The 576,716-nt window shown below is 36.2% G+C and overlaps 4 protein-coding genes, 1 long non-coding RNA gene, 1 other non-coding gene and 2 pseudogenes across 20 annotated transcripts; 4 read left to right on the top strand and 4 right to left on the bottom strand.

Annotated features, from left to right (window-relative positions):
- Positions 1–40,503: 40,503 nt before the first annotated feature.
- LOC103015245 (uncharacterized) lies at positions 40,504–50,858 on the bottom strand. Its single transcript, XM_028168169.2, has 3 exons — positions 50,489–50,858; positions 50,225–50,436; positions 40,504–40,740 (listed from the first exon to the last, which is right to left on the bottom strand). The coding sequence occupies exons 1-3, from the start codon at positions 50,856–50,858 to the stop codon at positions 40,504–40,506; spliced, it is 819 nt and encodes a 272-aa protein (XP_028023970.2).
- Positions 50,859–266,972: 216,114 nt separating this feature from the next.
- On the bottom strand, positions 266,973–431,254 carry LOC103001966 (uncharacterized). Of its 6 annotated transcripts, none has more exons than XR_009009262.1 (6): positions 431,052–431,254; positions 429,712–429,784; positions 429,230–429,351; positions 426,005–426,142; positions 398,023–398,179; positions 266,973–268,362 (listed from the first exon to the last, which is right to left on the bottom strand). It is a non-coding gene; the product is annotated as an uncharacterized LOC103001966 (long non-coding RNA). The 6 variants fall into 6 exon arrangements; XR_009009261.1 differs by lacking the exon at positions 266,973–268,362 and adding an exon at positions 388,140–388,422; XR_009009260.1 differs by lacking the exon at positions 266,973–268,362 and adding an exon at positions 389,582–390,587.
- On the top strand, positions 361,101–361,231 carry LOC114238684 (small nucleolar RNA SNORA24). Its single transcript, XR_003623998.1, has one exon. It is a non-coding gene; the product is annotated as a small nucleolar RNA SNORA24 (small nucleolar RNA).
- On the bottom strand, positions 415,020–417,081 carry LOC103003241 (disks large homolog 3-like; annotated as a pseudogene).
- A 129-nt stretch (positions 431,255–431,383) lies between the features above and the next one.
- On the top strand, positions 431,384–452,857 carry CHORDC1 (cysteine and histidine rich domain containing 1). Of its 2 annotated transcripts, XM_007188912.3 has the most exons (11): positions 431,384–431,616; positions 434,991–435,040; positions 437,760–437,816; positions 439,921–440,078; positions 442,092–442,195; positions 443,338–443,396; positions 447,406–447,476; positions 448,700–448,805; positions 450,489–450,608; positions 451,128–451,190; positions 451,479–452,857. In XM_007188912.3, the coding sequence occupies exons 1-11, from the start codon at positions 431,553–431,555 to the stop codon at positions 451,623–451,625; spliced, it is 999 nt and encodes a 332-aa protein (XP_007188974.1). In that variant the 5' UTR covers positions 431,384–431,552; the 3' UTR covers positions 451,626–452,857. The 2 variants fall into 2 exon arrangements, with proteins under 2 accessions (XP_007188974.1, XP_007188975.1); XM_007188913.3 differs by lacking the exon at positions 434,991–435,040.
- On the bottom strand, positions 440,155–575,318 carry NAALAD2 (N-acetylated alpha-linked acidic dipeptidase 2). Of its 8 annotated transcripts, XM_057552935.1 has the most exons (25): positions 573,260–575,318; positions 568,977–569,120; positions 564,330–564,492; positions 554,849–554,943; positions 546,415–546,541; positions 527,783–527,886; positions 523,712–524,034; positions 522,908–523,019; positions 511,227–511,413; positions 510,001–510,102; positions 509,170–509,295; positions 506,852–507,038; positions 502,890–502,983; positions 501,648–501,746; positions 496,452–496,537; positions 496,057–496,176; positions 495,870–495,952; positions 493,273–493,336; positions 492,260–492,327; positions 489,150–489,241; positions 485,312–485,402; positions 483,464–483,728; positions 481,563–481,644; positions 480,274–480,366; positions 470,594–472,828 (listed from the first exon to the last, which is right to left on the bottom strand). In XM_057552935.1, exons 6-25 carry the CDS (start codon positions 527,845–527,847, stop codon positions 472,636–472,638), a joined length of 2,532 nt encoding a protein of 843 aa, XP_057408918.1. In that variant the 5' UTR covers positions 527,848–527,886; positions 546,415–546,541; positions 554,849–554,943; positions 564,330–564,492; positions 568,977–569,120; positions 573,260–575,318; the 3' UTR covers positions 470,594–472,635. The 8 variants fall into 8 exon arrangements, with proteins under 8 accessions (XP_007188976.2, XP_057408918.1, XP_028023971.2 ...); XM_007188914.3 differs by lacking the exons at positions 470,594–472,828; positions 564,330–564,492 and adding an exon at positions 440,155–440,375; XM_028168170.2 differs by lacking the exon at positions 564,330–564,492.
- LOC114238676 (mitochondrial import receptor subunit TOM6 homolog) lies at positions 497,736–498,152 on the top strand (annotated as a pseudogene).
- On the top strand, positions 554,894–562,642 carry LOC103014966 (tripartite motif-containing protein 77). 2 transcript variants are annotated; one of them, XM_057552939.1, is made up of 6 exons: positions 554,894–555,304; positions 556,003–556,098; positions 558,396–558,626; positions 559,657–559,679; positions 560,749–560,846; positions 562,149–562,642. In XM_057552939.1, the coding sequence occupies exons 1-6, from the start codon at positions 554,894–554,896 to the stop codon at positions 562,640–562,642; spliced, it is 1,353 nt and encodes a 450-aa protein (XP_057408922.1). The 2 variants fall into 2 exon arrangements, with proteins under 2 accessions (XP_057408922.1, XP_057408923.1); XM_057552940.1 differs by lacking the exon at positions 558,396–558,626.
- Positions 575,319–576,716: the final 1,398 nt, after the last annotated feature.

Raw genomic sequence — 576,716 nt, 5'->3', positions numbered from 1 at the left:
TCCCCTTTCATTTCTAATTTTATTGATTTGAGTCCTCTCCCTCTTTTTCTTGATGAGTCTGGCTAATGGTTTATCAATTTTGTTTATCTTCTCAAAGAACTACCTTTTAGTTTTATTGATCTTTGTTATTGTTTTCATTATTTCTATTTCATTTATTTCTGCTCTGATCTTTATGATTTCTTTCCTTCTGCTAACTTTGGGTTTTGTTTGTTCTTCTTTCTCTAGTTTCTTTAGGTGTAAGGTTACATTGTTTACGTGAGATTTTTCTTGTTTCTTGAGGTAGGCTTCTATAGCTATAAGCTTCCCTCTTAGAACTGCTTTTGCTGCATCCCATAGGTTTTGGATTGTCATGTTTTCATTGTCATTTGTCTCTAGGTATTTTTTGATTTCCTCTTTGATTTCTTCAGTGATCTCTTGGTTATTTAGTAACATATTGTTTAGCCTCCATGTGTTTGTGTTTTTATGTGTTTTTCCCTGTAATTGATTTCTAATCTCATAGCATTGTGGTCAGAAAAGATGCCTTGATATGATTTCAATTTTCTTAAACTTACTGAGGCTTGATCTGTGACCCGAGTTGTGATCTATCCTGGAGAATGTTCTGTGCACACTTGAGAAGCAAGTGTAATCTGCTGTTTTTGGATGGAATGTCCTTAAATATCAATTAAATCTATCTGGTCTATTGTGTCATTTAAAGCTTCTGTTTCCTTATTTATTTTCATTTTGGATGATCTGTCCATTGGTGTAAGTGAGGTGTTAAAGTCCCCCACTATTATTGTGTTACTGTCGATTTCCTCTTTTATAGCTCTTAGCAGTTGTCTTATGTATTGAGGTGCTCCTATGTTGGGTACATATATATTTATAATTGTTATATCTTCTTCTTGAAGTGATCCCTTGATCATTATGTAGTGTCCTTCTTTGTCTCTTGTAACATTCTTTATTTTAAAGTCTATTTTATCTGATATGAGTATTGCTACTCCAGCTTTCTTCTGATTTCCATTTGCATGGAATATCTTTTTCCATCCCCTCACTTTCAGCCTGAATGTGTCCCTTGGTCTGCAGTGGGTCTCTTGTAGACAGCATATATATGGGTCTTATTTTTGTATCCATTCAGCTGGCCTGTGTATTTTGGTTGGAGAATTTAATCCATTCGCGTTTAAGGTAATTATCGATGTGTACGTTCCTATGACCATTTTCTTAATTGTTTTGGGTTTGTTTTTGTAGGTCCTTTTCTTCTCTTGTGTTTCCCACTTAGAGAAGTTCCTTTACCATTTGTTTTAGAGCTGTTTTGGTGGTCCTGAATTCTCTTAGCTTTTGCTTGTCTGTAAAGCTTTTGATTTCTCCATTGAATCTGAATGAGATCCTTGCTGGGTAGAGTAATCTTTGTTGTAGGTTCTTCCCTTTCAGCACTTTAAGTATGTCATGCCACTCCCTTCTGGCTTGTAGAGTTTCTGCTGAGAAATCAGCTGTTAACCTTATGGGAGTTCTCTTGTATGTTATTTGTCGTTTTTCCCTTGCTGCTTTCAATAATTTTTCTTTGCCTTTAATTTTTGCCAATTTGATTACTATGTGTCTCGGCGTGTTTTTCCTTGGGTTTATCCTGTATGGGACTCGCTGCATTTCCTGGACTTGGGTGGCTATTTCCTTTCCCATGTTAGGGAAGTTTTTGACTATAATCTCTTCAAATATTTTCTCTGGTCCTTTCTCTCTCTTTTCTCCTTCTGGGACCCCTATAATGCGAATGTTGTTGAGTTTAATGTTGTGCCAGAGGTCTCTTAGGCTATCTTCATTTCTTTTCATTTTTTTTTCTTCAGTCTGTTCCGCAGCAGTGAATTCCACCATTCTGTCTTCCAGGTCACTTATCCGTTCTGCCTCAGTTATTCTGCTATTGATTCCTTCTAGTGTAGTTTTCATTTCAGTTATTGTGTTGGTCATCTCTGTCTGTTCTTTAATTCTTCTAGATCTTTGTTAAACGTTTCTTGCATCCTCTCCATCTTTGCCTCTATTCTTTTTCTGAGGTACTGTATCATTTTCACTATCATTATTCTGAATTATTTTTCTGGAAGGCTGCCTATCTCCCCTTTATTTAGTTGTTTTTCTGGGGTTTTATCTTGTTCCTTTATCTGGTACATAGCCCTCTGCATTTTCACCTTGTCTGTCTTTATGTGAATGTGGTTTTTCTTCCACAGGCTGCAGGATTGTAGTTCTTTTTTATTCTGCTGTCTGCCCTCTGGTAGATGAGGCTATCTAAGAGGCTTGTGCAAGTTTCCTGATGGGAGGGACTGGTGGTGGCTACAGCTGGCTGTTGCTTTGGTGGGCAGAGCTCAGTAAAACTTTAAGCCACTTGACTGCTGATGGGTGGGGCTGGGTTCCCTCCCTGTTTGCTGTTTGGCCTGAGGCGACCCAACACTGGAGCCTACCCAGGCTCTTTGGTGGGGCTAATGGCAGACTCTGGGAGGGCTTACACCAAGGAGTACTTCCCAGAACTTCTGCTGCCAGGGTCCTTGTCCTCACAGTGACATACAGCCACCCCCGCCTCTGCAGGAGACCCTCCAACACTAACAGGTAGGTCTGGTTCAGTCTCCTATGGGGTCACTGCTCCTTCTCCTGGGTCCCGATGAGCACACTACTGTGTGTGCCCTCCAAGATGAAGTCTCTGTTTCCCCACGTCCTGTCGAAATTCTCCAATGAAATCCCACTAGGCTTCAAAGTCTGATTCTCTAGGAATTCCTCCTCCCGTTGCCGGACCCCCAGATTGGAAAGCATGATGTGGGGCTCAGAACCTTCACTCCAGTGGGTGGGCTTCTGTGGTATAATTGTTCTCCAGTTTGTGAGTCACCCACTCAGCAGTTATGGGATTTGATTTTATTGTGATTGCACCCCTCCTACCATCTCATTGTGGCTTCTCCTTTATCTTTGGATTTGGGATATCTTTTTTGGTGAGTTCCAGTGTCTTCCTGTTGATGACTGTTCAGCAGTTAGTTGTGATTCTGGTGTTCTTGCAAGAGGGAGTGAGAGCATGTCCTTCTACTCTGCCATCTTGAACCAATCTCAGTAATTCATATTTCTTGCCTAACTTCTTTGTGTATAGTTTTTCTAACTCATTGTAGACAGAGAGTGTAGAAAGATATAAAGATATCATCGATTTTTTTTTTAAGATTTGCTAAATCAGTATGTGGTACGCATTGACATTGTTGTCCTCTTTAAATATTCTCTGTGATCTTCCATTCGTTGGTTCATTTTTCAAATAAAATAGAGATCCAGAAGTAGAATATTTTTAATGTATTTTTCTGGGTTTATTCTGTGTGTGGATAATAGCATATGACAGTAGAAAATATTGTTGCTGACAGTCATTGGGTAAACCCAAGCAGGGAACGGGCCAATTGCAGACCTCCACTTTGCTCTGCCTGCATTGTTGGAATGTGCATTTGTAATGTGCACGTTTTTATTTTTAACATTTGCAAAGAAAGTGGAAAAGCTACAAGTCTCTGGGCATGTGGAGTAAAGCAATGACTCTCTATTAAGTGGTCCATTTACCTATAGCCACCCAAGGAAACCCTGTGCTACATAAAATCCCTTCATTCTAATAGATCTTCACATTATTGAATGTCTTTCTGCACTATTCTCTTTTTTAGAGCCCAGGCAATATTACCTATGAAGGTATTATCTAGTAGTCATAAATTGGGGTAATAAAAAGAAAATAAAAGAAAAAAAGAAGAAGAATTCAAAAGAGAAGAAAAGGAAGAAACTAATATAGAGGCAGACAAAGCTGGTTTTGTAGTACCTGCTCTGATGCTAATCTTGTGACAATGAGCAGGTCAGGAAACCCCGTTAATTTGACATAATAATCTGCTTAATAAGGTGTTATGAGAGAATATATGAAATTGTTTAAACATAATATAAAAATGATGAATAAGTTTACTCAGGACATAGCAAAGTAACATAGGTAAATTACTGTCTTAATAATAAAAGCTAAACAAATATTTTTAACCAGTATATTTTGTATTTCCTTTAAAATTGTTAAGTAACTTAAATATTTAGAAATAACCTTGCTCAGTGAATTAGTTCCTTGACCAATTAGTTAAGAAAGTAATTTGTATTTTAATTTAACATATGCTAACTTGTATCTTGTTAAATGAAGGGCTCCAGCAGAATGTTTACCATAGATAAGTATCAATATCTCTCAGAAGCATAGCCATCTCCATTCAGGCTGTTCTCTCCACGAGGACAGTATTATTCACCTTGTAGGTGGCCAATTAGGATTTCTTTACATAAGGAATGAGTCAGTAATCTAAAAAGCATTAACAATAAAAAAAGTCTCTTTACTGACAATATCCTGAAAACATTGAAGAGCCACTCCAAATTATTCACAATCCCCACTTTCAATTTTCTCTTTATTCTATACATTTCCTCACTTTTAGCTACATAATAAGCTAATCAAAAGCAAATGAACCAAAAAAACTGATTCCAAATATTACTGACCAAAAATTACACTTGGTGACACATAGATTATGACAAATATAGGCAAATATAGATTAGGACAAAATATAGATGTCTATAAGAAAATGGAAAGTCTTTCTTAAGTAAATGTGTATTTATGTAAAAGCCTGTAATTTTAACTTTCTAAAGTATGTTTTATCACTTAAAAAGAGCTAAAAGTTTCTATGTTTCATTTAGAAAATGCACCAAATTTTATAACTTTATTTCCAATTATACCAAGCTGCCTGTGTTCAGAGTAAGCCAAATAAAACTTATTGTGGCAAAAAAAAAAAGATACAGATACAGGTATAGATATCTATCCATGTTATTAGTAAAAACAAAAGTGTATAGAAACGATTACATATTTGTTAAAAAAAATGTTTAAAGAAGACAATTGAGGTGATACACATAAAATTTATTTAACACTTCAGGAGGTGGACAGTCTCCTTTTGAAGAACTGCAAAAGGGGGCAGAAAGCAGAAAGCTTTTATAGGATAAAGAGTAAAGAACAAAGAAGAGGAAAAAAGAAAATATCTGATTGGCTGGAGCCACATAGTCAACCTTGTTTGGGGTGAGAAGGCCCAGAGTTATCTTGTCATTTGGGGATTGGCTGACTGGATTTGCTGAGCTTCTGGTCAAGTGGAGCATTTTCAGGGACATGAAAGTTATTTAAGTTTCAGTTTGCTGATGTGGCACCCCAGGCAGGAGCAGCTCCACCTGGGCCTAGAAATTTATTTCAATATATATTGGACAACTCTTAAAAATCGGGCCATGCAGAAAATATTCTAGATGAGGACCAATTTAGAATTCTAGAAGTCCCCTGGTGGACAGAAAGAATATGATAAAATTCTTAATCATAGTGTACACAGAAATGTCATTCTTTGTTTTTGCTGTTCATTAGAAGTGATGCTTCATTGTTCTCTCAACTACAATACCCTTTCACCACCTTCTGTCTCAACCTCTTTTAGTTCATTTTAGACTGAACATCCCTCACAGCCCCTCTTAACATTGTAACCATGAAGGTGGAGAGTTTTGGTTGGAAGTTTTGCTTGGGAAAGGGAGGTTCTCTTCTGGAAACTGGCACTTTAGCTGGGGAGATGGCCCTCCTGCTCACTTCAATAGTCACATATTATCATTTGAAACTAGGGCTCTTTCTTAGCAACAACAGAACACAGTGAGATGATAGAAAACATATTATGAGTTAATTAGGCTTATATAGGCCAGCTGGTCACCTAACCAGAATTTATAAAATGAATTTATTGATTTCATGGGTAAAATATGCTGGGACTTAAGCCTATTATTTTCAAATGAATTCTCATAATATTACACATTTTCCTGATGGTGTCTGCTGTATTGGCATCACACTGCCACTCCCTTTTATGATAAAGAGCATGTTAAATTACCAGTACTTACCAAGGGTGGGAAATATATAGTGGAAGCTTATTATTTTTCATAAACCATAATTTGCTTGTCAGAGTTTTCATTGATCACCTGATAGGAAGCAAATATCTAATGGAGTGGAAGAAAGGAGAGGTGATATTTGAAGAATCAGAAAGAAAGGGCTGTAGAAAAGAAAGCAATATATTTTGTGTGGGGTGAGTTTTAAATGCATAGAATAAACGGAGCAAAGATTTGGCAGAAGTCATCAGATCCATGAAGAAGAGAGAGTAAAGGAGAAGAAATGAATGAAGCCTAATGGAGAATACTTTCACCTGCTCATCTTATCTAGGGCTACTTTTGCTACTTTATGTCTAGTTTATGAAGCCTGATCTTAAACAAATATAAAGCCTGATTTTAAACAGCCAGTATATTCTTCCTATGACTCTACTAAGCCACAGAAATATATCATCGTCAAAGCATTTTCTGTCTTCAGTGATTTTTCTTGATTTCTACACTTAAATATCCCCAGTTAATTCCCACACTGATGATTTCTGTGTTGACTTTTTGGATTACCAAAGAGCTATATGCATTTTTAAAAACAAATTTCAAAACTAAATGTTCAGAATTTGCTTTTACTTCTTTGTACCAGATGATGAATCTGGTAAAACTAGAGGAGCAATTGAATTCTGTTAAGCTGTTTAATAGTTTCTCAGTGAAAGTGCTCTGGCTTCATCATTTTAGTCACTTTAAACTAGATTGGACAAGTCACCAGGGAATACACTGTGAAGAGCTGCCTCCTGGCTGCAGACTAAATGGCCAACTATACCACGACTTTTCTCTCCATAATTCTGTTACAAGTGACAGCTGTGTTCCTGGTGCAAAAATAAGAACTTAAAGCCACCCACAGAGTTCTCCCCCAAAATAACCCATTTTCAGAAGATCTGAATCTATGCTGGAAGGTTTTTTGGTTTGTTTTTTATTTTTTTGTTTTTTAAATGAATACTGAAATCAGTGCGCTTTGACCTGCCAGTGTTTGGAGATATTATAAAATACACATTTCTCCAGACTGTGGGATGGATGTAATCAAATCTTTGGGATTTCTGATAGTATGATATCCCCTGTTAGTGATTGTCACCTAAATCCCCTGGTCATTCTAAACTCAGGTGACCAAGGAAAGGTATATCAAAATTTGCGTGTGTGTGTGTGAGTCTGTGTGGAGGGTGGCAGTGTGGGGAGTCTCTCCTCTGCCCCCCTCTGTCAACCCCACAGCTGTTTAATAATCACTGCTGCACATTATATAACTGCCAATCAGGACTTGCTCTTGTTACTTTCCCTCTCTACTATTTATTTCCAATTCTTTTATCTGAACTTAATAGAATATATGATTGCTTCTGACGGACACAATTATTAGAAAGAGAAGCAGAATTAGTCTACCTGGCATTAAATCTTAAAATGCATGACAGTTTTAAAAAGCTAACATATTAGAGCATCTCAGTGCAATTTATAAATGAATAAGTCAATGCCAGATCTTCCACTATTTTTCTGTTCAAATTGAGCAGCTGATACAAGCAGTAAGACTGCTGTCAATAAGACTTTATAAGCAGACTTGGGAAGTCTGATCTGCTTTCCTCAGATAACAGGAAGTTTTGAGGTTGTTATAAGTCCACAGAGTACCTCCTAGTGGATTGGCTAGTGCCAAAAGAACCATGTTTTTAATTGCATGTTTTTTTTAAGGTGGAGTTGCTGGTACAATCCACTAATTATGACTAGCTCCAATATTTCATTTCTCTATTTCAATATTATCATATTTCATTGCCCTGCTAATCTGGTTTCAAATCTGGGTCCATCCACTAGTTCCTTACACACCCATCTTTCCTTACTCTAGTCCCCTTAACCCCACTCCAACCTATCTGATTTGTTTCTTGACTATCATGTTATGGAATAAGATACTTAATCCCTATAAAATGGGGATGTTCGGGCTTCCCTGGTGGCGCAGTGGTTGAGAATCTGCCTGCCAATGCAGGGGGCACGGGTTCGAGCCCTGGTCTGGGAAGATCCCACATGCCGCGGAGCAACTGGGCCCGTGAGCCACAACTACTGAGCCTGCGCGTCTGGACCCTGTGCTCCGCAACAAGAAAGGCCCACGCACCGTGATGAAGAGTGGCCCCCGCTCGCCGCAACTAGAGAAAGCCCTCGCACAGAAACAAAGACCCAACACAGCAAAAAATAAATAAATAAATAAATTTATAAAAATAAAAAAAAAGGGGCTTCCCTGGTGGCACAGTGGTTGAGAATCTGCCTGCCAATAATGCAGGGGACACGGGTTCGAGCCCTGGTCTGGGAAGATCCCACATGCCGCGGAGCAACTGGGCCCGTGAGCCACAATTACTGAGCCTGCGCTTCTGGAGCCTGTGCTCCGCAACAAGAGAGGCCGCAATAATGAGAGGCCCGCGCACCGCGATGAAGAGTGGCCCCCGCTTGCCACAACTAGAGAAAGCCCTCGCACAGAAACGAAGACCCAACACAGCCATAAATAAATAAACAAATACTTTTAAAAAAATAAATAAATAAATAAAAATTTTTAAAAAATGGGGATGTTATTAGTACTTGCTTCATTGGGTTGTTGTCAGGTAAAAGATAATGATGCATGTTAGGTACTGTTAAAATTAAATACAAAATGGAGACCAAACTTGAAATTTTCCTGGGCAGACAAAACCATTTAGGCCACATAAGTGAAACTTAATTTAGCTTATTCTGTGAAACAAGTGAAACTTAACCTGGGCCACTTCTTATAAATGACTCTGATAATCATAAAAGAAACATAAGTCATCTTCCTAAAAATAGAATAAGATAATCGCTTTTAACCAATCCCCTGCTGTCTAGTAACACGCACTGTAATAACCAATCATTGTGAATGTTAAACAACTTCCTTATTTTCACTTGATAAGCCATTTTGTAACATCATGCCCCTGAGCTTCATATCAATCTTTGAATTTGAAAACTCCTACTTTATGAACTGATTTTTGTGTGCACAATAAACTTTTACTAATTACTACTTCAGTGATCCAGTTGTTTTACTTCTGCTAGTTCTGAAATGTTAACAGTACTTAGCATAGGACACTGCCACTGTAATTACTGCAAACAAATGTTTGCTATTCTTAATATTATTTTTGTCATAGAATTGCATTTTCTGTGCATCTCAATCCTGGTTTTCCCAGCATTTACTTTGCCATCATCTCCACCTATGCTCGTCATAAACCCTCGCTAAGTACAGATCTTACAAAGGTTCCTACCACAGCCCCCTTGAGTTTCTAAATTATCTAGCTGCCTCCTCCCATCTGATTCTGTCTTGGACTTGGTGGAATTCTATGCATAGTTCCACTGTTAAATCTCACTTGTTTCAGAGGGAAATGGTAGTCAATATCCAGATTTTACCTATAAGAAAGGTAAGAAAATATACAGATTTCAAATATAATTTGATGATTAGTGGTCACCATTAACTGGAGTACTTCTCTGTTTTTGAGTTCATATCCTTGTCAGGAAAGCATTTATTTAATCAAAAAATATACTCTGAATGTCTTCTTAGAACTTCAGATTTTATCAGTATGTAATCTGAACTACAAAAAATAAACTGCTTACTTAATTGAAATTCTGCTCAGGAGAGATTTAATGAGCCTAGAACTGTGTTGTCCAGTATGGCAGCCACATATGGTTATTTGAAATTAAATTAAATCAATTAAAATTAAATTAAAACAAAAATCAGTCCTTCAGTCACACTAGCCACATTCAAGTGTAGAGTTGCCACATGTAGGTAGAGGCTACCATATTAAACAACACAGATACAGAATGTTTTCTTCATCAGAGAAAGTTCTATTGGACATTGCTAGTCTAGAGAAATGCAGCTAATATTCTATTCTAATTTATCTAATGTAGAGACCTCAAAATTCATAGTACAATACAGACATAGGGCCAGATGTAAAGAAACTAGCCTTCAAGGTGCCTGTGACCTAGCAGCCAGAAAAGACACCAAGTACCTGTTTCTCTAAGTGTTTGTGTATATTTTCTTCATGGGTGAATCAATTTGGTTCAAACCACTGACAAATTCCCTGTCATACTGATGCTTCTTTACTGTGAGGACCCCTACTTATCTGTGTCAACAAGTTTATTCATGGCGCAAATTAGAGACCTTGAAAGGGCATCAGTTGTATCTGGAGACTTGTAGTCTGGATCAAAGAGTTTCTCCTTGTTGGCATTTCATTGCTCAAAATTTTGGCTACATTGTCAGCTGCAAGAAGAGGTAGAGCAAATCCATCAATAAATTGGAAAAATATTGTCTATTCAACCTAATTATTTAATACAAATTTGGCTGGAGTGAAGTATCTAGTGATCATCTTAGTTGACCCAGAGAACTTTGATGATGCATCCCAGGATCAAGGTTGTTATTCAACCAACCCTTAAAGAATAATGGTATATGTCTGCTCTGATTGGTTGGTGTTCTTGCCATACTGGTCATTAAATATCATCATTTAAATGTCACCCTTTCTCAAGAGTCATTTGTAGAACCCTAAGTTAATTCCTACCTTTACCAGATACCTGCATGTTAGAATGTCGATTGGTCTGTTTTGTTTCAGAAGTCTGGTTTTCAAAATTGATACTTAGAAAAAATGAAGATATTCAATAAGGTTTAAACATCTCAAACTTTTCCAAAATTAGATAAGAAACAATCATTCTTTTTTTAGTAATATATAGGAAAATAATGCTAGTGAAACTTAATGGAATTGGAAAAAAATCATACATGGTTTAAAAACTCTAAAGACCATGTAGTTGATTAGTCCTCCCTTTGAAAAACTCTTTTTTATTGCATCCTTTGTTTAAACACTTCCAGTTAGAAAAAAACACAAAAGGAAGTGCACTCTACAAAAAAGTATATTTCCTAATTATGAAAATAATACATGTTTAAGGTACAAATTTTAGAAAACACAGAAACATATGTGGCAGGATAATATATTAAAATGTTAATTTGTATTTTGCTCTTAAAATGTTTTTCCACCCTGTATTCCAAGAGAGCAGTTAGAACTCTTTGTTGATCCTTACTCAGGAAAGATTTCTGTTACAAAGTTGAAAGCAGAAGTTGTTTGCAGAAAATTTCCTTTCCTGGATTTAGTTTTCAGAAAACCTGAGCTCCTGGGGCAAGCAGTTACTCTTAGGAAACAAGAGAGATGAGTGCTTTTAGGAAGAAAGAAGTGCCTACAATGGGACCAAGACTATAAAAGATGATAAAACAAATGCAAGATCTTGGGTTTGAAAGGGACTGGGACACATGACACAATTACTTATAGTACCTGAAGAAAAGGTGGCAAGTCTTAAGGGATTGTGCCTATAAATGAGATGCACTATGGTTTAAAAGTATCCTGAACCCACAGAATAAAATAGAGCTCTAAGATTTCAGGAGACTATGGAGACTCATAAATGGACATCTTACCAAAACCTGATACTAGAAAAGCTTCTCAAATGTTGTATGCCAAATCTTTTACTCCCATCTTTATATACCAAACTCCATAGGATGTTCATGTGACTTGTGGTAGGAGAATGGTGGTTCATAATTGGGGTAAATTTTCTCATCATCCAAGAATGGGACTTGGAATTAGATTCCATTGAATTAAAATAAATAATATGATTATTCTTACTTATTTGCATTTGTAGAGTAAAATTCATATGTTCTATATATGTACAGAACAAAATCTAAATCTTAAGATTCATGGGTCTAGTTCTGTTCTAAGACAAAAAATAAAATGAAAAGAATTGAAAATGATAGATTTGTACTGTAAAGAGGAGTATAAACTGAAAAGATTAAGTACAGAGTTCCTTTCATAAAGATGCCTCTCTTATAGTTGTGTAATGAGGGAAATGATATATTTGGCAGGACTAATACATTATTTAACTAAGAATCTCTGTCCTTTTTACATATCCATTATTGTCCATTAGTAAATGAAAGCAAATTTGGATCTCAAAGTATGTTCTGAGAACCCAGCTTACATGTCCTTATTTTTATATGTATACAAGGAGCTACTTAAAGTAAATCTTAAACAGTTAAGTTCATTTCTCTGGAATTATTATTACTTGGCTAATTCATAATTTGTTCACCTTAATGTATTTAGAGGAAAAAGTATATAATTCATGCTTTGTTCTTCTTCGTTTTCTGGAAGAAATAACAGTTCTAAACTGGCAAATTTCCAATCCTTCTAATTGCCGTTCCAATTCTGGCAATATTAAAAAGTTCAGTACTTGGTTCAGACATATCATATAAAAAAAATCCATCATGAAATAAATGTATACGTTAGGAGGCTGAGGATGATTCAGACTGAATAAACAGGAGAGGTCTCATATGCATCATCCATCTATATCAGTATTTTAAAGCTCAAAGTCTGTATTCTGACTCATTCCACAATGATGAAAGTAAAACCTCTCCTTATCTCCCAACAGAAAAAATAAATATGCATTAGTAACCTGCAAAAAAAATTTTTGTGCCCTCTAAAGTTTACTTTTTCTATTTTAGTACTTAAATAATTTAAAAATGAAAACAGGACTCTGAGCAAAATCAGAACTCCCTCTAGTGTTCAGAGTTGCTTGGCTCCGTAAGAAGGAAAGAAAGAAAGAGAAAGAGAGAAAGAGAGAAAGAAAGAAAGAAGGAAGGAAGGAAGAAGGAAGGAAGGAAGGAAGGAAGGAAGGAAGGAAAGAAAGAAAGAAAGAAAGAAAGAAAGAAGGAAGGAAGGAAGGAAAGAAAGAAGGAAAGAAGGAAGGAAAGAAAGAAAGAAAGAAAGAGAAAGAAAGAAAGGAAGAAAGAAAGAAAGAAAGAAAGAAGGAAGGAAAGAAAGAAAGAAAGAAAGAAAGAATGGAAGGAAGGAAGGGAAAGAAAGGAAGAAAGAGAGAGAGGGAAAGAAAGGAAGGAAGGAAGGAAGGAAGGAAGAAAAAGAAAGAAAGAAAGAAAGAAAGAAAGAGAAAGAAAGAAAGAAAGAGGGAGGGAAGGAAAGAAAGAGAGAAAGAAAGAAAGAAGGAAAGAAAGAGAAAAAAAAGGAAAGAAGCAGTTTAGAAATGTTTCCTTTCCTTCTGACAAGACAACTAGCTTAGTTTCCCTATTTGGCTCTATAACGCAAGCGTGTGGGGAGATCCTGGCAATTACTGACTGACTAGGAGGCTCCCAGGCAGGCTATCCCATGACCTTGAGCCAAGAGCACCAAAATGTCAATCATGGCTGTTGGAAACAACTTCCCTTCTCTCTGTGCATCTTGATGCAAAGGGAAAAGGGCGTATTTGTTCCATTCCAAAGAGCAAGCATTAATGCTATGCAGCTGGCAGGAATTACCTTTCTTCTTGAGATTTTGAGTTCCCTTGTAGCATATGTTGTTCATTTAAACACAGCTGATTTCACATGTTACAATTATACAATAAGCATATATGCTTATAGCACCGCCCCATAACTCCTGAGTTAGAGGAACAAACCCATCTTCCCTTTGTCTCTTTTCTGCTGTGTTCTGAGCCTATTCTCAAGGCATTGCCACTTTTTTTTTTTTAAGGAAACTCCAATTTAGACTTGTCAGCTTGTCAAAGCCACAGTGGTGTTGTGACTTGTCAGTGCTCACTATGAGGGGAGACAAAGCAGAGAAATTAATAAAAATCACCCACAAGGAAATCTATGCAGATGTATTCATCTTGAGCCAAATGCTGCTGCTGGGTTCCCTAGGAGTTGAGTGTGAATTGCATGAGGGGTGGGCAAAGTGGGAGACTTTTGAAGGTAAACTGATTATTGATGGACTAGTCCCCCCCTCAGATTTTTGGCTGTGGTTTTCCTTGGTTCATTATCAGGGGCATCTCTCTGGTATTTTCCCCCACAGTTGTTCCTTTGTTTCGATGCAAGAAGATGTTAATTTTCACGTCTCTAGGTTCTTAACATCAGTGTGACATATGGTATTAGATATTGACACTTTACTTGGATTTGCTATGATGCTTCCTTTCTGAACCATATGTTTTAAGAGTTTAGTTATTTATGTACTGGTGAAAATTTTGTTATGCCTGATTTTTATCTAAAATCATTTAAAAAATCTTTAGTCAGACAATTCTAGTTTCTCTAGTGTATAAGAATATAGATTTATGTTATTACTTATTAGCAAAAATGCTGTAGTAAGCACTAGACAGTATCAAGTCACACAAAAACTAGTCAGCCCACAGAAAGCAGGGCAAGAGAGGTTTCTGGAATATCTGTGGCTTGACAAAGAATCATTTTGAATTATTAAGACTGGCAAATGATTTCACTTCCAGTGAGCATTAATCTTTTCCCAGGAAAGTTAACAGGATGATAAGTGTGAGTTGGTATCCTTGGTGACCATCTAAGTATTTCTAGAAAGTCTAAAATTTGCTCTGAAGTGCCCTGAGTAATCTGCCTTCCTAAACCTTTCCATGCCTGGGAAGTAGAATTCAGATTGATGTGATAAGTTTCTCCAAATGAAGTAGGGTCATATTAATAAATATTCATGATAGAGAGAAGGAGCCAAATAAACATAGATTGAAGGCTGAAGGGAAATTGTTGAAAAAAAGAAAAAAGAAATTCTCCTCACTTTCCCTCCAGTGTGTAAGCATAGGGTTGTTGAGAGGATTAAATGAGATAAAGAGCTTAGTACAATGACTGGCACATGACAAATGCACCATAAATATTATCCAGAATATTAGAATGTTAATGTATATCCTTATTCCCTTTTGTACTTTCTCAATTTGGAACCAGTTATACAAAATAAGCAGGATGGGGGGAAATGTCAGCTTTATTTCTAATAAGCTAAAAGGTGAATGTAGCTTTGACCTAAAGGCAAAAGGGCTTGCTAGCACTTTCCCTAGGTCCTCTATAAGAGTATACTGTGAAAGCACATTCAAGGAATGTTTGAGTGTAGAGAGCAGATCTTACCCAAGAATGCTGTCTCATTCTGGTCTGGGGCAGATCGGAAAAGAATAAAGAGAATGAATCCCCAGGGACTGCCACAGTTTAATAAAATAACTCAGGAACGTGGACCAATGCATTTCACTCACTAATTTGCTGGAGTGTAACTGTAGACAAAGTTCCTCCATGTAGAAATACCAGACTGAAGGGAAATAAAGTCACTCCCTAACACTAACTATTGTTATTTATTATTATTATCACTACTACAAATTTACAGTGGCCTTTACTTGCTTGTTCAGCTAAAGACTTAGAAGTAAATAAAGTAAAATACATGAACTCAAGGAGTTTAGTAGAAACTGTCCTTGGAAGCAAGGAGGATCAAACACTCTTGTTGCATATGTTATTTCATTAAGGTCATTTTTCACACCACTTGCAAACAAACTCTGTCCTGCTTGTTGCCTTCCTAATATACTCCCCAGCTGCCTGCTGCCAAAATTCATTGTCCAGCAGGGATTGGTCCTCACCAATGTGAGTGAGTTCCCAGAGCAAAACAAAGCGAACCTTGCTTAACACTGGGGAGACCTTAAAGTTGATGTGTAGAGAAATGGTCCTGTGTTTTTATAGCCGGGAAAAGAAATTCTTGCCATTGACCACTTTTTATGTGTGGATATTAAATTCTACCACAGCAGTAGAAGGATAGGGAGAATTGTTGGTAGGAGTAGGAAAAACCACACTGTTCTTTTCAGTCATTGACACACAAGGAGAGTTAGTTTCTACTGAAACTTAAGAAAAGGAGTTTAAATAAAGTATTTAGAGTAATTTGGTTTAAATGAGGAAAATAAATGTGTAGAGTGCAGGATACTCCAACAAAGTAAGAGAACTACAGCAAGAAGGCAATAAGCTGACACTAGGGTTTGTGGTAGGAAGGAAGTAGTAGGACAAGAAATGCTAAAATAGATGGAACACTAACAATGGAAGGTGAATATGTTTAGAGTGTAATCAAAGGAAACAAGAATAAATTGACCTAGCATTTATTCATTCATTCATTATTATGGTAAAATACAGAGCATACAATTTACCATTGTTACAATTTTACAGTATACAATTCAGTGGAATTTAGTACATTCACAATATTGTGAACTGTTGCAACTATGTAGCTCCAAAACAGTTTATTCACTGCAGAAGAAAACTCCATATCTACTAAACAGTCACTTCCATTCCCTCCTCCCCCAAAAGCCTCTGGCAACCACTAATCTATTTTCAGCTTCTATGAAATTGCTTATTCTGGATAATTCATATGAATGGATGTTATAGGTTGAATTGTTTCCCCCAAAATATATGTTGAAGTCCTAACCCCTATTATCTCAAAATGTAAACCTCTTTGGAAATAGGTTTGTTGCTGATATAATTAGTTAAGATGAAGTCATACTATAATAGACTGGACTCTTAACCCAATATGACTGCTGTCCTTATAAGAAGAGACGAGACACAGATATACAAGGAGAGGATGCCATGATACCACAGAAACAGAGACTGAAGGGCTGCAGTTGCAAGTCAGGGAATGCCAAGAATAGCCAGCAAATCAACAGAAGTTGCAAGATGCACAGGAATCCCCTTTACAGATTTCAGAGGGAGCATGGTCTTCTCAATATTTTGATCTCAGACTTTTAGACACCAAAACTGTGAAACAAAACATTTTTGTTGTTTTAAGCCATCCAGTTTGTGGTACTTCGTTATGGCAGCCTTAGGACACCCATACAATATATCTTATAATATGTGGTTTTTGTGTCTGGCTTCTTTTAGTTAGTGTAATGTTTTCAAGTTTCATCCATGATGTTGCATGTATTAGTATTTAATTATTTTATATGGCTCATTAGTATTCTGTCATATGGATATACCACATTTTGTTTATCGATTCACTAGTTGATGGACTTATCTGACTTTTAAAAAGTACTCTTTAAATTGCAAACATGTAATAACTAATTAATATAAAAGACATATGATAAGGTATAAAAAATCTTAGATTTAAAAATCAGTGCACATAAAACTAAATTCTAGCCCCACTAACTAGAATTGTTTTGAAGTAATTTCATCATTTAATACTCTATATTTTATTATCGCAATGGAAAAAATACTTGCCATGCTTCCAGAATTGTTTTTAAATGCGTCATCTTCATACTTGTCCTTAAGTCTAATGGTTCTTAAACACAGACCCACCCTAAATGTCTGAGTTAGAAACCATTCCTAGCTGTTCACTCTATATGGAGCTCTATCCTGTCACTCACCACAGTGTATTATAATTACTTGTTTATTCCTGTCTCTTCCCTTTAGACTTTGAGAGTAAGTGCTTTGTTTCATTCAGTTTTGTATACTTGGCACTTAGTGAGTTCTCAGTAATTATTTCCTGGTTGAGTGAATAAATAAATGAATTAGCCCCCTCTGCTCTTCCCCATTGGGAAAAATATCATTCTATCATTTTGCTGAGCATAGCATCACTTGGCAGCAGTACTAAATATTAGACCCACACTAGCCTATGAAGGATTAATGGTCAACTTCAGTAATTAAGTGAGCCATGCTCACTTACTAGTATTTATGACTACAGGAGCACATGCCCAATTAGCTTCAATTCTGAGTTTTCCCTTTGTACACTCATATCTCTGATTCAGTCTTTTTATTTTTATATTAAGGTCAAATATGTTTAGCTTCAAATACACACTTGCTTTTGGAAATTATTTTTCCCCAGATTGCCACATTTTAAATAAATAGTGAATTAATCATCAAAATAACACACAACTTCCTTGGGAAAGCCAATGATTTCCTAGAAATTCAATATCAAATTTGAAAAATAAACCCAATAATAAAGGCTGTTAAATCCATGGGGCTATGATGAGTTCAATATAATACGTTCAACATTCATCGAAAACCTAAATCTTTCCAAGGCACAGGGATAGACCCTGTGTGAGATAAAAGGACAGATAGGACATGATTTTAACGCCTAGAATTCTAGACAAAATAGACATCTACAGAATCAATCACAAGCTAAGATAGAATAGGCAGAATACCATATATGTCTGGCTAGCACAGAGGTATAAACAATGTATCCTGAAGGACCCAGAGGAAAGAAGTTTTAATTCTTAGTAAAGAAAATACAGAAGGTAAAGCTTCACAAAGTAATAGTTATTTGAGCTGAACTACTTTGAAAAAAACCTGACAAAAGTAAGTTTTATTAAATGTTTGCCATGTTCCCAATTCTCAGCTAAGAATCTTATATACTTTAACTCATTTATTTAATCCTTATAATCATGCTTGGAGATAAGACTATCATCACCATTTTGCAAATGAAAAAAGCAGAGGTTCAGATAAACTAAGTAAATTTGTCTGAAGTCACATAGTTGTACAAGGCATAACCAGAATTTAGATCTGAGTGAAATTTATAATAAATTTCAAATTCTAGATTTATTTCTGTGTTAGCCTATAGTTCTTTGGATTGACCCAATAATAGAGTTACCCCAGCTCCCATTTCTCTAGAACACTTAACAACCATCTCATTGAGAGATAGAAGTATAATATATGATCACCGTGCTTTTAATAAACACCAGTGAGTGAGAACAAAGCATCCTCTGAAATCTTCCAAACATGCTGCCTGCCCAGTATCATCTGGCAAGTGATATTGTTTTAAGCATATGCTCTTCCTACACAATATACTTTGAATTTCCTTCACCTCTCATTCCCAACTTGAGAATACATTTTGGCAAAAATCAAATAAAAAATAGCCTATATATGTATGTGGGCATGTGTATGTGTATATTCTTTTCTATGATTCAATATGCAATAATTTAACATCAACTCTTCATTTTGAACAATGGCTATAGTCTTAACTGAGGCTCCAAGACCAATATTGCATTCAGAGTCAAACCTGGTGTCAGAAGAGGGAAATTTAGCCTTCAATTTCTGGTTTTCTCCAGCCGACAGTCTGTGGAAGACATTTATCTAGGGAAAGGAAGAAATAACTCAGAATAAGTTTTGTAAATCCTGACTTCCAAACTGAAGGTGTTTTACCACTTACTTCTAGATCCTTTGAAAGGAATGACAGAATAGAATCTTTTTTCAGTTGACAAGCATTCTAAAATACTAAAAATATATGTTTAAGTACAGAAGGAAATTGCAAGTCACAACTATTTTATAAGAACTATAACAACTTTTAATACAACAACTTTTAGTAGTAGTTCAACATTATGAATTGTTGAAGCCTCTTTTCTGGGGAAATAAAAACAAATATCTGTCTTCTTTGATAAAGTCTTTTATCAGTGACCAGTAACTACAGTATAATTTCTCCCCATATGGTGTGGTCTGTAGAAATATTGCCAAATCTCTCTTCTGTGACCAAGATAGACATCACTAATCAACCCTGGCACACTTTCTGGGGATGCCCATCACTAAGAATCATCTTCATTAAACCAGATGTGTGTGTGTGTGTGTGTGTGTGTGTGTGTGTGCGTGTAATACAAAAGCACTTTATCATGATCTCCTTATGTATGCCCTTTCTCCTAAAGATCAGGAACAGTGAACTTTACTATTTTTAATGTAGGCTTTGCTTATGGATTCTGTGTTTTCCAAAGCGATTTACTAAGATACCTTCACAGTATGGATTCTACTGCATTCAAAATATATTCTGCTCATACCTAATGTTTAAGAACATTATGATATACAAAAGAAAGACTATGTATGTATATCAGAGCTAATGTGAGTGATCAAAAGTATTTCAGAAAACTAGTACTGGTAAAAAGATATTTTTGAATAATAATAAAGCATATATTCAATGGGACAACATCTCTCAGTTATAAATTCAGAATGCACACATTGTCTAATTATGTATTTAATATTCTTGAGGACACTTTTAAGAGAATATTCACTAGTCAGCCATGTTTCCAAAGTTTTCACACTTTTCATAAACAATACAGCATAGAAGAGAATGATATTCGGTGTTACATAGCAAGCCTCTTCCATTGATGGAATTAAATTCAGTAAAATATTTTTAGAGTAGAACTTTTAAATTATAATGCAGTTTCATTGTTAGTGGTGATTATTGTGCATTATAGAAGTGGGAAAAAATGAAGAAGAATTAACTAACAGTCCAAACAAATGTAGGTGAAGAAACCCTAACTTGTGTTACTATTGTATTTCCTCCAAGTAGCTACACTAGCTATCAAGTTCAGTGTTTAATATATTCCACTCTCTTCCAGAAATATATCTCCTTTACAATGGATTTGGAAATAGAAGTTTATGTAATCACTAGATATTTAAAGATTTTGTAGGGATGGTCATTTTTTAAATGTATGCTAGCAGTGAAAACTTCAGTTAAAGATGGAATCTGTCATATTCTAGTGTTTAAATAAATCATTCAAGCTTCTTCCCTACCACTGGGAAATGTTAGAAAAGAACATTTGTTTGTGAAATAAATTAGTTGCTGTAAAATGTTGGAGCTAAATGTAAAATGTGGAGCTAATCTCCACATAGAAACAAAAACAAAGAAATAGCTCAATAGTGTTATTAATAGTATTAATAATATTTTAGATTAGATTTGTGTAAGACATCCCCAAGAGAGAGTAAGTGTTCCTCTATCTGTGGCCCCAAAGTACCTTGTATTTATTTGTGTCATAGTACATACTATGTACTATTTATAGACCATTCTGGAAATCAGGCACTGAATTAATCATTTATTACAGCTTTTTTAGTATCTACTTTGTATACATCAAACTGCCTATGTACAAAGAATACACTTTGATAAGTATTCACCCATGAAACAAACACCACAGTCAAGATAATACGAATACATCTATCACACCCAAAATTTCCTTATGTCTCTTTTTACTTCTTCCATTACTTCCTTTCCCTTACCTATCCAGAAACAAACACTGCTCTGATTTTTATCTTTAGTTTAATTTGTAAGTTCTAGAATTGTATATGAATGAAACCATATAACATACTGTCTTCCTCGTCTGGCTTATTTCATTCAGGATGCTTGTTATGAGATTCAAAGTTGTGGTTGCATGTATCAATAGCCAGTTATTTTTTAGGGCTGAGTAATATTTCTTTTAATGGTTATGTAACAATTTGTATATCTTTTCATCTGTTTGTGGATATCTGTGTTGTTTCCAAAGAAAGCTTCTATGAATATTCATGGAAAATATTGATATGAGTATATTTTCTCATTTCTTTTGAGTAAATACTTAGATGTGGAATGGCCAGGTCATATGGAGGACATATGCTTAAGTTTTTAAGAATTTCAAGCTTTTTTCCAAAATGACCTTACCATTTTACATTTCTACCAACAGTCTATGAAAATTCCAGTTCCTCTACATGTTTACTAACACTTGATATAGTCAGGGTTTTTTTTGCTTCTTTTGTCACTCTAGCAGGAATATAGTAGTATCTCCTTGTGGTTTTAGTTTTCATTTTGCTAATGACTACTATGGTTGAGTAAATTTTCATACATTTATTTCTCATTCTTATACCTTATTAAGTGGAGTGTCCATTTTTTAATTGGCATCTTTGTCTTATTATTGAGTTATAAGTGTTCTTTATATATTCCAGACACAAGTCCTTGGGCAGATATGTTTTGCAAATCATATAAAAATAAAAGCACAGGAAAGCAAATGCCTTTTTTCATAGTAGTACCAAAAGAAAAATCTCCATTATGATTTCAGCTCTGGGTGCAAAATACCTAAGGTATTTTTGAAAGGTATTATCCTAAGCTGAGTTTTATTATATCCAACAATCTCTCAGAGTCTTTTCCTCAGTGAGCACAGATAACCATGAGGAACTTCATAATAAAGGGAAATATTGCCCACAGTACCAATGGCATTTGAGCTTTTCTGGTGGTTGGTAAAATATACTTTTATATTGTGAATGTGAAAATAATGCCTAGTTTTGTTTTATTCTGAAAACTAAAGTCAACATATAGATTGGTAGTTTTGGCTCTAACTTGTAAAGGACTTTGAAGTCATCGCTCCCATTCTTACATGAAAAGACATGACAAACTGAAAATCACTGACTTTTCTTGGAACCATCAGAAAATTGAGTTTGCAGGGCAAACCAACACCCCAAAATCTGGAGAAACAGACAAATCCAGAGAGTCATAGCTGAGATCCATTTCACTGGAGGAGAAAACACTACAGTCACAAACCAGTAAGTACACTTAAATGGTGATTTTGATAAGTTGGTGGAGGCTGAGTGTGGACTACCTTGAAAGTGAAAAACTACTCAGGGTGACAATCTTAGGAGACTCCTACAAGCTCTGGGATTTTACCTCAATAAACCCTACAAGGCAGTCATGGAAAAGAGTCTAAAAGAAGATTTTATGACTGTGGCAGGTAGAGGAAAAGACAGAAAAATAGAAATTACTCAATTTGAACAGCAAAAAGAAAAAAAAATGAGAACAGTTTAAGGGACCCCTGGAATAACATCAAATGTACCAACATTGGCATTGTAGGGGCCCCAGAAGGAGAAGAGAGAGAGAAAGGTGTTGAAAATCTACTTGATAAAATTACGACTGAAAACTTCCCAAACATGAATAAGGAAACATATCCAGATACAGGAAGACAAAGGGTTTCAAACAAGATGAATCCAAACAGACCCCCACCAAGAAATATCATAATTAGAATAACAAATTTTAAGAGAGAACTCTAAAGGCAACAAGAGAAAAACAGAGTCACATACAAGGGAACCCCATAGAGCCATCAGCTGATTGTTCTGCAGAAACTCTGCAGACGAGAAGGGAGTGGCATGTTATACTTAAAGTGGTGAAAGGGAAAAACATACAACCTAAGATACTCTACAGACCAAGGTTAGCATTTAGAATTGAAGGAGACATATAGAACTTCTCAGAAAAGTAAAAACTAAAAACGTTCATCAATACTAAGCTGACCATAAAAGAAGTATTAGAGGGTTTTCTAAAGAAACTAGAAAATACATAAATAACTTAACCTTTTACAAAAAGGAGTTAAAAAAAGAACAAGGCCCAAAGTTACAAGAAGAAAGGAAATAATAAATATCAGAGGGAAAATAAATAAAAGAGATCCCCCCCAAAAAAATTAGAAAAGATCAGTGAAACCAAGAGATTTTTTTCTTAAAGATAAAAAAAAGAGATAAGCCCTTAGCCAGCCTCATTAAGAAAACAAAAGAGGGGGGGACCTTCAAGATGGCAGAGGAGAAAGATGTGGAGATCACCTTCCTCCCCAAAAATACATCAAAAATACAACTACATGTGGAATAACTCTTACAGAACCCTGACTTAACACTGGCAGAAGACCTCAGATTTTCCAAAAGGGTGTTGGTGCTCCAGCCAGGTGTCAGGCCTGAGCCTCTGAGGTGGGAGAGCCAAGGTCAGGATATTAGACCACCAGAGACCTCCTGGCCCCATGTAATATCAATCAGCAAGAGCTCTCTCAGAGATCTCCATCTCAACGATAACACCCAGCTCCACTAAATGATGAGTAAACTCCAGTGCTGGACACCCCATGCCAAAAAACTAGCAAGACAGAAACACAAACCCACCCATTAGCAGAGAGCCTGCCTAAAATCATACTAAGTTCATAGACACCCCAAAACACACCACCAAACGTGCTCCTGCCCATCAGAAAGACAAAATCAAGCCTCATCCACAAGAACACCCACACCAGTACCATCCACCAGGAAACCTACACAACCCACTGAAACAACCTTACTCACTGAGGACAAACACCAAAACAAAAAGAACAACGAACTTGCAGCCTGCAAAAAGGAGAATGCAAACACAGTAAGTTAAGCAAAATGAGAAGACAGAGAAATACACAGCAGATGAAGGAGCAATTTAAAAACCCACCAGGCCAAACAAGTGGGGAGGAAATAGGCAGTCTACCTGAAAAAGAATTCAGAGTAATGAGAAAAAAGTTGATCCAAAATTTTGGAAATAGAGTGGAGAAAATACAAGAAACATTTAACAAGAAACTAGACGAACTAAAGAGCAAACAAACAATGATGAACAACACAATAAATGAAATTAAAAATTCTCTAGAAGGAATCAATAGCAGAATAACCGAGGCAGAAGAATGGATAAGTGACCTGGAAGATAAAATAGTGGAAATAACTACCACAGAGCAGAATAAAGAAAAAAGAATGAAAAGAATTCAGGACAGTCTCAGAGACATCTGGGACAACATTAAATGTAACAACATTCGAATTATAGGGGACCCAGAAGAAGAAGAGAAAAAGAAAAGGACTGAGAACATATTTGAAGAGATTATAGTTGAAAACTTCCCTAATATGAGAAAGGAAATAGTCAATCAAGTCCAGGAAGCACAGAGAGTCCCATACAGGATAAATCCAAAGAGAAACACGCCAAGACGCATATTAATCAAACTATCAAAAATTAAACACAAAGAAAAATTATTAAAAGCAGCAAGGGAAAAGCAACAAATAACATACAAGGAAATCACCACAAGGTTAACAGTTGATCTTTCAACAGAAAATCTGCAAGCCAGAAGGGAGTGGAAGGACATATTTAAAGTGATGAAAGGGAAAAGTCTACAACCAAGATTACTCTACCCAACAAAGATCTCATTCAGATTTGATGGAGAAATAAAAACGCTTACAGACAAGCAAAAGCTAAGAGAATTCAGCACCACCAAACTAGCTTTACAACAAATGCAAAAGGAACTTCTCTAGGCAGGAAACACAAGAGAAGGAAAAGACCTACAATAACAAACCCAAAACAATCAAGAAAATGGTAATAGGAACATACATATCGATAATTACCTTAAATGCAAGTAAATTAAATGCTCCAACCAAAAGATATAGACTGGCTGAATGGATATAGAAACAAAATCTGTATATATGCTATCTACAAGAGACCCACTTCAGACCTAGGGACACATACAGACTGAAAGTGAGGGGATGGAAAAAGATATTCCATGCAAATGGAAATCAAAAGAAACCTGCAGTAGCAATTCTCATATCTGAAAAAATAGACTTTAAAATACAGACTATTACAAGAGACAAAGAAGGACACTACATAATGATCAAGGGATCAATCCAAGAAGATATAACAATTGTAAATATTTATGCACCCAACAGAGGAGCACCTCAATACATAAGGCAAATGTTAACAGCCATAAAAGGAGAAATCAACAGTAACACAATAATAGTAGGGTACTTTAAAACCCCACTTCTTTCACCAATGGACAGATCAATCAAAATGAAAATAAATAAGGAGACACAAGCTTTAAATGACACATTAAACTAGATGGACTTAATTGATATTTATAGGACATTCCATCCAAAAACAACAGAATATACTTTCCTCTCAAGTGCTCATGGAATATTCTCCAGGATAGATCATATCTTGGGTCACAAAGCAAGCCTTGGTAAATTTAAGAAAACTGAAGTTGTATCAAGTATCTTTTCCGACCACAATCTTAAGAGACTGGATATCAATTACAGGAAAAAAACTGTAAAAAATACAAATACATGGAAGCTAAACAATACACTACTAAATAACCAAGAGATCACTGAAGAAATCAAACAGGAAATCAATAAACACCTAGAAACAAATGACAATGAAAACACAACCGTCCAAACCCTATGGGATGCAGCAAAAGCAGTTCAAGAAAGAAGTTTATAGCAATACAATCCTACCTCAAAAAACAAGAAACATCTCAAATAAACAACCTAAACTTACACGTAAGCAATTAGAGAAAGAACCAAAAAAACACGAAGTTAAGAGAAAGAAAGAAATAATAAAGAACAGATCAGGAATAAATGAAAAAGAAATGAAAGAAACAATAGAAAAGATCAATAAAACTTAAAGCTCATTCTTTGAGAAGATAAACAAAATTGATCAATCATTAGCCAGACTCATCAAGAAAAAAAGGGAGAAGGCTAAAATCAACAAAAATAGAAATGAGAAAGAAGTAACAACTGATACTGCAGAAATACAAAGATCATGAGAGACCACTACAAGCAACTATATGCCAATAAAATGGAGAACCTGGAAGAAATGGACAAATTCTTAAAAAAGAACAATCTTCTGAGACTGAACCAAGAAGAAATACAAAATATAAACAGACTTACCACAAGCACTGAAATTGAAACTGTGATTACAAATCTTTCAACAAACAAGCCCAATCAGATGGCTTCACAGGCGAATTCTTTCAAACATTTAGAAAAGAGCAAACATCTATCCCTCTCAAACTCTTCCAAAATATAGCACAGGGAGGAACACTCCCAAACTAATTCTATGAGGCCACCATCACCCTGATACCAAAATCAGACAAAGATGTCACAAAAAAAGAAAAGTACAGGCAAATATCATTGATGAATATAAATGCAAAAATCCTCAACAAAATACTAGCAAACAAAATCCAAGAGCACATTAAAAGGATGGTACACCATGATCAAGTAGGTTTTATCCCAGGAATGCAAAGATTCTTCAATATACGCAAATCAATCAATGTGATACACCATATTAACAAACTCAAGGATAAAAACCATATGATAATCTCAACAGATGCAGAAAAAGCTTTTGACAGAATTCAACACCCATTTATGAAAAAAACTCTCCAGAAAGTGGGCATAGAGGGAACTTACGTCAACACAATAAAGTCCACATATGACAAACCCACTGCCAACATCGTTCTCAATGATGAAATACTGAAACCATTTCCACTAAGATCAGGAACAAGACAAGGTTGCCCACTCTCACTACTATTACTCAACATAGTTTTGGAAGTTTTAGCCACAGCAATCAGAGAAGAAAAAGAAATAAAAGGAATCCAAATCAGAACAGAAGTAAAACTGTTGGTGTTTGCAGATGACATGAAAATATATAGAGAGAATCCTAAAGATGCTATACCAGAAAACTACTAGAGCTAATCAATGAATTTGGTAAAGTAGCAGGATACAAAATTAATGCAGAGAAATCTCTTGCATTCCTATACATTAATGACGAAAAATCTGAAAGAGAAATTAAGGAAACACTCACATTTACCATTGCAACGAAAAGAATAAAATACCTAGGAATAAACCTAGTTAAGGAGACAAAAGCCCTGTATGCAGAAAACTATAAGACACTGTTGAAAGAAATTAAAGATGATACAAAGAGATGGAGAGACATATGATGTTCTTGTATTTGAAGAATCAACATTGTGAAAATGACTATACTACCCAAAGTAATCTAATGATTCAGTGCAATCCCTATCAAACTACCACTGGCATTTTCACAGAACTACAATAAAAAATTTCACAATTTGCATGGAAACACAGAAGACCATGAATAGCCAAAGCAATCTTGAGAAAGAAAAACAGAGCTGGAGGAATCAGGCTCCCTGACTTCAGACTATACTACAAACCTACAGTAATCAAGACAGTATGGCACTGGCACAATAAAAGAAATATAGATCAATGGAACAGGATAGAGAGCCCAGAGATAAACCCACGCACATATGGTCACCTGATTTTTCATAAAGGAGGCAAGAATACACAATGGAGAAAAGACAGCCTCTTCAATAAGTGGTGCCAAGAAAACTGGACAGCTACATTTAAAAGAATGAAATTAGAACACTCCTTAACACCATACACAAAAATAAACTCAAAATGGATTAAAGACCTAAATGTAAGGCCAGACACTATCCAACTCTTTAGAGGAAAGCATAGGCAGAACACTCTATGTCATAAATCACAGCAAGATCCTTTTTGATCCACCTCCTAGAGAAATCAAAATAAAAACAAAAATAAACAAATGGGACCTAATGAAATTTAAAAGCTTTTGCACAGCAAAGGAAAATATAAACAAGATCAAAAGACAACCCCCAGAATGGGAGGAAATATTTGCAAATGAAGCAACTGACAAAGGATTAATCTCTAAAATTTTCAAGCATCTCATGCAGCTCAATATCAAAAAAAAAACAATCCAATCCAAAAATGGGCAGAAGACCTAAATAGACATTTCTCCAAAGAAGATATACAGATTGCCAACAAACACAGGGAAGGATGCTCAACATCACTAATCATTAGGGAAATGCAAATCAAAACTACAATGAGGTATCATCTCACACCAGTCAGAATGGCCATCATCGAAAAATCTACAAACAATAAATGCTGGAGAGGGTGTGCAGAAAAGGGAACCCTCTTGCACTGTTGGTGGCAATGTAAATTGATACAGCCACTATGGAGAACAGTATGGAGGTTCCTTAAAAAACAAAAAATAGAACTACCATACAACCCAGCAATCCCACTACTGGGCATATACCCTGAGAAAACCATAATTCAAAAAGAGTCATGTACCACAATGTTCATTGCATCTCTATTTACAATAGCCAGGACATGGAAGCAACCTAAGTGTCCACTGACAGATGAATGGATAAAGAAGATGTGGCACATATATACAATGGAATATTACTCAACCATAAAAAGAAACGAAATTGAGTTATTTGTAGTGAGGTGGATGGACCTAGAGTCTGTCATACAGAGTGAAGTAAGTCAGAAAGAGAAAAACAAATACCGTATGCTAACACATATATATGGAATCTAAAAAAAAAAAAAAAAAGGTTCTGAAGAACTTAGGGGCAGGACAGGAATAAAGTCGCAGATGTAGAGAATGGACTTGAGGACACGGGGAGGGGTAAGGGTAAGCTGGGATAAAGTGAGAGAGTGGCATGGACATATATACACTACCAAATGTAAAATAGATAGCTAGTGGGAAGCAGCCACATAGCACAGGGAGATCAGCTCCGTCCTTTGTGAGCACCTAGAGAGGTGGGATATGGAGGGTGGTAGGGAGATGCAAGAGGGAGGAGATACGGGGATATATGTATATGTATAACTGATTCACTTTGTTATAAAGCAGAAACTAACACACCATTGTAAAGCAATCGTACTCCAATAAAGTTGTTAAAAAAAAACTGGCCAAAGACCTGAATAGGCATTTTTCTCAAAAAGACATACAGGTGGCCAATAGGCACATGAAAAGGTGCAGAAAATTGCTAATCATCAGGGAAATGTAAACCAAAACCCAATGAGGTGTCAACTCACACCTGTCAGAGTGGCTATAGTAAAAAAGAGTACAAATAACAAATGTTGGTGAGGAAGTGGAGAAAAGGAGACCTCCTACACTGTTGGTGGTAATGTAAATTAGTGCAGCCACTATGGGAAATCGTATGGGAGATTCCTCAAAAACTAAAAATAGAACTACCATATGATCCAGCAACTTCATTCCTGGGTATATATCTGAAGAAAACAATAACATTTATTAATTTATTATCTAATTCAAAACTATGTATGCACATCAGTGTTCAGAGCATCATTATTTAAAATAGTCAAGATACGGAAACATCAAGTGTCCATCAACAGATGTATGGATAAAGGAGGTGTGGTGTGTGTGTGTGTACATATATATATGTGTGTATATATATATATATATATATAAAATGGAATTTGCTCAGCGATAAAAATGAATGAAATTTTGTCATTTGCAAAAGCATGGTTGGACCTGGTGGGCATTATGCTTAGTGAAAAAAGTCAGACAGAGAAAGATATTTAACATATGTTATCACTTATATGTGGAATCTAAAATATGAAACGAATGAATATAAGAAAACAGAAACAAACTTACAGATATAGAAAGCAAACTAGTAATTATCAGTGGAGAGAAGTAAGGGGGAGGGGCAAAGATAAGGGTATTAGATTAAGAAGTACTAACTACTATGTATAAAATTAGCTATAAGGATATATTGTACTGCAAAGAAATATAGTCAATATTTTATAATAACTTTAAGTGAAGTATAATCTATAAAAATATTGGATCACCTTGTTTTGCTGAAACTAATATATCATTTTAAGTCAAGAGTACTTCAATTTTAAAAAAAAATCAGGGGGAAAAACACAAGGATATGGTTCAAGATTTCATTGAAAGAAATGAGGTAATGTATATTTATAGCTAACTGCAAAATAATATCTAAATATAATTCTCTCATTTGAGACAGTTTCACTGAAAAAAAAAAAAACAGAGAAGGAGAAAAAGAGGTGACAAATAATGACCAAACATGGTAGATATTAATATAATCAAAATCAACTTAAATGTAGGTCGTCTAAACACACAAATTAAAAATCAAACTGACAGAGTGGATTATAAAAACAAGCCCCAACTACGTGTCGTGTACGAAGACCCACTTAAATATAAATTCAGGTTAAAAATAAAGGTGAGGAGGAAAATATAACCTGTTAACATTAATCAAAAGTAAACTAAAGCGGCAATATTAATTTAATACAGAAGAGTTTCAGAACAAGAAAAAAAGAGTGGCATTATATATATATATATAATGATGAAGGGGTCAATTTTCTACACACACAAAAAAAGCCTAAATATGCATGCACCTAACAAGAGAGTGAAAATATTTGAGATAATAGCTGGTAGAACTGCAAGAAGAAATAGGAAAATTCACTATTACAGTTGGAGAATTAAACACCCGTCTTTCAGTAATTGATAGGTAAAATAGACTAAAAATAAGTAAAGATCCTGTGACCTGACCAGCACAATCAACTTGATCTAATTGATATTTATGGAATATTCCATTACAACAGAAGCACAGACTTTCTTCTCAAACTCAAATGAAACATTCACCAAAATAGAACACATTCTGTACCATGAAACACACCTTGACAAATTAAAAAATCAAAATCACACAAAGTATGTTCTCAAAGCACAACAGAATTAAACTAGAAATCATTAATAGAGAAATATCTCAAAAATACCCAAATACTTGAAGATTAAACAACACACTTTTAAATAACATTGGTTAAAGAAGTCTCAAAAGAAATTTTTAAAATATTTTAACCGAATGAAAAAAATAGAATTTTTAAAAATATATGGAATGTGGCAAATGCCACATTAGAGGGAAATATACAATATTAAATGTATACATTAGAAGAGAAGATAAATTTAAAACCAATAATCTAAGCTTCCATCTATGGACTCTAGGAAAAGGGGATCATTTAAACTAAAGTATGCAGGAAGAAAAATAACAATAAAAATTAGAGTACAAAGCAAGGAAATTGAAAATAGAAAAATAATTTTTAAATTATTAAAGCAATGAAACCATACACTGGTTCTTTGAAAGGGTCAATAAAATTGATATGATAAATTTCTAGCCTGGCTAACCAAGATAAGGCAAAAGACACAAATTGCAATATCAGAAATGACAGAGTGTTCTCACCCTAGACCCCATGGACATTAAAATGATAATAAAGGGTTGCTCTGAACAACTCTATACCCACAAATTTGAAAAGTTAGATGCAATGGACCAATTTCTTGAAAGAGTGAAACTACCAGCTAAGCAACTCCAGATCCAATCCATGTCTTCTCTACTCTGGAAGGCTACGTGCTGTGTTTGGGCACAAGTTCCCTGTGCCAATGACAAGAAATTACCTCCAGACAGAGAGCTAGGTTGATGGTACTGCACATATCATTTGTTTCTCATTCTTCAGGAATTAGATTTGTGTCCTACTGTCCAATTTATAAAACAATTTGTTTTTCATTTTATGTCTGTTTGTATAGTTATTTATGGCAGGAAACTATTCCTATCCCAGTTACTATCATGGTTAGCTTTGGTAGAATTTTGATTTTATCTCTAACACAATCTTGAATTTACATTACCCTTTTACCAAACTCAAGTGTTTTTTGTTGTTGTTGTTGTTGTTGATCTACATACAAATCATTCTCCTAATGAAATTCAGAACACATATTATAGATCTCCTTACCCATAATTCAAATCCTTGTATCTCTTCATGGGAAAATATATTCAGAGAAGTAAACTGAGTTTTCCGCATTTATGTAAACAACTAGAACATAAGAAAGTTGGAATGTAAGCCAAAGTCTCTCATCTCTTCCTCTTCTCATTGAATGGTCCATTAAAAAATAATAATAATAAGGTAGGTAATAAATAGAATTGAACAAAGAGAAATAGCATTCCTTTGAAAAGGGACACAAACACACTTGTAAATTAGCATCAATAGAGAATTTTAGTTAAAAAGCATTTTTGTGATGGTCTACTCCTCTACCATCTTCTGAATTATTTTATTTCAGAATGACCACCATGTATGAGACATCTCAAATAAATTAGGTTACTTACTTGACAAGTTTATATGCCAAGGAGAAAAAGGGAGAAGATGAGGCATGTGGGAAGGCTGAGAGATACCAACACCCCATTTTACAGAATGCAGTAGCTAAAATAGAATCCTCTATTCTTTAGTGTTTTTCTTTAATCAGCATCTGAGAAACATAAATTACAAAGACAGTGTCTGCTTCTTCCTAAGGGCCTCCATTTCCTGGCTGCTGGTATGTCTGCCAGCTTTCCGACTCGCCAACATTCCATCCTATCTTTCTTAATGGAACCATTTAATGCTCTTCCCAAGATGTTTACAGTTTAATAAGTGAAGCTACATATACTTGAACAAGTAGAAAACGTCTATTTGTTTGACCCAACTATCTAAAATTTCTCTAACAGTCTTTTCCTTCGAAGAGCATCCTCAAGCTTTTAAGAAATTCAGAACCTGGCTCAATCTCACGCTCAGTAACAGCTTGCTTCTGAGTTTGCCTGTCCTCAAGGGACAGGAAGCTTTGGCAGCCGCCTGAATCCTCTGTGATCATGAGGAACTGCGCCACACTGCATGCAGCTGTCTGAAGTGCTCTCCCTTAATTATGAGTATTGATGGTACTCACCCAGCTCCATTGAGAATTCCATTTCCATATATAGTGCTAACTGCCCTTGTTTCTTTGCTGATTTGAAGAACAGACAGATGTCTGCTCTTGGGCTTGATACAATTACCCAAATGAGTATTTCCCTAGGCTTTTCCTTGCGTGCCCCAAATATCTATAGCATTTGACAGGGTTTGCATACACAGTATTACAGGCAGCACCACATTCACACAATGTTTGCTCACCAGCTTTTTCTTCCATTTACACATTTAAGGATAAATCTGAGACTGATCGTTCTTACACTTAACTTCTTTCATTTCACTAATATCAGAAGACCTAGCAATAAAAATTAATAATACTTTCACAATGCTTTCCTCAATAATTATACTTTATTATACAAATAACATTTCATAGTTTGTGAGATTTACTATTCATTTTTTCTTGAATGCTTAGTTCTATCAATACATGTTTATAGAATATTGAGTATGTGCCAGGAAGTATTAGACACTGAATTTCCAATGTTTAAAAGGTACTCTAGCACAAAAACAGAAATATAGATCAATGGAGAGGGATAGAAAGCCCAGAGATAAACCCACACAAGTAATCTATGACAAGATTATATATGGCAAGAATATACAATAGAGAAAAGGCAGTCTCTTCAATAAGTGGTGCTGGGCAAACTGGACAGCTACATGTAAAAGAATGAAATTAGAACACTCCCTAACACCATACACAAAAAATAAACTTAAAATAAATTAAAGACCTAAATATAAGACCAGACACTATAAAACTCTTAGAGGAAAACATAGGAAGAATACTCTTTGACATAAAGCACAGCAAGATCTTTTTTGACCCACCTCCTAGAGTAATGAAAATAAAAACAAAAATAAACAAATGGGACCTAATGAAATTTAAAAGCTTTTGCACAGCAAAGGAAACCATAAACAAGACAAAAAGACAACCCTCAGAATGAGAGAAAATATTTACAAATGAAGCAACAGACAAGGGATCAATCTCCAAAATATACAAACAGCTCATGCAGCTCAATATTAAAAAAAAAAAAAAAAAACCCAATCAAAAAATGGACAGATATTTCTCCAAAGAAGACATACAGATGGCCAAGAGACACATGAAAAGATGCTCAACATCACTAATTATTAGAGAAATGCAAATCAAAACTACAATGAGGTATCACCTCACACTGGTCAGAATGGCCATCATCAGAAAATCTACAAACAATAAATGCTGGAGAAGGTGTGGAGAAAAGGGAACCCTCTTGCACTATTGGTGGGAATGTAAACTGATACAGCCACTATGGAGAACAGTATGGAGGTTCCTTAAAAAACTAAAACAGAATTGCCATATGACTCAGCAATCCTACTACTGGACATATACCCTGAGAAAACCATAATTCAAAAACAGTCATGTACCACAGTGTTCATTGCAGCTCTATGTACAATAACCAGGACATGGAAGCAACCTAAGTGTCCATCGACAGATGAATGGATAAAGAACATGTGGCACATATATACAATGGAATATTACTCAGCCATAAAAAGGAATGAAACTGGGGCATTTGTAGAGATGTGGATGGACATAGAGACTGTCATACAGAGTGAAGTAAGTCAGAAAGAAGAGAGTATTGTATATTAAGGCATATATGGGGAATCTAGAAAAACGGTACATATGAACCTGTTTGCAAGGTAGAAATAGAGATACACATGTAGAGCACAAATGAATGGACACCAAGGGGGGAAACGGAGGGTGAGATGAATTGGGAGATTGGGATTGACATATATACAATAATATGTATAAAACAGATAACTAATGAGAACCTGCTGTATAGCACAGGGAACTCTACTAAATGCTCTATGGTGACCTAAATGGGAAGGTAATCCAAAAAAGAGGGGATGTATATATATATATATATATATATATACACCTATAGCTGATTAACTTCGATGTACAGCAGAAACTAATACAACATTGTAAACAACTATACCCCAATTAAAAAAAAAATTAAGGTCAATTGCTAATTATCAAGTTCAATTTCTTCTGTCTCATTTCTAGACTTTCATATACAAAATCATATAATATATTCTCTTTGGGTCTGGTTAAACTCAGTATAATGCTTTTAGATGCATCATATGTCTTTTTGCAGGATTAGTAGTTTGTCCATTTTTATTGTTGAGTAGTATTCTATTTTATGACTGGTCTACACTATGTCCATTTACATGTTGATACACAAGTTTGTATGACATTTATATTATTTAGTCCTAACAATATTTTCCAGAATTCAAAATTTTTGAAAGAAAAGGTACTCTAAGGCTTAGGCAGGGCAACTTTGAAGGTAGACACTATTCCTTGTCCAGGTGTTATTTAAGCATTTGAGAAGTGTGCTTCTTCAAACAATCTAATATTGCCATAACCAAATAGAAATATACTTTACTAAATTCTGTAAAGAGGATGCTCACCTGTTTTGCCCACTTTGGACAACAGAATCTTTACTATTGTCAAATAGTATCCACCAAGGACATAAATATGGGGGAAAAACATCCTTTGAGGAATTTTTTTAATGTCAAAGAAAATAAAAGTATTAGTTGAGACATACGAAAGCTTCACTGTGTAATGAGATATATATTCAGTTTAATACATTAGTATAAAATTAGAAGTGTTAATGTGCGTTAGTGGATACTTATGACATTGGCCTTCGTCTGTAGAAAACTGACCTCTGACTCTCTCAATACACATGCTTAAGGTGGGCACTAGCATGTTCTTATTTTATCCCAGCTACTAACGACAATCCAACCAAAGATGAGCAGCTGACCCAAGTGGAACAGAATCCTTCTCCAGGATTTTTGAAACTGAAATTGAGAATAAAAATTTGTTCTTGTGTGGTGGCATAAGCTCTATAAAGTGAGACTTGGCAACTCTTGGAAGCCATGATTCCTGCCAAGTATAGCCGTTGACCTATAATAGGAGACTATGAAGCTAACATATAAAGAGGAACAAATGAGATCAAGAGAGAGATTGGGAGGGAGGGAAGAAGAGAGAGAGAGACAGAGACAGAGAGGGAGAAAGAGAGCATGTGATTCTGTAGGCATATAGTTGCTGGTGGCCATTATCATCCACACTCCAGTTTTCCCTTAGTTGATGGTTAATCTTCCTTCAGTCGTTCCATATATTTCTCTACTTTTGTCCATATTTATTTTCTGCTTAGTATACATCTTTAAAAATTTTTATTTATAAATTTTACTATCTAACATTCTACTAAACACTTTGTTCAACAGTGCATACTCAGTGCTTAGAACAGTGCCTGGCATAATGGGCACTCAATATTTGTTGGATAAATGAAGGAAGGAAAATGACTGATAAGAGATATCCCAGTATTCTTCTGAAAATTCTCCCATAAGCTAGTTCAAATTGGTTTTATTTCATTTTCATGCAAGAACTTTAATTAATATATATATTAAAAATTTTGAGGACATAAATTCTTTTCTTCCTCTCTAAAAAATGACTTAAAAACTCCATTTACTGAGGGAAAATCTGGGATGCTAAACCTGTGGGTAAATGGAACTAGAGATATCATTCAGGATAGACTACATTATACTACAAAAAGAAAGCAAACCCTTAATCCTAGCAGTTTAGGAAAATAAAATTACATTTTTCATCTATGTGCCCAAAGCAGGGCATCAGGAAGACTCTGCTCATCATAACACTTAAAGACTCTGAATACATACTTCTAAAGCCACTGGGGCAGTGAGAATAGGGTGTGGCAAATTATGCACTGGCATTTAATGTTTCTACCCAGAAGGGACACATGACATGTTTACTCACATTGGCCATGCCTAATTTCAAAAGGAGTTGGGAAGTATGACTTACCATAAGTCTAGAAGAAATAGAATGATTTGTGAACAGCAAAAGTAAATACCATACTGAGATTCTCTATGGAAGTATTCCCAGCAATTTGGAACTCTGTATGTCCATGAAGCATCCCTGTCTGTAGAGGGTCAGCACGCTTTAGCCCATGGGAAAAATCTAGTCTATTGCCTGAATTTATAATGTTTAATTGGGACATAACTACACCCATTCACTTATGTATTATCTAAGTCTGCTTTCACACTACAATGTCAGTTGAATAGTTTAAACAGAGACCATATGGCCTGCAAACCTTAAGATATTTACTCTAAATAAATTGTCTGCTTTACACTATATATTTTCTATTATTTTAAAAAGTATACTTGACTAACGAGCTACAGATATATTTACTAAATTCCTAGTAGTTTTGTCATTTAATATATTTCTAGTAAATCCATATGATAATTTTTTATCATAAAAGAGTGCTTCATTTCTTAAAAAGGAGAATTCATTAATCACTGGATATTGCAGAATAATGTCTGTCCTGTTCAAATGTGCATTCTGCTTCCTCTAGAGTCCTATGATTATCTCTCAGTGACCCCAAAGTGATAGAAAGTGATAGAAAGGATCTCATATTACCTCAATTGCCTCTCCTAATAACAGTAGTTCTGCATAGTCTCATCTAAAATATAACTATTAACAACGAGAATTAAAATTTCCTGAACACGTCAATGTGAGACAGTGTTTTGAGCATGCTACTTTTAATATCTCTTTTAATTTTCTAGAGGCTCTGCCTCTGCCACCACAGAAATGGGCAGCACATGACCCAAGGAAGGTCAGTGAGAGGCCCTTTGCAGAGATTAACATGAGACCTGGGATAGGGTCTCTTTCGGTCTGATATAGTAAAATTTAGGCACCAGGTAATACTGGACCTATGGTGGGGGACTGTCCTAGTCAGTTCAAGTTGCTATGACAATGCTATAGACTGGATGGCTTAAACAACAAACACATATTTCTCCTAGTTCTGGAGTGTGGGAAGACCAAGATCAAAGTGCCAGTCGATTTGGTTCCTGGTGAAAACTCTCTTACACGTGGCTACTTTCTTCCTGGATTCTCTCATGATGGAGAGAGAGAATGCAAGTTCTCTGGTCTCGTTTTATAAGAACACCAATCTGATTATAAGAATTCCACCTTCATGACCTCATCTAAACCTAATTACCTCCCAAAGGCCCAACCTCCTAATATCACATTAGAGTTAAGGTTAGGGTTTCAATACATGAATTTGAGTGGGGAGGAGCACAAACTTTCAGTCCATAGCAGGGATCTTTCCTATCAGAGCCTGAGAGAGGAAGAACCAACACAAAGGAAACAGACTACAAACAAAAAGAGACAGAGCCCGTCCTACACACCTGATTTTAGCATGGTTTGATCCAGCACATCTGAACTGGCCTGTCTTATATTGTACAGTGAGAAACTGATTCCTTTAGCTCCAAGCTTTTTTATGTCTTTGAAAATAAAATATTTCCGGTAGAAGTAAAATATTAAGGCTTGAGGAAAAAGGAATTTCTTATCATTTTTTCCTGATTGAAGATTTGACCACTGAGAAGGAAAAGGCTATTAAAAGGCACCAAGCAAGAATAATGTATAGGAGAAGATGGAACTTGAAAGATTAATTTCAAAGTTTTTCCTCAGTCCTAGGAACTAAAAACTGAACCAATAATTGGTGCTTATAGGTAGGATTAGCAGTACACATAGGGCACAGATGGTCATCTATATGATGAATTTAAAAAGTGATAGAAAGGACCCTTACCTCAAATGCCTTTCCTATTACCAGCAGCTCTGCATTGTACTATAGTCTAAAGCCAAACCTCTCGGTTTTCCACCCACATTTTAATATGGGCCCAAATTCTATTTGATCTTTTCACCTCCTGATACTTCCTTCCTTACAGTAAATTCCTAGATGCTGAATTCCTTGAGGGAGAAGATCTCCTCCTGTTTTATATCCTTTTATATTCAGCACCTAGTTCATCGTAATACATCTATGAAATGCTTAAAAATTGTTTTTTGGTATTTGTTTTTTCATCAAGATTATGTTTTGAAAGAAACTTTTAATTGCTTAACCTGAAAGATAATTAGTTGCAATCATTCAAACTTGATGTGATGCTGACAAAATAGATGTTTGGCGATATGGGACCAGTTTTGCAAGGTTTACTGAAAAGATTATAGAGTTTAGAATCAGACAGATCTACACTCACTACCTGGGAAAACTGGGATGTGTTGAATTTCTCTGGACCTCAATTTCTTATGTGACTCATAGGAATACCATATACAGAAGTGTGTATATTAGTTAATATAATACTAAGCCTCAGTTTTTTACCTGTTTAAAGTAGGTGATATAATTTAAGTACCAGGTTATTTTGAAGTTTAAGTGAAATCTTATGTAAGGCACCAACACAGTGTCTTGTACATGGTAGTTACTCAATGATTTTCTTTTTCTCTCAAAGGGCATCACAAAGTATTCAGTTTTCTCAAATTCCATTCAAATGTCCCCAAATTTGAAAAACACCTAGCCTTACTCAGAATTAGTCTTCAGTGGCCCTACCACCTCTCTCAGACATTCCTCATGCTAACTCATCTTTCATAGGGTTTAGCAGTTTATAAAGTAGGCTTGCTTTTATCATCTTAGGTAGTAGATTCTGTTATTGTCCACATTTTACAGAGAAAAGAAATGAACTGTTCTCTAATGTGAATGTGATCTGATGCTTATATTGACTTTGAAGTTGTAGCAATTATCTTCCTTGTCAGTTGAATACCGTTTAAGGTTCTTGGTAAATAAATACTTTTTTCAGGTCTGATACTTCTGACACTTTTAAAGAATGGGAACTTGCCTAATTGATTTGTAAATTAAAATTTCCCCTCTTTTTAAAAATTTTTCACATTTAGCAATGTGCCTAGCATAATCCCTCGCCTCCAGAACTAGACATTTCTTCTGCTTTCACGTGGTTTGCATTTTAAAAAAACAATGTATGCTTTTGCAGTACACTGAAACCTCTGGCTCAGATAACAAGACTTTTGCTTTATGCATATGGAAGAAATTAAACAAAAAACATGTCAAAAAACTGTCTTTACGTGAGAAACTTGAGATTCACACATTTTTCATAAATTCTAAACCATGCTTTTGTCATTTGTTTTTTACTATTTCTCCATAAGCCTTTTCATCCAGTCCATTAATCATTATTTTTAAAAATCTTCTCTGAATTTCCAATGAGTTTGACTTTATCTTTTGATAATGAGGTGTCCAGAACCCAGTTTATGTATCAAGAAGAATTCCAGTTATCCAATAAAAATGAACTATTTATCACTTAATCCACTGTTTTAATCCATGCTATGATGATATAAACAAAATAGTTTTAATGATAGACTTTAAAATAGTTAAGTATTATCTTACTTCACTTCTGGAGAAAAATGAATCATAGAGGTTAGCAATAAGGTCTATGATAGAGGTTTTGAGAGCTCCTTATATTCTAAAACAAAGCTTGAAATATATTTGGATTTACCTTATGGTCATGACCCTAACATTCTTGATAACGAGTTTCATTTTGTATTAAAATATTCCAAATGTATTCTCTGCCAACACCTTATCTCTGAAATACCTGAGGTTTCTTCTGTTGTTGATCCATTCATCCTCTTTAAAGTCCCAAGAAACCCCAAGCCTTCCAGGATCATTGTATCTTCAACTTCTAAGGCCACCACCCTTCACTTTTTACCTCTACTTTCTATCTCAATGCTCTCATTCCTATACCTTCAGAGCCTCAGGTCTTTTCTCCTTCTACCTCAACAACTTTTTTTTAATAATGACATTTACTGACTGCTTAATGTTTGCCAAAGAGTGTGTTAAGTTCTTTGCTTGCATTATTTAAATTTAATAACCCTATGAGCTGGATTGTATTATTCTCCTCTTACAAGTTGAGGAAACTGGGACTCGCAAAGATTGAGTTGTAACCACTGTCAGGTTCCGTCAGAAAACAAATCACACCAGTCATTTTTAAAGAGATCATCCAATATGAGGAATTGTTACTTAGGCATAAAAAATTATTAGGTACGTAACTGAGCATTAAAAGGGAACACTGAGGTGTCAAGGAAGTAGCACCGGCAGGAGGAGGAGCTGAAAGTCGTTTTTCTGTAAGTGACCACTGCTTGGCAAGGGCTGGTATCTGTGAGCTTGAGAAAGGGTTGGAGGAGCTGGCACCCAAGCCTCTGAGGACAGGTTCCAGCTAGCGTGTGCTGATGGCTCTGAATGTTGGAAAAACTTTGAACCAAATTCCACTGCTTCTAAACAAACTGCTGCTGCCACAGTGAAGCAGCAGCTTTGCTGGCGAGGCAGATAAAAACGGGAAACCCAGCCACAACGAAACAGGAAGGAAACTGGGTGAGGAGTATCCCTGATGTCTCCTCCAGCTGATTGCTTTTATTCTCCAATCGGCATCCTATTGGTAGAGGCTTTTAGGAAGCCAGATGACAAAAGTATGGTTTGCAAAATCCCAGCCTCAGCATCACAAAGTAGAGTATAGAAGAGTGAATTTTAACATGAGAAACAATAGCTTACTTATAAGCAGGTGGTTCACCTGCTTACCTCTTCAGAAACTAAAACACCCTTCAACCCATTGTTTTTTAATTTTTATTTGATATTGGAGTATAGTTGATTAACAGTGTTGTGTTAGTTTCAGGTGTACAGCAAAGTGATTCAGTTATACATATACATGTATCTATTCTTTTTCAAATTATTTTCCCATTTAGGTCATTACAGAATACTGAGTAGAGTTCCCTGCCTCTATACAGTAGGTCCTTGTTGGTTATCTATTTTAGATATAGCAGTGTGTACATGTCAATCCCAAACTCCCAATCTATCCCACCCTCCCACCCGTCCCCCCTGGTAACCTTTAGTTAGTTCTCTAGGTCTGTGAGTCTGTTTCTGTTTTGTAAATAAGTTCATTTGTATCGTTGTTTCTAGATTCCACATATTTAAATTTCTACAAATCAACAATAGCAACTTTAGATTCCAAGCAACATGATGCAACAATTTTTTGTTCACAACCTCTTTTCAAAGTGCAAGCAGTAATTGTATTTATCTCTGGAAAACAGTCACACTATTTATCTTAGGGCTCTGTTATTTTGCTTCCAATTCAGCCATCATCCCATTGTTACATTTCTTGTGCTGTGAAATTAGTTCCTTGGTCAGAAATAATTTTATAAAGAATATCTTGGCAATGAATGTGGCATTCCATAAATCCACAGATACAATACTGGCAGAAGCTTCACGGGCAAGTCCATATTCAAAATGCATGTCTACTCCAGTGAGGAGATTAGAAAGCAAGTACCATACATCCCAGTCATCGTGGTTACCATAACCACTTTCTGCTCATTTTCTTTTCTCTCCCCTGACAGCTTTCCCACAACCAAGCTTGTTTGATACTCAGAACCAACCCCAGAGTAATACTCCCTGCCAACCCCCTTCCCTATTGAGAGTTATTGTAAATTTTTAAATTAATTTGATTTCATTATATTTTCAAATTTTAATAATGAAAATATTTTATCTTCATACTAATAAAAAATATAAATTCTATTTTTAAATTATTGTAAATTGATGTTATCAGCACTTATATTATGTATCACAGGTAACGACTATCATCACCAAGAACAGCAACTCTGGTTATATATTGAATGAAAAAGATCCCAGAAAGTATCAAAGTACAGACCAAATTCATTAGTTTATACTGTGCAATCATCAATTGAAAACCAAAATTTTTTTATCATTTATTGTATGCCAATCATGGAGTAAGTGTTTAGGGTTCAAAGTGCTTTCTGGGGGCTCAGTCTATGGCAGAAGTCAGGCAAACTGATTAAAATGTTATGAGATAAGTTATGAGTACATTATTATGAGTGCATTATGAGATACATTATAAGTATTCTTAGAGAGATATTAACAAAGAGATATGTAAGGTGGAACATGGATCCTGACCTTGAATCTCTCATGGATGTATAACAATTTCCTGAATGCGTTACTAAACAAAACAGGTTGAACAATGCTTGAAAAGCCAATAAAACATTATTCAGTGCACTTACTGAAAATTCATTCTTACCTCTCTCATATAACATTTTTCTTGCTTTCTTGTACCATCAAGCGACCACCAAAACCACTCTTCTTCATAATATTTCATCTAGGATATGTACAAGTGAATCCCTATTTTGAGCCTAAGACTGTGTTATTGATGGTGAAGAACACATAAATGTATGAGAAAAAGGTTACAGTCTCAAAATTTGCATCTGGGGATAAAAGGAAAATATATCTGCCTGGCTGGAAAAGAAACAAGAAAGAAAGAAAAAAACTGAAGAATCTAAGCTAATGTAGAATTATGCAGAGCAAACTGCAATTTTGCCACAACATTATAAAATTTGAATTAATTCCTCATCTGAGCTTAAGTTCACGTTTCCATTTCCCTACGGAAATACAGTAATCTTAATTTTCTGTGTTCATTTTGAGTACTGGATGTAAAACATACATATGATGTTAGTATTCAAAAACAATTTGATTGATGTTTCCAACTGCTAGGTATTTTATCATATTTAAAGAGAACAAAGGTATGGACACCAAGGCGGGAAAGTGGGGGGAGGTGGTGGGATGAATTGGGAGATTGGGATTGACATATATACACTAATATGTATAAGATAGGTAACTAATAAGAACCTGCTGTATAAAAAATAAATAAATAAAATGAAATTTTAAAAAAGAAAAGAAGAACAACAAAAAAAGATTTCTAGAGGTCTTCTTTCATTGTTTAAGAACTTTTAAAAATCATTTAATGATTTACTAATTAATATCCTTTTTATGTTGGTCTCTATAGCATCCTAATATTTCAAAATGCTATCACCTGGCTTAATAAAAATTAATAGTGTTTATCAGTGATCTATCACATTTTTAAAGTATTGATTTGCACCATGATTTTTTCTTATTGAGATTCAAATATTTGGGTAAGTAGATAAATATTTTCTGTACTTTTTATTCTCATCAGTCTTCTCTTAATTCTTTTGAAGAGATATGAAATACAACATTGAAACGTTGTTTATTCCCTAACACAGTGGTAGAAAGCCAATATCTAACCTGCAATGTACTAGTATACAGGTTTTGGCAGGGTTGTTAATTTATCTAATCCTAGTTTCTTCATCCATAAAATGGTAAGAGTAATGGATATTTTGTAAGTTACTGAATTATATGAGTAATACATGCAAAGTGCTTTGCATCCTGTCTGGCAAATAGTAATTACCACCCAGTACATGTCAGTTTCTTAATTTATGATGATGATGATGATGAGTATTTTTGGTTGATTTCTCTATTATGAGTACTTTGTTGGTAGTTTAGAGTAAAACATGTCACGCCATGCTCAAATACCTAGGGCTTAAAATAAAGCAGGAAGAATAAATGATTTATCAAGTATAGTAAAAATGAAGTAGCATGAACATGGAATTAAGCATCACACTGCCTTTGTTTCTGCTGGATAAGTAGCAATCTTGTGCCCTCTTCTAGGTTAGAATTACTGCCAACAAAATTATAGTTGGCACAGAGCTGCAGCTGCATTCATTCACATCAAAGGGAAGATGCCAAGTGTCAATGAAAGAAATAGACCTACAATAGATAACAATCCAAAGACTTTTCTTTCTAGCTTTCTTTAAATCCCATTCCTGCCTATCTTCCATTTCTTTTAACTTGGCAATGTTCCTTTCTTTGGTGTGTATATATATATACACACACACACACACACACACACACACACATATATAATAAATTCTTTATTTGATATTAATCTTCCAAATTAAAGTTTTCCTACTTCATAAATGGTACCACTATGAGGAGAGAAAAGTATTTATTTTAACTCACTGAAATAGACTAGTAATTGGTTACTACAGAAGCCTCCCCTGAGTAATTTTAACTCTTAAGTCACTGCCACAAGCATTCATATTATAAAGCTACTTTAAGACAGATGTCATCAGCAGGACTAGGAAAATATGCATTGCATTATCTTATACAAAATGTTCATTTATTTTGAAAAGTCTTTAAGGGTTTTTAATTGTAAGAAAGCTCTTTTCTTAATCGTGTCTCCTAAGGGCACCTTGCATAATGCTGGGCACATAAAGTGGCCTCAATAAAAACACGTTAATTAATTGACTTCACTGATTTCTAAGTAGGCAGTTTCTTTCATTTGTCTACGGAGTTTATTCTAAATAAATATTTCACTTTTTATGTTTCTTAGACTCATCAGTGTAAGAAAAAGGTATATTTCGTAATAAAAGTATGGCACAGAACATCTAAATTAATACTCGAAATCAGGTGAGCAAATGGCTCCAAATCTGCCCCTCTATTTCTTCAACTCTCCTTTGGGTTTTCTTGCCTTTAGTACCATTATTATCTACCAATCTGACCTCAAAGGCATTGCTACTCCCTGTTTGCTAATCTGAACCTAGAATGTGAAAACAAAAAACATTTTAGTTTATCTCATTTAGCACAATTGAGACTGGTTGTCATTATTTTTTTAATTCAGTAGAATACTAAGGAATAACCAAAGAAAAATAAATTCAAAAACATGTTAGTAATGGACACAATTGTGCTTACAGACTGTGGAATTTGTTTAAAATTTTAAATTATTTATCTTGTTTGAAATACCATTCCACGTTCTTGTACATCCCTTTAATGGATAAGGGTATTTTAACATCCTGTTTATAAAGCATCCATCTGTGTCTTTTTATAGCACAAACCAAGAAATTCATACATTCTTATCTAAATAAGAACCACCCAGGGGCTTCCCTGGTGGCACAGTGGTTGAGAATCTGCCTGCCAATGCAGGGGACACGGGTTCGAGCCCTGGTCTGGGAAGATCCCACATGCCGCGGAGCAACTGGGCCCGTGAGTCACAACTACTGAGCCTGCGTGTCTGGAGCCTGTGCTCCGCAACAAGAGAGGCCACGATAGTGAGAGGCCCGCGCACCGCAATGAAGAGTGGCCCCCGCTCGCTGCAACTAGAGAAAGCCCTCACACAGAAACGAAGACCCAACACAGCTAAAAATAAATTAATTAAATAAAAAAAAAAAAAGTCCATTTTAAGAAAATAAATAAATAAGAACCACCCAACCATTCTAGAATCCAGTTCCAGAAACATTTCTTTTCCCCTGGTGATTGTCTCTTGCAAAGACATTTTGCTTTAGGTATTTCCACATGCTTTTTCTGTAAGAGCATGGATATCCTTTTAGGGAACAATCATACAATCCTATATTCACATAATAAGTATAGAACGTATAAAAAGAAATACACACACACACATATATATATACAAACACACACAGTAATAGAAGGATCAGTTTGTCTCTAATAATCTGGTAATATACCATTTTGAAATGAATGACCACTCCTTGGTGATACACTTCCCCTCTTTGCTTCAGTCATCTGCTAAGTCTGTGCTATTCATTCCTTGAAGATTCTAACACCAATCTCTCTCTCCCTCCATTACTAATCCTGCACTGCTCACTAAAAAATCTACAGTTTATCTTGTTCACCATCCTCCATAGTCACACTCTAAACAATTGTTTTCAAAATGCATATTGTGACCTTTGGTGAGTCACAGAATCAACTGAACACATCACTATTGACATTTTTTGAAAAATGAATGTAATAGAATAGAAAATATGATTTTTTAATGTATTAAGGGTTAATATTGTTTTGCGGAACTTTTTAATTCATGTGTATGTGTATATGTTTAGGAAGTGTGTCTCATTGTAAAATGTTGAGGGTTCTAAAGACTAAGTGCAATTTCAAGTCAAGATCTTTGGAACACTCTATATTTCTTATTTTCGATCACCAAAATTTTTTGAAAACTGTTATTTTAAAATTTGATGTTACCAATAATTATACCACTTTTAAAATCTTAATGTATGGAATCCTACTTTCTAAACACAAAATCCTATTACTTCAAGTAACCCAATTTATACCAACAGAATCTTTATTTTCCCAAATTTTAAACATCCATTACTTCATATGTCCTCACATATTTTTCTTACTTATCTTCGATTCAGTTATCCATTGCTATAATCACTTATTTGTACATATCTTCCACTATATTGACACATTCTCTCTCTTGTGTCTACTTACTCACAAAGCTCCAATTTTGGGTAAATCTAACAATCCATATAGTCTTTGCTGCCTTCAAACAGCTTAAGGTGCCTAAGGAAAACATGAAACACAATGAATGACCAGTCTCACTTCAAATGTATGGCTGCAAGCACCAGGTAGGACTCCAATATATTCCTCTGGTCAGTCTACTCTTCCGCTCACTTGGGTATGTGTTTCATACCTACTGCTTTTTTCTCCAGCCTCTCCTAACGCTTTCTTACACTCAAGTTTCTTATTTCCAGAGACAACAGAATTTCACATTTCATTAGAAATTAGGTGCAACAAGAATATAATTTCAAATTGCTTCAACCACAACATGTGTAAATCTACTTGTATTTGTATACATATAATCTTTCTTCTTTTCATGGATGAAAGTCTATGCTCCTTTCCATGGTCAGTCCTCCACTAAAGAACTAAATTCCAGAACCGCTAGTCAACATAAGGACTTTGCTTTCATGATCTATCCCCTCTTCTCATAAAAGGCAATTATCTAGTGAATGCCATCTCCTTTCCACCATTTTATTTAAAAAATACTTCAATAAAAAGAATTACTCTATGACCTCACACTACAAAGCCTTTTCTTGTCAAAAGAATATTGGCCCCAATAATCTCTGTGGCACCAAATCTAATAGTCACTAACAGGCTTACCTAATTCAAATTTTCTGTGACATTTGGCAGTATCATTTATTTTGCCATTTTCTTCACTTGGCATCTGAGACATACTCTCTTGATTTCCCTTTTATCTAATGGGTCACTTCTTTTTTTTTTTTTTTTTTAATTTTTTATTTTTTTAATGCTATTTTTGTCTGCTTACATTCTTTTTATTTGTGTACGTATGTATGTATGGCTGTGTTGGGTCTTCGTTTCTGTGCGAGGGCTCTCTCCAGTTGTGGCACGTGGGGGCCACTCTTCATCGTGGTGCGTAGGCCTCTCACTATCGCGGCCTCTCTTGTTGCGGAGCACAGGCTCCAGACGCTCAGGCTCAGCAATTGTGGCTCACGGGCCGAGTTGCTCCGCGGCATGTGGGACCCTCCCAGACCAGGGCTCGAACCTACGTCCCCTGCATTGGCAGGCAGATTCTCAACCACTGCGCCACCAGGGAAGCCCCGGGTCACTTCTTTTAAAATATTTATTCATTAATTCTCCTCTTGAATTAGGAGCTGAGGCTCCTAACTGTTAAAATGTCCCAAAAATAAGTCCTCATACCTCTTCTCAATCACCTACTGGTGATTTAATCCAGTTATATGCCATATACAACATCATCTATCTGATGATTCCTAGAATTTTACCTCCAGCCCTGACGTTTCCATTGACTCAATACTCTACCTGACTATTCCAGTTGGAAATGTATCAAGCATTAGAAGCTTAACATGTATGAAACTGAAGTTTTGATGTCTCATTCAAAAACTCCTTCTCTAGCCAGTGTTCTTTTCCTCAGTAAAAGTCACAGGCACTCACCAACATACTCAGGGAGAAAACTTTCTTAGTCACTGGTTGACATGAAAGGAGCAGCAGAAAGTTTCAGTTTGCCTGATGGCTCAAGTATCCAGCTGAGGTCTAACAAGGCAACACTTTGCTTTCTTATTTCAGTTATCATACTGTAAACAAATGTCCTTTCTGCGATCTACTTAGTGCCATGTTTTCTGCTTTTTTGTGTTTTGTGTTAGTGATTTCACTGTTTAAAATGGCCCAAGCATAGCACTGCAATGCTGTCTAGTGTTCCTAAGTGCAAGAAGGATGTAACGTGCCTTATGAAGAGGATATGTGTCTTAGATAAACTTCATTCAGGCATGAGTTATACTGGTGTTGGCTGTGAGTTCAATGTTAATGAACCAACAACATATATTAAATAACGTGTCTTTAAACAGAAATACACATATTACAAGGTTATGTATTGATTAGTTGACGAAAATGTGACCAGAGGCTCACAGGAACCTAACCCTGTATTTCCTTTAAGTGAAATGATTCAGTGTTCTCTAATTCAACGTTTCTGGAGATTTTATAGAATAAGACTGGAGAGAATAATAAGAACTTCAACGGTATTATAAAAATTAAATAAACTATTAAAAAGCAGTAAGTAAAAATCAAAAGAGAAGTTAAATAATTGAACCCAACTTGTGTTCATTTGGTAGTATAGCTACACAGAAGAGAAATATTCCATATAACTTTTAAATTCAATTATTTGACTGTATATTCCTTAAGGACAATGGGAGGGGCAAAATTAAACGACTTTTGCTAATTCTATCTTTTGGGGTAGTATTTATGCTCTTACTCTAAGCCTACTGTGTGTGTGTGTACAAACGTGTACACATGCACACACATATGCTGTGGAAAATATCAAATAATTATATTGATAACATTAAAAATCAAGTTTTTAGGGTGGTTAAAAGGAGATAAAGTAAAAAATCAATGACTTTAAGTGAAACCACTGTAGTCTTGACTTTGAAATAAAAATGTTAGTAGGATTCATGTTGTATTTTTATCTTTTAAAGATTTATACATTTTTTGGTTCTGTTAGCTGAAAACACTTAGAAATAATAAACAATCCAATGGTAATAACATCTCCAGATTCTAGATTGTGCTTTTTAAATATAATTTCCAATTAAAAGGAATTAGAACTCTGTGGAAAAATTTCTAATTCCACATCTCCAGTAGGAATTATACCTGATAAGCCTGGATTTGTTTTGTCATGCCGGAAAAAATGGAAGCCATCCAAGTTTTGTGTGAAAACGTATTTAAATCCCTAAGCTCATAATAATTCAAACAAACAAACAAATAAACCTTATTGATCACCTTCAGAGGACACTTAGGAATCAATAAAAGGATTTAAACTTTTATCTCTGCCTCTGTATAACCAAAAGTTGCTGAGAGGAAGGTTCTTTTTATAAAAGTATTCTAGCCAAAAATGAAGGACAAATCTGAATTTTCAGATTAATGGATCTGGTAGATATAATTAATGACTAATAATATTACAAAAAGATAAACCAAGACATCAGTTATCACCTAATGGTGATGTCACACCTTCTGTGAAATAGCCTAGCAAAAACAAGCAAAAAACTCAATCTGTATCTATCAATTTACAGGATATGTAAAAACTGAACTTCAATCAGAAAAAGGGAAAGAAAGATTGAAAGAGAGAAAGAAAGACAAAGAAATAGAATATTACAAGCTTAGATCAAAAGAGACTTAACAGGCATATCAATAAATTGCAATGTGTATATTTTCCTGGATCCTTATTGAAATAAACATACTATAAAAATAAATTATAAATTATTCAGACAAATGTGAACACAACCATACTTTGATGATTTTATTGCTAATTTAGTGGTATTATGCAAGTTTAGTGGCATTGATAAATGTATGGTCCTGTGGTTAAAAATTTAAGGAGTCCTTATATTTTAGAAATATATATTGAAGTACTTACATATGGATAATGCGATATCTGGAGTTTGCACGAAAGTAATTCATAGAGAGTGTGTTGAACAAGCTTGGCGTTGCCCTCAAGTTGTAGATGTTGGCTGGTGAGTAAAACCGATCCACTGCTGTGTTTTTCAACATCCGCATCATGCCTTTAGAAGTTCAAAAACAAGACATAAAATATCAGTTTTTGGTTTTCTCTTTCGATAAAGACATTTATTACCGAGCTATAAATTAGAGGTGGGTGGAGGGGCGGTGGGCGCGGTGGGAGGCGCCAAGTGGTCACGTTTTGGGCGGCTGCTCTCGCTCTGTCTTCCTGGGCCTGGATTCTGAGTTGCTCCTCAAAGCGCTCCTTTGCTCGCACCACCTTTAACAGCAGGTAGAAGGAAGCGCCCACGGATTTATCACTCACCTTGACTAGGTGTTCGTAGTTCTGCAGAGGAGGGAAGACGGTGAGGGTCCCTGGGTTACAGAAGCGGGGGAAGCTTCTGGGTCTCCTCAGGGCTCAGCTTGAAGACGTTGAGAATCTGCTGCGTCTCCTGGAGGCTGAGGCCGGAGAGGTTGGAGGCGGCTGCAGACTGGTGTCTGGCACGTCCCCGGGCGTCAGCTGCTGCCTGGCTGGCTGCAAACTCCTGTCGCAGGGCCCGGGCAAAGGCCCTGCCCACCACCTGCACGCCTATCACAATGATCTGGGCTAGGTACTTGGCCACGCAGCCGTTCTGCTTCGGGGGCACGAGCTCCGGCTTCCTGGCCCCGCGGGCCCCGGCTCCAGGGCCGCCGGCGGGGCAAAGGTCAAGGGAAGCTGCGAAGAGCGCGTGCGCTGGGCATGCGCGTTGTTTCAAAAAAGTCAGTTTCATTTTTGGTACTTTTCTCCCCAAACAATCGTATAATCTGTCGGATAATTGTTGTCCACTTTACTTTCAAAATTATCCAAAAATCTCTCTTTTTCTACCAAACTTTATCACTGCTACCAGACTAAACTTCCATCATCTCTTGCCTGGGCTGCTTGCACGGCCAGTACTTCCTGGACCAAGGTTCGAACCCTTGTCCCCTGCATTGCCAGGTGGATTCTTAAAAACTGCGCCACTAGCTCTACCCACCACCAGAGCCTCCCATCAAGCCTCTTAGATAGCCTCAACCACCAGAGGGCAGACAACAGAAGCAAGAAAAACTACAATCCTGCAGCCTGTGGACCAAAAACCACAGTTACAGAAAGAAAGAGAAGATGAAAAGGCAGAGGGCTATGTACCAGATGAAGGAACAAGAAAAAACCCCAGAAAAACAACTAAATGAAGTGGAGATAGGCAACCTTCCAGAAAAAGAATTCAGAATAATGATAGTGAAGATGATCCAGGACCTCGGAATAAGAATGGAGGCAAAGATTGAGAAGATGCAAGAAATGATTAACAAAGACCTAGAAGAATTAAAGAACAAACAAACAGAGATGACCAATACAATAACTGAAATGAAAACTACACTAGAAGGAATCAATAGCAGAATAACTGAGGCAGAAGAACGGATAAGTGACCTGGAAGACAGAATGGTGGAATTCACTGCTGCGGAACAGACTAAAGAAAAAAGAATGAAAAGAAATGAAGACAGCATAAGAGACCTCTGGGACAACATTAAACGCAACAACATTCGCATTATAGGGGTCCCAGAAGGAGAAGAGAGAGAGAAAGGACCAGAGAAAATATTTGAAGAGATTATAGTCGAAAACTTCCCTAACATGGGAAAGGAAATAGCCACCCAAGTCCAGGAAGCGCAGAGAGTCCCATACAGAATAAACCCAAGGAGAAACACGCCGAGACACATAGTAATCAAAGTGGCAAAAATTAAAGACAAAGAAAAATTACTGAAAGCAGCAAGGGAAAAACGACAAATAACATACAAGGGAACTCCCATAAGGTTAACAGCTGATTTCTCAGCAGAAACTCTGCAAGCCAGAAGGGAGTGGCATGAAATACTTAAAGTGATGAAAGGGAAGAACCTACAACCAAGATTACTCTACCCAGCAAGGATCTCATTTAGATTTGATGGAGAAATCAAAAGCTTTACAGACAAGCAAAAGCTAAGAGAATTCAGCACCACCAAACCAGCTCTACAACAAATGCTAAAGGAACTTCTCTAAGTGGGAAACACAAGAGAAGAAAAGGACCTACAAAAACAAACCCAAGACAATTAAGAAAATGGTCATAGGAACATACATATCGATAATTACCTTAAACGTGAATGGATTAAATGCCCCAACCAAAAGACATAGACTGGCTGAATGGATACAAAAACAAGACCCATATATATGCTGTCTACAAGAGACCCACTTCAGACCTAGGGACACATACAGACTGAAAGTGAGGGGATGGAAAAAGATATTCCATGCAAATGGAAATCAAAAGAAAGCTGGAGTAGCTATACTCATATCAGATAAAATAGACTTTAAAATAAAGAATGTTACAAGAGACAAGGAAGGACACTACATAATGATCCAGGGATCAATCCAAGAAGAAGATATAACAATTATAAATATATATGCACCCAACATAGGAGCACCTCAATACATAAGGCAACTGCTAACAGCTATAAAAGAGGAAATCGACAGTAACACAATAATAGTGGGGGACTTTAACACCTCACTTACACCAATGGACAGATCATCCAAAATGAAAATAAATAAGGAAACAGAAGCTTTAAATGACACAATAGACCAGATAGATTTAATTGATATATATAGGACATTCCATCCAAAAACGGCAGATTACACGTTCTTCTCAAGTGCGCACGGAACATTCTCCAGGATAGATCACATCTTGGGTCACAAATCAAGCCTCAGTAAATTTAAGAAAATTGAAATCATATCAAGCATCTTTTCTGACCACAACGCTATGAGATTAGAAATGAATTACAGGGAAAAAAACGTAAAAAAGACAAACACATGGAGGCTAAACAATACGTTATTAAATAACCAAGAGATCACTGAAGAAATCAAACAGGAAATAAAAAAATACCTAGAGACAAGTGACAATGAAAACACGACGACCCAAAACCTATGGGATGCAGCAAAAGCGGTTCTAAGAGGGAAGTTTATAGCTATACAAGCCTACCTAAAGAAACAAGAAAAATCTCAAGTAAACAATCTAACATTACACCTAAAGAAACTAGAGAAAGAAGAACAAACAAAATCCAAAGTTAGCAGAAGGAAAGAAATCATAAAGATCAGAGCAGAAATAAATGAAATAGAAACAAAGAAAACAATAGCAAAGATCAATAAAACTAAAAGTTGGTTCTTTGAGAAGATAAACAAAATTGATAAGCCATTAGCCAGACTCATCAAGAAAAAGAGGGAGAGGACTCAAATCAATAAAATCAGAAATGAAAAAGGAGAAGTTACAACAGACACCGCAGAAATACAAAACATCCTAAGAGACTACTACAAGCAACTTTATGCCAATAAAATGGACAACCTGGAAGAAATGGACAAATTCTTAGAAAGGTATAACCTTCCAAGACTGAACCAGGAAGAAACAGAAAATATCAACAGACCAATCACAAGTAATGAAATTGAAACTGTGATTAAAAATCTTCCAACAAACAAAAGTCCAGGACCAGATGGCTTCACAGGTGAATTCTATCAAACATTTAGAGAAGACCTAACACCCATCCTTCTCAAACTCTTCCAAAAAATTGCAGAGGAAGGAACTCTCCCAAACTCATTCTATGAGGCCACCATCACCCTGATACCAAAACCAGACAAAGACACTACAAAAAAAGAAAATTACAGACCAATATCACTGATGAATATAGATGCAAAAATCCTCAACAAAATACTAGCAAACAGAATCCAACAACACATTAAAAGGATCATACACCACGATCAAGTGGGATTTATCCCAGGGATGCAAGGATTCTTCAATATACGCAAATCAATCAATGTGATACACCATATTAACAAATTGAAGAAGAAAAACCATATGATCATCTCAATAGATGCAGAAAAAGCTTTTGACAAAATTCAACACCCATTTCTGATAAAAACTCTCCAGAAAGTGGGCATAGAGGGAACCTACCTCAACATAATAAAGGCCATATATGACAAACCCACAGCAAACATCATTCTCAATGGTGAAAAACTGAAAGCATTTCCTCTAAGATCAGGAACGAGACAAGGATGTCCACTCTCACCACTATTATTCAACATAGTTCTGGAAGTCCTAGCCACGGCAATCAGAGAAGAAAAAGAAATAAAAGGAATACAAATTGGAAAAGAAGAAGTAAAACTGTCACTGTTTGCAGATGACATGATACTATACATAGAGAATCCTAAAACTGCCACCAGAAAACTGCTAGAGCTGATTAATGAATATGGTAAAGTTGCAGGTTACAAAATTAATGCACAGAAATCTCTTGCATTCCTATACACTAATGATGAAAAATCTGAAAGAGAAATTATGGAAACACTCCCATTTACCATTGCAACAAAAAGAATAAAATACCTAGGAATAAACCTACCTAGGGAGACAAAAGACCTGTATGCAGAAAACTATAAGACACTGATGAAAGAAATTAAAGATGATACCAACAGATGGAGAGATATACCATGTTCTTGGATTGGAAGAATCAACATTGTGAAAATGAGTATACTACCCAAAGCAATCTACAGATTCAATGCAATCCCTATCAAATTACCAATGGCATTTTTTACGGAGCTAGAACAAATCATCTTAAAATTTGTATGGAGACACAAAAGACCCCGAATAGCCAAAGCAGTCTTGAGGCAAAAAAATGGAGCTGGAGGAATCAGACTCCCTGACTTCAGACTATACTACAAAGCTACAGTAATCAAGACAATATGGTACTGGCACAAAAACAGAAACATAGATCAATGGAACAAGATAGAAAGCCCAGAGATTAACCCATGCACCTATGGTCAACTAATCTATGACAAAGGAGGCAAAGATATACAATGGAGAAAAGACAGTCTCTTCAATAAGTGGTGCTGGGAAAACTGGACAGCCACATGTAAAAGAATGAAATTAGAATACTCCCTAACACCATACACAAAAATAAACTCAAAATGGATTAGAGACCTAAATATAAGACTGGCCACTATAAAACTCTTAGAGGAAAACATAGGAAGAACACTCTTTGACATAAATCACAGCAAGATCTTTTTCGATCCACCTCCTAGAGTAATGGAAATAAAAACAAAAATAAACAAGTGGGACCTAATGAAACTTCAAAGCTTTTGCACAGCAAAGGAAACCATAAACAAGACGAAAAGACAACCCTCAGAATGGGAGAAAATATTTGCAAATGAATCAACGGACAAAGGATTAATCTCCAAAATATATAAACAGCTCATTCAGCTCAATATCAAAGAAACAAACACCCCAATCCAAAAATGGGCAGAAGACCTAAATAGACATTTCTCCAAAGAAGACATACAGACAGCCACGAAGCACATGAAAAGATGCTCAACATCACTAATTATTAGAGAAATGCAAATCAAAACTACAATGAGGTATCACCTCACTCCTGTTAGAATGGGCATCATCAGAAAATCTACAAACAACAAATGCTGGAGAGGGTGTGGAGAAAAGGGAACCCTCTTGCACTGTTGGTGGGAATGTAAATTGATACAGCCACTATGGAGAACAATATGGAGGTTCCTTAAAAAACTAAAAATAGAATTACCATATGACCCAGCAATCCCACTACTGGGCATATACCCAGAGAAAACCGTAATTCAAAAAGACACGTGCACCCGAATGTTCATTGCAGCACTATTTACAATAGCCAGGTCATGGAAGCAACCTAAATGCCCATCAACAGACGAATGGATAAAGAAGTTGTGGTACATATATACAATGGAATATTACTCAGCCATAAAAAGGAACGAAATTGAGTCATTTGTTGAGAAGTGGATGGATCTAGAGACTGTCATACAGAGTGAAGTAAGTCAGAAAGAGAAAAACAAATATCGTATATTAATGCATGTATGTGGAACCTAGAAAAATGGTACAGATGAGCCAGTTTGCAGGGCAGAAGTTGAGACACAGATGTAGAGAATGGACATATGGACACCAAGGGGGGAAAACTGCGATGAGGTGGGGATGGTGGTGTGCTGATTTGGGCGATTGGGATTGACATGTATACACTGATGTGTATAAAACTGATGCCTAATAAGAACCTGCAGTATAAAAAAACAAACAAAACAACTAATACTAAACTTTCATTGGGTTATTTGTATGGAAATATATTAATATAAATGTTTCAGACATTACATGAAATTTCTAAAAATCTTATATTTGTATTTGTATGGAAATATGTATGGAAATATGTTAATATAAATGTTTCAGACATTACATGAAATTTCTAAAAATCTTATATTTGTATTTGTATGGAAATATGTATGGAAATATGTTAATATAAATGTTTCAGACATTACATGAAATTTCTAAGAATCTTATATTTGTAGTTGTATGGAAATATGTATGGAAATATGTTAATATAAATGTTTCAGACATTACATGAAATTTCTAAAAATCTTATATTTGTATTTGTATGGAAATACGTATGGAAATATGTTAATATAAATGTTTCAGACATTACATGAAATTTCTAAAAATCTTATATTTGTATTTGTATGGAAATATGTTAATATAAATGTTTCAGACATTACAGGAAACGTCTAAAAATCTTATATGTTCTGGTATAATGTTATAAGTAATAATCCTAGTTATTACTTTAAAATGTATATCTCAGAAATAACTAAATACAAAAAAAAAAAAAAAAAAAAAAAAAAAAAAAAAAAACTGCGCCACTAGGGTAGCTCGTTCCACCTATTTTCTTGCCATTCTTTTCATACCCTTCACTTCAACTACGCTCTGATTCTCAAACATCTGCAGCACGCTACAGTCTCTAGGCTTTGCACCTTCTTTTTCTCCTCTCTGGAATACTCTTCACCTCACTGTTTGTATGATTTGCCTCCCTGTGTCATTCAGTTCTCAGTTCAAATGTCACCTTCTCAAAGGTGACTTCTTAGCTACCTGATCTAAAATATTACTACTTGGGGACTTCCCTGGTGGCGCAGTGGTTGGGAATCCACCTGCGAGTGCAGCTTATGCAGATTCGAGTCCTGGGTTGGGAAGATCCCACATCTTGCGGAGTAACTAGGCCTGCCACAGCTGCTGGGGTCCACGCACCTGAAGCCAGTGCTGTGCAGCGGGAGAGGCCACCGCAGTGAGAAACCCTCGTACAGCAACGAAGAGCCAATGCAGCCAAAAATAATTTTTTTAAAAAAATTTTAAATAATACCACCTTGCAAACTCTAACCACTTAATGTATTTATTTTTTTTGTCTCACATATTGTCATATGTTTTTTTTGTGAGCAGGATCTTTGTTTTGTTTATCACTGCCTCCTGGCATCTAGACTGTCATCTGACACATAGAGAATGCTCAACAAATATTCGTTGAATAAGTGAGTGGATGATTTTCAGCTGATCAATAGCCCATTAATAAGAACTTGCTTAAGCCCGTATTGTATATCCAGCAGAATATTTGATATTTAAAAAAAAAATCATCTCATTTAATCTACATATAAACTCTGTGAAGTAGGCACTACAATCATCTACTTTTATAAATAAAAATACTGAGACCCATGGAGTTTAAAGACACATTCACATAGTTTTAAAAAAAAATAGTGCAGCACACATTCAAAACTATGTCTGTGTAATTCCAAAGCATTTTCTCTTTTTGCTATATCATTCTACCACATAAAAAGCACATCAGCTAGGTGCAGACCTTCTGAAATAAATATATCAGCCCTCTGTTATTACAAATACTAACACCAAGCTTTATGATCAAAAGGAACAAGTGGGTCTGGCTTTACCCCATTAGATATTTGTCTGTTTATTCACCACCACTGAAGTATTCTTTTAAAGCTGGTCTCTTTGGGGGCTGTAAATCTCGGTTTGATATGTCCTTTCTGTAAACCACAAAAGAAACCAGAATTTACCTGATCCAAAATAATGAAAGTGCAGAGAAATCAATAATAGGAAAAGAATAGCTACCCTCAGATTATGTTTTCCAGCAACAAAGAGGAAAAAGACATGGCTCACTAAGATGCCACTATTTTGTACCAACCTGATATTATTTGGATTTGTTCTCTATGTAAAATTGGCCTATTTCAGCATTAATTTGCTGTAAAGATGTAGCCAAGGTTCACATATGCCTTTCTTTGATGTTATAAGATCTATGGGAGCAAGGCACAGAAATTTGGAGTCCTGGGTTCTAGTCCTAGATAGACCTTTTTCTACTTTCTGAGGAATGGTGTTACAAAGCCTATTTAGCTATAGAGTATTATGAGAATACAATTAAATAAAGGGCCAAGGTGAAGTTCAGAGAACTATAAAGGACTGATAATGAAGCAGAGTTGGAAAGGGGGAGGAAAGCCTAATATTTAATTAGTAATTTTATGCTTTGACATGTTTTATATAATTTAGTCTTCACAATAATCCTTTCAAATAGTCATGCTTAGCCCTACACTATATGTGAGGAACAATGAAAAGTGATTGATTTCATCACACAACTGGGATTTTCATTTCTCCAAAATTGTTTATTCATTACAGATAATCTGTGTATAATGGTGGATGAAACTTTATATTATGCAATTGTTAGGATTAAAGAACAATACTATTGCTTTCGCTTTCATTCTAAAGATTATGTTTTGATACAGCTTGAGTCCTCCTATATGAGGATACTAAGACAGAATGAGTTGCACTGCACGTGATTGATGGGAGGAAATGCCTGTGAAAGACAAGTGGCAGATGGAGCAGGTTTAGTGTGTGCTAAGTCTACATAAAACAATCCAAGCCTGACACTTGTGAAAGGAAAACGGAAGGAGGATTGATTGGATAAGAAGAGCCTCCAACTTCAGTGTAGCTCTGGGAAAGTCTCAGCCAGACCCCTGGGAAATCCCAGAGCAGAAATGGACTTACACTAGTACCTTCACCGTGTTCATCTTTTCAGAAGGAGTGGGGAGCTTGGGGGGGAACAGGGGGCCTCAGTGTGAATACTGTTGAGGTCCAAAGGTACAGTAGTTGGAGAGGGCCAGCCAACTATGTTCCTTATAGCAGGTTCTCTTTAAGGGAATCTCAGTGGTGTACCTCCAGGGCCACCAGAAGTCTCAATAGACATATTAATATCCAAGTTCTAAAAGTAATTATGACACCTATTATAGAGTTTTATCTTCAGTTTATTGTTCTCCGCACTCTATATTATTTTGTTCATAGTCATGACTTTAAATACGATGAAGAGGTAAGCCAGACCTCAGAGGCAGGTCTAGGTTACAAGTTTGGCAAGAATGAGCAATCAGACTAGGTTTAAAATTGCTTTCACTTCTGTTTTGCTATTTAATCAGCATACAAAGAGTACAAAGAATGTATACAAGACAAAGGAATCAAAAAAGGGGACAGATTCCTCATTTTCACTATTCCCAGATCCAGAGTATTGATGAAGTTCAATGGTTTTAGCCACTAACATGGCCAGAGGAGACCAAAACTGTGAGCTTGCTGCCGTTGAGTCATTAGGCTAGGGTAAGGGTCTTGTTAACACACATATAAAGAAACTCTTACTCTTCAATATACATATACTCCTACCCCTATTACTTACTACTTGATTAGGCTTACAGAATGTCTAGCCCTGGCCTATCAAAGATTGTGACATCTACATTTGTTTTTCTAGGTCTCTCTTAAAAGTACAGACTTCTAAACTATCTATCTACAAGATATATTTCCATATCCAGGCTTTTCACATTAAACTGAACTCATCATCTTTCCCCACAATTTTTTCTTCCTGTGTTATCAGTCATAGTGGCACCATTATCCATGCAGTCAGGCAAGATGTGTACATTAATTTTAGGTTTTTCTAAAATGGGATAACTCTACCAGTATATGAAGCAGAGAGTATCATGAATCAAGCAGGCATTTGATTCTTTTCTCTTTATATTCTTGTGGTCTGCGTGGAGAACTGCATGTTGCATGATAATAGTTATATGGGTGAATGTCCAGTATTTAAAAAAATATCCACAGATATTATACCTCAAATTAATTAACACTGTCTTACACCGTGAATTTTACTACTTTGCCACTAGTGTTTGGAGCTCAGACATGCCTTGCTTCATGCTTATTATCTGTAAGGGAGGCACTACTTAACACACATGTAGGTGATAGGACAGAATCAAGGCACAAAAAAAAGACACACAAGTTTCTCAATAAGAATGAATAATAAACTAAAACAAACAAGATGGCATTTATGCGATAAATGTAACATTGTTTGCCTAGGTACAAAAGCAATATCTTACATGGGGAGAGAGCATGGCATTCATGCAGCATGACACCAACGTTACGATCATCACCTTCTCTATCATCATATTTCTTGAATGACTTCTATGTGCCTGGCCCTGTGTTATGTAACTTACATCAGTTATCTTATGTACTCTTCCACAACCCTCTATGGTAGCTTTATCGTCATGTATTTTTTACAGATTAAGAAATGGAGGCAAAGGGATGAACAGTAACTTGCCAAAGTTTACACTGCTAATAAGAGTTGGAGCTAAGATTAAATGCACTTGGTTTTGCTCAGGGCCTGAAATCCTGATAGACAATTGCATTTTAGTTATGTTATAGCTGCCCCAAAACAAATGAGATCATAGGCTACATTATAGAAGTAAATGAACTGATGAGGACACAACTTTCGATAAGTTAGGTAACTTGTCCAAACGGTGAGCCAGGTTACATGTAGCAGAGGCAGAGTTGACACTAGGATCCACCACAGTTCTAATCATTCTAATTACGCTGCCTCAAATGCGATGCCATGTCCAATTTTACTAACATCTATTCAGTGTCTTTTCCATATTATAAGATTCTCGAATTAATCAGAGACTCTAGAGGAATAGTTTACAGGATTTATGTATAATTAATATGCCAGCACAGGTAAATTTAATCTACCCTAGAGTATGTACTTTCTGAAGTGTGCTTCAGGCTTACTGGAGATCTTTCCTCTGCAGAGTTGGACAGAAGTTTGAGTAGTATCCCCTCAGAGTCCCTGCCCAGTGGAAAGAGCTATAGGGAACAGTTCATTATCAGAGGATTGATTCTCATAAGCACAGGTTAGTGCTGTTATATCAAAAATGCGTAATTCAGAACATCTAAACAAATTTTACTTTTTTATTTTGATGGGAAAAAATAATGAGCAATGATATTAATAATATTTGAGAGTACTTGACAGTTCTATTTGAAAAACAGAATATCTTTAATTTAAATAATACATGTACACATTATGCAATATGTTTGTTACTATTTTTCTTAACATTAAGATCTTATTTTAAAACGCAAATTTTTATTCTTAACTATTGCTTTATTCTGCTTAGTAAGATAGTGCATACTTAATATATATATCAAATAGAATTAGATTATTAGAGGCTTCAGTGAAATTATCCAGAAGAGAAGGTTTTTGGAGGAAGTCAAGGTAACAGCATCTTGCATAGCAGCACCAAACCTAGATATACTAAGTTACATGCTAAGGATATCTGCATAGTCACAGATAGGATGCTTACAATGCTACAGAAAATAAAATTTTCTCTACCAGAACTTTCATTATCAAGAAATAAAATAAAAGATGCTGCTTATAAATACAAATAATAAATAAAAGACATAAGTGGTATATTCCATAGTGAGTGCAATAAAGATAAATGAGAAAACATTTACCTGTTAAGAGATTGTTCAAGGCCAAGAGATCTGGAGAGAAAACTTATGACAGACACAAAAAACCTTCCAGAACTTGAGTTAAGAAAGGAAATATTTCATTATAATAGAAAAAATTATGTATTAACAATGACTTGGTAATCAAGTAAGTCTCTGCCAAAAAGTCATAATAATACGAGTTTTACAAACAAGATGAAAATTTATTAAAAAGTTTCCAAATGATACTAAGTATAGAATCAAAAGTCAGAGGGAAGAGCGAAGAAAATGCAAATTCTTATGCTCACTACCATTTTCTATTGTGTTTTTTGAATTTGATGTAAAGAGAAAGATGGGTGGATGGCCTTTGGGTGTAAAGACTTTTAATACACCATGTCAGAAAAATAAGTGGAAATAACACTGGGATTTTAATTCAATGGATTGGTTTTCAATTCTTGCACCCCCAGTTAGTAGTTTGAAAATAAGTATTTGTTCATTTGTAAAACTGGAATAATATATTCCTTACAGTGCTGTTGTAGGGAGTTGAACTAGATAATATATGTATTATATATTAGATTATATATGTATTATATATTAGATAATATATGTATTATATATGTATTATATATTTCATATTAGAATATGAAAGCTTTTGTGAAGCTACAGGATGCCTAAGGAAAACATGCTTATATAATACCTCTAAAGATCAAGCAGCATTACAGGAGTTGTATTTATTAACTTTTTTAAAAAATTTACATGCAATAAAATTTACTTTTTTGGGACATATGACAATTATATGTTTAACTTTCAAACTGTTTTCTAAAGTATCTGTAGCATTTGTATTCTTTCAGAAAATCAATGTGAGAGATTTTCAATTGTCTGTCATCCATATAGCCTTGTCAGTATTTTTTTTATAGTAGCCATTTGAATAAATCTGTAATGATTTCATTGTGGTATTAATTTGAATTTCCCTAATGACTAAAGATGTTGAACATGTTTTCATGTGATTATTTTAAAGCCAGATATTTTCTTTAATGAAGTGTCTATTAAAATATTTCCCCCATTTTTACTGTTCTTTCTTCATATTAATTTTTGTGTTTTTTTAATGTTCTTGATACAAGACTTCTGTCAAATTTGTAATTTATAAACATCTTCTGCTACTCTGTTTCTTTCCTTCTCAATTTCTTTTTGATGTCCTTCAGAGAGAAAATTTTTAATTTTGATAGAGCTCAATTTATCTTTTTTGTTTGTTTCTATGGTTCATGCTTTCGATTTTGTATCTAAGATCTATTCGCTTGACTCAGGATCATGAGGATTATTTCCTACACTTTCATCAGCGTTTTACAATTTACATTTAGGTCTATGGACCAATTTGAGTTAATTTTTGTATATAATATGTTATTACAGGTTCTCTTTTTATATGGATGTCCAATTGTTCCAGCATCATTTGTTGAAAATACTGTCCATTCTACATTGAATTGTCTTTGCCCATTTGTCAAAAATCAGTTGATCATATCTGAAGGTCAATTTCAGAAATCTGTATTTTGTTTGATTGGTATGTGTGTCTGTCCTTTTGCCAATACCACGCTGTCTAGATTACTGTAGCTTTATAACATGTTAATGTCAGGTAGTGTGGGTTCTCCAATTTGATTCTGATTAATTTTTTTTGAATATTCAAGTTCCTAGAGCTTTTCACATAAATTTTGGAATCAGCTTATCTATACCTACTAGGAATCCTGCTAGGATTTTATTTGGGATTGAATTAAATCCACAGATCCATTTGGGGAGAATTGATATCACATCTTTCAATCTGTTAACAGAATATCACTACTCTCCATTTATTTAGGTTTTCTTTGATTTCTGTCATCAGTGTTTTGTAGTTTTCAGCATATAAATTTTGCACATATTTTGTTAGATTAATACCTAAATATTTCATTCAGATGGGAAAGATATTGTAATATGTATATTTTTCTATTTTTGGTTTCTAATTGTTCATTCCCAATGTATGGTTGATTTTTTTTATTGAGGTATAGTTGATTTACAGTATTATATGTTTTGGGTACACAACATAGTCATTAAAAATTTGTGATGATTGTACTCCATTCGTAATTATTTTGAAATATTGACTATATTCTTGGTGCATAACATATCCTTTTAGCTTTTTTATTTTATACATAGTAGCTTGTACCTCTTAATTCCCTACCCCTATTTTCCCCATGCCTCCTTTCTTTGCCTCACTGGTAACCACTAGTTTGTTCTTTATATCTGTGAGTCTATTTATTTTTTGTTATATTCACTAGTTTGTTTTATTTTCGAAGTACCTCATATAAGTGATAACATACAGTATTTGTCTTTTGCTATATTATTATGCTTATTTCACTAAGCATAATACCTTCCAAGTCCATCTATGTTGTTGCAAGAGGCAACATTTTATTCTGTTTTATTTATTTATTTATTCTTGGCTGCGTTCAGTCTTCATTGCTGCATGCAGCTTTCTCTAGTTGTGGCGAGTGGGGGGCTACTCTTTGTTGCAGTGCACGGGCTTCTCATTGCGGTGGCTTTTCTTGTTGCAGAGCATGGGCTCTAGGTGCGTGGGCTTCAGTAGTTGTGGCACATGGGCTCAGTAGTTGTGGCTCACGGGTTCTAGAGTGCAGGCTCAGTAGTTGTGGCACACAGGCTTAGTTGCTCCATGACACGTGAGATCCTCCCGAACCAGGGCTCAAACCCATGTCCCCTGCATTGGCAGGCAGATTCTTAACCACTGCACCACCAGGGAAGTCCTCATTCTGTTTTATGGATGAGTAGTATCCCACTATGTATATGTGTGTGTATATACTACATCTTCTTTATCTACTCATCTGTTGATGGACACTTAGGTTGCTTCCATATCTTGGCAATTGTAAATGATGTTGCTATGAACACTGGGGTACATGTATCTTTTTGAATTAGTGTTTTTGTTTCTTTCAGATATATACCCAGGAGTGAAATTGCTGGATCATATGGAAGTTCTATTTTCAGGGTTTTCTTTGAGGAATTTCCATACTGTTTTCCACAATGGCTGCATCAATTTACATTCCCACCAACAGTCTATGAGGGTCCCCTTTTCTCCACAGCCTCACCAGCATTTGCTATTTGTGGCCTTTTTGATGATAGCCATTCTAACAAGTGTGAGGTGATATCTTCCTGTGGTTTTGGTGTACATTTCTCCAATGATTAGTGGTGTTGAGCACTTTTCATGTGCCTATTGGCTATCTGTATGTCTTCTTTGGAAAATCTGTCTATTCTGGTCTTCTACCCATTTTTTAATCAGGTTGTTTGGGGTTTTTGATATTGAGTTGTATGAACTATTTATATATTATAGATATTAACTACTTATCAGTCATATCATTTGCAAATTTTGTCTCCCATTCATTAGGTTGTCTTTTCATTTTCTCAATGGTTTCTTTTGCTGTGTAAAAGTTTTTAAGTTTAATTAGGTCCCATCTGTTTGTTTTCGCTTTTGCCTTAGGAGACAGATCCGAAAAAATATTTCTAATATTTATGTCAAAGAGTATTCTGCCTGTTTTCTTCTAGGAGTTTTGTGGTTACCAGTCTTACATTTACGTATGTAATCCATTTTGAGTTTATGTTTGTAGATGGTATGAGAAAATGTTCTAATTTCATTCTTTTTCATTTAGCTGTCCAAGTTTCCCAGCACCATTTATTGAAGAGAATGTCTTTTCTCCATTGTGTGTTCTCATCTCCTTTGTAATCGATTAATTGAGCATAATTGTGTGGGTTTATTTCTTGACCCTCTCTTCTGTTCCATTGATCTATGTGTCTGTTTTTGTGCCAGTACCATACTGTTTTGATTACTGTAGCTTTGTACGATAGTCTGAAATCTGGGACCATGATACCTCTAGCTCTGTTTTTCTTTTTCCAGATTATTTTGACTATTCAGGGTCTTTTGTATTTCCATACAAATTTTAAAGTTATTTGTTCTAGTTCTGTGAAAAATATCATTGGTGTATGATTGATTTTTGTGTATTGGTATTGTATTGTGTAACCTTGGTAAACTTACTTATTGCCTCTAAAAGCTTTTTAGTATATTCATTGAGATTTTTTACATAGACAAGCATGTCTACAAATAAGGACAGTTTATTTATATTTACCCCTTACATTTATTATTCATCCCTTAGGAATTATAGAAAATAGGAGGGAGTAGTAAGAGTGGACATCCTTATCTAAATTATAAGGGAAAAAAGTGTTTAGTCATTCACTGCATGATAATATCTGAAGGATTTTTGGATGCCCTTGATAAGATTGGGGAAATTCCCTGATATTTCTATGTTCTGAGATTTTTATAATGAATGAATATTCATTTTTGTCAAATACTTTTCCTGCATATATTCATGTGTTTATATATATTTTTCTTGATCAGTCTGTTAATAGTGGAATATAGTGACTGGTTTTCAAAAGTTAACTAGCATTGAATTCCTGGGATAAACCAACTTGATTATGAGATTTCATTTTCTTTATATATTATTATACTCAATTTCCTAATATGTGGCTGAAATTTTTCACATTGATGTTGATGAGGGATAGTGACCTATAGTTTTCTCTTCTTGAATTTCTTTTGTCTGGGGTCTTGGTATAAGAGTAATGCTGGCCTCATAAAATGAATGGGAAGTATTTCCTTTCCTTCTGTTATCTGCAAGAGATGATGTAGAACTAATACTAATTATTCCTTAAATGTTCAATAAAATTATTCAGTGAACTCATTTAGTGTTGGAATTTCATTTTTTGGAAAAAAACTTAACTGCAAACTTTATTTCTTTAAAGATATAGGAATATTCAGGCTATCTATTTCTTTTTAAATGAGTTTTGGTAGTTTGTATTCTGCAACGTATTCATCCACTTCATCTAGGTTGTCAAATTAATGGGCCTAGATTTGCAAGCCATTTCCTCATTATCCCTTTAACATAGGTAACATCAATATTGATATTATTCCTCATGTTAGTAATGTATGTCTTCTTTCTTTTTTTATTGACAAATCTGTCAAGAGGTGTATTAGTTTTATTGTACTTTTTGAAAACCAGCACTTGGCTTAATGAGTTTTCTATTGGTTTTTCTGTTCTTAATTTTAGTGATGTCTTCTCTTATCTTTGTTATTTCCTTCTTTCTGTTTGCTTTGGTACTTGCTTGTCTTCTTCAAGTGTCTTAGATGGTATCTTAAAGTAGTGTTTTGAAATCCTTTTTCATTTCTAATATAAGCATTTAACATTATAAATTTTCGTCTAGTTAATGTATTAGCTGCATCTCATAAATTTTTATATGTTCTATTTCTGTTTTAAAAATATGTTTTACTTTCCTTTGAGATAGCCTCTTTCAACCATGGCACATAGATTATCTACTTTTGTGTTGTTTAATTTCCAAATAGAGGGGTATTTTCCAGATATCTTGTTATTGATTTTCATTTTTTTTTTTATGTTTAAAGAATGCACTTTGAATAATTCCAATTCTTTTATATTTATTAATGTGTGTTTTATGATCTACAATGTGGTCTGTCTCGGTGAATGTTTCATGTGCACTAGAAAATAATGTGCGTTCTGTTTTGTTGCATGGGATATTTTATAAATTTCAACTAGGTCATCCTTGTTAATTTTCCTTCTACTCATTTTATATATTACTGACAAAGGAGTATTGAACTTTCCAAGTATAATTATAGATTTATCAAAATCTTTTCATTAGCTTTTGCTTAATGTACTTTAGAACTCTAAGTGCATATACATTTAAAATTATTATATATGCTTGATGAATTAAACTTTTATCACTTTCTAATGTATTTTTTTCTGATAATTTTCTTTATTCTGAATTTTGCTTTGTTTGATGTTAATAAAGACAATCAAACGTTTTTAAAAACTTGCTGTTGGTAAAGTATTTTCTTTACCATACTTTTATTTAAATCACTATGCTTCAAGTGTATTTCTGGTAGACTGCATATAGAAGGATATTTTTAAAAATCAAAAGAAGTTTTTGTTTTTTATTTGATGTGTTTAGACCATTTACCTTTAATGTTATTCTTTATAGGTTGTATTTAGGTCTGCGATTGCATTACTTTTCTTTTGGTCCATTCTATTTTGTTTTTGTTCCTGTGTCTTCTCTTCCCTACTTTTTGTTTTTTAAGTTATTTGAATTGTTTTTAGAATTTCATTTTAATCTGCCGACTGTCTTTTAAGAAAAAAAAAATGTCTCTAGGGATTACAACATATATACAAATCTTTACCCAAACTACTTAGAATTATTGTTTAGCACTTCAAGTAAAATAAATAAACCCTGTGACTAAATATAGGCCTTTACCTTCTTGCTTTTGATGTAGTTGTCATGTATATAATAATCTGCTTACATTGAAACTCAAGTCAGAAAGTGTTATTATAATTTTAGCTTTCAATAGCCATATATAATTCAATAAACTTAGGCAAAAATAGTCTATTTTATATAACCAAATGTTTATATTTTCCTTTGTTCTTTTTTCATTTACGAGAGATCATGTTTCCTTCTGTTAAAATTTCATCTGACAGCACATTTATTTTTTACTTTATTCCTAAAAGACAATTTTGCTAGATATAGGATCGAAATGACATTTCTTTTCTATTGGTGTGATTGGTGCTTTAAATACATTGCTCAGCTGTCTTCTGGCCTCCATGATTTCTGGTAGAAAATATGAAGTAATTTGAATCTTTGTTTACTTATAGATATGTGATGCTTTTTTCTTGGGGAAAAAAAAAATATATATATATATAATTTTATCTTTGATTTCCAGCAGTCTGATTTTGATGTGTCTGGGTGTGGATTTCTTTGAATTTATCCTGTTGAGTTCGCTGAGCTTGTAGCATTATTAAATTTAAGTTTTTCGCCAAATTTAGGGAGTTCTGTGTCATTACTTCCTCAAACATTTTTGTGCACCAACTTCTTTTTTTCTCTTTCTGGGACTCCAATGAGACTAAGGTTAGATGTTTTGACATTGTCTAATATGTGCCTGAAACTATATTCATTTTTCCTCAGTTTTTTATTCTCTCTGTGATTCAGGTTGAAAATTTCTGTTGATCTACCTTTAAGATTCTTTCCTCTGTCATCTCCATTCTGCTATCAAATCTCTTCAGTGAATTTTTTATTACTATTATTGTATTTTCAGCTGTAGATTTTCCACTTGTTTCATTTTATAGTTTTTATTACTTTTCAGAGAAATTCTCCCTTTTCATTCATTTCAAGAATGCTTTCTCTCACTTCTCAGAATATTGTTGCAACAGCTGTTTTAAAATCTTTGCCAAAAAATCTAACATTTCAGTCATGTCATTATTAGCATGTGTACAGTTTTGTTTTTTTTTTTTTTTTCCACCTTGAACGTTGCTTTGGTTTTCCTGGCTCTTTGCATGTGTAGTCATTTTGTATTCCATCCTGTTCTTTTTAAATACTATGTTTTGAGACTTTATCCATGAAAAAAATGTTAAGATTTGACGGATTACATTAACTGTTTTGTTTTAGAAAGTAGTCAACCCTGTTAGGTTCAGATCACAACTTCTGACCTACACTCTGTGGGTAATTAATCCAATATTATTTTAGTCTATAGAGCCTTTGCAGTGCTATTATGATTTTTACTGCTTATGTACCTCCTAAGTGTCATTCTGAAACATGGGCCATGGTTTTCACTGTAGTTTAAATCTCAAAGCCTTTGCTGGCCTCCTTCTAATTCATATCAAGCATGTAGAGCTTTGTGGCGATCCCAAGAATTCTTATAGTGATTTAAAGATTTCCTTCTCAAGATGCCTCTTCTCCATGGTCCACTCTCGAATTTCTAGTTTCCAGGTTCCTCTTTCTCAGTGTTGCCTCTAGAAAGCCAGTAATTTATCCTCCCCATATTACCTCATACTAACCATAATTGTTTCATTTTGTAGCAAAGCACCAAGGGGAAAAAGACTAGAGGACAATTTCTGATGCCCCATAACTGCCACAATCTGGCCAGTGCAGGGTAAGGAGAGTCAAAAACACTTTGCCCTGCTGGGGCATCTTCCAATGTGCCAGTGAGGAAGAGATTGCCCCATTAAAAAAAAATCAATATGCTGTTATCACAAGATAGGTTGAAAGGAGGCATATAATTCCTAGGCACATAACAGTAGTGCAGCTGGGAGCAAGCTATAGATCTGTGGTAAAGTTAAAGGAAAATTTCTACATAGAGGTACTGAAGTCGGGACTTCTTACTTGGGAAAAGAAATTACTTGCCTGGAATGAGAGAATGAGGGCTTTAAGCCAGGGAGAAGTTCAGATGAACAACAATTTTTCAAAGAATATTTGGTGTAGAATTTATCATCATAGAGGAAAATATTGAATGGAGTGAAAGCTACTTTCAAATTATGAAAGTGATAAATACACTATTTGTAGACTTAGTGAAATTTTCAAAGCCTTTATTTCTGAGTTAAGTGAGACTGACACGTGAGACAAAATAAAATATTTCCATTGTCTTTTAGAGAGAGTTTTATAAAAACTGAAAATTTTGTGCAAAATTAAGCTGTATTGTAAGATGATAATTTTCCTATCTTGAATGGTTTAAGAAGATAGTCCAGCAGAGACTGGACAACACGTGACAGGAATTATGTAAATGGGACTTCCACTCTGAGAATAAGACATCAGCAGATAGTAAAATCCATTTCAACTCTGAGAGGCTAGAATGATTTAAACTATCAGAGCAAAACCATTTACAAAAAAATAAAATCAGAAACAAAAGTGGTAACTCAGAAACATGTAAAATGTTGACTAAGGAAATCTTAAAAAACACTGTTTCTTGATTTTCAAACTTCAGATTTATACTATCAACTGAAGAATTTTCCCACCTAATCCCTTAAATAAAATCCAGATACTATCATCTTTTACAAGCCAACTCAGTTCCATTTGATTCATAAATAATAAATAATAGACCACCTAGCAGGCTAAATTTATTTTAAGGAAATAATTTCCATACTATACAGATAAATGTATTGATGATTAATTAGCTTAAGGACTTCTTTAACATTGCTGATTAAGTAATAGGTGAGTTAACAGAAGAGTCTGCCACAATTTTTAATATATAGCTAATATTTTAAAAAGCATACTCATTAATCACTTTTTTTACTTGAATTGCAAATAAATAATAATGAGTAATTTGATTACATTATCTATGCAAACTGTCCTAATTTCTTAAAATTCAAGACTCTTCAATAATTGCCAGTGCATCTACTTAGTATTCCCATGTTATTAATCTCTAAGATATCCCCACAGAATGCACTTATTTGCCCTCTTGCAGTCTTCCTTCTACCAAGATTTATTGGCCATCTAATATATGCCAGATACTCCAGGCATTGGAATATAAAATTAAGAATATAGACACTATCCTTAAAGAATCTACAGTCTAGAATAGGTAGATATACAATTAAGAGTGCAATAGTCATAATGATACTTTTTTTGGCATTTCTAATGTGTGGATTACACTATGCTAAAATATTTTCATGTACTTATTTTATTTGAGGTCATAACAATACTATGAGATAGAACTTGATTAAAACTGATTAAACTGATTAAAAATTGTAGGCTCCCTACAGTAATATTACAACTCTTATCATCTGCAGTAAGTGCTGTATAAAAATTACTAGTGAGTACAATGAAGGGGCATGTGGCCGATTCTCTGTCCACCACTTTTGGGACATGCCATTCTTTACAGAAAAGACAGTGAGGTTGGAATACTTAAAAACCTGAATTTTCTACCCAACCATGCAACTGGGATTCTGTACATGATTTAGGTCCCACTAATCATACGCTCTTAGACAAACCTGAAAAAGAATTGAATTATTTCGAGGGGGAGAAGCAAGGGGCAGAAATTTTCTATTTTGATGATGTACATAAGCAGAAACTGTGTAGTTCTAGTGCTAACAGCTTCTCAGTAAAGTACTTGGCTTTCTAATTTGGCAGCCACCCAGTTACGCAGAGGTGTCTTGTACTGGAGCCAATGGCCACAGGGCCAGTTTCTTGGATCTGCACATCATGGTAGAGGCAGCAGCTTCCTTGACTTTGTTCTGTGCCATGGTTTTGGCAGCTTTTCTGAAAGCTTAGCTGAGAGTCCTTTTCTTCATCCTTCCTGAAAATATAGTGATCGCTTCCTAATAGTACTGTCAACAGTTGATAACACTTCATAAATTCCTTTCTGCTGAAACTATCTAGAATATTTCCAGTGTCTGTATGTAAAGATTCTGGTTAATACTGAGCACTCAGTCTGGTCTGATGACAAGGGAATGGGTATAAAGAAGGGATTCTGGAAAGGGTGACTTCTGTGGTGATTCTTGGAGGGAGAATCTAAGAAAAGAAGTCATCCATGCAGTACTCGTGTGTAAAAAGTTCAGATGCATCAGAAGTCACATCCAGGGCACTACAAGTAGTGGAATATTCACTATTGACAGGGTATTACCTTGCAGTTTTATTTTTGGCACAGAATTCCTCCTTAAAAGATATGCAAAACATCTCCACCACTTAATTAAAGCTTTCTAAGTTGTGCTGGCATCAAAAGACTCAACAATAGAATCTGAACAACATAATTATAGTTTGTTTGCTGTATGATTAAGGGCATGTCTATTTGACAAAAACATCTCTAAAGTCATGAAATTTCACGGCAAAATGTTTCTTTTTGTTGTTGTTGTTTGTTTTTTCTGACATGAATTCCCATTATATACTATGTGGATTATCGATAAAATCAATGACTTGCCCAAACAGATGGCCTTTTCTTGGTTAACATGTTTAGACACTTATTCAAGTTTATTCAATTTTGTTCCCTCTCTCTGAACCATGATTCCCTGCCAAATTTTGCTCTCAGCATTCAACAGCTTACCTCTCTACCCAATTACCTTCCCTAATCTCTGTGTTTTATAAAGCCAACTAATACAGTCCTCTAACAGTCCTACTCTTTTCCACATTGTGGAACATGTTCAAAAGTGTTAAGTAGTTTGTCCAATTCATGTAGCATCAAAACCAGAGTGGTCTGCCGTACTCCAGAGCCCTTACCTTAACCACTAAATTACATCATTACATTAACAGCCCGGAGAAAATAATCTGAAGATAATTATAGGTCCCTACAAAGAAGAAGCATATTGAATGTATGTATTATTAGTAGCTAATCTGAATCAATCTAGTTCTTCCTCTATGAAAATATGTTCAACCAAAGATATATTATTCATAAAACAAGATATAGCTAACCATTAGACCCAACTATATGAACAAACATAATAACATGAATCTTTATATAAATTTTCTTATTAAAAATAGTTTTATGATTTAAATGTGAAACAGAATGGGAGGAAGTGCCAAGTGGAAAAAAAGCAATTGTTAGGGAGGAGAAAGCTAGTTTAAGAGAAACAGAATATTATGCCTGAAAATAATTCTTTAAAAAGTTTGAAAATATGAAACGGTTGCTTTTGTATTCATCATTTTAATTTTTTCAATTCCAAAAGCATTTTTTGGTTTTAAGTAACTTGTCATCATCTCAGTGAATACTGATTCATTTTATGATAGCTTAAAAGTAGGGGTAATAATGTATTTTAGCGCAGCTTCAGGAATAATTTTTCAATATCTACTTTTTATTCTTTTTGCAGTGAATGTAACCAAGGCAAAACCCTTCTATTTTCAGGAGAAAATAATATGTAAATATAGTAAGTCTTTTTTAGGCGGTTGTTAAGAAAATTTAAGTGTTTGGAATATACTAAGAAAAACAGTCTTGTTCTTCCATAAAATATCTTTGGCAATCACTAGCAGAGTAGAAGTTGTGAACCTGCTAGACCAGTAGTCTGACTCCAAGCAACATGTCTCATGAACTTATGCTTTTATGTTATCATAAATTCGAGGCTTTGCTACCTTTTCCTTAGAACAAAAAGATGGAAATACTGCTATTTTGCTTAGAACAAAAAGATGGAAATACTGCTATGTCAGATTCAGGTCATTATTGGGTTGGATTTGTAGATGGGTGGGGTCCTGTGAGGACCTGCTTTGCACTACCTGTGGTTTTGGTTTCCTGCTTCTCTGTAGCAAACTTAAACAGATCTGAAAATTAGGCCTCTCTCTCTGGCCAGCTCCAGCTCCTTCACTCCACAGAGCAGAATCAAAAGCTGAGACAGGGGCTTCCCTGGTGGCGCAGTGGTTGAGAATCCGCCTGCCAATGCAGGGGACACGGGTTCGAGCCCTGGTCTGGGAGGATCCCACATGCCGCGGAGCAACTAGGCCCGTGAGCCACAATTACTGAGCCTGCGCATCTGGAGCCTGTGCTCCGCAACAAGAGAGGCCACGATAGTGAGAGGCCCGTGCACCGCGATGAAGAGTGGCCCCCGCTTGCCGCAACTAGAGAAAGCCCTCGCACAGAAACGAAGACCCAACACAGCCATAAATAAATAAATAAATAAATAAATAAATAAATATTAAAAAAAAAAAGAAATATATTAAAAAAAAAAAAAAAAAAGCTGAGACAGTCATTAATTTCTGTACATGTTAGACATGTGCCATAAACACATCCTAGTAGGTCTCAGCAAAGAAGCAAATTCTTCTTTGTATGACATTTTTAATGTATGACGATTAAAATAGGTGTAAATATCAATTTGCTTGTTTTTTATCTGCATTTTTGTGTTGTTAAAAACAAAAATGGCTTAGAAAACACGTTTTGAAGGTTTACATCTTAAAATAAGAATTAAAATGCAAGAGTAATTCTACTTCTATCATTCAATTACTCTGAGCGAACAAATTCATGAAAAATAAAATCACACCTGCAAGTTCATGATTGCTTAAATTAGAAAAAAGTTATAACCGTCCTTATTCATGGGTTGTTTCCCGTGAAGCTACTCACACTCTGAAACCCTAGCCACACATCAAATCACATTATGTTGAACTGTCGTTTAGATTATTTCTGTACCAAATTACCTCATCCAATTATGAAGATACTATTTCTGTATTATTTTACATAAATGATACTTAATGTGTTTTGTGTGGCGGGTCAGAGAAAATCCTGACAGTTTCCACACTATAGATTAAAAGAATTTAGGGCTCTTGATCTCATATAGAAAATTATGAGTTATCATTCCCATTTTGTTTTAAATTACAATATTTTTTGAACCATATTTGCAGTGTTACCCTTTGTTCACCCAGGGAGCCTTCCATGAACGTTCATAATTGTTTTTCTAAGAAAAATAAATAACTCTACTTTGGTTTAATGGTGTGCTGCATTGTTTATAAGACAGTGCTCTGAACTCAAAAGGACTCTTCTCATCACCATATAAGTAAGCAGTAGTTGTTTAAGGAGACAATGAAATCAAATGCTTTTAGGTTAAAGTCATGGGCAGCGCTCAAACATGTGCAACCTCTATTTGTAAGGCCACTTTCTTCTCCTAAATACTAGAAATTGTGCTTTACTAATGTTTTGTTTTGAATCCCTAAGGTGCTAATCGCATTATACGCTGTTGAGGAGTGGAAATATTATAGGTGGTTTCCAACTGGAGGGAGCTAGAGGAGCCTTTAGTAACTTATGTCAGAACAATATATTTAATAACCTATGAAAGTCCCCCAGGGAATAGTATAGTGTGGGAGAAAAACATATTCCATTATTTATACGTGAATGTAAATCAAATACATAAAAGAAACATAAACATATTGGAGTATTTTTAAAACCAAAAAAAAAAAAAGGTTTAAAGGTAAAAGACAACATTTGTTCTTATTATTTCAAGAGATTCTTACTTAACAGTGAATCTTGAATACAGTCAAAACTTAGATTTCTCACTAGCTACCACTGCATATTCTGTCATGTTGATAACACCATGAAAAGTGTCATTAAGAAATCTCCAGTGAAATTAAATTTCTAATGTGTGCTCTAAGTATTAAATGATTGTTTACTTAATAAAGATGGTACTTAAAGTTTTTCCTTTGGTGAATCATGTGCTGACCAACAAGTATAACCAAACATATGTCTCTCTTACCATAGTCCAAGAAAGTATCCCAGAGTCGAACAACACTGAAACAATAGCGACATCTAGCAGCAAATATAGTCAGTATGATACATCTCACATAAGACTCTTTCAAATGCATCAAAATTTAATTAATTCAAGCCTCCCAGCCTTTATTCAAGGTGACAAGCACAATAATTATTTATCAAATCCCCCCTTAAATAAATGTCTTTTGTAAAGTAACCAAAAACAAATCATTTTTGATTTCTGCCTCCCAAACTACACCTTGTTTTAAGCATTCAAATGAGAGTGCCACAAATGACTTTGATTTTAAGACGCATTTTTACAACAGCTGCTGTTGTGTTATTGAATCTATAAGCATTTCAGATTAGCTTTCACATGGTGCATCTTAAAAAATAAAAGCTGCCTCTCTGTTAGCGTAGTTGACTAGCTGTTTCTAAAATGTAATTTATTTTACTCACATGGCTTGGAAATAAAGAAGTTTGATATCCAGAGAAATAGGATGAAACAGGAAGCACAAACTTATATTTAAGATAATTTTAAGATAATTTTAAATTTAAGATAACTTAAAAGTCACAATGATGTAATATACAGCATAAGGAATATAATTAATAATATTGTAATTACTTTTTATGGTGACAGATGATAATTGGACATATCGTGATGAGCATTTTGGAATGTATAAAAATATCGAATGACTGACTATATGGTACAGCTGAAACTAATGTAATATTGTAGGTCAATTTGTGCTTTAATTTAAAAATAAAGTAAATAAAATAAATAAATGATATTTTAAAAAGCAAGTCTATCCCTGTCTCCTTTTTTTAATTTTTAATTGAAAAGTAGCAAATCCATATGAAGGTTTACACAGTGGTGGAGTTTTTTGTGAATTTGGCAAATGCTGAGAATCTAGTTTTTGTGAATTTGGCAAATGCTTATTTCAAATCACCTGAGAAGAAAAGTAGGAAATGAGACCAGAGAGCAATTCCAGTCTCCATAAGCAGCTCTTAAGGATGCATGCTGTCTGAAGAACAAGGCTATCTGTCTTTCCAGTGAGGCCAATTCTTTACCTTGATCTGTTAGTGAAGAACTTCAAAACCAGTCTGCACAGATGAAAAAATATAACAGAATACTCTAGGAAAAAACAAACAAACTAGCATTTGAAAGGAAATGGAGGGGGCCAAAGACAAGGGAAAGAAAACAAGCAGACAACTACATAATATATAAGCCTTATGACAAAAATGATAGGAAAAAAAAAAGCAGAAGAGGTGCTCAACACTGAGAAAGGGCAGGATAAAATCTTCTAGACTTAATAACAGTGATTATTTATTAATAGCTAACATTTTGAACTAATATGGGCTAGGAACTAATATGGGCTAGGAACTCTTATGTGAACTTTACATTTACAAACTCATTTTCTCCTCATCACCACCCCATTAGATAGGTGCCACTATTCAATCTGTTTTACAGATAAGAAAGCTGAGATACAGAGAAGTCAAGTAAGTTGCATACATACATTCAGCTAATAGGTTGTGGGGTTAAGATTCATACCCAAGCAGTACTATACTGTTAACCACTAGACTATAGTACATCTCAAATATATGAATTATTTTTTGTGTGCCAAGCACTGATCTAAGCAGGTACACCTATCTACTTTATAACAGCCCTGTGAGGGAGGCATTTATCTCTATCTTACAGATGAGAAACTGAGGCTTAGAAAAGAAAGCCCCAAATTCTGGTGGCTTAACACAATTTCAGTGGCTTATTTTCTTCATATTGCATTCTTAGAGAAAGAGAATGTTATTTCATGATTCTTTGTTTCTGATGAAGAACTATAATTAAATAACTGATTGCCATCTATGTGTTTCCTGCTGCCACCAAATATCAATTTATTATTAAAAAGAGATTCTGTGACTAATAGAAACAATGCAGATTTTAGAACCCGATCTTAGCTTGCTCATGCCCTGGCTGTGTACTCCTGGGCATGTTTGCTAACCTTGTCGAAAATCAGTTTCCTTAAGAAAATTGAAAGGATTGATATCTTTCTCCTTTTATTGCAGTAAATATTCAAGATCAATTATAAAAAATGCCTATCCTGTAGAAAGCGCTCGGCCAATGGAAGCTAGTTTAAATTTTTAATCATTTTATTTATCTGTGCTTCTGTTCTAAGGATGGCTGTAATTTATGGGAGAGCCTCAAAGAAATTAAAAAAGCTTCCAGGAAGAGTGTGAAAGCCTGAGAAAGACTGGCTGGTTGGTTTTATAAACAGATATTAGTCCAGTAGAAAAGTTACCCATTAATAGCTATTTGAAAAGGAAAGGAATATACATAGATAAAAATATAGAGAATGTCAGTCAGCAGTATTACATAAATAACAATAAAAATGGAACTACCGGGGCTTCCCTGGTGGCGCAGTGGTTGAGAATCTGCCTGCCAATGCAGGGGACACGGGTTCGAGCCCTGGTCTGGGAGGATCCCACGTGCCGCGGAGCAACTGGGCCCGTGAGCCACAACTACTGAGCCTGAGCGTCTGGAGCCTGTGCTCCGCAACAAGAGAGGCCGCGATGGTGAGAGGCCCGCGCACCGCGATGAGGGGTGGCCCCCACTCGCCGCAACTGGAGAAAGCCCTCGCACAGAAACGAAGACCCAACACAGCCAAAAATAAAAATAAATAATAATAATAAATAAATAATAAATTAAAAAATTTAAAAAAAAAATAATGGAACTACCATCACAGCTGAAGAAAAGGTTTTAAGTATTCCATGGTTTCAAAACATTGCTCAGTGCATCAGGGTCTCACTTCCGTTGAAGTGTCTGGTGAGTGGAATTGCCTGCTCTAAAAATTTCACAAGAAGTGCTCTTGAATGTGCTATTTGGCAGTATTTCTTTTTCCCTCTAACCACACCTGAATTATCTCTTCTGAAAATCACATATCTAACTATTAGGCATCAGTGAATGATACCAAGATTTAGAATACAGTGGGAGCCCACTTGCCAGTAGGAATCACATTACAGAAAAACTTCTAATGGCAAGAATCTGTTTAAGCTGTGTCTCCCAAGGGAAGGGTTACAAGGCCCACTACCTAACAAAATTAAAGTAAAATTGAGCAAAGGGCTGTAAGTTATTCTTCAGGGGATCATTTAGTAAAAGCAATGGCAGCCAAAGGTACTGGCTTTTACAGGACACTCTTGCTTTCCTGCAATTTTATTATTTTCAATTAAACCTTTCTGTTAAATGCATAACTAAAGTGATTTCATTTCTATAAATTTTTAAGACTTTTTAGACAAATTAGTTTATAAATTAAAACAAAAATTATCTAATCACATATTCTGATTTTAGGATTACAGTATTGTCAATACATATGGAAAACTAGCACCATGATAGTGTAATAGGGAAGTACAAATTTGACTCCATATTGGATCTGTTTCTTTTGCTTTAAACTTTGTAGTCTATTATTTTTGCTATAAGTTAATCACTAAAAATATTGCCTATAGTCTGAAATATACAGGATAGCCCATTCTCAAGGATCTGACATTTAAAGTCATAAAGCTTTTCCATTTATTTAGAGATAAAAAGTTGCAGAATAGAGGATAACATTTGTCTTGTTGGAGGTTTATAGAAACACTGTGACCAGACCTACCTGGACAGCTGCAAGAACAAAGGATTCTGCCACCAAGAAGTTTGCAAAAACCAACCACACCCCCTCCCCTTTTAGTATAAAAGAAGCCTGAATTCTAACTTTGGTAAGATGGTTCTTTGGGACACTAGTCCACCATCTTCTCGGTCTGCTGGCTTTCCAAGTAAAGTCACTATTCCTTGCCCCAACAACTTGTCTCTCGAATTATTGGCCTGTCATGCAGCAGGCAGTACAAGCTTGGATGCAGTAACAATTGGACATTTTCATATACGGTTATTTGATTTTCATCCTGATCAGAAAACAGAAAGAAAATTATCTTTATAATTAGTCCTTTCAGGTGAGTCCAGTGAGAAAAGGGTTTAAAATATTTGCTGTTTACACTGTTTGGAAACCTACATTTCCTTGCCTTTTTAAATTTTATATTTGTTTTTGAGAAAGTTACAGTTTCTTATTGTTTAATTATCATAGACTAGTAAACTGACTCAGAAAATGAACTTCATGTCTTAAATGTACAAATTGAAATTAAGCTACTATACAGAGAGGTTTTTCTATTTCCACTTTGGTAAAGAAATTTTCTTAAAACTGTTAAATCAAAACCCTTGGATGTTATGTATTGCCAGAACCAGCTTGAACCCAGAACTTTCTTTACAAGTAGAGGATGAGGAAAATTTTAACAAGAACTCTTCTCCATTCTTCCTCCTTAGTTTCCAAAACCAACATAATTTGACTTTTGTTTTACAGTTTTGATTAAAGAAAATTCAATAACAAATTGAGCATATAAACTATTTTTATTGTGATAATAACACTTAACATGAGATCTACCTTTATAACAAATTTTAAGTACAATACAATATTGCTAACTGTAGACATTCTGTTGAATAGCAGAGCTCTAGAATTTATTCACCTTGCATTACTGAAACTTTATACCCATAGAACAACTTTGCATTTCCCCTTCCTCCAGCCCTTGGCAAACACTGTTTTACATTACCAGTTTGACTATTTTAGATATCTCATGTAAGTGGAACCATGCAGTATTTGTTCTTCTGTGACCAGTTTATTTCACTTAGTACAATATTCTCAAGGTTCACTCATGTTTTCACAGATGGTAGAACTTCCTTCTTTTTAAAAACTAATATAAAATATAAAAAATAAAGCATTCTTCCACAAGCAATATGGGTAACTTCAAATGGAATAAAAATAAATGCTATAAGAAATTAGGATTCTTAATTATATGCTGGTCATCTTTCAGTCTATGGAATATCCATTGCTTCTAAATCATACAATGAAAAATGTGAGATGATTTTTTTTTACGTTTTTTTTCCCATAGAAAGACATAATTATCCAATCATTCTTAGTGGAACTCATTTTGATTGACAAATGTCACAATAAAGCTCACTTTAATGGGCATGTAGCAATTACATCAGTAACATTATGTTTTGGTAGAGCAATCTCATTGAGATAAAGGAGATTCCTCTCTTTTTTCAACCAAAGAACATATCCTCCAGCACTCTGGTAAGCTAAAAACATACACAAGCAATTGCATATCACCTTATCTGTGATATTTGTTTAGGCATTTTTTTCTCCTAAAGAAATTAAAGTGACTATGGGGCAAATCAAAAGATTGAGATAAATACTTGATCCTTAAGATCATCTAATACGGAACTATCTCTGGGCTGGAACAAATCAGATAACCTCAGACAGATGGGGCTCTGGAAATGTCCTCTGCCTTCACTTACTAAACTATTTTAATGCTTGTTCTGCTGTTCCATAATCATGTGTCATTAACCAATTGTAAAGCATTTCAGTTAAAAGGAATCAGCCAGGAGATTTCTTTTTTTTTTTTTTTTTAATTTTATAGCTACTTTATTTATTTATTTATTTATTTTTGGCTGTGTTGGGTCTTCAGTTCGTGCGAGGGCTTTCTCTGGTTACGGCAAGTGGGGGCCACTCTTCATCGCGGTGCGGGGACCGCTCTTCATCGCGGTGCGCGGGCCTTTCACTATCGCGGCCCCTCCCGCTGCAGGGCACAGGCTCCAGACGCGCAGGCTCAGTAGCCGTGGCTCACGGGCCCAGCCGCTCCGCGGCATGTGGGATCTTCCCAGACCAGGGCTCGAACCCGTGTCCCCTGCATTAGCAGGCAGACTCTCAACCACTGCGCCACCAGGGAAGCCCAGGAGATTTCTTATACCATCCTTTCTTCATTATGAGGGGAAGGTGAGTCGCAAGCAGGAAGGAGGGAGATATTGACTCAGCAATCCAGAGGGTCAGGAGTATTAAATTCACGAGACAAAAAGCAGAAAATAGTTGTACTGAGTTAAAGAATGAAGGCAAGGGGCAGCAGGGAGAAGAGTGAGAGAGTGGGAAGAAAATAAATACTGGAATCAGAGAGATCTGGGGGTGTATTGTATGCCCATCCTGCCACCTACTAGCTGGGTGATCCTGGAAACAAATTTTTCATGTCTCCGATTCCCCCTCTGAATAATGTCATATAATAACTTATTAAGGCCTTTTTGAGAACTAAAACTTTAGCAGCAAATCACATATTACAGAGCACAGAGTACGCACTTGAAAAAAAAAACAGTTATCTTTGTCTTGTTCAGCCCTTTATTGTTGTAGAGATTGCCATGGTTTCAGAAGAAATTACAACTTTTAGGATGATCCCTCTGACTGTATTCCTACAATGTGTGTATTTTCTTGGTTCAGGGAACTATTTCTTCTGCCTGGGTCTAAACTACCACCATATTCCATTCATCCCCTTTTCTGGCTAATTATTTTTATTTTTCCTTTCTCAATGTACATGTTACTTCCTCAAGGATCATTTCCCTATTGACACACTTCGGTGTCTAGATAAATTTAACCCCTCTGTCACAGGTTTCACAACAAACTGTTTTATCCTATTTGTACTTTTTTCATTCATCCCTTCATACATGCTGGGCATTTATTATAATTATAATTAACCTATGCTTGTAATTTCTTGTTTAATGTCACCACCCGATAATTGAATATTCCTAGAGAGACTGTTTTAGAATACTCCCCATTACTCCACCACATCTAGAGTTGTGCTTGCTACATAGGAGGGGTTGATAAATATTTGCTGAGTGTTTATGTATGTTGAATTTTTTATCTATAGAAAATAGAATTCTAGGATCATCAATGTTATTTTAAAATATTTAACATCAATATACTATCCAGTGTTTGACAATTAAAGAATCTATGAAAAATAATCAAGGGCACAATTAGAGTCATACTTTATTTCAAGTTAAGTACTCAGAGATTAGATACACATTTTCAGGACATTTACGACCAAGAAGAGCCTCTCTTTCTCTCTCCTATACACATTACACACACATGTACAGAAAAGTATTAATTATAGATTTGGAGGTTGATAACCATTGCAGCATTCAGTAATGTGCAAATGTGCAATTACAGACAGGAAAGCATCATCTATAAGGTAACTAAAAATGGATGAACAATATATTGTAATTTTGATCAGTTACTTATTAGAAATCCATTAGAAAATCCCATTAGTTGGGGAAACTCATTTAGTGAAGATTCACATTTTGTTTCATAGTAATTTAGCTCATATTTTAGGTTCATGATTTATACCACATTTTGCTCCCCCCATTTTATTATTTTTCATTTTTTCATAAAAAAAAGGAAAAGGAAAAAAGAAATTTCAGGATTTAATGTAGTATAAGAAAGAAATGAACATCTTTATATCCATGTAACATTTTAAATTCTGCTTAATCTATTTCAGCATTCTTCTCACTCTTAATTAGGGATGATTTGGCTTCAAGATGGCAGAGGAGTAAGACATGGAGATCACCTTCCTCCCCATAAATACATCAAAAATACATCTGCATGTGGAACAACTCTTACAGAACACCTACTGAATGCTAGCAGAAGACCTCAGACTTCCCAAAAGGCAAGAAAATCCCCAAGTACCTGTGTAGGGCAAAAGAAAAAAGAAAAAACAGACACAAAAAAATAGGGATGGGACCTGCACCTCTGGGAGGGAGCTGTGAAGGAGGAAAAGTTTCCACACACTAGGAAGCCCCTTCACTGGCGGATATAGGGGGTGAGCAGGTTGGGCGGAGGGGGAAGCTTTGAAGCCACAGAGGAGAGCGCAACAACAGGGGTGCAGAGGGCAAAGTGGAGAGGATCGGTGCCAACCAGCACTCACCAGCCTGAGAGGCTTGTCTGCTCACCGCTGGAGTGGGTGGAGGCTGGGAGCTGAGTCTTGGGTTGGAGGTCAGATCCCAGGGAGAAGACTGGGGTTGGAAGTGTGAACACAGCCTGAAGGGGTTAGTGCACCACAGCTAGCTGGGAGGGAGTCCAGGAAAAAGTCTGGACCTGCCGGAGAGGCAAGAGACCATTGTTTTGGGGTGCACAAGGAGAGGGCATTCCTTCCCAGTGTGCCCACAGAAGGCAGAGCACCCCCTAAGTGAGCTCCAGAGACAGGCATGAGCCACGGCTATCAGCTCGGAACACAGAGGCGGTCATGAACTGCTAACGCTGTGGCCACTGCCACGAAGAATCCTGTGTGCAAGCGCAGGTAACTATTCACAGCCCCATGGGACCCTGTGCAGCCCACCACCTCCAGGGTCCCATGATGCAGGGACAACTTCCCCGGGAGAACACACAGCACACCTTAGGCTGTTGCAATGTCATGCCGGCCTCTGCTGCCTCAGGCTTGCCTTGCATTCCAATTATGACTACCGTACCCCTCCCTTCCCCTGGCCTGAGTGAGCAAGAGTGCCCTAATCAGCTGCTGCTTTAACCCCCTCTTGTCTGGGCGTGGAAGAGACTCCTGAGGGTGGCCTATATGCAGAGGCAGGGCCAAAACCAAAGCTAAACCTCTGGAGCCATGTAAACAAAGAAGAGAAAGGGAAATCACTCTGTGCAGCCTCAGGAGCAGCAGATTATCCCCATAATCAACTTGATAAACCTGCATCTGTGGAATACCTGAATAGACAACAAACCTTCCCAAAACTGAGGCAGTGGATTTGGGGAGCAACTGTAGACTTGGGGTTTGCTTTCTGTGTCTAATTTGTCTCTGGTTTTATGTTTATCTTAGTTTAGTATTTAGAACTAATTATCATTGGTGGATTTTGTTTATTAGTTTGGTTGCTCTCTTCCTTTTTTTGTTTTCTTTTATATATATGTTTTTTTTTTTTCCTTTTTCTCTTTTCGTGAATGTGTATGTGTATGCTTCTTTGTGTGATTTTGTCTGTATAGGTTGCCTTTTACCATTTGGCCTAGGGTTCTGTCTGTCCTTTTTTGGGGGGGATTTTTGTTTGTTTCATTTTGTTTTTCTTTATGATTTTTTTTCTTTCTTTCTTTTCTCCTGAACTGTGTGGCTGGCAGGGTCTTGGTGCTCTGGCTGGGTGTCAGGTTTGAGCCTCCAAGGTGGGAGGGCCGACTCCAGGATATTGGACCACCAGAAACCTCCCGGCCACACATGATATCAGTTGGCAAGAACTCTCCCAGAGATCTTTGTCTCAACACTAAGACCCATCTCCACCCAACGGCCAGCAAGCTCCAGTGCTGGAAGCCCCATGCCAAACAACTAGCAAGACAGGAACACAATTCCACTCATTAGCACAGAGGCTGCCTAAAGCTACACTAACTTCACAGACACTCCAAAACACACCACCAGATGCGGCCCTGCCCACCAGAAGGACAAGATACAGCCCCACCTACCAGACCACAGGCACCCGTCCCCTACAGCAAGAAGCCTACACAAGTCACTGAACAAACTTTACTCACTGGGGAAAGACACCAAAAATAATGGGAACTACGAACCTGCAGCCTGGGAAAAGGAGATCCCAAACATAGTGGGTTAAACAAAATGAGAAAACAGAGAAATATGCAGCACATGAAGGAGCAAGGTAAAAACAAACCAGACCAAACAAATGAAGAGGAAACAGGCAGTCTACCTGAAAAAGAATTCAGAGTAAGGATAGTAAAGATGATCCAAAATCTCAGAAATAGAAAGGAGAAAATACAAGAAACATTTAACAAGGACCAAGAAGAACTAAAGAGCAAACAAACAATGATGAACAACACAATAAAGGAAATTAAAAATACTCTAGAATGAATCATTAGCAGAATAAATGAGAGAGAAGAAAGGATAAGTGACCTGGAAGATAAAATAGTGGAAATAACTTCCACAGAGCAGAAGAAAGAAAAAAGAATGAACAGAATTGAGGACAGTCTCAGAGACCTCTGGGACAAAATCAAACGCACCAACATTAGAATTATAGGGGTCCCAGAAGAAGAAGAGAAAAAGAAAGTGTCTCAGAAAATATTTGAAGAGACTATAATTGAAAACTTCCCTAACATGAGAAAAGAAATGGTCAATCAAGTCCAGGAAGCACAGAGAGTCCAATACAGGATAAATCCAAGGAGAAACATGCCAAGACACATATTAATCAAACTATCAAAAATTAAATTCAAAGAAAAAATACTAAAAGCAGCAAGGGAAAAGCAACAAATAACATACAAGGGAAACCTCATAAGATTAACAGCTGATTTTAAGCAGAAACTCTGCAAGCCAGAGAAGAGCAGCAGGACATATTTAAAGTGATGACAGGGAAAAACCTACAACCACGATTACTCTACCCAGCAAGGATGTCATTCAGATTCGACAGAGAAATTAAGACCTTTACAGACAAGAAAAAGTTAAGAGAATTCAGCACCACCAAACCAGCTTTACAGTGCTAAAGGAACTTCTCTAGGTAGGAAACACAAGAGAAGGAAAAGACCTACAATAACAAACCCAAAACAATTAAGAAAATGATAATAGGAACATACATATTGATACCTACCTTAAATGTAAATGGATTAAATGCTCTAAACAAGAGACACAGACTGGCTGAATGGATACAAAAACAAGACCCATATGTATGTTGTCTACAGGAAACCCACATCAAACCTAGGGACACATACAGACTGAAAGTGAGTGGATGAAAAAGATATTCCATGCAAACAGAAATCAATAGAAACCTGGAGAAGCAGTTCTCATATCAGGCAAAATAGACTTTAAAATAAAGACTATTACAAGAGACAAAAAAGGTCACTACATAACGATCAACGGATCAATCCAAGAAGAAGATATAACTATTGTAAATATTTATGGGCCCAACATAGGAGCACCTCAAAACATAAGGCAAATGCTAACAGCCATAAAAGGGGAAATCGACAGTAACACAATCATAGTAGGGGACTTTAACACCCCACTTTCAACAATGGACAGATCATCCAAAATGAAAATAAATAAGGAAACACAAGCTTTAAATGATACATTAAACAAGATGGACTTAATTGACATTTATAGGACATTCCATCCAAAAACAACAGAATACACTTTCTTCTCAAGTGCTCATGGAACAGTCTCCATGATAGATCATATCTTGGGTCACAAATCAAGCCATGGTAAATTTAAGAAAATTGAAATCATACCAAGTATCTTTTCCGACCACAACGCTATGAGACTAGATATCAATTACAGGAAAAAAATCTGTAAAAAATACAAACACATGGAGGCTAAACAACACGCTACTAAATAACCAAGAGATCACTGAATAAATCAAAGAGGAAATCAAAAAATACCCAGAAACAAATGACAATGAAAACACGACAGCCCAAAACATATGGGATGGAGCAAAAGCAGTTCTAAGATGGAAGTTTATAGCAATACAATCTTACCTCAAGAAACAAGAAACATCTCAAATAAACAACCGAACCTTACACCTAAAGCAATTAGACAAACAAGAACCAAAAAACCCCAAAGTTAGCAGAAAGAAAGAAATCATAAAGATCAGATCTGAAATAAATGAAAAAGAAATGAAGGAAACAATAGCAAAAATCAATAAAACTAAAGGCTGATTCTTTGAGAAGATAAACAAAATTGATAAGCCATTAGCAAGACTCATCAAGAAAAAAAGAGAGAAGACTCAAATCAACAGAACAAGAAACGAAAAAGGAGAAGTAACAACTGACACTGCAGAAATACAAAGGATCATGAGAGACTATTACAAGCAACAATAAGCCAATAAAACGGACAACCTGGAAGAAATGGACAAATTCTTAGAAAAGTACAACCTCCAAGAGTGAACCAGGAAGAAATAGAAAATATGAACAGACCAATCACAAGCACTGAAATTGAAACTGTGATTACAAATCTTCCAACAAACAAAAGCCAAGGACCAGATAGCTTCACAGGTGAATTCTATCAAACATTTAGGAAGGAGCTAACCCCTATCCTTCTGAAACTCTTCCAAAATATAGCAGAGGGAGGAACACTCCCAAACTCATTCTATGAGGCCACCATCACCCTGATACCAAAACCAGACAAAATTTCTCTGAAGAAGGTACACAGTTTGCCAACAAACACATGAAAGGATGCTCAACATCACTAATAATTAGAGAAATTCAAATCAAAATCAAAATGAGGTGTCACCTCACACCAGTCAGAATGTCCATCATCAAAAATTCTAGAAACAATAAATGCTGGAAAGGGTGTGGAGAAAAGGGAACCCTCTTGCACTGTTGTTGGTGGAAATTTATATTGATATAGCCACTATGGAGAACAGTATGGAGGTTCCTTAAAAAACTAAATATAGAACTACCATATGACCCAGCAATCCCACTACTGGGCATATACCCTGAGAAAACCGTAATTCAAAAAGAGACATGTACCACAGTATTCATTACAGCACTATTTGCAATAGCCAGAATATGGAAGCAACCTAAGCATCCATTGACAGATGAATGGATAAAGAACATGTGGCACATATATACAATGGTATATTACTCAGCCATAAAAAGAAATGAAATTGAGTTATTTGTAGTTAGGTGGATGGACCTAGAGTCTGTCATACAGAGTGAAATAAGTCAGAAGAAGAAAAACAAATACTGCATGCTAACACATATATATGGAATCCAAAAAAAAAAAAAAAGGTTCTGATGAATCTAGGGGCAGGACAGGAATAAAGACACAGACGTAGAGAATGGACTTGAGGACACAGAGAGGGGGAAGTGTAAACTGATGAAGTGAAAGAGTAGCATTGACAAATATACACTACCAAATGTTAAATAGATAGCTAGTGGGAAGCAGCAGCATAGCACAGGGAGATCACCTCGGTGCTTTGTGACCACCTAGAGGGGTGGGATAGGGAGGGTGGGTGGGAGGTGCAAGATGGAGGGGATATGGGGATGTATGTATACATAACTAATTCACTTTGTTATACAGCAGAAACTAACATAGCATTGTAAAGCAATTATAATCCAATAAAGATGTTAAAAAATTAAAAAAGAAAAAGAAATTAGGGATGATTATAAAACATCTTGGCCTTAGGCAAAAAGGCTAAATCTGATATTGTTAAATGGCTTGTTTTTCTACTCGGAAGATAACCCCTAAACCCAAAATTGCTGAACCTGGGGAGAAAATTGGCAGACAAACTCAATAAGCACTTGCTTTGTGGGCAATCCTTAGAATAACTTCTCAAGGTTAAATTACCTTTATAAAGAACCTAGGCATTCTAATTCTTAAATTCATAAGATTATTTGACACAAGTGCTATTAGTGTAAAAATCACTATAATAAATTTCTAGACAATTAACAATCTTGGGATGTACTTCAGTCCACTCAGAAATTGATGTGCTTTAATTCTGTGGGCTTCTATCTTTTGGATTTGTAGTCAAGCTTTAAATATTCATCCATTTCTAACAATTAAACTTTGCTGTTTCACCTTCATTACCAGCTGGTGTTTTGTCCCTGAATCATATTGACAACTCTAATAAGGTACAAGGTTGCTGCCTGTTTTCAGAGTTGGACTGCACAGGAAAAAATATTAGAAATATTTCAAAAATAAAGAAGTGTGAGGGAGCATTTTTGGTAATATTAAGCATCCTAAAGTTTGCTCATTATCAATAACAGCAGCTAATATGCTTTAAAGCTCAGCATTCAGGATGGTGCTTAAATTATTCAGAGGTAAGAATTAGGAACATATGAACAGTAGCCCAGAGACATGAGTTGCTAAAAGCAATGCTAATTATTAAACACTCCCTAGGGTAGCAATTAATATCAGAAGATCAATTTTACTGTTAAATACAGAAAAACTCTTAGCAAACTACTATATAAGTAAAGCCATTATTAAAGTCCTCAGTTTGAATGTTGTGGATTGCATCATAGGGTATGGTCTAGAGCACATTTTCACAGAATATGAGAATGCTTCTGTCACACTGCAGAGAAATGCTCCTCACCTTGTAAAATCCCAACCTTAGAACACCAGGGTTTTAAAAGGATCCTTTGAAGCCATGATGGAATTAGGCTAATGAATCATTTAATACCTATGCCAGACTAAATTTCTTTCGCATGCAATCGTGTTTGTAAAAGAAGCACTAATCACCACAACCCCTAATCTGTATTCAGCAGAAACCCTACATACAAATTACTGGCTAAGACAAGAACATACAATAGGGAAGGAGAGGAAAAAGAGTAACTCTGCAGAAGAGAAACCTGACAGACACTACCTTAGACAGGTGATGAAGATCAACATTAACAGTGATAACTCACATTTAATATAAGTATCATTGACATGATATGATTAAAATGGCACTTTACATTTGTGGTCATCCTCCCCCAAACACATAACCCTACATAATCATAATAATGCCTATGTAAACTTCAGATAAATCCCAAGTAAAAGATATTTTTTAAATATCTGAATCATGGTCTACAAAGCTGTCAAGGTCATCAAAAACAAGGTAAGCCTAAGAAACTGACACACCCAAGAGCAGCCTAAGGAGACATAATGACTAAAGGTAATGTGGGATCCTGGTGGGATCCTGAAGGAGAAAAAGGACATTAGGTTTAAAATAAGAATATTTGAATAATGTATGGACTTTAGTTAATATATAAATATTGGTTCATTAATTGTGACAAATGTGTCATAATAATATATGATGTTGACAGTAGGAAAAACTGGGTGCTGAATATATGAAAACACTCTGTACTATTTCTACAAATTTTTCTGTAACTCCAAAACTCTGCTAAACAATAAAGTTAAATTTCATACAATAACCAAAGCAGGAAGGTGCTGAGGTAAAATGGCATGTGGGGAAACTAAATCTGAAAGGCTCCTAGTGCATGGACAAGGCTAGAAAGCTTTCTCTTCTTAACAATGCTTAAAAAGGTTTATTGAGCTCAAGGTTTCTTAATACCAACAGAAAATAATTATTTGAGAATATCCTCATCCACATTAAAGAATAAACTAGATCAGCTGGATACATAGGCTGTGTAGGCCTATATATATATGGTTAAAGAAACAACAAACAAGGCTGACCCAGTTACTCTATAGAACCATTGCATTGAACAATAATAATGCTTGAGATTTCACATCAAAATCAACTTTATTTTTATCTTCCACTCTCACTTAAGTTTATTTACTTAGGATAACTATTTCTTTCATTGACTCCAGATAAAAATTTTGGCAGCCTCATGACTTGTCAGGTTCATCTTATTGAATAAAACACACTATGGTCACTTCAAGTCACAGTTTCAATTCATTACTTGTATTACGCACTTAATAAGCCAACTACACTTTGGCATACCCAAAACTCTACCCCATTTTGCTCTTTGAATCCTTTTTCTTGAAAGTCTTCTTATTATGCCTCTGGATTGGAAATATAATGTTTTGCCTTTCCCTCTTAGAGTGGTTAGTTGGATTCATAAAAAGTTGTTTCCAAAGAAAAATTTTATAAATTTGTCGCCAGATTTTCAATACTGAATCTTCTTTTTTACACTCCATCTGATTGAGTATTAAAGAGGAGTAAGTAGTAAAGAACTATGTTTCAAGAATTTCCTTTGTAATTACTGCATATGTTCCAGTGCTCTTCTGAAATGTAATACTAATTTCCATTGATGCCTCAACCAAAACTTCCACATTAAGATCCTGTTATGCATATATGTGTGTGTATTATTTTAAAATAACTTATAAGACTAAATCTATGGTGGGTTGTAGAATCTACAAGCACTGATTATCCCAAGAGTAGTGGCAACAATATGACATGGGAATAAGGTTGCCAGATAAAATGCCCAATATGTAAAGTTGAATTCAGATAGTGAAATTTTTAGTATAAATGCATGAAATAGAAAAAATTTAATTTAACTTCATTTTTTAAATTAATTTTTATTGGAGTATGGTTGCTTTACAATGTTGTGTTAGCCTTCACTGCACAACAAAATGATTCAGCCATAAACATACAGATATCCCCTCCCTTTTGGACTTCCCTCCCATTTAGGTTACCACAGTGCATTAGGTAGAGTTCCCTGTGCTATACAGTATGTTCCCATCCTTGTCTATTTTATACATAGTATCAATAATGTATATGTCTCAATCCCAGTCTCCCAATTCCTCCCACGCCACCCATTTCCCCTTTGGTATCCATACATTTATTCTCTACGTCTGTGTCTCTATTTCAGCTTTGCAAATAAGATCATCTATACCATTTTTTTAGATTCCACATATATGTGTTATTATACAATATTTGCTTTTCTCTTCTGACTTACTTCACTCTGTATGACACTCTCCAGGTCCATCCATGTCTCTACAAGTGACCCAACTTCATTCCTTTTTATGGCTGAGTAATATTCTATTATAAATATGTACCACATCTTCTTTATCCATTCCTCTGTTGACGGACATTTAGGTTGCTACCATGTCCTGGCTATTGTAAATAGTGCTGCAATGAACATTGGGGTGGATGTGTCTTTTTGAATTATGGTTTTCTCTGGGTATATGTCTAGTAGTGGGATTGTTGGGTCATATGGTAATTCGATTTCCAGTTTTTTAAGGAACCTCCATACTGTTTTCCATAGTGGCTGTATCAATTTACATTCCCACCAACAGTGTATGAGGGTTCCTTTTTCTCCACACCCTCTCCAGCACTTATTGTTTGTAGATTAACTGCATTTTTTATTTGCTAAATCTGTTAACACTACGTGATAACTTATGAAACATGCAGATTCCCAGGTCATTCCCCAAACCTACTGAATGAGATATTCTAGGGTTGGAGTCCAGAAGTTTTTGGTTTTAAGAACTCTGTAGATTTGATGTGCACTAAAGTCTGAGAACCACTGCTCCAGGGTATTATGAATCTCTTAGCCAGCAGTCTTGATGCTGCTCCCAATCTCGTCCTTCTTTCACAAGCTACCAGTAGACTCATTCTTTCCAAGCCACTGTATTAATAAAAATATACCTGGTCGTAGAATTAATGTAATTTTTATACTAGTTAAAGGAGTCTAGAATGAAAGAGAAACTGAAATGACTGGTGTGCTAGATATGAGCCCCACTGAGTTTTAGTTTCCCTAGTTGTGAGGACACGTCTGCCTTAATAACATTTTACCTATGTCCCTGATTCCTGGTTTCCAGACTAGTTTCCAGTGGAAAAAAGACTGGTTCATGCCACATCCCCTCACCCCCAAATCATCTCATGTTTAGAGTCCCTGGTTTTCACTGGGATGCATCTTCTATCTACAACTAAATTACTCATTGTTGAGAAAGACTGCCCCCTAGAAATCCTGCTATTGTGAACCTTTGTCCTTAATTTGGTTCCCTTGAATATGGTGTTTCATTTTAGACTGATAATGTGGACATTGACTGCTGACAGGGAGGCTCCTCTGTTTTGCTCAGTCCTCTTTCCTAGTCTGGCATTCTTTGTCCAGTACCAAGTTCATCTTGCCTTCATCTCTTTTATGGCAAGGTCTGAGTCTCACTGTGTACAATTACATAAAGTTCAGTGTGTAAAGTACCAAATATTCTACCTTAACCACAGCAACTCATCAACTGTATTTCTATTGCCTTACCTATTTCTGAGACTAATTGCTATTGAACAAATCTTTACTAATGCAGGAAATTGAGGAGATATGACTCTCCATGGATATAAATGTATTCCTCTGATATGCTCTCCAAAATGCTTTCTGTTTAAGGTCAAGGAAAGGAAGGAAATTCACATTTATTGAATGTTCACTGTGTGCCAAGAGGTATACAGATGGTTTACATAGTTATCTCAATATAGGAATTTTTTTTTCTACTCTTACCACTCTCTTCCATTGCTTGAAATCTCTTAATTTGCAAGATATTGTCTTTAGCCCCAAAATGGTTAGAAAGAAGAGAGGAAATCAACCATGTGGATCTCACTGAAATGATGAGGGAAAATAAGGAATGGATTCCTAGGTATGAAAGAAAGTAATAGATAATTTTATTTGAGCTTCATGGGCTCCGGTGTAAGAAGAATAAAAATAAGAAAACTCATGTAATATCTTCTTGTCTTGGGTGGGGAGAGAGACAAAGAAAGAGAAAGGGGAGATTAAGAATGAGAGAGAATAAAATATAGAAACAGAAGTGTGATTGTGTGGAGCATTTCAAGCAAAATTTATTTTGATCTCAAGATAAACCAGTAGTTGGGCACTGTGACAACTTGAATGTATAATGTCTATGTTATTAATAAAGTTTTCAAAGCATAAGAATTCTATTACCAATTCAAATTGAGATGCAAAATGTGATCATATTATGATTATGTAAAGAAGCAAGAGAAACTTGGACAAATGACATGTTTTCACCCTTTTAGAAAGAGAATACTAGAAGATTAATTAAGCAATACATTATAGAACCATGCTACCAGACTAAGAGCATTTGCACTGAAGTAGCAAAACAGGTGAGGAGCTAAGTAAAAGCTGAGTCCCAGGCCTCCTAGGGCATAGTAACTCTTCAGTAAGTATCTGCTAAATTAATGAAAAATTGGGAAACTATTTCTTATGAAACACCTTGCTTAACTTGCTTGCATTTGCTTCAGTTTTTCATTTTCTTTACAGGGTAACAGTTGGGTCAATCGTGTGTATTGGAGAATCACTTGGAGGACTTGTTAAGATTTTTGTGTCCCATCCCTAAAGTTTGTAATTTAGTAGTATTGGGGTCTGGCTTGAGAATTTGAATGTATAACAATTTCCAAGGTCAATCTGATGCTGCTAGTCTGGGACTACACTTTGAGAACTATTGGTTTATGTCTTCAATAAGTCACATGGGTTCCTTCCATACATGAAATCAGGTGAAGGAAGAAATTCAGAGGAAGGAGAAAAAAGGAGAAAGAATCCAACAGTCGTTTTTTTAAAAAATTTATTTTATTAAAGTATAGTTGATTTACAATGTTGTGCTAATTTCTGCCGTACAGCAAAGTGATTCAGTTGTGTATACACACACACACACACACACACACACACACATTCTTTTATCATTATGGTTTATCACAAGATATTGAATATAGTCCCCTGTGCTATACAGTAGGACCTTGTTGTTTATCCATTCTATATATAATAGTTTGCATCTGCTAATCCCAAACTTCCAATCCATCCCATCCCCACCCCCTTCCCCTTTGGCAACCACTAGTCTGTTCTCTATGTCTGTGAGTCCATTTCTGTTTCATAGATAAATTCATTTGTGTCATATTTTAGATGCCACATATAAGTGATATTATATGGTATTTGTCTTTCTCTTTCTGGCTTATTTTACTTAGTATGATAATCTCTGGTTGCATCCATGTTGCTACAAATGGCAATATTTCATTCTTTTTATGGATGAGTAGTATTCCATTGTATATATGTACCACATTTTCTTTATCCATTCATCTCTCAATGGACATTTAGGTTGTTTCCATATCTTGGCTATTGTGAATAGTGCTGCTATGAATACAGGGGTGCATGTATCTTTTGAATTATGGTTTTGTCTGGATTTATGCCCAGGAGTGGGATTGCACAATCATATGGTAACTCTATTTTTATTTTTTTGAGAAACCTCCATACTGTTTTCCATAGTGGCTGCACCCATTTACATTCCCACCAACAATGTAGAAGAGTTTTCTTTTCTCCACACCCTCTCCAGCATTTATTATTTGCAGACTTTTTAATAATGACCATTCTGACCAGTGTGAGGTGGTATCTCATAGTTTGGATTTGCATTTCTCTAGTAATTAGTGATGTTGAGTATCTTTTCATGTGTCTGTTGGCCATCTGTATGTCTTCTTTAAGAATCCAACAATCTTTAAAACTGACAAGAACTGCAGGTTAAAGTATGCTCCTTCGAGATAAAATACACTTGTCTGATAAAACTTTTTATGAGTTTCTGTATTAAAATTTCAATTGCTTATTACACATGTGGATTCGTTCATTTAAAAACTATCTCTGAGGTTCTTGCAAGATGTCATGTGCTATAAGCAGTACATACAGATAAAAAGGTACAAACAAAATGTTTCCACTCTTAAGAAAGATACAGTCTAGTTCAAGCATAGCAGCTAGATTTTATGTCATGTGTAAACACTACTTGATTTACAAGCAGTAAATTTACAAGAGCTTGATTTACAAGCTCTCTTCCTGGAGAGCTATGTTGGGAAGAATTCTGATCTCAAGTTTCTACTGTCCAATATTATAGCCATTAGTCACATGTGGATTTTTAAATATGAATTAATTAAAATCAATTAAAATTTAAAGTTCTGTTCCTCAATCACACTAGCCACTTTCAAGTACTCAAAGCTGCATGTGTTTATTGTCCGATATATTGGGAAGTGCAGAATACAGGACATTTCCAGCATTGCATGCGGTCCTGTGGGGAAACACCATTCTAGGTAAAGCAGGAAGAGGGAATCAGGATTACAGAAATTCTTTTCCAACCCCCCCCTCCCCCCATAAAACAATAGTTGAAAGTAGGGGGAAAATGTCAGGCAAACTTTTTCCAAAGAGATGGGCATAAAATGGCAGCTTTGTCAAAGAGATTTAGAAGGCTCAGCAAGACTTCCTACTCATCCTTACAGAAGCATTACAAAAGAAAGAAAGTGTGTAGATACAATTCTAAAAATGTTCAATAAAACTCTCCAAGTTGGAAATAAGTTTGCCAAGGACATGAATAGGGAGCTCACAAAAAGTCTCTTAGAAAGACCCTCAACCTCAAAGAAACTCCTACTGATGCAAAATCTCAGCAGGGACAGCACTTTTCCAGTCTAGGGGAAATCTAGGAGCAAAGGCTGAAATAATACTAACACACACTAATTATCTTCAAAATAAATAGGTACTAAGTACAAAAAAGAAAAGAAAAGAAGAAAGAAACAATAATTTCAGGGTTTCTGAGCTAGGTTGCTATTAGCATTTTTGTTGGAGCAGTTATCTGCTACGCAAAGCTATCTAGAACATTATAAGATGTTTTGAGTCCCTAGGCTTTGGTTACTAAATGTGAGTAGCATTCCAGTCATTGAGAAAGTAAGAAATGTCCCCTCCATAAAATTTCCAAAAATATTCCTAGGAGGACAGTGCTATTTCCTCAGGTGAGAACACCAAGAGGTCTGTGAAAATAAAGTTAGGAAGGGGGCCAATGTAGGAGGGATACTGAGAATTCCCAAAGATTATTGACATAGGGCCAAGGGTAGCACTTAAGGTTTCCATTTCATTTCATCCTGGGTGATTGGAAATGCTTCTGAGAAATACTTAAGACAGAGTAAACTACAAATTGAGTAATGTCTGATGAAAGGAATAGAAAATTCTACTTAGTATACATGCCATTAGAGATAGAGGTAGAAGAAGAGGAGAAAGAGAGGGATAGGGGAAAGGTAGGGGAGGGGAGGAGAGAGGAGAAACATCCCAATCAATAAAATTGCAGAAGAGGAGAACTTGATCATAAATAGACTCTTCAACACAGCCTCAAGTTTGTGTTTATTTTCTTCCTCCTTACATACCTGTGTTCTCAGGCTACATAAAAACAGTGCGTTGTGAATCAGGACTTAAATTATATCTCAAAGGGGAAAGGAAAGTGTTCTCACTTAATGTGGAAAGGAAAGCATGGAGAAGTCACCTACATTGTATCAGAGGAGACTGAAATTCTGCATACACTAGCTACTCACATCATGCAAAAATAAGATGAAAAGAAATGCCTGCCCAATATTTAAGCAGAATAGAGTGTTTAAAGTTGCAAAAAACAAAGACAAACAAGCCTCTATGTAAAAGATAATTTAAGGGAAAAGACATATTCTTATTGAAAAATTTATTGAAAACATGCATTAAATAAATCAGAAACACAAATATAAAGTGATAAAGTGCCACTAAAAATAAATATAAATTTTCTTTAAAACTGAGCAAAACATGTTATATTTTTGAAATACTGCAGGACTGCCATTTCTTTCTATCTGTGTATTATTATGTTTCCAGGTTGTGAAAAGAACAAAAGACTATTCTGAGAGTCAATTGACCAGAGATATTGGTAATTTATTGGTTATATTTATCTTCTTCATGTTTTAAAATATTTTATAGGCTTATGGCAGCATTGAAACTTAATTAATAAGTTAACTGCTAAATTAGAACTAAATTCCTAGTTATTATATAATTTTTTTTAAAATTTACTTTAAAAACGTAGAGCATCAGTCAGGTTGCAATTCAGATTCTCCTAATAAAAGACAAAACATAGTTTAAACTCTGTAGTATTTTCCTATGATTGCATAACAAACTACCACAAACTTAATGACTTGGAACAATATAGATTTATTCTCTTACAGATCTAGAGGACAGAAATGAATCTTAGTGGGCTAAAATCAGCAGGCAGGGCTGCAACCTTCTGGAGATTCTAGGGGAGAATCCATTTCCTTGCTTTTGCCAGCTTCTAGAGGCTGCCCACATTCCTTGGCTTGTGGCCTCATTTCTCTGTCTTCAGGCTAGCAGTGTTGGCCAACTCCTCCTCATGCTGCCATCACTCTGGTTCTCTTTTCTGTCCCCCTCACACATTTATAAGGAAACTTGTGATTCCATTGGGCTCACCCAGATAATCCAGGATAATCTCTCCCTTTGAAGGCTGGCTGATTAGGACTTTAATTCCCCTTTACTTATAACGTAACTTATTCCCAGGTTCTAGGGATTGGTATTGGTCATGTTTGGGGGTCCAAATTCTGTCTACCACAAAAGCAGTTTTATTCTTCATTTTCCTAGAAAATTTAGGACATTTGTCAGGGTTGTCTTGCAAATTTGGTAGTCCTAAATAAGAGACAAGATATAGTTTAAACTTCATAAATTAAGCCCTTATAATTTTATGAAAATTCTTGACTTGCTTCTAATTATGTAGTTTGGATGCAGGATATTCTTTTTGAGGAAGAATATCATAAAGGAGATCACTTTTGAATGAATATGAAGAAGCAAAAACAAAAATTGCGTTAACAAAAGGAAATGAAATACATCTCAAGACAATGGTATTTTCAGAGTATTGTACTATATTATCTGGGCCCAAATTAAAACTTAGATTTTGATTAAAAAAAAAAAAAAACTGATTCTGAACTTATCTTTGCAGCTCCAAAAATCTATTAAAGGGAAAAAATATCTAAACCTCAATATAGGAGTTAATATTATACATTATTACAATATTGAATATACAATTGAATATCCATTAGAATATTCAAGATATTGGATTCCTTACTTCTAGCAGCCTAAATTGTCATGGAAAAAAATTAGTTATGATAAGGATAAATTCTGCTTGCTCTAAGAATGCAAACATTGGCAATGTTGTATTTAATGTCCTCTAAAGCTTCATCTGAAGATCTATACTGGATTCAGCTATATCTCCAAGGAAATATATATTTTAAAACAAGTATTATCCATTTCAATTATGTTTTATCTTCTCTCCAATCTTGTTTCAGATATTTTATTGCCTTTATATATTTTGTTATATTTCTTACTATTTCATTATTTTTATTACTAATATTATGCAGTGACTTTCTGTTGAATAATTATTTTGAGCTTGAACAATCTCATTTGTTGTAGTGAAAGTAAAGGTTCCTCTTGGTACACGGTTCCCTTTGGGTGTCAAGGGGAAGTTATCAATATTACAAGTATTATGTTTTGATTGTTTTTTTTATAAGGTCACATTTCATTTAACCTCTTTAGATGAAAAATCTATTACATTCACTGTAAATTAGGGTTGTTGCTGTTGACTAAATTGTTCTTTAAAGTAATTTAAGATTTCTAATTATTTTCTCATTCACAGCATAGAAGCTCAATGGCCAACAAATTAAAGAAAGTGATCTGTAAACTGTAAATTGCTATTCAAATGTTATGTGCAATTTTAAAATGTGTGTTTTCTCAATTCTATACTTGGAAACTGGGAATGACTGCAAATAAGACCTGATGAACTTTATGCTTCATTTTCAAAATATTTTGTCAAAAAAACATATTTTATCTGTGTTTCTGCTAATATTTCTCTTGGGGAAAATGTATTCAGCTTATGAATTTCTAGACATTTAGAAAATTTTAATATTTGTATGAAATAAATGTTTTCCAATAAGGATTAAAGTAGTTCATAGTATCTGAGGACCAGAATATCAAGCAGAAAAGTTAGAATTACCCCTTTATAAAAGTTAACAAGTGATACTGTATGACAAATAAGCCTATCTCACATAGTCTTCTAAGCCATCAACATTTTTATACATTTTCAATTACCCACATAAGGTTACATTTTGTTATTGTGTTTTATTTTATTTTTTTTTTAACTCAAAGGAAACCCTCTCTTCACATGTACATAGTAGTTGAGAAAACTAAGAGAAATATCTTGTTTTCTGCCAAGGGACTCACTTTAAAATGTCCTACCTGAATCATTAAAAAAGAAATAAACTTCTCCAAATATGGATGTCTCAAACATCTTGCAAGGTATGTTGATTCCAAAAACTTAGTGTTATGGTTCAAGAGTAATATTACTGTTCATGAGGTGCAGAGTTGAAAATTAGGATTTATTTTGAAAGAACTACTACTCAGAATAAAATAATATAATGAAAATCAAAGGAGTAGGGCAGAAATAGAGTTCCTGGAACATGGCAGTGTTAGAGAGACATTTATAGTTCTAAATGCCTGTATTAGTAAGGAAGAAATATATAAAACCAATGGCCTAAGTGTCCAAGTTAAGGCCACATGAAAGAACAGCAAGTTAAACCTATAACACAGCATGACATTTTTCAAGTGCTGTTAATCCCAGAAAAAAATCAGTGGAAGAATATTTATATCCAGAGAAAAATATTCTTCAGTGGAAATCAAGACATTCTCAGATGAAAGGAAATAATGAGAGATTTTTTCACAAAATATCTACCCTAAGAATGACTAAAGGAAGTTTTCTAAACAGAAAGGATATAACAATAGAAGGGATCTTGGAACATCAGGAAGAAGTAACAATGAAAAGAGTAAAAAAACATAAAGAGGGTATCTACAATAGACTTTCCTTCTCTCAGATTTTCTAAGTTACATTTCATGGTCATGTATGTAACATCATTTTTCTCTGGCTGCTTTTAAGATTTTATCTGTTGTTTTGAACGTTCCAATTATGATATGTCCGGGTGACATTTTTGTCATATTTCTTTTTTTTAATAAATTTATTTGTTTGTTTGTTTGTTTATGGCTGCATTGGGTCTTCGTTGCTGCGTGCAGGCTTTCTCTACTTGCAGCGAGCGGGGGCTACTCTTCATCACGGGTGTGCAGGCTTCACACCATGCGGTGGCTTCTCTTGTTGCAGAGCACGGGCTCTAGGTGTGCAGGCGTCGGTAGTTGTGGCACGCGGGTCAGTAGTTGTGGCTTGTGGGCTCTAGACTGCAGGTTCAGTAGTTGTGGCACAACTACTTAGTTGCTCCGTGGCATGTGGGATCTTCCCGGACCAGGGATTGAACCCACATCCACTGCATTGGCAGGCAGATTCTTAACCACTGTGACACCAAGGAAGTCCTTGTCATATTTCTTTTGATAAGGTTTCATTGAACTCCTTGGATCTGTTAGTTTATAGTTTTCATTGAATTTAGAAAAAAATTTCCATTATTTCTAAAAATAATTTTGTGTCCCCTGTCTCATCTCTAGCCTTTCCTTCTGGGACTCCAACTTCACACATATAGGCCACTTGAAGTTGTCCTACCTCTCACTGATGTTACTTTCTTTAATTCTATTTTTTAAAATTCCATTGTTTCGTATTTCATTTTGGGTGATTTCTATTGCTATGTCTCTAAACTTCCTAATATTTTATTTCTGTGATGTCAGTTCCTACCATTATTTCTATTAGTGTATTTTTCAGTTCACAAATTTTAGTCTTTATCACTGAAATGTGTTTTGTGTTTTCATACCTATGTCTTTGGTTAACTTTTTTGCAGTATCTAATACAATTATGATAATATCCTCATTTTCTAATTCTAACATCTGAGTTAGTTCTGGAATGGTTTTTACTGATTAATTGTTCTCCTCGTTGTGGGTTTTGTTTTCATTTTTGTTTGTTTCCTTGCTAAGTATTTTTTAATGTTTTAATGAAATATTGTGCTTTATTTTGAGCACTGTAACAAAATTATTGGAATGTACTTTGAGCAATGTGGAAAGGTTACCACTTTATCCATGGCCTACAAAATGGCATTCATTGATGAATATATCAAAAAAACAGACAAATAAACTACATGAAACACGTTCAGAATTGCCCTACCTCTGATGGTCCTGGCAGCTATGAAGCCTGGTGAAAGATTCTGATGTAGTTTGTGGTAGGTTTTAATTTTATTGTAGATTCCAAATCAGGAAGTTTCTAGATTACTTTAAAGTGAAGCCATGTCTCAAAGTATTATCAGATGAGTTTACGTACTAGAAGGAGTCTTAGAGATGATAGTCTTGTCTCTCATATGTACTTATCAGGAAACTGAGGCTTGTTTTGGTGAAGTGACTTGTTACAAGTTGCAGTGCTTTGTGTTAAGATCTGAATTAGGAAATTTATAGTCTTTACAATCAGTGAATGTCATAGCAAAAAATGAGTAAATTCTTTAAAAAATAAGTATGATGATTAGTACTATGAATTTCTTGTAAAAAGATTAATAAAACAAATATGAGCTTTATACAAATAGAAGTATGCATTCCATGTATGTTTGAATTAATCTTTATGAGTTATAATACAAGTAAAATATCAATTTCAAATTAGGATGAAATGAAATTTTTTACAATATATAATTTCCTTCAAATGAAATTTTGTATCATAAAATAATGCATGGGTAATTAGCATAATTTAGTTGCACTTAAAGACTAATTTACATCTTGAAAATCACACTCAAAGAATCCCATTTGAGAAGATCCTCATAGAATATTATGTTTTTATCATACTCATTTTCCTCCAATTTTCATTTATACACATTTCTCTATTTCTCCAGATACCAAAGCTGGACAGACACCACAAGAAAAGAAAACTACAGGCCAGTATCCCTGATGACTATTGGTGCAAAAATCCTCAATGAAATCCTAACAATCTGAATCCAACAGCACATTAAAAGGATCATACCAAGGTCATACCATGAACAAGTAGAATTTACTCCTGGGATGCAAAGGTAGTTCAACATATGAAAATCAATTAATGTAACATACCACATTAACAGTATAAAGCATAAAATTAACATAAAACATAATAATTACATGACTGTCTCAATAGGTGCAGAAAAAGCATTTGACAAAATTCAACACTCTTTCATGGTAAACACTCTCAACAAGCTAGGAATAAAAGGAAAGTATCTATCTATGAAAAGTCCACAGATAACATCATATACAATAGTGAAAACCTGAAAGATTTTCTTCTAGGATCAGGAACAAGGCAAAGAAGACCACTTCATCACTTCTATTCAACATAGTACTGGAAGTCCTAGCCAGAGCAATACAGCAAGAAAAAAAAAAAAAATAATAAAAGACATGTAATGGAGAATGAAGTAAAATTGTCCCTGTTTGCAAATGACATGATTATGTATGTAGAAAACCCTAAAGATTCAGGAGAAAAAAAAAAAACTATTAGAACTAATATATTAATTCAGTAAAGTTTGATGAGTAATTTTTGATTGGATACCAGACATTAAGAATTTACCTTTTTTGGAGGGGTGGGGACAGATATGTTGAATTCTTATAAATATCCAAGATATTTTGAAGGTACTCCCTTAAGTCACTGGGGAAGGGGTTTGATCCTCAGAAGTCTTGATTTTAATCTTTATAAGGCAGTAGCATTGCAATATTTAGTCTAGAGTTATATCCTCCTCCTTCTGAGGCAAGAACTTCTGTGTTCTCTACTCAGTGCTCCATGAGTCATGAAGTTTTGGAGTCTGTTTGGAACAGGCACTTGTTACAGACCTGTTTAAGCACTAGGTACTGTTACCTCTAGTAACAGTGTCTGACGTGGTTCTTTCTCAGGCCTTGTATGTTTCCTCACATGCATGAGCTTACTCACCTGAATACTAAAGGATAACCCTCTGCAGATTTTTAGAGTTCTCTGTCTGTGTAGCTCTCTTTTCTCTGTCCTGATAACTCTAGCCACCTTTATCTTTCTGGACTTTTGACTCTGCCTACTCAATTCAAGGAGTCAGTGAACTCCACCTGGATGCTTCTTCCCCGTGTCACTGCCAGCAAACTCATGACATTAAGCTAGGGAAGTTGCAGAACTCATTTGTTTCTCATCTTTAAGTGATTACTTTCCTTTATTTCTAAATATGCAGTGTCTTGCAAACCATTTAATTTTTGGTTGTTTCAAGTGGTAGCATTAATCTGTCCCCTATTACTCTATCTTGATCAGAAGTAGAAATCCCAATGCATTTTTAAAATGAAGGAAAAAATCTGGAGTAATAGCGGTAAAGTCTGAAGGAAACTCAGTTTCAAGTGTAGCTTAGAATAATAGCTTGTAACATTTTTGTTACAGTAGCTTATTATTGAACATCCAGGCTGTTATGTACAACATCAGGTCTCTGTCTTAGGGGTGTTTTTTGGATGCAGCCACTTTGAAGCAATTGTTACTTCTCCAAGTTTGGCGAGAGACAGAGAGACATGGGGGCGGGGAATAATATTAGGAGTAAATGAAAGCCTGTGGGTGGGTTGAAAACCATGAAACCATGTCATATGGAAAGATAGCACAAAAGGGAGACTATAGACATGCACTATCTAGTATGGTGGCCACCAGCCAGGTAATATCTAGTTACCAGCCAGATAACAGCTAATAAGGACTGGTTATATTTTACACTTACAGCATATTCATTTGACTAGTAACAAATGAATGTGCTATAAGTGTAAAATATACATGAGATTTTGAAGACTTTTAAATGAAAAAAACTTGAAAATAATTTATATTGATTATATATTAAAATTATCTTTTGGACATATTTGGACTAAATAAAATCATTATTGGAGTTAATTTTACCAGCTTTTTTCCACTTCTATAGGGTGCCTACTAGAAAACATAAAATTATATGTGTGGCTTGCATTTGTGGCTCACATTATATTTTGAATTGGGTAGCACTTTTATTGATTGTTGTTCTTACTATGCTTAGCTCAGAGACTGTAGTGTAATCTATGGACTCTTTCTCAGTGTAACCGTATAACTGCTTCCACAAACAAAAGTATGAATACAGTTCTAAGTTTTTCTCTGCTGTTTGGAAACCGTCTATGAGCCCAAGTTAAGAATCTTTATTGGGGAATGTTAACCATCATAACACCAGCCGTGTCATTTGGGAACATGGAGAAGAGAATATTTCTGCCTGGGGATTTTCATTGGGCTTCTAGGCCAAGACAAAAGCAAGAACAGAGAAGTAAAGGAATTAAGCATTCTAACATTTCCCATAATGATTTTTTCTTTGCTTCTTCACCAACTTTTTTCTACCCAGTATTTGTTCAGTTTAGAAGAATGTCTATATAATTATAGTATCTGCCTAACTTAAAGTAGGACTCCTGGGGGTAAATACTTTCTTTGTCTTCTTCATTCTTCATTCTTTAAAAGTTGTGTGCGGTATTACTCAACCATAAAAAAGAATGAAATTTTTCCATTTGAGACAACATGGATGACCTGGAGGGTATTATGCCTAGTAAAATAAGTCAGAGAAAGATAAATATTGTATGTTTTTACTTATAGGTGGAATCTAAAAAATAAAACAAAAGAACAAATATAACAAAACAAAAACAGACTCACAGATACAGAAAACAAACTAGTGGTTAACAGAGGGGACAGGTCTAAAGGGAGGGGCAAAATAGGTGAAGGGGGTTAAGAGGTACAGACTAGTAGGTAAAAAATAAATAAGTTATAAGGCTGTATTGTACAGCCCAGGGAATATAGTCAATATTTTATAATAACTTTGTATGGAGAATAACCTATAAAAATATCAAATTACTATGTTGTGCACCTGAAATTAATATAATATTGTGAGTCAACAATACTCCAATTAAAAAAAAAAAGAAAGCTGCATGCATGGTTTTTCTTAAGCAAAATAATGTAGCCCTAACCACAGATCTGAGCAATTTTGCATATTCCGCTTGAAACTTCAAGATCCATGGTCCAGGAACCTGGGGATTTTATTTCACACCCATAAAATCACAACTGTGAAATATGAATTGTTAAAGCATGAGCAGACCCCAGAGAAATTTGACTGATAGTGGTAGAGAAAAACAAGATTATTGGCAATAAATGAGCTGATGTTAACATGATGGTGATTAGATGCAACACCTCCCATGTCACCATGTCATCTCTAAATAAGGAGCCATTCCATAATGAACTGGAAACCAAGATGAGACCTAGCCTTGTGAAGGAATTTCTTGCATGAAGAGTTTACTCTTTGAGCATCATCTTTTCTTTTGTTTTGTTTTGACATTCATGCATTTTTTACATAGTTTACACAATTGTTGACAAATTACAGTCAGTCAAATTATTAAAACAAGTCTATACTGTTTTCTTTACTGAAACTCCCATATTGTCTGCAAAACTTATAGTTCCCCATCCGATTTTCAAGCTTTTAATTCTATTCAGAAAGTAATTACTGAGTATTTGCCCTGTGCCTAATACCACACTAAGTGCCTTGAGGGATACAAAGGGAAGTAGAATAAACGTTCTTGTTTTCTCAATGCTTGCATTTTCCTTGAGGAAAGGCCACATATTTATGGTCAAAATATAGCAGTGAAATATATAAGTAAGTGATACAATTAAGGAACACACACACAAAAAAATAGCTTTAAATAAAATGCTGAATATTAAAAATGTTCCAAAAAGTCAGGAGACAATAAGGTGATAATTATCCATTGAAGAATCTGGTTTTGAAAGATATAGAGCTGTTGGACACACCAACTGAACAGGGAAACAGGGAAAACCACAAAGTCAGTACACTCAGTGTTTTCTATTCTTTTTCAAGATATGGCACATGTAGAATAATTGTTAACTCACTATGACAAACTGAGAAACTGTTAATGGGCCAGAAGTAACCAACCAAGGTATCTAATTATTCCCAGACCCTGGCTAGGTGCACACCAGCCTGAGGGTTTCAATTCTAGCACATTTAAACCTATGTTTAAGTGACATATCTGTTGGAAATTGATTTATGACAACACCTCTCTGGGGCACTCCTTCCAAAGAGATCACTGTTTTTTGTTGTTTTGTTTTGTTTTTTACTATGGATTACATCACCTGACCCAAAGGCAGCAATCTAGAGGCAGATTAGCAGCTATGAAGTGATCTAGTGTGAGAACTCTGATGAAGAGAGGTATCTTAAACCGAACTGTCTGGCTAACTAAATCACAACCCCTCTTAAAGGGTTTGAAGTGAGACTTCCAGTGAATACATAAAATGGAATTTTTAAAAAATGGAGAGTCTTTAAGAGTAAAAGCGATATGATTTACGAGGGAACAGAAAACATGGGTAAGGAGAGGCCATGAGGGAAATAAAGAGGAAAAAAATGTCAAAAGCTGAATAGGAAAAAAAATGAATAGGAAATAATCAGAAAAGGACACACTAAGTTAGGGATGTAACATATTTTCCTGAGAAGGAAATAACCTGGCTTTATTTTAAGGCACCAATTAGTAGAGTCGCTGCCACTGAGTCACCAGAACTGCCATCAGACCACAAGAGGAATGTTGGACCCTGAAAGGCCATGCTGTTCCCATGCAGTCTCAGGGTCCCTGGTCAGAGCCCTCACTCTTCTTCCTTATTTCCCCTTGTATCAAACATGAATTTATTCCTGTCCCTTGTCACCTGGAAAACATACATAACCCCACCCATAAAGCCAGTTCAGCACAAAGGCTCATTACTCCACAGCCTTCCTCAGTGCCCATTGTGACCACAGGAATGTTGTGAAGTTCCTCAGCTCCAGTGAAAGACTACTTTCTCATGAATCACCCTATGAAGTTGATAATACTCCTTGGAACACTAGTTTGCAAATGCCAGTGGGTAACTATAAAGCAATTTGTCAGTTTCCTATTCTACAAGGAAGTATTTCATTTCTTATTCTTCTTCATACCCATCTTACTTTAGAAACATTTTCATGATTTTTATACACATCATCTAACATTTTTGTGCCATCAAACACATATCCCAGTCACAGCAAACTCCATTTATGAATACCTCATACTGTTTCCCAAAATCCCACTGTGGTCAACTACAAAAAGGGACATAAATTCATACCATCCATTTTTGCATGTCCCTATGCAATGTGAGTTTGAACCAACTTCAATCAAGTGGTTAAGTCTATTTCTGAACCCTTTAAGTTTAATAGAGAACAAGGCAAATGAGGCAAATATATATAACCCTGTGCCTTGTTTAAGTGAACAGACATTAGCAAATGGGATGTGAGTTAAGGCTTGAAATGTTCTTGTACTTTGGGGCTTACTCTCTCTTGCAAGTCTTTGGAGCCCTCAGATTGCTGTGTGGAAAAAACAAAAACAAAAATCGGACACACTTACTAGAGGATGAGACTACAAGACAACACAGAGCAGAGACTAGCCTACCCAGCTGAAGTCTTTCTATGAACCACCATTCTGTCCACTGCTGAACTCTGTGCACAAGATTACTGTTGTCTATGCAGCCCTAGATGAGCTGAATCAGACCAGAAGAATCGCCCAGTCAACCCAAGGAACTATGAGAATTAATAAAGATGTGTTGTTTTGAACAGGGATTGGGAAACTTTTCTGTAAAGGGTCGTATAGAAAATGTTTTTGATTTTGTGAATCACTTTATCTCTTTCTCAACTATTCAACTCTATAGTTATAACAAGAGAGCAGTCATAGACAACAGACAATTGAATGGATATAGCTGTGTACCAATAAAACTTCATTTAAACTTAATTTATAGTTCCAGTAAAAGTAAATATTATTGCCTTAGTTTCATGACCCCTGTTTTAAACCAGTAAGTTTTAGGGTAGTTTATTATACAGCAAAAGCTAAAAGAGACACTGATCTGGGCTTCCCTGGTGGCGCAGTGGTTGAGAATCTGCCTGCTAATGCAGGGGACACGGGTTCGAGCCCTGGTCTGGGAAGATCCCACATGCCACGGAGCAGCTGGGCCCGTGAGCCACAATTGCTGAGCCTGCGCGTCTGGAGCCTGTGCCCCGCGACGGGAGGGGCCGCGATAGAGAGAGGCCCGCGCACCGCGATGAAGAGTGGCCCCCGCTTGCCACAACTGGAGAAAGCCCTCGCACGAACCGAAGACCCAACACAGCCAAAAATAAATAAATAAATAAATAAATAAATAAATAAATAAATAAATAAGAAAATCCTTTAAAAAAAAAAAAAAAAAAAAAAAAAGAGACACTGATCTTATTGTAGTTTCCTTTCCCACCTTCCCAATCTAGTTAACTACTCCAACTTGTCTTTTAGAATTCAGTAGAAGCATCATTTCAGAAAGCCTGAATGCATTGGTTTTGGAATCAGACCAATCTGAATTTGAGTCTTGATTCTACCACATACTACATGTTTGAGACTTGGGAAAATTATCCTGTCTTGAGCTTTAGTTTATTCATCTACAAAATAGGCCTGGCATAAAATAATTATTTAATTTTTTAGATAATTATAGTATAGTTAAATATCATGTCATTATATCCTTATTATCTTCACTCCCAGTTTAGAATAGATGCTCTGCACTAACACGGTATCTTGTGTATACTCCTATAACACCCTTTACTATACTTTGCATTAATATTAATTTTTTAGCTTTTCTTGTCATCATTTGACACAAAGGAATTAATTCATCATTAAGGAGAATGCTTCTTCCTTCCTCTGATGATTCCTTCCAAGAGGACACTCAGTTGCTGCCTCACTCCTGGCCTCTCTCTACCATTTTACTGAACTCAGGATACTGAGCTCAGTTCCTACCTTGTTCGTCCTGGGGAGGTAAATGCCCTCTGAAAGCACACATCCTCTTCTGCTCCTACAGGAAAGAGCATCACATGTGGAGAGGTCCAGTCCTGAGCTCCTCGACCAGGTTGGTACATATATCTGGCTCTAGGGTTCAGTGTTAAGTATTAGGAGGACCCATTTTTCCCTCACATTAAGCCATATCATCCAATCTTGGTCTGTCATTAATAAAGGTTTAATTTAGGCTTTCATTTTCCTGATTTTGTGCCATATTTTTCAATCGGTTCACAGCTCACTGAGGGAACAAAGACAATTTTTATTGGGTCTCTTTGAGATCCCAACATACATGCACTACACTTAAAACTGTTCCTAGAAAATAGAGAGCAATTCCTGTAGGAGAAAAAAAGTAATGTTGCTTTCTAGTCTTAGCTAAGTAGAGAGGCTTCCAGAAATTAGATCATTGCTATTGAAATATACAGAGAGAAAATGGGCATTTCAGTCTCTGCTGGCTACTTGCTGAGCTGCAGATATTCGTATGCCAGCACTATGCACCTAAACTGACTGAGCATGAGTGAGTTTTTGGAAGAATCTGACATGTGTCCCTAACAGCTTTTGAGTGGAAGAGACCTCATTGGCAGGAGATGGATAAGCCGCACCTCTGTGGGTATTTTCCTGTAGGCTAAGTGGGACTGTAGCAGGCTTGAAGCTGCCCCAAAGGTCTAGGCATGGGCTTTCCAACAGAAAAAAACCATAGGGCACTGCTTGGCCAAAAGGAATTAACAAGGAGCATGAGGAATTAACAAGGAACAACTGGAGAGTTGTTCATGAAGCTTGGGAGGAAGCAAGGCCATGAGCTATTCCTTACAGGAGGATATCCAAACGCATCACCAAGGATCTAATTTGATGCCTACAATGACAAAGACATTCAACTGCCAAAATCAGCAACAGCTGAGGAAGCAGGCCATCTTTTCCTCCCCCTCACAACTCCATACCACACTTGAGACAAAAAGGGAAAACCTAAGAGGAAGTAGAACGTGGATAATGATAGAACAAGTCAAGAGACCCTCCTTTCCCCTAGACCAGGAATTAGCTGGAGAGAAGGAAAAATTAAGTTGAAAATATTGGTTTAAATTGTGGTAGACACTGTAATATCTGATGGAGATATTGTTCTTACAACTAAAAGAGACAGAGTGGAACACAAAAAGAAATAAACGGCTTTCTGACTTTACTCTGTTGTGTACAGTCCATTCAATAATCACTATACATGTGCATACAAACACTAATTATTGTATTTTCTCTTTAAATTAGATTAGGTTGGTGACATTACAGCAGAACTATAAACACACTGTCAAGTTCTTTACTAGCAGAAAGAAAAATTAGAGCTGATTATGACAGGTCAGTAAAATGAGGCTATTCAGTGTTATGTAAATCATAAAATATAATCTTTAAGCACGTTCTACAAACAGCAAGATTACTTGATCTTGCCACAAAACTAGAGCTAAGTCAGCATGCCAGCCACAAATTCAACAGTGTTTATACGTTTCAAAAAAAAAAAATGCAAAGAATGTGTGTCCTCAAAATATGGATAAGAGAATAAAAGGCGCCAAGCTTCTTTCAGTATGTAGAAATAATAGTTAGAACCCTTTCTTCAGTGCACCATATTCTTTAAAAAAAACATGATAAAGGTTCTATAGTTAAATAGCTATTTCTAATCTACACATTTATTCTTAAAATATTTTGCAACCAATTTTGTTTTCTTTTTTATTTGTGTACACTTCTTATAGCATTGCCGGATTAAACTCTTCATCACAATATTTTATCATTGCATTTCCGTTTAATACAAAGCCATATGACTGCTGGAAAGGTCTACAATAATTTAAGTGTCCTAAGCGTACCATTTCTCTGACTACATGCATTTTTTATACTCTAACTCTTATTGTAATGCTTATGATCAATAAAGATGCTCGCTCAGAAGTAGAATAAATTTGTGAACTATTAATATTTCATGCCGTGGGCCTTAAATAATTGTCCACTCTTACCTAAATAAAATTCTTTTTTATTCTTAGTAGTGGCTTATAGAAACTGAGAGAGAAAAATCAACAAAATCATTCCTGTTCATAGCAGTTTTAGAAAAATTACTTTTTTACATATTTATGGATAAAACTAAGTTCTATCTTATTGCGGCTGAAAGGTCACTTGGAGGAAATCTATGTAAGATTTGAATAGCTTTCAAGGAATTTTGTATCTGGATTCCCATCACCAAAAGTGCAAGGGTATGGCTAATTTAACCTAATAATAATAATAACTTTAATAATAAAAATTTGATAGGAAGATGTAAGAAAGTACATAGAATCAATGGATGGGAATACCAGAAAATGAGGCCCAGAAGTTGCTGAAAACAAAAGAACACCTAACATATGACTGGGACACAATAAATATTTGACAGATGAATTAATGAACAAATGATTCAATAAACTTGGATTTTACCAGTCAGATGCACTTGCAGAAGTGTTTGATTTGTAACTGAAGCAAAATTAGCTAGAATATATTTCATTATCTGGAAATAAAAGTGGAAATGTCAAATAGGCAGCTGATCACATATGAGGCTTGAGATCAGAGTGTGATCCATGAAGGAAATGTACATTTAGGAGTTTTCAGTGAATACAGGGTTTTTAAAGTCATGGGACTGGGGGAAATCACTAAGGAAGTGAGTGTAAGTAGATTAAAAAAAGAGGTCATGAAGCAGGCCTGGAGCACAGCAATGTTAAGAGATCACAGCTCAGAGAAAGGACCAGCCAAGAAGACTAAGAAAAGGTCAGTGGGATGTTGACACACCCAGGAATGTACGAAGTTCTAAAAGCCAAATATATTAGTTTCCTGGGGTTTCCCTAACAAGGTAGCACAAACCAGTAGGATTAAAACAACAAAAGTTTATACTCTCACAGTTCTGGAGGTCAGAAGTGTGAAATCAAGGTATTGGCAGGGCCGTGTTTGCTCTGGAGGGTCTGGGGGAGAATCCTAGCATGTTTCTTTCAGCTTCTGGTGGTTGCCAGCAATGCTTGGCTTCCTTAACTTACATTACTCCAATTTCTGCCTTCTGTCTACATATTAACCTGGCCATCTTCACTCTGTGTGTCTCTCTGGGTCTGTTTCCTCTTCTTATAAGGACACCAGTTAGTATATCAAGGCCCACTCTAATCTGGCATGACCTCATTTTAACTGATTACAGCTGCTGAGATCCAATTTCCAAACAAGGTCACACCTTTGAGTTTCCAAGTGGACGTGAATTTTTGGAGGGGACTATTCAACCCAGTATACCAAGTAAAAAAAGTGTTTAAGGAGATGGGAGTGATAAATTTTTCCCAATAATGCTGAAAGTTCAAAACTGATAAAGACTGAGATTTAGATTTTAACACTAAATAACCACATAGCAGTCATTGGACTCCTTGATGAGGGCAATTTCACATAGTGGGCAGGAACTGGGTGTAAGCCTGGCTATATGCACTTAAAAATAGAGCTACCAAATGATCCAGCAATCCCACTCCTGGGCATATATTTGGAGAAAACCATACTTCGAAAAGATACATGCACCCCAATGTTCATTGCAGCACTATTTACAATAGCCAAGACATGGAAGAAACCTAAGTGCCAATCAATGGATGAATGGATAAAGAAATGTATATATATATACACACATATACACACAATAGAATACTACTCAGCCATTAAAAAAATGAAATAATGCCAGTTGTAGCAACATGGACGGACCTAGAGATTATCATACTAAGTGAAGTCAGACAGAGAAAGACAAATATCATATGAAATCACTTATATGTGGAATCTAAAAAAATCATACAAATGAACTTATTTACGAAATAGAAATAGACTCACAGACATTGAAGAAAAATATATGGTTACCAAAGGGAAAAGGAGGGGTAAGGATAAATTAAGAGTTTGGGATTAAAAGATACACACTACTATATATAAAATAGATAAACAGGGACCTACTGTATAGCATAGGGAACTGTATCCAGTATCTATAATAAATCATAATGGGAAAAAATCTGAAAAGGAATATATATATATGTATAACTGAATCGCTTTGCTGTTCACCTGAAACTAAGACAACATTGTCAATCAACTATACTTCAATTAAGAAAAAAAGAGAATAGGGAGGAGAAGAATTAGAGACTGAGTATACACGACTCTTTTCAGGGTTTTGCAATAAATGATAGTAGAAAAATGAAGTGGGGGAGGAGTGGAATACAGAGATGAGAGAAACAATTGCATTTCTGCGTGCTTCTGTGGATAAAATGCAGGAGAGAGAACAATATGTTTCCTCTTAATATGATTAACAGCATATTTCCTCTTATTTTAATTAACATTACATTATAGCACAACATGTTTCTTCTTAATGTAATTAACATATCTTCACAGAAATAAAAAACATACCCACCCTATTCTGACTTTTTAATCTTCCTTCCCTAGAGTCTGATGGAATCTAACTCCATTTATGGAACTAGAGTCAATGAGGGCTTCTAGGAATGAGGCTTCTGATAACTGATAGCTCCTTGCATGTTAGCCCCTTGAAGTCATCCTTAAGTTTTTCAATGTAGGCAAACCAGCTGCAAATGCCACGAGACCTTAGGATTTACATCAGGAAGTGGTCAATTTTTTATGACTGACAAAGTAAATCATCTCTTGTAGATAAGGGTTGATAGACCTAACAATCAGATTCAGAGTTTGAGTCTGCAAGGGTTCCAGGATATCTAGTTTGAATTCACAGCCTCTCCCAGCTCTTAGACTAAAGATAATGCATTGATTAAGAAAAAGTGAAACTCTCAGAAAAATTCCTTAGATGGAACTCTTAAGAGTATATTCTCTGAAAATAGTGTATTTATGCTGTAAATCAATAACACAAATACAAATAAGAGATCCTGGTATACTCAGAGATTAGTAAGTACATTTCTAAATAAAAGCATAATGGAATCTAGAAAATATTTTAAGTAAATAATAATGGAAATACTGTATATCAAAACTATGGGATACGGTTAAGCCAGTTCTTAAAGGAAAACATAAGATAAAGGCATGAAGTAAGACTGAATAAAGGTTAAAATTTTTGAAGCAAGCCTCCAGTGTAAGATTTTAGAAAAATAAAAGTATAATAATCTCAAAGAGATAAAAGGAAGTAAGTAATAAAGACATACAAAACTCTACAATTTGGCCAACTTTCTTTATATAGGCAAGGGGTCCCAGATCAGCAGATTCTGCAAGAGAGAACTTGTGTGTGTGGATGTGTGTATTAAGATACTGAGATTCCGAATTTGTTTGTTATTGAATAGCCTAGTCAATCCTGATTAATACACACAGTGGATAATTACCATAGCCTTGGTCCTGAAATTTTTCAAGGTTACTATAAGAAACGAAGAATGCATGCCAGCATCACCCCCGAATATATGTATATTCCCTCCCATCTCCCCATGTTTCTAAGTTAGCTTTCCTGCAAAAAGAAATCTAGGTAAAAATGTTTTTTGTAATGGGTCAAGAGGGGAATGGGGGGTGGGGGAATGGATGCATGTGATGACACAGAGAGTGTATGTGACTAGATGTGCGCCTGTGAAATGTTTCTCTAATAATGTTCTTAATCATACCAGAGAGATCAGCATTGCTGAGAACTTGGCCTGAGGCTGGAGTAGGGAAACAGGGTCCCAACCTGCCTGCCTTCCTTGGCTTATACCTCAGCTGTGTAAAGAGCCATCCTGGGCCCCAGCTGACCTCATGCATGTGAGCTAGCTTAAACACTACTGTAGCTACCTACTCAATCAAACCCACAGTGGAAATATATATATATATATATATATATATATATATATATATATACACATACACACATTCATACATATATATGTATATACACATACATATATTTGTATATAATCTGCAGTCAGCACTAGCACAATATAAAAGACTATATTATCATAACCACACTGAGTCTGTATCAGCAAAACAAAATTGGTTTAGCATGAGAAATTCAGCCAGAGTAATTTACCACATTAATAGCAAAGGGAGAAGTTAAATCTTTATCTCCATATATGCAGAAAGTTTGACAAAATTAACAGCCATTCATTATTAAAACAAAAATAAACAAAGACAAAATATCTCTTAACCAACTATGAATAGAAAAGAACCTTTTAATTCTGTTTAACAGTATTTACTAAATACATACACACAAGTATAGATGTACAGATACACACACATATATAGGCATAAACACATAATTATGCAGTTAATTCTCATTAATTATGTTCTAGAAAGTCACTGTGAGTATTGAATTAGCAAATACTGAATCTTCACTCTTAGGAGAAATTCTGGGTTTGGTTCCTACAAGACTCCATTGACATTTTCATCAACCCATTGATACCTTGTTTTATGTGTTTCTTTTTAAAGACAACTTTACAAATATATATATATATATATATATATATATATATATATATATATATATATATATATATTCTTGAATCATTAATGTTAAAGTTACAAACAACTGCACTTTAACTCATGCTGGAATAAAGTTATCTGATATATGTATTTTCTCCATAATATATGCGCTTAGGAACTCTAAACAGCACTTCAGCACTACACTTGGGGGGCCATATTAAGCAGTGAAATCACCAACAAAAATGAGAAAAACTTGACCCCAAAATGACTACAAAAGGGACACTATTTATAATATGAGATCTGAAAGGAGAAGGCAGAGAATAACCTTGCTCAGCCTCAGCTGGGAACATGCATGTTCAGTGACTCAAGTTTCTCACAGCTCTGCACATGTCCGTGAATGATCACAAAGGTAGTGATCGGTGTAGCCCAGCACTGATTTGGGGGTTACAAATAAATTCTACTAACTGGACAAATTCAAAATACAGAATCTGCAAAAATTAAAGATCAACTGTACATGTAAATATGCATATACAAAAATATCATGCTTAATGTTGAAATATTGAAAGCTTTCTCTTTGAGATGAGGAGCAAAACAAGATTGTTTGCTGTCACTACAGCTCTTCAACATTGTCACAACCCTAGCCAGTACATTCAGTAAGAGAAATTTAAGTTGAGAATTGGAAATAAATAAAATAGTCAATATTCACAGATGATATGGTTGTGTATTTTAAAATCCAAACATCAACTAAATTAGAGTTTATGAATTTTGCTAGATTGAATACACAAAAATTAGCTTATTTTCATATAAAAGAAAAAAATTAAAATGCAATTTTAAGTAGATGTTATTTATAATATCATGAATAATATCACATTCTGAGCACTATAAGATCTTCTCTGGAATAATCTATAAAAATTAATGAGAAAAATTAAAAGATACACATGCTTATGAACAGGAGGACTCAATATTATAAACATCAATTGTCTCTACATTGATCTATAGATTCAATATGACTCAATAAAAATCCTAGCAGGTATTTTACAGTGGAAATTAACAATTATTCTTAAATGTGTATATAAAGTTAAAAGGCCCAAAACAGTAAAGACTCAAAGAAAAACAAAGGGAGAGTACTTGCTCTCTTAACATAACAGAAAAAGCTGCACTGAAACACAATAGCATTGGGAAAAAGATGGACAAATATACGAAAGAAACTGAATAGCAACCCCAAAAATGGAATGAACATTCATGGACATTTAATTTATGATAAAATTGGCACTACAGAATGGTGAGAAAATAGTGGTATTTTTAATGAAAGAAACTAGGACTACTGGAAGCCAAATGGATGAAAATACCTTTGGACTCTTACCCTCTACATATAAAAATAAAAACCAGATAGACAATAGCCTTAAATGTGCAAAGAAAAAATATTTTAGAAGATAACAGGGGGAAAAAAGCTCTATAAATTTGGAGTAGAACATGATTTATTAAGACACAAAAAGCATTAACTCTGAAGGAAATAAATTGATAAAATGTACATTAAGACTTTTTCCATTAAAATACATCATTTACTTAGTAAAAATGCAAGCCACGGAATGGGATAGTTATTGGCAACATAATCTATGAAAGACTGATATTCAGGATATATAAATATCCTCTACTGATCAGTAAGAAGACAATCAGCACTTCATAGATGAGAAAATACAAATAGTCAATATATATATATATGCAAAGATAGTCAAGCACATTTGTAATCAGAGAAATGCAAATTAAAACCATAGAGAGATAATAAAAGAGATAATAAAAAATACCATAGTGGCAAAACCGAAACAAAAGATGTCATCTTGATAAATGTAAAAGTAGGAAAATTCTAAATGTTGGTGAGTGTGTTGAGCAGAGGAAATATTTATACACTGCTGGTAAGAATATAGATGGCTAAAACTACTTTAGGAAAAACATTTGGCAGTATCAAATAAACATACATATATGCATACACTATCCTCTATCGATGCCACCCTTAGGTTATATCCTCTGGAAAAGTATAACTTTTTGTGCAGGGATATATAACATATAAAATATATATAATATATATGTATAGATGAATGTTCATTGCAGCATTGTTTAGAATAATCCCAAACTGAAAGCGACCCAAATGCAGCTCTATAAAGAAATAAAATATATGTGGTATAAACATTTAAGGAAATATTATATAGTAGTAGAAAGGAATAAACTGAATGAATAAACTACACTAACAATATAGTTGAATCTTAAAGACTCAAAAAGGAAAAGCCAAACTCAGTAGAATAAACAGAATACAGCCTGTATCATCCCAAAATTTTGTATATGTGTATACATATGTATGTATGTATCCATAATTAGATAATGAAACTATAAAGGAAGATAAGAAACTGATTACCATAAAGTTAGGACAGTGGTTACTGCTGGGTGAAAGGAGGGGTTATGATTTGGAAGAGATATGCAGGAGCATTTGGGGTTCTAGTTCTATTCTGTCTCTTGAACTGAGTTGGGGTCACTGCACTGTTCGCTCTACAGTTCATTAAGTTGTACATATATGTTTTATTAAATGTACATATATTTGTTACAATTCATAATGTTTAAAAGTTAAAAAGATGATATTTTAGAAAATAGGAGTTAGGGTAAATGAAACAGGCCAAGACATTTTATAAAAGGGAACATGGTATTACATGAGCATCATGAGTTAGTATTTATTTAATCAAGGGCCTAATAATTGAGGTGTAAAGGGAGCAAATTGTAATAAATTATATGCCTGCTTTATGACTCCTCTGCTTGACCTCATTCAGTCATCAAAGGATGTATTAGAATTCCCATTTTACCAATGGGCAGAAAAATTGAGTTCAGAAATACTAAGTGGTTTATATAAATTCCCACAGATAGTAAATGATAAAACCAGGTTTCACATTCAGATGATATGATATATCTAGCATGCTTTCCACTACATCTCATTAGTGTCATCTTCTGTTCCTTACCTCACTTGCCATCATATTTCTCCCTTTAAAGGATTTTATTCATTGGTTGAACATTTTTGAGGACACTATGGTGTAAGAAAAGTGCTAATAGCAACAACAGAGTAAGAAGTCTTGAATTACAGTTCGGTAACAAGTAGTTATTTTATTTGGCCTTTGCCTCTTTAAAGTATTTGGACGTCATATGCTTCTGTAAGATAAATAGGATATTGAGAATTACACTAACATGTTTGCACAAACTTAATTCACAGCTAAGGAGAATAAAAAGGTCATCCACTTTATACATTGGCTTGCCATGACTTATGAAAGACCTATTATTTATGAATAAAATAATAATTATAAAAGCAAAGATAACCTCTAAATCTGTTGAATTCTGTTAGTCACATTCACGATTGCATTAGCAAATATAAGTGCAGAGGAAAAGAAAAACTTTTGAAGTGGTGAGGCATGCTACAAGTAAAAATGGCAAAAATACACACGGCAGTAGAAAGTCACTATTAAACATGCTCTGGATGAGAGAAAATATCTGAAAATGAAGCAACTGACAAAGGATTAATCTCCAAAATTTACAAGCAGCTCATGCAGCTCAATATGAAAAAAACAAACAACCCAATCCAAAAATGGGCAGAGGACCTAAACAGACATTTCTCCAAAGAAGATACACAGATTGCCAACAAACACATGAAAGGATGCTCAACATCACTAATCATTAGAGAAATGCAAATCAAAACTACAATGAGGGATCACCTCACACCAGTCAGAATGGCCATCATCGAAAAATCTACAAACAGTAAATGCTGGAGAGGGTGTGGAGAAAAGGGAACCCTCTTGTACTGTTGGTGGAAGTGTAAATTGATACCGCCACTATGGAGAACAGTATGGAGGTCCCTTAAAAAACAAAAAATAGGACTACCATATGACTCAGCAATCCCACTACTGAGCATATACCCTGAGAAAACCATAATTCAAAAAGAGTCATGTACCAAAATGTTCATTGCAGCTCTATTTACAATAGCCAGGACATGGAAGCAACCTAAGTGTCCATTGACAGATGAATGGATAAAGAAGATGTGGCACATATATACAATGGAATATTACTCAGCCATAAAAAGAAACGAAATTGAGTTATTTGTAGTGAGGTGGCTGGACCTAGAGACTGTCATACAGAGTGAAGGAAGTCAGAAAGAGTAAAATAAATACCATACACTAACACATATGTATGGAATCTAAGAAAAAAAAAATGGTCATGAAGAACCTAGGGGCAGGACAGGAATAAAGACGCAGACGTAGAGAATGGACTTGAGGACATGGGGAGGGGGAAGGGTAAGCTGGGATGAAATGAGAGAGTGGCATGGACATATATATACTACCAAATGTAAAATAGCTAGCTAGTGGGAAGCAGCCGCATAGCACAGGGAGATCAGCTCGGTGCTTTGTGACCACCTAAAAGGGTGGGATAGGGAGGGTGGGAGGGAGACACAAGAGGGAGGGGATATGGGGACATATGTATACATATAGCTGATTCACTTTGTTATACAGCAGAAACTAACAGAACATTGTAAAGCAATTATACTCCAATAAGGATGTTAAGAAAAATTAAATGAATAAAAAAAATAAAGATGCTCTGGGAGATGGGGAGACACTAATCAGAAAATTAGAACACCAATAGTAAAGCATGAGCTCCACTTTTTCCATCACCACAGACCTCTACCAGAGAGGGCTCTATGTAAAATCTAAGAAACAGGGGTCACAGCAGTCCTGATCCTGTTGTATATGGCATCTATGGCTTCCATTACACTAATCCTAGGTGTACTCCTTTTTTTTTTTTTAAATCAGTTTCCATCTCTATGATTTAGTTCATAATTCTGCTACTCTTTTGTAATGCCCTTCCTTTCTATCAAGAAACTGTTAGCAAAATCCTCCTTAAATACATTTGCAGGAAAGATAGCTGATTGACAAAAGATTTCATACCTTAAGTTCATGCCAAGCATAATTTAATCCCAGATATTATCAATTAGAGAAAAAAAATTATGGAAGTAACTTTTTCTAGCTATGAGATGTATTCTAAAAATAATCTATGAGATGGGGTGCTTCGAGACAATTATATCAGTAGCCTTTTTATTAGCTCAAATGCTTTTCTCTTGTTCTCAATGCAGTCCAATATTTATTCTATTATTTAAATGAAATTCCTGGTTTCAATAATAGAAACTGCTCTGAAACAACATCAAAGCCAAGGTCAATAGTACAAAAAGTAATAGTGCCTACTGTAGAGCACAGGGAACTCTACCAATATTCTGTAATGACCTATATGGGAGAAGAATCTAAAAAAGAGTGGGTACATGTATATGTACAACTGATTCACTTTTCTGTACAGCAGAAACTAACACAACATTGTAACTCAACTATACGCCAATAAAAATTAATTTAAAAAGAAAAGCAATAGTGATGAGGATCCTCTCTCTAAACAGTACCAAAGTGTGAGAAGGCATCGATCAACAACACTATGTGAAGGTAGAGTTGAGGAAGAAGCCCAAGGACAGTAAGAAGGAAAGGAGTAATGAGGAGGGAAGGAAACAGCATGGCAGGAAAAGCATGATCCTGGACTCAAGAGACCTGGGTTGCATTCTGAATGGCTAACTAGTTTTATGAACTTGAAGAAGTCATTTGACCTCTCTTGGTTTCAGATTCCATTTGTAAAATACAGAGGCTACAATAAATCATCTTTATTAATTTTCAGTATCTTTCAGAATTTTTCAGTATCCACATTGAGATATTATAAAGACTAAACATAGAGTGAATACACACTATATATAATAACTAGAAACAATACATAGGCGTTAATATCCTGTACTTTTGGTATTCGCAATCTTATTATCCATTGTATAGTGTAAACTAGCTAAAAGTCTGCAATTGTAAAAGGGTTGTCCAGGATTTAGACAAAGAGACCTAATTATTTTAGACTCTAAAATTCATATTTTTTTTAACTAAGTAAAATGAAAAAAGAGGAACTGTGAGACTACCATATAGGTAGTCCAGACTAGAAATCCTTATTATATTATGTCATAATTTGGAATCATTTATTTCTGTCCTAAATTTCTGATCCAGGTATTCTCTAAAACTCTAAATTGATTTTTCCACAGTAACTTTCTCAGCCACAGAAGCAATTCGACAGTCTTTTGACAGTGAAGGTGAAATGAATGGCATTTGCTAATATGTAAAGATCATTTGTATATCAAGTGCTTTTTAATTGGGGACGGTCTATGTTGAGTATTTGTCATGCTCTCAACACTTCACAAGGCAATATAAAGATCAAGAGTCAGAAGGCATAGGACTTGTAACAAATTGACAACATTTTTGGGAAGAGCATAGAAAGATTGATACATGGAAAGTTTGGGGACAGTGAAGAGATCATTTAAATGGCTTCAAAGAATCTGATGAAAACTTATGGGAAGGGAAGAAAAATCCTACTCTGAAGTGAAGTGAGATCAAGATTTTGGAAATGAACAGCCATAGAGGTTTTCAACATGGAAATGTGATACGATGAAACTCATGTTTTAGGAAGACTAATCTGATGTGTGGATGTAACCTGATGTAGTGATGAGAAGCCAGGAGACTGGCCAGGGAGACTGCTGAAATAACCTGGCTATGGGAATGTGAGAGCAAGTTAGAACTAAGATATTTGCACTTGAGCATGCTCACAGACTAACTGAAAAGAGAACAAGTAGAGGTTAATGGAATAGTCCCTTCATCTTCTTGTATCATTCAATCAGAGCTGATGCTTAAATCCCTCGACTGGTCTTGATAAACTTTAAGAAAGGAGATTTACTACCCCTCAAAAACATTCTACTAGAACAACGTTCTTTCTGAATATAAATCCAGAGCTTGAAGAGATTTCCAAAGGTTAGTTTCCTTGCCTATTTCCAGAATTGTTTTCAAGCCATGCCAGACAGATGGCTGTGTATATGATGACTTAAAATAACCTGAAATTTATACAGGGATGCCACTAGAATGAGAAGGAGATTATAATCACAGGAAAACTTCACTCTACCCAGATAGACTGAAACAGCAGAGCTCTGACAGTCTTCTAGGGAAAATAAAACTAAAATGTCTGTTTTTCATACAGACAGGTGTAACTAGCATATGTCAGCCTTTGAAAGCGTGGTATCAAAAAAATACCCAGTGCATAAAAAATTATGCAAGGGCCTGATCTGATTTTATGAATATTATTACAAAACTGGCAACTAAGAGGGAAAAATTAATACTAACCAGGTAGCATTTTTTTAGCTAGCTCAAAAATTCTAAACATAAAGCAACATAATATAATTCATAGTAAATCCATCTTGGCTCATTTGCTCTTCAGCACATCCCAACTTAGAGCATGCTGTGTAACTGACCACAAGGGTGTGAATTTTTTTGTGTTTTGTTCAAGTGCACCACAAGTGTCTAAAAGAGTGACTAGAATGTAACAGCCCACAGTATATACTATTTTTGTGATCGGATACTCTCGTTACATACATTTAAATGGTCTTTTATAAATCCTTAAAATATTTTTAAAGTGAAAAAGATGTTCACTTACAATATTCGGAGGTGTTAACAAGGCACCTCCCAATCCACAAATCCTATAGAACATGATATAGGATAGAGTTTCAGAGCACTGAATTTGGACTCAAAAATTTGGCTGCATTTAGGGGTTGGACGTTGGTACTTATTAGTTATAGGTCTTCAATAATTCATAACACTTTTCTGATCTTCAATGTTCATATCTATAATAAGACACAAAAAATACCCATTAGGTTGGGAATCAGGTTTCTCACTATTGGCGTGGGATAGTACAGATTAAAGAAAGTAAAAAATGAACATTGGGGTACATGTGTTCTTTTGAATTATGGTTTTCTCAGGGTATATGCCCAGTAGTGGGATTGTTGGGTCATATGGTAGTTCTATTTTAGTTTTCCAAGGAACCTCCATACTGTTCTCCACAGTGGCTGTATCAATTTACATTCTAACCAACAGTGCAAAAGGTTTCCTTTTCTCCACACCCTCTCCAGCATTTACTGTTTGTAGATTTTTTGATGATTGCCATTCTGACCATTGTGAGGTGATACCTCATAGTTTTGATTTGCATTTCTCTAATAATTAGTGATGTTGAGCATCTTTTCATGTGCCTCTTGGCCATCTGTATGTCCTCTTTGGTGAAATGTCTATTTAGGTCTTCCACCCATTTTGTAATTGGTTTTTTTTTTTTTTTTTTTTTTGATATTGAGCTCCATAAGCTGTTTGTATATTTTGGAAATTAATCCTTTCTCCATTGCTTCATTTGCAAATATTTTCTCCCATTCTGAGGGCTGTCTTTTCATCTTGTTTATGGTTACCTTTGTTGTGCAAAAACTTTTAAGTTTAATTAGGTCCCATTTGTGTATTACAGCCCTATTTACAATAGCCAAGACATAGAAACAACCTACATGTCCAACGACAGATGAATGGATAAAGAAGATGTGGTACATATATACAATGGAATATTACTCAGCCATAAAAAGGAACAAAATTGGGTCATTTGCAGAGATGTGGATGGACCTAGAGTCTATCATACCAAGGGAAGTAAGCCAGAAAGAGAAAAACAAATATTGTATATTAATGCATATAAGTGGAATCTAGAAAATTGGTACAGATGAACCTATTTGCAGGGCAGGAATAGAGACATAGATGTAGAGAATGGACATGTGGACACACGGGGGGAAGGGGAGGGTGGGATGAATTGGGACATTAGGATTGACATATATACACTACCATGTGTAAAATAGATAGCTAGTGGGAACAGGCTATAAAGCATAGGAAGCTCAGCTCAGTGCTCTGTGACAACTTAGATGGGTGGGATGTGGGGATGGGAGGGAGGTCCAAGAGGGAAGGGATATAGGTATACATATAGCTGATTCACTTCATTGTACAGCAGAAACTAACACAACATTGTAAAGCTATTATACTCCAATTTTAAAAAAAAGTAAAAAAGTCTAGAATGATGCATTTATAATAGAGTTGGAGAAATCAGTACAAACTTATTTTAGCTTAATAAAGATAAAGCTGGTTATATATATATAGATATGTGGGTTTATAGAAGTTCCTATACAAACATAAATTTCTTTGCTCTGTCTACAGAGATGACTAAGAATCAACGACACCCAGTAGCAATAAGCACATCTACCACTCAGATCTTAATTTCTAATACCATTCTCCAATAAAAGGAACCAGGGCTCCTTGGAGAAATAACTGATTATAGGACTATAGGGCAAGAAATGTACAATATGAGCCTGGATCATCTAGCAGATGCCAAAAAGTACTAAAAAAAAAAAAAAAAAAACCCACAATGATGGGTGTATGTAAATGGAAATAGGAATGAACTGAGAGTTTCTGATGGCCAAAGTTGGAACGATTTCACAGTAAAACATAGTAATGTATGTTACTATGTAATAGTATTACCCTCATGTATGTTACTGGTATAAATAAAGTATTTAATAAACAAATAATTTGGAGAGAATAAACAAATTTCCCATGCAAAAAACTCCAAGTAATCTATGTAGATACCCTACCATTAAGCAGGTGAAGTACTGACTGTGGGCTGTGCACAGTGACATTCTTCCTAAAAGTACAATGTGAAAAGGGAAGAAAAAAAGTAACTTTATAGTGGAGAAACCTGGCAAACATCACCTTAGCTAGGTGACCAAAGTCAATATCAGTAGTGATGTCATGTTGTTATGATGTGATAAAAATATCACTTTACTTTTGTGGTCTTCCACTCCAAAACTTATAACCCCAGTCTAGTCATGAGAAAAAAACCTCAGGCCATCAGGAAAGTCCTAGTTGAGAAACATTCTATAAAATATCTAACCAGTATTCCCCAAAGCTGTCAAGATCATCAAAACAAGGAAAGTCTGAGAAACTGACTTCAAGAAGAGCCTAAGGAGATATCACAGCCAAATGTAATGGGATATCCTGGATGGGATCCTAGAAAAGAAAAATGACCTCAGGTAAAAACTAAGGAAATCTGAACAAAAAATAATTATAATGTATCAGTATTGTTTCACTGATTATAACAAATTAATAATACTAATGTAAAGAGTTTCTGCAGGTTTTCTATAAATTTAAAACTCTTGTCAAATAAAATGTTTATTTAAAAAATACCTACCAAGTAAAATATATATGCTTCTTGTAAATTAAAATAAGGTCAATATGGTAAATATATAAGGTGCAATGCAAATTGACATTACTTTTTTAATTGCCATACAGGGAGATAATGCAAGTGACACTTGAAGAAAATTGCAATTAAATTGCTAAATCCCATTATATCAAAAACTTCTCTCCCTCTTGGGCTCAAATAAAGATACTTTGTGGTCCCATTAAAGGTAGTGTCAACTCCTGCTTCTATTTAATCTATATTTTACATTGTAATAGACTCATTTATGCTAAATAACAAATGTCTTTCAAATCTCAGTGACTTCAGCTGGCAAAAGCTCCTTTCTTACTCAGCATACATTTTCATTACAGTTTGTTCCTCCTTATCCTCATTCAGAAACATGAGCTGATAGAGTCTCCACCAACTGGCATCTCACTATTTTTATAATCTAACACTGTGATAATGGGAAAAGACCTGATGAATCTAAAGATGCCCGTATCACAGTGATGCGTTATTTCAGCTCCATTTCATTGGCTAAAGTAAGTCATATGGCCACATCTTCAAGGAGGTGGAGAAAGATAATCTTAAGTCATAACTGCAAGGAGTAAAATCATAAATATCAGTTAACAGAAAGAATGACTATCACATTCTTTGGTAACAATCTGTCACATATTAATCCATTCAGCCAACAATAAATAATCAACTACATTTATCCTTAATGAAATTGGTAAGTTTGTATATCAGAAATTCATTCCCCCACTTCTTTATAAGTTTTAGACTTCTCTCACTGAAAAAGTGATACTCAAAAGCTCAAGATCTCATGATTCAACCGGATGCTCAACACAGAAACTCTTTAGGTTTTCTAATCTTTAGGTTATCTATCCAAAAACTCTAGGTGAAAAGAACACATTTTTTTTAATATATCATCTTCTTTCAGTGACCAGTTTCATTATGGTTTCTTTCATAAGTATAAAAGGATGTGGCAAAGAGGAGGGGAAAAAGCAGAAAGAATCAACCCACAAGAGTCAACTTACAGGGAAATTTCAAGACAAAAAGCATAGGCTTTGGTTCAAATCCCAGCTCTTCCGTTTTTCTTCCTTTCTTTCTTCTTTGTGCGTGCCAACACACATAAACACACACAATGAATAAACAAACCTGAGTAAATTAGATATGCTTGCCATTGGGCCAGCTGCAAAGACAAATAGAAAGCACGTATAAAACATAGCCTCTGCCCTTCAATAAGCCTCACAGTATATTGGCTTATCTCTGGTTTGTGTCTCTTGTATCTGCTTTTAATAAATATTTTGAGGAAAGGTGGTACATATTTGTCCCTCAGTGGAAAGCTATCTCAGTTCCCTCTACAATCTCTCCTCTGATCTACAAATCATCAGTGCTCACAAACTACACAAATCTGTTTAAGGAGCAAGCATCAATTCTATGAATGGAATAATATGATAGTTCCCAGCAGAGCTTTCCAGAGGTTATTGGCATCACCCATTGCAGCATCTAAAACTTCTCTATCACAGATTCATTTCACTGGTAGGAAAGGGGAAACTTCAAGAGCCTTCAATAAAAGTGTGAAACCTTAGGAAGAGGAGTACCTTAGATAGTAAGAAATATCTTACTATCTAATTAAATTAGTAATTAGAACTAATGAAAGTATCAGCAGACAGTGCAGAGAGACCAGGACCTTGGAGTAATAGGTAATAATAAAGTGACCTAGAAGACACAAAATGGAAGAAAGAGGAACTGGAAAAGGTTACATGTGTATAAAAGAAAAGTCCTGCTGAATCCATTATTTTGCCTAAGGCTAAACTTGAATAAAAGAAACAGTGATATAAACATTAGAATAAAAGTTGCCTGCTGTTCAAGTTTTCAGTTAATTGACAGACAAATCTTTTCAGCTTAATATTTTAAAACAGTTTGATAAATCCTAAACGTGCAGTATTAATAAATATATTAACCAGGAAGAAAAAGTCCTAGGGAGAGTAAAATTCCTTTAAGTCATTTTCATACCATTATTTTCCAGAAACACTGTAGGATTTAATATAGTATTAGCATCAAAATAAAGAGAGGCCATTATAATTTTTCAAAACATCCTTCAGATATGCTTTTCTTGGTAGATTCCTTTGGCCTCCCACTGCCATTCTGTTTGGAGATAGTGTTTGAAATCAGGGCTCTGCTCTGCAGGCCATCTAGCAAGGAGAAATTAGCAAGCACATAGCTGGCGACAGGCTAGAAGAATCTATTCGAAGTCTTAACAAGGTAAGCATTATGATTCCACTGACCAGATAAATGGGGCAGTGAGGAGACTGAAGCAACATGAACATATTTATTATTAAAACACATTTCAGGAGCTTTCTGTTCTTCAGGGATTAATGATGAATGGAAGCACTTTTGATTAAAATATGAAGCCTGCTCTTTTTGTAAACAAAACTTGTTTGATGAAACTTACCAGGAGGTGTCTGCTTCCATAGTGTAAGATGCTTATCATTAATTTGTCCTGGAATGACCATCTGTTTTTCTTACATAAAGGAATGTCATTAACGCAAGCCAATGGTCATGTTCTCAGGTCACTTGAAAGCTAACCAAGCATTCTTGTTGCCTCAGGACAGTCCTAGTTAATTCTGCTGTCCCGGTATCTTTATTAATAGCACCAGTTTTCCTCTCAAAAGCATCCTGATTTAGGTGATAAATTATATGGTCACTCAACTAATAAGCAGCTTCTGTGACTGATTTGGGTTCAATATAAATTGATATCACCTTCACATCATGATATCACACATCACTGATCATGTCATTTGATTAGAGTGCTGCACTCATGAGGTTAAAATCATACACCTTACCCATTTAATGGTAGGGAAGAGTAAATCTATTCCAAGATCAAATAATTTTCTCACTAGGCTAACTTTCAAATACATTTAGGGATGTTGAGAGAGAATATATGTTTGTGAATACACACCCTTCATTAGAAGGCTTACCAGCCATGTGAATTTGGGCAAGTTACTCTACCTCAGTGAGTCTCAGTTTTCTCATCTGTAGAACTGAGATAAGAAAAAGCTGGGTTATAATTTAAAAAAGAATGCAAGCCTTCCTATGGAGAGTCGGGTAAAGAAAGATCACTGAATTTGGAATCAGAAGACATCAAACAATGATGCCATCGCATACTAGTTGTGAGACCTTGAGTAAATCATTTTAACCACTCTGTGCCTAAGTTTCCTTATGTGCAAAGAGAGGTGTTAAAAGCGTGAAGGTCTTTTCTGTTGCAAGGATGGAAAATATATAGATGGTGATGGGATAGGGAAATTGTATAACTGTATCAGGTGTTATCTCAAAACCAGAGAGACAGCTAAAGCTTTGAGATGAGGATAATTCTGTTCAAGAAGATGTTTGCAAAGCAATGTCTGCCTTTTAGAGGGAAAAATGGAATTTATTTGGGACAGAGCTTTTCTTGGTTCTTAAAAATAGTGAATTGTCAAGCTCCCTTATTCATGAAGATGTGACAAATACTTTCTTATGGCTGGCAAGAAAATATTGTAAGTTTGTGCAGTCACCCAATATTGGTGCTCATGGGTAAATGTACAGTTTGATGAGGTAACTTAGGTATATTAGAAGGATTATACTTCAGCACAATTAGAAAATACTTGTTTTTTTATTTTTCAGAATATGGATTTATGTTTTCTTATGCTTGAAAATTATTATTTGTTTCTGGAATATGCATATGAATTTATGTCCAAACTTTTGCACAGGAGCAATCAAAAGCCAAAACTAGACTACAGAAGGAGCAGGAAATGTATAAACCCTAAACTTCTCATCAACACATGCAGGAGACAAAAATTAATACTAATAATAACAGCAGCTAACACATTATACAATAGCACTTACTAGACTACAGTGCTAAATATAATTTAAGTAACTCTCATACATTAATCTTAATTCTCACAGTAACTCTGTAAAATAGGAGTTATCATTATCCCCAATTTACAGATGAGAAAACTGAGATGTTAAGTAAGGTCTCCATTATCACACATCTAGTATACAAATCATAGAGCTAGGATTCAAACCTAAGTAGTTTGACTTCATAGTCTTTTAACCTTGTCCAATGTCACCCTAGAGACCAGCTTCAGCATTGTGAAATTTATACCCTAATGTCTTTTATTTGGTGTTATTTATAATTAAATGAGTTCAAGGTTGATAGAAGTGTTATCAAACTATTGTTTCTGGAACTTGTGAAGCCATATTCCATACTTGTGAGGGAGGATGTTTCCCTTTAATGGTTCCCACCCTCTTCATTCTGGAAAGCAGTGAATTCTAGATTCATAAAAGAGCTGGATCTTAGACTGAAGGAAAGAAAGAGGCCCTATTTCTTTAGGTCTAAATAGGTCTGGAGTCTGAGGAGTGGAGATGCAGAAACATTCATGGTAGTGACTTGTTTTCTGCCATGTGAGGACATTTCAGAAGCTAAATAAAAAGCCAGCCTTGGTGCAGGATTTTGAGGTCAGGTTTGAGCTTACGAGTTCTAAGGGTAGTGACTTTGAATAGCAGTTGTAAACAAGTCTTTGGGCTTTATTTCTATCATTTCTAAACCACAAATAAGTCTTTTCGCAAGGCAAAATGTGGTCTCATTAGTTCTGTGGGAAAATAGGGGCATTAGTATTCCCTGAAGCTAGAGTGGGTGGTAGCAGAGGTGATCTACAGAGGACGGTGGTGTCCAAATGAAAAGCAGTTTCTCTAGAGTCACTGATGGTTATGGCAGAAGTAGCCATGTAGGGGCAAGATGAGTTTCTGAGCAGAATATGCTTTGTTATTTGATTAGGATTACCTTTAGGCAGTATCTGAAAAACTCAGAAATTGCTTGGGGCACATTTGGTAGAGACAAACTGGAGAAGCTGGTGACACTTGCGTTACATAAGGAAAAGTAAAGGAGTGAAATAGTTTAAGAAATAGTTTTAGAACCTTAGAGTCACTGGATTCCGTTTTTCTAGGACATAAGACTCTTGGAGAGAGAAAATGAATACACAGTACAACCTGTGTGTGGTAATGACCCCCTCTTCTGTGTATAATTTACTCATAACCTCAGCCCCACCTGAACAAAGGGATCTGTTTAGGTAAGCTTATCAATACCCAATATCGTTATCAATATCCACTCTACCCTCTCTTTGCTGATTCAGTCAGGTGAGATCAATGCTAATGGAACTTATGCTTGAAAATGTTCTCTCTTCCTTATTCTTGTCTTCGTGTCACTCCAGTGCCAAAACAAAGAGTCAGAAGACATCAGCCTTAACCATTCTCTTCTGCTTCCTTTACCCTTTATTTGTAATAAATAAATAAATAAATAAATAAATAAATAAATAAATAAAGGTACCAGTCTTGATGAACTTGGAGATGGCCCAAGAATCTTCTCTTTACTCACTATAATGTGAGCTCCCTGACATTAGGAAACTTGTTCATCCTGTTCACAGATGTAACCTCAGTGCCAAAGACAATTCACTCAGTAAATATATTTAAAGAGTAAATGAATGCATGACTTAATTCTCACAACTTCTGCTTCACCCTTCCATGCAGTTGGATTGGTGATCCAAACCTGAGTGCTATCTCTGAGCAGGTCCATTCAGCTTGGTATCTGCTTGGGATCTTTCTACTCTCTCATGCATGTACTAGGTTCTACTGGACATTTGTGTCTTGGCAGCAGAAGGAGGTGAAGGTAGGAAAGCCACACTCTGTAAGGCTAAGCTACTTTGTAATAACACCCGTTGTTTTGTCTTTTTAGCTTCCCTCCTTCCTCCCCTTACTTCTGCATACTTCTTTCTTTAGTGTAATATTCTCCAGGAATTACGCATGGTTCTGAGGCAATTGTCAATCTTAGGGACATGTCCTTTTGAACACAGGGTTGGACATATCACCCACACTGAGATAATTAGATTCTTTTTCTCCTGGAAAATTGAATTTTTCAATTTAGATATAAAGAGGTAGAACACAGTTCAAATTAAGGTATCTATAGTAGCCTCCTTGAGAAGTAATTCAAAAGGTTCTGCTAAACTGATCCCAGGAATTGCCCCAATTCCAGGTCTTCCCAAGGTGTGACTGTTTGTCTCTTCCTTCAGTTGTTAAAGCTATGCCAATAAATCCCCTTCAGCTCCTCCTTAGGTTAAGCAGAATAATGTTCTGTTGCATGCAACCAAATAACCTTAATTACTTGTAAAGTTTTTTCACCAAATTGTGAGAGAGCTTCACTATGTGAGTTATGGACTTAAGCCTACCTAACAAAAATGAAACATCTTACTTACCATTTGTGATGATCTGACTCATTCAGAAAGCCCCAGTGTCTAGAACAGTGTCTGATACATAGTGAAAATTCAATAAATATTTTATATGAATTAATGAACAAGTAAATTGTTTTCTTATGGGTGTATTTCCCTGAGAAATCTCTTGAGGAAGTTACTGTGGCTTGAAAAAAGGTCATTCCCAAGACTTCCAGCCAAGAACCATTCAAATAGTGCTTTCAAATTCTGATATTCCTTCTAAAAATGTCTTCTTTCTAGAAGGAAGTTTTCTGTGCCACACCACTATTTGGCTGGTTAGTCTCTTCCATGTCCCTTAGGGTGCCTCTTATGTCAGTACTAATCACAGGACCAATCACTCACGCTACACCAAACTCAAAAAGGAGGAACGCCTCAGGATGCTTTCATCAGAAGGGGTAACAGCTGTAGCTGGCACTTTGAGTTCTATGAAATTCTCTGTACCATATTATTATTACTTATTTTCCTTACCTCACTGGGTAGTTTTAGAAATACATTAGATACATGTGAAAAACGTGTCTCATGTGCCTCTGCACATGCTCCTGCCAATCTGTTGGTCTGTAATACCCCCTATCTCCCACCCACAACCAATGTTCTTGGCTAATTCCTATGCATGCTTCATTTCTGAGAGTGGAGGATATTACTTCCTCAGGAAGGCTCACTTCCCACTCCCTCTGAAGTGAGTCTCTTATAAGAAGCATATAGATGGATCTTGGTTTTTTATCCAATTAGCCACTCTACAGGCTGTTTGGTTGGGCTAATGGTGGTCTGCAGGAGGGCTCACGCCAATGAGTACTTCCCCGAACTGGTGCTGCCTGTGTCTTTGTCCCCATGGTGAGCCACAGCTGTCCCCTGCCTCTGCAGGAGACCCTCCAACACTAGCAGATAGGTCTGGTTCAGTCTCCTGAGGGGTCACTGCTCCTTGCCCCTGGGTCCTGGTGTGCATAAGACTTTGTGTGCACCCTCCAAGAGTGGAGTCTCTGTTTCCCCCAGTCCTGTGGAAGTCCTGCAATCAAATCCCGCTGGCCTTCAAAGTCCAGTCTCTGGGTATTCCTCCTCCTGACCCCCAGGTTGGGAAGCCTGATGTGGGTCTCAGAACCTTCACTCCAGTAGGAGAAGTTCTGTAGTATAATTGTTCTCCATTTTGTGGGTCGCCCACCCAGCGATTATGGGATTTGATTTTTTCGTGATTGTGACCCTCCTAACATCTCATTGTGGCTTCTCCTTTGTCTTTGGAGGTGGAGTATCTATTTTGGTGGGTTCCAGCTTCTTCCTGTTGATGGTTGTTCTGCAGATAGCTGTGATTCCAGTGCTCTCACAAGAAGGGGTGAGCGCACGTCCTCCTACTCTGCCATTTTCTCTTGCTCTCTTTCAGTTGAGACAAATTCTTCTGTCTCCTTATTTTGCTTGTCTTCCTCTGTCTCTATGAAATTAGGTTAAACAGCTTCTGTGGAAGTTTTGAAGGGCTGTCCTTATACGGGAGAGTCCCTATATAATCTGTGTGTGCCCAGCAGCTTTGGTGGGAAAGCTGATCTTTATGTGAACACAAGTCACATCTTTCCTTAGGTGTGCTGGCAAGTATCACTTTAGTAGGAGGTGAGTTTGGAGATGGAGCGTCTAGGGCTAGAGACAGGTGTGAGGTAAGGCTTCTTCTCTGCTCAGTGGCCTATCAGGAGCATGGTCTGGTCCTAAGTTGCTGAAGGAGAAGCACTGAGGGTCTGGTCTGAGCTGGCTCAGTTCCCTTCAAGTGTGTGCTCTTCCCCCTCCAGCACTGGCACCCTCACCCCAGAGGAGAGCAGTGTTGGAGCAAGAGGGGCTGGTATGGTTATTTAGTGAGGGTGAGGACAAGGGATGTGGTGGTCTGGCCAGTGTCAAAGATCTGGTCTGCCTCTGATGTACCACCTGTGTGATCACCAGTAATGGCCACCTCCTCCTTGCGTAGAAGCTGCTTAGGATTTTATTTGCTATAGCATTTCCTGGCTGAGCTCTTACCTCAGTAATGGCCACCCACACTCCAGTGTGGAGCTGAGGCACGAGGCAAACAGTGCTATAGTGTTCTTTCAGCTCAGGCTTGGTCACATGCCTGGGTTATCACAGGAAAGCAGTCAGCCAGCCATGAGGTTTCAATCTACCATCTACCTCCTGCTTCAGGAGCAAGCAAGTGTTGCCCTGCTCCTCAGGAGGAGAGCCCAGGCTTCCTACAGCCCTCCCATTAGTCCCACCAGTCTTCCAACCAGCAAAGGGGCCCATCTTCCCTTTGTTGGACCCCAGGCCTGGGCCACCCAATATGTGGCTTGAACTGCTGGCTCCCCAGAGAGGGTCTCTGATCCTGTAATCTCCCTTTTCTTCTAAAAGTCCCCTCCCTAGAGCACAGGTTCTGACCTGATCTCTTCTCTTTCCTACCTACCTGATTCCCCATGTATCTTTCTTACAGCCTAGGTTGTACAGGAGTTTTTCTGCCAGTCTCCAGTTAGTTTTCAGTGAGAATTGTTCCACATGTAGATGTATTTTTGATATGCTCATGGCGGGAGGTGAGTTCTCCATCCTCCTACTCCACCATTTGATTCAGGTTGTCTTGTGTGTGTTTAAGAAATATGACTATTTTAATAATCTAAATTTTCAAAAACTTTTGGCCTAAATTTATTTGTAGTTTTTCTTCATTATTTATAATACCTATATGATCTGTAGCGATGACCCCTCTTTAATTCTCAATGAGAGATGACCCCTCATTTATTCTTGATTTATAATCTGGAGGTTTCTTTCTTTCTTTTCTTTCTTTCTTTCTTTCTTTCTTTCTTTCTTTCTTTCTTTCTTTCTTCCTTCCTTCCTTCCTTCCTTCCTTCCTTCCTTCCTTCCTTTCTCTCTCTCTCTCTCTCTCTCTCTCTTTCAGTTATTTAGGTAGGAATTTATCAATTTAGTAGTTTTCTTTTAAAAAAAGTTTGTATTTGTTTTACTCTGTTTACTCATTGTTTTTCTCTATTGCTTTATGACTTTAATGCCTTATGTCTTTCATTTTAACACTTAACATTATTATTCCCTTCATTCTAGGTACTTGGGTTAATATATTCTCCTCTTCTAGTTTCTAAAGATGGAAGTGTAGGTGCTGATTTTTCAAAATTCCTCTTTTCTAATATAAGGATTTAAGGCTTTAGATTTACCTCTAAGCACAGTTAAAACTTCTTAGAGATAAAATTATCATTTATTTTAATTCTCATTATATTTAAATATTTTCTAATTAAACCTTATTTTTTTCATTGGCTCATGAGTTATTCATAAATGTATGGCTTAGTTTCAAAATATGTAGGGTTTTTTTCATATATCTATTTGTCATTGTCTACTGACTTATTTCTGCTATGGTCAGAAAGTATGTCATGTATGAATAAAAGCCTTTGAAATACATAGGTTTATTTTATGTCCTCATATATGATCTGTTTTGGTGAATGATCCATATTAACTTGCAAGGAGTGTTTATTTTCAGGTTTCCCTTTACAGGATTTCATAAATGTTCATTTGATTAAATGTGTTGGTTTGTTTGAATCTTCTGTATTCTTACTAATTTTCTTTAATTTACTTGTTTTTTATTTTTAAACTTATTGAAGGATGAATATTAAAATCTCCAACTATATTTGGGGATTCAATCATTTCTTTCTTTGTTTTTGTCAGTTTTCTTTTCATGTATATTAATGTTCTTTTATTAAGTGGATAATTTTAAGGATTATTATGTATTCTTGATAAATTGCCCCTTCATCATCATTAAAGGCCCTCTTTATCTCTGGTAATAATCTATGTTTTAAAATATCTTTTTGATAATCATATGGGCACTCCAGATTTCTCAGAGTAAGGGTTTTTATGGTACATCATCTTTATCTTTTACTTTTGTTCTATCCATGTCTTTATAATTAAAATGTCTATTTTGAGAAGTAGTCAGGTCTTATTTTTTATTATCAAATCTGAAAATCTCTGTCTTTTATTTTATGGGTTTAGTTCATTCAAATATTTAATGAGATTACTTTGACATTTTTAAGTGGAAATCTATTGGTTTTATTTACTATTTGTTTCAACTCTTCTAAATTATTTTATTATTTATACCATCTTTTGGATTATTAATATTTTAAGACTTTATTTTATGAATCAGTTTTTTTTTTTTTTAACTTTGGGTTTATTTATGTATTTATTTATGGCTGTGTTGGGTCTTCGTTTCTGTGCGAGGGCTTTCTCCGGTTGCGGCAAGCGGGGGCCACTCTTCATCGCGGTGCGCGGGCCTCTCATTATCGCGGCCTCTCTTGTTGCGGAGCACAGGCTCCAGACGCACAGGCTCAGTAATTGTGGCTCACGGGCCCAGTTGCTCCGCGGCATGTGGGATCTTCCCAGACCAGGGCTCGAACCCGTGTCCCCTGCATTGGCAGGCAGATTCTCAACCACTGCGCCACCAGGGGAGCCCCTGGACCAGTTTTGATACACAGCAAAATTGAGAGGAAGATACAGATATTCCCTGTATATACTCCCTGGCACATCTGTCTTCAAGATGACTAGTCCTACAGAATCAAATGTTCTATTAAGTCAATTCAGTAATGTTTTTATTTAATAGCTTAATTTTTTAGTTCTAGTATGTCCAAGTGTTTTTTTTGTTTTGTTTTGTTTTACAATTTCTACATCCCTGCTGAGATTTCCCATCTGTATATTCATTATGTCATATTTTACTCTAAATCTTTAAACATTTATAATAGTCATTTTAAATCCCTTGCCTGATAATCCTAACATTCTTGGCATTTCTGCAATAAATTCTAGTAACTGCGTTTTTTCTCCTATGTATGGGTCACTTTTTCCTTCTTCTTTGCATGTCTAGTAACTTTTATTGTATTCTGAACTCTGTGAATGCTACATTGCTGAGTGCTTACATTTTCTGGGTCTTCCTTTAAAGAATTTGAACATTTGTTCTGGCAGAAAATTTGGTGGTGTATCAGCTTGATCTTCTAAGGATTATTTTTAGGTTTTGTTAAAGCCTATCTAACAAAGTAGTCCTATTGCAAAGGCATGGTCTTTTTGAGCTATCAACTCTATTCAGTGAAATCTCTTCACTCTGCCATTAAGAAGGGCAGTGTTTCCAAGGACTGTGTGATCTCCAGAATATCTGTTTATCACAAAGATCCCCAGTAGCTATTTTTTCTGGACCTCAAAAATTTTCCTTTTAAGTATATGCAGCTTAATATTCTGACAAATTCTCAGGGGAACTCAGTGCAGATTTGGGTGTTACTTCTCTGAGCCTCCTGCTTGTCTCTAAAACCATCCCCCCACAAATTCTACCTATCTCAGTAGCCCTGAGCTCCAATTTCTCTTCACCCACACCAGTTACTGGTGTCTGTCTGGGTTCCCAGTTTTGTGCCATGGTTTAAAAAGTGCCCGTAGGCAGCAAGTTAGGTTGAATTTGAAACTCACTTTATGTATTTGCCTTCTATCAAAAATTATAGCTCTCTGCTGTTGCCTGGTGAGTGGAAAACATTCATAAATTTTATTTAATAATATACTCATTTAAGTTTGGACAGTAACCCCTATACTTGTTATTCTCCTATGATTAAAACCACCTGCCGGGCTTCCCTGGTGGCGCAGTGGTTGAGAATCTGCCTGCCAATGCAGGGGACACGGGTTCGAACCCTGGTCTGGGAAGGTCGCACATGCCGCGGAGCGGCTGGGCCCGTGAGCCACAACTACTGAGCCTGCGCGTCTGGAGCCTGTGCTCCTCAACAAGAGAGGCCGCGATAGTGAGAGGTCCGCGCACCGCGATGAAGAGTGGCCCCCGCCTGCCACAACTAGAGAAAGCCCTCGCACAGAAACGAAGACCCAACACAGCCAAAAATAAATAAATTAATTAATTAATTAAAAACAAAAAACAAAAAACAAAAAACAAAAACCACCTGTCTTTTTTAAGAAACTAAAGTTTTAAAGAAATAACTGGAGAGCTTCTCCTAATAATAACATAATAAACGTGTATTTACATTGAAGGTAATCCTTCAGAGAAAGCCAAGACCCAAAGAGGTAAGGAAAATTGGTGGTAGTTTAGAAACATTCTTTAGTCCATTTTGTTACTTTCAGTAAAAAGTTGTTCTAACCTAACACCAACATGTGTAGCTCATGGTGAGCCTAAGCCATATTTCTTGTGGTTTTTCTATCTTTACTTTGCATCATGATCTCTGTTTTCACAATTTATTTGATTCTATTCACACTTTCTGTATGTTCTTGGCTTACTTTTCTTTGTAATGCTGGGCAAATACTCAACTCGAGTAAGTTAAACATAAAATATTTCCACAAAATGCAGCTTTTATCTCTAAGGATGATGCAGCCAATAATTTATGCATATATTTGAATAATCTAGGCCAGTGTGGCTAAATTTTAAAAGCTTATAAAGCAAGAAGAGAGACATGATGTTTTAATTCTACTTGAATTTTAAACAGAAGCATGTGATAGTTTGATAGTACAATGAGTGGCCCAAGTCTTGAAGATCTAGAATCTAAAATATATGAGTATATTTACAAATGATCAATTATGTTTGGTGTGCTTATAATAGCTGAATTCACGTAAGAGTGATACACCGAGAAGGATGCAATTCATTAACTTCTTATGGAAGATGATAGGTACAGGATTGCCTCTATTTTATGTTTCCCGACGCTGGACTTTGAGGCACATATATCAAAAGAAATTGCTTTCTCCATAACATGTTTTCCTAAGCTAGGTCCAGTCCTTCATTGATTAACTTGTCCTTTAACTTGGTTAACATCAGCGGTAAAACTCTAACTCAAGACACTATTCCAGGCAATGTAGCATAAATTTTGCCCCCTCCTATTATAGGTTTATTTAGGTCATATAACTTCAGGAGAAACTTTTAAAATCTTCTCTCCAGGTTCTTAGAGGTAACCACTTTCCCTCGCACTCCCAATACACCACCAATTACCCAGCTTAAAGATCACAATTTTGCCATAATGAATAAACTTTGGATCTTTTACGTGAAAAGATATACCAGTGTGCAATAACATGACATTACAAGAAGGAAACTGGAATAAAAACTGAAAGTAAGACATAGATCAATTATTCTGAAGATTTTTGCAAACATTTCAAGGCTCAGAAAATCATAGTTCTAAATGTTAACGAAGAACATTCTCACTTGCACGTTGCAGAAATCATGGCTGTTCTGTGTACTGGATTTTCTCGGGCAACTTCTAAGAAAGATACCAAAAAGATAAGTATCACTAAAAAATTATCATATTTGAATATTAAGAACATTGCTCAGCCACACCTACAGAAATGAATATGCTCTTCAAAATAAGTTAATGTTTTAGTAAGTATTTTAAAAGTGAAAATAAAACACCAAAACCCCAAAGCTAAATATGAGACAATTCCTATGCATTAAGAGGGAAATACAACTTTCAAAACATAAAATAATCAGTCTATACATTTTCCTGTTTAATGGAACATCACAGAAATACTGACCAAACTGCAGCACAATGTTTCCTAGAGCAAAAGGAGGTGTACTTTCACTGTTACAAGCTCACAGATCCATATGAAATGAGACAGACTGACATGACAAATGCAAACATTAGTCCTAAAAAAAGGATGTCAGATTCTTTGTTCTTATTATAGATTATAGATTCAGAGTAAATCTTGCCATTTTCATGGCTAAGTGTAATTCAAAAGAAAAAAACAGGAAAAGTGTTTATTTTCCACCCTGAGTGGAGTATGCTCTCTAGTCCGATATAAAATACTAGGTTTTACTAAGGCATAGGGAAATAATGTCTGTCACTCTTTAGCTTTTAGAGCTTTTAACTCTAACAAATGAAGAAAGGAGAAGCTTACACAATCACCTGAAAAGTCATCCACACGAAAGCTTTTGGATATTTGAAATTATCTATTAATGAATCAACAATGCTTATTACTTATACATTAGTATAATCATAAATGAATCAATTTCAAGGGTAAGATGCTTTACACTTCACAGTAATCATCAGAAAGTTTTTTAAACTGTGCAACATTTAATCGGCTAATTGACAAATATACTGAATATCCCCTTCTAAATTTAAATTTTAATTTAATTATTGTGAGCTACTGAAACCTTCTCAGTATGTTCATTTATTCATTCATTCAACAGGTAATTGTTGAGTTCCTACTTTTTGCCAGACAGAGTCCTTGTCCTCAGGGAGCTTTCAGTGGATCAGTGGACACTGCTAGATTCTAGAAAGATCATTAAACAATATGGGCAGTTTTCTTGTCCTCATAAAGCTCTCATTCTACCTGGAGAAACATATTATCAAAGGGTTTTATAAAACATTTGACATTTCAGCTTGATAATTTCTGATAAGGGAAGGTGCGTGGTCCTATGAGGTATCTCACAGGAAGACTGAAGTTGCTCTTTTTCATTTTAATAAACATAAAACTCTTTCAAATTTAGAGAACTCATCTGAAAAATTGGCTTATTTTATAGGAAACTTTTTAGTTAATTGTATCACTGCCTTTATTTGCAAGTTCATGTCAATTTGCAGAATGGGTAGCATAGAGAGATCAAATAATTTAAAGTTCTAATAATCTAAAGGGCCTACTGTATAGCACAGGGAACTCTGCTCAATGTTATGTGGCAGCCTGGATGGGAGGGGAGTTTGGGGGAGAATGGATACATGTATACGTATGGCTGAGTCGCTTTGCTGTGTACCTGAAACTATCACAACATTGTTAATCGGCTATACTCCAAAATAAAATAAAAAGCTTAAAAAAAAATCTAAAGTTCAGTAACAGAGTATTTCTAAACTGTTTCCTGCTTGCCCACTGTGTGCTAGGCATTACTGCATTCTCTAAGAATATAAAAATATATAAGGTAGTAACAGAGTGAGTGACAGCCAGAGTGATGTAAGATCAAAGTAAATATGGGGTAGAGTTAGATATGAGATGGAATGGGTGCTTGGTTTTGTTTAATCAGTCTAGAATGAGAAAAAATTATGTTTACAGGTTGAGTGGAAAGAACCAACAAAGAAAAAGATGTTGAATATTTAGGAGGAAGTTTATATAGTTAATGGAGTATTTGTGATTTCATACAACAAAATGTAGTACAAAGGCAGAGGGATTCTTCCTAAATTCTGATTTCTTCCATGAGTTCCTAAAAGAAACAAACCATCTCATGTATTATAAAAATTAGCCCAGGGAACCACCAAGAATGATGAGAGTTGCAAGAAGAATAAACTTTTTCAGGTGTTGTTTATCTCTTTTTAAATTTTTTATTCCAAATGTAATATAGTAGTTGCTGCTCCAAAATATGTAAAAAAATACTTGCGATGCACAATGTAAAATGTGAAAGATCCTTACAACTATACTCTTAGAGTTAACATAAGCTACAATTTGTTTCCAGACAAACCCCCTTCCCAAACATAAACTTTGAAGTGAGAAAAACAACATAAATCAGGAAGATTTGACACTTGTGCAGTGAATTTCAAGAAAATGCTGAGGCGAAGGAATAGCAAAACACTGATCATGAATGGGACTTGAGCAACAATCAGGACAATGACTTTTACCATGAAAATGAAAACGGAAACAAAAGACAGCATAGGTTAATGAAAGAGCACAGCTTGAATCACTAGGATCCCGAATTCCAATCCCAGCTCTGTCACTGATTTTCTGCATGGCCTTTGGAGAGTCACTATTCTCCTTGGTCTCAATTTCTTCTTTTATAAAATGAGTGGGATAGATTTTAGGAATTTCATTACTTCAAGTTGATATATTAGGTTATAATTTTTATAGACTTTGGGATTATCAGAAATAGTGCTTTCAAAGGTAGTGATCTTAAATGATGAAAAATTAAATAAAATTTGCCTCAAATAATGAGGCAAAGGAACTAAATATAGCAATGATGTATATTTTAAATTCAATTTTACTAGAATTATAAATGATATCGTTATACAAAACAAAGCCCTTGTCATTGGCTATAAAAACATTTAAAAGTATATTACCTCAAAAGATTTCTAATATTAAATAATTTGTATAATCCATTCCCATTACTTTTACTTTTTTAAATTTTATTGGATTGTAGTTGATTTACAATATTGTGTTAGTCAGGTTATTGCAAATTGATTCAGTTATACATATACATATATTTATTCTTTTTCAGATTCTTTTCTCATATAGGTTATCACAGAATATTGAGTAGAGTTCCCTGTGCTATACAGTAGGTCCTTGTTGGTTGTCTGTCTTATATATAGTAGTGTGTGTATGTTAATCCTAAACTCCTGATTTACCCCTCCTCCCAACATTACCCCTTTGGTAAACATAAGTTTGTTTTCGATATCTGTTTGCTTCTGTTTTGTAAATAAGTTCATTTGTATCATTTTTTTAAATTAGATTCCACATATGAGTGATATCATATGATATTTGTATTTCTCTGTCTTACTTCACTCAATATGATAATCTGCAGGTCCATCCATGTTGCTGTTAATGGCTTTTTTTTTTTTTTTTTTAGAATTCACATCACAGTCTTCATGATAGAATGTATTTTTTTTTTAATTTATTTATTTTTGGCTGTGTTGGGTCTTCATTTCTGTGCAAGGGCTTTCTCTAGTTGTGGCAAGCGGGGGCCACTCCTCATCGCGGTGTGCGGCCCTCTCACCATCGCGGCCTTTCTTGTTGCGGAGCACAGGCTCCAGACGCGCAGGCTCAGTAGTTGTGGCTCACGGGCCCAGCTGCTCTGCGGCATGTGGGATCTTCCCAGACCAGGGCTTGAACCCGCATCCCCTGCATTGGCAGGCAGACTCTCAACCACTGCACCACCAGGGAAGCCCCATTCATTCTTTTTAATGATTAATATTCCATTGTACATGTGTACCACATCTTCTTTATCCATTCCTCTGTCGATGGACATTTAGGTTGCTTCCACATCTTGGCTATTGTAAATAGTGCTGCAATGAACATTGGGGTACATGTATCTTTTCAAAGTATGGTTTTCTCCAGATGTATGCCCACGAATAAGATTGCTGGATCATATGGTAGTTCTATTTTAGTTTTTAAAGGAACCTCCATACTGTTCTTCATAGTGGTTGTACCAACTTACATTCCCACCAACAGTGTAGGGGGTTCTCTTTCCTCCACACTCTCTCTAACATTTATTATTTGTGAACTTTTTGATGATGGCCATTCTGACCAGTGTGAGGTGATACCTCATTGTAGTTTTGATTTGCATTTCTCTGATAATTAGTGATGTTAAGCATATTTTCATGGGCTTTTTGGTCATCTGTATGTCTTCTTTGGAGAAATGTCTATTTAGATCTTCTGCACATTTCTTGATTGGGTTGTTTGTTTTTTTGACATAGAGCTGCAGGAGCTGTTTGTATATTCTGGAGATTAATCCCTTGTTGGTGGCTTCATTTGCAAATATTTTCTCCCATTCTGTGGGTTGTCTTTTCATCTTGTTTATGGTTTCCTTTGCAGTGCAGAAGATTTTAAGTTTAATTTGGTCCCATTTGTTTATTTTTGTTTTTATTTTCATTACTCTAGAAGGTGGATCAAAAAGATATTGCTGTGATTTATGTCAAAGAGCATTCCATTTTCCTCTAAGAGTTTTATAGTGTCCAGCCTTACATTTAGGTCTTTGATCCATTTTGAGTTTATTTTTGAGTACAGTGTTAGAGAATGTTCTAATTTCATTTGTTTATGTATAGCTGTCCAGTTTTCCCAGCACCACTTACTGAAGAGACTGCCTTTTCTCCATTGTATACTCTTGCCTGCCTTGTTGTAGATTAATTGACCATAGGTGCATGGGTTTATTTATGGGCTTTATATCCTGTTCCATTGATCTATATTTCTCTTTTTGTGCCAGTACCATACTGTTTTGATGACTGTAGCTTTGTAGCATAATCTGAAGTCAGGGAGCCTGATTTCTCCAGCTCCATTTTTCTTTCTCAAGATTGCTTTGGCTATTTGGGGTCTTTTGTGTCTGTATACAAATTAAAAATTTTTTTGTTCTATTTCTGTGAAAAATGCCATTAGTAATTTGATAGGGGTTGTGTTGAATCTGTAGATTGCCTTGGGTAGTATAGTTATTTTAACAATATTCATTCTTCCAATCCAAGAGCATGGTATATCTTTCTATCTGTTTGTATCTTCTTCAATTTCTTTCATCAGCATCTTATAGTTTTCAGAGTAGAGGTGTTTTGTCTCCTTAGGTAGGTTTATTCCTAAGTATTTTATTCTTTTTGATGCAGTGGTTAATATAACTGTTTCCTTAATTTTGCTTTCTGATCTTTAGTTGTTAGTGTATAGGAATGCAAGAGATTTCTGTGTATTAATTTTGTATTCTACAACTTTACCAAATTTACTGATGAGCTCTAGTATTTTTCTGGTAGCATCTTTAGGATTTTCTGTGTATAGTATCATGTCATCTGCAAACAGTGACAGTTTTACTTCTTCTTTTCCAATTTGCATTCCTTTTATTTCTTTTTCTTCTCCAATTGCCATGTCTAGGACTTCCAAAACTATGTTAAATAAAAGTGGCGAGAGTGGTAATCCTTGCCTTGTTCCTGATCTTAAAGGGAATGCTTTCAGCTTTTCACCATTGCGAATGATGTTAGCTGTGGGTTTGTCATATATAGCCTTTATTATGTTGAGGTAGCATTTCCATTACTTTTAATAAATGCTGTAAGAATTTCCTTCCCCCTTTGACAATAACCAAAAATAGGTTAGACTGTTATACATCATCTTAAATCACATTTTTTGCAAAACACTAATAGAGCAAAATGTTGCATTAAATGTTTTTAAAGCTTAAAATATTTCCCTGATATTTTCTCTTTGTAACCACTTGATTTATTACAGTTTAGACATAGTTCCAGGTTAATAATTTATTCAGGAATTTATTTAACAAACACTTATAAAATGCCAACTAAAACATTTAAAAGTAGACTCACATTTATAATTTCATTGATTTTTATGCAAACACATGGTAATAGAGGACTTAAGATATAAATGGATGTTCTTGCTCTCTTGGCTAACTGATGAAAAGAAACTGAAGAAATCAATTAGAGAAATAAAGCCATTATTTGGAAAATTAGGTGCAAAAAATTACCAAACTATTATTTTTAAAATATGCACACTATTATAATTAAGTTCCATTTGTTTGGTACTCACAAACTTACTGCTAATTATTATTATAGACTCATGATTAGCACTTACAACATCAACTATCTTGTTAAGTATGCACATGTACTAGATTGTAAAACATTTTTAACAAAATTTAACAAATATTTGTTGAGCATTTATCATGTGCCCATTAGTATTCAAAAAGATAGTGAAATAAAGACGAATCACGTGTAAATATGTACATAGATGTGCTTCAACAAGTTCACAATATTTAAGTAGGAGAGGCCAACAAAAGCATTATGGTCTCATAAAACAGATGATACAAGAAGCATAAACTCTTTGGGGGAGCATAGTGAAGGGAGTAATTAATTCTAGAGAAAGCAAGTGGATTTATAGTATGGGTACCTTTACTGCTAGATCTTGAGTCAATATTACAACCTGTATTCATTGAATAAAGGTGATGAGGAGAAGAGTACCCTGGAAATGAGGAATTATATATAATTCCTGGGTAGAATGAAGGTTATTTCTTGTTTGGGAAATTGCAAGTAGTCTAGTCAGACTCATGCATAGAGTTTAATTTCTTATGAGAAAGAACATGGGGTAATAACTGGGGTCCCATTTTAAATTTTCTTGAGAACCATATCAACATATTTTGACTATCTTTTTTTTAATTGAAGTGAGTATTTTCAACACTGGCTGTGATTAAGAATTACTTGCAGAGCTGCCCTCTTTGTCCTCAGCCAAGATCTAGTGGGAAGGAATCTTTGTTAGAATACCCATAAAATAACATATATTTTAAGCCCCATAACTTATTTTGATGCATAATAAAATTTGGTTTGAAAGCTACTCTGTAAGAGAAAGGGAGCTTTAGGCTCACGAGCAGGAAACTATATTATCAGCTCTTGACTAGGAAAAATAATTCTTGTCAGGAGAGAAAAATTAGGATGGGGCTGTGTTATCCCTGTCCTGGGCATTGAATTCTAGAGGTAAACAAGACAAAGAAGTTTCCTGCTCTCATGAAGCTTACATCTTAATGGAAGAGGCAATAATAAACACTATTTTGTGCTCTATGTGTAGTTAAATATCAATGTACAATATTTGAATAAATAAATGAATTCATCTTGTATATTTTTTCAATACTTTATTTTGCTTTACCTATAACCAATGGTTGCCAAACCTGGCTGTGAATCAATAGCATCAGGGGATTTTATTGGAAGTACAGGCACCAGAAGCTACTGTGGAGCTTGAAGTCCATGGATCTGTATTGATAAAAATCTTCCCAGGCACCTTTTGAAGTGGTCTCAGCATGAATTTGCAGGGTGGCTTTGGACATATGGGAACATAGAACTTTAACACCCAGATTTGCTAAATAATCTCAGTTCTGTACTTCACTCTATGCTTTGTAAAAATGACCTGAGAATTAGCAGTGAAATATAATTTATTCAATTTCAAGTTAAAGACTCTGCCACCACTGTATGACAGGCACTTAAGGTTAATAGGTGGGTAGACTTGGGAAAAAGATGCTTTCAAGGACTCTACACTTTAAGCACAGAAAACAGATCCACAACTGACTATAATACCAGGCAGAGTTAAATAGTAGTAAATGGAAGGGCTAGTTGCATACTGTGAGAAGGAAAAAGAAGGTTGTACTTAATTCTGTCTGGCGGAAGTAGACTGGGGGTGGGGAGGTATGGAAATTAAGGAAGCTTCCCACTGGAGGTTGTAGCCTAGTAGCAGGATTTTACAAGGTAAGATGAATTTCAAAGGGGGATGGAAATGATATTTCAGTATTAAAAAACAGCATAAACTTAGATTCAGAAAAAGTTTTGTTTTAGTATTAATAATTTTGCTTAATGTTCTCAAGGGGCAATGTTTTCCAAAATTCTTGTCGCATTGAAAGACAAGTGTCTATTCTTTTGTACTCATACAATTTGCAGGATAAGAAATGCACATTTCAAAAACCGAAGAACTAATCTTACAAGAATAACCCTGAGCATTTGACTCTGATTCTTTTTCTGCCACAATTTGCCTAGTTCACAGAACTCTCACAGTCCCTTAATGCCTTCCCTACCTTCCTCTTGGTTTTCATTTTCTTCTTTCGAAGATCATAGCAATCTGCATAATAAGCTACCTGTCTTAAGGAGAGGGAGAGTGATAGCATAGCAGACTGTCTCAACTCCCACTGAAACTGAGAGTCTTAATAAAAGTAAAATGAAGAGAAATAAAAAATCAAATTTGAAAAACAGAGCATAGTTATCAGTTAAATCTCACTAGAGGAAAGTTTCACCCTCAGGATGACAGTTGAAAATAGTTTCACTTGTGAATTTATGCTCAATCTTTCTTTTGGTCACAGAGTTTCAGGGTCAAATTGTTGTTGTTTTTTTTTCTTTTCTTTTATCAGTATGTCCCTTCTCTCTTAGGGCTTGTGAGCAGACCAGTACATAACACGAGAGATGTTAAAATATGCCAAGGTCACATAAAGAAACATAAATCGTGTCTATGGAATATCAGTTATTTCAGAAATTTTCTTAATATATGAAAATCACTGATTTGTCCCTCAAGTTTTAGTTTTTGAAATATTGGGAAACTATAGCTTTACATGATACCAACTAGGAGACCTGGGCTTCTTAACATTACATGCACAGTTTAAATAAGGTCAGATTATTTAATTATAAAGTGTGGTAAATGCTTAATCAAAAATGCAAAGCATTTATCAAAAATGCACTCACGGAGTGTATCAGGCAGAAGAAATACACAAGGAAGATTTTACTAGGAAAATCAGGCAACTAGCCCAGTTAATAAATAGTCTGCTGTTTCTAGCAATGAAATAATGTAACGTAATACAAAGACTACAGATTTTGGCATCTAACACATTCAGGTAAGGATCCCACTTACACTACTTTAATAACGCTACAACCTTGGACAAATTACTCAATCGCTCTAAGTCTCAGTTAACTTACCCATAAAATGAGGAAAATATAACTAAGCTTCAGGATTACTCCAAGGGATCAGAATAATATAAAATAATATATAGCAATCACAAAGTAGGGCAGACATTCAAGTATTGAGAATTATTAGTAATAAAAGGAACACAGAAGTCTGTTGCTTTAACCTTTGTTGTGACAAATATCCAAAGAGTAATTCTGTAACTTGAGAGTGTTGAATTTTCCTTTTAATTCACACTCCAGAATATTAGACTTTGTTATTTCAAGTTATTTCCTTTAAACCACAGGTTCCTCAGATGACACCTGCAATACTTGGGATTCTGCTGATACCTGTTCTGCCTACATGATAGAATGCAGCCATTTGCCCAGCATTCCTTGTTAAAGTATTACACGAAGATTAATCGTGAACTCGTGCTCTTAAAACAGAAAGGGAAATTGTTTCAAAGAAGAAAGGTGCTGTCTAAATATGCAGTGTGCACACAGTTTAATGACAAGTTTCTCACATCCTGAAGCCCGTAATGAAAGTAGGGCTCTTCCCTCTGGGCTTTCTCCACTGCAGCACCCACCCCTGCTCAATTCCACTCATCCCTGCCAAATACTCTGTTTATGATCCAGTCACAGGGAGTTAGCAAATTACTGCTGTTCTGAGCTCGTCGTCTGCAAAAGCAGACAATGTCCAAGACACTAAGATCTCGATAGCATTATAATTTACTAGCTTTGTTGGAGGTGAAAGATTTTGCATGCAAACACATGCAGTGTGAAAGGACTAGGGCCAAAAGAAAGGATTAAATTGTCAACAGAGTCTTGGAACAAGAGATGGACACATCTTAAATATATTAATGCTATGTACATATATACATAGCTATAGCAAACACATCTATGATCACATCAACATATAGTTTCTGAAACATATAATCTCCTACATATATAATATATCCTACATATAGCTAAAAGATAATTCTATATCCTGACCTTAGTTCACGAGTATTGACTGCATATAGCAACACATACAGTTGTTATTTACAGGCATAACATACAAAGGCATATTAACTATATATAAACATATAGACTCTTTATACAAACCTATAGTAAACCCTTTACACAAACACATATTTAAGCCCTACATAAACATATGTAATGGAGATGCCATAAAAGAAAATATGACAAGATATTTTGATAGAATGAACATTGGTTTTGTTACCACTTTGAAGTATTGCACTTCATGAAATGGTTGTCTGATGCTTCTTTTTAATTATGTCTCACTCTCTTTATATGGGATCTCTGTTTTTATTATCTCTACAGTTTTTATTCAGATTTATCTCCTGTTACTGATCCATAGTCACTCTATCTTTTCTCAGATTGCTCTTCAAAATCCATCACTTTCTTGGAGCTTCTTAGGTCTTCCCTCTGTAGTGATGTTTCAACATGGTTCGGGGTCTTACTGAGACAGTAAAATCCCCCGATCAGGGAACTCATCTATGAAAATTTATAAAAAATAGAGTGTCTTTTATGGGATGTGTAAAATAACCTGCCCAACATTTATTTACTGGGAAATAGCATTATGCAAGGATTTAGATAGAATGCCGGCACTGAGAGGAAATGGTCCTAAGGCAAGCCCTGGCTCTGTTGGTTACTGGCTGCCTGAACTTAGGGAAATTACTAACCAGTCTAAATCTGTTTCATCATTAGGAAAGGGGAATATAATAATACCTGACCCATAGGGTAGATTTGAGGACTAAGTGAGATGATGCATTTAAAACACTTTATACAATTCTTAACACAAAGTAAGTTCTCAGTAAACATGAGCTATTATTATTGCTTTTTAAAAAAAATTATTATCTGCAAAACCAGATGATACCTTTAGTGCAATTCTATATAAGGATGTACCTCTTGCATAGGTAGGTTTAATGACCTCCAAGAAATATTATGTCAGAATGAGGGATGCTGATTTTATCACAGTCTACCCACAGATAAACCTTTACTACATGTAATTCTCTCCTGTGATTGATCGCACTGTGCATGATAAAATATGATAGACAACCACAGATATTCTATTTCAAGCAATTAAAGGCATGAACCCCATACTAAGTAGATTCCTCTAAGATATGCTGACACAAAATAAGAAAAATAATCCACAGCTTCCTTTTTTCCCAGAGCAAAATGTCAACCTCTTTTAGATTTCTCAGACATCAGCAAAACATCTGCTTTGTTAAGTTACCACTACTTGTCAGCAGAAGCAGGAAGACACAGTGCTTGCTTTACCCTCCATATGACCCTTAAGCACTCACAAATAGAACACCTTAAAACACACATATGCACACAAAATAACATATATTTTAGAATTGTTCATTTAGAATATTTTTTCCAGGCTTCCCTGTACAGTTCCTTGAATATAGTATACAAAGGACTAGTTGACCTAAATAAATTTTTTTTTCCAGGAATAATACTTTTATTTTGGAGGGAAGAAGGGTGGAGGGAAAGAGGAAGAAAGAAAAGGTTATGTAATTTTTACTGAGTGGTAGGATATCTAAGTGTGGGTGAGAGTGTGTGTGTGTGTGTGTTTGTTTGTAAAATTAGGTACCTTACCTACATCCTGATAACTTGTCAAATACCTCTTTGGACTCTCCTCCCTTACTTCATCTGACTCCCCCTTTTCCATTTCTCATGACTCATAGAAGGTTGTTTATGTCAAATGAATCAGTGAATGAGAACTTTAATTTACTAGAGCAAAATAAACACTACTAGGATTGAAAAACACCTAATTTGCCTTGGGTGGTGGGAAAGCACTGTCTAAAAAACAGCACTGTTTGTATTTCATTTTGGATTCTATACATACAGACTACAGAGTTTTTGAAATCTAATTTTGTACATACACAATACGGAAATCTTTGTCTACTTAATGTCCTTGCTCACTTCATAAAATTTTGCTGCCTATCCTCTTGTATATGCCTTAATACCCTGAAATAGCACCATAACTACCAGTATCTGGAATTATTTTTCCATGTATTTGGATAATGTGGGGATATTGGTATTTTGTTTATTTTCATAAAGCTCACTTAAATCACTTGACCATAACCATGGAATAGAGACATGAAAATTCCACCTCCTGGCACAACTGAATGTGTTTTTGTTGAATTCATTTTGGTTTCTCTTTATGCATCCAACCTCCATTTAGTCTTTGAGGTCAATGCCTGTTGTTTAAATGGCTGGAGGAGGGGGGACTCTTCAGTGATCAAGTCTCTATGCCGGCAGGGCTACTGAAAAAAGCTCCCACAGCTGACTGAATCTATGTTATGCTTGTCTAGCACCACTAGCATTAATCCTTTGCAACCAGTAATGGTCAATTAACTCATCTTAAAAAAATATTAATTAATCCCATTTGAATTATTCATAGGAGTGATGATTTTGTTTTTAAATGGTAATGTGTATTGCTACACATTGGTGGAGGGGCACATGAAAAATACGTCTCCTGGGTATTACATAGCTCTTTCTTTGTAATATGTCAAGCTAGCTCCTGTATTATTATGGGGTAATGGGGATGAGTGTGTGTCTATGTGTGCATGTGTGTGCAAGTATGTGCATGTGTGTGCCCTCCTACTACATCACATTTGATAATTTCCAGTATATCTGGAAATGCATGCCATATCTGCCTTTGATTCCTAAAGGGAGAACAAACTTCAAGAGAATTAGAAAAGACCACTTTGACTCATTCTTACCATGAGGCAAAGTGACAAGGAGAAGGTACCTTGATACTACTGACTCACTAGTAAGATTCAGCTATAACACAATTTGCTAACCACGCATATAGAACAGAAATGCAAAATTCACTTTGCTTGCACTCACTCTCACTCCACCTTCTGCATCTTCATGATCTTAAATGGTCAACTCAATGGTTTATTTATATTAAGTACCAAATATTTGTTTATTTTATCTTATATAAAAATCATGGGGCTTCCTTGGTGGCGCAGTCATTGAGAACCTGCCTGTTAATGCAGGGGACACGGGTTCGAGCCCTGGTCTGGGAAGATCCCACATGACACGGAGCAGCTAGGCCCGTGAGCCACAACTACTGAGCCTGCGCGTCTGGAGCCTGTGCTCCGTAACAAGAGAGGCCACGATAATGAGAGGCCTGCACACCGAGATGAGGAGTGGTCCCCGCTTGCCGCAGCTAGAGGAAGCCCTAGCACAGAAACGAAGACCCAACACAGCCAAATAAATAAATAAATAAATAATAATTAAAGTTGCTAATAATTTTTTTAAAAAAATCATGGCTCCTCTCTGTGGGGTTGAAATTCAAGATGGTTTATTTTTCTTCTAATATCTTCTTTTTTAAATGTTCTACAATAACAATATCTTCTTTAGAGAATGAAATGCATTACAGATAACATCTCACTTTGTCAATCACAACTTTTCCAGTTACATTCAGACATTTTTCTTTAAGTTAGATATTATTTTCATAATTTTACATTGTTTTAAGATGGCATCATAATTTCTCACACTTTATTCTAATGACTGCAGAAAGGTAAGTCTTAAAATCACATATTTTATAGGGAAAAGGAAGTTACAAGGAAAAAATAAGCACATTTATTTTGGGGGTGAGTGTTAATATAAACTAGAAAAAGTCTTAGAATTATCAAAATGTTATTTTTGTTTTGGGGAAGAAAATTTTTGCCTGAGTTTATATTTTTGCAGGAATTCTGGTTAAAGATATCAAACTGAGCATATGTTTTAATTTTTCACTCCTCCCCTTAACTGAAATATTACTAAAGATGTAAAAATGTGAATAATCATAAACTAACCTAAAAACAAAACTAGCTTTTATTTGCACAACGGAGAAGTTGATTCTTTAGAGCACTCTATAACTGGATAGAATTATACTGACAGAAGTCAAAGCAGAGGGTGTCAAAGCCTAGAATATGACCAACAAAAAGCAGGCACTCATCCCCCTAGTGGGCTTGAAAGAGCTCAAATTCAGAATCAGCAGCTACAGAAAAAAGTCGAATGTTGGCCATAGTCAGGGTAAATGGTGATTATCTACAGAATAGCTTGATCAGGTGACAGCTTCTACTACAGGCATCCCCAAACAGAGGATGATGTGTTCAGCATTTGTTCCCAAGATAAACCCATAAAACTGCTTTCTGTAAAAACACTACATTGTATGCCTGGAAGAAAGCTGATGTGAATCTTTATGCCTAAGAGAGAAGCAAAAAAGATCAAAGTAACTCCAAATTTAACATAGGGTGGGGACAGTGGAGGATAAAATGTAAGGCAGTGCCACCAATTGCTCTGCTCCTGATAAGTCCTTTTATTTTTATATTTGAAAGAGTCCCCAGCTTATCTGACTACTCTTGACATTCCATGTCCCCTAATAATATGTATCAGTACTTTCCTTAATTCTTCACATAAATTAAATGAATTCATTTTATTCTCACAACAGCCATATGTAGTAGGTAACATTGTTATCATCTAAGAGATAAGGAAGCTGGGACACAGAAATTTTAAGTAACTTGCTTAAGTTCACTTAAGTTAGTAAATATTAGAGCTGAGATTTGAATATAGAATCTGGTTCCAGAGTTGCATGTTCTTAACCACTACCCTAGGTCACTGTGACACAAAGCTGCCATTTGATGTGTCAAACAAACTCTATAGACACACACAGAGGTAAGGACTTCAGAGAAATAGACCAACAAACCTACAAAGGAAACCCATGTCATCTCTCTATGTTTATCAACTGAGTCCCTTGTTCATAAATATGAACAGACAACCAAGAATCATCAGATATTTGAGGAAATCAAAAACAGTAAGAGAAAAATCAAGATGAACAAATGGAACAATTAACTAAAAAAAAAAAAAAACTCAGACATTTTAAAGAACAGAAGAAAACTTCAAAAATAATGATTACACTTAGAGAAATAAAAGAGGATATTTCATCAATAAAAAGTAGACACTGTAGTGGGAAAAAAAGTAATTATATAAAAGTAAAGCGGGCTTCCCTGGTGGCGCAGTGGTTGGGAGTCTGCCTGCCGGTGCGGGGGACACGGGTTCGAGCCCTGGTCTGGGAGGATCCCGCGTGCCGCGGAGCAACTGGGCCCGTGAGCCACAATTACTGAGCCTGCGCGTCTGGAGCCTGTGCTCCGCAACAAGAGAGGCCGCGATGGTGGGAGGCCCGCGCACCGCGATGAAGAGTGGCCCCCACTTGCCGCAACTAGAGAAAACCCTCGCACAGAAACGAAGACCCAACACAGCCATAAAAAAATAAGTAAATAAATAAAAGAACGTGAATTTCTTTAAAAAAAAAAAAAAAAAGTAAAGCTTCTTGGAAATTTCAAATGTGATTCCTAAATTTTTTTAAAAGTCCATAGAATGACTAGGTAATAGAACAGAGACAGTTTAAGTCAAATTGTTCATCTTGAATGACATAACTATGAACTCTCTCAGAATATGGAGAAAATGAGAGAAATTAAGGAATAAAAAGGATCAAGGCAGGCACTCCAACATCCACTAAATAAAAATTCTAGAATGAGAGAACATAGAAAATGCAGGATAAAAATGATAAAATTGCAGAAGAATATAACTTCAGTCATCTTAAGAAATTATTTTTTAATATATAAAGAATTAACAGACTATCACATAGAATGGGATAAAAATACTTAAACCTAAAAATATTTCAGCAAATTTCTGAATTTGAAGGGAAATTATGTAAGCTTTCACAATGGAAAAAATAAACAAGTTGCTTCCAAAGGAATAAGAACTCAGATTAGCATCACATTGGTTATCACCAGCACCAAGATTGATGATAATGGGGCAACGCCTTCAAAGTTCTGAGATAAATAATCTTTAACTTGTAATCCAAATCCACCCAACTGTCAATCAAAAAAAAAGTATTCCAGACAGACTCACATATTTTATATCTCATAAACACTTCTTTCAAAAAGTTTTCTTGAGAATATATTCAAACAAGAAGATAAATATATCTAAGATATAAACAGATATTGAATCCAAGGCGGATAGAACTAATAGGAGAGCAAATAGTTAAAATCAAAGAAGACGATTGTGCATCAGGCCTAGAAAGCAGTAGATCCAAACTAGAACTAAAAGTCATTTCATAAGCTTGTCTTCAAGAATGAAGTGGTGGAGTTGAGGGGAGAGCAGAAAGCTTTTTAATTTTACATATACCCTTCTATGCTATTTGAAATCTTAAATCAGAAACATGTATTATTGCTCTAATGGAAAAATACAAGGGTCAAAATTATAAAAATACATGTATAATATACATACATATATATGTCTACCTATGCATATAAATTGTACATGTACATACACATGTGTTCATGGAAACATGCATATACATGAATATATGTACATATGTATATACATATCCATCCTTTCAGGTTTTTTTTTCTTTGAGATTGTTTGTAAAACTCATGTAGGTACCTATTTTCAGATGGCTAATGCTGTGTCTTAATCAAGACATATTCTTTCTAATCGTGCAATCCTATGTCATCACGGCCAATACTTCTTCACTGAGTAAAGCAGATTCTAAGGATAGTAAATACATATAGTGAAATAAGTTATAATCTCTACTGGATATACAAAGTTAATCTCATGACTCTAAGGATGGGGTGGTATATTCAGCTTCATGGCTTTATTATTTTCTCATTGTTCATTAGGGCTTAAAATCCACAGTTTCTCATGAAAGAAGCTGACCTGTTACCCATGCTTTGGTTGCTGTTCTGAAGAGTATTTTAATCTCTCAGTAAAACACATTTGGAGAGTAATGATTTTCAGATGCTAAAATCTCACAGCACAGAAATCTGGCCAGATCATGAACCAAACGTAATTCAGAAAAACTGTGGAGCTGGAGGAAGCCAAGAGTATCTGATCAGTATACATCCTTGCCTCATCCAAGCTATTCCAGGAGGTAACTTGGATAAAGATTGGATATAACCTAATAAATGTATTGGCTTTATTTTTTTTAACCAAGGGTGTTCCTGTTAACATTTCATATGGTCAGTTTTTCAATTTACAGTTCTAGTATTTGCTATTTGTTTAAAAAATAAAGATTAAATATTACAAAGCAAATCAGAGGTACAGTTAATATGTGCTTGAATGGTTTCCTCTGCCTAGAAGGCTCTTTCCACTGTTCTCTGCCTGATTTCCTCCTACATGTTCCTCACAATTGAATTCAGGTCTTACTTTTAGAAGTCCCTAGCTAGTCACTTTTTTGCCCCATCTCACTAGACTGGGTTGCATGCCTCTCTGTGTTCCTACAGCACTCTGTGCTTCCCTCTATCAAAAACCCTTCATTTTTGTATTGTATTGTATAAGGGTAGCCTTTGCGTCTTCCCCCCAGACTGTCCTGCACCTGCTTTTCTGCCCTGCTCTTTCAATATACCACGTAGGCCCTAAGCTCACCTGAGACCATTCCATGCACAGTTCCTTGCCAATAGGACTACAGATATCATGTAGGCCCTTAGTGCTGTGTGGAAATCCTACTACACTTCTGCTGTCAGGTCACTCCCTAACTCTCCTGAACAATATTTCACACTTTTTTTTCTCTTTTCAAACCACCAACATCCCTCCCATCATCTCATCCTCAGCTGATGTCTTTATTTCTCATTTACTTAGGAAATAGAAGCAATCAAAAGAGAATTTTCTCATGTTCCCACTACTAAATCTATATACAGATCTGCATCTCTATATTATTTACAGTTTTACCTTCAGTAAGGCATGGGTTCTATGTCCAAATATAAGCCAGTAGTACTGCTTATGCACTGGTTTCCATATCTGCTCCCATGCCAAAGGACTTGATCACTTTTTCTCTCCTGATTCATCAGGACTAAATAATTACCATCTGTATATAAATGTGCTCTGATATATATCATCTTATAATTATTTTAAATCCCTCTTTTACCACATCCACCTCCAGCTGCAAAGCAAATTTAATTCAAAATATTACAGGACGTCCTTCACAGTTGTCTTGCAATCTACCACCTTTCTTCCATCATGTCTTTGTACTATTAACTGAGGAAGAAGTGGATAAAAATCTGAGGGTTATCTTGTTAAGAAATTTGATATCTCAGGACAAAATGAACCATCAGTTATATTAACGCTGTGCTTTGAAGATTCCAAGTTATGTAAATTATATCTTTCAGCACTCTTCATTCCTATCAAATCACATGTGAGAAAGCAGCAGTAGGACTCTAAAGCAAATAACGAATAAGGAAGAACAAAGTGAAAATTAAGGAAGCAATGTTAGTTGAGGCTCAGTTCAGGAAACACACACCACTTTAGGTGGTTTAAGCAGCTGGAACTTTAATACAAAAGGATAAGTGCTTACAAATGCTTTGGAAAGGCTAGCAGAGAAACCTCCATGCTAAAGATTCTTGGAAGCACACCAAGAACACCACAGAATTATGGTCCAGTGAAATTACTACCTCTGACACAATCAGAACCACGGAGAATCAGGAAGCCACCGCTGGGAATACTGAGTTCAAGAACACAAAACAGTAGACAGGATCTAAGCAGTAGTGTGCTGGTAAATGTGTGACAACCAGCTGGGGTCCTCCCCACACTTGTTTAAAGTGTCTGTTAATTACTGTGGTGAAAACCACCCCACCACGGCTATTACAGGCACCACCGTGAGGCCACTAAATGTGGAGCTGTGAAGAGATGAGCAGAGATAAACACACAATTGCCTAGTATTCCCACCACACAGATACAATAGATGTAAAGAAATTCAAGAGCATTGAAAATACTAAGATGTAGTAATTAGGAAGTGATGAGTTCTGAGTCTTTATTACCTTGATTTTTAATATAATATTTTTACTTGTAAAATTATATAATTTAGATTTTAATAATGACTGTGTTTAAAAACCAGCCTGCAAAATTCCTAAAAGTTTAACAATCGGCTCTCATAAACTGATACAAGTCAACTCCAGTGCACCACTGTATACAAGGATCAAGAAGCTTGGAACAATGAAGTTGCCGTCACCACTCTGCCACAGCTGAATACATTTAAATAGAAGCCACTTCTGAAAGTCTGCTTCGGGTTGCCAAGTAATATTTAACTGAAAAGTTCTGCTTGACACTGTTTTCATGAACTCGACTTTTTACTCCCACAACTAACAAAGAGGGCATTGTTTTTGGAAGTTTTTGTTTTCTAAGTCAACAATGGTTATCAACTCACGCAGCACCTCCCTGGTTTCTCATTGGTAGTACCAGTATATTGGGAATAGATGATGATGACAGGAAAGAAAATGTATAGGAAGGAACTGACAAGTTTATAGTCAGAATCAATATTGTGCCAAATACTTAAGTGCATAAATAGTTGGATAACGGAAATTAAGAGATACAGTTTTTAAAACTCTGCTGAACAAAAGTAGCAATATTCTCTTTCATCACAATTCATTCTCCCACACAAGTGCTACCTTACAGATCAGGTAATACCACTAATCAGGTGCCATTAGCAAAAAAGAAAAAAGATTGACATGATATCTATCTTCCAGAAGCTATGTGAATATTTTCAATGCCCCTAATAGTGCCTTTCTGATCTGGTAAGTAGCTAAACAGTACTACCATTATCTAAAAATGTTGTTTCTCATCGATAAATCTCAGACTGGTAGACTGCGAAGAATAAAGAAAACAAGGACTAGAAAAGTAAACGTGTTAACAAAAACCATTTAGGGCACATGTGTCTATATAATGCTTCTTTCTTGAAAATGTAGGTATTTTTAGAAACATGATAAACCATCCAAAAGTCCATTAAATCTAGTATATAGAGCACAAGACAAAAGTCGCAGTTATATTTGTCTGAAACAGTGTTAAAATTACAAACTCTTCACCAAGCTATAAAATATAAACAAAGAAAATATGGGATAATAATCTCATTTGGGACTACTACTAACTCAGTGAAGTACTGGGTGTCCAATTCCTATAAGCATCCCTTCAAGAAGTTTTAATAAAGATACAGATATTATTTGTGATAATAAGATGATTTCCGTTACTAAACTTTGGCTGCATTTAGAATGACTTGGGCAGCAGAAGGATTATCTCTGAGCAAAACATTCCTTTGAGAGTATAATTAAAGATTTTTGAGTCTTTGCAAACACAGCATACATCATTTAAACATCACCAGAAGCTCATTCCAGGGATGTGGAAGGGTTTGATGAGAGAATGTGTGTTTATTGGAAACCAATTTTCACATGCACAAAATAAAACTCTAATTAGCACTGTTATTTTAAACTTGCACATCTGCTATAGTTTCAACTTTTTACTTTTCATTTTAACTTGTATTTCTTTCATTTAAATAGATTTAATTTCTCACCTCTTTGTTCATCAAGTAGCATGGTAGGAAAAGTTTAAACTTTGGAATTAGGAGTAATTCAAAACTAAGTTCCATTCTTTTAAGTCATTCCTCTCTGAGACCCAGTTTCTTTACATGTAAAATGTAGTCAAAAACATCTTCCTTGTGTGGATTTTGTACCCTCCTTATAAGAAAGTCTGTGCAACATCTTTCCTTATGGCAAAATCAGGCCCATGAATCTGTGAAGCATGTGTCACCAACTGGATCCAAAAGCATCCCCATAATTTGTAAGATCAGTAGGTTGGCTCCAGTGGAATAGAATGTGTGTGTGGGGAGGGGGCAATGATTTGAGGGGACTCTTCAATAGACAGTAAAACTTCTGTCTACCGTGTGGGTTTTGACACTTTTTTCAATTAAAATAAAAAAATTTTTATTATCTAAAATAACAACATGATGAACAAAAAATAAAATACAAAACTTGCTAACAACTGCAATTACTGTTCATCTATTCTTTTTTTTTGTATTAGCAAATATTTCAAACATTCAAAAATGCTGAGTAAAACATGAAACACCCCTGTACCCACTACACAATTTGGTAGAACATTAAAATTATGGAGTTCATTTATTCTTTCAGTAAACTATGTATCAAAATGACATTTTTTGTTAAACTGCTTCTCACATTTTTGAAACCATGAACACTGAATAATTTACTTCTTCTCTTATACAGAAAGGCACTATTTTGTGTACGTGCATGGGGCAAAAATGAGTAAAAAAAAAAAAAATATCCTCCCTAATGGAGTTTATAATCTAGCAGGAGAGCTAAACTACAATTGCAAAAAACAAACAAACAAAAAAATGAACATTTATAAAAACATAGTATTATTTGAAGATGTAAAACAGAAGCACAATTGAATCACGGAGAATTTAGAGAAAGGAGCATCCACATTCAATTTGAAAATGAGGAAAGCACTCAAAGAAGATATGGTTTTTGATGTGGACCTTAAACAATTAGTAAGAATTTGAGAAATGGAAGAGTATGAGCCAAGAATCTTGATTAAAAGCCACATAAACTGACCATGTAACCTTAAGCAAAAAGTAAATATATTGCAAAGTTATTGAGAGCTTAGAGAATCAATAAAATGTTGAAAGACCCAGCTCAGAAAATAGGAAAGAAAAAGGGCAGGTTCAGAAAATTGGCAGGAATCTTGCTAGGCAGAAAAAAACATCTAGCCAGAAATCATATTAACCATATGCTATAGCCATTAACCCATTGCCATATTAACAACAACAATGGGAACAATGTAAACTGTAAGTGCCTTTTGATCCTTGCATCACTTTCCAGAGTCAACATCCTAGGCAGCAATAAGCTAGAGACATCCATTCAACTAGTCTAGGTCATGGGCTAACAGCCTGGATCCCGGGACTGGGGAGTGGAGGAGTGAAAGAAAGAACCCCCGTCTGTGACATCGTAAGTGAGAGAATAAACACTGCTTCTAGTGATTTGGATACCAAATTTCAGTAATTTGTATTCTGGCATACTATACTATTTAAGTGTATTAAAATACTAATTTTCTTTTTAGTTTAAACTGACTTTTCAATATTTTTGAAAATATGAAACTTGAATCACATTTGGAGTCATAACCAGAGAGACATACTTGACATTGATATTTAGGAGCAAAAGACTACTCATTTGAAAGGCAGCCTTCTTTGCCTACGTAATTCTCAGCGGAGGCAGAAAATTACTACTGTTTCTCTAGAAGGATAATGCTTAATCCAAGTTCAAAGATTTTTGAACAAATGGAATATAAAAATACCAATACTGAAAATTATACATGTACCTCTGCACTGAAATCTCCATGTTTCCATGATTAAACTGAAGGAGACAAAGATGAACCGGAAATGTTCTCTTTAATGTGAAACTATAGCTCACTATCAATAAGAAAATGGTAAATGGTGCCCTTAAAGTTATCAAACAAGTAGAGCTTATTTTCTTGTTAAATAGAGTAAAAATTTGGAGTTAGCTAACAACTATCTCTTCGTCATTCCCCTGACAAAGAAAAGTAGAAAGCTTGCTTAGTAGCTGAAAATTGTTTTACAAAAGACGTACCACAGATTCAGCAATAATCTAACACTGACATACTTTGCTGTTTAAGATTGTATCTTTCATATAATTTCATATTGTTATCGAACTCAAGTCTGTGTGCCCGGATGCACAGTGAAGCCAAACAATACCAAAACGTCAGAGTTTGGAGCAGAGAAAGGTTTATTGCAGGGCCACTCAAGGAGACAGGTGGCTCATGCCTTATATGTATATGTATAACTGATTCACTTTGTTATAAAGCAGAAACTAACACACCATTGTAAAGCAATTATACTCCAATAAAGATGTTAAAAAAAAAATAAATAAATCAGACCATCTTTGAATTTCAAAAAGAAAAACAACCCCAAACTCCCCAAAAGCTTTCAGCAAAGCCCTTTTATAGGAAAGGGAGGGAGGGGCGTGGTTAATTGTTACAAACCTCTTGGTGTCAGATCCTTTGTTCTTGAGGTCAGGTCACAGTGGGGTCATGATGTTCCTATAAACCTCCACCAAAACAAGTGTTACTCTCTTTTCTGACTAGAAAGGGCAAGGACCCAAGGCGCAGCTTTCACCCTCCCAGGTTCAGGCCCTGGGGATCCTGCCTGGGAGTGTTTGTCCAGCACCCAGTCTGGGTCTGCTCTCTAGTGCCCAGGCCTAGCTTAAGAGGCAGATCTCAGCTGGCGGTGCCTTCTGGGCCAGGTCCTCAGACCCTACCTACCCAGCCGTCATCACGGAGGGAGCAAAGCACCCAGGACCGAGCCGGCCCTCAGGCTTTTCATTTAAACTGGAGAGAATCATTTGTATAAGAACAATAGGAGTACATGTTGTAGCAAATACCAATCAGGTTCATTTCCAGATCAAACAATTGCCCCTCTCTGAGGATAGCTGCAACCACAGAGGTGGACCTAAAGTAGTGATGTGCAATGTCCTTGCAACTTAACCCTGACGTCTGGCCACCTCCTAGGGGTAGATAACTGATCTAAGCTGTACCAATTTTTTAACTTGAGCAGAGAGACTGAAGCTGGTTGAAGCTGTTACCTTAATGGCAGAGTCCATATACTCCAGTTGCTGAGGCCTCCGTGGACTTCAACCCATGGAGACCACCCACCGCCATTAGGTCGCAAGGGTGGGGATGGGGGAGAGGTTCGCTGCTGCTCCAAGGCCTGGGCCTGGCCAGTGGGCGGCCGTCACGAGGGCTCTGGAGGTCTGCAGGACATAGCCGTCAGCCTGTCCCTGGGCCTCCCAGCTCACTTGCCAGCCCCGAGGCTGGAGGGCCTGGAGCGTGTCTGAGAGAAGGCCGAGATCCCAAGATCTGTCTCTCACCGCACTCTCTGCGGGGAGAACCACTGCTACGCTGACTGTTGAAGGAGTGGGACCTCTAACCACAGCGCTAACAGTCCTGCGCTACCGGCCAAGCGCCCACTCCGCCCCATTACAATTCATTATATTATACTTTTCATTCATAGTTTAAAATCTGTTCAATTTATTTACAGTTTTCTAGGTATACAGTGTTATTACAAAGATATTGGTATCACATATAGTATTATTAACTTGTATCTTCCTTGTTTTATAAAATGTTACTACATTTTTGTTTTTAATACGTATTAAATTTTTAGTTTATTAATTTAAAATTCTGAACCCTTTGTAAAATAATGATTCTTTGCAAATAAATACCCCAATACTAGCAGTATCATTTTGCTGTAGTATTGCTATCAGTAACTACCTTACAACAATACTTCGCACAATGGAAGAATTTCCCCAAATAAAAATGGTTGTTTAAGGTAGAATAGAAGAAAAATTACCTGAAAGATAATCAAATGAAGGATCAGAAGCAGGGAAAAGCAGAACATCTTGGGCAACAGTGAATTATTTATCAGGAAGTTCAGTTGTAAAAGATAACCATATTTTCTATGCAATATTTTTATTTTAGCCATAGGAAGCCACATTCTCCTGGCAAAAGTGTATTGTAGAAAATTTTCAGTGGAATTCTGATGACTTATTGATAAAGAGCTTGGCAATGGGACAGAAGCCATTTTTTAATACCATGGCTAACCAGAGTACATCTTTTCATCTTTATGAAAAGTAAGTGGACAGACATAACATAGACCCTCCAACCAAGCATATGCACAGAGTAATTACATCAGAGAATCCAGTTAAGTCAGCAGTAAATAAGAATCATCACAAATGTTTAATTACACTGAAACTTTTCCATGAAAGTAAAAGTGATCAAAGGGTTTTACAGCAGGAAAGGGTATGTTTCAAATATAAAACAAAGCAAATGATTAAGTGCATTTATTCCTCAGCAGGTAGAAGGAAAAGATTTTAATGATGACTCAAATGAATTAGAGAATTTTTTCAACATGATTTCATGCCAAGAAAATTTTTAACATTTTGTGCTATTGATTTGCCATAAAAAGGCTAAGTAGTAATTCAAAATAAAATTTTAATAACAATAATCTCAAAAGGTTGCCATTCACTGAACTAGTAGTTCTATTATTGTCTGAGTTTAGCATTAGAGTATGCAATCTACTAGCATCACAAAAAGGCCCTTGTCGGTAGATGAGATATTATATAATCACAATTAATATTATCACCTTGTGGAGGAAAACTCCTTTCAAAGAAAGATCCTACCCAATTTTACAGATCTCAAAGTGCATATAGAAATTTCTTCATGTGGCTGTTCAATACTCATTGCAACACAGTAAAGTTATTTTCTTCAATATCAATCATGCAAGTTCAGCTAAATGACACAGAGGGTGTTTTTCAAGCTAGAATTTGAGTGGGAAAAAGATCAGTAATCTTACTTCACATAAAATTCCCAATTTTTAAGACCATTTATAGCTGAAACTTTGGTTTTAAGTTCACTTTAAAAAGAGCCATGGATCTTTGATACCGTGTTACAGTACTTTAAGTTCCTGAGTAAGAGGAGGGAAATCAGTCCAATGATATTTGAAACTGTTTAGAGGGTTCCTACTCAGTAAGGGAAGAGGCAACAGCTGAAATCTGCAAGGATTAAGGATGCTAAAATAGCCTGGTCAAATGGCATGTCTCTAATTTGGGAGACAGAATTATTCCATTTGGAGAACCACGCTAGGAAGAAGTGATACTTGACTGGCAGATTAGAAACGCTAGATTTATTTTAAAAAGACGCTTCAGTAACTTTGCAACATCTAAACATTACATGCTGTCAAAATTTCCCGTCAGCAAAATAATACTCATTTACATAATAAAAAGGACATCAGGAAATGGAAGCAGCATTATATTAAAAGGCAGGTGACTTGGGATCAAGTCCCCCTTTTACTACCTACAGTTATGTGGCCAAATCTTACTATTTTCAGGCCTCAGTTTCATATCCAAACTGGAAATAATAATGGCTTCTATGCCTAAGTATAGATTGAACTAAGCAGTCTCTTGGGGTTCCTTCACTCGTGAGATTCATGATTCTGTGATTCAGTATGTTCATGCTCCCACAGAAATAAAAGAACACTGAATTAGCTTTTATCCTCTTACCTACAACAGCAATGAATAAAACACCATCATTTTAATTCTAATAACACTACCATTTTGAACATTCACAGTATGCCAAGCGCTGTGTTAAGCATCAATTAATTTAATCCTCAATACAATACTAAGAGATTGCTAATTAACTTCTCCATCTCACAGATGAGAAACTGAACATTAAAAAGATTAAGAAATGTGTTGAAGGTTACATATGTTCTGTGAAACAAACTGATTTAAACCCAGGTCTCTCAGGTGCCAAAGGCAGGACCCTTTTTCTTTCTGGTAGTTTCTCCTGCTTGTTAACCCTGAAGGAGTTGCATTGCTGCAACAAAGCAATACCCATATTTGCTTCAATTGAGGATTCCATTTTAGCCCTTATCTTATAATAAATCTTCTGGTTAGAAAAATTACAACAGGCTCTATGGCACCTTTAACTCTTCCAAAACAATGGCACAAATATCTTACTTTATTAGCCCGAAAATTTTGTTTGCCAGATATAACAGCTCTGCCTGTTCCCATCTGGCATACCCCCCAAAAACAAAACAAAACAATGTAATAGAGGAAAGGCAAACAAACTTTACCTGAGACAGGGAATGATGATAATGTGGTAGAAAGAGATCTTCACAAGGAATTAAGCAGAGCTGAATCTAAAGCCTGGTTTCTCCCAATTCCCTTCCAGGAATCTTCCCATCACTTCATAAATTTTTGCTTCAAATTCTCCTGAAGACCATGGCCTTTGCCAAGCACTGCGCCCAGCAGTAACAGCAGCAGTAGCAAGTGGGGCATAGACTCACCAAAAAACATTTTCCAGAGAGACATACTAGCCAATGAAAATCCCTTCAAACTCATAATCGATATCTTAAAGAAAAGCAAGTAGCGTTGCATATCAAATAAAAGAAAAGCACCGAAAAGCATCTGGGAAACATTTTAATATACTGCTCTCATTATTTTATAACTGTTTCTAAGCAAGGATCCAAGACATTTTGTCAAGTTGAAGATTAAGAGTATCTAAAACAAAAACAAAAATAAAAAATATGGACAAGCAACCTATTCAAAAAGAAGGTGTGGTCAGAAAGACAGAGCCTGGGTAATGATGGCCAGCTGCGTCTCAGTGAGGACAATATTCTGGGAGCTGAGAGCACAGGTAGCACATGACCTCATGGCTACCAATGCATTGGCAGCACAGCCTGGAGAGAGGGAATCCATTGCACTCACTCAGGTAATTGGCTCAGCTTTTGGTCTTCTTCCTGCCACTTGCTTTAAATAATTTATCTAACCAGTAATTATTTCTAGCTTCCTAGAACAGTTTCAAATATGGCAGGATGACCAAGAAGTTTGCTTACTATCATGTATACAAATGTTAAAGTTTCATAAGGTCTAATGAGTTACGATCACTAAGTCTGAGTTAATGATAATGGCAACTAACCTCAACTGTTAGTTACTAGTTGCCAGGGACTATGCTTAATGTTCTATGTGATTACCCCATGAAAACAGTATTTTGCAGAAAAGGAAAGTGAGTTAGATAGACATTAAGTTTTTGCCTACAGTCATACAGACGGTAATTAGAAGAGCCAGGATAGGAACCTGGAAGTTGGGCTATAGAGTTGGAACACCTAACTGTTACACTAAATAGCAGTCTCTTCTCACAGAACATTTTCTATGTGTCAGGAACCATGCCAAGCACGTTATTGTATTTTATCCCTATATTTATTATCATTTCCATTTTCCAGGTGATAAAACAGAGGCTTCAAGAAATGAATTAAATTATTACTTAACATACAGCTGAATAGTGGTAGAGCCCAGATAAAATCTATTTTTGTTTCACTTCTGTTTATTTCTCGATTCCAGTATCCATCCAAGCATGTGTGCACTCTGGCATATTGCCTCTAGTTAGCCAGCAGCACCACAACGTAACAAAAAAGAAAATATCTGATCTTTCCCCTTTCTTGTTCAAATGAGGAAACTGAGGCTCAAAATGAATAGGGACTTACTCAAGATAACAGAACTGTTTACTACAAAGCTGTGACAAAAACTTTCAGATAATTTATCCAGAGATCATCCAAGTAAGCTAATTTTCCTCTCTTAAATAAAATATGCCCTCTGACCTTTTCCCATTAGGTTTTGTCTGCTGTGAGGCATACTCAGTTTAGAATTAGATGGTGTTCCTTCTGGTTATTGTTATCATTTTGTGTTTAAAGAGGAAATTTCTCTCTAAGGAGAAATTTTTACCTGCATTATTTTTTTCATCGTCTAAAAAAAAATTAGAAACACATAATAGGGAAGACAGTTCATTTTCTTCTTAGACCTAAGTTCAGCTTCCACAACAAACTTTAAAAGATGAACTCTGTCAATTTACTTAATTCGCCATCTAATCAATCCAGTCGATTCCCGGAGAATGTTTGGACAGATTTATGTACACTTAAATTCGTGCCAGAGATTTAATGCCACATCAAGGTTTGTTCCATACGAGAATTTCTGAAGGGAACTTTCCCTGGGCATATTTGTGAGCATCTTTGATTGAAAGCACTGGAAGGTGAAAATCTGTCCCTCAAGTACTCTCTTACTGTCATGGAGTAGTTTAGCTTGCAAAGCCACAGGAGAAGTTTTTGGCACAGTCAAATTATTTGTGTTTTTAATTTTTTTTCTTTAAGCAACTGGGAGTTAAACGTGCACAAGGTTGGATGGCAGCCACGGGTCTCAGACCCAAAGAGAGCTATGCAGATGGCACAGTGTTCCTAGGGCAGGACAGAAGGACAGCTAAAATATATTACTTAACGTGTATAATACAAAGAAATCAAGGATGGAGAATACGCAGGCTGAGGACAACCACCCCAATAATTACGTTTTTCCCAATTTCTTGGTGTGAGTCAATTCATAGACTTGGAACCTATTGACTGAAAAAGAGGCCAGCTATTCAAAAGGAAGCACATGTAATTATATCCAGTAATGTTTCCCCCACACCTTCCCAAAAGGGATATTTGGCCATTTAGTCGGATATTCATACTACAGGAATAGATGAATACCCAAACAGCTCCAGGGTTGTTAGACACAGGAATCAGGAACCAAAAGCGCCATCATAGTCTGTGTTAGCGAAGGGACATGTGCAGGGCAGGTGGTGGAGTCCTGGCTCAGATCCAGCTCATAGTGAGTCAACCAGTTTCACAAATCCACCTGCTGCTTATTTTCCCAATCACTGAATAAATAATTTGAATTGATACATTTGTAGTTGGCAAAATTCTCATATTGGCTCCTCGATGTATAGCATAAGAGCTATCATAGGGATGGAAGCCAAGTGGAACCTCTGAAAATTCCCCTTCTCCCCAAGAAGCAAATGACAAACAGTACTGCATCCTTGTGGTAAAAACTGTGATAAATGTCTCCCTAAAATAAAAAATACAGGAAGTCCCCATCTTATTACCAGATAATCCACCCATCTGGCTCCTACCAAAACTGGATGAATCATGGCAGATGACAAACGGATTATTACAGACTTTTCAAAGTCGTAATCCCATTGAAGTTGCTGTACTGGGTGTGAGAAAATTAACACAGCCTCAAGCAAGTGGTTCTGAGCTGTTGATTCAGCAAATACATTCTTTTCTAACAAGCTTTGCTCTAAGAGCTAGAGCAAAACCACCTCCATGAGTTCCCCATAACCAATAACTTCTTTTTGGATTTTGCCATTAGGAATCCCTATGGAAAATCAGAAGGGATTAGATCCCTACCTGTAAAGCTACCTTGAGCTTGCTGTGTTCCTTGATTGAAGGTTACTGATCTTCTAAGCAACTCTGTGTCTCCAGACCCCAATATCCCCTACCTGGCTTCATTACTTTATGCCTAAAATGTTAATAGCTTGACTACCACTAAGCTCCAGGTTGTAGTACTGATTCTAAACCTTTGTAACTAGTTCCTGAACAAAGAAACTTTCCTTAATTATCTTATTTTGAATGTGCCCTCTGTTTCCTGTGGGACTCTGACTGTTTGATATAAGAAGTCATCAAATCTTTCTGAGATACTGAGAGGGAAAGGACAGAGAAATTGAGAATTAGGAAGATAAAAATTATACTAAATGGTTCTTGACTTAATTTTCTCCTCAATAGCTCCTGGACACATTTTATAAATTTCACCAACATCTAATGAATAATTTCATATGTTGTTGTATTAAGATAGAGATTCTCAATATGTGGTCTCTGACCAGTGGCATCAACAGCACTTGGGACTTTGTTAGAAATGTAATTTCTTGGGCTCCATCCCAGACACTCTGGGAGTGTATTCTGTATTTTAACAAGCCCTTTAGGTGATTTTGATGTATGCTACAGTCTGAGAACCACTATTTTAAGGTGGATCATGACCTGCCTTCCTAATAAAGAAAATACTAATTTAGGTAACCAAACACATTTAGAGACTCTTATTAGGTAAAACCAAATATACTATAGCAAGACATGAATAGATGATGAAATATTTATATGATTGTACCTATTGCCAACTTCAACAGTTTTTTTTTTAATTAGAAAGTGCATAGAATGTTTAGCTCTCCTGTGCCAAGTTTATAATTTTCAGCTCTAGAAACCATATAAGCCCTAAAGAGGTGTCTAAGGAACATATATAATTACTTACAGGTCATAAGTTTTTCTAAATGTTTTCTACTGCCACAAACTATTAGTGAGAAGTACTGGGAAACTGGAGGTGGTGGGCCCCAAGTCAAATAATTTAAGAAAACTTCTAGCTCAATGGTACTAAATACATTTATTTATAAATATTCCAAGTTATTAATATATAATTGTGCATTTAAAATCCCCACAATTTTTGGCATGTTGCATCTCTTAGAGTATCATATATATATAATGAATTTTGGAAAATACTCAAGCCAGGAAATGACAAAATTAGTAAAACAGGGCTATACACCAGCTAACCAAAGGCAGATATGAATGAAAAAAAAAAAAAAGGAGAGAATTGAAGTTATATGGACAATCATGATGAGGGTCTCTGATTCTCAGAATGGCATATTGGAATTATTCTCTGAAATAGCAAAAACTTACCACAAAGTTTAAGAAAACAGAAGAAATGACAGGCTCAACATGAGGGAGGGAGCTTTGTCATGTCATGACAAATTGGTAGAATGGCCAAGGTGAGGGATAAGCAGAGAAAAATTGTAACCCAAAGGTGAAAATTTATGTACTAAAGGTGATTTTTCACTTTAAGTAAAATAGTAAGGAGAGACATTTGTTCATTAATCCATTATTTTATGTGGTCTCAACTGAGGAGTCCAGCAGAGTTGTGCAGCATTAGAATGTCAATGAAAATCTGAGTATACTACTGAGTATAATTTGAAACATATAGATAAGATTGCCTCTCCCATTCTCTTTGCCTCCATTGACAATGGTCAAGAGGAAACTCAGTGCCCCGAACATATTCCAAATAAAGAATTCTCTTTCTGAGCTTCCATACTGCAATAGCAGCACTGAAGAGGACACTCCAGAACTCTGTGTTCTTCTAGCAGAACTTCCATCATTCCCTCCTCCACAAAATGTATCCCCTTACCACCTTTGCTTCTGCTTGGAAAATCTCATTATGCTGCCAATCCCTGTTAACACTTGTCATGAAAAGAAGCCCAGGGCATCCCTCTTCCCCAGACTATAATTATGAGGTGCAGTGAGGTAACTCATCTTAGGGTGAGCACTGCTTTTCATCCTTCCCTGATTTATTTTCCTGTTCAGCACTTAACCAAATATAATATAATTTATATTTTACTTATTTAGCCATTTGTCTGTTTCTCTCCTCTAGAATAAAATCTCCTTGAGGGCAAGGATTTTTTTCTGCATCCCTTAGGTCTGAACAGTTTCTAGCCCATAGGAACTCTAGACATATTTAATAAGTGAGCGCTCCACTATCCCCCATATATATTATCAACTAACATGAAGGAAGGATGGCTAAAAAGAATTCACTGATTCTTCTAAGTATCATTCCTCTGTATTTCCTATGTGTCCCAATAATACTATATCGAAATTCTATTTTGTCTTGGGTAATCTTATCTAATTGTCTGTCTAAAAATAATCACTTTTCAAACTCCTTGGTGAGAGGCACCATATCTTACCTCTATATATCTCAGTTTCTTTGATAAAGTCTGCCATATATTTCTTAAATTGATGAATGCATATATAAATAAATGAGAAAAATCATATCTGAGTTAATAGGAAAAAACTTTTCAGTTTTTAATAGTAATATAATAGATACACAGTGACCTGAAAAAAAAAGTTAAGATTACCTGTAGTTAAAGGAATCTAGTACCTTTGAAGCCTCTACTCCTTTCTCAATTTTTCCAAATCCAAAATGGCCCAGGCCACTTCCTCTTTTTGGAACTCCTAGAATCAAAAAAGGAAAACATGACAAAACAGATTATAAGATTTCTAGATGTTTACACTCAATACATTCATATATTTAAAACAAAATACAATAGAACATGTAGAAATGTATAAAACTTTATATTAGTATAGGCATATAAAGTATAATATGTATATGGAAAACGTAAAGAAGATGACTTTAAAAATATTGCTTTATTTTCAGGATAGTCCTTTCATGAAATTTTGCTTATTGGAAAATTACATAGTAAGTATAACAAGTGTGGATAAAATTTTAAAATAAAACCAAACAATTAAAAATTTTGTTTCACATACTATGGTAAATTTTCATGTATAGTAAATTATATAAATTATTATGTGTAATATAAATCAACTATAGTATGCACAAGAAAATTATAGGATTTGTGAAAAATATTAATTCACAGAAAACTATAAACATTGTTATTCTAAATTAAGACACACCAGGACTTCTCTGGTGGTGCAGTGGTTAAGAATCCGCCTGCCAATGCAGGGGACATAGGTTTGATCTGGGAAGATCCCACATGCTGCGGAGCAACTAAGCCCATGCACCACAACTACTGAGCCTGCGCTCTAGAGCCCATGAGCCCGCACGTCCGCGTGCCGCAACTACTGAAGCCCAGGTGCACTAGAGCCCACACACTGCAACTACTGAAGCCCACATGTCTAGAGCCCGTGCTCCGCAACAAGAGAAGCCACCGCAATGAGAAATGCATGCACCACAACAAAGAGTAGCCCCCGCTCGCCGCAACTAGAGAAAGCCCGCGCACAGCAACGAAGACCCAAAGTGACCAAAAAAAAAAAAAAATTAAGACATACCTATAAGTAAATACAATAAAGACAATTATTTTATTCTGTAAACATGTATCTCTGACTAGATATATAACTCCCTCAGAAAGAGTATGAAAAATCCAGACTTTAGGCCTGTTATTGTCATTTTAATGGTTTAGTGCCCTGACCATAATGCAAGAGTAAACCACAAGACATATAGAATGAAGTCAGAGGTAATTTTAATATCCCTAAGATTTGTGGCCTTGCCAGATGGGAATTATGTGGGAATAATTCAGAATGAAATAAGCAGTTAATAAAAAAGTCTATTTGAATCCATTCTACAGGTGAAGCAATCTACAATGGTTTGAGATTCAAGTAGGATTTGTGAAGTGTCTATTAGCTAACATAAATCCAGGGTATCTAGTCTAAAAGACCATATTATTTGGAGAGTGTGGACTTGGAGTTGATACATAGGAATTATAAGTGAGAACTCTATGCATCTCTTATTGTCCTGAAAAGAACAATCCAGATGTCAGTTCTCCTCCAAAATCTCTGCTTGATGTGCAACCTCAGCTAGATTGGGCATGCAATCCCAAATTTCTTGGGAAAATAACTCTGAATTGCTTGAAATGATATTAATATTTCCTTGGAGGGCAAATATGTTTCCTTGGTGGGGCAAAATATTTAATTTTAAATGGATCGTAAAAATTTAGATGTAATGAGGTCTATAGTTTTAATGTTCTTATGTTAAACTTGAGAACAATTTGTGTGTCTATGTATTTACATATATAAGATTATAAATACTGTTGTTTAATAGAAAATTACACATTAGAGTACCTAATAGCTTAACTTTATGATTATAATGAAAATATTTTAGTAAATAATGAAAGTTTTGACTTTAATGTGAAAGGTTAAAGATGACTAAATTTGATATAGTATTGAATATAAAAAGTATCACATTTATAAGTTTAATAAGTGTAATCTATTAGATTTATAAGACTTAAGTACTTAGAAAGATTTTATTTGTTAGGCAGTTGAAGTACTTAAGGAGAAAATTGATTATGTTTAATTTATAAAAGCAGCTTCAAATTTTAAGAAAATTTAATTATAAAGGCTAAGATAATTGTTAATGTTTGATAGGTTTATTAAATATAATGATAACACTTGTAAGTAAAAAACTGAAAGCTTATGGATTAATAGGTTTTTAAATTTGAATATGAAGGAAATATTAATTTCAAATGTTAAAGTAGCTACAATTTTTATTTTCTGTGCACAAAATCCACCCTCAAGCACCAAAAAAATCAAAAAACAAAACAAAACAAAAACCTCCCAATGACAGTAATAAATATGAGATTTGGCAAACTTTGTAATATGTTCTAATTATAGTCTCAAGAGGCTTATGAATTTTTCTCATTCTGAATACTAGATTCTTGACTAGTAATTAATCAAGTTCTAACCAACCAAATTACCTTTATCTTACAACTTTTAACTTGAAGGAGAATTGAATCCATAACCCAATACCTGTGGTGAAAACAATATATGCTTTCTAATATATACCTTTTACAGTAGAACAGAAAGAAAAATAGATACTAAAAATGCAAGGAGGGCTTCCCTGGTGGCGCAGTGGTTGAGCATCTGCCTGCCAATGCAGGGGACACGGGTTCGAGCCCTGGTCTGGGAAGATCCCACATGCCGCGGAGCAACTAGGCCCGTGAGCCACAACTACTGAGCCTGCACGTCTGGAGCCTGTGCTCCGCAATAAGAGAGGCCGCGATAGTGAGAGGCCTGCGCACTGCAATGAAGAGTGGCCCCCGCTTGCCACAATTAGAGAAAGCCCTCACACAGAAACGAAGACCCAACATAGCCATAAATAAATAAATAAATAAATAAAAAATGCAAGGAGTTCCCTGGTGGTCCAGTGGTTAGGACTCTAGGACCCAGGGCTTTCACTGCCGTGGCCCGGGTTCCATCCCTGGTCATTGGGGACCTAAGATCCCGCAAGCCGCTCAATGTAGCCAAATAAAAAAATAATAAATAAAAGAAAAATACAATTATTACTGAGCTGCATTCTAGGGGAGGAGCAGTATTGCCAGGGTAAATAGTGTTCATTAAGAAAACACCTAGATGGGTAGTGACATCAGCAAGATGGCCAAATAAGAAGTCCCTCTTTTGTATCCCATTCTCAACATCACTCAACATCGTAAATCATCTAGGAAATGCAAATCAAAACCACAATGAGATATCGCCCCAATCAAAAAGACAAGAGACAAGTGTTGATGAGGATGCATAGTTAACGGAAAACTTCTGCACCTTTGGTTAGAATATAATCTGGTAAACCACTTGGAAAACTGTATGAAGGTTCCCCAAAAAATTAAAAATAGAACTACCATGTGATCCAGCAATCTCACTTCTGGGTGTATACCAAAGGAAATGAAATCACTATCTCAAAGAGATATCTGCACCCTCATGTTCACTGCAGTACTATTCACAATAACCAAGACACAGAGACAACCTTAGTTTCCATCAACAGATGAATGGATAAAGAAGATGTGGTATACATATACAATGGAATATCATTTAGTCATAAAAAGAAAGAAATCCTGCCATTTGCAACAACATGGATATACCTTGAGTGTATTATGCTAAGTGAAATAAGTCAAACAAAGAAAGACAAATACAAATAAAGATCACAATTAAATGATCTCACTGATACATGAAATTGTTTTAAAAAGCTGAACTTAGAGAAACGGAGAGAAGAATGGTGGTTTTCTGGGGCTGGGGTTTAGAGGAAATGCAGAGACATTGGTCAAAGGGTAGAAATTTCCAGTGATAAGTTCTGGGGATCTAATGTACACCACGGTGCCTATAATTAATAATTCTGTATTATATATGCAAAAGTTGATAAGAGAGTAGATCTTAAATGTTCTCATTACCAAAAAAATAGTAGTTATGTGATGTGATGGATGTATTAACTACCCTTTTGTGGTAATCATTTCTCAATGTATACATACATCAAATTATCACATTGTTCCTTAAACTCACACTGTTATTATGTCAATTATATTTCAATAAAGCTTGGTAGGGGGGAGACAAAACACCTAGATGGATTGCTGCTTAGTTATACAGAATGATTATTATCTTGTCCTGTCTCCTACAAAGTGTGGAAGGGACTACTAGCAGAGAACTCAACAAATTATTGTAAATGGCAAATATCAGACATTTGGAGGATTAGGGGAAAAAAGGGATAGAGGGAGGGAAGATCAAATAGACATGGCCTTGGGCATGGCTGTGAGGAAAGTAGGTGTGAAAAATTTACCTGTGACAGGGTTGGACAAGAGGCTGTAGCAGGTATGGTCAAGAGGCCAAAGGATTGAGTTGCTTGATAATTCAATTTTAAGTTATGACCGGTTCACCTTATCCAAATTAGTCTAATCAATGGCTCTGGGCTCCGGAGGAAAGGGGAGATTTTCTATGCTTAGGGATATAAAAGCAGAGAGAGGAAAACAACCAAAGAATGTAAAATTGAGAATTCAGTGGAAAAAGAAATTAGGTCATGATATTGCAAGATACTGCAATCCATGCAAGATAGTGGGGGGTGGCTATACTTTCCACAAGAAGAGGAATGAGAACTCAGGGAAGTTTGTATTTAAAGACCAGACGGACAACAGATAATTGGAGGACTTAATGACATTCAGGTGTCAAAGACATGAATTACTTTTACGTGCAATGAAATGTAAAGGATATACAGTGGACCCTTCCTCCTCACCAAAGAATTGGTAAGAATACTTATCGAGTGCATCCAAGAGAATACCTGTACTGTCTCAGGTATTAACCACTACCTGTACTGGGTAATCTCCAATCCTGGTCCTGGCCCTTGATAAACTCTCTGCTGATAGCCTATGAAATTTGCTGTGGTCAGATACCTGTCTTGAAAAATTGCCAGGAAAGCACTTCTGCTCACCCTATTAAGCTATGTTCCCTGTGTATATATCCATAGTTCTCCCCTTGGTTTGGCAATTGGCTTGTATTCCCTTCACTATGTAACTCTTAGCTCTGCTTGTTACCTTAATTTCAGTGTTATCTGTGACTTTGGATACAAATACTCCTCTGTTAGAAAGCCTTCATCAGAGTGCTACCCCTTGCCTTCTTTCACCCCACTGAAAGACAGGTAAAGGCATTATTTCCATGTTTCAGGAGCATATCTTCTTTGTGTTACTTGTGGCTCTTTCTCTTTGCCTTCTCCTCAGATATCTACCCATTAAAACACGTACTAGAGTTCTATAAATTTTTGCTTACATCATATGTGTAACTATATCTATAAACTCAGAGCAGAACTGGTTAGAGACTGAATCCTCAAAAATATGTAAAAGTATTTGTCATGAATCATCAGAATCATCATTTTTATAAATAGAAAGTGTAACCAAGCAGGACCTTACAGGGCCTTCCTAGGACAGGCTTTCCCCCATATCCTTTGCTTTAGCTCCTCTCTGAAGTACCTAGATAACAGTATTTGTTGCAAATTTCCTGAGTTGTTTTACAGATGTAAAAATTCCCCACCAAATGGAAGACATTAACTACTTGATGACCATGAGCACACAGCCCCAGGCCTCCTGGAGTTCAAGGACAGATAATGTTAACCCCTGTTACAATGCCCTGTTCCCTCACCATCAGCCAGAGAATTGTGCATGAGCTGATCACATACCCTGAGACCCACCCCACTCACCTGGCTTTTAAAAATGCTTTGCCGAAGAAACCCTTCGGGGAGCTCAGGGATTTTTAGAGCATGAGCCACCCATCTCCTTGCATGGCCCTGCAATAAACCTCTCTCTGCTCCAAACTCCGACGTTTCGCTTTGTTTGGCCTCACTGTGCATCGGACACGGACTTGTGCTAACAAAAGCATTTTTAAATGCCCTCCATTCAGAAGCTTCTAGCTAGAAAGGAGCAGGTTGGAGGAGTCAGTCATTCTTAGGCCATAGCCAAGTTTTCTAAACTTAACTCCTCCTGTCAATTTGCCCTAGCTCACGGTAAGGCAATTAACATTCATCTTCCAGCTAAGATGGTCTGGAGAAAACTGTGAGGCAAATCTGCAGGTTCTCTTATTAAAAACTGAGGCAAAAATAGAGAATGTCATTAAAATAAATACTCTTACAGAATTGTATGCGCTAGCAACAACCCTTTAATTTAAAAAAATCTGAATTGTAAGAGTAATCCTTAATTGGTACCTTGCTCCTTTTGTATAAGAAGTTCAGCTGGCTGTGGAAAGAGGTGGGGATGACCTTGTAGGTTGAGTTATTATTGAGAAGGAGTCACAGATAGAGGGAGAGCCCCTCCCATTTTCTCATTCTCAGTGATCATAAAACCAACAGTATTTCTCTGGTGGAATGAAGCCTCTTGTTAAATTAGAGTAACAGCCCTCTTACACGTATAGACTCTACTCCCCTTTCTGGAAGAACTTGCTTAAGCTATTTCAAATAATTTAACAAATCATTTGCTGATTTACATCAATTTAAGAGAGTATGTTTTTAATAAAAAAGTAATACCAAAAAAAAAAAAAGAGAGTATGTTTTTCTAAAGAATGAGCTTAAACCAGCTGCATGAGAAATATTGTCTCGCAAAAAGAACCTAAAGAATGGGAATACATTTCTCTCTCAGTTATTGACGCTAATCAAAGCAAATTCCTATATCCAAGACTCACAGTTATATGATGATTAAAATACCTGTGGATGCTGCCTTGATTGTTTATCATTAGTGTTGGGGCCTTTCAGGTCCAGTAAGGAAAAGATTCCCAATGTCCTTTTCTCCCACCTAAAAAAATTATGAGAGTGAATATATTGATATTCATATCTTTGCCTCTTCATCTACCTTACCCTATTTCCAGTTCCCATAGGTAAGAGATTTCATAAGTATTATATAATCTTGACTTTGTCCTCAGAGAAGCAAAAAAAAAATACATGTATATCTACTATATGTCAGACAAAAATCCTAAGCACTTTTACATACACTGTTTTTTTTTTAAATTAACTTCTCTGAAAGACTTTTTTACAGATTATGAAACCAATGCTTAATTAAATTAAACAATTATTTGCCTAATAACTTTAAATGGAGTATAGTCTATAAAAATATTGAATCACATTGTTGCACATCTGAAACTAATATAATATCGTAAATCAACTATACTTCAATTAAAAAAAATTATTTGCCAAAGGTCAAGTGGCTAATACAGAACTGAATTAGGATTTAGAACTTGACTTTTCCTTGGATAGCTTGATAGGTTATTGTATTGGGATTTTCTTGAGGAGAGAAACAGGGTGATGTTTTTATTGTACATTGAAATACACAGAAAGTAATCAGTTAATGGTTGTGCAATAAATCCCAAGTCATTACTTCTTTTGTTCCCCTTAGCCACCCCCTCTTGTTCTTAATCTGTCTTCTGCCACCCAGTAGCAATCCTGAGTAGAGTAAGAGTTATAACATTCAGCATGAAGATTTGTGAAAGTACTACGTAGCGTATTTCAAGAAATGCTAGATTAAACTTGGAGCAGTTAAATCCCTGAGGACTCAATATATCACTTAAATTCATCATGGGAAGTGACAAGTGACAATTGAGAGCATAAAATTGAGGGACAGGTCAGATACAATGACAGTAGAGTTTAGTAACAATTGTCTACCCTGATGAGAACTTTATCCACTGTCCCCATTTACATTGACTACTTATCAATTAACATTGACTACCAAATGCTAACGGAGTTGAATACCTGAAGATGCCTGTCATTGGGATTAGGCACTACTAAAACAATAACATTATATAAACACTTGAAAAATGCATTACTAGAGCTGAGGTGGCATTATTATTGCTAGATATTATTTTCTCCTTTATTTTCCTCTCTTTACAAGAAGGGATAACCAAATTACCCCATGGAATAAGCAGAGACAAATCCAATTACAACTAAGCAAGCAATGAACAAAAATTTAGATATTCTTCCACCCTTGTATTGCCTATATAGATATGTGTGGTTTCACTTAGTTAAATTGAAAGCACAGGTCCAGGCCACTTGATGCCAAGTTATAGATCTTTCCACAACAGCTTTTGGCAGCAACTTCCAAGAATTCGCTTTGGAAAATTTATAATTCACTATAGCTGCATACATTTGCTGTATAATTTTTCTCTCATAGCATTATTTTGGATTTGACAATGAGGGAAAGGATTGGAGAGAGTTCCCGAATATACATTTTGGCGAGAATATTTTGCATCTTTCTAAATTTCATGTTAAGTGGGTGACAAGTTTAAGAACTTAGTAGCCTAGTTATGAAGATTATATAGCCTGTAGATATTACTGGCACAGAAAATGAATCATTTTTCACTAAAAGGAGATAAGTAAACTTTCACAAAGCCCTCAAACCACATTGATTACACCTAGACAATAAAGTTTCCTCACCCCTAGATGATACCACTGGTGTTTCTGCTAAGAACAAAAGAGAAAATTGACTGTATCTTTTCCCAGGCAATTGGCAATAGGGCTATAGTTACCCTTCATTTCTTTTCATTTTCAAAATAGCCAGAACCAAAGGAACGGCCTGACTAGTTAACCTGCCTGCGCAATTACAGGGCAATGGTGATCACATGTCTTTGGGGCTGGCTCTACCTCCCCAGCTCCATTCAGCAAAGGTACCTTCTTGTAAGGGAAATGACACTTAGACAACTGCAGTCATTATAAGACAAATGCAGTTATCAGGAATTGGAAACACTTTGCTCTCAGCTTCCTGGCTCAGCATGTTCCCAGGCTTATGATTATCTCACACAGAGCTGCAAACCTTGGAGGATGCTGCTCTTTATTTAATGCTCAGCTAGGGTTTCTTCTCTGGGATACCAATGACTGGATGCTGGGTAAATTTCTCCTTTACTGTCAGCTCAGTCTGTCCAAATGAAAGAAGAAAAAAAATGGAAATGTCATCACATGAATTGACATCATTTTGTAAACTATCCCCCCACACACACACATGCACACCATATCTAAGGACAATGAGAACCAACATTATTAAAAATCTACTAAAATGTCCAACACTACTTTATAAGTTACCTCATTTAATCCCCATGCAAGTTTTTAGAAATTGTATTATTATAGCAACTTTTCAAGTAAAGAAACTGATAATTTGACAGATTAAAAAACTTGGGTAACTTACTCTGCTAGTAAATAGCAGAATTTGGGGACTGAAAAGCCATGTTTATTCCACATGTTTTTAACTTTTTATTTTATATTGGAATATAGCTGATTAACAATGTTATGATAGTTTCAGGTGTACAGCAAAGTGATTCAATTATACATATACATGTATCTATTCTTTTTCAAATTCTTTTCCCATTTAGGTTGTTACATAATACTGAGCAGAGTTCTCTGTGCTATACAGTAGATCCTTGTTGCACATTTTTATGGTGCCTCTACTCAAGATCTATTTATTTCATTCACTGGAAAAAAAGAAAACTTCTCTCTTTTTATAAAATGGTTAATCAACAGTCATTAATTGAATGACCTCTATGTGCCAGGCTCTATTCTAGGTACTGAAGATATAGATCCTGCCATCATGGAACTTACATTCTAGTGGAGAGAGAAGAAATATACAAAAATGATGAGTAAATGTTGATCCACCATGTATTAGATAAATGACAGGGAAAAGAAAAACAATCACAGTAGAAGGACTGAGAATACTGAAATGTTGATGGAGGTGAGGGTGTGGGGGTTGCTTGTTCAATTGGAGTGACAAGAAAGATTTTCATTAAGAAGGTGATATCTGATGAAAGGACTAACAGAGGTGAGAGAATCAGCCAGGCAGATAACTTGAAGAGCATCACTACAGCAGAGGGAACAGTGAATGTAAAGATGCTGGGAAAGAAGTGTCTCTGGAGTGTGTAAGGAACAGCCAGTGAGAACTGGGTGACAGGCATATGGAAAAGAGAAACAAAAAGTAGAACATAACATCAGGGAGGTGATGAGATAATGAGTGATGGGAAGGTACAGATATATGTGGTTTTAAAGGCCACTGGAAATGCCTTATCTTTAATTTCAAGCGAGGCATAAAGCCATTCGAGGGTCCTGAGAATAGGAATGACTGATTTAACTTACACTGCAATAATATCATTCTAGTTGCTGTGTTAAGAGTAGAATGCAGATGAGTAACAGAGGTAGCAGGAAGAACTATTAGGGGCTAACAGTAATACTGATCTGGGTAAGAGATGATATTGGCTTCGATGATTAGGCCTACAGTGGTGACATAAGGATAGTGAGGAGTGGTGAGATTCTAGGTCTTTGAAGGTAGAACCTACAGATTTCCTGAAGAACTGAATGAGGAGAAAGAATAAAGAGAAGAATTAAAGAGGGGCTCATGGTTTTTGACCTGAGAAACTGTAAACTGTAAGTTTATAGTTACCATTCATTGAAATGGAGAAAATTTTTGGATGAGCAACTGTGGGGGAAAATATCAGGAGTTTGGACAATGAATAAGTGCTTAAAATTAGAATTGTGCGTTTGGATTGCCTATTAAATACCCAAGTGGAGATATTAAGTGGTTCAATAAATGAGTCCAGAGTTTAGAGTAGAGGTCTGAAATGGAAATATAAATTTAAAATAATCAACATAGTTATGATACTTAGGATTTTTGAGAATGTATGAATTTCTTTTTTTTTTTTGTAACGTTTATTTTCAGGGAGCAAATCATCATCCATTTGCCTTATTGGAAAAAATTTCCCTGTTACACAGGGAAAATGGAGTATTTAAAAAGGAAATGAATATGACAACCAAATGGACTTGGTTGAAATAGGTAAATTTGTTTCTTATTTACTTGTTCTTTTTTTATTGAAGTATAGTTGATTTACAACGTTGTGCTAAGTTTTGCTGTACAGCAAAGTGATTCAATTATACATATACATACAAGAGAAGGTATGAGATTTCTATGTATACAAGTGTAAATAGAAAAAACAAGAGTTCGAAGAACTAACTCTGATGTATTCCAATATTTAGGGAATGGAGACTAGGGAAAGAATGACCAAAATATTATGAGAATTACCAGCCAAAAGGTGGGTGGAAAACCAGGTTCTGAATTTTCCTAAAAGCGAAACAAGAAGAAAATCTTTCAAGAATGAGGGAATGATTAGCTCTGCCAAACACCAGTGATGGTCAAGTAGTAAGACACCTGGAAATTTACTATTTTATTTAGCAATGTGAAGATCATTGGTAGCCAGGATCTTTGTAGAGACAAAAAATTTTTTGATGGGATTGGATTTAGGAAAAATGCAAGGAAAGAAATTGAGGCTGTAAGATCAGACAACTCTTCTGAGGAATTTTGCTCTAAAGGGAAAGGGATAAAAGGGGTGGTAACTGACATGGGGCCATTATAAGGATGATAAAGATGGTTAATAGGAGACATCACCTGAAAACATTTTTACTTTCTTAACACAGTAAAGAAATAATAGGATCAAGGTGGATAGCCATCATCAATTCACTCAATTAATAAATACTTATTGTATGCCTTCTTGTGTTATGTACTGCTTTATTCAGGTTTACTTGATTTTTACCTAATGTTATTTTTCTGTTCCAGGAGCCTCATGTATCCTTAGGCTTCTCTTGGCTGTTACAGTATCTCAGAATTTCCTTGTTTTTGATAACCTCATAGGATTCAGGAATACTGGTCAGATGTCTTATAGAATGTCCCTCAATTGTGAGTTTTCTGATGCTTTTCTCATGATTAGACTGGGGTTATAGTTTTGGAAGGACCCACAGATAAAGTGCCAATATTATTACATAATATCAAGAGAACATTCTATTGATATGACTTATTACTGTTGATGTTAAGCTTGATCACATCACTGAGGTAGTGTTTGACAAGATTCTCCAGTATGTTACTCTCCTGCCCTCTTTCATACTGTAATCTTTGTAAGGAAGTCATTATGTGTAGCACACACTTAAGGAGTGGGGAGTAGTGTACCACCTCTTCAAATCAGAATATCTACATAAATCATTTGGAATTCTTCTGCAAGAGATTAGTCCCCACCCCGTTTATTTATTTCTTTACTAATTAATTTATTCATTTATTTACTTCAATATAGATTCAGGAATATTTACTTTATACTTGGAGTTATAATTCAATACAAAACCATTTATTTTGTTGCTCAAGTTGTTCCAGCTTTTAGCCACTGGGAGCTCTTTCAGTTGGCTCCTGTGTCTCCTTGGCATACCCCTCATGTGGTGTTTGTTGGTTTATGAGCACTTTCATACTTTCTGGCACTGCAAAATACTCTAAGCACATCTTGTAAATTTCCTGCTCCAATCCTAGAGTCAGCCATTTCTCCAAGGAGCCCTGGTTTCTTGTATTGGAAAATAGTATAAGAAACGAAGATAAGGGTGCTAGATATGTTCATTCCTACTGTTCTCTTCTAGACCCTCTCAGCTGACAGAACAGGGAAATAAATGTGTGTATAATAGTGCATGTGTATATATATATGTACATTTTTAATTTTAAAGTTTCACTTGTTCATTGCAGGTATATAGTAAAGCTACTGAGTCTTGTATATAACCTTGTTTCCTGTGACATTCTTATACTCACTTATTAGTTCCAGGAATTTTTTGTGTGTAGATTCTTTAGATTTTCTGCATAGGCAATAGAGACATTTTTATGTTTAATTTCTTTCTCATTTATACACCTTTTATTTCCTTATCTTGTCATACTGCACTAAGACTTTCAATATGATGTTGAATAGGGATGAGGAGAGGAAACATCCTTGCCTTGTTTCACCTGACTAGAAATTTATCGATTTTATTGAGCTTTTCAAAGAACAAGCTTTTGGTTTTGTTGATTTTCTCTAATGTTTTCCTGCTTTTGGTTTCATCAATTTCTGCTATAATTTTTTTTATTTATTTTCTCCTGTTTGCTTCAAATATAAATTGAGTTTTTTCCTCTGGTTTCCTAGATGTGTAAACTGAGATTATTAATTTTAGATATTTCCTCATTCTAAAATCTCCTTTGTCTGAAATGTATACACCTCCATAGTTTATCTTTCTCCATTCCTTTATTTTTAAATATATATAGATATTTCTATTTCTACTCATGCATAAATATCACCTGTATATATATATTTAATATCATTATCTATACATATCACATTATTTGTCATATACACTTTAAAGCTTTAATTTATCCTTCAAAGTTCTATGACATAATGGCAACATGTACATAAATGGTGTTAAAAGGCAGAATCTCTTCTTTTTCTATACATACCTAGTATTTAAATAAATTTGATTTATTTCTAAGCATTGTGATTTCCTTAAAAATAAAAACTTCTAGGAGAGATTATATTGCAATATAAAAAAGGCTTAAATGAGAAAATTTTACACAAGAAATATTTATTTTCCTAAACATGATTTTCACAAATCAAAAATATGACATACTGTAATAACAACCTCTGAATTGAATATCTTCAACTTAAGTTTGTTATGATACGTCATATCTTTGATATGGGAAGCTGATTTCTGCTTCTGGTTGAGATGGAACAAAAGGGATTGGATTTACCCAGCCCCTGAAAAACAACCAAAAGTAACCAAAAAACAAAATAACAGAAAAAATATGAAGTAACAACAATTTACAAATATTGCACATTAGGCATCACAGAACAGAGACCTTTGAGAGAAGGGATAACAAATGAGATGGGACCAATGATAGCTCCAACTTACTGCCTGAAAAGTGATTCCAGAACACTATGCAGACAGAGGGAGCTCGATCAGAGCACAGAGGTCTGCCAGAGTAGAGGGAATAGAGCTTGGAGGCCAATGTGGCAAGAGTTCACAGAGTGAAGCATCAAAAAGAAGAGAGCTGTAGAAACAGAGCACTCCAGAGATCAAAAGACTCCTCATACACACCTTAAATCTTCAGCTGAGTATTTATCAATGCATGCATGTACAAGACCAGAAATAGAAACACCCAAGAAGATCAGAGCTAGAATATCCCTAGAGCTCACAGAGGGCCATAAATAGTCCACGCTTCTACTAGCCACAGTGAAAAACATACTACTAATTCATCACTACCAGGGTATTGGCACAAAGTGAGGCAAAATTATTCCTAGACTAAAGGTTTCTTTGGTTTTGTTTAACAAAGCATAAGTTCAAAACTTTAAAGGATAAAATTGTTTCCATATAACTTAATTATATGCCATAAAAAGGCTCAAGTATATTTCAATAATTTTTTTACAGTCCAGTACTCAACTGGTAAAATTCACAATGTACTGTATATAGTAAAAAATAGCTAGGCATGCAAGAAAGCAGGAAAATACAATTAATAATGACTATAGACTAATAGACTATATCCAAATTAAAAATGTGCTAAAAATGATATCATCAAGAAATTGGCAATACAACACAAGAATGAAAGAAAATATTTGCATATCATATATCTAATAAGGAACTAGTTTCAGAATATATAGAATACTTCCAATCCAATAATAAAAAAGACAAATATCACAATTATAAAATGGGCATAAAATTTGTCAATTCTGTTCATCTATTTTCTTTCTTTCTTGTGTTGTATTGCCAATTTCTTGATGGTATCATTTTTAGCACATTTTTAATTTGGATATAGTCTATTAGTCTATAGTCATTATAATTTATCTATTTTTTGTCACATGTACTTTGGATGCCATATCTAGAAAACCATTACCTAATGCAAAATTATGGAGATCTACTCCTGTGTTTTTTTCTAAGACTTAGCTTTAGAATTTGGTTCTTAAATTTATGCCTATTACCCAATTTTAGTTAATTTCTGTATATGGGGTAAAGGAAAGAGGGGTCCACTTCATTTTTTTCCATATGGATATCTAGTTGTCCCAAGACCATTTGTGGAAAAGACATTTCTTTCTCCATTCAATTTTCTTGTCATCTTGTAAAAAATAAATTTACCATAAAAGTAAAGGTTTACTTATGTACCCTCAATTCTATTCCATTGATCTATATGTCTATCTTTATATCAGTATCTTAATCACTGTAGTTTTGGAGTAAGTTGTAAAATCAGAAAATGTGAGTCCTCTAACTTTGTTTTTCTTTTTAAAATATGTTAATAAGGCATTTCTATATGAATCTAGGATCAGCTGAACAATTTATGCAAAAAAAAAAAGTTAACTGTATGTTGATAGGGATTCTATTGAATCAATAGATGAAACTGGGGAGTATTGTCTTTTAACAATATTAAGTCTTCCAATCCAGGAACACAGGATGTCTTTCCATGTATTTATATCTTCAAATTCTTTCAACAATGTTTTGTTGTTTTCAGTGTACAAGTCTTGCACTTCTTTCGTTAAATTTATGCCTAAAATTTTATGATCTTTGAAGATTTTGTGAATGCAACTGTTTCCTAAATTTTGCTTTGGAATGTTCATTGCTAGTATAGAGAAATATAAGTGATATTTGTATACTGAGTATGTGTACTGAAACCTTGCTGGACTCTTTTATTAACTCTAATAGTTTTTATTGGTTTCTTTATGATTATGATTTCCTGTATATAAGATCATATCATGTTCAAAATAGAGATATTTACATTTTTCTTTTCACTTGTGATGTCTTTTCATTTCTTTTTCTTACCTAATTTCCCTGGATAGAATCTTCAACACAGTGTTCAGTAAAATGGTGAGAGGATATCCTAGTCTTGCTCTTGGTCTTATAGTGAAGTCATACCATTGAGAATGTTGTTAGTTGTAAGATTTTCAAAGATATTCTGTACCATGTTCAGGAAGTTTCTTTTTATTCCTAGTTTGCTAAGTGTTTTCATCACAAAAAAATGTTGTATTTTGTTCCTTGTGCTTTTGGTGTCATATGTAAGAAATCATTGTTAAATTCATTGTTATGAATTTTTCTCCCATGTTTGCTTAATTTCTCTCATTTATAATTTTGTTTATTTCAGTCCTTTATTTTTTTCTTATTTAGTCTAGTTAAAAGTTTGTCAATTCTGTTCATCTGTTCAAAAAACATGTCTTAGTTCCATTGATTTTTTTTTCCTATTGCTTTTCTTGTCTCTATTTCATTTATTTGTACTTTTTTTTTGTTATGTCCTTTCTTCTGCTAACTTTGTGCTTCTATTTTTCTTCTTTTTCTAGTTCTTGAGGTGTAAAGTTAGGTTGTTTGAAATTTTTCATTTTTCTTAATGTAGGTGTTTATCACCATAAAATTCCTTCTTAGAAATGATTTTGCTGCATCCCATAAGTTTTAGTATGTTGTGTTTCCATTTTCATTTTTCTTAAAATGATTTTTGCTTTAATTTATTCTTTGACCCATTGGTTGTTCCAAAGTGTATTGTTTACCTGTCATGTATTCGTGATTATTCTTCATTTTCATCCTGTTATTTATTTTCAGTTTCATATCATTATAGTAAGAAAAGATACTTGATATGATGTAAATCTTCTTAAATTTGTTAAGATTAGCTTGTGGCCCTACATATGATCAATCCTGGAGAATGTTCTGTTTGTTTGCACTTGAGAAGAATGTATATTCTGGTGCTGTTGGAATAAATGTCTACATATGTTTGGTTTATAGTGTTATTCAGATTCTATGTTTTCTTATTAATTTTCTGTCTGGATGACTTATCTAATATTGAAAGTGCAGTATTTGTCTCCTACTATTGTTACATTATTATACACCTAATAACAGAACTTCAAAATACATGGATCAAAAAATGACAAGACTGCAAGAAGAAATAGAAAAATCCACAATTATATAACAAAGCTTCAAGATACATGAAGTAAAAATTAATATAAATAAAGAGAAATTAAAAAATCTACAAGTCCAATCAGAAATTTCAATATCCTTATAATAATTGATAAAACAAGTAGAATATCACTAAAGATATAGAATACTTGAGCAACATTTTCAACCAAATTGACTTACTTGATATTTAATAGAATCATCCCCTCAATAAATGTAGAAAGATCTTTTTTTTTCAGGTGCAATTTGAGCATTTACCAAATAAATTATGTTCTGAGCCTTAAAATAGATGTTAAAAAACCTAAAAGATTTAGAATCATGCAAAATATATCAGTGATCTAAAAAAAAAAAATACCCCCTTTGGCCTAAGCTAAGTAAAGCTGAGTTTCTGTCACTTTCAACCAAAAGGTTCTGGAATATTAAAATCCCAAAGAAAGTGTCTCTATGAGAGCTGAGATTAAAATACAGGCTTATCGGGCTTCCCTGGTGGTGCAGTGGTTGAGAGTCTGCCTGCCAATGCAGGGGACACGGGTTCGAGCCCCGGTCTGGGAAGATCCCATATGCCGCGGAGCAACTAGGCCCGTGAGCCACAATTGCTGAGCCTGCGCGTCTGGAACCTGTGCTCCGCAACAAGAGAGGCCGCGATAATGAGAGGCCCGCGCACGGCGATGAAGAGTGGCCCCCACTTGCCGCAACTAGAGAAAGCCCTCGCACAGAAACGAAGACCCAACACACCCATAAATAATAAATAAATAAATTTTTAAAAAAAAGTAGAGGAATTTAAACAAAAACTCCTAAAGAAACTCAACATTTAAAAAAAAAAAAAAATACAGGCTTATCATTTCCCCGTAGCTTTCACTACACTGTGATTACCAGTCTTTTGATAGTGCTGATTTAGTTTTCTTACGTTTGATCTTTATATCTAACCTTACTTTTCTTTTTATTTTTCCCATTTCCCTGAATCTTTACTGCCTTTTAACAACATTCTATCCTAAATTCAGTATGGAGAGAATTGGAAGAATGACTTTCTCAGTGTTATGGGGCTGAAAGTCCCATATGTCATTTTTAACTAATGTCATACGTTTTCCCATCTCACATCCTGAGAAAAGAAAGCAGGTATTGGGTAGTTTAGTTGTTCCAAATTTACAGAACAGTGGACTTCATACTTTAAAGAACTGAATTAAAGATATGGATTCCCCACAGAATCCACAACAAACACAAACATATGCAACATACATTTTACAAAATTTTGTAGATTCCAGGTTAAGAATTTCTCTTATAAGCAGAAAGACCACATTCTAATATAAAATGATTTTATCATCCATCATTATATATTTACATTCTACTTATTTTGAGAAAATATAATACAAAAGCTACTAGAAGTAAAGAAATACTTTTATATTAATTTTTATCTTATTGTTCACATAGCACCTACATAAATTTTAAAAATAGTGTAAGTCCACAACATTTTATGTATTCGTCTATAGATCCTACAAGATACATAGACTCTCTGCTATAACTCAATGTCTCTACCAGAGTTCACTGTACAATAGTGAACCACTGAATCACTGGTATACCTCTTTTCAATTCTCCTGGTGTTTTTAAAATATTGAGTCACCAACTACAGTAGCCCTGTGAACTATCATGCTTATCATTATAAAGCAAAACCAAATATCTTCCATGGGCACTATGTAAAAGAAAAGCCAGAAAGGATCAGCTGAACACTGTGGAATAACTTCACATGCAAGTAATGATCACCACCAGGTACACTGTGTTCCAGTACAAAAGAGAAAACAATTACAATAGCAATATTTTCCCATTTCCATACATTTTCATTAATTTGCTAACTTGACTCTCATAACAGCCTTATGAAGAATATAGGGTTAATATTATTATTATTGCTTTCCTAAAAGAGTAACAATGTTCCAAGAGATCCAACTAGTTTCCACCCTAGTTTTGCAGTTATGGTTTACTCATATAAGCCCTAGTCATAAATAGTAAAATTTGAAATTAAAAGCATTTATAAAATCTTAATTGTATTTTTGGTACATAGGTGACATAAAGAATGGTTTAAAAAGAGCCAGACAGAATTTAGAACATAGTGATCCTTAGGTTATTCCTGAAACAATAAATATAACAGAATGCTCTTGATAGAAAAGCTTATACACAGAATTTTTTATCAGATAAACTGTCTCCTCAAAGTTATCCATCTTTTTCCTATCACTTGCAGCAAGGGCATCTTGGCACATCAGAGAAATCATAAAATAAACCCACAAATATAAAATTTAATGAGAAATCAAATAACGTAAACCAATCTCATAAAATAGAAGGAGGAAATGAAATAAAAAACAGCCAAGAAAGAAGTCTGACTTTAGTACTCTTGATGGTTTGCCAGTTCACAGCCTGCTATAAAAAAATCACCATTATTAATGGATCCAGGATTGAAATATTTGCAGAATGTAAGGAGAGATTGTCATGGTTATTAATTTTTCTGAGTTGATTATATAATTTATGACAAGGGGTAGGTGGAAATACTAGCACCATCACATAAGAATTGACCAGATTTCCAATTTTTTATAATATATTTCCTTGAAAAAAGTAAAAGGCAATGTAGAAATGACACAAATTCTGAATAAAAGGATATTTCAGATGATATACCACAAAGACCTCTAGTATAGCAGTCAGATAATTTGGGTTTGTATCTCAATTTTTCAACTGATTATCTCTAGTGTGTTCTCAGTAAGGTTGTTTCACCTTTCTGGTTTTATCTTCCCTCATCTAAATGAAGAGGCTCATACTAACAAATTAACCATGCCAATAGTAAAAGATTAGTAGGCAAAATATGAAAAGCAACTTAAAGAAGTACTTCAAAAAATATAATTCAGTACAAGTTTTAATCGTACATGAGAGTGCTTCAAATGATATTGATAGTGATTAATATTTATTCAATGAATATTTATTGAGAAATTACCATGCTACCTGTGTTAGGTACTAGATAATAACATCAGATATTCTGGCAAGGAAAAGATATGAAAATATATGTATGCAATTTATAGCACACTCATAGAGAAATAAATATTGTTATATCACTTTAAAATGTGCCTCTGACCAAAATGAACATTAGAAATTTTTAAACTTTTTTCCTGATTATAAAAGTAATAATTATCCATTTTTAAAAACCTGAAGATATACAAAAATATTCTAAAATAAAAAAATTATCTGAAACACTGAGAGATAGCCCCTATTAACATATTTCCAAAAAGTTATTAATGTGATTTACACATATCCATTTGAAAGTCAAATAATACTAAAAGTCTTACAATGAATAGCAGTCTTAGACATTCTTATCACTGTAGTTCCGATCTCTTGAGACAGTCACTTTTAGTACTTTATATTATTTTAAAATATTTTATATTTTATTATATTTTCATGATATTTATTTCCACATATCTAGATAATAAGGTTTGTAGCATTTATTGATTTAACACTAACTATACATTGATTTCATCTTATTTTATTAACAGGATTTATGTCTTTTATACTTGCCCTCCCTCCTCTTTCTTCTCACTCATATACTGTTGTTTTGGTTTTCTATTGCTGCCATAAAAACTTATCACAAACTTAGCAGCTTAAAAAGCATAAATTTATCATCTCATTGTTCTGTAGGTCAAAAGTCTGGTGGGTCAGCTAGTTTCTCTGCTCTGGTCCCACAAAGTCAAAATGAAGATGTTGACCAGCCTGGGTTCTCACCTGGAAGCTTTAGGGGAGAACCCATTTACAGGCTCTTTCAGGTGGTTTACAAAATTCAGCTCCATGTGACTGTAATCTGAGGTCTTCAGTTCTTTCTTGGAAGACAGCTGGAGCTGGGGAAGTTCTTAACATTTGGATGCTTCTCCCCAGTCTTTGTAAATGGCCCCCTACATCTCAGAACTAGAAAAACAAAAATGTGAACATCAAGAGGTAGGAGTTCTTGTGGGTTACTATAGAATCTATCTGCCATAGTCTACCATCCAGCCTGCAGTGATTCACAACCCTCCCACATGCAAAATACATTTACCCCCTCCCAAAGTTCCTACAGTCTAACACCCACTTCAGCATTTGCTCAAAGTGCATAATCTCACTGGTTATGTATCTGGTCCATGTACAGACGAGGCTTCTGGATATAACCTATTAAGTACAGCACTGCGGATACAATTCCTCTCCACCTATGCACCTTTGAAACTAAGGAAAAAGTTGTCTTGCTCAAACACACCCAACATACAACAGTGGGACAGGCATAGTATAATAGCTGTAGTCTTTTTGGTTCAAAAATGGAGAAAAGTAAAAGTAAAAAAGAATCACTGGTACATTTCTGGCATTTCCCACATCCAGCCATGCAAAGTCCAGCCGTAGTTCCTTGATTAGTTTTCAAAGCCTGGGAATAATGCACCCTGCCTTTCAGTTCTACAGTTTGGGCTCTTGGTGTGTCCTTTGAGTCATACTTCCTTTATAATGAAAGATAGCATGTGTTCGTGGAGGAATCTTATCAGCCTGATTGTTTCCAGTAGAATTTTGGGACTTCAACAGTCTCTTTTTATTTTGTACACTTTCTGCCCTCTTCAGTCCAAGCTGGTAGTTTTTGCTGAAGTAAATTTCTCAGAAACTGTGTAGGTCTCCCATAGATTTCACTGGAGTTCACCTCACTAGACAAATGCCACACTTACAGACTTTTTTTAGGTAACATCTTTTCTAATGAGGAAAAATGTCCTTAGGCTTCCAAGAGGTCCTATACTTTGCGAGGATTTGTGAGACATACCCTTAATCTTGTGAGAACACTTTATGTGACTGAATACTCTGAACTTTTTATCTTTCTGAGGTTTTAACAACATGTTATGCAGTTAACATCTCAGCCTTTTCTCTAGAGTATTCTTTCCTGATAGTGAATCCTTTAATGTTAGGATCTTTTTCCATATGGAAAGACTGAGAATTTTCAAAACTGTTAACTCCTATTTTCTTTTTGTTTAATAGTCTTCCCTCAATATCGCTCTCCTTTTTTCAATTTACTATGAGCATTAAGAAGGAATCAAATTTCACTTTCAACAAATTTCTTGGAAATCTCCTTAGTTTTATAACCAAATTCATCACTTAAAAGTTCTGATTTTCACATAACTTCAGGAGATAATTTTGCTAAATTTTCTGCTGCTACATAACAATGATCCCCCATTCCTTGAGTTTCCAATAACCTGTTTCTTACTTCCTTCTGAGCCCTCAGCTGCAAGTCTAAATTTCTATTAAAACTCTGTTCAAAGCAATTTAGGCTTTCTATCATGTTCCTCAAAATTCTTCCAGCCTCAGTCTATTGCTTGGCTCCAAAGTCACTCCTGTTTAGATCTTTGTTATCACAGCATCTCACTTCTGGTACCAAAATCTGTTATCAGTTTTCTATTGCTGCATACCAAATTATCACAAACCTAGGAACTTAGAGCAACACATATTTATTACCTCATAATTTCCTTGGTTTAGGGTTCCAGGCATAGACATAGATCACCTGCTTGAGCTCTCACAAGGCTGCAATCAACATATCTGTCAAATTTGCCTTTAGCTTTAGGGCACTGATTGGCCAGAATTTTTAAACTATAACAATTTATGGAGCATTGTGTACTCTATATTTGAAATACATGAATCCATATGGACCCACTCTTGTTATGATATTATGTTACATTATTTTTATGAAACCTCTTGATCTGAATTACTTGGTGTTAAAACAAAGTGTTTTTTAAAATTGAGCTTAGATAGCTTGTATTTCATATCATGTTTTGGTAAAGTTTATCTTTTCATGAGTCATAGTTCATTTTGAATGTTTGTGGTCTCTGTCTCATTTCTTAAATGGATCGGCATGATATTCCCTAGGATAACAAGGTAGGATGGAGCAGGATAGAAACCAGGATGACAGTACTGTTTAAAGAGTCTAAAGCTATATGTTTGGCTTTACTATATAAATTCAATTTATTTCTAATTTTTTTGTTGTTGTTGTGGGAATTGCAAAAATAAATATATACTCTAAATCATTATCTATGTACCATGTGTCAGGGACTCTATTGATTTTCTCCAGTGAAGTTACCGCATCCAGAATCACAGATATAATTGATACCAATAACTGGATGTGTGCTTTTTTAAAAAATGTTCTACCATTGTTTTCCATAACTTTGACTTTTTAAATGGCCAAACAGGCTAGTCAATGTGGATGTGGTAAGAATCACCACATTTCTCAAGTTAATGGCAATAGTCTTAGCAATTTTTCCAAGGGATATAGTATTACTGTTAGTTTAACATCCTGGGAGGACATTCATATAGAACATTTTCATACCTTTATCACCGTAATTATAATTTTATAATTTTTCCATCCTCACTACAAGGTTTAATGACAAGTACGAAGATTCTACAGTAACTAAGTACATTTATTCCCCACTGTACTTTCTGGGACTGGGTAAATAACCACAGGATACATCCATGGTCCCACTAAAGCCCTTTTAAATTGACTTAGGTCAACTCTTCAAATGTCACTTGACTACACTAACTCATGGCTTATGGCATTTGGGGACTTTGAGGATAAGTACATGATCTAAGTCAATAAAAGCAACTCCAGGAATGTCTGGAGGTGTTCTTTTTCCACTGTACAGTTAACTTGGTATTGCATATGCTTTTGGAAAAGTCAAGGTGAATATTAAAGACCTAATCATATGACTATTGTAGGGCTTTTCCATAAAGGGACTCAGTCTCCTTCTGTAAGTAGTGCTAGATCTGTGAACTGGCTTAAGCCTGGACACAAGAAGAGAGTACCTTACTCCCCACAATATTAGCTATATTAGGATTTCTGACCAGAAGATCTAGAATTTCCACCTATATCTGTCAAGCTGAACCATACCCATTGCCCATTTATTTTATTTTAAGGATCCTGGATTAAAATAAAATAAATTGCCACAGGTCTCTAGGTATTGAAATAGTCTGGTTCCCTTGGAATTGTTGTAGCTTATTTCATTAATTGCTTCTACTTCAACTGTGGTATTCAAGCAATGCCATCAGGCTCTGTCATTCTGAGATTCCATTTTCTCCTGTTAAAATCATGGAATTCAGCTCCATTAGCACCTCTTATCACCATCTTTCCCATTTTATTTCTTACCTACAGAGGAGAACCACCAGAGATTGGTACTCCCTAGTCAATATATACATATATTTTAGCCAAAATATTTTTTAATTCTAATGAAGATATGACCTCTCTTACTGACAGAAAGTGTGGTTCAGGAGTAGCAGAGCAGGTTCCTTATAACAGTTTCATTCCAACATACTCATTTCCAGTAGCTTTCAGATATCTTTCTCTACAGTATGACAAGAAACTTCTGGCACAAAGGTCTCATTAACTAAAGGCCACCATTGCAACTAGGCTTCAATTATCCAATAAAATTAACTATTAATGTTAGTCCCAAGTGCTGAAGCTGCCAATTAAATACAAATCCTAAGTGAATGCACCCCTGTCAAGGATGGGCCTAGGGGTAATATTGAGGTAGTGGGTTGGGTCTTGAGGATAAATGCTTGCTTCCACATGTTGTACATCTATTAAAATGTTTTTAAATATATAAGACTATTCCTTCATGGGGGAAGATGTTGTCTGCAATGACAAAAGACATTCAAGAAAACACTGAGTTTCGAAGTTCTTAGTTTCATCCATGAATGTACACACATAACAATTCCATGTCTCAAGTTCCTGCTGTTCCTTCAGCAGTACCCATATATTAGTGTAAGAGAGATGGTGGTATTAAGTACATAATTGGTATTTCAAGTCTGTATTCCTTCCAATCATTTTCTGGATTTGGTCCTCATATGAGAGAGAACAGATTCTTTTAAAGCTGCCATTGAGGCATTCTGATTTTCAATACATATTCTTAATTACATGTTAGTAGTTTTTAACTTCTGTTTCTACTGATGTATGATCTCTAGGGCTAACCCAAAAAGTAATTGTGATTAGACAATTTTTATAATCACCAATGTTGCCACAATGATTAGTTGCCAGGTGATCTCCCAAAGCTTGTTCTCTACCTGTACTTCATCCCATACTGACACCAGAGGTAAGGATTAGGCGAAGGTTCATTCTCTCTAGGCAAGAAAAGTATTGCTTGAAAATATGAACCAAAATAATCTCCAAATATGTATTCAATGGATTATTTTTTCTGGCCACTTGCAGGACTAATTACTTAATAATTAGGATTTTGTTAAGAAGCAGATGGTACACCTAAGATCTTGGTACACAAGGTAATTTGAGAAGGGTTTCCTTGTAAATTTACAACAGTAGCAATGTCAGGAAACCACAAAGGATAGGACATTAATTTGAAGTATAGTGTTACAGTTCTTGGGCCTAAAGAGACAAGGGGAGAAAGAAATTATTTGACTTCTGATGAAGATAGTGGTTGTATTAGTTTTCTAGGGTTGCAATAAGAAAGTACCAGAAACTGAGTGCTATAAAAAAACAGAAGTATATTCTTTCACAGATAGGAAGGCTAGAAGTCTGAAATCAAGTTATCATTAGGGCCAAGTTCTCTCTGAAGGCTCTAGAGGCGATCCACCCTTGCCTCTTCCTAGCTTGTGGAGGTTATTGGCAACCCCTGTTGTTTCTTAGCTAGTAGATGCATCACTCCAATCTGTCTCCATCTTCACATGGTCATCTTCCTTGTATGTCTTTCTGACTCTGTGTCTCTTCTCCCCTTCTAATAAACACACTAGTTATATTGGATATAAGGCTCACTCTACTCCAATATGACATCATCTTAACTAATTACATCTACAAGGACCTTAAATCCAAATTAGGTCACATCTGAGGTTCTGGGAATGACATAAATTTGGGGTGGACACTATTAAACCCAGTACAATTATATAGAATATGCACTTGATAAAAGCTTTATCCTTCAATGTAGATGAAACAACTAGCTTGAGTTGACCTAGAAGTGATGGAGCTAGGAAAATAAGTACATTGATTTCACTTTTTTTCCCTTCATTTAATCTCCTGCCAGGTCTCCCACTGGCTAACACCAATTGGAATCTAAAAGACACAGAACCCATATTGCTCAAACTCTTAGCCACAGGGCCAGGTAGAGAAATGTAGAAAGCAAACCATAAAGAGCAAAAAATCTCTAGTACACCCTTAAAGGAACTCATAAACATCTAAATAAGCTCACTAAGTTTCCAAAAAGAATATTATGGAAAGTGGACCAAAAATTAAGTACTTGGTGTAATGGAATGATGAAAGTGAGAGAATATAACCTAAACCTCATAAGCAGAGCAAAAATAATTTGCAGTTGATAGAATTTGTCAATTTTTAGTCCAGAGTTTCATCTGTCCTTTAACTTCTCAAGAAGCAGAAACTGTTCTGTACTGGAGAGAAATAAAAAATGTTTGAGAGATAATTATAAAATTCACCTATTTTGAACATCTAATCTTATGGGAGGCCAGTAAGGTTATACGCTAAGCTGAAAAAAAGGCAATTAATTTTCTAAAGATGCTTATGAGTAGAGACCAGATACCTGAAAACTTATTATGAGACCATCTTCATGAATTCTGATCTTCTAGTTAACTAAAACAATATTTGAGGAGTCTTTTCAAAATTATGATCGATGAGGCTTTAAAAAAACCTTCTATTATCTAAAGTGAAAAAGCATTTCTCATAAAAAAAATCATTAAACTAGTTCTTCTTTAAAAGGAAAAACAACAGTACATCTAGGTTAAGACAATATAAATGCAGTATTCTCTAATGTACCATCTCTCTTTACCACACTAAATAATTAAAAATACTAAACAATGAAACACATTAGCACTGAAAACTTAGGTTAGCAGTCATTAATTCATTAATGTCAGTGGATAATGTCTACTAGGGGCAAGTTTTACTGGCCTCTTTTTGTATACTTCAACTTCTGACCTAGGACGCCAATCAAGAACGAGGTAAGCTTTGGTTTTACTCAACCCAGTTCTCGTCCCCTAAATAAAAAATGTGTTTCTAAATCAACCAGAAACGATCTATAGGAATACTGTTTTCTTAAGCAGCAACTGCCCCATTTCCCACCAAAGATTTCCTTTCTTTCTGCACACATTCAGAGACAACACATCTCATTACTGGGGGGAAAAGAACAGATATGGAAACTTGGCATTCTCATGTCCCATCATCTGCAGCTGAGAGGGAGACGGGAGGAAATGTAATTCATGTGTGGCTGGGTGTGTATGCATGTGTCCTCATACACATGTGTATGTTTATTAATTTTAATGCTCTGCTAACTATCAAAGGAAAGCTATATTATCAGGAACATCACTTATCTTCCTCTTTTTCAGAAACTATGTAAATATGCTTAGTTTAAACATGAAGTTTATAAGGAAACACACTAAAACAACTATGAAGGTCACCTTAATACATAACTATATGTCATTTTTAACTTCTCTGTTACAAATTTCTGGACTTTCTAAATTTTCTACACTATGTCTATTTAACTTTTGTAATTAAGAAGAATGAAACACATTTAAAAAATAAAGGACAAAAAATGGACAGAAAAGCAGAAAAGAGAAAAGCAAAAAGTAAGGAACAGATAAGAAAAACCTCTTGCCTGAATGATACTATTATTAATTTTGGTAGCAGTGGTTGAAAAGACCAGTGAGTACAGAATAATCTTCCTATACAGATGATGATTCTTGAGTTTGTGTCTTAAAACAATATTTAGTTAAAGCTGTGTCATTGTTTATATCTTAATCCTCTGATTTTTGCTCACAGCATAGTAACTGGATGCTCCCTGCTGCACCCAGTGTAGTTTTGAAGCATCATATCACAGTATATTTTAACTTGTAGTTTTGGGTGGGGGGTGGGGGGGGTTGTCCAACCTAATATAAAATGCTTGCTTGCAATTCAGATGTTTCTCCCATGCTTCAAGATATACCTCAAACATTTTAAGAAATCTTTCTAAAATTTATACTCTGTAGTGATATTTCTTTTCTCTTAACTGCTATCAAACTTATCTAGATTTTAAATAAATATAGTATTTTTAGTTCATTGATTATTTTTACGTTAAATTTTGTCTTCTCAATATGTTTTGATAAAATTAAATTTGGTATTGTATTTTCATTCAGATCTACCATAGGTGATACATTTTTATTTCTTTAAACAGTGGGGAAGAGCCAAGAAAAATATTATCTCCCTAATGAATAAAATTATATTAGATAGATACATAGATACAGAGATATATTTAAATTAAAAAATGACAAGGAGCTCATTTGCAGACAGATTATCTTAAAACTGATCTATTTATAACATAGTTTAAGTGACAGAATTCAATTTTCCATCTCAAAGATAGTTTTATGGTCTCAGCAAACACAGGCATATCTTAGAAGATTTGGGGTCATCATTAGCATTGAGATAAGGCTTACACTCTTGGGAAATTAAGCATACCAATGAACAAATGAACAGTCTCTCTTTTTCTGTATTATCTCTCTAACCATCTATAACTAAATTGTTAATAATCAACACTGAATCTATGATTATGACAAGGAATAAAGATTATACAGATTTAAATTCAATTACAGCCTTTGTCTATTTGGCTAGACATTTTGTTTATTACATATATGTAGTCACTCAGTCATAAATATTCTCTAAATTTCTCTTTCTAATATAACTGAGGAGGCATTAAGCAGTAGTTGAGTATTTTTATATCAGTAAGAGTATTCTTTCAAAGATTTTCAGTATGTACTGATGAAACATACATTTTAAATACTAATTTAAAATAATTTCAAATTTCCACAGTGCTTATAAATATCAGGTCAACAGATATCACACTGTACTAATATTGGGCACTGTAAGTGCTTAATATATGCTTATTAATTCATTGACTGCTTTTTTTTCTACTTGAACTACTTATCAGGAATTTCTCTAAGAGCTGAGATACATATGAATTTAAGTCAAAAATCTCCTACTCTTAAGGCGCTCATAAGCTAGTGAAGGAGGAGACTGGCTTATACACAATCAATACAATGAATACTATTTTGTATTTATTAACAATGATCAATAGAAAAACAGATGAATACTTAACACTGTCTCTAAAGGGGGAGAAAAGATTTAACCAAGAAAATAATATTCAAATTGACTCTTGAAAATTCATACACTCAATTTATTTATTTATCTACTCTTTTATTTATTTACTTATTATTATTATTATTTTTCTTTTTTTGAGAACTCCTATGTTCCAGGCACTGGGCAAGGCAATAGGGATATCATTTTTATCAATGTATTCAATCCCTGATCCATTATAACCCAATATAGGAGACAGAAATGATTTAAATGTACATTAAAGAATGTACATATAATTACAAACTGAAGTGTATTCTATGAAGACAAAGAATGAGGATCTGTTAAAACATATAAGACAGAACCCAAATTTACCCTACTTAAGTTTGGTGGAGTTAATTAGGCAAAGTGAAGGATGAAATTAAGAAAGATCACTGTAGGTACAAAGATCATCTGGTAAAAAGATGTAGAACACACTCAACCATCCACAACAACAAAAAACCTTGTTCTAGAGCAGAGTATTGGAGGAGAGTTATATAAGATGAGCTGAAACCCTAGTCAGGATCAGATAGGGAACACTTCTAGGCCATGTTGAAGATTGTATACTATATCTTTAGAGTAATGAAAGCTTTTGAAGAGAATTCTACCACCCAAAGAAAAGCATTTTGTACAATCCTGACATTAAAATTAGATGGATAGATAGATAAAATAAAATAAAATAAAATAAGAGAGCATGTAACATATTCAGAGAATGGTAACCAGATGAGCTTAAGAAATGCAAAGTGGGGATTTAGAGGTAAGGAAGACAGCCTTAACATTTCCTTCAGCTTGAAGAAACCTGAGACAGTCTTCTTCCAGACTCTAGACCCTTGACCTCCCTTTTCTCAGAGCTTTTACCTTAGAAAATTATAATTGTAAATTCACTCTCTGCTCATTTGAGATGTAAATCTTTTTAAAAGCTTCTTGCCAGTTTTTCAACTCAGAACTGTCTTTCTCAGGGACCTGGAGCTGTCCCTTTGAAATGCAATCATCAAGAAAGACAACATCCCTATCTCCCACTTTCTATGGGAGGGTAGGTAGGAACTTAATATTGACAGGTATCTTGCTCCAAGTTGTAAAAATATCTCCCATCTTGAATATACAAGAAAGTGTACTCTTCCTTTGGGTAAAATCAATTAGCAACATAGATGGCCTATAACTCCGCCAAATCCAGCCCTTAAAAACTGCAGCCCTTTGTTTCAGTGGACTTGAGCTCAGACTGAGTTCTGGCCTTTCTCCTTTATTGTAGTAATCTTAAATAAAGTCTTCCTTGTCTGTTTAACTTTGTCTGGTGTAATTGTTGCTTTGACAGAGGTAAGACCAGAAAACAGCACACAACATGCTGAGGAGTCTGCATTCTATCATTAGGCAATGTGGAAGCATCCAAGGATTTTAAGCAAAAAGAATGATCATATAACTTAGAAATATATCTTTTGGGACAATGTAGATGAAAGAGAATGCCTCTTGAGGACTTCAAAGATGAGTGAACACTCTGATTCCCAGGTGTACATGGAAACAACCCAGCTTTTGGAGAAGTGACTGTTATGGCCCAGCCTCAGAATTGCATTAAGCAGCAAAGATAAGAGAGGACTTTTAAGAGAGGTTTGGCTTAGGACAGGGACATCTACCTTTTGTTTGGAGTCAGAAACTGCAGTCAGGAAGGGCTAAATGAATGGTTACTCCAAAGATGAGTTTGAGCTTTGCAGAGCTTTGTAAAGGAGGTGATTTCAGCTGCCTATTAGAGGAAGAAAACTGACATCTGTGCTGGAAATGTGAGGTTCTTAAATAAATATATTACAAGATATTGTGATGGTCCTTTCTAGCCATATCCTGGAATCTCAAATTATAACGATGTGGGATTCAACATATTAGAAGTTACTCAATGAGTGTTTGTTGATTTGAATTGAATTGGCACATAGTCTATATGCTAGTGTTTTATTTTATATACATAATTTCAGTCTTGGTAATACTGTCTAATTTAATCAGATATCAAAGTGAAATGTTTCCTATGTTAATATAATTAAACAATTCAAGAATCTGACTATCTAGATGCATAAGGGGTAAATTAACTAGCACAATATATGACACATAACAGGACTCAAAAATACTCATTCCCTTCTTTGTGCTTCCCTAACAAAAGCACATAAGGAAACAACCAACATGCTATAATAGTTTAAAAAATATTGAAATGAAATACAAGGCAACTTTTGATAATTTAAATACATGAATTAAATAAAACCTAATTTAGAGAAAATAATACTTAAGAAGGTTGAAATTTTATAAATATATACATATTTGATCATAAAAGGGAGGTCTATGGTTTCTATTTTAATGTACTGAATAATATGTTTGAAGCTATAGAAGTTGCAGGTTTTGAGTGAAATAAAACAGAAGCAATGTACTAAATAATATAATGTTTGAAGCTGCAGAAGTTGCAGTATCTGAGCAAAATAAAACAGATTCAATAAATATATATATTATATGTATAGTATAAAAGTGAAATAATACCTGATGCAATATATTTAATAAAAATTTCTAAAAATATTGTTAAAGAATAGATTGCTGCAACATTTTCTACATTTGCAATTAAAAATTATTAGAAATTCTGGGTGGGTAGTACCATAGCTGACCTGTCAGAACAGTTGATGCCTATTCTTCCATGACTTAGCAGAATCATTTGCTCAGTCTCATAAAAATAAGACGATTTTTTTTTCTATTGACTTGAGACCATTTCTTTATTGCTTTGGTGACTCTGCCTTAGTAAAAGGAATTCCATTAAATTTGTCAAGCCTTTTAGAGTTGTTTCTTTGATTTCACTTTACAAAAAAAAATATTCATGGTATAAAATTAACATCTCACAAGTGTTTTAGTTGAGCAAGGTATCATAAAACAAAAACTTTATTGTTACCCCTTAGGTGTAGTATAATAGATAATGAAGATTAATGGCATATGTAATGATATTGTACTTATGATGAACATGCCCATCATTATAAATTCAACCACAGTGAAGGGAAATAGCTCAGTATGGATATAGTTACAATTAGAATATGGACATGTTAAAGTTGAAATGACACTTCAAAATCGCTTAAATTCTTGACACAGATGAGCATATTGCATCCTTTAGAGCTTAAGTGACATACAAATTTTCAAAGCTAGTAAGGCACATAGCCAGCTTGTACCACAGGTTACTGCACTATCCAGTTCTTACTGTCACTGAGCCCCAATTTTCTCAACTATAAAACTAGGATAAAAACACCTTAAAGTCTTATATAAAAGGATGAAATTAGATAACGTCGTAAGCACTCAGTAAGTGGTTGTTGGTGGTGGTGTTATTTTGCCATCTGTCCCAAATTAGTATTATTTCTTCCCAACCTCATTAAGGGCCTGAATGGAACAAAAAGGTGAGGGAAAGCTAATTCTCTCTCAGTCTTCTTCATTCATTAATCAGAGAAAAAGTCAGGCTCCTGGTGCACAGAGCAGAGTGAAGAGTGCTAACACAATAAATACACTCATGTATTCAATTTAAATAAGTAATATATATCAGGGACAGGCTTTCTGTTGTTGTGATGGAGACAAAAAGGAAGTACACATAACTTTTGCCCTATATTGCAATGAGGGAGACACAGAATATGTATGTGCATAAAAGAGAAGCGTAAGAAAGGTGATATGAATGCATAAAGGAAAAAATGAATTAATTTTGTGTGAGGCAAGATTTCATAGGGTTGGCTCTTAAAGGATTTATAGGAAGTCACCACATGAAGAGATAAAGAAAAGGGCATTCTACACAGAGGAAATAGCATGGATAAAAGCGGAGAGGTGTGAAAATGTATGACAAGGAAGGGTGGGTAGTTTGATGTGGTGGAAATTTCAAATACGTAAGTGAGAATAACCGGGAATGTGATTGAAACATCTTCTTAAGAAGTATTTTTTAAATATATTAAGGATTTTAAATTTTATCTTATAGGCAATGAGAAAACATTGAAGGTTTCTAAACAGCATCTGTGTTTTGGAATTTTATTTAGACTTTCTCTGAAAAGTTACTTTTAGTAAATTATAGTGCCTTCCTTTGGCATCCGTAAGCTGAGCAGGTGGAGGCTATAAAAAAATTATATGAACTGCATCCTGAAAGACAACGTTTTGGCATTGAAACTGTAGATAATAAGTTAGTCCAGATTTTTCATATTTTCTGATAACTCTTATCACCTGAGAGATTGATCCTAGAGAAACCAAGAATCAGGGAAGTCAATCTAGTATGTTAATGTAGGAAACATTTCCTTAATGCCAAAGTAAATTCAGAATATGTCTCTCATTTGATGTTCTGAAAAGGAGCCAACTTACATATTATCACATTGTTATTCCTCCTTCCTTAGTGATAAGAGGTATTATGTCAATATATTGGCAATGGAAAACTCCATGTCATATGATTACCTTTCAAAATGTTCTCACTTGCTTTTATTTTTTTAGAAAAATAACTTGCAGTCAACTGACATTAATGACAAATATGAAAGTCAAGAGATTCTACTCAAATTACATCTCTGGTAAAGTAATTTTTATGCCAATATTCTTTGTAATATTATGTCATGAGAAAGTTCTTTCATCTTTTCCTGCAGAGTCCTGCAGTTTCAACTGTAGAATTAAGAAAATACACAATTCAATTCAAAATTACAAAGATTCATGTTTTAAAAAACTGTAAACCTCAAAATTATCTTAAGGAGAGGGAAACAAAAAATAAAACAATAAGACAACTACAGATTCAAAGCAAAGTGATAGCAAGGAAATATTAAAACAGAAAACAAACGGAGATGACATATTAGGCAAAACATTTATTATACTAGTAAATGCAAATGGTAAAAACACATATTAATAGAAAAGCATACTGTGGCATTGAAAATAAAGCAACTATATGCCACATGTGAGAAATCTGAAAATAGTGACTTAGAAATATCAAAAACAAAAGGATGGATAAAGATATATCTGAAAAATAACAGTAATAAAATCAACAGGAATAAAAACTGAAGTTTAAATATTAATATATAAAGCAACTATAATCTAATACAAGTTAATTAAAAATAAATATTAATATGAAATCAATTTCAATTTATGGAATACACTATTATATGATACAAATAGAGATTTACAATGAAAAGAGCTGCTGTGAAAAAGGAGGATGTAGGTGTGTGGGAGCATAAATGGTTTAATTGTCAAATCAGATTCACATGAATCTCAGTAACAATTTTACTAATAAATGAAAAGATACAGTAAGCACAAGGCACAGGCAAACATTCTTCCCTTGGAGAAGTCTGATGCTGTCAGACTCAGTACCCAATTAAAGTCCTTCTTCTTCCTCATTATCATATACTCTGGTTTAAAAGTTAATCTGTGAAGTTTTCTTTTTTGGGGGGGTTGAGGGGAGATGTGTGTGGATATATTGTTTACATAGGGGAATAAAATTTGCTTATGGAATTTCTCCATTTTATATCCAATTCTCCTGTAAATCATGCTCCCATAAAAAAATTAAGCAGCATAGACAAACCAGGCATGTTAGTTTTCCATTACCGCCATAACAAATTACTTCAAATTTAGCAGCTTCAAACACAAATATATTATCTCACATTTTCTACAGGTCAGAAGTCTAAGGGTCGGGCTTGCCTGGTGGCGCAGTGGTTGAGAATCTGCCTGCCAATGCAGGGGACACGGGTTCGAGCCCTGGTCTGGGAAGATCCCACATGCCGTGAAGCAACTAGGCCCGTGAGCCACAACTACTGAGCCTGTGCGTCTGGAGCCTGTGCTCCGCAACAAGAGAGGCCGCGATAGTGAGAGGCCCGCGAACCGCGATGAAGAGTGGCCCCCGCTTGCCGCAACTGGAGAAAGCCCTTGCACAGAAAAACGAAGACCCAACACAGCCAAAAATAAATAAATAAATAATTAATTAATTAAAAAAATAAAATAAAATAAAAACGCATGAGTCCACAGCGAAACTCAAAAAAAAAAAATTTAAAAAATAAAGAAGTCTAAGGGTCTTACAGGGCTAAAATCAAGGTGTCACATGGATATGTTTCTTACTATAGGCTCTGGGGAAGAATCTTTTCCAAGCTCACTCAGAGGGTTGGTCAAGTATAATTCCTTGTGGTTGCAGGACTAAGGTCCTGATTTCTTTGCTCTCTGTCGGGGAGGAGTGCCCCTTAACTCCTAGAGGCAATTCTCCAGTCCTCATACACAGGCTCTATATTTCAGAACTCACAATGATGCATCATATTCTTCTCACACTTGAAATCTAACTTTTGTTTACGTTGCATAATTTCTGCCTCCTTCTGTTGCATCTCTCTGAATCCAGTGAAAGAAAGTTTTCTGCTTTTAAGGGCTCTAATAATAATTAGACTGGGCCCACCCAGATAAGCCTGGATAATTGCCCTATCTATAGCCTTAATTACACATGCAAGTCTCTTTTCTCATGTAATATAACCTATTCACAGATTCCAGATATTAAGGAGAGCCATTACTAGGCCTACCACAACAGGTATATCCTCTTAAAATCATTTCATAGATAATAACTTTCTATTTTCTTTTCTCTAGTAATTGCATTACTGTGTGAATCAGATCTGGTTATCAGCATGCTTACAGGAGACTTGACAAGATCTTTCCTCCTTCTTGAACATCTCATTAAATGCTGTTAACCTTTTTTTAAATTTTCTTAAACTGCCATAATCTTTCAGGTTCCAAACAATATAGAATCAAAATATATAAAGCAAGATCTACCAGAAATTCATAGAGCTATTATCTTAACAAATATAATTAATAAGGTTGTTGATTTATATTTATTAAAACTATCATTGACAAAAGAGTACACATTTCCTTGAATGGTCCATCAATCATTTGCAAACATTACCAAATGTTGCACTACAAAGGAAAACTCAACAAATTCTAAAAAGGAGAAACAGAACATCCCAAGGAAGATGAAGAAGGAGAAGGAGGTAAAATAGGAAGGAAGAGGAAAGAGAAGGAGGAGAATGAAAAGGAAAAGTAACCTTTTTAAGCATTTTCTATGTGCCAGGAACAATTTTAAGTGCACTTGAATCCTCTAAAACCCAATGAGGTAGGCACTGTTATTATCAATATTTTATGATAAGGGAACAGAAGCACAGAGATATGAAGTGAAAGGCTCAAGTAAAATGCATAACTAGCAAGTGGTACATCAAAATAGCTTAGCTTCAGGATTTGTCTTTTTAACCACCATGCTATATTTAACCTGAAAAAAATTAGAAATTAATAATAACATAAATTAAAACTCCATGTTATGGATCAAATGCTTTATGTCCCTCCAAAATTCATATGCAGAAGCCCTAACCCCCAGTGTGGCTATATATGGAGAAGAGGCCTCTAAGGAAGGAATTAAGGTTAAACAAGGTCAGGGTGGGGCCCTGATCCTATCCTTATAAGAAGAGACACCAGAGAACCTGCGTATCTCTCTCTCCACACACACCAAGGAAAGGCCATGTGAGCACACAGAGAGACAACAGCCACTTACAACCCAAGGGGAGGGCATTCACCAGATACCAACCCTGCTGGCACCTTGACCTTTGACTTCCAGCCTCCAGAACTGTAAGAAAATTAATTTCTGTTGTTTAAGCCACCCGGTCTGTGGCATTGTGTTATGGTAGCCTGAGCAGACTAATACACCCCACCACTTGGATATTTTAAAACTCTTTATAAACAACCATTGCATTATAGATAAACCAAAACCAGAAGTGTAGAACATACTGAAAGTAATATAATGAAATACAGCTCATAAAAATGTATAAGATACAGCCTTCATGAATATATATTCTTTTGGCAACTGAGCATGTATTCACACTTCTGTTTTCTCCCATATTTTTAGTCCAAGACTTTCAAGAAGTTGACCTCAACCATAACCCCAGAAATATGCCCTTGTTAAGCTAAACCCATCTGTATCTTATGTTCTTCTGGCCAGAGCAATTGTTTCAAGGATGTCCATATGACTGAGTCAAAAACCCTAAGACCAAGGAGATTTTAGCTGAAATTCATGAAATAAAAGCAGACATTCTTTTCTACAGGACTTGAGTGAAGCGGATATAGGCTAGAGTTGGTATGACCATGAGCCCACACTGGTAGCATAGGGAAGCTCACTTACAGAGGTGAGTAGAGAAGCAACAAAGGAAATCTAGGTTCTCTTGGAAGATTTTGAGCCCTACTCAGGCTCTCTTGAATGCAACACCACCCTTGGGACTTAACAGTTACATAAGCCAAAAAACTAATTTTTTGCTGAAAGCAGTTTGGCTTGGGTTTTCTGTCACATTCAACCTAAAGAGCTGTAAATAATATAAAACTGAAGTTGTAAAAAAAAAAAAATAACAAACTGAAGTTGTGCTCAGGGAAAATTCTATGATTTTTGGACAGAATACTATACTGTTAAATCTTTGATTCAGCCCTGATTAAAAGTCTGGTATAAAGCAGAGGGCAGGGTTTTTACTAAGAGTTAAAGAAAACAGTCCAAAACATTTTGGAGAATTCAATTCTCAGAACAAATATTGCCCTTTGATAAAATGGATGAAAACCTGAGGGATTTTGAAACAGTTTCTTTGGCCTTGAAAATGCATGCATATTTTTATTCAGAAGTTTAAACATTGTGTTAATTATTATTGTAATCATGGGCAATATATGTGTTCTAACAACACAATTAACTGAGCATCATTTATGTAGTTCTTAACCCACAGATAAAAGGTAAAGGTGAACTTAAAGCAATAGCTGTAATCGGATCAAGTGTGCAACCCAAAATCAAAGAAATGGTTTTAGATTTAGAGAAAAAAAATGTTTTAACCTGAATGAGGTCTCTAAAGCCTTGGTTTGATTACCTAAGGGAATGTTTCATAGCAAGACATCCTAGGAGTTTAAGAACATTAACTCAGAAATATAAAACTCTGACAAGAAATGTTATTTCAGAGCAAGAAATATTGGGTAAATATTTTAAATATAGGCTTTGTAAAAATAACAGTAAGAGATGAGGAAATACATTTCCAATCTTCATTCCCTATTCTATTTTTTCATAGGCTACCTATAGAACAGGGCTTCATTGAGAAGTACTAAATGTTCTTAGAATATTTTAAATGTCTATTGTTTGGCTCATCAATTATTTTCTACATTAGACACTTACTAATTGGAGGCTTAAAGACACATGCTTAAAATAACAAGATAAATGAATACCCAAAACTATGTTCATCTTACATTACTCTTAGATTATTTTTTAATTTGAAGACCATTTTCAAGATTTCTATCTCCATGTTTTTCTTTTTTTTTTTTTTTTGGCCTCAGGCAATCTCCATGTTAAGCAGCTCTGAGCATATAAATTTAACTGAAAAATGTTTCTTACACTCCCTAAAATGGCTGAAAATTGAAACTGCAGATTTCGATATACATTTGCAAAGAAACTCATTTTTTATTATGAGCTGAAAAAGCTTGTCTCCTGAATGCTTGAGGCCACTCAGTCAACCAGCTTGCATAATTCAAATACTTGGAAACCCACAAATAATCTAAGGCCACACTCCAGCTGCAGAAAATAGCGCAGGAAAATCCTCTCTTGCATATTTCCAACATGTATGGTGAATTGCATTTTCTGCTGGTAGTGAACATTTTAACTCTGATGAATTTGTAATTATATCCAACTAATTAGCACCATTTTTTTTTTTTTTACAATGCTGCCCTTTCTTTTAAGTGGAAAGGAAATTCTATATCTTCCCACAGTGATTATCACTTTTACTATATGTGTAATTGTTGTCAGACAGAAAGGAATTTAAGCAGTCACCTAATCAATATTCATGAAACGGGGATCACAAAGGGTGGTACCAAATCTGCTTTAGCCTGTCTTAGAATCAGAATCCACAAGTTCGTGAAATATTTTCTGATTGACATTTTGGTTGTATGTTGACTCAAATCTGTTTCAAAGTTAGTACAACTCTGAGAGTTTAAATGTGGGCAAACCTGGGTAGATTTTTTTTCTTTTTTACTTCTGTTCTATTTCATAAGTTGGGCTGCAAGTTTTAAGACATCCTTTGAAAACTAGCTGCTAATATTTCTGCCCAATGTCTCAGCAAAGCCAGGGCAGAGTGCCTACATTGTGGAAAGGGCACAATAGACAAGATACATCAGGTCAGTTCCTGGTTTGGTCTGCCGAAACAGCAGCTAAACTAATTCCAGTCAGCTAATGGCTCTTCCCCAGATCTTTGAAAGGCAATGACGTCACCACTGATTAGGCATAAGTTTCCCTTAATAGTCTCCCCTTTCTTTACCCCGTCTCCTTCTCGCGGGAGTGTGCTGGGCAAGGCGGAGGGCTACCACTCCTTCAAGGGCGCAGTATCCGCATTCTTTGCGATTCCTCTTTCCTCATCAAAATTTGCTCTCAGGGCAAGATCTATTACTAGTCATTTATGTACCTTAGCTCTTGGATGAGGATGCCTCATCTCATGTGAAAGGAACTGAGTGCAACAGAAAGTGATAGAGAAATTTCCTCAGGAAAAACGCTGTTCAAGCTCTTTTTGGTGCCCTTGTAATGCCTTATGGGCATAGGAACCTACTGGCCTGGATGAAGGCAGGCAGCAGTGCAGCAGGTATATCATAATATTTATAATAGTATCGATTAAGGATTAAAATAGTATGCATTCATGGTATACAAGGTAAGGGCCGTCTTTAATCCTCACATTAATCCCCATTTATAGATGAGGAAATGTATAGTTGAAGTCTTAATCCATACATTTTACATCTAATATTTTGTCGTTTAAAAATGGAAACAGGATCCAAGAAACATCTAATCCAAATTGACACAGTTGTCTGACTGACACTCGAATATTGATCATATATCATTGTGCTGATGCCTTTGCTGTTATGAAATAGTTCCATTTCCCTTGCAACTGATAGGAGCCATTTTGCCTCTGTGCGTATTGAACATAGAGTATTTCCTAGCTCTAAAACCTTTTCTTTTCCCTCATCAACCTGCATTAGCTTTCATGTTTGGATATGTAACCAGGGTGTCAAAGAATTTAAATTACTTGCCCAAAGTCGTACTGCTAGAAAATGTAGCAATAGGAGCTTGTCTGCCCAGCTCCGAAGTCTGTGCTGTAACCTTTACCACCGAGTAGCCTTGTAGCCCTTCAGGATAAACCATGAGCCATCCCATGTTGAAATATTAGAAATTGCCATACTCTATTGGCTTCTTAAGGCTTTGTTTTGGTTTTGCTTTGGCTTATTTTAGTTACTTGTTTTCTCCCTAATGAATTAATCTTTTTTTTTTTTAATCTGGGTTGACGCTCAAGGAGCAAACCTAAACTCCAATGATAATTGTTCTTGCATCCATCTCTTGCCGTCTACCATGAGTATACTGCTCTATTTTTCCACAGCTTTTTAACAGTATTTGGTAATGATTTAACAACTATATCCTTGGCAAGAGATCCATCCAAAATTTTATTAGAAAGAAAAATGAAAGTGGATGTTTGTTGACATCTGAAAGAAGGATGGGTGAAAAGAGAGCACGCCACTAGTTGTCACATGAAGTAAAATGAGATGTAATAAAAGTGCAGATTGGTAAAATCTGTCCCAGGAGGTAAGCCCTTCTATGAGTAAGATAAACATAATAACTGTAAAGAGCCTTGACACTAATGAATATCTATTTCCTCCTGGGATATTCCCGGTGAATCTACAGCCTGTTGCTCACAACAAATATTCCCACTCTGTTCAAGGTCCTCATTCTTTTCCTGTGACTCACCCAACCTCCAGCCCATGTACAGACACTCACCATCTCCACACCATGCAGAAGAACGAGACACTCCTCACAACTGCCTCAAAAATATTCCCTAACTTTATATGTTTTTATATATTCATATATATTCATTCACTTTTTATATATTCATTCACATTTTGTCTGTCTCAGAAAAAAGATTTCTCTCACATTTACCTAAATTTAATCTCTCTTCCTGTACCTTTTTTTCATTTTTTGATGAATGTTTATTGAGTATCTTTTATGTTTGTCATACTAGGTCTCCAGCTATGCAGGTATCCTGTGCCTGGCAGAAAGTGATTAGGAAAGAAGCTGAGAGTCAGGTCACCTTTTTGTCTGGAATACTGAATGTGAAATTTTCTGTAACCTATAAAGTGCTATACTATTGTGGCATCAGCAGCAGTATTATTATCTTTTTTCCAAACTTTTCTCCTCTCTTCTCTTCCTGCATTTCTCCTTTTCTTTTCCTTTTTTTTTAAGTTTTAAAGCAGAAAATTTTAAATATACACAACAGGAGATAAGATTATATAAAGGAACCCTTGCAACCATCATCACTCAACCTCAACACTATATGCTCATAGCCAATCTTATTTATTCTGTATCCTGGACCCATTTTCCCCATTTCCTGATTGTTTTGAAGCAAATCCAGAAAATCAATCATATAATTTTATTTGCGGGTAATCAAGTGTTTATCTCCAAATAATAAAACTTAAAAAAAAATATGACATCATTATCACTTTAAAAAAAATAGCCATAATATCTTGTGGTCATCAAATTTCCCATTGTCTCTTAAACACTTTTTTTTTTTTTTTATAATTTGTATGTCTGAGTCAGGATTCAAATAAGGTTCACACACTGAAATTGGTTAATCTGTCCCTTATGTCTCTATGTCTCTTTTAATCTACAATTTTCCTTTTATCCTTTTTTTTCTTTCCCTACAATGTGCTTTTGAAGAACTGTAGACTTTCCACAGTCTGGATTTTGCTTATTACGTCTGCAAGGTGTAGTTTAACATGTTTTTCTCTCCTCCATATTTCCCATAAATTGGGTATTTGCATATAAAGGCTTAATTTGAACTTAAGAATTAAGAACTTAATTAAGTTCTTTTTTTGTTTTTTGCAAGATGACTTCATAGAGGATGTGTATTCTTCTTTCAGGAAGTGATTATGTTTGGTGTATCTCTTTATGCGATGTTAGAAGCCACTGATGATTAGATCTGCTAACATTTGCAAAATGGTATTATTCTATCATTCTTTTTATATCCATTAACTGGAATAAATCTATGAAGAGAAACTTTCCTAGCAACAACTATTTTGTTTCCAAGTGATATGGTTCACCAGTTATCAAGATAACCAGCTATATCCCTGGATCCACCAATGGCAACCAAGTAGGTTTTCTTTTGGAGGAGAGGGAGTCAGATTTATTGAGATATACAGTAGAGTTCACCCTTTCAAACATACAGCTCTATGAGTTGTGGCCAATGCATACAATCAGCTAATCACCTCTACAATGGAAAAATAGAACATTTCCATCATCCCCCAAAATTCCCTTGTATCCCTTTATAGTCAACACTTTCCCACCCATAACCCCTGGCAACCACTGATTTGTTTTCTATGCACATATTTTTGCTAGAATGTCATATAAGTGGAGTCATACCATAAGTTAAGTTATGGTAAGTTTCACATACCATAATTCGAGATTTATCTATGTTGTTGAGAATCAGTTTATATTTATTTATTTATTTATTTATTTATTTATTTATTTTGCTGAGTGATATTCCATTGTATGGATATGCCACTGTTTATCCATTCACCAGTGGAAGGAACTTGAGTTGTTTCCAATTTTTGATGGTTATGAATAAAACTGCCATAAACATTCATGTACAGGTTTTTGGATGATCATAACTTTTCATTTCTCTTGGTTAAATACTTAGGAATGGGATGGCTGGTATTTATGGTAAATATATGCTTAACTTTATACAAAACTGGCAAACCATTTTCTAAAGTGGCTGTGCAATTTTTTATTTACACCAACAGTATGTGGGATAAGAGTTCCACTTACTCTTCATCTTCACCAGCACTGTGTATTGTCTGATATTTTTATTTTATTTTATCTAATTGGTATGTAGGGATATACAATTAGGCTTTTAATTTGCATTTCCCTAATGACTAATTGTGTTAAGAATTTTTTCATGTGCTTATTAACCATTTGTGTACTGTTTTGGTGAAATGTCTGTTCAAATCCTTTCCCATTTTCATTGTGGGTTTTTCTTTGTTCATTTTCTTATTATTGCTTCAGAGTTGTCTATATAATCTGTATAGAAGCCCCTTATCAGATTTAAGTTGTACAAATACTGTCTCCTAATCTGGGGCTTGTCTTTTTACTAACAGTATCTTTATGAGTAGATTTTTTACCTTTGATGAGGACTGATTTCTTTTTTTTTTTCTTTTATGTATCATACTTTTGGTATAGTATCTAATACATCTTTACCTTAGTCAAATACACAAAGATTTTTCTCATATTTTTCTTCTATAATGTATATACTTTTAAAGTTTTACATCTAGGTCTATGGTACCTGGTATTTCATGGTAAATTTTAATGTGATATGTGGTATGGGTCAAGGTTCATTTTTTTCATATGGATGTCCAATTTTTCCAGCATCATTTGTTGAAAGCCTAACTGTACACTTTAATTTTATTCCATCTCCATTGTGATCTTATCCCATAAATTAGCTTAATTTTATATTTATTACCTTTTTTTATGATTATTCAATAGCTTATGAATGTTACAACAAAATTCCTCAAAGATTTGTCTCTATTCCCTGTTTCCATTTCCTCCTTTGCTGTGCTCTTCTAAATGCACAACAATAATTAGCTACTATATGGTTATTGAAAATAGCTGTCTTTCTAATGGTACCGAGTTCTTTAAAAGAACATCACGAATAGTGTGCATTCCATATATGTATGATGCCATACAATATTTTACACAAAATTTATAAAAATATTGGTGAATAAAGCATGGTAAAAAGATACATGAAAAACTGCAGCTTAATATGGTTATTATCATGAAAATGTAATAAAATATATGTTGAGATTTTGGTCAATGGGGCTCAAAAGTTTGTGGGGTTATTTTTCACATTGTGAGATTCAAATTTCCTTTTTCTTTTTTTTTTTTTGACACATCAAAGAATGGTAGGATTTTTAATGTTTCAGATAGCCACCAGACTTATATCACTTCATGCAGATTTTTAACTTGATGAATTTACAAACATTTCATGTCCAAAGCACTGCAATATGAGTCTCTGTTTTTCCCATGTACCAAAAATACATTTGTCTTAGATTTCAATGACAAAGGCGTAATCAAAGAAGGTTAAACTTGCAAACAAATTTCCTTTTAAATCAGAACTTGACTGGGGAAAAATAACTTTATATGTGACTATGCTCAAAGTAAAAATGTTATGAGCAATTATAAATAATGATCTGGTTAGGCACAGTATTTCACTTCTGTCATTAAAAAGTTTACTGCTTGATAATAGATATTGTCATTTCTCAAAGGAAAGCTGTCAAAATATTTTCCTATAAATTTCTAAAAGGCATTTCTTGCCCAACTTTATTTCAGAACTAAGTTCCTACAATAAATTTTCTAGCCCAGCATGAACAACTCAATGACTAATCAATCTTGTTACTTTTCAGTTTAAATGTGAACATCTGAGAGCAATTGTTCTGAAAACCTACAAAGTAACAAGGTAAAATTGGAGATCTCACACTCAGTTTTACTCACTACAAATTTGTGTGTATATCAGTATCAATTTCAAATACTTCTTATTCTTGAATATAATCACTATCTACTGTCTGCCATGAAACTTAAAAACCTTTCTTCAGGATTTTGTGGTAAAACAGTGCAAGCACAGAAGGGATCATCATGGTATGATGATACCTTTTAAATAATGGTCTCTGTATATGACTAGATATGGTTTGTTACTTTACAGCAAGCACTATAAAATTCTCTGCCATTTGTTTAAATTAAATAACTATGGCATTTCCCTACTTCAGATATCCAAGTCCACTTCATGTCATAAGACTATACATATATTTTTAATAGTTTTAAAGAAAGTACACAACTTAAATGTGACAAAGGCTATTTAATAGACCACATGAAATGAAACAAAAACAACAAAAAAAGCTTTATTCTAAGAAAGTATATTTTTTAGGGTTCTTAAATGATTTTCAAACAAATTGGAAGAGTACGGTCCAAAAGCGCCTTTCTACTATGGAAGGTTATTTCTAAAATACATCACCCTGCATATAATTTATTTCACAATGATACAAATATCATTTGTATCAATTAAATTCTCAACTGCACCACTTGACAACATTCAAACTAAGACCTTCATTATCATTGCTATTATTTCATTGTCATGAAACAAAATCAAAGCATCTTGTAGAGACCAACGTACCAGAAACAAAAATGACACTAGGGGAGCTTGCAATCTCATTAGGCTGAGAAAATAGACCTAAAACATAGAAAAACATACAGGAAGAAAAGGCAGTAATGCATGTCAGACCTCAGGACAGCCATCATTTCTAAAGAGGAAACTTTAATGGGATAATTCTCTAGTTAAGGGATATTTTCCATTTTTAAATTGAATTTCCATAAGTGCTGAATCCGTACTATAGAAATCACTGGAAACTTTAGTTGTATCTTAGCTACCCAGCCAAGGTCATTATTTGTCTATGGAGAATTCAGCTAGCCAGATGGGGGAAAAAGAACAAAAGAAAATTCAAAAGAAGCACTCTCACAGAGAATATTCTCTAGAGGCTGTAAATCCCTCAATAAATACATGACAAATAAATTTATTTGGAGTTACAAGACAGCTGCCAAATAAGACTTGTCCCTTGTGTAACTTATAATACCTAAACACTCCTACAATGGAAATAACAGAAATATATTTGTATATCATTGTACAGTTCACAGAATTTTTTCACTTTGCTTAATTTAATCTTCACATTGTCCTTGAAACATAGGTATTATTACTTGCATTCCTACTTTAGAGATGAGGAAAACAAATGAGAGGTTAGGTGTAAGGGGATGAGCTATAGTGAGAGAGAGAAGAAAGTAGACCCAGGTAAGATTAATTTAAAGCCATATTTTAGAAAGTGATAATGTGAAGAAAGTACCAATGGTTTTTTTTTTCTATAGCTACATGATGATTCTATAGGCATATTCTTCCAAAAAATGGTAATATCCCTCATAGACACAGAGAAGATTGACAATATTCCAGAACGTAGAGGGTGGGATGAGTTTTAGGGGAGGCATATATTAGCATCTTATTTTTAGCCTGGAAGAGTCCCCAAACTTCTGAAACCAGAAACGTAATTTTTGCTAAAAGAAAATTTTCAGAAAGGAGAAGTAAAAACATTAACACGTGGTTCTCAGATAACAGGACATGTGTATCACTTGCTAATGTATATTCTAATTTTTATGAATCTCTCTTATTTCTTCTGCAAAACTGTAAGTTTGTGAGGAGAAGATATCTATTTCGATTCATTTCTTTATCCTCACAGAAGATACTGGAGTGCTCGCTCAGTGACTAGTTGCTGAATGGCAATAATTCAATCATCTATTTATTTCCTGCCCATTATATAAACCCTGCCTTGCTCCTTGATCACAGTATGTTCAGGTCTGGAGGGGAGGGATAGTGCTTTGAATGGTTGTCAAGGTTACAGCCTGGTCCTCTTTGAAAATAAAACTGATGCATTCCCCCCCCCCAAAAAAAAAAAAGGTAATATCCCTTCAGTTAATAAATATAAATATAATAATACATATTAGCAGCAAAACTATATTCCTAATTCATTCAGTTTATTCTGTTCATTATACTATTCCTACTACCAATTCTATTTTAATTTTATGATTGGTAGTATTCTTTCAAGTGGAGGTGAGGTTGATAGAAAAGAATAACATGAACATTATAGTGATTTGACATCACAAAAAGTGTAAGCTTCTATATTAAAGGCCCTATGATGGGGAAAATGATATTCACTCAAGTCAAAAAAAATGATTTCATTTTTTTTTATTTTTAGATTCTAGTAAATACATATAATTTCAGTGAAATGGAGATAGCTGTGTAGGTATGTTTAACAATTTATGATTTTGATAAGATTATGGGAAGAAACCAAAGAAAATAGTCACTGAAAGAAAAAAGGAACTTAGCAGAAGAAAATATGAAGAGGGGAGTGTTGAGATTTGGTATAGAGATTATGAAGGTTCTGGGTAGAAACTGTTTAAATTTATTCAGTAGACCATAATAGTCAAGAGGACAAATGGACCATAATAGACTATATAACCCGTCCTGTGGAAAGGCTTGGGAATAAGCCCACTGAGTGGGCTGCCATGTACGTCAATGACTGTAATACAACATGACATTCCATGAGTGAATAAACTCAGCTCGGTTAAATAGTTTTTCCATGTTCAATACTGAAAAATAGGGGGTCAGGTTGAGTGTTATGATTGGTTTTCTTTCATCAAGTTAGCAAAGATATACTGGAAATTTATGCATGTTCATGTCTCATTAATGTGCCCAAGCCAATCTCCTCACTTGAGGACCCTTCAAGAAAACATTACTTTGTACTGAGCTATTATTTTTTGGTCTCAAAACTATCACAGGCTATGGATAGAAATTTGGCAGATGAAATTTGAAAATGTATTTGGTTTGAATTAGGAATCAATACTCTGTTTTGAGTAGCTTTTTACTGCAATTTTTTAAAGGTCTAGTAGGTTACTCTTGCTTTTGCAGTTTAGCCTCTAAATAGTCAATCCTCTGGCTTCCTGGGCAACTCAGATCCCAAATGCCTGACTCATCTCAAAATGATTAGCTCTACAACCAACAGGGTGCAGAAGATGGAGGTTTTGATAACTGTTGAGACAGGACAGCCTCAGGCAACTGGACACTATTCAGTCAGTCAGTGCTTTGTAAGCTCTGAGACCAGATGACAGAAGTTGTAATCCTTCTTGAGGGCCAGTAAGACTTTGGAACAACTCTACCCACTCCTCTTTGACATTAATATACATCAAAACTTGCCTAGAATATAAGACATCTCAGCTCTTAATTCCCTTCTTTGGTTAGGTTCCTTCTCTTTCTTCTTTTCTGTCCCAAGAAGACTAAAAACATGTGTGCTTTGTCTCTACTGTGTGAATATGTGTCTCTGCATATGTGTCACTCATTTTTGTGGCAAAAAGTGTTAGAAACTTTACTTCCATGCTAGAAAATAAGTTTCTAACTAGGTTAACAGAACCTATCAGGAAACCAGGAATAAAAGAAATTTGCAAGGGGACAAAAGTAATCAGGAAATTATTGCATGTTTATAAGTGGAGGGAGAGAGGGAATACTAATATGATAACTGGATTGTGCAGTTATTACTATATGGTAGTTGTGGCTGTGGCATTGTATTATATGGCAATCGTACTCATAGAAATTTAAGTATAAACTCTCTATGCTGTGAAAGAGAATAGGATCACTCCTGAATAGTGAGGTCATATTCTTTGCCAACATCCTGAAAGTGAGACAGTTCTCTCAAGCTGGAACCCAGAACTGAAAGGGAAGGCTCAAAGGAGTAGCAGACAATAGCCTTTTTTTTTCCTCTTAACTTTGACCATGAAGTTGCCAAGACATTTTGAAAGTAGTTCCTGAGTAAGAGATATGATACTGTCCTTCAAAAATTGTAAGTAATAAGTCCAATCTTTTTTTTTCAAAATGAAGTCCTCTAGGCATGACTAAAGAGACTATTTTCCTAGTAACAATATTCTTAGAGAAGCTACTGAGAGATTTAGTACAGCTGGCAGTGGTGAGAGAATTTGAGAGCACGGATGATGAAAAACTATAGGGAAAAGAAAGGGAAAAGACAAAACTAGTCGTTCTCCTCTCCCATGCTCCAAAGTGTCTGTAACCTATATAACATGTCTCTTTTCCTCATCAGAACTTAAGCTTCTTGAGGGTAGATACGCAGTTTCCAGTACAGGGCCTGGCACTTGGAAGACTCAATGGCTGTTAATAAATGAATAAACAGGACCTGAAACTAAAATATCTTCCTTTTATTTTAAGAATGAAATCAAATCACATATTTGCAAACTAGTGGTTATTTCTATAATCGCCATTGTGTTAAGGTAGAAAATAAATGTTTTTGAAGTATAAGATTAATAATTGTATGGCGATCTGATACTATAAAGATAACCAAATTTTTTTCTATAAAGAAATCCCCTGTTTGCTGGAATTCCCTTTAGCTAGAAGAACTTGAATAATTTGATACTTCATTTAGACCTTAAAAATATTCCTTCAGAAGTCACTATCTATCTTGCTTCTAACTGTTATGAACCCTTTTGGAATCATATGCACCCCTGGTCATCACTCTCCACACACCAGTCTTCTTCAAAAACAAGATGCTGATCTTGTCAATAGAAAGGCTACACAGTCAGAAATGTTGGAATCTCCACCATAGTCATGTGGACGATTAATTATGCAGTATTACTGGCAGCAATAGCTATTGAGAGGAGACTTGGAATGTTATTAAATTTTAGACCTCTTAAATCTTTGGGAAAATGTTTCTCTAAGTTGCACTTTGAATAAGGGAAGAAAGGACCATAAGTTAGCAGAGAGCTCCCCATCACGTTCTTAAATAAGGCTAAGAAGGGAAGGTGAAAGAGTGTCTGCTGTAAGGCAAGAATTATGTTCGGCATTTCCAATCTAGTAGAAATGAATAGATACCTTATGTCTAAATAGCACTTTGCAATTTACAAAGTTTTATCACACTTGACCTCATGTATAGTCAGAAAAGGCCATATATATATATAGTATTATATATGTACATATATATAAAACTAAATTTTAAATGAGAAAAGAGAGATTTAAAGAAGCTAAATGAAGTAAAGTGACTTACCCAAGTGGCAGAACTGGGACCAGAATCCAGCTTTTCTGATTTTAAAGTCTATGCATATATTTTTAAAAAACACGTTTTATCTTTCATGAAAAAATTTTGTTGACTAATGAGGCTCTCCAGAGTTCTGTGTTAAGAAGAATCTGAAGCCATGCCCTGACTCAATGGAAAAGACTGCTGTGATTGATTATTAATGTCTGCCCTGGACAAAAAATGAATAGTAGTAAAATGTCAGTTATTCCCGCACTATTTTCCTATGTTGAGTTCTCTAGATATGCATGTCCACCCCAATAGTAACACTGATTATAAGGTCACTAATCAATGGAAGGTAAGAAATGCTTCCAGCTACAGGGAGTTAGAGGCAATTATTGAAGGTGCCCTTCCTATACCAATAGACCGATAAGGCTTTATTGACTGGATTGCCCTCAAAGGCATATTCAGAGATAACAAGAGAAAGAGTAGGAAAAGAAGTTATTCCCAGGAAGTGAATTATGTCCTGGAAGACTGTGCCTCTTTATTAGACAAAGCGTGATATCCATATCTAACTGAAATGAAAATAAATCTTTGGTCCAATTTACAGAGTTTAAAATATTTGCATAATTCCAATGGTTTTAAGAATAGTGATGTTTAAAGAGTATTATTGCCTTTCATACCCATCATTTACTCCTAAATAATGTATCTTTATTTTTGTCCTTCATAATAATGAAAATATTTGCCATTTGAATGATAGAGATTTTTCCCAAACATAAGATAAGTAATTATCTTCAGGTAAATAAGATATTTGCCTCTTTTAGGAGGCCAATTAAATGGGCCTGATAACTATAGTACAAAGACTGTAATTTCTATACTACTATACACACAATGCTTACTGACATATTCTCCAAGGGAAGAAATATAAAGGCATAGTAGCAATGTAATAAGATTATTGTTAACTAAATATGTAGGAAAAAATCTGTGCTTTAAAATGTTACATCAGCTATTAGCAATCTTTTGGCTTCTTGTTTCATATTAGACTCTTTTCCATGTGCTTCTTTCTCTTTTTCTTTAAATCGTCTTGCTGCCCATTACCTTTCTTCTGGCTGAAAAGGTAGAGCCACAAAGAGCTTTCAATGCCCAGTGCATTTCAAATCTATCCTCATTTTCAAAGCCTAATTCTATGTGGAAAAGTGTAATTTAAATTCAATTTTAGGGTAATTTTAATAGAACATTTGCATAATACAATTTTTGCTTCTTGTAACTCAAATCTGCTTACTCCAAATAGGCTTCTCCATGGACACACATCCACCATGCATCAAATGATAATAAACCTGCTTTACCTGGGATGAGAATATAGAAGCAAAAAGGAGTAAAAGCTATGGGAAGAAGGCTGAGGTGGGATTTCATGAAGCTGTTAATTAATAATACTAGAGGACCTTGAATTTTCACAGAATTACACATTGTTAAAACAAGCACACCTTTTATCTAATTTTTCCATTCTAGTCTCCACTGGGCAACCTCGGGCTCAAACAAGCTCCCTCAGGCAATATAACCACTTTTGAATGGGGTGAAGTCATTGTAAATTTCATCTTGAAGTGTGGTAAACAGTAAACTGAAGTTAAGAGGACCTTCTCCCAATCCCCATCAGACATGCCTACAAGTACTGCTACCTTCTTTTAAGTCTCCTTATTTTCCTCATTTCTGATGGTTGGGTGGTGGGATTTTTAATTATTTATTTTGACTATTTTTTTTATGTGTATCCTCTTCCATAAGTCCTTTATGTAAATTAGTCTAAGAAGTAAAGTAGAAGAAAGCCTAGCTTGCACAAAAATATTTACTTCCCATTCACTGCAGAAAAAAATTGTTTAAGAAATATAATCACATACAGTGGCTGTTACCCCATCAAGAAACATAACTCCTAGAAAAAAAGGACAATGAAAACATGATGAGCCAATACCTATGGGATGCAGCAAAAGTAGTTCTAAGAGGGAAGTTTATAGCAATACAATCCTACCTTAAGAAACAAGAAACATCTCAAATAAATAACCTAACCTTACACCTAAAGCAATTAGAGAAAGAAGAACAAAAAACCCCCAAAGTTAGCAGAAGGAAAGAAATCAAAGATCAGATCAGAAAAAAATGAAAAAGAAATGAAGGAAACAATAGCAAAGATCAAAAAGACTAAAAGCTGGTTCTTTGAGAAGATAAACAAAATTGATAAACCATTAGCCAGACTCATCAAGAAAAAAGCGGAGAACACTCAAATCAATAGAATTAGAAATGAAAAAGGAGAAGTAACAACTGACAATGCAGAAATACAAACGATCATGAGAGATTACTACAAGCAACTCTATGCCAATAAAATGGACAACCTGGAGGAAATGGACAAAGTCTTAGAAATGCACAACCTTCCGAGGCTGAACCAGGAAGAAATAGAAAATATGAACAGACCAATCACAAGCATTGAAATTGAAACTGTGACTAAAAATCTTCCAACAAACAAAAGCCCAGGACCAGATGGCTTCACAGGTGAATTCTATCAAACATTTAGAGAAGAGCTAACACCTATCTTTCTCAAACTCTTCCAAAATGTAGCAGAGGGAGGAACACTCCCAATCTCATTCTACAAGGCCACCATCACCCTGATACCAAAACAAGACAAAGATGTCACAAAGAAAGAAAACTACAGGCCAATATCACTGATGAACATAGATGCAAAAATCCTCAACAAAATACTAGCAAACAAAATCCAACAGCACATTAAAAGGATCATACACCATGATCAAGTGGGGTTTATCCCAGGAATGCAAGGATTCTTCAATACACACAAATCAATCAATGTGATACACCATATTAACAAATTGAAGGAGAAAAACCATATGATCATCTCAATCGATGCAGAGAAAGCTTTTGACAAAATTCAACACCTATTTATGTTAAAAAACCCTCCAGAAAGTAAGCATAGAGGGAACTTTCCTCAACATAATAAAGGCCATATATAACAAACCCACAGCCAACATTGTCCTCAATGGTGAAAAACTGAAATCATTTCCACTAAGATCAGGAACAGGACAAGGTTGCCCACTCTCACCACTATTATTCAACTTAGTTTTGGAAGTTTTAGCCACAGCAATCAGAGAAGAAAAAGAAATAAAAGGAATCCAAATCAGAAAAGAAGAAGTAAAGCTGTCACTGATTGCTGATGACATGATACTATACACAGAGAATCCTGAAGATGCTACCAGAGAACTAATAGAACTAATCAATGAATTTGGTAAAGTAGCAGGATACAAAATTAATGCACAGAAATCTCTTGCATTTCTATACACTAATGACGAAAAATCTGAAAGAGAAATTAAGAAAACACTCCCATTTACCACTGCAACAAAAAGAATAAAATACCTAGGAATAAACCTACCTGAGGAGACAAAAAACCTATATGCAGAAAATTATAAGACAGTGATGAAAGAAATTAAAGATGATACAAACAGATGGAGAGATATACCATGTTCTTGGATTGGAAGAATCAACATTGTGAAAATGAGTCTACTACCCAAAGCAATCTACAGATTCAATGCAATCCCTATCAAACTACCACTGCCATTTTTCACAGAAATAGAACAAAAAATTTCACAATTTGTATGGAAATACAAAAGACTCTGAATAGCCAAAGCAATCTTGAGAAAGAAAAACGGAGCTGGAGGAATCAGGCTCCCTGAGTTCAGACTACACTACAAAGCTACAGTAATCAAGACAGTATGGTACTGGCACAAAAAAAGATATATAGATCAATGGAACAGGATAGAAAGCCCAGAGATAAACCCACACACATATGGTCACGTTATATTTGATAAAGGAGGCAAGAATATACAGTGGAGAAAAGACAACCTCTTCAACAAGTGGTGTTGGGAAAACTGGACAGCTACATGTAAAAGAATGAAATTAGAACACTCCCTAACACCATACACAAAAATAAACTCAAAATGGATTAAAGACCTAAATGTAAAGCCAGACACTATCAAACTCTTAGAGGAAAACATAGGCAGAACACTCTGTGACATAAATCACTGCAAGATCCTTTTTGACCCACCTCCTAGAGAAATGGAAATAAAAACAAAAATAAACAAATGGACCTAATGAAACTTAAAAGCTTTTGCCAAGCAAAGGAAACCATAAACAAGACAAAAAGACAACCCTCAGAATGGGAGAAAATATTTGCAAATGAAGCAAATGACAAAGGATTAATCTCCAAAATTTACAAGCAGCTCATGCAGCTCAATATCAAAACAACAAACAACCCAATCCAAAAATGGACAGAAGACCTAAACAGACATTTCTCCAAAGAAGATATACAGATTGCCAACAGACACATGAAAGAATGCTCAACATCATTAATCATTAGAGAAATGCAAATCAAAACTATAATGCTATATCATCTCACACTGGTCAGAATGGCCATAATCAAAAAATCTACAAACAATAAATTCTGGAGAGTGTGTGGAGCAAAGGGACCCTCTTGCACTGTTGGTGGGAATGTAAATTGATACAGCCACTGTGGAGAACAGTATGGAGGTTCCTTAAAAAACTAAAAATGGAACTACCATATGACCCAGCAGTCCCATTACTGGGCATATATCCTGAGAAAACCATAATTCAAAAAGAGTCATGTACCAAAATATTCATTGAAGCTCTATTTACAATAGCCAGGACATGGAAGTAACCTAAGTGTCCATCAACAGATGAATGGATAAAGAAGATGTGACACATATATACAATGGAATATTACTCAGCCATAAAAAGAAATGAAATTGAGTCGTTTGTAATGAGGTGGATGGAGTTAGAGTCTGTCATACAGAGTGAAGTAAGTCAGAAAGAGAAAAACAAATAACGTATACTAACACGTATATATGTAATCTAAAAAACAAAAACAAAAAAATGGTCATGAAGAACCTAGGGGCAAGATGGGAATAAAGACACAGACCTACTAGAGAATGGACTTGAGGATGTGGGGAGGGGGAAGGGTAAGCTGTGACAAAGTGAGAGAGTGGCATGGACATATATACACTACCAAATGTAAAATAGATAGCTAATGGGAAGCAGCCGCATAGCACAGGGAGATCAGCTCGGTGCTTTGTGACCACCTACAGGGGTGGGATAGGGACGGTGGGAGGGAGGGAGACGCAAGAGGGAAGAGATATGGGGACATATGTATATGTATAGCTGATTCACTTTGTTATAAAGCAGAAACCAACACACCATTGTAAAGCAATTATACTCCAAGAAAGGTGTTAAAAAAAAAGAAACATAACTCATCCATTGACTTTTATATCATTACTATTTATATTTTATATAAAGCTTCTCTATTTTTCTCATTTCCTTGGGTATGTAAAGTGTGTACCATGTTTACAACTCTCAGTCTTCTATTAAGATCTATTTATCTAATCAATCTGCATCTGAAGCTCAAATTTCTTGTCTGCCCACACAAACTTAAGCTGATGGTTTTTAAAAGATTTATACCTTCCAAGTGGCAGATTGTACCAAAGAGGGCTTCTGTCACAATAACTCTTTTTCCTAAAACAGTCTCCTAATTTGATTCCATAACTTGAGTTTCTCACCTCTCCAAAACATGTTTCATGCTGTTGCCAAAGTTAACTTTCTAAAATAACTGTTCTGCTCCTCTACTACTCACATGGAGCCTACAGTGTATCACCACTGGTTTTGTAACCGATCAGGACCCTGTGGGGCCTTCCTGTGACAAACCCCTCCCCCCATGTCCTCTGCCTGTGTCTTGTTTGTAGAAAAATGTAGTCTCCCAGGCCTCCCCTGAGTCACAAAAGCCTGGCTCAAGAATTAATCATTGAAAGGATGTGAACATGTAGCAACAAAAATAACAGTTGGGTCAGGAGAACTGGTAAGGATTTAAATAGTAAATCAGCCTTATGGCAGTCAACAGAACCTTTAGTTCCTCTCTGAGGTACCTAGACAACAATATCTGATGCACATTTCCTGAACTGTTGATGCTAAAACCCCCACCAAATGTAAAAAGTTAACTACTTGATGACCATGAGCACATAGCCCCCAGATCTGCTGGAACCTGAGGATTTACAGTGCTAACCCTTGTGACACTACCCTGTTACCTCACTGTCGACCAGTCAGAGAACTGTACAGGAGCTGATCACATATCCTGTGAATCCTCTCCCTCGCTTTGCCTTTAAAAATGCTTCCCTGAAGAAGTGAGAGAGTGGCATTGACATATACACTACCAAATGTAAAGCCCATAGCTAGTGGGAAGCATCCACATAGCACAAGGAGATCAGCCCGGTGCTTTGTGACCACCTAGAGGAGTGGGATAGGGACGGTGGGAGGGAGACACAAGAGGGAGGGGATATGGGGATATATGTATACATATAGCTGATTCACTTTGTTGTACAGCAGAAACCAACACAACATTTTAAAGCGATTATACTCCAATAAAGATGTTAAAAACAAAAATGCTTCCCTGAAGCTGGGTTTTTTTGAGCATTAGCTGCCCCAAACTCCTTGCCTGGCACCTTACAATAAATGCTGTACTTTCCTTCACTATGACCCAGTGTCAGTAGATTGGCTTTACTGTGAGCGGGTGAGCAAATTCAAGTTTGGTTCAGTAACACTTTCAAGATTTCTCATGGTGAAAACCCTTCAGGATTTAAGGATGGACTCATCATTATCTACAAAACAAACCTTAACCTCCATTCCTTTACCCATGGTGGTCCATTAGCTTAGTATTTCTTCCTGGCCCCCATTTACTCTTTGCTTATTGGAATACATTGTTACCTTAAAGAACAACCTCATCTATGACTTCTTTTTTGGAAGCTTTCCGTGGTGAAATAATCATAAATATTCCCTCCTTTATGTTTCCAGAACATGTTACTTTCCATTTATTTAGCATGTATATATTGCTCTGTCTTGAATCAAAAGTAATTGCTTATTTTTAACTTACTTTATTAGATTATATGGTCCTTAAGGGCCAACATTGCGGGGTTTTTTTCTAATTTCCTCCCAATAGTCCCCCCCCACCCACTAGCATAAATGAGTAATTTTAGTACTATTTAGCCTTCACTATCTGCAGGGTCTTTTATGATTATCCTTCTCTATGTCACTGACACCTCATTCGATTTCTCTCTGACCTCGTGATCTATGGTCTAGAAATCTTGTCTCCAGTGTGTTACATTTTCACCTGATCAATTTTGTACCTATAATGAATTAATTAAATTATTGATTATTCACTGGTCTCTATGTCTTTATGCATTTAATAGCTTGATCTATTCATATGTGCTGGAGTACTGCTTCTGCAGAAATATATTGAGAAAGAAAAATAAGAATCAATCTAAAGCAAAATGACTTTATTGTCCTCCTAAAATGAATCTGATTTCATTGATAATATTCTTTCAGAACGAGTCTGATTAATGTACACTGCTCTTAGTATTCTTTAAACATGGCCACACGATATGTCCCTCAATTTTGAATTTATAGCCATGTCTAAGCAGTCCCTACCAAAAAAAAAAGAAGAAGAAGAAGAAGAAGAAAAGGAAGAAAAATGAAAATCCAGGAACTAGATTGATTTAAGGAGGCTTATATATTCCATGTGGTAAAATAGAAACAAAAGAGAAGAGTCAACAAGGAAATGGTACTTGTAACATTTGGCAGCTTGCCCACTGAGAACCACTCTTAATTAGCATTATTACCCCCCGAAGAAACTGGCATACTACCTTGTATGTAGGCACTCTGCCATCAAACAGATGGGTCTGCACAAGAGATGCCAAAAAACCACATATGAACATCAAACATGGCTCTTAACCATGTTATTTTCAGCTTATAGTATTTAAATGACTGTTGTCCTGCAATGCCATGATTGCAGTCAAGAAGAAGAGCAAATATAGCAATTACAACCACAGCAACTGTCAGAGACCAAACAAGAGGGGTTCCCATTTCAACCTATCTCTTTGGCTGTTGCTTTGAATTTTAGCTAATGAAAAGGCCTAAAAGTTTAATGCTCTGGTACCAAGTACAGAAACTCCAGGAAACACTTTCTTATATATATAGACAAATGTTAGCAAATGGACTAAAGTCATCATTCTGAGGCTGATGAGAATTTTCTAGGGGCTGATGAAAATTTTGCTTCTGAAAATAGAGTTTCTGCTGAAATCATAGCTACCTAAAAAGACTTCTCTAGCAGTATGTATCACTGAAATTTGAAAAGATTGATTTCCAGTACCACTTGAAAGTTTAAATTAAATTTTGACCATCAAAATATATTTCAATTTTTCAAAAAAAATGCATCATATGTCAGTCACATAGCCAACTAAGTTTCTCACAAGCTTAGATTTATAACCTTATTTATAAAACCTAAAATTAGTCAATTAATATTAATGAACATTGTAAAGCAATTATACTCCAATAAAGATGTTAAAAAAAAATTAATGAAGCACTTATTATGTTCATAGCACTATGCTGAGCTCTGTGTGTGATAAAGAAACAAGTAAAAGACAACAGGTCTACCATCTTTGGACTTTCCATGCAGTTGTGAAGGGCATACATGATAAGTTATATTTGAAATTTTATGCTGGTTTACTGAAAGAAGTTACACCCAGTTTAAGGCAGCAGTAAAGATCCTTGAAGGAGGTAAAATTCAAAATAGGCTGAGAAGAGTGGGTAGAATTTACAATCAGTTGAATAAAGTGTACAGTTGTTATCTATCCTTTGTGGAGCAGATACAGACAGAATCAGAGGCTCTGATAATGTCCGGATAATTTAAATGGCTTCTCCATGGCTTTCTGAATCGTGTTATAGTATCCTTTAAAATATTCCAATAATTGCCTAAATAACTAATAATCTTCTCTGGTGGATTTCCTGCAAATATCCCATCCGTCATGCTTTGTAAGGCAGATGTTGTCTTTAGTTGCAGAGATGACTACAAAAGCCTGTCTGCCTAAGGGAACCTGGCCAAAGAGAAAGCCAACTCATGAGGAGTCACTATGCAAGCTTCTCAATCAGAGATATCTGAGGGATTTCCAGGGTCACTTCCAACAGAACCACCTTGCTCATCTTCCTTCTTAATTTTCCAGAATTATATACTTCCCCCCATTCCCAAGGAAAATAGATTTCCATTTTCCTGCTCAGTTCAACAGAATCCAGTCTTGGAAGTCAAAATTTTAAATGTATTAATTGGTCCACATTATCTATTTTCCTGATGCTGTGTTCTTCTGCTACTTCAGTTCCATTCAGGACCAGAGCTTTCCTTTCCCACAAGCCTCATAACCAAAAATGTGTCCTCTGATTCTTCCCAGCCTTGACTTTTCCTGACTTTTTGATTCAATAAACTTCTGCTCTGGAAAGGAACTGGCTGGCCCTTATCAGTGGACATATAAACTTTAATGATCCTCTCCAAGTTTACCTTCATAATAAGAGTGTCTTTAAGTGTAAATGTCTCCCAGTAGGCATTTATCCTCTGTGTGGGAGGGAAACAATGGAATGGATTGAAATGCAGTCTCTTCCCTAAATGCTAGGATTGAATTAACCTGCCAGCTCCCTATGAAAATTAAAAAATAACTGCTCAACAGGCTCACATATTATATGTTTGAATAATAGGAAATGTTAAACAAAATGTCTGACTCACAGTAGGCACTCAGTAAATATTTAAAGAATTGGTAAATTAATTCCTTTCCTTTCACATTATTATTGTAACCTTATAAAAACCCTGTTGCCTAGTAACTACTCAATGAAACTGTTCCTGACCACAAGGTAGGATTATTATTTATAATTTATAAATTGTATTTTCTAAGTAAATATATTTATAAATTATTTTCAAAATGTAGTATTCAACTTTTAACATCCTATAGCAAATAGCAAGTCAATTGCAAATATTAGACACTAAAAACAGGTTTGTTATTCATTTATTCAACAAATATTACTTAGACAGTCTATCAGGATTGGTGAAGTTATGCGGCAACAATAAACAACCTGAGAACTCAATGGTTTAAAACAATAAAATGTATATTTTACTCACACTATGTATCTATTGCAGGTTCATAAGAGGGTTCTGCTTATTGTGGTCACTCACTGACCAGTTTGACAGAGATATCATCTCATGTTATTCTTCCATGATCACAGATGCCAAGAAAACAGAGACAATTATGAACCAGACACTAGTTCTTAAAGCTGTTTCATGGAATGCCACATGTCACATCTGGCAAAATTTTATTGATCAAAAAAAGTCACATGGATATGCCTGGGTTCAACAGACAAAGGTATATAACCTTCCACATCTGTAGTGCCACAGGAGATAAATCAAGCTATATGGTGAAAAGTAACACAATATTCTACAAACATGTAGTAATTTATTTGGTCTGATGCACCAAGTCACAAGGTGAATAAGATAAACTTGAGCTCTTGTTGAGTATTATCACCTCCTTGGGGTTGGGAATGATTTTGTTTCTCTGTGTCCTCCCCCCATGAAAAAAAAAATCTCTTCAATCTATGATTGTGGATAATAATGATGACTATGTTTACTTCACAGAAGTAATCACAAAATAATAATCTCTTACAATGAAGTTGAACGTAGCAAACACTTTGGGTTACTAAGGCCTAAATGTAGAGCCTATCTAGATTTTCTCCTACTCAATTATCCCATCAAAGCTCACTGTATGTAAACTATGTAGGAGACAGATTGCCCTTCTGATTGCCCATGCCATGCCTCTAAGTCCCCTCCACATTTTGTCTTCATCCTCTCCACCACCCCTCCTAAAACTCTAACCATATCTGGAAGCCTGGAAGATAAAAAGCCTCAATTACCTTCCCATCTTGTTTTTGGAGACTGCCATTGAAACCAGAAGCGCTAACAAAGAGATGCAAAGTGCTACAAAGTACAAAGTGCTACATAAATTTAAGAATGACTCTTACAATAAACCTAAAGAAGTGTGCCTCTAGTGAGGACAGTGAGGATAGAAGAGATTTGGGAGACAAAACTTGGGGCCATTCTGATCTGATAGTTGTAAAAGTAACATAGCAGACTATGTATATAGTCTGCTTTTTTCTTAAGTATTAGGTCTAATTAAGTTTTTCTACTTTTGTTTTAAGTTTAAGCTCCCATTTTCTTTTGGTTATTGTCCTTTAATAAGAGTTGCTTTGTCCTAGACCTCCCCCCTAAAAAGGACTATAAATTTATCTTGGAACTATAAGCTGGATGGAGCAGCAAGGTTGGCTTTAGACAGAACTGTTTATTAAATAGTCAGTCTTGGCTGAAGGCATTATGGTATAATGGGAATACCATGGGATTTGAAGTCAAGCTGACACAGTTTTGAGTACAGACTCTATTGCTCATTATCAAATTTCTCTCTGAACTTCAGATCTCTTCTTTAAAATGGAGATAACGTCAGCCACTTCATATTATCATAGGATTAAAAAAAAAAAGGTAATGCAATACCATAGGAAAATGCCTAGCAGAGAGATTCTCCCTCTGTCCCTTGGTGATTCATATGTATCCTTTCTGCTAGGTTTTCTTCTCAGAAAATATGGTATGTTTCATCTTTATCTATAGTTCCTAATTTTATATGCAATATAAGAGTTATGACTATCTCAGGAAATATTTTATCAGGTCTATGAACAGTAGCACTAAATTATAACTGATAACCAGACTTAGGATGTTATCTCTCTCTGAGGTAATTTGAATTTTGAAAGGGGATAAAGTCTTAAGGTAAAGAATTAATCTTAATCTCACATAAGCACCCACTCTGAGTCTTTTAACTTTCAACTTGTGTGACCCTGAACTAATCACTATTTATCCTTGGGTAAGTTATTGCCCATTCTAAGCCTCCATTTTTTGTTTTGTTTTGTTGTTGTTTTTAACTTTAACACAATGAACTAAAACTTGGTTATCTTTAAAGATAAACCCTACCAGTCCTAACATTCTATAGTTTTTATTGTGAAACTTCAATTAATAATAAAGAATGAAAATAATATTTACCAAATACAAAAATTAGGCTGTGTGCTCTAAACAATTTTTAATTCTGAAAGAATTTCTGAGTCATGATTATTCTGTTTTACAAATGAGGACTTTGAGGTTTAGCAAGAATTAAGAGGCTTGCCCTAGGTTGGATGGTTGACAAGCAGATGAGCCAAACTTTAAACTCCCACTCATCTAACTCCAAAGCCTTTGTTCATTTCACCCCTGCAATGGGAAAGCCTTTTTTGCCACCCATGAAATTACACCGTTAAGGAGGCCACTATTATCAAGGCTGTTTGTTTTATTGCAGTCATCTACACACCATCACTTGTAAGCTCCTAGAGAAAGACAGTCATGCACAATTTGTTTTTTGAAGTTCCAGCACCTAAGAAAACTAAGGGATCAAGTATGTTTTCAATTAGGGTTTGCAACAGAATAGAAGACAGAAAAGGAGGAGGAGGAGAGAGAGGAAGGGAGGAAGATAAGAAAGAAGGAAAGAAGCACTTATTTTATTTCTTACCCATTATGAGCTTTAAATCTTGCTTTGCTAAGCTGGAATAACAGCTATCTGAGAGCTATTTATAGATAGCCATTTTCTACTATAAGCAGGATATTGTGAAATTAAACTTTATTTTGAAAACTTTTTAAATTTTTTCAACTTTAATGTCATTCTACATTCAACTTTGTGACATCACACACAAGAAGGTATTTTATGCTAAAAGGAATGAAAAACTTTTCCTCTGTGTTCTTATGTTCTGTAATTGAGACATGCAAATTAAACTGGCAAAAGACAGATTAACAGCATAAAAGCATAAAAATTTTATGTGCATGGAGACTCCACAGAAAAAAAGTGAAAATCCAAAGAAGTGGTTAGACTGGGGGCTTATACATCATTTAAAAATGAGCAATAAATTGTGGGAAGCTGACTAGGAGATGTATGGTAAGTAAGGGTTGTTTATTAACATGTGTTATACAGACTCATCTCAGTGTTATCTCAGGTCTTCCTGGCATGGGAGAGGGAACACCTTTACAGATGGAAATGTATATTACCTTTATGAAGGGCAATTTATGCCCTGCTCTTAGGCAGAAAAGGTGGAGGACAGAGAGCTTTTCTTTTGTTTGTTGTTTTTCAATTGACTTCAAGCTCAAAATAATTCTTATGCCAAAGTGGCATTTTTAGGGGGGTGGAATATTCTGATCCCTTTCAATGCCAATAAGATTTTTGAATATTTAAAGGAACAGCAAAGTCTATTAGAAAGTCTAGAGAAGATGGGAGTGAGGAAATGCCTTCACTCCCTTTTGGTTGCCATGTTGAGTATACACTTCCTGTATCAAAATTTATTTAAAATTATATATCCCTCGACCTAGCAATCCTACTTCCTGGAATATATTGAGAGGCAATAATCAGATGCATGTATAAAAATGTGCCTATATATTTGTTAATCAAAGTCAATTTTATAATAGTAATATACTAGGGGGAAAACCTAAATATATATCTACAGATAAATGAATATATAAAGTATTATGGCCAAACTATGAACCAGGTATCTACAATATAGATTTTTTTTTTTAATTTTATTTATTTATTTATTTATTTATGGCTGTGTTGGGTCTTCGTTTCTGTGCAAGGGCTTTCTCTAGTTGCGGCATCGCGGTGCGCGGGCCTCTCACTATCGCGGCCTCTCTTGTTGCAGAGCACAGGCTCCAGACGCGCAGGCTCAGTAGTTGTGGCTCACGGGCCTAGCCACTCTGCAGCATGTGGGATCTTCCCAGACCAGGGCTCGAACCCGTGTCCCCTGCATTGGCAGGCAGATTCTCAACCACTGCGCCACCAGGGAAGCCCCTACAATATAGATCTTTATTTATTGGCATGACAGATGTCTTTGTCATACCACTTAATGAAAACATTGGTTATAGAATATACATAGCATGAAAAGGTAAATTTTATATTAATAATATCTGTCTATGTAGCTTTTTATAGGGAGATGTCTATATTCACCAAAAAACTAACAGTAGTAATCATTAGTTTATCTTTACTTTTTAATAATATTTTAGTTTTCATGATTTACAGGTGTTACTTTTATTATTGAGAGCAAAAGCTATTTTTAATTAGGAAAAATGTGTTTTGAAATATTAGGAAATATGAAAAAATTATGATGAAATTTTAATAAAATAAACCTTGGGAGATTTGAAAATAATTGGATGTACAGTAGTCTCCCCTTATCTTCAGGGGTTATAGTCAGACAGTACGTAACCCTATGTATACTAAGTTTTTTCCTATACAGACATAGCTATGATAAAGTGTAATTTATAAATTAGGCACAGTAAGAGACTATCTGAATTGCCAGCATCACTACTCTTGTGCATTGGGATCATTGCTAAGTAAAATAAGGATTACTTGAACACAAGCACTGTGATACCGTAACAGTGGATCTGATAACTGAGATGGCTACTAAGTGCCTATGTGGTGGGTAGCATATACAGCATGAATATGCCAGACAAAGGAATGATCTCAAGTGGGATGAAGCAGGATGGTGTAAGATTTCATCAAGCTACTTAAAACTCCATGCAATTTAAAATATGAATTGCTTATTTCTGGAATTTTCCAATTAATATTTTCAGACCAAAGTTGATCATAGGTAACTAACCATGGAAAGCAAAACTGGGAATAAGGTTGGGCTACTGTAAAAAGTTTAAGTATGCTCTCAATATCAATAAGGACTTGAAATATTGTCACAACTTTTTAAATACAACTCTGAAAAATAGATCACTTTGGATAGTACATGTCCATAGAGAGTGGGCAGAGGGTCAGAACAAGGGGGAAACAAATCTTGTACCTCACTCAGCTCCATCCTCTTTTTGAGTGAGTTTGTGGAATATCAAATAAAATCCCATCACATGGTTTAGTCAAATGTTTTACTATTAAATAAAAGTCTGATATAGTGTCTTCCAACACTTCTCTTCATCCAGGGATATGATTTTTATCTTGTGATGCATTTTGAAAAAGTTGATCTCTCTGTAATGATAATTATGTGAGAAAATTTAACTACTCCTTGGGATTGTATGTGGGAAATCCAAAAATAATAGCAATAGCATTAAATAACTTCCAATTTTATTTATATGATGGGAATTGTTTGAGTGTTTCACTGAAACTTTGTCTATAGACCAGCCTACTGGAAGGTTTAATATTCTCCATGGTATCTGTTCTGGATCTCAGGAGTGGTACTATTGCTTTCCCTGTTGTTTTATATAACAGCATGGAAATTCAGGATAAAGACCCAAAAACAAATAGCCAGACTTAGAAACACTCAATCAGGGCAACCTATTTTACTTCTTTTAAACAAAATGAAATCTTTATAAGAATATTAGCATAAATATCAATATCATACTTCTAAATGCCACAGAAAATTGAGAGCTGAAAGGGACCATAGAGAGTGTCAAAAATGTATAGTAAATGAGATGTCAATATAAAATGTAAAACTCAGAAGAAAAAGAATTTCTTTGCCATTGTACAAGTCCCAATTATCTTCCACAGTATCCTCTCATTGAGCCACTTCTCCTTAAAGTAAGTAATTTCTGTCCTTGCCCCTCACGTCAGCACTTCAGGATTTCTTGTCCTAGAATTTTGCCTGTACCCGTGCTCTCCCTGATTTGAGGCTTGAACTGGTCACTGCTGTCAGAGCTAGTCCTGTCAAGCAGTTGTTAGTGGACTGAGTCTTTGGTTCCCTCTGTCTCCTCCCTAAGTCAAAGCGAAATGAAAACAATAGGATTCTCGTTGACTTCCATTGCTGTATTTTCTCCTTTCTGAAACAATGTATTACTTTTCTGACATGTAGAGCTCCCTCATTTTTTCTTCATATCTTATGCCTATACCTTAAACTTCTTTTGGGTATAACACAACTCAATTCTGAGGCATATATTGACTTAAATCAGATTAGTTGTTTATTAACTTTACCTATTTTTGTGGAAGGTTTTATATAATTTAACTGATATTTAACTCCCCTTTCCCAAATATTCTTTTTAAGAGAAGGGAATCTTCTGGGACAATTTTAAATTGATTCAAAGTACTTTACATTTTAATAATTAAACAGTACTTTCCACAAAATGAATTAAAGATCTTGTCCTACTCTTTGAAGAAAAATCCTCAGAGGAATTTGATTAAAGATAACCTATTTCTTATATATTACATAAAATCTAATTAGAGAATCAATCTCTGCTTTTGGCTCAAAGGGACTGGGTCAAAACAATTAAAAACCCACATATCTAAAAAAAATTATTGTAAAACTTGTTGCTTTATACTCACCAGAAAACTACATTTTTTTTCTCTCTTTCCGTATAAATTATCAAAATAACACCATGCAGGGCAATAGATCTTCAGCATATTAATTTCATGTTACTATTATAATACCAATACCATGAGATATTATTGTTGAGTATTACTGTTGTCAATTTAAATGAAGAAATTAAGATCAAATTGGATCAGTAAGTTGCCCAAAGTCATCAATACACGTGGGAGAACTAGAGATTCTAATGTAAAGTCACTAACCTTTCCGTTATGTCAATACCCCAGAGAGTCACTCATGATGAGAAATTTGTTTGAAATATTTGTCTGGATGGGACTTCATAGTATATGATCCAACCAAAAATATGTAGATTGTAACTCATTGTTATTTGAGTTACAAGTTTAATCATAAGACCCCTTGGTCTGTGTCCAACACAACTTAACTACCTTGAGCTACTTATTTACTCTATTTCTTTATTCCTCTGTCATTTGGAACCTATAGAGTCTCTAAATGTTTAAATGTTTTTCACAATTCCAACTCCCAAAATAACCAGCTTTCTAACCCCTTTGTAGGATAAGCCTTCAAATGCCAGTAGCTCTTATCTCCATGCAATTGTTTCTTTCCAAAGAGCACTATGCTATTCCACACATTCTTAACCTGGCAGTGAACTTGAGCAGGAGGAAAGATGATACGTACTCCTTTAAAATATATACAAATATTGTGTATATTTGAATATGTGCATTTTACTGAAGACTGAGTCCTTAAATTTTAACAATTCCCTGAGGGAAAATTTTTATTTTTCCACAAAACACTTAATTCTATCTAAATTGCAAGCCAGTGTTCACCATGGTAGGAATACTGGCGAACTGGAGAGAAAGTATTGCTCAATAGATATGTGAAAGAAGAAATATAAAAAGAAGAAGTAAAAGAAGGAAAGGCAGAAGAATAACATTTTTCACTTATTCAAAAACATTTCTTGAGCACCTACTGTGTGAGATACCACGTATTACCTTATAGAACACTTAAAAACATGCAAATTACTTTCAAAAACATTGTCTAATTCAATAGTAATTAGTATTTTAAAAATGAATATTTACTAAGGAATAAAATCTTTTAATGTTACTTTATTAGAGTGATTAGTTTCAAAACTGATACAGGGAAAAAATAAATCTTAATAAACAATGACTAAAGTTTGCAAAAAGTGATTGCTAAAAATGAGCTCTCTGAAACTGGATTCTGGCAAACAATTCTCAGAGGTATAAGGTACAGCTGTGCATTCAAGCCTGAAATCACTACATCAGCTAATTTTAGACTATACTTATCAGTAATAATGGTATGTCATTGTTCTCATTTTTTATACTATATTACCCATGATTCCTACTGTGACAGCTAAATTGTTCTCAAATTTACCATAGTCAAAAAAGTTTAAATTACACATGTGTATGATTTTGTTTCTAGAACTTTGGAAAATTGATGATGGTGATGATGGAGAGCTTACTCCTGACTTTTGACAAGTTTAGATTGAACCACAGCCAAAAAAGATTTTCAAAGTGTATAATAATAGCACTTTCAAATAGTCAAGGAAATAACTTTTTTAATACTTTTTTTTTTTTTTTAAAGATTTTATTTATTTATTTATTTATTTTTTTTATTGATTAATTGATTGATTGATTGATTGCTATGTTGGGTCTTCGTTTCTGTGCTAGGGCTTTCTCCAGTTGTGGCAAGCGGGGGCCACTCTTCATCACGGTGCGCGGGCCTCTCACTACCGCGGCCTCTCCTGTTGGCGGAGCACAGGCTCCAGACGCGCATGCTCAGTAATTGTGGCTCACGGGCCCAGCCGCTCCACGGCATGTGGGATCTTCCCAGACCAGGGCTCGAACCCGTGTCCCCTGCATTAGCAGGCAGATTCTCAACCACTGCGCCACCAGGGAAGCCCTCAAGGAAATAACTTTTATCACATTTTGTGAAGTCCTCAATTCACTGGGAATAAACTAGATATTAATTATTATTATTATATATTATTTATGCTACTATTATATTTATTACTCTTTTGAGACTGTTTTAATGAACATAGCAGAATAGTAACCTAGAAGACTCAAATCTCCCATCTTATGCTTCAGCCAGAGAGGTTAGCCAATACTAGGACTAGTTTTACTCAATTTTATAAATATTTGGTTAATTGTTTGTTTTGCTCACCAGCTGCACACTACTTGGGGTCGTATATGTGAAACTATATGTAAAAATAAGGAAATAAGGACAGGACTGTAGACGAGGTCCAACTGATCATGTTTTTTCCTCTGTCACATGGTACCTCTCAGTAAATATCTACCTACTTTATTTGGGTTTATTCAGTTGGTGAAAATCAGAAATAATTAACAATATCTGAGAATTATATTTACTGTGATTATAAACATAAAATTTCTTATTTAATATTCCCAATAATCCTTACAAATAGAGAATAGTTTTTTTTCGCATACAGAAAAAAGAGTCAAGGAAATTAGACTATTTGAAAAAAGGATAAGAGCTCAGTTTCAATATTGGCTCTGTTTGACTTAAAACCCATCATCCTTCCTTACTATTAGTCTAGTTTTGACACAAGAGATCAACCAGGAAGGTAGTTCCATAATATAGATGTGAAAGAAAGAGAGTTTAGACTACACCAGTTGAGTTGGAAAAACAGAGAATAAGGGAAGAATGATGGCTCATCATATGGGTTTTCTAAGAATGTTTCAGCATGACTCAAAATAGGATAAGGCTCGATATACCTCAGTGACCTCCCAGAAGTCTATAACACAATTTCATTCAAGAAATATGGTGGCTAATTATTGTTCTAATCCCATTTTCCAATCCTAACCCCAGCCTAACATGAACTCCAAAGCTTGTTTCATACGACATGACTATTTAAATTCCATAGTGGATATTATTGCCTTCTTTTTTTCATTCTCAAAACACAGTGTTTTAAATAAGCCTACTAAAATAGTATACACATTATATCATAGGCTTGCAAAAAGAAGCAAAGTTCATTATTTTGTGATTTATTTCAGATATACTTTGAGCATATTTTCTGAAGTGGAAATTCTTACCTTTTAATTTTCTCTCTCTCTTATTTATTCTAAACTTACTCTCAACTTCGCAAAACCATGCCTGAATGGTCTATTAAGCCAGTAACAATTTATCTTGTCATAGTATAAGTCATGTAACTGGTAATGTTTTAGCTTCTGGAGAAACAAGTGAATAAGACATGGTAGTTGCCCATCAGAACCTCGTAGTCTCTTAGAGAGTCAGGCAAATAGATTCAATACAAGGAGGTGAGGTCCTTGTAGAAGTTCTCAGAAGGCACAATGGAGAAGAAAGGAAAGAGGAGCTGGTTGCTTCTTATTCTTGTAATCTTTGTTCTTAAAGCTAGAATTGGCTTTTGACTCATCATATATTACAAGTTCTAAGCTAAATTGACTTTGCCCATTAATCTGATCACAACTTCCAAGTTTAAATTATATTAAAGGTCTCCCATCATATAAATTTGAAATATCTTACCAGGATAGAAGTCCTATATAAATTCTGGCCCCTGACAACCTCTCATTTCTCATTACATTAAGACATATACCATCACTTTAGCCATATTACAAAAATATACAGTTCAACAATGGCACACTCCTGCCTCTGAGACCTCACACAAGGTTTTTCTTCTATCTGAAATGCTATTCCTCTTTCTTCTAGCTAACTCCAAGTAAAATTTTCTGGTAACTCTTTTTTCTAGCTAATATCCATCTAATTTTAGCTTAAGACTTGCATTCTCCAGGAATCCTTCCTGACCCGTGATTCCAGTGCTCATACCATGTGCTCCCAAAGCAGCATGATTATAAGGCTGTCTAACATGAAATTGTTGAACTAGTTTTCTATGCTGCATAATAAATTACCACAAACTTAGCAGTTTAAAACAATGCACATTTATCTAACAATTCCTGTGGATCAGGATTCTGGGCACAGCTAAGTTGGGTGCCTATGCAAGAATACAATCAAGGTGTTGATAAGGGCTAGGTTCTCATTGGGAAGTTCAATGGGGAAAATTTTGCTTTCAATTGGTTGGTATACTTTAGTTGTGGCTCTTCGACTCATGGCTTGCTTGCTTCTTCAAAGACAGCAAGCGGGGAAAGGTTCTAGAGCAAGTCTACCAGCAAGAAAAAGTCTTATATAGCATAATGTAATCACAGATGTCACATCTTATCACCATTGCCATATGTTATTGGTTAAAAGTAATCCACAGGTCCTCCCACAATCAAGGAGAGAGAATTGTACAAGGGTGTGAACACCAAGATGTGGGTGTCATGGGAGTCACCTTAAAGTTTATCTACCACAATTGTCACCACTGATTTATAAGTTTGTGTTCTCAAGTAGGCCACAAGCCATTTAATGGCAAGGAGCATATCTTACCTGACTTTCTGTGCCCAGTAACTAGCACTCTATGTTTGATATATTACACATTTACAATTTGATTCACTAACTACTGCCAAAAACAAAAATATTGAGGCTATACAAAGTAAAAGGCAATTCATTTTCCATAAAAATACTCAAAAACTCTAGCATCTAAAACCAACAAATATAAAATTATGTTAATAATTAGTAAAGTATCATAGATAATGCTAACCCTTTACACTTATTCCTTGGTTATTGCTATGATGATGTTGTTATACTTGAGATTTTTAGAAATGGAATATAAATGTGATACACGAACTAAGATGGTAGCAACACTATGCATTTTTATTGACTATTTTATTTTTTTATAAATTTATTTATTTATTTATTTATTTACTTATTTATTTTTGGCTGCATTGGGTCTTTGTTGCTGCACACAGGCTTTCTCTAGTTGCGGCAAGCAGGGGCTACTCTTCATTGTGGTGCGCGGGTTTCTCATTGCAGTGTCTTCTCTTGAGGAGCACGGGCTCTAGGCAGGCGGACGCCAGTAGTTGTGGCTCGCGGGCTCTAGAGCGCAGGCTCAGTAGTTGTGGCGCACGGGCTTAGTTGCTCCGCGGCATGTGGGATCTTCCCAGACCAGGGCTCCAACCTGTGTCCCCTGCACTGGCAGGTGGATTCTTAACCACTGAGCCACCAGGGAAGTCCCTTATTGACTATTTAAAAAGGAAAAAGGATGCCATGGGCTATTACCTGCGATTAGGAACCTATAGACTATTTAGTTGCACTAGCAATTTAATTAACAGGTTTATATTACACAACTGCTAAAGAGATTCATGTATCTAGGAACACAGAAATGTAAACTGTGCTATGAGTTTGTCCTGTATGCTCCAGAGAAAGAAAGATTATTTTGCAGAATGACTCTGATAATTTAGCAAATTAAAAGTTGTTTTGTGGACTTCAAATGCCTACATCTACACTTCAGGCAAGAATGATACCTTTTAAGAGGACAGAGAGTCTACATTCTGAACTTGCATTTATACCAAAATAAAGAGGTTCAGGTTTGCAGTGTAGTTACAATGAAATAATGTCAGTAGAGGAGACCTTCAAGATGGTGGAGGAGTAAGATGTGGAGATCATCTTCCTCCCCACAAATACATCAGAAATACATCTACATGTGGAACAACTCCTACAGAACACCTACTGAACTCTGGCAGAAGACCTCAGACTTCCCAAAAGGCAAGAAACTCTCCACATACCTGGGTAGGGCAAAAGAAAAAAGAAAAAACAGGGACAAAAGAATAGGGATGGGGGTTTCCCTGGTGGCGCAGTGGTTGAGAACTAATGCATAGATGGGCAAATCTGGTCCTGCTGACAGGTATAATAATGAGGAATATGAGGGTGGTATGAATGGGGACAATAATTCATTCTTCCTGGTTAGCCATAGTCACTAGTTGCTAATTCTTGATTTAGTATGTTAAAGGTTAAAATTGATAAAATGCTGTCCAATGTGTTCAGAAAGAATTACTCTGCTCTCTGTCTATAACATAGTAACAAAAAAGAAGAAAAAAATATTTTCATAAACAATAGTAATAATACCATGCATTTACTGAACAATTATTGGACATACTGAGAGTTAATCATACATTATCTGAAATCAAGGAGCCTGATTCCTCCAGCTCCATTTTTCTTTCTCAAGACTGCTTTGGCTATTCAGTGTCTTTTTGTTTCTATACAAATTATAAAATTTTTTGTTCTAGTTCTGTGAAAAATGCCAGTGGTAGTTTGATAGGGGTGGCATTGAATCTGTAGATTGCTTTGGGTAGTATAGTCATTTTCACAATGTTGATTCTTCCAATCCAAGAACATGGTGTATCTCTCCATCTGTTTGTATTATCTTTAATTTCTTTCATCAGTGTCTTATAGTTTTCTGCATACAGGTCTTTTGTCTCCTTCAGTAGGTTTATTCCTAGGTATTTTATTCTTCTTGTTGCAATGGTAAAAGGGAGTGTTTCCTTAATTTCTCTTTTCGATTTTTTGTTATTAGTGTATAGGAATGCAAGAGATTTCTGTGCATTAATTTTATATCCTGCTACTTTACCAAATTCATTGATTAGCTCTAGTAGTTTTCTGGTAGCATCTTTAGGATCCTCTATGTATAGTATCATGTCATCTGCAAACAGTGACAACTTTACTTCTTTTCCTATTTGGATTCCTTTTATTTCTTTTTCTTGCCTGATTGCCATGGCTAATTCCAAAACTAAGTTGAATAATAGTTGTGAGAGTGGGCAACCATGTCTTGTTCCTGATCTTAGTGGAAATGGTTTCAGTTTTTCACCATTGAGAACGATGTTGGCAGTGGGTTTGTCATATATGGCCTTATTATGTTGAGGGGGGTTCCCGCTATGTGCACTTTCTGGAGAGTTTTTATCATAAATGGGTGTTGAATTTTGTCAAAAGCTTTTTCTGCATCTATTGAGATGATCATATGGTTTTTATCCTTCAGTTTGTTAATATGGTGTATCACATTGATTGATATACATATATTGAAGAATCCTTGCATTCCTGGGATTAACCCCACTTGATCACGGTGTATGATCCTTTTAATGTGTTGTTGGATTCTGTTTGATAGTATTTTGTTGAGAATTTTTGCATCTATGTTCATCATTGATATTGGTCTGTAGTACCATATGACCCAGCAATCTCACTACTGGGCATATACCCTGAGAAAACCATAATTCAAAAAGAGACATGTACCACAATGTTCATCGCAGCACTATTTACAATAGCCAGGACATGGAAGCAACCTAAGTGTACAGCGACAGATGAATGGATAAAGAAGATGTGGCACATATATACATATAATATGGAATATTACTCTGCCATAAAAAGAAACAAAATTGAGTTATTTGTAGTGAGGTGGATGGACCTAGAGTCTGTCATACAGAGTGAAGTAAGTCAGAAAGAAACAAATACTGTATGCTAACACATATATATGGAATCTAAAAAAAAAAAAAATCGTTCTGATGAACCTAGGGGCCGGACAGGAATAAAGACGCAGATGTACAGAATGGACTTGAAGACATGGGGATTGGGGATGGGGGATGATAAGCTGGGACGAAGTGAGAGAGTAGCATTGACATATATATACTACCAAATGTAAAACAGATAGCTAGTGGGAAGCAGCTGCATGGCACAGGGCGATCATCTTGGTGCTTTGTGACCACCTAGAGGGGTAGGATAGGGAGGGTGGGAGGGAGATGCAAGAGGGAGGGGATATGGGGATATATGTATACATATAGCTGATTCACTTTGTTATAAAGCAGAAACTAGCACACCATTGTAAAGCAATTATACTCCAATAAAGATGTTAAAAAATCATATATTATCTACTTTAGTTTTCATTACTAATTATGAGGTATTTTTATTTTTAAATTTACAGATTAACCTTATGATTGTTATGGCACTTTTTTTAAACCAGCCTACCATCCTCCATTCTTCAGATCAGCGACAGCCATTGGAACACAACCTCCATTCCTTGTGTGACCTGATGTGTAAATTGACCTTGTTCTCAAATAATTGTGGATTATTGTGGTTATGATTTTGACCTGTTTGGTGGTTAGCTAGTGGATTGGCTCTGAGATTTGCCTTTATTTGCACCCTCTTGGAACTCTCTCAGGGCTGGAGTGACCTCTTGGTAAGTGCTTTTCAAAAGTATTTAAAAACATATATTATTACAGCCACCTGTGGCAAGGCAGAGCAGATGGGGCAAGATGCTCTAAGACAGACCTCAAAACCTGGGGAAAATGAGGCTGAGGAAGAATATACGTGGGAGAATGAGGGTTTTAAATGGCTTTTGTATCTGCTAGGGAATCAGAGGGCCACATCATGATCAGGGATGGATATATGACCATAAAAGACCTCAAGAGATCCTACAGTTAACTTCTGACTGACCTTTGAGCACTGAATAAGCAGAAGAAAATGGCTAAGGCAGAGTTATAAGCATCTTGGCTAAGTATTGAAGGAGTGCTCTAGCTCAGAACCAATCTACATAGAACAAGAGAGTATTTTTTGCCTTATTTAGTTGTTTTAGGCTTCAGGAGTTTAAGGAGATCTCTGTCAGGTCATTGGCTGACTGCTAAGCCAATGGAATGGAGACTCAGTGACATCACAATGACAAGAAATACTGTCTTTGCAAAATAGTTTGGAAAAACCACTGAAAAAAATGGATGACTGCAGACAACAAAAAAGCAACAGTGCAAAACCTGGTGGGAGTGGGTAGAGGAAGGAGGATCTGATATTCTAGAGTTATCTCATTATAATATTCAAATTCTCCAGTTTTTAACCAAAACAATTATGAGACAAGGAAAACAGGGCTCATTAATAAGAATCAAAGAAATTTCAGAAACCATTCTTGAGGAAGCACAGATATTGGACTTACAAATGTCTTATGCGCAAAGAGCTAAAGGAAACCATGGACACAAAATCAAAGGAAAACAGGAAAACTATTACAGAATATACTAATCTATATAATTAATAGAGAATATCAATAATGACATAAAAATTATTCAAAAAAAACCAAATAGGGCTTCCCTGGTGGTGCAGTGGTTGAGAATCCGCCTGCCAATGCAGGGGACACGGGTTTGAGCCCTGGTCTGGGAAGATCCCACATGCCGTGGAGCAACTGGGCCTGTGAGCCACAACTACTGAGCCTGCGCGTCTGGAGCCTGTGCTCCACAACAAGAGAGGCCGCAACAGTGAGAGGCCCACGCACCGCGATGAAGAGTGGCCCCCGCTCGCCGCAACTAGAGAAAGCCCTCGCACAGAAACAAAGACCCAACACAGCCAAAAATAAATAAATAAATTTATTAAAAAAAAAAAAAAACGAATAGATATGCTAGAGCTGAGAAGTATAAAACTGAAATGAAAATCTCATTACAAGAGTCCAACGGTAGATCTGAGCAGACAAAAGAAAGAATCAACAAACTTGAAGATAGGCCAATTGAAACTATCTAGGCTGAGGAGCAGAAAGATAAAAGAATGAAAACAAAAAATAAATAGATAGTTAAAGGAAAATGGGAATTAAATCAAAATAATACACTAGAAATAGTCAATTAGAAAAAACAAAAAGCATTAATGAAAGAATTAAGGAACAAAAAAGATATAACATAAAGAAAGAAAACAGAAAAATGGCAGAAATAAATCCTTCCTTACTAGTAATTACTATAAATATAAATTGATTAAACTCACAATTTAATGCATTATAAGGCAGAAATAGGCCTAATATTAAATATTTTCTCCAAAGATATATAAATAGCCAACAAGCCCATGAAAAGATGCCCAACATCCTTAGCCATTAAGCAAATGCAAATCTAAACCATACTAAGATAGTACTTCACACCCAGTAGGATAACTACAAAAAAATGGAAAACAGCAAGTGTTTGTGAGAATATGGAAAAAACTAGAACCCTTCTACACTGCTGGTGGGAATGTAAAATGATGCAGCCACTGCAGGAAACAGTTTGGCCATACCTATTTAAATTAAACAAAGAATTACCATGTGTTCCAGCAATTCCACTTCTGAGTATGTACTTAAAAGGACTGAAAACAGATGTTCAAACAAAAACTTGCACATGAATGTTCATAGCAGCACTTTAGCCAAATCAAGAAGTCAAGGAAATGACCCAAATGTCCATCAACTGATTAATGGATATGCCAAACATGGGATGTTCAGATAATGGAATATCATTCAGCCATAAAAAGGAATGAAGTACTGATACATACTACAACATGAATGAACCTTCAAAACATTAGGCTAAGTGAAAGAAACCAGACACAAAAGGCCACATGTTTGGGATTCCATTTATATAAATATTAACAAATAGCAGATCCATAGAGACAGAAAACAGAGTAGTGCTTGTGAGGGCTTGGAGGTAGAATGTGATGAACAGAAATGCTTAATATGTATAAGGCTTCCTACTGGAGTGATGAAAAAATATTCTGGAACTAAATAGTGGTGATAGTTGTGCAACATTGTAAATGTACTAAGTGTCACTAAAGCTAAATTATATTATACATATTTTAACACAATAAAACAATTTAAACAAGTTAAAAGAAAGAACAATATAAATAATTTGGTAGTTTCTTAGAGGAAGGTAGCATGGAGATATCACAGACTCAGAATAAGAATACAAAATCAAGCCCTATTACTTATTAGCTGCTACCACCTACTAATAAAATATTTTATGGGGATTAAGTAAAACAAAAATATATGAAAATTTACCAGTGTAGAACTTGACCCATGGAATGTTTTCCATACATATTGATTGAATCTAAACTTCTTTAGTTAAAGATATGTATTGTGGTGTTACTGCTTTGGGGGCATTTTTGTATAATTATCCAGTTATTTAATAGAGCATATTATACATGTCCTGGCTCTGGAGTCAGACTGACATTGCCCAAGTTCAAATCTGGGTTCTTTTACTCAGTAACCTTCAGACGTTTGCTTTACCTCTCTCTGCCTTAGTCTTCTCATTTATAAAGTGGAGATAATCATAGTATTTACATCCTGAGGAATGAGAATTATAGTAGTATATGTATGACAAATTTGTCACACAATTCTAGGCTCTGAAATCAGCACTCAATAAATGTTTTTCTTATTATTATTATAAAAGTCAAAATTTTTATTGCTTTGTCCCACTTCTGCTTATTCATAAACAGAAAGAAAATAATTCACACCTTAAACAAATTTTTTATATTGAAGTATAGTTGATCTACAATGTTGTGTTAGTTTCAGGTGCACAGCAAAGTGATTCAGTTATATATATATATATATATACACACACACAAATACATATATATACATATATACATACATATATATTCTTTTTTCAGATTCTTTTCCATTATAGGTTATTACAAAATATTGAGTATAGTTCCCTGTGCTGTATAGTCGGTCCTTGTTGTTTATATATTTTTTATATACTAGTGTGTATCTATTAATCCCAAACTCCTAATTCATCCCTCCCAACCCACTTTTTCCCCTTTGGTAACCATAAGATTGTTTTCTGTGTCCGTAATTCACACTTTGAATGAGAAGGTAGATGATGTCAATGAAACCATTTCTTTCCCGTTCTCATTTCAAACAGGAAATGTTGCTTCCAACTGGTTTCTACACTTTCTGTTTTGCTTCCTGACACTTACATCCTCCCCCGCCCCCAATTTTCTTCTTCATTAGAGTTGCAGTCCAGTGGTGTAGTCTGTCCAGATATTTATTTCCATTGCCTTTTAGGGCAATATGCATAATTGCTCGTTCTTGGGTTCCTGAACCAATGACCTTGCATTAACTCCATCTTGCTTGGGACAAATTCATAAATTGCTGCTTTTTTAGGAGAAAAGATAAGACACGTTGAACTCCTAGACCTTTTAGTCCTGAAATTAATTCTTTGGTTTTATTAAAAACTTTTGGCAAATTCAAAATTTTCTAGTTGGGGAAAAAAAAAGATAACTCAGGTGCCCAGAATAGCCTACTTATATCATCCCTACCATCTAGGAGTCATGTAGAACTAGACCATAAATCAGAACAATTTGTATCACAAAGGTAGGAGTACAAATCTTCATGTTGTCAAAAAGCAATTTCTCAATTGGCCAAGTGAGAAAATAATTCAATAATGCATAGGAACTTGTTGAAATCTGTCCCCTCACTAGACTCCTTGCTGAGAAATATATTTAGAAAGTTCTAAGAAAACAAAAAGCTTGTCAGTACATACCTGGGGAAAAACTATAACAGAAATATAAAGTTTTAGCATGCTCCAGACACACAAGTTTGAATATTCAGTAGTTGACTAACATATTCTTGAATTTTACTCTAAGTAATTATTTAAGCAGCTAAACTGTTTACAATTGTTTAAAAAATAGGGACATAAGAATAAAATACAAAGTTATATGAGAAAAACTGATACATAACAAATCTGTCACTTTATCCAGCTTCACCAATTATCACCTCACGCCCATTTTGTTTCACCTCTACTCCCATCATCTTTTATCTCTCATATTTTATTGATGCAAATTCTAGCCTTCAAGTTATTTCATTAAAAGTATTTTATTATGTAACTCTAGAAGATATGGGGGATGTGACCAAGCAGAGTAAGAAAACCCTGAGCTCACCTCCCACAGGCACACCAAAATTACAACTATTTACAGAGCAACTATCTATGAGAATGACTGGAAGCCTAGCAGAAAAGACTTTCCGTAACTAAAGATATAAAGAAGGAACCACAATTTTCCGTAGACTGGGATACTTTCATAATGACAAATACTAAACTGGTTGGAAGCCAACAGACAACAAGCAAACATTGGAATTTCTGGATACTTTGGGTTGTATAGTCATATTAATATGGGTAGGATTACAAAATTTTATACACACACACAAATACACATATTCCTCCCTTGGTATCTGTGGGAGATTGGTTCCAAGATCCACCATGGATACCAGAATCCATGTATGGTGAAGTCCCATAGTCAGCCCTCAGTGGTTCCAAATCCTCAGATTCAACCAACCATAGATCACGTGGTACTGTTTTTACTTTTTGAAAAAAATCCACATATAAGTGGACCCATGTCATTCTGATCAAGGGTCAACTGTATATATACATATATATGTGTGTATATATATATATATATTTTTTGCTTTTGCAGTGACTGTTAACATGTGAACAATATATATTCCCACATAAACAATATTCAGGCTTATATCTCAGTTCTGTTCAACAAATATTTATTGTGTTTACTATGTTCCAGTTGTCTTCTAAAATGGGGACACAAGAGTGAGCAAAACACATAAAAATTCCTTCACTTTTACAGCTTACTTACCACAGGGAGCTTTACATCCTAGAATCAACAAATAAATTCAAGGAATAAAAGGAATGGAAAGAGAGCCAGACAGAAATACTACAAGAAAAGAAAATTATAGACCAATATCCCTGATGAACATAGATGCAAAATCCTCAAAAAAGTATTAGCAAATCAAATTCAACAGTACACTGAAAGGATCATACACCACAATTAAGTGGGATTTATTCCGGGGATGCAAGGATGATTCAACATTCACAAATCAAAAACTGGGATACACCACATTAAAAAATTGAAGGATAAAAATTATATAATCATCTTAATAGATGCAGAAAAAGCATTTGACCAAATTTAACATCCTTTCCCGATAACAACTATCAACAAACTGAGTATAGAGGGAACATACCTCAACATAATAAAGACAATCTATGACAAGACCACAGCTAACATCATGCTCAATGGTGAAATGCTGGGAGCTTTATCTCTAAGATCAGGAAAAAGACAAGGATGCTCACTCTCACAACTTTTATATTCAACATAGTACTGGAAGTCCTAGCCAGGGCAGTTAGGCAAGAAAAAGAAATAAACAGCATCCAAATAGGAAAGGAAGAATTAAAACTGTCTCCATTTGCAGATGGCATGATATTATTTAGAAAAAGCTCTAAAGGCTCCAACAAAAAGCTGTTAGAACTAATCAGTGATTTCACTAATATTGCAGGATACAAAATCTATATACAAAAGTAAGTTGCTTCTTCAACTGACAAAGAATTAATCTCCAAAATATACAAGCAGCTCATGCAGCTCACCATCAAAAAAACAAACAACCCAATCCAAAAATGGGCAGAAGATCTAAATAGACATTTCTCCAAAGAAGATATACAGATTGCCAACAAACACATGAAAGGATGCTCAACATCACTAATTATTAGAGAAATGCAAATCAAAACTACAATGAGGTATCACCTCACATCAGGTATCACCTGATGGTCAGAATGGCCATCATTAAAAAATCTACAAACAATAAATGCTGGAGAGGGTGTGGAGAAAAGGGAACCCTCTTGCACTGTTGTGGGATTGTAACTTGATACAGCCACTATGGAGAACAGTATGGAGCTTCCTTAAAAAAACTAAAAATAGAACTACCATATGAACCAGTAATCCCACTACTGGGCATATACCCTGAGAAAACCATAATTCAAAAAGAGTCATGTACCACAATGTTCATTGCAGCACTATTTACAATAGCCAGGACATGGAAGCAACCTAAGTGTCTATCAACAGATGAATGGATAAGGAAGATGTGGCACATATTTATAATGAAATATTACTTAGCCATAAAAAGAAACAAAATTGTGTTATTTGTAGTGAGGTGGATGTATGTAGAGTCTGTCATACAGAATGAAGTAAGTCAGAAAGAGAAAAACAAATACTGTATGCTAACACATATATATGGAATCTAACAAAAAAGGTTCTGATGAACCTAGGGACAGGACAGGAATAAAGACGCAGACGTAGAGAATGGATTTGAGAACACGAGGAGGGGGAAGGATAAACTGGGATGAAGTGAGAGAGTAGCATTGACATATATACACTACCAAATGTAAAATAGATAGCTAGTGGGAAGCAGTCGCATATCACAGGGAGATCAGCTTGGTGCTTTGTGACCACCTAGAGGGGTGGGATAGGTAGGGTGGGAGGGAGGCACAAGAAGGAGGGGATATGGGGATATATGTATGTGTATAGCTGATTCACTTTGTTATACAGCAGAAACTAACACAACATTGTAAAGCAATTATACTACAATGAAGATGTTAAAAAAATTAAAAAATAAAAAAGTAAGTTGGTTTTCTATTTATAAACAACAAACTATCAGAAAGAGGAATTCAGAAAACAACCCAGTTTACAATAACAAAAATAATAAATTTAACCAAGGATGTGTGTGATCTACACACTGAAAAATATGTCATTGATGAAAGAAATTGAAGAAGATGAAAAAAATGGAAAGATATCCTATATTCATAAATTGGAAGAATTAATATTGTTAAAATGTCCACATTACCCAAAGAAATATACAGATTCAATGCAATCTATTACAAAATTTCAATGGCAGTTTTCACAGAAATAGAAAATAGCATCCCCAAATTTTAATGGAAATACAAAAGACCCCAAATAGCCAAAGAAATCTTAAGAGATAAGAACAAAACTGAAGACATCACACTTCCTGACTTCAAGCTATATTACAAAGCTATAGTAATCAAAAAATATGGTATTGGCATAAAAAGAAGATATACTGATCAATGAAACATAATAGAGAGGCCAAAAATAACCATGCACATATACAGTTAATTTAACTATGACAAAGAGGCCAAGAATATACAATTGGGAAAATATACTTCTTCAATAAATAGTGCTGGAAAAACTCAATGGGCATACACAAAAGAGTGAAACTGGTCTTCTGTCTTACACCATACACAGAAGTCAACTCAAAATGGATTAAAAGACCTGATCATAAGACCTGAAACCATAAGACTCCTAGAAGAAAACATAGGAGATAAGCTCCTTGACATTGGCCTCTGCAATGGTTTTTTGATTTGACACCAAAGGGAAAAGCAAAAAAACAAAAATAGACAAGTAGGACTACAACAATTTAAAAAGCTTCTGCATAGCAAAGGAAACCATCAAATGAAAAGGCAATGTACTGAATGGGAGAAAATATTTACAAACCTCAAATCCAATAAGAGGTTAATATCCAAAATATACAACTCATACAAACCTGTAACAACAACAAAAAATCAAACTATCAACTGGCTATTTCCGTTTTTTTAAATTTCTTATGCCTCTGCATTGTGTATGTTTTCACAATAAGCAGATTATTCTTAGAATTACAAAGATATATGATGTCTCAAGAAGTTTTTCTCTCTGAATCACCTTCAGTAGCAATTCAGACTGAAAGGAATTGAAAACCAGTATAAGTGTATCAGCAATGTAGGACTTAAAAAAAAAAAAAAAGAAAAAAACGATGACACGAAAATGAAAATGTTATTTCAGTATGTTGGGATAGAAAAGACATAGAGGAAGGAACCAGAAAAAATGGGTTCAGAAATAGGCTCTTGCTCCTCTTATTTCTAGAACAGAAGTCATGGGCAATAGTTTGTTCAAAGCCTTTCTAATACATTCATAAGGGACCAATTGATTCGAGCATGCAAAACTGTGCTCTTAAAAGATTAATAGAGGTTGATTTATTTGTGTACTGTGGACCAAAAAAAAAATGATAAAGCATAGCCCTATTGCATGCCTTCCTAAACATTTGCTCTTGAGCTGATCATATGTTGCTTTCAGATGTGAGCATTCTTCTTCTGTATGAATATGGATGGTAAGAATGCAATATTAGTGACTACTTCTGAAACATCCATGGCTTCAGTACTGCTGGAATTAAATGTTAAATGCTTTGTTTTTTTTGTTTCTTTTTTTGAATTAGTTTTAAATATGAATTGCAAAACTCATACAAAAATTTTTACCAAGCAAAAACGTATGAACAAGTAATTACCACAAATTGAATAAACCTGTACCCACCTCCTTGGATGAGAAATAGAGATCTGCTGACTTCATAACTCCCTTGCTCTCAATCCAAATTACTACCCCTTGCATCTCCAGAGGTCATGATTATCTTATCGTTTATGGTAAATCACTCCCTTTTTTTTTTGATAATGTTAAGTTTATGTCCTAAAGTTTTTCTCCTATATCATCATCTAGGAGCTTTGTTTTGTCTTTTACAGTTAGATATAAACTCCCCTTAGAATTATTATATTATATATATATATATATATATATATATATATATATATATATATATATATATATATAGTTTTAATTATTCTGTGAGGCAGGGGTCAATTGAAAAATATTATTTTATTATTGCTCTACAGTGCCACCTTTGTCATAAATTATATAAATGGGCCTGTTTGTAGCTCTCCATTTCCATTCTATAAGTCAATTTGTCTATGTTTATGCCAATACCATACAGTCTAAAAGTTTATAGTAGAGTGAGTTCTATCACGTCAATCTTCTTCAGCAGTGTCTTGGTTATTCTATCTTTGAATTTCCATATAAATTTGAGAATCACTTTGCAAATTCTATTTTTAAAAATCTTTCTGTTGGGTTTTGATTGATTTTCCATATAACTTATAAAAAATTTAAGGAGAATTTATATATTTACAATATTGAGTCTTCCAATCCATAAATTGGTATCCCCCTTCATTTGTATAAGTCTTAGTATACAAAGAACATTATACAGTTTTCTGTATAGAGATCTTTTCTATCTTTTATTGATTTTTCCTGAGTCTTAGCTTGAGTTCATACAGAAGCAGAACTTGAGACAAGGATTCAAATTGGAAGAGTTTATTTGGAAGGAGAGATCCCAGAAAACACCAGCAGGAAACTGAAAGTGAGTTAGGTAAGGAAATAAGCCAATAAGGGGTGTAACCAAAGGTTACAACTGTGGACAACTGGGGGTAATCTTACTGAGAAATGGTATAAAATATGCTCCAAGGTTATCCCAATTAATGGAAGAGGAAGAGGAAAAGGACGGTTCTAGCCATCCTTGTGCATCAGTCAAGCTAGCTCTTGAATGCAACCACCATTCCATTCCATAAAAGGAACCATTAGGTAAGCTTTTGCAAGTGACCATAGTACACAGCACCATTAGAATACAGAAATGAGTGCTCAGAAAATATGCGATGGCCACAGACCATGTCTGCAACAATCAAACTATTGCTTCTTACCCTCCTCCTATTAGAGCTTGAAGAACGCTACCATAATGGGACTGTCCAAGACATGTGATAAGACCACTTGTACCACAACCAAAACCAATTGCAGAGCCTTTTGGGGCCCACTCAAAATTGGCATCCTTCTGTGTAATCTAAGTGGAACAGAGCAGTGTGTTATGTACTGTCTCCAAAATCAAAAGAGGTCGATAAGACTCTGATAGAATGTGCAATTTGCGGTTATTGTTACTTACTTTGCAGAGCATATGTAGACATGACTCAGACAAATGAACACCCCGAAATTTTACTAAGGTGTCAGGCCCCGAGTCTTTATAGTGTTTATTCTACACCCTTCAGCACACAAGTATTTATCACAGTATTCAGATCAATTGCAATTTCCTGCTCACTAATTTTTTTAAATTTAATGTGATCAAGGTCCTTTCAGATCATGTTGTGATACAGAGCTGAAGAGTTAACATAGCTCTGGGACAATATGATAATTGGTATCCTGCAATTCTTGCCAGCTGAATGTGAGCTGTTTCTAATTCTATTTCTTGATAGGAATTATAAATAAGCCATTTGGCAGATAGATAGCTACAAACTAACTACTGTACGCTATTCTGATCTGTTCGAGTAGAGATACAATATCTAGCACTGTGATTAAAGCTACCATTTGGTTAAGTATAGAGTAATCAACCCCCATCTACCATTATCCATCTTAATTTTTTTTGTAGGATCAAGACTGGCAAATTAAACAAGATACGATGTGGACTACCACTCCTGAATTTAATGTATTTGAGGATGAAAGTAATATCGGCCATTTTACCTATGATACAGCATTGCTTCTGGCTTATTGCCTTAATTTGGGAGTGGGAGAGGGTACAGTTTTGCGGCTTCCACTTGTTTTCCAATCATTACAGTTCTTACTCCACAGGTCAGGGAATCAAAATGAGTGATTAATATAACTGATTTTATAACAATCCCAAATGTACACTGAGGGACCAATAAAATGATCACAGAGTAGATATAGAGATCCATTAACTCCATTCGACCAGAAGGACCATGACAATGTGTGGGTTTTGAGGTATCCATGTCACCTTAAGCCTTGTATCCAATAGCCTTCAAAGGACCTGGGTATTCTCTTTTCTTCAGGATAAAGAACTCTGTTAAATAGTCATTGTTTACTTTGGGGGAAGGGTTGGGGGGGAATTGTAAATAATTGGGGAACTATAAATATTTGCTATATCATTGATGGGCCCTTCTTCAAGGGGACCCACTTTCACTTTCAACCATAAGTTCTGGGTCTGAAAAATACCTTAAGTTTGGAAATAAGGCAAAGGATCATAATTTTCCATTATGGTAGCCAGCATCAGTGTCCTACTTACCTTTAACCTTTTTGGTTATATATTTCAATCAATATCTTTATTGATTCCCACATCTATCTCACCCACAGGAATGTCATCATTTTTTAACCATTGGCACAGAGCCCTGGTGAGTCCAGCCCCATGATCGACATTCGGGCCTTGCTGCAAATTGTAGTAATTATATTTATTTTGCCTCCCACAATTTAATTCTGCTACTCCAAGTGCTGCTATCATTGACTCTGTAACAGTATTTCCTACTAATAACACTGGTCTACAGAGTATACACACCATAAAGCATTGCAACAATACCTCTACTTCCTGACTAGTGATAAGAGGATTTCTTATCACTGTAGTGAGAAGAATATCATCTGAAAATACAGTCAGTCACATGGTGGGTTCTCCAGCCATACATAATAAATCAGATGAGGAGTTTCCATATTCTCTAGTCAAGAAAAAGCAGCTTTCCTCTACCAAGGGGCTGATATTCTCTCATAAGATCTCAGAATGTTCAATAGAATCTAGGGACTAATGATTGTCAGGAGCATCTACCCAAATATCCCCAAACCTATCTAGACTGCCTCTCACAGTCTAGTCAAGACAGTGAATCAGCCTGTGTATTCTCACTACTCTCCAAATCAGACTTTGAGCATTCTTTTCAGTACAGTCTGCTCTCCATTTGCCGGACATGATGCTCCCTCTAAATGCTGCCGTAAAGACCTTCTGATATTTACACTGTATCCTGAGTTGATTGCTGATTGTCCTAAACATCAGCAGGCAGGGAAGCTAATCATTTTACTCCTTCAGTGTTTCACTGTCAGTTAACAACCACCCACTAACTCCACAATCCTTATAATTGCTCCATACCTGTCAAATGCTGCAGACATTGCTTAAGCCAAAGTGTTCCCTGTCACCTATATGCCATCTTAACTTACTAAAGATAAGTGTCTTAGTAATTATGATCCTACAGTATACAGAAATTATTCTTACTCCATTCACCACTAGCAATGAGTACTTGTAGTCATTGGGCTAATATATGACCCAAATTCTAGCATTATATATAGAGGGTCTGTTCATATCATATCTGTTCCTAATTGTCCTTCTTTGATTCCCCCAGAAATGGACCCCAAAACAAGGATTCAAGTGCAAAGAAAATTGATTTGTGAGGAAATCCCAGGAACTTGGCTGAGGAGTAGGGAACGGAGACAGGGAACGAAGCCAATAGAGGATACATTATTTAAGCAAGTTACTAGTATGGGCAACTAGAACTTAATTCCACAAGTGAACTCTGAGAGAAAATTTAGAATGCACCTCCCACTTACCTCAACTAAGAGTCAAAAACTCTGGCGTATTTAACTACCATATATTCTAATCCATCATCAGTTGAGGGCTTTTTCCACTGCTATTAACTTTCTGGCACTTCTGGTTTTCCTTCCAGTTGGACCGTAAGGCTCCTGCGTCCAGACAATGGTCCTCAGTCAAGGAACTGCAGATGTTACCAATATGCAACCTTCAGAGTATAGAAGTGAATTAATCAATATAGGGTGGGATGACAGATTCTGCTACAAGAGGTATGAAATACTTTTTTAACTTTTTATTTTGAAACAATCTTAGACTTAAAGAATTTTTTAAATAGCAATATAAAGTTTCATACATACTTCACTCACATTCTCCACATGTTAATATTCTACCACATTGGTTTTATCAGGAGAGAAATTAAGAAAAAGAGAGAGATACCAAAAGTAAGAATCCTTGAGTCCAAGTTGCAGACATCATGCCCTTTCTCTCTAAATATTTCAATTCTAAAATATAAATACTCTTTTAAATAACCACTGCACAAGTTAATATGGTATAATTGACATAGTACAATGATCTACCCTACAGATCATATAAAAATTTTGATAATTGTCCCATTGATTTCCTTTATATCAAAAAGTAATATTGCATTTAATTGTTATAGTTCCTTAATCTCCTTGTTATAGTTCCTTAATTTCCTTGAAGCTGGAAATATACTTTAGTCTATTTTTGTCTTTCATGACCTTGACATTTTTGAAGAGGTATACATTTAATTCATAGAATGTTCCCCAATTTCAGTATGTCTAAAGTTTCCTCATAATTAGATTCAGTTTATGCATTTTTAGCAGGAATATCAACCATAGAAATGATGCTGTGCCCTCACCACAACATGTCAGGGTGGCATATGTTAATCTATTTGTGCCATTACTGGTGATGCTAACTTTGACCACTTGGTTGAGGTGGCATCTGCCAGGTTTTCCCATTATAACAATACTGTTTTTTCCTCTTTTAATTATTATATATACTGTTGGAAGGTGCTTTTGAAATTATATGGATATCTTTTTTCTCATCAAACTTTCACTTTCTAGTTTTAGCAAGTACTTTCCTATTACTACAATACTGGTTGCCAAATGGTGATTTTTTTAATCCCATCATTTCTTCTGCAATTAATACTCGGCATTCTACTGTAAGGAAAATATTTTTTCTCTACATTTAATTTAGTTATTCATTTATTTATATTAATATGGACTCATTAATACTAATTTTATTCTATAACGATCCATTAATATAATTATTTATTTTGATGTTCAAATTGATCCTGATTTGATCAATGGTAGCCCTTTCACATTGACTTCGGTGCCTTTTGACATGCCCCGATTATTTTAATTGCTTCCTTGTTTTCTGATAAAGCAAGATGTTCCAGGTTCATCATGAACTCTCCCAGGCCCAGCCCTGGAATCAGCCATGTTTCCGATGAGCTTGGATGTCTTATAGCAGAGAATGGAGTTCAGAATTCAAAATCTCTCTCTCTCTCTCTCTCTCTCTCCTTTTCATTCTATCTACTTATCAATCTAACCATGAATTCATACGGATACTTAAAATTTCAATTAACTGTCACAAGATTCATTCTAGCCTTTGCATATTTCTAATCCCTTTTTCTGACAGTGAGAAATCTGGCTCCTTCTATATAAAAATATATGTTCCTCCTTAGAATACACATTTAATTTGAGAATCCCTAACCCATATCTCTATGTAAAACACACCTATTTAAAAATTTGATATTGTTTACAGTTTGATTCATTTTTTAGCTCAATGGTATATAGTCAAAGTATTTGTTCTAGTGTTAACTTAGGCAAGTCTTTCCTTCATCCTTTACAGATGTGGCTAATCTATACATTGGAAACTGAATCTGATTCATCTGTTTCTGTTTGTAATCCATTGTTGATTTAATTTCTTTAAAAAATATAACTTGGCTTTAGTAGTCAAAACTGTACAAAAAGTTTCACTCAGATGAGTGAGTGAGCACCCTCGCCTCTGCCCCTTGTTCCTCTAGGCTTCCACCTCATTTCTACACATCTTCTATGGACAACCAAGCTCATGTTTTTGACTTCCTGTTTCTGGGTTTTGTTTTGTTTGCAAAAATGAATAAATATGTGTATATTTCCTTATTCTCACTTTTTTCTTATGCTTTTCTTTTTTTATTTAAAATTTATTCTGAAAATTTCTCTATATCAGTCAGTACTTTTTCTCATTGTCTAATTTCCATTGTGCTTTTATTTAACCTTTGGTTTTTTAGCCTTTTATCACAATTTCAAAACATTGGGGATTTGGGATTTATTTTCTGATTATCTTTTCGGTAATTGATTTCTACATTAATTACATAATAGTTAGAGGATATATAGTCTGTGGGATTTTAATCTTCTGAAATTTGTCAAAACTGTTTTGTCGTAAAGTATGTATGGTCAATTCTGGAAAAGCTCTATGTGTAATCATAAATAATGTGAATACTACAGCTGTTAGGCACAGTATTCTATACATTTAACTTAAACCTAAGTTACTTATCATTTTGTTTATATCTTTTATATCTTTACTGAATTCTGCCTGATTGCTCTCTCAATTACAAAGGAAGTATGTAAAACCTCCCATTCTGATTGTGAATTTCAAGAGAGAGAGATTGTGTTACACATACTTAGAATTGATATATCTTCCTGGAAAATTGAATATTTCATTATTATGAAATATCCCTTGCAATCCCTATTAATGTTTTTGTATTGAAGTCTTGTATCAATATAGCTACACTAACATATTTTTGGTTAGTATTTCCATATTATACATTTTATCATCCTTTTATTTTTCAACCTTTAAACTTTATGTTTAAAATATATTTCTATTAAGCAGTACATATAGGGTTTTCTTTTATCTAATATAAACTAATAGCCTCTTTAAATTATAGCATTAAGTTTATTTATATTTGATGCAATTATTGGTATATTTAATTTATCATTTTATTAAGTGCTTTCTCTTTTTTTGTGTTCTCTATTTGCCCTCATTGGGTAGATTCTTTTTTTTTTTTTTAACATCTTTATTGGAGTAAAATTGCTTTACAATGGTGTGTTAGTTTCTGCTTTATAACAAAGTGAATCAGTTATACATATACATATGTTCCCATATCTCTTCCCTCTTGCGTCTCCCTCCCTCCCACCCTCCCTATCCCACCCCTCTAGGTGGTCACAAAGCACCAAGCTGATCTCCCTGTGCTATGCAGCTGCTTCCCACTAGCTATCTATTTTACATTTGGTAGTGTATATATGTCCATGCCGCTCTCTCACCCTGTCACATCTTACGCCTCCCCCTCCCGATATCCTCCAGTCCATTCTCTAGTACGCCTGTGTCTTTATTCCCGTCTTGCCCCTAGGTTCTTCATGACCTTTTTTTTTTTCCCCTTAGATTCCATATATATGTGTTAGCATACTGTATTTGTTTTTCTCTTTCTGACTTACTTCACTCTGTATGACAGACTCTAACTCCAACCACCTCACTACAAATACCTCCATTTTGTTTCTTTTTATGGTTGAGTAATATTCCATTGTATATATGTGCCACATCTTCTTTATCCATTCATCTGTTGATGGACACTTAGGTTGCTTCCATGTCCTGGCTATTGTAAATAGAGCTGCAGTGAACATTGTGGTACATGACTCTTTTTGAATTATGGTTTTCTCAGGGTATATGCCCAGTAGTGGGATTGCTGGGTCGTATGGTAGTTCTATTTTTAGTTTTTTAAGGAACCTCCATATGGTTCTCCATAGTGGCTGTATCAATTTACATTCCCACCAACAGTGCAAGAGGGTTCCCTTTTCTCCACACCCTCTCTGGCATTTATTGTTTCTAGATTTTTTGATGATGGCCATTCTGACCAGTGTGAGATGATACCTCATTGTAGTTTTCATTTGCATTTCTCTAATGATTAAGGATGTTGAGCATTCTTTCATGTGTCTGTTGGCCATCTGTATATCTTCTTTGGAGAAATGTCTGTTTAGATCTTCTGCCCATTTTTGGATTGGGTTGTTTTCTTTTTTGTTATTGAGCTGCATGAGCTGCTTGTAAATCTTGGAGATTAATCCTTTGTCAGTTGCTTCATTTGTAAATATTTTCTCCCATTCTGAGAGTTGTCTTTTGGTCTTGTTTATGGTTTCCTTTACTGTGCAAAAGCTTTTAAGTTTCATTAGGTCCCATTTGTTTATTTGTGTTTTTATTTCCATTTCTCTAGGAGCTGGGTCAAGAAGGATCTTGCTGTGATTTATGTCACAGAGTGTTCTGCCTATGTTTTCCTCTAAGAGTTTGATAGTGTCTGGCTTTACATTTAGGTCTTTAATCCATTTTGAGTTTATTTTTGTGTATGATGTTAGGGAATGTTCTAATTTCATACTTTTACATGTACCTGTCCAGTTTTCCCAACACCACTTATTGAAGAGGCTGTCTTTTCTCCACTGTATATGCTTGCCTCCTTTATCAATGATAAGGTGACCCTATGTGCGTGGGTTTATCTCTGGGCTTTCTATCCTTTTCCATTGATCTATGTTTCTGTTTTTGTGCCAGTACCATACTGTCTTGATTACTGTAGCTTTGTAGTATAGCCTGAATTCAGGGAGCCTGATTCCTCCAGCTCCAATTTTCATTCTCAAGATTGTTTTGGCTATTCGGGGTCTTTTGTATCTCCATACAAATTGTGAAATTTTTTGTTCTAGTTCTGTGAAAAATAGCAGTGGTAGTTTGATAGGGATTGCACTGAATCTGTAGATTGCCTTGGGTAGTAGAGTCATGTTCACAATGTTGATTCTTCCAATCCAAGAACATGGTATATCTCTCCAACTATTTGTATCATCTTTAATTTCTTTCATCAGCGTCTTATAATTTTCTGCATACAGGTCTTTTGTCTCCTTAGGTAGGTTTATTCCTAGATATTTTATTCTTTTTGTTGCAATGGTAAACGGGAGTGTTTTCTTAATTTCACTTTCAGATTTTTCATCATTAGTGTATAGGAATGCAAGAGATTTCTGTGCATTAATTTTGTATCCTCCAACCTTTCCAAATTCATTGATTAGCTCTAGTAGTTTTCTGGTAGCATCTTTAGGATTCTCTATGTATAGTATCATGTTATCTTCAAACAGTGAGAACTTTACTTCTTCTTTTCCGATTTGGATTCCTTTTATTTCTTTTTCTTCTCTGATTGCTGTGGCTAACACTTCCAAAACTATGTTGAACAATAGTGGTGAGAGTGGGCAACCATGTCTTGTTCCTGATCTTAGTGGAAATGGTTTCAGTTTTTCACCACTGAGGACAATGTTGGCTGTGGGTTTGTCATATATGGCCTTTATTATGTTGAGGAAAGTTCCCTCTATGCCTACTTTCTGCAGGACTTTTATCACAAATGGGTGTTGAATTTTGTCAAAAGCTTTCTCTGCATCGATTGAGATGATCATATGGTTTTTCTCCTTCAATTTGTTAATATGGTGTATCACATTGATTGATTTGTGTGTATTGAAGAATCCTTGCATTCCTGGGATAAACCCCACTTGATCATGGTGTATGATCCTTTTAATGTGCTGTTGGATTCTGTTTGCTAGTATTTTGTTGAGGATTTTTGCATCTATGTTCATAAGTGATATTGGCCTGTAGTTTTCTTTCTTTGTGACATCTTTGTCTGGTTTTGGTATCAGGGTGATGGTGGCCTCATAGAATGAGTTGGGGAGTGTTCCTCCCTCTGCCATATTTTGGAAGAGTTTGAGAAGGATAGCTGTTAGCTCTTCTCTAAATGTTTGATAGAATTAGCCTGTGAAGCCATCTGGTCCTGGGCTTTTGTTTGTTGGAAGATTTTAAATCACAGTTTCAATTTCAGTGCTTGTGATTGGTCTGTTCACATTTTCTATTTCTTCCTGGTTCAGTCTCGGCAAGTTGTGCATTTCTAAGAATTTGTCCATTTCTTCCAGGTTGTCCATTTTATTGGCATAGAGTTGCTTGTAGTAATCTCTCATGATCGTTTGTATTTCTGCAGTGTCAGTTGTTACTTCTCCTTTTTCATTTCTAATTCTATTGATTTGAGTCTTCTCCCTTTTTCTCTTGATGAGTCTGGTTAATGGTTTATCAATTTTGTTTATCTTCTCAAAGAACCAGCTTTTAGTTTTATTGATCTTTGCTATTGTTTCCTTCATTTCTTTTTCACTTATTTCTGATCTGAACTTTATGATTTCTTTCCTTCTGCTATCTTTGGGGTTTTTTGTTCTTCTTTCTCTAATTGCTTTAGGTGCAAGGTTAGGTTGTTTATTCGAGATGTTTCCTGTTTCTTGAGGTAGGCTTGTATTGCTATAAACTTCCCTCTTAGCACTGCTTTTGCTGCGTCCCATAGGTTTTGGGTCGTCGTGTCTCCGTTGTCATTTGTTTCTAGGTATTTTTTGATTTCCCCTTTGATTTCTTCAGTGATCACTTCGTTATTAAGTAGTGTATTGTGTAGCCTCCATGTGTTTGTATTTTTTACAGATCTTTTCCTGTAATTGATATAATCTCATAGCGTTGTGGTCGGAAAAGATACTTGATACGATTTCAATTTTCTTAAATTTACCAAGGCTTGATTTGTGACCCAAGATATGATCTATCCTGGAAAAATGTTCCATAAGCACTTGAGAAAAATGTGTATTCTGTTGTTTTTGGGTGGAATGTCCTATAAATATCAATAATGTATCATTTTAAGCTTGTGTTTCCTTATTTATTTTCATTTTGGATGATCTGTCCATTGGTGAAAGTGGGGTGTTAAAGTCCCCTACTATGATTGTGTTGTTGTCAATTTCCCCTTTTATGGCTGTTAGTATTTGCCTTATGTATTGAGGTGCTCCTATGTTGGATGCATAAATATTTACAATTGTTATACCTTCCTCTTGGATCGATCCCTTGATCATTATATAGTGTCCTTCTTTGTCTCTTGTAATAGTCTTTATTTTAAAGTCTATTTTGTCTGATATGAGAATTGCTACTCCAGCTTTCTTTTGATTTCCAGTTGCATCGAATATCTTTTTCCATCCCCTCACTTTTAGTCTTTATGTGTCCCTAGGTCTGAAGTGGGTCTCTTGTAGACAGCATATATATGGGTCTTGTTTTTGTATCCATTCAGCCAGTCTGTGTCTTTTGGTGGGAGCATTTAATCCATTTACGTTTAAGGTAATTATCGATATGTATGTTCCTATTCCCATTTTTCTTAAATGTTTTGGGTTTGTTATTATAGGTGTTTTCCTTCTCTTGTGTTTCTTGCCTAGAGAAGTTCCTTTAGCATTTGTTGTAAAGCTGGTTTGGTGGTGCTGAACTCTCTCAGCTTTTGCTTGTCTGTAAAGGTTTTAATTTCTCCATCAAATCTGAATGAGATCCTTGCTGGGTAGAGTAACCTTGGTTGTAGTTTTTTCTCCTTCATCACTTTAAGTATATCCTGCCACTCCCTTCTGGCTTGCAGAGTTTCTGCTGAAAGGTCAGCTGTTAACCTTATGGAGATTCCCTTGTGTGTTATTTGTTGTTTTTCCCTTGCTGCTTTTAATATGTTTTCTTTATATTTAATTTTTGATAGTTTGATAAATATGTGTCTTGACGTGTTTCTCCTTGGATTTATCCTGTATGGGACTCTGTGCTTCCAGGACTTGATTAACTATTTCCTTTCCCATATTAGGGAAGTATTCAACTATAATCTCTTCAAATATTTTCTCAGTCCCTTTCTTTGTCTCTTCTTCTTCTGGGACCCCTATAATTCGAATATTGGTGCGTTTAATGTTGTCCCAGAGGTCTCTGAGACTGTCCTCAGTTCTTTTCATTCTTTTTTCTTTATTCTGCTCTGCAGTAGTTATTTCCACCATTTTATCTTCCAGGTCACTTACCCTTTCTTCTGCCTCAGTTATTCTGCTATTGATCCCTTCTAGAGTATTTTTAATTTCATTTATTGTGTTTTTCATCATTGCTTGGTTCCTCTTTAGTTCTTCTATGTCCTTGTTAAATGTTTCTTGCATTTTGTCTATGCTATTTCCAAGATTTTGGATCATCTTACTATCATTATTCTGAATTCTTTTTCAGGTAGACTGCCTATTTCCTCCTCATTTGTTAAGTCTGGTGTGTTTTGACCCTGCTCCTTTATCTGCTGTGTGTTTTTCTGTCTTCTCATTTTGCTTATCTTACTGTGTTTGGGGCCTCCTTTTCACAGGCTGCAGGTTCGTAGTTCCCGTTGTTTTTGGTATCTGTCCCCAGTGGCTAAGGTTGGTTCAGTGGGTTGTGTAGGCTTCCTGGTGGAGGGGACTAGTGCCTGTGTTCTGGTGGATGAGGCTGGGTCTTGTCTCTCTGGTGGGCACGTCCACATCTGGTGGTGTGTTTTGGGGTGTCTGTGGCCTTATTATGATTTTACGCAGCCTCTCTGCTAATGGATGGGGCTGTGTTCCTGTCTTGCTAGTTGTTTGGCATAGGGTGTCCAGCACTGTAGCTTGCTGGTCGTTAAGTGAAGCTGGGTCTTGATGTTGAGATGGAGATCTCTGAGAGATTTTTGCCATTTGGTATTACGTGGAGCTGGGAGGTCTCTTGTGGACCAGTGTCCTGAAGTTGGCTCTCCCACCTCAGAGGCACAGCCTTGATGCCTGGCTGGAGCACCAAGAGCCTTTCATCCACACAGCTCAGAGTAAAAGGGAGAAAAAATAGAAAGAAAGAAAGGAAGAGGATAAAATAAAATAAAATAAAGCTATTATAATAAAAATAAGAATAAAATTGTTAAGAAGAAATTTATTAAGAAAAAAATTTTTTAATTTTTTAAAATAATTTTTTAATATTTTATAATAAAAAATAAGAAAAGATTTATTAAGAAAAAAATTAATTTTTTAAAATAAAAAAATAAGAAAACAATTATTAAGAAAAAATTTATTAAGAAAAAAATTTTTTTAACTCAAAAGAAAAAAAAAAAATGTACGGACCGAACCCCAGGACAAACGGTGAAAGCAAAGCTATACAGACAAAATCTCACCCAGAAGCATACACATATACACTCACAAAAAGAGGAAATGGGGAAAAATTAATATATCCTGCTCCCAAAGTCCACCTCCTGAATTTGGGATGATTCATTGTCTATTGAGGTATTCAACAGATGCAGGCACATCAAGTTGACTGTGGAGATTTAATCAGCTGCTCCTGAGGCTGCTGGGAGAAATTTCCCTTTCTCTTCTTTGTTCGCACAGCTCCCGGGGTTCAGCTTTGGATTTGGACCCGCCTCTGTGTGTAGGTCGCCTGAGGGCGTCTGTTCTTCACTCAGACAGGACGGGGTTAAAGGAGCAGCTACTTCGGGGGCTCTGGCTCACTCAGGCCGGGGGGAGGGAAGGGTATGGATGCGGGGTGAGCCTGTGGCGGCAGAGGCCGGCGTGACGTTGCAGCAGCCTGAGGCGTGCCGTGCGTTCTCCCGGGGAAGTTGTCCCCGGATCACGGGACCCTGGCAGTGGCGGGCTGCACAGCCTCCCGGGAGGGGGTGTGGAGAGTGACCTGTGCTTGCACACAGGCTTTTTGGTGGTGGTAGCCACAGCCTTAGCATCTCATGCCCATCTCTGGGGTCCGCGCTGATAGCCACGGCTCACGCCTGTCTCTGGAGCTCGTTTAGGCGGCGCTCTGAATCCCCTCTCCTCACGCACCGTGAAACAAAGAGGCAAGAAAAAGTCTCTTGCCTCTTCGGCAGCTGCAGACTTTTTCCCAGACTCTCTCCCGGCTAGCTGTGGTGCACTAACCCTTTCAGGCTGTGCTCACACAGCCAAACCCAGTCCTCTCCCTGCGGTCTGAACTCTGGAGCCAGAGCCTCAGCTCCCAGCCCCCGCCCGCCCCGGCGGGTGAGCAGACAAGCCTCTCGGGCTGGTGAGTGCTGCTCGGTGCCGAGCCTCCGTGCGGGAATCTCTCCGCTTTGCCCTCCGCACCCCTGTGGCTGCACTCTCCTCCATGGCTCCAAAGTTTCCCCCCTCCACCACCTGCAGTCTCCGCCCGCAAAGGTGCTTCCTAGTGTGTGGAAACCTTTCCTCCTTCACAGCTCCCTCCCACTGGTGCAGGCCTCGTCCCTATTCTTTTGTCTCTGTTATTTCTTTTTTCTTTTGCCCTACCCAAGTACGTGGGGAGTTTCTTGCCTTTTGGGAGGTCTGACGTCTTCTGCCAGCGTTCAGTGGGTGTTCTGTAGGAGCAGTTCCACGTGTAGATGTATTTCTGATGTATCTGTGGGAAGGAAGGTGATCTCCACGTCTTACTCTTCCGCCATCTTGCCCAGACCCCTAGATTCTTTTTTACCATTTCATATTTTTTTCTTCTCTTAGCTTGAAAAAACTCTTTTAGTTGTCTCTCTAGGAAAAAGGTCAAAATGTTAGTATAAATGTTAGCAGTGTCTGTATGATAAGAAAATAACTTCCTAATTTGATGTAAAGCTATGTCCTACCACTTTTTCTAATTAAAAAAAATGTATGAATTATTTGAGTATTTTGATTTTTTTAAGTTAGTGGCATAAGATTTTTGGATCATATAGCACCAATAATTAGAAAGTAATCACTATGTGGAAAAAATTACAAAGGAAAGTAATAAAAGCTATAGCCAATATTAAAACTTACTGTGCTTAACACTGATAGGCAAGAAAGACTAATCATGCCTTGTGATTGTAGTACAACATTCATACTCACTGTAAAACCTATATTAGTGCAGAATCACCCTAAAAATAGCATAAATACATTATGTAGCACCCTCCAAGGAAAATATTTTAGTTAAAAGACATCCTTTAAATTGTCATTTATATTCTGTGGGAGATAAGGATAAAAATCCCCAAAACTATATTTAGCTAATGATTTTACTGGCAATGTATGAGAATTAAACTAGTAGGTAAATTAGTTAAATTAGTAGGTAGAAAAAACAGGCCTACATGGGATAGGAGACCAGGGAGGAGGAAACAACAACGAAGTTGTAGCTTGCTTAGAAAAAGAATGGCAAATTAAAAACTAAAATTAAAGCCTGCAAAGATTTATTATATAGAAAATGGTGGCCAGCTGTTCTCCATCCCTAGTAAGATACACCTCAGGAAATTGGCTTAAATTGCATTAGAAGGATTTAAGTTCCCTATAAGAAGTGTTAGACTTGAGAGTGGAGGAAGATAAATGGTTCCTTTGGGGAATGTGGTGACCCCACTCTTAGAGAAAGATTCTGTATCTCAAAAAATCCATGATGCCTCTGAATCAAAAAAAAAATCCTCTTTGGTTTTCTGAGAGCATGCACATAGAGGGTGGTCTACTAAACTACTTTCTTGATAAAGGATATGCCAAAACCACCTCCAGGCAAAAGAAAGAATTTCCTGAGAGGATGATTAAGCACTAGATTGGGCAATTTTTAAAAGTTTTGGTATCACTTTCACAGTAGATTTTTAAGAGTAGTATATTTTTTTCTGTCTGAAATGACTTATTCAACCCTCCTTAGAGAAACATCAATCACTGTGATGAAGACAGTCTTCTCAATAATTTTATGTAAAAAATTTTACCATCATTTTACATAGGAAAAACTAAGGTTCAACAACTTGACAAAATTCAACATATATGCAGTAGAGCCAATACTCAAACTCCAGGAATTGAGGAATCCAGTGCTAAAACCACACGGTGAATCAAACTTCAGGGTTTGGCTTGGTAACTGTCAGAGGGTCAGTTATCAATCAACATGGAGTAAATAACCAGTTAAGATACATCAAAGAACCTGAATTCATAAATAGGCAATAATAATTACTATCAACATTTATGTTAATAATTACTATCAACATTTATCAGGTGCTTATATGTCCCAGGTGCTGTCCTAAGAGTGTATTATTTTCATAGCAACAAAAATGAGTTAGTTACTATCTTTACAAACATAACAGAGAAGGAAAATGCACCACAGGGAGGTAAAATAATTTGGTCTAGGTAAGACAAGTAAAAAGTGGCAAAACCACTGCCTAGGTCCAGAGTCCCTGTTTTTTAATTATTATTTCAGTTAATCTGGAATGGTAAGTTTTTCTAAATATTCAACTGCTACTTGTCTCTTCATGAAAAATAAAGAAAAAAATTAAACAGATAGGAAGCAACTCAGTTTGTCTAGGTAAGAGATGGTAAGGTAACTTAGACCACAGTCTAAGTAAATCATAGTTGCAGTGTACAGATTTAGAGATATATTTTGAGGTAGATGTTTATCACTGTGAAAAGCCAATGTCCTGTCTCTCCTAAACTTAGGAAAGTATAATACTTTACCAAGTATCCAAACTCAACTCATCTTTCCAACATTACCTCACATTGAAAGGAAACTCTAAAACATCTTTTGTTCATTTTGGGAGGCTCTGTTAGTCTTATTTCTACACACTGATTTCCAGTGCCATTGTTAATTTTAAAAGGCAAAAAAAAAAAATACTTCTAGATATTTTACCTCTCAATCAACTATAATTAGATAGTTCACCCTAAAATTATTCCCCTATAGCCACCAAATAAATTCTAAACTTGTATTTAAAGTCCTCTTCTAACTAGGCCCCCTCTGTCCTTCCAGTATCACCATCTGCTTCTCCACAACACAAATCCCATTGATTTAAAGATATTCACTATATACCACACATACTTTTTCTTTTCTGTTTTCTAATCTTTACCACGCTCTTCTCCTCTTGTGAGTGGAGAAACATTTTATGTAAATACATTTATACGTTTTTATTTAGTATAGAATTTCTTTATTACAGGAATTCATAGAGGACTTACTAAGTTGATAGATACTTCTCCATGCAGCAAAATAATTCTCATCCTTCTATGACTACTTCAAATATTTACTGATATTTATCAAAGAGACTTTTTATCTTTAAATTTCTCATATGTAAAACAAAATTAGGCATTAGTAATGCTCAAAGAATAATTGAGAGTGTTAAAAATTTTCCAGGCTGATGATATCTCTAACAAGTTATTTATATAGTTATATAGTAATATTTTTAAATTAATAAAATAAAATTGAATTAATACTGAAGTCTAATAAAGCTGGCATAAAATACAAATTATATTGTGGAAGAAAAAATTATTTGAACACTTTTGAGAGATAATCTGGTAATATATATAAAGGAACATAAAAATGTTTTTTGTTTTAGACCTAACAATTAAATTTTGAGAATTTTTTCTATGAAAATAATAAAGTTATATGTAAAAGTATTCAAAATATATTTTTGTTATAATAAACCAACAGAAGGTACTTTTTGTATCTAACAAAATGGCATTTTTTAAAATATATTTTGGTAGAAACTCAAGAAAATAAAGAGCAGACACTAAAAATGATAATTATAAAACTGTGTAGCAATACAGAGAAATAATCACATAAAGCTAATTTAAAATCAAGGTATAAATTAAAATAATTGACACAGCAGAATATTGAATCTGAAACAAATTAAGTACCCCTCCTCCAGTATCTCCTCTGTAGTTTCCCTCGTGGAGATTAAAGTGGTTCTTGGATACATTATTTTAAAAAATCAAGATATAAATGTTTATGTAAACTATGCTTAAGATGATTAAAAAATATATATGTATGTATGTGCTACAAAGAAACACAAAATGTATAAAAATTGTGTAGTTTAGGGTAGTGGAATAAGGATGATTATTTCCTTGGCCCCAAAATTTTGTAAAAATATTATATATTTTTAATTCAAAAACACAGTTATGATAGATGTTCCCTTTATACATTACTTTGTATTCTTAAGATTTATAAGAGTTTATAAGCTGGTAGTTACAAAGGAGTCTTTCTAAAGAATGCTTTCTTTTGGCAACATGCTTAAAAGGCTGGCTTTGTTAACTCATGGATGTTTATGCAGAAAATGGCTTTCTTTACAGACTAAGAAAGAAAATGAGAAACAGAGAGAGAGACAAGCAGAGAGAGAGAAAAAGAGAGAAAGAGAGAAAGAAGAAGAAGGAGTGGAGGAGGAGGAGGAAGGGAAGGAGGGAAGGGAGAGAAGGTGAGAAGAAAGGAAGTTCTATGTTCCTCCACATTTCTCTTTGCATTTTTTGGGACATGATTATGACTCAGGAATAATACTTCTGAGTCAACTTCCTTATAACCACCACAGAATTCTTATAAAATTTTTGCAAAAATGTATATAACAAGTAAAAATCAATTAAAATATGCCCCACTCCAGAATACAGAGGAATACCACTCCTTATCTGTCCCTTGTTTATGTGGGTGCTAATTATGAGATTCTTTTTTAAAATATTTATTTATTGATTTATTTATTTTAGCTGTGCCCCACGGCTTGTGGGATCTCAATTCCTCTACCAGGGATTGAACCCGCACCCTCCGCAGTGAAAGTGTGTAGTCCTAACCACTGCACCGCCAGGGAATTCCTTAGATTCTTATGATATGATAGAAAGTGTAATCATAAAAAAAAGGAAACTGACCACCTACTATGTGCCTGGCTCTACAGGTAATCAAGTGTTCTAATATAAACACACTCAGTATGGTAGGTATAACCATGCCCATATTATTAATGATGAAATTGAAGCCCCTGAGAATTGACTTTTCTGAAGTCACACAGCTGGTAAGTAACAGAATCAGAGCTACAATGTTGATTTGTAAACTAAATCCAATGCTCTTTCCATGTTATAGGATAGCTATCTCTAAAATAGCAAGCACCAAAAGAATGGAAGATTCATAAAAACTGGTGACACAAACTATAAGGCAAAAAGATGGTTACTGTTAATGAAATTTTTAAATGGAATATTTTTTAAAATGCCTACCATCCTTAGAAATATAAGAGATAAAAAAAAATGTAGGAAATCATCAAAATAGAATGGGTATAGTTTTTTTACCAATAACTGAAAACCTACTGTGCATCATTTGTGGAATTAATATACTTACTATTTTTCCCTTATGTTGTATCAAAAAGTTAATATGCTACATAAGAATATCAGGACACTTTGAAAGAATTAATGCTGTATGAAAGAAAATGAACTTATCATAGCATTTATAGGCCCAATGAAATGGTTCTATGCTAAGAAAAAGAGATGAAACACTTAATCAGAACTTTAATAGGAAAAAGCCTACACATTTTAAACCCATGAAGTAATCAACATTAAATAAAAATTAATGCTTTCAAGAGGAGAAAAGTGTGTTTCTGCACAAATGTGTTAACTTTACAGTCTAAAGCTCAGTCAAAATAACATCATGGGCAAACAACTATTTGCGAGCTTTTGTTTTCTATTAATCAAATTTAATTGATTTAAATTAATTATTTAATATCTGCTGGTTTCTTCCATTTTATAAAACATAGAGTATTTGTAAATATTTATTTATTTGTCGTTATTTGTATTTCTGTTTTCTTCACTAAGCAGGAAAATCCTAAAATATAGGGACTGTATTTATCTTGTTCACTACTGTCCCCACTCAAGGAACAGATACATTATACACTTGATAAATTTGCACTGATCAGGTGAACTAGGTACCACAGCAGCAAAGAAAAAAAAAAAAAAAAGGAAACAGAAAAGATGTTGTATCCTATTTAGTTATGCTGAATTTTGATTAGCTCTTTCCTTGCTCATCTCCCTCATCATACTAAAATTTCCTCAAGGCCAAGAACCAATTTTTATTCACCTTTGTCCCAGAATGTATAACTATGAATGATATGTGGGCACTCAGTAAATATTTACTGAAAAAAATTGGACTGGGTAGGAAATAAAACAGTACAGTTGCACAGGAAAGGTCACATGTAAAAAGGGCCATATAACCCAGTTTGATGAGTGGATAATGGACGTAAGAGAGAAGAGCCAAAGATGATACAGGTTTCTGAGGCTATATTACCTCCAGATGTTAACACTTTTGAGACACTGTATATCAAGCAAAAAATAAGTCTTCTTTTAAGTCAAAAACAGGACACTAAAACAGTTATTAAAGAAAATAGACATTATGTAATATGATAGGGAAAAAGAAAAGATTTAGAAATTTATTAAATGAGGTAGAGTAAGTAATCTGAGAGGCTTATAGTTATGGTAATTATCTCTCCAGATTTCCTGAAACACTATCTCATAGAGTGTTTCATGTAGTTTTTCCATTAAACCATTACTATTAAAATATTCTACAAATTCTAACATTGAAGTAAGCAAAACACTTTCACTGCCTACACTGATATATGAAAAAGGAAAAAAGAACAAAAATGACAACAAACCTTGGGAGCATATATCCCACGTGAGGGGTTTTGAAATAATGATAAGCACAGCTCTAAATATCTGGGCTACCTAGCCTAGAGTTAATCAGATTAATTCAGTGACAAAATATGCAATTTTCTTCATTATATTAAAACCTGTGTTAAGGCTTTTTATTCCATCCACCTCCAACATTTTAGGCTATTAACAGTAGATATATTTCTCATCACAAGAAGAAAAAATGTAAACTGTGAGGTGACGGATGTTAACTAAACTTGTGGTAGTTATTTTGCAATATAAACACATATCAAATTATTATGTTGTACACCTTAAACTAATACAATGTTACATGTCAAATATATCTCAATAAAACTGGGGGGAAAGTAAGTAGCTTTAACTAAAGAAAATCCTTACAATCCTAAATCAAGTCAAACCTTATTTTAAAAAAAAAAATTAGTACATGGTAGGCATTTTTTCAATGTTGTTGCATTTAAGTTTGGAAATAGATATTATTTCCATTTTACAGCTCAAGAGCTTGAGCTACAGCAGTATCACATAGGAAATAAGAAGCAGTTCCAGGATTTGTGCCAGGTCTGCCCAAATCCAAAGTTGGTGTTCTTTACACTATCACACCAATTCTTCTCATATGACATTTCATAACCCATTATGAAATGATATCTACCTCCATTGTTGGAGGGCTCTTCCAAAATAAGACAGTTGAAAAAATAAAAGGATTGGACAGCTGGGACAAAGTTGAGCTTCCTTTTTGGCATCTCACATGATGAGCTCATACCTTGGAGAGTGACTGATTATACTTAGCCCAAAATGTTAAGGACCCATAACTGACTTGCTATCCCAAGACTTACTGTCTGACCACAATTGAAACTCAGCGTTCAGGAAGTTTGCAAACAAGAACTTTCTTGTAGTTCGTTGTCAGGAGCAATTAACGAGCTATTAACAATACTCACAGGCAGAATCCCCACTGCATCCATGCCTTGGATGGCGTCGTATATTACCCACATAGAAATACCAGGATTGAGAAATCTCAGGGACTGGGGTGAGGGGAAAGGAATAAAAAGGTTTTCTCCAGTCATGATATTGGATGTCCCAACACAGTATCACAAACAGTTACCAAGAGAGAGAATTTATTTTTAGCATTTGAGCTTCCCATTTAATATTTTCTCCTAATTCCCAAATCCAGTTTTATTAAGAGTGGTTTGAATCATGGCACAATGGAATAAAAAGAAATCCCTATGACACTGAACCTAGAACTCTCTGGTTCCCTACCTGAGCTGTTAGAAACAATTCTAAAATTGAATAAGGGAATTAATCATAGCCATTTTTTATTTCACCTTCTCTTCGATCAGGAGATCCTTGAGAAATGGAAAATTCAGCCAGAGGAAGTCTGAGATGGCTCCTGCAAAGGTTTTTAAGAGGCAGTAGTGTAGTGGGCAAAGCATGGATTCTGGAGCAGGACTGCCTAGGTTCAATCCCTAGCTTTATCACTTACTTACTATGTAACAGAAGACAAGTTGTACAATTTCTCTGTGTCTCAGTTTCCTTATCTGTAAATCAGGGTAATAGTTTTTATTTCATTGCATTGTTGTGAGACATGATTGAGTTAATATAATTAGAGCACAAAACTGCATCTGCACACAAGTACTTTGAAATCATTAGCTATTATTACCTAGAGAAAGAGACTTTTTGGCTTTCATGTTCCCTCCATATCTCTTCCCTGTTGGAATCTTATGAAAACTCAAGGATGTTAATATCTGTGTGCTGCTGCTTAATTCAAAATTTCATGAAGGACTATATCCAAAAGACAAATTAAAAAGGTTAAGTGGGGGCCAAGATGATCTGGCAGTAGGAGATTTGAGTTCTAGTCCTGACCCTAAAGACTTGTTTGACATTGCAAAATCAAAGCACATCTCTTAGGCTGCCTTTTCTCATTAGTTAATTAAGAGTTTGGACTAGGTCAGCATACCCCAAAGCATGTGCTATCAAAAATCTACAGTGGCGATAATATTCTTTTGAAATATTTTCATATATGCTTTCATAACCGATAAATCTGTCCTGTGTACGCTCCAACCCACTTGAGTCAATGTCATTGGTCCCCTCAGGGTGAGAGTAAATTCACCTAGAACTAAGTGGTCCTTCTTTAGGTTTGAATCACAAAGTTGACTTCATTATTTTTTTCAATCAATCTCTAGACAACAGTGTAGGGAATAAAGTTTGTCACAAGAAAAAAAAAAAAGATTCCTAAAATTCTAAGCTGATTTTACCTATAATGACATCAATAAGAAAGTCCCTTATGGTTGGTGGAGTGAGAAAAAGGGGAAGGATTCAAATAAGTTGAGCAAGACAAGGGATGCATGTGTCTGGCATCCACTTAGCTGGGGAGTGAGGATAGGCTGAAGGCTTTGTTTGTTAGATAGTTTGAGGGAAAAGTAAAAAAAGCTTCCCTGATTTGCCAACATGGGGAGGAAGCTTCAGGGAAGATAATAGCAGAAAGTGTAGTTAAGGAAAGAGAAGTCCCAGGTTTACACTCCTCAACCACCTTCAATTCTGACCTAGTGTGAACAGGCTCCAGAATTTCCCATATGCTCCAAGGGGGTAGGGTGGGAATATGTGAAAAGTAGCTGAGTGAAGAACCAATGATATTTCATAGAATGACCACGGTCACGGGAAACATTACCCCTTTTATGGAATAGACAGCCTTGGCCAGCGATTGATTGCAAGCTATTTCAACATAAATGTGTGTAGCACTAGCAAGAGCTGAAGTAGAGCCAGTTACTAAAAGAAGACCAAAAAGTCCAACTTGGGCCAAATTATGAACTCTAAGGTCACCAGCCACATTTCCAGCAAATCCCTGCTCATGGAACCAAGGGCCCAAATCAGTCATCCCATAGTAGAGGCTGGCAAGAATCCAGAGGAAAGAGCACAGACCCCATTGCCAATGGGTAATATAAGCAAGCCCATCTTTACCCATATAGCCAGATGTCAATTTGAGAGATGAGGGAGATTATTTAACTAACTAAGCCTTTCACCCAGAGAGACAAACTTCTTGAAAGGGACTGTGTAAACTGAAAATTCTGAGATAGGTTTGATCGGCAGCTAAAGTTGCCCACATCCACATACTCACTCACCCTATAAATACACACCTTAGTTAGACCATCCACTCAGCAGTGCAGGAGCTCAGGAAAACTATTAGATTGATAACAGAAACTGAAGATGCTAGTTGTGTGTGAGTAAACCTGCAACCAGATAACACATTAATCTCACAAGATGTCCCATTAAAAGGAAATCTCTATATTCAAATATATTCAGAAAACATTAGATAAAATATCCTTCTGGTCTACAGACCCATAATTCATATTAGCATGTTACAGACTCTAAATGGCCTAGTGTACAGAAATCTGTTCAAATGTTTCTTAATCCTGTTATAGTTTTGTGTGCTAATGCTACTTTCCCAGGCATTACTTCTGGTTACAAATCTCTCTCCACCACGTGTGGGAATAAGTATCTATATTCCATGGCACAAAAACTGGGTTACAAATGGGTCTATGACCCAAGCTGGGTCAATCAAATCCTTCAATAGTATTTTCTATCTTGAGGTGGTGAGAACGAGCCCTTTATTTTTGCTGGTTGCAAACACTAACAATATCAATTTGGAACTTACTGTAACCATTGTGTATAATATTCAGAGAGAAGCAAAGACCAGAGAGACAGAAAAAGCAAGTGAACTGAAGGTTTTAAGACTGGTTGATCTCTTCCCCTCCTGGTTACAATAATTTGTTTTTTGTTTTTTGTTTTTATAACATCTTTATTGGAGTATAATCGCTTTACAATGGTATGTTAGTTTCTGCTGTATAACAAAGTGAATCAGCTATACATATACATTATGTCCACATATCTCCTCCCTCTTGCGTCTCCCTGCCTCCCATCCTCCCTATCCCACCCCTCTAGGTGGTCACAAAGCACCAAGCTGATCTCCCTGTGCTATGCGGCTGCTTCCCACTAGCTATCTATTTTACATTTGGTAGTGTATATATGTCCATGCCACTCTCTCACATCTTCCCAGCTTACACTTCCCCCTCCCTGTGTCCTCAAGTCCATTCTCTATATCTGCATCTTTATTCCTGTCCTGCCCCTAGGTTCTTCAGAACCTTTTTTTTTTTTAAGATTCCATATATACGTGTTAGCATATGGTATTTGTTTTTCTCTTTCTGACTTACTTCACTCTGTATGACAGACTCTAGGTCCATCCACCTCACTACAAATAACTCAATTTTGTTTCTTTTTATGGCTGAGTAATATTCCATTGTATATATGTGGCACATCTTCTTTATCCATTCATCTGTAGATGGACACTTGGTTGCTTCCATGTCCTGGCTACTGTAAAAAGAGCTGCAATGAACATTGTGGTACATGACTCTTTTTGAATTATGGTTTTCTCAGGGTATATGTCTAGTAGTGGGATTGCTGGGTCGTATAGTAGTTCTATTTTTAGTTTTTTAAGGAACCTCCATACTGTTCTCCATAGTGGCTGTATCAATTTACATTTCCACCAACAGTGCAAGAGGGTTCCCTTTTCTCCACACCCTCTCCAGCATTTATTATTTGTAGATTTTTTGATGATGGCCATTCTGACTGGTGTGAGGTGATACCTCATTGTAGTTTTGATTTGCATTTCTCTAATGATTAGTGATGTTGAGCATCCTTTCATGTGTTTGCTGGCAAACTGTATACCTTCTTTGGAGAAATGTCTATTTAGGTCTTTGGCCCATTTTTGGATTGGGTTGTTTGTATTTTTGATATTGAGCTGCATGAGCTAGTTGTATATTTTGGAGATTAATCCTTTGTCAGTTGCTTCATTTGCAAATATTTTCTCCCATTCTGAGGGTTGTCTTTTCGTCTTGTTTATGGTTTCCTTTGCTGGGCAAAAGCTTTTAGGTTTCATTAGGTCCCATTTGTTTATTTTTGTTTTTATTTCCATTTCTCTAGGAGGTGGGTCAAAAAGGATCTTGCTGTGATTGATGTCATAGAGTGTTCTGCCTATGTCTTCCTCCAAGAGTTTTATAGTGTCTGTCCTTACATTTAGGTCTTTAATCCATTTTGAGTTTATTTTTGTGTATGGTGTCAGGGAATGTTCTAATTTCATTCTTTTACATGTAGCTGTCCGGTTACATAACTTGAATTTAAGTTTTTGTTACTTGAGAATGAAGGATCCAAACTAACCATAGGCCACTGAGATTTTTGGTTTTATGGTTAAAAAAAAAAAACTATTAACATCAAGAAATACACTAATACACTTTTGAAAATGTTGATTTTAATTATGTGATGTCTTTTTGTTTTTATTTCTATGATAGAAGCAAAAGCCTGTGCTTATCTGTTACAAGCATAGAAAGGTGACCTTATATCCAAAGTAAGAAATCTCCCTCACCAGAGAAAAGCATAGTGCTATTTGTCTTTAAAATGTCATATTAAGGAGAAATTTGAATCCAGACATTTTTAAGTCTCTATCAGTGTCCTCCATTACTTCATCATTAGTGGAGATGGAAAAATGCTCACTAAAAATTACTTCCAGAACATGAAATGGATATTATACTATTTAAATGGATGTAATATAAAAATAATTTACTTTAAATCATAGCACAAACCATTGCTATGATACCATATTCATTGTGAACCTTAGGGATTTCTTCATTTAGAGTAGAATGAATTTTGACTAGGCATAAGTGCTTTTTGTGAAATAGTAAATCCACAAAACCCAGTACATTGAAAATATAGCCAGGCGTGAGTGGCTTTAAAAAAATAAATTATGCCTAGATACATTGCCCAGCTGTGTTTTAGAATTTCAAGAGATCTTAAGATATATTCAGGCATTAAGCACTCAATAATACCAAATTATATTTTCCTATGACTTTTGTCTCTAATTTAAAACCTATTCACGAGAAAACTGAAGACATAGCATTTTCTGGCTGTGTATATTTAATTTACTAAAAAATGTTGCTTAGCAAAATTTTTACATGATACTCAGGTAGCCTTTGATATGACTGTGGAATTTTCTTCAACATTAACTTGTTTTAACTTGTTTTACATTTTTTAAAAAATGTAAAAAAAATCAACATCAGATATTTAAATTTTATTGTTATGAATACATAATTTAGTAGAAAATGCCTAAGCTAGGAAGTCTGACAATACTGGGTTCAAACCTCAGTCTTGCCAATTGAGGGGTTATGTAACCTTCAGGAAGTTAGTGAACTTTTCATAATCTCATTAGCTGATCTTTAAAATGGGTATGACCAGACTGTCAGGCATATTAAATGATATTATAAGTGAAACTGCCTAGTGCAAACTAAGCATTCTTTCTTCAACCTTCTACTAGAGAAGTAGAGATAATAATAGTACATACTTTGCCTTCTCAAGCCAGTTTTATTTCTCAAATTCTAAATGATTATTTTAGTATACTATTTAAATTAACCACACCACAATTATGGATTCCAAAACATTTAGGTAATTCTATAAAATCACGGATTTACAACTTACAAATTCAGCAAATACTTACTAAGGATCTGTTAGGTTCCAATGCAAAAATCTATGCTGAAAGATTCGTATAAATGAGAAAAATCTATGTATCGAGTTTTCATCATGTTCCAAAGAGAAAGAAAGAAATCACAGAATATGAAACAAAGTGGCCTAAGTGATTATGGATGGATGTGAATCCTCCTATTTGGTAAAATGCCCCAGGGGGGTTGATTTTGGCTCTCCTAAACATGAGGATTCCACAATAGCACTGTCTGATAGAAATATAAGTCAAGCCACAAATGTGGGCCACATATGTAATTTAAAATTTTCTAGAAACCACATTTTGAAAGGGAAAAGGTAAAGGTAATTTTAATATGATTTTCTAATGATATTAAATAACATAACATTAAAATATTAACCCAATATATTTAAAATATTATTATTTCAAAATGCAATCCACATAAAAATTACTAATGAGATATTTTATTTGAAGGAAGGGGCTAACTCTTCAAAACCGGATGTGCATTTCGCACTTGCCCATTTCAGTTCAGATAGCCACATTTCCAGTGCTCAATAGCCACATACCTTCAGCAACTACAGTCTAGGACATAACAACTTAGAGCCTCTGTATGTCACTCAATCACAGCCAAGTGGATGTTCCCACCCAGAAATTTGAATCTTGAGAAAGTGTTACAAAGTCTTAGTCAATTAGAATTTATCCACAGTGGTTACAGTGGAGTTGAGTACAGCAGCACTGAGTAGAATATCCTGTGGTAGCAAGTGTCCACTGACAACAGAGCCAGCCATTGTGTCCTAGGTAAGTCACTCATAGAAGAGTAGATAAGATGCCCAGCAATTCTTGGTTATTCCTTAACATTTATGTGGTCTTCATAACACCATTTTAATAAATTTATTTTCTGCTTTTATGAAGCAGAATTGGTGGGGGTTTTTTTTGCAATTGAGAACCCTAACTAATACAGAGATATTTTGGAGTAACAAAATAAAATCAGAGAACTGAAAAGGAAGATATGAAGCTCTATGAAAGTTTAGAAAGAGGAAGATATAAAGCTCTATGGAAGTTTGGAAGTTTACCATAGGTAAACGTTTAGACTTGAGTATAAACTGTAAGGATAGACAGGACTTAAATAAATGGATATGAGTTAAACTTGTCTACTGCACCCTTTGCCTTCATTATTATCCTCATTTAATAGAAGAGGCAATCAAGACCTAGAAAGGTAAAGAATCAAGAGATATAAAATCTGATTCTAGCCCTGATACCAATTACCTGGGAAGAACACAATTTCTTCAGGCATCATCTCATTACCAACCACAAGGTGACAGGGTTGGATTAAATTACATGACCTCAAAGATTCTATAATAATGGTAACAAATTGGCCATAGGGTAAGTGATTTTTAGATGAATGAATGTAGAGATGATAGATAGAGAGAGAGAGAGGGAGAGATAGATAGATGAATGAAAGAATACAGGATTTTTAAAATATGCTAAAATTAGCAACTTATTTAGAAATTGGAGTTTCCTCAAAGAGAAAACTCAGCTTTCTAAGGAAATCTGCAGATAATCTATATAGGTGGGGGAAAAGATGATATTCCTAAGATAATACTGCGGTAAAATAATGCTTATCACTGACTTGTTCTATTAGATGAAAGGATGTGAATTTTGAAATTCACAGGTGAAATCATATTTGATTCTCTTTTAAGAGAGGGAAGAATAAAGGAGGCTGACATTGCATGGTGGGATTAGGAGAGGGGAGGAATTCCTCAGGAAGGTAAACAAAGAGGAAGATGAAGCAGGGTCATGTCAAATGGGAATATTTCAAAATAAATGTCATGTGCTCTGCAATGTGAGCTTTCTCCAGAGCCTTCACAGCTTCAGTCTGAACTGAAAAGGCTTGAATAGTATAGATTTCCTATAGACACTTCCAGTTAGTGGGGCTGTGTTCTGCTCTCTGGTTGATAAGAGTCTAGAAAAGTGTCCAGCCATATAGACTAGAGAACAGCCCAGTGTCATGGAGTAAACATCCAATTAACCTTTGTCAAAGTAAATGGGAATAAAAGTATAATATCTTTAAAATTTAACACATATTCAGTGTTTAACTCATAAAATCGACTAACCTAAAAATACTAATGGGACTGTTTGAAGTAATTTAGAAAGGACTCAACTAAGAAAATTTGCAAAGATCAAACATATCCCTTGCTTTATAATTTCATAGTACCCACATATTTTGATGGCCCAAAAGTTTTGGCAATTTCAAGGCTAAAGATTTAAAACACATTTGACTATTATGCTTTAGCACTAATATATTTATCCCTATCAAAGAATCACAGAAATCAATTATCCCAACCTTCATTTTATAGACTTGAAGTGTTTAGACTTTCAGCTGCTGATGTTCTGAAGTTCCATTTTGTTATGAGCTGAATGGTGTCACCCTAAAATTCAGATGCTGAAGTCCCAAACCCCAGTACCGCATAATATAATCATATATGGATATAAGGTCTTTAAAGAAGTGATTAAACTAAAATGAAGATGTTAGGGTGGGTCCCTAACCCAATATGACTGGTGTCTTATAAGAAAAGGAAAAAACACCAGCGGCATATGCAAAGAGGAAGGGCCATGCGAGGACACAGCAAGAAAGCAGCCATTTGTAAGCTAAGGAGACAGGCCTTAGAAGAGACTAAAACTGCCTGTGTCCCCTTGATCTTGGACCTCTAGTCAGGAGGCTAGAAAATAAATGTCTGTTGTTTAAACCACACAGTCTCTTGTATTTTGTTATGGCAGTCCTAGCAGACTAATACACATTTAATATTTTATTTGGTGTTTTGCTAGATCATAGTAATGCCAGTAATTAGAATACAAAGGGAGAATAAATAGAAGCAAAATAGTTTAAAAAAAGAAGCTGTAACCACCTGCTTAAGGAAATGTGAAACTCAGTGTCAAGATTAGTGATCTATGTTGGGCAGAGCAGGTTGGAGCCAGAAGACAGGTCTGCTTGTGAGAAGAACAGATTCCACATACTTTACAGTTATCCTAAGATATAGGATAGTATTGTAATTAGAACTTCAAAGAGACTTTCTTCTCAAGTGCTCATGGAACATTCTCCAGGAGAGATCATATCTTGGGTCACAATTTAAGCCTTGGTAAATTTAAGAAAATTGAAATCGTATCAAGTATCTTTTATGATCAAAGCGCTATGAGACTAGATATCAATTACATGAAAAAATCTGTAAAAAATACAAACACATGGAGGCTAAACAATACACTACTTAATAACCAAGAGATCACTGAAGAAATCAAAGAGGAAATCAAAAAATACCTAGAAACAAATAACAATGAAAACACGATGACCCCAAACGTATGGGATGCAGCAAAAGCAGGTTGAAGAGGGAAGTTTATAGCAATACAATCCTACCTTAAGAAACAAGAAACATCTCAAATAAACAACCTAACCTTACACCTAAAGCAATTAGAGAAAGAAGAACAAAAAAACCCCTAAGTTAGCAGAAGGAAAGAAATCATAAACATCAGACCAGAAATAAATGAAAAGGAAATGAGGAAATGATAGCAAAGATCAATAAAACTAAAAGCTGGTTCTTTGAGAAGATAAACAAAATTGATAAACCATTAGCCAGACTCATCAAGAAAAAAAGGGAGAACACTCAAATCAACAGAATTAAAAATGAAAAAGGAGAAGTAACAACTGACACTGCAGAAATACAAAGTATCATGAGAGATTACTACAAGCAACTATATGCCAATAAAATGGACAACCTGGAAGAAATGGACAAATTCTTAGAAATACACAACCTTCCGAGACTGAACCAGGAAGAAATAGAAAATATAAACAGACCAATCACAAGCACTGAAATTGAAACTGTGATTAAAAATCTGCCAACAAACAAAAGCCCAGGACCAGATGGCTTCACAGGCAAATTCTATCAAACATTTAGAGAAGAGCTAACACCTATCCTTCTCAAACTCTTCCAAAATATTGCAGAGGGAGGAACACTTCCAAACTCATTCTATGAGGCCACCATCACCCTGATACCAAAACCAGACAAAGATGTCACAAAAAAAGAAAACTACAGGCCAATAACACTGATGAACATAGATGAAAAAATCCTCAGCAAAATACTAGCAAACAGAATCCAACAGCACATTAAAAGGATCATACACCATGATCAAGTGGGGTTTATCCCAGGAATGCAAGGATTCTTCAATACACACAAATCAATCAATGTGATACACCATATTAACAAAGTGATAGAGAAAAACCATACGATCATCTCAATCGATGCAGAGAAAGTTTTTGACAAAATTCAACACCCATTTATGATAAAAGCCCTGCAGAAAGTAGGCATAGAGGGAACTTACCTCAACATAATAAAGGCCATATATGACAAACCCACAGCCAACATCGTCCTGAATGGTGAAAAACTGAAACCATTTCCACGAAGATCAGGAACAAGACAAGGCTGCCCACTCTCACCACTATTATTCAACACAGTTGTGGAAGTTTTAGCCACAGCAATCAGAGAAGAAAAAGAAATAAAAGGAATTCAAATCAGAAAAGAAGAAGTACAGCTGTCACTGTTTGCTGATGACATGATACTATACATAGAGAATCCTAAAGATGCGACCAGAACATGACTAGAGCTAATCAATGAATTTGGTAAAGTTGGAGGATACAAAATTAATGCACAGAAATCGCTTGCATTCCTATACACTAATGATGAAAAATCTGAAAGTGTAATTAAGAAAACCCTCCCGTTTACCATTGCAACAAAAAGAAGAAAATACCTAGGAATAAACCTACCTAAGGAGACAAAAGACCTGTATGCAGAAAATTATAAGACACTGATGAAAGAAATTAAAGATGATACAAATAGCTGGAGAGATATACCATGTTCTTGGATTGGAAGAATCAACACTGTGAAAATGACTCTACCACCCAAAGCAATCTACAGATTCAATGCAATCCCTATCAAACTACCAATGGCATTTTTCACAGAACTAGAATAAAAAAGTTCACAGTTTGTATGGAAACACAAAAGACCGTGAATAGCCGAAGCAATCTTGAGAAAGAAAAACGGAGCTGGAGGAATCAAGCTCTCGGACTTCAGGCTATACTACAAAGCTACAGTAATCAAGACAGTATGGTACTGGCACAAAAACAGAAATATAGATCCATGGAACAGGATAGGAAGCCCAGAGATAAACCCACGCACATATGGTCACCTTATCTTTGATAAGGGAGGCAAGAATATACAGTGGAGAAAAGCCAGCCTCTTCAATAAGTGGTGCTGGGAAAACTGGACAGCTACATGTAAAAGAATGAAATTAGAACACTCCTTAACACCATACACAAAAATAAACTCAAAATGGATTAAAGACCTAAATGTAAGGCCAGACACTATCAAACTCTTAGAGGAAAACATAGGCAGAACACTCTATGACATAAATCACAGCAAGATCCTTTTTCACCCACCTCCTAGAGAAATGAAAATAAAAACAAAAATAAACAAATAGGACCTAATGAAACTTAGAAGCTTTTGCATAGCAAAGGAAACCATAAACAAGACGAAAAGACAATCTTCAGAATGGGAGAAAATATTTGTAAATGAAGCAACTGACAAAGGATTAATCTCCAAAATTTAGAAGCAGCTCATGCAGCTCAATATCAAAAAACAACCCAATCCAAAAATGGGCAGAAGACCTAATAGACATTTCTCCAAAGAAGATATACAGATTGTCAACAAACACATGAAAGAATGCTCATCATCATTAATCATTAGAGAAATGCAAATCAAAACTACAATGAGATATCATCTCACACTGGTCAGAATGGCCATCATCAAAATATCTAAAAACAATAAATGCTGGAGGGGGTGTGGAGAAAAGGGAACCCTCTTGCACTGTTGGTGGGAATGTAAATTGAAAGAGCCACTATGGAGAACAGTATGGATGTTCCTTAAAAAACTAAAAATAGAACTACCATATGACCCAGCAATCCCACTACTGGGCATATACCCTGAGAAAACCATAATTCAAAAAGAGTCATGTACCACAATATTCACTGCAGCTCTTTTTACAGTAGCCAGGACATGGAAGCAACCAAGTGTCCACTGACAGATGAATGGATAAAGAAGATGTGGCACATTTATACAATGGAATATTACTCAGCCATAAAAAGGAAAGAAATTGAGTTATTTGTACTGAGGTGGATGCACCTAGAGTTTGTCATACAGAGTGAAGTAAGTCAGAAACAGAAAAACAAACACCGTATGCTAACACATATATATGGAATCTAAAAAAAAAAAAAAGATGGTCATGAAGAACCTAGGGGCAAGATGGGAATAAAGATGCAGATCTACTAGAGAATGGATTTGAGGACACGGAGAGGGGAAGTGTAAGCTGGGACAAAGTGAGTGAGTGGTAGTGTATATATGGACATATATACACTACCAAATGTAAAATAGATAGCTAGTGGGAAGCAGTCGCATAGCACAGGGAGATCAGCTCGGTGCTTTGTGACCAGCTAGAAGGGTGGGATAGGGAGGGTGGGAGGGAAGAGGGAGACACAAGAGGGAAGAGTTTTGGGGATATACGTATATGTATAACTGATTCACTTCTTTATAAAGCAGAAACTAACACACCATTGTAAAGCAATTATATTCCAATAAAAACGTCAACAAAAAAATAAAATAAAATTTTGACTTTCACCTTAAAAAAAAAAAAACTTCAACCAGAAAATCAGAAACACATGAGCATAATTGACATTATTGGCATTACTTGTAAGGACAGAAATTGGAGCTTCATCTGGCCTGTTAAAGTTAATTTATGACACAGTATAAATATGTACTCTGTGAGGATTGTTTAGTAAAATGTGTGATCTCTATGTTATAGTCAAATCAAAATTAGAAATTAAAGATAGTGTTGCTATAATTGTTTCTTAATATGATTAAGCTACCATCATTGTTTCAAAATATACAGAAGCTGTGCAAATGAGAAACGTTATAAATAAGAGGACTACAATGGGCCTACAGAGAGCCCTGGAATATTATAAAATTGATTCAAATATTACACACTTGAAAATCTGTCATTTCATTTGGGAATTAAGAAAAATATACTTAGGCTATCTAATTCTCAATATGCATAGTCTTTTTATTTTCCAATATTCAATAACAATAAAATATCTTTAGTATGAGAAACATTTTACAGAAATGAAAACACAATGTCATGAAATGGGATTTATGTACTTTAAGCAATGCAAGTAAAATATAGAAATAAAGAATTTGCGAGGTGAGAAAAGAAAGAGAAAAAAAAGAGGACTCCATTTTTTATGGAGCACATGAGAACATGATGTCATTACATTTCTTTGATACTAACCCAGAGTGAAACTAAGCAATACACTACCAACCTTACAAGATTTTTATTTTTTTAATGATTTTCAGCAGTTCAGAAGAGCAGTTACTGATTTCCATCTGGAGAGATACTATAAAACTAAATGGTATATAGGACAAGCTACATAATCTGCATGGGCAAGTGCAGCATAAAAATGGTGGACCCCTTGTTCAAAAATTATTAAGAATTTCAGGATGGAAAACAGCTGAGCACTAAATAAAGTGTTAAGCAGTTAAACAGGAAGCTCTGTGCAACTGTTTAGGCCATGCTCCCTACAATGAGTGTGACTTATTAGGGATCAGGCAACCATAGATCTAATTTAGATCATTGTGTGTATCTTAGGGTAAGTTCTCTCAAGATATTTTTAGAAGGGAATAAGGATAGCTGTTAAATTCCAGGCCACCGTTTATCATAAGGCATACTGAAAGTCCTGTTACTATTTGTGAGCAGGGCCTCCTAGTGAAATATATCCCATGAAGGTCGTTTTTTCTGGCAAAAGAAGGAGTTAGCTGATGAACTCATGCCCAAATCCACTTCCCTGGTTACTGAAGTAAAATGCCATAACCCTACAGAGTGCCTTGATAAATACTGTCTCCTCCTTCGTTACAGAATTTTCTTTCTTCCAACATTCAATAAGTATTTCATTGAATTTTATGGAATTTACTCCCAGTCATTGCATTAAAAACCTAATTCCAATCTCTGTGTTGTGCTCACTAAACTCCCTAACTCCTAAATTACCCTACTTTATTAATTTTTCTGAAAGAACTACCTAAATGAGGAGTTATTGTCAAAATTTCTAGCATAGGTATTATGAAAAACCTTCTAAACAGTCTAACTTGCTTAAAAAGTTGTTTAATATGTGAGATATTACAAGGAAGTCTTACTTCATTTCAAAATAAAAATCAGATCAAAGAAATCTGACTCACAAAATCACCTTCTCTATTCTTACCCTGTAGAGATTTTCTTACCCTGTAGAGGTTAAAGGGGTCCCAAGGAAGCCAGTTTTGCACAAGTGTTTATGGGAACAAAATAGAAATAAATTACAAGGGAGTTTTTTTCAAAACCAATGCTGAGTGAAACAAATATTGGAAGGAAACACACAAATATTACCTCTGTTTGTGTCTGGGAGGTAGGAAAATGACTAATCAGTTCTCCCTTCTTTTTTGAATTTTCTTACATCCTAGAAATTATTTCTAATGATTAAATTTCTAATATAAAGTAAGCATTGAAGGCACAAAAATGAATTAAATGGATTAGATCAATTGTATGACTATTACTAAAGAAACTAACAGTTTTATTCTTTGAGGAGATCTTATCACTTGTATTTGTAGGTGCATGTGTAGGAATAAATTTATATAAATTAAATTCAAGCTACGTCATAGTGATTGCCTAACAAAAGACGGGTAAAATTGCATTTCCCTCTTATGTTTTATTATACAGCACTGTCATTCTTTGTTTCAGTCATAAAATACAGTACCCAAGTACAATGGAGATAGTGCCAAATACACTGGTGTGTGTAAATAATGAGAAGTACAGTTGACCCTTGAACAATGCAGCGGGAAGGGGGCCAACCCCCATGCAGATGAAAATCCACATATAAACTTTACAGTGGGCCTTCCACATCCAAGGTTCCACATCCACGGATTCACCCAACTGCAGACTGTGGAGTACTGTGGTACGTATTTATTTTTAAAATTCCAGTATAAGTGGACCCGTGCAGTTCAAGCCTGTGTTGTCCAAGAGTCAACCATATTATTATTCCTGATTTGTTTTCTTTCTTTCTAAGGGTAAAAGTGTCAAGAAGTTGACAAAGATGGTGACATAGCAGGCTCCTGAATTCCCCTCCTCCTACAGATGCACCCAGGGTACACATGGAGCAATGCTTCTGCAATAAGTCCAGAAACTGAGTGAGTGACTTCTACATATCACGTGAGTGAGAAAATACCCACATCAGAAAGGGCAGGAAAGGCTGAGACACAGTCTGACCTAAATCCCACCCCCAGAACAGCACCATACAATCAAGAAAGAATTCCCAACTACCAGTTTCTCCCTGAGCATCAAAGGGTTTGGGTCCCACATTTAGCGACACAACTTTTAAGCCTCCCACTCAAGAGATGGGCCCCTAAAACATCTAGCTCTAAAAGCCAATGAGGCTTGCTTCCAGGAGACCCACAAGACTGTAGCAAATGAAAAGGCAGTTGTTAACAGGCATGCAAGCACTCTATGACTATCCTGCTGGGACTCAGTGCAGAGGGAGCAGGCAAAATCGCCCATCTCCCAGTCTTTCCTTGAAAGGGGTCCATTTGTTTACTTTGAAAACTGTTGCCTGAGGGTCAAGCTTCTCAGTTAGCACATATCTAAGGGCATCCTGCAATACTCCTGGAGACAAGGAAACCCACAGACACCTCCCCTGCCATCTCTCTGTAGCCTCCTGCAAGTTGCCAGTATCTTCCTGGAAGGAGCTCATACATACAATTTGTGCCCCAGGTGTGGAGATGCTGCCCAAGGGACAGGTACCCAGAACACCCAGCTCTGATAGCCAACGGGGCTTCCATTCATGAGTCCCACAGGACCACAGCAATCAAAGAAGCAGTTCTTAAAGTTAAAGCAGGCAGGTAGCTAGATATGAACAGAAAAAGGGGGCATGGGCCAGATGGCAGGAAACCATGCATCTCGTAAATAGGAGGGGTCCTGGGCAGACAAAGAAAACCAAGAGCCTCCAGACTGACAGGAAACCACACATTTGGAGATGAAAGTGTCCTGGAGGCAGACTTGTGCTCATTATAATAAAATTAGCCTTACAGATAAGAAGTACCCATCATGCACTGACACCATGATACTTCCAGCAAGACTAAATAAGGACATAAATCCCTCCTCCCCTGGGGAGGTGGAGCTGGGATGAAAATCAGGGAATATGACCCCCAAACCCCTCCCTTCCCAGTGAATATTCTGCCCCTTCATTTCTAGTCTCCACATAACCAGTTTGCCAAAGAAACTTAGGGCAGCTACTCACCTGAGCTTGCCCCCTCTTCCCTTTAGAGCATACTATTGCTTGAATAAATCCTCACTTTACTTTCTTGACCTCCCTGTTTCATCTCTGAATTCTTCCTGCAATGAGAGACAAGAACCTACCTTCCAGGAACATCTTTGGGAAACCAGCCAAGAGAATTCAGTAAGCCTCAGCCTCTCGCTTCCCTTGTGCTTGAGAGGCACTGCCTTACTTCCTGCCATTTCCCCTCTCTCTCTCTCTCTCTCTCTCTTATTGTCTGTCCCATTTTTGGACCTATTGCTGCAAAGATGTGGGCACAGGTCAAGCATTTAAAAGCCACTGGGGTACTTGCCGGGAGAAATCTCCCTTAAGAGGATGAGTGGGTCATGGAAACGACTAGAGACAATAGGTCTGTCCACCCACCTCAAGGCAATTTCCACACAAGGTTCTTAGGCACACAGTTAAAAGCATAACACTGCCCTCTCCCAGCGGCTACACTTATAGGCTTATTATTAGTCCACCTATGCCTGGCTATCCTTGTCTCTGCATCCCTACCTCACTCTTACTTTCCACTCTTATTTTGTGCCTTACTCTGCTGAAAATGTGGGCAAAAAGAAATCTGCCAGGCATTTTCCAGCCTTGCTGCTAGGTCTTCCGCTTCTCACTGTTACATATGTGCAGGGTGTGTCAAGAAGAGTTTCCCACCATCCTCACAGGCAGCTAGGGACCCGAAGCGTAGGACCTTTGCCCTCTGGGTTTGCCTTATCCACCATTTAATTGTGTCATCAGGTACAAGTGTGTGAAAATATAAAGTGCAGCCTTACTTGGACAGACTTCGATCCGTGGTTGCAGCGGCTGAGCTCCTTTGGGAGTTCCCTGGCATCACGGGTGGTCTGTGTGCACACCTCCAGAAGCTGGGAAGGGGGATGGTCCATTCCCCCACGGCTGGGACCCATGATGGTGGGACCATGTCCTGGCCGCCATTCTTCTCTGCCTGGTGTTCCCGCTGACCCCCTCCGTGGTCTGCCGAGGTCCATCCCTGCCCAACCCCCTGCCTCGCCCTGTTGGTGCGGGGTGGCTCACGCTGGGAGCGGCTTGCGCTGGCTTGGCTGTGCACATGGCCACAGCCCAGGATACGTGCCCATGCAGTGACCCGAGTTCGCTGTTCTTACCTCCCCACCACCCCCGGGTCGCTCTATTGGTAGTGTCCTTGCAGGGCCACTGGACCCGCCCTCTGTCCCCCTAAATGCAGACATGGTGCCTCCACCTCCAGCGGCCATATCCCCCTTGCTCCCGGCCTGCCACTGGCTGGACAGAGCAGGTATGGGAAGGGATGGAGGGGGAGGCTGGCACTTAGGCCGGGTATTACCCACAAAAGGGAAGGGAAAAGAGAGGCTTTTTCATAAACCATCTCCCTTAATGGCCAGTGCCTGTTTTCAGAAATCTACTACCATTTTAGAAAAATAAAAAATAAAAGTTAGGACCTAAATAGGTCCTAGACCTATGAGGATGTCCATTCCAGGGGAACATACCCCAGAACACAGGGATTAATCATTGGCCATAAAGTCTATAGAGAAGTCTTCAGGAAGGTCACTCATCCAGGGTACCATGGATGCCCAGGATAGGACACAGGCCCCAGGACACAGGGGCTGGCAGGACCACCACATGGCTGAGTAGCTAACCCCCACTGTGGCTAAGGTCGACAGGACTAGGCGGATGGGGACACTGGGAACCAGTCCTGTATTAGAGCGCCCCCATGGGACCTCCTAACGCTAGTGCTTCTCTCTGGTACAGTAGCACCCTCTCCCTGGAGGAACGATGGGAAGCACCTCCTCCATCCCCAAGGACTCACCCTCAGGTGCATTCTGAGTCACTGGGACAAGTTTTCTCTACATTCTTTAAAACAAAACAAAACAGAACCAAAAAAGCTCATTTTCTTCTGTAACACAGCTGGGCTCCCATATAAATTTGAGGACAATGAGGCCTGGCCAGAAAATGAAAGCCTCAACTATAATACCATCCTATAGTTAGACATCTTTTGCAAAAGGCAGGGGAAATGGACAGAAGTTCCTTAGGTTCAGGTTTTTATGGCCCTAAGAGAGAACCTGGAGCTATGCAAGTCCTATGTTAGGGAACCTAGCTGGCTGGGACCCATTCAGGCTATACAGAAGCCCTCTTTAGTGGCATCCCTGGAGCAACACACGCCCCAGACAGAAGACCCAAGCCCCAAAACTCTTTCACCATCTTCAGCCCCTCCCCCACCCTATAAGCCTCTTTACCCTTCCATACCAGAAGTGCAGCCAGAGCTTCTTTGCCCCCTTCAGGTAGTAGGTGGACCTCAGGGAATTACCAGAGTCCACACCCCTTTTTCTTTGTCTAACCTCAATCAGTGCCGCACTTGCTTAGGCAGATTCTCAGGGGACCCTAGCCGGTTCACCAAAGAACTCCAGGGACTGACTCTTTCCTTGGACCTTACCTGGAAGGATCTAAATATTGTCCTTTCCCACTGCTGCACCAGGTCTTGAGAAAAAGACCTGTATTTGGGCACAGGCCCAAACATATGCTGATGGATTACACATTGCCCAACCTCATCTGTACCCCGTGGGCATGACAGCAGTGCCTCTAATGGATTCCTATTGGGACTATCACTAGAAGGGACCACATGATCCTTGGCCTCACTGAAGGGATGAAACGATGCTTAATTAAACCTGTTAACTATGATAAGGTTAAAGAGATCATACAAGGCCAAGATGAAAATCCAGCCCTATTTCAGGCCCTATTGGTAGATGCCCTTAGAAAGTACATGAACATAGACCCAAACACTTTTGAGGGATGCATTGTATTTGCAACCCACAACTAGCCCCTGACATCTGTCAGAAGCTTTGAAAGTTTGCCATGGATACTTTAATAGCTGCTTCCTGAGGGCCTGGCTTACTATCACTCTTCATCTAGGCACTGAATGTGATCCTAACCTTTGAGACACAGTTCAGTCTTGGCATACCCTCAACTACTGGGAACCACTAAGAACAAAGAAGGTGACTTGGACAATCACAGAATTTTGAGATATAACCAAGAGCTCAGGCCAGGCTGATTGACAAAGTTTATCTCCTACATGAGATGGACAGCCACATCCAAAAGATGTGGATCTGACATCATCAACTCAAATACAAAAATACAACTGAAAGTGGTTTAAAGACTTGAACTTAACCTGAAACTGTAAAACTCCTAGAAGAAAATATAAGGCATAAGCTCTTTGACATTCTTCTTGGCAACACTGTTTTGGGTTTGACACCAAAAGCGAAAGCAACAAAAATAAAAACAAGCATGTGGGACCACATTAAACTAAAATACTCCTGATCATCAAAGGAAATCATCAACCAAATGAAAAGGCAACCTATGGAATGAGAGAAAATGTTTGCAAATCACATAACCAATAAGGATTAATATCCAAAATATACAAGGAGCTTATATAGCTCAGTAGCAAAAAAACAAATAATCCAATTTAAAAATGAGCAAAGGAACTACATAGACATTTCTCCTAAGAAGATAGACCCACAGTTACGTGAAAAGGTGCTCAACATCACTAATCATCAGAGAAATACAAATCAAAACCACAATAAGAAATCACCTCACACCTGTTAGAACAGCTATTATCAAAGATAAGAGATAACAAATGCTAGTGAGGATGTGGACAAAAGGGAAACCTTGTACACTATTGGTAGGAATGTAGACTGGTACAGCCACTATTGAGAACAGTATGGAGGTTCCTCCAGAAATTAAAAATAGAACTACCATGGGACCCAGCAATCCCACTTCTGTGTATATATTCAAAATAAAAGGAAACCATGATCTCAAAGAGATATCTGTACTCTCATGTTCCTTGCAGCATTATTCACAATAGCTAAGGCATGGAAACAACCGAAGTATCTATCAATGAGTGAATGGATCAAGAAAATGTGGTAGATACATTCAATGGACTATTATTCAGCCTTTAAAAAGAAGAAAATACTGTCATTTGCAACAGCATGGATGGACCTGGAGGGCATTACCTAAAACAGAGAAAGAAATATCCTGCATGGTATCAATTAAATGTGAAATCTAAAAAAAAAAAAAAAAGTCAAACTGAGAAACAGATTTAAAAAGTTGCCAGTGGATCTAATGTATAACATGGTGACTACAGTTGATAACACATTAATGTACAATTGAAAATTGCTAAGAGATTAGAACATAAATTTATTCAGCAATTAAAAAAATTTGAATATGTGAGTGATGGATGTGTTTATTAACTCGATGGGAGAATCCTTTCACAATGTATACATATATTAAATCATCACTTTGTATGCCTTAAGTATCTTACAATTTTATTTGTCAATTATATTTCAATAAAGCTGAAAAAATATTTGTTAAATCACGGGTCCCCAGCCCTCCAGCTGCGGACCATTACTGATCCACGACCTGTTAGGAACCAGGCTGCAAAGCAGGAGGTGAGCAGCGGGGGGGCGAGCGAGCAAAGCATCATCTGCCACTCCCCATTGTTCCCCATCGCTTGCATTACCACCTGAACCATCCCCCCGCCAGCTCCGTGGAAAAATTGTCTTCCTCAAAACCGGTCCCTGGTGCCAGAAAGGTTGGGAACCGCTGTGTTAAATGACGCTATGAATAAATAAGTTCTCATATACCGCACCCCCCCCCAACTCCCCCAAACACTAATTTATCACGTAACTTTCAGGAAGCCAAAGGTAATGTGTCTTATTTATTGTTATATTCTTAGAGCATGTCATACTGCTTAGAATATGATAAATTCTCATTAAATTTTTATTGAAATTTTTATGGTTTTAGGTTATGGTATATTACAAGCTTAAATATAAACTGTGATTTTTACGAAGCATAAAAAAAAAGTAAAATTGTTTTTGTGTGTCTTTTAAAAATTCCAAACTAACCACCTAAAATACATGAAGAAAGAGAAGCAATTCAAAGCATGTTCTGTCATTAAGTAACTCTAAGGGGTTTGGTAATTGCAGGCATCAGTTTCCTTAGAGGAGTCCTGAGGCATAAGCTGCATACAAGCAAGAGATAAAGAAAAGATAGATGATGATGATGATAGATGATAGATAGATAGATTTATAAAATATGTTATTTTGTTATATATTTCTTTTTTTCACTCCAAAGGCTATCATTTTTAAGCTCCACACAAGTAGCAATGTGTACATTTAACCTATTGTTTCTAAATTCTGCATACTATTCCATGTTGTGCAATTGCTGTATTTTACTTATCCTCCCCCATTTATGGACACCCACCTTGCCTCCATCTCTCAATCAATACAAATAATTCTTCTAGGAGAGTGTTTATTCGTGCCCCCTTACCAGTATGTTAGAATTACTGCTATTCTAAGGACTACCGTTCTTGGATCAAATAGTATTGGTGTGCTTATCTTGACTCCTTCCAGAATGGCTACACCAGTCTAAACTTCCACTAGCAGAGAATGAAAGTTCCTGTATTCCCAAAACCTCACCAGCATTTGGCGTTATTCAGCTTTTTAATTTTTCTGGTCTAATATCGTAGTTGTAAGTGATATCATATTGCAGTTTTAAAATCCAGTTTCCCTGATTACTAATAATTTTTTGTCATCTCTTTATCAGCTTATTAGGTTTGGGGGTTTCTTATTAAATTTTCTGTTCCATATCATTCACCCATTCTCCTAATGAGATTACTGATTTTTTTTTGTTGAATGCATAACTTCTTAAATATTTGGCATTCTGATTTCTTTTCATTTTTAATCATTGCAAGTCTTGTATCCATGTTTGTCGTGTCTTAACTTTGTCTATGATACCCTTCAGTGAACAAAAAAAATCTTATTTTGATGCAATTAAATTCAACTTTTTGATCTAAAAGTTTATGCTTTTAAAATTGTTTAAAGTTCTTCCCAACCCATAGATCACAAAAGCATTTTCCTATATTTTCATTTATTAACTTTATATTTTTACCTTTCTCATTCAGGTCTTCTATTCAACTAGATTCTACCATGAATCTATAGTGTTAATATCAATCCAGTTCTACTTTTCCCAATGGATAGATCTAGTTTTCTAAACATCATTCTAAACAAACTCACTTTGTTATTTCTTGGAACAATGAAGAAATTCAGAAGAAAAGGTCCTTAACGCTTGTAGAGTGCAGAGTGCAGGTCATACACAAAGGAATGACACTAAGACTTGGACTCTTAAATAGTGGCATGCATGCTAAAAGACCTAGGATAAATACTCTCAAATTTTTCAGGAGAAATAATTTTCCACTTAGGAAATCAAAATATCTAATGAATTGACTATAGAATAAAGATAATTTCAGATTTACAAGCACTCAGAATATATACATCACATGCACACTTTCTTGGATGAAATTGGAAAATATGCCCTCCAACATAAAGGAGTTAACCAAGAAAAGAAAAAGTCATAGATTCCAGGTAATGGCTGAATATTCAACCTAGAAGAGTGGCAACTAGAAGTTCCAGGATGAATCACATCTAGAAAACAACAATTTCAGATTAAAGCATGATATAAGAGGGCTCAAAACAAAACAAAAGATGGGGAGAAAGGAAGGGGTTAGATAGAATAATATGATAAAATTATATTTTAAAAGTGAAAGTAGGGACTTCCCTGGTGGGGCACTGGTTGAGAATCTGCCTGCCAATTCAGGGAACATGGGTTTGATCCCTGGTCCGGGAAGATCCCACATGCCACCTAGCAACTAAGCCCATACACCACAACTACTGAGCATGCGCTCTAGAGCGTGTGAGCCACAACTACTGAGCCTGCATGCCACAACTACTGAAGCCCATGCACCTAGAGCCCGTGCTCGGCAACAGGAGAAGCCATGGCAATGAGAAGCCCACGCACCGCAACGAAGAGTAGCCCCCGCTCTCTGCAGCTAGAGAAGGCCCGCATGCAGCAATGAAGACCCAGCACAGCCAAAAATAAATTAAAAAATTAATAAATTTACAAAAATAAAATTGAAAGTAAAGAATGTGTTTTTTTGTTTTGTTTTTTGTTTTCTTACATCTTTATTGGAGTATAATTGCTTTACAATGTTGTGTTAGTTTCTGCTGTATGACAAAGTGAATCAGCTATATGTATACATATATCCCCATATCCTCTCCATCTTGAGCCTCCCTTCTACCCTTCCTATCCCACCCCTCTAGGTCGTCAACAAAGCATCGAGCTGATCTCCCCGTGCTATGCAGCAGCTTCCCACTAGGCACCCATTTTACATTTGGTAGTGTATATATGTCAATGCCACTGTCTCACCTCATCCCAGCTTCCGCTCCCTCCCCACCGTGTCCTCAAGTCCATTCTCTACGTCTGCAAAAGAATGTATTTTACTCTGAAGCTTAATTGTTAAACTTAAAAACACCTTATGAGTCCACAGGTTGATTGAGTGATTCTGGATTTGCTCAAGCATCTTCAGTCAGGTAAGAGCTGGCAGGTCAAGAATGGTTGGATCTAAGACTACTTGTTTTGATCCACAAGGCCTCTCATCCTATAGCAGGCTAGACAGGGCTCAGTCTCATGGCATTGGCAGGAATCCAAGAAAGGAAGTATAAATGGACTAGTGCTATTTCAACCTCCCTTTGCATCAATTTTGCTAAAGTCCTAGTGTAAAAACTTTATGGCCAAGCTCAGAGTCAGTATGAGAAGATACTTCCAAAGGGTGTGAACAAGCAAGGTGTAAAAATTGGGTCCAGCAGTACAATAAATCTACTACAAAATGTGCAAGTGCTGCAGCTAGTTTCATCTTCAACTATTGTAAGTGGAATTCATAAGATAATCTTAAAACCTATGTCAAGAATAAGGAAGATAAGCATTTTATTTAGAGATACAGAGGAAGTTTCTGGAAGAAACTAATAAAAGAGTTAATAGAATTTGCCCCAGAAACAGGATTTGAGGGATGGAAATGTTGGGGCAGGGGACAACTTTAAGTACTTTGATTTTGTAAAAATAGTGTGAATCAATTACTTAAAATATTCAATATAAAAATTACAAATAAATAATAAACTTTTTAAAATAAAAAATTACAAGCAAAGAAAGCCATCTCTCTTAAGAAAATGCTCATTTGTCTCAAAACAGTAAGCAAGAGAATATTTCAAAAGAGGGACTGTGGCATTGTCTTCATCACAACTCTACAACATCTTGAAAAGAGTATAAATAGTATGTCTGAATTATTTAAAAAGAATATCTATCAAAATGCCTGTGGAAAAAAATAGAATTTGTATATGAGGAAGATAAATCAAAACTAGCCAGCATCTTCCATTCTGCTAAGGGCAAAAGGGCCAAAAAGTTGTAGTTCATATAATATATGGTAGCAAACAACAGCAGCTCCATAAAAAAACAACAAATGATTTTAGCCCCAAGAGAGTCATCTGCAACATGGAGTGTTAAAGCTAAGGACACAAAGATTTCTGTGGATTTCTTTTACTCACCATTGTGAATGTTGCCAATAGAAGTCACTAACAGAGTACTATTCTTTTTGTCCAAAAATATATTTAAGTAATCTTGGTATTTTATTTTATGATATTAATGAAATGTAAGCTAATTGGGATAAGAAAACTTCCCATTCCTAAAAATGTCTGATACGTTGGAAAACAGTGCCATTTTGATTTTTATGGTTCTAATATTATTCCCTCTATGTATCCACATTGATATTTTGTTAAAGCCATACCTAAATACCTAAAATGCACTACAATTATTTGTGTAGATGTGACCTCTCCCACTAGGTTATGATTTTTTTAAAGATGGGAACTCTTTTGTTGTACTCATTTTAAAGTCTCTAGCATTTAGCACGGAGCCTGTCGCACAGTAGATACTAGTAAAATCTGACTGAATAAATAAAGCAGTAAAGAAATGAATTATCCTGCATGAACAACTGCAATCCCTTTAGTAGTGAATGAACTGCAACTATTGGGTAACCTGTATTAAGTATCTACTCTGTACAAGGCACTATTTTTGAGAAGCAGAGAGCAAAAATCATAATCCTTCACATGAAGCAATTTACACTTTAGGGAAAAGCAACATCCACATATTGAGCAGTTACTACACGGCAAGAAAATGCTGGATATTTGCATATCTTATCTCATTAAATCTGCAAAACAACTTTTGAAGTAATTATTATTCTTGAGATGACATATACTATTAGAATCAAAATGCAATATGACAGTCTTTACCTGTGCACCCCAATTTGTGCATTTCCAAATTTTCAAGAAAATTCTTCTTTGTGTTGGCTAAAAATCTGGAAACATTTCTTCATCCAGAAATACCATTATATTAATCACATAGTGGACTGTAATTCTAAAATAGCTCACCAGACTTATAGCTCCTTTTTTGCATACAAGTTTGAAGTCCTAAAAATTTTAATAAACTAAATTATCTAATTTTAATTACTAAAATTAGGATTAACATATCATAAATTTGTGTAAAATGTTACTCTTCATAAAGACCTGTCACAGGGGCTTCTCTGGTGGCGCAGTGGTTGAGAATCTGCCTGCCAATGCAGGGGACACGGGTTCGAGCCCTGGTCTGGGAAGATCCCACATGCCGCGGAGCAACTGGGCCCGTGAGCCACAACTACTGAGCCTGCGTGTCTGGAGCCTGTGCTCGACAACAAGAGAGGCCGCGATAGTGAGAGGCCCGCGCACCGCGATGAAGAGTGGCCCCCGCTTGCCACAACTAGAGAAAGCCCTCGCACAGAAACGAAGACCCAACACAGCCATAAATAAAATAAATAAATAAAATTTAAAAAAAAAGATCTGTCACAAACATTATTACTATAAATAATAACAAATACCACTTATTTAGACGTTATTTTTATAGCCAGGCACTTTGTAAAGCACTCTACAATGATGACATGGGAAAATTTTTATTAACTGAGTTTTCTTAAATAAGGTAATTGAGGCTCTAATGGATTAATTAATTTGCCAAGTTCCCACACTTAGAAAGAATGAAGAATTTTATCTTCCTTACTGAGAAGTCTAAGTTTACCCACTCTATTATACTGCCTACTATACCTGTGAGTATATTAATATTTCTGTCCCCATTTTATGCATGAGGAAACTGATACATTGCAAGATCAAATGTCCCACAGGTAGTAAGTAGAGCCTTTGTTTGTCCTTCTAACACCAGCTTCACTCTAGTGGGATTAAATAGTCCACTACTAAGTAGAAAAGACAAATAAGCAATTGCTATGTACATTTTACTTTGCAAAGAATGATAAAGAGTGTGAAGATTCAAGAGGATCATCATTATTGGTGATCACTTTTATGAACAGTTTTTGGAGCTATCTAAGATTTGCTTTGGAGCTCTCTGCATGCAAGTGCACTTAAAGAGTAGATAGTAATTAAATATAAAGTTAATAGTATAAAATTCAGAGAAATTTCTGTGGAATTGTATATTGTACTCACATATATCCTCTTTGAGTCTCCAAAGAGATTACCACAATGTAAACTATGCAAACCATTTGTAATCAATCCCTTGGATTCTCCATCTAGTGAAGGGCTGTCCAGGATGGTGAAGTATTAGAAGACTTCAAGATGGAACGCGGCATTACAGTTACTTGAAAGCTAATACTTAAATGTCCCTGTTATATTGGTGGCTCTACTTTTTATTAATTACCACAAACATTTGTAATATTTCAGATTATCAAAACCCAAAATAAATGCACAAAGAATTTTTTCTCTTTTATAATATATTTGGGAATAAGACGGTTTGATTAATGCAAGATCCTTTATATTTAAAGTACTTGCCTCATTATATCAAATCTCTCTCTCTCTCATTCTCTCTCTCTCCCTCTCTCTCTTTCTCCATCTCTCTGTCTCTTTATCTCTCTCTCTTTAATTTCTGGTGTTAGCCACCACATGATTAAAACCCAAACTACTGTGTGTGTATATATATATGTAGAGAGAGTGAGTGAGACAGCGAGAGAGAGAGAGAGAGAGTAAATTTATAGATGATTTACATATTTCATATATATATAAAATAGGAGTATCATGAAGTTACCTGTGGTCCACAGACCTGGCCTGGCCCAAAAAGAAAGGCAGCTGGGCAAGTTAGAAATTTAAGCAAGTCAAAATGTTCAGTTGCAAATCCCTAGTAGAAGTCACTTCTCTATAGAAATAACAAGACCCTGCCAGTGTTCCTATTATAGGAAAAAATCAATCCAAGACGAGGAATGACCAATCCTCAGAGATGTTTAAGTTAAGGCATAAAGAACTACTTAGGAGAAATAGCCAAAAATCACTGCCTGGATCAAAAATGGAACACAGTAGTTATTAAGAGACTCTAGACTCAGGTAACAAACAAGGGTTCCAGTTCTATCACTTAGTAGCTAGGGGGTCTTGGGAAATATACTCATTGTCTATGAACCTCAGTTTCTTTAAATGCAAAGTAATATAGACACAAAAATAACCATTTTGCAGAAATGTTGTAAGGATTAAAGATAATTATACAGAGTCCCCAGCTCTTTGGCACAAACTAGCCTCTCAAATTATAGACACTTTTTTAAAATTTTAGGTGGGATTCTAAAAGTTCGTGGAATGAGAAAGGAGGTAAATCTTGGTGACTAAAGCACACTAATGTTTAAAGGTGAATGAGATTCTGTAATAATCCTTCACTACAGCTGAAAAATATACAACTAATGTTATTTCTACAATGTACCAATACAATCCTCCAAAAAATGGAATTTACAAAAGCTCAATAAAAAAATAATAATGATCTGAAAACAAGCCAATCTCCATGATTAAAAAAAAAAAAAGTAGATAAATTAGGCAATGAACATGCGATGTACATAGGGAAAAAATGCTGGAATCAGACCATACTTAACCGTGGATGAAGACAATAAATGAACTCATTAATTCAGAGTTTAAGTTATTGCATATTCAAGATATATGCTTTTAATACTGATGATCCAATTTTTACCAACTTTGTAAGTAACTGAGCTCTTTATAATAATTCTTTGATGTTCAACTCAGTAGTATTTTTATGCATAAATATTTTAAAGACCATTTTATATGCCCAACATTTGGCCAAGCACTGAAAACCCTATGGTGAGAAAGGTAGGCCAGTTCCCTGTCACTATTAAGCCTAAATTCCAACCAATAACTTAAGGAGATTTTTTGGCTTCTTGTCACAAATATTCTACTAGCTTATTAATTTTCATGTCATCACAACAAATACTGTACTCCTGACACTTGAAATGTACAGTAGACACAAAGAACTCTAATCCCTGCTCAGCAATTAAGTGTAAAAAAATATCAATTCATAGTTGCATATGCCAAATATAGTTGACAATATGGATGATTTTTAAATGGGTTAGACAATATGATTTGATTTTTAAAAGAGTCAGAAGTGTTGGTACAGGACACTTGACAGAATTTTTAAGAATATTTCATTTTAATAGTCATAGAGGATAGATGTGTTGAAAACATACTTTATGAATGCATTCTATAATGGAAATCTTTCCTATAAACATGCAAAATACACTACCAACTCATAATATGACTATTGCCTTGAACTGATATTGTCACGCTCTAGGGCTATAAGAAGAGCATATAATGCTATGAATTCTTTCTCTTTGAACTGGATATATATTGAAATTCAGTGAAATAAGAATGGTTAGGTTGGGTTATTTGTATGGAAATATGTTAATATAAATGTTTCAGACATTACATGAAATTTCTAAAAATCTTATATTTGCATTTGTATGGAAATATGTATGGAAATATGTTAATATAAATGTTTCAGACATTACATGAAATTTCTAAAAATCTTATATTTGTATTTGTATGGAAATATGTATGGAAATATGTTAATATAAATGTTTCAGACATTACATGAAATTTCTAAAAATCTTGTATTTGTATGGAAATATGTATGGAAATATGTTAATATAAATGTTTCAGACATTACATGAAATTTCTAAAAATCTTATATTTGTATTTGTATGGAAATATGTATGGAAATATGTTAATATAAATGTTTCAGACATTACAGGAAACGTCTAAAAATCTTATATGTTCTGGTATAATGTTATAAGTAATAATCCTAGTTATTACTTTAAAATGTATATCTCAGAAATAACTAATTTTCTTGTCAACTGCATTATTATGAACTTTCATCAAATCTTTAACCATGGTCATTTTTAAGTCTTTTGTCATTTACAGACAGTTCTGGGTGTACTCTGATGATTTTGCAAATATGTTCCTATAAAAGAGTTTCATCTTCAAGAAATTCATGGAAAAGACTCTGACAAGTACAGGTTTCTGGTAACTGACTGTACTGCTGAACTGAATGAATAAGCATTTTCAGAACTCTAATGAAAAACTGATGAACTCATAAAAGTGCTAACAAAAGATCAAGATGAAAAAAAAGAAATTAATTACATGGGACTGAGTGAACTGATGAGGATGAGTATAATTTTTGTGACTTTCTGTCTGAATTAAAAAAAAAAAAAATCCCACAAGGACTCAGAGGCAAAGAATATACAAATCAATTTTCACTGCAAAGTAAAGGAGCTGTTACAGTGGAGGATTACTGGACTGAATGTCAATATTATGACATAGTATAAGTGTGTTTCATGTTTGGTAATTGCAATCATTGTTGCTTTTGTTGTGGTCATCCATGTACAATGCTTGGTGTCAGTCTATCTCTTGTAAAAATAAAATACAGTGTGTGTGTGTGTGGAACAAAAAAAAAAAAAAAAAAAAAAAAAAAAAAAGAATGGTTAGGTGTCTTGCATTATGCATAATGAAAATTTCCTCTCCTGAGTCTGTGGTTTGATGGACTGATAAAACACTTTGTGTCCACTTCGCTTCTTAACTTTGCCTCATGACTACAGAAAACTGACCCTCCATCTGGTTCACTGAGATGACCTACATTTCAACTCCTGCTACATGTAACAATATCACACACATTGATATGGGATTTAAAATTAAATATTCCCTGAGTTACTACATATGTCATAATATTGTACCTCTGTTTTAACTGTATTTTAATATTCCTTATTTTAATGCAAATTGTTGGCATGATATATTATTCCATATAGTTTTATTAGAATCAATTCAAAGTAGAATTTTTATTAAAAAAAAACCTAAAATACATTCAAACCAAATGAATCACAGACCTTAGAAACAATATTCTAGGGCTTGAAGTTTATTATTAGTCAGGCAGATCAATACTTTAATATCTGCATTTTTATTTCAAATAGATCCATTAAAAATATTTTTTTAATTTTTAAAAAAGTGAAAACTAACCAGAATTATGTAATGATCTTTCAATTATCAAATAGTGCCAAGTGAAATCTAATTTTAAAAAGTAAATGTTCACTTTGCTCTATGACTTTCCTACAAACAAAATATATGGAATGGAGGGGTATTCCAAAGAAATATATGTAAATCAGAAAGGAGACTATTGATTTTCAACTATCAAAAAAATTGTTTTTTACATCATTGTTTTTATCTTTTGAGCATCTGTCTTCCTGTGCCACTTATCTAGCAGAAACCCAACTCTTCATGAATTCATCCATCTGCTTTCTCAGTGACTGCATCTGCACAGCTAAGGAACCAGGAAAAATATGACTACAAATCATTTAACCAGGACCCTGGCAATCTTACTATAATTTGCAAGTGAATTGATTTTCTCTCTTCATAAAATGGGACTATATCTGGAACCCACTATGAGTACATTGAATGGTGTTCCCCAGCAAAGTATGTTCCTACCATCCGCTATCTATACAAATAATTATTAAATTCTAGTATGCATGTTAGTGTTTCAGAATTATTAACCTGTACCTCCATGGGAAATAATCGAGTCAACAAGAGCATGGTGCTATGTTCAGTTCTTTTGTCTTTAGTCTTATAGTCTCCACTCATTTCCAAAGTTACTTGAATCAGCACCTTTTCCCACTACTTCTTCAGTGAGATTATTTCATACATTTGTAATATAGTTAGATTCTTTTGTCACAGCCGATGTTGTGGTTAATTTTATGTGTCAACTTGACTGGGCCCAGACATTTGGCCAAACATTATTCTGAGTGTATCTGTGAGGTTCTTTTTGGACAAGATTAACATTTAAACTGATAGACTGAGTAAAGCTGTTTGCATCTCTAGTGTGGGTGGGCCTCATCCAATCAAGTGAAGACCTGAATAGAACAAAAAGGCTGATTAAAAGGGAACTCCTCCTGCCTGATTGTTAAGCTAGAATATTGGTCTTTTCCAGCCTTGAGTTTCAGACTGAAACACTGGCTCATTTTGGATCTCAAGCCTAATTACAGAATACCCTAACTTCCAAAATGATTTCTTTATTTGCATACGTTACAATATTCTTTTTGTGCTGTAAAGGTCTACAGGCTTTGACAAATGCATAGTGTCAAGTATGCCGTGCGTCTACAATTACAGTATCATACAGACTAATTAAAGCATCTTAAAAAAAAATCTGTGCTTCAACTATTCAGCCCTCTCTCCTCCCTAAATCCCTGACTACCACTGATCTGTTTATCATCTCTATAGTTTTGCCTCTTCCAGAATGTCATATAAATGAAATGATATAGTATGCAACCTTTTTCAGTTTGACTTTTTTCACTTAGCAATATGCCTTTAAAGTTTATGCACGTTTTTGCATAGCCTGATAGCACATTTCTTTATATTTCTAAATAGTACCTCATGGTTTGGCTATATCTCATCTTTGTTTATCCATTCATTTATTGAAGGACATCTTGGTTGCTTCCGGTTATTGATGATTATGAATAAATGTGCTATAAACCTTTGTGTGCAGGTTTTCTTGTGGACATAAGTTATCAAATCAGTTGACTAAATACCCAGCAGCATGATACCATATCATATGGTAAGACTATGTTTAGCATTTTAACAAACTGCCAAACTATCTTCCAAAGTGTCTGTTCCAGTTTGTATTACAAATAGCAATGAAAGAGAGTTTTCATGATGCTTTGGAAAAACAATATTTCCATACATTAAATCATTAAAATATTTTTCATGAGAAAGAGAAATATGAATGTTATTATAGATCTCAACCTTAAAAACAGAAGATAGATAGATAGATAGATAGATAGATAGATAGATAGATAATAGATAAATTTATTCCTGAAATTAAAATTGGGATTTCATTCAATGCAACAACCAGTGTCAAATCAGCTTGTTGAATTATGTATATACCTTAGCAGTGACTTTTTTTCATATTGGATCAGAGCAGAAGGCAAGATTGGTTTGGGAAGTAATGTCTTCAGGAATTAGGGCATAATTTTCCCTTTGTGTAGATTCATTTTCCTTTAACATCCAAATCTGCCTCTATTTTGTTGTCACCTCATTTGAGACGCTGAATCTCATTCCCTCTTTCAATGGGCTTCGATTTCTGATGCCATTAATACCTACTTTTTATAACAATTGAGAAGGAAGAAGTATCCAGCCTGCAGTATATTTTCAAGTCAGTTTTCTATTTCTGGAAAAGCTAAAACAACTACCATTTAATTTGGGTGTCAATATCTGAAGCAACTTTTTATTGCCAAGATTTAAAAATGATGTATTATTGATAATAATGTGACAGATTACTAAAAAATATTAACTATATATTTTTAACATTTAACATGGTATTGACATATAGATTTTTAGAAACCCATATATATGCCAATAATAGCCAGAATATATAGCCAATATAATATCCATATTTCCCGTATGTAGAAACTGGACGTTCACATAATTATACATGATGTTTCTGAGCTTAACACTGACTTGAACTCTTAAAAATAGGTCATCTAACTGAACTATTGCTAGTTAAGAAAGTTAATTTTCTGTTATTTTTATAGTGTTGAAGTTTGAACCTAAGTAATGCTAATTTTGAGGTAATTGGAAGGAGCCATAGAATATAATTCTCTAAGAAAATTAAAATTAGCAAAAGGATTTCTTTGAAACAATTGTGCCAATCTATTATTCTGTTTCCTTTATTCCTTTAGAGTATGAATAAGAATAACTGATTCTACTCTACTGATTTGGTTGATAAATAAATATTGGAACGTGTTTCCAATAAATATTGGAAAGCATCTAAAACATTGGATGCTACAAAAAAAGTATGACATAGGATATAGGAAAAAAGTGTTTTTTCATTTGTTTAATGAATGAAATCATTCAGATGAATATGGACTATGTTTTACAATCAAAAATGAGGGAATTGGAAACAAAGCAAAAGTCTAATTATGTTACATGAAATATAGTGTATTACTTTACCATACATATTTTAACATATATTAAAAATGTATAATGTCCCACACATTGGTATGTATAATGTCTGGAACATACATTATTTCATATAATTAAATTTACTCCTCATAACAATCCTTTGCCATGGGTGCTATGGTGTACTGCTCAGATACCTTGATATGTTAGCAGGGAAAATCTGCTTTATTGAGGCTAAGTCTTTATATGAGAAATAGGAATAGTAATGAAAACATAATTTATAAAATTTAGATTTTTTCTTTCAACTTTGAGGCATAATGCTCAAAGGGCTTTACAGAATGAATTTATATGACAAATATCTATTGAGTGCCTGCTACATGCTGGCACTATTCCACGTGCTGACAAGTAAAAATCTTTGCTTTCAAGCAGCTTTACATTCTAGTGAGTTTTGAGTCTGGTGTTTAAGGGCTTTGGGAAGTAAAAGATTGACAGATGTCAGGTTCCTTTATGATTAATATACAAGTTTTTCTTCCCTCATCCTCCTGTCAAAAGCCCCAAATCATTGATACTGTCTTCCCTCAAGGCTAAGAATATGTAACCTTTAAAAAAATGAATGTATATTTAGCTTAATTTACATTAAAAAGAGAAAATTACTTATAAAATTCTAAGTTATTACCAATGACTAAAGCTAGAATAGTCTGGAAAGGTCCCAAGGAAGAAACTATGAAATTAAGAGCCAATATTTCTGAATAAGTTATATTCAATATAACTTATAAATATAAGCCAATATTTCTGAATAATAACTGAAAAATAAGTTAACAAAATATAAAAACTTCAAAGAGGAAAAGGTTAAGAAAGGAAAACATGCTTTTTCAGATTTATATGTGTAAGATTTCACTTGAGATAAAATCATCTCAAATTGTAAGTAGAGATTATAAAACCCTAATTTATTTTTTATTTTTAAACAGAGAAATATCAATAAATAATTTGACTACCTGAGCTAACATTAGGAGTGAGGTCGCCAATAGTATATAAAATGCCTATGTATGAATTAGAAAAAGTTGCCATCTCCGGGTAGATGAATCACAGAAGGGCACCCCTTTTCTCAAATTGACCCAAAACCAAGTAGGGGTTCATGTAGAGATTTCACCGCAATGTGATCCTTCTTCAGGGGCCCTTGTTCAGGGAACTACTTGAAAGAAAACAATACAACAGACTTGACTGATGTCACAGGCAGAGGAGAAAGCAAACTGTTCAAAAGAGCATCGTTAGAAACATACCAAATTAAGGTTATCAATCGTGAAACAGAAAAATACTGGAAAAAATTCAATTATTCCACAAAGGTGAAGTAATTTCATAGTTATTTAGATAAAGAATGTGGTGGCAGGGTGCATCTGAATGAAGAAATAAATACAGGTTGTCCACTATGCTTATAGCCCAAATGCTCTTTCACAGAATTAGTGACAGATGTCAGATTGCTTTATGATAAACACATATAAGTTCTTCTGGTCCCCATGAAAAGCCTCTAAATGTTTAGTTATTCTTTGGCTCTGCGACCATACTTGTGTTAGTATAACTTTTCCCCTAACGTTATAAAGAAAAAGCCTTCAGATAATAATGTAATAAACATGTCAGTAAGTCTAACAAAAAAATGTTGAAAGCAAGCAGGATGAACTCAGTATCTTATAAACTGTTTGAGATTCATGTTTTTCTGATAGCTGACAATCGATATATCATGCATGCTGCATTTCCTAAAAAATGATGCCCTGAAGCTAGGGCTGGTCATGCATACTTAGCTTGTAAATAGAAAGCCTGTATGTATGTATGTATCATATATGTATGTATGTATGTATGAGAGTGGGTTGCTTCTAATATCTGGAAGCAAAATGAACTGATGGCCATAGAGGAAGATTGAGAGACACACTTTTTTTTTCTTTTCCTTTTTTTTTTTTTTAACTCTGAACTATACCTGCCTTGATTTTTCCTGTGAAATGAGAATACAGATTGCCAAATTCTGCCATCTCTCTCTGCTGCAGTTTGGTTTCTCTAGAAGCAGATGCTGAGATGGAGTTTGAAGCCATATTGATCTGTTCTAGCAAAGATTCCATATCTGGCACAGCGTTGAAATTGTGGCTATGACTTAGTTGGGTTTATGGAGTCTACAGTTGCTCTCCAGGATTTATTCTGTTTCTTCAGGGGATGGTCTGGTGAATTAAACCGATATGATGAGGACAATCATCATTAAATTCTTTAGATGCCCCAGGGGCTACTCCCACCCCCTGCTCCCAGCTCCCCCATACAATATTGTTTTTGATTTACTATCTGGGCTTCAGTTGGAGGAGAATTTCAGAGGCTTCCACTTGGCCTTTCTCATTATAATAGCTATTCCCTCGCAGGCTCAGGACACAGTGTGGGAGTTCCACTATCTACTGCAAAGCATGTACCTGAATTATACATCTGGGGACAGAGGGAATGACAATTAGGTAGGAGATTATACATTTGGAAACTGAAGGGATTACAACCTGGTATGCAAATAGGCCTATTGAATCCACTGTAAACCAGAACTTTTCTGAACTTCAGGCATCTCCTGCACCTCATATGCCCTCACTCTAACAGGAAGGTAATGATATTGCTTCAGCTCTCCCAATACCAAATATTAATTCAGACTCTATTTACAACAATTAACAAGATGCCTAGATTTTCCCTTTGCCCCAGTGAATAAAACACCACAGGTTCTTTTGAGGAAAACTGGGGAAAACCTTACTGTGTATAGTTGCCATGGTATTGCAGTGTCTTTTCACCTAGGAAAGGGACATCTTCACTAGTCAAAGGGTTTTATGTCTGAACGCTAACCCAGGTTTGGATATTGGGTAAGAGATTTTGACATTTTATTTGGGAGACTACCCTCAGCCACATAGTAATCTGTCCTTAATTTCTTCTGTTAGTACAAGCTAAGTAAGACAGATGCAGCTTCCCATCTATTCTGCTCTAGGAAGGTTGCAGTCTGTTAACCATCTTTATAACTCTTCAGATGCAGGTCAGCCCCTCAGCTACCACTTTGGCCCTGATGCTCATTACAATAATTATAAACCCTGGCATCTGGTAATTAAGTGTCAACATGGTCTCTATTATTTCAGAGTCCTGTCTTCTTCATTCTCAGTGATCCAGGCTCTGGTAATAGCCTGTCCTGCCACCAGCCCTCATCCAAAGAAGAGAGCCACCACAATTGCAGTGATGCTGCATAATTGTAGTGATTCTTGTGTCTGTTTCATCAGCAAATTCCTTATACTGCCTTGGCAAATGCTATGTCCTCTTGGTCTTCCCATGAAATATAATCAACTGGAAAGTCTTCTGGACGTACGTAGTGTGTCTATCCCAACAGGTCTACTTCCCCAAGGCCTTTAATCCCTTCCTGCATTTTCCTCTATGACATTTCAACTTGCTAAATATTGACCATTTCTTATCACATGCTCTAGGAGCTGTGCTAGTAGAAAGTTTGCATGATCTAGGATCCTTGCCAGGGTGTTACATTATGTATGTCAAGAGAGTGCTCGTAAGTCAATAAGCTTTTTTCTATCCAAATTCATCTTCCTGCCACTTTAATCTAGAAACTTCAAATCCAATCCCACGTGTATTCCTCCAGCTCTTACTGGTACATGCTGGCTACTTCTCATAGGTACTTTAGGACATATAATCCTTCTGCCCTCTCATCAATCTCAGCACCTCTCCCTCTGGGTGATGTTGCATCTCAACCCTGCTTGTAGGACACAGTCAGGAGGGGACATGAGGTGTGACAAAATGTCTTCCTTCAAGGAAGGGGTGGGGCTGTGGGGGTGGGGAATCTGCAATCAGGTGTTTTGTATTCAATTAGGACAATTAATCAAACAGAGCATCAATCACGCTGTTATTCATTCACTGTAATATTGCAAGCAAGAGGCAAAAAGGGGTGCCAGCTCCCAGTGTTCCATTTTCCCCCAACAGAACAGTACCAGGTACAGGTGAGGAGATACAGTATAAACTGGGACAATCATCTCACTGCCAAGGAGGACTAAACAAATGGCTCCTGCCTTTATATGGGCCCATGAACTGGGATGACGGAGAGGGGGATGGACTAGGAGAGGAAAGGTACTTCAACCAAGGTCCCTAGTAAGGAGGTCTCAGTGGTGGTACCTTGGCTAGGAATATAGATATGCATATGAGTATGGCTGGCCCTAGAGTGCCTGAGTCCTTAGCTGTAACTCCCTCTAGAAAATTGCAAGGCACTAGCTATGCACCAGATCTGAGGTGGGGTGGGAAGCTTCCCCCCATAAGACATGCCAGGCAAAGCCTTGTAATCACCTAGAGTTGGGCCTGAAATATCACACATAAGATTTTGGCCTGGAGTTGAGCTCTTCAACTTTATGCCTTGATCATGCAGGCCCTGAGAGAGAAGCATAAGCTGCTCCATCATGGATTCTAATGAACTAGATATTAAGGAGCTGTGATCGTAACAGGTTAATCTACTTGAGGCAACAGAAGACCAAGGCCACAGTCAAAATCACCCCAAGCAGGATCATCAAGCCTGCCAGGAAAAGTGAACATAGCCATGAGCCCCAAGCATTAACAATCTAGTAAAAGATGCCACATAGCCCATTAGGGTCCACTCTAGAGTTCCAGGAAGCCCCCTCATCTAAGCCTCATAATGGTACCGTTCTACTTTACCAGTTCCATTGATCCAGGTACAACACAAGATGTTAGCAGCTGCACGCTCCTCCTTGGCTGGCTAACAGTAAGTAGAGGGATATGAAATTATCCAATACTACTGAGGCCAAGGAGTTTAGGGCCCTCCAAGTCAGAGGTAGTATCATTAATAACCTCAGCCAGGGTCAAGGACAGGCTTCACACAACTCTTCTAGTTGGATGACCTTGACAGTGGGAATAACTGCATCTATGTACAGCAGGGGCAAGCGTAGGGGAAGAAAAGACCACCATCGCTGTAGGCAAAATGACCCTAGTGATGGATCCCATGCCCCCTCCTCCAGATGTTTCATTTGCCACAATCCATAGCAGAAGTGGGTTGACATTTAGGAAGGTGTTTGGCTCTGCAGTGTCAGAGTTTAACTGCAGCAATGCATCAAATCCAAATTAATAAGATTGAGGTACCTGAGGTACCTAAGGTACCAGAACAGTGCATGGTTATTGTAATGTCCACTTGTGGTATTTAGGTGCACTGCAATCAGATGTTTAGGAGCAGGCAGTGGGCAATATATCCAACAGTTCATCCAATTCATGGTGGTGGCAACTGCCCTAGATAGATGTTTCAATGAACTCAGTGAAGTGGGAGTCACACAGGCTACACTGTGGGATGGAGAGAATAGAAGTTAGATTCCTACTCCTTTTTTCCACCATATCTGAGCTCCCAGATCTGAAGATGTTCACATCCTATCCTTTGGGAAAACTATTCCCCATAGACTACAACTTGGGCAGTCTGTCTTGTATCATGGGAAAGCATAGTACCTCTGACCCAATCCCCAGGGTGCTGAATGCAAACTTTCTGGCTTGGATCCTCCTGTAGTTATATAAATTTTTATTTTATATACTGATATTCATTCTGTGGGACTACTCAGGGCAAAATGGCAGGGCCACCTTAAAGAAAATGTTGAACTACAGACCTCAAATTGATAGTCATTTTCTTCAAGATCCTTGTAGGCAAACACAAGTGGTCTGCTTCCAGGAGATAAATAGAAAAGGAGACCACTGTTTCTTTCTGTTCAATAGCCATCCTGATCTTCTATCAACTTGAGTTTTCAGGAAGGGGTCAAGAGGATGGAAGGCCCTTGCAGGGCCCTCATGGAGACCAAGGTGTCCATAATTATAAAAGAGTATACAATTGAAAGAATGGACTTGGCAGTCTGGTCAAACATGTGTTACAAATGAAAAGTACCTATTTGGGGAATTGTTGCATTGAGACCCCATACTGCTCACCTGAGCTATTTAGTCCAGGATGGGGTTACCCTGTTCCCTCCTCCCAGTCACTTAAATCTGTCCTTTCAAATGCTCAACCAGCCCTGCAACTTGGAAGTTTTATAGAGCATCATATGTTCCATAACCAGACCCATTGATGTGTAGCTTGAGCCACAAATCCAGATCTGTTGTAAGATGAAATGTGCTCAGGGGACCCAAACAAGAAAAATGTCGCCTTGTAGACCTGTCTAGTATGGCCTGAGTCAGTGGAATGCATGAGGATGCCTAGGACAAACCTAGAGAAAGTATCAACTGCAGTTAGGATCCAGCAGAAACTTCTGGATAGGATGAGAGTCCCAAGGTGATCTATCTGCAAAGAATACCCTGCCTGTTGGCTCAAGAAACTGTACCTAAGCCATATTTTTATCCTTAATCAGGGTCTAGCAGGCAGGACAGTTTTCCATGCTGTTTCAGGATCTTCTGATGAACAGGGGAAATCCATGCATGGAGGTCCTGTCTGGATGGTGATTTCAGTTTTATTTCTCATAGATCCAGCAGTCAACTGGTTTCACATCTGCTAGCTCTGGTGTAGAGAACAATTCAGTCTTCATATTTAGCTAAGAGGGGTCTGTTCATTGATTATGTGCCCTTTCATTAGTGTAGAAGTATTTCTGGTGACATGAATAACAAAAAGCTTACTAGGAACAAAATCAATTTTTATCCAAACGTCTTATCTCCACAGGGAAGCTTATTTTATATTCCAGTTCAGGGCTTGCCATTGGCCTGAGCAAATGACTATGGCATTAGTCATAGCCTATAAGTCAGTGAAAACATAGCACAGCTCAGTTACTGAAGTGACCTAGATCCATGCATACTGCACGAAGCTCTGCCAATTGTCCTGAGCATCCTTTACCATGCTCTGCAAGGGACAGGTCTCTTTCAAGTTAAACGGTAGCTGCACCCCATTCCATCCCAGTAGAAACTAACCAGGAGGAGCAAATAGTGATCCAGGCCCATGCATGGTCCTAGAGGTCTCTATATCTGGGTCCTCATTGGGACAAAAGAGGCAGCAGCTCCTTGAGCCACATACCTGGGGGTCAGAAGGGCATTCCTGAGACCTTTTCTTGGTCTCAGAGATCTTTTAATGGTTTCAAGACCCCAGCAGGGCCAGGCTTTACCCACTCCTGTGTATACGATTTCCACTTCACTAGAAAGGGTTTCTGAGCCACTTCCATCTGGCAATTTCAGGCCTCTGCTCAGACCCACAACATGATTGAGATTTCTGGTTATAAGACTACCTCACGGCCATGGATGATGTGCTCAGTATCCACTAAGGTGCAATAATAAGTCAATTATTGCCTCTCAAAATGTATGTACCTTTCTGCTGACTCCAGGAATTTACAGGTCCAAAATCCTAACAGTGCTGCTGGCCCTGGTGATGTCCTTCTGCCATAATTCCAACTAGTGAACTGAGAGGTTGCTGAGACCCATAACTCAAATGGCAAATGTGGATCACTGGTGCCCAGGGAAAGGGCAGCCTGCGTGGCCCATTGGAGGGCCTTCAGGACATCCTGTAGGTCGGGTCTCCACACAAAGCTGGTAGGTAGATACCATCAAATCTACATGTGGGGTACATGAGCGTACCAGTAGCTGAATAGACCTACCAATTCCTGAACCTCTTTTTTATTTGTTGGTAAAAATCAAAAGCTTAGAAGTCTGGAATGGAATGAGAAGTCGTACCTCTAATTAGATTACATCCAGGAACTTCCCCTGGATTCATTAACCTCATCTGTGTTAATGTCCCAGCTGTGTTGCTGCATGTGGGTCAACAGGGCTTCCACCCTTTGTTAGACAGGACCCTTCTCTGGGCCCATCAGGAGTACGTCATCAATAAGTCTCCTCTGTGAGGAGAGGACAGGCACGTTTCTCAGTGGCAAAGGATTCATCACAAGTGGGCCAAACTTTTCGGATCTGAAATAATACCCAGCTGCAGAAGGACAGGGTCTTGGGTGTTCTTGCTCTTTCTTCCTCCCCTCTCCCTCCTAAGGCAAAGTGGCCTCTGTCAGGACACTCTGAAGGGGGGGGGGGTCTGTAATGACACACCCTACAAGGTGCCATTTTCCTTCACTAAAGTTTAACAAGATGACCTCCTTCATTGTGCAAGTAAACTAACCAATTCTCTAAGGTTTCTTTGGGCTGGTAGGCAAAGTAATTCCAAGGGGCTCTACAAGCTTTTTCACTGGAGGCACAAGTCTGCATAACTTCCTGTGTCACAGGACATACATCAACACCAGGGATCTGTACAGAAGTAACAGTAGTCACTGGACACAATTCAGTGGCACTGTCCTCTGACAGTTTTTCTCCCATTGTAGGAGGACCACAAGCAGCAGGTACAGAAATGTTTTCCTAGTTTTCTTTGAGCCTCTTGGTTGGATTTCTAATTCGACCTGCTGGGTGAGCTCAGCCAGGGAGTCGGGGGCTAAAGAGAAGAGCCAATGATCCCCCTTGGAACCAAAATGCTTCTGTATACAATCTTCTAGCATTCCCCAGGTAAGACCCATTGCATGGCTGGCAAAGTGCCCAGTAGGACCCTCAGGATTTTTGCTCTTCCAGAATGACATTTTGTGTAATTGAACACCCTGCTCACTGTTTGCCAATTTTGTCATGCAGTCAGGTATAATGGTGCTCAATTAAGACAACGAGCCAAAACGAAAGTAAAAATCAAGTCTTATTCACTTATTGCAACAGCGCACGCAGAAGGCAAAAATAAAGAGGTGCTGGTTCCCCACTGTTGATTTTTTCCCCAGAGAGGATCAGGTGAATACAGCACAGATGGGGGAATCATCTCACTGCCGAAGAGTGCTGAACACAGAACTACTACATCTTTATGGAGCCATGGACCAGGGGTAGGGAGAGGAGGAAGGGCTAAGGGTAGAAAGGTGCTCAGCCAAGCTCCCTAAAAATAGGTGGAGGGCTTCCCTGGTGGCGCAGTGGTTGAGAATCTGCCTGCCAATGCAGGGGACACGGGTTCGAGCCCTGGTCTGGGAGGATCCCACATGCCACGGAGCAACTAGGCCCGTGAGCCACAATTACTGAGCCTGCGCATCTGGAGCCTGTGCTCCGCAACAAGAGAGGCCACGATAGTGAGAGGCCCGCGCACCGCGATGAAGAGTGGCCCCCGCTTTCCGCAACTAGAGAAAGCCCTCACACAGAAACGAAGACCCAACACAGCCATAAATAAATAAATAAATAAATATTAAAAAAAAAAAAAAAAAAAGAATGGTGGTGTCTGCTGTTGCATTTAAAGATGTTTTTAAAAAAATTAAAAAAATAAATAAATAAATAAAAATAGGTGGAGGCTCCTTGGCTCAAATGCAGACATGTGTATGAACATGGCTGGCCCAGAGTGCCTGAGTCCTTGACTGCAACTCTCTCCAGAAAACTGCAGTGCATGGGCTGTGCACCAAGTCTGAAATGGGGTGGGCAGCTTTCCCCCATGAGCCCTGCCAGGCAAAGCTTTGTAACTGCCTTGGATCAGGCCTGAAAACTCATGTACAGATTTTATCATCTATAAAATACAGATTTAATATCTACTGTACAGAGCAGTAATAATATGATAAAAGCTAAAGATGAAACACAATGTTAATTTCTTTTCCAAGAGCTAGAACTGGACTCCTCGGGGCATATTGGCTCTTAATCAAGAAGGGTGGACTTCATCTGCAGGCTCAGAAGATTCAGAGGATTCTAGTGTATTAAAATATTTGAAAGTATCCTCACAGAAATACCATGCAGTGTATCAGGGTCCTAGATTTTCCCAACCAGGTCACTCACTTTGGCATAAGAAACCTGTCTTAGTTAGGCATTTAACAGTCTTTCAAGTTCATCCATTCTCTTAACTCCTAGACTTGATTATTAGCTTTCCCCACTCCATTGCTGAAGATGAAAATTTCACTTTATGCAACCAAAGAGACTTTCTGGTTAATAGTATCATGTTACTTAGACTCAGCTGTTATTATCTTTCTGTATCTCATCAATAACAAAATAGCCATCAATACCATAATATTTAAAGTTACTATTTTGGGCTTCCCTAGTGGCACAGTGGTTGAGAATCTGCCTACCAATGCAGGGGATGCGGGTTCGAGCCCTGGTCTGGGAAGATCCCACATGCCGCGGAGCAACTGGGCCCCGTGAGCCACAACTACTGAGCCTGCGTGTCTGGAGCCTGTGCTCCGCAACAAGAGAGGCCGCGACAGTGAGAGGCCCGCGCACCGCGATGAAGAGTGGCCCCCGCTTGCCACAACTAGAGAAAGCCCTCGCACAGAAATGAAGACCCAACACAGCCAAAAATAAATAAATAAATAAATTTAAAAAATGCAACTGCGGGGGAAAAAAAAGTTTAAAGTTACTATTTCTTTTGTACCTCTCAAAAGCTTAATACATCACACTCTCAAGTACATTTCCTTCCAGTGGTATTACCATCATAATTCACCACCAGGGAGGGTTGGAGTGTCATCTTTCACTGGGGGCTGTCTGCACTATACCTTACTATCGGTAATGGGTCTGTAATTTATCTAATTTCCAAGCCCCTAATTATTTTATACTGGCCTGGGCCACTCCTGGTATCAACTGTCACAAAATTATTTCTCCAGAAGCAGATGCCGAGATGGAGTTTGGAACGCAAGATGTTTATTAGGCATCAACATCTGTGAAAGGAAGTGTAAGGAAGCAACATTTGGTAGAGGAAGAATTTGAGCTGTGATGCACCTGCCTTGGTTTCCCGAGGCAGCTCTCCACAGCTGAAATAGACCATGAAGTTGCTGACAGCTGAAGGCTATCTGCTGATGGCACTCCCCACACCTGAACAGCATGGGGATCTGGATAGTACATCAACCTGGCTACCATACTCCTCTCCCTATACATTATTTTAGTACCTTCAAAAGAGGTTTAACAGATACAAACAATGCCAGCCAGTCATTCACAGTAAGCATCTCAGTCATTCACAAGAGGCGACGTGGTATCATACATAGAATCAAAGAGACCTGGGTTCACATCTCAGCAGTGCCTTTTGAAAAGCTTTGTGACTTTGAGAAAGGCACTCAACTTCCTGAAGGTACGTACAGAGAGATGCAGCAACTGCGCTCTGCTTATCTGAAACAAAAGTTGCTGGAGCCATTAAGTGGTAGAAACATTTAAATAGCAATTTAGATTAAATGCTGGAGGCTGAGTGGACTAGCTTAAGAGTGAGAAACCAACTTCTGGGACCTCAGTGTTAGTGCCCATAAAAATTGCATATGCCTTCTTCCTAGAAACTCACCAGGTTCTCAGAGTGAGATCTGAGAAAAATCCCCTCAGAAACTCAGATCTACATTAGAAAGAGAAGAACATCAGAGAAGGAATAAATGAAAGTAAAATAAATATTTTATTTGTAATTAATCTAAAAGATAACTGTTAGTTAAAGCAATAAAGATTAAAACATATTGAGTGATTATAAAAGATGGATAAGTGAAATAAATAATAAGTGAAATAAATAACAACAATATCACAAAGATGGGATAGAGCAATTTGTAATACTCTATTACAAGTTGTCTATAATAATGTGAAACAGTATTCTAGTGTTATTTAAAGAGGGATTAGATTAGTTAAAATGCATATTGTAAACTCTGAGGTAACCACTAAAAATTTTAAAAAGAAGCATAAATGATAAGCTAAGGAAGGAGATAAAATAGAAGCATATAAAATGCTCAATTAAAACCAGAGAAGGCAAATAAAAGGAGTGCAGGGAAGAAACAAAGAGCAAATTCAGTGAATAGAAAAGTTACAAAAATGGTACATATTAATCCAACCATATCAATAATAACTTTATATGTTAATGATCAAAACACATCAATTACAAGACAAAGTTTATCAGAGTGGAAAAAAATAAGTCCCAACTATTTATTGTCTACAAGAAACACACTTTAAATATAAAGTTTCATGTGAAAAGTAAAAAGGTGGAAAAGGATATACCATGCTAACATTAACCAAAAGAAAGCTGGAGTAGGTACATTAATTTCAGACAAAGAAGACTTCAGAACAAGGAACACTATCATGGATGAAGATGTCATTCCCCAAGAAGACATAGTCTGAAACATGCCTGTACTGGAAACAAAGCATTGAAATACATGAGGCAAAAACAGACTGACATGAAATAAGAAACAGACAAATCGAGTATTACGGTGGGAGACTTCGACACATATCCCTCTTTTAGTAAGTGATAGATTAAGCAGGCAGAAAATCAATAAAGATGTAAATGACATGAACAGCACTGTCACTCTCAAGTTGATCTAATTGAAATTTATAGAATACTCCATCTAACAACAGCAGAATATAAATTTGTCTCAAGCTCTCATGGAATATTCAATCAAGACAGACCACAGGAGAGATTAACCAAGATGGCGGAGTAGAAGGACGTGCTCTCACTCCCTCTTGCGAGAGCACCAGAATCACAACTGGCTGCTGGACAATCATTGACAGGAAGACCCTGGACTTCACCAAGGAGGACACCCCACGTCCAAGGACAGAGGAGAAGCCACAGTGAGACGGTAGGAGGGGCGCAATCAGAGTAAAATCAAATCCCATAACTGCTGGGTGGGTGACTCACAGACTGGCGAACACTTATACCACAGAAGTCCACCCACTGGAGTGAAGGTTCTGAGCCCCACCTCAGGCTTCCCAACCTGGGGGTCCGGCAAAGGGAGGAGGAATTCCTAGAGAATCAGACTTTGAAGTCTAGTGGGAATTGATTGCAGGACTGTGACAGGACTGGGGGAAACAGAGACCCCACTCTTGGAGGGCACACACAAAGTAATGTGTGCATCGGGACCCAGGGGAAGGAGCAGTGACCCTGGGGGAGACTGAACCAGACGTACCTGCTGGTGTTGGGGGGTCTCCTGCAGAGGCGAGTGGTGGCTCTGTTTCACCGTGGGGATAAGGACACTGGCAGCAGAGGTCCTGGGAAGTTCTCCTTGGCGTGAGCCCTCCCAGAGTCTGCCATTAACCCCACCAAAGAGCACGGGTAGGCTCCAGTGTTGGGTTGCCTCAGGCAAAACAACCAACAGGGAGGGAACCCAGCCCCACCCATCAACAGTCAAGTGGATTAAGGTTTTACTGGGCTCTGATCGCCACAGCAACAGGGAGGGAACCCAGCCCCACCCATCAACAGTCAAGTGGATTAAGGTTTTACTGAGCTCTGACCGCCACAGCAACAGTCATCTCTACCCACCACCAGAGCCTCCCATCAAGCCTCTTAGATAGCCTCAACCACCAGAGGGCAGACAACAGAAGCAAGAAAAACTACAATCCTGCAGCCTGTGGACCAAAAACCACAGTTACAGAAAGACAGAGAAGATGAAAAGGCAGAGGGCTATGTACCAGATGAAGGAACAAGAAAAAACCCCAGAAAAACAACTAAATGAAGTGGAGATAGGCAACCTTCCAGAAAAAGAATTCAGAATAATGATAGTGAAGATGATCCAGGACCTCGGAATAAGAATGGAGGCAAAGATTGAGAAGATGCAAGAAATGATTAACAAAGACCTAGAAGAATTAAAGAACAAACAAACAGAGATGACCAATACAATAACTGAAATGAAAACTACACTAGAAGGAATCAATAGCAGAATAACTGAGGCAGAAGAACGGATAAGTGACCTGGAAGACAGAATGGTGGAATTCACTGCTGCGGAACAGACTAAAGAAAAAAGAATAAAAAGAAATGAAGACAGCCTAAGAGACCTCTGGGACAACATTAAACGCAACAACATTCGCATTATAGGGGTCCCAGAAGGAGAAGAGAGAGAGAAAGGACCAGAGAAAATATTTGAAGAGATTATAATCGAAAACTTCCCTAACATGGGAAAGGAAATAGCCACCCAAGTCCAGGAAGCGCAGAGAGTCCCATACAGAATAAACCCAAGGAGAAACACGCCGAGACACATAGTAATCAAAGTGGCAAAAATTAAAGACAAAGAAAAATTATTGAAAGCAGCAAGGGAAAAACGACAAATAACATACAAGGGAACCCCCATAAGGTTAACAGCTGATTTCTCAGCAGAAACTCTGCAAGCCAGAAGGGAGTGGCATGAAATACTTAAAGTGATGAAAGGGAAGAACCTACAACCAAGATTACTCTACCCAGCAAGGATCTCATTTAGATTTGATGGAGAAATCAAAAGCTTTACAGACAAGCAAAAGCTAAGAGAATTCAGCACCACCAAACCAGCTCTACAACAAATGCTAAAGGAACTTCTCTAAGTGGGAAACACAAGAGAAGAAAAGGACCTACAAAAACAAACCCAAAACAATTAAGAAAATGGTCATAGGAACATACATATTGATAATTACCTTAAACGTGAATGGATTAAATGCCCCAACCAAAAGACATAGACTGGCTGAATGGATACAAAAACAAGACCCATATATATGCTGTCTACAAGAGACCCACTTCAGACCTAGGGACACATACAGACTGAAAGTGAGGGGATGGAAAAAGATATTCCATGCAAATGGAAATCAAAAGAAAGCTGGAGTAGCTATACTCATATCAGATAAAATAGACTTTAAAATAAAGGATGTTACAAGAGACAAGGAAGGACACTACATAATGATCCAGGGATCAATCCAAGAAGAAGATATAACAATTATAAATATATATGCACCCAACATAGGAGCACCTCAATACATAAGGCAACTGCTAACAGCTATAAAAGAGGAAATCGACAGTAACACAATAATAGTGGGGGACTTTAACACCTCACTTACGCCAATGGACAGATCATCCAAAATGAAAATAAATAAGGAAACAGAAGCTTTAAATGACACAATAGACCAGATAGATTTAATTGATATATATAGGACATTCCATCCAAAAACGGCAGATTACACGTTCTTCTCAAGTGCACACGGAACATTCTCCAGGATAGATCACATCTTGGGTCACAAATCAAGCCTCAGTAAATTTAAGAAAATTGAAATCATATCAAGCATCTTTTCTGACCACAACGCTATGAGATTAGAAATGAATTACAGGGAAAAAAACGTAAAAAAGACAAACACATGGAGGCTAAACAATACGTTACTAAATAACCAAGAGATCACTGAAGAAATCAAACAGGAAATAAAAAAATACCTAGAGACAAATGACAATGAAAACACGACGACCCAAAACCTATGGGATGCAGCAAAAGCGGTTCTAAGAGGGAAGTTTATAGCTATACAAGCCTACCTAAAGAAACAAGAAAAATCTCAAGTAAACAATCTAACCTTACACCTAAAGAAACTAGAGAAAGAAGAACAAACAAAACCCAAAGTTAGCAGAAGGAAAGAAATCATAAAGATCAGAGCAGAAATAAATGAAATAGAAACAAAGAAAACAATAGCAAAGATCAATAAAACTAAAAGTTGGTTCTTTGAGAAGATAAACAAAATTGATAAGCCATTAGCCAGACTCATCAAGAAAAAGAGGGAGAGGACTCAAATCAATAAAATCAAAAATGAAAAAGGAGAAGTTACAACAGACACCGCAGAAATACAAAACATCCTAAGAGACTACTACAAGCAACTTTATGCCAATAAAATGGACAACCTGGAAGAAATGGACAAATTCTTAGAAAGGTATAACCTTCCAAGACTGAATCAGGAAGAAACAGAAAATATCAACAGACCAATCACAAGTAATGAAATTGAAACTGTGATTAAAAATCTTCCAACAAACAAAAGTCCAGGACCAGATGGCTTCACAGGTGAATTCTATCAAACATTTAGAAAAGAGCTAACACCCATCCTTCTCAAACTCTTCCAAAAAATTGCAGAGGAAGGAACTCTCCCAAACTCATTCTATGAGTCCACCATCACCCTGATACCAAAACCAGACAAAGACACTACAAAAAAAGAAAATTACAGACCAATATCACTGATGAATATAGATGCAAAAATCCTCAACAAAATACTAGCAAACAGAATCCAACAACACATTAAAAGGATCATACACCACGATCAAGTGGGATTTATCCCAGGGATGCAAGGATTCTTCAATATACGCAAATCAATCAATGTGATACACCATATTAACAAATTGAAGAAGAAAAACCATATGATCATCTCAATAGATGCAGAAAAAGCTTTTGACAAAATTCAACACCCATTTATGATAAAAACTCTCCAGAAAGTGGGCATAGAGGGAACCTACCTCAACATAATAAAGGCCATATATGACAAACCCACAGCAAACATCATTCTCAATGGTGAAAAACTGAAAGCATTTCCTCTAAGATCAGGAACGAGACAAGGATGTCCACTCTCACCACTATTATTCAACATAGTTCTGGAAGTCCTAGCCACGGCAATCAGAGAAGAAAAAGAAATAAAAGGAATACAAATTGGAAAAGAAGAAGTAAAACTGTCACTGTTTGCGGATGACATGATACTATACATAGAGAATCCTAAAACTGCCACCAGAAAACTGCTAGAGCTAATTAATGAATATGGTAAAGTTGCAGGTTACAAAATTAATGCACAGAAATCTCTTGCATTCCTATACACTAATGATGAAAAATCTGAAAGAGAAATTATGGAAACACTCCCATTTACCATTGCAACAAAAAGAATCAAATACCTAGGAATAAACCTACCTAGGGAGACAAAAGACCTGTATGCAGAAAACTATAAGACACTGATGAAAGAAATTAAAGATGATACCAACAGATGGAGAGATATACCATGTTCTTGGATTGGAAGAATCAACATTGTGAAAATGAGTATACTACCCAAAGCAATCTACAGATTCAATGCAATCCCTATCAAATTACCAAGGGCATTTTTTACGGAGCTAGAACAAATCATCTTAAAATTTGTATGGAGACACAAAAGACCCCGAATAGCCAAAGCAGTCTTGAGGCAAAAAAATGGAGCTGGAGGAATCAGACTCCCTGACTTCAGACTATACTACAAAGCTACAGTAATCAAGACAATATGGTACTGGCACAAAAACAGAAACATAGATCAATGGAACAAGATAGAAAGCCCAGAGATTAACCCACGCACCTATGGTCAACTAATCTATGACAAAGGAGGCAAAGATATACAATGGAGAAAAGACAGTCTCTTCAATAAGTGGTGCTGGGAAAACTGGACAGCCACATGTAAAAGAATGAAATTAGAATACTCCCTAACACCATACACAAAAATAAACTCAAAATGGATTAGAGACCTAAATATAAGACTGGACACTATAAAACTCTTAGAGGAAAACATAGGAAGAACACTCTTTGACATAAATCACAGCAATATCTTTTTCGATCCACCTCCTAGAGTAATGGAAATAAAAACAAAAATAAACAAGTGGGACCTAATGAAACTTCAAAGCTTTTGCACAGCAAAGGAAACCATAAACAAGACGAAAAGACAACCCTCAGAATGGGAGAAAATATTTGCAAATGAATCAACGGACAAAGGATTAATCTCCAAAATATATAAACAGCTCATTCAGCTCAATATCAAAGAAACAAACACCCCAATCCAAAAATGGGCAGAAGACCTAAATAGACATTTCTCCAAAGAAGACATACAGACGGCCACGAAGCACATGAAAAGATGCTCAACATCACTAATTATTAGAGAAATGCAAATCAAAACTACAATGAGGTATCACCTCACTCCTGTTAGAATGGGCATCATCAGAAAATCTACAAACAACAAATGCTGGAGAGGGTGTGGAGAAAAGGGAACCCTCTTGCACTGTTGGTGGGAATGTAAATTGATACAGCCACTATGGAGAACAGTATGGAGGTTCCTTAAAAAACTAAAAATAGAATTACCATATGACCCAGCAATCCCACTACTGGGCATATACCCAGAGAAAACCATAATTCAAAAAGACACGTGCACCCGAATGTTCATTGCAGCACTATTTACAATAGCCAGGTCATGGAAGCAACCTAAATGCCCATCAACAGACGAATGGATAAAGAAGTTGTGGTACATATATACGATGGAATATTATTCAGCCATAAAAAGGAACGAAATTGAGTCATTTGTTGAGACGTGGATGGATCTAGAGACTGTCATACAGAGTGAAGTAAGTCAGAAAGAGAAAAACAAATATCGTATGTTAATGCATGTATGTGGAACGTAGAAAAATGGTACAGATGAGCCAGTTTGCAGGGCAGAAGTTGAGACACAGATGTAGAGAATGGACATATGGACACCAAGGGGGGAAAACTGCGATGAGGTGGGGATGGTGATGTGCTGAATTGGGCGATTGGGATTGACATGTATACACTGATGTGTATAAAACTGATGCCTAATAAGAACCTGCAGTATAAAAAAAACAAACAAAACAACTAATACTAAACTTTCATTGGGTTATTTGTATGGAAATATGTTAATATAAATGTTTCAGACATTACATGAAATTTCTAAAAATCTTATATTTGTATTTGTATGGAAATATGTATGGAAATATGTTAATATAAATGTTTCAGACAGTACATGAAATTTCTAAAAATCTTATATTTGTATTTGTATGGAAATATGTATGGAAATATGTTAATATAAATGTTTCAGACATTACATGAAATTTCTAAAAATCTTATATTTGTATTTGTATGGAAATATGTATGGAAATATGTTAATATAAATGTTTCAGACATTACATGAAATTTCTAAAAATCTTATATTTGTATTTGTATGGAAATATGTATGGAAATATGTTAATATAAATGTTTCAGACATTACATGAAATTTCTAAAAATCTTATATTTGTATTTGTATGGAAATATGTATGGAAATATGTTAATATAAATGTTTCAGACATTACAGGAAACGTCTAAAAATCTTATATGTTCTGGTATAATGTTATAAGTAATAATCCTAGTTATTACTTTAAAATGTATATCTCAGAAATAACTAATTTTCTTGTCAACTGCATTATTATGAACTTTCATCAAATCTTTAACCATGGTCATTTTTAAGTCTTTTGTCATTTACAGACAGTTCTGGGTGTACTCTGATGATTTTGCAAATATGTTCCTATAAAAGAGTTTCATCTTCAAGAAATTCATGGAAAAGACTCTGACAAGTACAGGTTTCTGGTAACTGACTGTACTGCTGAACTGAATGAATAAGCATTTTCAGAACTCTAATGAAAAACTGATGAACTCATAAAAGTGCTAACAAAAGATCAAGATGAAAAAAAAGAAATTAATTACATGGGACTGAGTGAACTGATGAGGATGAGTATAATTTTTGTGACTTTCTGTCTGAATTAAAAAAAAAAAAAATCCCACAAGGACTCAGAGGAAAAGAATATACAAATCAATTTTCACTGCAAAGTAAAGGAGCTGTTACAGTGGAGGATTACTGGACTGAATGTCAATATTATGACATAGTATAAGTGTGTTTCATGTTTGGTAATTGCAATCATTGTTGCTTTTGTTGTGGTCATCCATGTACAATGCTTGGTGTCAGTCTATCTATCTCTTGTAAAAATAAAATACAGTGTGTGTGTGTGGAAAAAAAAAAAAAAAAAAAGACAGACCACATTCTGGGCTATATTTTAACACACCTTAACAAAATTTTAAAAATAGAAATCATATAAATTATGTTCTTAGACCACAATGAAATTAAGCTAGAAATCAATAACAGAGAGATAGCTGAAGAATCCCCAAATATTTGAAAATTAAACAGCAAACTTCTAAATAACAAATTGGTCTCAAATTTTCCTGGCAATGCCCATCTCCCTCACTCTGGATTCAGGGATCTGAACCTGACTACTTTGCTCAGCTGTGGGCAATGAAGACCATCACCTTCCCTTTGGAATGGCGTTCTCCCATCTCTCAAGAGCGACTGACCCATGTGCAACTACTGTTCTCATGGAATCCTCCCCTTTGGCCTTCAAAGTGCTGGTTTGAATATTTTTACCACTACCACCAAGATTTGCACCTGTGAGCGGCTCCCTAGGCTTCAAGGGTCACCCCAATACACTCCTGCTTGTAGGGCATAGCATCCAGGGGGTGGGAATTAGGAATTCCCATACCCATCCCTTTCTCTTCTTATTGACTATCAACAATGGTGGCTATGGGCTGAATGTTTCAGCACCATCTATGTTCAGGGCTATTTGATTTGGCAGGTGAGTTGTTTAACCTTCTTAGCGGATTCTGACTTCCATGGTCACCTTCCTCCTGGTGTCATTGTTTATTTTACCAAAAAAAAAAATCATTTTATTATAGTCCTCTCTCGATTTTTAATCTCTCTCTCCACAATATTTTGAGAAAATTCCACCAAATCAATGTGAGAACATACCATCTTTGCATAATTTATTGAACCATTTCTTTATTGATGATGATTGATTTTGTTTCTAGGGTTTTTCTGGTCCGCAAGAGCAATGATTCTAGAAAAATCCTTGGAAACATAATCTTATACATTGTATATTTCTTTTTAGAGGAGAGATTCCTAGGAATGGGGTCATTTAGTAGAAGAATATGAACTTTTAAAATAGATGGTACCAGATTGTTTTCCAGTAAACCAATAACATGAGAAAAGTCTTTCACCAATGATAGGATTGCTCCACACATCCTTGTTAGCAATTGATTTTAGAGTATATTTTAATTCTGGCAGCTTGTAGAATGAAGTAGTATTTCATTTTTACTTCACTATTCATTTCTCTGAGTAGCAAGCTTAAGCATCTTTTCCAATTTTTGCCAGCCATATAGAATTACTCATTTGCTAGCTGCTGATTTCTATCCTTTGCTCATTTTTTTCCATTAAAAAAACAGTTTCTTTAAAATGGAATCTATTTCAGGATTCTCTGGATTCTCTTTTTGTCTCATCTGTTTTCTCTTTCCATTTCAATACCATATTCATTTATTACTGTGGTTTTATAACTTGTTCTGATATTTGTTCATTTTCACAATTTTCTTCAATTCTTTTATATTTAATGTTACATGTAAACTTCAAAATAAGTTATCCATTTTTTTCAAAAATCATATTAGGATTCAAACTGTAGTTATATTAAATTTCAAACAACTGTTTGAGAATTATCATTTTCATGATGTTAAATTTTTCCATTCAAGAATAACATACGATTTTGCATGTGATTTATTAGCATCAATGATTTAATAGTTTTCTTCATATTGTTGTTGATATACTTTGTTAAATTGATTCCTAAGTACTTTATAGATTTCTGTTTATATTATGAATGGAACTTTTCCTAATTCCTGTTTTCGAGTTATTTATTGCTAGAATAGTTACTATGCTAGAAAAGTTACTATTTTTTCTGGTTATCTTATGGACAATAACTTTTCCCTATTTTCATTTGAAGTTAAATAATATTTTTCTTAGAATATCTTTGGCTTTCTAGTTATTTAATCACTTCGTCAACAAAAATAAATAATTGTTCTTTCAAAATTTATAATCATTGTTTGATTTTTCCTGTTATTATATATTTTACATCCTTCAACACATTATTGATTAATCATGGCACTAACATGTATCCTTTTCTGGTTTCTAATTGTAATTAAAATGGTATTTACTAGTATTTCACAATTTATATTTGTATTTGCTTTTAAATCTTTATCATGTTTAAGTAATTTCCTTATACTCCTGTTTACTCAGAGTTCTAATTAGTCATGCCTCCAGAATTTTTTTTCAATATATTTTCAGCATTTTAGTGATAAAAACACATAAATTTTTCTCTAATTTGTTAAGGAAATGAATTCTGCTAATAGATCAATCAATATGGAACAACTCTAGCATTTCTAGAATAACTTGTATTGGGGTCCGGTATAGTCCTTTGAAACAATTATAGTTCTATTTGGTAATTTTTAAAATAAATTTTGCTTTTATAATAATAAATGAGGAGTTATGTCTTATAGGTTTTAATATTAACATTATTGTGGCTTCATAAAATGAATTGGGAGGTCATATATTTCCTATGAGCTAACATAATTTTGACAACATTGAAATAATCTTTTATTTATAAGTAAGATAGCTTCCATTCTTAATAAGTTTCCTCAATCACAATTTCAATTTTTTTTTGACAATTGGCCTATTAAATTTTCCACTTCTCTTGGATTGATTTTGTTAATTTATATTTTGCTGGGACACACTCTATTTCCTATAGATTTTCAATTTTTTTCCATAGTTTCATATAATATTCTCTTATGGTTCTTTGCATAATTTCTATATGTATTGCTATTTGTTTTCTGAGAACAAATTGAAACATTGTAATTAATAAATATTAATATAAACCTCTCTGATTTGCTTGCAAGCTGGAAAAGACATACAAATTTTTCAAGTGTTACTATTTCGTGTTTTCTGAACAGAAACTTTAGAGATTTAGCCTTGGTTACTTATTTTTTTATGGGAAAAAGTTAATTATGTTTGGAATCATAATTAGAAAATGTACAATCACAGGAAGCCATTAAACCACTGATAATGTAACAGGATTTTTAAACATTTATAAAAGATATATTTGCAACTATGAAGTGAAAAGTAAATGCTTTCTTACATAAGGTTTAAGCAAATTTCCTTTCTAAACTTAGCTGGAAAATATCTTGCTTGTGGCTTAAGTGAGAAAAATGCATCATTACATTTGAAAGGAGCCTAATAGATAGCCCGCTCATTTTCTACTTGATTTCTGAACCAACTGAAATGTAAGACATAAGAGACAGCAAAGGAGATTCAAAATATCACCCTTATTACTAATAAAGCTGATACTAGAAAACCTGAATAATATATGCTGGTAGGCAGGCTTTTTAATAACAAACCCCAAAATTAGATAAACTCGGCTACTGAGACATGGTAACATTAGAACAAGGAAAATCTATCCCAACATCCTCCTGTCCCCACAGAACAAAGAGTCTGTCCAAGGAGTATGAGAGAAAACATACTACCATGTGTTAACTGAATCCAAGAACAGTAGAGAGAATTGGTTGGGCAAGGCATGCCTAGTTAATTCTCTAAAACTCACCAATAATACTAAATCACTCCTCTTCTAACAAGGAGTGAGTGGGAAAGGTTGAGAAAAAGATGCTAGAAGTCTTAGGCTACTAGGGTTTCCTCCACAGGTAAAGAAACATCCAGAAAAGGAAAGAAATAGACCTACTTTACACCTGAGAATTATCACCTTTTATTCATTTTTTTCATTGATCCACCCATGCATCCATTAAACATTTATTACACACCACTAATACCTAGGCCATTAAAAAGATCAATCTTCAAACATTTCTCTAGAAAACCCTTATAGTTAACTCCCCAAAACAAGTTTAATACCATTTTCAAAGTGCATAAAATCTGGAGATAATTTATTGTCTGCTCTCCAGATGCCCAATTCCTTTCCCTCTAGAATAGAATGCGAAGAAAGACACCGTAATTGTCTATTATTATTTCTTTGGTATTGAAGTAGATATTGATGCTTCTGGCATGGCCTGGAAAGAGCTGTATGAGTATGAGGATAACAAACAGACCTTACTTACACCATTTTTGGTACGGATATCACACGTAGTAAGTAAATGCCTATACGATACTGGCATCTAGACTTTTCTGTAGTATCTTTTCTGGAATTCCTAACACCATTAAAACACAGTACTGCCATCTTCAGAAATACATAAATAATATCCTTTTATCTTCAATATATATTACTTAGCCTGACTCGTAAAGCACTTTGTAATCTGGAGCTTGCCCACTTCTCCAGAGTTTTCTCTCACCACTTCTCTCTGAGTACTCACTAGTACAGTTCTACTAAACTATTTTCAGTTTCTGAACCCTACTGGCCTCTCTCTCACCAATGGACCTGTATACACATTGATCTCTTTGTCTGAAACACTCTCTCCCACGCTTCTCTCTTTCACTCCTAAATATCTTTCATATATCAATTCTCTAAGAGTCAATCCATGAATTAGGGGTGATGTTCAAAACATTTAACAAGTATGGCTCAAGCACTGGTGACCAATAGGAAAGGACATAGGCTATGGTGCTGGAACAGAGTCATAGAAGGCTCACAGTGTCCAGTGTACCCCTTAGTGGCAGAGTCAAGACAAGATGTGGGAGGAATGTCTCTGGAGAGAAACCTGAGCAGCCAAGGTGTCAGGGGAAAGAGTTGGGAGTACAGGTAGAGGCTAATTACCAAACTGTACAGAAGTATTTCACTGTTTTAATAAATGGTTCAGCCATTCTGTTGTAACCTCTGTAAATGTCTCCCTTTTATAAACTCCGTGAGAAGGTTAGGTATTCCTTCTACGTTCTCCCACAGTATTTATCACCATGGTACAACGTGTCATACTGTATTATAATTTCCAATTCACTTTTCTATCTCCCTCACCAAATTAAAAGCTCTTTAAAGTCAAGGACTCTGTCTTGTTTGTCAGGATCAAAACCTGGTAGACAAACTTCATAAATATTTGTGAAAGGGGAAGGAAGAATGGGAAGAAGACAGGAAAGAAGGAAGGAAGGAAGAGAGGGAACAGGGGAGAGAGGAAGGAATTGTAGTAGACCAGATGTACAAGTCTTATTAACATTCTCAAGTGCAGGTGTCCCCAATGCCCAGGCCGAGGACAGTCCACGGCCTGTTAGGAACCGGGCTGCACAGCAGGAGGTGAGCGGCGGACAAGCAAACAAAGCTTCATCTGCCGCTCCCCATCGGTCCCCATCACTCGCATTACCCGCATTACCGCCTGAACCATCCCCCCACCCCACCCCACCCCACCCCTGATCCGTGGGAAAATTGCCTTCCACGAAACCGGTCCCTTGTGCCAAAAAGTTTGGGGACTGCTGCTCTAGTGTATTGCTTAAAATTTTAAGAAAGTATTAAGAGGAGAAAGACATAAAGATCATTTAATCCAACCTTCTCCTTTTATAAACAAAGACACAGAAATTCAAAGGAATTAGTATTTTGCCCAGCAGCATGTAGCTAGGGAAAGTACCCAAGTGCCCTAGTCCAAGATTTGTGCTCTTATTTTTTTCTTCCTTGAACCTTTTGAAAATCAAGATTGAACCCTATTGACAAAATATTCCCCATTAACATCCATGTAATTTTATTACTTTGGAATTGAAAGTTCAGTTGCTACTGCAAATACTTTCAGTGTATTTCAGGAAGGCTGATGTCTTTCTGTGGTGCTGTTTGATAATCATATAAAATAAAAATGCTCATATACACGCTAATATATTTATCAGGATTTGACTCTGAAATTCTATGACTTTAAGTCTGAAGATAAAAATCCTTGCCCTTATTTCTCTGCAGCATGTTCCATGATCATAAAACATGCCTCACACTCCAGAAATAGTGCTCACCCCCAATAAACTGCTGGGCCTCAGGTGAAACACCTGTGTTCTTGAAACTAAAATTCTCATGAGATTCAATTGTAAAAGGAGAACATACAAACTCTTGTGTAGCTCCGTGTTGCACACTCTCACATTCCTGGCAGAAAATATAAGTAATCCTTCTTTTAAAATATTTACCAAATGTAATCGAGCAATGAATTAGATGTTTAGGTCTCCAAACCACCTAACTAGTTTATTTGTATTAGCAAAGTACAAAGTGAGACACATGGTACACTGCCAGGGAGTTGTAACAGAAAATAAAGTAGCATATGTTTTGAATCAATTCCTCTTGCTGGTTTCAATAAAGCAGAAACAAGGCTTTCACCTATTCAATCATATAAACCACAGTTGTTTTAGAAGCAGCAGTTCTCAGAATGTGTCCCCTGCAGTACTGGTAAACACCAGTAAAAAGGGAATTCTCAGACAGAGCACAGAAAAGTATTAGAGTGAAACTATTCTATATGATACTATCATGATGGATACCTGTCATTACACATTTGTCAAAACCCATAAAATACAAAACACCAAGAGTGAACCCTAATGTAAACTATGGACTTTGGGTGATGATGATGTGGCGTTGCGGGTTCATTGATTGTAACAAAAGCACTACACTAGTGACAAATGTTCATCGTGAGAAGCTGTGCATGTGTGGATGTGTGAGGATAGGGAGTATGTGGGAACTCTCTATATTTTCCACTCAATTTTGCAGCAAACCTAAAACTGCTCTACAAAATAAAGTTTATGGGAAAAAAAGAGATACTCTCTCTCTCTTCCCCCCACCCCCACACACACGGAGAAGGACATAGTCAAATAAACTTGGAAATTACTGCAGACTGTCTCTGCCTCTTGGAGTATACGTGTGGTGCTCCCTGAACTCAATAAAAAGGAATTAGGCCCTTTCTCTTTAAACCCAGCTCTCATTGACTAACCCCAAAACTAACTGTGAATAAATCAACTCAAACTCTATGTCTTCCTGCCCTTCAAATCCCTAAAGAAAGGGGGAAAGAGAACTCAGGAACCAGCATAATTGGAGTTCTCAGCCTCCTATGGGTTCAGAAGTAGTTTGCCTCAGTCCCGTCCCCACCCCCTCCCACCTGCCAGGAGAGAGCAAGTGACAAGCAAAGATTATGTGGGAGCCCTTGAAGCCCAGTGGTGACCCTCCTCTGTGTTCTTCCTGCTGTCACATGACTTTAAAAATGAAGTCTTACACTGTTTATAAAATCAAGAGAATTAAGGCAGCTGGAGTATTCTATTCTCTCTTGGATTCCTATCTCCTGACCCTGCCTTGATTACTTCAATTTCATTTGAATAACTTTTAAATGTACTTATAATGATCACTTGCAGATTGTTTAGAATGTCCTCAGAAAATGATTTTTCCATTAAAGAGTGGGGGAAAAAAGACTGTAAAGAATAAGCTTAACTATTCTAATAAAATAACTTTGATCTTGTTCCTTATATGTGTTGTACAAACTGGGAGGTAGTAGAGGAGGATACTGATGAGATATTTTTCCATTAGGAAAAAAGGAGAACATACCTGCCCCAGGATTCTTTCTACAGCTTCCACACCAGAATATTCCTTGGCTTACCTAAAAGTTCAAAGTCCTACAGTCAAAATAATTTCCAAAATTTCCTGAATTTTATAAACTCAGAATACTTTTTGAGCAATACCTTTTAGTGTCTTATGAGACACCACTGGCCCTAGGAAGAGTTTGAGAAATGCTTATCTGAAGGCTATGTTTGGTCTAATTGACTGTAAATAAGCTGATTTATGACATCAATTAACTTATGACTATATGATCTATTATCAATTAGGAATTTCCCCCAGATACAGAGTTTTAGTTAGGAAGACCTTTGAGATTCTTTAGTTCAACTCCGTTTTGTGTGTAGGACCAGAATGGTTTCACAACGCACTCAGGGGAAGACAGAAAACAAATGACTCAGTCAGAACTAGATCCCATGTCACTAATGCTCTCTCTTTGAAACCTTCTCCTCAAGATGGCATGCAAGTATTTTAACTGAATTGTGGCCCTCCAAAGTTCGCATGTTGAAGCCCTAACACCTAATACATCAGAATGTAACTATATGTAGAAACAGAGCCTTTAAGGAGGTGATTAAGTTAAAAGAGGCTGTTAGAGTGAGCCCTAATGCAATTTGACTGGTGTCCTTAATAAGAAGAGGAGGAGATTGGTTCAAAATGGCAGAGTAGAAGGACGTGCTCTCACTCCCTCTTGCGATAACACTGGAATCACAACTAACTGCTGAACGATCACTGACAGGAAGACACTGGAATTCACCAAAAAAGATACCCCACATACAAAGACAAAAGAGAAGCCACAATGAGATGGTAGGAGGGGCACAATCACAATAAAATCAAATCCCATAACTGCTGGGTGGGTGACTCACAAACTGGAGAACACTTATACCACAGAAGTCCACCCACTGGAGTGAAGGTTCTGAGCCCCATGTCAGGCTTCTGAACCTGGGGGTCCGGCAACAGGAGGAGGAATTCCTAGGGAATCAGACTTTGAAGGCTAGTGGGATTTGATTGCAGGACTTCAACAGTACTGAGGAAAACAGAGACTCCACTCTTGGAGGGCACAAACAAAGTAGTGTGTGCATCAGGACCCAGGGGAAGGAGCAGTGACCCCATAGGACACTGAACCAGACCTGCCTGCTAGTGTTGGGGGGTCTCCTGCAGAGGCAGGGAGTGGCTGTGTCTCATCGTGAGGACAAAGACACTGGCAGCAGAAGTTCTGGGAAGTACTCCTTGGCATGATCCCACCCAGAGTCTGCCATTAGCCCCACCAAAGAGCCCGGGTAGGCTCCAGTGTTGAGTCGCCTCAGGCCAAACAACCAACAGGGAGGGGACCCAGCCCCATCTATCAACAGGCAAGCGGATTAAAGTTTTACTTAGCTCTGCCCACCAGAGCAACAGCCAGCTCTACCCACCACCAGTCCCTCCCATCAGGAAACTTGCACAAGCCTCTTAGATAGCCTCATCCACCAGAGGGCAGACAGCAGAAGCAAGAAGAACTACAATCCTGCAGCCTGTGGAACAAAAACTGCTTTCATAGGAAGATAAACAAGATGAAAAGGCAGAAGGCTATGTACCAGATGAAGGAACAAGAGAAAACCCCAGAAAAACAACTAAATGAAGGGGAAATAGGCAACCTTCCAAAAAAGAATTCAGAATAATGATAGTGAACATGATCCAGGACCTCGGAAAAAGAATGGAGGAAAAGATCGAGAAGTTGCAAGAAATGTTTAACAAAGACCTAGAAGAATTAAAGAACAAACAGACAGAGATGCACAATACAATACTTGAAATGAAAAATACACTAGAAGGAATCAATAGCAGAATAACTGAGGCAGAAGAATGGATAAGTGACCTGGAAGACAGAATGGTGGAATTCACAGCTGCAGAACACAATACAGAAAAAAGAATGAAAAGAAATGAAGACAGCCTTAGAGACTTCTGGGACAACATTAAACGCAACAACATTCGCATTATAGGGGTCCCAGAAGGAGAGGAGAGAGAGAAAGGACCCTAGAAAATATTTGAAGAGATTATAGTCAAAAACTTCCCTAAGATGGGAAAGGAAATAGCCACCCAAGTCCAGGAAGCACAGTCTCATACAGGATAAACCCAAGGAGAACCATGCCAAGGCACATAGTAATCAAATTGGCAAAAATTAAAGACAAAGAAAAATTATTGAAAGCAAGAAGGGAAAAACGACAAATAACATACAAGGGAACTTGCATAAGATTAACAGCTGATTTCCCAGCAGAAACTCTACAAGCCAGAAGGGAGTGGCATGATATACTTAGAGTGATGAAAGGGAAAAACCTACAACCAAGAGTACTCTACCCGGCAAGGATCTCATTCAGATTTGATGGAGAAATCAAAAGCTTTACAGACAAGCAAAAGCTAAGAGAATTCAGCACCACCAAACCAGCTCTACAACAAATGCTAAAGGAACTGCTCTAAGTGGGAAACACAAGAGAAGAAAAGGACCTACAAAAACAAACCCAAAACGAGTAAGAAAATGGTAATAGGAACAAACATATCAATAATTACCTTAAACGTGAATGGATTAAATGCTTCAACCAAAAGACACAGGTTCGCTGAATGGATACAAAAACAAGACCCGTATATATGCTGTCTACAAGAGACCCACTTCAGACCTAGGGACACATACAGACTGAAAGTGAGGGGATGGAAAAAGATATTCCATGCAAATGGAAATCAAAAGAAAGCAGGAGTAGCAATACTCATATTAGGTAAAATAGACTTTAAAATAAAGAATGTTACAAGAGACAAGGAAGGACACTACATAATGATCAAGGGATCAATCCAAGAAGAAGATATAACAATTATAAATATATATGCACCCAACATAGGAGCACATCAATACATAAGGCAACTGCTAACAGCTATAAAAGAAGAAATCGACAGTGACACAATGATAGTGGGGGACTTTAACACCTCACTTACACCAATGGACAGATCATCCAAACAGAAAATTAATAAAGAAACACAAGCTTTAAATGGCACAATAGACCAGATAGATTTAATTGATATTTATAGGACGTTGAATCCAAAAACAGCAGATTACACTTGCTTTTCAAGTGTGCACAGAACATTCCCCAGGATAGATCACATCTTGGGTCACAAATCAAGCCTCAGTAAATCAAAGGAAATTGAAATCATATCAAGGCATCTTTTCTGACCACAATGCTATGAGATTAGAAATCAATTACAGGGAAAAAAACGTAAAAAACACAAACACATGGAGGCAAACAATACGTTACTAAATAACCAAGAGATCACTGAAGTAGTCAAGAGGAAATCAAAAAATACCTAGAGACAAATGACAATGAAAACACAATGATCCAAAACCTATGGGATGCAGCAAAAGCAGTTCTAAGAAGGAAGTTTATAGCTATACAAGCCTACCCTAAGAAACAAGAAAAATCTCAAATAAACAATCTAACCTTACACCTAAAATAACTAGAGAAAGAATAACAAACAAAACCCAAAGTTAGCAGAAGGAAAGAAATCATAAAGATCAGAGCAGAAATAAATGAAATAGAAAAAAAGAAAAGAATAGCAAAGATAAATATAACTAAAAGCTGGTTCTCTGAGAAGATAAAATTGATAAACCATTAGCAAGACTCATCAAGAAAAAGAGGGAGAGGACTCAAATCAATCTAATTAGAAATGAAAAAGGAGAAGTTACAACAGACACCGCAGAAATACAAAGCATCCTAAGAGACCACTACAAGCAACTCTATGCCAATAAAATGGACAACCTGGAAGAAATGGACAAATTCTTAGAAAGGTATAACCTCCCAAAACTGAACCAGGAAGAAATAGAAAATATGAACAGACCAATCACAAGTAATGAAATTGAAACTGTGATTAAAAATCTTCCAACAAAATAAAGTCCAGAACCAGATGGCTTCACAGGTGAATTCTATCAAACATTTAGAGAAGAGGTAACACCCATCCTTCTCAAACTCTTCCCAAAAAATTGCAGAGGAAGGAACACTCCCAAACTCATTCTATGAGTCCACTATCACCCTGATACCAAAACCAGACAAAGATACTACTAAAAAGGAAAATAACAGACCAATACCACTGTTGAATATAGATGCAAAATTCTTCAACAAAATACTAGCAAACAGAATCCAACAACACATTAAAATGATCATACATCATGATCAAGTGGGATTTATTCCAGGAATGCAAGGATTCTTCAATATATGCAATTCAATCAATGTGATACACCACATTAACAAATTGAAGAAGAAAAACCACATGATCATCTCAATAGATGCAGAAAAAGCTTTTGACAAAATTCAACAACCATTTATGGTAAAAACTCTCCAGAAAGTGGGTATAGAGGGAACCTACCTCAACATAATAAAGGCCATATATGACAAACCCACAGCAAACATCATTCGCAATGGTGAAAAACTGAAAGCATTTCCTCTAAGATCAGGAACGAGACAAGGATGTCCACTCTCACCACTATTACTCAATATAATTTTGGAAGTCCTAGCCACGGCAGTCATAGAAGAAAAAGAAATAAAAGAAATACAAATTAGAAAAGAAGAAGTAAAGCTGTCACTGTTTGCAGATGACATGATACTATACACAGAGAATCCTAAAGATGCCACCAGAAAACTACTAGAGCTAATCAATGAATTTGGTAAAGTTGCAGGATACAAAATTAATGCACAGAAATCTCTTGCATTCCTATACACTAATGATGAAAAATTTGAAAGAGAAATTATGGAAACACTCCCATTTACCATTGCAACAAAAAGAATAAAATACCTAGGAATAAACCTACCTAGGGAGACAAAAGACCTGTATGCAGAAAACTATAAGACACTGATGAAAGAAATTAAAGATGATACCAACAGATGGAGAGATATACCATGTTCTTGGATTGAAAGAATCAATATTGTGAAAATGACTATACTACCCAAAGCAATCTACAGATTCAATGCAATCCCTATCAAATTACCAATGGTATTTTTTACAGAACCAGGACAAAAAATCTTAAAATTTGTATGGAGACACAAAAGACCCCGAATAGCCAAAGCAGTCTTGAGGGAAAAAAGCAGAGCTGGAGGAATCAGGCTCCCTGACTTCAGATTATACTACAAAGCTACAGTAATCAAGACAATATGGTACTGGCACAAAAACAGAAACATAAATCAATGGAACAAGATAGAAAGCCCAGAGACAAACCCACGCACCTATGGTAAACTAATCTATGACAAAGGAGGCAAGGATATACAATCGAGAAAAGACAGTCTCTTCAATAAGTGGTGCTGGAAAACTGGACAGCTACATGTAAAAGAATGAAATTAGAACACTCCCTAACATCCTACATAAAAATAAACTCAAAATGGATTAAACACCTAAATATAAGACCAGACATTATAAAACTCTTAGAGGAAAACATAGGAAGAACACTCTTTGACATAAATCACAGCAAGATCTTTTTTGATCCACCTGCTAGAGTAATGGAAATAAAGACCAAAATAAACAAATGGGACCTAATGAAACTTAAAAGCTTTTGCACAGCAAAGGAAACCATAAACAAGACCAAAAGACAACCCTCAGAATGGGAGAAAATATTTGCCAATGAATCAACGGACAAAGGATTAATCTCCAAAATATTTAAACAGCTCATGCAGCTCAATATTAAAGAAACAAACAACCCAATCCAAAAACGGGCAGAAGACCTAAATAGACATTTCTCCAATGATGACATATAGATGGCCAAGATGCACATGAAAAGCTGCTCAACATCACTAATTATTAGAGAAATGCACCTCAAAACTACAATGAGGTATCACCTCACACCAGTTAGTATGGGCATCATCAGAAAATCTACAATCAACAAATGCTGGAGGGGGTGTGGAGAAAAGGGAACCCTCTTGCACTGTTGGTGGGAATGTAAATTGATACAGCCACTATGGAGAACAGTATGGAGGTTCCTTAAAAAACTAAAAAAAGAATTACCATATGACCCAGCAATCTCACTACTGGGCATATACCCAGCGAAAACCATACTTCAAAAAGACACATGCACCCCAATGTTCATTGCAGCACTATTTACAATAGCCAGGTCATGGAAGCAACCTAAATGCCCATTGACAGACGAATGGATAAAGAAGATTTGGTACATATATACAATGGAATATTACTCAGCCATAAAAAGGAATGAAATTGGGTCACTTGTAGAGACGTGGATGGATCTAGAGACTGTCATACAGAGTGAAGTAAGAAAAAGAAAAACAAATATCGTATATTAACGCATATATGTGGAACTTAGAAAAATGCTACAGATGAACCGGTTTGCAGGACAGAAATTGAGACACAGATGTAGAGAGAAAAACGTATGGACACCAAGGCGGGAAAGTGGCAGGGGGTGGGGGTGGTGGTGTGATGAATTCGGAGGTTGGGATTGGAATGTATACACTGATGTGTATAAAATGGATGACTAATAAGAACCTGCTGTATAAAAAAATAAGTTAAATTAAATTCAATAAGAAGAGGAAATTTGAACAAACAAGAAGAGGCACCAGGGATGCATCCACACAGGGGAAAGGTCATGTGAAGACATGGCCAGCTGCAAGCCAAGGAAAAAGGCCTCAGAAGAAACCAAACCTGCCACAACACCTCATTCTTGGACTTCTAGCCTTCAGAAGTGTGAAAAATAGTTTTCTATTGTTTACGTCACCCCATCTGTGATATTTTGCTATGGCAGCCCTCAAAAACTAGCACAGTCCTTCTACTATCTGATCCTCTTACTTTTTCAATATTTTCCTCTTCCATCCCAGTGTAAAATGTACATTTCAACAATAGTATATCCCTTGAACATTCCTGCCTCTGTCCTTCCCCACAGCTTTTTTTCTAGAATGGCACTTATTTCTTCCCCTGTATATTATCTACTTCTACACAGTGAAACTCCACTTCTGTAATAACATTCCTGACTAGCCCAGCTCATGATGTTCATTCCTTTTGCTAAACTTCTCAAAAACTACAACATATGAGTTGTATCGTTCTTTTCATACAATTATTATTACTAGTCATCTTTGATGATTGTGTGTCTTGTCACCCAAATTAGTTCCTCAAATACCATTTCTTTGGTATCTCCACTGTGGCTAGTCTTTGAACATATTCTGTTGATTTTTCTCTACTTCTAAACAAGTGAGCCAGAAGATTTTTTTCCCCAAGATATGTATGGGGACATCAGTTTAATCCTAAGGAAATTCAACAAAACTAATGACCATAGGAATTTGTAATGGTGACACCACAAAGCAATATTATAAAAGTAGGCATATTTGGTCTTCTCTCCTGATACAATAACAAATAACTAGCATAACTCTCTGGTTATACATGAAATTATTGAGCATTATATACAAAGCCAAATTGCTAAAACAAACTGCCCATTTAAAATAGATATTCCCTGGTCAATTCTGCTTGTATTTCTTCATTCTTTACTTCCAATTTCTTCAGCAAACTCAATCCTCAATAATAGTGTTTTTGCTATCTTATGAGTATTCTCTGTTATGACGTTTGGTGTTAAAATATCGATCTAAACTGCATAGTATCTCTGAAGGATTAAAATGGGCCCTAAGCTGCTTGGCAGTATTTGTGCCAAGATTATTCAACTTGTAGAGTAATTCTAAGATTTGGACTCTTGATAATCTTCAGCTTTGGGGATGAAAGAAAAGGACAAAGAATGACTTCAGAGAAAATGAGCTTTAACTGCTTTAATGAGCTACTCGTATTCAATTATTCAATTATGATGAATCAGGAGTGGTTTTGGTCAATATCTTGTCAAATCAAATAGCAGCAGACTTAAGGACAGAGCTTCTAACCAAATGTCTTTAAAACTTACATCTGAATATGCCCAGAAGCTGTCAATATCTAACTACATATCTACCACTTTTCTTCTCTCTTAAAAGCAAAATCTTATATTTTTAAAGATAAGACGATAACTTAAATTTTCTAATCTCTTCAGAAAAAATAACACTGTCTGGAAAAGAATCATTTATTTTTTTCAAGAGGTCTCTGTGGAAAGCCTTAGAAGAAAGAAGCAATCTTATTAGGATTCAAAACAAGCAAGAAACTTTTCTCATCACCTTGGTTCTCTGATTCCCTATGATATTTTAACAAAATGCCAGTTATCCTTAGTTACTTTAATTTTGTCAAGTGTAACTCTCAAAAGCCAATTGTACTGCCAACACTACCCTCTGAACCACCTGGGAACTTTCCATTCGAGAAGATCTGATCCTAGAACAAAGTGTAGAACTCATTCTCTAATTTGCTCCTAAGCAATAGTAGATGAACTCTGATTCAGTCAATATCAATTCCTCCCCTCAAACTCTATTTGACTACACATAAGGTGCCAAAATCATTTGGTATGAGAACCTTCAGGCTGAAAGAGCCCCAAGTAATTGAGCTATAAATATGCCATTGTTCTTCACATGCCCCAACTGGAAAATAAAGGCCAGGAAAAGACAAGCCCTGAAGATTATGTGTAGTGATCTGATGGGAGGGCAGAAGTCCAGATACTTTTTGTCACACTGGCCTGCCTTTTATTTTAGAACATTTATTTCCTTGGAGAGTAGCCATTATAATAAAGATCATATACCTTCAAGGTTCCAAGATGGTGGCACTCCAAATAGATGCTAGGGGACAAATAAAGCATAAGAATTTAAAGGTGACTTGCCAAGCAGGACTCTTAATTGGATATTCTCCATGACTATGCTGAATGTCAGCAATAACTGTGTGAGGAAGGAAAGGCAGGCCATAAGCAACTAAAAACTGACCTTTCAAAAATTCACTTTGGGTTCCCAAAGTCCTTCATCTAGGAAATGATGCTTTGGAATGCAAATTCCTAGGGTATTTCCTTGGACTCAAATGGAGGGGCAAACCCATGATATCTAAAGCAAAAGAAGTCCCTTTCCACACTTCATTTTTTTCCCTCTACCCTAATATTACTCACACTTGGTTGTGCACCTGTCATTTTTGTAAACAGCACAAAGTTGGGTATATGATACTAATGCAATAACAAAACTCAGGCGATAACATCATGTGACTATGCTATAGTTAGAGAGACAAATGATGCATCTTAAGCAATAGTTATACATTGAATGAAATCTTATACATTATTCTTTGATTTTAGTGTGTAAAAATACAATTCTACCCATTTTTCTGGCAAGCATCTTCTATAATCCTCTCTCTCCTAAACACCATTTAAATTTAAATATGAGTGGAAAGTACCTCGAACCTCCTAAGAACATTCTGTGACAGGGAAAAGGAATTGATGTGCCCTCTGGAAAGATTTCTGTGACTTCAAACTTATGCTTGAAATTCGAGTTGCTTACTTAATAAGCTTGGAGACTTTGTTTCATTTGGTATACTTTGTTGTCTCTAAGCTACCACAGACAGCTAAACAAGTTATAGCTAAAAGCTTTAGGCTTCATGTGCATTTTTAGTTAGGTTCTCACCATAGCCCCTGTAGGAAGTACTACCATTAGCGCCACCCCCCGGCCAAACAAGACTTAAAGAGGTTAAGTAACCACTACTAAATGTTGTATTCAGAACTGAAACCTAGGACTTTATGACTCTAAAATTATAGAGCTTAGAGTATATCAGAAATAATGAAGGATAGAGAAGTGTGGAGAGGTTGCTGCTAAAACCAGCAGCAGTAAGATGGGATGGCTGCCATTAAAAGCCAGACAACAGGTGAGATGTGACAGGGTAAGAGAGTGGCATGGACATATATACACTACTAAATGTAAAATAGATAATTAGTGGGAAGCAGCCGCATAGCACAGGGAGATCAGCTCGGTGCTTTGTGACCACCTAGAGGTGTGGGATGGGGAGGGTGGGAGGGAGGGAGATGCAAGAGGGAAGAGAAATGGGAACATATTGTATATGTATAACTGATTCACTTTGTTATAAAGCAGAAGCTAACACACTATTGTAAGGCAATTATACTTCAATAAAGATGTTTAAAAAAATATATTGCTCAATTAAGCAATAACAAATTAAAAAAAAAAAAAAAGCCAGACAACAGAATTATGACACAATACAGCAATCTAGCATAATTTCAGGACAAACAAAATAATGACTCTGGGTCCTGAAGAACGTTTATGTTCTGTGCAGTATGCTCTCTTTAATAAATCAAGGAAGCAGCCGCATAGCACAGGAAGATCAGCTCGGTGCTTTGTGACCACCTAGAGGGGTGGGATAGGGAGGGTGGGAGGGAGGGAGATGCAAGAGGGAAGAGATATGGGAACATATGCATATGTATAACTGATTCACTTTGTTATAAAGCAGAAACTAATGCACCATTGTAAAGCAATTATACTCCAATAAAGATGTTTTAAAAATAAATAAATAAAAAATAAATCAAGGAAATGCACATTACATTTTTAGATACATTTCTATGACAAATAAAATACAACCCACTGTTTAAATGGATAAGTTTCAGTTATTTGGGGATGGAGCTGGTCCTAGGCAGAATGATAAAATGGGAAAACTTGTCTATAAGTAAGAGCTCCTCTTTCTTTTCCAAAGTCCATGGTCCACTCTATCACAATCAGTTTCTAAAAAGAAAGATTCTATTAGCCACTTCCAACTTCATAAGAACCACAGACATTATCCGTTTCTTTTCCCTAGAATATTCACATTTTCAATCTTAGTATCAGGAATCAAATAGAATAATCTTCCTTATTAAAAAAAATTCAGCCACCAGAGAATATTAAATTGGAGTGTGCAAATTTGGGGAACAGTAAGAGTCATTATCAGATTTCCTAAAGTCACAGTGCATGGGTACCTATACTACTTGGGGAAAAATTCAGTCTGTGTAAAAGTTTTACTTATGAAAAATGTCTTATTTCTTAAAGCTGTCTTCTCAGTGAGATAGCTTTGTGTTTATTTGTAATATTCCCAGAGTATCTCTGAGATAACTAAGACATGTGAAACTAGACCATGAAAGAGCCATCAAAATCTTTCGCCCAATTAACCACTTATTGTTCTGTTAAAATATACATCTGCAATGACTGAACTTTGAGAAAAAGATTTTTTCTGACTGTCAAGGGCACCATTTGACTCATTCCACATAATTAGGCTCTTTTGCAGAGTCCTAATTAGTCATTTTATTTACTTTTTCTTTCTCTTTCTCAGAGGTGTCAATCCAAGCAGCATTCATAATGTAGGAAACTTTCCCTAAAGAGCCCTCAAGTTTCCTACATATCTGGTAATGCGCATGTTCACAATGCTGAAACTCTAACATAATTGATTTTATGGCATGATTTCTTAATGAACCCTGTTAAAATGTAAGTAACTAAAAAGTACATAAGGTACCTCCATTTGAGCTTTGAAATGGGAAAGATCAAAGAGAGGCCTTCTCTCTCTGTCTTGGCTCCAGTGAACTGTAGCTCAGTAAATGATAACAGTTCAGTTCCTAATACGGAAGGCTCTTATGATTAAAAAGAAAAGTACCGTTAACAGTCACACCAATTTATTTGGATGAAACATCCTGTTAAGCAGAAAAAATGTTCTGAACACTTCATGAAAAATATATCTTAAAGCAATTATACTCCAATAAATATATTTTAAAAATATATATCTTAGTTGTACATAAAGGGGGCCTTTTACTCAATGCGACAGCTCAATAGGTTAATACAAATTCTTTCTTATGAGATTATGTTAGAGCTCTCTGAGAGCTAAACATATTTGGAGTATAGAAATAGACAGTGAAATCTTTAATCTTCTGTCAGGTTGTTAAAATCATCTAAGGCTAGTTGTGGACAAAAGCTATGACTACTTGACCGACTTATGATGACATACATGAAATTTGTTGATTATCTCAGCTCAGTACTTCCACTAGCTAATGACATAATTGTTATTATCATGTGTATAATGGTGCTCTCATAGAGTACTAAAAATAGTTTTAAAAATGTCAGTGCTTCAGGGTGAGAGAGTGTCATGGACATATATACACTACCAAATGTAAAATAGATAGCTAGTGGGAAGCAGCCGCATAGCACAGGGAGATCAGCTCGGTGCTTTGTGACCACCTAGAGGGGTGGGATGGGGAGGGTGGGAGGGAGGGAGATGCAAGAGGGAAGAGATATGGGAACATATGTATATGTATAACTGATTCACTTTATTATAAAGCAGCAACTAACACACCATTGTAAAGCAATTATACGTCAATAAAGATGTTTAAAAAAAAAGTCAGTGCTTAATTATACTTAAATATATTTTAACAATATTCAACCATCATGTATTATGAAACTAATATATTGCTGATACTGTGGTACAGAGTGCAGGAGATTCATAGATTAAAAACACATTTTTCTTGACCTCCAGAGATTTAAGATCTAGTAAGGAGTTTTAGACTAAAATTTAGAATCATAGTTGTGTGTAAGAGCTATAACAGACGTATGCATAGTGATCTGAAAACAAGACAAAGATACAGCTACTACCAGTGGAGTAAGGAAAGGCTTCACAGTAGATGTGACATCTGAACTGGTTATGGAAAGGGGAGTTGAAGTATGTCAGAGAAGGTAAAGAAAGGTATTCTGATAGAACAGATATAGAGCTGTGAAGGAGCATAGTGTGTCCAGTGAGAACTAGTACCTAGAAAAAATGCCTAGGACATAGTAGATGTTCAATAAATGTCTCTGGAATGAATAAGTAAAAGGTAAAAGTGAAAAGTTATATTTGACTGGAAATATAAACAGTGTATATGAATAAAAGGAAATGAATTTGGGGAAATAGAGAAATATAGGCAAGAACTAGCAGTCAATTTCCAAGGAGCATTGTTTTCTTACTATATAGTACTGTAATAATTATCTTACTGAAATGAACCAAAGTTTAGATATAGAGACATTTTTTTTCAACTATCTATTTCTGCATTCTAAAAATCTCAAACTTAATGGTTTAAAATATCAAAAGCATTTATTTTGTTCACAAATGTGCCCTTCGGGAAGTAATAGCTGGTCTTGGCTCCACTCAGCTGAGGCAGCTTAAAGACTGAGGCCTATAGGTATCTGAAGGCTTGCTCACTCACACATCTCACAAGTGGCACTGGCTATCAGCTGAGACCTTCACTGGGGCTATCAACAGAAATATGAACACACAACCTTCGTTTTAACTTGGGCTTCCTTACAACATGGTGGCTATGTTCCAGTGGTGAGTATCTTAAGAGAGAGGCAGGGAGAAGCTGTATAATTTTTAGATCTAGTCTTGGAAGTTACATAGTATCATATCTGCTATACTCTTTTGGTCGAAGCATATACAACCCCTTCCAAGTTGAAAGGGATAGAAAATAGACTCCTTGTCTTGACTGTTGGTGTGACAAGGATTGTAAGAGTATGTGAGACCAGAAATATTGCTGTGAACATTTTTAGAAAATGCAATCTACCACAAATGATTTTTTTCCTCATCGCCATAATAAATATTTAATAAAAATGACATACACAAAATAGGAGTCTAACATTTTTTTAATGGACTCAACAGTAGAGACTACAAAATTCATCTTGTTTAGCTCAAGACTTATCAATTATCTTACTATATTATAATTGTCAATTTCCTAACCTGATATTTTAAGCTTCATTAGAGCAGGAAATGAGTCTGTTTTGTTTAATCATTGTATCTCCAACACCTGGTGGGATCCTGGTTTTTTTTTTTTTAATAAATGTTTAATTCATATTTGCTAAGTAAATGAATACACAAGTATATAAACTTATTAAATATCATTTCTTCCTGTATAACTGACTTCCATAGTATTTTCACATGTATATATTTTAGAATCCTAATACCAATTTTGATATCAATATAATTGTTAGTGTGTGATCCACTCAAATATAATGACAATTGAAAGATTTTGAGGATTATAATCTTGCCAAGGTTGGGGAGTGTATGGTCAGGCCACACAAGATGACTGTTCTCTTGCTCTCTGTACATCCCCTGCTCAACCAGTGCCTGCTTCACCTACACCATCACCTGACTGACCGTCCTACATACTTGCCCCAGGTCCCAGCTAGTGATTGTTCTAACCTTTAGATCAGAACATTTCCACCTGGAGAGATTATCAAAGGGGTGGTGAGGGGCGTGCCCCTCTGCTAGTTTCCCTGGTAACCAATGAGCCAACCTGAAGTCAATTCCCCCTATAACTAGTAACCTCCCCCCCCACCACCCCCAGCCCCCGGGAGTGAAGACTGACGCCATGACCATGTCCTGCCTGCCATCCACTGCACGCTGTGCGGTGTTGCTCCAGGACCTTGCTTCTGTCACCGACTCTGGGCTGTTTCTTCGATCTTGAAGCTGGGCAAGTACAGACCTTGTAGGCCTGCGGGGTGCAGCCCAATGCGGGGGTGGGGGGGGGCAGGTATCAATAGCAAATAACCAATATTTTTCTTATTTTTTAATAAAAGGAATCAGCCATCTGAAATCAGAGTAAGTTTTTAAAAATAAAACAAAGATTATAAAAGTTTGAACTGCTACTTTAAAAAATTTACCCACCTTCTTCCAGTGACTAAAATATACCCTGAAGTCAATTCAGTCACTATAAAAACAATATTCAAATCCCTTTGAAACATTGCGTGTATTTGTAATTTACTTTTAATATGTTTAAGAGTGAAGACTAAAAAACCTCAATCTATTAGTATGGGTACTCCTTTTTATAGTTGCTACACAAATGCCCAATTTATGTTGAATAGTCCCCCATCACTCTCTCTCCCCTCCTCAGCTCAGTGAAAGCATATGGAAATTGACCAAACCTGATTTTTAACATAAGAAAAAATTTTCATTTTTGTTGTTTGTAAGATACCCCACACTATGATCTCTTCATATGTTAAAGCATAGAATGTATGATTTGGGGGATTTATATGTCTGGACCACATTTATTAGTTATAAGATTTTTGAATGAGTTACCCTGAAGTGCTGCATGAAGTTTCATTTGCAAATCAATGAATGTTTAATCTAGTTTTCTAAACTATTACCAAGGAGGCTTGTCAGTTTCAATTCCCTTCAATAATATTTAAAACGAACAAGGATGAAATTACATTGTAAGGGAATGTGGAGGAGCATGTGATGAGGTTTAGAATGCTTTCCGTTTTGAATATGGCAAGAGAAGTCTGTTGTCAAGTGAATTTCCTGTAGTGCCTTAGCTCCCGCAAAGCCTATTGTCTGAGTGACACAAATGTTGACCATGCATACCTATGAGTTAGTCTGAAAATGACAGTGATAAAATTTGACTTTTAATCTATTTGTTAAATTTCTGGTAAATTTTTATGAATATAGCACTTAACACAAGTGTAGTAGGGAGAATGGGAGCAAGGAGAACCTGCTCTGACTTTGTCATTTAAGAAGTTTTGCACTGGACATACTTGTCTTGTTCCTGATCTTAGAGGAACTTTCAGCTTTTCACCACTGGGTATGCTGTTAGCTGTGGGTTTGTCATATGTGGCCTTTATTATGTTGAGGTAGGTTCCCTCTGTGCCCACTTTCTGGAGAGTTTTTATCATAAATGGATGTTGAATGTTATCAAAAGCTTTTTCTGCATCTATTGAGATGATCATATGGTTTTCACTCTTCAGTTTTTAATGTGGTGTATCACACTGATTGATTTGTGGATAGTGAAGAATCCTTGCATCCCTGGGATAAATCTCACTTGATCACAGTGTATGACCCTTTTAATGTATTGTTGGATTTGGTTTGCTAGTATTTTGTTGAGGATTTTTGCATAAAACGAACCCTCCTACACTGTTGGTGGGAGTGTAAATTGTTCTCCATAGCCACTATGGAGAACAGTATGGAGGTTCCTTAAAAAAAACTAAAAGTAGAGCTACCATATGATCCAGCAATCCCTTTCCTGGGAATATATCTAGAGAAAACCATAATTTGAAAAAATACATGCACCCCAATTTTCATAGCAGCACTATTTACAATAGCCAAGACATGGAAGCAACCTAAATTTCCATCAATAGGGAAATGGATAAAGAAGATGTGGTATGTATATGCAATGGAATATTACTTAGCCATAAAATGAATGAATTACTGCCATTTACAGCAACATGGATGGATCTATAGATTACCATACTAAGTGAAGTAAGCCAGGAAGAGAAAGACAAATATCATATGGTATCACTTATATATGGAATCTTAAAAAAAAAATGATACAATGAACTTACATACAGAAAACATTAAATAATCAGTAATGTTCTTTTCTTATTGCATTTGCTAGAATGTATTTTTTTTTAATCAGTCATCAATTTTATACACATAACTTTATACATGTCAATCCCAATCGCCCAATTCAGCACACCACCATCCCCACCCCACCGCAATTTTCCCCCCTTGGTGTCCATACGTTTGTTCTCTACATCTGTGTCTCAACTTCTGCCCTGCAACCCGGTTCATCCGTACATTTTTTCTAGGTAGAATGTATTTTTTAAAGTTAAATAATAATCGTCAAAATGAGCTTCTCATTGTTTACAAGTGAAAACTATCCTATCCTAAGACAGGATATCCTAAGAAAGTTTCTTTTCTTTCTTATTTTAGTCAAGGTTTATTAAGAATATCTGCTGAATTTCATCAAATAACTTTCAGCATCTAGGGCTATATTCATTTATATTCATTAACATCATGTGTCATAAAATGTGTTAAATTTCCTGATTTTGTACTCACTCTCATATTCCTGGAATCCTATCTGTGAATACCTCACTGCTGAACTCCAGTTGATAATATTTTATTTACATCTATAATTTAAACTATCATTGAACTATATTTTCCTTCTTTGTACACTTTTTATCATGTTTTGATATTAATATCATATTGTCTTTTTATAATGAATTTAGAAGACTTCTCCCATTTTCTTATGGTCTATAATTTAAATAAATTAGAACTATCTCTTTTCTAAAGATTGGATAAAATTAATCTTTGCAACTCTCTAATCATAGTTCCTTGTTTAGTGATATATTTTAAATCTCCTCTCCAATCTATTTTACAATAATTGGTATCCCAAGTTTTCTGCTTATTCATGACTCAATGTTGGTAATTTATCTTTTTTCTCAGAAAACATGTATGTAATCTAGGTTTTCAAAAGTTTAGAGTATTTGCTTATAATTATTTAAATCTCATTTGTATATGGATTATATCTCCATTTTCATTTAGGATTTTCCTAATGAAGAAAATGAAAATGGAGATATAATTCATTTTTGCTTCCCTTTTTTGCTTAGTTCAGCTCATAATCTATATTACTGATTTTTTAAAGAAATAGTTTTCAGGTTTATCTTTTCTTATTTATTTGTTATTTTCTACTTCATTTCTTCAGATTCTACTTTTTTTTTTTTTTAAAGAAGGGAGTCATATTTTTTTTTTTAAGTATTTGTTTATTTATTTATTTATGGCTGTGTTGGGTCTTCGTTTCTGTGCGAGGGCTTTCTCTAGTTGCGGCGAGCGGGGGCCACTCTTCATCGCGGTGCGCGGGCCTCTCACTATCGCAGCCTCTCTTGTTGTGGAGCACAGCATCCAGACGCGCAGGCTCAGTAATTGTGGCTCACGGGCCCAGCTGATCCACGGCACGTGGGATATTCCCAGACCAGGGCTAGAACCCGTGTCCCTGCATTGGCAGGAAGATTCTCAACCACTGCACCACCAGGGAAGCCCCAGATTCTACTTTTATGTATTCTTTCTACTGCTTTGTTTTAGCATATTCTTTGTTTTGTCTAATTTCTCAAGATTAATACCAAGTTTCCATATTTTTTGTCTTCTTTAGAAATAAAACCATTTAAAATGTAAATTTTTCTATGAGAATACCTTTAGCTGTGTCCCATGGGTTTCAGTGTAGAGTTTTCCTTTTATAACTTTCTAGATAATTTGTAATTTCACTTTTGAATTCCTCCTTCATCTAAGGGTTATCTAAGAGAATGTTTCTTAATTTCCAAGTAGTTGATTTTTCAGAACTTCTAGGTTATAAAATTAACTATCAGAGGATATGATCTGTAAAATCTCTACTTTAAAATGTTCTCATTTATTCTTTGTCAGCAAGTGGAACACTGATTTTAAAAATATCCCATGGATATTAAAATAAATTGTCTCCTATTTGTGAGATGCAAGGTTCTGTGTGTGTCTCTCTCTATCTTCTCTCTCCCTACACACACACACTCACACACACACAAAGTGTGATTATATTATTCAATTTCTTCCCATCTGAACTTCTTTTTGTTTACCTGATTTGTCATGGTCTATAAATGTGAATCCAAATATCCTAATTTAATTTTTTTAATTGAATTCTCCTGTGGTTTAATAAATTGTCTTTATATAATCAGCTGCTGTGTTTTTGGCAAATACAAGTTTATTACTGTTCTTTTCCATAAAGAATTGCATTTTACTACTCTTTATTTTTTATTATTACACAGTGTTCTTTTTATCTTATTTAACCTAAAATTCCTAACTTGTCTAATATCAACTTTGCGTCTCCTGCCTTTCTTTGTTTATAATTTGTCTGGTACACCTCTGCCCATTCCAGTTTTTCCTTTAAAACCACTTCTGTACACATAAATGTACTTGTATTATTTTAATTGCATATTTTTTTTCCATTTTTGTGAATTTCTTTTCACAGTAGCCTATTTTTGTTTTTATTTGTGTGATCAAATTACTGTTGATTATGCTTTTCCTATGTTTCTTGGCTCCCTCAGCCCCTTCTCTTTCTGCATCTTTACCCACATTATCTCCTGTTAATATAAGCCCTTCCTACCCCCACCCCATAAGTCATGTTATAAATCTTTATTAGTCTACATTATTCTTCATGTTCATATAATCATACACAAACCAAATATATTTGCACACACAAACTTAGAGTCATCTAGATTTTCCATTGTTCATTTTATAAAAATATGATCACATTATCTATAATTCTCTACATTTTGCTTTTTTTCTTCATGAGTACCTCACAGAAATTTTACCTCCAGGTCAAATTATATAGTTTGTATTAATTTTCTTTAATGCTGTATAAACTTCCAAAGAACAGATGCAGCATAATTTATTCAATAATTCCTCTATCCATTATACATTGGGGTTTTTTGGCTTTTTTTTTTTTGGCCATGCTGCACAGCACAAGGGGATCTTAGTTCCCTGACCAGGGATTGAACCCACACCCCCTGTAGTGGAAGCATGGAGTCTTAACCACTGGACCACCCACGAAGTCCCTATTATACACTGCTGTTTTCTCTTTTATTTTTTCCATACTTTTTTTTTTACTTGTTTGATCAAATTACCTTTATCTCATTCCTCTCATCAGTTTGGAGGTTCTATGGAAATTTTACATTCTACTAATGGTTACCCATCAATTACAAGGGCACTTTTTCTTTAATGCATTCCTCTCCCATTGCTTTCAGTCCCAAGTAATTCTAATCCCACAATTTGTGGGATACATGCTGTGTCTGGCCCTCTGAGCAGGGGATATATCAGCTTGAGGTTTTCTGACCACCTATTGAGTCCAAAGGAGAAAATCCCTCTACTCCCATAAATTATAATGGTTAATGTCTTTCTAGTCAGAGATAAAGAGAACTCTTCCAAATTCTTCAGCATTGGGGGAGGTACTTAGGGACCTGAGGGACCAGTAAGTTCTTACAGCAAATGTGGATGGGCAGGTGCTAGTTTTTTCTTAGTGCTCCATAGATCTCAATGGACCAACTTCTTTTCAGGAAGCACAAAGCTCTAATTGGTCCAACAAGAGATCTTCTGTAGTGTCCAGGATCTAGGCAGGCCTAGATAAGAGGTAAGTCCTACGTATGTGCTTCCTGCCAGGATCTCCACAAAGGCAAGACCTTGTTCTCTGCTTCCAGGCCCAGTTTTCTTTGGATGCTACTCCACTGAATGAGTAATTCTAAGGGGAAGGAGAGGGCAACAGAAATGTACGTGTAGCCTGCCATCTTCTCTGAACTCTCTCCCATTTCTATCTCTCAGATATTAACTATTATTTACTACTTACTTCAAATGATATCCCTTCCATGAATCTTTTTTTTTTTTTTTGCAGGGAGAGGAGATCTTTGGGATGTTTTCTCTCATCTTTGAATCAGAAAACATGTCCCTCTCAAAAGTCAATTTTTGGATTCTGGTTAATAACACTGGCCATCACTTATTGAGTGTTTACTGTCTGCCAAACGCTGTGTTATATATTTTATATGCACAACTTTGTGCTCAATACCCATGTGCTTGATAAGGGGCCAAGCCACTCAATCTCCCTAATTCCCTCACCTCAGGGGCTGTATATCTTGCTGCTGGGGTCTTTCTGTGAATAGGCTGAGTATCAAGTCACATAATTAGAAATGGTCACTTGGAAAACACATTGGATATCTCCTCAATTTTATTTAATCATAAAACAAATCAAAGTAGGTACTTTAATGTACAAATAATCTGGTACCTTCACTGGCTGGATATCTATACTAGCTTCATAGGTAGAGTTAATAATTGGCTCCAAATGCAGGGAAATCTTTAGCTGTTCATGATTTTCTTATTTCCATCTGAAAGTCACTAACTTAAAGCTCCTGATTCACTTTTTTATCAGTTTTCATTGCTTTTTTTTTAAAACATCTTTATTAGAGTATAATTGCTTTACAGTAGTGTGTTAGTTTCTGCTGTATAACAAAGTGATCAGCTATACATATACATATATCCCCAGATGAAATAAAATAAAATCCTTTCTTACTTGATCGTATTGGATAGAATTTGCCAGTGAACAAAGTAATATGTTGGATCAGAATTTTTACCATCAGTATGACATATATAATTGGTAGTGACTTGAGATTAATTTCTTCTTTTTTTCATCTTTATTGGAGTGTAATTGCTTTACAATGTTATGGGTTTTTTTTTCATAATTTCTTCTTGATGTAAACAACATAAAGTAAAATGGCTACTCTCTCAATACAGATAAATATTATTTTACATAAGGCTATCCTGGTGCTTTAAATAATGAACCACTCAACCAAGATCCAAAGTATTTTTCATATCTGTAGCCTATATCTTAAAATACCATAGCAAGGTAGAATGTGATCATTCCCAACTACTGGAGTTGCAGAAATGGCTCACGACTCACTGTGCTTGCCATATAGATATGAACCTTGCTTCCTCTCCTAAAAGAATGTGTTATTTTAAAACTTTAAAGCTGAGCTAAATTTTTTAATATTATCTGAGGTATGTAGCACTTTTTGTGGCAATCAAACACCAAATGAGGGTTGAGACTCACTCAGTGTAGAATCTCAGGATATTAGCTATGAACAGGGAAGAGTAAAATAATCCCAAGACAGGTCAGTTACATGTGCTCTGACTCTCATGTACAAACAGAACTGCCTTTCCTGTCACTCTGTGGCATTTTTTCATTCATTCATTTGGCAATTCATTTAATTAATAGATATTTACCCTAGAGATTATCATATTAAGTGAAGTAAGTCAGACAAAGACAAATATCATATGATATCACTTATATGAGGAGTCTAAAAAAATGATACAAATGAACTTATTTACAAAACAGAAATAGACTCACAGACATAGAAAACAAACTTATGGTTATCTAGCATGTACACACAATTGTATATAAAATAGATAAACAAGAAGGAGCTAGTGTATATAGCATAGGGAACGATACTCAGTATCTTGTAATAACCTATACTGGAAAAGAATCTGAAAAAGATTCACTGAACTGAATCACTTTGCTGTCCACCTGAAACTAACACAACATTGTAAGTTAACTATACTTCAATTTTTAAAAATGGAAAAAAACAGATATTTATTGAATGTCCACCATGAACCAGACACTGGGCCAGACACCATAGTGAACAATATACAATTCCAATCATGTTATTGAATAAGGGAATAATATTTATTTGCTCATTGTCTATCCCACCCACACCAGAATGTAAGCTCCATGAGGGTGAGTGCATCCCAGAATTCAGAAAAGTACCTGGCAATAAAGGAATAGTAAATAAACAACTAATGATAATTTAGCATAATAAGTGCTATGCTACAGTATTAGAGCAGGAATCAGCCCTACTTTTCTTTTCTGCAAAGGGGCAGATACAAAATAAATCAGGATTTGGAGGCCATACAGCCTCTGTTGCCTCCTGCAATTGTAACTCAATAGAGCCATAGACATAGCAAATGGATGTGATCTTATTCCAATGATTTTTATTACAAAAGAAAAAAAGCTGCAGGCTGGGTTTGGTCTGGGGGGCTATAGTTTGGCCAACCCTGTGTTAGAAATATATATAAGAAGTCTATATACACAGACTCACTCATCTGTGGAGGGTTTGGGAAGACTTTCTAGAAAAAGTTTAAACCAGGATTTCTCAAATGTTAGCAGGTTTGTACATCAGTCACCTGCAAGGCTTGTTAAAACGCAGATTGCTGGGTCCCACCCCACAGTGCCTGAGTCCATAGTCTGGGATGGAACTTGAGATTTGCATTTCTAACAAGACCAGGTAATACTGATGCTTCTGCAGACCACACCTTGAAAACCACTAGTCTAAACTGAGACATGATAGCTCTGTAGGGGGAGGGAGGGAGACAAAATGTAGGGAATGTAGAAAATATGGGAGATGGTACATTCAGAGGGCCAAAGGCAAGAAAAAATAAAACATGTTCAGTAGCAAGGACTTCACTAAGACTGGAACATGGGTGGAGAAGGGTAACTGAAGAACAGTGAGAGATAAGGCTGGAGAATTAGGCTTCATCCTAAGGGCACATGTATCCCATGTTGTTCACAGTTGTCACAGACTATTAATGAAAACTAAATTTCTTGTTGTGTCCATTTTACTTCACTTGTGATTGTGTATTTTTTTTAAATAGCAAAGCTATCATAATTGAAAAGCTATATTTGATGGAATTTTTTTTAAAGTTCAAGCAAACTATAGTGATTTCCTAGGAGAGTGAAAGCACATGTGTATGTGTTTTGCATACTTGACACCAAATAACTGATGAGTTTATCACACAAATTGCAATGGACTAAGTGCTATAAGAGCCCTGTGCTTATTTTCTTCAGATGCTCATCAATGTTTAATTTTCTAGTTTATACATTTATTAGTTATTTCTCTTTTCCTATCTCCATAACCAGACTCTGCTGTGCTCCATGAGGGCAGAGACTTTGTCTCTGGTTTACCAGCATATTTCCAGGATCTAGCTCAATGCTGGTACAGTGCAGGTGTTTAGAAAAAGATGTTGAATAAAAGGATAAGTGAATTAATGAAATGACTCTAAGATGTTACCAAGTTAATTTAAAATTTTTAAAACATTTTCAGTTAGATGACATGTTATAACAAAATACAGTGAGTCCCCTACATATGAAACTTCAAGTTGCAAACTTTCAAAGATGCAAACATGCGTTTGTATGTCCAATCACGTAAGTTAGTTCACGTGTCTGGCGTAGATTGTCACATGTGTGCAGCTTCTACAGGCGGTTGTGCTTTTGTGTACTTCACAGTACTTTTGCTGTGCAATATGAGGAGCTTACTAATGAAGACCTGATGGAATTGGAGGCCCAGAGAAAGGATGAAGAGAGAAGACAAGAGGAAGAAGTAACCGAAGAACCCAAGAGATTCATGATTAAGGAAATGGCAAGGGGATTTTCTTTATTTGAGGAGCGACTCTTAGTTTTTGAGGCACAGAACCCAAACATAGAACAGTACACAAAGGTTGCAGCAGCCGTTCAGAATGCAATCCAGGGCTACCATGTCATCTATGACAAGAAAAAAAGAGCCACTACCCAGACATCACTGGATCGTTTTTTCAAGAGGGTAGATAGAATTGAATCCAGCAAGGAACCAGAGCCTGTGCCATCAACGTCAGGCGTGAGTGAAACTGCAGCTTGCCCTCAGTCTCCTATTGCCGACGGTCCTTCAGCTCTACCACCTCCCACCTCTGCTCCCTCGTCCAGTCAGTAACTCTTCTTGCCTGTTCACTCGATGCCAGCCCCTGTATGCCAGCTGTTGTACTGTACTACTGTACTTTTCAAGGTACTGTACTGTAACATTAAAAATGGTTTCTTTATTTTTTGTGTTTGTTTTTTTATGTATTATTTTTGTGAAAAGTATTATAAACCTATTACAGTACAGTACTGTATAGCCGATTGTGTTAGTTGGGTACCTAGGTTAACTTTGCTGGACTTAACGAACAAATTGGACGTATGAAAGTACTCTCAGAATGGAATTCATTCATATGTAGAGGACTTACTGTATTAGAAAATTTTTAAAATAGAGTCTTTTATATTAAGTATTAAGTAATGGTAACTCAAAGATAAAATAAATAATAGGCATAAATAAGAGAAAATTTTGTCCTATAAAAAAGGCCTTTTATTTTTTATTTTTATATTTTTAGAAGAGATAGATTTGGTACTTGTAAAGCAGATAATTCCTATTTGGATTTTTTCCATGATATAATTCATAACTTGTTTTATGAACATTTATCTTGTGTCCTTCTCAAAGAAAACAGAAAGTGTACAATGGACAAAAAATAAGGTCAACATGATATATGAAGAAGCAAAATAAGCATCATAAGGAAATATCAACATTCCTTTAACAATCAATCACTAATAATGTGTCAGCAAGCATGAGGTCATCTTTAACTTGCAGTTCAACGGAAACAGATCATTTAAGTAAGGAAGGCAGTCTTACTAAATTCAACACACCTATCAACAGTTGCTTGACTATTTCACAAAACTGGAAGACAGCTGCATAAGATAAATGCATAAAAAACTACAGCATGCAAATTAAAATACTAGTCTTCCAAAATAGCTTTGGACTGAATCTTCAATCAGATTTAACAAACTGAATTTTTTAAAACTAATTTCTTTATATTTATTTTTGGCTGTGTTGGGTCTTCATTGCTGCACACAGGCTTTCTCTAGTCACGGCGAGTGGGGGCTACTCTTCATTGAGGTGCGCGGGCTTCTCATTGCGGTGGCTTCTCTTGTTGTGGAGCACGGGCTCTAGGTGCGTGGGCTTCAAAAGTTGTGGCAAACAGGCTTAGCTGCTCCGCGGCATGTGGGATCTTCCTGGACCAGGGCTTGAACCCGTGTCCCCTGCATTGGCAGGTGGATTCTTAACCATTGGGCCACCAGGGAAGTCCAAAAAACTGAATTTTTAATCAACTATTATATTTTACTTTTCAAAGTAAAGAATTTGTCTTTAAATGGAAGAAACCTTCTTAGCTTAGTCTTCTTAGAAGTAGACTATTTTTGAGGGGAGACGAAAGTTATTTTCATTCTGAATACCACAAAATACATATAGACACATATAAATGAAAAAATTTTTCAGGCATGAAGTATATATGAATTTAATTTTTTTCCCATAGATGTACATACTCTGTATTGGCCCTTATATGTCTGTGAGAAAGAGATGAACTACAATTCTTCCAACCATTTAAATAATTACTAGCTATAAAAAAAATTCACAGTAATAAAACTTATTCTTCTTTTATCATAATGTCATCATAGGTCTCCAAGGAGAAAGTTGAGAACTATTTAAATGAATAATTAATTTCATGAGAAATTGGTAAAAAATTTAAAAAAGAGGGGGTTGAATTTTAAGTGATAGATGAGTCTTCAGGTTTAAAGAGAGAATGCATGGAGGATAGAATGATTCTAAAGTCTTTAATATTTCATTAAATAGTATCTTCTTCAAGTAATTTATTGTATCTGAAAATTGGGGAGGGGGAGAATAAAAAAATACATTGGAAGAAAAAGTATTCCTGCAAATCTCCAGCTCAATATATATGTAATTGATTGTTAACCTGACTTTTCCAATTGCTTTAGAGTTGCACCCAAGTGCCAACACAAGCATTCTAAAGAGAGCTTCTGGAAGGGTTAACTGAGAGAAATAGATACCATCAACCCTCCTGGTACCCCTCAAGACTATATGAGAAGTCCATGTATCTTTGGGACCTGTCAGCTGTGGCAGTCTCCCTTCCTAGCCATGGAAGAGCATATTCTCATTTATTGGCAAAGCTGTCACCATTTAATTGGTATCAAATTCTGACTTGTACAAGTAACATTCTTCACTTCAAAAACCCAGAGGGTACTGGGTTATTGGGCAAACACGTAACTACTGTTCAAATGTTTCTAGGAAACTGAACTAATTGTTCCAATGGATGATGAAAAACATAACAAGATATCAAGAAATCCAAAGCAACATGTGTGAAGTCTTATTTAGCATCCTGCAGTACACTGCCAAACGTGATTTTAAATCTCAAGTATGGTATTTAAGTGGAGAATAAATGAGTGCTTCCTTGCTATATATATATTAAAAAAGACTATATGAGAGAAAAAAAAGGAAATAAAAGGGTCCATGAATAGAGTTGTAGGAAGTGTAGATATCCTAGTAAAATTTTACATCCTCCCTTCACAAAGGAAGGATAAAGTTTGCTCCTCTCATCCCAATTAGGAGGCTCCCAGAGAACTATTTATAGAGATTGGGGTGCACGCAAGAAGACAAGATGGCATCCCCTTGTCTAGGTGGACATCTACCTATGGCCCTCAAGATCATTTGTGAAGAAGGAAGAGAGAGTGGAGAGATTATGCAAAGTGAAAAGTGGAGATAGCAGTGAGACATGCAACATTCAAACTGTTTGGCATGATAAGGGTGTGGGAATTTCCCATGAGCCAGATAAGAAGGTAAATCGGCTTCAGTAGCCACCTCAGAAGCTGATTCCAGCAACAACAGAAATGATATACTGCGGGGAAAGAGAACTCACGGAAGGTGTGAAGAGAATGGCTTCCACATTATGAAGCTGTTCAGTGGGAAAACCTACAAAATCTGTGATGACCTCACACGTTCCACATGAGAGTCACCATTTAAATGCTGGCCATACCCATCTCATTGAAAACCAAGAAGATTACAAAGGCACCAATTAAGTAAAAAGATTTCTGCACATTTCCCCATCTCTGATCCTAGAAAAAGGCAGGAGAGGAGTTAAAGAGCTGATTTTGCCCTTCTTTACAATGACACCCTCAGGCTGAGGGTTAGCAAAAGTTATGCAGAAGGAAGAATATGAACTTAAAATACTCAACTGATTTAAATTGTACTGTACTGCAGTAGACTTTTTTTTTTTTACCCAAAAGTGACCAGAAAGTTATGGGATTGCCTGAGACAGGAAAGGGAAATTCTACATAGAGCATGTTAGAAGGTAGAAGTTAGAATATGCTTTTTTATTGAGGTGTAGTTAATTTAAAATGTGTTAGTTTCAGGTGTACAGCAAAGTGATTCAATACTATTTTTTTTCAGATTTTTTTCCATTATAGGTTATTACAAGGTATTGAGTATAGTTCTCTGTGATATACAGTAGGTCCTTGTTCTTTACCTATTTTATATAGTAGTGTGTATATGTTAATCCCAAACTCCTAATTTATCTCCCCCCACCACCATCCCCTTTGGTAACCATAAGTTTGTTTTCTATGTCTCTTGAGTCTTTCTCTGTTTTGTAGATAAGTTCATTTGTATCATTTTTTTAGATATAACATGTAAGTGATATCATATGATATTTGTCTTTCTCTGTCTGGCTTCACTTAATATGATAATTTCTAGTTACAGCCATGTTGCTGCAGATGGCATTATTTCATTCTTTTTTATGGCTGAGTAATATTCCATTGTATATATGTACCACATCTTCTTTACCCATTTATCTGTTGATGGACATTTACGTTGCTTCCATGTCTTAGCTATTGTAAATAGTGCTGCTATGAACATCGGGGTGCATGTATCTTTTCAAATTGGAGTTTTCTCTGGATATATGCCCAGGAGTGGGATTGCAGGATCATATGGTAACTCTATTAGAATATATTTTAAATATTGTAAATATCATCATCTAATTGCAAATATTTAATATATTTCTTACATATACAGATTTCTAACACTAGCCAGAATAATTCATTTTATCTAATCCAATAATACTTTGATGGTAGCATCTAAAGATGTTTTGGTAAAGAAGCAGAGTAATTTTTCCTAATACAAACTCAAAAAGTTTAGTGATATTCTCCTACCTTAATCTTGACTTCATCTGTCATTAATTGAACTAATACCTTATTGACCTAATTCATGTTTAAGCCTTTAACATTTCTTAGTATTTACTTATACACTCTAATTTGTCTCAGGTGTACTCTTTCAAGTTTAAGTATTTCCAAGTAAATAAGTCAATGTTAACAATATCCATTGTCTTCATGAATCTTAGTTGATTACTACTCCCAGATTTTGTTTTCTAAGTGAAAGTCCTATATTTTAAGCTGTTGTCACATGTGTAAAAGGCTCCAAGCTTCATACTACATTTAAATTAGATCTGTCAAAGGCAACACTAATTTTTGGCAGCTATAGAGGAGAGCTAGTCAAAACGTTCTTTTTAACCAGAAAACCCACACATGGTATTGAATTGATTATATGATGGTGGAGTTCATTTATAGAGCACTGAATTAATTTTCTCAAAGCTAATAAATTAATTTACAGCTTAAGTAAGAAAATTCAATTTTCCACTAAAAAAAATTTTATTGGCTGAGTGAGCAAACAGAATAACCTATAACAAACATATAAGTTTTCTGGTCATCACAAACCTCATATACAAATACTACGTTCCTGGGAAATTAACCACAAAAATCATAGTTAAATAGCTGAATATCTTGGGCTGTTCTCTCCTCCTCAGCAAACATACAGAGAGAAGCTCATATAATCATGATAAGAAACAGAGGATGTATAGATTTTTACTTAATTAATCCCATTGCTATTTGGCTCTTGTTTCAACATGACTCTTAATTGTAGAAACATTATAATCACAGAAGTGTAAATATTTTCTTGTTTTCTTTCCTTTTGCTTAGAAGGGCAATTTCACAGTCACTTAAGTACTCAAGTCATGAGAGGAAAATAAGGTCCAAAATTATTTTCTCCTATAGGTCTCTTATTCAATTCTAATGTAAGATACTTTTTTATAACTAAGGTCAGTCAAATTAAAGCCTATACTTTCTGATCTCTACTAATAAAAGCTGTGTGTACTTTCTCTAAATTGCCTTCAGATATGCTGTAGTATTCTTGAGGCTGAGAACCAGAACTTCCACATGTAGCTATTTCAACAATTTAGGGTAATTTATGATAAGCAGTTTTTTTCATTTTGTTTCCAATATCTTTCCTAGTGAGAGCACATATTTATTGATCCTTTTTGGACACAGTATCATATTGAGAAAATATCATTAATAGGTAGCCTTCTAGGATTTCAGCCTCTTTCCTGTGTCGGAACGAAAAGCCCTAAGTCACAAATTCAATATTTTTGTAAATATTTACTATTTGCTATATGCAAAGAAGTATGCTGAGGATTCAAAGAGGAACAAGCTAAGTCCCTGCAATCAAGATATTCAGAGCTGAATGTACATAGTATTTTACAAAAATACTAGATAATTATAAATAAGGAGTGTGTTACAAAGCCACTGTATAATTATAAAGTAGCTTTCTTTAAAAATATACTTATGACTATCTTATTAAATTTGTTACACTTTTAAAGAATGATGGAACATGGAACAGAGGCCTGAAGACTTCTAATTCTATACTTTCAATGTTTAAGAAGTTTTGGTAAGGAACTAGCAATTACTGGAGGTATTTAATAAATCTTAATTCTTTGTTACAAGTTTCAAAACATTAGGATTCAGTGCAAAATATGAGCTCTTTGGCAAGCCTCAGTTAACAAGAACTTTCCATTAACCAAAATACTTTAGCCTACATCATTCTGGGGAAATAGAGATTTATCATACTATTAGGAAATTTAGATTCTAAAAAGGGGACTTCCCTGTTGGTCCAGTGGTTAAGACTCCACACTCGCAATGTAGGGGGCATGGGTTTGATCCCTGGTTGGGAAACTAAGATCCTGCATGCTGCAGGGCATGGTCAAAAATGAAAAGAATTTTAAAAAATAATTGGATGTTTAATTTTGGGAAAACATGATATATGCAATAATCTTAGAATCAGACATAGTGAAACATATATTTCTCAAATTTTTTCTTGTTGAAAATAATTTTTCTAGAAGAACATGGATTGAGTTTTTTCCTTTACATTTGGTACAGCGTTGCTTTCCTATCTCTTCGGTACATTATCCAGGCAAAGATAAATATCTATTTTTTGATTCCTCCTTTCAAATTCATTCCTTGAACACCTATTCACAGCATTCTAGTCAAATCCAGATATTTATACTGCAAAGGTAACTTGTGACCTTATGACTCATATCAAAAGCCTCAATCTTTTCAGCCACATTACACAATTATCTACCGCTTATCACTCCTCTCCCTTAACTTCTTCACACACTTGTCTCCTACAGTCAGTCACAGAGAACAAAGAAAACATATGTAAATCAAGGAAAAGCTGTATAATTAGTACGTGAATACAAAAATGAAAAGGATGTACAGGAAGGAGGTAATAGGTAATCAGATCAAATACAAAAAGTGGAAAAGCAGGAGAATGGGAGAAGAAGCAAAAAATATGCAAAAGATAAAGTGAATCAAGGAGAGGCATTGAGAGAATTGTTCACAAAGTTCACACAGAATCTTTGTTAATGATGTCTAGTCTTTCTCTACCATTAACCATTTGAGGGAGAGCCTTTATTAAGTCAACTTTAAGCCTCAAAGCACCTCATGCGTTGTAATACATTTAACAGGTGCTTAATAAGTCTTACTATTAAGACAACAAAAAAGTGCTTTTCTTTACAAATCCAAATATAGTTGTTGATACAGATGAAATGAATTAAGTATATGCTATCATAACATGTACAATTGATTTTCAAGGACTGCTGTTACATTTACTACTTGCGTAATTGCAGACTTTGTTCTAGTTATATCATAGCATGTGAACACAACTAAGCAAATTGCAATGGTTATAGGTTTTCCCAGAGTTAATCTATATTTGGTTAAATGTACTGGAGTATAAGGGGTTTTTTTTTTTTAGTTTAAACATGTTCTCAATCTGTTTTTAATTTTCTGCCATTTCGTTTTACAAGATGCAGGATTGTAGAATGTGATGCCACTCATTTCTAAAATGGTATAAAACCTCTCATACAATAAGTCAAACCCTATATAAATTCATTTTTTGCTCATTTGTTTTGTAATATAAGTTTATGACCACAATTTAACCACAAAGAAATCAAACAAACGTATTAGTGCTCGTACCACAAGAAGCAAAGATATCCAAGTTTAACAAGAAACTCTTTTTAATTATTAATATGGAAATGAATTCGTGTATTTCTTAAATCTGAATATCTATTTGCGGTCTGCATTTTTCTAGCATTCTTTTTCAAAATGAAGAGTGAAACATAATATTTTTTCTATCTGCCAGAACAAAGGAAAGATAAAAACAGATGTAATACGTACTAATTTCCTTTACTTGTAGGAGTGCTAGTGATAGGAATAGGCTTTCTTGAGGACAAAGTGGGATTTTTAAAAAGTGTTTTATTACAGAAAGAACTCAACTCAGAGTCAGGTACAAAGAGTCCTAGACCTGCTCTACCACAAACACTCTAGGCACATGTGGGCAACTTGGTTAGGTGCTCTACATTAAAGTTTCACCTCTGAGCTGATGGGTTAAAGCAATGGCTTTTAAATTGTGTTCCAGAGTGGCTGCAGGGGTTCCATCAGTCTTTTATTCTAGTTTAATTTTTAAATATATGTATGTATTTAACTGTAGTAAAATACATATAACATAAAATTTACTGTCTTAAACATTTTTAAGTGCGTAGTGTAGTAGTATTAAGTATATTCACACTGGTGTGCAATAAATCTCCAGAACTTTTCATCTTGCAAAACCCAACTCTACACACATTAAACAGCTCCCCATGTCCCCCTCCCCCAGCCCCTGGTAACCACTACTCTACTTTATGTTTCTATGAGAATGACTACTCTATTTACCTCATCCTAGTGAGATCATACAGTATTTGTCCTTTTGTGACTGGCTTATTTCACTTAGTATATCCTCAAGTTTCATCCATATTGTGGCATGTGTAGAATTTCCTTCCTTTTTCAGGGTGAATAATATTTCACTGCATGTATATAATACATTTATATACTACATTTTATTAATCCATTTATCTGTTGACAGATATTTGTGTCTCTTCCACCTTTTGACTATCTCGAATAATACTGCTATGAACATGAGTATACAAATATCTCTTTAAGTTTTTAAATATTTTTAAGTATCTAAAATAAAGTGGGAGGGCTTCCCTGGTGGCGCAGTTGTTAAGAATCCACCTGCCAATGCAAGGGACATGGGTCCGAGCCCTGGTCTGGGAAGATCCCACATGCCGCGGAGCAACGAAGCCCGTGCGCCACAACTACTGAGCCTGCACTCTAGAGCCCGCGAGCCACAACTACTGAAGCCCACAAGCCTAGAGCCCATGCTCTGCCACAAGAGAAGCCACCGCAAATAGAAGCCCACACACTGCAATGAAGAGTAGCCGCCACCTGCTGCAACTAGTGAAAGCCTGTGCACAGCAACGAAGACCCAACACAGCCAAAAATAAAATAAAATAAAATAAATAAATAAATTTCTAAAAATAAAAATAAAAAAGTGGGAATGAGTAAGTGAGTATTAAAATGTGTTATAAGCCGAAGTTTCACCTATTGCCAATCTCCAATATATTAATGTGTTTTTGTATAAACCTTGAAAAGGATGTTTATCTTGCTTTCGTGGTTACATATATTTGATTTTTTGTACATATGTCATCAGCTATAAAGCTTATACTGTGACACTGACCTTTTATTTAAATCCAGGCCTGTACATGTCTGCTCATAAACAGAGAGTACACTACTAAAGCACTCAGGCAACATACACACACAAATACCAGTCAATGCTTGGGTATTTCTGCTTGGTCCATGTTTTCTTTGTGGTATAGTAATTTGTACAAGTAAACTCATACATTATCATATCATGATAATACCATTCTGTGGTTTTATTGTTACTATATAAGAATTATTTCTTGACTCTTGTATCTCTGACAAGAATTTCAGCAAATGTTACATAATGGTAGGAGGAATTTTCAGTCATTTAGACATAATATCATTTATCAGCTACTAGTTTTCTCCCCAACTTTGTCAACCTGGTAAATTCTTAAACATCCTTCACAACAGAGCAAGTGTCATCTCCTCCAGGAAGCTTCATATAACTCTCTTCCACAACCTCAATATAGAGCTCTCTCCTCATTTTGTTTCTCCACTGTAGCCTATACATTACTGCCTGCTTCTTTCAGTTCACCTTTGATATTTTGTTGCTTTTATTTTTATGAGCCTAATTTTCCCTTTGCACTAAATTTCTTAAGGGCAAAGGCTATGTCTCTATTCATTTTTTGTATCTGCAGACCATTGTACAATAATCATTCAATAAAAGATTTATGAGAGGGTGAGCCTTTCTTAAGTTAAATTTAAGCCTCAAAAACTTCATACATTATAATACACTTAATGGATGCTTCATAATAGTCTTAATTATAATCCATGTATGAATAGACAAATATTAAGTGTCCCTGCCCTTTCAGATAGTTTATTTGCTGAGTTTCCTAAGATTCCAATATGATCTGTTTTAAAAATTGTTACCATTTACAACAACTTACTTGTGTGATTCAGGATTTTCTTTGAGGAGTACAATCAAAGCAAAATACATAAATAAATTGGATGCTGTGGGATAATATAATTGCAACTTCCAGGTTCAGATTTTTAGACATTTGTGTTCATTAAAACAGACTAATTTTCTTATTAAGTTCAAAATATATAACTATTATAAATCTAAATTTATAAGTTTATATTAATTAAATTCCACTTTTATCAGTGTTGTATATTGGTATTACACAGATTTATTTAGGAAAATGAGATTCTATTAATAAAGCTATTAAGTTTTTTTTTCTTTCTCAAGATTGCTTTGGCTATTCAGGGTCTTTTGTGTTTCCATACAAATTTAAAATTTTTCTGTTCTAGTTCTGTGAAAAATGCCATTGGTAATCTGATAGGTATTGCATTGAATCTGTAGATTGCCTTGGGTGGTATAGTCATTTTAATAATATTGACTCTTCCAATCCAAGAACATGATCTTTCCATCTGTTTGTTTCATCTTCAGTTTCTTTCATCAGCATCTTATAGTTTTCAGAGTACAGGTCTTTTTGTGATCAGATGACTGATGAGGGCTTTTCCAGCTCTCACATTTTATGAGTTAATAGTTCCTCTTCATTCCATTCAGTCATGCATTTACATAGCTTATGGAATTCTCTGCTCCCAACCCACAAGACAAAACTATGATGAGCAAGGACAAACCCCATCCATCTGGAAAACTCAAAGAGAATTTTCAAAAGTAGAGCTATGGATTCCACTCTGCTTTCCCTTACAAGGCCATAAGCTTTCATCTTTGACCATACTACACCTTAATTGTTCCACCTGATTATATAGCTAAGTGTTCTAAGATAGAGAATCACATTCACTTATAGAACATGAATGTTTCTGGGTGTTACATGGATCACATTTATGTCTGCAAATGGTATTGTAATGATGAAAAAGTGTGCTTGGTAAGGTCAATTCCAAATATATACATTAACACCCACTTAGTTGATATCTCTTTCTTCTCCCTCCATAAAGTTCTTTGAAAGAATAATCTATATATTTATCTCCTCCTCCTCACCTCCCACTCCCTCTTCAAACTTCAACCTTCAGGTTTCTACCCCACTACTCCATATAAACCACTCTGGAAAAGACCCTCATTACTTCCTAATTGCCAAATTCAAGAGACTCTTGTCAATTTTTACCCTATTTTACCTCTATTCTGCATTTGTCATATTCCTACCTTTATTTCTACAAGGCCACTTTCTCCTTCTTTGGTTTCTGCCTTTCTCATATTTTTCATCTTAGAGCCCCTTTTTACTCATTTACACCTTAAACATTACATTTTCCAATGGTCTGTCCTTTCTTCTCTTTTCATTTTCACTAGATGGTCTCATCTATATCCATGGCTTTAGTCAGCATTTATATATGGATAGATTCTCAAAGCCACAGTTCTAATCCAGAGTTTTCCCTTGATTCCAAATGCTGCTATATATTTCTTCTTGGAATCCCAACAGGCACCTTAGTTGAAATCTATCCAAAACTGAGCTTGTTAATTTTTTCTCTTGGACTCATCTCATCCTCCATCTCTTGCCTAAACTATCACAGTCTCCCAACTTATCTCGTTGCTGCCAAATTCCCACCCCTCAATCTATCCACTATACCTCCATCAGAGTGAAATTTCAAAAATGCAAATAAGATTGTCACTTTCCTTCAGAACTCATTCCTGACTCTAAGTGCCCAGAAAATAAGGTCCAAATTTCTTGATATGACATGAAAAGCTTTCCTGACCATACTTCTATCTACATTTACCACCCTATATTTTGCACTTTCTCACACAAATTATTTTCACTTTTCAAATAAACCACACTATGTATGCCCTTTTTAAATTCCCACACTGAACTCCTGTACATCTTTCAAAATAGTTCAAGAGTTCCTTTCTAATGAAGCGTTCCATCACTCCACCTTACATTCCTATAGACGGAAAAGATCTATCTTTTGTGATTCCACTGTAGCCAATACATACTTCCATCATGGCACCCATAATTTATTGACTTTACCTGTATGTGTCTGCCTTGCCTTTACATATTTTAGGCTTCTTAAAGGCAGAAGTTATGTCTTATTCATTATTTTATCCCCAATCTGTTGCATATTAAGTATGCAATAAGTGATTAATAAAAGCATGATTGCATGAATTAATTAATGTGAACATTTCTTACCCTCAACTGTCTTAAAGTCTAATGGGGAAACATACACAAACATCAAAAATTATAATAGAGTATGTATCTGCAATGGTTGACTTGTGTGCATTCTGACTGTTATTTCCAGATAGGTCAAGGGAAAACACATATGTTCACTGTAAACATGAAGTATCTTTCTGTGTCCTTTGCAATTTGTTTATATCATTCCTACCAGTCCCTGTTTCTACTATAACTATATAGTTGGTTTTATATATCTCCTAAATATTAACAACTAAATAAAAATACAGATCTGAATACAATATAAAATTAGTCAAACTATCCCTATAGCAGTTTACTTTCAGAGGAATGAATTTCATGAGAAATATGTGAGAAGATACTCCTTTTCAAGAAAAATGTATTTTTCCCATGACCTGTGTTCTGCAGTTAACAATGGTTGTAGATTAGAAAAATGTTTAAGGTTGTGCTTTCAGCTGTTGACAAATTGTAAAATAGACTAAATAAGAGGATACCAAAAATCAAGTGGAAACTGGACTCACTATTTAAAATTCTGAATTGTTCCCCAGGCTTTAGTCATGTTTTTTCCTTTCGTAGCTGGGTCAGTGTGAGACGGCTGAAGTAGATGGAGGAATGGTGAATGTAATGAGGGGAAGAGGTTGAGGAAATTATTCTGGCACTCATGATTTAAGCCTCAAGTAAGGATTCGTTCTAAAGGAAATGAAATTGGTGATCTCAGTTTGCTCCCTAGCAACTACTGTAGCAGAGATGCAATTTGACTGCATCAATGTGTTTCACATATTGGGAATCTCTGTGGAAATGTATAATGAGCTCCTGTTGGGGCAGTTTTCTGTATTATGCTTCAGTGCTAGGGCATGAATTTGTCTGGATGTTGGCAGCATCCTGAGCTGCTCAACAAATTTTAAACACTTTGGAGACAAAAATAGTTTGAGGCTTTCCCTAAGGACTCTCCAAGGTATCAGGCTGAAAACAAAGTAGAACCCCCAGATCCTAAAAAAACTGATGCCTACCACACCTGGAGTACTCACCTTGGCAAGGAACTAGGTGACATTTACACAGAAAAACCATATATTCCACATGGCTCTTGATGAGCTTATTTTTCGGAAGAAAATACACAGTGTCATTTAATCAAAATATAACTCATTGGTATGAAATTTGATGAGCTAGCACAAAGTCAATTGTGTTTGATGACTTATTTCCAATTAACTTAAGACATATTTTACTTGCCCCTGCTTCTTAACAGTTCACTTTGAAAAAAAATCCATTCATAAAAATTAAATAAACACAATGTGCTGAATTTAAAAATCTATCTTTATCTGTTTTCATTTCTATCCCTTTCTTTTTCAATCTCTTGCCTCCTTTCTCTCTCTTAAATAAAGATGAGAAGTGAAGAGGGACTGCCATCTACTGGTATATGGGAAACATTCCTGAAATAGTTGAACTGCACTAGAAATTGGCTTTGCCAAGGACACTTAGGGAGACAATAGAAAAGGTTGTGATGCTTTAAGCTCTTTAAATGAAACCCTGGAATATATATTCATTCATTTATTCACTAATTTCAGTAAAGTTGAATTTAGAACTTCCAGTATTGCCAAGCACTGAACTAAATCCATAGAACACAGAGATGACTAAATCATGGCACTTGACAGAAAAACCATTTCATTTTCTTTCCTTCCTCTGTTCACGTACTGTCAATAGTATATGAAGCTGTTTTTGCAGCATGCACTTGAGTTAATGGATTGAGCCTCTGAGGATAATTTCTGGAAAATATTAAATATTTACAGGCTACACTGCCAGCAAAAAGTCCCAGGAGCATTCCAGAAGCATACAAATCCTGTAAATACCTCTTTCTTCATTCATTTGAAATTCAGTCTACTTATTTTAATATATTTAATAATCCCCTTAAATATTACCATTCACAAAGGAACAGAGAAAAGATAGAAAAGTAGTTCTGTTGAATGTGTTCCTTAATAGAAGGTGCAGAACAGGAATATTGGAAGTGGTAAAGAATACACACAGATATTGATTTCACAACATTAATACTGATTAATACATCAAGACTATTCAGCATACACCTCAGATACTTTAGCAAGCCTGCCCTAACACCTATGCTATTGACTCGAATCAAACTAGAAACTCACTCAGGCAATGAAGAAGCCTACAATACATGTGATCATCAAACACCAATAAAAAATGATTCTTGCACAAACATTAGAGATTAGAAGTATTTCAGTTATACAGTTTTGTTATTTTCTTATGAAATCTTGGTTTTCCCAATACACATCCACCTTGAAGATAACCAGACTTTGAAGATGATTCAAAGACACTTATGGCTGAGCCCCGAAACCAATTTCATTATTGTAAATTCAAACTTTCTCAGTCTCCCTCTACTCAAGGATAATAACACTCATCATCCCCTTTGGCAACTAAAAGAACATGTATGTTTCATTTGTTTCTATAAACCCCACAGTGCTTGACCCATTATAAGTCCCCAGTATATTTATATTTAAGGAGTGAATGAACATCATCGGTTTATATGTATGTGTGTGGTTAATTGGAGAGTTTTCCACCAGTGATGTGTCAGTGCTCTGCTTTATTATTTGAAAAGTCTTAATTTTGCTCTTTAAAAAAAAATTATGGTGAAATAATTTTTGACTTGCAAAAGAGTTGCAAAGATAGTAGAGTTTTCTTATACCCTTCATTCAGCTTCTCCTTAATGTTAACATCTCACATAACCAAGGCATAATTATTAAAAGTGAGAGTTTGACATCAGTATAATACTACTAATTTATTTTGGATTTCCCCAGCTTTTCCACTGATATCCATTTTTTGTTCCAGGATATATCTCTAGTCCCCTCTAATCTGTGACAGTTCCTTAGTCTTTCCTTATCCTTCATGACCTTGACACTTCAGAAGAATAGTAGTCATGAACTTGGGGTTTGTCGGATGTTTTCTCATGATTACGCTTGTGTCATAGATTTTTGAAAATAATACCACAAAGGAGAAGTGCACGACTGAGCGCATCACATCGGGGGTATATGATATCAATATGTATTATTACTGACGATGTTAACTTCAATCACTTGATGAAGATTGTATCTCCAGGTTTCTCCACTGTTAGCTCTACCTCCTGGAAGGAGGAGAGAGTATCAGAGCATTTATTCCTCTTTCCCCAGTCTCAGGTAGTTTTCTCACATAAAGTCTGATCAGTACTCAGCTGAAGACTCAAGGGAAAGCCTTTTCCAACTTCTAGGGCTCTGTCTTCTCATCCACATCTCTTCTCTCCTGTGCACTGACCTATAAATTTCTCTCTGCATTCTCAGCTCTGTTTCCTCAACTCAGGGAAACTGTGAGGGTCCATTTGGGTTCTCTCCCACTGCACTTCAGCCTAGAGATTCTCTTAAGGCAGTATGTTGGATCAATAGTAGGATTCACCTCATTTGTTTTCCTTCTCTCGGATGCTGGTGGTTCAATTTCTGAAAAACCATTGTTTCTTATATTTTTGTCCTACTTTTTATTTGTTTAAGGTATATGGGTATGTCCAGGCCTTTATTCCATGTGGCTGGAAGCATATACCAAGCTCAATGTTTTAAATACCATCTGTATGATAATACCACTAAAAATTAAAATTTTAGTTCAGTACTCTCCCTTGAATTACAAACACATATCCAATTTCCCATTTTATATGTTTCCTTAAGTTCTCATTAACATTTTAAACCCAACTTATCCAAAGCATGAAGCAAACTCTTGAGTCACTCCATCCCCCCATCCATTTCTCTTCTGCCAATCCCAATTTCAGTACATGTCACCACCAGCCTCCTAGATGTTCAATTCAAAAATCTAAGAGTTATCTTTGACTCCTCTTTTCCCCTACTGTCATATCCAATACATTGGCAATTCCTATTATTCTATTCCAAAATGCATATCAAATCCACCCTCTTGTGTCTCTCTACACTGCAACCACTCTCAGAATCGCTCATCTGAACCACTGCAGAAACTTCTAATCTCTTTCCTTCCACTCTTGCTTCTCCTCTTTAATTCACTATCTAGCAACCAGAATATTTTTTTAAATATACATGATATCCTGTTATCTCCCTCATAAAACATTTTCAGCAGCTTCTCATTGCAATTAGAAAACATTTCACACACATTACCATGACCTTCAAGGCCCTACTTGATCTGGATACCATCTTCATCTACAATCTCATTTTATACCTGATATTCTAGGCACATAGTCTTCCTTTCTGTTCTCAAAATATACCAAGCACTTTCCCATCTCAGAGCCTTTATACTTTTCATTTCCCTTTCCTGGAATACTCTTTCCCCAGGCTCATGATATGGCTAGTTTTCTCCATCATTCAGGTTTCAGCTTAAATGTCACTTTCTTCAGAAAACATTCCTTGACTACCCTATTTAAAGTTGAGCTCCTAGCTTCAATTACTTTTTTTACATCATAGTATTTGTTTCCTTTGTAATAAAGTGATTTTTTATTATCTTGGTTACTTGCTTCTTTATTTATCATCTGTTTCTTAGACAAAAACTTTTAGAGGAAACTGTCTTCTTTCACTACTGTATCACACTGTATGACATGGGGTCTGGTATGTACTCGATGTGCTATAAAATTTCCTGAATAAATGAATGAAGATATAAAGACTGTTTTTACAAATAGGAAGGAGGCTAATGTCATGATCTGGGCAAAATTTGACTTGTTGAGCAAGAATCTAGACAAAGAGTGGGTCAAATCAGCTTGTCACCTACTTTTGTAAATAAAGTGATGTCAAAACACAGCCACACCCGTTTTATTATGTATTGTCTATGGCTATAGAGGTAGTGGTTGTACCAGAGACTATATGGCCTGAAAAGCCTGAAATATTTACCATCTGTCCCTTTATAGAAAATGTTTACCAACTCTTGATCTAAACATATGCAGAGATGATGGGGATATAGCAGGAAAACTAGAATATTTAAAGCACTACTCTCAGACCACAAGTCTGTGTTCCATGACAGTACACATGAAATTCATCTCTCTCCTTCTTCATGGTCTGCTCCCCACATTCTTCCCTACCACTATCACCCCAGGGTTAGGATAACCTTGTACATCCTATGTAATGATGTACATCCTATGTTTCTGAGACCCTGATTATGTCTTTAAAACTCCTTCTTTATACTATAAAGGTATAGCCAGGATGCAACTTACAGATTCTGTAGCTTGTCATAATTTCCCAGAACTTTCAACTTCCATATTCTGGGTCAAACACCACCATCACTCTTGCTATTTCTTTTGCATTTTGAAAATGTTGCCATTTCATGAAATTTATTGAAATGCATATTGTTTTTGCTGGAATTCTATTAAAATGTAATTTCAACCAGAAACAGTGATCCATCTTTCTAGGATCATTGGATGCGTAAATGCCCTTTTAAATGGGCATTCAATGCATTCAACTTTCCAAACCATAGTAATGTCAGCTAGGCCGCTAGAAATATAATATACATTACCAGTACTTTCCAAAGTTCTTAATGTAATATACATTACCAGTACTTTCCAAAATCAATCCAAAGAAAATATTTTACTCAACTAGCAATGAGTGTTTGTGACAAAAGTTGCAACCATACACTTTTTCTGCCTTCCAGCACTCCTACTTGGAGGCAGGAGGCCATGAAAGACTTAATCTGTCTACCAAGGAAGCCTCGACTTTTCCCAAGGTCTCCTCACTTTGTCACCATGACAGCTTTTAGAAGTGGTGACTTTTCAACTTCATATGACCACATATCAAATACACAATGATATTACCACCTAAACACAAATGATGTTACAATGTCACCATTTCCCACTCCAAGATGAAAAATGATTCATAGGTCACCAGGTTATGAAGGAAAAAGTTGAATTTGAGGAGAGGTCTTTAGGGGTTCATGCACCTTACCTCTGTGCTTTGTCCTATCTGGTTATATCCTTGAATATGACTATAGAATTAAAAATTAGGCTATTGATATTAAATATAAATTTTTCACCACATGTGACATTGGTCACTATAGGTAAAGATGGAGACATATTAAGACAATGTGAATGATTTTATGGGGTCTGTCTTAGATACTTTGTGTCTGTGGATAAGCAGCACACATGATAATTTAAATGCCTTGAAAGCCCCCAAGCTCACACTTTCAGCAAAACCAAAACAAAATAAAATAACCTACTTGCCTGCTTTCCATAACTCACTCTTCCATTACTTAGTATGTCCTGCAGCAAAGGTCTAGGAGTTCTTTCAAGTAAGTGGAATCAGAACCAAAACAAATCAAAATGAAACTTAAAAAACAAAACGCTAAGAAATAAATCTTTAACGACCAAGTTACTTGCAGAGTGAAAATAATATTCAAGCCTCTCAGATCAACATGGTATCATCTAAAATGTTTGTAAATATGTAAATAAATTGTTAAGGAGCCAAGGAACAGAGTATATCAAATTTTCAAATGCTCCTCTGAATATCAAAGCAAGATATTAGTTTACCATTAAGAACCAATTTATATTGTTTTGATGTGTTAGACTTCCATTAACCAGAAAATAATCTACTTTCATAATTATTACCTAATAGATTATTTTTTCATCCCCAAATGTAAGAATATGGAAGATAATTTTTATATGTTTTGAATTCCAAGGATTTTAAGTTCTTTTCTCTTTTCCAGTTAAATGTTGATCAATACCAACATCTCACTGAAGAAGGGGAAAAAATCCAAATTATAAAAGTAATCATTTGGATGCGTAAATCAACAATATTTATAATACATCAATATCAGGAAATAGTTCATTTATCTGTTCAGGCAAATGAGATACAACTTGAAATGTAGATGTAAGAATATGGGGAATTGGCTCAGGATTTTTTTCAGTTTGTATAGTTTTATTTACCTAGTTTGCTACATACCTACACATACTCCAATTCTGTTCTTTTCTTGACCAAAATTCTCTCAATTTCTCAAAAAAGATAGCTTGGTATAGGAAAGAAGATTTTGTTTTATGCAGTCTTTACAAAAGATTTTTTTTTTCATGTAAACACAGCTTCACTTTTTTTCCCCTACAAAAAATGGATAATAATCTAATGGTCTCCACATGGAGTGAGCAATTTCCCCTTTTTTATCAAATTAGCCCATCTTACATACACATGAGCCTTTGGTCATGCCATTCTTTCCATTGAAATGCCCTTTGTTCATGCTCTCTTGCGTCAGGGAACAATTCAACTAAAGCTGATACCATCAAAACATGAATAATCTCAAGGCTTGTGAATTCAGTTAGCTCCTCTACTAGCAATATTCTGCATGTTTGATATTCCTCAAGATAGTCTGTTCATCTGGCCCACCTCCCTTTCACTAAGTGATATCCATCATGATTGATTCTAAATATACATTAGGCTATATTGTATACTAAATACCATTCTAAATGCTGGTACTACCATGAGTTATCAGAGACTACAGTTAGTTTATTAGCTCCTATTTTAGATGCTGGGACCTCAATAAAGTTTTCAAATGATTAAGCTCCTATATATTACAATATATAGGGGATATTGGGGATTCAGCTCCTATATATTACAATAAAATAAATGATAGAAAATATTACCTAGTATCAAGTGATAATCCTAGAATGTAGATGAGATTAAATTTCAGAGAAAAAAAAACATGGTTGCCCGCAGGAGTAATCAGGAAATACATTTTGGAGTAAAAAACATGTAAAGTAGGAAAGGAAGATATCCTAAGAAGAAGAAAAAAAAGGAATGAACAAAATTGTGGATGTGAGAATATATGACTGGCCACTGAAAAAGATAATTCACATAAGAAACAGATGAAAAAATTGAGACTAAGGCAATGAATGCCAAAGTAAGCTGCCTAGATTTATAGATGGCAAAGGGCAAACAAAGACTTCTGAACTGTGGGTGACATGAACAGAGAATTGTTTTACAAAGATTAATTTGACATCAGAGTGCTATATGAATTGGGGATAGGAAGATGTTTTTTAGGAGATTTTGCAGAAGATTAAAAATAAAATAACCACAGTCTGTAATACAGTAGTGTCAATGGGATTTTTTTAATGTAATGATATTACAAAAAAATCTATAGAAATTGGTGAGTGACATTACACAGAGAACAATTTGGAGAGAGGCTAAGACTAGAAAAGAATGAAACATACACAGAGTAAAGTCAAGATCAGTGCCTGGAAGGTATAAGGTAGAGAAAAATTGCTGTTATTTGTGAGGCACATTTTAAAAAAATCAAGTGGAGAACACCTTTGCTGTGACTTGTTGCCTCATACTTTCCCTTCCTATTTGGCCACATCTTATCTTTCTCTATGAACTATGCTTTGACAAATAGAATCATTTAGTAAATCTTTTTTCTTCGATAATGCTTTCAGTATTAATTCATTTAATTTATATTTATTGAATGTATACTAAATGTTAGGCATTGTGGTAGGTAGTGGGAATGCAATGATGAACAAAAATAGACACAGTGTCTACCCTCATGGTGGTTCTCGTGTAAAGGAGAAAACACATGTTTAACAAATAATTGCACAAATGATTATTTAATATGACCATTATACATGATATTAGGTAAAAGTGCAGAGGGCTATAAGAGTTTATATAGTAGGAGGAATTAACCTAAACTGGTAAGAGGTTCTGAGAAAGATTCCCTGGCAAATTAAATAATCTTTGAGACTTGAAAGATGAGTAGAAGTTAGCTGTGCTAGCTATGTCGGGTGGGGGGTGGGTAGGGAGAGAGAAAGGTGAAGGGAATACCTCACATGCAGGAAATAAGATGTGCGAGGGCTTTAAAGGCAAAAGAACTTAGTGCATTTCAGAAACAGAGAAGGTGGGTGTGGATGGAGTCAAGTGAGGAAGAAAGAGAGATGATTGAAAGATGAGGATGGAAAAACAGGTGGGAACCATATTATCTAAATCTTATAGAATTTATGTTTATCCGTAGAACAATGGAAAGCTATTAAAGGCTTTTAATGAGGGGATTAACAACCTGGTGAAGGTGTGAGTACTGGAATGGAGAAAGACAATATTAGAAACAAGAAAACCAGTTTGGAGATTATTTGTCTAAGTCCAGGCAGTTGATCATGGTGGCCTGGAGTAGAAACAAGAGCGGCTGAGAGAAGTAAACAGAGTCAAGACACACTTTGCACATTTGGGAAGTAAACTTGACAAAATTTGAATTAGATATAAGGTAGTGAAGAAAAGGGAATGTCAAGGATGACTCCCAGGTTTCTGAAAAGAACTCAGTGGATGAAAAAGGCACTTACTAAGACAGCTAACATTAGAAGAGAAACTGGTTTGATGAGGGCAGATCATAAGTTCAGTTTTTGACCATGAGGCACCAAAGTGGAGTGTTCAAATAAGCCACTATATATATGGGTCTTGAGATCAATTTGGATTTAATGTGTAATGCTTGAGTGAAGCATTTTTGAGGCGAGATTTCTGATACATAAAGTTATGTAAAAATAGTTTTCATTAACTGTAGCTTCCACTTAGGTGAGTATTAACTATAGCTTCTATATTCACTTTATCCAAAGTGAATCTGGAAGCTTAAAAACTCTGTACATTTTATTCATATAATTAAAATTCTGATAAGAAGAAACTACCTTTTCAAGAGAAGATCAACTAATTTATCTAATAACAGTGTTAAGTGAGTATTATTCATTTAAATACAAGTAAGAACTGTCTAAGGTCAAATTTCTTCCTGTACAGAAAGGCATAATCTTTAGCAGGCTAACATGCCATCCCTCCCAACTACTTTGTACTTTCCTTTCGTGTGTCTGCACAAGTACCATTTTTTTACAGACTAGTTGTGGATTAGAAAAGATATGTAGTTAAGAAGAATCCTTTTAAAAGACGTCCTCCTCTTAAAAGACCAAATCTTCAAGAGGTAAACGAACTATTAAAATGGAAGTTGTCGTAGACACCATTGTACCCAGCTTTTCTCTAATGAATGAGTCCTTTCCATATCTGAATATGTTGTGCCAAACTTGCTTGAGCTCTTCTAATAAAACAGAACCTATATTTCAAGAAAATAATTTTAAACGATCATTCCATCATGCATTTATTTCTTCATTAGTTCTACATAGAGTATATTAACAAAGCACGATGCTAGATGCTAGACAGGGGGAAGTTGAATAAAAACATGAATCAGATATAGGTACTTGCTCCTCAAGCAGCTTAAAGCCTCATAGATATAAAAGAAAATTTTAATAATATGAGGAAAACATAAGACTAAGATAAAGTCCATAAAATATCGTAGTAATTCAAGAGATGAAAAGTCCGTTTTAGCTGGTAAATGACTTAAGACTTGTAGTGGATATTGTTGTTTACCTACTCAAAATATAATGGGTTTTTTTAACATCTTTATTAGAGTATAATTGCTTTACAATAGTATGTTAGTTTCTGCAGTAGAACAAAGTGAATCAGCTATACATATACATATATCCCCATATCCCCTCCCACACTCCCTATCTCAACTCTCTAGGTGGTCACAAAGCACCAAGCTGATCTCCCTGTGCTATGCGGCTGCTTCCCACTAGCTATCTATTTTACATTTGGTAGTGTATATATGTCCATGCCACTCTCTCACTTCGTCCCAGCTTACCCTTCCCCCTCCCCATGTCCTCAAGTCCATTCTCTACATCTGTGTCTTTATTCCTGTCCTGACCCTAGGTTCTTCATAACAATTTTTTTTTTAGATTCTGTACATATGTGTTAGCATACAGTATTTGCTTTTCTCTTTCTGACTTACTTAACTCCGTATGACAGACTCTAGGTCCATCCACTTCACTACAAATAACTCAATTTCGTTTCCTTTTATGGCTCAGTAATCTTCTATTGTATATATGTGCCACATCTTCTTTATCCTTTCATCTGTCGATGGACACTTAGGTTGCTTCCATGTCCTGGAGGTTATAAATAGTGCTGCAATGAACACTGTGGTACATGTCTCTTTTTGAATTACAGTTTTCTCAGGGTATATGCCCAGTAGTGGGATTGCTGGGTCATATGGTAGTCCTCTTTTTAGTTTTTTAAGGAACCTCCATATTGTTCTCCATAGTGGCTATATCAATTTACATTCCCACCAACAGTTCAAGAGGGTTCCCTTTTCTCCACACCCTCTCCAACATTTATCGTTTGTAGATTTTTTGATGTTGGCCATTCTGACTAGTGTGAGGTGATACCTCATTGTAGTTTTGATTTGCATTTCTCTAATGATTAGTGATGTTGAGCATCCTTTCATGTGTTTGTTGGCAATCTGTATATCTTCTTTGGAGAAACGTCTATTTAGGTCTTCTGCCCATTTATGGATTGGGTTGTTTGTTTTTCTGGTATTAAGCTGCATGAGCTGCTTGTATATTTTGGAGATTAATCCTTTGTCAGTTGCTTCCTTTGCAAATATGTTCTCTCAGTCTGAGGGTTGTCTTTTCATCTTGTTAATGGTTTCCTTTGTTATGCAAAAGCTTTTAAGTTTCATTAGGTCCCATTTGTTTATTTTTGTTTTTATTTCCATTTCTCTAGGAGGAGGGTCAAAAAGGATCTTGCTGTGATTTATGTCATAGAGTGTCCTGCCTATGTTTTCCTCTAAGAGTTTGATAGTGTCTGGCCTTACATTTAGGTCTTTAATCCATTTTGAGTTAATTTTTGTGTATGGTGTTAGGAAGTGTTCTAATTTTATTCTTTTAAATATAGCTGTCCAGTTTTCCCAGCACCACTTACTGAAGAAGCTTTTTTCTCCATTGTATATTCTTGCCTCCTTTATCAAAGATAAGGTGACCATATGTGTGTGAGGTTATCTCTGGGCTTTCTATCCTGTTCCATTAATCTATATTTCTGTTTTTGTGCCAACACCATATTGTCTTGATGACTGTAGCTTTGTAGTATAGTCTGAAGTCCGGGGGGCTGATTCCTCCAGCTCCGTTTTTGTTTCTCAAGATTGCTTTGGCTATTCGGGGTCTTTCGTGTTTCCATACATTGTGAAATTTTTTGTTCTAGTTCTGTGAAAAATGCCATTGGTAGTTTGATAGGGATTGCACTGAATCTGTAGATTGCTTTGGATAGTAGAGTCATGTTCACAATGTTGATTCTTCCAATCCAAGAACATGGTATATCTCTCCATGTGTTTGTATCAACTTTAATTTCTTTCATCAGTGTCTTATAGTTTTCTGCATACAGGTTTTTGTCTCCTTAGATAGGTTTATAGCTAGGTATTTTATTCTTTTTGTTGCAATGGTAAATGGGAGTGTTCCCTTAAATTCATTTTCAGATTTTTCATCATTAGTGTATAGGAATGCAAGAGATTTCTGTGCATTAATTTTGTATCCTACTACTTTACCAAATTCATTGATTAGCTCTAGTAGTTTTCTGGAAGCATCTTTAGGATTCTCTATTTTAGTATCAGGTCATCTGCAAACAGTGACAGCTTTACTTCTTCTTTTCCTATTTGGATTCCTTTTCTTTTTCTTCTCTGATTGCTGTGGCCAAAACTTCCAAAACTATGTTGAATAATAGTGGTGAGAGTGGGAAACCTTGTTTTGTTCCTGATCTTAGAGGAAATGGTTTCAGTTTTTCACCATTGAGAACGATGTTGACAGTGGGTTTGCTATATATGGCCTTTATTATGTTGAGGTAGGTTCCCTCTATGCCTACTTTCTGGAGGGTATTTATCATAAATGGGTGTTGAATTTTTTTCGAAAGTTTTTCCTGCATCTATTGAGATTATCATATGGTTTTTACCCTTCAATTTGTTAATATGGTGTATCACATTGATTGATTTGTGTATACTGAAGAATCCTTTCACTCCTGGGTTAAACCCCACTTGATCATTGTGTGTGATCCTTTTAATGTGCTATTGGATTCTGTTTGCTAGTATTTTGTTGAGGATTTTTGCATCTATGTTCATCAGTGATATTGGTCTGTAGTTTCTTTTTATGTGACATCTTTGTCTGGTTTTGGTATCAGGGTAATGGTGGCCTCGTAGAATGAGTTTGGGAGTGTTCCTACCTCTGCTATATTTTGGAAGAGTTTGAGAAGGATAGGTGTTAGCTCTGCTCTAAATGATTGACAGAATTTGCCTGTGAAGTCATCTGGTCCTGGGTTTTGTTTGTTGGAAGATTTTTAATCACAGTTTGAATTTCAGTGCTTGTGATTCATCTATTTATATTTTCTATTTCTTCCGGGTTCAGTATCGGAAGGTTGTGCTTATCTTAAGAATTTGTCCATTTCTTCCAGGTTGTCCATTTTATTAGTATGTAGTTGCTTATAGTAATCCCTTATGATTCTTTGTATTTCTGCAGTGTCAGTTGTTACTCCTCCTTTTTTATTTCTAATTCTGTTGATTTGAGCCTTCACCCTTTTTCCTTGATGAGTCTGGCTAGTGGTTTATCAATTTTCTTTCTCTTCTCAAAGAACCACCTTTTAGTTTTATTGATCTTTGTTATCGTTTCCTTCATTTCTTTTTCATTTGTTTCTGGTCTGATCTTTATGATTTCTTTCCTTCTGCTAACTTCGAGGTTTTTTTGTTCTTCTTTCTCTAATTGTTTTAGGTGTAAGGTTAGGTTGTTTATTTGAGATTTTTCTTGTTTCTTGAGGTAGGATTGTACTGATATAAATTTTCCCCTTAAAACTGCTTTTGCTGCATCCCATAGGTTTTGGTTCATGGTGTTTTCATTGTTATTTGTTCTAGGTATTTTTTTATTTCCTCTTTGATTTCTTCAGTGATCTCTTGGTTACTTAGTAGCATATTGTTTAGCCTCTATGTGTTTGTATTTTTTACAGTTTTTTTTCCTGTAATTGACAGCTAGTCTCATAGCATTGTGGTCGGAAATGATACTTGATATGATTTCAATTTTCTTAAAATTACCAAGACTTGATTTGTCACCCAAGATATCATCTCTCCTGGAGAATGTTCCTTGCGCACTTGAGAAGAAAGTGTAATCTGCTGGTTTTGGATGGAATGTCCTATAAATATCAATTAAACCTATCTGGTCTATTGTGTCATTTAAAGCTTGTGTTTCCTTATTTATTTTCATTTTTGATGATCTGTCCATTGGTGTGAGTGAGGTGTTAAAGTCCCCCACTATTATTGTGTTTCTGTCGATTTCCTCTTTTATAGCTGTTAGCAGTTGCCTTATGTATTGATGTGCTCCTATGTTGGGTGCATATATATTTATAATTGTTATATCTTCTTCTTGGATTGATCTCTTGATCATTATGTAGTGCCCTTCCTTGTCTCTTGTAACATTCTTTATTTTAAAGTCTATTTTATCTGAAATGAGTATTGCTACTCCAGCTTTCTTTTGATTTCCATTTGCATGGAATATCTTTTTCCATCCCCTCACTTTCAGTCTGTATGTGTCCCTAGGTCTGAAGTGGGTCTCTTGTAGACAGCATATATATGGGTCTTGTTTTTGTATCCATTCAGTGAGCCTGTGTCTTTTGGTTGGAGCATTTAATCCATTCACGTTTAAGGTAATTATCGATATGTATGTTCCTATGACCATTTTCTTAATTGTTTTGGGTTTGTTTTTGTAGGTCCTTTTCTTCTCTTGTGTTTCCCACTTAGAGAAGTTCCGTTAGCATTTGTTGTAGAGCTGATTTGGTGGTGCTGAATTCTCTTAGCTTTTGCTTGTCTGTAAAGCTTTTGATTTCTCCATCGAATCTGAATGAGATCCTTGCTGGGTAGAGTAATCTTGGTTGTAGGTTCTTCCCTTTCATCACTTTAAGTATATCATGCCACTCCCTTCTGGCTTGTAGAGTTTCTGCTGAGAAATCAGCTGTTAACCTTATGGGAGTTCCCTTGTATGTTATTTGTCATTTTTCCCTTGCTGCTTTCAATAATTTTTGTTTGTCTTTAATTTTTGCCAATTTGATTACTATGTGTCTCGGCATGTTTCTCCTTGGGTTTATCCTGTATGGGACTCGCTGCACTTCCTGGCTTGGGTGGCTATTTCTTTTCTCACGTTAGGGAAGTTTTTGATTATAATCTCTTCAAATATTTTCTCTGGTCGTTCTCTCTCTCTTCTCCTTCTGGGACCCCTATAATGCGAATGTTGTTGCGTTTAATGTTGTCCCCAAGGTCTCTTATGCTGTCTTCATTTCTTTTCATTCTTTTTTCTTTATTCTGTTCCACAGCAGTGAATTCCACCATTCCGTCTTCCAGGTCACTCATCCGTTCTTCTGCCTCAGTTATTCTGCTATTGATTCCTTCTAGTGTAGTTTTCATTTCAGTTATTGTATGGTTCATCTCTATTTGTTTGTTCTTTAATTCTTCTAGGTCTTTGTTAAACATTTCTTGCATCTTCTCGATGTTTGCCTCCATTCTTTTTCTGAGGTCCTGGATCATGTTCACTATCATTATTCTGAATTCTTTTTCTGGAAGGTTGCCTATCTCCACTTCATTTAGTTGTTTTTCTGGGGTTTTCTCTTGTTCCTTCATCTGGTACAGAGCCCTCTGCCTTTTCATCTCGTCTATCTTTCTCTGAATGTGGTTTTTGTTCCACAGGCTGCATGATTGTCTTTAAGAAATTTAAAAAACATATTCTGGGTAATATGCACTGATGTGAAACAGTTATTTTTCATGATTTGTCAATGAGTTTATGGTTCACTTCCTTTCCTCATGTATTTATCTATTTCTACATAACTAAACAAATATTAGATTTTTATAAAAACATGCTGTACATATTTTAAATGTGTAAACACTTTGAATTTTACATTTTTGTCAGATATTGCAAAAATGTTCAGTATTGGGGCTTCCCTGGTGGTGCAGTGGTTGAGAGTCTGCCTGATAATGCAGGGGACATGGGTTCGAGCCCTGGTTTGGGAGGATCCCACATGCCGCAGAGCAACTAGGCCCGTGAGCCACAACTACTGAGCCTGCGCGTCTGGAGCCTGTGCTCCACAACAAGAGAGGCTACGATAGTGAGAGGCCCACGCACCGCGATGAAGAGTGGCCCCCGCTTGCCACAACTAGAGAAAGCCCTCGCACAGAAACGAAGACCCAACATAGCCAAAAATAAATATAAAAAAATAAATTAAAAAAAAATGTTCAGTACTGAAGAAATTGTACACCTCATTCAATAGGTATTTTTTAAAAATTTTTTTAGTTTTCTTTTTTTGGCCGCACACGTGTGATCTTAGTTTCCTGATCAGCGATGGAACCATGCCCCCTGCAGTGGAAGCATGGAGTCTTAACCACTGAACCACCAGGGAAGTCCTTATTTTTTTAAATACTATCAAACAGTTGAAATGATTGGAAAATAGAAAAAGATTATCTTCTTAGAATGATTCAGAGCTATATCTTTTAATGTGTAGCTTCCAGACAGAAAAGGAGAGGAACTTTTAGCCTGATGAAAAGACAAGCTGAGGGCCCAAACCGCTAAACCTATTCATGTAGTAATTTCCCCATCATGATCTTCCAAGTCCTGCAAAGACAGATCCACCACAAAGCAACTATGAGTAATCACTCTTCAAATGTTATCAGCACTTCTGAAAGCTTCCTTTTGAAAATTTAATGCTTACCTAAATCTTAATATTTATTCCTTGTAGATATTGTTTGGAGCATTTTTGTCTAAATGTATTTCTGCACTTAATAACATAGAACCCCACCTACTACTTCAGCATGGTGACTTGAGAAGAGCACTTGGCTGGGAAACCTGGGTTCCAGTCCATGCTCTGGTCACTAAGGATTGTAAGATTTTGGACAAGATCCTAAGTTACCTAAAAGTTAATGTCTTTATTTGTCTCTAAGTCTCTCAGAACTTAGATTTTACACTACTTCATCACTTAGTGCTGTTTGTAAAACAAAACAAAGCAAATAAAACAAAACCAACATATATTATCAAATATTGTCATTAAAAATGTTAAAGTACAGTTGACCCTTGAACAATGCTGGGGCCAAGAGCACCGACCCTCTGCACAGTCAAAAATCTTAAAATAATATAAGTAGGCCTTCCCTATTCTCTGTTACTCCATATCCAAGGATTCAAGCAACCATGGATCACATAGTACTATAATTTTTACTCTTGAAAAAAAACCCGCATATAAGTAGACCGTGCAGTTCAAACTCATGTTTTTTGTTTTTTTTTAATTATTTATTTATTTATTTATTTATTTATTTTGGCTGTGTTGGGTCTTCATTTCTGTGTGAGGGCTTTCTCTAGCTGCGGCAAGTGGGGGCCACTCTTCATCGCCGTGCACGGGCCTCTCACTGTCGCGGCCTCTCTTGTTGCAGAGCACAGGCTCCAGACGCGCAGGCTCAGTAGCTGTGGCTCACGGGCCTAGTTGCTCCGTGGCATGTGGGATCTTCCCAGACCAGGGCTTGAACCCGTGTCCCCTGCATTGGCAGGCAGACTCTCAACCACTGCGCCACCAGGGAAGCCCTCAAACTCATGTTGTTCAAGGGTCGACTGTACTTTGAATCCCTTGGGGGGAAAAACAAACAAGTGCTTTGTTAATCATTAGCCAGAAATTTATTTCCTTCAAATATCAGCCTCCTGGGATATGTGCCTCCTACTGTCGAAAGACTATGCTAAAAGTTCCTGAGAAATATGATGTCAGAGATACCACCTTTAAGTATATTCTTAATTCTTAGCTAATCCTCTGCTCAAAAACCCTGTCTACTCTCTTCTCCTGAAAATACAATAACATTTTCAACTCTCACTCTTAAATCCTAGACAGGGTCATCTCCACAAATTCATTCCATGTCTCCTTTACTCTTGGCCTACCATATAGATCTGTTTGACTTTTCCAAGTGGAGGGCTTCCCAAACAGAACACATACTTGGTGTTAACATTCCAGATGCAAAGGACAGAAGAAAAACCTTCCACTATAAAGGAGAAGAGAACCTTAATCTCTTTTCTTCCAACAACATTCTATACTGTGTTTGTTGGCTTAGTTGTTTGCCTTTCAGGTGTCATGCCAAAGCTTTGTATGTACATACACACACAAATATATTTACATACATAATTACTTTATTAAGTTGTGGTCATAATAAGTATTTATAGTTGAGTTATGAAAACATAGAAAGGTAGGAAACTAACCCAAGATCACATTTGAGAACTGTGAGAACTGTGCAGCCATTTGAATTTAGAGTGAAAAGGGTGAGGGTATACGACAACACAACTGTCCATGAGTTCTGGCTATTTCTGTTTACCTGTAATACCTTAGTAAAGTCATTTATAATAAAATCAAAACTAGAAATCTGTTAGGAGTTTTATATTTATGTAGCTCTTGGTATAGAAACTTATCAAAAGCTTTACTGAATATCCAAATAAAGTACATGAAATAGCTCACACTTACCATATTTACATTTTATTATCTCACACAATCTGAAAAGATTACATATGCATGTTCCTTATAGAGGTATAATCATATACTTTGGCCAGTTATGTTAAATACACTTTGGAAGATACTTTACATATATTGTCTCATTTAATTCTCAAGAGAAAATATAAGTAATAATATTTCCATTTTTAAGTTGAAAAAATAGAGAATCAGGCAATTTAAACTACTTTTTCAAAGTCACCCAGTTTCAAACAGTTTCATTCCAAAGCCTGTGATTTTTCTTTTGTACTACACTATTGTACTTTTCCTTTTTGCCATAAATTATGTTTCCTTAAATTTTTCCTTAAATATTCCTGAAGTTCCATACCATTACTTGTTAAAAAAAAAAGAGACATTTATTCATTTGTAATAAGAATAATAGCACCCGCTCTTTATTAAGATAGATATTGTATCACAATCTAATTTAATTCCCACATCAACCTCATGAGGTAGATATTGTTATTCCTACATTACAGACAATGGATTTGAGTCTCAAAAGACTTAAGGAACTTGTTCAAGATCCCATAGCTAGCAAGCAACAGAACCAGAATTTGATCACAAATGCAACTGTTTGATACTAAAGACCATATTTTCAACCATTACTCTAAAATTTGTCGATCTAGAGATGCTTGGAATAAATGTTATTTATGGAGATCATATTAAAATCCTGCAGGTTCTCTGGTACAACAATTAAGGAAGCATTAAAAATAATGAAAGACAATAATAGGGGAAACTGTGCAGGAGGAGAGGAGCTATATGAGAGCTCTCTATAATTTCTGCTCAGTTTTTCTATAGACCTAAAACTGCTCTAGAAAATAAAGCCTGGTAACTTTAAAAGATTATATTATTTTGTCTTTGAGATCCCTTACAATCTTCAGATGAAGGCCTGTAGTATTAAGCTACTGATAAGATCTGAAACATCCTAAGTACAGTTCTATGAACTGTAAGGTATAATAACCACAGACAGGTGATTTGCCTCCTAACAAATATCCAACTGTTTTTGGAAGGAGTGGAAAGGTATTTTAAAAATTGCCTGGATAAAATCTACCATACAAAAGCTATTTTTATTGTCAGTGAACTTGAATACCTTTTTTTTCCCCACAATGCCTGTCTGTTCCCTTAATTCCTGTGCTTGACTGCATCCCTGCAAGAGTTCTTGGTACCTTGTTGAAAATACTGGTTATTGATTCTTCCACAGGATTGTGCCACTGAACTTGTTTCCACATGTCTGTTGCATAGCCCCTGACAACAATCTGGTTTCTAACTGAGAAATATAGATCATACAGATGTTAATAACAACGCTATATTTTACATTACAGTAATAGCTTTCACATTAAATTTTAAGTCAAAAAACTATAAATTGATACATACACCCACTTCTAAAAAGTAATTTATACTCTGATTTATCATTAAAAGTGCTTAATGCCAGGTATATTCCTTAATCCTCATTTAAAAGGATTTTATTATTTAATTTTCATTAATAATTATATTACCACGTAACAAAAATTATATTCTCCATACTCCAAAAGTAAGTGATAAAGTCTTACGTCTTACAAAAGGAATGGACAGAGTCTTATATGACTATTATTGTGCTGTTTGGTCCAGTTAAAAATATCACTAGCATCTTCTTCCTGACATATTTACAGATGTTGTCTATACACTGAATACTGCTAGTTTATGCCCTTCTTAGTTGAATTTATTCCAAAGTACAAATGGAAACATTTGTATTCTGTTCCTTCTATATTTGGTATTTTAAAAATATCCTATCACTTTATCTTACATTTTCATGAATTATGGTCTAGACTCTAAACATGACCTATTCAGACCATGCAAGGTATTGAAAATGTAAAGAAACCAGAAAAATAAAGCTTACATGAGACAACAACTGGAGGATATATTGATTTTAAAATGGATAAAATTAGATCTATATGGTTGCAGGGAAGGAATGTAATATAATGTAGTAGTGCAGGGAGGGAGAGATGAGTAATACATATTTTAAAGACAGGAAAATAATTATTTTGAGTAACTGACTAAAGAACTTTGTTAATACTGATATAGAATAAGCATTGTAAACATTAATAGTAAAGCAACTAGATATTACAAATATTACACAACATTGCAGGTACCCAGGTATGTGTAAGTAAATATAAAAAATGAAAAATGGCATAAATGGCCCTTAGGGATTTAGTGATTCAGACTATATTGACCCAGAGAGATTGTGGTAAGTTCTGAGTTTGAAAAAAAAGTAATATAGGGACTTCCCTGGTGGCACAGTGGTTAAGAATCCGCCTGCCAATGCAGGGGACACGGGTTCAAGCTCTGGTCCGGGAAGCTCCCAGATGCTGCAGAGCAACTAAGTCTGTGTGCCACAACTACTGAGCCTGCGCTCTATAGCTCATGAGCCACAACTACTGAGCCCGTGAGCCATAACTACTGAGCTCACGTGCCACAACTACTGAAGCCCATGTGCCTAGAACCCATGCAACAAAAAGAAGCCACCACAATGTGAAGCACGCTCACCGCAATGAGGAGTAGCACCCACTTGCCGCAACTAGAGAAAGCCCACACGCAGCAACAAAGACCCAACGCAGCCAAAAATAAATAAATAAGTTAATTTTTTTTAAAAGTAATATAGCTCCTCTCCTCACAGAGCTTATATTTCATTTAGGAAGATATGCAATAGAAACTAATGTATAGAGCTTGTGAGAAGCATAAGAAAGAAAGAAATAGACTCTATAATAGAAAATTAAGAGTGTGGGAGTGAGTAGGCAGAGAGAGCCTCTCCAGAGAAGTGACATTTGAACTGTGACATGAAGGATAAGAAGTAATAGGATAGCAAGAATAAGCACAAGATATCTCCAGGAAGAGAGTACAGCAAGTGCAACTGCCCTAAGGTGGGAAAATAACTTTGCCTTAAAAAGAACTTTCATCTAAGAGTGTAAGTGGGTGAGGGAGAAAGTGGTATGGGATGAGACTGAATAGTGAACAGATTCCCGATATCATATGGTCTTATAACCATTAAAAGGTGCTGGAAATGTATTCTAAATGCAATAAGAACCATGAATGAGTTTTAAACAGTAGTGAAATAATGGAACTCAAGTTTTAAAAATAAGCCTACTTATATGTGGAGAATGTATTATTGGAGGGTAACAGTGGAAGTGGTGGACATATATTGTTCTCCCAACATCCACTTTCTCATCTCTTAGAAATAGTGCCATGATGTTCCTTTAGGGAATGATCTTTCCCTTCTCTCTGTTCCTGTGGACTGCGTGGGTTTTACCCTACTTGAACCAGAATTCCAAAAAGCTACTATTGACAAACAGGAGCAATGTTTCCCTCTGATACAGTACTTGGATCTGAGACGCCCATATGATCTGGGCCAGGCTCATGAGAGCCCTACTGTGGATTTTTTTTTTAATTTATTTATTGGTAACTTTTTTCTAACATCTTTATTGGAGTATAATTGCTTTACAATGGTGTGTTAGTTTCTGCTTTATAACAAAGTGAGTCAGCTATACATATACATATATCCCTATATCTCCTCCCTCTTGTGTCTCCCTCCCATCCTCCCTATCCCACCCCTCTAGGTGGTCACAAAGCACCAAGCTGATCTCCCTGTGCTATGCGGCTGCTTCCCACTAGCTATCTATTTTACATTTGGTAGTGTATATACGTCCATGCCACTCTCTCACTTCGTCCCATCTTACCCTTCCCCCTCCCCATGTCCTCAAGTCCATTCTCTACATCTGTGTCTTTATTCCTGTCCTGCCCCTAGGTTCTTCAGAACCATTTGTTTTTTGTTTTTTTTTTAGATTCCATATAAAGCATACAGTATTTGTTTTCCTCTTTCTGACTTACTTCACTCTGTATGACAGACTCTAGGTCCATCCACCTCACTACAAATAACTCAATTTCGTTTCTTTTTATGGCTGAGTAATATTCCATTGTATATATGTGCCACATCGTCTTTATCCATTCATCTGCCGATGGACACTTAGGTTGCTTCCATGTCCTGGATATTGTAAATAGTGCTGCAATGAACATTGTGGTACATGACTCTTTTTGAATTATGGTTTTCTCAGGGTATATGCCCAGTAATGGGATTGCTGGGTCGTATGGTAGTTCTATTTTACTAGAGCGAATAATTGGAAAAGAAAAGTGATCTTTTTCTGGGAAGGAGAGCTTGACTAAAACTGAAGTCAACGCAGTTAGGAGACACTTGAAGTACAGTTGACCCTTGAACAACTGGGTTTGAACTGCACAGGTATATTTTTATGTGGATTTTTTTCCAATAAATATATACTAACTACAGTACTACAAAATCTGTGGTTCGCTGAATCTCAGATGAAACATGTGGATACAAAGGGCCGACTAGAAAGTTACACTTGGATTTTCTACTGTGCAGAGGATTGGAGACCCTAACCTCTGAGTTGTCAAGAGTCAACTGCAATCTAGAGAGAGATAATGGTGACTTGATATAGATGGGTGGAAGGAGAAAGAGAGAAGAGGGCACACTGTAAAATATCTTTGAAGTAGATTTGACTGGCCTTCCTAATGGAATAGATGGAAATAATGAAGAAAAATACTTCAGACTTTGCCTTCTGAGACAGTATGAATGGATGGTGATGCCAAACAGTGTAAGAAAAAGACTTAAACTGGATTTGGTGAATGAGGAAATCAATAAATTCATTCTTGTACTTGTTAAATTTGAGACAACTTAGGCCGTTTTGAGTGGATATGTCAGGAAGACAATTGGATATTGAATCTTAGGAGAGAGGTATGAATGGTGTATGTATATGTATACATATATCTATATATATGTATATTGAAATTAGAACAGGTAATGGGGTGAGTGCAGACAGAGAACTTAACAGGGCCCAGATCAAGTCTTAAGGAACCTCAACAAAGTAGACTGAAGTGGAGCAGAGTATAAGACAAAATATAGGAATTGTTAATATTCATTATAATCCTACTGCAAAATATGAATCATAACGAAGAATCTTAGCAGATGCTTAACTTCAAAATGCTAAATATGATCTTTGCTATCAAAAAACACCTGCAATCCCTTAGGGCTGTCAAAGCAAATATCTATATGAAGGTACCACTTTATCATTATTCAGAAAATTGTGCTTTCCGAAATGTCTATTCACTTGCACTGAGGAAAGGTTTCCAGTTGACAATTTACTCTCAGAAAAAAAATAAATGCTATAGATTCTGAATTCTTCATGAAGCTACCGGATCTTTCCAGTCCTGAAACTAATTTTAATTCATTTTGAGGGCCATGAGGGGAAACTAAGGAGGGCTGTTACAGAGCAGAGGCCAATTTAGTGAGGAAAGCATCAGTAAGTTGTCATACTTCCTCTGCCTCTTTTCAAGTATAGCACTTTTCAAGTAAAGAATATTTGGATGAGCCAAATGTTCTTCCTTGCAGAGGACTTAATAAAAAGAACAAAATGTATAAAGTTTCACAGAAAATAGTTCTAAATTTAGACAGAATATAATTATTCATACGATTGTACAACATAACCATGAGTCGGTGCTTAATCACTCATCATGATGTCACTTTTTGTATCATAAGAAAGACAAATTCAAAATGGGAAATTACACCAAGTAGTAGGCACTTAACAGCAATATGAAATTTTATAAGGCAAAGTAACTTCACATATTAGACTGAGGTATATCATCCTCAGAATTATATAAGTCCCCTGGATCGAAAGGAATGGAGGATCTTCTCCATTTAAGAAATAATGGTGGCTGTCTAGGTACTGTAGATGTTATCGTAAACAAGAGAGATAGAATCATTGCTTTTTTTACCTCAAATTCAAGTAAATAAGCAAACATAAAAGTAAACAAGTAGTAGTTTAAGATAATGGTAATAACCTCTATGGAAATAGAGAAACAATGGTGATTAGGGTGATGGGTAGCTATACCAACTGAATATGTATGGAAATTATGGCCAAAGTGCCTGCCCTCTTACTTCCATGAGAGACCGTGTGGCTTGTGCTCATTTATCCATAGTTCCAAGTCACAGTTGTTCTCATTGGAGCTGATGACTCCAGGAGGAAAGAAAATATCTCACCCCACCCCACATTTACAAGACCTCCCTTCCAGACCACAAGTGCGTGAATTCTGTAAGGCCAAAATATCTTTCCTTCCTCAAAAGACTATTGGTACTAAATTCACTAAATGCCTCATATCCCTGCTTTCTACCACAGCTCCTGTGTAGAGTCTATGTGAATGGTGTGCCACTGTGGCAGTGACTGTGACTTCACATTGTATCTGTGAAGCCATAAGATCGTTAAGCTATCCCTAGCTCTGTTCTCATCTGTATGATTCTCAGTACGTCTGTTTCCTCACCTGCCCTCCTACTCACACTTATTTTCCCTCCAAAACAATCACATTGGGCTTTCTGGAGCACTCCCCATAGAACCAGCAAGTCCCTACAATCCTACCAGCTTCCCCAAGCATTACTTTAACTGAAAATGGATGACTACTGAGAAAACTTCTGCAGCTCTCCCAAGTAGAAATTGTTTAACGTTCTAGAAAACAATAGCCATAATAATCGCAAGCATTTATTGTGCACTTCCTATGTACAGCACTACACCTATACTGTACATGGATTTATTTCATGAATAAATTTCATAACCTTATTTCATTTAATTATTATAGCAATCCAATAAAGTAAGTATTTTATTCATATTTTAGAGATGGGAAACTGAGGCATAGAGAGATTAAGTAACATTAATCAAGGTCACAGAAGTATAGAGAGATGGAGCCAGCAGTGGAATCCAGGCAATCTGAATCCAGAGCTGGGACTCTTAGGCAACATCTTCTCATGGGTTAGAAGTGGGGCTTGAGTTGTCATTGTAGTCTTGTTCTACAGAAGCTCTTTCAGCCACTTTTTAAAACTCTTGTGCTTTGTTGTTTTTATCTACCAACCTCCTGTCCAATTCATCTCATTCACTAAAGATTTTGGTACCCTGCTCAGGGTATTCCTTTCCTTCTCTATTCTTACCATCATCTCAGGAAATTCAGTGTCCACATGGACAATCTATCCAACATCATATTTTAATGGTTCCCTGACTTTCTTATCATTAATGGTATATTTCAGATCATCTCCACCAATCCCTTATAATTTATCACTGAAAAAATTTCCACTTTCAAAATTACAAACATTTCACTCTCTTATGAAAATTTCCATTTGCCTGCTCAGAGCCCCAACTCTCACTGTTCTTCAGTCTCAGCCTCCAGCTCCATTGACCTCTCCACTTCTTCCAAATATCAAACTCCTTATACCTTTGTTTGATTCTACAGTATTTTACTTCAATCATTTTGTTGCCAATGCACTAACCTCCCTTGTCCATTTGTCCTTTTAAAGCCTCCAACAAGAAAAGCTCCAACCCTGAATCCAACCATCTTTGTTACCTGCATCTATGTCTATACTCAGATAGCTAAGCACTCATAAATGGATTGACAGTACATAAATGGATTGATAAAGTCAGTCAACAACTTCACCTATACACAATCTTAATATAATTCTCTAATCATCTTGATCTAATTTCTATAACAAATATTTCATATGTTCTTTATTCTTTACAAGCTGTGATACCCTGTCCATACACTTCACTCTCAGCAGATGATTGCATTGTACTTAACTAAAATGATTCGAGCCATCAGACAGGAATTCCTTCAATATTCTGCTGCCAAATCTGTCATTAACCTGCATGTGTACTAACCTTCTCCTCCTGCCTTCCTGATACAAAAAGGTGCATGTCTCTCCTCTTCTTGAAGGCCAATTCTTCTACATGTAATCTGAGTCCCAGTTCCTCCCACACTCTTCAGAATCTATGCTGACATTTAATGCTTTCACTTTCAGAGTATTTTTTTTCTTTTTACTAAGACCCACAACAAGGAATATATGTATTACATTGCAACCCAATATATTCACATTATACATATATATGTACTTATCACATGTAACATATGCACTGTATAAAAGTATCATGTATAAATATATAAAATATATCTCACTGTGGTTTGCAGTTGACAATTTGTACCAAAGAAACACAATTTTACAAGGTAAGATCACCTTACTATGCATGATACACTGATATTTTACCTTTTTTTTAATTAATTCTGGTCACCATTCACTAAATTAATGCTACCACACAATAGTGAGTCATAACCTGCAGTTTGAACCACAATGAATTACTCTATTCCTCTACAAATTTGTCTTTAAATTCTTTCATCTAAAAGTTAAAAAAAACAAATTTTACCTCCGATGCTCTTTCAGCTCATATACTTCGCACATTTAGACTTAATAGAAAAGTTATTTTAGTCGCACGTTTTTGTCCCATTAACTCCTCAAAACAATTTAATCTGTCTCCTACCACACTACCACATGAAAACCACTTTCCTTAAGTTTCAGTTAGCTCTCTACAGTGAGTCCCCTACATACGAACATTCAAGTTGCAACCTTTCAAAGATGTGAACGTGCATTCGCATGTCCGATCACATAAGTTAGTTCACGTGTCTGGAGTACATTGTCCCGTGCATGCAGCCTCTACAAGTGGTTGTGCTTTTGTATACTTTACTGTGCACTACTGTTGCTGTGCAATATGAGGAGCTTACTAATGAAGACCTGATGGAATTGGAGGCCCAGAGAAAGGACGAAGAGAGACAAAAGGAAAAAGAAGTACCTGAAGAACCCAAGAGATTCACGATGCAGGAAGTGGCAAGGGGATTTTCTTTACTTGAGGAGGCACTGTTAGTTTTTGAGGCACAGGACCCAAACGTAGAACAGTACATGAAGCTTGCAGCAGCCGTTCAGAATGCAATCCAGGGCTACTATGTCATCTAGGACAAGAAAAAAAAGAGCTACTACCCAGACATCACTGGATCGTTTTTTCAAGAGGGGAGATAGAATTGAATCCAGCAAGGAACCAGAACCTGTGCCATCAACGTCAGGCATGACTGAAATTGCAGCTTGGCCTCCATCTCCTATTGCTGACGATCCCTCAGCTCTACCATCTCCCACCTCCTCTCCCTCCTCCAGTCAGTAACTCTCCTTGCCTGTTCACTCGATGCCAGCCCCTGTAGGCCAGCTGTTGTACTGTACTTTTCAAGCCACTGTACTGTAAAATTAAAATGTTTTCTTTATTTTTTGTGTTTGTTTTTATATGTTATTTGTATGAAAAGTATTATAAACCTACCACAATACAGTACTATATAACTGATTGTGTTAATTGGGTACCTAGGCTAACTTTGTTGGACTTATGAACAAATTGGACTTACGAACGTGCTCTCAGAATGGAAGTTGTTCGTATGTAGGGGACTTACTGTATAACTAAATTCAGTGGACACGTTTCTGCCTTCACACTACTCAGCATCTCAGCAGCATTTAACAACTGATTACCCCCCTCCTTGAAACATTAATTTTGCTTTGCTTTCGTGACACTACATTCCATTTGTTTTCCTCCCTTCTCTCTGTCTACCTCCTTTCAGCCTCTTTTCGCTGGCTCCTCTGTCACTCTCAGGTACTGGAGGCCCTCTATTCATTTTACTCTTCTCTTTTAGCATCTCCTTCTCACTCTTTAGCTTTTGCTCTAGTTCTCCCTTTTATTGTTGGAATTACCATCTTGATTTAGGAGGCAAGAGAGATGTCCTATTTATAGGCTAGAGGTCTTTGGACATTAGTTGTGAAATAAGTCTTCCTATCCTTAGAGAATATAGGAATATTCATAATAATTCAGAATCCAAAGCTTCTCCTGAATCACTTCCAGGCATATGCAGTTACAGAACCCAGAAATATTGCTTTTTATATTCTATGCTCATGAACCTGACTGCTTTATCACATTTAGGATTCACTGTATAATTTCTGACATATCAAGGAATATCAAGATTTTCTCTGCATTTCCGATTTAGTTAAATTCAAGGTTTCCTTTTCTCCCTATAGGACTTATGTATCCCTGCAAGTTAACAGCTTCTCTTGGAAGTCAGCTGGAAGCCTTTGAATGTTACATGCTCAGTATCTGAGGAATAGATTTTCATGATGTATGAATCATCACACCAACCTTTTCTAGCTTTGAAAATTCTGTGATCTGTTCCAAGAGATTTGGCAATTTCTCCTATCTTTAATTGCATTGCCTGGAGGGTAACCAGAAATCCTTTTTTAAATGTCTCAATGACAAAATAAAACTTAGCTTTATCTTCTTGTATATTTTCTCTCCCATTAGGTACTGTAAATTACTTGGTTGATACTTTAAAAACATGCAGATAATGCTCTAGCAAGAAATATTTGCCCAATTTGTAATGTTTTCATCTTACAGATTTGTGTTATGCTCTTTTGAACCCAGTACTTTTCATTTCAGTGTTGCATCCCAATATAATAATTTTTATGAATTTTGGGCTACAATTATGGTTCCAAATTAATTTAAAATTCAATCTTCTGTTTTGGATACAAATTTGCAAATAACCTAGCTGAGTAGACAATTAGATAAATAAGCACCTGCACCTACAGAGTTAAGTTCACAGGCAGGGTGGACCACATGGAAACTTATTTCTTTACCAAGTTTTGGCATTGAGGCTGCAAATGAACCTTGGATTATACAAGGTACCTCAATTTCAAAATGTTAAAATGTGGAGACAATGTATCTCTGAATCAAATAAAAATGTCCTTCACTAAAATCTGCTGATTAAATTACTAAAATTGCAAAGAATCAATAAACATTTTGAACACACGTTGCTTAAGCTGTGTAACAAAATAATTTCATTTCACATGCATTAACTTATGCATATTGTCATTAGAACTTTGATATATAGCTTCAGGCTGTAAACATACATATATCAGTTATAAACATTCACATTTTATTGAAATTCATTCTATTTCTCCTCTAATTTTATCACTCTGATTATTCCTTCTGCCCCCAGGCTACATTTCTTTTTGGTTTTAAAATGACTAAATAAGTAATTCCTTTAAAGGATCAAACCTACGTCATTTCTTCTCTGAGAATCATAACCAAACCAATCATATTTGTATACCTTCACTGTTATATTAACAATTAAATAGGCACAACAAATAAGACTATAAAACTTTTATTAGAGTAACTAAGATATTACTCTATAAGCATTTGGTTTCTATGGTTTAGTAGTTATGGGAACAAGCAATTATAAAATTATAGTGATATGTTGTTAATTAAATGGCTCAGAATTAGAGGAAGAAAAAGCCCAAATTATCAGGTCATCACTAAAAAGGGGTTAACTAAGTTTTATATTTACAATTTTTTACTCAATAGTAAAAATGCACTTAATGAAAAACATTTCATCAAATTTAAGTTCTATTAATATTTTTTAAAATTTTTATTGGAGTATAGTTGATTTACAATGTTGTGTTAGTTTCAGGCATACAGCAAAGTGAATCAGTTATAAATATACATATATACACTCTTTTCTTTTTTTTTTTTCTTAGATTCTTTTCCCATATAGGCCATTACAGAGTATTGAGTAGAGTTCCTGTGCTATACAGAAGGTTCTTATTAGTTATCTATTTTATATATAGCAGTGTATATATGTCAATCCCAGTCTTCCAGTTTATCCCTCCCCCCTTCCCCCCAGTAACCATAAGTTTGTTTTCTACATCTGTGACTCTACTTCTGTTTTGTGAATAAGTTCATTTTGTACGCTTTTTTTTAGATTCCACATATAATCGATATCATTTGATATTTTTCTGTGTCTGACTTACTTCACTCAGTATGACAATCTCTAGGTCCACCCACGTTGTTGCAAATGGCATTATTTTGTTCTTTTTTGTGGCTGAGTAATATCCCATTGCATATATGTACCACATCTTCTTTATCCATTCCTCTGTTGATGGACATTTAAGTTGCTTCCATGTCCTGGCTATTGTAAATAGTGCTGCAATGAACATTGGGGTGCATGTACCTTTTCAAATTATGGTTTTCTTTGGGTATATGCCCAGGAGTGGGATTGCTAGGTCATACGGTAGTTCTATTTTTAGTTTTTTAAGGAAACTCTATACTGTTCTCCATAGTGACTGTACCAATTTACATTCCCACCAACACTGTAGGAGGGTTCCCTTTTCTCCACACCCTCTCCAGCATTTATTGTTTATAGATTTTATGATGATGGCCATTCTGACCGGTGTGAGGTGATACCTCATTGTAGTTTTGATTTGCATTTCTCTAATAATTAATGATGTTGAGCATCTTTTCAAGTGCTTTTTGGCCATCTGTATGTCTTCTTTGGAGAAATGTCTATTTAGATTTTCTGTCTATTTCTTGACTGAGTTATTTGTTTTTTTGATATTGAGCTGCATGAGCTGTTTGTATATTTTGGAGATTAATCCCTTGTCTGTTACTTCCTGTGCAAATATTTTCTCCCATTCTGAAGGTTGTCTTTTTGTTTTGTTAATATTATTTTTGAAGTTACAAAACAAAAGAAAATCAAAAACAGAAACTACTCTTAACCCCGATTGGACTAATTCATGAATGTTAAAATTGTCAACAGTCAAAATTGACTTGAATATAGAAACAGTCTTTAAAATATTTCAATATAAGCCAAATAATTTCCAACTCTAGTAGGTTTATTTGGTTGTAATACATTGTTTTCCTGATTCTTTTTATGCTTCAACATGGCCAGACAGGAAATAAAATTTTTGCATTAAATGCAATGCCTTTACCAGTCCAACCTAGAGCAGTTCAAAAAAGGGTCAGTGGTTCTGAAGGAGCCTCCCAAAAGAAAATTGAAAATATTTAAGTAGTGGAGCTTTTTCCTAAAAGTGTAATCAAATTTGGCCATAATAATGACCAAATAATTTCCCCAATTATATATAATTTCCAAAAATGGTTGTGTTAATGTACTGACTACATTGGCAAAGGGGTGTAAGATGGTAAAATGCAACCTGTAGAATCAATTGACTCAAAGCTTGGCTCTGATCAACCAATCAGATGACACTAATTTCCTTTTGGAGGAAACAATACTGAGTAAGACTTAAAAAGTCACAGGCTATTGAATCAGATTGCCTGCTTTGAATGGTACCTTCACCAATTATTAGCTGTGGGATCTTGAGCAAGTTACTTAAACTCTCTGTCCTTTAGTTACTTTAGTTGTCCTTTAGTTACTTAAGGTAGGTAAACAGAACCTACCTTATAAGGTTATATGTATGAGTAAATCATTTAACACATGTAAAGACCCTAGAATAGAACTTGGAAAATAGTAAGCTTTTGATAAATGTTAGCTACTGATGTTACAAATTTAATGTGAATGTCTTGTTTTCTAAACTGGTTAATAAACTGCTCCAGGGCAGGGACCAAGCATTAATTTTATTTTCATTTCTGGTACTAGCACAGTAGATATTCAGTGAACACCTGTTAAATAATAACACAAAAATGCATTATGTTATATCTTAGAAGAACATTATAGTACTAATTAGAATTCAGAATCTGACGACAAGGATTCCATGTGAATCCTTCAGAATAAATTAATTATACCAAAGCAAATACCTGTAGGTAAATTACATATACCCATTTCTTCAAAAGCCTATAGATATGTTTAGACAGATATTATTTTCATGAAAGACCGCACTGCCAGCTTTAAATAGAAAGATGCAAGATCAGCATTTCCCAAATGATGTTTTATGATGTTTTATGTCTTTACGGGGCTTATTGTCTATAAGATTTTTTAGCTTTATGATTTAATTTATATGATATGATATTTAACATAAGTATACTCTGGATCTTGTGAAAACCATCTTAAACATAAGAATGGCTTCATAAATTCAGTACCCAGTTGGTGTTTATAAAAATAGTACAACAAGGAAGAGCTTTTAATTGTCAGAGTCTAATAAGAATGTGACCATTTACATGTAACTAGTGAGGTGTGCCAAGTGAAAGCCAACAATATCAGTATATTGACTAAACAAGTTATTCAAAGTAATTCCACAGACAAAAGTTATGGAGAATTGAGTCATCACATAGTCATTTCAAACTAAAAGTAGTCCTTGTTTAAGAGAGTCAGTACCATTTTCAACCTCAGAAAATTATTTATTTTGAACAAGGCATTCATTCATTACACCAAATTAATTTTCTTAATGTTAGTTTATTTGCTTCATAGTTTTTCTTACACAAATACATAAGAAAATCATACTTATTTCTGTGTTTTTACATATTTAAGTAATATCACAGTAAAGAGTAACTTAAATGACCATTAGCAATATACAAGAGTGCTTTCCCTTTAAAATGGTTCCTTACATTACTCATGTGAGAAATATTGATTAAGATGATAACAAGGCCATTAGCATGGGAAACATGGTAGTGGCTAGAAGGAATTTAGCAGTATTTTATAAATATCCAATAGTTTCTGGATAATGAGATTTTTACCTCAGTTATTACTCTCTTCTTTAGAAGAAGGATTGGCAAAAGCAACATCCCTCGGAAACCATAGCCTATGGGCCAAATCCAACCTGCTGCATATTTTTGTAAGTGAAGTTTAATTGGAACACAGCCACCTCCATTCATTTATGTATTATTTATGACTGCTTTTGCCTGACAACAACAGAGCTGATAGAGACTACAAAAGCAAAAATATTTACTATCTGAATCTTTACAGAAAATATTTGCTAACTACAACTCTAGAATTTTCACTTTTTCTTAGTATTAAATATATCTTAAAATATCTTCATGGGACTTCCCTGGTGGTCCAGTGGTTAAGACTCCGTGCTCCCAATGCAGAGGGCCTGGGTTCGACTCCTGGTCAGGGAACTAGATCCCGCATGCCACAACTAAGAGCCCGCATGCCACAACTAAAAGATCCCACAAGCCACAACTAAAGATCTTGCATGCTGCAACTAAAGATCCCATGTGCCGCAACTAAGACCCGGCACAGCCAAAATAAATAAACAAAATGAATAAATATTTTTTAAAAAATCTTCACATAGCTCCATGGAACAGAGTGGAGAATTAAAAAGTAGACCTACACAAATTATGTCCAACGGATTTTTTAAACAAAGTTGAAAAAAACAATTCAATGGAAAAAAGATAATCTTTTCAAGAAATGGTCTTGGAGCAATTGGACATGCATGGGCTAAAAAACAAAACAAAACAAACTTCAACCTAGACCTTAAATGTTATATAAAAATTTTTAAATTAATTTAAAATTAATCACAGGGACTTCCCTGGTGGCACAGTGGTGAAGAATCTGCCTGCCAATGCAGGGGACATGGGTTCGATCCCTGGTCCGGGAAGATCCCACATGCCGTGGAGCAACTAAGTCCATGTGCCACAACTACTGCGCCCACACACCACAACTACTGAAGACCGCATGCCCTAGAGCCCGTGTGCCACAACTACTGAGTCCATACGCCACAACTACTGAAGCCTGCGTGCCTAGAGCCCATGCTCTGCAACGAGAAGCCACTGCAATGAGAAGTCTGTGCACCCCAACAAAGAGTAGCCTCCGCTCACCCCAACTAGAGAAAGCCTGCACACAGCAATGAAGACCCAACACAGCCAAAAAACTTTTTTTTAATAAATAAATAAAATAAAATAGCAAAAGTTAATTTCTAAAAAAAATAAAATAAGTTTAATCACAAAGTTAAATGTAAAACATAAATCTGTTAAACTTTTAGGAAAAAAACATAGAAAAAAAATCTTCAGGATCTCTAGCTATAGGAAGAATTCTTATACTTGATGCCAAATGCATGATCCATAAAAGAAAAATTGATAAATTGGACCTCATCAAAATTAAAAACTTTTTTTCTACAAAAGACTCTGTTAAGAAACTTAAAAGATGAATTATGATCTGGGAGAAAATATTTGCAAACCTTACACAAGGACTAGTACCCAGAATATATAAAGAACCAAAAATAAGTATCTGGATTATATAAAGAACTCTCAAAACTCACCAGCAAAGAACAATCCAATTAGAAAATAGTCAAAAGACAAACAGACGTTTCACAAAAGAGGATATGTAAATAGTAAATAAAATTTGCCTTCTATATACCACTAAAAAGGATAAATTGATGGCATGGGAAAAGATGTTCAATACGGCTTGCCATTAGAGAAATGAAACTTAAAACTACAATGAGATGTTACTACACACCTACCAGAATGGCTAAAATTTAAAATGGTGGTAATAACAAATGCTTGCAAGCATGCAGAGAAACTGGATCATTCATACATTCCTGGTGGAGATGTAAAATAGTATAGCCACTGTGGAACAGTTTGTGGGTTTCTTATAAGACTAAACATGCAACTACCATATGACCCAGCAACTGCATGCTTGGGCATTTATCCCAGAGAAATGAATACTTATGCTAATGCAAAAACCTGTAGCCAAAAGTTCATAGTAGCTTCATTTGTAATGGATGAAAACTGGAAACAACTTAAAATGTCCTTCAGTGGGAGAAAGATTAAACAAACTATGGCACGTACACACCATGGAATACTACTCAGGGATAAAAAGGCAGGATTGATATATATACAACAACTTGGATAAATCTCCAGGGAATTTTACCTAGTGAAAAAAAAGAAAGAAAAAAAAAAACCTAAAGCTTTTATACTATAAAATTAAACTCATATAACATTCTAGAAATGGCAAAAGTATAGAGATGGAGACCAAATTCATGGTTGTTAGGGATTAAGGAAGAGGAGGATGAGCTGGAGTGGTTTTAAAAGAGTACAATAGGCAATAGATACCCTTGTATTGATGGAACTGTTTTGTATCTTGACTGGTAGTAGTTCCATGAACCGTTACATGTGACAAAATTGCTTACATCTGAATACACACACACACACACACACACACACACACACACACACACACACGAGTACAGATCTTCCTTCCTTACGATGGGGTTACGTCCTGATAAACCCATCATAAGCTGAAAATATCAAAATTCAAAAATGCATTTAATATACCTAACCTACTGAACATCATAGCTTAGCCTTGTCTACCTCAAACATGCTCAGAACATTTACACGAGCCTGCAGTTGGGCAAAATCTTCTAACGCAAAGCCTATTTTATAATAAAGGATTGAACATCTCATGTAATTTATTGAATACTGTCCTGAAAGTAGAAAAGAGAATGGCTGTATGGGTACAGAATGGTTGTGTGTATCAGTTGTTTGCCCTGGTGATCGCATGGCTGATTAGAACCTGTGGTTCCCTACTGCTGCCCAGCATCACTAGAGTATCTTACCATGTATTGCCAGCCTAGGAACAGATCAAGAGAGATGATCATACTAAGTGAAGTAAGTCAGAGAAAGACAAATATCATATGATATCGCTTATATGTGGAATCTTAAAAAATGATAAAAATGAACTTTTTAAAATAAATTTACTTATTTATTTATTTTTGGCTGCACTGGGTCTTTGTTGATGTGTGGGGGCTTTCTCTAGTTGCAGCGAGCAGGGGCTATTCTTTGTTGCGGTTCACGGGCTTCTCATTGTGGTGGCTTCTCTTGTTGCAGAGTATGGGCTCTAGGTGCGCAGGCTTCAATAGTTGTGGCACGTGGGCTCAGTAGTTGTGTCTTGCAGGTTCTAGAGTGCAGGCTCAGTAGCTGTGGCGCACAGGCTTAGTTGCTCTGTGGCATGTGGGATCTTCCCAGACCAGGGATACGAACTGTGTCTCCTGCATTGGCAGGCGGATTCTTAACCAATGTGCCATCAGGGAAGTCTGATACAAATGAACTTATTTACAAAACAGAAATAGAGTCATAGATGTAGAAAACAAATTTATGGTTACCAGGGAGAAAGGGCGTGAGGGATAAATTGGAAGATTGGGATTGACATATCTACACTACTATATATAAAATAGATAACTAATAAGGACCTACTGTATAGCACAGGGAACTCTACTCAATACTCTGTAATGATCTATATGGGAAAATAATCTAAAAAAAGTGGGTATATGTATATGTATAACTGATCCACTTTGCTGTACAGCAGAAACTAACACAACATCGTAAATCAACTATACTCCAATAAATTTTTTTTTAATTCAAAGTACAGTTTCTACTGAATGCATATCCCTTTTGCACCATTGTAAAGTCGAAAAATTGTAAGTCAAACCATTGTAAGTCAGGGACCATCTGTACGTGTAAAACTGTAAAAATCTGAATAAGATGAATGGATTGTATCAATGTCGATTTCCTCATCATGGTATTTGTACTATAGTTTTACAAGATATCATCATGAGGACAAACCAGGTAAAGGGTACATGGGAGCTGTCAGTATTATATTTTTACCACTTCATGTGAATCTTCAATTATCACAAAATAAAATTCTAATTAAATTTTCTTAAAAGCTTGCTCCATAGAATAAAAGTAACTTCAAATATTGCTCCTCCCCCTTTTTGAGCATCTTTCTCTGTGTAATTTTAATATATAACTTATTCGACAAATATGCATTAGGTATCCACAGAACTATATAATGACATCATATTGATACTAGGCACGTAGGAATGAAAGTAAGACTTAATTTTGACTACAGGAGAACACTTACTGAGAAGATAGTAATAGCCAATTTCCAACTGAAAGTGTCTTCGAATTAATTACACAAGTGCTACAAAATATATTAGAACTTTTTGTTAACTCCATGACTCCCAGATACTATAGAAGCTTATTCTAAATACTTTAGACAGAGCCTCAGAATATGAGCTCTGGATTCAGAATGCCTGAGATTGAAATAAGTCTTTGGGACCTACCAGCTGTGATAACTTAGGAAAGCAAGTTAACTCCTTTATGCCTCATTTTCCTAATATGGAAACTTGGGGTAATAAAGTATTCATCTTGGTCTTTGTGAGGATTATTTAATTAAAGAGCCTGGAACAGAGTAAGCACTGAATTGTTCTTGTTGTCATAAGCAGTAATGAATGTAAAAGAACAGAACAATCCCATGTTCTCAGCTATTACTAAAAATTAAGAAATCATATTTAGATGGTTCAGCTGAAGCATAAACAAGCACGTATTTAGACATTATTTAGTTGGCTTTTGCTATTTTTAAAGACCCCTGATTTTTTAAAATAAATATGGAATACTGTAAATATTACAAAAATATATGCTGATTGTATTACTACTGCCCATTGAACAATGTGGTGGGGGGTGTTAGGAGTCCCCACCCTCTGTGCAGTCAAAAATCCAAGTATAACTTATAGTTGGCCCTCTGTATCCATGGTCCCTCCTTATCTATAGTTCCCTATTGGTGGATTCAACCAACCTCAGATTGTGTAGTACTGTAGTGTTGACTATTGAAAAATCCGCTAAGTGGACCTGTGAAGTTCAAACCCTTGTTGTTCAATGGTCAACTGTACTCTTAGTTTCTGGAGTTGTAGTTTACATCATTGTCTTTCAGACATACGTATTTTAAATGATGAAAAATGAACTGAAATATTATGAAACAGATATTCAAAAGTTTAACCAATGAAATATTTTTTACATGATATCTTGAAAATGATAATGCTACCAGTAAAAGGTCACTATTCACAAAAATAGAGAATGTTAACTTCAACACATTTGGCAGAGAAACATCTGGATTTCTTTTTTATCTTAGCATGAATAATATCCTTGAGCTGGCCCCATTACAGCCTGATGCCATTTAGGGTGCCTAGCAGATGTTTTCTGCTTTCCTTCTTATTTATTTTTTCCTTCTCACTGTATTAGTTCCCTTTCTTTCCCACTTTCCAGCTTATAGAATTCTTTTTCCAGAGAAGTAATATGTGTCAATAAAATATGTAATAGAACCTGACAATACTTCATAACATTTTTTATTTTCAAAATTATTTGAAAATTATCATTCAAATTATCAATTTGAAATTATTATTTTATAGGTTAGTAAAATGTGACTGCATTTTATTAAAAGAATCGTGTTACCTGTGCTGGTCACGTTATTTTTTAATTTCTCCTTTCCAATGGCAAGTACTATATAAAAGTTGCTATTTTACTTGTCATACCAAGTAGATATGGTAAAGGCCTATTAGGCTCCTCGTTGGCCCAACCACTGTATAAAATTACTCCCTAGGGTATATTTTTTAATGCTGTTTCCAGACTGGTTTTGAATAACTGAAGTATTCACACTTCCCACGGGAAGATATTTCATAGCATGACTTTAGTATTAGAATATCTTTCCTGAAACTCTATTTAAACTTTCTGTTCTTATATTACAATATTATCTTATTTTTCTTCAGTCCTCTAAACACATTCTGCTTTGATTTTTATGAATTCCTCACTCAATTATCTCATGACCAACTGAGTATTTTGTCATTAATATTTCCCATAAAATAATTTATATTAATTCAGCTATTCAAAGAAATGGAGAAAAGCATAAGCATATATTATTCAGAACCATAGATAATTGATCAAATATATAATTTTTAAATGTCTATTAAATATCTATTAAGCTGACTCATTTTGAAGACTTTAAGGAAAGAAAATGTATGTTATAAATAGAGTAAAACATTGAATTAGAAACATTGGTAGTGGGACTTCCCTGGTGATGCAGTGGTTAAGAGTTTGCCTGCCAATGCAGCGGACACGGGTTTGAGCCGTGGTCTGGGAAGATCCCACGTGCCGCGGAGCAACTAAACCCGTGCACCACAACTACTGAGCCTGTGCTCTAGAGCCTTCAAGCCACAACTACTGAGCCTGCGTGCCACAACTACTGAAGCCCGTGTGCCTAGAGCTCATGCTCCACAACAAGAGAAGCCACAGCAATAAAAAGCCTGTGCAGGGCTTCCCTGGTGGTGCAGTGGTTGAGGGTCTGCCTGCCAATGCAGGGGACACAGGTTCGAACCCTGGTCTGGGAGGATGCCACATGCTGCGGAGCAACTGGGCCCGTGAGCCACAACTACTGAGCCTGCGCGTCTGCAGCCTGTGCTCCTCAACAAGAGAGGCTGCGATAGTGAGAGGCCCGCGCACCGCGATGAAGAGTGGCCCCCGCTTGTCGCAACTAGAGAAAGCCCTCGCACAGAAACGAAGACCCAACACAGCCAAAAAAAAAAAAAAAATAATCAATCAATCAATAAATAAAAAATTTAAAAGGGGTATATTTATAAAAAAAATAGAGCCTGTGCACCTCAACGAAGAGTAGCTCCCGCTCGCTGCAAATAGAGAAAGCCTGCGCGCAGCAACGAAGACCCAATGACGAAGACCCAACGCAGCCAAAAATAAATAAATAAATGTATTTTTTTAAAAAAAAGAAACATTGGTAGGACACAGAATGATTGAAAAATTATGAATAATTGGCCTATCCCCAGCCCTGGACATTAGCTTAATCTTAAATTATCTGAAGGCAATTGTTCTATATATTGTTCTAAGATTAGCCAAGAAATAAATATACCCTTTCAGTCTTTGAAATTTTGGTGAATATGACTGATACGAATAAGACAAATAAATTTATAAATAAATAAAACTCCAAGTATAACATTATGATATATAAAATTTAATGCAAGCATATTGGATTTGGTAGAAATAATGGTGACCAAATAAAATTCCCAATAGTATGAGTTATAAATGATAACATTTTATGCAGACAAAAACCAATAAATGGATAAACTCTTAGTTTAAAATTTTATTTTAAAAAATTATTAATAAAAATAACTTCAGTAAATTTAAAATGAAATGGCAAAATTGTGAATGGCTAGCTGTGAAAGAAAATTGGTCAACAGATTAAACTGACATAATGACATCTATCCAGCCAAATATAATTTTATTTTCCCCAAAATATTTTCCCCCCAAAAAATCAATTTTTGTTATAATTCTGATTAAAATATTTTACTTTTATGAATGAAAAGCAAAATGATCTTAGAATCAAAATCTAAAGTTAAATACCTATTTGCTGAAAACAGATCAAAATATTCTGTATCTATATTTAAAACATAATAAAGACCTTCTGAGTTTTAAAAATAAAAATAAATTATTTTGATAGGACTTGGGATAGAACCAATTATTCACTATTAATTCATTTAATAAAAATTTGCTGAGGGACTTTTAATTGTCAACATGTGCTTAGTTATAAGAAGCAAATTGCCATGAATATGGATTTCAAAATCTGTAAAACTTATAGAGAATTGTATACTGTAAATACAGTAAAGCTTCTTAAATAAAACTTGGATATACTTTTACATGAATGCTTCTAAAAAGTGTACTAATATATTTACAAGACTTTATGGTTCACAACACATTTTCAAAATTTTTTTTCAATTGCTCCTCCTAACAACCTATTTTTAGGTTAGAAAGCATGTGAACCAGAGAAGTGAAGCAATATGCTCAAGTTATATATTTGGATTCAACGTCAGGTCTTCTTACTCCAAATTTAGGCTCTTCTCATTACTTGTTTTTGATTACTATATTGATATCCAACTACTTTTTATTATATTCCTTAATTTTATTTTTCTTATATATTGATAAAAACTCACAGCTTATATAAGCAATTTAACAAAATTTTACAATTACCTTTGGGAAACTTAAACAGAAACAAAACAAAAATAAACATTTCCTTACTTTTCAGCAAATCAAATCTAATACACATTTTACATTTAATAAAAAAGAGTGAAGTTTGTGTTTTCAAAAAGCAGCAAATTGAATTAAATTTTAAGAGAACTAAATATATTTTCTAAAACTACTGAGCCAGATGAAAACAAAGAACCCCTTCCACTACCCACAAGATTCTCATATGTTTTCAGACCACAAAAGATCATATGCTGAAAGATTCTTCCCTAATCACCACACACACACACACACACACACACACACACACACATCTTGTTCCCCTCCAGTATTCTATACTGGTTGTGTTTTGGGAGGTATCATTGACTATTTAACCTGTAACTTTCAGATATGAGAACTCACACTTGAACTGGATCATATGGTGAGGATAGCTTCAAGTAGGAGGTATAATTTGTTTGGAACTTTAAAAATGTATAAGTTTTAAACAAGGAGATATTAGAAAAGAGAGAATGAATTAAAGGAAACAAAGCATTATGGAAATCACGGGACATATCAGGGCAAGAGGAAGTAATCCAGTTTGACTCATGTATAAGTCAGACGAAATGCATTAATAAAGGATAGAGACCATGGTGTGAAGATCCTTGAATGCAAACTCTCCACCCTATACCTAAAAACTTAACTATACTTACACTCATTTTTACACCATTTCTTTCAGACTCCGAAAGAAAAAAAGTAATACTCTCCATGTATGAACAAATGCTTCATCTAGTTTTTGATCACATCTGACCATTTCCAGAATCTTGTTTTATTAGGTATTCCCTGTTTTTCTTATATTTTAGCCCTCTATTTGTCTACCAGCTTGTTTCTTCACAAATTATATTCATGCTCTAATCTCCTCCATTTAAAATAAACAAAGCAATCCATAAATATTCTTCCTCTATTCAGACTTTCTATGGAGCTACCATCCTGCTTTTGAAAGGAATCTTCTCACAGGAATAGTTCACCCCTTCTTTGCATCTCATGCCTCCTGTCCCACAGCAGGTAGGCTAACAGTGTTCTAGCAGAGGTCACCATCCAGGATACTAATTGCCAAATCCAATCGATTTGTCTGAGTTCTCTTCTCAGTTAATCACTCTGCAGAATTTGACACTAAACTATCCTATTCCTAAAAATTGTTCAGTTCTTGTGATACATGGCACTATTCTCCCCATTCTTTTTTTTTTTTATTGCAACTATCATTTATTAAAAAAAAAGTATATATATATATATACATATATGGCTCCTTGGAAGGAACACTGGTAAACCAACTATATCATGCTCGCTTTGAATCTCTGTTTTCCTTCCCTGGGAGGGGTAGAGGGTTGCGCATCATTCAAACTACATTATTTAACATCAGAGAAATCAACAACACTCCCAGCTCACCCCCTCCTCACCAGAGTCATAATCGGACACCACTTTACCCCTCTTCCCTCCAATCCAGTGTACTGCACAGGTAAAGCTGCTCCTTTCTTTATCCACATTCTGGGCTCCACACTTTACAGTTCGCTTCATCATGCTGGTAGGAGAACTGTTAACAGACTTCCTAAATCTGGCTGGTAGCGCTCAAAGCATCTTCAACATGTATCCTTTGCACCAGTTGTAACACAGTGGGCTAGGAAACAACAGGCCCAACCCTGGGGCCAAGCATGTCCACGCTCTTCTCCCATGGGTCGTGCCTCCAGCGTGGAGCTGAGGGAGGCATGGTGGCTTCAAAGGAGCATGGAGGGGTGGGGTGCGGTGGGGCGGGGCCTGGGCCACACCTGCCACCTGCATTTGTGGTCAGAGAAAAACCCCCTTGACCACAATCACTGCCGTTTGACTCTGGGAAAAAGCAACAAGGTTTCACATCTCAAAAGTAAGTGAATCTCAGCTCTACAGCTCAAATTGACAGCATTAAAGTCTACTTTCTTCTTGAAGAAATAGTAAGCTACCAGCTGTTGGTGAGGGATTGGGGTAGGTAGGGCATATGAAGCAGCTGCGAAAAAACCCCAAATCAAACTTCTCATTACGCGGCTGGCCAAGCTCAGGGCCGTCCCACTGTCCCAGCGCAGAGCTGGAAGGCAAGTGACTCCCCGTCCCTGCCAGTGGGTCCCATGACAGGGCCTCGGCTGAGCCCAGCATGTCCCTCGCAGGTGAGTGAAGGGACACGTTACAATAGGAGGCCCAGCTCCTGTCGGTTCTCACCTGCCCCCACTTCCCTTTCCGCTGACGGGATGGCCAAGCCCGGGCCACCAAGTCTATCACGAGGCCCGGCTCCTCCAGAACATCATGAGCCTTTAGAACACGGTCAAATTGGATTCTACACATTCACTTAAACAGTAAAAGTAAAAGGCTGACACAGTAGCACAACATGGTTTTGGTTTAACAGCAGCTTACAAATGAACAAAAAGAAACCTCTCATGCAGACATGTCAGGTGGCATAAAACAATCGGCAATTTAATACCGTGGGAGCACCGTTAGCCATTCTCTCGCTCCCCACACGCGGGCCTGGCTGTGCCCCAAGGGCAGCATCGGCTCTAGGGTCACGGCTCCAAGCCTCTGGCCCCCGGGCAAAAGCCCTTTCTCACCATCCTCCAGCTGACCCCTCCTAAAGAAAAGCCCAGCTCTCAAGAGAATGACCAATGCAGATGCCCTTGGTACAGCACTTAACTACCACTTTCACTCCCTCCCCAACCAGTTGGGATATAAGATGCCATCTGATTGGAATATGAAAATTAAAGCATTTCTCTAATAACACAGTACCATTGATGAAATCTCCATAGATTTTCTAGTCCAAATGCGTGTAAATATATAATAAACTATATGAGAGTATATAATACATATATAATAATTTCTATATATTTATATAAATTATATATATCTATATATAAATAAGATACTTTCTATCGCCGTGACCACGCCGTCCCAAGCCTCAAGGCAGTGTACAGATCGTAGCAAAGCTGGGTAGTCTCTCCTCGCGGGGTGCATGGGGCTCACTTCATAAGCCATGCAGCTGTCCAGTCTGTCTTTTCATCAGTCCTCCTCTCTTCTCTTCGCTTCTCTTCGCTTGGTTTTATGCAAACAATGACTCTGATGGATTTGCACCTGTGCTAGTGCTTGGGAAAGGTCCATGCAGGAATGGGTACAGTCACATGATGAGTAAGATGGCATCATCCCAAAAAAATAAACTAAAACAAAACAAAAATTAAAAAAAACAGGACTAGAAAACTCAATTTTTTGGACATATCTAAAAAAGGGGACAAGAACAGTAGTCATTTGTTCTCCCCATGGGGGACAGGAATGAAGAGGGAGGAGGGAAGGGGGAGTTGATTTCTTCTGTTCACAATAGAATGGTTAGAGGGGATTCTTCAGAGTTTTTCAGGGAAGGGACCCAAATGTAGTGCCCAGACTGGTCCTCAATGATTTGTTTGGTTTTATTATAAATCTCTTCCAGTGAGTCACCCTGTACAATGGCTGTGAAGTATTCTCCAAACTCCTGCTCCAGATTCATGGCTTTGTCATAGATCTTATTTGCTTGTTCACACATCTGCCGTCAGTTCATTTCCATAAGCGCTCCAATGGACTTGGGCTTGATGAAAATGGCAATGGGATAAAGTTGTGACTGCTGCAGCCTGTTGATAGCATTGCCAGAAACATCTAAGATGCAGTGCTTGCCCCTCTCCCCAGCTCCCTTCACTGACTGGATGCTGGTCCCACAGGGATTATCGTTGAATTGGCCTGCCTCAATGAACTTGTCCTGAATATCCTTCTCCATCTGTTCTCGGGAGACCACAAAGTGGTAGTCTTGCCCAACCACTTCATCATCACGCCGAGGCCAGGTAGTATGTTGTATACAAAATCCAAATTTATGTGGGAACTCCGAAATCAGGTCATCGTTGACTCTGTCCTTCATTGGGCCCAGGATGACAGGCCTTGCATAGTGAATTTCTTGCTGTGTCACTGGCTCATATGACAAAATAACATCCTCCTGTCCTTTGGAACTGCTTTCACTGTCACTGGTGTTGGACGTCACTCCCTGTTCCTGTATGCTGCTCTCCTATACCATGTTTTCTTTGCTCTTGTAAAATGAAAACTTTTGAGAGAGGCGGAAACTCTTTTTACGTTTCATGGTTTGTTTTTTTTTTTGACATCTTTATTGGAGTATAATTGCTTTACAATGGTAAGTTAATTTCTGCTGTATAACAAAGTGAATCAGCTATACATATACATATGTCCCCATATCCCCTTCCTCTTGTGTCTTCCTCCCACCCTCCTCATCCCACCCCTCTAGGTGGTCACAAAGCACTGAGCTGACCTCCCTGTGCTATGCGGCTGCTTCCCACTAGCTATCTATTTTACATTTGGTAGTGTATATATGTCCATGCCACTCTCTCACTTCGTCCCAGCTTACCCTTTCCCCTCCCTGTGTACTCAAGTCCATTTTCTACATCTGCATCTTTATTCCTGTCCTGCCCCTAGGTTCTTCAGAACCTTTTTTTTTTTTTTTTAGATTCCATATATATGTGTTAGCATATGGTATTTGTTTTTCTCTTTCTGACTTACTTCACTCTGTAAGACAGTCTCTAGGTCCATTCACTCACTATAAATAACTCAATTTCGTTTCTTTTTATGGCTGAGTAATATTCCATTGTATATATGTGCCACATCTTCTTTATCCACTCATCTGTCAGTGGACACTTAGGTTGCTTCCATGTCCTGGCTATTGTAAATAGAGCTGCAATGAACATTGTGGTACATGACTCTATTTGAATTACGGTTTTCTCAGGGTATATGCCCAGTAGTGGGATTGCTGGGTCGTATGGTAGTTCTATTTTTAGTTTTTTAAAGAACCTCCACACTGTTCTCCATAGTGGCTGATGGACCTGTTAGACACAATCATCCCCGTCCTGGCATGAAACGTCACGGTTTTCAGTCGAGCCCTTTCTTTCTTTTCCACCCTCTTCTTACTGGGGATCACACTGATTTGCTCACTTTCTCCGTGTGGGGTCACCAGTCTCACTTGCCACCACTCATCATCAGAGGCGTTAATGACAGTAGAATGTCACCAAAGGAGAAGCTGAGGTCTTGGCTCGGCAGGCAGCGGTCCTGAGTCTGGTCATAATCAAACAAGGCCCTGACATACAAGGACCTCTTCTCACTCGTTTGCAGGGACCGACCCAGACCCAGAGCTCATGCTGCTGTTCATCATTTGCTCTTGCAAGTCATGTATCTTCGATTCAAAGCGACTGTATTCTGGTGCCGGGTGGGAGTCCAGGTCTAGTGCTGAGAAAGTGTCAGCTCAGGCTGGCCCCTCTGTCTCTCGCAGAAGACCAGGGACCCAAAGTGGGGCATGTGGGGGGAGGGGAGGAGGCGGGGGAGGGGGATGGGAGGAGGGGAAGGGAGGAGGAGGAGATGCCTGAGGCGCACGAGGTGGGGTGGGGGGGAAGGAACGGCGCCCGCCACCCTCCGCCTCTCTCCCCATTCTTATACTGCTTCCTGACCACTTTTTTTTAGTCCCATTTGCTGTCCCCTCCAGCTCCCCTTTCATGACTTACCATTAAGTGAATTGCAGTTACAAAAACAGAATATGTATTATGACCCATTTATGATATATTTGTATATATAGATATTTAGAGTATGAAAGTACGAGTTGTGTCTGTGTAAGCTAGGTCTAAAAATATATACATATATACCAAAATGCTAGTAGGCAATGGAGATATTCTGGGTGAATTTCACATTAATCATTTCTATAGTTTTTTAATGCTTTTGCAATTATCATGTATAAATTTTAAAATTGGAGAGTCAATTAAAAATTCACCAATAATATTTACGTGCTGTTTAATTATACTTGTATGTTAATTATTCCCTCAAGCCCAAACTTTTTCCCCTGAATTACAGATCAGGGTGACCATAGTCACACTCAAGTCACTCCCCCATCTTTCTTCTGTGCCTCAACAGTACCCAAACCATACTTTTCTCTAGGTAGTACTTTGCTGCAGCTACATCTTTATTTTATTCTTTTTTTAAATTTTATTTTATTTATTCTTTTACACAGCAGGTTCTTATTAGTTATCATTTTATACATATTAGTGTATATATGTCAATCCCAATCTCCCAATTCATCACACCAGCCTCACCCCCACGTCCACTATTTTCACCCCTTGGTGTCCATATATTTGTTCTCTACATCTGTGTCTCTATTTCTGCCCTACAAACCGGTTAATCTGTATCATTTTTCTAGTTCCACATCTATGCATTAATATACAATATTTGTTTTTCTTTCTGACTTACTTCACTCTGTATGACAGTCTCTAGATCCATCCACATCTCTACAAATGACCCAATTTTGTTCTTTTTTATGGCTGAGCAATATTCCATTGTATATATGTACCACAACTTCTTTATCTATTTGTCTGTCGATGGGCATTTAGGTTGTTTCCATGACCTGGCTATTGTAAATAGTGCTGCAATGAACATTAGGGTGCATGTGTCTTTTTGAATTATGGTTTTCTCTGGGTATATGCCCAGTAGTGGGATTGCTGGGTCATATGGTAATTCTACTTTTGTTTTTTAAGGAAACTCCATACTGTTCTCCATAGTGGCTGTATCAATTTACATTCCCACCAACAGTGCAAGAGGGTTCTCTTTTCTCTACACCTTCTCCAGCATTTGTTGTTTGTAGATTTTCTGATGATGCCCATTCTAACTGGTGTGAGGTGATACCTCATTGTAGTTTTGATCTGCATTTCTCTAATAATTAGTGATGTTGAGCAGCTTTTCATGTGCTTCTTGGCCATCTGTATGTCTTCTTTGGAGAAATGTCTATTTAGGTTTTCTTCCCATTTTTTGATTGGGTTGTTTGTTTTTTTTTAATATTGAGCTGCATGAGTTGTTTATATATTTTGGAGATCAGTGCTTTGTTCATTGATTCATTAGCAAATATTTTCTCCCATTCTGAGGGTTGGTTTTTCGTCTTGTTTGTAGTTTCCTTTGCTGTGCAAAAGCTTTTAAGTTTCATTAGGTTCCATTTGTTTATTTTTGTTTTTATTTCCATTACCCTAGAAGGTGGATCAAAAAAGATCTTGCTATGATTTATATCAAAGAGTGTTCTTCCTATGTTTTCCTCTAAGAGTTTTATAGTCTCCAGTCTTACATTTAGGTCTCTAATTTTGAGTTTATTTTTGTGTATGGTGTTAGGGAGTGTTCTAATTTCATTCCTTTACATGTAGCTGTCCAGTTTTCCCAGCACCACTTATTGAAGAGGCTGTCTTTTCTCCATTGTATATTCTTGCCTCCTTTATCAAAAATAAGATGACCATAGGTGCGTGGGTTTATATCTGGGCTTTCTAGTCTGTTCCACTGATCTATATTTCTGTTTTTGTGCCAGTACCATACTGTCTTGATTATTGTGGCTTTGTAGTATAGTCTGAAGTCAGGGAGTCTGATTCCTCTAGCTCCGTTTTTTTCCCCTTAAGACTGCTTTGGTTATTCGGGGTCTTTTTTGTCTCCATACAAATTTTAAGATTTTTTGTTCTACTTCTGTAAAAAATGCCATTGGTAATTTGATAGGGATGGCATTGAATCTGTAAATTGCTTTATAGTCATTTTCACAATGTTGATTCTTCCAATCCAAGAACATGGTATATCTCTCCATCGGTTTGTATCATCTTTAATTATTTTCATCAGTGTCTTACAGTTTTCTGCATACAGGTCTTTTGTCTCCCTAGGTAGGTTTATTCCTAGGTATTTTATTCTTTTTGTTGCAATGGTAAATGGGAGTGTTTCCTTAATTTCTCTTTCAGAATTTTCATCCTTAGTGTATAGGAATGCAAGAGATTTCTGTGCATTACTTTTGTATCCTGCAACTTTACCAAATTCATTGATTAGCTCTAGTAGTTTCCTGGTGGCATCTTTAGGATTATCTATGTATAGTATCATTTCATTTGCAAACAGTGACAGTTTTACTTCTTTTCCAATTTGTATTCCTTTTATTTCTTTTCCTTCTCTGATTGCCGTGGCTAGGACTTCCAAAACTATGTTGAATAATAGTGGTGAGAGTGGACATCCTTGTCTTACTCCTGACCTTAGAGGAAATGCTTTCAGTTTTTCACCATTGAGAATGATGTTTGCTGTGGGTTTGTCATATATGGACTTTATTATGTTGAGGTAGGTTCCCTCTATGCCCACTTTCTGGAGAGTTTTTACCATAAATGGTTGTTGAATTTTGTCAAAAGCTTTTTCTGCATCTATTGAGATGATCATATGGTTTTTCTTCTTCAAATTGTTAATATGGTGTATCACATTGATTGATTTGTGCATATTGAAGAATCCTTGCATCCCTGGGATAAATCCCACTTGATCATGGTGTATGATCCTTTTAATGTGTTGTTTTATTCTGTTTGCTAGTATTTTGTTGAGGATTTTTGCATCTATATTCATCAGTGATATTGGTCTGTAATTTTTTTTTAGTATCTTTGTCTGGTTTTGGTATCAGGATGATCGTAGCCTCATAGAATGAGTTTGGGAGTGTCCCTTCCTCTGCAATTTTTTGGAAGAGTTTGAGAAGGACGGGTGTTAGCTCTTCTCTAAATGTTTGATAGAATTCACCTGTGAAGCCATCTGGTCCTGGACTTTTGTTTGCTGGAAGATTTTTAATCACAGTTTCAATTTCATTACTTGTGATTGGTCTGTTCATATTGTGTATTTCCTCCTGGTTCAGTTTTGGAAGGTTATACCTTTCTAAGAATTTGTCCATTTCTCCCAGGTTGTCCAATTTTTTGGCTAAAGTTGTTTGTAGTAATCTCTTAGGATACTTTGTATTTCTGTGGTGTCTGCTGTAACTTCTCCGTTTTCATTTCTAATTTTATTGATTTGAGTTCTCTCCCTCTTTTCCTTGATGACTCTGGCTAATGGTTTATCGATTTTGTTTATCTTGTCAAAGAACCAGTTTTAGTTTTATTGATTTTTGCTATTGTTTTCTTTGTTTCTATTTCATTTATTTCTGCTCTGATCTTTATGATTTCTTTCGTTCTACTAACTTTGTGTTTTGTTTGTTCTTCTTTCTCTAGTTCCTTTAGTTTAAGTTTAGATTGTTTATTTGAGATTTTTCTTTTTTCTTGAGGTAGGCTTTTATTGCTATAAACTTCCCTCTTAGAACTGCTTTTGCTGCATCCTATAGGTTTTGCATTGTCGTATTTTCGTTGTTATTTGTCTCTAGGTATTTTTTGATTTCCTCTTTGATTTCTTCAGTGATCTCTTGGTTATTTAGTAACGTATTGTTTAGCCTCCATGTGTTTGTGCTTTGTACGGTTTTTCCCTGTAATTGATTTCTAATCTCATAGCGTTGTGGTCAGAAAAGATGCTTGCTATGACTTCAATTTTCTTAAATTTACTGAGGCTTGATTTGTGTCCCAAGATGTGATCTATCCTGGAGAATGTTCCTTGTGTACTTGAGAAGAAAGTGTAATCTGCTGTTTTTAGATGGAATGTCCTATAAATATCAATTAAATCTATCTGGTCTATTGTGCCATTTAAAGCTTGTGTTTCCTTATTAATTTTCTGTTTGGATGATCTGTCCATTGTGTGTGTAAGTAAGGTGTTACAGTCCCCCACTATTATTGTATTACTGTCGATTTCCTCTTTTATAGCTGTTAGCAGTTGCCTGATGTATTGAGGTGCTCCTATGTTGGGTGCATATATATTTATAATTGTTATATCTTCTTCTTGGATTGATCCCTTGATCATTATGTAGTGTCCTTCCTTGTCTCTTGTAACATTCTTTATTTTAAAGTCTATTTTATCTGATATGACTATTGCTACTCCAGCTTTCTTTTGATTTCCATTTGCATGGAATATCTTTTTCCATCCCCTCACTTTCAGTCTGTATGTGTCCCTAGGTCTGAAGTGGGTCTCTTGTAAACAGCATATATATGGGTCCTGTTTTTGTATCCATTCAGCGAGCCTGTGTCTTTTGGCTGGAGCATTTAATCCATTCACGTTTAAGGTAATTATCGATATGTACGTTCCTATTACCATTTTCTTAATTGTTTTTGGGTTTTTTTGGTAGGTCCTTTTCTTCTCTTGTGTTTCCCACTTAGAGAAGTTCCTTTAGCATTTGTTGTAGAGCTGGTTTGGTGGTGCTGAAATCTCTTAGCTTTTGCTTGTCTGTAAAGCTTTTGATTTCTCTGTTGAATCTGAATGATATCCTTGCCGGGAAGAGTAATCTTGATTGTAGCTTCTTCCCTTTCATCACTTTAAATATATCATGCCACCCCCTTCTGGCTTGTAGAGTTTCTGCTGAGAAATCAGCTGTTAACCTTATGGGAGTTCCCTTGTATGTTGTCATTTTTCCCTTGTTGCTTTCAATAATTTTTCTTTGTCTTTAATTTTTGTCAATTTGATTACTATGTGTCTCGATGTGTTTCTCCTTGGGTTTATCCTGCCTGGGACTCTCTGCACTTCCTGGACTTGGGTGGCTATTTCCCTTTCCATAGGGAAGTTTTTGACTATAATCTCTTCAAATATTTTCTCGGGTCCTTTCTCTCTGTCTTCTCCTTCTGGGACCCCTATAATGCAAATGTTGTTGTGTTTAATGTTGTCCCAGAGGTCTCTTAGGCTGTCTTCATTTCTTTTCATTCTTTTTTCTTTATTCTGTTCCACAGCAGTGAATTCCACCCTTCTGTCTTCCAGGTCACTTATCCGTTCTTCTGCCTCAGTTATTCTGCTACTGATTAATTCTAGTGTAGTTTTCATTTCAGTTATTGTATTGTTCATCTCTGTTTGTTCTTTAATTCTTCTAGGTGTTTGTTCTTTAATTCTTCTAGGTCTTTGTTAAACATTTCTTGCATCTTCTCGATCTTTGCCTCCATTCTTTTTCCAATGTCCCGTACCATCTTCACTAGCATTATTCTGAATTCTTTTTCTGGAACGTTGCCTATCTCCATTTATTTGTTTTTCTGGGGTTTTATCTTGTTCCTTCATCTGATACATAGTCCTCTGCCTTTCATCTTGTCTATCTTTCTGTGAATGTGGTTTTTGTTCCACAGGCTGCAGGACTGTTGTTATTCTTGCTTCTGCTTTCTGCCCTCTGGTGGATGAGGCTATCTAAGAGGCTTGTGCAAGTTTCCTGATGGGAGGGACTTGTGGTGTGTAGAGCTGGGTGTTGCTCTGGTGGGCAGAGCTCAGTAAAACTTTAATCTGCTTGTCTTCAGATGGGTGGGGCTGGGTTCCATCCGTGTTGGTTGTTTGGCCTGAGGTGACCCAACACTGGAGACTACCTGGCTCTTTGGTGGGGCTAATGGAGGACTCTGGGAGGGCTCACACCAAGGTGTCCTTTCCAGAACTTCTGCTGCCAGTGTCCTTGTCCTCACGGTGAGACACAGCCACCCCCACCTCTACAGGAGACCCTCCAACACTAGCAGGCATGTCTGGTTCAGTGTCCTATGGGGTCACTGCTCCTTCCCCTGGGTCCTGTTGCACACACTACTTTGTGTGTGTCCTCCAAGAGTGGAGTCTCTGTTTCCCCCAGTCCTGTTGAAGTTCTGCAATCAAATCCCACTAGGCTTCAAAGTCTGATTCTCTGGGAATTCCTCCTCCCGTTGCCGGACCTGCAGGTTGGGAAGCCTGACATGGGGCTCAGAACCTTCACTCCAGTGGGTGGACTTCTGTGGTATAATTGTTCTCCAGTTTTTGAGTCACCCACCCAGCAGTTATGGGATTTGATTTTATTGTGATTGAGCCCCTCCTACCATCTCATTTTGGTTTTTCCTTTGTCTTTGGATGTGGAGTATTTTTTTGGTGAGTTCCAGTGTCTTCCTGTTGATGGTTGTTCAGCAGTTAGTTGTGATTATGGTGCTCTCGCAAGAGGGAGTGATCACACATTCTTCTACTCCACCATCTTGAACCAATTTCCTATATCTTTACATATTTGTATTTCCCAGACTGGAAAGCTCCATGCATTATCTTGTTTCTTTTCCTAGGGCCTATCATAGTGCTTTGTAAATAGAATATAGTTACTGAGTTGATTGACTGAATAAACTAAAAGCATTATTCTTTATTTTGCTTGGTTTAGGGAATTATTGAATTTTTTTTTTTTTTAGTTAATGAGTGACATGTTCAGATTTGTAATTTAAGGTTAATCTGGAAGTATATGAAAAGTGAAATGGAGGTAGAGCATTTAAAAGAGAGGAGGCAAGTATAAGGAATCACAGATACTCTAGCCACCAATGAGAGAACCTTCGTGATGAAGTGGTACCTCCAAGGAATAAGAAAAAATATGCCCCACGTTCCTTATACATTATAGCTTTTAAAGATGTACATCATTTGGTATGATGACGGAGGGTGTCTAATTATTCTAAAATAAATCTTTGCTGCCACCTTGTGGAACAAAATTTATACTTTATAATAATGTTTAAGCTTTGCAAGACTTATTGAACCTGAAATTACCCATAGTTAGTCTTTAAAAATAATAATAAATTTCGACTTGGTTTTTTTAAAAGTTACTTTGTCTTTTAAAAAATAATAAATTTCAACTTAACCTTTAACATTTAAAAGTATTCCTTCTTCTGCCTTCATGCAAACTGACTTTTCAATTTACATGGACTTTTTAATCTATATCTTTTCTGGAGTCTAATTTTGTTTTGTTAATTGTAATATAAATATCTCTAAATTAATTTCTATATTTAAATTTGTTCAATTTTGCTCCAAATTCTACAAGCTAAAGAAAAACATCAGCTACAAATTAATTATGAATTTACCACCTTTTAGCTCCTTTCTACAGAGTACATATGAGTTCATTCATTCAAGTTATTTAATAGATATATACTGAGTGCCAGCCATAAAAAGGAACAAAATTGGGTCATTTGTAGAGACGTGGATGAATCTAGAGACTGTCATACAGAGTGAAGTAAGTCAGAAAAAGAAAAACAAATATCGTATATTAACGCATACATGTGGAACCTAGAAAAATGGTACACATGAACTGGTTTGCAGGGCAGAAATTGAGACACAGATGTAGAGAACAAACGTATGGACACCAAGGGGGGAAAGCGGCTGGGGGGTGGTGGTGGTGGTGTGATGAACTGGGAGATTGGGATTGACATGTATACACTGATGTGTATAAAATGGATAACTAATAAGAACCTGTTGTATAAAAAAATAAATAAAACAAAATTCAAAAAAAAAGAAAAAATATATATATATACTGAGTGCATATCTTGTGTCCATCATTGTTCTAAGCATTCAGGATATGGTAGTGGATATACAGACAAAAAGCTCTGCTTTCAAATATTTTACATTTTAGTTAGATATATAAAGTGGATTTGTTTGTCTTGATGTTCTTTGAAAACATCTTTGTTATACACTATAACAAACTGCATAGAAGTTTTTAATTTTGAAGCAAGGAAGATATAAAAGAAACTATCTCTAAAATGGGCTTTCTTCTTGGAAAAAAATGTAGTCTAGAATACTCCAATATTAGGACCATGCATATAAAATTTTGGAACTTAGAAATTGTAAGTCTTTGTGATTATTTCTATATTTATAAGATGATATAAAAGCGGGCTACAAATAAATGACTTAGCAACAAATTTTAAAATTTTGATTAGTTTATTCAAATCTGAGCAAAATAAGTCACTGAGAGCTCACATGCATCATCTAAAGTGTCAAAGTTTAATGAAAATTGAAATTGTTTAGAAAGGCTTGCATTTTAGATGATGTAATGTAAAAATGTAATTTGATGGAAATGCCAGCAATTATTGCACAAGGAAATCATCCTTCCTAATTGACAACATCTTCAAACTTACAGCCTGTAAAATTGTCTTTTCTTTTTCTATTAATAGAGCATGTAGTCCATAAAATTCTGAGATATGATGAATTTCATTTTTTGAAGGTTTAATTTTTAAAAAAAAGATATTCATTGAGAATGCACACATTTCAACATATTTAAATTTGTTTCAGCATGGGTCCTCTCCAAAATCAGAGCTGGAGAAAAAAGCTTATTAACAGACAGTCTATTTTAGGAAGTCACCCCAAAGAAGAGGAATGGGAAACTGCAAAGAGAAGGAGAGAAAGAATATTGAATCCTAGGATATCTTATTGAGCAATATGATTATTGCAGTAAATAGTTGGGCTCAATCCCTCTAAGAAGTCTCGTAGGATACATTGCAGAATTGTCCACTTGAGACACAGACTCAGGTGCACTTACCCACTAGTCCCCATCCAACACTTGGTCAGGGCTGCACCATTAGATGTTTATTCCTACCACTTTCAGGTTTGGTAAGCATCAGAAGGGATGACTGGATTCTCTTGGACATTTTATAATACATACTGGCACCAGAGAAATCTGGGAATAGAGAACGAAAGGTATGTGATTCAGATGAAAGGAGACATTGGGTTACATCCACAATGAGTAGAGTAAAATGATGGGCCAAGAGAATGTGAGGTGGGGCACGAAACATGTACGATTCTCACCTCTCATTTCATGATGCTGTTAAAACTAATAAGGACACCCTCTTAGGTGGGAATTTAAAAAGTAAAAACAAATAAGTAAGAATTTATTATAAGAAAAAGTACCTTCCAATTTTGATATGAGAATTTAATACATTATTTCCATCAGGATTGCAGCCTATATGGAAATTCAAATATGGGTAACACTATGAAAATTTGTATTCTTCAAAAACTCACACATGCTAAAGAGTATAAACATAAACTTATGTTTTTTAATATACAAAATTATCATTTCTAGTTTCTCTGATTATTTATATTTTATTTCCTCCTTTGTTTTGTAGGGATAAATTTCAATGTATTCTTGTTTGTAATCTTTGTTTTTTTAAACTGTAATTTTCAAAGGACTTCAAAAGCTAAAGGGTTTCTGGTAATCCAAATTTATAAAATGTTTCTGTTAAAGATGTTCAGCTTATTTTGGAAAAAACTAACCAAATTTTGGAAGAATCACTTACAAAATATGCAACACTATTGTAGGGCATTTATACTGGTTTACAAAGTAGTGAAATAAATTCAGGACATTTCTAAAAATGTGACTGACGCAGGGAAGCAAAAAGAAAAACAGGTACCGCTATGATTAGATCTTTTTTTTTCCTTTTCTTTTTGATTCAACATAGGCTTCACCACAAAAAAGAATTCAGTTGTTATTCCATGTAAAAAATATTTGTAAATTCTGACAATCAGATTTCTAATGTAATTCGTACACCATCACAGCTTAAGTAAATAAAACTGTGCATGCACCATAACTAAGCCCAAGTACATTTCTGCTTCATAAATTTCTTAATCTGATAAGAACAGTTTGTGCCATGATGTTGTGCTCCAACAAAATTGGTATTCATATTGTTACCATCTAATCTTTTGTATAGAATGTGTATGTTATAATATTTAAAAGCTATGTTACCACTGCAAATTTCAAATACTTAAATATCTAGTCCTCAGATTCTTGTGATATGTGATATGAAAATAGATATATAACCACAACTTTAGTCTATTTAGTAAAATAGCAGAATGATAAGACTACATAATTTATGAAATGGAGCTAAAGTATGCAAGGGCAAATTTATAGCCTTAAATTATTTCATCTGTGAACAAGGGGAAAAAAAGAAATTAAGGCTTTTAACTTTAAAAAAAGAAAAAAGAACAAATAAAATTAAGGAAAACAGGTGAAATAATAAGTGAAACAGAGCAGATGATAATTTAATAGAATTGAATAGAGAGCCCAGAAATAAACCAGAGTAGGTATACATGTGTGTGCATACACAGTATTACGGGAGTAGCTGACTCAACAGTCCTAAGTATAAAAGCACTGGGAAAAAAAAAAAACCACAAAGGAAAATATGCATAAATCTGACTGCATAAAAATTAAATATTGCTCTACTATCAAAAAATGATAAATAAGAAAGGTCAACTATGAAATAAATATTTCAAAAATGTCTATTTTAATATTTTAAAATTATAAAAATCTCTTCAAAACCAAAATAAAAATCTTTAGTTCTCCAAAAGATAAATGAGCAAAGGATATGAGGAGTGAATTCACAAAACACAAAGAAAGCAAAGTTATTAGAAGTTATAGTATTCAAGGCTGGAAGGATGCTGTGAACCTAGGACTTTCATCTATTGCTGTTGGGAGTGTAAATTTGTATAATCTATCTGGAAAGTAGCATAGGTGTATATTTCATCTTAAATATGTCCATATTATTTTACCTAGAAATTCCACTTTCAAGGATCTAAGTTGAGAAAAAAGGAGATACAAATATTTGTATATAAGGATGTCAATCATATTATTATTTACAAAAGAAAAATATCGGAAGCCACATCTATGTGCAACAACAAAGAATGCCTATGTCATCTAAGAAAATACTGGTATTTGTGGCAATAGGATTGGATACCATTTGGTCATACGATTTCTGTAGAACATTTCAAAGTAAAAATACTTTTCATTTATTGAGCACCTACCATGCACAAGGCAATGCACTAAAGAGCTTTACAAGTGATTTCCACACTTCAATTGATTTCCATGCTTTTAACACTAGCAACATTTACATGATCTCTAAAGAATTATTATGATTTACATTTGACAGAAGAGAAAACTGAAGTCTAGACAGATTTCCTGAAATGATTAAAGTCTTTTAGGCACTATATTGCAGAGCTAAGATTTGAATCCCAGTCTGACTCCAAAGGTCCACTTTCCACTTTTAGCTATTCTACAGCACTGCTCTCATAGCATGGGAAAAATCTCAAGATACTATGTAATCGTTCGTGTGTGTTGGGGGGTAGGGAGGTGGGAGCTGGATTTAAAGGCTATATAAATTATGGGTGTTACCACCACAAAGTTTCTTGAACAGTTCCTGGTAGTCAGCACTGGAGTGTGGGAATGGAGATGAAGTGTTGGGAGTGAAGTGGAATGCACTGTCTCTATACTTTCTTTTCTTACTAAGAATAATTTAATTGTGTAGTTTATTAAAATACCCAAAAGAGGAACATAAACTTCCATATACACTATGACTCCAGTTCTGTTTTGTTTTTTTTTTAACATTCATACCAATACTTGCCTGAGGGGAGGGGGGAACCACTGGAAATAATTTTATCAGTTATTTTAGTGATCTCAATACTTACTGCTGAGAAGTAGAATTATTGTTGATTTGTTTTTCGTACATTTCTATATTTTCAAACTATCTATTATAAGCATTTATTATTTTCTGATTGTAAAATGCTATAGTTGAAAAAACTGACAATAAACATTAAAGCTATTTAAATGAGTTAGCTTACTGATAAACAGTGCAATGTTATGATAATGCTAGGATACTCAGAAAGTGGATTTGGCCACAACCAACTTTTTAAACTTCTTCATGGCTCCTCCTCACATCCATGGCTGGTGAAAAAGCAAATTAATACCACCTTTTTGGAAACAATTGACAGTACATACCTTTAAAGTCCTAAAATTATTTTAAAAGGCTTAAGCCCTTGCAAAACAAAGAATGTCACACACCATCCACTTCTACAAGGATCAAGTCATTAGCCACGGTAGTCATTGACCAGCAGTACACCCTGAAAGGAATTAAGGAGGAAGAACAGGATGAGGCACTCTGTGTTTTGGCAAAATAGGCCCTCTAGATAGATATCTCAGGAAGAATTTTAATGAAACCAAAATCTTGCATCTTCCCTTACATGGAAAAAAAAAAAAGCCACTAAAATCATTAACTGAGATACTTGTTCCTCCTGGCTAGCAATAACCTTTTACTGAGATCTGTGCTTGACTGCATGTATTCCCTATCCAAAATCATACACACACACACAGACACACACACACACACACACACTGGCTCCTCCCCTACTTCTTCAGAGCAGTTCCTCAGAGCTGCTCTGGGCGTGAGTCCTCTATAATACCCAGAATAAAACTCAACTTACAGCTCTTACGTTGTGGGGTTTTGTTTTGTTTTGTTTTTTCAGTTCATACACCTTACTGCTACTTCTCAAAAATCTAAAATAAGAAAAACAACATACAATAAGTTTATCACTGAAGTTTACTGTATAATAAAGTTGGTGAGATTAAAGGAAGAATGATTATAGTGCATTTATTCATCAGAAATCTACCTCATCATTCATAATGTGATTATGAAACAAAACAGAAAAATACTCCTTAGGTAAAATAAAGGAGAATACAACATTGTATATATCTATGTTAGAATGACTACATAGAAATTTAATACTTCTAGGTATCGAGGAACGGAATATAGAAAAAGAAGTCTTCTTTATTGGGGTGGGAGGACTGAACTCATGTCTCATTAACAGACTTGGGATCGTTAGAAATATTGTATAGCTTTTTACTTCTACTTAACAAATACTGATATTACATTTTGTTTGTTCAGTATACCTGTTATCAAGAAGCATTTGCTTTTATTTCAAATACATCAAGTCTGGTAAACATACAAGTTGGAACTAGGGTTGTTTGCGTGTGCCCATTAATGTATCACTACACTTTTTAAGATGCTCTTGATAAAATCTTACCAGATGATCCAGGATAGAAGAATTCAGCATCGCAAACTGATTAAATGGAAGCTAATACGAAATAATAACAATTACCCCAGCGTCTTAGAGCAATAGTGACCATTTTAGCGCTGTAACTGAGCAACAATTCCCTTGATATTCTAATTTTCAAGTGCTTTGTATTTTCAGTGTGATTTGACCTCAATTACTTCGTTATCAAAACTGCTCCCGGGGCTTCCCTGGTGGCGCAGTGGTTGAGAATCTGCCTGCTAATGCAGGGGACACGGGTTCGAGCCCTGGTCTGGGAAGATCCCACATGCCACGGAGCAGCTGGGCCCGTGAGCCACAATTGCTGAGCCTGCGCGTCTGGAGCCTGTGTCCCGTGACGGGAGGGGCCGCGATAGAGAAAGGCCCGCGCACCGCGATGAAGAGCGGTCCCCGCACCGCGATGAAGAGTGGCCCCCGCTTGCCGCAACTGGAGAAAGCCCTCGCACGAACCGAAGACCCAACACAGCCAAAAATAAATAAATAAATAAATAAATAAATAAATAAGAAAATCCTTTAAAAAAAAAAAAAAATACTTACTAAAAAAAAAAAAAAAAAAAAAAAAACTGCTCCCGATGCCTACACTTCTTCAGTGCTTCTGAGATCAGGCCAGGGGAGACACAGAGGGAGGTTCGTCCACCATCCCCCTCATCATTTATTAAGCAACCACGTTCCAGGGAAGAAGATTCGGAAATACTGTACGACTCTACACTTACTCTCAGGCAGCTAAGGAGCAAACAAACATATCGACCAGGCTTTTAGAGGTAATTACAGTCTTCAAAGGAAGCACGATGACGCCCTACGGGAACCGAAAGGGCAGGGCGGTCCGTTCGCTGTGCGAGATACCCGCAGCCAATGAGTGAGGAGATCCGGAGAGAGCGCGTCAGTGCCCTGGATGCCTACATTTCCAGCCTTTAAGGTTTCTCTCCGGCAAATATCTTGGCTGCATCTCCGACCCCGGGCCCCCCACCCATCGTAGTCCCACCTAGAGGGGCCCCCGACTGCGGCCAGCCGCCCGCGCTTCCTCCGCCTCTTCCCATCGCCTGTGCGCCTGCGCGACCGGAAAATTCGCGAAGGTTCCTGAAGCGGAACTGGCCGTTTCCGGAAGCCGGCAGCCGCCCCTGCCTGCAGACGGGTGGTTGCGGCCGGGGAGTTGTAAAGGCAGTGTCTGGCGGTTCCAGGCGTTTGGCCCTGACCCGGAGCGGTGGGAAGAGAAAATGGCCCTGCTGTGCTACAACCGAGGCTGCGGCCAGCGCTTCGATCCCGAGACCAATTCCGATGGTAAGAGAAGCGCGCCGCCGGCCCTCCCTCCCCTCCACCTCCTCCCGGGGACGCCCTTGGGCCGGAGGGCATCCCGGGTCTCCGCGCAAGCCGGCACCGCGCTGCCCCCGCCGGGCCGCCCCTCCCGCCTGTCCGCCCCGTCCGCCCAAGGGTGCGGGACCGCTCTGCGGGCGCGGCAACGGCTTCTGAACCTCTCTCTCTGCCGCTTCCGGACCCACGGACCCACTGCCCCCTCGGGCGCACGTGTTTGCCCAAGTCGTCTGCTCACTCTCTAATTGGCCTGGAAATTTAGAGCATCTTTATCCTCGCCCCCTCCCCCACCCCCAGCGTCTCTTAAAGGAATCAGAAGTTAACCAGGTGCTCTGGGCTCTCTTCGCGGTTGATTTGCTGTGTCCGTGTGTCGGAGGCAGACCGACATTGACTGGAGGGTTGGGCGGCGGGCGGGTTATCCTAGCGTTTAAGTTCGGCCACTTTCTATTAGTATAGAAGTGTATTTGTCTGAAAGCTTGCTGTCGATTTATTCATTCGACCCACTCACTGTTTTAACCTTACTCTTTAAAATGTTCTTGGTTAAGAAAATTATTTTGTATCTTTATTCTGTTAAGTTTTGATACATCTGCTCCAATGGGAGATACATTCCTCATCCTTTACTTTGTAGCCATGTTTGTTGGGTATTTTTGCAATGGCCTTTCCATTTAGTACCGTGCGGTCTATAGGATACAGTGATTGAATGTCCTCTACAGCACCCAGGTGTAGCGTTAAGGATGTAAGGTGAAAGTTAGTGATTAGACTAGGTGAACAATAGAACCTGACCAGTGGATTTGAATTTTGATAGGTGAATGGGATAAAGAAGTGAGTTGAATCCTTGAAAATTGTAGGCATAAACACTTTCTCAATTCGACTAGCATTTATTGTATGTTTTCTATATGCCAGACATTGGTCTATCACTTTATTATGTTATCTCATTTAACCTTCACAGCACCTCTGTGAAGTGTCCATTGTTATACGCATTTAATAGAGAAGCACGGTTCAGCATGGTAGCAACATGGTTCCTCATTGTGTACGAGGTTAAAATTGATACTTAAAAAATCTTTTTCACCTCTTGAGATGTCTGAATGTTTATCTTGGTGCACAGGTGAATTGGGGACATAATTTAAAATGATAAGATCTTTGGTAGGATTCTGAGGAAAAGATAAGTTTAATCATTTTTATGATATTAATATGGAGTTCAGGGAGAAAATTGTGAGACTTAAGTGGATGAAAACATCGAGGAATGAGGGGTTTCAAGGCCCTTTACTGTTGGTAGCCTGCATAAAAAGTAAATTGCTTTAGTGTCTGTACATATTTTACTTTAATATTAAAGGGAAGACTGATGCTTTGTTGAGTGACAATATGTTTATTTATAGGGTGTTATGTACCAGCCTAATTTTAAGGGGAGATGCAGCCAATTTTTTGGAAGTCAGCTTTGTGTGTGTGAAATGGTACAGTGCCCAGGAAAGAGATGAGGGAAGCCAGGAAAACCAGAGGAGTAGACTGTCTCAAGCATTGAGCGTCAACCGTACTAAATTCAGCAGAGAGTTCCCTTAAGGTTGCTGAAAGTTTATCTGCTTTAGCAAAATTGGGGTTATATTAGAGACTTAGAATAAATACTCCAAGTGAATTGGTTGATGGAAAATGGGGCTAGGGAGTAAAGACAAGAGCTAATAGCAAACTGTGGACTTGATTAGGAGAACGTTTTATAGGATGGGAGAGGTTTGACCTTGTGTATTGACTAAAATAAGATTCCTTTCTAAGATGATAGGACATTTTCATTTGAAACAAAAGTTAAATGAGTGTTTTAAAGAGACATGGTAACTTGCATATGTTAAAAATAGCTATTCTGGAAGAAACACCTCTTCCCAAACAGTATTTTATTCAATCCACACGTGCGAGGAAACTGAAACAGCGTGAGGAAACTGAAACAGCTGCAAGAGGCAGAGTCAGAATTTGAGCCAGTGTCAGACTCAATGTTAAAAGCCCTTGGCTCTTAATCGCTACTGTGTTGTAGCTTCTTACGCATAATATTACTTTGGGCAAAACTGGCAAACCTGATTTAAAAAGAAAAAAAATACTAAAGAGGAAAATGTCCATCTGCTTGTTATGTAGCACTGATTTTCAAATTTTGTTTATACTAGTTGTATGGTTAAGACCTGACTCACTCCTGCTGCCATTCTGCCAGAACTGTCCATTATTATGATCATGCCTCTTACTGTGTCAGACATTATGTGTTTTATGCCTCTGACTGTATGTAAATGTGATATTTGAAAATATTCTACCTGTTCTCTACTTTGATTCCCCTCTCAACTTCATATTCCTCTGCATATTCATTTCTACTTTGAATCTCCTTTTTCAGCCCTCAGCTCCACTACTACCCTTAATTAATAGCATCTTCCTAAACTGGGCTTACTTACTGTACCATGAAAATACCTGACACTTTTCTTGCTTCATTAGCTAGAATGGTCTCCAGGTAGTAACGAAGGAAAACATACTGACTTAATACAGCGATAGGGAGAAAAGTACCAGAAATTAATCAGGAATCAGAGGTTGTAGACAGTTGAGAACTAAACAGACGTGAAAGTTTGAGCAAAGTAGCCTTATATGAAAATTGCACAGGTGTGGAGCTGACCTGCTTTTTCTGAGCTCATGGTGCTGTCTAGCTAGGGAATAAGTGTGTCTATTATCTGTTGTTTTTTTAAATGTAATTCTATATATTGCAGACTATAATAAGTCCATTTTCGTAAGAGTTAAGTAAAACTTGGTGGTGTAATGGGGAAGGGTTAGGGAAGCCTAAAAATAGATTGTAGAATTTAAACTTCTTTTTAATGAGGTTTCTATCTAGAAATTGACACCTGTGTAGGAAAATTAAATTAGCAATTAGATATTGTATCAGTTTTTTAAAATTTGAACCTGTTCTTCCAAAACATCTTTTTAGGGAATCTCTTAGGCAACCTTTATGGATCGATGCACATAAGAACATTTAAATTTGATAGTATTTTTGTAAAAACAGAATATGATGGTCAAAATTTGGAGCTTGACGTTAGGGCACTAAAAAATTTTACAACTAAGATTAGAGGAATACAAAATATAATTTGTTATACTTGAGCTATTTGTGTTTTTATTTATAGCTTTCATACTCAAATTAGAATTTTAACCTTTACTATCTTAATACAATGTTATATTAAGCACTGTGTGTCATGCATCAAATTCGAGCATTACTGAATTTTTAAGGAAAAGTATTACCTGCATATGGAAAAAGGATTATATGCTAACACTGAAGGAAATGATGATTTTTCTTCATTATAAAGTGTTTTTTTTTTTCGTTTGTTTTTTACCAGACGCTTGCACATACCACCCAGGCATTCCAGTCTTTCATGATGCATTAAAGGTAGGAACTTGATACATTTCAGTCTTTTCACATTTGTATAGTAAACTCAGAGGTATAATACTAAATCTTTAATTTCTCTTTTTGTTTTCCCTCAGCTTGTGACTCTCTGCTTTCTTAATGACTATTTTGGGGTGCTTTGAGCAAGTGCTCCACTAAAGGCAAAGAGAACAGTAGATGGTGATCTTAAGGGCTTTTCCAGTATTTAAATTGTTACTTTTATCCCAACTCTCACTTTCAGTGCCTCTCATTTCTTCACTTTGAGGGGAAATGAAAGCAATTGTAGAAGCCATAACACTTCTTAATCTTTCAATATATCAGGCAGGTGCTGTTTAATAAGAGCAGCTCTGAATTTTAGGGAACATTATTATAAATACTTAACAGTGCCACTCTTGGGACAGACATGAAAGTTTAGAGTAATACTGTACAGAAAAGAGATGCCGCCTGTTTTCCTTGATGTTCTGTAGAATTAGAGAAATAATAGAATATTGTTTGATCAGGTTTTTTTGTGTTGGGATTATTGATCTTTTAAAATTTATGATAATGTGGTACATTTTCCCTTGTGTATCTCAAAAGAAACTGTTGCAGTGTGGCTGCCATGGTTTTAGGTATTCTTAGGAACATAAACAGTCCTATGTGTTTATAAATTATCGATGCCCTTTGAATTTCTAATTTTACCTTTCAGGGAGTAGTTGGACCTTTCTGGTATTTAACTGTTAGCCACGTATAAACAGTGATGTACAAGCAGATAGCAAGTTTATGTTAATATGGTTAGTTCTGAGTGAGAAAAACAGAACAAACGTTCAGTAGGGCAAATTATGATCTGACTCTTCCTTACATCTTTTTAGCCTCTTTACAAGCTTTTATGGGGATAGAAACTGTGGTTCTGTGGGAATACTTATTTTTGCTGGGGGTGAGGGGATTTTATCTTTCCTAAATTGCCATTTATTCTATGTTTGTTTTTCTTGTTGTACTTTGTTTTCCTGTGATGTTTTCCTCCTGTCTCCTAACCATGGGCATACTTCACTTCTCAGTTTTGGCTTCCTGTTTTCTCTCATTCAGCTCATTCATTCTTGTCCGTCCGTAATTTATTCTTGTCACCTCTATGCCAGTGACTTCTGCAACATATTTTCATTTATCTGTGTCATTGGCAAGCACAGACGAGTTCTGAAGTGACCCCTTATTCCAAAAATAGCCTGCCTTTCAAGTTTGCTGCTAGTAATATCACTAACTTTCTAGTCATTTAGTTCATTGCTCCTCTTTTTACTACCCAACTGTTAATTACTCTGATTAATTAAATTTACTGATTTTACTTTGAAGTGTTTTTGTTTCTCTGCTCCGATTCTACTGTTTATTATTGTCTCTATAAACATTTGAAGACTTAGACTTTCCAAGCCTACTGAATTTCACGGCCCGGTAGATTTCAGGCAAAATACATAAATCAGTATGGTATCTACTGTTGTCAGTTTTCTATTTAACCAAGTGAGAAGTTAAACATTGCATTAACAGAAGAAAAAACATTTTAATATTTAAATTAGAAAAGGCATGTTCAGGGAAAAGAGCAGTCCTTAAGAAAAGACAGTTTTCAACCTTATACTTACATTTAATTTCCTTTTCACATTTTACTGAGGACTACCGTAGATCTCAGATCGGCAGTAGGGAACAATCTATGTCATGTATGTATCCCAATATTCCCAGAATACCTAATTCTTCATATAGAATTAAGACAGTAAAGCTTTTTTCATATAGAATAACTTTACTGGTGACAATATTATCTATATTAATTAAACCTTATATTTAATTTTGTAGTAATTAGTAATTTTTGATCTATATTTCAGTTCAGAGTAAAAGAAAATTAAATTTCAGAATAAAGGAAAATATGAATTGTAGAATATTTAACATTTTCCTTTTAAAAAACTTTAAGGGCATATGGTGAAAATAGTCACTACCAAATTCTTCATGCATACATTGAGAAAAACACTGAGGCCCAGATGGATATGTGCAAGGCTGACTCTTAGTCTGAATTTGAGACATCCCAAGCTTTGAGTCTGCTGCATTTTTACTTCCTTATTCTTTGTACTACATTGGAATTATAGATGATAACTTAAAGCCATTTATTGTTTAGCTACTTGATACTTTGTTCAGAAATCTCATATGGCATTACAGTTTCTATATTTGTATGCTTCTAACTGAAAAGATCATTTAACCTTGAAAGATCTAACAGTGCTTAAGCTGCTACATGAATTAATGTTTTTCTGAAAATAGAATGCTTATTGTTGGGGAACAACTATGCTGAGTTTGTTTAGAAACTGAATTATTATAATTATTATCTCTAACTTAATGGATTTTTAAAGTAAAGCACTTCACTTACTCCCAGATCCTTTAAAATAGTTTCTAGAAATTATAGATTGCTTTTCTTCTAAAAATCAAGTACTATTCTTGAAAACAGAAGCAATTTCTGTTTCCATATTTCAAGGTGCTTCCTTTCATGATGGGTCACAGCACAAATCACTTTTAATATTGGTTAATTCATTTTTTTAAGTCAAAGACTAATCATTTCACTTGATTAGGTGAATTATTTATAACACTTAAAAACCATAAAATTATGTGTATACAGGTTACTTCGGGATTCAAGGAGATAAATCCAAATAGAGTGTTTTAGTGGGTTGTGGTTCTCACACAAATAGAGTTTTCATTTTTTTTTCCCTCTTATGTTTCTTAGGGTTGGTCTTGCTGTAAGAGAAGAACAACTGATTTTTCTGATTTTTTAAGCATTGCAGTAAGTATTAATGCGTTTCTTTTCCCCTAGATTATCTCCCACAAAGTACATATTATGGGGAGCTCCAGAGTTGAGAAGTCTGATTTTGGACATCTATTGACTAGTCCCTGTTAACTCACAGATAGTACCTTTCTTTTACTCACCTCCCTTCTATGGCATTTAAAATAAGGAATTTATCGGTTTTCGAGATTAAAGTTTCAAGATATTAATTAACCATTTGTCAGTTTAAGTTTATTTTTGATAGCAGTCTTTTTTTTTTATTTCTAGTATACTTTATTCCTTTATATACATCAAAATTACACCCTAGAATTTTTTCTTACAGCTTATTATTTTTCCTCTAGCTTTTTATTTATTTTTTTATTGAAGTATAGTTGATTTACAATGTTGTATTAGTTTCAGATGTCCAGCAAAGTGATTCAGTTATATATATATACCTATTCTTTTTCAGATTCTTCTCCATTATAGGTTATTACAAGACATTAAATATAGTTCCCTGTGCTATACAGTAGGTCCTTGTTGTTTGATGTTAGTAGTCTTAAAAGACCATCAGGAAGAAGGAACGCAACAATTTAAAGCATTTTCAGTTAGGAACAGTAAATTTTTATCATATCTAAGATACCATAGAGAGGTACTATTATTCTGTGTACCCTTAAGAAAGAAATCTAAAGTTGTTAATTAAATGACATACGATTTACCTTATGATTTCAGGGATGTTAAAATGTATGTATAACTCAATGGAATATAGAAAAGGTAGCTAACATTTATTGAATGTTTACCACCTGCCAGATATGGGAAGTATTCTATTGTTTTATTTAATCCTCTCAAAAAAGATCTGAATGCCATTGCCTCCATTTTACTGATGAGGAAACTGACTTTAGAAAACCATAATTCAAAAAGACACGTGCACCCCAGTGTTCCTTGCAGCACTATTTACAATAGCCAGGACATGGAAGCAACCTAAATGTCCATCAACAGAGGAATGGATAAAGAAGATGTGGTGCATATATACAGTGGAATATTACTCAGCCATAAAAAGGAACAAAATTGGGTCATTTGTAGAGACATGGATAGACCTAGAGACTGTCATACAGAGTGAAGTAAGAAAAACAAATATCATATATTAACGCATATATGTGGAATCTCAAAAAATTGGTATAGATGATTTTATTTACAAAGCAGAAATAGAGACACAGACATAGAGAACAAACGAATGGCTACCAAGGGGGAAAGAGGGGGGATGGGATGAATTGGGAGATTGGGATTGACATATATACACTATTGATACTATGTATAAAATAGATAACTAATGAGAACCTACTGTATATCACAGGGAACTCTATTCGGTGCTCTGTGGTGACCTAAATCAGAAGGAAATCCAAAAACGAGGGGATATATGTATATGTATAGCTGACTCACTTTGCTGTACAGTATAAACTAACACAATATTGTAAAGCAACTATACTCCAATTAAAAAATAAATAAATAATTAAAAATAATTTTAAAAATAATGAAGTCATAAAGTTTTTGGAGCCATGTATGTCTCTCTATATATATGAACTCTTGGAATTTGAGATCTGTTGAAATCAACTACCCTTGTTGTTAATAGAAGTGAAACATTTAAACTATTAATTTCTCTGTAAAATGATTATGCCTTATTCTTTGTGATTTAGAAAGAAATAAAGTTTTAACTGGTGGTTTCAAAAAAAAAAAAGATTAATTAACTTGCTCGAGGTCATATAGCTAGGTAATAGGAGAACTGAGACTCAAATTGGGGCCCTTTTGTAGAATTCTCTGTGTGAGATCTCCAGAATTTGTCTTCTGTAAACAAGTTTATGCTGCACCTTTAATAGAAAGGGTAAAGTAGATATTTATTAAGTGTAATTTAAAAGCCTGTTTTTAATGCATTATTCGCATGTAAGAACTCATTTACAAATATATTATTTAGAGTTCTATTTTTAGTTTCTTAAAATAAGTCGGTGTGTTAAAAGTGGAGAAAACATGCCCTTGAATTTATTAATAAAGAATTGAAAAATAGTATTTCTGTCATGGCATGTGAAGTAGATGATAGGCTAACTCTCAGTGAATGAATACCTCTCACCAACAGGGCTGTACGAAAGGAAGGCATGATAGTGAGAAGCCGCCCGAGCCAGTCAAACCTGAAGTCAAGACTACTGAGAAGAAAGAACTATCTGAATTGAAACCCAAATTTCAGGAGCATATCATTCAAGCCCCTAAACCAATAGAAGCAATAAAAAGGCCAAGGTATACTTTATACAGTTGTATATTTTTATCACACTTGAATAATAGCATTTGTTCCTGGTATTTCCTCTTCTGATTCGGCATAATAGCATTTGCAGCTACTGTGTAGTTCACCCACTTTTGAACCATTTGGTTTTCTCTTAGATAATACCTTTCATTTCTGTTCCCTTGAGGGCATATACACAGTAGAACTGCAGTACAGGTTTGTTCACTGTGTACTCAGCTATGCTCAGGGCGGGAGAGCCACACATCTTTCTTGCGCCTTGGTGTGTATCTTTTTCACGGTGGCATAGTGGAATTCTGTAAAAGAATCGGCCTTGTCAGGGAATCAGTTTGAGTTGAAAAAGAACTTAGAGGCTTTCCTTTCCAATCTACCACTGTTTCTTAAATAATTTTTAGAACATTCTTGATAGAAAAATATTTAATTTCCTTTCAAATAATTCTATTGAAGAAGAATTTACTTTTATTTTAAAGCAGTTCATTTTAATGTTACTAACTCAGTATTTAACTTTTCCTTGTATTGAGTCAAATTCTGTTTCTTTCATTTGTCCATATTTTGCCACTTAGAACAAGCCTAGTCACTCATCTTTTAACAGTTTGCCTAAAAACTGTTAATCTCATTACTGATCAATTTTTAATGGATTCAATTTACATGGCATATTTGTTAACGTACTTGTAAAACAGCTTTTGGTCATTTTGCAGTAGAATTACACAGGTACTTCATACTCACCTCCTGATCCACTAGACTCTATTTTACAATCCCACACATGCATGTTGGGTACCACTACTACACCAGGTCTTCTTCATATTGCACTTGAGTATTGAATTGTTTTAGAACCAAAGTACAGGACTTAAAAAAACGGATGGTTTTTGGCCTCAAACATGGCCTTTGTTGATATTTTTATTCACACTGTGGACTCATGATTTTCCCAGCTTTTTCTTTATTGATCTTATGTAAATAAATTTATAGCATCTTGAATTATGCCCGACCAAGATAAGAACCCAAAGAGACTTTCTGATGTTTATTTTGTTTTTTTAACCAAACTACTTAGGATGATTTTATTCTATATCCAGCTTATTCATATCATGAGAGATTTTACCAAATGCCTTACTGGCTGATTTGCCAGTGGGAAAAAAATGTCAGAAAAAGCCAAGAATTTTGGCATGGCTCATTATTAAATATTATAGTGGAGTCTACTATAATTGACAGGATGAGTTAATTTTTTTTTTTAATTATGGACTACTACTAATTTCACTTAAGAGAAAGTGAGATAAATTAAATATTTTATCGTAAATTCATTAGATAGTATTGTAGAGACTGAAGATATAGGTTTTTGTGTACTTTGTTAGTGCCTCCTATATCAGTAGGTTTTTCATTAAGGATGTAGAATGAATAACCTAGGATTTTCAGTTTTATTGTTACATTTATTAATATTCTTAATACTTATTGAGTGCCTTAACCAGATTGTACATATAAAACTAAACCATTGTGAAATGTTAGGGGACATTGTTGTTACTGTTTTTATAACCCTACTAAAACTGCCTTGTGATATAACTGTATCTGAATTTATAGATGCGTGTACTAGTGTCCACGTAAAGTGAACTATCTCCACCAGTAGGGATATGGATTCACTTAGTACCTGTTTATTGCCTATTACATGCTCAGTGTTCTGCTTAGGCGTGGAATGTAAAGGTACTTCGCAGTCCCTTCCTTGGAGTTGCTCATCTTAACAAATTTGTATTCTTACTCTTTACTTCCTTCCCATTAGCCCTACTGATTAATAATTTAATGTGTTGACAATAGCATGATTATTTGATATTTAATATCAGAACTTTTCCTGCTAAGACTTAGAAATGTAGCTGTCTTAATAGCAGTTATTGTAAAATACTTTTTAAAGAGAAAAACTTGATTGACAAGGCATTTGGCATATCATAAGTAGAGTCTTAAGTATGTTTTTAGTACAAAGAAATATTTTGGTACATCAGTAATGGTAATAAAGTTTCCAAATTCTCCAGCCCGGATGAACCAATGACAAATTTGGAATTAAAAATATCTGCCTCCCTAAAACAAGCACTTGATAAACTTAAACTATCATCGGGGAATGAAGAAAATAAGAAAGGTAAGGTTTTGTTTTGTATTTTGTAATTTTTTCTGTTCAGTTAACCAGTTATCTAAAAGAGACAGGAGCAGTGTAGTTTACTGTATATAAATACGAAAAAGTAGTACATTGTAGTATATTTGTAGAGATGTGGATGGACCTAGAGACTGTCATACAGAGTGAAGTAAGTCAGAAAGAGAAAAACAAATATCGTATATTAACGCATATATTTGGAATCTAGAAAAATGGTACAGATGAACATATTTGCAGGGTGGGAATAGAGACGCAGACGTAGGGAACGGACGTGTAGACTCAGACGGAGGTGGGGGATGAATTGGGAGATTGGGATTGACATATGTCCACTGCCATGTGTAAAACGGATAGCGAGTGGGAACCTGCTGTATAGCGTAGGGAGCTCAGCTTGGTGCTCTGTGGTGACCTAGATGGGTGGGATTGAGGGGGGTGGGAGGGAGGTCCAAGAGGGAGGGGATATATGTATACATACAGCTGGTTCTCTTCATTGTACACTGTAAACTAACACAATATTTTAAAGCAATTATACCCCAATTTAAAAAAAAAAAAAGGAGTACATTGTAGTAAAGAACTTATTTTTGATTTTTGTTTACTGAATGCTGGTAAAACCACAAAATGAACATGTGGATTATTCCATTTTGTCTTTATTAAAAATGAGAACCTGTTAATTAAAATTTTTTTCTTCTATTACTCATTACTTTTTAACAGTGAGTTAAAATTTTTTGATAGTTGTAAATGTTTCATTGTGCGTGATATAAAATATATTCAGTATTCTCTGACCTACACCTGGTATCTGGGGAAAAAAGTAACCCTTTCATGATTTTTACGTAAGGTTAAGTTATTGGATATAGTATTGCATTGTAGAATAGAAATGTGTCATGTCATATATCAATTTAGGGATATAGGCAAGACTTACAATAGTTGGTTTCTTATTAGCTTTTAAGTGTATTACATGAAAGGTCACACAGAAAACTTAGTTATCTAAAATCATTTTAAAAATCAGCATTTTTTTTCTATTTAGATTATTTTATTAAATACTTGTTTTATGGAATAGTTTACTTTTTAAGAATAACACTAGAGTAAACTGTTCTATTTTAATATTTCTATTTTGGTTTTTTTCTTTGTTGTAGAAGACGACAGTGATGAAATTAAGATTGGAACCTCATGTAAAAATGGAGGGTGTTCGAAGGTATATATTGTAAAATTTGTGTTGTGTCATGGAAGTAAATTTTTAATTTTGAGAAAAGAGAGTAATTGACTTAATTAGACAAACATTTGGGTGCCTTTTATGTGTTGGGCACTATTCCATGGAACAGGGCTATTAACATGGATAAGAGACTGTCTCTAAGGAGCACCGTGTCTAATAGATCATGGGAATAAATAGTTCTAGTTCAGTCAGCATTAACTGAACACTTACTATGTGCCAGACATTGTTTTAGGGGCTGGGAATATAGTATTAAATAAAGCAAAAATCTCTGTTCTTATGGAGCTGATATTCTAATTTTGGGGGAAGGATAACAAATAAGTTTTTAAATGCTGTGAATTTAGGTAGACTTGAAGAAAATTAAGCAGACAAGGAGATTGAGTAAAAGTATTTAAGTGCACTTGTCAGGGAAGTCCTTTCTGATATGGTGACACTAAATCAGAATTCTGAATAATGTAACAGATGAGTTATGTAAACCTTGGAGTAGATGTGAGAGTAGTATGTGTAGAGGCATTAGAGCTTGGCTACTCAAGAAATTATGAGAAAGGTCAGTGGGGGCTTGGTAAGTGTGCGAAAGTAGGGAGTATGAGAGGCCGGCAAGATTATGGAGGTCCTTATAAGCTACAGCAAGGGGTTTGGGCTTTATTCTAAGTATAATAGGAAGCCATTGTCTGTTTAAGGAGGGGCTTTGAAAAAGATGTCTTTGGCTGATAAGTGGCAAATTTAATGGGGCAGGAGTGGAATCAGGAAGGAAAACCAGCTAGGGTGCTGCTGTGGAGACCAGGCATTAGGATATGTTTTTGAGAAGTGGTTAAATGTAGGATGTATTCAGACATCTCAGTGAGGCTTCTTTTTGCCTACTCTGTATAATATTACACACCCTCCAACATTCCATACTCTTTTTTCTCCACAGCACTTACCACCTTATTACACACTACTTGTTTTACATATTTATTTTGCTTATGCTCTATCCCATCTAACTTCCCCTTCCCTTCCCCTTTTGCACTAAGGTTTAAAAGGAAAGAATGTTATTTGTTTTCTCTTTGCTGTGTCTTGAGTGCTTAGAACAATGCCTGGCACATGACAAACACGTGTGGAATGAATGATATTTGGAAGTATTAACAGGACTTGCTAATAAACTGGAAGTGAAGCATCTTGGTCAGCGGTTCCCAACCTTTTTGGCACCCGGGACTGGTTTCGTGGAAGACAGTTTTTCCACGGACTGGAGTGGAGGCAGGGGGGATGGATCAAGCAGTAACATGAGCAATGGCGAGCGGCAGATGAAGCTTCGCTCGCTTGCCTGCCGCTCACTTCCTGCTGTGCGGCCCGTTTCCTAACAGGCTACCGGTCGGAGTCCCGGGGACTGGGGACCCCTGATCTAGGTGATTTGTGCGCCATTAACAGAGAAGGAGAAAATGGAGTTAGGGTTGGGGGCAGGTTTGCAGTCTTCCTTCATGTTAAATTTGACGTCACCTTGCTCATTTAGAGATGGAAATATGAATGCATTCACATGTGTATAAGGTAGAAGTAGTAGATAAAAGAGAATGATTAATTCTTGGGGTGAGGGAGCTATCGTGCAGGTGGTAGGGTAATGGAGGAAGATCAGAGCAAAGGTATCCCAGATGAACTTTGAGAAGTGAATGGCAGTTCTATAAATGGACAAAAAGGGAAAGGATATCCCAAGCAGAGGTGATAGTAATATACAGAAAACAAAAATAGTCAATAACAATGGTACAAAATTTGCTGATGTAAAGTTGAGATTAAAAGAGATAAGTAGGGTCTAGATCCTGAAAGGCTTTTATACTGCTCAAAACCTTACTTTAAGTCACGCTGGCCATTGAAGAAATTTTTTTTAAGTTTTTTCATTGAAATATTACATTAAATATATAAATATGTTAATTCTGTGTAAGCATAAGGGATTTTCACAAAGCAGAGCCCTCCTTATGCTTCCTCTCATTCATTATTTCCTCTCCCAAAGGTAACCACTTTTTTCTGTCAACATAGATTAGTTTTGCCTACTTCTGAACTTACTGTAAATAGAATCATGGAACAGGTACTCATGTCTGTCCTCCTTTGCTTAATAAAATGTTGGTTATCTTGGTTTCATGTAGCTGTAATTTGTTCATTTTCATTGCTTTAAAACATGCCATTGTTTGAATGTACCAATCAATTTATCCTTTCTACTGTCCTGTAAAGTTTTTTGATTAATGTTACTGTGAACATTTTTGTGCATGACTTTTAGGATACATGTACACATTTCTTTTAAGTATATGACTAGAAATGGTGTTGCTGGTTCATAGAGTGTGTGTGTGTGTGTGTGTGTGTATGTTTAGCTTTAACATACTCCCACATAGTTTTACAAAGTGGTTGTATTTACACTCTTACCAGCAATGTATTAGGCTGGTTCCTTTTGTTCTACACCTTGGTAACACTTTGTAATATCAGTCTTTTATATTTTAGCCATTCTGGTGGATGTGGAATGTTCCCATTGTGGTTTTAATTTGCACTTCCCTGATAATGATGTTGACTAACTTTTTGTATGTTTATGGCCATTTGGATATCCTGTATTGTGACATGTCCAAAATCTTTTTTATCTGTTTTTCTATTAAGTTGACATTTTCTTAATGATTTTAGGAATTCTTTATATGTTTTAGCTACAAGTCCTTTGTCCGACAGGCTATATACCTTTTCACTGTCTTAATAATGGCTTTTGATAAACAGAGTCTCTTTAATTTTAATGAAATTCAACTTGTTCATCTTTTCCTTTATGACTAGGGCTTTCTGTGTCCTATTTAAGATATCTGTTTATTTTAGGGCCATGCGTATTTTCTCATATATAGAGGCACATTTAAATGTGCAAACGACCTGGAACTGATTATTGTGTATGGTGTGAGGTAGATGTAATTAAAGGACTTTAAACAAGAGAGTGATACATGTTTTAATTAGGTAGTAGAGTCCAGAAATTGAAGGCAGAGAAATTAATTAGAATCTTTTAGCATAGTTTCATTGCCTAAAATCTGCTAGTGATCATGAGGAAGTTTAGCAAATTAGACTGATAGATATTTTGAAGTCAGATTGACAGGATTTTGTGATAGACTACATATGGGTAGAGGGTAAAGAGAAATTGAAGAGGACTTACAGAATTTTTGCCTTGAAAGACTGAGTGGATATGGTGCCATCAAATAAGAGGGGAGAAGGGTAGGAGGTTTGGGGGGCAGTAGTGATGTTAAGTTCAGAACCTAACATACTGAGTTTTGTGTGCCTGTGGAATATCTTCAGGAGGTACACACACCCCGTAATTTCAATTTACAAAAAGTAAATGTACAGAATTTTATTTTCTGTAACTGTAGGATGGTTGCTGTAAATACCAAAATAGACAGAAAATATACTACTGGCTGCATCTATGTTTTATTAACATAACTTTTTGTGAATTCATCTGTAGAGCCTTCATCTACAGCAGCAATGGGGCCCGGATCTTCCAGACAAACCCTGGATATATATATAGGTCTGCAGCTCATTTTACGCTTCGTAGGGAAAAGAAATCATCTGGGACTTCCAGAATCGCTTATTAGATTTTCCATTTTAATTCATAATGTTCACACAGAGTTTACTATGCACAGAAATCATCCTATAACTGTATTTCTGATGAGAGTACTAATCTCTTGGTTTCAATATTGTTCTGTAAATTTATAGGACATACCTGAATATGTTTGGGTGTGTCCTCATATGCAAAAGTCTGAAAGTATCTGAATACATCCTTTTGCCTACTTTTATATTTGCCTTTTTCACAGGGAACTGAAACTTAAGCATATCCAAAAAGGAATCATTTTTCATTCCTTATTGGAATGGCCTGAGGTGAATTTATGAATGTTCTAGGTAGCTGTTATCTCTTGGGCATTTTCATAGTTCATAGAGGTCACCAGTACTTGCAAATACATGTGAAATGTAACGCTGAGATGTGAAACTCATTTTTTCATCTCTTTTTCTCTTTTAGACATACCAGGGTCCACAGAGTCTAGAAGAAGTCTGTGTATATCATTCTGGAGTACCTATTTTCCATGAAGGGTAACTTACACCAGACTAATTAAAACTTTATGGTAGATGTTAGAAATGTTAATATGCCTTCAAACATTAAATGCCATGCAGCAATATTAGGTATTTTACTTACATTGTCATATAATTTTTACAATAATCTAGAAATGTGGGTTTTGTCTTCTTTTTACACATGGGAAAACTGAAACAAGATTACAGTGAAGTGGCCGTTGTGATTCAAACCTCATGTTTTTTCCGTATTCCCTTCTATTACAGTGTGATGATACTCTTTCTGTTTGAGCTGAACAGGTGTTTTTTTGTTTTTGTTTTTTTCTTTGAAGGACTGTGCTGTGCATTGTAGGACATTGGGAATTTTGGGCCCTGGGACACTAAGACATCAACATTGTGGCATCTGAGAAAACCCATACTTTTCCACAGCTCTCAGTTGAGAGCCTCTCAATATATTACCCTGTAGTTTATAGAAACACAGTACTGTATTAAAATCTTCCACTCTGTTTCCATATTCTTCAGGACTCAAACCCAAAGTTTTACTGTAATTTTTGTCTTCCAGTGTTAGATTTTTCTCAAGTGAATAATAGTGGGTTTCACCTACTTTGGGCTTGACCATCACAGGTTGTGTAAACAGTTATTTTTAGTTTGTTTGCATGTTCTCACTTTGCTGGTTTATTAAAATACGAACGGTTTCAATCTTTGGTCATACCACTTCATGGTAGCTTCATGAGGAAACTGGAGTGTGAACTATCAGTGAAAAGCTGATGTTGGATTTTGTGATGGTTTTAAGCATCTTCACTCAGGAACTCCAAAACTGCTATACTAAATGGCATTCTGGTTTTAACTTTAGTCTTCTGGTAGTTTTTTAAGGTTTTTTTTTGGGGGGGGGCGGGGGTGTTGTTTTGTTTTTTTGTTTTTTAATTTTCATTGTAGTGTAGTTGCTTTATAATGTTGTGCCAGTTTCTACTGCACAGCAAAGTGAATCAGCCATATGTATACATATATCCCCTCTTTTTTGGATTTTCTTCCCGTTTAGGTCACCACAGAGCATTGAGTAGAGTTCCCTGTGCTACACAGTAGGTTCTCATAGTCTTCTGGTAGTTTTAATTGTTTAATAATTTAGACACTTGTAAGATACTAAAGTTACACACTTATTTCTTTTTTGGTTAAGTCACTTATCACTTAACACTTCTGAACTTGATTGTGAGATTTTATTTCTGAAATTTTTCTATAATAATTTAAAGGATGAAATACTGGAGCTGTTGTAGAAGAAAAACTTCTGATTTTAATACATTCTTAGCCCAAGAGGGCTGTACAACAGGGAAACACACGTGGACTAAAAAGGATGCTGTAAGTAGCATTTTAAAAATAGCTTATTGGAGTGTATTTATCTGAGTCATTTTGAAGAGATTTGAGATTATTCTGTCTTTAGATTAAAGAAAACAAGTTTTTCTCTCCGTCACAGTAAAGTTTGATGAGCCTAAAAACTGAAGTTAATCTGAGCCAAGCTCTCTCAAAGCACTGCTCTTTGATCAAAATAGCCATTGTGTATGTTGATGCAAATATGTAGGTTTTTGTGAAATAGTTAAGCTAGCCTAAATTGAAGCATATTTTTCTGTAATTCCATACCTTGTTCCCAGTTTTTGTTTTTTAAAAATCACTTTTCTGGTCATTTGATGTTATTAATCATTTAGACTTCTGATTCTCTTTTGGCCACTTAACATCATTCAACCATGTACAGATGTACAAATACTCTTAGTGGCCGAAGAGAAGGATTGCACACTTGTTTCCTTGGGATTGTTTTGAAAGCCTCTGCTTGCTACCAGGAAATTTATCAAAAGAAAAGAGAAAGCATCAGTGCCTACTTCCCTGACAGCATTTTAAAAAGACTTGTGTCTGTGTAAATAATCCCCCAAAATCCCATTAAATTGTAAGAAGGCAAGCAATTATTTGCTAAATAAACGTTTGTTAGCTATTATTAATGTATCTTAAATTAGTTTTATGTGCTGTATTGGCACTAATAACCTCAAGACAATGAACCTTTTCGGTATGTGTGTCTTTATGTTCAAATTACTTTAGGAATTCATTTAGTCTACATTTGCATATTTTATAGTTTCTGCTTTTTAATAACACATGGATTTAGGTATTATAAATGTATCCATTAAGTTATAATAATTTATCTACCACAAAACTTCTAGGAATGTTTTATTAGCAAAAAGTGAAATCTCCCTGTATTTTCTCCAAGGTTCAAAAGTTTGAAAGTTTTGCTTTGAAAAAATAAAATGTTGTTTTATGCTCAAAAGTTTTCATAGTATGACCCTTGATGAAACACGTTTTTTGTTATTTTTTAATGCATGTAGTTATCAAATATTGAGTGTCTAAGCCAGGTGGCTAAGGGCAAAAAAATGTAAGTCATATAAGTAATTTAAATTCAGTTAGTATAATTGTACAAAAATATAAATATTACTTTTTAAAACAGTAGTGTCTCGCAGTTTCCTGCATTAAATTACCCTCAGTTATAGAACAAATCACAATTTGTCTTTCAGATAGTTATTGTTATAGCAGTGTGTCACTCATAGGTAATAATATTTTCATAATAGTAATCAAAAGATTACTTCCACAAATTCTCGCCCTTTTTTGCATGTTATTATGAGAGGAAAGTATTCAGTAACAACAACAGATAGTTATAACTAGTCAATTATTTTTTCCCAAATTTCAATTTGTAGAAAATAAATGGAAAGTTCTTATGCATGAGGTTAAGATGTTGTCTGGTTTATCCTGCTAAGCAAATGTGTTTTTCACTTCAGTCTTCAAAAGTGTGTTCTCAAATCATAAAACTATAAGATTCTTTGTATTTTATTTTATTGGTTTAACTTGTTGATGGGAGCTTTAGAAGTTGTTTGTGCTTAAAAGCATTAAGGGCTCAGTTTTGTGTGGTATTTTTGTTCTCAATTTAGATGGGTCAAATTACTCTTTTTAAGAGGTTAATTATGTGGCACTTTGTAAATTCATAAAGTTTCTCTTACATTACAGGGGAAAAAGGTTGTTCCGTGTAGACATGACTGGCATCAGACTGGGGGTGAAGTCACCATTTCAGTATATGCTAAAAATTCACTTCCGGAACTTAGTCAAGTAGTGGCAAATAGTACATTGGTAAGTACACTAAACATCTTTGAGTAAAAATTATACATTATTCTGAATGTTAATGTCTTATAAAACATTGATCTTGTTTGAGCTGTTTTTAAGCTCTTTTAATCTTCCCCATTTGAAAATTAGTTTGAAATTACTTTCACAGAAACTATTTTAAATGAAAGTTTCTGCATAGTAGTTATTTCTGAAGCATGGAGATACTGTAGTAGCTTAGAATATCAAATAATAATGGAACTTAATTATCAATATGAAACTCCAAGTTAATTTTTCTTGGTTTCTTCAAATTAAAAAAGTACAGTATTGGTAATTAATGGTTTTTCCAAATAAAAAAAGTACAATATTGGTTTTTTAATGGTTTAAAAATGGTTAATGGTTTTTCCAAATAAAAAAAGTACAATATTGGTAATTCCTTAAAATAGCTTAAATGATTTTTATCAGTATCTTCTTATTTTTATAATCAGTGTTTTACATCATAAATCTTTACTTTGGTTTTGATCAATTAATCAACTTTTTCTTTTTCAGTTAAATGTGCATATTGTATTTGAAGGAGAGAAGGAATTTCATCAAAATGTGAAATTATGGGGTGTAAGTATTATGAATCCGGCAGAATTTTTTCTTAATATTTAAAATACCATTGTATAATAAAAGACAGTACTTTAGTAAGCATTGATGCAAAGTAGATGTATAACTTACCATTATTTCTTACCAAAAAGTTTAAACTAGGGATAGAAATGGCCTTAGAAGCTTGGAATTTTGACTGTTAGCAATAGGCATAGGCACAGACATGAAATCTCGTTTATCGTTTCAACCTACTTGCCTCTAAAACTAATAAAAGCACCCAGGTGTACTGTAATTCTCTTTGATATGTTGCAGGTGATTGATGTAAAGCGAAGTTATGTAACTATGACTGCAACAAAGATTGAAATTACCATGAGAAAAGCTGAACCTATGCAATGGGCAAGCCTTGAACTGCCTGCAGCCAAAAACCAGGAAAAACAAAAAGAAGATACAACAGAATGAGTTGAGAAGGAAAAGAAAGTTATTGACTATTTCAGAATTCTTAATATGTGGTGAAGTGGTGGCTTGCTGCTGTTGTACTCTTGTTTTCTTGTTGTTGCTGTTGATGAATCTGGCGTTTCACGGTCTACAGTAGGTCCAAGCCAAAGTCAGTTTATCTTTTTGTGCCTCCCGTATCCCTTTTGAGTTACCTAAGACTGATTATTCATTTCTCCTCACTAATAGAACTGTAGTTGTGTCTGATACTTGAAGCAGCTAGAAAATAGCTCACAACAGTTACAGCATTTCGTAGTATATTATGTTAATCAGAGAAATGTAAAGAAACATCTGTTTTTACATTTCTTTCTTTTATCCTGTAATTAGTAAAGCAAGATGGAATGTCAAACTTTCAATTAGTTTTTTCATGAGTTTGTGTTCCTATGATACTTGAAAATCTTTAAGGAAGAGATGAAGCTCTGCATTCCTTTTTCCACTCAGCAGCTACGTTTTGTGGGGGGATTAACTTGAGGTAGTGTAGTAAGTAGTGATGGGGAATATATGCATTGATTAACAAATTTCAATTCATTTACAACTAATTGGATTAAAAATTGCATCAGTACCTATATAACTGGCTAAGCAGTATGATTTAAGAGTATAGGAAACATAAATAAAAATATAAAGGTATCAATTTGGTTAAAATTCACCATTTTATCAGACTAAGCAATAATGTTAAACATCTTTTTCCTGACTGTTTATAAGGTCTTTGTATGGTGTCATGACTGAATTGTACCTAATTTATAGCCTACACCCTCTTAGAATCTTTTATTAGTTACAAAGATCTGGCCTCCCTGATGGAAAAGTGTCTGTAAAGTTGTTGCCTAAAAGGCTTATGGAAATACATTAGGGTATCAGAAAAGTAAATATTTAAGCTTTGCTTTATGACAGCTATTACATGTTAAATAAACAAAATAGCTTATTCTTTTGGAGTTTTTTTTTTTTAAGGCTTTCATGAACAGCTTGACAATTCTTGGTGATACAACATTGATTATATATTGTATTTGATTAAATATAGGTATCACAGAATTAGATTGTTTATGCTAATTGAAGTCATTAAAGGATAGTTACTTTTTGAGGCAGTGCAGAGCTCACAAAGAAAACTGATATTAAGACGTGTTACGAAAGCCGAAACTCTGGCAGAACTTAATAAGTTTGGGTATGAATTACGTTTATATAGATTAAAATGATTATTTTCTTAAGCTCCTTGAGTGTTTTTCTTTTCTTGGTATTAATGGACTTCTTATACAGAAAAGTTTGCAGAAGTACAATTTCAGTTAATAGTATATCTTAGTCTACTACCCTTAACAGGTTAACTATTAGACGTAGTTACATAATTCTTAAACGGTTTAGCTGCGTTACATATAAAGACAGAAAAATTGGCAGCCAGCTTTCATGACCCTAAAATACCACAGCAAGAAATTTTTGCAGTGAAGATTGGACTCAAACAGAGTATATGTTTCTAGTACTTGGGGTTGTATTTAAATTTTTTTTAAGTTATCTTTCATAATTTTGGAACGTGGCTTCATTTGGAGACATGTAATCTTGTGTATTGTTTAGGGGAAAGATTGATAATTGATTCGATTTGAGGTAATGATTAGTAGACCCTTTTTTGAAGATTCCTTCTTGAGGCTTTTTCCCCTGAGCAGTATCTTTATATGTTATGTGCCCGTGAACTATTTAAAGCAAGCGTATTATTCACCTACGAGTTAGTTACAAAGCACTGACCTTTTTATATATATATATGTGTGTGTGTATATATATATATCATCTGTCAAAAAAAATGCTTATTAACTTTATTAAGTTGTTTCTCTAGAAATGCTTCATCTTTCTTAGCATTCATAGTAATTACTATAGCAAAGCAGTCAACTAATCTGACAGCTGACTCAACATGGGAAACATAAAATACCATTTTTCTTGCCTGGCACGTTTACTAGTATAAAGGAAGAAAAGTGCTAAGAACTTGAACTTTTATTATTTTTTAGCCTCTTATTTTTGAGATAATTTTAGATTTACAGAAGAGTTGCAAAAAAAGTACAGAGTTTTTTATATACTATATTAATCTTCCCTATACGTTAAAATCTTACATACCCGTAGAACATTTATAAAACTAAGAATTAGCCTTGGTACAATGCTGTTAACTAAAGTTGACCATTAATTTTGACCATTTGTTTTTAGTGGAACATGATTTAAAGAGTAGTTTTTGAGACCTATCCTAATATTTTGGTAGTAATTAAAGCCAGTAATTATGAGCCATTAAAAATATAAATTGAAATCAACCTATCATAGACATCTATAGGTCAATGTTGAAATTTCTTGCTGTAACCATATACTGGCAAAGTGCTGCAATGATCTATTTTATTAAAATTTATATTTTATGCCAGAGATTTTAATCCTTACTAAGTAAAACTTGTTGTGTTTGGTTTTCTTTAGACAGTTCAACCATCTAAGGGTGAAGAGAACCTTAAAGAGTTCTTGGAAATATTTTAAGGTGACTTTTGGTTATTGCTTTACCACTCCTTGCTTTAAAAACACAAATCGGTCATTGCCCAGCCCAAAAATGCATGTCATACATCTACCCATATTAAGTAAATTCACTTAAAAGCTTAAAAGTGGGAATTGCCTGGTGGTCCAATGGTTAGGGCTCTGTGCTTCCACTGCAAGGGTTCGGGGGTCGGTGAGGGGGAGGGAAGCTTAGAAGCTCACTTATGAGGTCTGTAACCTTTTATTTTATTTTTTAATGCCCAGGTACTTTTAAGTTATCTGTTAGAACGTTAATGGGTTTTTGGTTTGTTTCATTGCAAATTATTTTGACCTGGCATTCATATTTGATATTTATTTTTGCCTATGTTATAATTCCATAGCCTCAATTCTGGAATGCAAGCTAAGTCCAGCTTGTTTTTAAGTTTTGTTAATAGGTGTTTCCTTTCATTTCTTTTGTTTGCTGGGTAGGTGGGAAGTTGGTTTTTTACCTGATTGCTTCTTTACTTCCCGAGTACAACTTAAACTCATCTGGAGTTGTTGCATGACTTGCTTATTTTATTTAAGTGTAGATAGATACCTGCTGCTTTAAACATTTGGCATTATCTCTAAAATACTGGACTTGCAAAGGTTTTTTTGTGGTTTTTTTTTTTTGCATAGTTGTTTGATTTTAAGTTTTTATATAATTCTTAGTTGTGAAGAATTCCTTGAAAAACAGTTTTTCTAGAGCATGTTTTTGTTAAATGCTAATTAATGCCTTTTCTTAGTTTTCCAATTTAGTAGGCCACGTTTAATGTCTACTGAAGTGAAATAAAACTTCCAGCCTTAAACATTTTTATGTTGCTTAAAGATTATGTGTCAAAATAATTTTATTTGTTAATCCTTTTTGACTAAGCAGATACAGTGTTCAAGTGATTGAGTCCTTAAATTATCTTTTTTAAGACTGTTAATAGAAGTAAGATTACTGATTAAGCCTGGGAGAGGGTAGTCTCCCTGAACCTGTAGTACTTTCCCCTCCTCCAAAAATGAGACTAGTTGAGTATATTAATGTTTTTGAAAACACTATGATCCTTTTCTTCATATTGCTCATTTCAGTTTATAGTTCCATATTTATTAATTATTTATATGATTAATTTGTTAATGTTCGTATACTCTTATAGACCACATACAACCTTGACTGTGTTTTGGCCAACAATTATGTCCCCATTTTCTAGTACAGTACTTGGCATGTTGGTTGGCTCATGTAAATATAAAGACGTAGCACTTGTTATGGGCCTGTCACTGTTCTAAGGAGTTTTATGAATACGAACTTAATCCTCATGACAACCCTGTGAGGTAGGTTCTCTTGTTACAGTCAAGGAAACTGATTTATGGCACAAGTAACTTGCCCAGCGGCAAAACTAGTGAGTTGTGGAGGAGAGATTTCAAACTCAGGCACCTGGCTTTCTGTTCTGTGCTCTTAACTATTATTTTATGCTGCTTGTGTCTGTCAGTTGAATTAGTGGGTTCCCTAAAACATTGGCACATAGCATGGAAAACTAGTAACACTGTGTTTAGTTACCAGGAACAAATTTTACTTTCATATGTTTTGTTAGAAAATAAATTTATAAAATAAAGTATGTAGTCCTTTTGTCTGTACGGTTTTGGTTATAATAATAGCTGGATTATAAACTTATCATTTATGCTTTGACAACTCTTACGGTCTCTCGTTTCTCTAAACAGCTTTCAAAGAAATCTCAGAATCCTCAGTTCAAAAAAGTTTCCATTGCCATTTTGATAGTGATGTATTTTGTATATAGCTTGTAGATAGGAATTCGTATCTGTGTGTTGGATACAATGTGTAATGAAACAGCATCAAACTTATCTTTGTTTTCCCCATTAATATGAGAGCTGGTTAAAGCAATCTTATGTCTGGAGCATAAGATATGCAGAGGAAGGACAGATAAGATTGTAAACATGGGGATAAATAGCAAAGGATCATTTGAATTGTTGGCTTTCATCTTGTAGACCAGGCCATTGGTTATCAAAATACCACTTCTAGACCAGAGGTGTCAGCATCTTGAAATCTGTTAAAAATGCAGATTCTTGGTCCCCAACCTGTCAGACCTACTAAATCAGAAACTCTGGAGTGATACCCAAAAGTTTGCGGAAGAATTTCCATTTTATTCTGTTGTACGATAAGTTTGGAAAACACTAGCAGCGTGGAAATCTAATTAGGCTTGCTTTTTTTTTTTTCTTTTTATCAACTTAATTTCTTTTAAGTTAACTTTTTGTTTCAGAACAGTTTTGGATTTAAAGAAAAGTTGAGAAGATAGTACAGAGTTCCCATATATTCCACCCCCATTTTCCCCTATTTTTAATATATTGCATTAGTATGGTACATTTGTTACAACTAATGAACTCATATTGATACATTATTATTAACAAAGTTCATACTTTATTCAGATTTCCTTAGTTTTTTACCTAATGTCTTTTTTCTGTTCCAGGATCCCATCCAGGACACCACATTTCATTTAGTCATCATGTGTCTGTCCTTGGTCTCTTCTTGATTTTGACAGTTTCTCAGACTCTCTTCAAAACCCTTAACAATTTTGAGAAGTACTGGTCAGGTATTTTGTAGAATGTCTCCCAATTGGGATTTGTCTGGTGTTTTTCTTAGGATTAAATTTATGTGTTTTGAGAAAGAAGACCACAGGGGTAAAGTGCCATTCTCATTAGTGGTGTCAAGGGTACGTACTGTCAACATGGCTCACCGTTTTGATCTCCTGGCTAAGGTAGTGTTTGTCAATTTTTTAACTGTAAAGTTACTCTTTGTCCTGTCTTCTATCATTTAGTTCCTTCTGTGTGCAGCCCACACTTAAGAAGGGCTGGGGAGCTATGTTCCACCTCTGAAGGGTGGAGTATCTATGTAAATTATTTAGAATTTTTGTGTGTGGAAGATTTGTTTCTTCTCCTGATTTATTTATTTATGTATTTATACCAGTGTAGACTCGTTTTTATACTTTGAATTATAATCCAGTGTTACTTTGTTTCCCAGATTGTCCCAGCTTTGGTTATTGTAGCCTTTCAGTTGGCTGTGTGTCCCTTTGTCATATCCTTGGCCTGTCATTGTGGGTTTACTTTTGGTTTTGTTTTGGTGGTGGTCTTTAGCACTTTCTTACCTTCTGGCACTTCAGCATGCTCCAGTCAGTCATTTCTCCAAAGATTCTACGTTCTTTTTATTGGAAAATGGTATTAGGAACCAATATCTGGATATTAGGTGTACTCATTGCTGGCTTATCTTTGTGTCTAGGTACACTCAAGCTGATAGCAAGGAAATATATGTGTGGATGCTAACCTGTCTATACACATACCTATAAATATTTCTATAGGTAACTATTTGTATCGATAGTAAGGTGAACGTGAGTTCATACTTAGTTCTCCAGCACTAGTCCATTACCACACAGATCGCTGCAGCGTCCTCCCCTAGCTTATGTGTAACTTCCCACTCCTACAGTAAACACCTGGCTTCTGTCATCCACTATCCATTTACTTGTTCAGTTTCAGTATACATGTACAGCAGTATCAGAATTTGTAACCTAATCTCCCATAGGAAACAGATTTATCAACTGGAGTAGTGCTTAGGTAGTTTTTTGCCTGTAGTCTTACGTTTCTAGACTCCTACAGTCTCAGAGTTAGCTGAGCACCTTTTCCCCCTCACTTCTTTCTTTGAGGTTTTTTCATATATTTGTAATAAGGCTTGTACTTTATTTTAGAAAGATCATTGTAGGGAATTCCCTGGCAGCGGTTAGGACTCCACGCTTCCACTGCACAGGGCCCAATTTTGATCACTGATCAGGGAAGTAGGATCCCCAGGCCACACGGCACAGCCAAAAATAAATAAAAATAAAGTAATCATTATAATGAAAGGTGCAATTAGAAGTGTTTTAAAGAGAAAGACCCTTTAGGACGAGGGCATGAAATACACCAGAAGCAGTAGGAAGAGAAGAGGATAAATTAAGAGATTTATCTTGAACTCAAAGGAATTAGGGATTAGAGGGTGAAATTTCAAGGATAACTCCTACATTTTGACACAGAAGGAGCACCTAAACAAGATAGGGAATTTTGGAAGAAGTGATTTTTTTACAGAGGACTCTGAGTCCAAGGAATCTATAATCTATAAGTCCAAGGAATCTATAACGCCCAGGTAAAGTAGTCCAAGCTATTGGTAAGTTCTGACGCTTACAGCGAGGCCATGTCTGGCTCTCAGAATTTGGAAGTCATAAGTAAATAGGCGGTAATGTAAATATTACCATTTAGCTAACTTTGAGAATACAAAGTTGATACTGTTCTGAACTTTTGAGAGCATCTTGCTTTAATCCAAAAGCAGTGACAATTCCTGTCTTTTGTATCATGCCCGAGTACACAGGCATTGAGATAAGTAAGCCTGAAAGAGGAGTGTTGAGGCTTACATCCTGAATATGCAGCGTGTGCCACCTAAACCAGCTGTAATGCGTCCCCTAGATGAAAGAAAAGTTCTTTACCAGAAGAATGCGGAAAGAAGGCTGGGTGGATAGAAAACAACATAAATTCACCACACACCCTTGATTCTGTCAGTATGATCATTAAACAATTTTAGTGTTAGGCATAATATATTCTTATGGTGGAGGAAAATGTAAAGATTATTTGTTAGAAATAAAATCCACAAATTTTAAATGATACATTAGGCTTATTGGAATTGATGGGTTCCTTATAATTACAATTGTTTGTAAAACTTTAAAAGGCTTCCTAATTATGAAAAATTATGAAAGCTGGATTCCAATAACAGACTGATCCCAGACTGGCCTGAAACCAAGTTGGACTGTTTTTGTTACCTTAATGATTCCTTCCAGCCCCACCCTTCCTTGCCCATAATGCTACTTAAATTATCATCATAAAAGGGCTGAGTTGGACACAAAGGAGGGGAACAAGTTTAAGGAAGCAGAAAGCCAATGTCAGGATGATGAAAATCAGAATTAAAAGATATTTAGTTAGGTGGAATTCTTGTCCCATTTAAGTAGATGTATAGTAATAGGGCTTTATAATTCACTTGATCAGATTAAAATATTTCATAAATTCTGTTTGTGATTTAGGCTTAGGAATTTAGGAAGTACTAGTTACAAGTAATTCAGAACTGTAGACATAATGATAACTAATTTTTTATTCAATAGCTTGGCAATTCAAGTGTGCTAAGCACTTTGCTAAGTGCTTTTGATAGCTTTTCATTTTATCTTCAGAATACCCCCATGATTATATATTATTATCCATATTTTATGGATAGAGAAACAGAGGCAAAGGAAGCTACATAACTTGCCTCACGTCACAATAGGTATCAGATGGCAAAACTGGATTTTAAAATGAGGGCCTTCAACTTCAAAGTCCTGTTTAAACTCTCCACCATGACACTAAAGACATCTGAGTCACCATGCAAAACCTAAAATTGGAACTGCTATTTCTTTATTAGTGTTTAGTCTTTTCTTCCTTAGTATCAAGTGAGTGAATTATCGTGAAAAGATAATGTGCTTTTAACTTTTGCAGTAGTTAATTGAGCCATTGACTTTCTTGGTAAGGACCTCTATAGGGCTGATGGGCTATTGACAAGAATTAGGGATGGCTTCTGCAGGACTGTAAAAGGCCCATGGCAATGAATTTGTCCTTTGCAGGCTGTTTGTTCTAAAGGCTTGTGCATATAAATAACCTTGGACTTATTAATCATTTGGAATCTGGAACAGTTTTCTACATCTGTATTCTTAGATGTTGATGATTGGAAGACAATGTAAATAGGCAAATAACATGTCACTGTAATGGGGTGAAAGAAGCAATGCATTAAAATTAAGTATTAGTGCATTAGGCAAACAAATTCACTCTTCAATCATGTAAAACTAGGTTTTCATTTGTGAAAAGTTAGGGAAGATGTCTCCATCAAAGTACAGGGAAAGACACTTAAACCTGAGCTCTAGAGTGTTTTAATGAATCAAGAACCACATGTAAAATTATCATGTTATAAATTATAGGACACTTCTTCCAAAGAAAGATCTGTAGCCTACATGGGTGATCTTTTTATATATTATTATGCTTTGCCAGATAATCTTGAGGCTAGTTGAGGTTAGGTTTCTTAATATTTTTTTCTCCCAAAGGAATTGTTCTGAGTTGGTAGGTATGAAATTTACAGATTTTATTAATGTTTTTGGTAAGATATAAAAGTTTGTGAGCATCTTCAATTATTATAGCCATCCCTTTGCTTAATTATTTCATTTCATTCAAGAAAACATTTTTAGCTACTTCGTATGTGCGGGGATAATTACCCAACACACTGGCCTCTGCTTCCAAAGAAGATTCCAGCAAGGAAAGCAAAAGGTCATCAAAAACTATGCTAAAGATCCACCTGTAAAGAGTTGCTGTGAGAGCATGTTTGGTAGATTTTATACATGGATTTTTGGAGGGGTAGACACCAGAATGCTGAAAAAAAATGGGTAGGAGTTAACCAAATAGGAGAGGGGGGATGGAGAAAGACGAGGATGTGAAAAGACCTGGAGTTGAGAGATGACAACGGCCTCTTAAGAAAACTCTTGTTAGTCTGCTTAGCCCCAAAGCTTTCTATCTTGCCCTCGCCCCTAAGCAAACATCTCAGCCTCAGTTTTAGGTTCCTCTAGATTCCAGTACATCGTGGTAGTTCATACAGCCATCAGAAACTCTGCTGATATTCCCCTTAAAGTGCCTTAGTCTAGGACGAATCTGACCTTTAGCCCATGCCTAGAATTGGCAGATGTCCCCAAGGAAGTAAACAGTTGTTGCTCTCAGCAGTATTTGGAGACTTTTAGTACATTAAGTCTTCATTGCTTCCACAGCTTTTTGATATCTCTAAAAATATTGTGCATTTAATACATTTTTTTTTTTAGTATCTGGAACTGGAGTGATTGCCTGCCAGTACCTACTATATCATTCCTGGGAGTGTGGAAGTCCCTACTGAAAATCTGTAAACAGAGTGTAGCATGATCACATTTAGGAAGATCATTCTGGCTGAAGTTACGATAATTGTGATACAACAGGGGAAAGGAAGTTGGGTGATTTGAAAGGAAGTTTTTACATCATTTAAGTGAAAGATATTATTGGCGTGAATTTAGAATAATCACACTTGGGATTGAAAGAAGTGAATGAATACAGACTTACTAAAAAGAGAGGAAACAGAGCAAATGATTCACTAAAGTTAAAAAGCAATGACAATACAAAAACTAAAATCCATTACAGTGTGGTAATTATTTCTCACGTTACTGTTTTACCAAACTCATTTCTGTACTTCAAAAGTCAGGATTGGAGGAGAATTATTTTCTTGTATCTCATCTCCATATATAAACTTTAAAGTTGGAAGGTCAATTGATAGTTTTGAAATTCTGAGCTAATATGAAAAATATTAAAATAGCCCATGTATGCATCTGTAAATGAGTGTTGTTTGTATCCTCAGAACAGAAAAACTAGTAAATTACAAAGATACAAAAAGGTTTCTATTTTTGAACTTTATTGCATCCCAGAACTTTGTGTACTTTTTTCTCTTCAAAGTTAAAACAGCCTTACTGTAGTTTTTATTATGAGAGGAATATATTCCAATGTAAGAAATTAAAGCAATACAGAAAAGTACAAAGATTAAAAGTCCACCACCCCAGTGTAATAAGTACTGCTGATACTTGCGTGATACCTGTACATTCAGTTTTATCAACATATTTTTTTTCCAGCTCAACAATAATTCACGGACAACTTACCAAAAAATGAAAAATGTTTATCAGTTTATCAGCTTTATGACTATTATGCTATAAGTTAAGCAGTTTCCCATTGATGAATATTTACTTTTTTACTATGACAAAGTGTTGCAGTAAGTATCTTTGTCACAAATATTGGCATTCTTTCCAATTTTCTCTGGAATAAATTTTTAGAATTTCTTAATGTATATGCCTATATTACATTTCACATGATTTTTATTAGTTTACTTTTATATTACTCAATATAAGCAACATGTCTAGATATTTTAAATGATGAAATTATTGCATTATAAAAGAAATTTATTGCTTATTTAAATTTGATTTTAAAAGTCAGCAACAGGGAATTCTCTCACGGTCCAGTGGTTAGGACTCAGTGGTTTCACTGCCATGGCCTGGGTTCAACCTCTGGTCCTAGTCGGGGGAACTAAGATCCACCAAGCTGCGCTGCACAGCCAAATAAAACTGTCAGTAATAAAGCAGGCAAAACATTTGTCACTAGCAAAATATTTCTTTGCTATTTCACAAGTATCCTTATGAGAAATAATCTCTTACTCAGGATGTGGACTGAACAGGAATAGGATATGCTTAGGGGAAAAAAGGTTTATTTTTTTTTCTTTTTGGGGGTATGATTCTTTGAGCTGGGAGATGGATAAATGGGAGTTTATTGTATGTTCTCTATGTGTAAGTTTGATGCTTAATGAGACTTGAGGTGCTGTTCTGGGTGTACAGGACTCAATCTCTTCTAGAGTTTTTTTGTTTTTGTTTTAATATATCTGATATGTAATGTGTAAATTTAAAGTGTAAAACGTTAACTGGATACATTTATATATTGTAATATGATTGCCATTGTGGTGATAATTAGCACCTCTATCACCTTACCTAGTTATCCTTTTTTTGGTAGTTGGAATAAGTTCTCTTAACAAGCTTGATGATTGTAACACGATACTATTGTCTGTACTCCCTGTACTGTGCATTATATCTCTAGAGCTTTTTTTTTTTACTACTTATTGTAAATTTGTACCCTAAACAACATTAGTCTTGTCCCCCACCCCTTAGCCCCTGCTAACCACCATCTTATTCTGTTTCTGCAAGTTTGACTTTTTAAAATTCCAAATATAAGCAATATCATACAATACTTGTTTTCTGTCTGACTTAATCTCACTTAGCAAAATGTGCTGAGGCCATCTATGTTTTCACAAATGGCAGGCTACCCTCCTTTCTTCGTGGCTGAACAATATTCCATTATATATGTACCATATTCTCTTTATTCAACCATTGACAGACACTAAGTTTTTTTCCACATCTTGGCTATTATAAATAATGCGGCCATGAATATTGGGGTACACATATTTTTTTGAGTTAGTGGTTTCATTTTCTTCTGATAAATAACCCAGAAGTGGAATTGCTGGATCATGTGGTAGTTCTATCTTTAATTTTTTGAGGAACCTCCACACCATTTTCCGTAGTGGCTGCGCCAGTTTATGTTCCTACTGGTAGTGTACAAAGGGTTCCCTTTTCTCCACATTCTCACCGGTACTTCTTATCTCTTTTCTTTCTGATGATAACCATTTTAACAGGTATGAGACGATAACTCACTGTGGTTTTAACTTGCATTTCCCTGATGATTAGCGATATTGAGCATCTTTTCATATACCTGTTGGCCATCTGTATGTCTTTGGAAAAATGTCTATTAGGTCTTCTGTCCATTTTTTAATCAAATTATTTGCGTTTTTGTTTCTGACTTCTCTGTATATTTTGGATATTAACCCCTTATCATATATGTGATTTGCAAAAAGTTTCTCCCATTTGGTAGGTTGCCTTTTCATTTTGTTGTTTCTTTTGCTGTGCAAAAGCTTTTAAATTTGATGTAGTCCCATTTGTTGATTTTTGCTTTTGTTGTTATATCCAAAGAAATGATTGCTAACACCAGTGTTGAGGAGTTTCTTCCCTATGTTTTCCTCTAAGAATTTTAAAGTATCAGGTCTTATGTTTAAATCTTTAATATATTTCAAGTTAATTTTTGTGAGTGGTGTAAGATAACGGTCCATTCTCATTGCTCTGCATGTGTTTATCCAGTTTTCCCAACACAGTTTGTTGAAGAGACTATTCCTTTCCCCGTTGGGTTCCCTTGACTCCCTTATCCAATATTACTTGACCATATAAGCAGAGGTTTAATTCTAGGCCCTCTCATGTGCTCCACTGGTCTATGTGTCTATTTTTGTGCCAGTATAATACTTTTTTAAAAAATTGAAGTATAGTTCATGTACAATATTATATGTTTCAGGAGCACGACACATTGATTCACAATTTTTAAAGGTTATATTCCATTTATAGTTATAAAATATTGGCTATATTCCCTGTGTTGTTCAATATATCATTGTAGGTTATATATTTTATACAGAGTAGTTTTTAGTAGTTAATCTCCTACCCCTATTCTGCCCCTTCCCCCTCCTCACTGGTAACTACTAGTTTGTTCTGTATACCTGTGTGATTGTTTCTTTTTAGTTATGTTCACTAGTTCATTTTATTTTTATTTATTTGTTTGTTTCTTTAATTGAAAGGAACATTCTTTAAATTCTATAGAACTTTACAATTTTCAAAAGTTTCACACATGATTTCATATAATCCCATAATAACCCTTTTTTTTTAAATCACCTACCCCTGTATTGCCCCCCCTTCCCTCTCTGCACTGGTAAACACTAGTTTATTTTCTGTATCTGTGAGTCTGTTTCTTTTTTTGTTTTATTCATTAATTTGTTGTATTTTTTAGTTTCCACATATAAGTGATATTATACGGTATTTGTCTTTCTCTGACTTATTTCACTTAGCATAATACCCTCCAAGACCATCCATGTTATTGCAGATGGCAAAATTTCCTTTTTTATGGCTGAGTCGTATTCCATTGTGTATATGTGTGTGTGTGTGTGTGTGTGTATCACATCATCTTCATCCATTCATCTGTTGGTGGACACTTAGGTTGCTTCCATATCTTGGCAATGGTAAATAATGCTATGAATATTGAGGTGCGTGTATCTTTTCAGATTATGGTTTTCTCTGGATATATGCCCAAGAGTGGGATTGCTGGATCATATGATGGTTGTTTTTACTTTTTAAGGAACTCCCCCATACTTTCTCCAAAATGGTTGTATGAATTTACATTCCCTCAGCAGTGTACAGGGTTCCCTTTTCTCCACATCTTCATGAACATTTGTTGTGTTCTTTTTGATGATAGCAATTCTGATAGGTCTGAGGTGATATCTTACTGTCCTTTTAATTTGCATTTCTCTGATGATTAATGATGTTGAGCATCTTTTCATGTGCCTGTTGACCATCTGTATATCTTCTTTGGAAAAATGTCTATTCAGGTCTTCTGCCCAGTTTTTAATCAGGTTGTTTGTTTTTTTGATGTTGAGTTGTATGAGTTGTTTATATGTTTTGGATCATATCATTTGCAAATATTTTCTCTCATTCACTAGGTTGCTTTTCGTTTTCTTGATGGCTTCCTTTACTGTGCAAAAGCTTTTAAGTTTAATTAGGTCCGATCTGTTTACTTTTGCTTTTATTTCCTTTGCTTTAGGAGACAGATCCAAAATAATACTGCTATGATTTATGTCAGAGAGGGTTCTGCCTATATTTTCCTCTAGGAGTTTTATGATTTCCTGTCTTATATGTAGGCCTTTAATCCATTTTGAGTTTATCTTTGTATGTGATGTTAATGTTCTAATTTTATTCTTTTACATGTAGCCATCCAGTTTTCCCAGCACCACTTATTGAAGAGACTGTCTTTTCTCCATTGTATATTTTTGCCTCCTTTGTCATAGATTAATTGACCATAAGTACATGGGTTTATTTCTAGGCTTTCCATCCTGTTCCACTGATCTATGTATCTGTTTTTATGCCAGTACCATATTATTTTGATTACTGTAGCTTTGTAGTATAGTCTGAAGCCAGGGAGTGTGATTCCTCCAGCCCTGTTCTTTCTCCAGATTATTTTGGCTATTCAAGATCTTTTGTGTGTCCATAGAAACTTTAAAATTTTCTTTTCTAGTTCTGTGAAAAATGCCCATGGTATTTTGACAGGAATTACATTGAATCTGTCAGTTGACTTCAGTATTATGGTCATTTTAACAATATGGATTCTTCCAATCCATGAACACAGTATATCTTTCCATCTGTTTGTGTCATCTTCAATTTTTTTCATCAGTGTCTTACAGTTTTCAAAGTATAGGATTTTTGCCTCCTTAAGTAGATCTCTAGGTATTTTCTTTTTGATGTGATAGTAAATGGGATTGTTTCCTTAAATTCTTTTTCTGATCTTTTGTTGTTAGTGTATAGAAATGCAACCGATTTCTGTATGTTAATTTTATATCCTTCAATTTTACTGAATTCATTGATGAGCTCTAGTAGTTTTCTGGTAGCATCTTTAGGATTTTCTACGTAGAGTATCATGTCATCTGCAAACAGTGACAGTTTTACTACTTCTTTTCCAATTTGGATTCCTTTTATTTCTTTTCCTTCTCTGGCTGCTGTGGGGAGGACTTCCAAAACTCTGTTGAATAAACGTGGTGAGAGTGGGCATCCTTGTCTTATTTATGATCTTAGAGGAAATGCTTTCAGATTTTCATCATTAAGTATGATGTTACCTGTGGGCTTGTCATATATGGCCTTTATTATGTTGAGGTTTGTTCCCTTTATGTCCATTTCTGGAGGGTTTTTATCTTAAATGGATGCTTAATTTTGTAAAGCTTTTTCTGCATCTGTTGATATGGTTTTGCCCTTCAGTTTGTTAATGTGGCATATTACATTGATTGATTTGCAGGTATTGAAAAATCCCTGCATCCCTGGGATAAATCCCACTTGATCGTGGTGCATGATCCTTTTAATGTATTGTTGGATTTGGTTTGATTATTTTTTGTTGAGGATTTTTGCATCTATGTTTATCAGTGATATTGGCCTGTAATTTTCTTTTATTGTGGTGTCTGTTTTTGTTATCAGGATAATGCTGGCCTTGTAGAATGAGTTCACAAATGTTCCTCTGCAGTTTTTAGTACAGTTTGAGAAGAATAGGTGTTAACTCTTCTCTAAATGTTTGGTAGCATTCACCTGTGAAGCTTTCTGGTTTCGACTTTTGTTTTCTGATAGTTTTTATTACTGTTCCACTTTCATTGCTGGTAATTGGTCTGTTCATATTTTCTGTTTCTTCCTGGTTCAATCATGGGAGATCATACATTTCTAGGAATCTTCCATTTTCTTCTAGATTGTCCATTTTATGGGCATATAGCTGTTCATTGTAGTCTCTTATGATCCTTTGTATTTCCTTGGTGTCTCTTATAACTTTCATGTCTGATTTTATTGATTTGGCCCTCTCTTTTCTTTCTTGATGAGTCTGGCTAAAGGTTTATCAGTTTTGCTTATCTTTTCTAAAAACCAGCTCTTAGCTTCATTGATCTTTTCTATTTTTAGTTTCTATTTTACTTATTTCTGTTCTGATATTTATGATTTATTTCCTTCTACTAACTTTGGGGTTTTTGTTCTTCTTTTTCTACCTCCTTTAGGCGTATGGTTATATTGTTTATTATAATACTTTTTTTTTTTTTTTTAAGGATTTTCTTTTTAATTAATTAATTAATTTATTTTTGTCTGTATTGGGTCTTCGGTTCGTGCGAGGGCTTTCTCCAGTTGCGGCAAGCGGGGGCCACTCTTCATCACGGTGCGCGGGCCTTTCTCCATCGCGGCCCCTCCCGTTGCGGGGCACAGGCTCCAGACGCGCAGGCTCAGCAATTGTGGCTCACGGGCCCAGCTGCTCCGTGGCATGTGGGATCTTCCCAGACCAGGGCTCGAACCCGTGTCCCCTGCATTAGCAGGCAGACTCTCAACCACTGCGCCACCAGGGAAGCCCCTATTATAATACATTTTTAGTACTACAGCTTTGTAATATAGTTTGAAATCAGGAAGTATGATACCACCAGCTTGGTTCTTTTTCCTCAGAACTGCTTTTGCTATTTGGGGTCTTTTGTGGGTCCATACAGATTTGAGGATTGTTTTCTACTGTGAAGAATGCCATTGGTGTTTTGATGGGAATTGTGTTGAATCTATAGATGGCTTTGGGTAGTATGGACATTTTGACAATGTTACTTATTCCGATCCATAAACACAGGCTGTCTTTCCATTTATTACTTTCGTTTTCAGTTTATTTCAGCAATAATCTTTCACTTCCTTGGTTAAACTTATTCCTAAGTATTTTATTGTTTTTGATGTTATTGTGATTGGGATAGTTTTCTTTATTTCCTTTTCAGATGTTTCATTCTTAGCGTATAGAAATGTAATTGATTTCTGTATATTGATTTTTATATCCTGCAATTTTACTGAAATCATTAATTAGTTCCAACATTTTTTTTTTTTTTTGGTTGAGTCTTTGGGATCTTCTATATATGAAATCATATCATCTGCAAATATCCACACTTAGTTCTTCATTCTCTATTTGGATGCCTTTGTTTGTCTTGCCCAATTGCTCTATATTGAGCAATTTAGTACTTCAGTACTTTATTGAATAAGAATGGTGAAAGTGGGCATCCTTGTCTTGTTCCTGATCTTAGAGGAATAGCTTTCAATTTTTATCCATTGAGTATCATGTTAACTGTGGGTTTGTTACATATGGCCTTTATTATATTGTGGTATGTTCCTCTATACCCAGTCTGCCTAGGGTTTTTTAATCATGAAGGGATGTTGTATTTTATCAAATGCTTTTCTGCATCAACTGAGATGATCATGTAATTTTTATCTTTCATTAATGTGATACATTACATTTATTGATTTACATATTGAACCATCTTTGCATCAAAGGGATAAATCCCATTTGGTCATGATGTATAACCCTTTTTGTGTGTTCTTAAATTCAGTTTGCTAAGATTTTGTTGAAAAATTTGCAGCTACATTCATCAGGGATATTAGTCTATTGTTTTCTTAAAGTGTCCTTATCTGGCTTCAGAATCAGGGTAATGCTGGCCTCGTAAAATGACCTTGGAAGTATTTCCTCCTCAGTTTTTTGCAAGAGTTTGAGAAGGACTATTGTTAATTCTCTTTTGAATGTTTGGTAGAATTTGCCAATGAAGCCATCTGGTCCTGAGGTTTTCTGTGTTGGGCTGTTTTTGATTACTGATTCAATCTCTGCTCATTAATGGTCTGTTCAGAATTTCTGTTTGTCCTGATTCAGTCTTGGTAGTTTGTGTTTATAGAAGTTTATGCATTTCTTCTAGGTTATCTCATTGGCATATAATTGTTCATAATAGTCTCATATGGTCTTCTGTATTTCTGTAGTATTTGTATCTCTGTAGTGTCTTTCATTTCTAATTTTGAGTCTTCTCTCTTTTTTTCTTAGTCTGGTTAAAGGTTTGTCAATTTTGTTTATCTTTTGAAGAGCCAGCTTTAATTTTGTTAATTCTGTTTTTTTCCTCCCTGGTCTCTATTCATGTATTTCCACTTTGATCCTCCTGCTTGCTTTTTCTAGTTCCTTGAGGTGTAAAAGTTAGGGGGAGGTTTTTTTGAGATGTTTCTAAATTTCTTAATATATGAATTTATTGCTATAAACTTTCCTCTCAAAACTGCTTTTCCTTCATCCCATAAGATTTGATAGGTTGTATTTCCATTTTCATTTGTTTTAATTTTTAATTTCCTTTTTTTTCCCTCTGACTCATTGTTTAGGAGTGTCTTGTTTACTTTCCACATATTTGTAGATTTTCCAGCTTTCCTCTTATTGTTGATTTCTAGTTTCATAGATTGTTATCTGAAAAGATAGTTGGTGTGATTTCAGTATTCTTATTTGTTGAGATGTGTTGTTTTCATTTCTTCTCATAACATGATTTATACTAGATAATGTTCTGTGTGCACTTGAGAAGTATGTATATTCTGCTGCTTTTGGATATGTCTGTTAAGGTCATTTGTTATACAGTATGGTTAAATTCCAACATTTCTTATTGATTTTATGTCTGGATGATCAGTGGTCATTGCTGGCAGTGGGATATTGAAATCCTCTACTATTATTGCATTATTGTCTATCTCTCCCTTTTGATCTCTTAGAATTTGCTTAATATATTTCAGTGTGCCAATGTTGGGTGTATATATATTTATGATTGTTGTATCTTCTGGATATACTGACCTTTTTATCATTATATAATGACCTTTTGTCTCTTATCATTTTTGGCATTAAGTCTGTTTTGTCTGGCTATACCTGCTTTCTTTTGGTTTCCAGTTGCACGGAATATCCTCATCCACTCACATCTTCACCCTGAGCTTATGTGTATCTTTAGAGCTGAAATTATATAGTTAGGTCTTTTTAATCCATCCAGCTACTCTGTGCCTTTGATTAGTGAATTGAATTCATTTGTATTTAGAGTGATTACTGATATGTAAGGACTTACTACTGCCATCTTATCATTTGTCTTCTGGTTGTTTTGTATCTCCTTTCTTTGCTTTTCCCTCTGTTTCTGTCTACCTTTGTAAAGTGGTGATTTTCCATGGTGATTTGCTCAGTCTCCCTTTTTTTCATGTTTCATGACTACTCTAGATTTTTGCTATGTGGTTACCAAGCGTAAACATTTTAGAGATAAAATAATCCTACAGGAAAAAGACTAAAAAAATAGTTCAAACAAACACACGTTCTGTGTGTTGAACATGTGGTAGTACATATTTATCTAATATCCTGAGTTTATTACAGTGCATACCACACAATCATTGTTCTGTTCAAATGATCAATTGCTGATTAAAGATGATAAAAACAAAATAACTTACCAATTAAAGTAAACAATAAGTTGAAAAGGTTACTATTTTTCTCTAAACCCATATTTCTAACCATACATGCTGTTTTAGCAATAAATATCTTTCTTCTGGGAAGCTGCTGGTAGAAAAAACATAAAAGAGATTTATAAATTTTTGCATTTTGTCCCCTTTAGAAATGATATAATAGAGTTAGATGGAACCTTAACAATCCTTACTCTTGAAGAAACTGATGCCCAAAATTATGTAGTGATTTACTCAGTTGGGACAGTAGAAAACCCAATATTGTCTCTACAAGACAATGCTTTAAGTCAAAAGTTAAAATACAGTTACTCCTCTATCCTAAAATAAAGTCTTACGTTAAGGTAATATAATATGGTAGAAAATTAAATTCATAGATTTGCTAAAACTGTTTTCACAGAAGTCTAATTTAATCTGCTTTATAAATTTATTTATACTTCATGAGTAATATCTTTTATTGCCCTTTAAAGCTTCTTATTGTAGTTAGTGTGCCTGCCTGTGAGGGCTCATTTAATTTTGATTCTCAACTCTTTTTGGCAAAGTAATTGAACGACCAAGCTTTTTGAAGCTTTCATCTCAGATGACCCACAATTCTGAATCATTAGGCTCTGCATGAAAGTTTGCACATGCTGATATACTTCTGTTCAGTAGGAGTCAGAGTATGAAGATTTGTGGCAACTATAGTAGACCTGTGAACAACACAGGTTTCAACTGCATAGGTCCATTTATCTGCAGATTTTTTTCCACTAAATACGTACTACAGCACTACATGATCCATGGTTGGCTGAATCCATGCATGCAGAAGCAAGGATATGGAGAGGCCAACTGTCAAGTTACACATGGATTTTCAACTGCACAGAGGGTCAGCACCCCTAACCCCCATGTTGTTCAAGGGTCAACTATTTTCACCTATCAGATATATATTATTCAGTAGAGTTGAAGTTATCAAAAGTATAGCTATTACTCACTTTTCCTTACCATTTATACTCCATGATGGTTTCACAAGAGAAGGTGTGCTATTCCAGTCTCCTTGCCAGACATTTTTTTCTTGTTAATCAAATTTATTTATAAGGTATCATTGTTACACATTTTAAGTTTACTGTTTGATGAAGTTTGACAACTGTATATTCCTGTGTAACTATCATCCAGATCATGATACAGAAAACTCCCATCATCCCAGAAACTTTCCTCTTTGTAGCAGATTTCCTCCCTGCCTGCCCCTTACTTGACCCGAGCAATCACTGATCTAATTCCTAATACCATAGATTAGTTTTGCTTCTTCATATAAATTGAATCTCATATTAGACATTCTTTTGTGTCTGGCTTCTTTCCCTCAACAATGTCTGCCAATAATATTACATGTATTGGCAGTTATTTCGTTTTTATTGCTGAGTAGTATTCCATTGTGAAAATACCACAATTTATCCATTCATTTATTGATGGGCATTTGCATTATTTGCACATTAAGCTGCGATGAACATGCAGCAGTCTTTTGGTGATCATGTTTTTTGCTTTTCCTTAGTAAATACCTAGAAGTAGAATTTTAGAGCTATAATATAACTATATATTTAACTTTATAAGAAAGGGCCAGACCGTTTTCCGAAGTGGTTGTACTGTTTTACTTTCCGGCCGCCAGTGTGTCTGAAGAGTTCAAGTTCCTTGCCATATTTTATTTTAGGGAATTTTCACTTACTTTATCTCTTTCTCCATATGACTAGAGGTTTTTTGGTTTCTTTTATTGGATTAGCACTTTGATGATGAAGTTATGAATTTTCAAAGAGCCAAAAATCTCTTTGCAGATGAACAAGGTGGAAGTCTAAAGTCAAAACATGACATGAAAAGCAAGACTTTAGCATGCTCTGGCTTCATGTGTTATCAGAAAGAAAGACGGATTTTATCCTCAGACTTTTAATGGCAGCCAGTTGGCTGAGACCTTACTCTAACACCTCTTTCAGAGTCCCTGCTGCTGCTTGAATTGTAAAGGCTGCAATTGAAATGTGTTTCTTTACTTCTTTCCAGGCTGAACGAGGATCGGCTTTATTTTCAATATCAAATAGAGCATCAAAGATGCCAGGAAATGATTGGCCAGCATATTTGTTGTGGCTGCTTGGAGCAAAGATGACGTGCCTAGTAGAAAAAAACAGAGGACAGGTTGAACTGAAGCGCATACATGTATTACATTTTATATGCTTTTTCTTTATCCATTCTGCTGTGTTAGACCGTATCTTACTAAGTATTCTGTGTCTCCTCCTGGCATTTACTTTAGTTACTCCAAAATAAAAACATATATAATTGGTTTGAGATACTTAGTTAATGGTATATTTTCAAGCAAAGAAAGGAGTTGATAAGACGCATCTCGTGAATCATATGTTGCCAACCCATGCAGTTGGAAGTAAGCAGATTCTTTCCTGTAAGTGATGGGCATTAGTTGTCTAACTGCCTAGACATCCACAAACTGACATCCGTGAAGCATGGATAATTTATGGATATGTTTAATAAGAGATTAAAAAAATAATTACCTCTGTATTGCCTTTTTTAGAGATTCAACAAGAATGACAGTTGTTCCCAGTACTCTTCAGACATTAAAAAGCAATAATTAAAGAAGCTTGTATTACAAAAATATCACAAGTGATAAGGATAATAAAGCCCATTCCACAAAGGTAAAATGGCTATATATGGGTTGCCCACAAAGACACTCTTTTTTGATCTAGAAGGAAGGTTTGCAGTTGATTTCCTGCTTCACCTCATAAGTAGCTCAAGAGATCAAGTTACTTCTCTCCCCAGTGTGTGGAATTCTGCCTTCCACAAACGTACATATTTTATTAAACACTCTTATCAGGAATTAGGCCCAACAGTCAAATCCTAGAGCTGCTTCAAGCTGTAAATCTACTGTAGGCCACAATATGGAACTCTATGTAAAGTCACTATATTAATGGTCAAAGAGAAATTTATAATGTAATCATTTAGATTTCCCAAAGTACATCAGGATTTATTGCTCTTGGCTTTTAAATTTTAGTATGGCCTCAAATGGATCTTTCTTATTAAAACAAGTATATGTGCTAAACTGTTTATAAACATTAATATTCTGACATATAAGCTGAGATTAGAGATACAGGTCACAGGTATTCCTTATTATACATGCCGTCTTCTGGAGAATTGTGAAGGGAGAGTATAGTACAATATTATTGATACAGCAATCAAGTAAACCTGATGAAATTGTAAATGGGGTGTTTTCCTAATTTCTTTCTGATCATTAGTGTGTAGAAATGCCATAGGTTCCTGTATATTGATTATGTGTCCTACAGCTTTACTGAATTCATTTATTCTAATAGTTTTTTTGTGGAATCATTAGGATTTTCTACATATAGTACCATTTCATCTGCAATAGTGACAGTTTTACTTCTTCCTGGTTTGGTTGTCTTTGATTGACTTGTCCTAATTGCTGTGGCTAGGACTTCCAGTACTATGTTGAATAAAAGTGGTGAGAGTAGGCATACTTGTCTTGTTCCTGATCTTAAAGGAAATGTTTTGGGTTTTTCACCATTGAGCATGATGGCAGCTGTGGGTCTGTCATATATGGCCTATGTTACGTTGGGATACACTGCCTCTGTATCCAGTTTGTTGAGACTTTTTTTTTTAATTCTCTGTGTGGCACGTGGGATCTTAGTTCCCCAACCAGGGATCGAACCCATGCCCCGTGCAGTAGGAGCACGGAGTCTTAACCACTGGACCACCAGGGAAGTCCTGTTGAGACTTTTTATCGTGAGTGGATGTTGAATTTTGCCAAATGTTTTTTCTCTATTGAGATGATTATATGGTTTTTATTCACTTTGGTTGGGAATTTTTTTCTTTCAGCACTTTGAATACATCATGCCACTCCCTTCTGGCCTGAAAAATTTCTGCTGGAATATCTGCTAATGGTCTCAAGAGGATTCTCTTGTTCATAAGTTGTTTTTCTCTTGCTGCTTTTAAGATTCTCTCCTTATTTCTACCTTCCTTGCCATTTTAATTATAATTTGTCTTAGATGGGTATCTTTTGGTTCATCTTATTTGAAATTGTCTCAGCTTCCTGGATCTGGGTGTCTGTTTCCTTCCCCAGGTTGGGGAAGTTTTCAGCCCCCTTCTCTTTTCTTCTGGGACCTGTATAACACAAATGTTGTTTCACTTGACGTTGTCCCAGAGGTCCCTTAAGCTGTCATCACTTTTAAAAATCGTTTTTGCTTTTCGTTGCTCAGTTTGTGTGAGTTCCACTACCTGTGTTCCAGGTCACTGATTCTTCCGCTTCCTCTAGTCTGCTAGTGAACCACCCTAGTGTATTTTTCAGTTCAGTTATTGTATTCTTTCTTTAACACCATGACTTCTGTTTGGTACTTTCTTATATTTTCTACAAGTTTCTCAAAGTTTTCACTGTGTTCATCCATTCTTCTCTCACATTCAGTAGCATCTTTTATGCCCATTACTTTGAACACTTTATCAGGTAGATTACTTATATTTGTTTAAGGAAGTTTTTTTTCCTGAGGTTTTGTCTTTTTTTTCTCTGTTTGTAACATATTCCCGTGTTTCCCCATTTTGCTTGACTCTCTGGAAGAGGTGCTGTTTCATCTAATGCATAGAAACCAACAGTCTTGATGGAGTAGCCTCATGTGATAAACCTTATGTTCAACCTTTCCCTGGCTCTTGGTTGTCTCTCAAACCTCTGTGATTCTGCAAGCCACCTATTTTTAATAGCTCCCAATAGCTGAGTGTGTGCCAAGACCTGTCAGTGTACCAAAGGGGAATATCTCAGTCAGCGCTTAGATTCCGGATGATTGGAAGCCAGGCCCTCAGGCAGCAGCTTTTAAAGTATGCAAATATATACCATCCTGTGGAACACAAGAGTAGGTCTGGTGGCCACTAGAGCCAGGTCATACGAAGGTGTCCCCTGGGTAGCAGTCAAAACTCGGGGCTCCAGACAAGTGTATAAGCTGCTCTCTGGTATATACTAGCAAGCTGTAGCAAAGCAGAGGGAGAACGTAAAGATGGCGTTCCCCGGCCCGTGTTCCCTGAGAGGAGCTCCACGGGCCTCCAGATGTGTGCCAAGCCTGAAGGCTGCCGCTCAGGCTGAAGCCCCAGGACAGGCAGATAGGCCTCTTCTACGGAAAGGTGGGGGTGGGGGTGGGGTTTCCGCCTGCTCTCTGTGCAGTGACCTGGAGGGGGCAGCCTCCCAAGCACTGACTCTCAGATCGTTGTAACCCCGTGGGACCCAGGAAAGCAATCCCACCTGGCCACCAGAGGCAGGGGATGAAGGGGTGTCCCCTGGGCAGCAGCCGCAAAAGCTGAGGCATCAGACGTGTAAGAGTTCCCCTGAGAGATGCTGGTTCTCTGGCGCGTGGCCAAGGGAGAGCGTGAAGACAGCACCTGCCCTCCTAGCTCTCCGGTACAGTTTACAGTCAGCCCTTAGATGGGTAATGTGTTTAATCAGAGTCCTGCCTCTCGGCCTGCAGCTGTGATTCTAAGCTTACAGCCTTCTTTCCCTGGAAGACAGCCCTTGGTTCTGCTGCCTCTCTCTTGCTGTGCCTGACAGTGGTAGGCGTTTCAGATCTATTCCTATGACACCTGCAAACATAATCCCCTCTGGTCACCAGAGCCAGGCAATATAGAGGTATCCCCGGCAGCAGCTTCAAAAATCAGGGTGCCAGAAGAGGGTATAAGCTCCCTTCTGAGAGACAAGGTCAAGCTGGAGTGAGGCCGAGGCAGAGCGCAAAGACTGCTTCTACCAGCCTCCATTCCCCGAGAGCACTCCGTAGGCTTTTAGAAGTGCGCCGGAACAAAAGCCGTCTCCTCAGGCCAAAGCTCCTGGACAAGCAAATGAGCCTCTTTCTCAGAAAGACGCGGGGGGTGTTTTTAGTCTGCTCCCTGGGCAGTACCTTGGGGATGGTAGTCTGCCAAGAACTGTCTCTCCAGTTGTTACAGCCTCATGGGATCCAGGAATGCAAGCCCTCCCACCCCCGACCCTGAGCCAAGCAATCAAGGAGTGTCTCCTGGCGACAGCTACAAAAACCAGGACACCAGATGCAAAAGGCAGAGTACCAGCTGCAAATAAAAGCTCCCCTCCAGAGATACCGGTGCTCTGGAGATCAGCAGAGGGAATGCATGAAGATCCTCACCTTCAGGGAAGAGGAGGGAAAGAAAGATAGTGCCCGCGAGCTTTAGCAAGGCAGAGGAAGAGCGGAAATCGACACCCACCGGCCCCCATCTCGGAGAGTATCCAAACAGGCCCCTGCCCCTCCAGCCGGCGCTCTAAGATCAACAAATGAATCTCTTTCACATAAAATCTGGGTGCTTTTAAGGACTGCCTCTGTGCTGGGCCCTGTGGCAGATGAGTTCCAGCGAGTCCTTTCAGCCTGAGCAGTTTCTCAGTTCTGTACATCCCTTTGGTCTTAGGGATGCAGCAGCTTTGTTGGTTCTCAAAGCCAGATATTTGGGAGGCTTGCCTCTCAGGCACAGGTCCTAGAAGTTGAGGTGGCTGATTTGGGTACAAACCCTTTGCTGTGGGCTGCTGCCCCAGGAGTGGGCTTTGTGGCAAGATTGGGCTTCAGCCTCACCTACCCACATCCACGGGGCCTTTTTCTCCTTTGCCTGATGCGAAGGAGTTGCTCAGCTAATTTTCAGGTCTTTTTCAGAAGAAACTGTCCCATCTGTAGCTATAGATTTGGTATGTCTGGGAGAGGTGAGTTCAGTATCTTCCTACATTGTCATCTTGAACCACCTCTCCCTGGCTTTAGAATATAGTCTTCATGTTCAATTAATAGTTCCAAAATATGTGTTTACCCTTTGACCTTGAAATCTCAGGTACTGATTATAGAGATATTAAAACAAATATTCAAGTAGGGCTCAGGGACATTTTATAGCAGTACTTTTCATAATACTAAATAATTGAGGGGCAAAATCTAATTAAAAACTCAATAAGGACTAAAAAATTACACATGAAAGCCATACAGTGGAACACTATGCAGCAGATGAGAAGAGGTAAAATTATATATATTGGGCTTCCCTGGTGGCACAGTGGTTAAGAATCCACCTGCCAATGCAGGGGACACAGGTTTGAGCCCAGGTCCGGGAAGATCCCACATGCTGTGGAGTAACTAAGCCTGTGCACCACAACTACTGAGCCTGCGCTCTAGAGCCTGTGAGCCACAACTACTGAGCCCGTGAGCCACAGCTACTGAAGCCGGCACGCCTAGAGCCTGTGCTCCACAAGAAACCCACTCACCGCAACAAAGAGTAGCCCCCGCTCGCTGCAACTAGAGAAAAGCCCATGTGCAGCAACGAAGACCCAACACAGCCAAAAGAATAAATAAGTAAAAAATAAATAAAGTTATATATATTGACATAGATCTCTAAGATAAATTTTTACCAAAAGCAGTTGCAAAGTGATATATGGTCCCATTTATGTAAACAGAAATGAATAAATAATAAATAACTATACATGTGTACATAACTGCATTCAAAATTTAACATCAAACTCATCACTGATTTTCCCTGAAGGAAATAATAGAAATGTCCGGGTGTTAGCACTGTCCCTTTTTATTCTATATAATTGTACAGAGCCTGAATTTGAAAAGGAGATGTTTTGCTTATAAATCATATAAATTAAAAAATAAGGACTTCCCTGGTGGTCCAGTGGTTAAGAATCCATCTTCCAATGCAGGGGACGCCGGTTCGATCCCTGGTCGGGGAACTAAGATCCCACATGCTGCGGGGCAACTAAGCCCGTGCCTCAACTACTGAGCCCGTGGGCCACAACTACAGAGCCCGTGAGCTCTGCAGCCCACGCGCCATAAGTAGAGAGAAGCCGACGCACTGCAACGAAGAGCCTGTGCACTGCAACAAAAGATCCCACGTGCTGCAACTAAGACCCAATGCATCCAAAAAAATAATTTTTTTTTAAAATACCTTTAAAAAACAAAGAAATAAATATATAAAGATGGACTAATGATAGGCAAGAGAGGATTAATGTGTAGATTGGCTTTCAACCTTTGATTTGATTTATGTAAATACTTAACTGATGGCTGCTATTTCATTTGTATTGATAAACATTTATCTTTACATTATGTAAGCTATTATAAAAATAGCAGCCATTTACTGAGTATACCCCTCTCTGAGCTAAATCTTCTGCATGCCTTAAATCCACAAACCTATGGGGTAAAAGCACTGTAATCTCCATCTACAGCTGAGGAACCTGAGTCTTAGAGAAGTAAATTTGCCCAGGTCACACTTAGTATTTGGCAGAGCTGGGCTCTAAATGCCTGGGCTTGTAATCAGTTAAATTATTACTAATATTTATAAGAAAGGTAACATAGATATATCTTTTGTATATGTTATTTGATGATAAACAGCCTTGTAAAATAGCAATTATCACCATCCTAATTCAGATGAGCAAACCCTAGATATGACTTGCTCTAAGTCACACATGTGCAAGTGAACTAGAACACAGATTTTCTGACTCTAAATGCTAGGACCTTTCTAATTTTTACCAAGAAACCATGGCTTAAAATGTACCTCAAAAAACTGGAGGCTATCCAAAAGCAGCCAAGATACTGAAAGAAAACCTGAGATAGAGATAAAAAAAAAAAAAGCAAGTGCTTCCCTGGTGGTGCGGTGGTTGAGAGTCTGCCTGCCAATGCAGGGGATGCGGGTTCGAGCCCTGGTCTGGGAGGATCCCACATGCCGCGGAGCAAATGGGCCCGTGAGCCACAACTACTGAGCCTGCGTGTCGGGAGCCTGTGCTCCGCAACGAGAGAGGCCGCGACGGTGAGAGGCCCGTGCACCGCAATGAAGAGTGGCCCCCGCTTGCCTCAACTAGAGAGAGCCCTCGCACAGAAGCGAAGACCCAACACAGCCAAAAATAAAAATAATAAATAAATAAATAAATTTAAAAAAACAAAAAACAACAACAATAAAAACGCGTTAATGGATATTAATATTAAAAAAAAAAAAGCACGATATTTCTTTAGGGGAAACTATGGCATCCATCTTCAAAAACCTGAAATGTTATATGGAAATAGATCTAGAGTAATTCTTTTTGACTTTGGAGAGCAGAACAGGGTCAGAGGGAGAAAATTACAGGGAAATATATCTTTATGAAGAAAACTTTCTATTAAGTAGACCTTTCCTAAAACAGAACGAACTTCCTCATGTGGTAGTAAGCTTCCATTCACTGGAAGATTCAAACAGTGGCTGGATAACTACTTTTCTGAGATCCTACAGAAAAGATTCATGTAGAAAATTGAACTACATGAGCTCTAAGATCCCCTTTAAGATTCTGTGTCTTTTCGATTTTGTTACAAGAGTTCTTTTTCAACTATCATCTGCCATTTACATCTGCAGCAAAGCAATACACAATATGAAATTAACTTTTCTGATAGTACAAATTATACTGTTATGCATGACCTCACCCATATTTCCTTCAGTATACATATCCACTTTCCACTTGTCTGATAGCAGGAGTGTGAAGCAGACCTTGGGTATGCTGGTTTTGGTCACAGTGACATATTTGGTGTCCTTTAGTGGAACAGCTGTTGCCTCCTTACCTATAGAATGGCCTCCCTGGTAAACCAAGGGGATCGATGAATGCTCTTTCCAGGAACATCAGTTGGTCATTCATAATTCTCACTGCAGTGGGGCTTTGAGAATAAGAAATAGATAATTAAAACCCTTACCATGCAACCACATTTTAAAATATTAAATAAGGATAAGGCATGAGGAAATAACCTTCTAAACTCATAAATTTTTTTAAAGAAAATGCATATAAAACACACAGTAAGGCTCATATGGTAAGCTACATATAACAGCAGGGGCATCTTTCTATTATTTATAATAAGCAGAGAGACTGATTGGGAAATGGCTTGTTTTGTTTTTCAAGATCACAGACCAGAAAGAAGTGAAAGACATTTTTAATTCTTTGTAGGAGGAGAGCCAGGCCTCCTGCAAAGGTAGGCAGGGTGGACTGCCAAGTTGTTCTTGATAAACCAGTTAATTCTACTGTGGAAGAAAGGAGCAGAGTAAAGGCTAAACAAGACAGAATGAAGGGAAGTTGCAGGAGTCTGCAAGGAGGGAGACAGCTGCTCCTAGTGGGCAGGGAGTCCCCTCCACACTTGGAATCTGCCAGCTCTCTTTTGGGGTGCTGCATAAGTTCCCTAGGCTGTCCTATAACCCCAGGGAGAGAGAAGCCCCTCACAGTGACTGATACAGCTTTCTGCCCGGATGGGAGGTGGGAAATCTTATTCTGATAAATCTGAAAAAAATTAAGAAATGTGACATGGAGTGTAAGGTGGAACAAATTATGCTTGTTAAATAATGCTTTGAGTATAACTTAAATTATTTTTCAACCTAACAACGGCACGAGGTTAAATGAAATGCAAAAAAAAGTATTAGTAAAGAAAGAATTTCTACACTGTTCACAGGAATATTGTGACTGTAGTAAAATATGCCACAAATGCACTTAAACCCATAGAATTATGAATTACCAGAAATAGTCAGAATTCTTATCATGCAAACTCCTAAAGACATGTCTCCTTGGCCCTTGCCATGGGATGAGTTTTTAGTCTATCATTCCACAGCTATGTTCCTCAAACTTTAATGTGAATACAAACTACCTGGAGAGTCTTGTTAAAGTGCAGAACTCTATTAAAGCAGGCCTTGGATGGGGTCTGATATTCTGCCTTTGTAACAAGCTCCCAGGTGATGTTGATGTTACTGGCTGGCAGACCATAATTTGAGTAGCAATGATTCAGAGTTGAATGCTTCTGTGTGTACCCAGTTCATTCCAGTAACCAGATTGCTTTTCCAAACAGTAGGGAGCTTTACATTTGAAACTTACTTATTCAGATCAACTTGTGAAAGTCTTCTATGAAAATCTGAAGCGGACTTTGAGAAGTTTTTCACAGCAGAAAATAAGGAATCTTTTTTAAAAAATAGAAAAGTAGAAGGGAAATTAGTTAAGCATGAGTGCTTCATATTTCAAAGGTTCATTTTCCAACTCCCCCCCATTCCAGATTGCTGTGACTGAAGAGATGTTGAAACTATTTTTCTACTGAGTCTTCTTGCAGGTCCATGGAAATTATTAGAAAATATTGTAACAAAGAAACAATGTATAAAATTGAAAATGGCAAAATTGGTTCTTAAGGAAATAACAGATTTCAAGAGTTTAGGACATAAAAAATCCTTTTAACTCAATTTATCAGAAACCCAGCATTCATTTATTTATTCATTCAATACTTACTTATTGGGACAACTCTTCATATAGATCTAAGCACAATTTTCTAAATTTTCTTTGCTTCAGTTTCTAGATCTTAGTGCCTGCTGCTCGTCGTAACTTTCTGAAGGTTACTAATTCTTATGTAATTATGTTCCAAAGCCTTTACTGACCACCCGCTACTCATTCTCAGCACCCCTATAGTACTCTCTGTTCACCCCTTTAATAGCTTATCCCCTGCATTTTGTCTTCTCCTTCCCCATGAGAATTTAAGCTCTTTGAGGACAATGACTATTTCTTTTTTTTTTTATTTTTTTCATTTATTATTATTATTTTTTAATTTATTTATTTATTTTTGGCTGTGTTGGGTTTTCGTTTCTGTGCGAGGGCTTTCTCTAGTTGTGGCAAGTGGGGGCCACTCTTCATCGCGGTGCGCGGGCCTCTCACTATCGTGGCCTCTCTTGTTGCGGAGCACAGGCTCCAGACGCACAGGCTCAGTAGTTGTGGCTCACGGGCCTAGTTGCTCCACGGCATGTGGGATCTTCCCGGACCAGGGCTCGAACCCGTGTCCCCTGCATTGGCAGGCAGATTCTCAACCACTGTGCCACCAGGGAAGCCCCAATGACTATTTCTTAATCTTCCTTATATCTCCCAGGAAATAACACAGCACTTGGTACACAGTAGACACTCAGTACATATTTGATAACTTTGATATATACTAAGAATATGTACTCCCAGAATAATAAAAGAAAACGGTTGCAATAAAACAGTAATAATAGCTAACATTATGAGCACTAAGTGACAGTCACCATTGTTTCCATATACCAACCAAATGAAATCTCCACAGCAATCTTGGAAACATTTCATTTTACTATTTCACTCATAATAAAACTGACACATAGAGGGGTTAAGTAGCTTTCTTAAGGTCACACAATGACCAAATATTAGAGCCAGGATTTGAACCAGGAAGTTGCTTCCAGACCCAATGCTTAATGCTCCTACACTACACAACACTACATTTCACTTCTGCTTTGCAGGAGATACATGATGTGGAATAGCAACCACAAAATGGCCAGATATAAAAGGAAAGAATGCTTAAAACCATGTAAAAAATCCTCCATGTAGAAAAACATTAATAGGTAAATGCTGTAGTAATAATGATAACAATGTAATACTACATATATGTAGTGGAAGTGGTGGCTTTCTCTACTTTCCAATCTTTGTGTAATATTGTTACATTTTAATAGTATTGTTCTTATAACAAAACATTTTTAAAGGCAGCAATATGGGGAAAATATTTACCAACCCAATGTTTGTAGCACTAAGCAAAATGGATTCATCCTACAAATATCAAACTAAGTCACATTCTTTAATAGGTGTTTAAAGATTTTTTTCTATAAGTCAGGAGTAAGAAATGAGGCAAGGATAAATTCTAGGATGAAATAGTATGCATGGATGACAATAGGAGGTGATATCTTAAAACTCTAACTTAATGATTATAAAATATCTGTCCAGCCATTTCTTACCAAATGATACTTGATGGTCTCTTAATTGTTGGTCATATTTCTTGGATAAACTGTAGATATCTGTTGCATAGTTTTCCAAAGTTTTTGCATAGTCTTGAATGTTGAAAGGAATGATTTTAGAGTCTGCAAGCTCATAAACCAGTGCTCCTCGTAATTGAGCTACAGCAAGCTGTTTTTTAAACGTGGGGTCATAAAAATTCTCTACCAATTCAAATGTCTCGTAAATTGTATGGTATGTTGGATAGCTGCTGTAATTATCTGTTTTCTGAAAAAAAAAAAAAAAAAAAAAAGGTGGGGGGGACCGAGTATATACAAACATTAAATACTCAAATTATAATATTTTATGGAATCATAAAACGATTGTATTTAAAAACATAACCATACGGTACCCTGAGTTTTATCACGAGTGAAAAAAGTTAAGTCTAATTAACTAAAACCCCACCACCAAATCTTCACCCATTTAAAATTTTACCATTATTCATTTTATAATTCATATAATCTTTGTTCAAAACACTGCTTCTTGAAAATTTTCCCTATTGCTTTGTTGACAATTAAATTAAGGCGTACATACTCAAATTGCATACCAGCACAGTTTAAAATTATCTATCAACTGATTGAGAATGAAAGGTTCTGAGCAGCTAAGTATTGTTATAGCTGAAGGATTATTCAGCTGGCACTTTAACAACACAGGTTTGAACTACAGGGGTTCACTTATACATGGAATTTTTTTCAATAAATATGTACTACAGAACTACACGATCCCGAATGTAAAGCTATGTGTGGGTTTTCAACTGCTGGGAGGGTTGGCACCCCTGTTGTTTAAAGGTCAACATTTCAGCCCCTTCCCTGCCTTCCCAAACAGTATATAACCACATGCCATTTAACCTTTGTTCCAAAATTAAGGGTTACCATTATAAACATAAATTATTACAGGGTGGTACTCCACATAAATATTTTTTACTTCTTAGGTCTGCCTTTCCTAACTTTAGTTTTTACCTATCTGCTACTTTGCCATAAAGCTATCATTCTTATTACTTTTAATATCACTAAAAGGCACCCCTGTATCAGTCTCTCTCCCTCTATCTGATATTCTGCTTTTAATCTGCATTGTCTTAGAAACTAGATAACTTTGTTCAGAATGATGACAGTATAAAAGTGAACAGGCTTTGACAGAGGTAAAGCGCATCTCTTATGTATGATGTGTAATGAGTATTAGTATACAGATTTATGCATTTATTATGGGTTATTCTGAAGCTGTTTTTGCTTACTTCTCTGTTAGCTGTATTCTGGATAGTCAAATTTGCAAGGGATATGTATTCTAGACAAGCAAGATGTTGGCATACTGCAATTATGATTAGAAAATGATTCAAATCTGTGACAAATCTGAGTTTACTGATGTAATCTTCAGTTTGGTTTATGACATAATTTATAACAGACAAACAAACACGGTATAGGTTCGAAACCCATGGACTCACATATCATCAATGTGTTTGAGTGGCAATGGTGCAATGCAGGCAGTGCAGATCAGAAAAGAAGAATTAGATTTTCCAACAAAGCCGCCATCGGGAAAAGGATGCAAACCTCTTGGTAGTGATAACCAGCTAAGTACCTGGCATTACTCTATCAACTACCACTTCACTGAATAACCCTGGCAGTGAACATTCACAAAATAGCTCAAATTATTTCCTAGTCCATCTACGAAAGGACCTGCAGGCTATCTCTATCCCTGCAATTCTTCCCAGGCCACATGTCCACTCGGTGCCTGGTACCCAACAACTAAATGACAGAATTCCTAACAAAGAGAATGTGGATGAAGTGCTATGTATCCAAAATAATACAATGGCTTACCCTATTCTTAGTGTACCGGACTCTTCCTGCAGCAATTCCAAGTCTCTGAAAATAAGCTTCAAAATCACTTCCAGATCCCAGCTTGTTGATTCTAAATGTAAAATATGATACACATACACACACACACGAAGAAATAAATGCATAAATAAATAATATAAAATGAAATAGACGGCACCATGAATCCTGTCCCAAGAACTGCAAGGAATTGTATGGTACATTTATAAAAATTAAGAAAAGGTACACCACCCTCAAAACACTTTCCTATCACACCTATTTATATGTGTGATAAACCTATAAATCTGAACTGATTAAAACCAGAGTCGGGCAGTGACACTAAATATGGCAGCCTGGTAACTATGATATCTTCCGTATCTTCAGCATTTATGGTATTTGTTTTGAGGGAAAAACAAATAAGATACGGTCTCTACCCTCAGAGAACTATAGTCTAGTAAGAAAACTGCCATGAGAAAGTCTACATTTAAGATCATGAAGACTCAAAGTGCCTTAGTTTATTTCAGAAATAAATCTAATTATAATATATTGCTTTGCATATAATTAAGAAGCCACTACATACATACATATATATAAATAATATATAAACATATACATATAAAATGTATTGACGGGATTTCCCTTGTGGCGCAGTGGTTAAGAATCCGCCTGCCAATGCAGGGGACACGAGTTAGAGCCCTGGTCCGGGAAGATCCCACATGCCGCTCAGCAACTAAGCCCGTGTGCCATAACTACTGAGCCTGTGCTTTAGAGCCCGCGAGCCACAACTACCAAGGCCTCGTGCCACAACTACTGAAGCCCTCACGCCTAGAGCCCGTGCTGTGCAACAAGAGAAGCCACCGCAATGAGAAGCCCGCGCACCACAACAAAGAGTAGACCCCGCTCGCCTCAACTCGAGAAAGCCTGTGTGCAGCAACAAAGACCCAATGCAGCCAAAAATAAATAAATAAATAAAAACTTTGGAAAAAAATGTAATGTCATAGAAGATTTTCATTCAAAAATAAGTCAGTAAAACAGAATATAAAATTACATATGCATTAAGAACCTAACTATATACTTCTAAACTATTAGAATGTTTTTGAGATTGAGACCTTGGGATGTTTTTTAAATCTTTTTTTCTACTCTACTGTTTTTTTGAATAAGCATTTAAAACATAATGGAAGGACTTCCCAGGTGGTCCAGTGGTTAAGAATCCGCCTTCCAATGCAGGGGATGTGGGTTCCATCCCTGGTCGGGGAACTAAGATCCCACATGCTGCGGAGCAACTAAGTCCATGCGCCACAACTACTGAGCATGCAAGCCACAACTAGAGAGCTCGCATGCCACAACTACAGAGCCCACCTGCTCTGGAGCTTGTGCGCCACAACTAGAGAGAGAAGCCTATGCGCCGCAACGAAAGATCCCATGTGCCGCAACTAAGACCCAATGCAATTTAAAGATGATACAAATAGATGGAGAGATATACCATGTTCTTGGATTGGAAGAATCAACATTGTGAAAATGACTCTACTACCCAAAGCAATCTACAGATTCAATGCAATCCCTATCAAACTACCACTGGCATTTTTCACAGAACTAGAACAAAACATTTCACAATTTGTATGAAAACACAAAAGACCCCGAATAGCCAAAGCAATCTTGAGAAAGAAAAACAAAGCTGGAGGAATCAGGCTCCCTGACTTCAGACTATACTACAAAGCTACAGTAATCAAGACAGTTTGGTACTGGCACAAAAACAGAAATATAGATCAATGGAACAGGATAGAAAGCCCAGAGATAAACCCACGCACATATGGTCACCTTATCTTTGATAAAGGAGGCAAGCATATACAGTGGAGAAAAGACAGCCTCTTCAACAAGTGGTGCTGGGAAAATTGGACAGGTACATGTAAAAGTATGAAATTAGAACACTCCCTGACACCATACACAAAAATAAACTCAAAATGGATTAAAGACCTAAGTGTAAAGCCAGACACTATCAAACTCTTAGAGGAAAACATAGGCAGAACACTCTATGACATAAATCACAGCAAGATCCTTTTTGACCCACCTCCTAGAGAAATGGAAATAAAAACACAAATAAACAAATGGGACCTAATGAAACTTAAAAGCTTTTGCACAGCAAAGGAAACCATAAACAAGACCAAAAGACAACCCTCAGAATGGGAGAAAATATTTGCAAATGAAGCAACTGACAAAGGATTAATCTCCAAGATTTACAAGCAGCTCATGCAGTTCAATAACAAAAAAAACAAACAACCCAATCCAAAAATGGGCAGAAGACCTAAACAGACATTTCTCCAAAGAAGATATACAGATGGCCAACAGACACATGAAAGAATGCTTAACATCTTTAATCATTAGAGAAATGCAAATCAAAACTACATTGAGGTATCATCTCACACCGGTCAGAATGGCCATCATCAAAAAATCTACAGACAATAAATGCTGGAGAGGGTGTGGAGAAAAGGGAACACTCTTGCACTGTTGGTGGGAATGTAAATTGATACAGCCACTATGGAGAACAGTATGGAGGTTCCTTAAAAAACTACAAATAGAACTACCATATGACCCAGCAATCCCACTACTGGGCAAATACCCTGAGAAAACCATAATTCAAAAAGAGTCATGTACCAAAATGTTCATTGCAGCTCTATTTACAATAGCCAGGTCATGGAAGCAACCTAAGTGTCCATCATCGGATGAATGGATAAACAAGATGTGGCACATATATATAATGGAATATTACTCAGCCATAAAGAAATGAAATGGAGGTATTTGTAATGAGGTGGAAGGAGTTAGAGTCTGTCATACAGAGTGAAGTAAGTCAGAAAGAGAAAAACAAATACAGTATGCTAACACATATATATGGAATCTAAGGAAAAAAAAAAAAAAACAAGGTCATGAAGAACCTAGTGGCAAGATGGGAATAAAGACACAGACGTACTAAAGAATGGACTTGAGGATATGGGGAGGGGGAGGGGTGAGATGTGACAGGGTGAGAGAGTGTCATGGACATATATACACTACCAAATGTAAAATAGATAGCTAGTGGGAAGCAGCCACATAGCACAGGGAGATCAGCTCGGTGCTTTGTGACCGCTTGGGGGGGTGGGATGGGGAGGGTGGGAGGGAGGGAGATGTGGAAGGGAGGAGATATGGGAACGTGTGTATATGTGTAGCTGATTCACTTTGTTATAAAGCAGAAACTAACACACCATTGTGAAGCAATTATACTTCAATAAAGATGTTTAAAAAAAAAAAAAAGACCCAATGCAGCCAAAAATAAAATAAATAAATAAATATTTTTAAAAATATTCCTGTAATAAAAAAAAACATAATGGAGATACATTTAAACTTTCACAAGACTTATTTGCAATATGGAGTGAAGCTATAAATTGCTACCACCAGCTGGTTTTAGAAATAGTATAGGAGTAGAAAACAAATATAAACATAAAATAAATACAAGAAAGCTGCTATTGTATAAATGAGAAGTAAAATTTAATTCTTACATAAAATCTAAACAAATTAAAGGTAAAGGCATAACTTGGTAGTTACTGATAATGCACCTTAATAAGTTTAGAAAGAAATAATCCATCATTTGTTTTTTTACTTCACTTGAATTGTATTTATTAATGTACTTAATACATATCTGAATGTAATTTTATGCAAGAATGCAAAATAATGGCTAATAATTTTTAACTAAAAATTTGCAAAAATACTCTCAAATTGTTGAGACATCTGAGAATTGCCTGTCTGGAGAAACAAGGGGCAAAGGGGAACTCAACTGATCGTGTGATAGAAAACGTACATACAAGTAATTTACCTAGGCAAAGTTTTATTTTCAGATGAAGGGTCCTTTTCTAACCAGCTTTCATAAAGAGATTTACTCTCAAAACCATCATCCGGGCTGGAGATCTGGAAAGATAAATCAAATATCGGGAATAAGAGTAGAACAACTAAATTTACGCCAATATAAAACCACATGTTAATATCGACTTCTACGTTTATCCACGTGAACATTTGTGTATCATATTCTTTACAGAAAAATATGTTTTTGCAAATCGCAAGGAAAAAATCCAGCCCAAATTCTCGTTCATTTATAATTCCCACTTATTTGTAATTTTGCCATGTCCTTAGGAAAAAATGTCTTGCTTATACTGGTAAACTTTTTAATAGCATTTCAGATTTTTAACAAGTGTCATCACTTCAGTGTTGGGCAGCTTAGATTTCTTTTAGTGGGAAGTCACTGGGAGAAAACTTTATATATATAATATTTACTTTAGTAAATTGCTTTTGTCCAAGATGACCTACAGTGAGGCCTTAGGGCAGGAGACAGACATTAAGAAGCTGAGCTTGAAATTGTCAATATGAGTCCTGGTTTTGTAGGGCAGGTGGGGTGAGGAGGAACTGTTATTTTAGAAAGTCTGTGTTTAAACAATGTTGGAATTTGATGGGTTTTAAAAAAACTACATAACCTCAGGTTTCTAGTTGGGAATTTTAAGAACTTATGTATATACATAAACATTTTTTATTACCCTCATTAAACACATACTTACAAACTTATACTTTCCTTTTCTTTCTCCACTCTAAGAAAAGCAGAAGCATGTGGTGGGAAAAAAAATCATCGTACATATTGGCTGCATTTTATTTGTTTGTTGGTTTACAGCTCTGCTTTGTTCAAAAATGGACCAAAGACAGACCCTACTTATGAAACGCTGAAAGCATTATAACCTTTGGTGTATTGCTTCCTTTCTTTAAACCCTAGTTTCCCACATGTGGAAATGGGGATAATGGTGCCCATCTTAATCCAAACAATATCTTCTCTGATATCTTCTCAGGCCTTTAAACAGAGTTGGTTATTCCCTCATCATAGCATACGAGGTCCTCAGCTTAAAAACAGTCTCGGCACCCCACAGAGACATCCCCTCCCCACCAGCTTGTGGGAGCTTCAGGGATATTCTGCTCATTTCCAGCCAAATGACTGGGTTCTACTCTGTACTCTGCTTCTGCCGATTTGCAACAGCTGAGATCCTGCTCCAATTCCTACAAACTGCTTGAACTGAATTCCCTGCAAAATCCTCTTCATTTCCCGGAATCATACCATCCAGGTCTAGCACCAACCAGAACTGTGTCCCTATGGCCTGTACAGCTAAGATCAGAATTTTCTGTTTCAGCTATATGCGCTGTCATAATTGCTGGTTCTCCCCCATTATTTCAACACCTTGTCCATTTCCTGCTTCTATCAGGCAGGTAGGTTCCCTTCTCTCTAAGCTCAGCCCTCTCCACCACACTCCCCAGCACGGTTTGACCGTGCCAACACACACTAGGGGTTGATAAAATTGTAATAAACAGTTTAGGAGGATAAAAGTCTCCTTTTTCTACTGGGTTTTTGTATGGCCACAGATAAGCATCTGCCTTTGTACAAAGGGGGGATAGAATGAAACTTCTGCTTATTGGCCCTGAAATTATTATTATCCCTCACATCAAAGGCAGGAGCCACCTCTGTAGGACAGAACATGAATGCATATCCTGAGAAGGGTTCTCCCAATAAAGATTGTCTCTACAACTTGCTTTCAGATGAGATGTTTTTATGGGACATTCCAATGAAAGGATCAAGGAGATACGCTACCCAATACAGTGAGAGAGTTGTGATGGGAATAATGAGAGGATTCTCATTTGGGAGAATAAGATGTTAAAGACACTAACAGTGAAAAGGAAAGGGCAAGATTAAGGAAGATTGGGAAATAGTACCTACAGGAAAGTGATACCTACTTCACATTGTCATCTACGTGATACCTACTTGAAAGAAATACGTCTATAGTTAAATCCTATAACAAGTAATTATTTAATGATGTACACAGATATTTAATGAATAGATTACATAATTTTTAGAGATTCAGAGTACATTAGAGTTTTCAGAGTATTTTATATATCAATAAGTAATATTTATAAAATTCCTGTGTGCTAAGTAAGCATGTGGAATTATTTCCATTTTGCTTTTAGATTTACTACAGCTTAACCTATTCACTACACTGATACAGAGTAATCTTTCTAAATGAATAAATATGATAATGTATAACCTTGTTAAAGATTCTTGAATTTCTCCATCACCAAATTTCTGAATCCCTTGACCTATTTGTCATGCCCCATTTTGTACCAGCCTTTCACCAACACTTTATGCTTAGGTCACACTAAGTTACCTACAGGTCAAGAAATATGTTCTTTCATACCTCCACATCTTTTTTAGGTACTGCATCCTCTGTTGAGAAAGCGTCTCCCTTACCTTCACATCGCTCCATATTACAGCCCAACCATTAATTCTTCAGGAAACATCCTCTAATGTTTTCCCACTTCCCTAGCTGCCCCAGGATTTTAGCTTCTCTGTTCCACAATTGTTCTTCATTGTATATAGTATCCAATAGTCTAGTGAAATATATATAGTTCCTCTTTTATAGGCCTGTATCCTCTCTAGATTACAAAGTATTTGGATTCAGTAATGTTTTCCTTTTATCATTGCTGCTGCTAGAATTCATTTTATAGGGCCTGATACATAGTAACCACATAATAAACACTTGTTGAATGAATGAATGAATGAGTAGCCAAGGCAATCTTTGAAACAAAGGCTTTTCCATTCCAGCTCAGCGTTCTTTCTGTTATATAAAAATGCCTATGCCAGACGAAATGATAGACCCCATACTTTATAACAAATTTATACAATTATTAAGAACTATTATTAGGACAGAAACTAGTGCTACTATTTTCATAGTTATATCACATAAGTAAATATTATATTAAAGATTTTGTTCTCTTAGTTATCATATCAATACAAATCAGCTATGTGTCGCCAGTTTAAAAATAAGTATCACTAATTTAGAAAACAAGTTATTCACTTACTATTCATCAGAAAACATTAAGACAGAACTACTTATATACCTCTTTTGTCAGTTTATACACCAATTGGTAAAGAAGGGGTGTACAGTCAACTCTGAGAGTATAATTGCCTGAAAAATAAATAAGACACACAGAGTATTTTAATACTTCCAATGAAACTCCAATCTATTTAATTCTAACTTTATTTTCTAATTATAAACAAGATATAATAAACTTCAAATTGAAGGCATCATTCCCAGAGAATTAAAAATAGGGTGGAAATAATTCTTCAGGGGTGAGAGAGGCTGCGGTACACACTTAGGACATTGGAGGGCATAGGCGGACTTTGCTGCTAAGGCAGCAGCTCTCATCCTTCAGTAAGGCAGTATCACTTAGGGAGACTTTAGCAAAGGAAGTGATAAGGCCACAGTATTCTTTCTTCATTCATTCAATTCAGCCTTCTTTTCTTTTTTCCCTGGCTGCGCCGCTCGGCTTGCAGAATCCTAGTTCCCCGACCAGGGATACAACCCGGGTCCACGTCAGAGATACAACTCTGAGTCCTAACCACTGGACGGCCAGGGATTTCCCTCATTCATTCAATTCAATAGTATATATCAAGACATTAGACTACAGCATGTCAGTAGCTAGTAAGTGTGCTTTGACATTTATCTAGAAATAATAATACAGTGAAAGCCTATAGATATAAATGTCACATGTCAGGGTCAAAAGGTAGTCTGTAGTTTGTACTCACTTCAAATTTGCTCCAGTACATACAGGAAGTATTTCTGTATGAAATATTCTGTAGACCAATCCTTTTACTATCTCCACATGAAGAATGTAATTAAATACTAGAGTTTTAACTAGTAATCCAAGATAGGCAAATGGTAAATATACTAAAGAAATTAGGATCAATAGCTTAGTTATGAATCATATTGATTTTCTCTCTGGTAAAAATGGAAAATGGAGGTATTATCGAGGTGTCTCATAGGAGAGGATAATCTTAGAAAGTTTACAAGCTGAATTTACAGACTTAAATGATGGTATACTATTTAATAACAACCCAAAATAAAATTTACCTTCTATAGATGAATCTGAGTTGATATAAGCAACACTTCTCTCCTGAAGTGATTTTACATTCTCCTATAGTTGAAGCAAAAGTTGTTACTTAACTCACAGCATTTACAATTGTGAGAATGTAAAAAAAATAATTTAGTATGAGATTGGTCTACAAATACCTTTATAAATCAAATACCTATGCCTTTGACAATAATTTCTGAGAAATTATCTGATTGGTTGACAACATTAATTCAGTTAAAACAAGAAAAACATTATGATGCTGTAGCTACTGTTTATAGCAATAGCAGTGAGCCCTGAGGCAACAGCATTTTGAAAATGTGGTTCCTTGATCCCCTGCAGCAGAATATCAAGGGTAAACCTCACGGAATCTCAGTCCCACCCCAGATCTACTGAATAAGAATTGCTCAAAGTAAGGTCTGGAAATCTATAATTTTTAAAAGGTATCCCTGGCAATCCTTACATACATTAAAGTGTGAGATCCACTGAAATTGGACACCCATGTAAATTTATCATTTTAAAAGTGAGTAGTTGGAAATTTCCATTTATCTAAATATTTTTTTTAAAAAGACATGATGAAGAAAAAGAACAAAAAAGCAGGAGAATAGAGAAAAAAACAAGAGGGAAAGAAGGATGGGCAATAAAAAAAGATGTACTCTCTCTCTCTCTCTCTCTCTCTGATTCACACACACACACACACACACACACACACACACACATCCAAGAAAAATAAAGCAGAGAAAAACTAATGTCATCACACTCAGATGAGAATATGCTGAGAGACCACTTTACTTCTCTTTCCCTCTAGCTTTGTACCTTATAAGAACATGTTACAATAAAATCATTTAAAGCTGTAAGTGGTTATCACACAAATGAGGATTCTTGCCTCTACAGTTGCCCACACAGGCCAGATCACAGCCGACTCTGTTGTAGATAGAGTCACAGTTCCCATTATAACAGACTTACAGTAGAAATAAAGAAGTTTCCTTAACTATATTTAAGGAAGGTGGGACTTCCCTGGTGGCTCAGTGGTTATGAATCTGCCTGCCAATGCAGGGGACCTGGGTTCGAGCCCTGGTCCAGGAAGATCCCACATGCCGCAGAGCAACTAAGCCCGTGCGCCACAACTACTGAGCCCACGTGCCACAACTACTGAAGCCCGTGCGCCTAGAACCCGTGCTCTGCAACAAGAGAAGCCACCGCGATGAGAAGCCCACACACCGCAACAAACAGTAGCCCCTGCTCACCGCAACTAGAGAAAGCCTATGCGCAGCAACGAAGACCCAGCGCAGCCAAAAATAAATAAATAAATTTATAAAAAAAAAATAAAGAAGGTAACTATGCTGCTGAATGTGATCAAGAATCTGGTAGAAAACTGGAAACAGTATTGAAACTGTCTTTTAACCCACATGTATTTAAATTAATGCAAGGCATATTATATCTTGGATTTATTTTATCTTTATTTTAAGCTGCTGAAATTATAGGAACAGAGACGTATTTATATACACATGCATTCATAAGAAATTACATATTTCTAAAAGTAAATGACCTTAATGAAATTTGATTCATCTAAATTAACAGTCTATCCCAAAATACATATTCATAATACCAACATAATAACAAAACCTCGCAATATAAATGGAATAAAGCATAAGTGATACAAGTAACTGTATGTGTGTGATTTTACTCCCATATTTATTTATTTCATATTATTATTTTAAAGTAAAGTAAGAGGAAAGGAGTCAGAAGGAAAGCATTTAAAAACTAGACACAATGGCAAGAATTATAAGACATACTTTAAAACAATTCTATAAAATCTGGACTTATTAAAGATAAATAGAGGATGGTGGAGGGAAAGTGCTTTATGGTGCACTTGCCTTTATAAAAATGCACAAGCTTATCTTGCACATTTAAGAACTTAGAGATACTCAACAGAGAGGCTAAGGGAAGAAGATGAAAGAGGGGGCCTAGGAGAGACACATAAAGACTAAGCATTAAGACCCAATGAAAATAAAAATTAATCATAACTAAAGGAAAAATAAACCCTTGAAATTGTAACTCAGTTTACAAAATTATCATATTATACTCAACAATCAGGAACTTTTGTGAATGGTAAAATATACCTGTGGTTACAGTTATACATGGAATCTGTAAATGTGAAATTACAATCAAAGTATAGTCACCTTAACAGAACATCTTATGTTCTCTTAGATGGAAGAACTCCAAGGAAACTTCAGAAGCTTGAAAATTAACTCCAAGTATCTGTATCAGTTTTTACATAAGTTAATTCATTTGTCAGAAACAGCCTGCTAGTTTTAACTACTTTTGGAACTTAACAGATTTTTTACAAAACAAATACAAATAGAAACTAAAATATTTTGACAATAATAAATAAATTTGTTTGTAGCCCAATAATTAAGAGGATATTCTGTTTTGCCAATCTGATATGATAGTAAAAGCAAACTCTAATTCCTAAATTCTCTTGGGTATTTATCCAAATTAAAACCATATTAGGTAATGGAACCTATCTGTGATTATCCAGAGATACATATATTTGTTCCCTGTTGACCAAGAAAATAAGAACTTCTGTCTTATTTACCTCAGCCCATTCTGTGGAACCCAGAAGTCCAAATTCTTCTGCATCCCAGCTGGCAAAAATGATAGTTCTTCTTGGTCTCCAGCCTGTAATCATTGTTAACATACATAGTTAGGTACACCTGCCTAAAAACAAAGGAAAATTCAGCGAGTCACTTTTTGTCATCACCTACCAAAGAAACATTACTTACCTCTACTCATCAGTTTGCCAAAACTCTGAACAACTTCTTGCAAAACAGAAGCCCCACTGGTTGGGTCAATACCTCCAAATACCCAGGAGTCCCGATGACCTCCCAGAATAACATACCTGTCTGGGAAAAAATGTGTTCAAAAGAACTACAACTTTGAATACATTATAAAGAGTAGTAATTTATGTTTTTAAATTAAACTTCCTCTCGCTTGAGTTTCCCCATAGAAAATAATCAACACCATAAGGTAGAGTTTTCTTTTAGAATTATACTTTCTTATTCTAAATTTAGTTGTTTCACATCAGCCAGAAAAAAATCAATTGTTGATGAAAATTTATCTTCTCTTACTCTTGTAATCTTTGTAAAAATAAAATGTCTAAAATAATCCACCAACTCACCAGGTTCCACAGATCCTCTGATAGTTCCGATTACATTGTAAATCCTTGTGATTTTATTGATGTTATGAACATGCATTCTAACCTTCCTAGAATTTCAAAAGGAACAAATTACTTCACATAGAACATTATGTCTAACAGCTTTCTTCCAATGTTTTATTATGAGAAATCTCAAAAGTACAGAAAACTGTATAATAGGACAATAAATTCCCAAATACCCACCACATAAATTCAATAATTGTAATATTGTTGAATCACTTGCAAGTAAGTTGCAGACATCATGACAGGTTACTCCTGTGTACTTAAGCATGCTCCTTAAAGACAAATTTTAAAAACCAAATATCAATATTTTATATTTTTCCTCCCTCATAGCTCTACTGTTGATATTTATTTAAAGTTCAAAATATTCTATTATTAAACATGTCTTGGGTATTCATTCTAAAATTTTTAAATACACCCTATACAATTACAAAAATAAGGGAGACAGCCCATTATCTATTAAAGGTCAAAGAAGCTTATTTTTAATGTGTTTTATATTTATATTAATTCCTGCTATTCGGTAACATTTCCCAAGATTACTGAAAAAGTCTATCAGTACATTGTTAAAGGGCTGACTGAATGCTACCTATAAGAAACATGATAAATTCCATTGTTAAATGGCAATTTGAGAAGCACCTGCTAAAATGTACAAGACAACTATACGATGAAACTTTTCCAGGTCATCACTGTTGATTCTGATTTGGGCCTGCCTTTTAAATATTCATTCATCAATTATAATTAACCAAATTAGAATTCACGGGAAAGTACAAGCAAGCTCAGAAAGTCAGAAAAAAATGCCATTCACATTTTATAAATCCAAAATGACATGGGAAAATGTTGACCCTCTTTTTTCACAAAGGAACAAAAGTTTTTAATCTATGGTGGGCTTACAGGAGGTGGGCAGGGAACCTACTTAGTACTTCATTTTTGAATGGAAGAACAAACAAGTCAAATCCTGTATATTAAGTGCAAATTCTGGTTTTTCTCCCCCTAAAATACACTGTGCTTCTGAATGCATATGTAATTCATGCGCAGTATTCAACTAAAAGTGCCTTTGGGGGAAAACTAATCAATGGGTGTTGTCTTGCATTTTAAGACATTAAGTAAAAGATTTGTTTCTACTACTGAATGATAAAAATTAATAGCAAAAATACTCTTTAGCATGTGTTTCTAAGTATATGAACCTAAGATCTATTAGTAAGAAAGCCAGCTTCATTGATGTATGTCATTAAATGAAGAAAATTAAGTAAAGAATACTGTAACAATGAGGAATGAGGAAAAAAATCTATTTTAATCTAAACATGAAAATAAACTGGCTCTCTGCTCAGATTCTCAAAGAAGCTCATCTACATCTTTAATCCTTATATCTTTCTGGTTTTTAGTATCATTGACTCCAGGAGTACCTAAAAGAATTATCTAGAGAGGTGCTGCTATGGCTTCCAGTGGGGTCAGTGTGAACGATGTGGGCTCAGCAAATAAAGTTCCCGAAATTCTGAAATTCCGGACAACTTGGGAGATTGGCTTTGGGGTGTCTACTGCTTCACCACCAATGGGAATGACTTCCAGAGAAATTTGATCCTCAGTTTGGGACTCTTTGCTGTGGGAGTTTGGCTGGCCAGGAATTTGAGTGACAATGACCTAAAGGCACCTCAGCCAGGGGTGTAGCCATAAAAACACATAGAACCCCTGTGCTGTATTTGAACCTTCCAAACACAGGGCCTCCCATCTGTGACCATTACACGACTTGCCCTGATGGCAACTGAAGTTTGATTCAGATGGGCACCTTTCCTTCCCTGCCTTGTAATACTTCTTGTACTCTATTACAAGTTATTCATTAAGGGATGTTGCCTATAAGCTTAAATTATACATAATAGCCCATCTCTGGGAGCCCTGCTTCCCAGGTAATGAACATTAAGCTAAAATTCCTTTTTTTAAGCTCCCAGGAAACAACCTGACCAGGCCCACCAGTGAATGACTGCAGGGAGGAAGAAATTAACACATCCCCTCTGCAGGCTGACAGGAACCAGGAAATGTTTGACTTTACTCCCTCCCCTTTTAGTATGAAAGGAGCCTGAATTCTAACGCAGGCAAGATGGTTCTTTGGGGCACGCCATCTTCTCGGTCTGCTGGCTTTCCGAATAAAGTAGTTATTCCTTGCCCCAGCAACTCATCTCTCAATTATTGGCTGGTCGTACAGTGAGCAGTAGAGCTTAGGCTCGGTAACAGCCTGATTTCCTTTTCTTTGCTGAGTCCATTCAGAACACCCTTCTCTGGTCAGCAGGCAGGTTTCAGCTAAAGTGTTGTCCTCTATTCCTTAAAGTTCTGTACATAGTTCCTAAGTTTCTGCAGGGGATGATCTTTGCTCTTGTCTTTGTTCTTGATCTAATCTAATGGTATTTTAACAAATATTTGAAATAGAGATTATGCACAAAGGAAAAAAAAAGAATTATCTACAGTTGACCCTTGAACAGCATGGGTTTGAACTGCATAAGTGCCCTTACACGTGTATTTTTTTCACTAAATATGCACTACAATGCTACATGATCCGCAGCTGTTTGAATACACAGATGTGAAACCTCAGATATGGAGGGCGAACTGTAAAGTAATACGCAGATTTTTGACAGGCGGTGGGCTGGTGCCCCTAACCCCTGTGTTGTTTGAGGGTCAACTGTATTTGTTTGTCCTGTTATCACCTCAAACTCATCATGTTCCAAATAAACTAAACTTCAGAATGTAGGCTCCACAGGGCAGGGATTTTTGCCTGTTTTGTACACTGATGAATCCCCAGTACCCAGAATGGTACCAGGGGTATAGTAAATGCTCAGTAAATAATTGTGAATTGAATGAATACACTCCTGTATGGAAAAACTGAGAACAACCTTAGCTCAACCATCAGAGTTACCTCTGCTTATCATTATCTTTGACTAGACTATTTTACAACTCTGTAGTGACAGAACTTAACTTGTAGTAATGTAGTAATACAAATAATTCACGCCCACTGAAATGCACAATTTCTCTAGTGAACGTTCAATTGACTTCCCTCCCCCAATGTGGAAGAAATCAGTTTTTCAGCTATTAAGCACACTCATTTCAGCATTCCTAAGGAGCTCATTTTTTGTATCATCTTTGAATTCTCCTTTGAACCAGTTTTAACTCCTTTCTGGTCCCCTTATTAATGCATTAAATAAAATTTTTACACATGTTCAGTTTATATTTGTATGAGAATTACGGTTTTACTTAAAAAAAAAAATCCTTTATCATTTTTGGAAGTCCCACTGAGATGTACATGGGCTCTGCTTGAAGAACTAAGAATGGGCAGCTTAAAACCAGACATGTCTTCTTTTGGCTCTCAGATGTAAATCCCAAGCAGCAATAGAATTTTAACTTTGCTGAATCTCTGTATCTCTAACTTAATTTTTTTCTGTTGATTCTGTGTTTTGTTTATGTTTCTAGTTTGCTTACAGTAGGTAAATTTTTCCCTATTTGTGGTAGCAATGTTTAAGGATTTAAGGTTTCATGCCTTGTCATTTGGTAATCTCTGTAAATGGATCCATAGATGATCAAGATCTCTTTTGGGTGAGAAATGACATACATAGTCTTGTTTTTAGCAATTTTTAAAAAAAATTTGTGTATCTGCCCATTTTGAGCTAAAATCAAATAGGATTTTGTGCCCATGGTGAAGGTGAACAGTTTTTTGATATCTTGACCAGGTAAATGTTCTGTTTCTGAGTTTACTCTTGAACTGTGACTGAAGCTATATGTTTATTGATTTCTCTGTATGTTTCTGTTTATAAATCAGAAAGGCCTATATCTTTCATTGTGTGCCTCTAGAGAGTATTACTAATTAGACAATAAAGTCTCTTATATTTAAAGAACTCCATTCTAATTTAGAGAGAGAGATAAATAAGCACTTATATAAAAATATTTCTAAAATCCCCATAAAATAAAATTGAACTTCTAATACTTTAAAAGTTCAGAAATAAAAAAAAAAACTCTTACAGAAATTAAAAAACATTCTAAGAATACAATTTCACATTGTTAAAGTAAATTGTTAGCAAACAAGACTGATTTAATCATTTTAGCTTAATAAAAACAGCTATATTTTCTCTGATTTATCAGTGTTAAGTTTCCCTTTCTCTCTACATTTCAAGCAAATCAAAGTACTTAACGGGGCTTCCCTGGTGGCGCAGTGGTTGAGAATCTGCCTGCTAATGCAGGGGACACGGGTTCGAGCCCTGGTCTGGGAAGATCCCACATGCCACGGAGCAGCTGGGCCCGTGAGCCACAATTGCTGAGCCTGCGCGTCTGGAGCCTGTGCCCCGCGACGGGAGGGGCCGCGATAGAGAAAGGCCCGCGCACCGCGATGAAGAGCGGTCCCCGCACCGCGATGAAGAGTGGCCCCCGCTTGCCGCAACTGGAGAAAGCCCTCGCACGAACCGAAGACCCAACACAGCCAAAAATAAATAAATAAATAAATAAAATCAAGTAAGATGCCTGAAATGTGTTTAAAAAAAAAAAAAAAAAAAAAAAGTACTTAACGTTCTGATCATGTCATGATGTTCTGCAACTCTGTATAAGCTGTTCTCTGCCGCTGGCATTTCCTGCCTATCTTGATACTTATTTTTTCTGTAGAATTAAGCTCAATGAACACATATTCTGTGATCACTCCTTGAAGTGCTCTCGTGGGTTAATAACAATAATACCCAAAATGCTAAGTGTATTGAGCCTTACAGTAGTTACCTGCTTACCCATTTTAACTCATCTAACCCACCCACACAGGAAGTGATCAACAAAGGTTGGTTCCTTTCTCTCTTCTCTTTTACTCCTTCCCTCAGGTTAACCTAGTGCTTCACATGCATAGCGTTTTGACAGTTATCTGAAAAACTTAAAAAGGTTAGGTGAAGAGGGAAGTTAAAATGTTAAAGCTATAACTCAAATGTAATTTTTGAGATTTACAAAACAAATGTTGTGATATCACTGTTGGAAGAAGAATTTAATACATCATTCCATAAGTAATTCTTAAGCAATATAAAATAATTATTCATTATGAAAAATGAGAAAAAGAAGATAAGCAAAATATATCTGGCAGAATATTTATCTTGACATTTTTCCATTAAACATGTAAACCTTTTCTAGGATACTAAAGTAACATAAAATTACCTGAAAGAATCATGCCCTATGAAGCCAGGCCCGATATTATAATTCACCTTAAGACTTCCCTTCCAGCTTTCATCTGGTGGAGCAGTTCCTCCCAAATAGCTGTCAAGAGAACACAAAAATGACAGAAAAATGCTGAGCATCACAATTTCTTAGAAGAAATCATAAAGTGTGATGATGAGATATTTCACTCATTCATTCAACAAGTATATATTGAGGATTTACTAAGTGCCAGGTACTGTAAAATTTCCTTGGCTTGTGGAGCTTACATTCTAGTGAGAGAGCCATAACTGAGATAAATGAGGAAAATGTTTAATATATTACTGATAAGAGCCAAGGAGAGGAATTCCCTGGCGGTCCAGTGGTTAGGACTCGGCACTTTCACTGCCTGGGCCTGGGTTCAGTCCCAGGTCGGGGAACTAAGATCCCACAAGCCGCAGAGCATGGGCAAAAAAACAAAAAGAGCTAAGGAGAAAAAAACCAACCAAGATAGTGAGGGGAAATAGGAAGCATCAGCCTTTCTACTTCTGACTTTAATTATTTACATAGGGAAGCATTAGGTCCAAGAAATCCTGAACATGTGAAATTCATGACTGTGTTAAAGAGAAGAAATTTCTAGAAAAGCTGCTGATTACATAGTTGCCACTCACAAAGCAATTATCAAATTGTATTGGTACATACATTAAACAAAAATAGAAGTTAGGTGATTTGAAAAGCAACACAGTTATACAATACAATAATAACAAACATTAATTGAATACCATATTATAGATACTTTATATACATGATCTCATCTACTTCTCATAATAACTCTGTCAGGGAGAAACTATTTCTGTCTTCATTTTACAGAGAAGGAAACTGAGTCAGAGAAAGATTGAGTAACTGGTATAAGTTCACACATCTGGTAAGTGGTGGACATTACCACATTTTTAAAATGCAGGTCAAATACAAATATCAAATGAAGATCTAAGAAAATCTAACTACTTGAAAAATCTCAAATCAGTATTTTTATCTTTGGACATAGTTTTGCTTTTGAGACTTTCATTTGTAGCAAACAAAGTAATGTTTTCTTATTATTTCTTAGTCATTAAACTGACTGCTCTTCTCTTATGGAAAAAAAAGAAGATGTGGTCTGTTCTTCCTATTTTAGGAGTCATTCTGATACAAAACGTATTCGTTTTAGAAGAGAAAATGGACATACTAGTGTAAAATATCTTATTCTCAAATCCAACTAGAAAAATATACCGTAATAATATTTCTGCATCATTATATCCAATGGGATGTACAGGGATTTGAGGGATTCCCACTCCTTCTTCAACATCAAGTCTGAAGGTGTACTCTGCAAAAATCAATTGCATAAGAGGAAAACGATTGAAGAATCTGAGCAAGGGGTATAAAGGTATTTCTTTTATTACTATTGCAGATTAGCTATATGTTTAAAATTATATTCAAAATTTAAAGTTCCCCAAGAGTCAATTATTGTTTTATCTAATATGGTCTATTTAATTTGACAGTAAGAAATTAAATCATTTACACTTTAATGTAAAATCAATTATAGGGATTACAGACTCCCTAACTTGCTTTGACATTTCATGTAATTCTCTTGAATTTTACAAGAATATTTTATTTCCTCAAGGATATCTCAAATCCTTCTTAAAGAAGCTTCAGTTAACCAGATACCTGGAAAATGCGTCCCAGATTCTGAAACTAGAAAGAACTGTAAAAGAAAAATTAAAGGGAATTTATGAGATATTGTGAATAAGTGATAAGGTTCTTACTCAAACAGTAACAATATTCTCCTTAAAGGAAGATGAAAAGTATTGTCAGACTTAAAACGTAATTGGGACTTCAGCTTTCAGCCAAAATAGAGTTCTCTAGAGCATTATTACCACTATCTTAGAAAAAAGGGAGGTTTCAGGACTTCCCTGGTAGTCCAGTAGTTAAGACTCTGAGTTCCCAACGCAGTGGGCCCAGGTTCGATCCCTGTCAGGGAACTAGATCCCATATGCCGCAACGAAGATCCTGCATGCCGCAACTAAGACCCAGAGCAGCCAAATAAATAAATAAATAAATATTTTTTTTAAAAGAAGAAGAAAAAAGGGAGGTTTCAAACAAGTGACATCAGATTCCACTTAAGAAAGTAAAAAAAGAAGAGTAAATAAAGCAAAAATAAGCAGGAGAAAGGATATACTGAAGATCAGAGCAGAAATCTAAGAAATAGGAAACAGAAAAATGATGGAGATTATCAATGAAATCCAAAGCTGGTTCTCTGAGAGGATTAATAAAATTGATAAATCTCTAGCAAGACAAATCAGGAAAAGAAGAAAAAAGATATAAATTGCTAATGTCAGGAATAAAGATGAGAATAGCACTCCACTACCTGCAGAAAAAGAGAAAGAGAAAGAGAGAGAATGTATTATGAACAACTCTAAACCCATAAATGTGACAACTTAGATGAAATTGACAAAATTCTTAAACAACACAAACTACCAAATCTCACTCAAGAATAAATAGATAACCTAAACAGCCATATATCTATTAAAGAAATTGAATTTGTAGTTAAAAACATTCCTACAAAAAAAAACACACCAGGCCCATATGGATTCACTGAAGAACTCTACAAACATTCACAGACAAAAATCAAACCCATTCTATATAAACACTTGCAGAAAAATGAAGAAGATGAAATAGTTCTTAACTCATTCCATGAAGCCAACGTTACTGTTACCAAAATGAGACAGAGATATTACAAGAAAATAAATTGATAGCAATAAGCGATAAACGATATCCCTTATTACTAAAGACAGATTCTTAATAAAATTTTAGCAAAAATCCAATAATATACCAACACTATGAAAAGAATAATACATTGTGACCAAGTAGAGTCTGACCCAGGATGTTTTGGTTTAACATTCAAAAATCAATCTGGGGAGTCCCCTGGTAGCTTAGTGGTTAGGATTCTGGGCTTTCACTGCCATGGCCCAGGTTCAATACCTGGTCACAGAACATCCTGCAAGCTGTGCAGCATGGCCAAAAAAAAAAAAAAAAAAAAATCAATCTGTATAATTGAAAAAACATAAATAAGAACAGCTTAAAATCATTTCAATAGATGCAGTAAAAGCATTTGACAAGGGGCTTCCCTGGTGGCACAGTGGTTAAGAACCCACCTGCCAATGCAGGGGATGTGGGTTCAAGCCCTGGCCCGGGAAGATCCCACATGCCGCAGAGCAACTAAGCCCGTGCGCCACAACTACTGAGCTTGCGCTCTAGAGCCCACGAGCCACAACTACTGAAGCCTGCAGGCCTACAGTCCATGCTCCGCAACAAGAGAAGCCACTGCAATGAGAAGCCCGCACACCACAAGGAAGAGTAGCCCCAGCTCGCCACAACTAGAGAAAGCCCATGCATAGCAACGAAGACCTAACACAGCCAAAAATTAAAAAATTAAAAAAATTTAAAAAAGCATTTGACAAAATCCAATACATATTGCTAGTGAAATGAGATAAATGTGCTAAGATAAAAACTCGTAGCACTTTAAAAGTGAACTTCCTCAATCTGATAAAAAGAATCTATAAAAAATATACAGCTACTATCATACTTAACAGAGAAAGACTAGGACAGTCTTTGGGGCAGGAACATGGCAAGGATATCTGCTCCAACAACTTTTTTCAGCAATGTTCTAGAGGTACCAGACGCTACACTAAGAAAAGAACAGAAAAGGCACCCAGATTAGAAACAAAGAAATAAAGCTGTCTTTATTTGCTGATGACATGATCATCTATGCAAAAACTCTGGTAGAATCCACAAAAACCTAGTAGAACGAATTAGTTTAACAAGTTTTCATAATACAAGATCAATATATTTCTTCTAAAAATAAAATAACATTTCTATTTACTAGCAATGAGCAACTGGAAATTGAAATTGAAAATGTAATTTAAAACAGCATAAAACTTTGAAATTATTATGGATAAATGTGAAAATATACATGCATGGTCTGTACAGTGAAACTACAAACATGCTGAGAGAAAGTAAAGAATACCTAAGTAAATGGAGACTTGTGCCATGGATCAGAAGATTCAATATTTTTAAAACGTCAATTCTGCTCAAACTGATCTATAGGTTTAATTCAATCTCAAATCAACCTCCCAGGAGACTTTTTGGTAGAAATTGATAAGTTGGTTCTAAAATTCACATGGGAAGGACCTAGAATAGCTACCAAAACTTTGAAAAATTGTAACTTGGAGGATGTACATATCTATTAGAACATAAAGTTAACAAGATTGACCATACTAAGTGTTGACAACGGTGTAGCAGCTGGAACACTCATACACAGCTGCTGCAATATAAAATGGTACAACCAATTTGGAAAACAATTTGAAAATCATCTATCATATTATCCAGCTGTGCCATTTCTATGTATTTACTCAAGAGAAATAAAAACATATGTACATATAAAGACTTGCATACAACTGTTCATAGCAGCTTTATGTGTAATATCTCCAAAACTTAAAGCAATCCAAATTTCCAACAAAAAGTAAATGAATAAACAAACTGTAGAGTATCCACTCAATGGAACACCATTCAGCAAAAAAAAAAAAAAAGAAATACTGACACAGACATCAACATAAATGAATCTCAAAATAACTATACTGACAGAAAGCAAATCAGTGATTTCCTAGGGATTGGCAGGGAGGGGGTAGGGCTGAGAGGAAGGCTTTACAAAAAGATGAGAGGAAACTTTTTTGGGTAATGGATATGTTCATTATCTTGATTGTGGATATGGTTATGCAGATGTCAAAACTTTTCACATTTCACATATTAAATAACACAAAAAACCCACTGGTATTTTTAAAAATAGAAATACGTGATCTACAGAAGAATAAAATCATTAGACAATTCAGAAACTCCAAGTTCTGGTTTGGTAAGAGTAATATTACTTTGGACATGAGAATCTGTGTTTCTGAACCTCTACTAAAGGTAGAGAGAGAATTGAACTGACCCCTTCCCCTCTCCATGTCCACACTTCATGAAAATTTAAAACTGAAATAAAAGGGAAATGCTTTTGAATTCCTAGCAATAGCAATCCAAAATATAATTGCACGCAGTTTTAATGTTATTCTATAGATGCTTGCTTGCTTTTATGCCTTCTATAAGGGCAAGTAATATTTTTGCAAAAATGAGTGGACCATAACAGGCTTATCTATTACCTTTAGCTGGATAGCCTGGAGTGAGCGGGTCACCAGCACCATTCAAGTTTAACACATTCCCTCTCTGGGCTGCAGTTCCAGGAAGGTTCCATCCTTTTGGGTATGGCTGTACCCCAGGGGCAGAGTAGTCAGCTGGATCTGAGTACAAGATGATTCCTTTGGCTCTTGCTAACATGGCATTTTTAACCTACAGGGGCAATGTGCAACCCATAATGTAGAAATGGAAAATGACTGATTTACCAATCTAAGATAAAATCAATTTAATGACATAAGGAAATTTACACACTGTTTTATCATCACACTGTTACACATTCAGTTCTCTTTGCCTTGAATACAATTTCTGTCTTGGTAGACTTAACAACTCTCATTATTCAACATAACTCCAAACAAGTTATTGCCTTTTCTGTGAAGCATTCCTATTATCCCTAAAACTGCAAAATTAATGTCTCCCTTCTTGGTACGTCTTCTATATTTTGTATATAATTATATTACAAGATGGATTAAATCATTATAAAATACCTTTTAAACATCTTTCTCCCCTACTACATTGAGGCTGTTTTTGAGAACAGGGACCCTGTCTTACTCACTTTTAACTATCCACCCTCCAACATTTAGTACATCATAGAGTAAGCATGATGTAAATATTTGTGGAACTAAACTAATTTAAAATTCTACACAGGTGAAGTCCCTGGCGGTCCACTGTTAACACTCTGCAGTCTCACTGCAGAGGGCCCAGGTTCAATCCCTGGTTGGGGAGCTAAGATACCACAAGCCATGCTGTGTGGTCAAAAAATAAATAACATAACATAAAACATAAAATTCTACACAGAACAGTCATAGTGTGTGAAACATTGCCCATAGTGTTTTGTAAACATTTTTCTAACAATTCAAACTGACCACAAATAGGAAAATCTATCCTGTAAGATACTGAATTCTTTATTACCAGAAGTATTATCGCGAAAGATAGATAACTATCAGTCAACTAAAACACTTTCCAGTATTCAGAAAGCACTCTTTTATAATATTAGAAAGAGTAAAATCTGGCACAACTCGATGATGCCCATCAAACTTTTGAAATAATATACAATTGACCCTTGAACAATGCAGGGTTAATCCAAGAATAACTTATAGTTGGCCCTCTGTATCCGCCATTCCTCTGCATCCACGGATTTAACCAACGTCCAGCCATGTAGTATTGTACTACTTATTATTGAAAAATATCCACGTATAAGTGGACCCATGCAGTTCAAATCTGTGTTGTTCAAGAGTCAACTGTGCACTATGATTTAGTCATTCAACTTCTAGGAATGAATCTATATTACAAAAATCTTCACACAAATGTTCAACTACATATGGACAAAGATGCTAACAATATAATTATTTGTAATAGTAACAAATTTAAGACAAGCCAAGGATCTGTCAACAGAGCAATGGTTAAATAAACTGCTTATCAATTCTGTGAAATATTACATAGCCATCTAAAGTAATGAGGTATTTACTTGATAAGCAGTTACCAAGAAATTACTAAGTACAGGTAATTATCCTAAGCGCTTTCAAACCTAAAGTCGATTAATCCTACTGTGAATTCTAAGAGATTAGTGTTATTATTAGCATTCCTATTTCATATATGAGGAAACACTGGCACAGAGAGGTTAACGAACTTGCTCACAGGAAAAGATCTAGAGAAAAGGGGGCCCAGACCAGATCAGACCCCAGGTTGTATGGATCTAGCTACCTATACTCTTAACCACTTCATTATACAACTCTCAATGTGTTGACATGGAAGAATACCCTTGAGTTATTATTGAGTGAAAAAATAAAGTTATACAGTATATAGTATCTAATGCCCTCTTTGTAAAAAAAAAAAAAATTATGTAATATGAGTATATGGAGACATATATTTATATTCATATAATATATTCATATTTCATAGGCCTGGAAAGACCTGTTAAGATTGATTATGTCTGGGCAATGAAATTGAGTAATACATGGGAGATTTTCATTTTTTAGGTTATATAAAATTTCTTCAATTAAATAAAAAAAAACATTGCTTTGGTAATAAAACTATTAAGAATAATTTCCCTTTCTAGATCTGTGAGGTAGCAAACAAACAAACAAACAAAAAAAACCTCAAAAATAAACCAGGATTTTCTGTGAAACCATGAAAATAGCAAATTTACATATATATATATGTGTATATATATATATATATATATATATATATAAAGCAATTTTGGAAACCATAATGCAAGCTGATCATTTATATTCACAGGTTATATCCTATCTTTTTCCCTCTAGAAAAGCAAATAACACAATACTTTATTTCCTCTGAAGATTTTCCCATATCTTGCAATAACAATTTTTCCAGTGCAGTTGATGTTCATCTCTCTTTCTAGTTTGAAAAAGTCTTCAGTACGAGCGTAGTTCACATATACAAGCTCCCCCTGTAGGAAAACAAAAATAAAACAAAAGAAAAAATACATAATACTGCTATAATTAAAGAGAAAACCAAAGAATAAGTTTGCTCTGCAATACTGCATCATCAAAAGTTATCTTTCCTGTCTTGGGCTTAATAAACAGATCCATGCTAATTCTGTAGAAGTCTTTAAAAATATTTCAGTATCCTGAAAGTTAAAAAAAAAAAAAAGACAATATGTAAAACATTTTAGACAGTGTGCTCTGTCTTGAGGAAATTATTAGCATATCCTGAGCCATGGGAAATAGGATAAATAAAAGTAATTTTTAAAATCCTAACTATGTTTGATTTCCAACCATGGTATTAATTTAAGAATTTCTGTGGTATGATTTATAAATTCAGATCTATAAATCTGTAACAAAGTCAGACTATGAACAAAGGAAAAAAGCTTGAAAACCACCTATTGCCCTTATTGAATTAAAGCCGTGTTCAGCAGTTTCTTAATTATTTCAAAGAGTGGCATCTGCTAATCAGGGTCCAATTTTCATGTATTTATTTTCTTTATGTTTTTCTTTTTCTTTTTTAAAAATTATTTTTAGGAAGGCTGTATATAGCATCAAGCCTCCAAGTATGAATTAGCATGTATGACCCACCTAATCTTGGTTTTAGACCCCTACATAGGTTTTTTTAAAAAAGGTTTAAAGAGTTGAATAAAAAATGTCTTTTATTTTACCTCTGGTGTGCCCTGCGGTGAAAAGGCATTATAGGGTGGTACAATATTTTTAACATTTTCATATCCATCTGGTGGTGGCTCATGGTATGATGTATTGAAAATCTAGCAAGAATCGAAACACATGAAGTTAGAATTATTTCGGATTGCTATTAAGGAATAATGCATTTTGTGGGTGAAAGACCTAAATAGACACTTCTCCAAAGAAGATATACAGATGGCAAACAGACACATGAAAAGATGCTCAACATTGCTAACCATCAGAGAAATGTAAATGGAAACCACGATGAGGTATCACCTCACAGTGGTAAGAATGGCTATCATCAAGAAGTCTACAAACAACAAATGCTTGAAAAAACCATAATGGAAAAGAATATAAAAAAAAGAATGTCTCTGTGTGTATAACTGAGTCACTTTGCTGTACAGCAGAGATTGGCACAGCACTGTAAATCAACTATACTTCAAAAAAAATTAAAAATTTAAAAAAACAAATGCTGGAAAAGGTGGGGAGAAAAGGGAACCCTCCTACACTGTTAGTGGGAATGTAAATAGGTACAGCCACTATGGAGAACAGTATGGAGGTTCCTTAAAAAACTAAAAATAGAGCTACCATATGATCCAGCAATCCTACTCCTGGGCATATATCCAAAAAAGACAAAAACTCTAATTCAAAAAGGTACATACACCCAAATGTTCACTATTTACAATAGCCAAGACATGGAAACAACCCAAATGCCCATCAACAGACGGTTGGTTTAATAAGATATGGTTTATATATACAATGGAATATTACTCAGCCATAAAAAAGAATGAAATTGCCATTTGCAGCAACATGGGTAGACCTAGAGAATATCATGCTAAGTGAAGTAAGTCAAAAAGAGAAAGACAAATATATGATATCACCTATATGTGGAATCTAAAAAATAATATAAGTGAATCTATATACAAAAGAGAAAGACTCACAGACATAGAAAATAAACTTATGATTACCAAAGAGGGAAGAGGGGGAGGGATAAAATAGGAGTATAGGATTAACAGATACACACTACTATATATAAAGTAGATAAGCAACAAAGATTTACTGTATAAAACAGGGAACAATATTCAATATCTTATAATAACCTATAATGGAAAATAACCTGAAAAAAAAATACATATATATATATTTTAAAAAAACTGAATCACTTTGCTATACACCTGAAAGTAACACAATATTGTAAAACAATCACCTCATTTCCATGTTCATCCGTGATTGATATGTAGTTGGCATTTGTCTCATTAGGGTAAGACAGGAGAACATCATAATGAACCAACTTGGCTGAATCCAGTCCAGATTTCTTCCACTGGGTTTGGATTTTCTTGGCCAGCAGCAAATTTTGTTCTGTTCCTGCCAGATGAGGTAGCTCTGTAAAAGAACTAAAATGAAAATAAAACGGGGAGTTAAAGACTATATTCAGAAAATGTGCCTAAGAACTATTCTAGATGCATAACTCATATTTTAGGCTTCACACTATGTTCCCACAGAAAAGAACACATCCCATGGTGAACACATTCAATCAGCAGAGGTTCAGGTATGAGAAAACACGCTGGAAGGATGGTATGCCTCTATATCAGTGGTGCTAAATTCTTGCTGCTTAACAGGAAATGAGGACATTCTGAAAAAAGATCATAACGTTTGCCAGAGACCAGTTGGGCAGTCTTGTTAACATAAACTTCTACTGCTGTTTTCATACTATTGTACGCAGTTGTCTATTTATCTCATTGAAGCTAGAGCCCATGCATTTTTATTTGTATATTCCCTAATGCTCAGTACTTGCCTGTTACCCAGGAATTACACAATACAGGTTTGTTGAACTGAATTTGAGCAATGTTCTCTAGGTTCTGGGTCTAAATGATTTGGAACAGTTAAATGACTTCACAAACATAGTTCTGAATGAAATTCACTTTGCTTGAGGTAAATAATATTTTAAAAGTTTCCCAAACCCTCTCCCTCCATAAGTAAGGTAATGATACTTTTGTAGATTGGTTTTTTAATCAACCATAGTACAACCAAAAAAGACAGACAGTAAAGAAAAACCAGTACTTATTGAAAACTTACTATATGCCAGGAACTGGACCAGGTATTTCACATGGGCTTTCTCATTCAATCCTCACAACCCTTCTGCCAATGTCCCCGTTTTGCAAATAAGGAAACAGAGAGTAGTTAAATACCTTGTCCATAATTTCCTAAGTATTAAATGCCAGGGCTAGTGTCTGAAAGTTGCAGTTGTCTGACCTTGAGAAATTATGTTATTTTTAAACCATTCATCTGATCATTTTGATCAACTGCTTTTAAAACCCTTCTATCTTCTACATTATAAAGTTCACACTAGGCATGGCATTTGTGCCCTTTTTCAACTAATCCACTGTTTCACCTTTCCAGCTTCATTTCCCACCACTCACCTTATAAACTTCTTCACTCTATATCATTTAATATGCTAATTGGTCTCCTAAAATGACCACCATTTTTAGCCTTTGCACAAGATCTTCTCTCAGACATAAATATCATCCTATTTACATGAATCTCCCTGTATCACCACTCCTAGTCATTCACCTTCCCCACCTGTAAGCTATTAATCACCCATTAGGACTCTTCAAGCATATTCTCCTCTGTGAAGCTTTCCACTTCTATACCATTAAATCAAAGCTGCAAGGCTTCCCTGGTGGCGCAGTGGTTGAGAATCTGCCTGCCAATGTAGGGGACACAGGTTCGAGCCCTGGTCTGGGAAGATCCCACATGCCGCGGAGCAACTAGGCCCGTGAGCCACAACTACTGAGCCTGCGCGTCTGGAGCCTGTGCCCCGCAACAAGAGAGGCCGCGACAGTGAGAGGCCCGCGCACCGCGATGAAGAGTGGCCCCCACTCGCCGCAACTAGAGAAAGCCCTCGCACAGAAACGAAGACCCAACACAGCCATAAATAAATTAATTAATTAATTAATTTTAAAAAACACAAACAAACAAACAAAAAAAACCCAGCCCACACCTTCTCTCCTCTCATCCAATTTCTGGTCACCTCTTTATAAAAAAAAAAAAAAAAAAAAAAAAGCTGCACGTTACTGATATTTAATATTGTACAATATTTGTAAAAAAAAATTAATGTGTTTGTAAACAGAAGTTATTTTACATGCATAGAAAAACCATTGAGGGTGGGGATATTTAAAATTCTACTTCAGGGCTTCCCTGGTGGCGTAGTGGTTAAGAATCCACCTGCCAACGCAGGGGACATGGGTTCGAGCCCTGGCCCGGGAAGATCCCACATGCCACGGAGCAACTAAGCCCGTGTGCCACAACTACTGAGCCTGTGCTCTACAGCCCATGAGCCACAACTACTGAGCCCACATGCCACAACTACTGAAGCCCGTGCGCCTAGAGCCTGTGCTCTGCAACAAGAGAAGCCACCGCAATGAGAAGCCCGTGCACCGCAAAGAAGAGTAGCCCCTGCTCGCCGCAACTAGAGAAAGCCCGCGCTCAGCAACGAAGACCCAACACAGCCAAAAATAAAAACAAACAAATAAATTTATTTAAAAAATAAAATTCTACTTCATATAATTCATTATTGTTTTATTTTCTGTAGTGAACAAATAATATTCTTACAATTAGGGAAAAAATGAGTATATTTCCTTCATTTAAGATGGAGGATTAACCATGAAGTTTTGCCTCCCATCTTTTAGGCAACCCACTGAAATGAAAGACAGAAGTGCAAAAAACAAAAAGCAACAGGGAATAACTTTACTGAATTTCTCCTTATGGACCCAAGTGGGACACTGCAGCTCCAGGCATCATATATTCATGCTGCAACATTCAGGAGAAGCAAGTACAAACAAGAACAGCTATTTCCTCTTTTGTGTTTCTCTTAACAAAGGAAAACTTTTTGTAGAGGATCTCAGCTAAATTTTTCTCCCATTTCATCAGGCATAATAGGGTCATATACCCCTTCTCCAACTAACCCTTGTCAGAAGGAAGTTATAATGATTGGATTATAGACCAGATTCTTGGGCTGGATGGAAGGTAACCCTCACTGAACATAGGTCCCCCTTAAGGAGTGAGAACATGAGCAGTTGAGGCTCTGTCAACAAGGAAGTGGCTGGGGAGAAATCAACTTTTTCCCACTACATTAATCCCTTTAAACCAATCTTGAAACCTTCCTTTCCCTGGAAGCCTCTTTCACTGGTCATAAATCTCTATTCTATAATCAATCAATTCTATTTCCTCGGCCCGTTCCTGAATGGTTACTTGACTTCCTTGCCTTAACTGGTTTCTTCGGGGGACCCTGCTCGTGCTTCCACATACCTCAGGCCCAGATGATCATTGAGGAGGAGTCCTTCTTACTCTCCATGGGCTCTTTCAAATATTTTCCCTTTATCTTCTCTCAAAAATAACAACTCTTTTAAAACTCATACCAAAAGTCACCACCTACTATGCCTTCTAGGTGCTGTCAAAAATGTGGATCACTCCCTCTTCACTCACTAAAGTCTTGGGCTCCTAATTCAACACATTTCACTCTACCTCGATTCTTGTCATCATTCTTGGTATGCAACTTCTGTCTTCAGTTGGATGTAAAGAAAAGAAAAGCCAACTCTAACAAGATAACATCATGCAAACTATTCATACATAACTTATCACCTTATGCTACATTATACATTAAAGCAAAGGAGAGAGAAAATAAACAGACATAAATTTTAATGTTTGGTCAAGAGCATCACCAAGTTTTGCTTCTGGCACCTCATGTATTGATAATTTTCTAGGTAATTTCTTCTGGACACTTTATGATATGCTGCAGACAGAGTTCAACGGTGTTTACATTTTACCTGGTCTTTTACACATTTTTATTTTGTTTTATTTTATTTATTTTTTTGGCCACTCCGAGCAGCTTGCAGGATCTTAGTTCCCTGACCAGGGATTGAACCCGGGCCATGGCAGTGAAAGCACTGAGTCCTAACCACTGGACCACCAGGGGATTCCCCACATTTTTAAATATAGGCATTCTGTCTTACTTGATAAGACAATTGGTTATTTTCATGTATTGCATGTGAAATATAGAATGCGTCTTTCTTCAAATGACATCCACCCTACTGCCTATAGATTCTTTTCTTATATCTCCAAACAAGCACCTCAAAACAGACATTTTGATTTAGCTTTCCTGATACCTATGTGCCTCAGTCATAAGTCAGCTCAAATTTCTAAGAAGAGTATAGCTGTTTTCATTCCTCAACTTCAGCTTGCTATAGTTCATCCACCGAAAGTAAGATGGAACTTTGTGATCACATCAAATCACAGGACAGATGGGGAGGAAATATACTACACCATATGAACTTCACCTTGTTCATTTGATTCTAGGGTTTAATTGGAGTCTCAAAAGGATAGAAGAGAAAGAATGATGCAGAAAATTTTCAAGAAAGAATGAACAGGGGACTTCCCTGGTGGTCCAGTGGGTAGGACTCCACACTCCCAGTGTGGGGGGCCCAGGTTCGATCCCTGGTTGCGGAACTAGATCTCACATGCATGCAGCAACTGGGAGTTTGCGTGCCACAACTAAGAAGTCCGCATGCTGCAACTAAAAGATCCTGCATGCCGCAACTGAGACACGGAGCAGCCAAATAAACAAACAAACAAACAAACAAATAAATAAATATTTCCCAAAAAAAAAGAAATAATGAACAAAAAGTAGTGTTCCTAAAGTAGTGAAAGACAAAAGTTTACAAAGTCAAAAAGCTCAGAGAGGACTTCCCTTGTGGTCCAGTGGTTAAGACTCCACACTTCCACTGCAGGGGGCAAGGGTTCAATCCCTGGTTGGGGAACTAAGATCCTGCATGCCATGTGGTGTGGCCAAAAATAAAATAAAATAAAAATTAAAAGCTCAGAGAGCCTTAAATAGAATAAATTTGAAGAAAACTATGCCTAGGCACATATTAAACTGCTGAAAATTAAAGACAAAAATGACATATGTTATATAACTTAAATAACTGTGGACTGCTCATCGGATGCCACTACCAGCCAGATGACAGTAAAAAAAAAAATATTTAAAGCTCTGAAAGGAGGAAAAACAAGGTGATTTTAGAAATCTATATCCAAGAAAAATTTTCTTCAAGAATTAAGATGAAATAAATGTGTTATAGACAAAGGAAAACTAAAAGAATTTGTCAACACCAGACCCGACATAACAGGAAATGCTTAAGAAAGTTATTCAGACTAAATAGATACACCACAGGATAACCTAAATTTTCAGAAACAAATAAAGATACTGGAAACAATAAAAAAATAGTATTTTACATTTCTCAGATATTTAACTCTTAATTGGCTTTCAATAGGTACAACTGTTCAAAGAAAAAATTATAACATTGTTTTGTGAGGTTTATATTGTATGTGTATATGATAATTTCAACAACTATCATATAAAGGATGATAGAAAGACAGTAAATGGACATACAGAAATGTGAGTTTTCTGCATTTTATGTTAAATGCTACAGTAGTAACTTTAAAAATACAGTGAAATGTTAGACAAGTATAATGTAATCTCTAGAGTAACTGCTAGAAAAGAAAAAAGAATCAATGCAAAGAGTTATAGCCAAAAGATAAATTGAAATGAAATAAAATTTAAAATACTCTCCCCACTACCAAAAAAAAAAAAAAAAGCAGAAAATGAGAAGTAAAGGAACAGAAATAAAGGGAGCAAACAGAGAACAGTAAAGGAGTTGGCCTAAGTTTAACCATATCAAGTTACATTATATGTTACCAGACTAAATGCTCAAATTAAAAGGCACAGATTCCAAAATTAATAAAATAGCAAGTGGCAATTACATGCTCTCTATAGAAGGTACATTTTAAAAGTAAGTGGATGGAAGAATACGTATCATGCAAATATAAGTATAAGAAAGCTGATGTGGTTTAATTTATACCAAATAAAATATGCTTAAATATAGAGATTATTACCAAAGATAAAGAATATTTCACAAAGGTAAAAGGTTAGTTCTGTCCTGAAGACATAATATTAATGTGTATATGTCTAATAAATGAGTTTCATAATACATAATGCAAAAATTAACAGAATTAATGGGAAAAATAGACAATTTCACATTCCTGGAGGAGACTGTAACACTATTCTTGACAGAATTTGATCCCCCCAAAAAAGTCAGTGAAGAAATAAAGGAATCACCATACTAATCAGCTAAAGCAGAAAAGAAGAAAAGTCATATGATCATATAAATTGATGCAGAAAAACTGAATCTGAGCGGGGCCCTATGGGCTCCCAGGCACGGAGGCCTTTTTGTCTCCCATTTCTTGTAGGCAAGACTCCAGCCTCCATGACATTCCCCGAGTTCCAAAGGGCAGATTCCAACAGTTGCAAATCAAAGGAGGAGCAGCCAGGAAACCACCTGAGGCCCTGCACACATCCTAATCTTGTCAGCAACCCCACCCTTTTGAAACTGCAGAAGAAAGAAGAATGCAGGACTGTTACTGCCTTGATCCTTATAGCATACCCATGACCAGGAGCCCTGACTGTAAGACCTCTCCCTATTCCCCAGGGAGGGGGACACAGTTCTTGAGGTGTTAGCCTGCTGTGTTCCCCTCTTTGCCTGGCAAAGAATAAAGCCACCCTTTCTTTCTCCTCCAAAACTCTGTCTCTGTATCTAATCTTGGCATTGGTGTACAGGGAGCCAAGATTTTGAGAGCAAAACCATTTTACAACTGCCAACTAAAGTGTGTCACTGGCCATCTGGTTCTACAAGGATTAGCTCATTAGTCACTGCATTTACTGACCTCCAACACACTCTGAAAGGAATTCAGGGTGGAGATCAGGAATGAGATACTCTATGCTCTGGGAAAAACTGGCAGAACAGGCCTTCAGATAGTTAGATATTTTCAGGAGAAAATTTTATTTACCCAATTTCTTGTATCTTCTCATACATAGAAAAGCACTAAAATTATTCATGGAGATATCTGCTCCTTGTGACTAGCACCAACCTTCTTGTTACTAGTAGCAACCGTGTACCAAGATGTGTGCTTGATTGCATGCACCCCCTTCACTAAAATCATATATATACGGACCTGGACCTCCACCCATCCCCACCTCCACCTCTTGGGAGAAGTTACAAAGAGCTATCTGAGAGAATGTCTCCTGGGTATAGTCCTCTGTAAGTCCCCAAATAACACTGAACTCACAGCTCTCTCATGTGCTTTTTTTTTTTTTTCCAGTTGACACAATATTTAATACCCATTCATGATTTAAAAAAAAAACAACAAACCTCTTAGCAATCTTGGAATAGAGGGACGTTTCCTTAACTCAGTAAAGAATATCTACAAAAAATCTACATACAACATCACACTTAATGGGGAAACTCTGAGTGCTTTCCCACTAAGATCAGACATAGGGAAAGAATGTTTGCTCTCATCACTTTTATTCAATGCAGTACTGTAATTACAATCAGCACAATAAGGACACACACACATATATATATATATACACACACACACACACACACACACACATATATATATATATATATATATATATATACACACACACATATATATATGGCATACAGTTTGAAAACAGAGAAATAAAATGGTCCCTATTTGAAGATGGCCTGATTTTCTACACAGGAAGTAAATCCTAATGAATCTACAAAAACTCCTAGAACTAACACATGAGTTTAGACAAGCCACAGAATGCAAAATCAACAGTATTTCTATACACTAGCAACAAACATGTGAAAACTGAAATTAAACACCATATGATTTTATATCTGCTGCAAAGAAAATGAAATACTTCCATGTAAAGGTAACAATACATATACAAGATCTGCATCCTGAAAATTGCAAAATGTTGATAAAGGAAGACCTAAATAATTGTAGAGACGTACCATCATCATGGATGGAAAGTCGAGACAGAGTAAAAATGCAAAGTGCCCCTAAATTGCTCTGTAAGATTAAAGCAATTCTTGTCAAAATCTCATCAAGGATTTTTCTAGATATAGATATATTTATTCTATATTTTATATGAATAGGCAAATGATATAGAAAAATAAAGTGGGAGGAATCATCCTATGCATTGTTAAGGCTTACTACATAACTTCAGTAATCAGGACAGCATGGTACTGGCAGGGAGTAGACGCATAGACCAGCAGAGCATCAGAGAACTCAAAGAGACTCACACAAATATGCCCAACTGGTTACTGACAAAGGAGCAAAAGCAATGGATAGCCTTTCAACAAATGGGGCTAGAGCAACTGGACATCCACAGGTAAAAAAAGAATGACCCTCAACCAAGCATTACACCTTATGCAAAAATTAACTCTAAAATGAATCACAAAATATGTTGTAAAATGTAAACTATAAAATTTGGGGGTAAAAAGAGGAGAAAAGGTATCTAGGGCTAGACAAAGAGTTCTTAGACATGAACCCAAAAGCATGATCTATAGAATGAAAAATTGATAAATTAGACCTTATTAAAATTAAACACTTCTGGGACTTTCCTGGTGGCCCAGGGGTTAAGAATCCACCTGCCGGGCTTCCCTGGTGGCGCAGTGGTTGAGAATCTGCCTGCTAATGCAGGGGACACGGGTTCGAGCCCTGGCCTGGGAAGATCCCACATGCCGCAGAGCGGCTGGGCCCGTGAGCCACAACTGCTGAGCCTGCGCGTCTGGAGCCTGTGCTCCGCAACGAGAGAGGCCCGCGCATCGCGATGAAGAGTGGCCCCCGCTTGCCACAACTGGAGAAAGCCCTCGCACAGAAACGAAGACCCAACACAGCCAAAATCAATCAATCAATCAATCAATCAAAACATACGCATCTGATTCAAGATCCTCATTAAAAAAAAAAAAAAAAAAGAATCCACCTGCCAATGCAGGGGGCACGGGTTCGAGCCCTAGTCCAGGAAGATCCCACATGTCACGGAGCAACTAAGCCCATGTGCCACAACTACTGAGCCCATGCTCTAGAGCCCACAAGCCACAACTACTGAGCCTGCGTGCCACAGCTACTGAAGCCCACGCACCTAGAGCCCGTGCTCCGCAACAAGAGAAGCCACTGCAATGAGAAGCCCGTGCACCACAAAGAAGACCCAACACAGCCCAAAAAAAAAAAAAATTAAACACTTCTGATGTGCAAACAACCCAATTAAGGTGTGAAAGGACAAATAACAGACTAGGAAAAATATCTGTACACCACAAAGCCAACAAAAGACTTGTATATAGAAAATATAAAGAACCCTCAAAGCTCAGTAGAAAAAAAAAAAGTATCCAAATAGAGAATAGGTCAAAGGCATGAACAGACATTTCACTGAAGATGGTATACAGATGGTGAATAAGCACAGGAAAAGATGTTCAATATCATTAGGTACTAGGGAATGTAAATTAAAACCATAATAAGGTATCTCTATGCACCTGTCAGAATGGGTAAAATTAAAAAGAGTAATAACGCCAATGAAAAATATAAAATGATATAGCCATACTATAGTTTGGCAGATTCTTCAACAACTAAAAGTGTACTTTTCCTACAAACAAGCAATTTTCACTCTGGGGTATTTATCCCAGAGAAATGAAAACCTATGATTACATAAAAGTTGTACATGAATGTTAATGGCAGCTTCATTCATAATAGCCAACAGGTGGAAGCAAAACAAATGTCCCTCAGTGGGTGAAAAGTTAAACTGTAGTACATCCCTATGATGAATGAAGAGACTGAAAGACTCTTCCAAATTCATCTACAGATTCAATGCAATTTTAATCAAAGTTCCAGCAGGCTTTTTTTTTTGGTAGGAATTGAGAAGTTGATTCTAAAATTTATTTGGATATGCAAATGACTTAAAACAGTCAAAGCAATTTTTAAAAAGAAAAATTTGTAGGATTAACTCTACCTGATTTTCAGACTTACTATTAAGCTAGACTAAACCAGATAGTGTGGTACTGAGATATATAGATTAATAGATCAATAGAAGAAAATATAAAATCCAAAAAACAGGCCATGGATTTATGATGATCAAGTGATTTTGGACCAAGTACCAAGGCAATTCAACAGGGAAAGAAAAGTTTTTAAACAAATCTTGCAGGAATAATTAAATAATTGTATTTAAAAAATCATCAACTCTTACATCATACCACGCACAAAAATTAACTTGAAGTGGATCATTGACCTAAATGTGCAAGCTAAAATTACAAAACTTCTAAAAAAAATAATAATATAAGAAAATCTTCACAACTTCTCATAGGCCTAGATAGGACACAGAGTATGAAACATAAGACAAAAGATTGTTCAACTGGAGTTTATCGAAATTAAAAATCTCTGCCCTTCAAAAACTCCACTAGGCAAACAAAAAAGCCAACCATAGAACAGAAGAAAATATTCACAAAAATGTCTGACAAAAGAATGTATAAAGAAAGAACTCCTATACTCAATAATAAATCAAAACAATTTAAAAATGAAAAAAAAATTGAACAGAGACCCTATAAAAGAAGCTATACAAATGTCCAATAAGTGCATGAGAAGAGGGGTGGGATAGGGAGGGTGGGAGGGAGACACAAGAGGGAGGAGATATGGGGATATATGTATATGTATAGCTGATTCACTTTGTTATACAGCAGAAACTAACACACCATTGTAAAGCGATTATACTCTAATAGAGATGTTAAAAAAAAAAAAGAAAATGCAAATTAAAACCACAATGGAGATACTAGTACACACCCACTAAAATGGTTAAAATGAAAACAACTGACAATACTAAGGTAGGAATGTAAAATGGTACAACCACTTTTGAAACCTGTTTATCATTTTCTTAAAAAGTTAAAACACGTGCTTATCATCCAACACAGCCATTCAAAAAGAAATGAAATCATATGTAAACATATGCTCATAGCAACTTTGTTCACAATAATCAAAAACTAAAAACAACCCGAGATCCATCAACTACATATTGGAGTCTCTCCATTCAATAGAATACTACTCAGCAATAAAAAGCAATAAACTACAGATACATGCAACTACCTGGATGAATTCCAAAATCATTCATCATGCTGAGTGAAAGACACAAAAAAGCACATACTGTATGATTTTATTTATATAAAGTTCTAGAAAATATAAAGGAGTCCAAAGGAAGGGAGTTGAAGGGAGGAATAAACTGCAAAGGCATGATGTAAATTTTCTGTATCTTAATTGAGGAGGTGGTTTGCTGAGTATATTGTGCATCTGTCAATACTCTCAAATCGTAGGCTTTATATGGATGCAGTTTATTTTATGTAAATTATGATTCAGTAAAAAATTTTTTAATGATACTCCTTTGAAAGAGTCGGAATATAGAAATAAATGTCATAACTGCCTTCAAGGAATTCATAACCACTCCCCTGAATGAATGTCACTCCTTCTCTTGCTAAGAGACTGGTGGGTTTGCACTGATCCTTTTGCTTTCACTTTGTCCTATTTGTGTTACTTAAATTTGCAACACGGGATAAAGGTTTAATTTGTAGAGAACAGAATCTGAAACTTTAATCTCCTTTCCTCTAAATCAGAGTTTGCAACCATCTTACTCTTCCTGGCAGAATATGACATTTAAATTAAATTCCTGATTAAACCCAGGCACAGGGAACAAAGAATAACATTGAGTTGCAGTCCAAAGTACATGAAGTTGAAACATCTCTTAATAAGGCAACCAGATACTTTTTCTGCAGATGAAGTTGGGGAAGAAAGGCTCCTTCAACATTCAAGTAGATTTTACTCTAAGAGTGGAATAAAGGAACATTTAAACTACCATGAATTAATGTGATATTGTATAATTTCACACAAAGATTACCCACATGAATAAAATCAGTTTTCATACAGTTCTCACTCTGCAATATTTTAAACACTATTTTTATGATCAAGTATACAAAACAAACTTACCGGAGAAATGATTTAATATTTTCAGCTTTCATCTCAGATACCAGTTTCCACCTTAGATTTTGGTGAGTGTCCACTGAAGTGGCTGTTTCTTTGAGAGGCTTACTAAGCCAGCCTGGGAGGAAAATACATACACATATGCATACTACATACACAAGAAATAGCTTTTGACTTTTATAAAAACTAGAAGCCAAAGGGGAAGAAGGGAAAAAAAAAAAAAAAAAAGCCCTTACCTAAGAAACAGATCATGGTGAGCTTTACAAAAACTTCATACCAAATGCAGAAAACCTTCAAATTCTGATGTGTAACTTTGAGTTGGTTAAACGAGTTTTAAATGAGGGCTATTCTTTTCATTTTCCCATGAGCTATGCATCAAGGCACGGGTCTTTATCTTTCTTGTTCTCCCATGGGGGTTAAGTTCGTAGCACAGTACCTGACACACAGGGAGCATTCGAAAAATATTTATGTAATAAATGATTACAGAAGGGCAGTTGAAAGTTTTGACTCATTAATGGTCTTGGAAATGAAATCATCTTTTTGACCCCTGCGGATAGTGGCAACTCTAAATTGTCTTCACAACAGCCCTTAACAGTACCCTGAACTCAGCGAGCATTTAATAAATTTGAATTTCTGGCACACTTTATTAGGAAGGCCGAAATGCATTCCACTCAGTTTCCAGTTCTGCTGAAACTGGCGGAGCTCAGCCGGCCCGGCGCCCAGCGCTGCAGCCCAGCTCTTCAGCCCCAGGTTCTCCCGCTTTTCTCCGGGGAGGCCGGAGGGATCCGGGGAAGGGGTCGGTACACTTACCCACCATAAATCCACCCAGGAAAGATGCCAGCGCTGCAGCCAAGCACATCCCGAGGTGCAGACGACCCCTGGACTTGGCCATGGCTTCCTCGGGACTGAGCAGGAGGCGCCGGCTACCGGAGCGAGCCTCGGGAATGAGGGCGAACAGAGAGCGCGCGCCCGGGAACGCGGGGAACGCCCAGGTTGCCGCAGACCGTGGCCTCCGCTGACCTTCCTCAAAGCCCTGCCTCTGCCCTCCAGGTGGGTCCAGAGGCGAATGGAAACCGGCCCCAAACTCCTGGCTCCTGCGATCCCCGGGGGGCCTCGAGGGGAGAGAGGAAGCCCTGCAGGAGGAGGACACGTTCTGCTTGCTGGCAGGCAACGTCCAATCTGTTGATCCTGGACAAAGTGTGCTTTCGGCATGGGGGTGGGGGGTGGGGGGTGGGGGTGGGGACTACTGAAAATGTCCCTGCTTGTTCCCTAAAGAACTCTACTTACCAGCCTCATTCTAGGAGTTGCCAGATGCATTTAACTCCAGCTTTTTCTTCACTGTTTATTGCCCTGCTGCCAGATTCTGACTAATTTATAACCGGTCACACTTGGGCAGCCTTTCTGGTCCTGGCTGCTCTCTGATAACACATTAGTTTCCTAACCACATACAACCTCAGAACTGATAGGATTGGGCTCTTTTGTCTTCCTTTACCCAAACAAGTCTCCAAATTACTGAAATTGTCAGTTTCTTCTTCTGTAACTGGGGTTTTTCCCTATCTCACTAGAATGTTGTAGGTTCAAATTAATAAGATTAACCACTGAAGGTGCCTTGCACCCTAACCCATGGTGGTTTCTCAACAAATGTCATCCTCCCTAACCTCCCCCTCCTATCACGTTTACCCCAGCATTTCTTTTTAAAAGTGATTAAAAGGTTTACAAGGCAGTACTTGTAAATAGGACACCATTATCCATCCATTTTACCCTGGAGGAAATCTTTAGCAATTCATGACTGGATTCATCCTATCCAACCAAAAGCAATTTTGCAGCCAGAGCAAAGGTGCCTACTGGGTGGAATATGAACAAGATAGTACATCTCTGGTTATGAAACTGAGAAGGACCCTGTGGGGTTCCCCAGTACAAATCCTTTCTGTGTCACTCATTTCTTGTTTGTAGGAAATTGGCTTCATTCAGCCTCCTTGACCTTCCCTGAGTTCCAAAGGGCAGGTTCAAACAGTTGCTAATCAGGGAAGGGAAGGAATACAGAAACTATGGAGGAGCAGTCAAGAAACAACAGTGCAGCCTTCGGGCAGGGTCCTGGTTCCTCTTGAGGGAATATATATAGCAATATCTTTGAGTTCTTCTGAAAAACTAAGGCCCCCACCCAGGTAGAGGACGGCAACTTCAGGCTGAGAGCAAGATTCCTGGAGCACTGCCCTGTTACCTCACCACCAACCAATCAGAACAAAGCCACACACCCTGCAGCCCTCACCCCAAATTTTACCTATAAAAACTTCTCCCCCCAAACAATTGGGAAGTTTGGTGTTTTTGAGCACGAGTCACCCATTCTCTTTGCTTGGCCCTACAATAAACCTTTCTCTGCTCCAAAATTCTGATGTTTCAGTTTATTTGGCCTCACTGTGTATCAGGCACATGAACTTTTTTCAATAACAGTTATACCCCCAATCTTCACTGCATTGTCTGAGGCCCTGATAATCTTAGATAAGGCACTTTTCTTTGCTCCAAAAAAGTTGCCAGGAGAGTCTAATTTCTTTTTCTTGCACTGCAATTGTTGATAAATGTATTTGATGGTTTTTCCTTCAAAAATTTTGTAGAAGAAATATAGGTTTCTGATAACTTTCAGACCATACTACTGAACTGGGTAACAAATTACAGAACTCTAATTGAAAAACTGATGGCTTCCTAAAACTGCTAACAACAGATCAAGATCAACAAGAATCAATTACATTAATGATTGAATGAACTGATGAATATTATTATAATTTTTGTGACTTTTCATTTGAAATATTACTGGTTTTTTAATCTTTCATTTTCAGATATGAGGAAACCTTTCCTCTTGTGTAATGACATACAGCAATTTGGTAAATTATACTTTTGTATAATACCTTTGTATTTACATAAAGTCACTAATAATCTGCTCTCCTTGTAACAGGACACAATTGGAAACACTGTTTACATTAACAAGGCTTTGACTAGAAGGCAATATTTGAGAATATGTGTTGAATCAGATATGACCAGACAGCTTTAAGGAACTAAGATTGACTTTATGAAGCTATAAAGCCCCTTAGAAAACCGGCCTGGTACCTTGCTTACTTGCAGTGTTCCCAGCAGCCTTACCAGGTGAGTAAGAATGGTCACTTCCTGGCAGATGCAAGAACCTCAGGATATTTTGGGAACCTCAAGAAGAGAGAAATTCACCCAAATCTATAGGTATTACATGCAAGTGTGATGGCAAATACTTGGCCTGGCTTGCTGGCCTTGAGAGCTATTAAAAATTCAGTCTGGGACTTCCCTGGTGGTCCAATGGTTAAGACTCCATGCTTCCACTGCCAGTTGCTATTCTTGCTGGACTTAAGTAAATAATCAGGCCAATTTGAGTGAAACTAAACTTATTTTGCAAACAAATTAGTTTTAATTTGGCTTTCTTTGGTAGAAATGAGGGTGATTTTAAAGAGAAAAAATTGTGTTTCAGCAAAAACTGTAATACACAGTTATGAATATTAGATTTGAGTTCTATCAATCATCTTTGAAGTTTTGTTCTTCCACCTAAAAACTGGACTGGCTTCTGAATTCTTCTAGTCTCAAATATTTGGCAACGACTGTTCAAACTAATGTTTCCAATTTTTCTCCCCCTTTTGACTTGGAATCATTTAGAACTATAGCTGAACAACTTGATATAAACTTAAGAGAGATCACCACAATAGCCCATGTTTAGACAATCTCTGTGCCTGTCACTTTGTAAGCCACTCAGAAAGTTTACCTGAACACCTGATGACATCATCAGAGACATTTCAAACTACAAAAGATGCTTCGACCTTAAGATCTAGAAATCTTCTCCACTGGCAACTCTCAGGACTCAGACACTAGGTTTACAATTTGCTCCAACCATGAACCTTTGTTTTTCTTTTGTCTCCATAGAAATGCGTCTTAGTAAATACCTGATTGCTTGCACCCTATAGGGCTAACTTTGAGAGCCCACTTGCATCACTGCCTCCTGAAATGAGTAACTGACCTGACCTATTGTCAGAACTAAGAAACTGGCTCAGTGAGATAAAGCAATCTATCAACCCAACTTCTGGACTGTGAAATCTCTTAAAAGAAGTTTCAAAGGCAGGACTGTAGTAGAGCAAAATTTGCCACCTCAAAATGTCTCTTTGGTATACATACTATTTCTAGATGAAAATAATCAAGGCCCCAAAGACTCAGGAGTAAACTTTGATCTTCCTCCTAACTGCCTAAAAGAAGGTAGTTAGAGGACCTGTTGCAGGAATGGAGCTATCAAGTAGATAACTATAGCATGAATAGGTGTGGTACACTGGAAGGAACCTGGAAAAATCTGTTAAAATTCCTCTCTGTGTCCCATTGTCTCTGCCTGGCTCAGCAAACTTTTTTTTTACTACACATCTGCTTTCTATCTCCATGTGAATTACTTTCCTCCCCTTTGAAGTCCCAAACTACTTCCCCCTTTTGTCTTTAGCTAAAGATGGTATTTAAGGTGAGGGTTTTGGCCATTTGGGGGAATTACTCAATTCTTCTGGGTCTCTCTCATCTATACATGTTAAAAAAAAAATGACTAAGTTATTTGTGAAATTTGTTTTTTCCTACTCCTATCTCAATTTTTATAGCTAATTATATGTTGACTAATAGAAGAGATCAGTCTATTAATTAGCACAGTTTCCCAACTTGATTAATATTCCCAAATTAAAATTAGATTATTCGTTCATTCAACGAGGCTATAGCATTCCAGACATTGTGAAAAATTCTGAAGATATGGTCCTTGCCTTTAGGAAGCCTACAACAGTGAGAAGGCAAATATTGAATAGGTAATTAAATGTAAGAAGTTCTAAGAAGGAGCAGTATTACCTTAAATGTGAAGGTTGTCGCTGCCTTAATAGGTGGCATCTGCAATCTTTATCTTGGCAATCCATTGTAAATAGTCCAGTTAACTGGTTCAGCAAGCCTTTCACCTTTGTAAAAATATGGACACAGAGTCATTTCATGATTTCATCTTCTCAATTAAGCATATAAAAGAATGCTGCTATCACAGTTTCTAATTATTAGCATCTTAGAAGATATTTGCATCTTACAAAGCACACTTAACAAAGCAACATTGTTTGATTTATGCCAACCCCTTTCAGTCTTTCCTTCAAAGCTAAAAACTGTATAGGAAACTTTTAGTATTGGAAAATCAATCTCAGTAAAAGTATTTAACACATTTGATCTGCTCAGTATTCAGGGTCTCTAACATGACAGGATCTCACTATCTTCTCCATTAGTGAAGTTAAATTGTTCTTATATAATCTTTTTTTCCCTTCTCCTCTCACATCCTAGAAAAGACAATCTTGTAACTTCAAAGTCCAAATCCTATCAAATGGATCACTGCAAGGTTTGAAAACAAAGTGCGACTTGTGTACTAATAAAGCAGTATATGTAAGTTTCTTAATAAACATACTAATAATTAAGATTTAATAGAGAAGAAATAATATCTAGTGTCAAATTTCACATTTTCCCTGAAGATGTTGCATTATCTTTCATAAAAGAGGGATCGCCTAGATGCTCACTGTACAGATATAGACATGATGCCATTAATGATGTCACAAGGTGATAGGATGATCTGGTCATCGAGATAGCAACATTCTCTTTCCAAAAAAGTGAAAAGTTAATGTCATGGTAGCTGAGATTCATGACAAAAAATACATTCCAACTGAGTATTTCTAAAATCCTGGGTCTAAAAACTGCCCAAAATTTGTTTCAAACTTAAGATGTGAGAATGTTAGTATATTGTACAATAAACCATAACACATAGAGCAGGTGAGAAGTGAGACAGGAGTATAGTGTGAAAAGTGTAAAAGACTAATAAAAGTAAGTGAGAAGAAATTTTAAAAGAAAAGCAGAAAACCATGATTGGATGATTTCCTCCTGATGTCACAATTACTCTACTCAACAGTAAATGTAGAAATTAGAAAAGATCCACCAAGTTAAAGTGTAAAACAGAGAGAGGACTGCCACCCATGTCCTCCTATCAATACAGGGTGTGTGTACCATGATGCTAACATTCCAGGTGGTACCTTGGCGCTGGTAAGTTATATTTATTTGGCCTTTAAACCATGTTTTCCTATCCAGTATTTCTCAACCCTTATAATTAACATGTACCTTCAGCCTATTTTCCATGATAGCTTGTACATAATAGTGCTAGGATCAGGGGACCACTCATGCTTTTTCTTCCAACACTCTCATCCTCTATCCTCATTTACATCCTCAGTCCCTGTGTACTTTCCCTATCATTAGATTATGAATAAATCTCTCCAGATTTTTGATCTTCCTTCTGACAGCCCTTTCTCTATTCCATCTTACCTGACACCTATTTTTACTTGATGATACCCCTTGTCCTAAAACCAGAGAAAAATTCACTTCATGGGGAAGTAGGAATGAGTCACATAGGGACTCATGGAGTCAGAAAGGAAGGATGGACCTTTGCTCTGACATCATAAATCACTGGGTGTTCTCTTCTGAAGTTACTACCCTCTGATTATATCATCTGCTTCTTATTCACATCATTGTCCCCAGTTGAGCACCAAGATATTCTCCCACCTTCTGCAATGGTTTTAACAGCTGTCTTGTAGATTTTTGGTGTACCTCTGACACTTCACTCTTCCTTTTCTTTCACATCTTGCACCCAATCCACCAGTAAGTTCTATTGGCTCTGCAATCAAAATATATCATGAATCCAGCTGCTTCACCAGTATTCATCTAATCCTAGCCCCAGTCATCTCTCATCTAGACTTCTGCAACAGACCCCTAGTGGGGGTCTTCCTCCACTGTTGCTCCTGTTGTTACTTTAGGAAGAAAACTCTATGGAGTCAATCAGATCATGTTATTATTAAAATCCTTCAAAGCTTTCTCATTAAACTTAAAAACAAAATTCAGACTCCTTAGACTGGCAACTAAACCTACTTGATCTAGCTTTTGAAGCTTGCCTCCTTTCAAGGGAAGACAACACTAAGGAAACACATGCAGACCAAGTGCATACAGACCAGGAAACAACCACATCAGCAGAGATCACCAGCATCACAAAGAACCAGACAATCCCAAAGGGAGGCCTGTGGTACTGTGCTCTCCCAGCGCTAGTGTAGTACATCCATATGCCTACAGATGAAGGCATTGGTAAATGTCCAGTGGCTAAGAGCATTCCTGGCCTTCTTCTACAGTATTGTCCAAGGCTTGCTAACAAGACAAAATAACAAAAAATCAGTTTTCAACAATTTTATAATTGGAGGCAGTTGTTGGAAAAGCTAAAATTATTTCATGTTTTTCGTTCAGTGAGCTGAGACTGGTACCTCTTCTTGACCAGCTAGAGTGACCAAGGGCAGTATAACTCATAATAATAGCAATATAATTCATATTCTGCAAGCCCTATCCATAATAAAGGTCAACCCTATATTTCCCTAAACTGCATTGACAATATTTATGATTCAGTGTTTATTCTCTGCTCTCTAAATCTCAGACCACCCCGAGAAAGGCTGTCAGGCATTTGCCAGGCATCTCACTACTACAAGCTTTCATGCAGAATGTCTTTTTTTCTTATAGTAAGGCTATTCGTGAATAAGTGAAAGAGGTTTTCAGATGATCGAGTGGTGAAGTTATTGCAGACTCTGGTTCATACATAGGGTGAAAAAGATAAAGGGAAGAAGAGCCAAAGGGTAAGAGATCCATGGTGTGGTCCAAGGGGATGTGAAATAATGCTCAATGAATGCTCTCTGGCTTTCACAAAGACCAAAATTTTAACAACAAATCTATTCCATTTCCTAAAACACAGGTCATTCTTCCACAGCAAAACTAAATCTCTAACCAACATAGACAATTTGAAAATTCCTTTATGCTGGAACAAACTATCTTAGTGTAGCTTGCATATTGCAAATAGGATAAAAGACCCTGGAACTAAGTGAATAAGTAAAGCTGGACTTTGAATGTGTCAAAAAAATGAAAGGATGATTATAGTCAACTGTACATTGTCACAAGTTTTTCCTCAAAAATATTTTAAAAAGTCAACTCCAATCAATTTGGAAGATAGCTAGATCCCAGGACCATAATCCTGGTAATTGTCATCTTTGTGTGGTAAGCAGGCATACTATAAAGCCAGTATCTTAGCATCAAAACATTGTGTTTTCTGAATTGCTCAGAGAAGAAAGATTCTGTCCTTGCAATTTATTGGCCTGAAGAGACCCTGCCCCACTCCGACAAAATACAGCCAAGGAGAACGACAACCTTCATGGACAATCACATTTTCTTATTTCATTAGTTTTGGTGAAATCAAATTTAAAACTGATCTATAAATACAGAGTTTAGAGTGAGGTGATTCCTATTTACCTTCCACTTTAAAAATTGCTTTGGAAACTTGCTCTGTAGGCATTGGGACATGGCACCTCACTTGAGTGAAAGGGTGGTTTGCCTGTAATTAAAACAACTCCCCCAAAATTAAAAATAGAATTACTGTATGATATGATCCTGCAATTCTACTTCTGGGTATTTACCCAAAGAAAACAAAAACATTAATTTGAAAAGATATCTAGAGATTTCCCTGGTGGTCCAGTGGTTAAGACTCCATGCTCCCAATGCAGTGGGCCCGAGTTTGATCCCTAGTTTGGGAACTAAAATCCCACATACCGCAACTAAGCCCACGGGCCACAGCTACTGAGCCCGCACACTCTAGAGCCTGCGCACCGCAACTAGAGATGCCAGTATGCTGCAATGAAGACCCAGCACAGCCTAAATAAATAAATAAATAATTTTTAAGAAAGAGAGCCACATTCAAATTAAAAAAAAAAAGAAAAGAAATCTACACCCCCATGTTCATTGCACATTATTTATAATAGCCAAAACATGGAAACAACCTAAATGTACATCACTGGATAAATGGATAAAACAGTGTGATAGGTATATATCACATTATACATATACATATGCCATAAAAAAGAATGAAATCTTGTCATTTGTAACAACATAGATGGACCTTGAGGACATTGCACTAAGTAAAATAAGTCAGACAGGAAAAGTTAAATACCATATGATCTCACTTATGTGGAATCTATAAAGCAAAAAAACACACATGTTCTTTAGATTTGTCCACTGAGAGGACCCGGGAGAAGCACATTTCAGGAGCGGTGAACACACATATATTCTTGGCTAATATCATTCTCCTCTAAGTGGACTGAGGATCTTTGGGGAAATGGTTTATTCCAGGGCTGCGGAAAAGGAAATGCAAGTCTGGAACATCTTGTGCCAGAAATCAAGGAAATGCTCAAAGAATGATGGAGACACATCAAAAGGACAGGGAGGGCATCTTGAAGGGGCTGCTATTGATCAAACCTGGGACAAATTAACTCAAAATAAATAATGCTTGTAGTTAATTATAACTCACTGAATAAAATTGGAAATCATGAGTCCAAACAGTTATAAATGAATGAATAAATTTAAATGATATAAATGAATAAATTTAATCTTTGATGAGGAATATGCTTTTTACATAACTTCCAAGTACCTAGCCATAAATATATTTAGTGCACCATTAGATAGTATGCAATAGAAACAGCATCACTTTTGTGATTTTCTGGTCAAGATGCATAACCTATTTGTAATCATGAGAAAACAGACAAAATTACTTTAAGAGATATTCTACAAAATATCCAACCTTTCATTGTCAAAAGTATCAAGGGCATGAAAGTTAAGACTAAGGACCTGTTCCAAAATATATCTATATTTAGAAGAAAAGTAGAGCTGAGAGAACCCTGAGTTACACAAAACTGTCCAATTTAACTCAAAAAACATAAACTGACAATTTTGCAAATTTCTCAATGTCCAATTTGCAAATATTTACAAACTTAAACTAATAATAATTTTATACAATTTTATTTGTAATGCAGAAAAGTTCAGATGTCTTAGAAGTTGATTAGTCTCTATTCCATCTTTCTAAATCAGTAAAAGTCCTTTAAAAGTTGATTTGCCATGGGACTTCCCTGCTGGCACAGTGGTTAAGAATCCGCCTGCCAATGCAGGGGACACGGGTTCGAGCCCTGGTCCGGGAAGATCCCACATGCCACAGAGCAACTAAGCCCATGCACCACAACTACTGAGCCTGCGTTCTAGAGCCCACACTCTAGAGCCCATGAGCCACAACTACTGAAGCCCCTGTGCCTAGAGCCCCTGCTCTGCAACAAGAGAAGTCACCAAAGTGAGAAGATGGCTCACTACAACAAAGAGTATCCCCTACTCACTGCAGCTAGAGAAAGCCCATACACAGCAACGAAGACCCAATGCAGCCAAAAATAAATAAATAAATTTATATTAAAAAAAAAAGGAACATACATAATGATAATCACCTTAAATGTAAAAGGATTAAGTGCTCCAACCAAAAGACACAGACTGGCTGAATGGATGCAGAAACAAGACCCATATATATGCTGTCTACAATAGACACACTTCAGATCTAGAGACTCATACAGAATGAAAGTGAGGGGATGGAGAAAGGTATTCTATGTAAATGGAAATCAAAAGAAAGCTGGAGTAGCAATACTCATATCAGACAAAATAGACTTTAAAATAAAGACTGTTATAAGAGACAAAGAAGGACATTACATAATAATCAAGGGATCAATCCAAGAAGGAGATATTACAATTGTAACTATTGGGTTGGCCAAAAAGTTTATTTGGGTTATGCTGTATGATGTTACAGAAAACCCTGAACAAACTTTTTGGGCAACCCAATATATATGCACCCAACATAGAAACACCTCAATATACAAGGCAAATGTTAACAGACATAAAAGGAGAAACTGACAGTAACACAATAATAATAGGGGACTTTAGGACCCCACTTACATCAACGGACAGATCATCCAGACAGAAAATCAATAAGGAAACACAGGCCTTAAATGACACATTAGACCAGATGGACTTAACTGATATTTATAGAACTTTCCATCTGAAAGCAGCAGAATACACACTTTTCAAGTGCACAGGGAACATTCTACAGGATAGATCATGTGCTGGGTCACAAAACAAACCTCTGTAAACTTAAGAAAATTGGAATCATATCAAGCATCTCTTCCGACTACAACGTTATGAGATTAGAAATCAACTACAAGAAAAAAACTGCAAAAAACACAAACACATGGAGGCTAAACAATATGCTACTAAACAATCAATGAATCACTAAAGAAATTAAAGAGGAAATCAAAAAGTACCTAGAGACAACTGAAAATGAAAACATGATGATCAAAAACCCATGGATGCAGCAAATGCATTTGTAAGAGGAAAGTTTTTAGCAATACAAGCTTACCTCAGGAAACAAGAAAAATCTCAAATAAACAACCCAAGTTTACACCTTAAGCAACAAGAGAAAGAACAACAAAACCCAAAGTTAGTAGGAAGAAACATATCATAGAGATCAGAGCAGAAATAAATGAAACAGAGACTAAAAAAAAAACAAAACAAAAAGGAAAAGATCAATGAAACTCAAAACTGGTTCTTTGAAAAGATAAACAAAATTGATAAACCTTTAGCCAGACTCATCAAGAAAAAAGGGAGAGGTCCCAAATCAATAAAATCAGAAATGAAAAAGGAAAAGTTACAATTGACACCACAGAAATACAAAGTTCTATGAGAGACTATTACAAGAAACTATATGCAAATAAAATGGAACCTAGAAGAAACAGACAAATTCTTACAGGCGTATAACCACCCAAGACTGAACCATGAAGAAAGAGAAGATATGAACAGAAAAATTACCATTAATGAAAGTGAAACAGTAATAAGAAAAACTATCAAAAAGCAAAAGTTGTAAACCAGAAGGCTTCACAGGTGAATGCTACCAAATATTTAGAAAAGAGTTAACACCTATTCTTCTCAAACTATACTAAAAAACTGCAGAGGAACATTTGTGAACTCATCCTACAAGGCTACCATCACCCTGATACCAAAACCAGACAAAGATGTCACAAAAAAGAAAATTACAGGCCAATATCACTGAGAAACATAGATGCAAAAATCCTCAACAAACTATTAGCAAACCAAATCCAACAATACATTAAAAGGATCATACACCATGATCAAGTGGCATTTATCCCATGGATTTAAATATCTGCAAATTAATCAATGTACACCACATTAACAAACTGAAGAATGAAAACCATATGATCATCTCAATAGATGCAGAAAAAGCTTTTGATAACATTCAAAATCCTTTTATAATAAAAACTCTCCAGAAAGTGGACATTGGGGGGAACATAACTCAACATAATAAAGGCCATATATGACAAACACACGGATTCAGGGCAAGATGGCGGAAGAGTAAGACGCGGAGATCACCTTCCTTCCCACAGATACATTAGAAATACATCTACACGTGGAACTACTCCTACAGAACACCCACTGAACGCTGGCAGAAGACCTCAGACCTCCCAAAAGGCAAGAAACTCCCCACGTACCTGGGTAGGGCAAAAGGAAAAAAAAATAACACAGACAAAAGAACAGGGATGGGACCTGCACCAGTGGGAGGGAGCTGTGAAGGAGGAAAGGTTTCCACACACTAGAAGCCCCTTCACTGGCGGAGACTGTGGGTGGCGGAGGTGGGAAGCTTCGGAGCCACGGTGGAGAGCGCAGCCACAGGGGTGCGGAGGGCAAAGCAGAGAGATTCCTGCACAGAGGCTCGGCGCTGAGCAGCACTCACCAGCCCGAGAGGCTTGTCTGCTCACCCGCCGGGGCGGGCGGGGCTGGGAGCTGAGGCTCGGGCTTCAGGTTGGATCGCAGGGAGAGGACTGGGGTTGGCTGTGTGAACACAGCCTGAAGGAGTTAGCGCACCACAGCTAGCCGGGAGGGAGTCTGGGAAAAAGGCTGCAGCTGCCGAAGAGGGAAGAGACTTTTTCTTGCCTCTTTGTTTCACGGCGCAAAAGGAGAGGGGATTCAGAGCGCCGCCTAAACGAGCTCCAGAGACGGGCGCGAGCCGTGGCTATCAGTGCGGACCCCAGAGACGGGCATGAGATGCTAAGGCTGCTGCTGCCGCCATCAAGAAGCCTGTGTGCAAGCACAGGTCACTATCCACACCACCCCTCCCGGGAGCCTGTGCAGCCCGCCACTGCCAGGGTCCCATGATCCAGGGACAACTTCGCCGGGAGAACACACGGCCAGCCTCAGGCTGCTGCAATGACACACCAGCCTCTGCCACCTGCAGGCTCGCCCCGCATCCGTGCCCCTCCCTCCCCCCGGCCTGAGTGAGCCAGAGCCCCCGAAGCAGCTGCTCCTTTAACCCCGTCCTGTGTGAGCGAAGAACAGACGCCCTCAGGCGACCTACACGCAGAGGCGGGTCCAAATCCAAAGTTGAAACCCGGGAGCTGTACGAACAAAGGAGAGAAAGGGAAATTTCTCCTAGCAGCCTCAGAAGCAGCGGATTAAAGCTCCACAAACAACTTGATGTACCTGCATCTGTTGAATACCTGAATAGACAACGAATCATTCCAAATTCAGAAGATGGACTTTGGGAGGAGGATATATTAATTTTTCCCCTTTTCCTTTTTTTGTGAGTGTATATGTGTATGCTTCTGGGTGAAATTTTTTTCTTAATAAATATTTTCTTAATAATTTTTTCCTTATTTTTTATTTTAAAAAAATTTAAAAATTTTTTTCTTAATAATTTTTTTCTTATTTTCTTATTTAAAAAATTTTTTTCTTAATAAATTTTTTTCTTAATATTTTTTCTTATTTTTATTATAAAAATTAATAAATATAAAAATTTAAAAAAAATTTCTTAATAATTTTTTTCTTATTTTTTATTATAATAGCTTTCTTTTATTTTATTTTATCCTCTTTCTTTCTTTCTTTCTATTTTTTCTCCCTTTTATTCTGAGCCGTGTGGATGAAAGGCTCTTGTTGCTCCAGTCAGGCATCAGGGCTGTGCCTCTGAGGTGGGAGAGCCAACTTCAGGACACTGGTCCACAAGAGACCTCCCAGCTCCATGCAATACCAAACGGCGAAAATCTCACAGAGATCTCCATCTCAATATCAAGACCCAGCTTCACTCAACGACCAGCAAGCTACAGTGCTGGACACCCTATGCCAAACAACTAGCAAGACAGGAACACAGGCCCATCCATTAGCAGAGAGGCTACGTAAAATCATAATAAGGCCACAGACACCCCAGAATACACCACCAGACGTGGACGTGCCCACCAGAAAGACAAGATCCAGGCTCATCCACCAGAACACAGGCACCAGTCCCCTCCACCAGGAAGCCTACACAACCCACTGAAACAACCTTAGCCACTGGGGACAGATACCAAAAACAACGGGAACTACGAACCTGCAGCCTGTGAAAAGGAGACCCCAAACACAGTAAGATAAGCAAAATGAGAAGACACAAAAACACACAGCAGATTTAGGAACAAGGTCAAAACACACCAGACCTAACAAATGAAGAGGAAATAGGCAGTCTACCTGAAAAAGAATTCAGAATAATGAGAGTAAAGATGATCCAAAATCTTGGAAATGGAATAGACAAAATGCAAGAAACATTTAACAAGGACGTAGAAGAACTAAAGAGGAACCAAGCAATGATGAAAAACACAATAAATGAAATTAAAAATACTCTAGAAGTGATCAATAGCAGAATAACTGAGGCAGAAGAACGGGTAAGTGACTTGGAACATAAAATGGTGGAAATAACTACTGCAGAGCAGAATAAAGAAACAAGAATGAAAAGAACTGAGGACAGTCTCAGAGACCTCTGGGACAACATTAAACGCACCAACATTCGAATTATGGGGGTCCCAGAAGAAGAAGAGAAAAAGAAAGGGACTGAGAAAATATTTGAAGAGATTATAGTTGAAAACTTCCCTAATATGGGAAAGGAAATAGTTAATCAAGTCCTGGAAGCACAGAGTCCCATACAGGATAAATCCAAGGAGAAACACACCAAGACACATATTAATCAAACTATCAAAAATTAAATATAAAGAAAACATATTAAAAGCAGCAAGGGAAAAACAACAAATAACACACAAGGGAATCCCCATAAGGTTAACAGCTGATCTTTCAGCAGAAACTCTGCAAGCCAGAAGGAAGTGGCAGGATATACTTAAAGACATGAAGGAGAAAAACCTACAACCAAGATTACTCTAAACAGCAAGGATCTCATTCAGATTTGATGGAGAAATTAAAACCTTTACAGACAAGCAAAAGCTGAGAGAGTTCAGCACCACCAAACCAGCTTTACAACAAATGCTAAAGGAACTTCTCTAGGCAAGAAACACAAGAGAAGGAAAACACCTACAATAACAAACCCAAAACATTTAAGAAAATGGGAATAGGAACATACATATCGATAATTACCTTGAATGTAAATGGATTAAATGCTCCCACCAAAAGACACAGGCTGGCTGAATGGATACAAAAACAAGACCCATATATAGGCTGTCTACAAGAGACCCACTTCAGACCTAGGGACACATACAGACTGAAAGTGAGGGGATGGAAAAAGATATTCCATGCAAATGGGAATCAAAAGAAAGCTGGAGTAGCAATTCTCATATCAGACAAAATAGACTTTAAAATAAAGACTATTACAAGAGACAAAGAAGGACACTATATAATGATCAAGGGATCGATCCAAGAAGAAGGTATAACAATTGTAAATATTTATGCACCCAACACAGGAGCATCTCAATACATAAGGCAAATACTAACAGCCATAAAAGGGGAAATCGACAGTAACACAATCATAGTAGGGGACTTTAACACCCCACTTTCACCAATGGACAGATCATCCAAAATGAAAATAAATAAGGAAACACAAGCTTTAAATGATACATTAAACAAAACGGACTTAATTGATATTTATAGGACATTCCACCCAAAAACAACAGAATACACACTTTTCTCAAGTCCTCATGGAACATTCTCCAGGATAGATCATATCTTGGGTCAAAAATCAAGCCTTGGTAAATTTAAGAAAATTGAAATCGTATCAAGTATCTTTTCCGACCACAACGCTATGAGACTAGATATCAATTACAGGAAAAGATCTGTAAAAAATACAAACACATAGAGGCTACACAATACACTACTTAATAACAAAGTGATCATTGAAGAAATCAAAGGGGAAATCAAAAAATACCTAGAAACAAATGACAATGGAGACACGATGACCCAAAACCTATGGGATGCAGCAAAAGCAGTTCTAACAGGGATGTTTATATCAATAAAAGCCTACATCAAGAAACAGGAAACATCTCGAATAAACAACCTAACCTTGCACCTAAAGCAATTAGAGAAAGAAGAACAAAAAAACCCCAAAGCTAGCAGAAGGAAAGAAATCATAAAGATCAGATCAGAAATAAATGAAAAAGAAATGAAGGAGACAATAGCAAAGATCAATAAAGCTAAAAGCTGGTTCTTTGAGAAGATAAACAAAATTGATAAACCATTAGCCAGACTCATCAAGAGAAAGAGGGAGAAGACTCAAATCAATAGAATTAGAAATGAAAAAGGAGAAGTAACCACTGACACTGCAGAAATACAAACGATCATGAGAGATTACTAGAAGCAACTATATGCCAATAAAATGGACAACCTGGAAGAAATGGACAGATTCTTAGAAATGCGCAAACTGCCGAGACTGAACCAGGAAGAAATAGAAAATATGAACAGACCAATCACAAGCACTGAAATTGAAACTGTGATTAAAAATCTTCCAACAAACAAAAGCCCAGGACCAGATGGCTTCACAGGCGAATTCTATCAAACATTTAGAGAAGAGCTAACACCTATCCTTCTCAAACTCTTCCAAAATATTGCAGAGGGGGGAACACTCCCCAACTCATTCTACGAGGCCACCATCACCCTGATACCAAAACCAGACAATGATGTCACAAAGAAAGAAAACTACAGGCCAATATCACTGATGAACATAGGTGCAAAAATCCTCAACAAAATACTAGCAAACAGAATCCAACAGCACATTAAAAGGATCATACACCATGATCAAGTGGGGTTTATTCCAGGGATGCAAGGATTCTTCAATATATGCAAATTAATCAACATGATACATCATATTAACAAATTGAAGGAGAAAAACCATATGATCATCTCAATAGATGCAGAGAAAGCTTTCGACAAAATTCAACACCCATTTATGATAAAAGCCCTGCAGAAAGTACGTATAGAGGGAACTTTCCTCAACATAATAAAGGCCATATACGACAAACCCACAGCCAACATTGTCCTCAGTGGTGAAAAACTGAAACCATTTCCACTAAGATCAGGAACAAGACAAGGTTGCCCACTCTCACCACTATTATTCAACATAGTTTTGGAAGTGTTAGCCACAGCAACCAGAGAAGAAAAAGAAATAAAAGGAATCCAAATTGGAAAAGAAGAAGTAAAGCTGTCACTGTTTGCAGATGACATGATACTATACATAGAGAATCCTAAAGATGCTACCTGAAAACTACTAGAGCTAATCAATGAATTTGGTAAAGTAGCAGGATAGAAAATTAATGCACAGAAATCTCTTGCATTCCTATACACTAATGATGAAAAATCTGAAAGTAAAGTTAAGAAAACACTCCCATTTACCATTGCAACAAAAAGAATAAAATATGTAGGAATAAACCTACCTAAGGAGACAAAAAACCTGTATGCAGAAAATTATAAGACACTGATGAAAAAATTAAAGATGATACAAATAGATGGAGAGATGTACCATGTTCTTGGATTGGAAGAATCAACACTGTGAAAATGACTCTACTACCCAAAGCAATCTACAGATTCAATGCAATCCCTATCAAACTACCACTGGCATTTTTCACAGAACTAGAACAAAACATTTCACAATTTGTATGGAAACACAAAAGACCCCAAATAGCCAAAGCAATCTTGAGAACGAAAAATGGAGCTGGAGGAATCAGGCTCCCTGACTTCAGACTATATTACAAAGCTACAGTAATCAAGACAGTTTGGTACTGGCACAAAAACAGAAACATAGATCAATGGAACAGGATAGAAAGGCCAGAGATAAACCCATGCAGATATGGTCACCTTATCTTTGATAGAGGAGGCAAGCATATACAGTGGAGAAAAGACAGCCTCTTCAATAAGTGGTGCTGGGAAAACTGGAGAGGTACATGTAAAAGTATGAAATTAGAACACTCCCTGACACCATACACAAAAATAAACTCAAAATGGATTAAAGACCTAAGTGTAAGGCCAGACACTATCAAACTCTTAGAGGAAAACATAGGCAGAACACTCTATGACATACATCACAGCAAGATCCTTTTTGACCCACCTCCTAGAGAAATGGAAATAAAAACACAAATAAACAAATGGGACCTAATGAAACTTAAAAGCTTTTGCACAGCAAAGGAAACCATAAACAAGACCAAAAGAGAACCCTCAGAATGGGAGAAAATATTTGCAAACGAAGTAACTGACAAAGGATTAATCTCCAAGATTTACAAGCAGCTCATGCAGCTCAATAACAAAAAAACAAACAACTCAATCCAAAAATGGGCAGAGGACCTAAATAGACATTTCTCCAAAGAAGATATACAGATTGCCAACAGACACATGAAAGAATGCTCAACATCATTAATCATTAGAGAAATGCAAATCAAAACTACAATGAGATATCATCTCACACCGGTCAGAATGGCCATCATCAAAAAATCTAGAAACAATAAATGCTGGAGAGGGTGTGGAGGAAAGGGAACACTCTTGCACTGTTGGTGGGAATGTAAATTGATACAGCCACTATGGAGAACAGTGTGGAGGTTCCTTAAAAAACTAAAAATAGAACTACCATACGACCCAGCAATCCCACTACTGGGCATATACCCTGAGAAAACCATAATTCAAAAAGAGTCATGTCCCAAAATGTTCATCGCAGCTCTATTTACAATAGCCAGGTCATGGAAGCAACGTAAGTGTCCATCATCGGATGAATGGATAAAGAAGATGTGGCACATATATACAATGGAATATTATTCAGCCATAAAAAGAAATGAAATGGAGGTATTTGTAGTGAGGTGGATGGAGTTAGAGTCTGTCATACAGAGTGAAGTAAGTCCGAAAGAGAAAAACAAATACAGTATGCTAACACATACATATGGAATCTAAGAAAAAAAAAAAAAAAAGGTCATGAAGAACCTAGTGGCAAGATGGGAATAAAGACACAGACCTACTAGAGAATGGACTTGAAGATATGGAGAGGGGGAGGGGTAAGTTGTGACAGGGTGAGAGAGTGGTATGGACATATATACACTACCAAATGTATAATAGATAGCTAGTGGGAAGCAGCCACATAGCACAGGGAGATCAGCTCGGTGCTTTGTGACCACCTAGAGTGGTGGGATAGGGAGGGTGGGAGGGAGGGAGACGCAAGAGGGAAGAGCTATGGGAACATATGTATATGTATAACTGATTCACTTTGTTATAAAGCAGAAGCTAACACAACATTGTAAGGCAATTATACTTCAATAAAGATGTTTAAAAAATAAATAAATAAATAAATAAAAGAGCATTGCATTATAACCCAAAGTATAAATTAAATATCCCCTCATAAAATAAATGATTGAATAAATAACTGTGGAAGAAGAGACAAATCTCATGCAAAATAATTTCAAATATACTTTATATAGTCTACCCTTAATCAGTGGTAATAAACAGCCCATTCATTAAGAGTGGGCTATTCACAGGAACTTTCCAAACAGTACAGTATGAAAGGAAGGAATAAAAGGGAAAATTCCACTGAAAAATAGTACCTCAACCAAGTAATCAAGGTTTACATCAACAGTAGTAAGTCATATTGATAATATGTGTCCTACACATGTTATGATAAGAATGCACTTTCCACTGGGGTCTTCCTCCCAAAAATATACTAATCCAGACCAATAACAAGAAAGACACCAGACAAACTTTAATAGAGGAACACTCTACAAAATATATGACCAATACTCTTCAGAACTGTCAAAGTCATCAAAAACAAGGGAAGTCTGAGAAACTCTCACAACCACGAGGAGCCTAAGGATACATAAAAACTAAATGGAACATGGTATCCTGAATGGAACTCTTTAGAAAAAAAGCATTATGGAAAAACTGAGGAAATATGAATAGAGATGCTATGAACTTTAATTAATGTAATATATACATATTGGTTTATTAATAATAAAAATGTACCATAAAAAAAAAAAAAAAACCTCTGGATTTTCAAGAGAAAAAGAAAAAAAAAGACAGTATAGTATTAGTATAATGTGAGATATATTAATATGTACAACAATGAAACAGAATTAGAATCTAGAAATAGATAACACATCTACGGTCAATTGATTTTCAACAAAGATGCCAAGATAAGTCAAAAATGGAAAGGATAATCTTTTCTACAAGTAGAGCTTAAACATTTGGGATTATATGCAAAATGAACCTCATCCTCACATTACACCATACAAAAAATTAACTAAAAATGGTTCATTGACCCAAATGTATTTCCTGAAAACTTCTAGAGGAATTCATGAAAAAGAAAAATTTGTGAGCTTGTGTTTAACAACGATTTCTTGCACATGGCACCAAAATGAAACATAAAAGAAAAAACTGACAAATTGTATTCATCAATATTAAAAATTTCATTCTTCAAATAAGCATCTAACAAAATTAAAAGAAAAGCCATAGCCTGGGAAAAAGAATTTGCAAACAACTATCTGATAAGGGAGTTTCATCCAAAAGAACTCTTACAATTCAATAAGACAAACAATCCAACAGAAACCATTGTACAATTAAGAAGACTCGAGTAGGCACTTCACCGAAGAAGATATCTGGATGGCAAATAAGGACATTGCCTTTGTCTGTTCCAGCTTCTGTAACAAAAATACCATAAACCCCAGAAACTTATTTCTCACAGTTCTAGGGGCTGGAAAGTCAAAGATCAAGATGCTGGCAAACTCGACGTCTGGTGAAGGCCTGCCTCCTGGTTTACTGACAGCTGTCTTTTCTGGGTGTCCTCACGTGTTAGGAGTGAGGGAGCTCTCTGAAGTCTCTTTTACAATAATAGGACACACTGTATTCATGAGGGCTCCATCCTCATAACCTAATCATCTCCAAAATCCTACCTCCAATATATCACATTGTTGATTAGGTTTTAACATACAGCTTTTGGAGGGACACAGACAGCCAGTCGATAGCATACATAAAATGATGCTCAACATCATTAGTTATTAGTAGTACATGTGCAAATTAAAACTACAGTGAGATACCACTACACAGTAAAAAATGAAATGGCTTAATAAAGGCAGACAATACTGTTGGTGAGGATATGCAGGAATTGGAACTCATAAATTGCTGGTAGCAAAATAAAATGGTCCAGCCACTCTGAAAAACAGTTCTGCAGGTTCTCAAATGATTAAACATATAAAACAAATAACTTAGCACTTTCACCCATAAATATCTACCCACAGTAAATGAAAGACTTTTATGAAGTTTCATAGCAGCATTACTCATATTCACTAAAAACTGGAAACAATCCAAATGCCCATCATTTAGTGAATGGATAAATAAATTGTGGTATATTCATAAAATGCAATACCTCTTAGCTAAAATGTAATAAATTACACATACCAAAAAAAGAATAATGAACTTCAAAAACATTATGTTAAATGAAAGGAGGCGGGCACAAAGAAAGGGCCATGTGTAGTATGATTTCATACATATGATGACCCTAAAAAGACAAAACTGTACAGACAGAAAGTAGATATCTGGTTGCATGGAACTGGGGATGGGAGTAGGGATTGACTGTGAAAGATCAGGAGGGATCTTTTGGAAAGACGAGTGTTCTAAAAGTGGATGTGGTGATGGTTGCATAAAATAAATTTAATAAACATTTATTAGAAGTCATTAAACTGTACATATTAAGTGGGTGAATTTTATGGTATATAAATTATACCTTGATTATGCTAATAAAATTATTGTAAGGCCGGGCCCCCAAAAGCTTTTTATTTATGTAGGGTTTTTTTTAATGTCAGAATATGCCACATTAGAAATTAAAACTAAAAATAATTATTAATTTACTAAATAATTAAAATAACATTTATAAAACCATCTTAGGCCACAGGACAAATAATCTCTGAATATTATTTTAAATATAATTTTGACTTCACAGACTCCCACAGTTCTCAGAACCACACTTTGAGAACCTCTGTTGTAAGGACATATTTCCTGTGGGGTTGGGATGGGGAAGAGAATGGTCCAAATGTGGGGCTGCCTGGGCCCCTGGACACCAGGCCTGTACCTTGTTGCTTGATCTTCTGGGCCCTGCAAACTAAAGACACTGCATAGTGGCCATCTTGCACCCCTCCTAAGGCACTGTAGCTGTACGGGCAAAAGAGCCTGCATTTTCCACTTCTTTCTCTCCACCACAGACCATAAAAAGCTATAGTAGCAAGTTCACAGTGTGCTTCCAGCCTTATGCTTTCCAGTAAGATTTTCTCTTTTAATTGCCCATCTTCGTACAGCCTAAAAGTATCATCTTTTTTTTAAAAAATAAATGTATTTATTTATTTATTTTTGGTTGCATTGGGTCTTCGTTGCTGCACATGGGCTTTCTCTAGTTGTGGCGAACGGGGGCTACTCTTCATTGTGGTGCATGGACTTACTGCAGTGGCTTCTCTTGTTGCGGAGCATGAGCCCTAGGCACACAGGCTTCAGTAGTTGTGGCACGTGGGCTCAGTAGTTGTGGCTCGCAGGCTCAGTAGGTGTGGCGCATGGGCTTAGTTGCTCCATGGCATGTGGGATCTTCCCGGACCAGGGCTCGAACCCGTGTCCCCTGCATTGGCAGGTGGATTCTTAACCACTGCACCATCAGGGAAGTCCCTAAAAGAATCATCTTTAATGGATATGGGCTCAGTCAGAGATTCTAAAATTATGGTCCAGCACCAACAGCAGCATCTCATAATTTGTTAGATATGCAAACTCTGTGACCCCACCTCAGATCTACTGAATCAAGAATCTTTGTGGTTGAAGCCTAGCAAGCTGTGGTTTAACAAGCCCTGCAGGTGATTCTGATGCACATACTAGGGTAAGTCAGTCTTGATGATTAACATCAAATCTGACCAGGATCCCTTCTTATAAAGGAAACAAAGCACAGCTGGGAAGGGCAGCTTCTTTTTGCCCTCTCTCGTCTCCTCCCCTTCCTGAATGTGGACAGTGGGCAGAGATACAGAGAATCAGTTCCTGGTGTTGGGGGCAGACAAAATCAGGCAACAGGGGTTCCTTGAGAAGAAGCATCAACTAGAAGGTGAGAAAAGTGAGTTGTATAAAACAAAATTACCTTGCTTCTGGTTACTGTTAGTTTGTCTTTCCCTGTAGTTTGAATTAAGCCTTTAATCAAAGTTCCAACATCACCTCTGCCCCTTGTTTGAATAAAAATTAGACCAGGACCATATTATGTGGAACAAACCCACCTGTGGTCACCTTGATGGTAATGGGGGTTATCCAGAAAACCTTCAAAGAAGTGGAATTGGAATGAGAACTGCCCTCTGCACCTGGAGACTCCCCTCTAGAACACTTTGGCAGGTTCTGAGTTTGCTCCTATTAATGAAAGAGGCTTCATTATAGTTCATTCAAATGTCTGTGAGTACCATAGGGATAACCATCTACATCCCCTCTTCTAATACAATCTTGCACTCATATTTTTGCTACTTGCAAAAAATTTGTAAAGTACAAAATAACAAAAATAAACTATTTTAACCCAGAATACATAAGTAGCCTTTATTAATGATTTTGTTAATATTTGTTAATATTTTTGGCATAAGTTTTCTTTTTAAATTTTGTGTTCCATTGGAGAAAATTTATTAAGAAAATTAGCCAACAAAATTTACTGGGATTGACTGGTAAGATTGCTTTTATATACATTGAAAGAAGGATTGAGGGGAAGAGAAAGAGAAAAGATCCGCATGGTGTGATATCAGTTGCAGTGTTGATATCCTTCTTGGGAAAAATTCAGAAGCAAATCTTCTAGGGCTTAAATGATGTTTTCAAATGTATTTCACATATCACAGCAATTTCTGTATATTTTTGAAAACCTCTGAGTGTGAGCGTGTGAGCTTGTAGGCACACATGCAAGTGAGAAGGGGAGAGAAGAAAGTCAGATATTCCCACACTTCTGAAAGACTTTTTAATCTTTGAGGGGATCTTGTCTCTGGAGAAAAATAGCAAGAAAAAGAGGCCATGTTTTTCAAGGATAAATGAAATTGGGAATTTTTTTTTCTCTTTTATCTGCTTTTTCTTTTTTTCTTTTAATTGTGAGAAGCTGGTTTCAGGTAAGTGATAGGCTAAGCAGGGATGATTATTGATGAAAGATTTCATACAATGGCTTTGAAAGGAATAGTACAGATGGTTCTTTTTACTGTTATCTTTCACTGAATTGGTATGTATAAAGGAGGAAATTCATCCAATTTGTTCTTGTGGTTATTCCTTCCCTGTTTCTGTGAGTTTATTACTTATTTCAAGGAACAGAGGGGAGAAGAGCCCCACTTAGAACCTTTGACACCAGGAGGCTTCTTAAATGTCTATTTTCATGTAAACCCAGGATGGGGCTTGTGGGCATTCCTACCTAGGAATACTGTACTCATGCTGCAGTGACCAAATCTCCAAAAGAATGAGGAATGGGGAGAAGCTATGAGAAGCTCTGCTCTGTGTAATAGTAGGGTGCTTGTTCTCAGTGCTAGAATGGGGACGATGATCCAGAACTCCCTAATCTAAGGGAGCTGTATTCAGAGACAATTGGCAGGCTATGGCGCGATCAAGCAAAAGGAAAGCTGAGTCCTGGTTGTGGGCTGAGTTGGGTCTTTGGGAGAAAAGAGGATCCCAGGACTCACGAACTCACTTCTTCATGCTTTACTATGCCTAGAGTGCTCACACAGCTTCGGTATGTCTCCCATCTCTTTGTGGCTCCGCTAGGAGCCTAAAGGGATCCTGCTGTCATCTACCTCTAATGGCAGTTGACACCCTCTGTGGCTCTGAGAAACTCTTATTAAAAGCCACACCAAGGTTCAAGAGCATGGTGGAGCAGTCTAGGGATTCATTTTAGTTGGTGTGGGAGCATAAAAAAGCGTTTCACTGCTACCCTACAAATTGAGAACTAAATGAAAGAAGGTCCAACTAACTAAAACCCACCTCCTTGATTGTGAGTTCCTTAGCTGAGACCTTTGGCCATTTCCTACTGTGTCTTTTTTTTTGTTTTTTAATTTATTTTTATTTATTATTTATTTTTGGCTGTGTTGGGTCTTCGTTTCTGTGCGAGGGCTTTCTCTAGTTGCGGCAAGCAGGGGCCACTCTTCATCGCGGTGCGCCGGCCTCTCACTATCGCGGCCTCTCTTGTTGCGGAGCACAGGCTCCAGACGCGCAAGCTCAGTAGTTGTGGCTCACGGACCTAGTTGCTCCGTGGCATGTGGGATCCTCCCAGACCAGGGCTCGAACCCGTGTCCCCTGCATTGGCAGGGAGATTCTCAACCACTGCGCCACCGGGGAAGCCCCGATCAACACATCTTATGAAAGTGAAGAGCAAGAGCTGAGCCCTGGAATGTGGGTAGAGACATTCCAGACTTTTGTACTGAGATCTGGGCCAGACCGAGGACTGAAGGAGAAGGAAAAAGATTTCAGAGTGATTTTGTCAGACATCATGGTTCAGTAGGGTCAGGGTAGAGGTGCATATAGCAAGACAGTCAAAAACCTGTGGCAAGGACAGGGCCTGTTCCTTCACAGCAGAATGGTAATATAGACACTAGATTTTGGCAAAGAGATGCCATGTCTCAGAGCCAGCATCAGAAACTTCCACAATCCAGAAGAGTGGGAGGTCATAAGAACTAGCCTGACTGTCCCTTCAGAGTATGGGAGGCACGGGGACTGTGAGAGTAGAACAATTTCTGTCTGAGAGTGGGGGCAAGTTTCAGTCGCTTCAGGCCACACTTACTGGTAAGGTCCAGTGGATGACTCAGCTATGGGGTTTTAACATCTGTCTATTAAAGGCAGGATATGCCACCCTCTACTCAGGAATACTCCCATGGACAGAAGTCCACAAGGCCCATATTAATAAGACTTTCAGTGAAATATGGAGACATCAGAAGGGGCTTCCTGCAGAGGAGAGGTACTGACTGACCTTCTTCCCCACTCAGTCCTAGAATCACCAAGTCTTTTCCTGGTGCTCTATGAGGAGATGAACATCTCTCCCGTTCAGTATTGTGCACATCTGTGTCAACACTCTTTTACTATGTTGTATTCAGAGTAATTGTCCAGTTGTCCTTGAAGGGCCCCACAACAGAAAAAATATTTACTGTGCCAATTTTCCAGAGAACTAGAGATGCATTTAATAGAAATCTGGAGCTTGAAATGTGGAGCTATCTCATTGAATCCACTATATCCAGGGCCCTCACTCTCTGGATGCAGATCCCTGAGATCAGCTTATTAGGAAGAGCAGATATAGCGGGTTTTATTCCTCCCCTCCTCACCCCCAAATAGACTCAACAATATATCCCATCCCTCGTTCTCTTCCTACAATGTAACTTCAATACTGCTCCCCATTGAAAGTGTTCCGTCCCTTTGAACCTGGGTAGGGTTGTGGCAATAACAGATGAGATACTCTGTGTTGCACAAAAGGTAGAATAACTTCCACCTGACAGTATTGGGATCCTTGCTCTAGAAAGCTAACTACTATGCTGTGAGGAAGCCCCCAAGCAACTACATGAAGAGGTTATATGAAGATATTCTGGGCAACAGCCCCAGCTGAGGGAACTCAGAGAGCGTCAACTGCCAGACTTGTGAGTGAGGTCTTCTGTGTTTCCAGGGCATGTTCACTTACCAAGAGAATGACCACTAGGTGGGTCTACAGACCCAACAGACTCACTATACTCTGGGATTTTCCAGAGCTGCATTTCTTACCTGATTCTCATTAGTTCCCAGTCTAACATGAAGTGATAGTTATGCTTCAGGTCTCCAGGTATCAATTAAAACTCATACCCTGTGTGAAATCAAAATGTATGAATCTTCCCATTTTCCTAATGAACAGTCACTTGAGTTATTAGTCATAGGTCCCTTTGGATTAGGACCGGGTAATCATTACAGTATATAATACTGTGTCATGGTGTTACAGGGAACTTACTCCTAGGGATGTGGTCACCTCATCAATCAAGGAGTTCTAAGTCTGAAAATTGTCTCAGTCCTGGGAACTGGAAAAAAGGATCATTCATTACTTTGATTGGAGAAAACAACCCTCTGCCTCCTGATCACACTTCCTTGATTTCTTTTGATTATATCTTAAAGCAGTATTCTTGGCTTCTCTTGTATCTATTCTGCCCCTGGGGATCCTATTCATTTTATTAACCATCTCTGCAATTCCATGTGGGTCAAGCCATCTTGGTTCCTGCTCAATCCTTGCTAGTCATTACAAAAATGCAGTCTGCTGGCATCTGGCGGTTAAATGCCCTATCATCTGATTGATATCAGTAGCCAAGCTCTGTAAACGCTTTTATTATCATCCCAGTCCTGGGGAGGATAGCTACCACTGAACTTCTTTCTGATGCTAGATCCCTCTCACCAGCACATTTGTGATAACCTTGGTGAATAGTGTATTCTCTTTATTGACAAACACAATGCTATGGTTGACCTTCTGACCTCATAATATATCCACTCCAAGATACAAATGCCCTTTTGCCTTTTAATCCTGTCCTGTCCCATCTTACAGAGCAATTCATGCAGTTCATTGTTACTAAGCATGGGCCATTGCTTTTTCCAGGCTTGTAGGAGCCTGCAAGCATCAAATGTTCTAATCTTCTAATATCCTTCCAGAGTGTTATATCCTATATCCTGAGAAAGTGCCCCCAGACCAATAAGCTCTCTCTTATCCTGTTTTATGTTCTAGCCCCCTTGATCAAGCATCCTCAAAATCCAGTCCTAAGGGGACTCTCACAATTTCTTCAAGTACATGCTGGATAATTCTCCCAGCTTCTTTAGGATATAGTATATTAATTCTCAGGCTAAATGTCTTCATGGTTAGGCTTTGCTGAGACTTAAGGAAGCCAGGAGAGGAGGTGGGGCAAATTTTGAGGGGGTTCCCTATTGACTCTTAGGGGAGAAACCTCTAAAGTGTCTCCCTTCATAGTAGTTCCAGGTTTAATAGGAAGAGTGAGACATTTCTGTAATCTTTGTGGATCCAGAGAAGTCTTGTCATCTGTCTTGTCAGTCTTCTCAGTTCATTTGGATAAATATCTCAGAGTGAAATTGCTGAGTTGTGTGATGATTCTTTGTTTAGTTTTATAAAAACAAAGCAAACAAACAAAAAACAACTGCCAAATTGTCTTCCAAAGTGACTGTACCATTGTTCACTCCCACCAGCAGTAAAGGAGAGTTCTTGTTGCTCTGCATCCTTACCAGCATTTGATGTTGTCAGTTTTTAAAAATTTTATTTTAGCCATTCTAATAGACATATAGCAATACGTCACTGTGGTTTTAATTCCAATGCCACTAATGACTAACGCTTGAGCACATTTTTATATGCTCATTTGCCATCTAAATATGTTCTTCAGTGAAGTTTATATCTTTTGCCCATTTAAAAAATTGGGTTGTTTGCTTTCTAATTTTTGAGTGTTAAGTATTCATTTTATATTCTGAATATGAGTTCCTTATCAGTTGTTTGACTGCAAATATTTTCTCACAGAGTGTGGCTTGGTTTACATTCTTATAATGATATCTTTCAGAGAGTGAAAGTTTTAAATTTTGATAAAGTCAAATTTATCTGTATTTCTTTCATGGATTGTGCTTTTGTTGTTTTATCTAAGGCTATTCTTTCTCCACTGAAGTGCCATTACACTTGTAAAAAATCAGCTGACTGTATTTCTGCAGGTCTCCTCTTTACTTTCTGTTTAGTTCTAATGATCAGTACGTCTATCCTTTTCTCAATACTGTGTTGTCATAATACTGTGGAATTCCACTAAGTTTTAAAATCAAGTAATGTGAGTATTCTGATTTTATTTTTTTAGGATTGTTTTGGCTATTCTATTTGTTTGGTATACCATAACAAATTTTAAAAACATCTTGTGGATACCTACAAAATTTTTCTAGAGTTTTGTTAGAGATTACACTGAATTTATAGACCATATAGAGGAAGATTACCATCTTATCAGTATTAAATTGTTCAATGTATGAACATGATATGTTTCTCCGTTTATCTAGATCTTTCTTTTCTTTCATCAATGTTTTGTAGCTGTTGCCATGCTGATCCTGCACATATTTTGTTAAAAATGATAACTAGTTAATTCACTCTCTTAAAATTTAAAATTATGTGTTCAGACATAATTGACGAAGAATAAACTCCACATACTTAAAATGTACAATTTGACAAACTTTTGATATATGTAAACACTTACAAAGCCACCATCACAATCAAGACAATGAACATATCAATCCATTACCTGCAAAATTTCCTTTGTCCCTTTAATTTTTTTTTATTGTAGTATAAAAACACTTAACATGAGATCTACCCATTTAATACATTTTTAATTATATAACACATTATTGTTAAGTATAGCTATAATGTTGTATATCAGATCTCTAGAACTTATTGCATTTGGTTAATTCACCTTTTCAAGTTATTATAAATGTGAGGTTCAAAAAATTCAAATACAAGTTTTTCATTACTTGTGTATGGGAATAAAATCAACTTTTATATATTGACCTTTTGTTCTCTGACCTTGCTAAACTTACTTATTACTTCCAGGATTTTTTTAGTAGATTCTTTGGGATTTTCTATACTCACAGTCATGTCATCCATGAATACATATAGTTAGTTTAAAATATACCTCTTTAAATAATCTTCATCCACCATCAGTAATACTATATTACTTTTCATGTAATGTAAAATCCTTATAATATTTCCAATTCCTCTTTTCCATTTCTTGTGTCATTGTTGTCATAAGTTTCATAAACATATACATTGTTAAACTATTGCTTTAAACAGTAAGTTATCTTTTAAAGAAATTAAAATATAAGAGCTTACATTTTGTCTTTATTGAATTTCCAGTGTCCTTCATTTTTTTCCATGTAGATCAGTTTTCTTCCCAGCATCATATGCTTTTGTCTGAAGAACTTCCCTGTGTATTTCTTACAGATTAGGCCTGACGGCACTGAATTCCCTCAAGTTGCCTTTCTTTGGAAAATTCTAATATTTATTTTACTTTTGAAGTATATTTTCACTGGATGTAGAATTGTGGGTTGACAGTTGTTTTCTTTCAGCAATCTAAGGATGTCACTTACCTGTCTTCTTGCTTGCATGGTTTCTGATAAGCTTTCTGCTATAATTTTTATCTTTATTCTTCTGTATGTAATCTTCATTTTTCTTTTTCCTATTTTGGTGGCTCCCTTCAAGAATTTCTCTTTGTTATTGGTTTTTATTCAGTGTGAATACGACTTGCCTGAGTGTGTTTTTTGTTTGCTTATTCATTTTGTATTTTTCTGTTTGATAGTCTCTGAATATCGTAGATCTTTTTTTAGTGTCTGTCACTAATTTTGGAAGAGTCTCTAAAATTATTTCTTTAAATGTTTCTTTTGCCCTGTTATAACTTTATTTTCCTTCTGGAAATCTAATTACACAGATGCTAAACAATGATAAACAGCATTTAATGTTGTCATTCTGCTCTTTGATGCTCTGTTCTGTTTTAATTTTTTACTCTTTGTTTTTCTTCTTTGTGTTTAGTTTTGGTATTTTATATTGACCTACCATTATAGTCACTGATACTTTTCTTTCTTGTATTGTATCTACTCCTGAATGCAAACACAAAATTCTCTGCATATATTATATCTTATCAGATATAAGATATATGATATATAAGATATATTATATCATCAGATATTCTCTGCATATATTATATCAATCAGATAGGCTTGTCAGATAGACAAGCCTATCTGATTGTCTTATAGTTTTCATCCCTCTCCTGAAATTACCTATCTTGCATGTTGTCTACATTTTTTTATAAAAGCCTTTAACATACTAATCACAGTTATTTTAAATTCTTTGTCTGATGGTTCTAACAACTGTGTTGTATCTAAGTCTGGTTCTGATGACTGCTTTGTCTGTTCAGACTACATTTTTCTTGCCTTATGATATGCCTCATAATTTTTGTTGAACCCCTGACGTATTACATATGACAGTTGATACTGTGCTAAGTTCTTTTTTTATGTGGTAGTGAGCACAAACTTTCTTCTGTTAGGTCTTTCGTATAGGGATTTATGTTAATTTAGTCAGAAATTGGCCTCTCCAGAATTAATTCTTGTTCAGTGTCATTGTTAAGAACCCAGTTTCTTTCCATCTTTTTGTTATCCTTAGACTATTGACTTTTCTCCTTAGGCTAGTTCACGTTGTGACCACAAGATGGCTTTGCAAAAGGGTATTGTATCCAAAAAATGTCCAGAAACAGAAAAAGCAGGGTTTTTTTTTAATTCCACGCATCTCTTCTGAAGCAAGAAAATCTCTTCTGGAATTGTCCTAGGAGTCTTAGTTTCTTATTTCGTTGGCCAGAATTGGAACAAATACCCTGTGCTAACCAATCAGAGAGAGGAAAAAAGGGGAAAATTGTGATAGTTTTGGACACAGTATGACCCACTGCCTATGAATGAGCCCAGAACCTCTGATTTCTTTGTCTTTGAAAGAGAGATAATATATGTGAAAAATACTGGATTTCTACTAGGGAAATGAGAAGTAGTGCTGGAGGCCAATGTTAGAAAATAATAATGCATTTTACCAGTCTGTAGGCCTCTCTTTGTGCCTCGCCATCCTATTCAAAACATGGCCTGTCCTCCTATGGTACATATGTGTATTAGTGAGAGAAGGCTCAAAGTTCAACTCACATGCCAAGGGTAAAGAATGTCCTTTCCTTTTATCTTCTCAGAAACATGGAATCTGCTTTCACGCAGTGTTTCCCCAGTGAGTTCATCTGCTCCATCTGCAAGGACAATTTCACAGACCCTGTCACCATTAGCTGTGGGCACAGATTTTGTACTCCTTGCCTCTGTCTCTTGTGGGAAGATGCCCAGACAGCTACTTGCTGTCCTGTGTGCAAGGCAATATCTCCGAAAATGGACTTCAAAAGCACTATTCTTGCTAAGGAGCATATTCTTCCTACCAGAGAATCAGTTGTCTGCCAGTTACCTAGCTCTGCCAAGCAGATGTGTAGGATACACCAAGTGGTAAAGCTCTACTTCTGTCAAGCTGACACGAGCCTGCTGTGTTTGTTCTGCTCTCATTCCCCAGAGCATGCCGCGCATGAACACTATCCAGTAAAGCAGGTTGCAGAGCACTACAGGGTAAGTAATATCTCTGAATGCACTTTGAAGTGTGGACGACCCTGTATCTGATAGGCAATGAGGCAAATACATTGATTCTTATTATTATTTTATGTAATAAACAAATAGAATTTCTGAACACCATGTGCCAGGCACTATTCTGAAATCTAAGGATAAAGCGGTGAAGAAACTAGACAACATTCTTGCTCTCCTGAAGTTTAAATTCTGTTGGGCTGAAAGAGAGGAATGATGATGAAATTGATGAGGATTAGGGTGCTGGTATTTCAGTGTAAGTAACGTGGTGGATAAATCTCTAGTTTCAGTAACAGTCATTGGCTCCTACAACCATGATTACGATGATCCTGTTCTAATTATAGCAGATTTAGAAACACTGGCCAATATTTTCTTATAGTGCCATAGGAAAACTGAGGGCTAATATTTCACAATTAAATATAAAGCAAGATTCACTTCTGAAAATTGACCAGGTTACTACACTATCAGTGTTAGATTCCTCAGATAATTGATTACATTTTCTAAATTTAGGCATTCTATTTTTGGTTGATCTCTCAGATTTATCAGTTAGTGTTCCCAAGGAAAATCACTGACATCTCTGCTCTCTTTACTGTTTGTCCCATGTTCATCCCCTTCTATCTTCTTTTAAGTATCTGAAATGTACTACCTTTACTTTTCTAGTACTCTAATTTATAGTTATTTTGCAGGAGAACCTTCTGATGCAAATGAAGTCTATTTGGAAAAAGAAAAAAGAAAATCAGAGCAATATAAAAAAAGTGACCAACATATTCAGAGTATGGGAGGTAAGCAGTAGACCCTGGATCCACTGGAACCAGCTTGGGACAAATATCCTCATAACTTACAGTGGAAGAACTTGAATTAAATCATAATGTCCCCTGAGTGAGTGATCAGAGAGAGCTACATATAGAAAAACATGACCTTCAATGTAGGATTTCATGTTGAATGAACGCAATATGTAACTAAAAGATTTTTCCTGATTTTCTTGATAAAGCAATGTCTACCACTAACATTGTACTTCAGCAGGGACAAGAAAATGCAGTATCACAAAACAAAAGGCAATGGTCACTGGGATGGAGGTAAAAATAGAGTTCTGTAGGAGATTAATAAACTTTGAATGTTAAGAAAAGCTTCTCAAACAAGTAAAAATCATCCCAATGCTAATGTGTTAGTAGAATCTGTAAATTCATGGGTATTTATGACACAGACACCTAAGGGACAAGAAAGCTAAAAATGAGACAAATCATGGAATTGTCTAGGACCTGCAAGTAGCTCCTATTAATTAGCACATAGGGTATGAAGCAGGCAGTGAGAGTTATGGCTAGAAATGTAATTATAGCCATGGCAAGACTGTGAACGCCTACCTAAGGATTTTGGGTTGTATCATTCATTGATTCACATATATGAACTGGGAACCTGAAACTGAAGGTTTAATAAAAATAAACTACATTTTTATTTTCAAAGAACTCAATCACTTCTAAAGAAGACATATCAACAGGCTATAGTAGAGAATATGTCGTTAAACCGAAACCTGCATACAGTGCTGTGAAAATACCAAAGGCAATAATAAAATTATCTTGATCATTTAGGATGGATTTCCTAATAAACCACTCATTCATAGGAGGGCATATGATGCATTGCTCACTGTTCTAGGCCCACAAAGAGATACAGAAATGGACAAAAAGAGGAAAATCACTGACCTCAGTTGGTTATAATCTAATAAGAGAAGTCATGTAACAAATAAAAAAGAGTAACATTTATATTACCTCACATCTGTTAAGTTCTTGGGAGAAAATTAAAGCAGGGATGTGTATAAATAGTACAGGTTTGGGGAGAAAGTATGCTGGTCAGGGAAGACTCATTATGAGCATTACATCAGGGTAGAGATCTAAAGAAGCAAAGGGAGTGAACCAGCAGCTCTCTGAGAACACATCCTTCTGGAGCAGAGAAAACAGAAGGTATGGTCCAAAAGTTTGGGTTCCCCCCTCCCCCCCGCCACCAAGTTCAAATTTTGAAATTCTAACCCCCAAAGTGATGGTGTTAGGAGGTCGTGCCTTTGGGAGGTGATTAGGTCATGAAGGCAGAGTCCTTATGAATGGGATTCTTATAAAAGAAGCCCTGTGGAGGCTTGCCCCTTCTGCCATGTGAGGACACAACCAAAAGATGACTATCTAGTCAAGACATGGAAGCAACCTAAATGTCCATCGACAGATGAATGGATAAAGAAGATGTAGTATATTTATACAATGGAATACTACTCAGCCATGAAAAAGGATGAAATAATGCCATTTGCAACAACATGGATGGACCTAGAGATTACCATATTACGGGAAGTAAGTCAGAGAAAGACAAATATCATATGATATCACTTATATGTGGAATCTAAAAAAAAAAATGATACAAATGAACTTATTTACAAACCAGAAATTGACCCACAGGCATAGAAAAAAAACTTATGGTTACCAAAGGGGAAAGTGGGGGAAGGATAAATTAGGAGTTTGGGATTAACATATACACACTACTATATATAAAATAGATAAACAACAGGGACCTACTTTATAGCACAGGGAACTATATTCAATATCTTGTAATAACCTATAATGGAAAAGAATTGGGAAAAAACAGAATATAGATATATACATATATATATATATGTATGTATAACCAAATCACTTTGCTGTATACCTGAAATTAACACAGTATTGTAAATCAACTACACTTAAATTAAAAAAAATACATGCATATGGTAAAAAAATGAAAACCAATTATGTGAATGTGCTTTGTAAAGTGGAATATATTTTAATCATTATTAAGCAAAAAAAAAGAAAAAAAAAGATAGCTATCTAGGCAGTGGCTCTCACCATACACCAAATCTGCTGGCACTGATCTTGGATTTCCCACTTTACTGAACTGTGTGAAGTAAATTTCTGTTATTTATAAGTTATGCAGTCTATTGTGCTTTTGTTATAGTAGCCCAAACAAACTAAGACAAGTATTCTATACATAACACGTAGACAATAGATGATAAGAGAAGAATAAAACCATCCAGATACATGATCTAATTAATCCAATGTCACTGCAGGGTTTTGTAAATCTACGGATGGTGATGATAGGAGCTGAATACCCTAAGGTATATCAATATCTCCAGGAAGAAAAGCAAAAACATTTAGAGATGTTGGCAATTGAAGGCAAGATCGTTTTTCAGCGACTCAGGAGAAATGTAGCCAGAATGGTTCATATGGGGAAACTCCTGAGAAGAGTATATGAGGAGCTGAAGGAACTGTGCCTTAAAGCAGATGTGGACATGCTCCAGGTAAGGACTAAGGAAGGATGTTAGGGTGCTGAACACCATCCAGCTTGGAAAGCATTTATAGCCACTGAAGTTATATCCTTTTTGGCCTCCATTATTTTTCTGGTTCCAAAGTCCAGATTCTTCTTCTGCCTCTGTGATGGTGGTTTTTGCTCCTCCAGTATAATCTGGAGACGAAACATCACTTTTGCCTTATATGGAAGAAGGATAACTATGTGGAAAAGTTCAAGTAACAGATCCAGAAGAAAATCTCCCAAACCTTCTTGTTATATTCCTCTACTATACAGTTAGCCTTCCATATCCCTATAGGTTTCACATCCGGGGATTCAGCCAACTGCCGATGGAAAATTTTTTTTTTTTTAACCCAGAAATTTCCAAAAAGCAAAACTTGAATTTGTCGATGCTGACAACTATTTACATAGCATTTACATTATATTAGGTATTATAAGTAATCTAGAGGTGATTAAAGAATACAGGAAAATGTGCATACATTATATGGAAATACTGTGCCATTTTATATAAGAGATTTGAGCATCCATGGATTTTGGTATACAAGGGGTCCTGGAATGAATTCCCCTCATATACTCAGGGATGACTATATTTACAGTTTCCGACCAGCTGCAAGAGAGCAGCTTGGGAGCAGATAATTTAACTTTGTATGTGTACTCGGTAATATGTGTGAATATGGGAGGTATGCCTTCTTTCTGTTGTGAAGTTCTAGCTTTCACACCCTTATAAGAACTTTGGGGAACGCTGTGAATCCTGCTGTAGATTACAACAATACACAGCCATTCGTGTACCCTAAGAACATCTTCTGACTTTCAATTTTATCAAGATTATGATTTTATCAACTGTATGTAAATGTGAGACTGGTTTCATCTTTTTAAGGATAAGGGAAATGGCAAATGATTTTCCCCAAGGAAGAAAACTGGAGATAGTGAATTTCCCGGTATAATCTCATATCCTCAAACTAGACTAAACAAACAGGAGAGCTTGTGCTGAAAGCTAAGCCTTCCTTTCTTTCTCTTTACAGGGTGTGGGAGACACAATGAAAAGGTAAGTTTGCCCCTCTATTCAAATCATGGTAATTGTGATAGTGATCAGGTTATTTCTGTTGAGATGGACCCTCCCTTTTTAATGAGAAGTTTCTTTCTGTCTGCGTTTATTCCTTCCTTCTCTAAAAGTCTGCCAGGTTTTATATAGTCTACCCTTAGGTGAAAGTAGGGTTGAGGGGAGTGTAGTTTCAGTTGCAAGCCTTCCTGTAGAAGTTGCAAAGAGACAACTATTTTTCTTGCCCCTAATTTCCAAATTCTAATTATTGATATTTGAGGATTATTCCTGGTCGTCTATGGGAAAGGCAGATAAGCTCAGAGAGGCAGCAGGTAGCCGGATGCTGAGACGAGGAGTGAGGTAGAATCATCAAGAAAGAACATAAAGGGGCTTCCCTGGTGGCGCAGTGGTTGAGAATCTGCCTGCCAATGCAGGGGACACGGGTTCGAGCCCTGGTCTGGGAAGATCCCACATGCCGCAGAGCAACTAGGCCCGTGAGCCACAACTACTGAGCCTGCGCGTCTGGAACCTGTGCTCCACAGCAAGAGAGGCCGCGATAGTGAGAGGCCCGCGCACCGCGATGAAGAGTGGCCCCCGCTTGCCGCAACTAGAGAAAGCCCTCGCACAGAAACAAAGACCCAACACAGCCAAAAATAAATAAATAAATTAAAAGAAAATGAAAAAAAATAAATAAATAAAATAAAAATAAAAATTAAAAAAAAGAAAGAACATAGTGCTGATGTTCCATATGTATCAGATGGCAAGTTCCAACTATTTGCCACCTATTAGATTTCAGGAATTAAATGAGAATTGCTGTGTGGATCCCCTAGGGAAGCTAGAAGGGAGGAAACAGACACAATTATGATGGAGGTGACATATTCTACTAAGATCGATATGCTAAGAGCAGGGAAACAGATTGTAAAATATAATAGCAACTGTTGTGTTCCTCCATCTGAGGAGTTAAATTCACACCCTTCAAACCTAATTATGAGGATTCTGATGAAGCACCATCAATGGATTGCTAATGATACCTTTGGGCCTATTAGTAAGTGGGTCTTTTTTTTTTTTTTTACAGGAGTCACTTAATGCAGCTGTACATTCCTCAGCCTATGGACCCACAGCTCAGTACATGGGCCATCACTGGGATGTTGGAAAGGCTTAACAGCTTCCGAGGTAAGAGGCAGCTCTCTGTGTGAAGGCAGTAATATTTCCTTCACGACTAGAGACATGCTGATGATCTCTCTTCATTGCTCTGTCTGTTCTTTGCAGAGAACAGGGAAGCAGGCCCTGCTTTATAACTAACTTTATAATTTATTGTTAATTATCAGTCAGAGAAAGCTAACTGAAGCCTGTCAAAAACAATCAATCGAATATGACAGTTTCTTATATAGTTACTTGTGGTGAGTTAAAATTAAAAAAAAAAAGAACACACTGCCTTATAAAACTGCATATCCATTCAGTGTATTTCATCTTGTAGTTAACTGTGGTTATATGTGGATATTCAGATTCTTAGAATCACCTGAATGTTGTTATTTAAATGTTTATCTGAATATTGAATGTAATAATTACATTTGAAAGATTACAAGACTTTTAAAAAGCTCAGAAGTATTTTTATATACAACAAGTACAACCACAAAACAAATTGAACCCATGATTTGTTGCATAGAGGGCCCCTTAAGACAAATGCAACTGAAGGGTGAGCCTGGCAGACAAAGGAGAAGCAGGCCTGAGATGGGATGAGTTGGATTCTGATTCAGCGATGGCTCCATTAGAAATCCTAAGAGAGAAATCACTTCCAAAAAAAGGCACAAATGGGTTTTTGGTGTATTTTATTTTTGCTTGCTTAAATGTTAAGCAATGTGATCACTATTTAGGACTAAAAATAACAACAATATCATATTTAAAATATAATGTATAATGTATTTATTACTATTATATTTTATTTTGTAAGAGTGGATTAATGAGAGGACTTAAGTGGATTAAGGGCCATTTTGCTATTTTCTTGACATCTATGAATGAACTCCCCAGTTTTTAAGGAGTTAGTGAAAATAAGCCAGAGCCTGATATCCTACATCTTTATGTATTCTCAAAATTTTCCTTCATCTAGTTGTACGATTAGAGATTTTCTGGCTCTTTAGATAGACAGGAAGCCCTTCCTGTTCTTTCTCTGGATTTCCAGTGACACACTCTGTCTAGTCACCTTTGGTAAAGGGGTGTTCTGGAGCTAGCTGGTACTGACATGCTCATGGGAGCGAATTGTTACAAGTTCCAGAATTTTAGGAGCAATTACTAAATGGCTGGCACCTTGAAAATGGTCACGGTGGGCTGGAATATTCCCAGCAAATAAGACAAACCAGCTTTGCTTTGTTCCAGAGATTTGGTTGCTAAACCTCTGCCACAACACCGCCACACTTGTCCGTCCCCCAGAACTTTAAAACTCTGTTCTTTGACTTTGCTGTTTTCTTTTGACTAAAGTGTATGTTACGTTGGATCATAAAATAAGAAATTGTCATGTGGCTCTGACTGAAGACCTGAGACGTTTGCAGTGCAGTCCTGACCATCAAGACGTGCCCCGTAATCCAGCAAGTTCAGAGAATACTCCTTCGTGGGGCGCTCAGACCTTCACCACTGGCAAACATTACTGGGAGGTGAATGTGGGAAACTCTCGTAACTGGATTATAGGACTTTGCAAGGAATCCTGGACAAGTAGGAATGATATGCTACTTAACTCTGAGGATATTTTTCTACTTCTGTGTGTCAGCGCGGAGGACCATTTCAGTCTCTTTTCCACCTTCCCACTCTTACCCCACTATGTTCAAAGACCCCAGGGCTGGATAGGGGTGTTTCTGGATTATGAATGTGGTATAATAAGCTTTATTAATGTTGCCAGAAGTTCCCTCATTTGTAATTTCCTCTCACGCTCTTTCTCTTTCCCTCTCAGACCTTTCATTTGGTGTGGACCCAAATGATCAGGAACAGGTCACCAACCTGACCAAGGTCTCGGGAGTTCTAGTAGCTGAGGGGCTCCTATCCTGGTGACTTCTAGAATGGGGAAAATCAATTATACTTCACTGTGTTTAACTTCATTTTACCTTCAGGAGACATAATGGCTGCATTATTTTTTAAAGTGGTGATAATGTTAACGATGTACATTTGTCTTTTCTATTTTATTTAAATAAAAGTAATCTCTTTTATTTTATTGGGTAGGATACATGTACTTTTCATTTGCCATCTGAAGTTGCTAGAGATTAAAGAATACACGGGTGTGGAAACGCAGCCAAATGCATGAACAAAAAGCACAGAGGATTCTCCGTCCAGAGAGTCCTTGTCGGAACTCAAGGGCAGCGCAGAATTCTCTTCTCCCTCCACTCATCTGGCTAAATCCAATTCCTCTTTTAATCCTCAGTTTACCAAACTAGATTAGGTCAATTATAATATGACCTCAAGAACAGCTTATTCTTTCCCTTTGTAAAACTCACAATAGATTTTGGGTCTTCTTTTCTAGTTTGCAGACTACAAGAAGCGAAGGCCAATGTTAGTCCTCTTCCCAGCCACATTCCAGGGATGAAACACCAGGTTAAGGATATGAGAGACATCAAAAATATATTGGAACAAATGAATGAATGTGTAGGAAAATTATTAAAAGCAAAGGCTATGTAACCAAAAAAAGTTACTATAATGTAGACATAATTAGCAGCTCAAGAAGCGATGAGAAATATTAAATAAAGATGTGAATTAAGTTATTGTTCAGGTACATGGCTCAGAAATTCATTTTAACTGGCAAAATATAGACTGTGTATGATCTGATTCCTCAATGTTGCTATTAGTAGCTCTCAATGATGAACAGAGAGTTTTAGGAATATACACATATTTTATCAGAGTGGTAGTAGTATAGATAATAAGACCTAGATGCTGGGATACTGCAGTACTTTTAAGGAAGATATGTAGAGTGAAAATACCTAGAATATACATTTTCAAGGATGGACAATAAACTTAATTTCTTACATGCACAAAACATCCAAGCTGTCAACAGTCAAAATTCATTTCAAAGAGTGTTACTGACTTAGATCTTAAAACTTTGTAAAGTAATCAGACATTGAAATCAATCTCTTTGGGGATGTGTTGTCCAACATAATGACTCTAGTTAACACTGATGTATGGTAGATAGGAAAGCTGTTAAAAGAGTAGATTCTAGGAGAGCTTATCATAAGGAAAAATTTTTTTTGCTTTTTTCTTCTATTTTAGAAGAATCAATCTTTCTCTCCCCACTCCCCTTTCTCCTTCCATCTCTCCATCTTTTGCTCTCTCTCTTTAAAGAGAAGTTGCTTAGGGAATAATTTGGGGAGTATATGTATTTCTATGAAGTTGTAGTGGAAAAGAAATTATAACTAGATTTTCAGATATTTGCTTAGGGATTATTTAAAGCAATCTAATAATGCCCTCATCTTTGGAAGGGGTCCAAGAATTGTTGCATACTGAAAAGTTTTGTATTGACTCTGGCACTGGCCAAAATGGAATACATTCTCCATAGTCTGTCTCACCTACAGATTACAACTGAAAACTCTGAACTGACCATAAAAAGTAACCATGTGAGGAATGTGAAAAATTAAAACTAGAAAGTGAAATGAGGAGAGAAATTAAGACTTGAATAATTACCCACAGTGGAGGTGAGTTGGTGGAATTATTTTTCCTCTGCTCCTTCCTGGCACTGACTGAATTGAAGGAAGACTCAGTTCTCTGATCTGCACAGCATAAGCATGCAGCAAAAGCTCAGACACAAACACCTGATTTCTAGCCAGAGGACCAGGAAAAGAGGTTCCTGCAAACAGAAAGGTGTGGGAGGAAATCATTTTTTTTCTTTTTATCTTTTCTTTTTCTCTTCCAGTGCTGCCCCAAGATCAGCCACTGTCAAAAAGGTGCAGTGAGTGGCAACAGTAAAATGGCAGACGGGGAAGCCTTGTCCCAAGAGAGAGCCCTTTTTTCCTTTTTCCAGAGGGGCCAGAAAGAGGCCCCTATTGTCCAAAGTGGGGTGTGTGTGTGAAATCTTCTTAAGTGTTTTCTATTGTTGCTTTGACTTGAGGACCACCACAGTCCTAGGCCAGAAGGTGGTGTTAACTCTGGAAGAATCTCCAGTTTTCAAGGCTTGCTTATAAATGGTGTAAGGAGAAAGCAGAGAAGTCTTTAATCTGGGCTGGATTTTCCCCACCACTGGGACAATACCAACCCCCCTGCCCCCCCAAGTATTCTAAAAGATATGCCCTGTACTGTGAGGGTTTTTCACTCTGGATAGTGGGAACTATTCCCAGCCCTGTGTGACCTGAGGTATTGCTCCATCTACCCCTTTGGGGTGGTTCTTTCCTTGATCTTGGATATTTTCCTCACAAGCATTCACTGATCTGTACTTAGATGAAGGCTCCTGCTGTGGGAGCTCTCTGGAGCTCCCTCTGTGCAACTCTACCCTCAACTAGTACTCAATCCTGGGAACTCCAGCCACCTTGGTTTTACTGAACTTCCAACCCTGTCTCTTCAACTCAGGGAGACCACTGGGCTCTGTCTGGGTTTCCCTTCCCTGTGACAAGTCTGGAAATCTCCAGGCAGTAAAATGGGACTGTCACAAGGCTCCCCTCCTTTGGTCCCTCTCTCTAAGTTTACTCTCCTGTGATGCTTACTGTCAAACGTCTGAAAACTGTTGCCTTTATATGTCACATTTCTGGGTTGTCCTTGTTTAAGATAGAAGAGCAAATTCCATCCCTGCTACTTCATTTTTGCTCAAGACAGAAGTCTGAGAGTAATTTATTAAATTACAGATGCAATTCTGTTAATGGATATCCAGCTATTCATTTTACTTACTTCTATCTTCAGGGGGCCTTAGTAGTGTGTATCTTCCAATGAATTTACCCGTTTCATCTAGACTGTCAAGTTTATCAACATTGGCCTTTGCTAGATATTTGTTTTGCTGAATAAATTACGTACGCCAGGTTTTGATGATGTTGCGGTGGAGGCTTCCATTTGAGTTTCTGGAAACTAGATTCTAAGGCCTGGTTGCACTGTAAGCTGTGGGTCCCAGCAAAGGGTGATGTGGGATGAGTGTTCCCCCTCTATCCCATCGTCATGGCAGGAAGTACCCACTGGAAAGAGAAGCTCTTCTGAGTGGTTACTAAGCACTGATCTGACTTAGAAGAGAAGGAATCCCATGACCTTTGAGGCAGATGAGTCAGTGGTGGGTCAAGAAGGAAGAGGCGTGAGAATTCCAGGATCATGGTCACTACGGTCCATCAGGACCCTGCCTTGCTAGGTGACTCCCAGGTTTAGATATTCCCATTCAGGGGCTAAGGACCCCTGGCACTGGATCCCTCAACCCTCGTGGGTCCAGTGTTTTAGAAGCCTGCAGTCAGGATTGCTTCAGGATTGCTAAGCACCACCCAGTGCTTTGGATAAGAGCTTTCCTTTGGGTTTTTTTGGGCAGTGCTGCTAGGCATGTGGGATCGTAGTTCCCTGACCAGGGATTGAACCCACGCCCCCTACGGTGGAAGTGTGGATTCTTAACCACTGGACTGCTGGGAAAGTCCAAGAGCTTTCCTAATTCCTTTGAGCACTTCTTAGCCCTGGTAACACCTAAGCACTGCCCTATGCAGGAAGGAACTTAAAAGTCTCCCAACATCATGTATTGAAGAACCTATCGTTTCCTCACTGTGTGTTCTTCGTCTTGTCAGAGATTAGTTGAATGTATATGCACAGGTTAATTTCCTGGCTCTCAATCCTGTTCTATTGGTCTATGTATTTTTTTATGCCAGTACCATATCACTTTGATTACTGTAGCTTTGGAATATAGTTTGAAATCAGGACATATGACGTTCTTTAATGAGACTATACTTAGATTTACTTAGCCATTTCACCAGTAATGGAATTGAGATTGGCCAGAGTTTCTTTTTTATTATTATTTTGGTGATTATATATTACGTTGTTATGACCAATTTGTACCTGCCACATATAGCACTTGTTCTTGTCTAGATTATTCAATCAGGATTCTAAATATGTTCAACTTGAATTTCACTAGAGGTTGATTTCCAAGAGAACTGTACCAATTTTTACTCCCATAACATGAGATATTTTGGGTTTCTCTTGTCATCACCAGAGCTTAATATTTTTTAAAAAATATTATTTTAACATTATTAAAATAAAATATTAATATTTTAAATGTTATTTTAAAAAATATCTGAAGGTAGTGATTGTGATTTTAATTTTTATTTCTCTGATATCCAATGAGTTTGAGCATCTTTTTATGTATATCTGTCTTTCTTTCCTGTGAACTTATTGCTTTGTCCTTCTGTGCTTGGGGTAGTGGACTTATACTGGTCTTATAGATTTTCAGGTCTCTTGATATATTCTGGTCACTTATCCTTTGCTAGTTTTATGGATTACAGTGTTTTTCCCAGCATTTCTCTTCCATTAAGATGACTTTTGATAACAGAAATGCTTAATGTTTGTAGTTAATTGATCATTTTTCTTATTCAATTTATGGTTTTTGTTTCTTTATTAGGAAATCCCTGTGTAAAAAAGGGTCAAAAAGATTTTCTTTTAATATTCACTCCTTTTAAACTGATGAATTTGTCTTTCCCATTGAACTCAATCCACATGAAATTGACTTTCGTGGATGGCATTAGGTAAATACCACAGCAGATTTATTGAGAAGTCTATTTTACACCCACATGCAATGCGTGCCTGTTCAGGCATAAATCAGACATTCATACATCAGGTGAGTTTGAAGCTTTCTCTTTGGTTCCTGTGGTCATTTTCTCCATCTTTGTGCCAATGGGCCATGGCTTAATTTTTACAGCGTCCTGATATCATAACATCTGCTACTGACATCTCAGAATATATACTTGACATTTTGACCCAGGAAAGGACACTGCTCTAATATTGCTGATATCCATGTCTAGTGTAAAATTTATATGTATACTGTAATCACTTAGAATCCTCTCATTTTAGGACTGTATTCCCAGAAATTTAAATAATCCAATAAAGCATATATGATTACAAAGTCTTTTCTGACTAATCTTCTAGAAAGTAAATTGAACTCACTAATGTTTTACCTACTTACATCTAGAGTATTTTTTGGCTATTGTTCGTTTCCTGTATTTTCTAAACTAAAGAAAGGAAGTTTTCTTCTTTTTATAGTAAGCAAATGACTCAAAAAATATAACTGTGTATATCTTCCATGAAAATAATCTATTTTCCAAAATGTTTCACTAATTTTCTGAATCCCCAACATTCCATTTAAAATCTTAAGCTCTCTCATTAAACTTTTTTCATTAAGAAGTACATAAACAACCCTTTTGGACCATTTAGTGTATAATACTGTGTAGGGAAGACTAGCCCCCTTGGCTGATGGGAGTTCCTCTGGGACTAACAGGAGGGACGTGGGAAGCCTGGACTCTTCTTTCAGGAGTATGTGTGTGCCTGCTGGCTCCCCCGGCAGGGCAGAAATGGCAGATTGAACACTGCCCCAGCATGTGCCCAGCCTGAGCCCAGTGAACACTCCAGCCCCATGAAGCATACTTCACATCGCAGCTCTGCACTGGACCAAGGGCTGCCAGGGCCCGGGGAAGAGCTGGCTGCAGAATGCAGAGGCTTCTTGGACTGGGGAGGCATCTGAGCGGGGTGGGAGAGGCACTGCTGTAGTTTACCCAGCAGCACATCAGGAGCAGTCCCGATCTCTGACAGAGGCCAGACTGCCATAGCCCACTTCTGCGATACATGCGGAAAGCTCGCGTGAGCCCGACGGCTGCACAGCAGGGCGAGGGGTGGCAGAGGCTGGGGACAGTGATCGACTGTCAGGGACAAGAAGACTCAGACCAGAAGGTGTCTCTGAGCAGAGCCGGGTCAGCCTGGCGCTTGCACACGTGGCGCATCAGTCTAATGAATTATAATCTCAAAGAACTGAGTGACAAAAATTTGGTTTTCCTATGGCTCTTTCCTTTCCTGGCTTTACTCCGGGACCAGAGAAAGTCCCCAGTCTCTGAACTGCACAGCAGGAGCTCACAGGAAAACTCCAAGAGACCCTCTCTTTCCCGTCAGAGGATCAGCAAAGAGGCCCCTGAAAACAGAAAAGTGTGGAGGTGGGGAGTCTCATTTTTTTCTTGTTTTCTCTCCCACCCCTGACCCAAGACCAGGCTCAGTCATGAAGCTGCGCTGTGTAGCAACAGCAAAATGGCAGCAAAATGCCCAGTGGCATGGGCACCAATGGCCCTGGGAGAGCCCTTCCTTCAGGCCAGAGTAATTGGGAGAAGGGGTGTCTGTTACCTGAAGAGTGTGGGTGGAACCTCCTTTAATTTCTCTGTTGTCTTGCCTCTTTGTGCCAGAGAAGTCATGGTTGCACAGCCTGGGAGTGTGGAAGTGGGGTTAACTCTGGAAGAAATCTTGACTTTCAAAGCTTGCTTTTAAACTCTGTTAGTGGGAAGAGAGAAGTCTTTAATCATCTGGGCTTGATTTCCCCACCAGTGGGGCAATCCCCTTCCACGTCCTCTCCCCTGTATCTCATGTAGTTCAAGGATTTCCCATTGTGGATGAGGAAACAGCAACTACTCCCAGCCCTGTGTGAGATGCAGGCATTGTTCTACTGGTTCTCTTTGGGGTTCTCTTTTCTTGACCTGGAATACTTCCTCACAAACATTAATTGACCGGCATTCAGCTGTAGACTCCACCTTTGGGGCCCTCTAGAGATGTCTGTCTCTGTCTGTCTCTGTCTCTCTGTGCAGCTTTACCCTCAACCAGGCTTCAGTCCTGGGAACTCCAACCACCTTGACTCCCTGAACTCACATCTACACTCAGGGTCCCCCCACCCTGTGTTGTGGCCTAGAAATCTTCAGGCAGTAAGGTGGGTCAATCACTGGGTTTCCCTCATTTGTTTCCTCTTTCTCAGGGTTCACTGTCCTGTGCTGCCTATATAACACATTGAAATCATCTCATCATACCACATATAGTCAGAATTTTAAGTACAAAATAACATTCCTACAAATTATTACAATAAAATATTATTCCAAAAATAACATTCCTACAAATCTGATTGTATGTCTTTTCTGAATAATTTTCAAGAAAGTAAATTAAATTCATTAGTTTTATACCTAACTACATATGGAATTTTTTTTAATATTGTCTGCTTCCTGTATTTCCCCAGACCAAAAAAAAAAAAAAGTGTAGTTTAAGTAGTCAGCAATTCAAGAAATATGACTATGTGTGTTGTCCATGACAATAACGTTATTCAAATTTATTTTTGGAATCCTCAACATTCTCTTTAAGAACTTAATCTTTGGGCTTCCCTGGTGGTGCAGAGGTTGGGAATCCGCCTGTTAACACAGGGGACACGGGTTCGAGCCCTGGTCTAGGAGGATCCCACATGCCCCAGAGCAACTAAGCCCGTGCGCCACAACTACTGAGTCTGCGCTCTAGAGACTGCGAGCCACAACTACTGAGCCCACATGCCACAACTACTGAAGCCCGTGCGCCTAGAGCCTGTGCTCCACAACGAGAAGCCACCACAATGAGAAGCCCATGCACTACAACGAAGAGTAGCCCCCGCTCACCGCAACTAGAGAAAGCCCCCGCACAGCAACGAAGACCCAACGCAGCCAAAAATAAATAAATAAAATAAATTTTTAAAAAAAGAACTTAATCTTCACCTTTATGCCTTTTTCATTAAAGTATAGTTAATCAATGCTAATGAATCAATTTGTGTCTAGTGATACTTTAGATCTGAGAAGTAAGAAATTTTCTAAGTCTTTGTTTCTCTGTAAATCAGCCTAATTCAGTGTTTCTCAAACGTTAGAAGTCATCAGAATTACCTGGAATGACTGATAAACTACAGATTTCAGGTCCCACTCACATGACTTTTGATTCAGGAGGTCTTGGGTGTAAGCCAAGAATTTGAATTTCTAACAAGGTTCAGGTGATGATGATACTGTTTGAATTGGAACCAAACTTTGAGAACCACTGGCTGAAGTAATTTTTTTATTCCATTTTATCTTCAACATTTTCTATTCTTCTGATTCATTTTATGTCTTTTTCAGTGGCTTATAACATTTCTTTTAATGACTATTCTCACTTATTAATCAGAAATATTTGGTATCATAAGTGTTTCAAAACTACGTTCCTTTCAGAAATGTAATTTGGAAGGAAACTGTATATTACGTAAACTGTAGGAAAGATTATTGAGTAGCACACCCTAATCAAAACCCTACTGCCAATAAGACAATCATCTCATCTCATTTATTAATTTATTCACTCATCAAATATTTTAGTGCCCAGACACTGGGCATTATCTGTCTTTATCTGCAGATAAAGAGATTATCTGCTGGGAATATGGCACTGAACACTTCCTTTATCTCTTGCAATTTACACTATTATGTAAGAAAAGACCAGAGTTTATATAAAGAAAGACCTATTCTGGTCCTGAGGGTCAGTGGAAATGTGCCTGTAAAACAGATTTTTTTTCTCTCCGAGGGTGAATTAGTGAGTAGGATATACTAGAACAAGAGTAGGGAGGTTTCCAACTGATATGGGGATTGTACGTAACCAAGTCTGTCCACGATGTGCAACCCTGTGTTTCTTGCCAGACTGCCATCCAGCCCTGCTCATCAGTTAAACGCCACCTCCGTCCCTCCCACGCTTACCGTGAACATGCACATTCACTGCGTCAAGCCCCATCCCGTTACAGGCAGGACATTCAAGTTGTAAAACCAACGAAGAGAGTCCTGCAAGTGAGGTGCTCAGAATCTGGAGAAGGAAGCAGACAGCAGCAGTGGTGACAAAGCACTTCAGTCTGCAGGAACGCCTGGGCCGGGGTGGGGTAGGAAGGCCTCATAAGAAAGGTGAGGCTTGAGCCTGGGTGAAGAAGGGTCACTTCACTGAGAACAGAAAGGAAATGCGAGACAAAACCCAGCCTGGTCCCCAAGGCATGAACTGTATGAAGCAGGACCTTTAATTGCTCTTTAATCAATCAATCAATCAATCGTGGCTTCAAAAATATGTATAGGTAACATCTCTTAAGAATTGAGGACTGGGGCTTCCCTGGTGGTGCAGTGGTTGAGAATCCGTCTGCCAGTGCAGGGGACACGGGTTCGAGTCCTGGTCCGGGAAGATCCCACATGCCGCGGAGCAACTAAGCCCGCGCGCCACAACTACTGAGCCTGTGCTCTAGAGCCCGCAAGCCACAACTACTGAAGCCTGCGCGCCTAGAGCCCGTGCTCTGCAACAAGAGAAGTCACCGCAATGAGAAGCCCGTGCACCACAACAAGAGAAGCCACCGCAGTGAGAAGCCCGTGCACCACAACAAGAGAAGCCACCGCAGTGAGAAGCCCGTGCACCACAACAAGAGAAGCCACCGCAGTGAGAAGCCCGTGCACCACAACAAGAGAAGCCACCGCAGTGAGAAAGCCCGTGCACCACAACAAGAGAAGCCACCGCAGTGAGAAGCCCGTGCACCACAACAAGAGAAGCCACCGCAGTGAGAAGCCCGTGCACCACAACAAGAGAAGCCACCGCAATGAGAAGCCCACGCACTGCAATGCAGAGTAGCCCCTGCTCTCTGCAACTAGAGAAAAGCCCGTGTGCAACAACGAAGACCCAACGCAGCCAAAAATAAATAAATAAATTTATATTTAAAAAAAAAAAAGAATTGAGGACTGAATGAAGTGTCTGAGAGTGTGTATTTGGTAATAAAGCTGAGTTAAAAAAAAGACCATTAAGTTGGAATCATACACACCACACATATTTTTGTAACTACATCAAGCTCACAAAACAGGTGAGCAACCACAGCGTATATTCTAGATAATGGGCCATGAGAGATGACTTTACTTTTAAAAAGATGGAACCAACAAAATTTATCTCACGGTATCTTCATATTAAATAGCAATAAAAGGAGGTTAAAGTAGAAAAAGCTTAAACGACAAGAAAGTATTATTGATTTACTTCGACTGGGAAGGAGTTCTCAGATAGGGAGTTGCTGGGTATAGTCAGGTTCCTGATTTATCCCTCATTATATGTGGCCAGTGTTTAACAAAGGGCTGACAGGAAAACTGAAGGATCAAGCTGGGCACCTCCATATGAAGGAAATTTTAGCAGTATTAAAAAACCTCACCTTTCCACTGTGATTATCAAGGAACACACAAACCCAACCCAGTATATAGGTTTCTCTATATACTGCCAACACTGGGGAAGTGGTCAAGAGACAGTCATGATTATCTTCCTTCTCACATAAAAGAAGAAATATGTCCTCAGATTCAGTGTACCATTCTTTCTTACCCAGGAACCCTTACAGAAGCCTAGAGTCCCAAGAGTCACCCACATCCGGCTCCCAGTAATGGTTGCCAGAGGTCAAGTAATCCCCACTACATCAGTGATGCTTTTTTTTTTTTTTTTTTACTTTTGAGTAAATTTCAAACTTTTAGAAGATTATTTTTGAAAAGCCAGGTAAAGATGGAAAACATTCACATTTCCAAGTACTTTCCCTTTAAAACAATAATAAATAAACATGAGTTTGCATTAGTAATAACCAAATGAGCATCAAAGTTAGTAAGGTAGACACTTACGAATATTCAAAATGTTTGGTAGGTTTCTCTAAGGTGACTTGCTCTGTGAAGGTGTGGTGGGAGGAAATGTGCTGCTTTCAGACCGTCAGGGAAGCTTTCACGTTGCCGTGTCAGTAGTAACTGGCCCACTTCTGACTCAGGCCAAGTTCTGTGCTGGTCGGTTTTCACTCTGTTCTCCACAACCGGCATGGAAACAGGAAAGTTTAACAGTTCATTTCTTTGGCACAATCCACACGCCGTCACAGTGGAGGTTTTGTCTCTTCAAGTCTTGTTTGGTGACCCCCCCCCATTCGAGTCATTATTATTCTAATCAACCAACCAAAGACACCAGTTCCCGGCTCTCTAATTTCCACTAAAGGTCTTTGACATGATTTCTGACCCAACTTGCTAGGTTCTAACATTCTCAGCATGTGTGATTTCACTAGGAACTTCAAACACTGAAAGGCATTGAAACATTTCACTGAAATTTGCTTTTCCATCACACTGTGACTGGGAACCTGCATTTTCTTTTATTTATTTATTTAATTTATTATTTATTTTTGGCTGCGTTGGGTCTTCGCTGCTGGGCGCAGGCTTCCTCTAGTTGCGGCGAGCGGGGGCTACTCTTCGCTGTGGTGCGCGGGCTTCTCACTGTGGTGGCTTCTCGTTGCAGAGCACAGGCTCTAAGTGCGAGGGCTTCAGTAGTTGTGGCACGTGGGCTCAGTAGTTGTGGCTCACGGGCTCTAGAGCTCAGGCTCAGTAGTTGTGGCACACGGGCTTAGTTGCTCTGTGGCATGTGGGATCTTCCTGGACCAGGGATCGAACCAGTGTCCCCTGCACTGGTAGGCGGATTCCCAACCACTGCACCACCAGGGAAGCCCTGGAACGTGCATTTTCAGATGCAGAAGACTGACTGATTGACAACTGTAAAACAAACAGATGCAGAAGGCACATGAGAGGCAGTGCAACACGACCAAAGCAGGATATTCCTTGTTTTTGATAAAGCAACCCTTTAGAATAGGAACTTTCTGGAGACAATGTGAAATGAATTTTGCTTGTAAAATTATCATCCATCTTCCACACGTTTGGTGAATATGTGCAATCTATCTACGATCCCCAGATGTGACGGCTCCATCAGAAAAAAATAAAAAATAAAAAACGGTACCAGTTGCCATTCCTGGGCCTTGTCCAAGGGCAGCCAGTGGAAGAGTCTATTTTATTCTCTTCTCCCCTCATTAAATAATAACAGCGGCAGAAAAGGAGAGCATTTGGATTTGAACAAATGGCATCCAATACCTAACAAGCGAAGCAACTCTTTCAAGCGTTAGATCCTAAGTGTCTGATGGTCCCAAGGATCAGGAAGGCTTATTTGTCTTAAGACGGTTGGCAGCAGGATCCCCTGTAGTCACCATCCCAACGCTTACGAGCATGCGTCATTATCCAGTCAGGAACTGGGGAGTCCTCTCGGCCGGGTTCTTCATCACCGCCTGGCGGAAGCTGTTATCCACATAGGACACCATCTGCCCCCGCGGCCCGGGCCGGGGTGTCTCTGCGCCCTCGGCCGCCGCCTCCGCCCTGCGCGCTCTGCCCGCCCGCCCCCCGCCTGTCTCGGCCCAATCAGCCAAACCTCGGCGGTGGCGGGTCGGCGGAGCGAGGGTCGCGCGGCGCCCGGCGGCCGGGAGCTCCTGCTTCCTCCGCCAACTTCGCGCCGCGCGACCGGAAGGTTCCCTCCGGACCCTGGCTCTACACGCCTTCCCGGCTGCTCTCCGGCACTGCGGCTGCGGCTCCTCCCGGCCCCAGCGGGCCGGAGTCATTTTTAGAGAGTTCGGTGAGGAGGAAGGCTGGGGGGGTGGGGGGGTGCAAGAGCCTCCCGCTCCTCCGCACGCAGGACCGCCCCCTCCTCTCCGGGGCTCGCGCCGCCGCCCGGGGTCCCCGGGAAGCACTCGGGCACCGCGGCCGCCGTCTGAGGACCGGCTCAGGTCCGGGCGCCGCGAAGTCGGGTCACCTAGGCCGCCGTTCCCGCCGCGCCGAGGCTACGTCTACTGCGCTCAGCCAAGCCCTCCAACTGCTGCTGCCTCCCCTCGCGCCGCGCCGCGCCGCCGCCGCCCCCAAGCGGCGCGCGCAGAGCGTCCAGAGCGCCGCCCCGCTGCGCCCTCGGCCCGCTGGCTCTCGGCAACTTTGTTCCCGGGCTGCGGGCGCGGGAGGGAAGGGGCCGTGGGCAGGCGGGTCCGGACTCTCGGCGGCGGGCGTCGCCCACAGCCCCCCGGAGAGTGTTTGGGAAGCGGCGACTCCCCTCCTCTTCCCCGCCTCTTTCTCCTCCTGCGTCTCTGTGCCGCCCCGCCGCTCCTCGGGGAGCACATCAGTGATGTTTTATGATGTTTCACATACATTAAAATATTTAGGTCCTTATAGCACGCGGAACCATACCGAATATTTTGTAATAACCTATAAGGGAAAAGAATATGAAAAATTATATATATATATTATATATATATGGCTGAATCACTTTGCTGTACACCTGAAACTAACAAACACTGACATTGTAAATCACCTATACTTCAATTAAAAAAAGAAAAAATAATTCTTTCACAATACAGTGGACCATACCAAAAAAATTTAGATCCTTCAAAATTCAAAGATACATCTTGATGGTCATGTCTACACGTCAAACTTCTCACATTGTCGAACAGCTAGATATTGTGAATGCTTATTTCTTTACTGAAGGAAATCGTCTCTGTGGGAAAAAAGATTATTCCAGTCAAAATCAGTTTTTAAATTCCTATAAAGGTTTCCTAACCAAGAGTCATCCACCTCTCCAACAGTTTTCCTTTTGTATATAAGAAACTCAGTTTTGTTGTGTTGTTAGTTTCTTCCAAGTACCTTGGACATCTGGAGTTTCATTCAATTTATAGCTCCAGGCAGTGTGTCCTAATTGGTGTGAAAAATCAATCAGTAATAGTACCAGCCAGTGATTGACTTAACAAAGGGTAGTTAATTAAGCTTTTCTACTTTCATTATTTCATTTAAGTGTCACAACCATCCTATCAGGATTTCTTGTTCAAAATTACCCTGCTGGTAAATGTGGGAGCCAGAAATCACACTTTTGACCAAATTAAAATCCACAAGTCATAAGTCTCCAAGATGAGACAAAATGCAAGCAACATGTTCCCTAAGCAACTATGTTAATTGAGTCAACAAGCATTTTCTGGTAAATTTACAGTTCAAGGAACAATCTATCAGCTTGGGGATGTAATGGCTAATAAAACAACATCCTTATAAGAGATAATAAAAAATTAAAAAAAAAACACGGTTGTAAAAATGAAGAAATATACACAATGCCACTTCGTCTGTCCCTCACCCGTGATCTAGAAAATGCCTTTATTGCAACTCACTGATTAAAATGCATGAAAATGTGCATATACAAGACACAGTCACAAACTAAATATTCTCCTTTGATATCCTTTATCTCAAACAGAAA

The sequence above is a fragment of the Balaenoptera acutorostrata genome, chromosome 9 (assembly GCF_949987535.1).
Source record: "Balaenoptera acutorostrata chromosome 9, mBalAcu1.1, whole genome shotgun sequence".
NCBI classification, from domain to species: Eukaryota; Metazoa; Chordata; class Mammalia; order Artiodactyla; family Balaenopteridae; genus Balaenoptera; species Balaenoptera acutorostrata.
This window is presented reverse-complemented; position numbering and strand designations above follow the sequence as displayed.

Excerpts from the sequence above, each read along its gene's own strand:
- LOC103015245 (XM_028168169.2), bottom strand. The coding sequence starts at position 50,858 with ATGAAACTGACTTTTTTGAAACAACGCGCATGCCCAGCGCACGCGCTC. Across the intron at positions 50,437-50,488 it reads GAGCCCTGAGGAGACCCAGA|AGAACTACGAACACCTAGTC; the intron begins AGCTTCCCCCGC and ends TCCCTCCTCTGC. Across the intron at positions 40,741-50,224 it reads CACCTCTAATTTATAGCTCG|CAAAGCTGCTGCTTCACTGT; the intron begins GTAATAAATGTC and ends CTGCCTCGCCAG.
- LOC103014966 (XM_057552939.1), top strand. The coding sequence starts at position 554,894 with ATGGAATCTGCTTTCACGCAGTGTTTCCCCAGTGAGTTCATCTGCTCC. Across the intron at positions 555,305-556,002 it reads AGGTTGCAGAGCACTACAGG|GAGAACCTTCTGATGCAAAT; the intron begins GTAAGTAATATC and ends GTTATTTTGCAG. Across the intron at positions 559,680-560,748 it reads GTGGGAGACACAATGAAAAG|GAGTCACTTAATGCAGCTGT; the intron begins GTAAGTTTGCCC and ends TTTTTTTTACAG.
- CHORDC1 (XM_007188912.3), top strand. The coding sequence starts at position 431,553 with ATGGCCCTGCTGTGCTACAACCGAGGCTGCGGCCAGCGCTTCGATCCC. Across the intron at positions 443,397-447,405 it reads AAAATGGAGGGTGTTCGAAG|ACATACCAGGGTCCACAGAG; the intron begins GTATATATTGTA and ends TTTCTCTTTTAG. Across the intron at positions 451,191-451,478 it reads AAAATGTGAAATTATGGGGT|GTGATTGATGTAAAGCGAAG; the intron begins GTAAGTATTATG and ends GATATGTTGCAG.
- NAALAD2 (XM_057552935.1), bottom strand. The coding sequence starts at position 527,847 with ATGGATTGCCAAGATAAAGATTGCAGATGCCACCTATTAAGGCAGCGA. Across the intron at positions 511,414-522,907 it reads AATATTAAATCATTTCTCCG|TTCTTTTACAGAGCTACCTC; the intron begins GTAAGTTTGTTT and ends TTTTCATTTTAG. Across the intron at positions 501,747-502,889 it reads GATGCAGAAATATTATTACG|CTATTTGGGAGGAACTGCTC; the intron begins GTATATTTTTCT and ends TTCTCTTGACAG.